The 576,716-nt window shown below is 44.9% G+C and overlaps 1 protein-coding gene across 1 annotated transcript; it reads left to right on the top strand.

Moving 5' to 3' along the window:
* The first annotated feature begins 103,368 nt into the window (after nt 1-103,368).
* On the top strand, nt 103,369-454,402 carry GRM4 (glutamate metabotropic receptor 4). The gene is made up of 9 exons (XM_044285678.1): nt 103,369-103,854; nt 244,575-244,791; nt 245,200-245,335; nt 256,082-256,236; nt 256,350-256,490; nt 293,222-293,422; nt 377,857-377,993; nt 379,662-380,615; nt 454,130-454,402. The coding sequence occupies exons 1-9, from the start codon at nt 103,369-103,371 to the stop codon at nt 454,400-454,402; spliced, it is 2,700 nt and encodes an 899-aa protein (XP_044141613.1).
* The last annotated feature ends 122,314 nt before the right edge of the window (nt 454,403-576,716 follow it).

Below are 576,716 nucleotides of genomic sequence, written 5' to 3'. Positions count from 1 at the left end.
CGAAAAGGAGCCAGATTCTTCACTACTTGCACAAAGAAAAAACTAATGTCATCCTTTTACAGGAAACACACTTTAAAAATAACAAGATTCCCAATATGACGAGATCATACTTTAATCTCTGGTACCACAGCTCCTCAGAGCACTCTAATAGGCTGGGAGTGAGTATAGGCTTCCACAAACACACTGACTTTATAATGACAGATTCTAAATCAGATGCGGGAGGAAGATATCTGTTTGTGAAAGGGAAAATAAACTCCCAAGTTTACACATTTGCTAATCTATACGCTCCTAATGTCGGCCAAACTAGCTGGTATAAAAATACCTGGCAGATGTTTGAGGATTTCAGAGAGGGAATTGCAGTAGTCACAGGAGACTTTAACGTCGCACTCAACCCTCACTTCGTCGGGTAAGTCCTCCGTCCCATTAAAAACACTCAGTACCATTAAAAAGCTAGTGCATGAAAGCAGTCTAATTGACGCATGGAGAGCAAATAATCCAAGTGTAATTACTCCTTCTATTCTAACCCGCATAATACATACCATAGAATAGGCTATATTTTAATCCCCATAACTCAGAGCCACTGCTGCACAGAGACCCACATTGGTAATATAGTACACTCGGACCATGCCCCTGTTTTTCTCACATTTAAAACACCAGACACGCTTCCTAGAACATACATTTGGAGACTCAATGAAACGTTGCTAGATAATATACAAGCAAAAAATAAGATCGAAGCTAAGCTTAAAGAATTTTTCTCACTGAACAATACAGGCACAGTGTCCCCTCACATCCTATGGGAAGCACACAAATCAGTGATCAGAGGAGAAATTACCTCAATTGCTTCATATGTATGCAAACTAAGAAGGGCTAAAGTGGCCGAGTTATATAAAAAAATCTCAATCTTGGAAGCCTTGCATAAAAGCTCACACAATAAACAACAGCTATTAGAACTAGCCTCTGCCAGAGAAGAGCTTAAAGAACTCTTGAACAAATATTCGGCTAAGTTATACTTAGCTACCAACCAAAAATATTATGCCCATGGCAATAAACCCACCAAGTTCATGTTGGCATTAATAAAACAGCGTAAAAGGAAATCAAGGATTTTAGCTATTAGGAGCGATAAGAACACCATAGTTAAAAATGATTTGGAAATAGCCAAGGCTTTCCATGAGTTTTACTCAGAGCTGTATAACATAGAAAAATCTGACACTATCACCCTCAAAGAGGAAAAAACTGCTAAAATGAAAGAGTTCCTTATCAAAATCCATTTACCGACTCTAATCACTAAACAAGCATCCAATTTATGCTCCCCAATCAAGCTCTCAGAATTATTGGACACTTTTAAAAAAAATGGCCAAGGGAAAATCCCCTGGACCTGATGGTCTCCCAATGCTGTACTACCTCTCTTTCAAAGAGACCTTGATGCCTCACTTACTCAAATCTTTTAACAAAGCACTTTTAGGCAAGGCTTTTCCACCGCAATCAGTAAACGCCCATATTACTCTGATCCCCAAGCCACAAAAGGACCCTAACTTATGCTCCAGTTATAGACCTATATCTTTGCTGAACTTAGACATTAAAATTTATGCGAAGTTATTAGCTAACAGAATAAAACCTCTATTAAAAGATCTCATACATCCTGACCAAACAGGTTTCGTTCCTGGTCGTGAGGGTAAAGATAACACGTATAAAGTCATAAATGCTATTGCTTATGCAAAAAAGACGGGAACTCCTTTTGTGGTATTGGGAATGCAGAAAAAGCCTTTGACCGAGTGGCTTGGGCCTTTGTTAGAAGCACTTTGATTAAGTTAGGCTTCCCGCACCCCCTTAATAGAGGCTATTTTCTCTATGTACTTATCACCTAGCGCCAATATTAAAGTTAATAACATTCTCTCTCAGCCTGTGATGATAAACAATGGGACTAGGCAAGGCTGCCCCCTATCACCCATACTCTTCATACTTACGATTGAACCTCTTTTACAATATATTAGACAGTCCAAAGAGATAAAAGGCTTGACCTGTGGTACATTGGAGATTAAACAAGCGGCATATGCTGATGATTTACTCTTAATGATCTCTAACCCAACACTTGCATGCCCTGCTATAATTAACACCTTCAACATCTTTGGCTTTATCTCAAACTTTAAAATAAATTTGGGTAAATTGGTAGCGATGAATATAAATCTTTTGCCCAAAGCCCTCCAAAAACTCAAAGAAAATTCCCCATTTGTATGGTCCAAATCTTACATAAAATTTCTGTGTATAAACATCACACCAGACTTAAATAGACTATACGAGGCCAATTTTCCACCTCTACTAAAATCCATACCTGCAATACTAAACTCATGGTCCCCCTCTTTTATCCCCTGGTTAGGAAGGAGAAATATTTTCAACTCCCTAATAGTACCCAATGAATACCCTTCCAATAAAGTTACCAAATAGCTTCTTTGAGTCTTTTAGGAAGTTATGCTCCTCTTATGTTTAGGGTAATAAAAAAAACAGAATCTCCAATAAAATCCTGCTCCTGCCTTTTATTAAAGGAGGTATTGGCTTCCCGTCCATTAAAAGATATCACAGAGCTGTGCATCTTAACAGAATCATAGATCTGCTAAGGAAACCAGATGGCAAACTGTGGATCCCTCTGGAAGAGAAGTTGTTGGGCCGTCCTATCAGGCCTTTACTCCTATCTGAATATGAGAAGCCCCCTCTTTTAGACACAGGAAGCCCATTAACATCAGTCACATTGACACTTTGGAAAAACCCAGAGGTAAGAGGAACATGCCTAACCTACCCATCAGCACTTATAAATATTGGAGACTGCATCAGCCTTAATCCAGACAGTTCTAATATATTACCTCCCCAAATACGAAATTCCACATTACCTATCCACGAATTACTGGGCAAGGAAGGCACTTTGCTGGATTCTGCCACTATAATAAGCAAATTTAATCTCATGCACTTTAGCCAGATACAACTCGCATGTCCCATTACCCATCGAAGATAATCTCCACTGTGTCTAAGAATCTCTTGCCTTTAGAAGTTCCCTCCTTCTTATACTTCTTAAAGGAGTGGGAAAGGGACTTAGATAGGAAGTTTTCAGGAAAAGAAACCCTGATCATTCTTAGCGCTCCCAAAAACATTTCTAGATGCGTAACCGTACAAGAGAATGCATACAAAGTGCTTACAAGGTGGTACTTAACCCCAGACAGGCTTTGCATGATGTACGAGAACACAACTAACATATGTTGGAGATGTCTGTCTGAGCAGGGTTCTTTCATTCATATATGGTGGTCGTGTCCCAAATTAAAAACCTTTTGGGGCCTGGTCTTTGAGTTGGTGAGGAATATTCTTGAAATGAAAGTAGCCGATATTCCTTGCTGTCCAGAACTAGCTCTCTTGAACCTTTTACCGAACCCAATACCAGCCTCAAAGTTATCTCTTTTGAGAATTCTGTTGGCTGCAGCAAAATTATTGATCGCCTATAATTGGAAATCAACAGTTCCTCCTTCAATCTCGCAATGGAGAGGCAAGGTGGAAGCTCTATCTAGGCTTGAGGAGTTATCTCATTGGGAACTCCATTCACATCATAAATATAGCAAAATATGGCATCCATGGGCGGCAAGGAAGGAGGTCATAACCCCTCACCAGCTCAGGGAACTTGGATCTCTTAACCCCTGATCACGTGTATGTTATATGTCACCTCACCACACTTAGGAGTGAATCCTCATACTTATTTCATGCATTTGTACTAAGACTGTTTGCACACTTTTACGATTTACGGAGGACGTTCTCTCCCAGAATAATTGCCTATTCTTCACTGGAATGATGGAGGCGTTTCGAACATACAAACTGTTCAATTCCCTTTTCCCACCTCCCCAACCCTCCCCCCCCCTCCTCTCCCCCAACCCATCCCTGTCCCTTTTTCCTGTTGTTATCTGTTCACTAGCCATTATTTAATTTTTAAAGCATGTGCGTTTTATATCCCAGAACATGTAGAGTATACAGCCTGAACTAAATAATTGTCATGTTTGAGGGGTTATAGTCCTCTATTAGTTCCACCATAGGTTCGGCTCATACACGAGGCTTTTAATATCTTTTGCCCTGTGTGGCTTTCATCTCATATGACATGTCATTCTCTCTCATCACAATGATTCAATGTAGCATTGTCCATGTATGGAACTGTATTTCATGTTTGACAATCCTTCTTTACTGTAAATCAATAAACAGATTTTAAAAAGAAAGAAATGACTGATCCCTCATGAAGTCATGGTGATATGGCGTTATTTGGTTATTTTCAAAGAAGTCCTCCAAGATTTCATCTCTTAGTAAACCTTTAAACAGTTTACCCACAACAGATGTTAAACTTACCAGCCTATATTTTCCAGGCTCTGGACCTTTTTTGAGTATTGGCACCACGTTTGCAATGCCCCAATCCTATGGAACACTCTGTGTCAATATAGAGCCTTTAAATATCATAGCTAACGGTATGGCTATGACATTACTCAATTCTCTTATCTTTTTAAGACTCCGCTGTACATCTTCTGGCATCAGACAGGGCTTTTTTAATGGGAATTTACATCACTGTCTGCAACTCCCCCCTCATTACTTTGTAAAGGGCCGACACCTTCAGATTTATATTTTTACCATTTATATAATTGAAGAACATTTTAGGGTTAGTTTTACTCTTTTTGGCCATGAATCTCTTTGTCTCTAATTTGGCTGCTTTTATTTGTCTATTACATATTTATTAATTTTTTCCTTATAGTTTTTAAATTCTTCCTCACTGTCCTCCTGTTTTAGTGATTTAAATGCTTTCTTTTTGTCATTTATTGCTTTCTTTACAATTGTATTTATCTACATTGTTTTTTCCTTGTTCCTTATCCTTTTATTCCCATAAGATATGTAGCTCTCACAAGTAGAGTTTAGGATGCTTATGAACATATGCCATTTTTTGGCTGTATTTTTATTTTTGATGACTTTGTTAGTTGGGCCAATGGCCTCTCTTGGTTGGCTAAATTTAACTTTTTTGAAGTTTGGTATTTTGTTACTTCCTGAAGAAACACTCTTTTGAATGACAATTGGAGGTTTTTTTTTTAATTGTCACTATTTTCCAGGTGTCCCCCAACCTGCAATTGTTGTTCTGTCAGGTCTATTGGTTAATTCTAAGTCCAGTATGGCCATCCCTACATTCGGGTTCTGAACCAGGTAATTGTGTTTGGTTATTGCCAAGAACCTGTTTCCTTTATATGATCCACAACTTTCAGTGTCCAAGTCTATATCTGGGTAGTTGAAGTCCCCCATAATAAGAACCTTATTATGATTTGCCACCTCATCTATCTCCTTTAGTAGTAGATTTTCTGTGGACTCTGGTATATTAGGTGGACTCCTATTAGTATTTTATTATTGTTTTTGCCTCCATGTATTTCTACCCACTTGGATTCCACATGTTAATTGTCCTCACTTATACCTTCCTGGAGTGTAGGCTCTAGACAGGGCTTAACATAAAGGCAAAACCCTCTCTGGTTTTGCCGATCCTTTCTAAATAGACTGTAACCCTGTACGTTAACTGCCATCATACAGCCATGTCGCAGTTATTCCCACTATGTTATAGTCCTCCACACATGTCACTAATTCCAGTTCCCCAGTTTTATTAGTCAGGTTTCTGGCGTTAGTGTACATATTATTGAGAGGTTCATGTATATTTTTTTTACCCTACACCTTTCCCTATGAACTGGTCTAGTCCCTCCTTCCATTCCACCCCCAGTTTTATTACATCACCCCATTTTTCTATCTACACTATCTTCCCCTTCTATAATGTAATTACCCTCACCCCAGTCCCTAGTTTAAACACTCCTCCAAACTTCTAACTATCTTCTCCCCCAAAATAGCAGCAGCTTCCCCATTGAGTTGCAGCCCATCCCTATGATAGAGCCTGTAGTCAACAGAGAAGTCAGCCCAATTTGCGGCAGGCGCAGCACTATGTACAACACACTGTTCGAGGATCCTGGTCTTTGTGACAGATTGCCCTATCTGTACCCTCTGTGATATGTCGAACTCGAGCGCCAGGAAGACAACACACCATTTGACGAGCCCGGTCTTTGTGACAGATCGCCCTATCTGTACACTCTGCGATATGTTGAACTCGAGTGCCAGGAAGACAACACACCATTCGAGGATCCTGGTCTTTGTGACTGATTGCCCTATCTGTACCCTCTGTGACATGTTGAACTCGAGCGCCAGGAAGACAACACACTATTCGATGATCCAGGCATTTGTGACAGATCACCCTATCTGTACCCCTAATAATAATTGAGTCTCCCACTACTAGCACCTGTCTGGCCTGCCCTGCTCTTCTGGTACCCTGCTTACTGGACTTGACATTCCTCTGACTGTATTGATAGAGTGAGCACTAAAAAGGATGTGGTGGTGGAAGGTGGAATATTCCACAGATATTTCCACTATTTAGTGCTGATTTGTGAGAATCAGCAAGTGTAAAGACGGAGCGCTACTCTGTCTTTCAAGACCGAACTTTAAAAAACCTACTAGCACCTTCCTGTCCAAAATTAATGAAAGATCATCCCAGCCGAGGGCCTTCTAAGAGTAAAAGCCTAATAAAACCAGGTTCCTCCAAATGCGGGATAAAGAGGTGCAAATATTGTAATATTATCTGTGGCGAAACCAACCTCGCCACTGGGTTTTGGAGAGGGCTGTTTAAAAGCCTCTTGCCTCAGGATTATGGCCCATAGTAACTTTAAAGGAGAAGACAGACCGGACGCACAGCTTAAATCTGTCTGTGGAATTGTATTTTATGTTATTATGCGTTCGGTTAAATTGTATGTTATGTGAGGGTACCCAGATAGCTAATATTATTGTATTCGTGTATTCTGAGTGCCATTCACCTAATGATATGCACTCAGACTTGATCTATCTGGGGATATGTTAAATGTCTGTGTTTGCTGTGGGGGTGTGACATTGTGTGTTTAAATGGTGATGTCTGTCCTGTTGTCTCCACATGTGTATTGGTGATCTCCCTTTGTCCTGAGAGATAATTGGATTGCCTTCGGTTGTCTCCGGGACAGAGAGGAGGAAACCATGATGCATTGTGGGGATATGTTGTATCTGTCCTGTGTCGCAGTCTCCCTTCTGGTCCTCTGGGGGCGTGAACGATTGGTTGCTGTATTTACATTGTATGTGTTGTAAATTACTGATTGGTTGTATTTCAAAACCCTGTGGGCGGACCTGTATTTGCAACAACTGTAATAAAAACCAGGCTGGGTGTGCCAGCACGAGAGACCACTGCTGACCCTCAACACGGAGCCTTGTCTCGTTATTGGGGGGATTCCCTGTATGCTGTTGGAGACTGATTGCCAGGACTGTAAGCCGATTGTATGCTTTTCCTGTTCGTCTGCCGGCAGCTATTCGCGAGGTTCCAGTTTGGAGTACTATTTTGTATCCAGTTTGGGAGGTTGGTGTTCTGCAGTAGCTGTGCCTGTCTCTCAGAAAGGGGCATATAGCCTAAACGGATTTTAACCCCTTGTCTGCTGAAACGGTCCATTACATTATCTATTGTGGGAAAATAGTGACACTACCATCCCTGCATGAACTGTGGCACCTCGAATGTCATATACTTAATTTATTGTCCCTGCAATTTACTTGATGTAGGCCACACAACCCAAACTTTACATGAACGGATGAATGAGCATAGATCTAATATTAAATGCAAAGTCGGCACCCACAGTGTATCCCGTCACTTTGCAGTCTATCATGATGGTGACCCCACATGGTTGAGAGTAAACCCCCTCGAATGGAACCCCCAATCTTACCAGACCCTATGCAGGAAAGAAATGTTTTGGATCTGGTAGTTGAATACTCTAGCACCATTTGACCTCAACAAATTACTCAAGCATGTAAATTATTGAAAAAATAATTACTCGAGCAAATACTGTAGTCAATACCTAGCTGAATATTCATATTTTTACCCTACCCCACATCTTCCCTTTCTCCCTTTTTTCCCCTTTTAAAGATTCCACTCACTAACCATTATCTATTATATACTGTTATTTATTACATGTGTGGTTAATTTTATAGCATATTTTATATGTTATTTATTGATTCAGTTTTTTTAATTTTATTACCTATCATGTGAATGTTTAGTTTTTATACAGAATTCCTAGAGCCATTCCTCTTATATTCCATTCATACACGTAATCTTCAATCCATTATTCATTTTTAATTATTAACCATTAGTGATGGACGAACATCTGCCGGGATGGTTTTGCGAACGCGATCGCACAAACACGTTCAAATGTTAAATGGCAGACGAACTTGAAAAATCTTCAGCTCATATTTGTAGCCAAAAAATAATTACTAGAAGTGCAGAAAGTGTCCCACAACATGGACGGTGACATACCAGATGTATTATTCGAATTTGCGATCTCCAGTCATACATTTTTTCGTCTTTTGTGGTCCATACGCTCTACGGAAAGTTCAGCTTTTTTTGTTTTCATACCTGATGGATGTGTCATGGGTCAAAGTACTTCACAATGTAAAAGAATATGGCGGGTGCGAATATCTCCATATGTTCGCATGTTCGGCGAATCGCAAAACACAAAGTTAGCCGCGAAACGACTGCCGGGCGAACCGCAAGGCCATCTCTATTAACCATGAACAATAAATTATTAGTTTTCTGAAATCATGTAGGGGATCATTCAGTTATTTTAATTATCAATCCCTATAATCATGTAGTCAATTGATTCAATTTACTTTATCCTACCTTTTTTATACATTCCTTTATTGGTATATGTGAAATTTGTCTGTCCCAGTAGTTAGATTCTTCTTTAGGGTATTGTTCAACCCTATATTAATTATGAATCACACCTTGGATATTTATTTATTTATATATGCATTTATTTACCTATATTTTAGATCAATCTGATGCAAGATATATTTTTTTTTATACAGCCAAGTTTACCCCTTTTTTAAATCTTTTTACCCATATATGTGGAATTTGTCTTTCCTTTTTTAGGGTAATGTTTAACTCTATATGAATTATTAATTACTCCTAGAATATTCATTTACTCGTTTTTATCTTATATTAATCTCATGAGGACTATTTATTTATATTTATTGACCCGAATCATTGTGTTTTGGTTTAATTATTTTATTCCTATATGGATAGTCTTCACCCAATATGTATATGTATTTTTAGATCATCCTATTATTATACACATGTATTTATCTGTCCTCTGACCTGTGCGCATTGTGCGCCTATCGGGGCAGCTTCTGACTTGGTTGGTCGGGGTGTCCACCCTCGTTATGCGCATGGCACGTGCGCAGCGCTTCTGGAAAGAGCTCCTTATACCTACCAGTGGTGCATTCCAGGTTGGAACGCTGCTGCTCTTCCACCCTGCAAATGTGATACCTCGCGTCTGGTGACATCACCGGAAGTCGCAGTGGTGGCGCTCCAGGGTTGAACGCACAGGAGTTTATTACTGTCTGCATTCCACAGCAGCCATAAATTACACCTCCGATGACCTCACTTCCTGTACCGCATCCCAGCGTGCCAAAATTCCAACTATGACCCGCCCGACCAGGTGTATGTGAGTTTATGTCTATAGTGATCTTCTCCTGACGAAGGGGGTATTGCTATAAGCCCCCGAAACGCATTGAGCCATATATTGTTCAAATAAAGAGATTGACCTGAAGCCATGTGAGGATTTTGCTGCCTTCAGTCTCCAACATTCCACATGCGATCTTGGCCGGGGAGGTTTAATGTCTCAGGTGTCTGTGAAGTGAGTAGACACCATTGTTTTTTAGATCATCTTAATTAATGATGAATATACAGATTACCTTTTTATAACATTTTAAATCTCTTAATCATATACTCACCTCTCTCTAGACCGTCTTGTGTAAGATGTGTTTCCACTCTTCACGCGGACACTTTCCACTTTATCTTGTGCATTTCTACCGAATGGTGGATAGTATAGCTGGGAAGGATAACATCTGCTTGACTAAATGAGCCAATAATTTGTCCAATTGATTACCCAATTCCAAGTCCTGTTTGCAAAATAATAGTTTATGTGCCTTATGGCGCAAAGGATTTCTAGCCAAGTTAGCATCAGAGGGATCAGAGGTGTAAACATGTTCCAATTCCACACACTTGGCCGCCAACTCCACCTCCTTTTTTGAGAAATGGAAGACTTCAAACAACCGCTGCGGTAAGCCTTGAGGGAATCCCATAACATTATGGTAATTCGTATGAACTTGGAGAAAGGTGTGGATCTGATCTGGAATTCTGTCCATTGGACCAAAAAGGGTTAGCCAAAAGGGGTGAATGTGGGTTTTGTACATTACTAAAGTGGAGGTGCAGATCAAAGTGCACAGAATTGGGGGATGCTCCAACACAGCCCTAGTCAAATATTTAATGGATTGGATCATCATGCACAATGACATAGAGCTAACCATATAATCTATGTGGGAATATGTACTGTGAGAATCATAATGAAAGGAGTATACATTTGCCTTGGGTTTCTTGCATTTCTAGTAATCCACCCAATTCAAATTGTTTAAAAATGCCACTAAGGTTCGTCTGTGAGTGTATAGCTGAGGTGTCCATTGACTGGTGAAATTTATCCCGTCCAGTATAGGGTTGGGCGATATTAAGAAATTCATTGCAATATATATAGTTATAATACCTGTTTAAAAGAAATAAAAACACAAGGAGACATTATTCTGTGTGGGGGTAGCCAGAAGGAGACATTATACTGTATGGGGCAGCTACAAGGAAACATTATACTGTATGGGGGCAGCCACAAGGAGACATTATACTGTGTGGGGCAGCCACAAGGAGATGTTATACTGTATGGGGGCAGCCACAAGGAGATATTATACTGTATGGGGCAGCCAAAAGGAGACGTTATACTGTATGGGGGCAGCCACAACGAGACATTATACTGTGTGGGGCAGCCACAAGGAGATGTTATACTGTATGGGAGCAGCCACAAGGAGGCATTATACTTAATAGGGCAGCCACAAGGAGAGGTTATACTGTATGGGGCAGCGAAAAGGAGATTTTATACTGTACAAAGATGTTATACTGTATGGGGCAGCCACAATGAGACACTATACTGTATGGGGCAGCCACAAGGAGATGTTATACTGTATGGGGGCTGCCACAAGGAGGCATTATACTGTGTGGGGGCCACAAGGAGACATTATACTGTGTGGGGGCAAGTTTTGCCCCCCCCCCCCTCAGAATAATAATGTCATGTTGCTCATGTATGGAAGACTCATTATTCCCAAATGCCTGCTATTATAGATCAGTGTGCAGACTGCAGGTTGCAGGCAGGAAGGAAGGAAGGACCAGGCCGCAGAAGACAGACAGACATAGGACCTTTATGTATGACACCCGGGCTGGTTATATTCTATGTTTAAGGTCTCATCTCTCTCACTCCTCGCAGGCCAAACTGTGGGAGTTGGAGAGACATTTTCCGCCAGGCTGTTGTGCTCGCCTCTGCTGTTATCCAATTCTGACATCGGTGGGCGGAGACATGCATGTGGGAAGCTAGGAGGAGCCGTAGCGGCTGCTGTGGGCAATATTGTGGTTGTGAGTACTCTTATGCAGGATTCAGCGTACCTAGATTTAGAAGCTGTCAGCGCACATGTGACTGCTTTTATGACGTCACAAACTACAGCGGTTATTAGGAAACAGCAATATCACCATAACGCTGTTTCTTAATACTGTGATATATTGCTGACACCGGTTTACCCTACCGCTAAACCCTAGTCCAGTATCATGAACATATTAAAGTCCCCTATACAAATAGTCCGAGCATGAATGTGGGAGGCAGAAAACATTACAGCCTGCTGTCGGGCATGTAGGCCAGCTGATGGGGATACATATACCCCTAAGATATTGACATATAATGCCATCTACTAATACATGTGCAAAAACATATCTACTATCTGTCCCCGTGACAAGTCCAGCACCTCCCATCCTACAGATTTTTGAACCAGTGTGTAAACCCCTCTAGAATTAGTAGAGTGGGATGACTGTTCAACCCATTGGACCCATGATATTTTTAGAAAATGCAAAATGTTGGGTATGCATCTCCTGGAGGCAAATAATGCAATATGGGGATAATGAAGTCAAATCTGGGAGGAAATCATTAACCACTTATCGGGTGCTCCAATTCCCCTAAAGTTCCAGGAAACTATGCGCAATTCAGCCATGACATTGGCGACAGAGGTGATCTGTTGCGGACCCAGAGGAATCTAGGGAAAAGGTGAAATGGGGAATTCTGCACACACCCCGAAAAGAAAAGTCACTAGAGTGGTTACCAGAAAAATAGAAGAATATGGCTGGGATATAACAATAAACAGAAAAACAATAGAAACATCCCGAAAATTACCGACCATGGCCCAAAACATAGAACCAAAGCGTGCAATCCAGGAAAATATGTAATTACATAATGTAGCATAAGCATAAACATAGTAACAGACCAGTAATCCGTGAATGCCCATGCAAACTGATGTACCATTGCGTTAGCCTTAAAACAGGGAAATCTCTGAAAAGAGACCCAGGGAGAATGAATACCTGATAAATAGATGCCTCTCTATATGCTCAGACCCCTCATACAGATAGTTCTTACCTGGCTCCCCGGCACCCAAGTCGCTTCTGATGCCTGCACGGCCACCACTGCATCTCCCCATTGTGTGGATGAAAAAAAGCAGGCTGCAACGGGGACTATCCTCCCTAGCTTCCCCCACGATGCTAGGGAGACTCGTCCTGTCGTGGCCTGTTTTTGGATGCCCCCACCTCTCCAGCCACCAGATGTTTTTATCCGCGTGATAGGGAGATGCAGCGGCGGCAGTGCGGGCGTCAGAAGAGACGTGGGTGCTGGGGAGCCAGGTAGGTAAACCTGTGTTTGGGGAGGCATTTTAGAGGTTGGATAATCACTTTAAACATGAGGTAAAAACCACAGTCGTGTTCCTGTGCTGATGATACCCTGTAGACAGAAATAGTGCACAATAAACAAGTGAAAATTTGTGTTGATCGAGCACCAAAGTGCTCGGGTGCTCGAATAAAACACCTCGGGATGCTTGGGTGATCGGTAGATGGAAGTCAATGAGAGAACCCGAGCATTAAACCAAGCACCCCCTGCTCTGAAGAGGGGAGGATGTCTGATTCACATGAAAAGGTCAGTAATTGATGAAACACCACTGAAATGGTTCGAGAACAGCATGCGGAGGATGTCTGGATGCATCTTTGACTCCCAGGTCACTGCAGGGAACGATATTATCCAAGTAGTACGTCACTTTTATAGACTGACAATAATACGCACCAAACTGATGTGAAAATCGATTTTAGAGGAAAATTGTTAGGAAACAAGGAAGAGGCACTCCGATACAACCTGTATATCACATAAAGGAGGGCCTCATTCACATTGTGGTACAATTGTTCAGGTAGTGGGACTCCTACACTCATAAAGCCTATGCACTAAGTGAAAGGGCTGCCAAAAATTACAAGGAATCGGCACTCCAATACACCCTTTATTACACATAAAGGAGAGCATCATTTACACCCTTGAAAAATTATGATTGATGGCCTGCTAGTGACCCTCAAAAACATTAGAAGCAAGGGCCTGCTGGTGACCTTTTAAAACATTAGGGGCGAGGGCCTGCTGCTGATCCTACCAACTAAAACATTAGGGGTGAGAGTTTGCTGTTGAGCTGACCATCTAAACATTAAGGCTGCTTTCACACCTGAGCGTTTCTCAAACGCGCGTCTTACGCGCGTTCTTGTCGCGCGTTTTTATGCGCGTTTTTTGTAATAGTAAACGCGCGTTTGACTCGCGTTTGTGTGATTGACTACAGTGTCCTATGGCCACAAACGCGCGTCAAAACGCCCCAAAGAAGCTCAAGTACTTGTTTGAGCGTCGGGCGTTTTACAGCGCGATCGTACGCGCTGTAAAACGCCCAGGTGAGAACCATTCCCATAGGGAAGCATTGGTTTTCATGTGTTGAGCGTTTTACAGCGCGTTTGAACGCGCTGTAAACCGCTCAGGTGTGAACCCAGCCTAAGGGTGAGGGTTTGCTGCTGAGCTGATATCTAAAACATTAGGGGCGAGGGCATGCTGCTGAGCTGACCATCAAAAAAATTATGGTTGAGGGCCTGCTGCTGATCTAGCCATCGAAAAAATTATGGTTGACGGTCTGCTGCTGACTCTCTAAAACATTAGGGGCGAGGGCAGCCTAATAAGCATGTTGATATGATGGAGGAGGAGGAGGACGAGAAAAGGAAGATTGAACCATATACACTTTTTTGTGGTGGAAGGAGTGCATGGGAATACAGTGTATTCAATACACCATAAAAGCCACATTTAAAGTGCCTTTATGTTCAGCATTTTCAGTTGACAGGCAGATGCGCTTATCAGTTATTATGCCCCCAGTAGCACTAAATACACGCTCTGACAAAACGCTGGCGGCAGGGCAGGCCAGCACCTCCAAGGCGCAGAGCGGCAGTATGTTCCACGTGTCCAACTTGGACACCCAATAGTTGTAAGGGACAGAGGGATCATTGAGGATGCTGACATGGTCTGATACGTACTCCTTCACCATCTTCCAAAACTTTTCTCTCCTTGAGACACTAGGCCACGCATAAGGGTGAGGTTGCTGGCGGGATGTCATGAAACTGTCCCAGGCCTTGGAGAGTGTTGCCTTGAATCTGTTGGAACTGCTGTGTGTTCCCCTCGTCTCCCCTCCTCGGTTGCCCAAGGAACTACGTAGTCTGCTGCCAGCGTTACCAGCTGCAAATTTCTGGAGCAATTTTTCCACAAGGACCCTCTGGTATTGCAGCATTTTGCTAGTCCTCTCCACTACAGAAATGAGAGATGAGTACTTCTCTTTGTAGTGGGGGTCGAGAAGGGTGAACAACCAGTAATCGGTGTTGGCCAAAATGCGTATAAAGCGAGGGTCACGGGAAAGACAGCATAACATAAAGTCAGCCATGTGTGCCAGAGTCCCAACAGACAAGACTTTGCTGTCCTCATAAGGAGGATGACTCTTAATCTCCTCATTCTCTTCCTCCTTTTTGGCCCATCCACGCTGAACAGATGGAATAAACCTGCTGTGGGCACTACCCTCTGTAGCAGAGGCAACCATCTCCTGCTCCTCCTCCTCCTCATCATCCAATTCGCGCTCAGAAGACGAACGGAGGGTGGTCTGGCTATCGCCCTGTATACTGTCTTCCCCCATTTCCACCTCTTCCACATGCAAAGTGTCCGCCTTTTTTGTGAGCAGCGAGCGTTTGAGTAGACACAGAAGTGGGATGGTTATGATGATAATAGTGGCATCGCCACTCACCATCTGTGTTGATTCCTCAAAGTCGCGTAAAACCTCACAGAGGTCAGACATACATGCCCACTCGTTGCTTGTGAAGACCGGAAGCTGACTATAAAGGCGACGACCATGTTGCACTACTGCCCTCTGCTGCTCACAAAGACTTGCCAACATGTAGAACGTGAAGTTGCAGTGCATGCTCACGTCGCACAACAGTCGGTGAGCTGGCAAATGCAAGTGCTGCTGCAGAGTTGCCTGACCAGTGGCAGCTGTAGATGAATTGCAGAAATGGGCACACACGCGGCGGACCTTCACCAGTAGCTCAGGCAAATTAGGGTAGGTTTTGAGAAACCGCTGAACCACTAAGTTGAATACGTGGGCTAGGAATGGTATGTGTGTGTGCTTGCCGAGCTCCAAAGCCGCCAAGTTACGGACATTATAAGACACAACCATTCCTGGTTGTAGGTTGAGTGGCGAGAGCCAAAGCTCAGTCTGTTCCCTTATACCCTGCCACTGCTCTCCTGCGGTGTGCTGTTTCTCACCTAAGCAAAAGTAGCATCCCTGACCAAAAACTGTTGTTCATGTGTCAGTCGTTAAGTGGACCTTTCCAATAACTGCGTTGGTCAGGGCATGGGTGATGTTACGGGACACATGCTAGTGTAAGGCAGTGACGGCACACCAGGAAAAATTGAGGCGGCTGGGGACTGCGTAACGAGGGACGGCCGCCAACATCAGGTTGCGGAAGGCCTCAGTGTCCACAAACCTAAATGGCAACATTTCAAGGGACAGTAATTTGGAAAGGTGCGCATTTAGTGCTATGGCCTGTGGGTGGGTGGCTTGGTATTTTCGCTTTCGTTCAAAGGATCACTTATTTGGCAAGACTCTCCATGGTGGGTGGAAGGAGCATCAGCTTGAGAATTCTGTTGACCAGACTCTTGGCTACTGAGACTAGACATTGTGGAAGACAGGGTGGTGCTTAACTGACTGGAAGCATTATCTGCTGCAATCCAACCGACCACCTGATCGCACTGGGGGGACAAATTACAGAAGCCCAAATGTGGGCCAAAAGTGTAAAGTGGAAATGTGGGAAAAGCTGTTAAAGCGCAAATGTGGGACAAATTACAGAAGCCCAAATGTGGGTCAAAAAAGTAAGGCGGAAATATGGGAAAAGTTATTGAGGCAAAAATGTTGGCCAAAAGAGTAAAGCGGAATTGTGGGATAAATTATTGAAGCGCAAATGTGGTACAACTTGTTAAAGTTAAAGCTTTGAATCAAAGGCGGTTAAAAAATTAAATAAAAAAAAAGCATTTCAGAAATGTTATTCCCTGTCACCTATGCAGACCAGGGGTTTATTTACGTCTAAAATTGTATAATGCCAACCCAAGAATGTAACAGAAAAATTACAGAAATGTATTAACCTAACAGACAATTTTTTTGTAATTGACAATATATATATTTTTTTACCAATCTACTAGGTATAGCAGTGGTACTTTACACCCAAAAATTGGTAAATTTCACCAGAAAATGTAACTGACAATTTATTTTTTTATTTTTTACCGGTCTACTAGGTATAGCACTGGTGAATTTCAACTAAACAGGTAACTGACACATTTTTTATTTTTTTTTAACTTGACTACTAGGTATAGCAGTGGTACTTCACACCCAAAAATTGGTGAATTTCACCAGAAAATGTAACTGACAAAGTAGTGAAAGGGCCTAAAATAAAATATGTACAAATAAAAAATATTGATTTATGAGGTGGAGTTTCATATGGAGTAGGAGTTTGAGGAGGCGGTGGACTTAGCGGTGTAGGTGGAAGCGGTGGTGGAGGAGGATGAGGTAGCCAACACAGGTTTTTGGTTTTAATTTTATTTTTTAAAATTAGGGTACACTCCAAAAGAGTACAAGAGTACAAAATACTAGAATGAGCAATTGCGCTGCAGTATAGCAGTGGCTGGTTAGTGCCTGTATACATATCTATTCTGCACAATCTACAGAAAAGTCCTTTAGGATCCATGCCTGGTACATTTTAATGAACGTGAGCTTGTCCACATTGGCTGTGGACAGGTGGCTGCGCTTGTCTGTGATGCCCCCTGCCATGCTAAACACACGTTCAGATAATACACTGGCCGCAGGGCAGGCCAGCACCTCCAAGGCATGAAGGGCAAGCTCAGGCCATGTGCCCAATTTGGAGACCCTAAAGTCTAAGGAGGCAGATCCATCATTCAGTATGTGTAGGTGTGTGCACACATACTGCTCCACCATGTTGCTGAAATGCTGCCTCCTGCTAAGATGTTCCATATCAGCTGGTGGTGCTGGTTGTTGTGGCGTGCTGACAAAGCTTTTCCACATTTCGGCCATGCTAACCCTGCCTTCTGAGGTGCTGGCGGTGCCCCAGCTGCCTTGGCGACCTCTTCCTCGCCCTCTGCCTTCGCCTTGTGCTTCCACTGTGCCCCCGCTGTCAGGTGGGAATGCCACCAGCAGCGCATCTACCAGGGTGCGCTTGTACTCACGCATCTTACGATCACACTCCAGTGATGGAATTAAGGACAGTACGTTGTCCTTGTAACGGCGATCCAGTAGCGTGGCCATCCAGTAATCAGCACAAGTTAGAATGTGGGCAACTCGGCGGTCATTGCGGAGACATTGCAGCATGTAATCGCTAATGTGTGCCAGGCTGCACAGAGGCAACGAAAAGCTGTCCTCTGTGGGAGGTGTATCGTCTGTGTTCTCTGTATCCCCCCAGCCACCACCAGTGATGGAAATTATCCCTCTTCCTCATCCTCCTCCTCCTGTGCCACATTCACTTCCATCATCGCCAGCAGCGTTTTTTCAAGGAGGCATAGAAGTGGGATAGTTACACTGAGAACGGCCTTATCGGCACTGGTCATGTTGGTGGAGTACTTGAAACAGCGCAACAAGGAGCACAGGTCTCGCATGGAGGCCCAGTCATTGGTGGTGAAGTGGTGCTGTTCCGCTGAGCTGTGTGCTGCAGCTGAAACTCCACTATCACCTGCTGCTGTTCGCACAGTCTGGCCAGCATGTGCATGGTGGAGTTCCACCTTGTGGGCACATCGCATATGCGAAGGCCGAAGTTACGCTGCAGCGCTTACAGGCGAGCAGCAGCAGGGTTAGAACGCCGAAAGCGCACACAGACTGCCCGCACTTTATGCAGCAGCTCTGACATATCGGGGTATTTTTAAGGAACCTCTGCACCACCAAATTCAGCACATGCGCCAGACAAGGGATGTGCGTCAAACCGGCAAGTCCCAGAGCTGCTACGAGATTTTGCCCATTATCGCACACCACCAGGCCGGGCGTGAGGCTCACTGGCACCAACCACTCATTGGTCTGTTGTTCAAGACCTGTCCACAGCTCCTGCACGGTGTGGGGTTTGTTCCCCAAACAGTTAAGTTTTAAAACTGCCTGCTGTCGTTTACCCCTTGCTGTGCTGAAGTTGGTGGTGAAGGTGTTACGCTGACCAGATGAGGAGCTAGTAGAGGATGAGGAGGCAGAGTAGGAGGAGGAAGCAACAGGAGGCAAACTGAAGCGCCCTGCAATCCTCGGTGGTGGAACGACATGCGCCAAACTACTATCCGCCTCAGGCCCAGCCGCCACTGCATTTACCCAATATGCTGTTATGGCGATATAACGTCCCTAACCTTGCTTACTGATCCACGTATCCGTAGTGAGGTGTACCTTACCACAGATGGCGTTGCACAGTGCACAACTGATTTTGTTTCCTACTTGGTTGTGCAGGGAAGGGATGGCTCACCTGGAAAAGTAGTGGCGGCTGGGCACGACGTACTGTGCGACAGCCGACGCCATTAAAACTATCCGTCTCCACCAGATGGAATGACAGCATTTCAAAGGCAAGTAATTTTGAAATGCTGGCATTCAGGGCTAGGGATCGCAGGTGGGTAGAGGGGTACTTCCTCTTCCTCTCCAGCGTTTGGGAGATGGAGAGCTGAACGCTTCCGTGGGACATTGTGGAGATGCTTGGTGACCCAGGTAGTGGTGTTGCTGGAAGATCCTCTATTTGCAGGGTGGCAGGTGGCACTGTCACTCCAGAGGTGGATGAAGAGGCTGATACTGCAGCGGAAGAGGAAGCAGGAGGAGCCAGAGACCTTTCTACTCCACTGCAGCTCATGCTTTGCACTTAAATGCCTGGTCATGAAGGTTGTGCTCAGGTTGAGAATGTTTATGCCTCGCTTCAGGCTCTGATTGCACAGCGTGCAAACCACTCGTGTCTTGTCCTCAGCACATTGTCTGAAGAGCTGCCACACCAGGGAACTCCTTGGAGCTGGCTTTGGTGTGCTCGGTCCCTTGCTGCGGTGGGCAGTAGCATGCGTACTGTTTAGAGGGCGGTCGCTCCGCTTTTGCACCCTGCTCCTGGCAAGCGCCCGGGAGGGTGCTAAAAGACTGGTGGGCTCCCTCACCCCTCGCCCAGTTTACTAAGTGTTAGGGAATCCTACCTTTGGGTTAAAATTAGGTGGGTAGGAGAAGAGAGGTTGGAAAGGGTTAATTATGTTCTTTCTTCCCATGATCCCCCTGCAGGATGGGGCGGTGCTGCTGAGAGGTTATATACTCCCAATAGCCCCCCGTCACTTTCTCTTGGCGGTGGAAGCTGTTGCCCCCCCGCCCTCCCGTTAAGATTGTTGAGTATTCGGACGGATAGGGTACGCATTTTCATTGGAGTTGTGGTGTTATGTTGACGTGGTTATGCTACTTTTAAGTAACAGCTGACGGTATCTAATTAATTATGTGATTGGTTATGGCACAAGGCGGACTTGCCCAATGGGAGTCCAGCGGCTGGCATACTGCGCCATTTACAGTTTATGGAATTTTTTACTGTTAAATAAAGAAATCTGTGGCTGATCACCACCCAGCATTAAATGAATAACAGTTGTCAGTGTCTTATTTAAAGGTAAAGGTTACCAACGGGGGCCCGACCGGGTATCCCCTTCCCTGTTTATTCCATCCCTGTTTACCAACAGTCCTCTTCTGCTGTGCTGGTGGCTCTGTGCGACCACCACCTCTTCTTCCAAACTACATAGGTCACTCGCATGACCTTGATTCCATGTGGGGTCGAGGACCTCATCGCCCTCCACATCATCTTCCACTCAGTCTTCATCCCTGCTCTCCTTGTCGGTCTGCACACTTTCGAAAGGCCCAGCAGTTGGCACCTGGGTTTCATCATCATCCGAGATGTGCTGCGATGGTCCTCCCATGTGTAACGGGGTGCCGAAGGCACACTCGGTCTCCCATCAGCTGTCGTTCCCAGGGCGGCTTTGCTAGCTGGGAGGCTCCCTGCTCCTAGGTCTGCCTTGAGTTCCCAGCTAATCACTCAGTGCTTCACTTGTCAGTCTGTCGGTCATGTGACGCTGGCCACGTCACATGACCCTCACTCCCCACTATAAATACAGGCAGCCTGCTGGCCACAAGTTGCCTGTTAATTTAGGTTCCTGGCATTTGTTGCATACCTGTATACTTACCTGATCCTGTTCCCTGACGATTCTTTGTCTGCTCCTCCTGTACTGCACATCCCTCCTGGTATTTTGACCTCGGCTTCCACCTGACTATTCTTTGTGGACTCCTTTGGTACTTCTCGACTCTACTGGTATTTATAACCCCGGCTCCTCCTGACCATTCTTTGCTTAGCCCTCTGTATTATGTTGTCCTCTTGGTTTTGACCCGGTCCGTTCACTATCCGTTATTTGTCTTGTCTGTCCTTCCCGCACGTATCCTAAGTTAGGGACTGCCGTCCAGTTGTCCCCTGTCATCAGGACTTGTGAGGGAAGTAGGCAGAGCCTGGGGTGAGGGTGGAGCGCAGTGGTCACTATCCTTCCCCCTGTGTGTGTGTGTACGTGATCGTTGCAGATTAACAGGCCCAATAACCACTGTATAGTGAATCCTCTGGTGATCCTGACTGACCATGTCTCTAATCTGATGCAGATGGTGCAGGAACTAGGAGAAAAACTCAGTTCTTTTGAGTTAGGGCAAGGTTCTTCCACTCCTCAGGCCTCCAGTCTGCATTTTGAGCCCCAGATTAAGCTCCCAGAACCCTTTTCTGGAGACCGGAAGAAGTTTCTCTCTTTTAAGGAGAGTTGCAGACTTTAGTCCCATTTGCGTCCCGTATCCTCTGGCCCCGAGAGTCAACGTGTGGAAATGATCATTTCCCGACTACAGGGTGATCCCCAGGACTGCGCATTCGCTTTACCTGCTGGCGCCAGTTGTTTAACTTCTGTGGAAGGGTTCTTTCAGGCCCTGGATACCCTCTATGATGAACCAGACAGGGCTCTGGTAGCCGAGTCGACTCTAAAGTCACTGGTTCAGGGCAATCTACCTGCGGAGGATTATTGCACCCAATTCAGAAGGTGGTGTGTCCCCTCAGGAGAGTCAGTTCAGGTCAGTTATCAACTTCCAGAGACCTTAGAGGAGATGATGACCCTTGTCCGACTTGACCGACGGGTTAGAGAAACCACAGGAACCATAGTTCTCTTCCCAGATGGTCGTCCAGCCAGAGGCCTATCCCAGAGACAACACTGAGGTCTCCAACAAGGAACCCATGCAGGTTGGCATGAACCGAGGGAATCTTCGCCGCAGACGTGGAGAATGCTTTTACTGTGGAGATCCTGACCATTGGATCAACCAGTGTCCTAAGAAGGTCCTCTCTGTCAAGTCTTCTAAGGCAAGGCAACCTAAAGACCAGGTACACCCAGATTTTTTCTAAATGTAAGCTTTTGGTACCCATTACGATTTCTCTGGGAGTAGATAAATGGCCGGGTAAGGCCTTTATTGATTCTGGCTCAACGGCCAGCTTTACTACATACATAGTACATAAGGCCGAAAAAAGAAATTTGTCCATCCAGTTCGGCCTGTCATCCTGCAAGTTGATCCAGAGGAAGGCAAAAATAAAAACTGTGAGGTAGAAGCCAATTTTTCCCACTTTAGGGGAATACAAAATTCCTTCACGACTCCAATCAGGCAATCAGAATAACTCCCTGGATCAACAACCCCTCTCTAGTAGCTATAACCTGTAATATTATTACACTCCAGAAATACATCCAGGCCCCTCTTGAATTCCTTTATTGTACTCACCCTCACCACCTCCTCAAGCAGAGAGTTCCATAGTCTTACTGCTCTTACCGTAAAGAATCCTCTTCTATGTTTGTGTACACACCTTCTTTCCTCCAGACACAGAGGATGTCCCCTCGTCACAGTTACAGTCCTAGGGATAAATAGATGATAGAATAGATCTCTGTATTGGCCCATGATATATTTATACATAGTAATTAGATCTCCCCTCAGTTGTCTTTTTTCTTAAGTGAATAACTCTAATTTTGATACTTTTGTTGCCCCATTCCAGTTATTGCTTTAGTTGCCCTCCTCTGGACCCTCTCCAGCTCTGCTATGTCTGCCTTGTTCACAGGAGCCCAGAACTGTACACAGTACTCCATGTGTGGTCTGACTAATGATTTGTAAAGTGGTAGGACTATGTTCTCATCACAGGCATCTATGCCCCTTTTGATGCAACCCATTATCTTATTGGCCTTGGCAGCAGCTGCCTGATACTGGTTTTCTCAGCTTAGTCTGCTGTTTATTAAAATTCCTAGATCCTTTTCCATGTCAGTGTTGCCGAGTGTTTTACCATTTAGTATGTATGGTGACTTGCATTATTCCTTCCCATGTGCATAACTCTGCAGTAGATGTCCTCTTCAGTGTTAATTGCTTTACACAGTTTAGTGTCATCTGCGAAAATTGATATTTTACTATGCAAGCCTTCTACAAGATCATTAATAAACATATTGAAGAGAATAGGGCCCAATACTGACCCCTGAGGTACTCCACTAGTGACAGTGACCCAATCTGAGTGTGTACCACTAATAACCACCCTCTGTTTTCTATCCCTCAGCCAGTTACTTACCCACATACAGACGTTTTCTCCCAGTCCAAGCATTCTCATTTGATATACTAACCTTTTATGTGGTACAGTGTCAAATGCTTTGGAGAAGTCCAGATATATGACATCCATTGATTTGCCGCTGTCAAGTCTAGAACTTACCTCCTCATAGAAACTGATTAAATTAGTTTGGCATGACCGATCCCTCATGAAGCCATGCTGATATGGCGTTATTTGCTTATTTCCGTTGAGATGCTCTAACATAGCATCTCTCAGAAAACTTTCAAACAGTTTACCCACAACAGATGTTTAACTTACCGGCCTATAGTTTCCAGGCTCTGTTTTTGGACCCTTTTTGAATATTGGTACCGCATTTGCTATGCGCCAATCCTGTGGGACATTCCCTGTCAGTATAGAGTCTGCAAATATCAGAAATAAGGGTCTGGCTATGACAGGACACTTTTAATGGGAAATTTATTTTTACATTCAGCATTTCGTCTGACAGTTTATTTTCATCAGTAAATAGATTGTTGAGAAAAAAAATTAACAGCTTTGCTTTCTCCTCGTCGCTCTCTGTGACTCCCCCCTCATTACTCTTTAAAGGGCCGACACCTTCAGATTTATACTTTCTAACATTTATATAATTGAAGAACATTTTAGGGTTAGTTTTACTCTCTTTGGCAATTAATCTCTCAGTCTCTAGTTTGGCCGCTTTTATTAGTTTTTTACATGTTCTATTTTTTTCCTTATTGTTTTTCAGTGCTTCCGTGCTACCCTCCTGTTTTAGTGTTTTATATGCTTTATTTTTGTAATGTATTGATTTCTTTACAGTTCTGTTTATCCACATAGTTTTTTTTGTTCCTTAACCTTTAATTCCCATAGGGTATGTACCTCTCACAATGAGATTTTAGGATGCTTTTAAAGATATCACATTTTGTGGCCTTTTGGATGTTTTCACTTGATACCTGCATGCCAAAGGGGTTAAATAGAAAACATGACCTCACTCTGCAATACAACTGGGGCTACTTTCGCACCGGAGTTTCGGTGTCCGCTTATGAAGTCCGTATCGGGGCTCTCACGGGCGGCCCTGGGCGGATCGGTTTGGCCCCAATGCATTCTGGATGGATGTGGATCCGTTTGGAGTGCATCAGTTTAGCTCTGTTCAACCTTCATTCCGCTCTGGAGTCGGACACCGGGGCTCTGATTGCAGCGTTTTGGTGTCCGCCTGGCCGTACGGAGCCGGGCGGATCCGTCCTGACTTGCAGTGTGGGTCGGTGGGGACGGATTTGTTTGACGTTGACACAATATGGTGCTATTGCGGGTGGATCCGTCCCCTGTTGAGTTTCGGTGTGGGGTCGGGACGGATCCGTCTGACTAACAATTGTACTTAAACTTTTTTACATAGAATGCGGACGGATCCGTTCTGAACGGATGCCATCGTTTGCATTTATAGGTACAATCCGTCTGTGCGGATGGCAGACGGATCCACACCTAACGCAGGTGTGAAAGTGGCCTAATATATGTTCATTATGTGTATGTATGCATCACCTGTGATACTGGATCTCCTCCCCTGGACAGTTGAATGGTTCCCATTCCAGGCTAGAGGTGCGGACACTTTGCTGATTAGAGGGGGTTGGACCTTGTGCTACATTTTATTTTTGAGGACTTTGTCCCAGTTATTTAGGCCTATGGCCTCTCTTAGTTGGCTAAATTTAGCTTTTTTGAAGTTCGGTATTTTTGTTCCTCCCTGTATAAATGCTCTTTTGAATGATAATTGGAAGGTTATTACTTTATGGTCACTATTTCCCAGGTGTCCCCCAACCTGCACGAATGTTGTTCTGACTCTGAGTACGCTGTAAGATTGGGTATTCCAATGTTTGCTTTACCAACTCCTATCCATGTCATGGCTATTGATGGTACTCCTCTTATTGGTGGTTCGGTGAGCTCATGTACCTCAGAGATTTCTCTAACCGTGGGTGTGTGCCACTCAGAGAGATGTTCCCTTTTAGTCCTGGAGAACCTACCGGTTGAGGTGGTACTAGGGTTGCCTTGGCTCCGACTACATAACCCCACTATAGATACGTCAAAGGGGGAGTTGGTGAGATGGGGGCCTAAGTGTGACTCGTGCTTGTCCGTGGTACAGGCTGGGGTCTCAGTAAAGTCTGATACTTTACCCACTGTTGTTAGGGAATATTCTGATGTATTCTCATCACCATCCCCGGAGGTTCTACCCCCCATAGACCTTATGATTGTACTATATGCTAGTAGAGGGGGCCAAGTTTCCTAAGGGGTGATTTTATAATCTTTCTAAGCCCAAACGCAAGGCCACGGAAGATTATATTAAGGATAGCCTTGGTAAAGGGCCTATTAGACCTTCTGTCTCTCCTATGGGTGCAGGGTTTTTCTTTGTTAAGAAAAAAGATGGTGGTCTTAGGCTATGTATCATAATATTTATTATAAATAAAATCACTGTCCAGAATAGATACTCCCTCCCTTTGACTCCAGATTTATTTAACCAGGTCCTGGGGGCAACCTGGTTTTCCAAGATTGACCTGAAATGGGCATACAATCAAATCCAATCAAGGAGGGAGACAAATGGAAGACGGCGTTCAATACTCCGGCAGGACACTTTGAATATCAGGTGATGCCTTTTGGACTCAGCAATGCCCCAGCTGTGTTCCAAAACTTTATGAATGACATTCTTAGGGAGTTCTTAGGTACAGTTAGGTAAATTTGTTATTGTCTATCTTGATGACATTTTAATATTCTCTCCTGACTTTGAATCCCATGTGTCTTATGTTAACCCTTTCATGACCAGGGGTCATTGATGCCCTAGTGTCCAGGTCAAAATTTACAAATCTGACATGTGTCACTTTATGTGGTAATAGCTTTGGAACACTTATATCATTAGTCAATATATTTCACCTTTATTTATGAAAAAATCCCAAAATGTACCCAAAATTTGGAAAAATTCACAATTTTCTAAATTCCAATTTCTCTATTTCTAAAACAGAAAGTGATACCAGATAAAATATTTATTACTTAACATTCCCCATATGTCTACTTTATGTTGGCATCATTTTGGAAATGTCATTTTATTTTTTTAGGACGTTAGAAGGCTTAGAAGTTTAGAAGCAATTCTTAAAATTTTTAAGAACATTTCCAAAACCCACTTTTTAAGGACCAGTTCAGGTCTGAAGTCACTTTGTGGGGCCTACATAGTATATACCCCCATAAATGACCCCATTGTAGAAACTACACCCCTCAAGTTACTCAAAACTGATTTTTACAAACTTTGTTAACCCATTAGGTGTTCCACAAGAATTAAAGGAAAATGGAGATGAAATTTCTAAATTTCACTTTTTGGGCAGATTTTCCATTTTATTACATTTTTTTCGTTAACACATTGAGGGTTAACAGCCAACCAAAACTCAATATTTATTACCCTGATTCCGTGGTTTACAGAAACACCCCACATGTGGTCGTAAACTGCTGTACTGCGCACACGGCAGGGCGCAGAAGGAAAGGAATGCCATACGGTTTTTGGAAGGCAGATTTTGCTGGATTGTTTTTTATTTTATTTATTTATTATTACAGCGTTCATCTGAGGAGTTAGGTGATGTGATAGTTTTATAGAGCAGATCGTTACGGACGTGGCAATACCTAATATGTATACTTTTTCTAATTTATTTAAGTTTTACACAATAATAGCATTTCTGAAACCAAAAAAATGATGTTTTAGTGTCTCCATAGTCTGAGAGCCATAGCTTTTTTATTTTTTGGGCGATTGTCTTAAATAGGGTATCATTTTTTTGCGGGATGAGATGACGGTTTTATCAGTACTATTTTGGGGGTCATAAGCCTTTTTGATCGCTCGTTGTTGCACTTTTTGTGATGTAAGGTGACACCTAATATGTGTATTTTATTTTTTCATTTTTTATAGGAAAAGTCAATTTATTTTTTAAATTTACATTTTAATTTTTATTTTTTATTTTCATTTTTATTATTTTCACTTTCTTTTTTTATCAAGTCCCTCTTGGATCATGAAGATCCAGTGGGGCTGATAGCTGTACTATACTTTGCAATGCTCTTGCATTGCAAAGTATAATACTATTAGATGCCCTGTAGGTGGCAACAGCGGATGCTTTTGCAAAGCATCTGGTTGCCATGGCAACCATCGGGTACTATAATCGTAGCGCAGCATCCCCGATGGTTGAAAGAGGAAGCTCCCTCCCTCTATTAGCCCCATGGATGCCGCGACCATGCCGCGGCATTTATGGGGTTACAGCAGAGTGTCAGCATAGAGCTGACACTCTGCTGTTGGCGGCGGCTCAGGAATGGAGCCGCCGCCATCACACACAGCAGGGGGACCGGGGGCAGCACTGGAAGGTGGGGGCGGGGTGGTGTACGGCAAGCAACATTGAGGGAGGCTGGGGCAGGAGGGGCGGGGAGAATGAATGGGGCGGGGAGGGGGCGGAGGACTGCATCAGGGCAGGGGATGAGCGCAGGAGAGCAGGAGACAAGCTGCAGGCGGCAGGTGGACACAAGCGGGGCTTGGCGCACAGATCAGGGGGCACAGAAGGGGGGCACGAGGACACTATCTGATTTCAGGCTCTGATCTGCAGAGCGCAGATCAGAGCCTGAAACCGGCATTTTAACACTGCCGCGCTCCGATTGGTTAGTCTGCACAGACTAACCAATATGATCGATTGCCGGCAAGGGGCCACTCTGATTGGTCCCTTGCTGGCATTACTGCACTGTATGCTGTCCGTGATAGCACCAGGGTAGGGGCAGAAGCTTTAATGCAAGCGCTTTGCAGCGCTTGGATTAAAGAGCTGCCAGAACGTTTATATACGTGATAGCTGCACGGGGCATGTGCAAATATCACATATATAAACGTATTGCAGTCGTGAAGGGGTTAAACAAGTATTAGAGATGTTTGATGGAGAATCAGCTATCCGCTAAGCAAGAGAAATGTGTCTTTGGTGTAAAGGAGATTCTGTTTCTAGGGCATGTTCTGACTCCTTACACCTTCAAGATGGATCCTGGTAAGGTACTAGCAATTAAGGAATGGGTAAGACCTTCATCCTTAAAGGCCTTACAACGGTTCTTAGGTTTCGATAATTACTATCGTAAATTTATTATGAATTTTTCTGTAATTGCTAAACCGCTGACCGACCTTACTAAGAAAGGGGCGGATTTGGAGAATTGGTCTACTGAGGCCATTTCTTCATTTGAAAAATAAAAAAATGCAGTCAGTAGTACTCCCATTCTGATCCAGCCTGATCAGGAGAGACCTTTTATTGTGGAGGTGGATGCGTCCGAGGACGGCGCAGGAGCAGTCCTTTCACAAGGTCCTGCTAGCCTCACTAACCTGAGACCGTGAGCCTTCTTCTCCAGGAAATTCTCTCCTACGGAGAGAAACGACATAGGGAATAGGGCATTTGAGGAGTGGAGGCATTTTCTGGAGGGGGCAAGGCATTGTGTAACTGTTGTCACTGACCATAAAAACCTTATGTTTCTCGAGTCTGTTAAGAGGTTGAATCCCTGTCAAGCCAGATGGGCTCTGTTTGTTACTCGTTTAGATTTTTCCATTACATTCAGGACGAGAAGTAAAAATGTGAAGGCGGACGCATTATCTCGGAGCTTCCATGCTTTTCAACCTACTGAGGTACCACCATCCTACCAGCAAAAATCTTCATTGCAGCTCTAACCCAGGATATCTCGGCTTGCATTAGGTCTGAACAACATCTGGCACCGGTATCCACCCCAACAGATAAGTTGTTTGTTCCCGTACAAATTCATCTCCAGCAGTTGGGTGAGTGTCACGATTCTGCCTTTTGTGGACATCCGGGTGTTGAGGGCACTAAGGATCTGGTTTCTAGATCTTATTAGTGGCCCACTCTAACTATGGAAGTCAAGTCCTACGTGTCAGCCTGTGAGGTTTGTGCCAGGTCCAAGACACCTAGGACTCGCCCTGCTGGTAACCTACGACCCCTACCCATTCCCAGTAGACCCTGGTCCCATATCTCAATTAACTTTATAACTGACCTACCGCCAGCGGAGGGTAAGACTGTGGTTAGGGTAGTGGATAGGTCTAGCAAGATGGTCCATTTCATTCCCCTGTCTATACTCCCGAATGCCAAAACCCTGGCATCTATTTTTGTGAAAGAAATTGTTCGATTGCATGATATCCCGTAAAATATTGTTTCTGACAGGGGTGTGCAGTTTGTGTCAAAATTCTGGAGGGCCTTCTGTCAAAAATGTCAAATTTAATTGTCTTTTTCCTCTGCCTACCACCCTGAGAGTAATGGGCCGACTGAACGCCTTAATCAGTCTATGGAACAATTCTTGAGGTTGTATGTTGCTGATGACCAGCAATTATGGGTGAAATTTCTTCCATTGGCTGAATTTGCTTTGAATAACCGTGTCAATTCTTCTGCTTGGGTTTCACCTTTCTTTTGTAACCATGGTTTTCATCCCCGTTTTCATTCTGGGTCATCAGTCTCCTCTCTAACCCTGAGGCGGATAGGCTCTCCTCTGAACTGTGCACAGTTTGGGCCCGGGTTCAATCGAACTTAGAAAAGGCTCAAAGTTCTCAGAAACTGAAGGCCGATAGGAGACGTTCAAGGAGGGTGAATTTTTAGGTTGGGGATAAGGTATGGTTGTCCTCCAAGAATCTTTCTCTTAAGGTAGATTCTAAAAAGTTTGCTCCTCGTTTTATTGGACCATATAAGATCACGGAGGTGATTAACCTGGTATCGTTTAGGTTGGAGCTGCCCGATTCCACATTCATAATGTGTTCCATACATCTCTACTTAAATTTTTTTTTGAACCGGTAGTACCATTGAAAGCCTCACCTCTGCCGATTCTTGTTAATGATGCTGTCGAGTATGTGGTGTCTAAAATAGTGGATGTCAGGAAGGTGCGTAATTCCTTGCAGTACCTGATTCACTGGAAGAGGTATGGACCTGAAGAGAGATCTTGGGTACCTGCCAGGGAGGTTCATGCTCCTAGACTTGTTCGAAATTTCATTTAGAACACCCTGAGAGGCCATTGCCTGAGTCTTGGGTCCGGTGGCCCCTCGTAAAAGGGGGGTTACTGTAACATGGTGCCTAAGGCGCACTCGGTCTCCCATCAGCTGCAGACCTGCTGCTTAGCTTCGGGAGTGAGGATCTGTGTTTGACCTTGTTCCCAGGGCGGCTTTGCTAGCTGGGAGGCTCCCTGCTCCTAGGTCTGCCTTGAGCGCTGAGCTGATCACTCGGTGCTCGACTTGTCAGTCTGTCGGTCATGTGATGCTAGCCACGTCACATGACCCTAACTTTCCACTATAAATACAGGCAGCCTGCTGGCCACAGGTTGTCTGTTAATTTAGGTTCCTGGTGTAATTTAGGTTCCTGGCGTTTGTTGGATACCTTTATACTTACTTGATCCTGTTCCCTGACGATCCTTTGCCTGCTCCTCCTGTACTGCACACCCCTTCTGGTATTTTAACCTCGGCTTCCACCTGACTATTCTTTGCGGACTCCTTTGGTACTTCTCGACTCTCCTGGTATTTATGACCCCGGCTTCTCCTGACGATTCATTGCTTATCCCTCTGTACTGTGTTGTCCTCTTGGTTTTGACCCGGTCTGTTCACTATCCGTTATTTGTCTTGTCTGTCCTTCCCTCACGTATCCTAAGTTAGGGACTGCCGTCCAGTTGTCCCCTGTCATCAGGACTTGTGAGGCAAGTAGGCAGGGCCAGGGGTGAGGGTGGAGTGCAGTGGTCACTATCCTCCCCCCTCTGTGTGTGTGTATGTGACCGTTACACCATGTACTCATCTTGGAAGATAAGTGGTTGGGCATGTGTGCACTCAATCTCTTTCACTTCTGGGGCAGGGCTAGGTGGATGGCCCTGGGAAACCCTGCTAACAGAGTCATCATAAAGCAGAAGAGACTGCTGCATGACTTGGGGCTCAGACTGCTTGGCTGATTTGCAAGGGGGTGAGGTGAAAGACTGATGAACATCGGCTGCAGGTGTCAACTGTGGTCTTTCAGCATGAGACTGGGTGGGAGACAATGTGAAGGAACTGGAGCCACTGTCAGCAACCCAATCTACTATCGCCTGTACTTGTTCGGGCCTCACCATTCATAGAGCCGCATTAGGCCCAACCAAATACCGCTGCAGGTTCTGTTGCCTACTCGCACCTGAGGAAGGGGTTTCACTTGTGCGTGTAACTGGCACAGATCGACCACGTCCTCTCCCTGCAACAGTAGCTCAACCAGCAGCAGAACAACCTGGGCCATGTCCCTTATTTGACGCTCTCCTCATATTTCTCAAATTTCGGATCTTGCCCTAAATGGATGTTTAATTAATAGTAGAATAGAACGACATTATGTACAGGGTGTATCTCACATGCCCTGAACCAGACTAGGCCTCAATTAAATTTGTTTGCCCAAAATGGCTGTATTTCAAATACCTGAATAGAAGCCCTGTATATAAAGAGTGTATCTCAGACACCCTGAACCAGACTAGGCCTCAATTAAATTTGTTTGCCAAAAATGGCTGTATTTTAAATACCTGAATAAAACCCCTGTATTTAAAGGGAATTTCAAACGTCTTGATGATGTAAGACCTGAAAATAGTGTTTTACTAATAGAAGAATATAACCCCTGTATTTAAAGGGTGTATCTCACAATGACATCTGCAGCAAAGGCTGCCAACTAATTATTTTTTGCCCAAATGGGTGTTAGTTTAATAACATTATAGTATAATATGACAGCAGTATATAACCCTGGAATTTCAAACATCTTGATGCTGCAAGGCCTGAAAGATTGTGTATTTAGCACAAAAAAGGTGTTTTATTAATAAAAGAATCAAACCCTTGTATTTAAAGGGTGCATCTCACACACCCTGAACCAGACTAGGCCTTCTTTGAATTTTGTTTCACCAAAATGGCTGTATTTCAAATACTTGAATAAAACCCCTGTATCTCACAGTGACATCTGCAGCAAAGGCTGACAAAATTTTTTTGCCCAAATGGGTGTTAGTTTAATAACTGAATATGACAGCAGTATATAACCCTGGAATTTCAAACGTCTTGATGCTGCAAGGGCGCGACAATTGTGTATTTTGCCCAAAAAAGGGTGTTTTATTAATAGAAGAATATAAGCCCTGTATAGAAAGGGTGTATCTCACACGCCCTGACCCACACTAGGCCGCATTTAAAGATTTGTGCACAAAATGGTGGTATTTCAAATACCTGATTATAACCGAAATATATAAAGGGTGTATCTCGCAATGAAATCTGCAGCAAAGGCTGCCAAATTATTTTTTATTGCCCAAATGGGTGTTTGTTTAACAACTGAATATGACAGCAGTATATAACCCTGGAATTTCAAACGTCTTGATTCTGCAAGGGCGCAACAATTGTGTATTTTGCCCCAAAAAGTGTGTTTTATTAATAGAAGAATATAAGCCCTGTATATGCAGGGTGTATCTCACATGCCCTGACCCACACTAGGCCGCAATTAAAGATTTGCGCACAAAGTGGTGGTATTTCAAATCTAAGTATAACCCAAATATATAAAGGGTGTATCTCACAATGACATATGCAGCAAAGGCTGCCAACAAAATTTTGTTTTGCCCAAACGGGTGTTAGTTTAATAACTGAATATGAGAGCAGTATATAACCCTTGAATTTCACACATGCTGATGCTGCAAGGGCTGTAAAATTGTGTATTTTGCCCAAAAAGTGTGTTTTTAAAAAAACATAAAATTATGGCTGTATTTCTAGCTTAAATTGCACACTGACTAAACCAGATATTGTATATTGCCAAAAAGTGTGTGTTTTTTTTCAACAGAATATGAAAGGTGTATATATGAAACTTGCATTTCACACTTGCTGCAAAATAGTGGATTTTAGGGAAAAAATTTGTGTTTTTAAAAACCCAGAAAATTATGGCAGTATTGCTAGCTTAAATTGCACACTGACTAAGGCCTCTTTCACACTACAGTATGTCCATTTCAGTGTTTTGCGGTCCGTTTTTCACGGATCCGTTGTTCAGTTTTTTTGCTTCCGTTGTGGTTCCATTTCCGTTCCGTTGTTCCGTTCCGTTTTTCCGTATGGCATATACAGTATACAGTAATTACATAGAAAAAATTGGGCTGGGCATAACATTTTCAATAGATGGTTCAGAAAAAACGGAACGGAAACGGGAAAGACATACGGATGCATTTCCGTATGTGTTCCGTTTTTTTTGCGGACCCATTGACTTGAATGGAGCCACGGACCGTGATTTGCGGCCAAATATAGGACATGTTCTATCTTTCAACGGAAAGGAAAAACGGAAATACGGAAACAGAATGCATACGGAACACATTCCGTTTTTTTTTTTGCGGAACCATTGAAATGAATGGTTCCGTATACGGACCGTATACGGAACGCAAAAAACGGACCGCAAAACGGAAAAAAAAAACGGTAGTGTGAAAGAGGCCTAATCCAGATGTTCTGTATTGCCAAAAAGTGATTTTTTTTTTTACTAACAAAATATGAAAGCTGTATATATTAAACTTGAATTTCATACTTGCTGTAAAATAGTGGATTTTGGCAAAAAAAGGTGTGTTTTTAAAGACCCTGAAAATTATGGCTGTATTTCTAGCTTAAATTGCACACTGACTAATCCAGATGTTGTATATTGCCAAAAAGTGTTTTTTTTTTACTAACAGAATATGAAAGCTGTATATATTAAACTTGCATTTCACACTTGCTGTAAAATAGTGGATTTTGGAAAAAAAAAGTGTGTTTTTAAAAACCCAGAAAATTATGGCAATATTGCTAGCTTAAATTGCACACTGACTAATCCAGATGTTGTGTATTGCCAAAAAGTGGTTTGTTTTTTTACTAACAAAATATGAAAGCTGTATATATTAAACTTAAATTTCACACTTGCTGTAAAATAGTGGATTTTGGCCAAAAAACACTATTTAAAAAATGATGGCTGTATTTCCAGCTTAAATTGCACACTGACAATCCAGGAGATTTAGCACAGATAATGTCGCTGTCTGTAGCGTCCAAACAATTGCAAGCTTTTTAGCGCCAGATACAACAATAGTCCTTAACCACCTCCCGTCCGCCCGTTGACTATAAACATCTGGGAGGTGGTTCTCCATCTCTGAATGGACGTTTCTGAGCATCCATTCAGGCATCGCAGCTGCATGCTAATTGTGCAGCTGCCGAGCGGGTTTCCTGCTGTCAGTGACAGCAGGGCAACCCTTACAGAAGGCAGGGACAGTTCTCAGGTGTCCCTGCCTTCTAGATCGCTGTATACACAGCATTCACTGAGCGCTGTGCATACAGAGCAGGAAGCGCTATGAGCTTCCTGTTTCAACCCGGTGGTCATGTGACTGCCGGAGACGGGTGAGTGCAGGAGCTGTCAGGTCTTTCACAGACCTCGATCAGCCCTGCACTGAGGCTGTATAGCGCAGTATATCGCTGTATAGCCTCTCTGGGGGCAATATTTCCCCTGTAACTGGGGATACTTAGTGAAGTTAAATGTCCTCCAGAGGTCTTGTATGAACTTATGGGGGACAAAAAATAAATAAAAAAAAGGATTCTCATGCAAAAAAAAAGAATAAAAAAAAGCTAAAAATAGAATAAATTTATAAAATAGACATATTTTCTATTGCCGCGTCCGTGACGGTCGGCTCTATAAATATATCACATGATACACCCAGTCCGATAAACACCATAAAAAAAATTGAATAAAAACTGTGTCAAAAAAGCCATTTTTGTCACCTTACATCACAAAAAGTGCAACACCAAGTGATCAAAAAGGCGTATCTCCCACAAAATTGTACCAATAAAACAGTTACCTCATTCCACAAAAAATGAGCCCCTACATAAGAAAATTTCTCAAAAAATAAAAAACTATAGCTCTCAGAACATGGACACATTAAAACATAATGTTTTTGTTTCAAAAATGCTATTATTGTGTTAAAGTGAAATAAATAAAAACAGTATACATATTAGGTATCGCCGCGTCCGTAACAACCAGCTCTATAAAAATATCACCTGACCTAAACCCTTGGGTGAACACCGTATTATTATTTTTTATGAAAACGTGTCAAAAAAGCTAAATTTCACATGACCTAACCCCTAAGGTGATCTCTGTAAAAATAAATAAATAAATAAATAAATAAAAACTGTGCTAAAACAACCAATTTTTTGGTCACCTTGCCCCATAAAATGTTATAATGAATGATCAAAAAATCATATGTACCCAAAAATAATACCAATAAAACTGGCACCTTATCCCTTAGTTTCCAATATGGGGTAACTTTTTGGGAGTTTCTACTGTAAGGGTGCATCAGGGGGGCTTCAAATGGGAGATGGCATCTAAAAACCAGTTTAGCAAAATCTGCCTTCCAAAAACCAAGTGGCGCACCTTTTTCTTCTGCTCCCTGCCGTGTGCCCATATAGCAGTTTATGACCACATGTGGGGTGTTTCTGTAAACTGCAATGAATATTGAGTTTTGTTTGGCTGTTAACAATCGATGTGTTAAAGAAAAAAAATTGATTGTGCAACACGCCAGACCTGCAGGGTATAGCGAAGTGAGGTCACGGTTATGGGCAATCGAGGGTTACTCACTATATTTTGGAGAACCCTGGGCAGGCAGTGAAGACAGTGAAGGAGAGGTAGACACGGTTCCTCTGGGGCACACTCTGTATATAGGGACCAGGCCTGATGGTGGATGAGGTGCCCTGGATGTTACAGGTATTTTGAGTGCCTGGGGCAAGGTCCCTGTTGGATTCGTGACGCCAGTGCCTTTGGACGGTGGCACGCCGGTTGATAGTTGAATGATGTAGGTACACAGGCAAAATGGTGAACCAAACGTTACTTTTACTGAACAGTTCAACTTTGTACAGCAGGTGGTAACACAGTCTTTCAATCACAGTTCCACAAGTAGGCTTATTCACAAAATGGCAGGCAATATTTATGCAAGATACGCAGAGGGTAACTTCACAAGCACTCAGCAGCAGGTTGCACCTTTCCTCAGAATCAATGTACACTGTCCTTTCTAGAACTCCTGCTCTGGCTTTATATCCCAAGGCCCGTATGCCTAAAGGGTGGCTTAAATCCTTGGTTACTCTATCTTCCTCAGGCATTAATTAAATCCTTGCTTTGCTTTCTATTTGCATCTGCCCATCAGGGTTACTTAGATTACCCTGGAGTTTCCTCACTTGGCTGTTGATTGACTGTGGGTTTCTCCCAGGAGGTTGGATCCTGCAACTGGGGTGTCTTCAGAGCTAACTAAGGCTCTCTTGGTTTCAGGCAGGCTGGAGCTTCTCACTAGCCTCCTGGACATCACTAGCAGCCAGGGCTATCAAGCTGCATGTCAGGAGCAGGCTTTCTAGCCTCTGTCTTCTCAGACTCCTGACTCTGCACTGCACTAACTCTCCCTGTCTGGGCCTGGACATTTATACTAGGGGCTCCCTATCTCCCTCTAGTGTCTGGGATGTCTAACTACACCCAACTAGGCCTGCTATTACATCATACAGGGGAACATTGCATGTAAAAACACATTAGAACATACATTAAATGCACAATTAAATATAACACTTCTGTTCCTTGTGAGTAGGAGTAACACGCACACCAATTGACCCTTGTGTAGTGCCCACCCCTACCTAGTGGGACACTACAATTGTAATGGAAAATCTGCCAAAAAAGTGAAATTTTAAAATTTGATCTACATTTTCCTTTAATTCTTGTGGAACTCCTAAAAGGTTAACAAAGTTTGTAAAATCAGCTTTAAGTAACTTAAGGGGTGTAGTTTCTTCAATGGTGTCATTTACGGGGGTTTCCACTATGTAAGCCCCACAAAGTATCTTCAGACCTGAACTGGTCCTTAAAAAGTGGGTATAGCAATTTTCTTAAACATTTTAAGAATTGCTTTTAAAATTCTAATCCTTCTAATGTCCTAAAAAAAATTAATGACATTTCCAAAGTGATGCCAACATAAAGTAGACATATGGGGAATGTTAAGTAATAAATATTTTATGAGCTATCACTTTCTGTTTTAAAAGCAGAGAAATAGAAATTTAGCAAATTGCGAATTTTTCTAAATTTTGGGTAAATTTGGGATTTTTTCATAAATAAAGGTGAAATATATTGACTCAAATTTATGATTATCATGAAGTACAATGTGTCATGAGAAAACAATCTCTGAATGGCTTGGATAAGTAAAAGCGTTCCAAAGCTATTTCCACATAAAGTGAGAGATGTCAGATTTGCTAAATTAGGCCTGGTCATGAAGGGGGTAAATGGCCCGGATGTGAAGTGGTTAAAAGGACTTTTGGGTCTCTGACAATTGCTTGAAATTTAGCGCAGGTTGCACTAATAATATATATTGCTGCTAGACACAACAATAGTCCTTAACAGGACTTTTGGGTCTCTACAATTGCACGCAATTTAGCGCAGGTTGCGCTAAAAATATATATTGCTGCCAGACACAATAGTCCTTAAATGGACTTTTGGGTCTCTGACCCTGCCTAACAAAAAAATAAAATTTAATTCCCTACACTATTTGTCCCTTCTACAGCACAGCTCTCCCTGAATAAGGCTATATGCACACGACCTGCACGTTTATTGGCTGCGTAGCACATGTGGCCGAACACGGTGATGTGCCGAGCATCATGATGCTCGAGCCGAACTGGTGTTCGGCCGAGCATGCTCGACCAACACTAGTGAAAATACTATAGCTCACACATTGCGGAATCCTGGCACAGTCTGTAAGTTATCTAGTCCTCAGGTGCCCTGTCAGTGACGTGAAAATTTAGGTTGCATCTGGAGAAATTCAAAAGCTTCTCCTGGGAAGGAGAAGAATATAGACTGATTCCTGTGAAAAATGCACAGTTTGCAGGGTAAGCCATGGAGTAAATGACATTCTGTTCTCTGAAGGGGTACTTAACCTCAAAGAAAGTAACCCTTTGTTTTTGTAAGTCCACAGAGAACTCTGGGAAAATGCAAAGTTTTGCATTGTTAAATGTGATCTCCTGCTGTTTTCTCGCCAACTGCAGGATTTTATCCTGATCCTTTCAATTCATCATCCGTGCCAGGAGTGGTTCTGGGAGGTGGTGGAGCATAGGCAGGGCACACAGTGAGCTCTCTTCACCACAAAGGCAGGGGAAAAAGCAGCATCTGGAAATAATTACTTGATCCAGTGCTCCACAAATTAATTTAGAGACATGCCCTCTGCCCTCGCTGCCATGCCAATAATGCGGATGTTATGACACCATAGCCGGCTGTCCAGATCATCATTTATTTTTATATAAATCTTTATTTCACATTATCACCGTTAACACCATATTTATAAAATACACTAGACATTAAGCCCATTACAAGAACAGTAGTGCATAAACATTAGTAGGAACAGTCTATATTAAATTGCAAGGGAACTGACTGCTGGCTGTGGCTTGTGGCTGAGACTGCTGGCACTGACTGGTGGCTGTGGCTGAGAATGCTGGCACTGACTGCTGGCTGAGACTGGTGGCTGTGGCTAAGACTGCTGGCACTGACTGGTGGGTGAGACTGGTGACTGAGACTGCTGGCTGTGGCTTAGACTGCTGACTGCATCAGGGACTGCTGGCACTCACTGGTGGCTGTGGCTGAGACTGTTGGCACTGATCGTTGACTGTGGCTGAGACTGCTGGCTGTGACTCATGGCTGATACGGCTGGCACTGACTGGTGGCACTGACAACTGGCACTGACTGGTGGCTGATACTGCTGGCACTGTGATTGGTGGATGTGGCTCGTGGCACTGACTGATGGCTGAGACTGCTGGTACTGACTGGCACTGGTGTGGGCAGCACAGTTGCCGTGCATGTGCAGTTGAATTATCAGCAGACACGCAGCCCTGAGCACGCACACAGGGCTTTTATTACAAAAGATACTGACATCTAGTGGTACATTATCGTGTTGTACTGACATCAGTTGGTATATTTACATGTTTTACTATCTTGTTTGCACTCTCCCTTTATGAATGCATGTCAGGTTGTTTTCGTCGGGCTGTAGCGCCAGTGGTGTGCCTAGGGTGTTTGGCACCCCCATACTTAAAAAAAAAATGGTACCCCCTCACAGTAATCTTGTACAGATGTGTGCCCCCCTCACAGTAGTTATGCCCTCTCTGTGCCCCTTTCACAGTTGTAATGTCCTCTTTGTGCTCCCTTCACAGTAATAATCCCCATTGTGCCCCCTTAATAGTAGTAATGCCCACTGTGCTAGTAATTCCCTCTGTGCCCCCTCCATATTAGCAATCTCCATAGTGCCCCTTCAAAGTAATAATGCCCACTTCATTGTAGTAATGCCCTCTGGCTCTGTGTCCCCTCCATAGTAGACAAGTACCATGTGCCCCCCCCCTCCCCAAAGTGATAAAGACCTCTGTGCCCCCTCCATACTGATAAAGTCCTCTGTGCCCCCTCCATACTGAAAAAGTCCTCTGTGCCCCATCCATAGTGATAAAGATCTCTGTGCCCCCTCCATAGTGATAAATAGAGATGGCCTTGCGGTTAGCCTGTCGGTCAGTTCGCGGTGAACTTTGTTGTTGAACATGTGAAATTCGCGCCTGCCATATTCTTTTTGTGAAGAACGTTGACCCATGAAACATCCATCAGGTGGTACAGTACAGCCAATTGAAAAGTTTCAGCACATGGACATACCCCCTACCAGTGGCGGATCCAGAGCCTGGTCTCGGGAGGGGCAATTCCAGATTATTTTCTGTCCGCCGCTACAAGACTACACAGTGTAGAGATATACTGTATATTGTGTGGCACAGTGTATGCTATATGTGTAGAACATAAACATATTTCACATGAAAAATTACAATTACTTGGCTTGGCCCTTGGGGATCTCGGACACCACTTCAACACTTGACTGGGGGCTGGTGTGTTTTATCCTAATGACAAAGATTTCATAATAAGGATTTGGAGAAAGGGCAGAGGGATAGCAGAGTAGGAAGAGGCTGATTCTGCTACTAGGGGGGTCATACCATGGGGGAGTAATAAAGCCCACCATAATGCCCCCCAGTAGTAATAGTTCTGCTTATAATAGACAGTACAAAAAAATACCCCCTTGTAATGCCCCCGGTTGAGCTAATGTCCCCATAGTGCCCCCATAATGTGCCAGTATAAAATACCCCTATATAGTGGCCCCAGTAAATGCCCCCATAGTGCTCCTCTCCCCCCTTTCTCCTAGTTCCCCCCCATAATGTACCAGTATAAAATGCCCCATTGTCACAACTATGTGTTTGGTCGTGACTCTTTGTGTCGCATGCAGTTGTCAGCGGTCTCCTTGTTGTCTACTGCAGATGAGGGCAGTTAGTATGTTGTCTCACGTGTGGTTGCTGCTGGCAACATGATGTTGTTGGCAGTGTAGCAGCCTGAGCTGGTTGCTAGGCGGCTCGCTGTCAAGGCATGCGGTTGTACCTGGCAACGTGTGTTTCTATGTGTTCTCTTACTATGTTTGGTGTGCACGGGATTTAGTTGTGTGTGTATTCCCCTTTTAGTGACACTTACCTTGTCTGGTGTTGGAAGGGTTAACTCCTTTCCTAGTATGTGTGTGTGGGTGTGGCTGCTTGGGCTATTTAGCTTTTGCTGGATGTCAGTAGCTGAGGGGTACTCCAGCCATGCTCTATGCTGGAGTCATCCTCCTGGTCTTATATGCCATCTATCCAGTGAGGGCCACCTTTGTGGTCATAAAAATTATATGTATGATGTTAAGAAGATGTTTTTATGCTCTCTATGTTGTTTTCAGCTATGGGTGTCCCGGATACCTGTGTGAGTTGTGTGTGTGCTGTGTCTTTAATGTTTGTGTAGACATCAGTACTTGAGCACGGGTTCCAGTCAGCGTGTCTGTGGCAGGTAGGTGTAGTACTGGTTTAACTCACCTGCCATATCCATATGCTGTATATGTTTCCCCTCTCCTTGCCCCTTGGCCAGTGAGACTCCTGTTCGTCCGTGTCTAGGAGGAACAAGTGGTCTTACCCTGCTCCTAGTCCAGGGATTTCCTGAGGGCTAGTTGGGACCCTAGGTTCTGGAGTAAGAGCCATCCTACCATCTGGCTTGGCTCATACGTTTAGGAGTCAGGGTCAGAATTAGAGATGCGCTAGGAGGTGACCTGCTCCCTGATCCTGTCGCCTAGCAGCTACCCTTATCCTATTGACATTGGACGGTTGAGGGTTTCCCCCACTCTCAGTCGTGACACCCATATATAGTGCCCTAGTAGATGCCTCCAGTGTCCCTCATAATTTGCAAGTATAAAATACCCCTTCTTAGTGCCCCTGTATATGACCCCATAATACTCCTCTCCCCCCTTCCCCATAGTACTCACCATAATGTGTCCCAGTATAAAATGCTACTGTACAGAGCCCCCCCATATAAAATACCTCTTCTTTGTGACCTCAGGAGATGCCCCTATAGTGCCCACCAATAATGTGCCAGTAAGAAGTACCCCCAATCACGTGCCAGTAACAAGAGGGCCCACCTAATGTGCCAGTAACAAGAGGGCCCCTCTAATGTGCCAGTAACAAGAGGGCCCCCCTAATGTGCCAGTAACAAGAAGACCCCCCCTAATGTGCCAGTAACAAGAAGGCCCCCCAATGTGCCAGTAACAAGAGGCCCCCCTAATGTGCCAGTAACAAGAGGGCCCCCGCTAATGTGCCAGTAACAAGAGGGCCCCCTAATGTGCCAGTAAAAAGAGCCTGCCCTAATGTGCCAATAAAAAGAGCCCTCCCCTAATGTGCCAGTAACAAGAGGCCCCCCTTTATGTGCCAGTAACAAGAGGGGCCCCCCAATGTGTCTTTAACAAGAGGCAGGGCCGGACTGGGGATAAAAACCAGCCCTGGAAAAAGTTGCACACCAGCCCCACAGCATTGTGTCATTATTTACTTGTTTATAATAGGAGAAAGCATTCATTGTAAAACACGTGTGTAAACACGAATGTGAACTTTGCCCCACAATAGCTCTTTTGTAGAACCCCCATTGTTCATATTATCACAGTGTTTTCCCAACCAGGATGCCTCCAACTGTTGCAAAACTACAACTCTCAGCATGCTCAGACTCATATTCTACGGCAGTCCTGTTACAATCCCTCCCCCCCCCCCATTGAGCCTTTCGACCAAATAATAAAAATATTTATAAAATCTCACCCATATGCTGCAAAAAATAAATAAAAAAATCTGCAATGTAAAATTGATAATAAAGATCAACTACAAACAAACATATTTCACATGAAAACTTACAGTTACTAGACTTGACCCTTGGGGATCTCGGACGCCACTTCCACACTTTGGCCGGGGGCTCGGCGGAGCTGATGTTGTGCTTTATCCTAATGAGAAAGATTTCATAAGGATTTGGAGAAGGGGCAGAGGGATAGCAGAGCAGGGAGACGCTGGTGCTGCTACTAGGGGGTCATACCATGGGGGAGTAATAAAGCCCACCATAATGCCCCCAAGTAGAAATAATTCTCCTTATAATGTGCAAAACATACCCCTTTGTAATGCCCACAGTTGAACTAATGTTCCAATAATGTGCCGTCCTCAGGACATCTGTATTGCTGTCCTGAGGACGGCGATACAGATGACTACGGAGATGAGCGCTTCCACAATGGAAGCGCTCATCTCCCTGTGCCCTGCGGCCTCCCCACCTCTGAGCAGCTCGGGGGGAATTGCCCCGTTGCTCACCCCTAGATCCGCCGTTGCTCCCCCCTGGATCCACCAGTGCCACCTACCTTATAAATAGACCTGATCTGCCTTCCATTTTACATTGTCTTTTGTCAGTGTAGGGAGAGGTTGCTGTGTGGAGCAGGGACAGACTGTTAGTCCACAAAAGTCCCTGTAAGGACATGTTAGTGAAATGTTGCCTCCTGCTAACATGTTGCGGATCAGGTGGTGGTGCAGTTAGCTGTGGCGTGTTGACAAAACTTTTCCACATCTCTGCCATGCTAACCCTGCCCTCAGAGGAGCTGGCCGTGACACAGCTGCCTTGGCGACCTCTTGCTCCTCCTCTGCCTTGGCCTTGGGCTTCCACTTGTTCCCCTGTGACATTTGGGAATGCTCTCAGTAGCGCGTCTACCAACGTGCGCTTGTACTCGCGCATCTTCCTATCACGCTCCAGTGCAGGAAGTAAGGTGGGCACATTGTCTTTGTAGCGTGGATCCAGCAGGGTGGCAACCCAGTAGTCCGCACACGTTAAAATGTGGGCAACTCTGCTGTGGTTGCGCAGGCACTGCAGCATGTAGTCGCTCATGTGTGCCAGGCTGCCAGAGGTAAGGACAAGCTGTCCTCTGTGGGAAGCGTATCGTCATCGTTCTGCGTTTCCCCCCAGCCACGCACCAGTGATGGGCCCGAGCTGCGTTGGGTGCCACCCCGCTGTGACCATGCTACATCCTCATCCTCCTCCACCTCCTCCTCATCCTCGTCCTCCAGTAGTGGGCCCTGGCTGGCCACATTTGTACCTGGCCTCTGCTGTTGCAAAAAACCTCCCTCTGAGTCACTTCGAAGAGACTGGCCTGAAAGTGCTAAAAATGACCCCTCTTCCTCCTCCTCCTCCTGGGCCACCTCCTCTTCCATCATCGCCCTAAGTGTTTTCTCAAGGAGACATAGAAGTGGTATTGTAACGCTGATAACGGCGTCATCGCCACTGGCCATGTTGGTGGAGTACTCGAAACAGCGCAACAGGGCACACAGGTCTCGCATGGAGGCCCAGTCATTGGTGGTGAAGTGGCGCTGTTCCGCAGTGCGACTGACCTGTGCGTACTGCAGCTGAAACTCCACTATGGCCTGCTGCTGCTCGCACAGTCTGTCCAGCATGTGCAAGGTGGAGTTCCACCTGGTGGGCACGTCGCATATGAGGTGGTGAGCGGGAAGGCCGAAGTTACGCTGTAGCGCAGACAGGCGAGCAGCGGCAGGATGTGAACGCCGGAAGCGCGCACAGACGGCCCGCACTTTATGCAGCAGCTCTGACATGTCGGGGTAGTTGTGAATGAACTTCTGCACCACCAAATTCAGCACATGTGCCAGGCAAGGGATGTGCGTCAAACCGGCTATTCCCAGAGCTGCAACGAGATTTCGCCCATTATCGCACATTGAGGCTCACCGGCACTAACCACTCGTCGGTCTGTTGTTCTATACCCCACCACAACTCCTGTGCGGTGTGGGTCCTGTCTCCCAAACATATGAGTTTCAGAATGGCCTGCTGACGTTTACCCCGGGCTGTGCTGAAGTTGGTGGTGAAGGTGTGTGGCTGACTGGATGAGCAGGTGGAAGAAGAGGAGGAGGAAGCTGAGTAGGAGGAGGTGGTAACAGGAGGCAAAGAATGTTGCCCTGCGATCCTTGGCGGCGGAAGGACGTGCGCCAAACAGCTCTCCGCCTGGGGCCCAGCCGCCACTACATTTGCCCAGTGTGCAGTTAGGGAGATATAGCGTCCCTGGCCGTGCTTACTGGTCCACGTATCTGTGGTTAGGTGGACCTTGCCACAGATGGCGTTGCGCAGTGCACACTTGATTTTATCGGATACTTGGTTGTGCAGGGAAGGCACGGCTCTCTTGGAGAAGTAGTGCCGGCTGGGAACAACATACTGTGGGACAGCAAGCGACATGAGCTGTTTGAAGCTGTCTGTGTCCACCAGCCTAAATGACAGCATTTCATAGGCCAGTAGTTTAGAAATGCTGGCATTCAGGGCTAGGGATCGAGGGTGGCTAGGTGGGAATTTTCGCTTTCTCTCAAATGTTTGTGAGATGGAGAGCTGAACGCTGCCGTGTGACATGGTTGAGATGCTTGGTGACGCAGGTGGTGGTGTTGGTGGTACATCCCATGTTTGCTGGGCGGCAGGTGCCAACATTCCTCCAGAGGCGGAGGAAGAGGCCGAGGCAGAGGCAGCAGGCAGAAGAGGCCGAGGCGGCAGCAGCAGAAGAGGTAGCAGGGGGTGCCTGAGTGACTTCCTTGTTTTTAAGGTGTTTACTCCACTGCAGTTCATGCTTTGCATGCAGGTGCCTGGTCATGCAGGTTTTGCTAAGGTTCAGAACGTTAATGCCTCGCTTCAGGCTCTGATGGCACAGCGTGCAAACCACTCGGGTCTTGTCGTCAGCACATTGTTTGAAGAAGTGCCATGCCAGGGAACTCCTTGAAGCTGCCTTTGGGGTGCTCGGTCCCAGATGGCGGTGGTCAGTAGCAGGCGGAGTCTCTTGGCGGCGGGTGTTCTGCTTTTGCCCACTGCTCTCTCTTTTGCTACGCTGTTGGCTCGGTCTCACCACTGCCTCTTCCTCCGAACTGTGAAAGTCAGTGGCACGACCTTCATTCCATGTGGGGTCTAGGACCTCATCGTCCCCAGCATCGTCTTCCACCCAGTCTTGATCCCTGACCTCCTGTTCAGTCTGCACACTGCAGAAAGACGCAGCAGTTGGCACCTGTGTTTCGTCATCATCAGAGACGTGCTGAGGTGGTATTCCCATGTCCTCATCATCAGGAAGCAAAAGTGGTTGTGCGTCAGTGCATTCTATGTCTTCCACCGCTGGGGAAGGGCTAGGTGGATGCCCTTGGGAAACCCTGCCAGCTGAGTCATCAAACAGCATAAGAGACTGCTGCATAACTTGCGGCTCAGACAGTTTCCCTGGTATGCATGGGGGTGATGTGACAGACTGATGGGCTTGGTTTTCAGGCGCCATCTGTGCACTTTCTGCGGAAGACTGGGTGGGAGATAATGTGAACGTGCTGGATCCACTGTCGGCCACCCAATTGACTAATGCCTGTACCTGCTCAGGCCTTACCATCCTTAGAACAGCATTGGGCCCCACCAAATATCGCTGTAAATTATGGCGGCTACTGGGACCTGAGGTAGTTGGTACACTAGAACGTGTGGCTGTGGCAGAACGGCCACGTCCTCTCCCAGCACCAGAGGGTCCACTAACACCACCACGACCATGTCCGCGTCCCTTACTATATGTTTTCCTAATTGTTACCGTTCACCACAATAACAAAAATATTATTTGGCCCAATGTATTGAATTCAAATTCAGGCCTTTTTTTACAGACACCTAACACTATCTGGCTATCTATTTAGGTACCGTATTACACTAATAAAGGCACAGCAGTAACGACAGATTTAGCTGAATATACATTTGAGGCCAAGTATTTAGGCGCTGGATGACAGGTATACGTTTACACACAGAATTAGACTTAGAATTGCACAGTAGCGTGTGTGAAGTTATTGAGAATGACCCTATCTGCACCTTGAATCTAATATACCCTTTTAGGGATAGATTTAAAGTAGGCCTGATACAGCAGAAACCACTAATTTAGAGAATTGCTAAACTGGGAATTGTATTTCAACCCAGAACAAAAACTGTGCTTTGACGGACACTAAATAACTTGACTAGCCACAGCAATAACAACAGATTTAGATGAATATACATTTGAGGCCTATTATTTAGGCGCTGGGTGACAGGAATACGTTTTTACACAGAATTAGACTTGGAATTGCACAGTAGCGTATGTGTGAAGTTATTGAGAATGACCCTATCTGCACCTTGAATCTAATATACCCTTTTAGGGATAGATTTAAAGTAGGCCTGATACAGCAGAAACCTCAAATTTAGAGAATTGCTAAATTAGGAATTGTATTTCAACCCAGAACAAAAACTGTGCTTTGACGGACACTAAATAACTTGACCAGCCACAGCAATAATGACAGATTTAGATGAATATAAATTTGAGGCCTATTATTTAGGCGCTGGGTGACAGGTATACGTTTACAGACAGAATTAGACTGGTATATGCACAGTAGCGTGTGTGTGAAGTTATTGAGAATGACCCTATCTGCACCTTGAATCTTATATACCCTTTTAATGAATAGATTTAAAGTAGCCCTGATACAGCAGAAACCACTAATTTAGGAAATTGCTAAGTTGGGAATTGTATTTCAACCCTGAACAAAAATATATCCTTTGCCAGACAGCAAACAGTATTACAATTGGCTGGCCACAGCTGAAACACCAGATTTAGGGTACTGCTATTTTGGCAATTATATTTCACGCCTCAATAAAATAGCAAGCACAGCCAAGCCCCCGATGTAGGATATAGCCAAAAAATAACCACACTATTGAGGGTTAAATGCACTTGGTGACAGCTTGCCCCTGATGTAGGATATTGCCAAAAAATAACCACACTATTGATGGTTAAATGCACTTGGTGACAGCTTGCACCTGATGTAGGATATTGCCAAAAAATAACCACACTATTGATGGTTAAATGTACTTGGTGGCAGCTTGTGCTGGCGCACCACAAGACACAAAATGGCCGCCGATCACCCCAGAAAAAAGTGACTAAAAAACGCTCTGGGCAGCCTAAAAACAGTGAGCAATTGAATAGTATCAGTTCAATAATCCACAGCTGTAGATCGATCACTGAATTAAGTCTTTTGGAGGAGTTAATCACTGCCTAATCTCGCCCTAACGTCGCAGCTGCAACCTCTCCCTACACTGATCAGAGCAGAGTGATGTGCGGCGCTACGTGACTCCAGCTTAAATAGAGGCTGGGTCACATGCTGCACTGGCCAATCACAGCCATGCTAATGGTAGGCATGGCTGTGACAGCCTCTTGGGGCAAGTAGTATGACGCTTGTTGATTGGCTGCTTTGCAGCCTTTCAAAAAGCGCCAAGAAAGCGATGAACACCGAACCCGAACCCAGACTTTTACGAAAATGTTCGGGTCCGTGTCACGGACACCCCAAAATTCGGTACGAACCCGAACTATACAGTTCGGGTTCGCTCATCCCTATGCGCCACAACTGTGCCAATCTGCTGAGCGCGCTGAAACATGCCAAAATGACACACGTGCCGTGCATGGCACACGTCCTGAACTTGGTCGTGCATCGATTTGTTGCGAAATACCCCGAGGTCCAGGATGTCTTGCGGCAGGCCAGGAAAATCTCTGGCCATTTTAGAAGATCTTACACTGCCATGGCTACCCTTGCTGTCATTCAGTGGCGACACAACCTGCCCATCAGACGTTTGATTTGTGACTGCCCGACGCAATGGAACTCAACCTTGTATATGCTTGATAGGCTGCTCCAGCAGAAACGTGCAATTAACGACTACCTGTACGAACTCTGTGGCAGGACAGGTTCTCGGGAGCTTGTTTTTTTTTCACCGTGCCAGTGGCTGCTCATGCATGATGCATGCAGACTTCTGGGGCCAAACCATTTGATGAGATCATCAAACTGGTCAGTCACAGCCAGGGTGCCATCAGTGACACATTACCTTACGCCTTCTTTCTGGAGCGTGCATTAATCAAGCCGTCGAGGAGCCGGAGCAAGTGAACGCATCTTGGCTAATTTTGGGACACTTCTTTATCCTGTGAATGCTTAATGTACCTCCAGCCACAGAATACAAAGTTCTTCGCTGTGAAGTGAACGCTTGTTGGCTAATTTTTGGGGCCTGTAGTGGCCGACACTTTACTTATTTATCCTGTGAATGCCTCATTTTTCCAACTGGAATTGAAAATCAATGGGTCTGTAACCGTTCCGCTAAATTGTGGAATGGAGGCGGACCCATTTTACAGACGTATAAATGGACCCTATATGTATTTGACATGTACCGGCTGCTGTCAGTTCTGGCTTATTTAGGACGAGCTATTACACTAAAACAGATCAATATTACAAAAACAAAAATACACATTATAACTGTATAAATGATTTATAGAACTTATTAGAAAAAATATATAATTTTTAAGGAAACTGTATTTGCAATCCTTATTAAACCTTTAAACCTTTATTTTGTGGTGCATATGACTTTTTGATTGCTTGCTATTACACCTTTTTGTGATAAAAGTTGTCCAAAAAAATCCCTTTTTGGAGAGTTTTAATTTTTTGTTTTGAAAGGTGTCTACCTGAGGGGTTACTTGGTATGATATTTTTATACAGCTGGTTGATACAGATGCGGCAAGACCTAATATGTTTCCTTATTTTTTTAGTTATTTCTGTTTTACACAATAAAAGCATTGTTGAACCAAAAATAATTCATGTTATAGTGTCTTTATAGTTTGAGAGCCATATTATTATTTTTATTCAGCAATTGACTAATGGTAGGGTCTCATTTTTGGCCAAATTAAATTACAGGTTGGTACTGTTTTGGGGGGCATATGCCTTTTTTGACAGCTTGGTGTTTTCTCTTTCTTTATTTTTACAGTTTTCATCTGAGGGGTTGGTTCATAGGATATTTTTATAGAGACGGTTGATATGTACACGACGGTACAAAATATGTCTGTTTCTCTATTTTTTTACCTCTTCTTTATACACATTTAAATCTCAATACGTTAGTGATGTTTATGATTATATAGTTTATTAGTTTGTGATTTCAGTACAGTATAATTTTATTTTGTTTGTTAGTTAGTGATAGTTCTATAGAGTTTAATATTATTTATTTGTTAAGTTAATGGTTTTAATGTAGATTAAAGAGTTATTGTCCAGTGTTCTTTTTTTGTATTACTATAGTGCAGTTATGGCAAACCTTTTAGAGGCCGAGTGCCCAAACTGCAAAGCAAAACCCACTTATTTATCGCAAAATGCTGTCACGGATGTTCACGCGACAGTTGGCAGATCGATGAGACTAGCAACACGTGGTTTGATTTGACATGTTTTCCGTTTGGATCAAATTATATCTGTGTTGTTTCTGGTGCTGGGTGTGGCTATTATGGTCATTTAACCTTCTCTGTTTATTGTTTCTCCCACTATGCTATGAGGTTTATAGCTTCTGTTGGAGTTGTGGATAGCCGGTGTGTGGATCTAGGCTGAGTTCCTGGTGCTGCCATAGCCACTTGAAGTTAAGTGTTTTCTTTCCCTTTTGTATTTTGTTTAGGTTATTTTGTGTGTTGCATTTCCCTTTCATTTGTATTAAGGCCTGAGGGAGACTCCTATTCGTCTTTCCTTTTGGAGGAACAGGTTGTCTCAGTCCTGACATTAGTACCAGGGTCCTATAGGGTGAGTTAGGACACTAGGTATTCCTGTGTATGAACTCACCTACCTCTGGGGTCTATTCATGCTGGTAGTTAGTCAGGACTTTGATTAGGGTTTTACTAGGAGGTGTCCATCTCCTTCCCCTATTTTCCAGGCCTTATTCCATCACCCCTTTCCCGCCTATGTTTGGTGTGGTGTTTCCCTCCCACACCTGAACGTGACAAGCGCCAACACGACAATTTAACCTGAATACCAATATAGTATATCTTCCATTTACTTTACCATTTAGCTATAATAACCAGAAAACATTCAATGCGCTGCCTGCGCTGTGCATAGTGCGCCCTGCGCTGACGAATGGCAGGAAAGGTCTAAGGCATATTAGTACACCAACATTTTTCCAGGGTGAGGGTGACCACAGAGAGGGCTCCGAGTGTCCCGCATCTGGTACCCGTGCCATAGGTTCGCCACCGCGGCTATAGTGTATGTTGTCCCCTCATTGTTGGCCCTTTTAATGTTTATGTACATGTTATGGATGCATAATCATATTGCTATGTGCACATATTTACCCTCCTGGTGGGGGCTGGTGATTGCCTCCTCTTCCTCTGAGTCCTGTGATGGGGCGGTGCTGGATGGTCCAGCACTTTCCACCTCCTTCACTTCTCCCACATCTGGTGTGGGTGGCTCAATAGGCTGGGAGAGTCCGGACTCCTCCTCCTCTTCCTTCTCAACCTCCAGCATCTCCACGGCCTCCGCCGATCGCCTTCTCCGAATGGAGGGAATAGGAACAACTCAGGAACCTTAACAACATTAGATATATATAAATTCCAATATGGAGGGATCTATATACAGGTCCTTCTCAAAAAATTAGCATATTGTGATAAAATTCATTATTTTCTGTAATGTACTGATAAACATTAGACTTTCATATATTTTAGATTCATTACACACCAACTGAAGTAGTTCAAGCCTTTTATTGTTTTAATATTGATAATTTTGGCATACAGCTCATGAAAACCCTAATTTCCTATCTAAAAATATTAGCATATTTCATCCGACCAATAAAATAAAAGTGTTTTTAATACAAAAAAAGTCAACCTTCAAATAATTATGTTCAGTTATGCACTCAATACTTAGTCGGGAATCCTTTTGCAGAAATGACTGGTTCAATGTGGCGTGGCATGGAGGCAATCAGCCTGTGGCACTGCTGAGGTGTTATGGAGGCCCAGGATGCTTCAATAGCGGCCTTAAGCTCATCCAGAGTGTTGGGTCTTGCATCTCTCAACTTTCTCTTCCCAATATCCCACATATTCTCTATGGGGTTCAGGTCAGGAGAGTTGGCAGGCCAATTGAGCACAGTAATACCATGGTCAGTAAACCATTTACCAGTGGTTTTGGCACTGTGAGCAGGTGCCAGGTTGTGCTGAAAAATGAAATCTTCATCTCCATAAAGCTTTTCAGCAGATGGAAGCATGAAGTGCTCCAAAATCTCCTGATAGCTAGCTGCATTGACCCTGCCCTTGATAAAACACAGTGGACCAACACCAGCAGCTGACATGGCACCCCAGACCATCACTGACTGTGGGTACTTGACACAGGATTTCAGGCATTTTGGCATTTCCCTCTCCCCAGTCTTCCTCCAGACTCTGGCACCTTGATTTCCGAATGACATGCAAAATTTGCTTTCATCCGAAAAAAGTACTTTGGACCACTGAGCAACAGTCCAGTGCTGCTTCTCTGTAGCCCAGGTCAGGCGCTTCTGCCGCTGTTTCTGGTTCAAAAGTGGCTTGACCTGGGGAATGCGGCACCTGTAGCCCATTTCCTGCACACGCCTGTACACGGTGGGTCTGGATGTTTCTACTCCAGACTCAGTCCATTGCTTCCGCAGGTCCCACAAGGTCTGGAATCGGTCCTTCTCCACAATCTTCCTCAGGGTCCGGTCACCTCTTCTTGTTGTGCAGCGTTTTCTGCCACACTTTTTCCTTCCCACAGACTTCCCACTGAGGTGCCTTGATACAGCACTCTGGGAACAGCCTATTCATTCAGAAATTTCTTTCTGTGTCTTACCCTCTTGCTTGAGGGTGTCAATCAGGGCCGGCTCCAGGTTCATGTGGGCCCTTGGGCGATAAAGCCTCAGTGGGCCCCCCTGTGCTAAGGCCCCTTGCAGACAAGCGTTCCTCCCGCAGCGAGTCCGCATCGCAGCACCTGGCCTGACCTCCCAGCACTGATGGGATTCACATAGCATTATATTGATTTATGATGCTATGTAACCCTTATAGTCCTGGAATGTATTAGATGACACTAACAGCATTATGCCAGTTATCCAATACATTCCAGAACTTTAAGGGTTAGATCAATCAATATAATGCTATGTGACCTCCGGCAGCGCTGGGAGGTTGGACCGGGTGCTGCGATGTGGACTTGCTGCGGGAGGAACGCTAGTCTGCAAGGGGCATAAGGGCTCTTTCATACGAGCGGATGCCGTGCGGGTAATCCGCTGCGTGAAAGAGTGCCAAGCCCCGTCCAGGACAGCAGAGACACGGAGCAGTAACATGATTGATAATGCTCTTTGCCTCTCTGTGATAATGTTACTACAAAATCACAGTGACAACTGTATCTCACTGTCATTTTGTAGTAAAAATGTCAGAGAGAGGCAAAGAGCATTATCAATCATGTTACTGCTCCGTGTCTCTGCTGTCCTGGACGGGGCTTGGCACTCTTTCACGCAGCGGATTACCCGCACGGCATCCGCTCGTATGAAAGAGCCCTTAGGCCTCATGCACACGGCCGTTGTGCATCCGTTGCGGTCCCCAATGCACGGGCAACGTCCATGCAGTGGCCGGGACGAATCCGGACCCATTCAACTTGAATGGGTCCGTTAACCGTCCGCCCCCCGCAAAAAAATTTAATAAGTTCTATTTTATTGGGGTGCGGAGGCATGGCCAGAAATACCACGGAAGCACTCCATAGTGCTTCCATGGGGTTCCAATCCATGCGTTCGTTCTGCATCTCTGTGATTGCGGACCCATTCAAGTGAATGGGTCCGCATCTGTGATGCGGAGTGCACATGGGCCGGTGCCCGTGTATTGCGTTGCGGACCTGCCGTATGCGGGCCGCAATACAGCCATGGGCACACAACGGCCGTGTGAATGAGGCTTAAAACAAACTCCTATAAGAAAATGATAATCAATAATACACTTTATTGTCAAAAATTCATAAGAGGAAAATTTCCTCTTATGAAGTTTTGCCAATAAACTGTATAATTGATTTCATGTGTTCTGGTATTTTCTTATAGGAGTTTATATTGTGTTTTAGGCCGAATGCACACGTCCGCGTTCCACGGCTGTGAGCGGTCCGTGGTATCCCGGCCTGGCATCCTGCTGAGAGCAGGAGCGCACGGCGTCGTTGGTTTCTGCTATGACGCCGTGCGCTTCATGCCGCCGCTGCACTACAGTAATACACTCGTATGATCTATACGAGTGTATTACTGTAGTGCAGCGGCGGCATGAAGCGCACTGCGTCATAGCAGAAACCAACGACGCCGTGCGCTCCTGCTCTCAGCAGGATGCCAGGCCGGGATACCACGGACCGCTCACAGCCGTGGAACGCGGACGTGTGCATTCGGCCTAAAACACAATATAAACTCCTATAAGAAAATACCAGAACACATGAAATCAATTATACAGTTTATTGGCAAAAATTCATGAACTGGTCTTGGTATGTGACTGTTACTAGTTCACCTTAATTCTAAATTTAAAACGAGTCCAGCAGCAGCAGCATTCAGCTCCTCCAGGTTTCCTCTGGGCTGGGCGCCAGGTTTCCTCTGGGCTCGGCTATCAGGCCTGCTGCTGGCTGGGGGCGGGCTTACAGTGAGTCAGACTCAAATGAGGATCATCGCTGGATTCGTTGATCTGTGCGGCGTGCGGTGCCTGGACTCGGAGTCAGAAGAGAAGAGGATCACGTGAGAGAGGGGGCTGGCGCTGCGCTGCGCAACATGAATAATTATGGCTCGGACGGCGAGCAGGCGCTGGGCTGCGCTGCGCTGCGCTGCGCTGCGCAAATATTTCTGGCAAACATTTTAAAGGGGCCGCCGCGGAGACGAGTGGGCCCCCTAACTTACAGTGGGCCCCGGCACTTGCCCGGGTTTGCCGGGTTCTGACGCCGGCCCTGGTGTCAATGATGGCCTTCTGGACAGCAGTCAGGTCGGCAGTCTTACCCATGATTGCAGTTTTGAGTAATGAACCAGGCTGGGAGTTTTTAAAAGCCTCAGGAATCTTTTGCAGGTGTTTAGAATTAATTAGTTGATTCAGATGATTAGGTTAATAGCTCGTTTAGAGAACCTTTTCATGATATGCTAATTTTTTTAGATAGGAATTTTGGGTTTTCATGAGCTGTATGCCAAAATCATCAATATTAAAACAATAAAAGGCTTGAACTACTTCAGTTGGTGTGTAATGAATCTAAAATATATGAAAGTCTAATGTTTATCAGTACATTACAGAAAATAATGAACTTTATCACAATATGCTAATTTTTTTAGAAGGACCTGTATAATTGCAGTGGCTGCCAGCTTTATGCCGCATAACTCAATCAAAAATGAAAAGCATGCAAACAAACATCCCCTCCTCAGTGTCTTGATGAAACAATAGGTAGAGATGAGACCCATGGGATGGGATTATCTCCTGAGTGTATCATAGGATGATCTACTTCTCTACACCAGAGTCGGCTACTTCTTAATCCCATCACTGACAGAATAGAACAAATGGAACAAAGGTACAAATAAACCAACACATTTATTGGGAGTCTCAGAGCAGAGTTAACTCTTATTGCATTTATGGATTCAAACCATGCAACTTTAATAGGGAATAGGAAAGATGTGGCCTATAAACTAAACCAATAAATCATGGTTTATAGTTCACTCTAACCCAAATAGGTCAGAGTGGGGGTCTCCATAGTCCTGGGTCCATAGCCCATAGGAAAAAGGCTAGCCCTCAGGCTTCTACTGCAGACACAGTGATGGTTCAGTTCGTCACTTGTCTAGCACAAAGCCAACACATCACATCACCCAAAGAGCACCGTCCCCACAATGAAACATGGTGGTGGCAGCATCATGTTGTGGGGATGTTTTTCAGCAGCTAGGACTGGGAAACTGGTCAGATTTAAGGGAAAGATGGACAGGGATATTCTTGAGCAAAACCTGTACCACTCTGTGCGTGATCTGAGGCTAGTACAGAGGTTCACCTTCCAGCCGGACAATGCCCCCAAATACACTGCTAAAGCAGCACTTGAGTGGTTTAAGGGTAAACATATAAATGTGTTGAAATGGCCTAGTCACAGCCCAGATCTCAATCCAATAGAAAATCTGTGGTCAGACTTAAAGATTGCTGTTCACAAGCACAAACCATCCAATCCACGAACCGTCCCAGCAGATGTTCGTCCATTACTACTGATAAAGTCCTCTGTGTCCCCTCCATAGTGATAAAGTCATCTGTAACCCCTCCATAGTGATAAAGTCCTCTGTGCCCCCTCCATAGTGATAAAGACCTCTGTGCCCCCTCCATATTGATAAAGTCCTCTGTGCCCCTTCTGTATAAAAAAAAAAAAAAAAAAAAAAAACTAACTCACCTTCTCCCGTTCCTGTAGCTTACAGTCTTTCTTCCCTGCAGACACAGATCACCCTGCAGCACTGTGTGGGGGCAGAGCTTATGCAGATTTCCCAGCTGCAGGCTCCACCCACACACTTGCTGGCAGCGCGATCAGTGCCTGTAGGCTGAATGGTGGAGTGGGAGAAGTCTTCCCACTGCAGCAGGCTCGAAGGAGGAGCGGTGCCGGTGGTGTGTGGTGTGCCGTGTGTTGATTGGCCAGTGCGCCGCGCATGCGCACTTCAATAATCGGTACACACGCATGGACACCAGCCCTGAGCATGCACACAGGGATTTTATTAGTATAGATTGCAAAGAGTTTAATACGGTACACCCCACCCTCACCTCCCACACCCTATGAAAAAAACAACAGTGTGTATATACAGGGTGGGCCATTTATATGGATACACCTTAATAAAATGAGAATGGTTGGTGATATTAACTTCCTGTTTGTGGCACATTAGTATATGTGAGGGGGGAAACTTTTCAAGATGGGTGGTGACCATGGTGGCCATTTTGAAGTCGGCCATTTTGAATCCAACTTTTGTTTTTTCAATAGGAAGAGGGTCATGTGACACATCAAACTTATTAGGTATTTCACAAGAAAAACAATGGTGTGGTTTTAACGTAACTTTATTCTTTCATGAGTTATTTACAAGTTTCTGACCACTTATAAAATGTGTTCAATGTGCTGCCCATTGTGTTGGATTGTCAATGCAATCCTCTTCTCCCACTCTTCACACACTGATAGCAACACCGCAGGAGAAATGCTAGCACAGGCTTCCAGTGTCCGTAGTTTCAGGTGCTGCACATATCGTATCTTCACAGCATATGCTGTGTCACATGACCCTCTTCCTATTGAAAAAAAAAAAGTTGGATTCAAAATGGCCAACTTCAAAATGGCCGCCATGGTCACCACCCATCTTGAAAACCATTCCCATTTTATTAAGGTGCATCCATATAAATGGCCCACCCTGTGTGTGTGTATATATATATATATATATCTTTCTTTACCTTTATGGCTCTTATCCACAACCTATCCACCAACACCAAATTGCATTCCATTTGATTTCTGGATTAATATTCTGAAAATAAATATTCTTATATCTTATAACCATATTCACCTAACTTTCCTATTCCTTTATCTCTGGGGATTTTTATGAGCACTATACTCTGATAATAATAACTCGTAAAATACATTTTCCGCCTCAATACGTTTATCCACTTCACCAATCACTGCTACTTCAGAAATATCCGGACATTTTACCCCCTATCTTTCTCTCCACTATCTGAAAGATGTGGTTCCAATATTCCCTTATTTTAGGGCAAGCCCATATTAGATGTAGGAAATCTGCCTCTTCTTGTTGACATTGCCGACATTTAGGGCCCTTGCAGACGAGTGTTGGTCATGCTGCGAGTCCGCAGCGCAGCTCCCAGCCTGTACTCCCAGCACTGACGGGGTCACGTAGCATTATATTGAATTATGATGCTATGTAACCCTTACAGTTCTGGAATGTATTGGATAACACTGGCATAATGCTGTCAGTTATATACAATACATTCCACAACTGTAAGGGTTACATAGCATCATAAATCAATATAATGCTATGTGATCTCTGGCAGCAGTGGAAGTTCAGGCCGGGAGCAACACTCGTCTGCAAGGGCCCTTAGTTCTGTTCCGTGGCCCTGCAAAAAATGTAGAGCATGTCCTATTCTTGACAGCAATTGTTTGCAAGAATAGGCATTTTCTATGAGAGTGGCTGGTTAACAAGGTTAACTGTCTGACCTTAGAAGCCATCACAGCCATGCCTACTAATGGCATGGCTGTGATTGGCCAGTTTAGCATGTGACCCAGCCTCTATATAAGCTGGAGTCACGTAGCGCTGCACATCACTCTGCTGCGCTCAGTGTAGGGAGAGGATGCTGATGGTGATTTCAGAGAGAGAATAGGAGAGAGTCTTTGCTCAAAATTTAACTCAGCGATCTACATACAATGTGCTTTGTGGGTACAGGGCACCATTTTTTTTATCCTGCCCTGAGCCCAGTGACCGAAAAAAAATAACTTTAATAAGTAATTTAGGTGGGCGGTGGCGGCCATTTTTTGCAAGCTCAGTGCACCAGCACTGCATCTGAGCTTTTGAGACATTGAAAATCCCAATTTTTTGTGCAATTAACAACATCTGTACTAGTCAGTGTGCAATTTAAGTTAGAAATACAGCCATAATTTTCAGGTGTTTTAAAAACACACTTTTTTTTGCCAAAAAACACTATTTTCCTGATCTGCAAGTGTTAAATTCAAGTTTAATGTATACAGCTTTCATATTCTGTTACCCCCCAAAACTTTTTGGGATATATAAACAACTGGATTAGTCAGTGTGCAAATACACAGAAATATACATTTTCTGGGGTTTTAAAACATACTTTTTTGCCAAAAAAACACTATTTTCAGGCCTTGCAGCATCAGCATGTGTAAAATTACAGGCTTATATACTGCTGTTAAATTCAGTTATTAAACAAACACTCAGATAAACTACAGAAACTAGTGCAAAACATACCAATAATGAATCATAAAATATAAAGTTTATTAATAGCAAATGTTAAAAATAATATTCCCAGTACATGATTGTGAATGGGTGGGGACAAACAGACAGTAACACACCGCCTCAAATATGGACTCTCCAACTATGAAAAAATGCAACAGTAATAGCGACCTCAAAAGATGTTAGTAACAAATCCCAATCCAGGGTATGGCGGTCGAATCTGTATGAAGTGCATATGAGTATAAGGATGTGCCAAAAAGTGTCCAATGCATATAAAGAGCAGCAAAGTGACAAACATTTATGCTCGCTGACTACTAATGCGGCATAGATGGCAACATACCGTGTGATCGCTACCTCAGGAGGAGTAAAAGATAAGGGAAAAATGGCATGTTTAAAAAGGAAGGCTTACATATGGGTGACCAGAACCTTGAACATGTGAAAATTCACATCATCGGAGCGTCGCATGACCTATCGGCATCTGCCATGTAATACTACTTCCCTGAGGCCAGTGGAGGAGAGGGCGGTCACAATGTGATGACGTGGATCGCCGTCGCCAGCATCGCATCCAAGCGGAGAAGGGGGCGGAAGCAGACTGGCGGGCAGAACAGTCATGCGCACTAGTGATGTCTATATTGAAGACCGCAATCAGGATCTGAAGTAAGGAGAGCAAAGTGAAATGTATTTAATAATAGGACTATATTTATAAAAAATTGGGCATATCGATAGCTCAGAACTGGCTTAAAAATCATATTAAAACCAGAAAATGTACGCCATACCCTGTACATAAAGAATCAATTAGAGACATTACATGATTCATAAAAGTGCTTAAGTGCTGAAATGTGCCAATTAATTATAAAGCATGTTACATTATTAGAAAATATTTCCTTGAAAAAAAAAAATAAAAAAAAAAAAAATATATATATATATATATATATATATAGGTAAGGCTGGTACCAGCCTGCATTTGTGGGAGGGGCGTCTGGCCATATATACCTCTCGCTTCCGTTCAGCCAGGCGCCCGAGCTTCACGCATCACTGCGGCTTCACGCTCCCTCCTTCAGTGTCGTCACTTCCGGGTTATCGCGGTCACGTGCCTCTGTCGCCAGCTTCGCCGCCAGCCTGCCAGGTAATCGGGGTATAGCGTCCCCGCTCCAGCCTAGTTTCACGTTCGGCCTGGTCCCTGGCTTTGGGGGTTGCCCGGTGGGGATGCCGCTCTCCCCCAGCATGTTCCGCCCACGCAGGCACAGGCGGCTGGGTCGGGGGAGCGGTGTCCTAGCTCAGCGCGCTTCCGTATTATGCCGCTCTGCATAAGGGTCATAAAGGAGTTAAAGGGCCAGTGGCAGAGTCAGGGCGAGGCTATGTTTGTGTGCTTTTGAAACAGCGCTGCCAGCACTGAAAGTATTCACAAATTCTGGTGTTATGGTGCAGGGGTACTCCTGTGTCCAGGGGGGCATAGCTTCATTCATGCCTCCTAAACCCCTCCAGCAGGTTACCAGCGGGTTTATTATACCATACGTGGGCCCATTTTCAGAGCAGCAATGCTGGCTGGTTTAAAAAAAAAAAAAAAAAAAAAGAAGGGGTGTTGTGTAAAAAACCAATAATGATAAATTCACGCTTATATTTTAGTGTTAAAATCCTTCAGCATCATAGTGCCAGAATTTGCGGTCTAGTCGAGGGGGATTTTTCACGTTACTGTTTTAAGTCAGCGTTTTCTGTTGCATTTTGCTTCTGGCTCCCGGTGGCCCCTTTTGCGGGGTCCTTGGATCACCCAGGTTGTCAATATCCCTGGATCGTCCAGGTTGTCAGTGTCCCTGGATCGCCCAGGTTGTCAATGTCCCTGGTTCGCCCAGGTTGTCAATGTCCCTGGATCGCCCAGGTTGTCAATGTCCCTGGATCGCCCAGGTTGTCAATGTCCCTGGATCGCCCAGGTTGTCAATGTCCCTGGATCGCCCAGGTTGTCAATGTCCCTGGATCGCCCAGGTTGTCAATGTCCCTGGATCGCCCAGGTTGTCAATGTCCCTGGATCGCCCAGGTTGTCAATGTCCCTGGATCGCCCAGGTTGTCAATGTCCCTGGATCGCCCAGGTTGTCAATGTCCCTGGATCGCCCAGGTTGTCAATGTCCCTGGATCGCCCAGGTTGTCAATGTCCCTGGATCGCCCAGGTTGTCAATGTCCCTGGATCGCCCAGGTTGTCAATGTCCCTGGATCGCCCAGGTTGTCAATGTCCCTGGATCGCCCAAGTTGTCAATGTCCCTGGATCGCCCAGGTTGTCAATGTCCCTGGATCGCCCAGGTTGTCAATGTCCCTGGATCGCCCAGGTTGTCAATGTCCCTGGATCGCCCAGGTTGTCTGTGTCTCCGGGTTATTCAGGGGGTTTGTATATGTTCTTTTAATTCTGTCGTTGTATTGTTCCTCCCTTTAGTTCGGACTTTAGTTATCAAGGCAGGGTTAAAACTTCGGTTCTACTCAGGGTCATTTTCCTTTCATTAGCTCCATCTTTAGCATTTGGGGTTTTGGAGCCGTGCTTCCAAATCCATTCGTGTCCTACCAGGTAGGTGGTTCATCCGATGGGCATTTTTTCACTTTTATTGTTTCTCACAATTCTTCCGTCCGGCCTCTTCGCATTCGTCTGTATCGTTGCTTTTTCTAGGTGTACTTTACTCATCTTTTTTCTCAGGTCAAATATGTCTCACGTCTCCTCCGATATGGACGATAACGTCTCCATGCCTGGAACTCCCGTCTCAGGGCGCGACAGTGGTACATCATTAAGAAGCTGGACGGTGCCAAGATTGGTCGCCGAACTCAACCGCAGGGGGATACGGCATCCGGCGTCTGCCCGCAAGGCTGAATTGTATCGCCTGCTGATGACGGCCCCGGCCCCGATGGCGGACCATTCCAACCTGGATTCTATACAGCTGGCCCTAGCTCAGATTCAGTCGTCCATCACTGGTCTGGCTGGCTCAGTTTCGGACATTCAGGCTAGGGTAGCGGTTTTGGAATCCAGGCCCACGGTTCCACTGCAATTTCCAGGGTCGGCAGTCACCCCTGCCATTCCGCTGGACGTTGCAGGTAGGCCTTCTGTCACACCTCAGATCGCCCCTTCCCACTTTGTTCCGGAGCATATTAAAAAGGATATCCTGGCGGGCAAGGACGTGAACCTCGCATCCATCCTTATTGCCTCCCAGGATATTTCAGAGAATCGGGTCGTCAACTGCGGAGAGGTTTCCGTGGTGTTGAGAGCTAAGGATGCTCGGCTTAATAGAAAACTATCTATTTCTGAGTTTGTCCTGGCTTTCAGCCTTTACAGGGACGTGGTGTGTTCTGCTCAGCCAGATCGCAGGGAAGAGCTGGACACTTACTTGTACCGGATTACGGACTTGGGGCACAAATACGGTGGCACAGCGTTTTACGATTATCATCGTTCTTTTTCGGCTAAAGCCGCGGCCGCTCTGAGTCAGTTCCAGTTCGTGTCTAGCTGGGCGGAGCTGGATATGGAATTGTTTTGCCGGCATTTTGCGGGTCTCAAGGCCCCCCTCTGTGCTACCTGCCAGTCCATTTTTCATTCTACCGACTGGTGTCCCAATCCGGTGCAAGCCCCACAGTCAGCTCCCTCGGCAGGTCCTTCTGGGTCATCTAGGTCTTCCCCATCGTTAGATAAGCTGGGCAGACTTCGTGTTCCTCGGGGGCAACCAGGTTTGCAATAACTTTAATGCCAAGGGATGTGCGTTCAATTCCTGCCGGGCGCTCCATATTTGTTCCCTTTGTTTTCGGGCCCATCCCCGTTCCTCCTATCCCAGGAGGGCAGCCAAGGATTCCTGACTAGCCGACATTAATTTGGGGTTACTGGCTGCTCTTCTGCGGGATCACCCTGATCGGCTTTTTGTCTCCTTCTTGTTGGATGGGTTCCGAGAGGGTTTTCATACGGGCCTCGTTACTCTCCCGCAGGGCTGTTGGACGGGCCCTAACCTGTTATCTGCGGCCAGCGATCCTGAGGCAGTCACCTCTCTAATCCAACTGGAGGTCGACAAAGGGTTTGTCATCGGTCCGTTCTCAGACATTCCTTTCCAGTCTTGGCGCATCAGTCCCATTGGTCTTGTTACAAAACTTTCATCTAATAAAAAGCGTCTCATTTACGACCTCTCTGCGCCTCATATGTCGGCCATCCCGAGTCTCAATTCACTCATCCCATCCGAGGAATATTCAATGCAATATTCCTCGGTCGACGAGGCCATTCAGTACATTTTGCTTGCAGGGGCCGGGGCTTGGTTGGCTAAAGTAGATATAGCTGATGCTTTCAAGCAGCTTCCTATCCATCCACAGCTTTGGAAGTATTATGGCTTCAAGTGGGCGGATAATTACTACTTCGCCAACCGTCTCACTTTCGGGACGGAGGGTCCGGCCACCAGGGTCACCTTCTTGGGCATAATTCTGGATACAGTTAAGATGGAGGCCAGCCTCCCCAGCGAGAAATTGCACCGGATTCGATCAGCCATCTCTCAAGCGGTCCGGTCCCACTCTTTGACCAAGGTCGAGTTGCAATCCTTGCTGGGGATGCTTAATTTCGCCACCAGAATTATGCCCCAAGGCAGGACCTTTCTCGCCAGATTATTATGCCTGTTGCCCTCCGCTCCAGAGCAGGATTCTGTTGTCCATCTCGACGGTCATGCCATCGCGGACCTGTGCATGTGGGACAGTTTCCTGTCCAATTGGAATGGCATTTCGCTGTTCGTGCCACAGTGGGGTTCAGCTTCTCCTCTCGTCTTTTCTGATGCCGCGGGGTCATTCGGGTTCGCTGCCATTTTCAGGTCCCATTGGTGGCCGCCGGATGGCCGCCAGAATTAGCCTCAGATCCAGCTGCTCTTAAATCCTCTCCCCTCCTGGAACTATATCCCATCGTGGCGGCAGCCCAGGTTTGGGGCCACCTTTGGTCTAATTCTTCCGTGTCCTTTGTTACGGATAGTCAGACCTTGGTGGACATCGTTAACAAAGGCAGGGCCCAGTCTTTCAAGATCATGGCATTTTTGCGCAAGCTAGTCTGGCTGTCCCTCCGCCACAATTTTCGTTTCCGGTATATACACATATCAGGCGAGCAGAATAGGGCCGCGGACGCTCTTTCCCGCTTTAATTTTCAGGTTTTTTTTTCAGGAAGTGCCAGACGCGGATCGGTCAGGAGCGCCCGTGCCCCATTTCAGCACCCTCACCCTGGGCTAGATGTCCTCATTGACGAAGCCAAGGGTCTGGTCAGAAAGTCTCTGTCGCGTAATACGGCGAGGAATTACCAGGCCGGTTTGAGGGCGTATGATAAATTCTCCAGAACTCATCCAAGGGGTCATCATACCGAAACTGCTCACATCATGGCCTTTTTAGCCCATTGTCACTACCAACTGGGGCTGTCACACAATACCATCAAACTCTATTTAGCCGGGCTTCAACACCACTTCATGCTGGTTGATCCACACCGCGGGTCCTTTTTCTCTGTTCAGGTCATTAAGGCCACCCTTCGGGGTATTCAGAAAGAGGGTAAGGGGTCCCGTAGCCGTAGGCAACCCGTGTCTAGCGAGTTGTTTAGGGCTCTCTCCTCGTCTTTGGACGGTTATCCTTTTGGGCCCTCCACTAGTTTGGTCTTGAAAGCAGCCATGTACCTCATTTTTTATGGGTTTCTTAGGCCTGGGGAAGTTTTAGCCGGGCCGAACCGTCAGGGTCACCCGTTGAAACAGCATCTGTCTTGGGGCCGAGGTTGCTACACTCTCCTCCTACCCTCTACCAAAACCAGTCAGACGGGTCCCCCTACCGCAATCAGATTTTATCCGACCTCCAACATATGGTGCCCAGTTCAGGTGCTGCACCAATTATTATTACACATCCGGGTAGGTTCTCCAGACAGTCCTCTCCTGCTGCACGCCGGCAAACCCCTTACCGCCACACGGTTCATTTCCTGCATCCGTGCTCTTGCCCAAGGCCTAGGATACGACCCCAAAGTTATATCAGGGCATTCCTTCCGCATAGGGGCAGCTTCAGCCGCATCACGACATCAGGTGCCAGCTCACGTCATTCGGAGCATGGGGCGGTGGCGGTCCTCTTGCTACACTAGGTATATTCCTGATCCTCAATTAGAGATCTCTCGTGCCTTTTGTTCTTTGGCTTTGTAAATCATGTAATAAAATGTTGTTACTAATGGTTGCTTTTGCCCCCTTTTCTTGGTGTACCCTCGTCGTGGCTCCCGGCATAATTCAGCCACCTTGCTCAGGCCAGGAGTCTCTGCGTACGCTGACGTTTCCTAGCCCTGACCATAAATAGGTAAGGCTGGTACCAGCCTGCATTTGTGGGAGGGGCGTCTGGCCATATATACCTCTCGCTTCCGTTCAGCCAGGCGCCCTAACTTCACGCCCCTCCCCCCCGCCCCTTTTTCAAGGTTTCACTGGGTATGCCCCCTTTTCTTGGTGTACCCTCGTCGTGGCTCCCGAAATAATTCAGCCACCTTGCTCAGGGCAGAAGTCTCTGCGTACGCTGACGTTTCCTAGCCCTGACCATAAATATATATATACACACTCACCTAAAGAATTATTAGGAACACCTGTTCTATTTCTCATTAATGCGATTATCTAGTCAACCAATCAAATGGCAGTTGCTTCAATGCATGTAGGGTTGTGGTCCTGGTCAAGACAATCTTCTGAACTCCAAACTGAATGTCAGAATGGGAAAGAAAGGTGATTTAAGCAATTTTGAGCGTGGCATGGTTGTTGGTGCCAGACGGGCCGGTCTGAGTATTTCACAATCTGCTCAGTTACTGGGATTTTCACGCACAACCATTTCTAGGGTTTACAAAGAATGGTGTGCAAAGGCAAAAACATCCAGTATGCGGCAGTCTTGTGGGCGAAAATGCCTTGTTGATGCTAGAGGTCAGAGGAGAATGGGACGACTGATTCAAGCTGATAGAAGAGCAACGTTGACTGAAATAACCACTCGTTACAACCGAGGTATGCAGCAAAGCATTTGTGAAGCCACAACATGCACAACCTTGAGGCGGATGGGCTACAACAGCAGAAGACCCCACCGTGTACCACTCATCTCCACTACAAATAGGAAAAAGAGGCTACAATTTGCACAAGCTCGACAAAATTGGACTGTTGAAGACTGGAAAAATGTTGCCTGGTCTGATGAGTCTTGATTTCTGTTGAGACATTCAAATGGTAGAGTCCGAATTTGGCATAAACAGAATGAGAACATGCATCCATCATGCCTTGTTACCACTGTGCAGGCTGGTGGTGGTGGAGTAATGGTGTGGGGGATGTTTTCTGGGCACACTTTAGGCCCCTTAGTGTCAATTGGCCATTGTTTAAATGCCATGGGCTACCTGAGCATTGTTTCTGACCATGTCCATCCCTTCATGACCACCACGTACCCATCCTCTGATGGCTACTTCCAGCAGGATAATGCACCATGTCACAAAGCTCGAATCATTTCAAATTGGTTTCTTGAACATGACAATGAGTTCACTGTACTAAAATGGCCCCCACAGTCACCAGATCTCAACCCAATATAGCATCTTTGGGATATGGTGGAACGAGAGCTTCGTGCCCTGGCTGTGCATCCCTCAAATCTCCATTTTTTTAAATACAGCCATTTTAGGCAAAGAAATCTTTAATTGAGGCCTACTGTGGGTCAAGCCGTGTGAGATACACCCTTTACATGCTGTTGTTCTATTCTAATATTAATTAAACACCCATTTAGGGCAAGATCCTAAATTTAAGAACTATGAGGAGAGCGTCAAATAAGGGACGTGGCCCAGGTCATGGTGCTGCTGGTGGAGCTCCTGTTGCAGGGAGAGGATGTGGTCGTTTTGTACCAGCTACACGCACAAGTGAAACGCCTTCCTCAGGTGCGAGTAGGCAACAGAACCTGCAGCGGTATTTGGTCAGGCCTAATGCAGCTCTACGAATGGTGAGGCCTGAACAAGTACTGGTGATAGTAGATTGGGTTGCAGACAGTGGATCCAGTTCCTTCACATTGTCTCCCACCCAGTCTCATGCTGAAATACCACAGTTGGGACCTGCAGTCTCTTCTGCTTTTTGATGACTCTGTTAGCAGGGTTTCCCAGGGCCATCCACCTAGCCCTGCCCCAAAAGTGGAAGAGATATCATTCAAAATGAGTACATGGGAGGACCATCGCAGCACATCTCGGATGATGACGGAACACAGGTGACAACTGCTGGGGCTTTCGAAAGTGTGCAGACCGACAAGCCAGGGATGAAGATTGGTTGGCAGATGATGTGGAGGACAATGAGGTCCTTGACCCCACATGGAATCAAGGTCATGCGAGTAGTGCAGAGGAAGAGGCGGTGGTTGCACAGAGCCAGGGGTAAACGACAGCAGGCAGTTTTAAAACGTATCTGTTTGGTGGAAAAATCCCACACCGCGCAGAAGCTGTGAACAGGACTTGAACAACAGACTGATGAGTGGTTTGTGCCAGTCAGCCTCAAGCCCGGCCTGGTGGTGTGCAATTATGGGCGAAATCTCGTAGCAGCTCTGGGACAAGCCGGTTTGATGCACATCCCTTGCCTGGCACATGTGCTGAATTTGTTGGTACAGAGATTCCTTAAAAATTACCCCAATATGCCAGAGCTGCTGCATAAAGTGGGGGCGTCTGTGCTTGCTTTAGGCGCCAGCGTAACTTCGGCCTTTCCGCTCACCGCCTCATATGCGACGTGCCCACAAGGTGGAACTCCACCTTGCACATGCTGGCCAGACTATGCGAGCAGCAGCAGACGATAGTGGAGTTTCAGCTGCAGCACCACGGGTGAGTCGCTCGGGGGAACAGCACCACTTCACCACCAATGACTGGGCCTCAATGCGAGACCTGTATTCCTTTTTGCGCTGTTTCAAGTACTCCACCAACATGGCCAGTACCGATAACGCCATTCTCAGTGTAACTATACCACTTCTATGCCTCCTTGAAAAAAACGCTCCTGGCGATGATGGAAGAGGATGTGGCACCTGCACCCACAAACCCAAGGTACATAATTGTCCAGCCAGGGCACAGTTCTGGAGGATGACGAGGTGGAGGATGAGGAGATGGAGGCGGAGGAACAATGTTTACAGCAGGGTGGCTCATGTCCATCACTGGTGCATGGATGGGGGATACAGAGGACACAGACGATACACCTCCCACAGAGGACAGCTTTTCAGTACCTCTGGGCAGCCTGGCACACATGAGCGATTACATACTGCAGTGTCTCCGCAACGACCGCCGAGTTGCCCACATTCTAACTTGTGCTGATTACTGGGCGGCCACGCTGCTGAATCCCCGTTGCATGGACAACGTACTGTCCTTAATTCCGTCACTGGAGCGGGATCGTAAGATGCGTGAGTACAAGCGCACGCTGGTAAACGCGCTGCTGGTGGCATTCCCACCTGACAGCGGGGGCACAGTGGATGCACAAGGCGAAGGCAGAAAACAAGGAAGAGGTCGCCAATGCAGCTGGGGCACCTCCAGCACCTCAGAAGGCAGAGTTGGCATGGCCCAAATGTGGAAAAGCTTTGTAAGTACGCCACAACAATCAGCACCACAAGCTGATATGGAACGTCTTAGTAGGAGGCAGCATTTCACCAACATGGTGGAGCAGTATGTGTGCACACGCCTACACGTACTGAATGACGGGTCTGCCCCCTTCAACTTCTGGGTCTCCAAATTGGGCACATGGCCTGAGCTTGCCCTTTACGCCTTGGAGGTGCTGGCCTGCCCTGCAGCCAGTGTATTATCTGAATGTGTGTATAGCACGGCAGGGGGCGTCATCACAGACAAGCGCAGCAGCCTGTCCACAGCCAAAGTGGACAAGCTCACGTTCATTAATATGAACCAGGCATGGATCTCACAGGACTTGTCCATACCTTGTGCAGAATATACACGTATACCGGCACTAACCAGCCATTGTTATACTGCAGCGCAATTGCTCATTCTTGTATTTTTGATATTTCACACTCTTTTAGAGTGTACATTAATTTAAAAAAATAATTTAAAACCAAAAACCTGCGTTGACTACCTCGTCCTCCTTCACCGCCGCTTCCACCTACACTGCTACTTCCACCACCTCCTCAAACTCTTTCTCCATATGGAACTCCACCTCATAAATCAAATATATATTTTTTTTTTTGTACGTATTTTATATCATTTCACTACTTTGTCAGTTACATTTTCTGGTGAAATTCACCAATTTTGGGGTGTATAGTACCAATGCTATACCTAGTAGACAGGTTTAAAAAAATAATAATTGTCATTTACATTTTCGGGTAAAAAAATTCACAAATTTTTGGATGTATAGTACCACTGCTATACCTAGTAGTCCAGTTTAAAAAAAAAATTGTCTGTTACATTTTATGATGAAATTCACAAATTTTTGAGTGTGATGCACCAATGCTATACCTAGTAGGCCATTTTAAAAAAAATAAAAAAATTGTCAGTTACATTTTCAGTTGAAATTCAAAATTTTTTGGGTGTGACATACCACTGCTATACCTACTAGACCGGTTAAAAAAAAAAAAAAAAAAATGATCAGTTTCCTTTTTTATGGTGAAATTCAGCAATTTTTTGGTGTGATGTACAACTGCTATACCTATTAGACCGGCAAAAAAAATAACATTTGTTACATTTTAGGGTCAAATTCACCAATTTTTGGGTGTAATATACCCCTCCTCTACCTAAGTATGCACACGCCTACACGAACTAACTGACAGGGGTCAGCCCCTGCAACTTCTGGGTCTCCAAATTGGTCACATGGCCTGAGCTTGCCCTTTACGCCTTGGAGTGTTTTGTCTGAACGTGTGTTTAGCATGACTGGAGGGTTATATTTCCCAATGTTTTGAGGTGTACCCTAATTTAAAAAAATATAAATACATTTTAAACCAAAAGGCAGTGTAGGCTACCTCCCCCTCCTCCACCGCCACTTCCACCTACTCTGCCACATGCAGAGCCTCCTCAACCTCCTACTCCATATGGACCTGGTCCTCCTAGATCAAGATTATTATTTTTTATTTTTACGTATTTTATGTTATTTAACCACTTCAGCCCCGCTAGGTGAAACCCCCTTCATGACCAGGCCACTTTTTACACTTCGGCACTACACTACTTTCACCGTTTATCGCTCGGTCATGCAACTTACCACCCAAATGAATTTTACCTCCTTTTCTTCTCACTAATGGAGCTTTCATTTGGTGGTATTTTATTGCTGCTGACATTTTTACTTTTTTTGTTATTAATCAAAATGTAACGATTTTTTTTGCAAAAAAATGACATTTTTCACTTTCAGCTGTGAAATTTTGCAAAAAAAACGACATCCATATATAAATTTTTCGCTAAATTTATAGTTCTACATGTCTTTGATAAAAAAAAAATGTTTGGGCAAAAAAAAAAATGGTTTGGGTAAAAGTTATAGCATTTACAAACTATGGTACAAAAATGTGAATTTCCGCTTTTTGAAACGGCTCTGATTTTCTGAGCACCTGTCATGTTTCCTGAGGTTCTATAATGCCCAAACAGTAGAAAAACCCCACAAATGACCCCATTTCGGAAAGTAGACACCCTAAGGTATTCGCTGATGGGCATAGTGAGTTCACAGAACTTTTTATTTTTTGTCACAAGTTAGCGGAAAATGATGATGATTTTTATTTTATTTTTTTTTCTTACAAAGTCTCATATTCCACTAACTTGCGACAAAAAATAAAAAATTCTAGGAACTCACCATGCCCCTCACAGAATACCTTGGGGTGTCTTCTTTCCAAAATGGGGTCACTTGTGGGGTAGTTATACTGCCCTGGCAATTTAGGGGCCCAAATGTGTGAGAAGAACTTTGCAATCAAAATGTGTAAGAAATGACCGGTGAAATCCGAAAGGTGCACTTTGGAATATGCGCCCCTTTGCCCACCTTGGCAGCAAAAAAGTGTCACACATGTGGTATCGCCGTACTCAGGAGAAGTTGGGGAATGTGTTTTGGGGTGTCATTTTACATATACCCATGCTGGGTGAGAGAAATATCTTGGCAAAAGACAACTTTTCCCATTTTTTTATACAAAGTTGGCATTTGACCAAGATATTTTTCTCACCCAGCATGGGTATATGTAAAATGACACCCCAAAACACATTGCCCAACTTCTCCTGAGTACGGCGATACCAGATGTGTCACACTTTTTTGCTGCCAAGGTGGGCAAAGGGGCACATATTCCAAAGTGCACCTTTCGGATTTTGCAGGGCATTTTTTACACATTTTGATTGCAAAGTTCTTCTCACACATTTGGGCCCCTAAATTGCCAGGGCAGTATAACTACGCCACAAGTGACCCCATTTTGGAAAGAAGACACCCTAAGGTATTCCGTGAGGGGCACTGCGAGTTCCTAGAATTTTTTATTTTTTGTCACAAGTTAGCGGAAAATGATGATTTTCTTTTTTTCTCTTTTTTCCTTACAAAGTCTCATATTCCACTAACTTGCGACAAAAAATAAAAAATTCTAGGAACTCGCCATGCCCCTCACGGAATACCTTGGGGTGTCTTCTTTCCAAAATGGGGTCACTTGTGGCGTAGTTATACTGCCCTGGCAATTTAGGGGCCCAAATGTGTGAGAAGTACTTTGCAATCAAAATCTGTAAAAAATGACCGGTGAAATCCAAAAGGTGCACTTTGGAATATGTGCCCCTTTGCCCACCTTGGCATCAAAAAAGTGTCACACATCTGGTATCGCCGTACTCAGGAGAAGTTGGGGAATGTGTTTTGGGCTGTCATTTTACATATACCCATGCTGGGTGAGAGAAATATCTTGGCAAAAGACAACTTTTCCAATTTTTTTATGCAAAGTTGGCATTTGACCAAGATATTTTTCTCACCCAGCATGGGTATATGTAAAATGACACCCCAAAACACATTGCCCAACTTCTCCTGAGTACGGCGATACCAGATGTGTCACACTTTTTTGCTGCCAAGGTGGGCAAAGGGGCACATATTCCAAAGTGCACCTTTCGGATTTTGCAGGGCATTTTTTTACACATTTTGATTGCAAAGTTCTTCTCACACATTTGGGCCCCTAAATTGCCAGGGCAGTATAACTACCCCACAAGTGACCCCATTTTGGAAAGAAGACACCCCAAGGTATTCCGTGAGGGGCATGGCGAGTTCCTAGAATTTTTTATTTTTTGTCGCAAGTTAGTGGAATATGAGACTTTGTAAGGAAAAAAGAAAAAAAAAGAAAAATCTGCATTTTCCGCTAAATTGTGACAAAAAATAAAAAATTCTAGGAACTCGCCGTGCCCCCCACGGAATACCTTGGGGTGTCTTCTTTCCAAAATGGGGTCACTTGTGGCATAGTTATACTGCCCTGGCAATTTAGGGGCCCAAATGTGTAAGAAGTACCTTGAAATCAAAATGTGTAAAAAATGGCCTGCGAAATCTGAAAGGTGCCCCTTTGCCCACCTTGGCTGCAAAAAAGTGTCACACATCTGGTATCGCCGTACTCAGGAGAAGTTGGGGAATGTGTTTTGGGGGGTCATTTTACATATAACCATGCTGGGTGAGGGAAATATCTTGGCAAAAGACAACTTTTCCCATTTTTTTATACAAAGTTGGCATTTGACCAAGATATTTTTCTCACCCAGCATGGGTATATGTAAAATGACACCCCAAAACACATTCCCCAACTTCTCCTGAGTACGGCGATACCACATGTGTGACACTTTTTTGCAGCCTAGATGCGCAAAGGGGCCCAAATTCCTTTTAGGAGGGCATTTTTAGACATTTGGATCCCAGACTTCTTCTCACACTTTCGGGCCCCTAAAAAGCCAGGGCAGTATAAATACCCCACATGTGACCCCACTTTGGAAAGAAGACACCCCGAGGTATTCAATGAGGGGCATGGCGAGTTCCTAGAATTTTTTTTTTTTTTGCATAAGTTAGCGGATATTGATTTTTTTTGTTTTTTTTCTCACAAAGTCTCACTTTCCGCTAACTTAGGACAAAAATTTCAATCTTTCATGGACTCAATATGCCCCTCACGGAATACCTTGGGGTGTCTTCTTTCCGAAATGGGGTCACATGTGGGGTATTTATACTGCCCTGGCTTTTTAGGGGCCCTAAAGCGTGAGAAGAAGTCTGGAATATAAATGTCTAAAAATGTTTACGCATTTGGATTCCGTGAGGGGTATGGTGCGTCCATGTGAGATTTTATTTTTTGACACAAGTTAGTGGAATATGAGACTTAGTAAGAAAAAACGAAAACAAAAACAGACAAAAAATTTCCGCTAACTTGTGCCAAAAAAAATGGCTGAATGGAGCCTTACCAGGGGGGGAGTGATCAATGACAGGGGGGTGATCAATGACAGGGGGGTGATCACCCATATAGACTCCCTGATCACCCCCCTGTCATTGATCACCCCCCCTGTAAGGCTCCATTCAGACATCCGCATGATTTTTTACGGAACCATGGATACATGAATCGGATCCACAGAACGCATGCGGATGTCTGAATGGAGCCTTACAGGGGGGTTATCAATGACAGGGGGTGATCAGGGTAATCAGGGTGATCACCCCCCTGTCACTGATCACCCCCCCTGTAAGGCTCCATTCAGACGTCCGCATGATTTTTACGGATCCATGGATACATGGATCGGATCCACAGAACGCATGCGGACGTCTGAATGGAGCCTTACAGGGGGGTTATCAATGACAGGGGGTGATCAGGGTAATCAGGGTGATCACCCCCCTGTCACTGATCACCCCCCCTGTAAGGCTCCATTCAGACATCCGCATGATTTTTTACGGATCCATGGATACATGGATCGGATCCACAGAACGCATGCGGACGTCTGAATGGAGCCTTACAGGGGGGTTATCAATGACAGGGGGTGATCAGGGTAATCAGGGTGATCACCCCCCTGTCACTGATCACCCCCCCTGTAAGGCTCCATTCAGACGTCCGCATGATTTTTACGGATCCATGGATACATGGATCGGATCCACAGAACGCATGCGGACGTCTGAATGGAGCCTTACAGGGGGGTTATCAATGACAGGGGGTGATCAGGGTAATCAGGGTGATCACCCCCCTGTCACTGATCACCCCCCCTGTAAGGCTCCATTCAGACATCCGCATGATTTTTTACGGATCCATGGATACATGGATCGGATCCACAGAACGCATGCGGACGTCTGAATGGAGCCTTACAGGGGGGTTATCAATGACAGGGGGTGATCAGGGTAATCAGGGTGATCACCCCCCTGTCACTGATCACCCCCCCTGTAAGGCTCCATTCAGACGTCCGCATGATTTTTACGGATCCATGGATACATGGATCGGATCCGTAAAAATCATGCGGACGTCTGAATGGAGCCTGACAGGGGGGTGATCAATGACAGGGGGTGATCAGGGAGTGTATATGGGTGATCACCCCCCTGTAAGGCTCCATTCAGACGTCCGCATGATTTTTACGGATCCATGGATACATGGATCGGATCCGTAAAAATCATGCGGACGTCTGAATGGAGCCTGACAGGGCGGTGATCAATGACAGGGGGTGATCAGGGAGTGTATATGGGTGATCACCCGCCTGTCATTGATCACCCCCCTGTAAGGCTCCATTCAGACGTCCGCATGATTTTTACGGATCCATGGATACATGTATCGGATCCACAGAACGCATGCGGACGTCTGAATGGAGCCTTACAGGGGGGTTATCAATGACAGGGGGTGATCAGGGTAATCAGGGTGATCACCCCCCTGTCACTGATCACCCCCCCTGTAAGGCTCCATTCAGACATCCGCATGATTTTTTACGGATCCATGGATACATGTATCGGATCCACAGAACGCATGCGGACATCTGAATGGAGCCTTACAGGGGGGTTATCAATGACAGGGGGTGATCAGGGTAATCAGGGTGATCACCCCCCTGTCACTGATCACCCCCCCTGTAAGGCTCCATTCAGACATCCGCATGATTTTTTACGGATCCATGGATACATGTATCGGATCCACAGAACGCATGCGGACGTCTGAATGGAGCCTTACAGGGGGGTTATCAATGACAGGGGGTGATCAGGGTAATCAGGGTGATCACCCCCCTGTCACTGATCACCCCCCCTGTAAGGCTCCATTCAGACATCCGCATGATTTTTTACGGATCCATGGATACATGTATCGGATCCACAGAACGCATGCGGAGGTCTGAATGGAGCCGTACAGGGGGGTTATCAATGACAGGGGGTGATCAGGGTAATCAGGGTGATCACCCCCCTGTCACTGATCACCCCCACTGTAAGGCTCCATTCAGACATCCGCATGATTTTTTACGGATCCATGGATACATGTATCGGATCCACAGAACGCATGCGGACGTCTGAATGGAGCCTTACAGGGGGGTTATCAATGACAGGGGGTGATCAGGGAGTGTATATGGGTGATCACCCGCCCGTCATTGATCACCCCCTGTAAGGCTCCATTCAGACGTCCGCATGTGTTTTGCGGATCCGATCCATGTATCCATGGATCTGTAAAAATCATGCGGACATCTGAATGGAGCCTTACAGGGGAGTGATCAATGACAGGGGGGTGATCAATGACAGGGGGTGATCAGGGAGTGTATATGGGTGATCACCCGCCTGTCATTGATCACCCCCCTGTAAGGCTCCATTCAGACGTCCGTATGCTTTTTGCGGATCCGATCCATGTATCCGTGGATCCGTAAAAATCATACGGACGTCTGAACGGAGCCTGACAGGGGGGTGATCAATGACAGGGCGGTGATCAATGACAGGGGGGTGATCAGGGAGTTTATATGGGGTGATCATGGGTGATCAGGGGTTTATAAGGGGTTAATAAGTGACGGGGGGGGGGGGGTGTAGTGTAGTGTGGTGTTTGGTGCGACTGTACTGACCTACCTGAGTCCTCTGGTGGTCGATCCTAACAAAGGGGACCACCAGAGGACCAGGTAGGAGGTATATTAGACGCTGTTATGAAAACAGCGTCTAATATACCTGTTAGGGGTTAAAAAATTCGGATCTCCAGCCTGCCAGCGAGCGATCGCCGCTGGCAGGCTGGAGATCCACTCGCTTACCTTCAGTTCCTGTGTGCGCGCGTTCACAGGAAATCTCGCGTATCGCGAGATGACGCGTATATGCGTGACTGTGCGCAGCCCTGCCACCTCCGGAACGCACATGTGCGTTAGGCGGTCCGGAGGTGGTTAAAGTCATTTCCCTATCCACATTTGTTTGCAGAGCACTTGCCATGCTCTTAACCACATTTTGATGACATTTGCAGCCCTCTAGCTCTTTCCATGACATTTTTACAGCCATTTTAGTGCTCAAAAGTTAGGGTCCCCATTGACTACAATGGGGTTTGGGTTCAGGGTCAAGTTCAGGTCCCGAACTCAAACTTTTTTGTGAAGTTCGGCCGAACCCGTCGAACCCGAACATCCAGGTGTACGCTCAACTCTAATGCGGACCAGAACAACGGTCGTGTGCATGAGGCCATACTGTATTACATTGGGTCGTCCTATGTTGTTTTGACAAAGAAGAATCTTTAATATTCCTATATACCTTTCCCCATTAAATTTCCCCTTACACCTATATCTCTTTCCCTTTTCCCTTCACTTTTAAATTGTCACGAGGGTGTCAAGAGCCACGTCTGACTCCGTTATACCCGGGGTCAGGAAGTCGCAGCGGGTGGCTGCGCGCTCTACAGTCATGTGAAAAAATTAGGACACCCTTTGAAAGCATGTGGTTTTTTGTAACATTTTTAATAAAAGGTTATTTCATCTCCGTTTCAACAATACAGAGAGATTAAAGTAATCCAACTAAACAAAGAAAACTGAAGAAAAGTCTTTTCAAGATCTTCTGTAAATGTCATTCTACAAAAATGCCTATTCTAACTGAGGAAAAAGATAGGACACCCTCACATGTATTCCCTCTTAAATTGGCTCAGATCTCACACAGGTATATCACACCAGGTGCACATAATTAGTAGATCGTTACTCTGCATGTTGAATGAGGCTTGCCCTATTTAAACCTCAGACATTTAGTTTGGTGTGCTCCTGACTGTTGAAGTGAGAGTGAGCACCATGGTGAGAGCAAAAGAGCTGTCAGAGGACTTCAGAAAAAAGATTGTAGCAGCCTATGAGTCTGGGAAGGGATTTAAAAAGATCTCAAAAGATTTTGAAATCAGCCATTCCACTGTCCGGAAGATAGTCTACAAGTGGAGGGCTTTCAAAACAACTGCCAACATGCCCAGGACTGGTCGCCCCAGCAAGTTCACCCCAAGAGCAGACCGCAAGATGCTAAAAGAGGTCTCCAAAAACCCTAAAGTGTCATCTCGAGAACTACAGCAGGCTCTGGCTACTGTTGATGTAGAAGTACATGCCTCTACAATCAGAAAGAGACTGTACAAGTTTAACTTGCATGGGAGGTGTGCAAGGAGGAAACCTTTGCTTTCCAAGAGAAACATCGAGGCCAGACTGACATTTGCCAGAGATAAAGTTGACAAAGACCAGGACTTCTGGAATAATGTTCTTTGGACAGATGAGTCCAAAATTGAATTATTTGGACACAACAGCAGAGGACATGTTTGGCGTAAACCAAACACAGCATTCCAAGAAAAGAACCTCATACCAACTGTGAAGCATGGAGGTGGAAGTGTCATGGTTTGGGGCTGCTTTGCTGCAGCAGGACCTGGTCAGCTCACCATCATAGAATCCACGATGAATTCTACTGTGTATCAGAAGGTGCTTGAAGAACATGTGAGACCATCAGTTAGAAAATTAAAGCTGAAGCGGAACTGGACCATGCAACATGACAATGACCCAAAACATACTAGTAAATCAACCAAAGATTGGCTGAAAAAGAAGAAATGGAGAGTCCTGGAATGGCCAAGTCAAAGTCCAGATTTGAATCCCATTGAGATGCTGTGGGGTGACTTGAAAAGGGCTGTACGTGCAAGAAACCCATCAAACATCTCACAGCTGAAAAAGTTCTGCATTGAGGAGTGGGGTAAAATTTCCTCAGACCGATGTCGAAGACTGGTAGATGGCTACAAGAACCGCCTCACTGCAGTTATTTCAGCCAAAGGAGGTAACACTCGCTATTAGGGGCAAGGGTGTCCTATCTTTTTCCTCAGTTAGAATAGGCATTTTTGTAGAATGACATTTACAGAAGATCTTGAAAAGACTTTTCTTCAGTTTTCTTTGTTTAGTCGGATTACTTTAATCTCTCTGTATTGTTGAAACGGAGATGAAATAACCTTTTATTAAAAATGTTACAAAAAACCACATGCTTTCAAAGGGTGTCCTAATTTTTTCACATGACTGTATGTCTAAAGATCACGTTGTTTCTTATTGATTGTTTTCTGTGTTTGCCTTGCTATCCTTTTTGTCTCACTCAGGGATCCGTAGCTTCTCCTCCTCAGCTGTTTCTTGTCTGCCACTCCCAACCTCCTTTTATTCTCCTCTCACACTTCTCTAGTTGCCAGTTATAGATCTTCCTGCCTGGACTTCTATACTGACCCACTGGAGCTGTGAATCCTGGTTGTTGTTCCAGAGTGCTACCCTCCGGATCCCTGTTGGGCTTTTTGTTGTCTCCTGTTGTCGCCCACCTGGGATTATATGTTGAGTCTGTATTGTCTGTCCTCCCCTTGGTGTTTTCCTTTAGAGCTAGTGGTGCGGACTAGTGTTCCCACCGCCCTGTTCACTATCTAGGGCTCATCTTAGGGAAAGCCAGGGTTTTAGGCACGTGATCGGCGTACGGGTGAGGAACCCGTCTAGGGACGTCAGGGCAGCCAGGTGCCAGCCGCAAGGTGAGTCAGGGGTCACCACCTTCCCTCTCACTTGGGCAGGGCCTTCCTCTTTCCCTCCCTCTGTGTCACGTATGTGATAGTCACACCGATCGTGATATTATAACTGGCCCTTATTTTTTGGGAGAAAAAAAATAAAAATAAAAATTTTCTCTCTACTTAGAATCCCATATGGATCCTATTGCTGCTTTGGCAAAACAGCTTCAAGGCCTGTCTTTGGAGGTGGCAGGATTGAAGGCGTCTGTCCTCCAACAACAGCAGCAAATGCAGCAGACCGCAAGCCCAGCGGTTGCTATGGGTAACCAGGTTGTTACAGAACCCAAGGTTGTTCTTCCTGACAGATTTTCTGGGGGAAGGGACAAATTTGTGACGTTCCGTGAGGCCTGCAAATTATATTTTAAGCTGCGCCCTTACTCCTCAGGTAATGAAGAACAGCGGGTGGGGATTGTTATTTCCTTGCTTCAGGGGGACCCGCAATCCTGGGTGTTCTCGTTACCCCCTGGTTCCCAGGCTCTCCGGTCAGTGGAGGGATTTTTTGGGGCTTTGGGTCTCATATATGATGACCCTGACCGAGTCGCCCTGGCTGAGTCGAAGTTGCGGAGACTCCTACAGGGAGATCGGCCAGCAGAGGAATTTTGCTCAGAGTTCCGTAGGTGGGCTACGGATACTCAGTGGAACGACCCGGCTCTCAGCAGTCAGTTCTTCTCTGGGTTATCTGAAAGGGTTAAGGATGCGCTGGCGCTGTATGAGACCCCCCTTTCCCTTGATGCTGTTATGTCCCTCTCTATCAGAATAGATAGACGTCTTAGGGAGAGATCGAAAATTCCTGAGCAATTGGTAACCTCTCCCAAGCAGCAGTTAGTCTGTACTGACTTAGATGAGCCTATGCAGCTAGGAGGAACTTCTCGTCAGGTCCGTCCTCCTGAGGTTCGCCGTAGGTGGGGGGCTTGTTTTTTCTGTGGGGGGAGGGGTCATTTCATTAATGTCTGTCCCTCCTTTCTCAAAAACAAAAGACCGTCGGAAAACTACTAACCCCAGGCTGTGCGGAGGATGTCAGCCGGGGGGTATACGTTTCCTCCATACGAACATCTCAATTTGTGTTGCCAGCGGTTATTGTTTTTGGTGTTAAGACGGAGTCTATTTCTTTTTTTCTAGACAGTGGAGCAGGGGTAAATTTGATAGATGCCCATTTTGCCCGCACTATGGGTTTGTCTCTCTGTACGCTGCAGAGACCTATTCCCATATTCGCTATTGATTCTGCTGCTCTGTCTCAGAGAAACCTCACTCACATTGTCCATAACTTACACCTTCGGGTAGGGGACCACCATAATGAGTGTCTTTCATGTTACGTTCTGGAGGGCCTTCCCTCTCCTGTGGTATTGGGTCTTCCCTGGTTGGTAGCGCACAATCCAATGGTGGATTGGCAGGCCAGGGAGATATTGGAGTGGAGTGAGCATTGCAGAGAGAATTGCTTAAATAACAATTGCTTAATCGCCTCCATAGCTTCCCTACCTACATTTATTTCGGACTTTGAGGACGTTTTTTCTGAAAAGGGTTGTCAGAAGCTACCACCTCATCGTCCTTATGATTGCCAGGTTAACCTGATTCCCGGTGCAAAATTACCCAAGTCCAGGTTGTATAATCTTTCGGGTCCCGAGAGACAAGCCATGATAGATTATATCTCCGAGAGTCTGGCTAAGGGACACATCAGACCCTCTTCTTCACCCGTGGCTGCAGGGTTTTTCTTTGTTAAAAAGAAAGATGGGGGCCTGCGTCCTTGCCTAGATTTCCGTGAGCTAAACCGGATAACCATCCGAGACCCATACCCTCTTCCTCTCATTCCTGACCTTTTTAATCAGATTGCGGGTGCTAGGTGGTTCTCCAAACTTGATCTTAGGGGGGCCTACAATCTGATTCGTATCAAGGAAGGGGATGAGTGGAAGACAGCTTTTAACACCCCTGAGGGGCATTATGAAAATTTAGTCATGCCTTTCGGTCTGACCAATGCCCCTGCTGTCTTCCAACATTTCGTTAATGATATTTTTAGTCATCTCATCGGCAGGTTTGTAGTCATATACCTAGATGATATCTTAATTTATTCGGCTGATCTGAAAACACATGAAGTACATGTCAGGCAAGTACTGCAGGTCCTACGGACGAATAAATTATATGCGAAAATTGAAAAATGTGTCTTCGCCGTTCAGGAAATACAGTTCCTGGGATATCTATTATCTGCTTCAGGTTTCTGTATGGATCCTAGGAAGGTCCAGGCAATTTTAGATTGGGATCTTCCTGAGAACCTTAAAGCTCTACAACGGTTTTTGGGTTTCACAAATTTCTATAGAAAGTTCATTAAAAATTATTCAGTGATCGTTAAACCCCTTACTGACATGACTAGGAAGGGGACTGATTTTTATAAATGGTCTGACGCCGCTAAAATTGCATTTTCCTCTCTAAAAGAGAGATTTACCTCGGCACCTGTTCTAATTCAACCTGATGTCTCCCAGCCTTTTATTGTTGAAGTAGATGCGTCAGAGGTGGGAGTGGGGGCTGTATTGTCTCAGGGTCTGTCTCCTGGCAAATGGCGTCCTTGCGCTTTCTTTTCCAAAAAGTTATCTACAGCAGAAAAGAACTATGATATTGGAAATAGGGAACTGTTGGCGATTAAACTGGCGTTTGAAGAGTGGCGTCACTTCTTAGAGGGAGCAATCCACCCCGTCACGGTGATTACGGATCACAAAAACCTTCTGTACCTAGAATCGGCTAAGCGTCTCACCCCTAGACAAGCTAGATGGTCGCTATTCTTTACCAGATTTAACTTTGTAATCACCTATCGTCCTGGGGCAAAAAATACCAAGGCAGACGCATTATCTCGTAGTTTCCCTGGAGGGGGTAATGTTAGTGATCCGGTACCTATTTTACAAAGAGGAGTGGTTGTCTCGGCTGTACACTCTGTTCTAGAGGGAAAGGTGTTAGAGGCCCAGGGGGACGCCCTGGCCTCTTACCCCTCAGAGAAATTGTTTGTACCGTTAAACCTGCGTCTTGAATTATTAAAGGAACATCATAATTCGGCACTTGCTGGGCACCCGGGTAGTAAAGCAACCTTGGAGCTATTGTCTCGTCATTTTTGGTGGCCAAGGTTGCGTCAGGATGTAATGGATTTCGTGTCTACTTGTTCTACTTGTGCACGCGCGAAAGTCTCTCATACACGTCCAGCAGGGTCTTTATTGCCACTTTTCATCCCCAATAGGCCATGGACACATCTGTCAATGGATTTCATCACTGACTTACCGTTGTCTGCGGGTAAAACAGTTATCTTGGTAGTAGTAGACAGGTTTAGCAAAATGGTACACTTTATTGCGCTACCCGCACTTCCTAATGCTAAGACTCTTGTTTAGGTGTTTATCAGTGAAATCGTGAAGCTTCACAGGGTCCCTTCCGATGTGGTTTCGGATCGGGGAACCCAGTTTATTTCTAAGTTTTGGAAAGCTTTTTGTTCCCGTTTGGGGGTACACTTGTCCTTTTCCTCAGCTTTCCATCCTCAGTCGAATGGACAGACTGAGCGTACCAACCAAAACCTAGAAACATATTTAAGGTGTTTTGTGTCTGAAAACCAAGAGGTGTGGTCATCATATTTACCGTTAGCCGAGTTTGCCATAAATAATCGCTGTCAGGAATCCACTGGCAAGTCACCATTTCTTGGTGCATACGGTTTTCATCCGCAATTTTGTACTTTCAAAGAGGGAGGGTCTTCTGGGGTTCCCGAAGAGGAACGGTTTTCTTCATCTCTTTCATCGGTATGGCAGAAGGTGCAAGCTAACTTGAAAAATATGAGTGGTAAATATAAATGCATGGCCGATAAGAAACGGTTGCCAGGTCCGGACCTAGGAGTGAATGACTATGTGTGGTTGTCTACTAGGAATATTAAGTTGAAGGTTCCCTCTTGGAAACTGGGCCCTAGGTTCATTGGTCCTTATAAAATAGTAGCCGTCATTAACCCTGTGGCTTTTCGCCTGGAGCTACCTCAGACTTTTAAGATCCATAACGTCTTCCATAAGTCGTTACTCAAGAAGTATGTTCCACCTCTAGAACCATCATCGCTGCCACCTCCTCCTGTTATTGTGGATGGTAATCTGGAGTTTCAAATATCCAGAATTGTTGATTCTCGTCGGGTCCGCCGCTCTCTTCAGTATCTGGTGCATTGGAGGGGTTACGGTCCCGAGGAAAGAATGTCTGACTCCATTATACCCGGGGTCAGGAAGTCGCAGCGGATGGCTGCGCGCTCTATGTCTAAAGATCACGTTGTTTCTTAGTGATTGTTTTCTGTGTTTGCCTTGCTATCCTTTTTGTCTCCCTCAGGGATCCGTAGCTTCTCCTCCTCAGCTGTTTCTTGTCTGCCACTCCCAACCTCCTTTTATTCTCCTCTCACACTTCTCTAGTTGCCAGTTATAGAGCTTCCTGCCTGGACTTCTATACTGACCCACTGGAGCTGTGAATCCTGGTTGTTGTTCCAGAGTGCTACCCTCCGGATCTCTGTTGGGCTTTTTGTTGTCTCCTGTTGTCGCCCACCTGGGATTATATGTTGAGTCTGTATTGTCTGTCCTCCCCTTGGTGTTTTCCTTTAGAGCTAGTGGTGCGGACTAGTGTTCCCACCGCCCTGTTCACTATCTAGGGCTCATCTTAGGGAAAGCCAGGGTTTTAGGCACGTGATCGGCGTACGGGTGAGGAACCCGTCTAGGGACGTCAGGGCAGCCAGGTGCCAGCTGCAAGGTGAGTCAGGGGTCACCACCTTCCCTCTCACTTGGGCAGGGCCTTCCTCTTTCCCTCCCTCTGTGTCACGTATGTGATAGTCACGCCGATCGTGATATAAATATTATTACTTCTGCGATAACTTTTATTCATCACTAGGGTTGAGAAAACCCGAATTTTAAAGTTTGGGTTCATACCGAACTTTAGGTTTTTTAGACCTTGGACCCGAACTTTTCAGTAAAAGTTAGGGTTCGGTGTTCGGCGAGTCAATGCCGCTTTTTGAAACGTTGCAGAGCAGCCAATCAACAAGCGTTTAACTTGTGTGCCTTACTAATGGCATGGTTGTGATTGACCAGTCTAGCATGTGAACCAGCCTCTATATAAGCTGGAGTCACGTAGCGCTGCATGTCGCTCTGCTCTTATTAGTGTAGGGAGAGGATGCTGCTGCTGTGAGGAAGAGAATAGGGAAGAATCTTTTTATCAGAAGTGCTTGTTAACTCAGTGTGGGTGCAGTGCACAATTTTTTTTACCCTGCCCTAAGCCCAGTGACACAGAAAAATAACTTTTTTCTGTCTGTTAGTTAGGTGGGCATCGGCGGCCATTTTATGCAAGTTCAGTGCACTAGCACAGCATATGTGCATTTGTGACAGTCAAATACAAACTTGAAATACTGCAATTATATTCTGGGTTTAAAAAATCACCAATTTTTTTGCAAGACCCTACATCTGGGGCCTTTGCTGCATTTGTCACTGTGAAATACAAGCGTTAGATACTGCTGTTATATTCTGTCATTAAATAAACACCCATTTTGGGCAAGATCCTCCGGCACTGCCTAACTCTCAGTGAACTTAATTGTTGACTATTGGCGGTTACATTTTTTGACTGACATAAACCATCTCTTAGTTTGGTGGTTGAACGCAAAGAATAAGGAGATATATAAGGGACATGGCCCCGGTCGTAGTGCTGCTGGTGGCGCTCCTGTTGCAGGAAGAGGACGTGGTTGATCTGTGTCAGCTACATGCACAAGTGAAAGACCTTTCTCAGGTGCGAGTAGGCGACAGAACCTTCAGCGTTATTTGGTCTGGCCTACGAATGGTGAGGCCAGAACAAGTACAGGCGATAGTAAATTGTAGGAGACTGGGTGGTAGACAGAGTTAGCACCTGCAGCCGATGTCCATCAGTCTTTCAACTTACCCCCTTGAGCCCCAAGTCATGCAGCAGTCTCTTCTGCTTTTTGATGACTCTGCTAGCAGGGTTTCCCAGGGCCATCCACATATCCCTGCCCCAGAAGTGGAAGAGATTGAATGCACCGATGCCCAACCACTTATCTTTCAAGATAAGTACATGAGAGGACCACCGCAGCATGGCTGGGATGATTACGAAACACAGGTGCCAACTGCTGTGGCTTTCTACAGTGTGCAGACCAACAAGGAGGGCAGGGGTGAAGACTTGGTGGAAGATGATGTGAAAGACGATGAGGTCTTTGACCCCACATGGAATCAAGGTCATGCTAGTGACCTATGTAGTTTGGAGGAAGAGGTGGTGGTCGCACAGAGCCACCAGCACAGCAAAAGAGGGAGCAGGGTGCAAAAGCGAAGCGGCCGTCCCCTAGACAGTACGCTTGCTACTGCCCATCCCACCAAGGGACTGAGCACACCAAAGCCAGCTCCAAGGAGTTCCCTGGCGTGGCAGTTCTTCAGATAATGTGCTGACAGCTTCGATTCACTCATCTCTAGTGAAAACTGATAATTTAGCTTTTTTGCTGGCTAAGTGAGAGTACTTGGAACTTGGGTATTGTTTGAACTTGTCTCCGAAATCTGTTGGGACTGGAGAATTGATTTTAAAGGGGTTATCCAATGTCATAAACAGCCCCCCCCCCCCCATGTGCCGGGACCCTGAGAGGCAATATACTGTATTTTTCATTTATTTTTAACAAACAGCGAACTAAGCAGTAAAAACCAGTGTCAGGCAGCTGCTGCCAAGGCTAATAAGATAATAGGTTGCATCAAAAGGGGCTTAGATGCCCTTGATGAGAACATAGTCCTAGCACTTTACAAATCACTTGTCAGACCACACATGGAGTACTGTGTACAGTTCTGGGCTCCTGTGAACAAGGCAAACATAGCAGACGTGAAGAAGATTCAGAGGAGGGCAACTAAAGTAATAACTGGAATGGGGCAAGTACAGTACCCTGAAAGATTATCAATATTAGAGAGATCTAATTACTATGTATAAATATATCAGGGGACAGTACAGAGATCTCTCCCATCATCTATTTATCCGCAGGACTGTGAAGAGGGGACACCCTCTGCGTCTGGAGGAAAGAAGGTTTGTACACAAACATAGAAAATGATTCTTTACAGTAAGAGCAGTGAGACTATGGAACTCTCTGCCTGAGGAGGTGGTGATGGTGAGTACAATAAGAGAATTTAAGAGGGGCTTGGATAATTTTCTGGAATGTAATATTATTACAGGCTATAGCTACTAGAGAGGGGTCGTTGATCCAGGGAGTTATTCTGATTGCCTGATTGGAGTCGGGAACAATGTTTTTTCCCCTTAAGTGGGGAAAATTGGCTTGTACCTCACTTTTTTTTTTTTTTTACTATGTTAGTATGTTACCCCCATCAGACCTCAGATAAGCCCTTTTCTTTCAGACCACCATCACACCTCAGGTCAGCCCTGTTCTTTCAGACCCAAAAAAACTTATCTTACCTCTCTTGCGCCGCGGCTCTGCTCCGGGTCCGGCGGTCTCTTTAGAAGTTGCGTTCCCCTGTCGGGTGTAGGTAGTGAAGTGCTGCAAGCTCTTTTAATACTCACCCTCGCAGTCTTCATTCCTTGGTCCCGCGCTGCACTGTCATCTCACTGCGTGCAGTGTCAGGTCATAGTGTGCTGTACAGAGTCAGAACAGTGCAGCACCGGCACCAGGAATGAAGACTGGGAGAGTGAATATTACAAGAGCTTCTTTCGCTTCACTCCCTTCTCCCGGCGCCTAAAGTATGCTAGTGAGCGCTTCCATGATGGAAGCGCTCACTAGTATTCGCTTTTTAAGACGCACGGCCATTTCTTCCAAACATTTTTTTGGGGGGAAAGTGCGTCTTATAAAGCTAAAAATATTGTACTTACCCCCGTTCCCTGCGCTGATCCTGGTCACTGCACCACCACTGCTGCTTCTACCTGTACACGGATGAAAACATCCGGTGTTGGGGGGGAGCAGCCAATGGCAGGCGGGGATGGGGCGAGCCTCCCTAGTGTCACCTGCGATGCTAGGGACCACAAGGTGGATAAAATGGCGGGCTGAATTTGTTCCCTCATTTTAGATGTTTTTTCTATTTTTGAGTACTGGTCTTTTGCTGTTTTTTGTAGATCAGCACTGTGTTTTAGGAGTCTTCTTGCGATTGCTTATTTTTAACAATTTTTCGTCTATGACCATAGAATAGCATTCTGGATGTGGGTAATACTTCCTGTGGTTAATACAGAGCAGCAGTGAATACAGACAACTTCTGTGTATCATATGTCTTTTTAAAACATAGGTTCAATTTAGAATTGTTTGTAATCTGTAATTTCTTGATCACAGGTAGAGCACTTAGTATAGACAGTGGAGCATAATAGTAATTAAAGAGCAGTAATCTGCAGGAATCATTGGATTATAGGATGTCTTCAATAAAGTAGAATTAGGAGTTTAAGGCAATTTGTGAGAGTGAGGGCTCATCTTGCGGTATACTAATTGTACCATGGATGAGCAGAGGACGCTGCAAGTAGATTTATGTTAAATGTAGGCAGCGATCAGAGTCCTTATCAACAGGCAACTTGATGATAGAAAGGCAGAATTAGGCCTCTTTCACACGGGCGTCATGGAATTAGGCCGGATAAGATGCGGGTGTGTCGCAGGAAAATACGTGATTTTTTCGCGCAAGTGCAAAACATTTTGTATGCGTTTTGCACGCGAGTGAGGAAAATCACCATGTTTGGTACCCAAACCCGAACTTCTTCATAGAAGTTCAGGTTTCGGTTAGGTGTTGTGTAGATTTTTTTATTTTCCCTTATAACATGGTTATAAGGGAAAATAATAGCATTCTTAATACAGAATGCTTAGTTAAATAGGGCTGGAGGGGTTACAAAATAAATAAAAATAATTTAACTCATCTTAATCCACTTCGAGCAGCCTGGCTTCTCTTCTTTCTTCGTGTTTGAGGAAAAGGACCTGTGGTGACATCACTGCGCTCATCACATGGTAATGGATCATGTGATGGACCATGTGATGAGCGCATTGACGTCACCACAGGTGCTTTTCCTCCTGGACAGCAAAGAAAAAGACAGAAGAAAAGCTAGGCTGCGCAAACAAGTGGATAAGGTGAGTTAAATTATTATTTTCTTTTTTTAACCCCTCCAGCCCTATTTTACTAAGCATTCTGTATTAACCATGTTATAAGGGAAAATAATAATGATCGGGTCCCCATCCCGATCATCTCCTAGCAACCATATGTGAAAATAGCACCGCATCTGCACTTGCTTGGGGCTTCTATGGGGCCGTGAAAAACACACAAAATAAAGCATGCTGCGATTTTCACGCAACGCACAAGTGATGCGTGAAAATCACTCCTCATGTGGACAGCCCCGTAGAAATGAATGGGTCCGGATTAAGTGCGGGTGCAATGTGTTCACTTCACGCATTGCACCTGCGCGGAAATCTCGCCCGTCTGAAAGAGGCCTTAGGGTGGGCTCACATCTGCATTCTGGATTCCGTTATTTTCCGTTATAACCATGTTATAACTAGAAGTCATAAGACGGAAGGATGGATCCGTTATACTGCCCATAGACTTGTATTATGACGGAATGAAAGCCTTTAAAAAGCATTCTGTCTTAATAAAAGTCTATGGGAATCATAACGGAGCCATCCCGTTTCCGTTATTCAGAATGGAGAAAAAAAGTCCTTTCGACAGCACTTTGTTTTCCATATTGCATAACGGGAACCAGATGGATCCGTAATGATTCCCACAGACTTCTATGAAGACGGAGCAAAACGGAATGCCTATTAAAGGCTTATGTATTCTGTTATTATGTTATTTCTGTTATAACCATGTTATAGCGGAAAGCCATAACGGAATCCAGAACGCAGATGTGAACCCACCCTTATATGTTTTATTGCGGTTTGCAGAGCAGGTGCTAGGGTTGTGATGAGTGTATGACTCAGCTTGTAGCATGTTGTAAACTGGCTTCTGAGTGATATAGCCAAGTTTCCTCCACTCACTTTTTTGCTCAGTCGCGGCAGTAAAATCTAGACCACAGCCTCTCTCAGCATCCCCTTGCTAGTTCACATACAAAATGAGATGTATCTCCAGTTAATTGGTATTGGAGGTGTCTCTGGATGTGTAGGGGTTCTTACCCGGTCTTATAGGGTGAAAGGTCTTATGTATATATACTCATTTATACACATTTTCTTGCAATGGCAAGGGTGGATCCAATTAGGCTTTCCTTTGAGCTTCACTGATGTGCTTGTGGTCAACAACACTGGAATGGACCATCAACCCGGGGCTCGACGACTTTTCTAATGTGTCTCTTTACCACCACCCAATCTCTAGGTACAAGTGTGTCGGTTCCTGGTATGTTATCAGGATCTGGAAGTGAAGCAAAAACTTGAGAATGTATTTTAATCAAATGCTTGTGCAAACTGATCACATAATCTGTCAGACAACCATGTTGCATCTGGAGCTGCTGTGGGAAATACAATCCTGTCCTAGGGGCTAACCCAAAGAGGACCTCATAGGGACTAAGACCTATCTTACATTTAGGGGTATACCTTACTGTAAAGAAAGCTACTGGTAGGCACTCTGTCCATGGCTTACCAGTATCTGCCATGGCTTTTAGAACCTTTAACTTCCCATTCAGTTTAGTGTCCCATTCAGTTTTTCCACCCTCCCGCCTCTTTGCGGATAGTACAAAGCCTGTAAAGCCTGTTCTACACCCAAAGCCTTCATTATCTCCTGCATCACTTCACCTGTGAAGTGAGCACCTTGTCAATTTCAATGGTCTCAGATACCCCATACCTACATACAACTTCGGCCATAATCTTCTTTGCTATGGTATAGACCAGTAATGACGAACCTTTTAAAGACCTAGTGCCCAAACTGCAACCCAAAACCCACTTATTTATCGCAAAGTGCCAACACAGCAATTTACCCTGAATACTACACTCGAACAGTATATCGTCCATGTACTTTATCATTTAGTTATATTAGCCAGCCTACATTCTGAGCGCTGTCTGTGCCGTTCATAGTGCGCCCTGCGCTTATGAATGGCAGGAAAAATCTAAGGCATATTGGTACACCTTAGACTTTTTCCAGGGCGTAGGTGCCCACAGAGAGGGCTCTGAGTGCCACCTCTGGCACCCGTGCAATAAGTTCGCCATCACTGGTCTAGACTGTGGCCTTAGCTACCGGGTATGCTTCTGGCAACCCTGAAAACAAATCAACACACACATATTCACACACAAACATTCATACACACCCACCTTGGGTAGTTGAATGAAACTGCAAGCACTGTAATGGATACAAGGGGCGAGGCGTGTGTTTCTGGGGTAACTTAACCACCTTGCCCACATTGTTCTAGGCACAAATCATACATTCTTGAGTATATTTGGCTGCTACAGTGCTGAACTGTGGAGCGTACCACGCGCTATGTACTAAATCACACATAGCGGTTTTTGACTGGTTCGTCATTGGGGTATAGGGACCTGGGAAGGCAGAGTTTCCCTTGGAACTGTATTAGTCCTTCCTCATTTGCAGTCCCTCCTTTTGACATCCACTGGTCACTTTCCTCCTTCCCCGCCTGGTTCTCTAAGGTCTTAAAAACTTCCATGGAGACCTTAAAAACTTCAGGGACCTTAACAATGGCCACTAAAGCAAGGGTCTGCCTAGGCAATTTGGCAGACATTTGTGCCGCCTTATCTGGCCTGGCTTTTCACTTTGCCTCCTCTGAGTCTGTTTCACAGTGATCTACTGTTTTGACCTTGTGATCTACCACATTGTCAAACCCCACTGTCTCTTGTGACATAATCTGCAAAGTCATGAGCCTCTTCCTCTGGATCTGGAAGCTCCAGTGCCCTAACTCTTCCCTTACTCCTTGCACCAGAGACAACAGTGTGGGTGGCTGGGTTCAAAGTATTGCACCTTTGGGCAGTAACATTGTCAGGCAACAAAATGAAACATTGCTTTCTAAAATGGCGGGCAACAGAAAGATGTTTGGGTTGTACCTGCATGAGGATAACTATAATGTCATAAGGAGCAAACATTGTCACTTTGTGGTTCAGGACTATCTCTGAGTTTTTATCAGGCATGGCTTGTGCAACTGCTACAGCTCTGATACAGGAAGGGGCACCTCTGGCCACAGGGTCAAGCCTGGCAGAATATTATGCCACAGGTCCTTGTTGCTGGCCATTAGTGATGGACGAACACCTGCTGGGACGGTTCGCGAACAGGTCCCATTCAAACCTCAAGTTCGCTGTGGGTCCCAATCATTTTAATGGCAGGTGAACCTGAAAAACCTTCAGCTCATATTTGCAGCCAAGAAATAATTACTAGAAGTGCACAAATAGTCCCACAACATGGACAGTGACATACCAGATGTTTTATTCGAATTTGCGATCGCCATTCATAATTTTTTTCAATGAAAATATCGTCAATATAATTTTCGCGTACACGCATGCGCAAATGTACTATACAGTACCAAAATGCACTATAAAGAAAGTATATTGATATATAACACCCCGCTTCAATCAGTTTTTTGTGGGGACGACTGGAATATCACACCAGTAGAAATAATTTGTTCCAATAACGCTTGTCCCTCTATATGCCTGCAGTATTGCAGCAGAACCGCACACAACTGCCGCACAACACAAATGCACTATAATATACTTTCTAACATAGAAAGTATATAACATTGTACAAGGAAGGCAATCCATTAGAATATACATAAAGATAAAACGTAACCTTTAATAATGTTACTATGAGGGACCATTTACACGTCCGTAAGTGTTTTGCGGATCCGCAAAACATGGACACCGGTAATGTGCATTCCGCAATTTGCGGACCGCATATCGCCGGCACTATAATAGAAAATGCCTAATCTCGGCTGCAATTGCGGACAAGAATAGGACATGTTCTATTTTTTGGCAGAAACGGAAGCAAGGATGCGGAAGTGCGGATCCGCAAATACGGATGTGACTCTGCAAATGTGGATGCGGACAACACATTCCAGCCCCATTGAAAATGAATGGGTCTGCACCCGTTCTGCAAAATTGCAGAACGGATGTGGACCCATTTTGCGGACGTGTGAATGGAAAATATATCCTTCAAAATGAAAATAAATTAAATTATTAAAGTTAAGCAAAAAGCATAGATGTGGTAGGCAATAACAAGTGCACTAAATCAGGTGCTCGGCGGCACCAAATCAGAAACCATATGTCCTACCACAATCTGGGGGGTTCCAGTGCACATCCATGAATCCCAGAGGGAAAGCAAAAAACATCTATCCCTGGGCTAGATGATGATGTGGTATTGAAGGACAGGGTGGGCAAAGAACTGTCCCTGATATTGCCCTACAAGGGGGTGCTATTCTGGCCCTGATAGTCCAACCACAGACCACCCGCCCTGATAAGAGCGACCCTGTCCGGTACCTTACCCTATATAAAAATGGCCCTAGTAAGCCCCTTGCACCTATGTCCCTGACTTCCAGGTGATCACTATATAGATCTATGTGTTTTTGACTGATTATAAAAGTATATTATAAGTATATTGCACGTGTATCACACCTATCGATGGCACACCTTTACCAGTCCTTACAAAGACTTCTGTGGCCCTATTTGCTAGCGTTTGGTTGTCCCTAACAGCCTGTCCCTCCACACAGCAACCTCTCCCTACACTGGCAAAACACTGAATTTAAAATGGCGGCCAGATCAGGTTTATTTATAAGGTAGGGGGTATGTCCATGTGCTAAAACGTCTCAATTGGCTGTCCTGTACCACCTGATGGATGTGTCATGGGTCAAAGTTCTTCACAATGTAAAAGAATATGGCGGGCGCGAATATCTCCATATGTTCGCATGTGCGGCGAATCGTGAACATGCAAAGTTCGCTGCGAAACGACCTCCAGGAGTACCGCAAGGCCATCGCTACTGGCCATGCTGTTGGGTGAGGTTGGGTGAGGACAGCTGAGGCATGGCCATTCACTTCTGTATAATACAATCTAAATGTAATAATCTGATAGGGCCAGTGTGAAGGAGGACAAAATTGCCAGCTTTAGGGCACACCACATCTTTAAGGTTGAAGGGACTGGAAGACAAACAATCATAAAGAGGCTGTATAAAACTTGAGGCAATGCATATCCAAGGTCTGCAATAAGAAACAAAGGCCCAAAAATAACCTCAGTGTGCAACATGCCAGTCCGCAGGGGAGAACACGTGAGGTTCACGGTGGGCCGAAGGGTACAACAGTTCATCGGATATTCACGATTAGCAGATTCCTCCCTGGGCCAGCAGTGAAGTGAAGGAGCGAACAGCACAGAAATTCTCCAGGGCACACTCTGATATGAGGGACACAGGCCAGTTGGTGGCTGAGGTGCCCTTGGTGGTAACTTGGCTTTATGTGCTTACAACATGGTACAACAATGGTGAGAGTAGTAGTTTTAATTAAGGAGTAAGGCAGCAATTGAATCCAACTCACAACTTTTACTGTTTTGCTGGTTCTCAGTAGCAATGAAATTCGCAGATAACACAGTCTCTCTCATATGCAGAAGTAATAAATTGTAATCCCAGGTAACAGGCTTTTTGTAGATGAAAACTTCCGATTAAAGTTTAGTTATGTTAGTGAAAATCCAACTGGCTGGTATCTAGCTTCTTGCCTTATTCTAATCCCAGTGCTTTCTGATCCTTCCTTCCACATAAGTGAATAGTGAAGGGCCTACAGGCCTACTTACAGGTAGGTATCTTGTTCATCAGGTTCACCTTCTTCCTGTGAATCCTCCACTTGTCTGGATTCCCAGCTTTGAGGATCAGCAGGCCATAAAACTGTACCATCAGGATGCAAGATGCAGACTAGTATCTCACTTGGTGTAGGCTTGAGGACATCCACCAGGATCTCTTGCAACACGCCAGACCTGCAGGGTATAGCGAAGTGAGGTCACGGTTATGGGCAATCGAGGATTGCTTACTGTATTGGAGAACCCTGGGCAGGCGCGTGGCAGTGAAGGAGAGGTAGACACGGTTCCTCTGGGGCACACTCTGTATGTAGGAACCAGGCCTGATGGTGGATGAGGTGCCCGGGATGTTACAGGTATTTTGAGTGCCTGGGGCAAGGTCCCTGTGGGATTTGTGACGCCAGTGCCTTTGACGGTGGCACACCGGTTGGTAGTTGGAATGATGGAGGTACACAGGTAGTATAGTGAACCAAACGTTACTTTACTGAACAGTCCAACTTTGTACAAGCAAGTGGTAACACAGTCCTTCAAATCACAGTTTCACAAGTAGGCTTTCTCCACAAAATGGCAGGTATTAATTATGCAAGATACGCAGAGGGTAAATTCACAAATCACTCAGAAGCAGGTTGTACCTTTCCTCAGAAATAATGTACACTGTTCTTTTTAGAACTCCTGTCTGGCTTTCTATCCCAAGGCCCGGATGCCTAAAGGGTGGCTTAAATCCTTGGTAATTATATCTTCCTCTGGTATTAATTAAATCCTTGCGTTAACTTCTATTTGCATCTGCCCATCAGGGTTACTTATCTTTCCCTGGAATTTCCTTACTTGGTTGGTGATTGACTGTGGGTTTCTCCCAGGAGGTTCTGTCCTGCAACTGGGGTGACTTCAGAGCTAACTAAGGCTCTCTTCGCTTCAGGCAGGATTCACTAGCCTCCTAATCATAGCTAGCAGCCAGGGCTATCAAGCTGCATGTCAGGAGCAGGCTTTCTAACCTCTGTCTTCTCAGACTCCTGACTGCACTGCACTAACTCTCCCTGTCTAGGCCTGGACATTTATACTAGGGGCTCCCTATCTCCCTCTAGTGTCTGGGATGTCTAACTACACCCAGCTAGGCCTGCTATTGCATCATACAGGGGTACATTGCATATAAAAACACATTAGAACATACATTAAATGCACAATTAAATATAACATTTCTGTCCCTTGTGAGTAGGAGTAACGCGCACACCAATTGACCCTTGTGTAGTGCCCACCCCTACCTAGTGGGACACTACACTCTTCCTGAGTGCGAACCCTGGACCGGGCATAAGTCAGTCTCTCGGGTAAGTAGACGCGTGGCGGTGTTGAGGCACGGGCAAGCGGGCTGTCATCTGGGACTCTGGTGCTCAGCTGCTTGACGCTGTCCCTCTAGGTAAATCCATATCCTCTCTTGCTCCTCCATATCAGCTATGTCTTGTTCACCAACTGAGGTTAGGTGATGGGTAATAACTGGCTCCTCCTTCCAGGACCTTCGGCTGCCAAAAGATATTGGGGCCTATGAAGGATGATCTTTGTTCATACTTAAACCGAGCCGGCCCTGGAGGGTATTCAGACGCATCTTCTTAGTCGCTGACATCATGCACGTTCTCCCCGTTCTCTGGTTTTGGTTGCAGTCTGAACACCGTTGTAGTGTATGGACCTCTCATGCCCTCAGAAGGGGTGAACTCCACTGTCTCACCTTCTTTCAAGTTATTCAGAAGTTATTCAGATAACCCGGCAGGTAGCTGCGCTTCACGGACCGGCGATTAACATAGAAGTCTCTGCCAGTTTCATGGTCTTTGTGAGCTCCTCAAAGTATATTTTCTTTTCTTCCAACAGGGGTAAGGTAGCGGTGCTTTGCTTGTAGAATAAGCTGGTAGAGTGCCCATCTAGCTCTGCTGTCTTGCTCTATCAGTAGGCCCATTGTCTCCTTGCATGTCTGGAGGCAGGAACACATCTAGCAGTCGTCCACTGATCGCCTAGACTCCCCCCTTCCTCCGGCACACCACCCAGATCCGGCAGCACAGGGGAGGAGGCACCCACTTTGCAATCCATGTTAAGTCAATAGTGATGCAGCAAGAACACTTTTCTCACACTTACAAAGGGGTGGCACATGTCAGCGCCCGAAATCGGCCTCACAGGACGCACTGCACATGCGCCAGCCGTCAATGAGGAGTGAATAAATTAGCAGTGGAGCGGTGCTGGGCTCCAGGAGAAGGGGCGCGGCTGGGCACCAACGGCCAGAGGGACAGCACCTTGGGCACCTTACTCAGGTAATATTAATATATTAATACCATATTAATAAAAGCGATAGACAAAGGAGAACAAAGGAGAACACTTAGGGTAGCAATACTAGCATATTTTAATACAAAACGAGCAGACTGATGTGATGATGTTAAAAGCTCTGTCCCTAAAATCCAGGTGACATAATCTCTTTAAGGGCATAGCCCATACTGGATTGCCTGCTTCCTAATCTTGGTTTGAGGAGGACTGCTCCTAGTCCTGTGACCAGGCTTTCCGCAGTTATAACAGCCAAAGTTACGTTGCTTGTAACCTCCCTGATTTTGGGTATTTTGATTGGGAGGAGGGGTCCTAGAAGGGGGGGGGGGGTACCTGTTTGCACAACTTATACTCCTAGAGGGCGAGTTCGTCTTCTGTTCTTGCTCTATCACTTTTGTAACTTTTACCAGGTCCCCTGGGTCCATAGAACGCCACTCAGGATGGGCAGTAATTAGCGCATCTTTTATGGACTTTTAGAGATTGTCTACAAAAGCGGTCCCTAAAATCCTCTGATGCATCTCATTCCTTCATATACCAGTCCATGCAAGCACAGAACTTTTCTACTGTCTCGCCCTTTTCTTGGGACATATCTAACAAAGTCATGGATTGAGCTGACAACCCATCCTACGCCCACTCCAACAGGGGTTTGGGGTCTCGCTGAACGGGTGAAGGATGGACCAGTTTGATGCAATGTCCACATACTTTCCATACTAAGATTTGGCACCTCTGGATTGAATACAACGGAAGTCGGAGGAATTACAGTTGCTTGGTCTATTCCTCTTCCTCCACACCTGTCTTCGTGTCATCCTCCCTGCCCCCCCCCCAGCCATCCCTAAAACATGGGTGACTGTGAGGACAATGATCCGGGCACAGTCAACACAGAATACAATCCTCTCGTGTGGTGTGGACGAGGAGCACTACACGCAGCACAACTCTCTCTCCAATCTGGATTATGGGTCCCACAAGCTCTGCAGGTCCACCCCCCAGGACCATTGTGGGGTGGCATACTTACTTTTTCCTTTCTCTGTTGGGGGGTGGTTTAACATTATCATGATAACATTCATAATAATACTTGACACTTTGTCTTACTTTCTACATCCTGCTCTATGCACTTCCTTTGCTACTCGCAGCTAGACTTCTGCCTGTTCTGTGAGCTTGTTATCTTACAGCCACCGTTTGTTTCCCTACATGCTTGTTCTTACTACTCGGGATTCAGTTCACATCAGCTTGCTGATGTTCCGGAAACATGTAGTTCTCCAGACTACTGTAACTACCATTTGTTTCAGCGTGGGCACAAATCAAATGCTTGGAAGTCGTAAACCTGTAGCCCTTTAACGATGTAGTTCTCTTGACTACCGCAAACACCATTGGTCTCAGCGGGGACTCAAAGCCCTGTCGCTTGGAAACTGGAAACCTGTAGTCCTCTAACTACTTATTAGAAGTTTTTGGAGTGCTCTCCGTGTCTACCCTCGAAAACATTTTCAACTATTCCCAAATACAACTTTACAATAAATATTAATATAATCAGCAGCAGCGTTTTTTTTTTTTAGCTAAATCTGATATTTTATGTGACTCATAGCTTAAAGTGTACCTGAGTTTTCAAAAACTTTTGCACCTGTGCTTCATTGTAGAAACATAAATGTGAAGGAGCTGGTCTCTTTGGCTTCCCCTGTTTCAGCTGCACAGCTAGATGCATTTATCTCAAAAGCAGTGGGCATTTCCCTTCTGAGGAATCTGCCAGTACTGTACTGCAGTGAGCTCACTTTCCTTACTTCTCAGTTTTATTTTTCCCCCAGGAAGCTCAGAAAGCTGATAAGGAGGGAGAGATCACAATTGCAGGCACAAAAGAGGCTATAATCTGCAAATGCTGTGTAGGAGTACTTTTATCAGGCTCAGCTAGCTTTGATACACCCCCACTTCCTATCCACTGTCTTCTATGTCTCTATGATTAGAGAAGGATCTTGCCTTACAACTAGAGTTGAGCGAATCCGAACTGTAAAGTTTGGTTTCGTACCAAATTTTAGGGTTTTCGGCACCTGGACCCGAACACGAACATTTACGTAAAAGTTCGGGTTCAGTGTTTGGGTTTTTATGGCACTTTTTGAAAGACTGCAAAGCAGCCAATCAACAAGCTTCATACTACTTGCCCCAAAAGGCTATCACAGCCATGCCTACTATTGGCATGGCTGTGATTGGCCAACTACAGCATGTGACCCAGCCTCTATTTAAGCTGGAGTCACGTAGCACCGCCCGTCACTCTGCTCGGATTAGTGTAGGGAGAGGCTGCAGCTGCTGTGAGGGAGAGCTCAGGAAGAAATCTGATCAAGAACTGGTTTATGTACTGAAAACAAACTATTTTTTCTTCAGTTAGTCAATATGAATACATGATCGGCAGCGATTTTATGCAATAGTGCACCAGCATAGGCTATCTGCAAGTTCAGAAATACAGCTTTGGCATACTGGGGTGAAAAACCCCTCTAATATACTGCACATCTGGGATTAGACAAGCATAAGTCACTGTCACATTTAGGACAGAAATACGGCTTTGGCATACTGGGGTGAAAAAAGACTCTCATATACTGCACATCTGGGATTACACATGCAGAAGTCACTGTCACATTTAGGACAGAAATACAGCTTTTTGGTTAGGGTGAAAAAACCCTGTAATATACTGCACATCTGGGATTAGACAAGCATAAGTGACTGTCACATTTAGGCCCTAAATACGGCTTTGGCATACTGGGGTGAAAAAAGACTCTCATATACTGCACATCTGGGATTACACGTGCATAAGTCACTGTCACATTTAGGACAGAAATACAGATTTTTGGTTAGGGTGAAAAAACACTCTAATATACTGCACATTACACGTGCATAGTTGAGTGTCACATTTAGGCCATAAATACGGCTTTGGCATACTGGGGTGAAAAAACCCTGTAATATACTGCACATCTGGCATTACACGTGCATAAGTCACTGTCACATTTAGGACAGAAATACAGCTTTTTGGTTAGGGTGAAAAAACCCTCTAATATGCTGCACATCTGTGATTACACGTGCATAAGTGAATATCACATTTAGACCATAAATACAGCTTGGGCATACTGTGGTGAAAAAACCCTCTAATATACTGCACATCTGGGATTACACTTGCATAAATCACTGTCACATTTAGGCCAGAAATACGGCTTTTTGGTTACTGGGGTGAAAAAACCCTCTGATATACTGCACATCTGAATAAGACGTGCATAAGTGAGTGTCACATTTAGGCCACAAATACCGCTGTCATATAGAGTAAAAAACTAAAATAGAGTGCAATACCCTACATCAGGGTTTATATTGGTGGTTAATTATTTTTAACATACTTAACCACTTTTTACTTTGCTTTGTGAACGCTAACTATGAGGCAAACATCTAAAAAGGTCATGGTCGTGGTGGTGGTGTTGGTGGAGCCTCTGGTGCAGGGAGAGGATGTGGCCGTTCTGCCACAGCTACACGTCCTAATGAACCTACTACCTCAGGTCCCAGTAGCCGCCAGAATCTACAGCGATATTTGGTCGGGCCTAATGCCGTTCTAAGGATGCCTGTTCTAAGTACAGGTGCTAGTCAATTGGGTGGCCTCCAGTGGATCAAGCACGTTCACATTATCTCCCACCCAGTCTTCTGCAGAAAGCGTACAGGTGGCGCCTGAAACCCATGCCCATCAGTCTGTCACATCACCCCTGTGCATATCGGGGAACCTGTCTGGGCCTCAAGTCATGCAGCAGTCTCTTATGCTGTTTGAAGACTCTGCTGGCAGGGTTTCCCAAGGGCATCCACCTAGCCCTTCCCCAGCGGTGGAAGACATAGAATGCACTGACGCACAACCACTTATGTTTCCTGATGAGAACATGGGAATACCACCTCAGCACGTCTCTGATGATGACGATACACAGGTGCCAACTGCTACGTCTTTCTGCAGTGTGCAGACCGAAAAGGAGGTCAGGGAGGAAGACTGGGTGGAAGACGATGCAGGGGATGATGAGGTCCTAGACCCCACATGGAATGAAGGTCGTGCCACTGACTTTCAGAGTTCGGAGGAAGAGGCAGTGGTGAGACCGAGCCAACAGCGTAGCAAAAGCGGGAGCAGGGTGCAAAAGCAGAGCAGCCATCGCCAAAACAGTTTGCCTGCTACTGGCCACCGTCAACAGGGACTGAGCACACCAAAGGCAACTTCAAGGATTTCCCTGGCATGGCACTTTTTCACACAATGTGCTGACAACAAGACCCGAGTGGTTTTCACGCTGTGCCATAAGAGCCTGAAGCGAGGCATTAACATTCTGATCCTTAGCACAACCTGCATGACCAGGCATCTACATGCGAGACACGGGCTGCAGTGGAGTAAGCACCTTCAAAACCAAGAAAGGGCTCAGGCCCCTCCTGCGCATGCTGGAGAGCATTCCCGACTGATGCCGGGGGACAAGTGGAAGCACAAGGTGAAGCACAAGGTGAAGCCAGGGGAGGAGGAAGAGGTTGCCAACGCAGCTGTGTCTGCGCCAGCACCTCAGAAGGCAGGGTTAGCATGGCCTACATGTGGAAAAGCTTTGTTACCTCGCCGCAACAACCGGCCCCAACTGCTGATATGGAGTTTGTTATCAGGAGGCCTCATTTGAACAACATGGTGGAACAGTACCTGTGCACACGCCTACACGTACTGACTGATGGTTCTGCCCCATTCAACTTTTGGGTCTCCAAATTGTCCATATGGCCAGAGCTTGCCCTGTATGCCTTGGAGGTTCTGGCCTGCCCTGCAGCTAGTGTACTCTCTGAATGTGTATTTAGCATGGCAGGAGGCATCATTTCAGACAGATGCAGCCGCCTGTCCACAGCCAACGTGGACAAGCTCACGTTCATTAAAATGAACCAGGCTTGGATCCCACAAGACTTGTCTGTACCTTGTGCAGAATAGACATTTATACCACCATCAAACATACATTCTTGTACTCAAGTCAATTGCAATGATTCTTTGTTTTCTTTTTTTTTTATTTGTCCCAATATTTTGTTGGCTACCTACCCCAATAAAAAAACAAAAAAAAAAACATTGTTGGCTACCTGTTCCCTCTCCGTTGCTGCCTCCACCTACAACACCACATCCACAACCTCCTCAACCTCTGACTCCATATCCACCTCCTTCTCTGATTTGTAGGTAAAAAATTAGTAATTTTTAGTTATTTAGTTAAAGTGCAAATTTTAGTGCCCTAAATTGAAAAAATTCTTATTTTCAATTGACGGGTGAAATTTTACCATTTTTGGCGTATACAAACCCCTGCTGTGCCTGGGTGACAGGGGCCTAAATCTCTCAAAATCTTCTGTTCTATTGCTGGGTGACATGAACCCCTTTTGCCGTGAATGAACCCCTGCTCTGCATTGCTGACAGGGGCCTAAATCTCTCAAAATCCTCTGTTGTATTGCTGGGTGACAAGAACCCCCTTTTTCTGTGAATGAACCCCTGCTCTGCATTTCTGACAGGGGCCTAAATCTCTCAAAATACTCTGTTCTATTGCTGGGTGACATGAACCCCTTTTGCCGTGAATGAACCCCTGCTGTGCCTGGGTGACAGGGGCCTAAATCTCTCAAAATCCTCTGTTGTATTGCTTGGTGACATGAACCACCTTTTGCGGTGAATGAACCCCTGCTCTGCATTGCTGACAGGGGCCTAAATCTCTCAAATTCCTCTGTTGTATTGCTGGGTGACATGAACCCCCTTTTGCCGTGAATGAACCCCTTCTCTGCATTGCTGACAGGTGCCTAAATCTCTCTAAATCCTCTGTTCTATTGCTGGGTGACATGAACCCCCTTTTGCCATGACTGAACCCCTGCTCTGCATTGCTGACAGGGGCCTAAATCTCTCAAATTCCTCTGTTGTATTGCTGGGTGACATGAACCCCTTTTTGCCGTGAATGAACCCCTGCTGTGCCTGGGTGACATGGGCCTAAATCTCTCAAAATCCTCTGTTCTATTGCTGGGTGACATGAACCCCCTTTTGCCGTGAATGAACCCCTGCTGTGACTGGGTGACAGGGGCCTAAATCTCTCAAAATCCTCTGTTCTATTGCTGCGTGACATGAACCCCCTTTTGCCGTGAATGAACCCCTGCTGTGCCTGGGTGACAGGGGCCTAAATCTCTCAAAATAATCTGTTCTATTGCTGGGTGACATGAACCCCCTTTTGCCGTGAATGAACCCCTGCTGTGCCTGGGTGACATGGGCCTCATTCTCTCAAAACCCTCTGTTCTATTGCTGTGTGACATGAACCCCCTTTTGCCATGAATGAATCCTTGCTCTGCATTGCTGACAGGAACTAAATTTAGTGAAAACATCTGTTACTAATTGTAAGATGCGCGACTACAAGCGCACGCTGCTGATGACATTCCCACCTGACAGCGGGAGCCCAGTGGAGGCACAAGGCAAAGGCAGAAGAGGTCGCCAACGCAGCTGGGGCACCACCAGGGTTACCATGGCCAAAATGTAGGAAAGTGTTGTCAGCCTTGGAGGTGCTGACCTGCCCTGCAGCCAGTGTATAGTGTGAACGTGTGTTTAGCACGGCAGAGAGCATTATCACAGACCACAGCCAATGTGGACAAGCTTACGTTTATTAAAATGAACCAGGCATGGATTCCACAGGACTTGTCCGTACCTTGTGCAGAATAGACATTTATACCAGCCTCAACCATCCATTCTTGTACTTAAGTGCACTTATTCTTAGTTTTATTTTGTTATATGTCCCAATATTTTGGGGGATACCCCAATTTAAAAATAAAAAAATAACACAAATCAGTGTTGGCTACCTATTCCTCCTTCACTGCCGCTTCTACTACACCGCCATGTCAACCTACACCGCCACATCCACCCATCCACCGCCTCCTCAACCTCCTACTCCTAGATCCAGATTGTTATTTTTAATTTTTCTGAATTTTATGTTAAGTCATTTGCCTATCCACATTTGTTTGCAGAACAGTTGTCATGCTCTTAAGCACATTTTGATGCCTTTTGCAGCTCTCTAGCCCTTTCCAGGGCTATTTTAGAACCATTTTAGTGCCCAAAAGTTTGGGTCCCCATTGACTTCAATGGGGTTTGGGGTCAAGTTCGGGTCCCGAACCCGAACTTTTTTTTCAAGTTCGGCCGACCCTGCCGAACCCGAACATCCAGGTGTCCGTTCAACTCTACTTACAACAAGTAGCGGACTGCAAATTACAGATGAAAGTCTAGTGGCCATGACTTTACAGCTTGAGTGGATGCAAGCATATTTTTGTACCTGAAGTGATTTAGAATTCTGCTATTTACATAATTCTGAATTAAATTAAGTGAAATTTTGTAACAGTACAGTCACTCTTTAAAGCTGTATTATTGTTCAGAGATGTTAGATAGAGTAGTACAGAAAACCTATGTATCTTTTTGAGTCGTATTAGGGTCAGTCTTTATGTGCAGGAGCCTGTAGAAGAATATGCAGACTGGTATTCGAGAAGAACATGGTGAAATATAATTCATATGCATGTTGTTAAAAAATAAAATATAATCATATTTATGCAATTATTATAAATTTATAATTGCAGTATTCATCTCTTTACATTGCAAGATGATTGATTATACAGGATGAGTCAAATGTATGCCACTTCATCGGCAGAACACTATGTGGTGACTTATCCTCCGTTACTAATGCTGGGTTGATTTTAGCTATGCTTTAACATAAAATTTCAATGTACTTTCATGTAATCATATAAAAAATTGAATTTAAGTCACTAAATTTCAGATATAAAAGGTAAAACTGGTAAAGAAGCAATTCATCATTAATATGAAACTTGCAAGTGAAAGCCCAACATGAAGGAACATAAAGATTTGCATAGAAATAACAATAAGGTATTTAAAATGTAGCTGATGTCAAGACTAGCTGATCTGTGGAATTATAGCTTTTTAAAATATCTATATTTTATATCCTTTCTTTCAGAATATCTGATGACTCATGATCAATAACTGGATGGCATTATGTCCTCGGCATCTTAAGTCATTAAACAAATCTCCGGACAATTTGACTGTGGAGTGGAATTTCAACAAGAAAGGACTTTTATTGGTCTGCCAAAAGCCTGTATTATGCATATGCCAAAGTTTACGGTAACAGTATGCACGTTGGTATTTCTTGGTTCATGGACTAGTTGGTCCAAACCAAAAGGTTCACCACATATAAATTCTGTGAGAATAGATGGTGACCTCATTTTGGGAGGTCTTTTCCCCGTCCATGGGAGGGGAAGTGATGGCAGAGCATGCGGAGAGCTCAAGAAAGAAAAAGGAATACATCGTTTAGAAGCAATGCTGTATGCTCTTGATCGTATCAATGCTGATCCTGACCTTTTGCCCAATATTACCTTAGGTGCAAGAATTCTGGATACCTGTTCTCGAGATACACATGCACTAGAGCAGTCTCTGAGCTTTGTCCAGCCACTTATAGACAAGGATAGGGCAGAAGTTCGTTGTCTAAGTGGTGGAAACCCTATCATTGCTCAACCTGAGAGGGTGGTTGGAGTCATTGGAGCATCTTCTAGCTCTGTCTCCATCATGGTGGCCAATATATTAAGACTTTTCAAGGTGAGTAAATTTTTTGATTTATGAATAATGAATAAGATCTTCTAGTTACAGATATAGAGGGAATTTATAATTTTCGGTGTGTTAGATATTTTTTTTAGACTGGTGTTGCATTGTGCACCTGCGCCAAATTTAGGAATATGGTGCTCGGTTTTAATAAATTTAGTGCAAATGTGATGTGGTTTTGCCACTGTCAGTGAAAATACACCAGAGAGTTGCCTGGCGTGGAGATGCAACTTTTTAAAAAGTCGCACATCATAGATGAGGCAAAAAAGTGTTTTAATCTGTTATCCCAAACAACTTTTGATTCCACTTTTAAAAGTGACAGAGCTCATCAAAAGTTGAAAAAATTCACCAAAAGTTAAAAAAACTGCACAAATGTCCATATGACATCACTTGCGACAATTTCATGCCACAGAACTGGTGTAGCAGATTTGATAAATGACCCCATATTGTTTTAGCTGATATACTGTACATCTAACATGAATAACATGCCATTTTATAATTGGAATTATGAGAAATCTTCATAAAGATTTACAAGTAACAACCTCATCAGTATGAGGCCTCATGCATATGACCAGGGGCGTAGCTATAGGGGGTGCAGAGGTAGCAGTCGCTACCGGGCCCAGGAGCCTGAGGGGGCCCAAAGACCCGTGTGCCACATAAGAAGACACACAACTCACTGAGGGAAGGGGGGCCCAAGCTGAACTCTTGCTCCAGGGCCCCTAAGCCGTTAGCTACGTCCCTGCATATGACCGTATGTATTTTTCGGTCTGCAAAAAACCGATCTGGAAAAAATACAAATGACATCCGTATGCATTCCTTATTTTGTGGAGCGGAACAGCTGGCCCATAATAGAACAGTCCTATCCTTGCCCGTAATGCGGGCAATAATAGGACATGTTCTATATTTTTGCAGAACGGAAATACAGAAACGGAGTGCACATGGAGTACCTTTTTTTTGCGGACCCATTGAAATGAATGGTTCCATATACTGTCCACAAAAAAAACTGAACGGACACGGAATGAAAATACGTTTATGTGTGTGAGGCCTTGTGTGTGAGGCCTTATACAAACTTACTGTGCAATAAGCAGTACGTCTACTTGAAATTATTTAAAGGAAAGCTCCAGGAGTAAAATGAGATAATGGTTTATGCATAGTTTCACACAAGTGCGTTTCCATCCAGATGCAATGCATATAGTGAACGCATAGCACCCAGACTAAATTATGACACATTTTAATAGGCCTGTGTACATGTGCATCGTTTTTCACAAATAATCTTTGCATTCAGGAAAAATTGCAGCTTGTTCTAGACTGTGCATTTTTTCAAACAACCCTGTCTCCATAGAAGTGAATAAGGCTTGCATGAAAAACAGAAGGCATCCAGATGTAATGTGTTTTTCACTGGTTGCTAGGAGATGTAGATTGTTATTCATTAGTGTTTGTTCACACGTGTGAAAATTGCATACAATCCGGACGGAAAATGCACACACTGGGGGACATTTACTAAGCATGTAGTGCCAGAATTATAGTGGAAAATGTGCCAAAAAGAATGACATTTTAATTTGTGCCAAATTTATCAACAGTTTTCTCCAGAATTTTCACCATAAAGAATGCATCACGTCAGAAATGAGTTCTAAATGTCAAAGTGGGTGGGGCTATCAAATTGTCATCCTATTATCTGCAGAAATGGCTCATATTGTTAGGGACAATCAGTGGCGTACATACAGGGGTCGCAGGGGTCGCACTTGCGACCGGGCCCGGCACTCCAGGGGCCCCGGCCACCTGTGGACCCGCCCTGCAGTAGTACTGTGCCTGTATAACCCGGGCGGCCGGCCGGGGCCCGCCCCCCAGTGTTGAGTTTCCCTGCTGCCAGCCCTACCCTCCCTTGAGTCTCCTCCCCCTAAGTCTCCTCCCCGGCCGCCTGTGGACCCGCCCTGCAGTAGTGCTGTGCCTGTATAACCCGGGTGGCCGGCCCGGGGCCCGCCCCCCCCCAGTGTTGTTTCCTTGCTACCAGCCCTACCCTCCCTTGAGTCTCCTCCCCCTGAGCAGTGGCTACCTACCATATAGGCAGACGGGGCCCGGAAGTGAAGGAGAGGCCCCGCCCCCTAATTGCTCCTATTTATCTTTCTAAAGCTAAAGGACCTTTGATGATGTCATCAGAGGTCCTGTAAGGGAACTGCACAGTGTAAAGTGTAGTTCCCAGGTTAGAACAGTGCATCTGCCAGGACCTGTGATGACATCATATTCAACATCACAGGTCCTGCAGAATCTAGCAAAGGAACTGCACCAAAGGTTTAAAAGGTATATCTGCCAGGACCTGTGATGACATCATCCCAGGTCCTTCAACCCCTAACAGCAAGTATTAGAAGTTCACAATCAGCTCTGCGTTAATTCATACAGACTGGACTGGAGTGGTAAGCGGAGGTCCTCCACTTTTCATCATTTACCCCCCCTCCATGCCCTGTTTTTACTCATTGCTCACTCATATATAATACTTCAGACAGTTAGGCTACTTTCACACCTGCATTCGATCGGATCCGTTCTGAACGGATCCGCTCCTATAATGCAGACGTTTGCATCCGTTCAGAACGGATCCGTCTGCATTATAACTTAGAAAATTTTTCTAAGTGTGAAAGCAGCCTGAGCGGATCCGATCAGACTTTACATTGAAAGTCAATGGGGGACGGATCCGCTTGAAGATTGAGCCATATGGTGTCATCTTCAAGCGGATCCGTCCCCATTGACTTACATTGTAAGTCGGAACGGATCCGCTCGCCTCCGCACAGCCAGGCAGACACCCGAACGCTGCAAGCAGCGTTCAGGTGTCCGCTCACTGAGCGGAGGCTGAGCGCTGGCAGACGGATGCATTCTCAGCGGATCCGCCTCCACTGAGAATGCATTAGGGCCAGACGGCTGCGTTCAGGGCCGCTCGTGAGTCCCTTCAAACGGAGCTCACGAGCGGACACCTGAACGCAGGTGTGAAAGTAGCCTTACAGTGACCACTACCTCATATACCTCACACACACAGTGACCATAATGTATAACTGACCACATATATCTGTAAACACTGCAGCTACAGTATTATACCTTCTATGTCTCACATCAATACACTGCTCTGTGTGTGTGTGTATATATATATATATATATATATATATATACACACACATACACACACACACTGCATATATTACACAGTATTATACATGCAATATGTACAGATATATAGTATATACCGCAGTGCACTGATATGTGAGGTACAAGGTATAATAGATGCTGTGTGTAGAGATATCAGTACACTGCTGTATATACTGTATATGTGAGGTACGAGGTATAATAGATGCAGTGTGTACAGATATATAGTATATACAGCAGTGTACTGATATGTGAGGTATGAGGTATAATAGATGCTGTGTGTACAGATATCAGTACACTGCTGTATATACTATATATGTGAGGTATGAGGTATAATAGATGCAGTGTGTACAGATATATAGTATATACAGCGCTGTACTGATATGTGAGGTACGAGGTGTCAATACACTGCTGTATTTACTATATACCTGTACACACTGCATCTATTATACCTCACATATTACACTACTGTATATACTGTATACACTGCATATTTTATACCCCGTACCTCACATATCAGTACACTGTGGTATATACTATATACCTGTACACACTGCATATATTATACCCTGTACCTCACATATCAGTACACTGCTGTATATACTATATATCTGTACACACTGCATCTATTATACCTCACATATTACACTACTGTATATACTGTATACACTGCATATTTTATACCCCGTACCTCACATATCAGTACACTGCTGTATATACTATATACCTGTACACACTGCATATATTATACCCTGTACCTCACATATCAGAACACTAGGGAATATACTATATACCTGTACACACTGCATATATTATACCGCGTTCCTCATATGACTGTACACCGCTGTATATAATATACATCTGTACACACTGCATCTATTATACCTCTTTTGTGTGCCAGGGCTGTTTTGTAATCCCAATCCGGCCCTGATGGCATAAATTATAAAACGCAGCAGCAAGAATAGTTCATGGAACAAAGGGAGGGGCTATTAAAGGGGAATGGGGGCCCAATTTAGATTCCTGCTATGGGGCCCAGTGATTTTTATGTACGCTCCTGGGGACAATTAAGCCACCTTATGTAGATGTGCTTTGTGTGAAAAGTTGCATATATGGTAGAAAGATGCAACTTTTTCTCTCATTTATGAAAAGAAAAACAACTCTTGGGAACAAGTGATAGGTAAGTATTAAAACAGGATGCACCTATTTTTTTTTTCTATTAGAAATGAGCTAAACTGCAGGGTTATGCCAGTAAATTGACATCGAACAAAAAACAAAAAAGTCCTGAGTCTGAGACAAAAGTCACAATTTAACACTGTAAATGTCGCAAATATGACTCAAAAGTCGGAAGTATGTTTAAAATGTCTCAAGTGTGGTCTGACTGGAGGTGGTAGCTGAAATTGAGCATTTTAGTTTTAAAAAGTCGCATTTTAGTACCATTGTTAATAGAAATAGAAATTGGCGGATAATCAGGTTTATATAGTCACATTTTAAAAGTGGTGTGCGCCTTTTGATATATAAGGTGAAATAATTCACCTCGTTTGATTTGCAATGTTAGTATTTCTTTTGAGCAAATGATGACATTATTTTTAAATGTCCCCCACTGAATGTAATCACAGAATAAAATGATTTACCTTGCATGCTAAACCATCAGTTTTTTCCTGAACAGATCCTGGCACAATCTGTATTGCCCGTGTGAAAGAGGCCATAGGCATTGGTGCATTTCGCAGCAAGAACTCAGAGTATAGAAATCATGCACTGCCCTTTCATTCTGGGTAGTCAATTAATTCTTCGTCGCATACCAGCAACTACCTCTTTCTTGCAAACTTTTGACAGACTGTTCTGTATTTTAAGGCAAGAACACTACTGCTACCCCAAAAATCCTAACTGGTTAAACATTTATTTCACGAACAAACTGAAGTGTATATCAATTGTAAATCACTGATTTGTTATGAAAATTGCCACTTTGGGTATTTGTATGGAACTGTGTGGTACTTGTTGCAGTGGTGAAACATAATAATATTTTATGGGTAATATTTATACATCAGTTAAATCATCTGAAGTGAGCAGATTTGGTAGTCTTAGGCCCCTTTCACAAGGGCGAGATTTCCGCGCGGGTGCACCCGCACTGAATCCGGGCTCATTCATTTCTATGGGGCTGTGCTCATGAGAAGTGATTTTCACTTGTGCGTTGCGTGAAAATCGCAGCATCCTCTATATTGTTCGTTTTCCACGCAACGTAGGCCCCATAGAAGTGAATTAGGCTGCGTGAAAATCGCAAGCATTCAAAAGAAAGTGCGGATGCGGTGCAATTTTCACGCATGGTTGCTAAGATGACAGTTTATTCACTGCATTATTTTCCCTTATAACATGGTTATAAGGGAAAATAATAGCATTCTTTAATACAGAATGCTTAGTAGAAGGTCAATTGAGTGTTAAAAAATAAAAAAAATTAACTCACCTCCTCCTCTCGATCGTGTAGTTGCTGATCTCTTCTTACTTCTTTAATCATGAGCTGCCGGCTAAAGGACTTGTGGTGACGTCACATCACATGGTCCAATCACATGGTCCATCACCGTGGTTATAGACCATGTGATTGGACCATGTGATGAGCTCAGTGACGTCACTCACCACAGGTCTTCGGCAGGTCCTGAAGAAAGAACAGGAGACCGGCAGCTACGCAATCAATTGGAGGAGGTGAGTTAATTTATTTTTATATAATTTTTTAACCCTCAATTGACCTTGTACTATGCATTCTGTATTAAAGAATGCTATTATTTGCCCTTATAACCATGTTATAAGGGAAAATACTTACATCTACACAACACCGAACCCAAACCTGAACTTCAGTGAAGAAGTTCGAGCTGGGTACGACAGTCAGTTTTTTATGACGCGTGTGCAAAACGCATTGCACCCGCGCAATAAAAACTGACCAGCGGAATGCAATCGCAGTCAAAACTGACTGAAATTGCATACCTACTCGCGCGGGTTTGCCGCAATGCACCCAGCACGCATCCGGACCAAATCTGGACATGCTCGTCTGCAAGGGGCCTTAGAAAACTGTTAAATAAAATGGATACATTTCCTGCAGACTCTAATGGACTTAATGGTGATCTTAATATTCTTAACACAGTAGGTAGGTGATCTTCCTACATCTGTTTTTCTATATCTTTCTTTTGGGGTGTTTCTAAGTTGCTCCTTGCTAGCTATCAGTTATTATTCCTAATCTGTCAATTTTTTTCCCACTATTTTTGGATTAGTTTTTCCGGGTTTGAAAAAAAAATCCTACAATCTAATGTTCTTTTATTCCCATACTACATATTACATAATTCTCCTAGCATTCCTGTCCCACCTCTGATATTTCTATTAATGTTAGCCCTCTGTTCTACTTTCTGATTTGTTGCTTTTGATGTAGTGCTTTATTTCTTATGCTTTTCCGACGTCGTCCTTATTTTTACATCTCTCCTCCTCTCTCATTCTGTCGTGTCCTTTCTGAAGTCCCCTAAAGTGCTGATAGAATTAGATTTTCTAGGTAAGCTCTTAACGAGCAGTAATGCAGCATGAGAAGCTTCTATTAAATAATTAATAGAGAGAAGAAAGACAGCAAAGAAAGGCAGCCTAAAATAGAATAGAGGCACAGAATGGCAGACGCATGTAGCACATAGTGGATTCTTTTTTTTTTATAGATATAATCATAACTGCCATTTTATTTTGTATTGAAATTAAAACTGGGTGTCTCTATGATCTGCATTGTATTATTTTGTATTGCAACAATCCACAACAGAAAGTATCTTTACTCTTACAATAAAGTGACCCTTCTAATTTGGTATGGATCACCTGCAGAGTTAATAAAGAAAAAGTGAGTCAGTGCTTCAGTGCCTTTACTGGCAAATTGTAGCCCACACCTGCCTTTCACTCATAGAGATCTGAGGCACAATTTCTGAGAAGATTGTGGAAGATTATTATTCCACCTTTCATTTTTGACAGCTCCTTTGGAAAATGAAAGGTGTAATCTGGTTGCTATGGGCAACTAAGCCAGTTCTTCTTTACATCAGTTTCATAAATCTCCCCCTATGTTCTTTGTGCAGACTAGGCTCTTACAAACCAAATCAAATTTGATTGAAAAGGAACACAATTATAATAAAATTCTGCATTCATCTACGCTACAACAAAGCATGTTAGTTTTTGAATAACCTCATTAAAAAGATCAGTTATAGAAACATAGAAGATTGATGGTAAAAAGACCACATGGTCCAAATCATCTGCCATTTTATTATTTCCGTTTAATTTTTATGTTGGGCTAGACAGCCTAAGAATATTTAAAGGGGTTGTCGCACTACAGTAAATAACATTTACTATGTAGACAAGTTTAATACAAGGCACTTACTAATGTATTGTGATGGTTCATATTGCTTGTTTTGCTAGCTTGATTCATTTTTCCATCACATTATACACTGCTCGTTTCCATGGTTATGACTAGGGATGAGTCGATTCACATAAAACTTTGTTCGGTTCCAAGTGGATTAATAAAATCACAAAAAATAATGCATTATTCAAAACACAACATATGGACTAAGCCCTCACTCTGATAAAATAAAATCTGAGACTCTTAGCCAATATATTTTGATCAAAACACATCTGTGCCTGCCTAACAAGGTCTGTGTCGGCAAGGTGGTCTGGGACACCTATTAGGGTGCTATGATGCCATGTGGCGATCATGCTAGTGGAGGTGATGTGGCTAGTATTCACTTCCCTACTCATTTTGGTACGGCACAGGTTGAAAGTGACAATTGTTTTATTGTCCACACTTTCCTCAAAAAAGCTCCAGACAGCGAAACAAGAGAGATTGCCGAAAGGGGGTGCTCCGTGGAACAGTTGCAGGCCTGTTTGGTGTGGCCCGCCTTCTCCCTTTTGCCACCCCACTGCCTATTCCAGCCTCTTGCGGTGCTGTGGATCCCTCCCCCTCTGTACTGCTGTTCTTGGGTCAGTGACTTCATCACCCAGCACCTCCTCTTCCACTTCCTCACTCTGGTCATCCTTCTGACTTGTTGATCTAACAACAACCTCACTTATTGACAACTGTGTTTCATCCTCATCATCCACCTTGTGAAACACTAATTGCCGTTTCCCACCGTCATCTTCTTCTGACTGTGGATGCTCCAGAGCTTGGGAATCAGGGCACAAGATCTCCTCATCTCCCTCTTCAAGCGGGCTTGGCGAGAGGTCCAAATTAAGGAATGGCGATGAAAACAGCTCCTCAAAATATCCGAATGTGGGATCATTTGTTTGCCAAGACTCTCGATGGTGGGTGGAAGGAGCATCAGGGTGAGGATTCTGTTGAGCAGACTCTTGGCTACTGAGACTGGACTTTGTGGATGACAGGGTGGTGCTTAACTGACTGGAAGCATTATCTGCAATCCAACCGACCACATGGTCGCAATGGTCTGACTTCGAGAGTGGTGTCCTGCGCCGCCCTGCAAACTGGGACATGAAGCTAGGTATCATGCATGAGTGTGTTTATTGTGCTCTGGCAGCAGGCATAGTTTCACTGCCTCTGCGTGCACCATCAGCAGCACGGCCACTTCCCCGTCCCTTACTGCTCCTCTTATGCATATTAAATAATATATATGCTTGCTACAGTAGCGCAGGTATTGTAAGTGTATGTGCAAATAAAGTACACAGAATGTGTATGCGCACACGTTAAACAGGAGGTAAAGCCCGAGTAATGTCGTTGTCATCACCGCCTTTATAAAAAATACACTGAATGAATGTCACTGATATTTAGGATGCGCACACGTTAAACAGGAGGTATAGTGCAAGTAATGTCACTGTCACCACCGCCTAATAAAAAATTACACTGAATGCATGTCACTGATATTTAGGATGCACACACGTTAAACAGGAGGTATAGCGCAAGTAATGTCGCTGTCACCAGCAGCTAATAAAAAATTACACTGAATGTCACTGATATTTCGGATGGGCAAACATTATACAGGAGATGTAGCACAGGTAATGTCACTGCCATCAGCAGCAAAAAAAAAATTACTGAATGTCACTGATATTTCGGATACGCAAACGTTATACAAGAGATGTAGCACAGGTAATGAAACTGTCCTCAGCGGAAACTGTCTACAGAAAAAGTACACTGGATGTCATGGATATTTTTAGGCTGCGCACACATTAGACAGGAGATGTAGCGCAGATTATGTCGCTGTCACCAGCGACGGAAAAAATGACATTGAATGTCACTGATATTTCGGATGCGCTAATGTTATACTGGAGATGTAGCGCAGGTAATGTCGCTTCCACCAGCAGCAAAAAAATTTGACTGAATGTCACTGATATTTTGGATACGCAAGCATTATAAGGGAGATGTAACACAGGTAATGTAACTGTCCGCAGGGGACACCGTCTATGGAAAAAGTACACTGAATGTCATGGATATTATTAGTCTGCGAACACTTTAGACAGGATATGTAGCGCAGATAATGTTGCTGTTTGCAGCGGACAAACAATTTCAAGCTATTTTGCGCAGGTTGCACTAAAAATATATATTGCTACCAGATACAACTATGGTCCTTAAAAGGGCTTTTGGGTCTATAACAAGTATAAAAATTGTAATATTTTTTTTTTCATTCCCTACACTATCTTTACCTTCTGCTCTCCAGCTCTCCCTGACTAATACTGAGCCGAACACGTGTCATCGGGTGCTATATAGCACCCGATGACGTGTTTTGGCCAGTCAATCACAGTAAAGCCAGCAGCCAACATGGCTACAGCATTACAGTGAATGGCAGTACATACCTGCATGTTTATTGGCGCTCGAGCACACGTGAGAGCCACAGCTCAGTCTGGTCCCTTATCCCCTGCCACAGCTCTGTGGCGGTGTGCTGTTTGTCACCTAAGCAGATCAGTTTAAGCGCAGCCTGTTGCCGCTTCCCCACTGCTGTGCTACACTGCTTCCATCTACTGACTGGAAGTGGAGGAGAATGCGGAGGAGGAGAAGGGGAGGTTGCAACCACTAACGTAGGTGGTGGCGGAAAGCCTGATGGAAGTAGAGCCCGCAATCCTTGGCGTTGGTAGCACCTGTGCCATCCCAGGGTATGACTAGTGATGTCCCGAACTATTCGCTGGCGAACATAGCTTGTTCGCGTTCGCCGTGGAGGGCGAACATATGCGATGTTCGGTCCGCCTCCTATACATCATCATTGAGTAAACTTTGACCCTGTACCTTACAGTCAGCAGACACATTCCAGCCAATCAGCAGCAGACCCTCCCTCCCAGACCCTCCCACCTCCTGGACAGCATCCATTTTAGATTCATTCGGAAGCTGCATTCTCAGTGAGAGGAGGGACAGTGCTGCTGCTGCTGATTCAATAGGGAAAGCATTAGCTAGGGCAGTGTTCTGTGTCCACAGACTCATCTGCTGTAAGGACAGCGTCTTGACAGCACCCCAAAAAGCCCTTTTTAGGGCTGGTACATCAGTCTGCTTTTTATTTTTATATATATATATATATATATATATATATATATTGAAGTTGCCTGGCTGCCCGTATGTGAGAGGCTGCAGGCTCAGTCACAGACAGGACTGTGTGCACACCATTCATACAGGGTGTGACAGAAAATACCTTGCAGATAAAAAAAAATTATATTTAATATTTTTCTGTGATATAATCACATTTGCACGCCCGTGTGTGTCAGGCCCACACAGACTGTATTGTGGCCACTGGATAGTGGCTAGGCCTCCACTCATACCGTTACAGTGTGTCACTTACTCAAATACCTTGCAGAAAAAAAATTATATTTAAAATTTTTCTGTGATATAATCACATTTGCAAGCCCATTTGTGTCAGGCCCACACAGACTGTATTGTGGCCACTGGCTAGTGGCTAGGCCTCCACTCATACTGTTACAGGGTATCACTCACTCAAATACCTTGCAAATAAAAAAAATTAGATTTAATATTTTTCAGTGATATAATCACAGTTGCAAGCCAGTGTGTTAGGCCCACACAGACTGTATTGTGGCCACTGGCTAGTGGCTAGGCCTCCACTAATACCGTTACAGGGTGTCACTCACTCAAATACCTTGCAGATAAAAAAATTAAATTAAAAAAATGTCTGTGATATAATCACATTTGCAAGCCCGTTTGTGTCAGGCGCACACAGACTGTATTGTGGCCACTGGCTAGTGGCTAGGCCTCCACTAATACCGTTACAGGGTGTCACTCACTCAAATACCTTACAAATAAAAAAAAATATATTTAATATTTTTATGTGATATAATCACAGTTGCAAGCCCTTGTGTGTCAGGCCCACACAGACTGTATTGTGGCCACTGGCTAGTGGCTAGGCCTCCACTCATACCGTTACAGGGTGTCACTCACTCAAATACCTTGCAAATAAAAAAATGATATTTAATATTTTTATGTGATATAATCACAGTTGCAAGCCCTTGTGTTTTAGGCCCACACAGACTGTATTGTGGCCACTGGATAGTGGCTAGGCCTCCACTCATACTGTTACAGGGTATCACTCACTCAAATACCTTGCAAATAAAAAAAATTATATTTAATATTTTTCTGTGATATAATCACAGTTGCAAGCCCTTGTGTTTTAGGCCCACACAGACTGTATTGTGGCCACTATATAGTGGCTAGGCCTCCACTCATACTGTTACAGGGTATCACTCACTCAAATACCTTGCAAATAAAAAAATTTATATTTCATATTTTTCTGTGATATAATCACAGTTGCAAGCCCGTGTGTGTCAGGCCCACACAGACTGTACTGTGCCCACTGCCCACCACTTATATAGGGTGGCACAGTACCTTGCACGCATAGTACCACTTATCTAAAAAAACATGACGGGCAGAGGCAGGCCACCCCACAGGGGCCGTCATGGTTGTGGTGCTGTGATTTCCACTGGCCCTGGAATAATGCCCAGTGTTCAGAGGCCACGTACCCTGAACCCCAAAAATTCGGAGAAAATAGTTGACTGGCTTACACAGGACACCCAATCTTCAACAGCTTCCGCTAAGAACCTTGATGCATCATCCTTCTCCAGCTCAGCTTTGGTCACCTGCTCTCAAGTTGCCACTCTCCCGCCTGCCGCCACCACCACCACTACCACCACAGCCACCAGAGCCGCTTGACTTGATCCCTCAGAGGAGTTATTTACACATCAGTTGGATGAAATGTGTGACCATTATTTCCAGAGGATGTAGATAACAGGGATATGTGTCAGTCAGGCAGCATTACACACATGGACGTACAGTGTGATGATGATGATGATGTTGTACCCGCTGCTGCTTCCTTTGCTGAGGTGTCAGATACAAGTGAAGAGGTTGATGATGACAATGTGTCCGTGGATGCCACGTGGGTGCCTGCTCGAAGAGAAGAAGAAGAGGGGGAAAGTTCAGAAGGGGAGACAGAGAGAAGGAGGAGATGAGTTAGAAGCAGGGGGAGGTCGTCGCAAGGAGCTAGTGGCACAGTCAGACAGCATGTATTGGCACCCGGGGTCAGCCAGACAGCACGCCAATCAACGCATGCTGTTGCCACCACCAGAATGCCGTCATTGCAAAGCTCAGCAGTGTGGCATTTTTTTTGTGTGTCTTCCTCTGATAACAGCGATGCCATTTGCAACCTGTGCCAAAAGAAACGGAGTCGTGGGGAGTCCAACACCCACCTCGGTACAACTGCTTTGAGAAGGCACATGATCTCACATCACAAACGCTAATGGGATCAGCACATGAGTACAAGCAGCACACAAACTCAAAGCCACCATCCTCCTCCTGGTCCAGCATCTTCAGCCACGTCAACCACTGCTGTCCTCCTTGCCCCCTCTCAACCACCCACCACTCCGCTTCTCACCTTCAGCAGTTCCATCTCATCTGCCCACAGTCAGGTGTCTGTAAAGGAAATGTTTGAGCGTAAGAAGCCAATATCACAAAGTCAACCCCTTGCCCGGCGTCTGACAGCTGGCTTGACGGAACTCTTAGCCCGCCAGCTTTTACCATACCAGCTGGTGGCCTTCAAAAAAATTAGTCGCTATTGGGACACCACAGTGGAAGGTACCCGGACAATTTTTTTTTTCAAAAAAGGCAATCCCAAACCTCTACTCAGTGATTGAAAAGGAAGTCATGGCATCTCTGGCATACAGTGTTGGGGCAAGGGTCCATCTGACCACTGATACCTGGTCTGCAAAGCATAGTCAGGGCAGGTATATCACCTACACTGCGCATTTGGTCAACCTGCTGACAGCTGCCAAGAATGGAATGCGTGGCTCTGCAGCAGAGTTGGTGACACCGCCACGACTTGCAGGCAGGCCTACTGCCACCTCCTCTACTCCTCCTACTCCATCCTCTTCCATAACCTCCTCGGCTGAGTCCTCTTCTGCTGCGGCGTCTGGCTGCACATCAACTGAATCCCCCCAGCTTCCCAGGGGCTATTCCACATCCCGGATACGACAGTGTCACGCTGTCTTGGGGTTGACTTGCCTGAAAGCAGAGAGCCACACTGGACTAGCACTCCTGTCCGCCCTGAACGCACAGGTGGATCAGTGGCTGACCCTGCACAAACTGGAGAGCGGCAAAGTGGTGTGTGACAATGGAAGCAATTTGTTGGCGGCATTGAATTTGGTCAAGTTGTCACATGTGCCGTGCATGGCACGTGTTGAATCTCATCGTATAACGCTTTGTGTCTAAGTACCCAGGCTTACAGGACGTCCTCAAGCAGGCCAGGAAGGTGTGTGGCCATTTCAGGTGTTCCTACACGGCCATGGCGCACTTTTCAGACATTGGAATTCAACACTCCTAATGTTCGACCACCTGCTCCAACAAAAAAAAGCCGTCAACAAGTATTTGTATGACCGTTGTGCTAGGACAGCCTCTGCGGAGCTGGGAATTTTTAGCCATGTTACTGGACGCTCATGCACAATGACTGTAGGCTCATGCGTCCTTTTGAGTAGGTGACAAACCAAGTCAGTCGCACCGAAGGCACCATCAGCGACCTCATCCCATTTGTTTTCTTCCTGGAGCGTGCCCTGCAAAGAGTGCTGGATCAGGCTGTAGATGAGCATGAAGAGGAAGAGTTGTGGTCACCATCACCACCAGAAACAGCCTTGTCATCATCGCTTGCCGGACCTGTGGCAACGCTGGAAGAGGAGTATGAGAAAGAGGAGTATGAGAAAGAGGAGTCAGAGGAGGAATGTGGCTTTAAGGAGGAGGAAGACCAACCACAGCAGGCATCCCAGGGTGCTCGTTGTTGTCACCTATCTGGTATCCGTGGTGTTGTACGTGGCTGGGGGGGAGTACAGACCGTCAATGACATCAGTGAGGATGAGGAACGGGAAATGAGTAGCTCAGCATCCAACCTTGTGCAAATGCGGTTTTTCATGCTGTCATGTCTGTTGAGGGACCCTCGTATAAAAAGGATGAAGGAGAACGACCTGTATTGGGTGGCCATGCTACTAGACCCCGGTATAAGCAGAAAGTGGTGGAAATGTTACCAAATTACCGAAAGTCAGAAAGGATGCAGCAGTTCAAAACCAAACTAAAAAATATGCTTTGCACAGCTTATAAGGGGGATGTCACAGCACAAGGAACCTAGCAGGGGAAGAGGTGAAAGTAATCCTCCTCCTACCACGACCACGGCGGCAAGGAAAGGACGCTTTACAGATGTGTTGTTGATGGAGGACATGCAGAGCTTTTTCAGTCCTACACATCGCCACAGCCCTTCGGGATCCAGCCTTAGAGAATGACTCGACCAACAGGTAGCAGACTACCTCGCCTTAACTGCAGATATCTACACTCTGAGGAGCGATGAACTCCTTGACTACTGGGTGTGCAGGCTTGACCTGTGGCCTGAACTATCCCAGTTTGTGATAGATCTTCTGGCCTGCCCCGCTTCGAGTGTCCTGTCAGAAAGGACCTTCAGTGCAGCAGGAGGCATTGTCACTGACAAAAGAAGTCGCCTCGGTCAAAAAAGTGTTGATTACCTCACCTTAATTAAGATGAATGAGGCATGGATCCCGAAGGGACTGACAGTGGGGGATACGTTTGACTAACAAAAGGCCTTATGACATGCCTTGGCCTCAAAATGGTCCCCACGCGGCTGTATTTAATGTCTGCATACCGGATGACTTTCGTGAATTCTCCGCCACCAACTAGGGTTCAAGCCGCAATGTTTTAGTCACCTTTCTGCCTTGAAAACATCATTTTTTCCAGCCACTGCTACAACAGCGGCTGCAACAATAACATTATTTTTCAGGCATGTGTACATACCTAATTTTTCTGGCCTCCGGTTCTGCACTGTGGCTGCAAAAAAAAAAAAAGGCACATACAAGTGTTAATTCCCCTTCGTGATTGTTACCTTGTTGTGGTGAAGGGGCTTACGTATCACAATGAAGCGATCATCACCTCTATGAGTGTGTTGGCAATGTTGCCACACCCCAGATGATAAGGCCGTTGCTTCATTATAATCAGACTAAAAGTGATAGGCTGGATAATTTTTCATAGAAAAAACATACATTTTCTTTTTTTTTTTTGTCTCTTAATAGTTTATTAGAAATAATGCAGACAATTAAAAAAATCCCCATCAATTCCAATACAAAGCAAGTTAATCAATTCGACACACGTCCCCGGATAGGGGACGTAACAGGGATTAAACTGATAGAAATAGTACTAGTTAAGACACCACTCATATAGGGTGTCACAGCACATTGCTTCGTGCACGTGCAGTGTCCCAACTTGGAAGTAAGAGGACCAACCAAGCTGCTTTTTCCATCTCCCGATTCCTAAAATCAATTCAGTTTGGTGTATCAGAGTTTGGTCTGTCACTGTGAAGGCAATCGAAGGTACCCGGCCTAAATTTTTTTTCACAAAAGGCAATCCCTGATATGGGACGTAACTGGGATTAAACTGATGAGAATAGTACTACAGAAAATACCACTCATATTGGGTGTGATAGTAAATTGCATGGCGCAGACGCAGTGACCGTGGCGTGGATTCAAACAAAGGGGAGGGAGCCAGCATATTTCTAACCATCTCCCTGTTTGAAAAATCAATTTAATAAATGGATCCCAGATTGGGGACCATACAGTGATTAAACTGATGAGAATAGTACTACAGAAAATACCACTCATATCGGGTGTGACAGTAAATTGCACGGCGCAGACGCACTGACCATGGCGTGGATTCAAACACAGGGGAGGGAGCCAGCGTTTTTTTTAACCATCTCCCCGTTCGAAAAATCAATTTAATATATGGATCCCAGATTGGGGACCATACAGGGATTAAACTGATGACAATAGTACTTCAGTAAATACCACTCATATCGGGTGTGACAGTAAATTACACGGCGCAGACGCAGTGACCGTGGCGTGGATTCAAACAAAGGGGAGGGAGCCAGCATTTTTTTAACCATCTCCCCGTTTGTGAATTTTTTGGTCATATCGTCTAATCTTGTTTGACACATGTCCTTGTCACTAACAATCTGTCTAACTCTCTGGTATTGTGAATATGGAATAGATTCCTTAATGGTTGCCGGGTGACTACTTGAAAAGGACAGCAAACTATTCCTATCAGTTGGTTTCACAAATAAATCTGTCTGTATTCTTACCCTTTTGTCCTTAATCACCCAGGTATCCAGAAAGGAAATTGTGTCAGGACTATGATGTACAGTAAATTTCAGTTCATCCCAGATGGAATTCAAATAAGTAGTAAATTTCGTGAGGGATCGAACGTCACATCGCCATACGCAAAAAATATAGTTGATGAATCGACGCCAGAATATGCAATGTTGATGATATAGAGGACTAGAGTAAACAAATTTACACTCAAAAAAAGCCATATATGTATTTGCGTATGGCGGTGCGACGTTCGATCCCATCGTGGTCCCACGGCACTGTTGATAAAAAGAATCTTGAAACAAAAAATAATTTTGCTCAAGAACTATTTTCAAAGGTTCCAGAAAAAAATCCTTTTCTGCATCTTTATATGTACTTGTGCCTAAGAGACCCGCGACTGCATTAATTCCCTTTTCATGAATGATAGATGTATAAAGACTGCATACGTCTAAAGTGACAAATATGCAGCCTTCATCCACCTGGAGAGAGCTGATTTCAGACAGAAAGTGGCCAGTGTCGCGAATATACAACGGTGCTTCATCCACCTGGAGAGAGCTGATTTCAGACAGAAAGGGGCCAGTGTCGCGAATATACGACGGTGCTTGTTTGGTTAAAGGGGTTAATACCCTCTCAAGAAGAATGGCAGGATTTAAGAGAATGGAGTCGGTGGACGCCACTATCGGGCGACCTGGTGGATGAACTAGTGACTTGTGCACTTTTGGTAAAGTATAAAACACCGGGGTAATTGGATGTTGATTTATAAGAAAGTCCCCCAATTTGGTGTCCACCACTCCATTCTCTTTAGCATTATCTACCACTCGCTGTAAATTTTCTTTAATATGGTAGACTGGATCACTATTTAGTATTTTGTAAGTACTACTGTTCTGTAATTTCATTGACATAATATTCTTTATCTAAAATAACGATGCCCCCCCTCCTTATCAGCAGGTTTTATTATTAGGGATTTCTCCTTTAATAAGGAATCAAGGGCATGTTTCTCATCCACAGGTATATTGTAATGTACATGTAACTTTCCTTGTTTACATTGTTGCAACAATTTATCCACATCACTTTTCACTAAATTAACAAATGTCTCAACTGGATGATATGTCCTCGGAGGTGTATAATTACTTTTTGCTCTCAGATTAAACTGTTTAACAGTTAACATAGTGGTGAGAGAACTATCATCCACCTGTTCCATATTGCCAGTAGTTTCATTGCCACCAAATTGAGCTTTTATACGCAAGTTATGAAAAAATCTATGTAAGTCCGAGTCCAAGGTGAACGTATCAAAGTTCCCGGTCGGGCTAAAGGATAAGCCCATTTTCAATAAGTTTATCTGGGCATGACTGAGGCTCTTAGATGATAAATGTAACACTAAGTTTTCTCCCGTACCTGTGACCGCGTTTTCCTTGGTGCATCTGCGTCGCCGATGATGACGGCCGGCTCGCCGGGTATTGGTCTTGGTCTTCTTGTACGGCGTTGGCCCAAAAAAGGCCCCTGAGAACCACCTGAAGTTTTGCTGCCTGACCCCGATGAGATAGAACCGGTTTGACGAAATCTCGGACATGACGTTGGAGTTGCAGTACCGAAACATCCTGCCATCTGTAGACCCGATGTGATGTATAATCCTCTGGGTCTCGCAGGTATTTCGATCTCTTGGTCTGTTCAATTTTGCTTTTTAACTTGGTACATTGTTTCTCCAGATTTTCTTGTAAGGTAGTATATTCATCGGACTTTAAATTATCTCTCAGCTGTTCTTTTATAGTCGCAATATTGGCATTGCATTCAGTGATGGAAATGGATAAATGTTCAAGCGTCAGGACTATGAGGTCCAGCGAACACTTATTAAGGATATTCGCAAAATGGGTGCAATAGTCCACTTTATCACAGAAAAGAGTTGTTCTTAGATTAACTCGCAGGCCCCGTGGTATCTTTTGGGTGTAGTGATATTCAACCAATGTTGCCGCATGTAATTCGAGTGAAACAAGGTGTCTCGCCTCCTTAATCAGGCTCCTGCTCTTTAACTCAGTAGGAGGGATTTTCAAAAAGTCGGAGGGAGCAATGATTTTCGACACAATGTCTCGTGCCTCATCCTCTGTATAGGCAAAAGAACTCATCTGATGTTCGGTTGATGCAGGTGTGCTCGTTCCTGAAGGCCGTATAGATTCTAATAGAAAGCAGAGCGGCACTACCTTGCAAAATTAGCGGTGCACGTGTCCGTGGAATGGCGTCCAAACAAACGTTTCAGAGAAGAAGACCGGCACTTCGCAAGGATGTAAATCAAGAGAATGATTTATTTGGTTGCATATTATAGTGGCATAGTGACGCGTTTCAGCACTGAAGGCATCAAAACTATGAATTAGCACATGTGGAATTATATACATAACAAAAAAGTGTGAAACAACTGAAAATATGTCATATTCTAGGTTCTTCAAAGTAGCCACCTTTAGCTTTGATTACTGCTTTGCACAATCTTGGCATTCTCTTGATGAGCTTCAAGAGGTAGTCACCTGAAATGGTTTTCACTTCACAGGTGTGCCCTGTCAGGTTTATTAAGTGGGATTTCTTGCCTTATAAATGGGGTTGGGACCATCAGTTGCATTGTGAAAAAGTCAGGTGGATACACAGCTGATAGTCCTACTGAATAGACTGTTAGAATTTGTATTATGGCAAGAAAAAAGCAGCTAAGTAAAGAAAAACGAGTGGCCATCATTACTCTAAGAAATAAAGGTCAGTCGGTCCAAAAAATTGGGAAAACTTTGAAAATGTCCCCAAGTGCAGTCACAAAAACCATCAAGCGCTACAAAGAAACTGGCTCATATGTGGACCGCCCCAGGAAAGGAACAGCATCCTCACCTCTGCTGCGGAGGATAAGTTCATCCGAGTCACCAGCCTCAGAAATCGCAGGTTAACCGCAGCTCAGATTAGAGACCAGGTCAATGCCACACAGAGTTCTAGCAGCAGACACATCTCTAGAACAACTGTTAAGAGGAGACTATGTGAATCAGGCCTTCATGGTAGAATATCTGCTAGGAAACCACTGCTAAGGACAGGCAACAAGCAGAAGAGACTTGTTTGGGCTAAAGAACACAAGGAATGGACATTAGACCAGTGGAAATCTGTGCTTTGGTCTGATGAGTCCAAATTTGAGATCCTTGGTTCCAACCACCGTGTCTTTGTGCGACGCAGAAGCATGGAGGAGGAGGTGTGATGGTGTGGGGGTGCTTTGCTGGTGACACTGTTGGGGATTTATTCAAAATTGAAGGCATACTAAACCAGCATGTCTACCACAGCATCTTGCAGCGGCATGCTATTCCATCCGGTTTGCGTTTAGTTGGACCATCATTTATTTTTCAACAGGACAATGACCCAAAACACACCTCCAGGCTGTGTAAGGGCAATTTCACCATGAAGGATAGTGATGGGGTGCTGCTCCGGATGACCTGGCCTCCACAGTCACCGGACCTGAACACAATCGAGATGGTTTGGGGTGAGCTGGAAAGCAGAGTGAGGGCAAAAGGGCCAACAAGTGCTAAGCATCTCTGGGAACTCCTTCAAGACTGTTGGAAGACCATTTCAGGTGACTACCTCTTGAAGCTCATCAAGAGAATGCCAAGAGTGTGCAAAGCAGTGATCAAAGCAAACAGTGGCTACTTTGAAAAACCTAGAATATTACATATTTTCAGTTGTTTCACACTTTTTTGTTATGTATATAATTCCACATGTGTTAATTCATTGTTTTGATGCCTTCAGTGTGAATCTACAATTTTCATAGTCATGAAAATAAAGAAAACTCTTTGAATGAGAAGGTGTGTCCAAACTTTTGGTCTGTACTGTATATCAATATATACAGTTGCAAGAAAAAGTATGTGAACCCTTTGGAATAATATGGATTTCTGCACAAATTGGTCATAAAATGTGATCTGATCTTCTTCTAAGTCACAACAATAGACATTCACAGTCTGCTTAAACTAATAACACACAAATAATTAAATGTTACCAAGTTTTTATTGAATACACCATGTAAACATTCACAGTGCAGTAGGAAAAAGTATGTGAACCCCTAGACTAATGACATCTCCAAGAGCTAATTGAAGTGAGATGTCAGCCAACTGGAGTCCAGTTAAAGAGATGAGATTGGAGGTGTTGGTTTCTGCTGCCCTGCCCTATAAAAAACACACACCAGTTCTGGGTTTGCTTTTCACAAGAAGCATTGCCTGATGTGAATGATGCCTCACACAAAAGAGCTCTCAGAAGACCTATGGTTAAGAATTGTTGACTTGCATAAAGCTGGACAGGGTTATAAAAGTATCTCCAAAAGCCTTGCTGTTCATCAGTCCACGGTAAGACAAATTGTCTATAAATGAAGAAAGTTCAGCACTGCTGCTACTCTCCCTAGGAGTGGCCGTCCTGTAAAGATGACTGCAAGAGCACAGCGCAGACTGCTCAATGAGGTGAAGAAGAATCCTAGGGTATCAGCTAAAGACTTACAAATGTCTCTGGCATATGCTAACATCCCTGTTTAGCGAATCTACGATACGTAAAACACTAAACAAGAATAGATTTCATGGGAGGATACCACAGAGGAAGCCACTGCTGTCTGCTGTCCAAAATAAAACATTGCTGCACGTTTACAGTTTGCACAAGAGCACCTGGATATTCCACAGCAGTATTGGCAAAATATTCTGTGGACAGATGAAACCAAAGTTGAGTTGTTTGGAAGAAACACACAATACTATGTGTGGAGAAAAAGAGGCACAGCACACCAACATCAAAACCTCATCCCAACTGTGAAGTATGGTGGTGGGGGCATCATGGTTTGGGGCTGCTTTGCTGCGTCAAGTCCTGGACGGATTGCTATCATCAAAGGAAAAATTAATTCCCAAGTTTATCTAGACATTTTGCAAGAGAACTTAAAGGGATTCTGTCACCTCCCCTAACCCAAAATCGGATTTTAAAGCAGTCATGCAGCACAGCTTACCTTGAATAGGCTGTGCTCCTCTATCTTGTAATCCGTCCAGTAGTTTATGTGAAAATCGACTTTTATGGTTATGCAAATTAGCCCTGAAGGTGCCCAGAGGGGCGTTTTGTTCCCCTTAGTGAGCCCTGTAACGCCCCTCTTACAGTGCCCAGCCCGCCTTCCTTGCGACTGTCTGTCTAACCGCCCCCAGCCTCTCATCCCTCTCCTCCCCCTCCCTCACGGCCGAACGAACTCTCACACAGGCGCAGTACCCACTGAGGGCTGCGCCAGTGCGATCTGCAGGAGACTGAGGGCAGGAGCTTCATCCTCGTCACTGGGCATGCGCCGAGCCCAGTGACGTCCGATGCTCGATCTTCCCTGAGTCAGCAGGGAAGAGCGAGCATCGGACGTCACTGGGCTCGGCGCAGATCGCACTGGCGCAGCCCTCAGTGGGTACTGCGCCTGTGCGAGAGTTCGTTCGGCCGTGAGAGAGGGGGAGGAGAGGGATGAGAGGCTGGGAGCGGTTAGACAGTCGCAAGGAAGGCGGGCTGGGCACTGTAAGAGGGGCGTTACAGGGCTCACTAAGGGGAACAAAACGCCCCTCTGGGCACCTTCAGGGCTAATTTTCATAACCATAAAAGTCGATTTTCACATAAACTACTGGACGGATTACAAGATAGAAGAGCACAGCCTATTCAAGGTAAGCTGTGCTGCATGACTGCTTTAAAATCCAATTTTGGGTTAGGGGAGGTGACAGAATCCCTTTAAGGCTATCTGTCCACCAGCTGAAGCTTAACAGAAGATGGATGTTGCAACAGGACAACGACCCAAGGCATCGAAGTAAATCAACAACAGAATGGCTTAAACAGAAGAAAATACGCCTTCTGGAGTGGCCCAGTCACAGTCCTGACCTCAACCTGATTGAGATGCTGTAGCGTGACCTCAAGAAAGCCATTCACACCAGAAATCCCGAGAATATTGCTGAACTGAAACAGTTCTGTAAAAAGAAATGGTCAAGAATTACTCCTGACCGTTGTGCACGTCTGATCAGCAACTACAGGAAATGTTTGGTTAAAGTTATTGCTGCCAAATGAGGTTCAACCAGTTAAATCCAAGGGTTCACATACTTTTTGCACCTGCACTGTGAATGTTTACATGGTGTGTTCAATAAAAACATGGTAACATTTAATTATTTGTGTGTAGGGATGAGCGAACTCGAACTGTATAGTTCGGGTTCGTACCGAATTTTGGGGTGTCCGTGACACGGACCCGAACCCGGACATTTTCGTAAAAGTCCGGGTTCGGGTTCGGTGTTCGTCGCTTTCTTCGCGCTTTTGTGACGCTTTCTTGGCGCTTTTTGAAAGGCTGCTAAGCAGCCAATCAACAAGCGTCATACTACTTGCCCCAAGAGGCCATCACAGCCATGCCTACTATTGGCATGGCTGTGATTGGCCAGAGCACCATGTGACCCAGCCTCTATTTAAGCTGGAGTCACATAGCGCCGCCCGTCACTCTGCTCTGATTAGCGTAGGGAGAGGTTGCGGCTGCGACAGTAGGGCGAGATTAGGCAGATTAACTCCTCCAAAGGACTTGATTAACTGATCGATCTGCAGCTGTGGATCATTGAGCTGCTAATCCTCAATTGCTCACTGTTTTTAGGCTGCCCAGACCGTTTGTCAGTCACATTTTTCTGGGGTGATCGGCGGCCATTTTGTGTCTTGTGGTGCGCCAGCACAAGCTGCGACCAAGTGCATTTAACCCTCAATGGTGTGGTTGTTTTTTGGCTAAAGCCTACATCAGGGTGAAGCTGTCACACCAAGTGCATTTAACCCTCAGTAGTGTGGTTGGTCAAGCTATCACACCAAGTGCATTTAACCAGCAATAGTCTGTTCATTTTTTGGCCATATACTAAATCAGGGGCAAGCTGCGCCCGTCACCAAGTGCATTTAACCCTCAGTAGTGTGGTTGGTCAAGCTGTGACACCAAGTGCATTTAACCAGCAATAGTCTGTTCATTTTTTGGCCATATACTACATCAGGGGCAAGCTGCGCCCATCACCAAGTGCATTTAACCAGCAATAGTGTGGTTATTTTTTGGCCATATCCCAGTCTAATTCTGTCACTAAATCCATACCGGTCACCCAGCGCCTAAATACTAGGCCTCAAATTTATATCCCGCTAAATCTCTCGTTACCGCTGTCCTGTTGTGGCTGGGAAAGTTATTTAGTGTCCGTCAAAGCACATTTTTTGTTCTGGGTTGAAATACAATTCCCAATTTAGCAATTTAAAAATTTAGTGGTTTCTGCTGTATCAGAGCTATTTGAAATCTATCCCTAAAAGGGTATATAATATTCAAGGTGCACATAGGGTCATTCAGAATAACTTCACACACCCGCTACTGTGCATTTCCAAGTCTAATTCTGTCACTAAACCCATACCTGTCACCCAGCGCCTAAATACTAGGCCTCAAATTTATATCCAGCTAAATCTGTCCTTAGTGCTGTAGCTGGGCGAGTTATTTAGTGTCCGTTCAAGCACATTTCTTGTTCTGGGTTGAAATACAATTCCCAATTTAGCAATTTCATAATTGAGTGGTTTCTGCTATATCAGAGCTATTTGAAATCTATCCCTAAAAGGGTAGATCATAGTGAAGGTGCACATAGGGACATTCAGAATAACTTCACACACCCGCTACTGTGCATTTCCAAGTCTAATTCTGTCACTAAACCCATACCTGTCACCCAGCGCCTAAATACTAGGCCTCAAATTTATATCCTGCTAAATCTCTCGTTAGTGCTGTAGCTGGGCGAGTTATTTAGTGTCCGTTCAAGCACATTTCTTGTTCTGGGTTGAAATACAATTCCCAATTTAGCAATTTCATAATTTAGTGGTTTCTGCTATATCAGAGCTATTTGAAATCTATCCCTAAAAGGGTATATAATATTCAAGGTGCACATTGGGTCATTCAGAATAACTTCACACACACCCGCTACTGTGTATTTCCAAGTCTAATTCTGTCACTAAACCCATACCTGTCACCCAGCGCCTAAATACTAGGCCTCAAATTTATATCCTGCTAAATCTCTCGTTAGTGCTGTAGCTGGGCGAGTTATTTAGTGTCCGTTCAAGCACATTTCTTGTTCTGGGTTGAAATACAATTCCCAATTTAGCAATTTCATAATTTAGTGGTTTCTGCTATATCAGAGCTATTTGAAATCTATCCCTAAAAGGGTATATAATATTCAAGGTGCACATTGGGTCATTCAGAATAACTTCACACACACCCGCTACTGTGTATTTCCAAGTCTAATTCTGTCACTAAACCCATACCTGTCACCCAGCGCCTAAATACTAGGCCTCAAATTTATATCCTGCTAAATCTCTCGTTAGTGCTGTAGCTGGGCGAGTTATTTAGTGTCCGTTCAAGCACATTTCTTGTTCTGGGTTGAAATACAATTCCCAATTTAGCAATTTCATAATTTAGTGGTTTCTGCTATATCAGAGCTATAAAAGGGTATATAATATTCAAGGTGCACATTGGGTCATTCAGAATAACTTCACACACACCCGCTACTGTGTATTTCCAAGTCTAATTCTGTCACTAAACCCATACCTGTCACCCAGCGCCTAAATACTAGGCCTCAAATTTATATCCAGCTAAATCTGTCCTTAGTGCTGTAGCTGGGCGAGTTATTTAGTGTCCGTTCAAGCACATTTCTTGTTCTGGGTTGAAATACAATTCCCAATTTAGCAATTTCATAATTTAGTGGTTTCTGCTATATCAGAGCTATTTGAAATCTATCCCTAAAAGGGTATATAATATTCAAGGTGCACATTGGGTCATTCAGAATAACTTCACACACACCCGCTACTGTGTATTTCCAAGTCTAATTCTGTCACTAAACCCATACCTGTCACCCAGCGCCTAAATACTAGGCCTCAAATTTATATCCTGCTAAATCTCTCGTTAGTGCTGTAGCTGGGCGAGTTATTTAGTGTCCGTTCAAGCACATTTCTTGTTCTGGGTTGAAATACAATTCCCAATTTAGCAATTTCATAATTTAGTGGTTTCTGCTATATCAGAGCTATTTGAAATCTATCCCTAAAAGGGTATATAATATTCAAGGTGCACATTGGGTCATTCAGAATAACTTCACACACACCCGCTACTGTGTATTTCCAAGTCTAATTCTGTCACTAAACCCATACCTGTCACCCAGCGCCTAAATACTAGGCCTCAAATTTATATCCTGCTAAATCTCTCGTTAGTGCTGTAGCTGGGCGAGTTATTTAGTGTCCGTTCAAGCACATTTCTTGTTCTGGGTTGAAATACAATTCCCAATTTAGCAATTTCATAATTTAGTGGTTTCTGCTATATCAGAGCTATTTGAAATCTATCCCTAAAAGGGTATATAATATTCAAGGTGCACATTGGGTCATTCAGAATAACTTCACACACACCCGCTACTGTGTATTTCCAAGTCTAATTCTGTCACTAAACCCATACCTGTCACCCAGCGCCTAAATACTAGGCCTCAAATTTATATCCTGCTAAATCTCTCGTTAGTGCTGTAGCTGGGCGAGTTATTTAGTGTCCGTTCAAGCACATTTCTTGTTCTGGGTTGAAATACAATTCCCAATTTAGCAATTTCATAATTTAGTGGTTTCTGCTATATCAGAGCTATTTGAAATCTATCCCTAAAAGGGTATATAATATTCAAGGTGCACATTGGGTCATTCAGAATAACTTCACACACACACGCTTCTGTGCATTTCCAAGTCTAATTCTGTCACTAAATCCATACCGGTCACCCAGCGCCTAAATACTAGGCCTCAAATTTATATCCCGCTGAATTTGAATACAATACATTGGGCCAAATAATATATTTGTTGTTGTGGTGAACCATAACAATGAGAAAAACATCTAGTAAGGGACGCGGACGTGGACATGGTCGTGGTGGTGTTAGTGGACCCTCTGGTGCTGGGAGAGGACGTGGCCGTTCTGCCACATCCACACGTCCTAGTGTACCAACTACCTCAGGTCCCAGTAGCCGCCAGAATTTACAGCGATATATGGTGGGGCCCAATGCCGTTCTAAGGATGGTAAGGCCTGAGCAGGTACAGGCATTAGTCAATTGGGTGGCCGACAGTGGATCCAGCACGTTCACATTATCTCCCACCCAGTCTTCTGCAGAAAGCGCACAGATGGCGCCTGAAAACCAACCCCATCAGTCTGTCACATCACCCCCATGCATACCAGGGAAACTGTCTCAGCCTCAAGTTATGCAGCAGTCTCTTATGCTGTTTGAAGACTCCGCTGGCAGGGTTTCCCAAGGGCATCCACCTAGCCCTTCCCCAGCGGTGAAAGACATAGAATGCACTGACGCACAACCACTTATGTTTCCTGATGATGAGGACATGGGAATACCACCTCAGCATGTCTCTGATGATGACGAAACACAGGTGCCAACTGCTGCGTCTTTCTGCAGTGTGCAGACTGAACAGGAGGTCAGGGATCAAGACTGGGTGGAAGACGATGCAGGGGACGATGAGGTCCTAGACCCCACATGGAATGAAGGTCGTGCCACTGACTTTCACAGTTCGGAGGAAGAGGCAGTGGTGAGACCGAGCCAACAGCGTAGCAAAAGAGGGAGCAGTGGGCAAAAGCAGAACACCCGCCGCCAAGAGACTCCGCCTGCTACTGACCGCCGCCATCTGGGACCGAGCACCCCAAAGGCAGCTTCAAGGAGTTCCCTGGCATGGCACTTCTTCAAACAATGTGCTGACGACAAGACCCGAGTGGTTTGCACGCTGTGCCATCAGAGCCTGAAGCGAGGCATTAACGTTCTGAACCTGAGCACAACCTGCATGACCAGGCACCTGCATGCAAAGCATGAACTGCAGTGGAGTAAACACCTTAAAACCAAGGAAGTCACTCAGGCTCCCCCTGCTACCTCTTCTGCTGCTGCCGCCTCGGCCTATTCTGCTGCTGCCGCCTCGGCCTCTTCCTCCGCCTCTGGAGGAACGTTGGCACCTGCCGCCCAGCAAACAGGGGATGTACCACCAACACCACCACCACCACCTCCGTCACCAAGCGTCTCAACCATGTCACACGCCAGCGTTCAGCTCTCCATCTCACAAACATTTGATAGAAAGCGTAAATTCCCACCTAGCCACCCTCGATCCCTGGCCCTGAATGCCAGCATTTCTAAACTACTGGCCTATGAAATGCTGTCATTTAGGCTGGTGGACACAGACAGCTTCAAACAGCTCATGTCGCTTGCTGTCCCACAGTATGTTGTTCCCAGCCGGCACTACTTCTCCAAGAGAGCCGTGCCTTCCCTGCACAACCAAGTATCCGATAAAATCAAGTGTGCACTGCGCAACGCCATCTGTAGCAAGGTCCACCTAACCACAGATACGTGGACCAGTAAGCACGGCCAGGGACGCTATATCTCCCTAACTGCACACTGGGTAAATGTAGTGGCAGCTGGGCCCCAGGCGGAGAGCTTTTTGGCGCACGTCCTTCCGCCGCCAAGGATCGCAGGGCAACATTCTTTGCCTCCTGTTGCCACCTCCTCCTTCTCGGCTTCCTCCTCCTCTTCTTCCACCTGCTCATCCAGTCAGCCACACACCTTCACCACCAACTTCAGCACAGCCCGGGGTAAACGTCAGCAGGCCATTCTGAAACTCATATGTTTGGGGGACAGGCCCCACACCGCACAGGAGTTGTGGCGGGGTATTGAACAACAGACCGACGAGTGGTTGCTGCCGGTGAGCCTCAAGCCCGGCCTGGTGGTGTGTGATAATGGGCGAAATCTCGTTGCAGCTCTGGGACTAGCCAATTTGACGCACATCCCTTGCTTGGCGCATGTGCTGAATTTGGTGGTGCAGAAGTTCATTCACAACTACCCCGACATGTCAGAGCTGCTGCATAAAGTGCGGGCCGTCTGTTCGCGCTTCCGGCGTTCACATCCTGCTGCTGCTCGCCTGTCTGCGCTACAGCGTAACTTCGGCCTTCCCGCTCACCGCCTCATATGCGACGTGCCCACCAGGTGGAACTCCACCTTGCACATGCTGGACAGACTGTGCGAGCAGCAGCAGGCCATAGTGGAGTTTCAGCTGCAGCACGCACGGGTCAGTCGCACTACAGAACAGCACCACTTCACCACCAATGACTGGGCCTCCATGCGAGACCTGTGTGCCCTGTTGCGCTGTTTCGAGTACTCCACCAACATGGCCAGTGGCGATGACACCGTTATCAGCGTTACAATACCACTTCTATGTCTCCTTGAGAAAACACTTAGGGCGATGATGGAAGAGGAGGTGGCCCAGGAGGAGGAGGAGGAGGAGGAGGAAGAGGGGTCATTTTTAGCACTTTCAGGCCAGTCTCTTCGAAGTGACTCAGAGGGAGGTTTTTGGCAACAGCAGAGGCCAGGTACAAATGTGGCCAGCCAGGGCCCACTACTGGAGGACGAGGAGGACGAGGATGAGGAGGAGGTGGAGGAGGATGAGGATGAAGCATGGTCACAGCGGGGTGGCACCCAACGCAGCTCGGGTCCATCACTGGTGCGTGGCTGGGGGGAAAGGCAGGACGATGACGATACGCCTCCCACAGAGGACAGCTTGTCCTTACCCCTGGGCAGCCTGGCACACATGAGCGACTACATGCTGCAGTGCCTGCGCAACGACAGCAGAGTTGCCCACATTTTAACCTGTGCGGACTACTGGGTTGCCACCCTGCTGGATCCACGCTACAAAGACAATGTGCCCACCTTACTTCCTGCACTGGAGCGTGATAGGAAGATGCGCGAGTACAAGCGCACGTTGGTAGACGCGCTACTGAGAGCATTCCCAAATGTCACAGGGGAACAAGTGGAAGCCCAAGGCCAAGGCAGAGGAGGAGCAAGAGGTCGCCAAGGCAGCTGTGTCACGGCCAGCTCCTCTGAGGGCAGGGTTAGCATGGCAGAGATGTGGAAAACTTTTGTCAACACGCCACAGCTAACTGCACCACCACCTGATACGCAACGTGTTAGCAGGAGGCAACATTTCACTAACATGGTGGAACAGTACGTGTGCACACCCCTCCACGTACTGACTGATGGTTCGGCCCCATTCAACTTCTGGGTCTCTAAATTGTCCACGTGGCCAGAGCTAGCCTTTTATGCCTTGGAGGTGCTGGCCTGCCCGGCAGCCAGCGTTTTGTCTGAACGTGTATTCAGCACGGCAGGGGGCGTCATTACAGACAAACGCAGCCGCCTGTCTACAGCCAATGTGGACAAGCTGACGTTCATAAAAATGAACCAGGCATGGATCCCACAGGACCTGTCCGTCCCTTGTCCAGATTAGACATTAACTACCTCCCCATAACCATATATTATTGGACTCCAGGGCACTTCCTCATTCAATCCTATTTTTATTTTCATTTTACCATTATATTGCGAGGCTACCCAAAGTTGAATGAACCTCTCCTCTGCCTGTGTGCTAGGCCTAAATATATGCCAATGGACTGTTGCAGTGGTGGCTGACATGAAGCCTGATTCTCTGCTATGACATGCAGACTAATTCTCTGCTGACATGAAGCCAGATTGTCTGTTACGGGACCTCTCTCCTCTGCCTGGGTGCTGGGCCTAAATTTATGACAATGGACTGTTGCAGTGGTGGCTGACGTGAAGCCTGATTCTCTGCTATGACATGCAGACTGATTCTCTGCTGTCATGAAGCCAGATTGTCTGTTACGGGACCTCTCTGCTCTTCCTGTGTGCTAGGCCTAAATATATGCCAATGGACTGTTGCAGTGGTGGCTGACGTGAAGCCTCATTCTCTGCTATGACATGCAGACTGATTCTCTGCTGACATGAAGCCAGATTCTCTGTTACGGGACCTCTCTCCTCTGCCTGTGTGTGTGCTGGGCCTAAATATATGCCAATGGACTGTTGCAGTGGTGGCTGACGTGAAGCCTCATTCTCTGCTATGACATGCAGACTGATTCTCTGCTGACATGAAGCCAGATTGTCTGTTACGGGACCTCTCTCCTCTGCCTGTGTGCTAGGCCTAAATATATGCCAATGGACTGTTGCAGTGGTGGCTGACGTGAAGCCTCATTCTCTGCTATGACATGCAGACTGATTCTCTGCTGACATGAAGCCAGATTCTCTGTTACGGGACCTCCCTCCTCTGCCTGGGTGCTGGGCCTAAATATATGCCAATGGACTGTTGCAGTGGTGGCTGACGTGAAGCCTCATTCTCTGCTATGACATGCAGACTAATTCTCTGCTGACATGAAGACAGATTCTCTGTTACGGGACCTCTCTCCTCTGCCTGTGTGTGTGCTGGGCCTAAATATATGCCAATGGACTGTTGCAGTTTTGGCTGACGTGAAGCCTCATTCTCTGCTATGACATGCAGACTAATTCTCTGCTGACATGAAGCCAGATTGTCTGTTACGGGACCTCTCTCCTCTGCCTGGGTGCTGGGCCTAAATTTATGACAATGGACTGTTGCAGTGGTGGCTGACGTGAAGCCTGATTCTCTGCTATGACATGCAGACTGATTCTCTGCTGACATGAAGCCAGATCCTCTGTTACGGGACCTCTCTCCTCTGCCTGTGTGTGTGCTGGGCCTAAATATATGCCAATGGACTGTTGCAGTGGTGGCTGACGTGAAGCCTCATTCTCTGCTATGACATGCAGACTGATTCTCTGCTGACATGAAGCCAGATTCTCTGTTACGGGACCTCTCTCCTCTGCCTGTGTGTGTGCTGGGCCTAAATATATGCCAATGGACTGTTGCAGTGGTGGCTGACGTGAAGCCTCATTCTCTGCTATGACATGCAGACTAATTCTCTGCTGACATGAAGACAGATTCTCTGTTACGGGACCTCCCTCCTCTGCCTGGGTGCTGGGCCTAAATATATGCCAATGGACTGTTGCAGTGGTGGCTGACGTGAAGCCTCATTCTCTGCTATGACATGCAGACTAATTCTCTGCTGACATGAAGACAGATTCTCTGTTACGGGACCTCTCTCCTCTGCCTGGGTGCCGGGGCCTAAATATCTGAGAATGGACTGTTCCAGTGGTGGTTTCAAAGGAAAGGACCGGCACTTCGCTGATGTAGATCACAATGTAGATTTATTCAGTCACATATTCAAAATGGCATAGTGACGCGTTTCAGCACAGATGTGCTTTCATCAGACTGCATAAAACATCTTACACTCCAGCTATTTATACATAAATGAAACACAAAGGAACTGACATCATCAAAGAAGCTCCGCCTCCCTCATTAAATAAAATTCGCATATCAAATAATCGCAATGAAAAATTCGCATTGAAAAATTCGCAATTGAAAATTCGCAACTGAAAATTCGCAATTGAAAATTGAAAATTCGCAATTGAAAATTCGCAACTGAAAATTCGCAACTGAAAATTCGCAATTGAAAATTCGCAAAAAACATATCCACTCTATACTGGCGAAGATTTTCAGTCACATAGTCCATTCTTGCAGTGATTAATCACGCTGAAGAAAAAAAGAAATATATTTATCAGATTGCATAAGGCCGAATGCCTTATAGGAAGCAGGACACATTGTACTCACGATTGAGGCCCCTGGGCTCCATTGTCTGAAGACGATGGATCCAGTAAGCCTCCCTTTTCAATAACAATTTATTTCTGTCACCCCCTCGACGGGGTAATGATACACCTTCAATAATCTGATACCTCAACTGCGAGATGTTGTGTTTTTTATCATAAAAATGAAGGGGTATTGGGAGTAATAAATTCTGTTTACGGATAGTAGATTTGTGTTTACTTAGTCTGTCCTTCATTCTCATTGAGGTTTCCCCCACATATAGTAATCCACATGGACATTTAAGAATGTAAACCACAAATCTACTATCACAAGTGAACGTGCCCCTTATTGGAATATTTTCACCTGAGTGAGGGTGGGAGAAACATGAACCCTTTATAACGCTGGAACAATTGACACAGTTTAAACAAGGAAAAGTGCCCCGTCTAGGTGTAGATAAAGTACTCTGTCCTCTTTCTATTTTATTACTTCCCACATCCGCCCGGACTATTTTATCCCTAATATTTTCTGCCCGTTTATAGCATATCATGGGTGGCCTCTGGAACTCTCCTATCCGTGGATAGGACTTAGATAATATGTGCCAATGTTGATTAACAATAGTCCTAAGGCGCTGGGACCAGGGATGGTATTTAATCACTAAGGGGATCCTTGTTTCTTTCTTAGTTCTATCTGGTGGTGTAATCTCAGCTTTATTACGCTGTATTTTCAATAGATCAGGGGGGTAGCCTCGCTCTCTAAATTTATTGGTCATATCGTCTAATCTTGTTTGACACATATCCCTATCACTAACGATCCGTCTAACCCTCTGGTATTGCCGCCCTGCTTCTTACTAGAATTGTTCCAGTGGTGGGTGACGGGAAGCCAGATTCTCTGCTATGGAACCTCTCTCCAATTGATTTTGGTTAATTTTTATTTATTTAATTTTTATTTTAATTCATTTCCCTATCCACATTTGTTTGCAGGGGATTTACCTACATGTTGCTGCCTTTTGCAGCCCTCTAGCTCTTTCCTGGGCTGTTTTACAGCCTTTTTAGTGCCGAAAAGTTCGGGTCCCCATTGACTTCAATGGGGTTCGGGTTCGGGACGAAGTTCGGATCGGGTTCGGATCCCGAACCCGAACATTTCCGGGATGTTCGGCCGAACTTCTCGAACCCGAACATCCAGGTGTTCGCTCAACTCTATTTGTGTGTTATTAGTTTAAGCAGACTGCGATTGTCTATTGTTGTGACTTAGATGAAGATCAGATCACATTTTATGACCAATTTGTGCAGAAATCCATATCCTTCCAAATGGTTCACATACTTTTTCTTGCAACTGTATATATACATATTATATATATTAATTTATTTATTTTGGGGGGGGGGGGGGGGTTTGCTCGCTTTGATCACCCTGCCATTCATTTTGCGTTTCTGCAGAGTTTATCCTTTTTTACAGATTTTATTAAGCCCTTTGTAAATTTTACAGGCTACAGCTGAACCCTCAGTTTTGTATTGTTTAAATTGCCCTTTTTACGGTAGCTATAAGCCATATGGGGTTTAATTTTTGCCATTTATACTTGTTACCTACAGGAATAAATGTTGCATTATAATTACCCAACATAGATTTAAAGCTCTCTGATTTATCCTCTGTCATATTATGTGACAATAGTGGCTCCCAGTCTATGCCCTAAAATACTGCACTTAACCCAGGGAAGATTGTCTTTTTAAAATTATTTTGGCCCTCCCAGCCAGAGTTTGCTTTTTATAGTTTAGAGGGAATAAAATTATATTGTCGTCATTACCAAGAATTTTGCAAACAGTAACATTTCAAACAAGCTCTGATTTGTTAGAAATTACCAGATCCAACAGAGCATTGTCCTTAGTCGGATCTTCTACAAACTGTCCCATAAAGTGGTCCTGCACCAAGTTGATGAATTTTCTCCCCTTTGCAATTGAGGCATGGGCATGATCATTATGACCATTCTACCAGCCTGTGCTAAGTAGTATTTTTGTCAGGGTTTATTTCCATATGTAATTCTATTGATAAGTTTCCAGCATCCTCACCCACAATTGCCTATTTTACACTCTCGTTCATATCACTCTAAACATATAGCACAAGCCACTGCTTTTTATATTGGCCCTGTCTTTCCTAAGGAGTTAAAATCCTGAATATTAACAGCCCAGTCGTGTAAAGAGTCCACCATGTCTCAGACACCCCAACTACATCTATGTGTTCCTCTACTACCATAGACTCCAGCTTCCCCATGGTTGCTATACTTCTGGCTTTTGGGAATTTTCTACATTCAGTTCCCAGATTGTTAATACTTGAGATTTTTGGGGGGTACTTTAGTTTTTATTGTTCATTTGTAACATGCTGGTTACCTTTTCATGAGTGTATATCTATTCCTAATCACATCCCTACTTTCCACACTAACACTAAATCCCTACTGTCTCCTGCTACAATCATACTCTTTATCCTTTCACTGTCACGGACGGTGTACAGGAAACAAGACAGTGCAACATGCATACAGACGTGGACAAAATTGTTGGTACCCTTTGGTCAATGAAAGAAAAAGTCACAATGGTCACAGAAATAACTTTAATCTGACAAAAGTAATAATAAATTAAAATTCTATAAATGTTAACCAATGAAAGTCAGACATTGTTTTTCAACCATGCTTCAACAGAATTATGTAAAAAAATAAACTCATGAAACAGGCATGGACAAAAATGATGGTACCCCTAACTTAATATTTTGTTGCGCAACCTTTTGAGGCAATCACTGCAATCAAACGCTTCCTGTAACTGTCAATGAGACATCTGCACCTCTCAGCAGGTATTTTGGCCCACTCCTCATGAGCAAACTGCTCCAGTTGTGTCCGGTTTGAAGGGTGCCTTTTCCAGACTGCATGTTTCAGCTCCTTCCAAAGATGCTCAATAGGATTGAGGTCAGGGCTCATAGAAGGCCACTTTAGAATAGTCCAATTTTTTCCTCTTAGCCATTCTTGGGTGTTTTTAGCGGTGTGTTTTGGGTCATTGTCCTGTTGCAAGACCCATGACCTGCGACTGAGACCAAGCTTTCTGACACTGGCTAGTACATTTCTCTCTAGAATTCCTTGATAGTCTTGAGATTTCATTGTACCCTGCACAGATTCAAGACACCCTGTGCCAGACGCAGCAAAGCAGCCCCAGAACATAACAGAGCCTCCTCCATGTTTCACAGTAGGGACAGTGTTCTTTTCTTGATATGCTTCATTTTTTCGTCTGTGAACATACAGCTGATGTGCCTTGGCAAAAACTTCGATTTTTGTCTCATCTGTCCACAGGACATTCTCCCAGAAGCTTTGTGGCTTGTCAACATGTAGTTTGGCATATTCCAGTCTTGCTTTTTTATGATTCGTTTTCAACAATGGTGTCCTCCTTGGTCGTCTCCCATGTAGTCCACTTTGGCTCAAACAACGACGGATGGTGCGATCTGACACTGATGTTCCTTGAGCATGAAGTTCACCTTGAATCTCTTTAGAAGTCTTTCTAGGCTCTTTTGTTACCATTCGGATTATCCGTCTCTTAGATTTGTCATCAATTTTCCTCCTGCGGCCACGTCCAGGGAGGTTGGCTACAGTCCCATGGATCTTAAACTTATGAATAATATGTGCAACTGTACTCACAGGAACATCTAGTTGCTTGGAGATGGTCTTATAGCCTTTACCTTTAACATGCTTGTCTATAATTTTCTTTCTGATCTCTTGAGACAGCTCTTTCCTTTGCTTCCTCTGGTCCATGTCGAGTGTGGTACACACCATATCACCAAACAACACAGTGATTACCTGGAGCCATATATATAGGCCCAATGGCTGATTACAAGGTTGTAGACACCTGTGATGCTAATTAGTGGACACACCTTGAATTAACATGTCCCTTTGGTCACATTATGTTCTGTGTTTTCTAGGGGTACCATCATTTTTGTCCATGCCTGTTTCATGAGTTTATTTTTTTACATAATTCTGTTGAAGCATGGTTGAAAAACAATGTCTGACTTTCATTGGTTAACATTTATAGAATTTTAATTTATTATTACTTTTGTCAGATTAAAGTTATTTCTGTGACCATTGTGACTTTTTCTTTCATTGACCAAAGGGTACCAACAATTTTGTCCACGTCTGTATATGACTCACTGGATCCAAAGCTAAGGAACCAAAGGGAGACCCCTGCACAAGAGCTGGCACTTTCCCTGGCTGCTCAGCCTATGCAAAAATCCCAAAGGTGGATGGTTGCATATCCACGTACCTCGACTATATAACACCTGAACACCCTACAATAGTGAGGGGACACGACCACCGGCTCCCTACACCTAGACACGGAGGGAGTCAGGGTCACCTGTGATCCAGCAAACAGAAAATAACAGATAAATGTACAGCACTTAACTTAGTAGCAGACGGGGAAATAGGATCAGCATGCACACACACTCCAGGAAGAAGTATAAGCTGCCCAGTAAAGCATTATGGGGAGGAATTTAAAGGGAAGCAATCAGTCCAACTACATAACAGCCGAGAGAGGCTAACGAGATGAGGAACTGAATACCACAACAAAGAAAACTCAAGGAGGAGGTTCTGAAAGGCCTCTGTCAGAGCTTCTCAGCTGTCTGGTTGTGACATTCACATATTGGTATGACCACCCTCCCCAAATCATAGTTTAAAAGCTCCTCCAGCTGTCTAACCATTCTTTCCCCCAGCACAGCTGCACCCTCCTCATTAAGGTGCAGCCCATCCCTACTATACATCCCATAGCGTACAGAGAAGTCAGCCCAGTTCTCCATGAACCTAAACTCTTTCTTCCTGTTACGGGTCCAAAACTGGGCAAATAGCTGAAGTGTAAGTTCCGCTTTACAGGTCAATGTTAGCATCAGGTATACGATGCATCCTCGTAAAGGACCATGCAGTGGCCCAAGATTGTACTATACAGTGAAAGAGTGCACTCCTTTTACACCATCTGCTGATTCCACATAGATTTCTACAGAACTGTTCTGTTACACGCTCATACAAGTAGAGTAACAGAATAGAGTGGGGAGGGTGTAAGCAGTAAGTTTGTGTTGATGTCACTGTTTATTTTTCCCTTCTTCTGATCCGTCACAAGAACAACCCCAAAAATCGGATCTTGTCATTTGAGCATCCACCTTAACACATGCATTTGTCAGCATTTGGTCAGTAATCAATCAGTATTGCTAAGGCCCAAAAAACTGAGTGGATCCAGAACAGAGATAAAATGTGACTTAAATATTCCCATGTCTTCTGTATTTTGTACCCACTCCTGCCTTTGGCTTCCAAATCATGAGCAAATTCTAAAGCAAAACAGTGACCATGTGATAGAGGACTTATGGATGCTCCAAAGACAGGATCCATTGAGGTTTTTATTTTTCTGTTCTTCTGACAGATCAGAAGAAGGGTAAAATAAACTGTGATATCAGGCCAAACAGGGACACTAGTGGCCTCATCACAGGGTAGCAACCGCATGAGGAAACAACATAGTGGCCCTGTCATAGCGTGGAGAGGGTGGCAACTGCAAGAGGAGTCAACATAGTGGCACCGTCACAGAGTGAGGCGGTGTCACGCTGAGTAAGATACAAGATACAATAGAAACAGAAAACCATGAAACAAGTGTCTAGGCCAGAAGCTGTGGATAAAGGTCACCTCCTAGCAAATCCCTACCAACTCTCCCTGGACTTCTGTGCGCACGTTCAGACCCTGAGGTGGGAATAAACATGCCCCTGTGCCTTAGACTGAAGAAATCCTAAGATCCCTCAGATAGTGGAAAAGTGGAAAAGAGACAGCCTGCTTCCTCAAGCAAGGAGGGAGTAGGTGTCTCCCTAACAGCATAGACAGAACACAAGAGAGAAACAAAACCAACTTATCTGTAGCTGAGAAGAAACAGCAATTCCTTCCTTCCTTCCTCGAGCAAGATAGAAGCTATAACCCGCACAGTACACTGGGAAAGGGAGTAATTTAAACTCATACAAACGACCCCACCCAGTGCACCTGGAAGGAGGCAGATACAGCTCAAATCCAAACTCAAAACAAAACAAACTACACATGTGCTGCTAGCCTGGCAGACCTCCGCACATAACCTGAGCAGGGCATGACAGTACCCCCCCTTCTACGGGTGACCTCTGGACACCCTGGCCCAACTTTATCCGGGTGGGCCCTGTGAAAGGCCCTCACCAGTCGGCTGGCACTAACATCCACAGCCGGAACCCACATCCTCTCCTCGGGGCCGTATCCCCTCCAATGCACCAGGTACTGAAGGGAACCCCGAAGAACACGTGAGTCGAGAACCCTAGAGATCTCGAACTCTAAATTTCCATCAACCAGAACAGGGGGAGGGGGCACTGGCGATGGTTTCACATATTTCTTCAGTAAAGACCTGTGGAGCACATCATTGATCCTCCAGATCTGCGGAAGATCCAGACGAAACGCCACTGGATTGACAACCGCAGATATTTTGTAAGGTCCAATAAATCTTGGACCTAGTTTCCAAGATGGCACTCCAAGTTTAATATTTTTAGTAGATAACCACACCAGATCACCCACACACAGGTCCGGACCAGTCATACGTCTCTTGTCAGCCATTCGCTTATACCTCTCACCAATCTTCTCCAAATTCACTTGGATGCTCCGCCAGATAGAAGACAAGGCAGAAGAAAATCTCTCCCCCTCTGGCATCCCAGAGGAATTAGTACCAAACTAGTGAAGAAAACTGTATGCGGCAAAAAATGGCGAATTACCCGTGGACTCCTGCCTACGGTTATTCAAAGCAAACTCTGCTAGGGATAAGAATGAGGACCAGTCCTCCTGAGTTTCAGCCACAAAGCACCTCAAGTAAGTCTCCAAGTTTTAATTAGTACGCTCTGTCTGCCTATTCGACTGTGGATGAAAAGCCGAAGAGAGCAAAAGTTGAATGCCAAGCCGAGAGAAGAACGCCCTCCAAAACCTGGAAACAAACTGCGTGCCCTTATCATAAACCACATCCGAGGTAATGCCATGTCATTTCACAATGTTATCAACAAAAACCTGAGCAAAAGTATTAGCATTGGGCAAACTAGATAACGATACAAAGTGAGCCATTTTACTAAAATGGTCAACAACCACCAGAATCACCGTTTTCATCAGAGCAGGATCCTCTGAATCACCTTCGCCAGGATAACTACGAGACAATGCATCTGCCTTGACGTTTTTAACCCGCGGGCGAAAAGTAACCCCAAAATCGAACCTGGTAAAGAACAGTGACCATCTAGCCTGTCTAGGATTCAGACGCTTGGCAGATTGAAGGTAAGCCAAATTATTATGATCAGTATATACCGTAATGGGATAAGACACCCCCTCCAACCAAATGCTAGCTAATAGGGCCACAAAAGTCGTTTTAAGGACTGGTATAGGTGTGCTATCGATAGGTGTGATACACAGAGGGGTGCAATGTACTTATAATATACTTTTATAATGAGTCAAAAACACATAGATCTATATAGTGATCATCTGGAAGTCAGGGGCCTAGGGGCTTACTAGGGCCATTTTAATATTGGGTAAGGTTCCGGACGGGGTCGCTCTTATCAGGGCGGGTGGTCTGTGGTTAGGCTATCAGGGCCAGAATAGCACCCCCCCTGTAGGGCAATATCAGGGACAGTTCTTTGCCCACCCTGTCCTTTAATACCACATCATCATCTAGCCCAGGGATAGATGTTTTTTGCTTTCCCTCCGGGATCCATGGTTGTGCACTGGAACCCCCCGGATTGTGGTAGGACATATGGTTTCACATTTGGTGCCGCTGAGCACTTGTTTTTGCCTACCACATCTATGCTTTTTGCTTAACTTTAATAATTACATTTATTTTCATTTTGAGGGATGTATTTTCCATTCACACGTCCGCAAAATGGGTCCACATCCGTTCCGCAATTTTGCAGAACGGGTGCAGACCCATTCATTTTCAATGGGGCCGGAATGTTCTGTCTGCATCCGCATTTGCGGATCCACACTTCCGCATCCGTGCTTCCATTTCCGCAAAAAAATAGAACATGTCCTATTCTTGTCCGCAATTGCAGACAAGATTAGGCATTTTCTATTATAGTGCCGACGATGTGCGGTCCGCAAATTGCGAAATGCACATTGCCGGATCCGCAAAACACTTATGGACGTGTGAATAGACCCTCATAGTAACATTATTAAAGGTTACGTTTTATCTTTATGTATATTCTAATGGATTGCCTTCCTTGTACAATGTTATAATATACTTTCTATGTTAGAAAGTATATTATAGTGCATTTGTATTGTGCAGCAGTTGTGTGCGGTTCTGCTACGATACTGCAGGTATATAGAGGGACAAGCGTTATTGGAACAAATAATTTCTACTGGTGGGATATAACAGTTGTCCCCCCAAAAATTGAAGCGGGGTGTTATATACCAATATTCTTTCTTTATAGTGCATTTGGGTACTGTATAGTGCATTTGCGCATGCGCGTACGCGACAATTATATTGCCGATATTTTGCATTTAAAAAAATTATGAATAGAGATTGCAAATTCGAATACATCTGGTATATCACTGTCCATGTTTTGGGACTATTTGTGCACTTCTAGTAATTATTTTTTGGCTGCAAATATGAGCTGAAGGTTTTTCAGGTTCGCCTGCTATTAAAATGAATGGGACCTGCTGCAAACTTGCGGTTCACGAACATTTGATCGTGTTCACGCGATCACATTCGCGAACCGTCCCGGCAGATATTCGTCCATCACTATTTGCAGATATGTATGTATAATAGAACTTGAGCACCCTAAAATCTGTAGTATTGGGCTGCAATTTCAACCCAATTACACAATTAGGGATTAACGGATATATTTATGTATAAAAGAACATAAACACCCTAAATTGTTTAGTATTTGTAGTAACACCAGACACAGTATACTGATTTCCTTGAGGGTCTACCACTACTTGTTCTGGATGTACAGCAACGTGAGATTAGTATGGCAGAGTTGAATAAGGCATTAACAGTTTTACCACATAATAAGTCACCAGGCTTGGATTAAATTAGTGTGGAAATTTATAAACTATATAGGGAGGTATTGTTGGCTGATCGATTGGATTTTTTAATTTCTGTTATGAGAGGAACCAGATTCTCAAATTCAATGAAGGATGCACTAATTGTACTTATATTGAATGAAGGAAAGTATACCACTGATCCAGAAGCATACTTTGCAATTGTTAACTGAAACATTAAGGGCTCTTTCACACGAGCGGGTGCCGTGCTCATAATCCTCTGCATGAAAGACAGCCAAGCCCTGTTCCAGACAGCAGAGACACGAAGCAGTAACATGATTGATAATGCTCTGTGCCTCTCTGTGACCTTTTTACTACAAAATCACAGTGAGATAAAGTTGTCACTGTGATTTTGTAGTAAAACGGTCACAGAGAGGCACGGAGCATTATCAGTCATGTTAATTCTCCGTGGCTTGGCCATCTTTCACGCAGCTGATTTCCCGCATGGCATCCGCTTGTGTGAAAGAACCCTAAAGAAAGTGATATAAAGTTTGGTAGGCTTGGATCAATGTCTTTTATTTTTTTACCCAGGAGGGCAGCTAGGGATAATATCAGGTTTTGTCTTTTGTTGCATCCAAGGCTTTCTATTGTGTCGAATGGGAGTTCATGTGGTGTGTTTTGGAATGGTGCCTAGGTTTGTGTGAAAGATAAAATGTTTATATAGTAACCCAATGGCAATGTTTATATATTAATGGACCCTTAATCTGAACCCTTAATTCTTTCTAGAGGCACTAAACAGGGTTGTCCGTTCACCCATTGCATTTTGCTCTTGTGGTGTTCAGCTGAAGCAGGGATTTGGAAGTAGGAGGGAAAAGGACTACATTTCTTTATTTACAGATGATATTTTGATTTATATTGAAAATACATCATAACGTTTACAGAATGTTATGAAGAATATTGAGAGATTTGGTTACTTTTAAGATGTATGGATTAGAGTGTACTCATATCGCCTTTTGTATTCCATTCTACTGTTATGTCAGAATAAAACAAAATAACGGATCCGTTATTTTGAGCACCAGTTATACTCAGTTTTCATTTGTTTTTATCAGTTCTGTTAGGGTACGACCATACGGCACAGTCGTGATCCATCTGGTCAATAACTACAGTATGTGCAGCTGCCTGATGACTACATTGTATAGACGATCTGAATTCTTAATTGCCACGCAGTATTGAAGGTGCCACGTCACCATTAAGAATTGAGACCACCTATACAGCGTAGTCTTCATTAGTTAAATATCAGGTAGCTGCAGCCTAATTGGCCGTGCAGTTCTTGACCGCAGTTGGTTGTGACCCGGACGGATCATGATCGCTCTGTGTGGTCATAACCTTAGGCTGTCAGTGTAAATACAATAGATTTCAGGACTCATTATAATGCTGTACAATCCTGTCAGAGAAGTGGAGGCCAGAACGGGACCTCTCACACATACTGCAAGTTTATCACATTTAACTCACTCGTGTGTGTTTGGCCTTAGGCCTTTTTAACATATGCGTTTTGCGGATCCAGAGAATTGGCCGGATGAAATATGCCAAGAATGGGCCGGACTAAAAGCGCTGCGCGCGATGCTTGGCATATTTGCCAGGTTGGGGCTGGCGGTATCAGCTACCATCTGGCAGTGCAGGATCCAGGCATCTCTGACAAGCTGCTCCCTGCCAGAACAGCCTGCCGGAGATGCCTAATGCTATTATGAAGCTAGATCCTCTCATGACTTTGACTCCTGTCTAAAATAATGGATCACTTACAGAAACTGATACAAACTGATGCTCAAAAAAGATTCAGATTGTTTGTATTTTTTTTTTACAAAATCCACTCTATAGCCTTTGGATGGTGAAATAATTAGACATAATGAGCCTCAAAGAGTACTAGCACCTGCAGAGAATTTTAAATACCTTGGTATGGTTAGATCTCCCAACCCTAAAGAATATGTTGGTCTAAATTTAAAAAAGACATCAGATCAAGAATTCTCTTGTGGGAATGGTGATGTGAACTCACCCTGAAAAGTGTCTGTGTCTTATAGTCTGCAGTCCAGATCTCCTTAAAGGGGTTGTGCAGCAATATATATATTAATGACCTATCGTCAGGATAGGTCATTAATATCCGATCGGTGAGAGCAGGGCCGGCTCCAGGTTCATGTGGGCCCTTGGGCGATAAAGCCTCAGTGGGCCCCCCTGTGCTAAGGCCCCTTGCAGACAAGCGTTCCTCCCGCAGCGAGTCCGCATCGCAGCACCTGGCCTGACCTCCCAGCACTGATGGGATTCACATAGCATTATATTGATTTATGATGCTATGTAACCCTTATAGTCCTGGAATGTATTAGATGACACTAACAGCATTATGCCAGTTATCCAATACATTCCAGAACTTTAAGGGTTAGATCAATCAATATAATGCTATGTGACCTCCGGCAGCGCTGGGAGGTTGGACCGGGTGCTGCGATGTGGACTTGCTGCGGGAGGAACGCTAGTCTGCAAGGGGCATAAGGGCTCTTTCATACGAGCGGATGCCGTGCGGGTAATCCGCTGCGTGAAAGAGTGCCAAGCCCCGTCCAGGACAGCAGAGACACGGAGCAGTAACATGATTGATAATGCTCTTTGCCTCTCTGTGATAATGTTACTACAAAATCACAGTGACAACTGTATCTCACTGTCATTTTGTAGTAAAAATGTCAGAGAGAGGCAAAGAGCATTATCAATCATGTTACTGCTCCGTGTCTCTGCTGTCCTGGACGGGGCTTGGCACTCTTTCACGCAGCGGATTACCCGCACGGCATCCGCTCGTATGAAAGAGCCCTTAGGCCTCATGCACACGGCCGTTGTGCATCCGTTGCGGTCCCCAATGCACGGGCAACGTCCATGCAGTGGCCGGGACGAATCCGGACCCATTCAACTTGAATGGGTCCGTTAACCGTCCGCCCCCCGCAAAAAAATTGAATAAGTTCTATTTTATTGGGGTGCGGAGGCATGGCCAGAAATACCACGGAAGCACTCCATAGTGCTTCCATGGGGTTCCAATCCATGCGTTCGTTCTGCATCTCTGTGATTGCGGACCCATTCAAGTGAATGGGTCCGCATCTGTGATGCGGAGTGCACATGGGCCGGTGCCCGTGTATTGCGTTGCGGACCTGCCGTATGCGGGCCGCAATACAGCCATGGGCACACAACGGCCGTGTGAATGAGGCTTAAAACAAACTCCTATAAGAAAATGATAATCAATAATACACTTTATTGTCAAAAATTCATAAGAGGAAAATTTCCTCTTATGAAGTTTTGCCAATAAACTGTATAATTGATTTCATGTGTTCTGGTATTTTCTTATAGGAGTTTATATTGTGTTTTAGGCCGAATGCACACGTCCGCGTTCCACGGCTGTGAGCGGTCCGTGGTATCCCGGCCTGGCATCCTGCTGAGAGCAGGAGCGCACGGCGTCATTGGTTTCTGCTATGACGCCGTGCGCTTCATGCCGCCGCTGCACTACAGTAATACACTCGTATGATCTATACGAGTGTATTACTGTAGTGCAGCGGCGGCATGAAGCGCACTGCGTCATAGCAGAAACCAACGACGCCGTGCGCTCCTGCTCTCAGCAGGATGCCAGGCCGGGATACCACGGACCGCTCACAGCCGTGGAACGCGGACGTGTGCATTCGGCCTAAAACACAATATAAACTCCTATAAGAAAATACCAGAACACATGAAATCAATTATACAGTTTATTGGCAAAAATTCATGAACTGGTCTTGGTATGTGACTGTTACTAGTTCACCTTAATTCTAAATTTAAAACGAGTCCAGCAGCAGCAGCATTCAGCTCCTCCAGGTTTCCTCTGGGCTGGGCGCCAGGTTTCCTCTGGGCTCGGCTATCAGGCCTGCTGCTGGCTGGGGGCGGGCTTACAGTGAGTCAGACTCAAATGAGGATCATCGCTGGATTCGTTGATCTGTGCGGCGTGCGGTGCCTGGACTCGGAGTCAGAAGAGAAGAGGATCACGTGAGAGAGGGGGCTGGCGCTGCGCTGCGCAACATGAATAATTATGGCTCGGACGGCGAGCAGGCGCTGCGCTGCGCTGCGCAAATATTTCTGGCAAACATTTTAAAGGGGCCGCCGCGGAGACGAGTGGGCCCCCTAACTTACAGTGGGCCCCGGCACTTGCCCGGGTTTGCCGGGTTCTGACGCCGGCCCTGGGTGAGAGTCTGACACCTGCACCCCAACCGATCAGCTGTTTGAAGCGGAGCGTCGTCTCCACTGGAGCAGTGATGTTGTGTAATTAATTACAAGTACTTGCTCCATTCAAGTGGATGCTTTCAGGATGATGTCAGTGCCAGGCCTGTAATATGCATTATACTTACCTGCTCCCCGGCACCTGCATTGCTCAGGATCCATGGCCGCCGCTGCATCTCCATGTCGCACAGCTCTAAACATCCAGAGATGGGGAAGCAGTCAATACCAGGCTGCGACGGGGACGAGCCTCCCTAGCATGACCCTCATGTTATAGAACAACACATAGTGCAACAGCACTATACAAACCAAATAAAGTACAAAGTTAAATTATATTGCAAATGCTATGCTAATAAATTAGAGATGCTTAGCAAATACATGTTGTACAAAATTATTTGAGCCCGTCTGCCACACGCCAGGGCGATCTCTATAAGACGGGTCCTAACACTAAACTCACCTGTTATGTGCCATGACAGAGACCATGAAATTCAGAAAGTCTAGGTCCCACATGCATGCTGGGCCCCTTTTGGTTTACATCTCAAGATTATCAACATTAGGGTTATTTACTTTAAATCTCTGCCGTCTTTTTTCAAATTATGTATAAATATATTGAGGGTCAGTACAGAGATCTCTCCCATCATCTATTTATCCCCAGGACAGTAACTGTGACAAGGGGACATCCTCTGCGTCTGGAGGAAAGAAGGTTTGTACACAAACATAGAAGAGGATTCTTTTCGGTTAGAGCAGTGAGACTATTGAACTTTCTGATTGAGGAAGTGGTGATGGTAAGTTTACTAAAAGAGTTCAAGCTGGGCCTGGATGTATTTCTGGAGTGTAATAATATTACAGGCTATAGCTAGTAGAGAGGGGTCGTTAATCCAGAGAGTTATCCGAATGTCTGAATTGAGTCGGGAAGGAATTGGCTTCTACCTCACAGTTTATTTTTTTTGCCTTCCTCTGGATCAACTTGCAGGATAACAGGCTGAACTGGATGGACAAATGTCTTTTTTCGACCTTATATACTATGTTACTATGTTACTATTATGCCCCCAGCAGCACTAAATACCGCTCTGACAAAACGCTGGCGGCAGCGCAGACCAGCACCTCCAAGACGAAGAGCGCCAGTTCGTGCCACATGTCCAGCTTGGACACTCAAAAGTTGGAAGGCACACAGGGATCATTGAGGACGCTGACATAGTCTGCTACGTACTCCTTCACCATCTTCCAAAACTTTTCTCTCCTTGTGACACTAGGCCACGCATCAGGGAGAGGTTGCTGGCGGGGTGTCATGAAACTGTCCCAGGCCTTGGAGAGTGTTGCCTTGCCTCTGTTGAAACTGCTGCGTGTTCCCCTACCCTCCCCTACTTGGTTGCCCAAGAAACTACATACTCTGCTGCCAGCGTGAAATTTTGGGAGCAATTTTTCCACAATGACCTTCTGGTATTTCACCATTTTGCTAGTCCTCTCCACCACAGGAATGAGAGATGAGAAGTCCTCTTTCTAGTGGGGGTCGAGAAGGGTGAACAACCAGTAATCGATGTTAGCCAAAATGCATATAACGCGAGGGTCATGGGAAAGGCAGCCTAACATAAAGTCAGCTATGTGTGCCAGAGTCCCAACAGAAAAGAAATTGCTGTCCTCATCAGAAGGATGACTCTCAATCTCCTCATCCTCTTACTCCTCTTCATTACATCCATGCTGAACAGATGGAATAAACCTGCTGTAAGCACTACCCTCTGTATCGGTGGCAACTGTCTTCTTCTCCTCTTCCTCATCATCGAATTCGTACTCAGAAGACGAACAGAGGGTGGTCTGGCTATCACCCTGTGTACCCCCATTTCCACCTCTTCCACATGCAAAGTGTCCTTCTTTATTGTGAGCAGCGAGCGTTTTAGTAGACACAGAAGTCGGATGGTTACCCTGATAATAGCGGCATTGCCGCTCACCATCTGTGTTGATTCCTCAAAGTTGCTTAAAGCCTCACAGAGGTCAGACATCCATGCCCACTCGTCACTTGTGAAGAGCGGAAGCTGACTGGAAAGGCAACAAAAATGTTGCAGCTGGTATTCCACTACTGCCCTCTGCTGATCACAAAACCTGGCCAACATCTGTAATGTGGAGTTCCAGCATGTGCTCACGTCAAACAACAGTCGGTGAACTGGCAATTGCAAGCGCTGCTGCAGCGTTGCCAGATCGGCGGCAGGGATAGATGACTTTCAGAAATGGGCACACACGCAGTGCACCTTCACCAGTAGCTCAGGCAAATTGTGGTAGGTTTTCAGAAACCGCTGAACCACTAAGTTGAACACGTGGGCTAGGCATGGTATGTGTGTGAGCTTGCCGAGCTCCAAAGCCGCCACCAAGTTACGGCCATTATCAGACACAACCATGCCTGGTTCTAGATTGAGTGGCGAAAAGGCAAAGCTCATTCTAGTCCCTTATACCCTGCCACAGCTCTGTGGCAGTGTGCTGTTTGTCACCTAAACATATTAGTTTAGGCACGGCCTGTTATCGCTTCCCCAATGCAGTACTACACTGCTTCCAGCTACTGACTGATGGCTTATTGGTGCTGCAAGATGATAATTCAGAGGTGGAAGTGGAGAAGGAGGTGGAGGGTGTAGCCACTAATGTAGGTGGAGGCGGAAATCCTGATGGAAGTAGGGCCCGCAATCCTTGATGTCGGTAGCACCTGTGCCATCCCAGGGTATGACTCGCTCCCGGCCTCCACAACGTTCACCCAGTGTGCCATCAGGGAAATGTAGCATCCCTAGCCACAAGCACTTGTCCATGTGTCAGTCGTTAAGTGGACCTTTCCAATAACTGCGTTGGTCAGGGAACAGGTGATGTTACGGGACACATGCTGGTTTAAGGTGGGGACGGCACACCGGAAAAAATAGTGGCAGCTGGGCACTGAGTAACAAAGGAATGCCACCATGAGGCTGCAGAAAGCATCAGTGTCCACAGGCCTACATGGCAATATTTCCAGGGCCAGCAATTTGGAAAGATGCACATTTAGTGCTATCGCCTGTGGTGGATAGCTGGGTATTTGTGCTTTTGTTCAAAGGCCTGGGGTATGGACATCTGTACACTGTTCTGGGACACAGAAGTAAATGTGCTAGCTGATGGTGCTTGCGAAGGTCCAGGTGCATGGCGAGAGGCATCCGGGTCTGCATCTTTGACAGGCCAGCACGTAACACAGAGGAAGAGGAGGCAGTGGTGTGACCCGCAGACACTGATTATGGACCCAGGCATTCTTCCCACCTATTAGGGTGCTTTGATGCCATGTGGCAGATCATGCCTGTGGTGGCGAGGTTGCTATTGTTCTCGCCCCTGCTCATTTTGGTACGGCACAGGTTGCAAATGACAATTCTTTTATCGTCCGCACTTTCCTCAAAAAAGCGCCAGACTGCGGAACACCTAGCCCTTGGCAAGGGAGATTGTGCAAGGGGATGCTCTGGGGAACAGTTGCGGGTCTGTTTGGTGTGGCCCGCCTTCTCCCTTTTGCCACCCTACTGCCTCTTCCAGACTGTTGCGGTGCTGCGGATCCCTCCCCCTCTGTACTTCTGTCCTAGCTCAGCTTGCCACCTTCACAGGTTGGGTCAGTGATTTCATCGTCCACCACCTCCTCTTCCACTTCCCCACACTGGTTATCCTCCTGACTTGTTGACCTAACAACCTCACTTATTGACAACTGTGTCTCATCCTCATCATCAACCTTTTGAGACACCAATTGCTGTTGACTTATTAGCAACTGTGTCTAATCATCATAATCCCCCTTGTGAAACACTAATTGCCGTCCCCCACCATCATCTTCTTGTGACTGTGGATGCTCAAGATCTCCTCATGTCCCTCTTTAAGCGGGCTTTGCGAGAGGCCCAAAACAAGGAATGGCGATGAGCTCCTCGGAATATCCGAGTGTGGGATCACTTGCTTACCAAGACTCTCCATGGTGGGTGGAAGGAGTATCAGGGTGAGGATTCTGTTGACCAGACTCTTGGCTACTGAGACTGAACTTTGTGGAAGACAAGGTGGTGCTTAACCGATTGGAAGCATTATCTGCTGCAACCCAACCGACCACCTGGTCGGTCGCACTAGTGTGATTTCGAGAGTGGTGTCCTGCGCCGCCCTGCAAACTGGAACGTGAAGCTAGGTATCGTCCCTTACTGCTCGCTTTCTGCATATGAAATGGTATATATGCTTGCAAGTATGTCACACGTACAGTAGCGCATGTTTTGTAACTGTATGCGCAAATAAATTAAACTAAATGTCACTGATATTTAGGATGTGCAAACGCTATACAGGAGATGCAGTGCAGGTAATGTCGCTGCCCGCAGCATCTACGGAAAAAGTTCACTGGATGTCACAGATAGTTTTAGGATGCGCACACGTTATACAGGAGATGTAGCGCAGGTAATTTCACTGTCCGCAGCGTCTACGGAAAAAGTGCACTGGATGTCATAGATATTTTTAGGTTGCGCAAACATTATACAGGAGATGTAGCGCAGGTAATGTAACTGTCCTATATTGCTGCCAGATACAATAGTCCTTTAAAGGACATTTGAGTCTCTAAAACCAACCCTGCCTAACCAAAAAATAAAATTCAATTCCCTACACTATCTGTCCCTTCTGCAGCACAGCTCTCCCTGGCTAAGACTGGCCGAACCACGTGTCATCCGAGGCTTTATAACACCCAATGACATGTTCCAGCCAGCCAATCACTGTAATGCCAGTAACCAACATGGCTACAGCATTACAGTGAGTAGCAGTACTTACTTTCACGTTTATTGGCTGCGTAGCAGCCAACAAACGTGTGGGGTGGAGACTCAATCATGGCGCTCAAGCACACACGGTATTTGGCTGAACACCGCCATGTGCCGAGCATCTCGATGCTCGATCATCACTAGTATCTATACAAAGAGTTTGGTAAAAATGTTAATTGCAGCTAGATTGGTAACAGTAAAAAAACTGGATGGAAACAGAAACCTGAATATGGGATAATAGCGTAACTCAAATAATGCTTTTTGAAAATATAAATAAATGTAACATGTTGGAGAGTTGGGAACCCCTGAAAGAATTTTTTAAAAAGGACAGTACAGGAATTTTGGAATTGTCTCCTTTTCGTGCCTCGTAGGTCAACTAGGGGTGGTCATTGGTGGGGTTTTGTTTGGGGATTCGGAGATTAAGATAAGTAGCATTTTTTCTTCATGTAATGTTGACAGGATTTGGCTAGATTAAACCACAGTAAGAAATCTAAGGGATTTTGTGGCCTTTTATCTTAGTATTCAATCAAGTCTTACATCAATGTAAAGGGCAGTTTCAGAAATCAATCTGGAAAAATCCAAAACAGAAATCAACTATGTTGCCTGGGAAATCTGTAGCAGCTGGTCATTAGTAGGGGCTTAAAAGATCAGGGGCACTAGCCCCAAAACATGTTACCCCCTCCCAAAGAAAACAAAATATATGGATATGCAGCAAGCCCCTTAAGAACTGGTGCAGAGGATGGGAGTGGTAGTGGCCCTAATGAGATGTTGTGTCATGGTGTACTTCCCCCCAGGTTGTTGCTCCCTGGAGATTGGTGCAGTGGAAAGGTGGTTTGAAGAATTATAAGTGAAAGTGTAACAGTCTCTCTTTAATTATGCAAAATATAATGTGGTACATCCAGCAGTAGTGTGTATAAAGTGAATTTATGGTTACCACATTATGAGGTGTGGTCGCTAGTGATGTGGCAATTAAATACCATTTGTAGGCACTTTTGGATATACGTGTCCACTAAGTAATACAGGCCTAGGGTTAGACTGGCCTGGCAGTGGTCTAGGTGATGGATGACATAGTCCCTCACCTGCAGCAGGGTCTGTAAAGCTGTGGTTTTGCTGATCACTCTGCAGTATAGGCACACTGAAGTTTTGATGATAGAAGCAGTGTTCTTGAATCTGGCAATTTCCCTGAAGTAATAGTCTCACAGGCAAAATGGTCAAGGTCCTTTTGATTTGGAGCTCTAGCATTCCCTCTCTATCTGGACTTGAACTTTCCCTTCTGGCAAGATGGAAGACCAGCCCACTCCTATCGAGACAGGAGGAACATTGTGGTTATCCCTATTCCTGCTAACCATTGTCAACCATATGTCATTTGCTGATGTACACAGTAGAAACAGCCATAGCTCATTGTAATACATAGCAAAAACCCATGTCTGAGTTACTGCAGATATGCGTGTACTAGCCCAGCTATCTATGAAGACTTCTATTCATGACTACAAAATTCCACATTCTGATTCTAACCCCAGTCTCTTTCTCAGTGCCCCCTAGACAGTAATAGTCACACAGAATTAGTGATTCCTTTTGTGCCAGATAAAGTAATATTTCCCCTTCACATTTATTCCCCTATTGTGCCCCCAGGGGTGCATCTAGCATTTCTGCTGCCTGAGGCAAAAACTGAAACAGCGCCACCTTATAATGTGTGCCAATACAAAAATACTCCCTTATAATGTGTGCCAGTACAAAAAATGCTTCCTATGTGAACTAAGTACAAAAAATGACCCCTTATGTGCCAGTACAAAAATGCTCAGTTTTACAGCTGCAATGTCCTGATAGTGCTTTCTTCAATTCCAAAATAATTACCCCCACCCCATTGTGGCCGAACACCATGCTGCCAAATAAAAATAATACATTCAAATACCTCCATTCTTCTGACAGAAATGCAGTGCAAGACATGGACTTCTAGTCTCTGTCCTGAGCTCTATGCAGCCTGGCTCAGGCAGATGATAATGATGACATCCTACCTGGTGCTGCCCGAGGCGATCACCTTATCTGGCCTCATTGGTGGTGCACCCCTGTGTGAAAATTGCCCCCTTCATGCACCTACAAACTAAAATTCTACTTTTGTGTCTCCCAAAAAGTAATAATACTCTCATTTGTGCCCCACAAAGATAGTAACCTGATTTATGCCCTTAATCCCTCCTAGAAATGCCTCTGCCATCGCAAAAATAATAAATAAAAAAATCATCTCAGAAAAGGATAACATAAAAACATATTAATTCTCAAAACTGCTGTAGCAAAAACTAAAAAAGAACTATATAAATTATGTACTTCTGCAATAATTGTTTTCTCAAATAGTGCATAGTGTACTCCAAAAGCAATGACAGAATTGCTGCCTTTACTTTATCCTGCATTCCAGAAAGCGAAATAAAAATCAATCAAAAAGTCATATGTACCCCAAAATAGAACCAATGGTAACTTATTCAGCAGAAAACAAGCCTGCATCCAGTTCTGTTGAGAGAAAAATAAAAAATGTATGCTTGGAAAATATCTGTACTGTTACCCCAGAGGCTGATCAAAAGCAACATGGCACCCGTAACCCAAGCCATAAAAATCTGAGCTGCAAAACGTGGTCTTTTCCTTCTAAATCCTGCAGTTTACGTCCATACTTATGGCATTTCAGTACCCTTTAGAACCCACCTAAATGCTCACTCAATCACTTAATAAATAACTTGAGGGGTGTAGTTTCCAAAATGGGGTCACATCCTGGGGGTTTCCACTGTACGGGTAACTCAGGGTCTCTGCAACTGTGATGTAGCACCAAAAACCATTCCAAAAGTCAAATATCGTTGCTTCCCTTCTGAGTCCCGCCGTGCATGCATACAGCAGCTTATGCCCACACTTACTGTAGCCAGTAGAACCTGCCTATCAATTCAAGAGGTGTGGTGTGTCTTAGGTGGCACCTGCTCAGCACAACATATTGTACATGGAATTGCCATATATGTGAAAACAATATATATTTTTTTACTTTGCATCATCTAATATGGATTCACTTTTGGAAAACACTTGTGGGGTCAATATACTCACACCACTCCTTGATAAATACTTTGAGGGGCATAGTTTCCAAAAGTGAGTCACTTATCAGGGTTCCATTTATTATTTCACCCCAGAGCCTCTACAGTTGACAGTGTAAACCACCACATTGGGTCTCAAATGCACATGATGCTCTTTTACTCCTGAGCCCTGTTGTATGACAAGGAAAAAGAATAGGCCCACATGTGGGGCCATGCTGCACAGAACATGTTGGGAACTAAAATGACATATCTGTGGGGTCAAAATGCACCCTAAGCATTAGGGTGCACTTTTTCTTCTGAACCCTGAATTGTGTCCAAACAGCTTTTTCTCCTATTACCACTTGTGAAAATGAAATATATGGGGCTAAAGCAACATTTTATTGGAAGATATTTAGTTTGGTGTCTAAATTCTTTGAAACTTTTGTGTGGTCAAATCACTCACTATACCCCTCAATAAATTTATTGAGGGGTGTAGTTTCCAAAATTGGGTAACCTTTTGGGAGTTTCGTCTGTAGGAGTACCTCAGGCCCTCTTCAAATGTGACATGGCACCCAAAAACCATAACCAATAAAATTTACCCTCCAAAGTGAAATGGAGCTCCCTCCTTTCTGAGACCTGCAGTGTACCCATACATCACTTAACATCCACGTATTGGGTGTTTCTGTAAACTGTATGATCATAGTAATAAATATTGAGGTTTGTTTTGCTGTTTATTCTTCCTTTGTTACAGAAAAAAAATGATTAAAATGTAAAAGCTGGCAAAAAAAAGAAATGTTTACGTTTCACCTCCATTTTGCTTTAATTGATGTGGAACACCTAAAGGGTTAACAATGTTTCTAAAATTATTTTTGAATAATTTGAGGGGTTTAGTTTCTAAAATGGGGTCATTTATCGTCGGATTCTATTATGTAAGCCCCTCAAACTCACTTCGAAACTGAATTGGTTTTGTACATTTTCTTGAAAATTAAAAAAAAATTGCTTGCAAAATTCTAAGCCTTCTAATGTCCTAAAAAATAAAATGACATTTACAAAATGATGCCAATATAAAGTAGACATACAGAAAAAGATAATTTAATAGCTGATTTTGTGGTATCACTATCTTTCTTAAAGAGGACCTTTCACCGGTCCTGACCTTACACTATAAGCACCTGGCACTGTATGGCATGTTGAGATGTCCTCATACTTCTTTTTCCGATGGGCTGCTCCATTCCCCTGCGATGCCCCCTGTTCTGGTTTTCCACCCTATATTTTAATTCATACCATCGGTACAGGGAGGAGGAGATGGCTGTGTTTCTCAGGGGGCATCTCTTTTTCCCTGGCTGTGAGCTTTCCAATGACAGCGGACTGCATCACAAAAAAAAAAAGCTCACCTTTACCTGTGACACAGTCCGCTAAGATTAGACAGCTCACAGCCAGGGAGAAGGAGACGCCTCCTGGGAAACACAGCCATCTCCTCCTCCCTGTACCAATGGTATGGATGGTATAGATTAGCATACAGGGTGGGAAACTAGAACGGGTGCACAGTGAGGAAACAGAACAACCCATCAGAAAAAAATAAGCGTAAGGACATCTCCTCAACATGCCCTACGGTGCCAGATACTGATATTGTAAGGTGAGAGGTCCTCTTTAAGGGTCCATTCCAATGTGGGTATGTATATTGTGGATCTGTAAAACATGGATATCTGCAATGTGTGTTCCGCATTTTGCGGTCCGCACATCGCCAGAACTCTCATAGAAAATGCCTTTTGCGGACAAGAAAAGGACATGTTCTATTTTTTGCGGAACGGAAGTGCGGATCCGCAAATGCGGATGCAGACAGCACATTTCAGTCCCATTGAAAATTAATGGTACACACTCAGATTGGGTCACTGTCACTAGCGGAGTACCTCAGTGGTCAGTATTGGGCCCTATTCTCTGCAATATATTTATTAATTATCTTGTAGAAGGTTTGCATAGTAAAATATCAATTTTTGCAGATGACACTAAACTATGTAAAGTAGTTAACACTGAAGAGGACAATATACAGCTAGAAATGGCCTTGCAGTTCGCCCTGCGGTCAGTTTGCGGCAAACTTTGCCCGTTCGAGATTCGCAGAACATGCAAACATATGGAGATATTCGCGTCCGCCATATTTTTTTACATTGTGACGTTTTTGACACATCCATCAGGTGGTACAGGACAGCCAATTGAGATGTTTCAGCACATGGACATACCCCCTACCTTATAAATAGACCTGATCTGGCTGCCATTTTACATTCAGTCTTTTGCCAGTGTAGGGAGAGGTTGCTGAGTGAAGCAGGGACAGACTGTTAGGGACACAAAATACTAGCTAATAGGGCCACAAAAGCCCTTTTAAGGACTGGTATAGGTGTACTATTGATAGGTGTGACATTCTGAGGAGTGTTATATACTTATAATATACTTTCTAACATAGAAAGTATATTATAGTACATTTGTATTATACAGCAGTGGTGAGCGGTTCTGCTGTGATACTGGAGCTACACAGAGTGCCAAACGCTATTGGAACAAATTATTATAACTGGTGTGATAAACCAGTTGCCCCCCAAAAAAATTGATAGAAAGGGGGTGTTATATACCAATAATATACATCCTATATAGTGCATTAGTGTACTGCAGAATTTGTTAGCTGTTTTGCTGCATTCCCTCTGCTACACACAGTGACAGAAAATAATTTAAACTGGTGTGATACACCAGTCACGCCCTAATTTTTTTTATTGAAGCAGGGTTTTATATACCTTCTTTCACAAATACTGCTCTTCTATAGAGACTTTTGTCACCGGGTCATTTAAAAAATGACAGGCAGAGGAAGAGGCAGGCCATTCCGCAGGGGTAGGGGTCGGGCAGGTGCACCAGGCTGGAGACTAAGTGGGAAGTTGGAGAAGGTGCGTGCGATTACGTCAAAGGACACACCAGACTTGGTTGAGTGGCTCACTCAGCCTTCCGCTTATGCACCCTCCTCATCCTCTCTATCTGCACCCTCTTCACTCTCTGCTGTGTGCACCCCCAAAGACACCACCACCATATCCCCTCCGCTCGAGTCAGAGGAATTATTTTCCCATCCATTCCAAGACCTTTCCGATGCACAGCCGTTCTTAGCATCGGATCAGGAAGAGGAGGTATCAACGGTCGCCACCCAGCGGTCAGCCCAAGGAAGGTGGTCCCCGCTGTTGCTGCCTACTCTGAGATCTCTAATGTTAGTGGTGGGGAAGGTGATGATGATGACGTGTCAAGGGACGTCACGTGGGTGCCCACAAGAGAGGAAGAGGAGGGGAGTTCAGAGGGAGAGAGGGAGCAGCAGATAGGGAGGAGAAGCAGGCAGAACTTACAGTGCACAGGAGACAAAAAGCAGACTGATAATGTATCTGGAACATGCCATCTACTATGCACGGACACATCACGCTCCCAGGACATGGTTCCGCAGTGTGGGCTTTTTTTTAACATGTCCGCTGCTGACAATAGTGTTGGATGGATCTGGATAGATTGGAGGCTTGGGCAGAGAAATGGCAGATGAGGTTTAACACTGTAAGGTTATGCACATGGGAAGGAATAATGCAAGTCACCCGTACATACTAAATGGTAAAACACTGGGTAACACTGACATGGAAAAGGACCTAGGAATTTTAATGAACAGCAAACTAAGCTGCAAAAAACTGTGTCAGGCAGCTGCTGCCAAGGCCAATAAGATAATGGGTTGCATGAAAAGGGGCATAGATGCCAGTAATGAGAACTTAGTCCTACCACTTTACAAATCAGTAGTCAGACCACACATGGAGTACTGTGTACAGTTCTGGGCTCCAGTGAACAAAGCAGACATAGCAGAGCTGGAGAGGGTCCAGAGGAGAGCAACTAAAGTAATAACTGGAATAGGGAAACTACAGTACCCTGAAAGATTATCAAAATTAGGGTTATTCACTTTAGAAAAAAGACGACTGAGGGGAGAACTAATTACTATGTATAAATATATCAGGGGACAGTACAGAGCTCTCTCCCATCATGTATTTATCCCCAGGATTGTGACTGTGACGAGGGGACACCCTCTGTATCTGGAGGAAAGAAGGTTTGTACACAAATATAGAAAATGATTCTTTACGGTAAGAGCAGTGAGACTATGGAACTCTCTGCCTGAGGAGGTGGTGATGGTGAGTACAATAAAGGAATTCAGGAGGGGCCTGGATGTATTTCTGGAGCGTAATGATATTGCAGGCTATAGCTACTAGTGAGGGGTCGTTGATACAGGGAGTTATTCTGATTGCCTGATGGAGTCGGGAAGGAATTTTTTCCCCCTTAAGTGGGGAAAACTGTCTTGTACCTCACAGTTAGTTTTTTTGCCTTCCTCTGGATGAACTTGCAGGATAACAGGCCAAACTGGATTGACAAATGTCTTTTTTCGGCCTTATATACTATGTTACTGTGTTACCTGTTCCGCAAAATTGCGGAACGGATGCGGACCCATTTTGTGGACGTGTGAATGGACCCTTAAGGGTATCTTTCAGCAGATTTGTAACTATGAAAATGGCTGACCTGTTGCATTTTTGCTTGGCAGCTGAAGGTATCTGTACTGGTCCACATGCCCACATTGCTGAGAAAGCCGAGCGGCAGTTGGACAAAAACTGTGGTATGTTGTAGTTTTTGTCCGGCCGCCTCTCGGCATGTTTGCCATGCTGCGGTCAGACCTCCGCCCCCCCCCCATTATAGTGAATGGGGCCAGAGCTGACTTCCGGCGGCAAGGTGGACTAGCAGTATCACGGATCCGGCAGGCTGTTCCCCCGCTCCTAAAAGCCTGCCGGAAAAGGCTACCGCAAGTGTAAAAGTAGCCTTGTTATCACATAAAGTGATGCCAGATTTGCAAAATTTGGCTTGGTTAGGAAGGTTAAAACTTGCTTGATCTAGAAGTGGTTAATGTATGTTATGAAATATCCTTTGAGCAGTGTGGTAATAGTATCTGTAGAATTAGATCTCTCAAAGAAATGTATATTTTTTACTTACAACCTGACCTTAAAGGGGTTGTCCAAGTTATATTTATTGATGACCTATGCTCAGGATAGGTCATCAATATCAGATCGGCGGGGTCCAACACCCGACACCCCCTCCGATCAGCTGTTTGAAGAGAAGCCGTGCGCGGTGTCAGCGCTGCCTCCTCTTCACTGTTTACCTTCTAGCCGTTGCCTCTGCAGTGGTGAGCAGGTGTAATTACACCCAAGCCATCCCATTCATTTCAATAGGAAGGCTTGGGTGTAATTACACCTGCTCACCACTGCAGAGGCAACGGCTAGAAGGTAAACAGTGAAGAGGAGGCAGTGCTGACACCGCACACGGCTTCTCTTCAAACAGCTGATCGGAGGGGGCGCCGGGTGTCGGACCCCGCCGATCTGATATTGATGACCTATCCTGAGGATAGGTCATCAATAAATATAACTTGGATAACCTCTTTAATGTATTTGTTTGTTGTGAGAATACTTTGTGTCAAGTTTTTTTTTCTTGGGAAATGTTGGCACAGTTATTGCAATTTAGAATTGTAAGGAGCCAAAATAATTATCCTGTAGAGTTCTATGGGGTCTTACTGTATCTTCATATGCCTCCAATTTTAAATGTAGGTGTACAAGGGATTTGTCTGTATAATTCCAGATGAATCTGAATTGTTTCATGTTCTATCAAATTCATATGTAATAAGACCTTAGAGATAGCATTAATCTGGCACTAACATTCATAACCTTTTTTTCTTCTATTGTTTTACATGTGTATTTCTATCAGATAAGGCCTTATTGACACAATCAGTGTTTGCTCATTAATTTCCTGTTAGAGAGTACTAAGGTCCAAACCACCAAAAATTCTACCAGTTTTCTAAAACCACTCTAAGGCTGCTATAGGTCCTTCACTAGAGCCTGCCACAAAGCTGAATGGACTTTCAAGCTAGGAACCAGGTTAAGTCTGTGGAGTTAGCAACATAAAAGTGGTGTTGGCACACTAGTAGTAGACCTTCCAGAATGACCAGGGAGGTACAAAGATAAGCCAGCAAGCAGATGTGTTGTTCAGAATAGCATGCACCTACAAATATTGATGATTTGGACTGTAAGACATAAGGTCAGCTCCTTTGTTCAGATTTTTATATTATCTCCTAGGATATGAATAAAATATTTGTTGGGTAGATCTCTTTACAGGGGCGTAGGTATAGAGGAAGCAGGGGAAGTGGCTAGTTTGGGTCCCAAACGCAAAAGGGGCCCACCCAGGATGAGGACTAAAAGATTTAATTGTCAGGGCACCCTCAACAGTATTATACAGTTGCAGCCAGCCAGTAGCGCATGGGCAACACGTGAGGTGGACCGATGAGGGGCCAAAATATAACACATAGTTCATAAGTTTACTCAAGGTTAGCAGAAAGCCTCCCTGGGCTGGCAGCACAGTCTTGAGATGGACACCACAAAATCCTCCGGGGCACGCTCTGTGGTAGGGAAACATCAACCAAGATGGTGGTTGAGGTGCCCTTGATGTTAGGGGTGCTTAGGGTGCTTGTTGCGGCTGAGTCCCCTAATGGTTTTTGTCGTGACGCCAGTACCGTTAATGGTGGCAGTGGCGTTGCGAGGGGGGTGCGGGGGGTGCGGGCCGCACCGGGTGACACCAGTCTGATGGGGTGTCACCCGCCGGCCGCTGGAGTTCTCCTTGACTGATCCGAGCCGTTTTGAAACTGCTCGGATCGGTCACACAGAAAATGCAGAGACGCTGGCAGCAGGGAGCCTGAGGGAGGGACGGGGAGGAGCGTAATATGAGCTTAGAGTGGAAGCTGGCTTCTGCCAGCCCCACCCCTCCCCGCCCACCAACCAATCACCGACCAGAGCTGAGGGGGCAAGGCAAGCACAGCACACCAGCAGCTCTCTGAATCCAGTCGTCTGAGTCACACAAGTAAGTGCAGGGAGTCTAAGAATAGAAAGCAATCGAATGAGTCACAAGTTAAAAGTTTGTGACTCATTCGATTCTTTGAGTTAAAAGAGCAGTGAGTCAGGCTGTAGAACAGGTTACATCACACTGAGGCTGAGGCTGTCTGGCTGCTTTTGTTGAAGCAGTGATAAGATTAACCCTAAGTTCACACCTGAGCGTTTTACAGCGCGTTCCTACGCGCTGTAAAACGCTCAACAAGGAGAAACCAATGATTCCCTATGGGAATGGTTCTCACCTGGGCGTTTTACAGCACGTACGATCGCGCTGTAAAACGCCCGACGATCAAACAAGTTCTTGAGCTTTTTTGGGGCATTTTGTCGCGCGTTCCCGTACATAGAGATATTCGGGAACGCGCGACAATGTGTGTTCGCTTGTCTCTGTATGCGCGATTGTAAACGCCCGTACAATCGTGCATACAGAGCGCTCGTTTCAGAACGCTCAGGTCTGAACCCAGGGTCAGGGATAGGAGCAGAGAGATAAGGCTAGTTTCACACTAGCGTTCGGCTGTCCGCTCGTGAGCTCCGTTTGAAGGGGCTCACAAGCGGACCCGAACGCTTCCATCCAGCCCTGATGTAGTCTGAATGGACGCGGATCCGCTCAGAATGCATCAATCTGGCGGCGTTCAGCCTCCGCTCCGCCTGGCTGTGCAGAGGCGTGCGGCTCCGTCCAGACTTACAATGGAAGTCAATGGGGACGGATCCGTTTGAAGATGCCACAATATGGCTCAATCTTCAAGCGGATCCGTCCCCCATTGACTTTCAATGTAAAAGTCTGGACGGATCCGCTCAGGCTAATTTGACACTTAGCTTTTTTTTGCCAATATAATGCAGACGGATCCGTTCTGAACGGAGCCTCCGTCTGCATTATTATGATCGGATCCGTTCAGAACGGATCAGATCAAACACTAGTGTGAAAGTAGCCTAAGAGAAGTGACAGATGACACAGAGTTTAGATTCCAGGTTGAATTAACCCTTTAGGATCAAATTGGCTGTCAAAAGAGATGTCACCGTTCATGTGGGAGACGGAGTGTGTTATATCTTGATCTTACTCTATATTGAGCCTGTGAGCCATGTGCATGAGGGATGGCTACTGCTCGTCCCCCTACAGAATCATTGTTTCTGGGCAGCAGATGACTGTGAAGACCACGCGATCTGTTGCTCAGAAGCCATGAGATTGTAAGGCTACTTTCACACTAGCGGCATGACGGATCCGACAGGCTGTTCACCCTGTCAGATCTGTCCTGCCGTTATTTCGCCGGACCACCGTTCCGTCCCCATTGACTATAATGGGGACGAGGGTGGAGCTCCGGCGCAGCAAGGCAGTGCATGGCGAAAGGCCGCCGGACTAAAAGTCCTGCATGTCCAACTTTTTAGTCCGGCGGCCTCTCACCCCAAACTGCCGTGCTGGAGCTCCACCCCGTCCCCATTATAGTCAATGGGATCCGGGGACGGAGCGGTGGCAGGACGGATCCGACAGGGTGACAATCTCTCTTCAGGTTTATTAGAAAATCGTGCACAAATTGCACGCTAGTTATTTTCCTGAGTGATGACTGTGGGGACTATTTTATTATCAGCCAGTGACTGTGCTACTGTAATACTGTTATCTATTCAGCACATAGCTTTCCCTGTACATTCACATTTCACTTCACTTGGTTCCTTGTACTCCTGTCAGTGTCAGACTGTTGTCACTGTGGGTAACCATGCACATTGCACACCACAGTGACAGCTTCTGACTCCTGAGTCCTCCTGTCCGGCGTCAGCCTCAGCTTCCCTTCACTATCACTATGATAAATCACTCTTCCTGATCCTGACTCACTACTAATTAGAGAGCTGAAGAGCCGACTGCACTGAGTCAGCAGCAAGTGAATCGAATGTATCAAGCATCTGCGCATGCGCACCGACACCTAGAGTCTACGGTTCACTTGCGAGTCAACTCAGCTCTGCAGTCAGTGACTCAGCAAGTGAACCGAAGATACAATTCATGAATCGGTTCATTTGAATGAGCTGATTAAAATGAACCGATTCACCTAAAAGATCCGAACTTCCCATCACTACTCCTTACTCAGTAGCAAGGATGTCGGTCCGGCCGTCACGTGAAGAAGGGGGTGTGACTACCTGGTGAGTAGCGCCGCCGCGGCTGCACTGCAGGAGCAGCCTGCAGGCCCAGGACTCGAGTCTGGAGCTAATGGATTGGGTGGTGACTCACTCACACAGCCAGCCAGACCTGCCACTGCCGCAACTGAGGGAGGAGGAGGTGTGGTAGGTAGCGCAGAGAGCGCATATTGACTTTATATTTAGATTTAATTTAATACCCCATTATAGTATTTATTATATTTAGGGGGGGCAGGGGGTTGGGGCCTCCAGCCAGGGTAAAGCTTGAACAGAAGGTGGAAATGCACTTTAATGCTCCATGACTCATGGAGCATTAAAGTGCATTTCCTGGAAATGCCGCAAACTACATAATGGAGGGCAGTGTGGGGGCAAATTACTTAGTGGGGGGCAAAGTACATAATTGAGGGCAGTGTGGGGGGGCATATTACTTAAAGGGGTTTTGCACTTTGTTTAGCATCTGAACAGCGGGGATCCAACACCCGGGACCCCCGCCGATCAGCAGTTTGAGAAGGCAGCAGCGCCGCTGGCTCAGTGACGTCACGACTAGTATCAAATGGCCTGGGCGCGTCTAAGCTCCGTTCAAGTAAACAGAGCTTAGCCCCTCCCACGCTAGTTGATACTAGTCGTGACGTCACTGGGCCAGCGGTAAACAGTGAGAAGGCCGCGGCGCTGCTGGAGCGCCGCTGCCTTCTCAAACAGCTGATTGGCGGGGATCCCGCGTGTCGGACCCCTGCTGATCAGATGCTGATGATCTATCCAGAGGATAGATCATCAGTTAAAACAAAGTTCAGAACCCCTTTAATGTGGGGCAGTGTGGGGGGGCATATTACTTAATGTGGGGCAGTGTGGGGGGCATATTTTTTATGTGGGGCAGTGTGGGTTACCGCTTGGGTTGGTCGGCAGGCTCAGTGAAGGGATGTCAGCGGCGCGGCGGCGGCAGGGCGGAGCTTGATGGACGTCCCCTACGTGACTCGTCCCAGGGGGGGTGACACCATTTTCTACCGCACCGGGTGACACCAGCCCTAGCAACGCCACTGAATGGTGGTACAACCATTAGTAGTAATAATGAGGTAGACAGTGGTAAGATGAAACTCACAACTTTTACTGTTGATGACTTTGGTTGGTAGCAGTACAAAATACAGACTCTTGATGTTTTTAGAGTTGATCTGCAAATCCACTGTTTCTAGGCTTTTTAGGTTTGACTTGGAGCTGTGGGTAAGGTGTAACTTGTTCCTGTTGATGTGCTCAGTCCTATTCCTTGTCCTTTCCCTACAAGCTGAACATTGGCGACAGGTAAACTCATCTGTTTCCCAGAGTTATGGTGTGACTGCCAGAAGCTATAAGTCCTCCACCATGCGAAAAAGTGTCTGTAGCCCTCAATAATGGCTGTTATCACCGTTGATTCCTTAGGAAGCTTGTTTCTATTCCAGGGAGGCAAACTCATGGAGTCTTCACTCTACATTTTCTCCCACTAAACTAATCTGATCTACTCAGATCTGCTCTAAACTCTGACCTATTTTCAACCCTGAACTCCACTCAGATCTGATCTCCTCCCTCCTCACTATTTCTGACCTAGGTATATATAAGACCTAAGCATTATCCCCATCTAGTGGTGGGATGTATAAATTACACCTAATCTGCCAGGTAACAGGGATTTTGCAGTTAAATTAGTACAAAGTCATGCAACACATCATAATACAGTTTTTAAGATAAAAAGTGCTTTTAAGCAGTGCCCACACACGAGTAGTGGGACGGTGCATAGTGAAACTGTAGGAAACAGAGTAGCTGTCTGAAAGCAATCTTGACTAGCCACAGGAGTGGGGGTTGCATGGGAGGAAGGGGTTATAAAGAAGTTTCTGGGAGGGTGGCCTTTTTAAAAATTCACTGTGGGGCCCAGTCATTTCTAGTTACGCCACTGCCCCTTTAATACAGTATTTGTAGTCAGGTCACTCTTTGTACTAAAGTCGCATTTAGGGCTAGAGTACAGTAGATAGGTCCATCATAAGTTTTGATGCAAAGTTCTCAGTATTCTACGCTGTAGTCATATCGTGTCTGAATTTGTATCAAGGCAAAAATAAATCCTGTGATTTCTTGTGACTCACTGTCAGCTCTCACAGTCTGCTGTCTCCACCTCCCTTTTCTCAACACTTTGTTTTCTTTTCTGCAATCTCGCTTATTCTTGTTATTTCCTGCTCATTTGTTGCCATTTAAATCACTGCATTTTTGGCATATAGCTTTGTTTTACTTTGATTCAGTAGCTTTCTTACACTCACTTACTGTCCGTCACTTGTCAGTTTTTGAAATCAAAGCATTTAATACAAACCAGTCTTGTTGCTGCAATCTCCTCATTTCTATAAAAAAAATATTTGGAACACTTTGGTTAATGTCTGGTTAATATGCTATTTACATTGTGTATGGATCTATATTTTCCACTGAATTACATGGGGAGCATATAGCCTTTGCGACAGTCTCATATGTCAGAGGTTCATAGATCATATCTGTCTACTCTTCTGGATGTCTGGACTCCTTGAAGAGCTGTCATGGCATGTCTCCCAAAATAACAGAAGTAGGACCATAGGATCGGCGCTGTCGGCAGGAATCAGTATACTGGATCAGCGCCCTCTTCCTCAGGACATTTACATAGTCAATAGGAACAGCTGCCACTGCCTGATCTCGAAAAAAAATAATATATATATGCTCCCTATTGAGGCAGTCTGGTACATGACAAAATCATTCATGGTTTTATGCATCGTCTATTACCATGAGATCTAAGATTCGGGAAAAATCGACTTAAAGGGGTTTTCTGACATTATACTACTGATGACTAGAGTTGAGCGAACACCTGGATGTTCGGGTTCGAGAAGTTAGGCCGAACTTCCCGGAAATGTTCGGGTTCGGGATCCGAACCCGATCCGAACTTCGTCCACAAAATCAATTGGAGAGAGGTCCCATAGCAGAGAATCTGGCTTCCCGTCACCCACCACTGGAACAGTCCATTCTCAGATATTTAGGCCCCGGCACCCAGGCAGAGGAGAGAGGTCCCGTAACAGAGAATCTGGCTTCATGTCAGCAGAGAATCAGTCTTCATATCATAGCAGAGAATCAGGCTTCACGTCACCCACCACTGCAACAGTCCATTTTCATAAATTTAGGCCCAGCACCCAGGCAGAGGAGAGAGGTCCCGTAACAGAGGATCTGGCTTCATGTCAGCAGAGAATCAGTCTGCATGTCATAGCAGAGAATCAGGCTTCACGTCACCCAACATTGGAACAATCCATTGTCATATATTTAGGCACAGCACCCAGGCAGAGGAGAGAGGTCCCGTAACAGACAATCTGGCTTCATGTCAGCAGAGAATCAGTCTTCATATCATAGCAGAGAATCAGGCTTCACGTCAGCCACCAGTGCAACAGTCCATTGGCATATATTTAGGCCCAGCACACAGGCAGAGGAGAGAGGTCCCGTAACAGAGGATCTGGCTTCATGTCAGCAGAGAATTAGTCTGCATGTCATAGCAGAGAATGAGGCTTCACGTCAGCCACCACTGCAACAGTCCATTGGCATATATTTAGGCCCAGCACCCAGGCAGAGGAGAGAGGTCCCGTAACAGACAATCTGGCTTCATGTCAGCAGAGAATCAGTCTGCATGTCATAGCAGAGAATCAGGCTTCACGTCACCCACCACTGCAACAGTCCATTGTCATAAATTTGGGCCCAGCACCCAGGCAGAGGAGAGAGGTCCCGTAACAGAGGATCTGGCTTCATGTCAGCAGAGAATCAGTCTGCATGTCATAGCAGAGAATCAGGCTTCACGTCACCCAACATTGGAACAGTCCATTGGCATATATTTAGGCCCCGGCACCCAGAATGAGGAGAGGTTTATTCAACTTTGGGTAGCCTCGCAATATAATGGTAAAATGAAAATAAAAATAGGATTGAATGAGGAAGTGCCCTGGAGTCCAATAATATATGGTTAAGGGGAGGTAGTTAATGTCTAATCTAGACAAGGGACGGACAGATCCTGTGGGATCCATGCCTGGTTCATTTTTATGAACGTCAGCTTGTCCACATTGGCTGTAGACAGGCGGCTGCGTTTGTCTGTAATGACGCCCCCTGCCGTGGTGAATACACGTTCAGACAAAACGCTGGCCGCCGGGCAGGCCAGCACCTCCAAGGCATAAAAGGCTAGCTCTGGCCACGTGGACAATTTAGAGACCCAGAAGTTGAATGGGGCCGAACCATCAGTTAGTACGTGGAGGGGTGTGCACATGTACTGTTCCACCATGTTAGTGAAATGTTGCCTCCTGCTAACACGTTGCGTATCAGGTGGTGGTGCAGTTAGCTGTGGCGTGTTGACAAAAGTTTTCCACATCTCTGCCATGCTAACCCTGCCCTCAGACGAGCTGGCCGTGACACAGCTGCCTTGGCGACCTCTTGCTCCTCCTCTGCCTTGGCCTTGGGCTTCCACTTGTTCCCCTGTGACATTTGGGAATGCTCTCAGTAGCGCGTCTACCAACGTGCGCTTGTACTCGCGCATCTTCCTATCACGCTCCAGTGCAGGAAGTAAGGTGGGCACATTGTCTTTGTAGCGTGGATCCAGCAGGGTGGCAACCCAGTAGTCCGCACAGGTTAAAATGTGGGCAACTCTGCTGTCGTTGCGCAGGCACTGCAGCATGTAGTCGCTCATGTGTGCCAGGCTGCCCAGGGGTAAGGACAAGCTGTCCTCTGTGGGAGGCGTATCATCATTGTCCTGCCTTTCCCCCCAGCCACGCACCAGTGATGGACCCGAGCTGCGTTGGGTGCCACCCCGCTGTGAGCATGCTTCATCCTCATCCTCCTCCACCTCCTCCTCATCCTCGTCCTCCTTGTCCTCCAGTAGTGGGCCCTGGCTGGCCACATTTGTACCTGGCCTCTGCTGTTGCCAAAAACCTCCCTCTGAGTCACTTCGAATAGACTGGCCTGAAAGTGCTAAAAATAACCCCTCTTCCTCCTCCTCCTCCTCCTCCTGGGCCACCTCCTCTTCCATCATCGCCCTAAGTGTTTTCTCAAGGAGACATAGAAGTGGTATTGTAACGCTGATAACGGCGTCATCGCCACTAGCCATGTTGGTGGAGTACTCGAAACAGCGCAACAGGGCACACAGGTCTCGCATGGAGGCCCAGTCATTGGTGGTGAAGTGGTGCTGTTCTGTACTGCGACTGACCCGTGCGTGATGCAGCTGAAACTCCACTATGGCCTGCTGCTGCTCGCACAGTCTGTCCAGCATGTGCAAGGTGGAGTTCCACCTGGTGGGCACGTCGCATATGAGGCGGTGAGCGGGAAGGCCGAAGTAACGCTGTAGCGCAGACAGGCGAGCAGCAGCAGGATGTGAACGCCGGAAGCGCGAACAGACGGCCCGCACTTTATGCAGCAGCTCTGACATGTCGGGGTAGTTGTGAATGAACTTCTGCACCACCAAATTCAGCACATGCGCCAAGCAAGGGATGTGCGTCAAATTGGCTAGTCCCAGAGCTGCAACGAGATTTCGCCCATTATCACACACCACCAAGCCGGGCTTGAGGCTCACCGGCAGCAACCACTCGTCGGTCTGTTGTTCTATACCCCGCCACAACTCCTGTGCGGTGTGGGGCCTGTCCCCCAAACATATGAGTTTCAGAATGGCCAGCTGACGTTTACCCCGGGCTGTGCTGAAGTTGGTGGTGAAGGTGTGTGGCTGACTGGATGAGCAGGTGGAAGAAGAGGAGGAGGAAGCCGAGAAGGAGGAGGTGGCAACAGGAGGCAAAGAATGTTGCCCTGCGATCCTTGGCGGCGGAAGGACGTGCGCCAAACAGCTCTCCGCCTGGGGCCCAGCTGCCACTACATTTACCCAGTGTGCAGTTAGGGAGATATAGCGTCCCTGGCCGTGCTTACTGGTCCACGTATCTGTGGTTAGGTGAACCTTGCTACAGATGGCGGTGCGCAGTGCACACTTGATTTTATCGGATACTTGGTTGTGCAGGGAAGGCACGGCTCTCTTGGAGAAGTAGTGGCGGCTGGGAACAAGATACTGTGGGACAGCAAGCGACATGAGCTGTTTGAAGCTGTCTGTGTCCACCAGCCTAAATGACAGCATTTCATAGGCCAGTAGTTTAGAAATGCTGGCATTCAGGGCCAGGGATCGAGGGTGGCTAGGTGGGAATTTATGCTTTCTCTCAAATGTTTGTGAGATGGAGAGCTGAACGCTGCCGTGTGACATGGTTGAGACGCTTGGTGACGGAGGTGGTGGTGGTGTTGGTGGTATATCCCCTGTTTGCTGGGCGGCAGGTGCCAACGTTCCTCCAGAGGCGGAGGAAGAGGCCGAGGCAGAGGCAGCAGAAGAGGTAGCAGGGGGAGCCTGAGTGACTTCCTTGGTTTTAAGGTGTTTACTCCACTGCAGTTCATGCTTTGCATGCAGGTGCCTGGTCATGCAGGTTGTGCTCAGGTTCAGAACGTTAATGCCTCGCTTCAGGCTCTGATGGCACAGCGTGCAAACCACTCGGGTCTTGTCGTCAGCACATTGTTTGAAGAAGTGCCATGCCAGGGAACTCCTTGAAGCTGCCTTTGGGGTGCTCGGTCCCAGATGGCGGCGGTCAATAGCAGGCGGAGTCTCTTGGCGGCGGGTGTTCTGCTTTTGCCCACTGCTCCCTCTTTTGCTCGGTCTCACCACTGCCTCTTCCTCCGAACTGTGAAAGTCAGTGGCACGACCTTCATTCCATGTGGGGTCTAGGACCTCATCGTCCCCTGCATCGTCTTCCACCCAGTCTTGATCCCCGACCTCCTGTTCAGTCTGCACACTGCAGAAAGACGCAGCAGTTGGCACCTGTGTTTCGTCATCATCAGAGACATGCTGAGGTGGTATTCCCATGTCCTCATCATCAGGAAACATAAGTGGTTGTGCGTCAGTGCATTCTATGTCTTTCACCGCTGGGGAAGGGCTAGGTGGATGCCCTTGGGAAACCCTGCCAGCGGAGTCTTCAAACAGCATAAGAGACTGCTGCATAACTTGAGGCTGAGACAGTTTCCCTGGTATGCATGGGGGTGATGTGACAGACTGATGGGGTTGGTTTTCAGGCGCAATCTGTGCGCTTTCTGCAGAAGACTGGGTGGGAGATAATGTGAACGTGCTGGATCCACTGTCGGCCACCCAATTGACTGATACCTGTACCTGCTCAGGCCTTACCATCCTTAGAACGGCATTGGGCCCCACCATATATCGCTGTAAATTCTGGCGGCTACTGGGACCTGAGGTAGTTGGTACACTAGGACGTGTGGATGTGGCAGAACGGCCACGTCCTCTCCCAGCACCAGAGGGTCCACTAACACCACCACGACCATGTCCACGTCCACGTCCCTTACTAGATGTTTTCCTCATTGTTATGGTTCACCACAACAACAAAAATATTATTTGGCCCAATGTATTGTATTCAAATTCAGCGGGATATAAATTTGAGGCCTAGTATTTAGGCGCTGGGTGACCGGTATGGATTTACTAACAGAATTAGACTTGGAAATGCACAGTAGCGTGTGTGTGAAGTTATTCTGAATGACCCTATGTGCACCTTGAATATTATATACCCTTTTAGGGATAGATTTCAAATAGCTCTGATATAGCAGAAACCACTAAATTATGAAATTGCTAAATTGGGAATTGTATTTCAACCCAGAACAAAAAATGTGCTTTGGCGGACACTAAATAACTTTCCCAGCCACAACAGGACAGCGGTAACGAGAGATTTAGCGGGATATAATTTTGAGGCCTAGTATTTAGGCGCTGGGTGACCGGTATGGATTTACTAACAGAATTAGACTTGGAAATGCACAGTAGCGTGTGTGTGAAGTTATTCTGAATGACCCTATGTGCACCTTGAATATTATATACCCTTTTAGGGATAGATTTCAAATAGCTCTGATATAGCAGAAACCACTAAATTATGAAATTGCTAAATTGGGAATTGTATTTCAACCCTGAACAAAAAATGTGCTTTGACGGACACTAAATAACTTGCCCAGCCACAACAGTACAGCGGTAACGAGAGATTTAGCGGGATATAAATTTGAGGCCTAGTATTTAGGCGCTGGGTGACCGGTATGGATTTAGTGACAGAAATAGGCCTCTTTCACACTTGCGTTGTCCGGATCCGGCGTGTACTCCACTTGCCGGAATTACACGCCGGATCCAGAAAAACGCAAGTGTACTGAAAGCATTTGAAGACGGATCCGTCTTCAAAATGCTTTCAGTGTTACTATGGCACCCAGGACGCTATTAAAGTCCTGGTTGCCATAGTAGTAGTGGGGAGCGGGGGAGCAGCATATTTACCATCCGTGCGGCTCCCGGGGCGCTCCAGAATGACGTCAGAGCGCCCCATGCGCATGGATCATGTGATCCATGCGATCACGTCATCCATGCACCTGGGGCGCCCTGACGTCACTCTGGAGCGCCCCGGGAGCCACACGGATGGTAAGTATGCTGCTCCACGCTCCCCACTACAGTTTACCATGGCTGCCAGGACGTTAGCGTCCCGGCAGCCATGGTAACCATTGAGAAAAAGCTAAACGTCGCATCCGGCAATGCGCCGAAACGACGTTTAGCTTAAGGCCGGATCCGGATCAATGCCTTTCAATGGGCATTCATTCCGGATCCGGCCTTGCGGCAAGTGTTCCGGATTTTTGGCCGGAGCAAAAAGCGCAGCATGCTGCGCTATTTTCTGCGGCCAAAAAACGTTCCGTTCCGGAACGGAAGACATCCTGATGGATCCTGAAGGACGGACTGTCCATTCAGAATGCATTAGGATAATCCTGATCAGTATTCTTCCGGTATAGAGCCCCGACGACGGAACTCTATGCCGGAAGACTATAACGCAGGTGTGAAAGAGCCCTTAGACTTGGAAATGCACAGTAGCGTGTGTGTGAAGTTATTCTGAATGACCCTATGTGCACCTTGAATATTATATACCCTTTTAGGGATAGATTTCAAATAGCTCTGATATAGCAGAAACCACTAAATTATGAAATTGATAAATTGGGAATTGTATTTCAACCCAGAACAAAAAATGTGCTTTGGCGGACACTAAATAACTTGCCCATCCACAACAGGACAGCGGTAACGACAGATTTAGCGGGATATAAATTTGAGGCCTAGTATTTAGGCGCTGGGTGACCGGTATGGATTTACTAACAGAATTAGACTTGGAAATGCACAGTAGCGTGTGTGTGAAGTTATTCTGAATGACCCTATGTGCACCTTGAATATTATATACCCTTTTAGGGATAGATTTCAAATAGCTCTGATATAGCAGAAACCACTAAATTATGAAATTGCTAAATTGGGAATTGTATTTCAACCCAGAACAAAAAATGTGCTTTGACGGACACTAAATAACTTGCCCAGCCACAACAGTACAGCGGTAACGACAGATTTAGCGGGATATAAATTTGAGGCCTAGTATTTAGGCGCTGGGTGACCGATATGGATTTAGTGACAGAATTAGACTGGGATATGGCCAAAAAATAACCACACTATTGCTGGTTAAATGCACTTGGTGACGGGCGCAGCTTGCCCCTGATGTAGTATATGGCCAAAAAATGAACAGACTATTGCTGGTTAAATGCACTTGGTGTCACAGCTTGACCAACCACACTACTGAGGGTTAAATGCACTTGGTGACGGGCGCAGCTTGCCCCTGATGTAGTATATGGCCAAAAAATGAACAGACTATTGCTGGTTAAATGCACTTGGTGACGGGCGCAGCTTGCCCCTGATTTAGTATATGGCCAAAAAATGAACAGACTATTGCTGGTTAAATGCACTTGGTGTGATAGCTTGACCAACCACACTACTGAGGGTTAAATGCACTTGGTGACGGGCGCAGCTTGCCCCTGATGTAGTATATGGCCAAAAAATAAACAGACTAATAGTTAAGGATGCATGCAGCCTGTAATTGTGGGAGGGGCCAGGTCCCCTTTTTAAACCCCCTGCTCCCTGACCTCGATGCCGCGTTCGCTCCTCCGTTGGTTTCGTCACTTCCGGTAGGTGTCACTTTCTGGTAAGTATGCCGGCCGCCTTGCACCGCGTCTCCCTGGTCATCCGCTCCCCCACTCCTCAGGCTCGCCGTCTCGGGTCGTCGGCGCCCAGCCACGCACACCGCCCCGTTCCCGCGGGCTCCCGTCCGACCGCATCCTCGCGAGAGGTCGGGCCTGCCGCGGTCGGGTCCCGAGCACAGCGGCCGGCGCCGTTCCCTGCGCCGGCTGCGGGGAGGTGGAGAGGGGGGGCGGGGAGAGCGGAGGAGGAGCCCCGACCGCTGCCATGACTACCATGACTCCCGTACACAGCGGGCGGCACGCCAGCCGCCCACGCCTCCCCAGAGACAGCATGCAGCCTTGCACCAGGCCTACATCCCCTGTGGCACCATCTGCTCACTCTAGTACCACTGTAGGAACACCTTCTACTCCCATGCTGTCATGTACATCGATATACTACACTCCCACCACTTACCACATTGTCCTGGTCCATGGCATCACCCGCCTTGCCATTCGGACGAGGGCGTCCTGCGAGCAGGCGCCATGCCACATGCCGTCGGGGTGGTATGTTGGGGGCCAGTTTCACTTCTCACCCGCAGGCCACCCCGTGCATGCCATCTCATTCCCCTCATCACATCCGCACACGTGCCAGTTGCATGGGCCCATTCGTTCCCCATGTCCAAACATCTCCAAACCTTGGTTCCCAGCACCGTCCATGCACAGCGCTGGCCGAGTCTCCATCGTGGCACTTGCCCACGCGCGCGGTGGCCAGCATAGCCAGCGGTCCTCGGCTGGTCCCTGCGAGCCTGCGACCAGCTATGCTGCCGTTCACGGACGCTCGGGGTACTCGATGGAGGCAGGACGGCACTCTCCACGTGCCTCGGCTCCACTGTCCACTCATCCATGCCCCCCGCACCGGCCAGGCAAGCGGCACACACCCACCGCCACGCCTCCTGGGTCCGGCCTTGGCCTCCCAGGCCTTCCACGCCCCAGCCGGCCTCGCTCCTTCCCTGCACCCCACGACCTTACGGCCGGGCCTCACGGGACCCCCGGTCATCGCCGCCCCCATCCTCACATCTTCTTTTCTTTTTAGGTACCAGTAGCGTGCGTGGTTCCCGCCGTGTCTTGTCGCAGCATTCTGACAGCAGGTTTAGGTATTAGGCGGGGGTATTGCGGTCACAAAAGGAAAAAGTGTTTATCTTTCAACAGGTTGCAGAAGGTTGCTACCAACCACTCGCGGGAGTTCGTTAGTTCAAAGGTTCCGGTAAGTTAATACGGCTGTACCGTCCACCATAGCCTGAAACGTTCAGGTGTCTTCTCTGTCCACCTTAGCCTGAAGCGTTCAGGTGTCTTCTCTGTCCACCTCAGCCTGAAGCGTTCAGGTGTCTTCTCTGTCCACCTTAGCCTGAAGCGTTCAGGTGTCTTCTCTGTCCACCTTAGCCTGAAGCGTTCAGGTGTCTTCTCTGTCCACCTTAGCCTGAAGCGTTCAGGTGTCCTCTCTGTCCACCTTAGCCTGAAGCGTTCAGGTGTCTTCTCTGTCCACCTTAGCCTGAAGCGTTCAGGTGTCTTCTCTGTCCACCTTAGCCTGAAGCGTTCAGGTGTCTTCTCTGTCAACCTTAGCCTGAAGCGTTCAGGTGTCTTCTCTGTCCGCCTTAGCCTGAAGCGTTCAGGCGACTTCTCTGTCCACCTTAGCCTGAGGCGTTCGGGTGTCTTCTCCGGCCACCTTAGCCTGAAGCGTGCAGGTGTCTTCTCTGTCCATTAGCCTGAGGCGTTCAGGTGTCTTCTCTGTCCACCTCAGCCTGAAGCGTTCAGGTGTCTTCTCTGTCCTTTAGCCTGAGGCGTTCAGGTGTCTTTTTTGTCCAGGTTCCGGCAGCTGCAGGTGTCTTCTCTGTCCTTCCACCCTGAAACGTTCAGGGATCTTCTTTGGCCAGGTGCCCCGGGGCCCAAGGGTCCCCTCCGTCCCCCGTTGCCAACACCGTCGGGGTCTCGTCTTGGTTGCTTCTGCCTACTGCTCACAACCCCCATGACGGTCGCAACCAAGACGTCAGGCATCCTCCGGGTCCACGTTCCTGGCAGCTCCCAGGCAACCCTGCTTGCGCTCCCGTCCCGGAACATCCAGGTCACTCCTCACCACCAACCCTGGTACCTTCAGGCCGCCTCCTTTCCGCTGTCATCAACTCCGTCTCCGGGCTCACCCGTCATTCCTCCGTTCCTTCAGTGTTCTTTCTCACCCCACTGTGTCCAGCCTTGAGCTGGCACAGTGGCGGGTCCGTCCGCATATGCTTTGCTTTCGTGTCCACTCCGCTACTTTCTCACGTCGCTCCTAACTTTTCCAGTCCTCAGGGCCAGCCGGGTCGTTCTCGTGGTTCCTTAGACGGTAAGGCAAGGGTCTCGAATCCCAAGCTTTCAGGTACGTCATCCATACGTTCACCCACGTCCGCAGCAGCCACGGTACTGGGTCCCCTTATCGTTCCAGCGGCCATATTGTTGTCTCTAATTCCAGGTCTCGCTTAAGTCTCGTCCGGCGGCGAAACCATGTCTCAAGTCTCAGATGTGGACGACGCGTTGTCCCTCCCGGGTACTTCGGTCTCTGGCCAAGGTGGGCCTGAGTCCCTCCGAAGATGGACCGTACCGAGGCTGGTGGCAGAATTAAGCAGAAGGGGCATCAGGCACCCAGCCTCAGCCAGAAAGGCGGAGCTGTACAGGTTGTTGATGACGGAATCCGGTCCTCCTGAGAGAGAAGATCCTTCCCCGTCCATCCAGCAAGCCTTGGTGCAATTGCAGGCCTCAATGGATTCTCTGGTCTCGTCCGTGGCCGACATCAGGTCCAGGGTGGTGGACTTGGAGGCCAGGGCGCCGGCTCCATCTCAGGCGGTGGTCCCTCTCAGCGATCCCCCGCTGTACCAGCTACCAGCTCCAGGTACGACCCCTGCCGCTCCCGTGGTGGCTCCGGCACACTTCGTGCCGGACAACATCAGGAAGGACATTTTGGCGGGCAAGGACGTGAACCTCGCGTCCATCCTGATCGCGTCCCACGATGCGGCGGACAACAAGACCTTCGACTGCGGGGAGATCTCGGTGGTCCTCCGGGCTAAAGATGGCCGCCTCAACCGCAAACTCACGGTGCCTGAGTTTGTCTTGGCCTTCAGCCTGTATAGGGATGTGATCTGCTCCGCGTACCCAGCTCGCCGGGAGGAGCTGGACACATACCTATACAGGGTCACCGATCTGGGGCACAAGTACGGCGGCACGGCTTTCTACGATTATCATCGCTCCTTCTCAGCCAAAGCCGCCGCCGCACTGACCCAGTTTCAGTTTACTGTCAGCTGGGCCACCTTGGACATGGAATTGTTCTGCCGGCACTTCGCCGGTCTCCGGGCCCCCGCGTGCTCAACATGCCAGTCAATATTCCATGCCACCGAGTGGTGTCCCCAAACGGTCACGACCCAGCCTGACAGGGCCATCCCAGGCCCCTCCAGGGCTTCCCGCAGCCCCTCCGCCACCGATAAACTGGGCAGACCCATCGTATATCTTGGCAACAGTCAAGTGTGCAATAACTTCAACTACGGGTCATGTCTGTTCAGCGGGTGCAGGGCCCTGCACATCTGCTCCATTTGCTTCAGGGCTCACCCCAGGTCCACTTGTCCCAAGAAGGCATCAAAGCGCCTATGACTGGCCGACTGCAACATCGACCTCCTGGCCCTCCTGTTACGGGAGCATCCGGTGCCGGGTTTTGCGGATTTCCTGATCGCGGGCCTCTGCTTTGGCTTCGACACAGGGTTGGTGGCGCTCCCCCATTCCAACTGGGAGTGCGACAATCTGCAGTCGGCCAGAGCAGATCCTGCCTCGGTTCAGGAACTCCTGAACTCGGAGGTAGAGAAGGGGTTCCTCCTGGGCCCTTTCAGCCAAATTCCCTTCTCTCACTGGCGGATCAGCCCCATAGACATTGTGTCCAAAAAGAACTCAAATAAAAAAAGTTTGATTTATGACCTCTCCGCCCCCCATGGTTCTGTCATCCCCAGCATCAACTCGCTGATTCCTTCTGAGGAGTTTTCAATGTCTTATGCCTCCATTGACGAGGCCATCGCCCTCATCCTCAGCGCTGGGAGGGGCGCCTGGCTGTCCAAAGCTGACATAGCGGACGCTTTTAAACTGCTGCCTATCGCCCCGCACCTATGGCAGTTTTATGGTATCCAGTGGGAGGGCAGGTTGTACTTCGCCAACCGGTTGACCTTTGGCTCCAAAAGCAGCCCGTGGCTGTTTGACCGGTTGGCGCAGGCCTTACATTGGATCCTGCTTCACCACGGCAGCACCCCGGTGGTCATCCACTACCTGGACGACTTCCTCCTCATAGAACCTCCGCTATGTCAGCCAGCCGGGCTGCGCTCCCTCCTGGACCTGTTTTCCGGCCTTTGCATTCCCATCTCGCAGGGGAAAACCGCGGGGCCTGTCACGTCCATCACCTTCCTGGGCATCGTCCTGGACTCCGACCGGATGGAGGCCAGGCTGCCAGAGGCAAAGCTGTCCCAGATCCGGGAAGTCGTGGCAGGGGCCATCACCTCGTCCCAGGTAACAAAGGTCGAGCTCCAGTCCATCCTGGACCGGCTGAACTTTGCCTTAAGGGTGATGCCCCAGGGCAGGGCCTTCATCTCCCGCCTGCTCTCTCTTCTTCCGGCGGCCTCCGAACCCAGCAGCATCATCCACCTGGACAGAGCTGCCATGGCTGACTTGCGCATGTGGGACAGCTTTCTCTCCACCTGGAACGGGGTCAGCCTGTTTGTGTCCCCGTGGTCCCAGTCGTCCACCAGGGTGTTCTCTGATGCCGCGGCGTCGCGGGGTTTCGCGGCCATCTGCGAATCCCGATGGTTGGCTGGGCCATGGCCGCCTCAGGTCAGTGCTGATCCTCAGTCCCTCAGGTCATCCCCGTTCCTGGAATGTTACCCCATCGTGGCAGCCGCATCGGTTTGGGGTCATCTCTGGGCCAATACCAGCGTAATGTTTATCACCGACAGTCAGGACTTGGTGGACATCGTTTCCAAAGGCCGAGCCAAATCCGCCAGGGTCATGTCCTTGCTGCGAAAACTAGTCTGGCTGGCCATGGTCAATAATTTCCATTTTACTTGTGCCAATATTCCAGTTGTCAGCAACACGGCGGCCGATGCTTTGTCCAGGTTCAACTTTCAAACCTTCTTTCAGGTATGTCCCGATGCAGACCAGACCAGGGCCCGGATTCCCGGTTTCTACGACCTGATGTTGGATTGAGGTCCCTGCTGGCTACCGCCAGGGAACTCATGCACCGATCCCTCGCGGTCAACACGGCCCGGAATTACAACACGGGTTGGAACCTGTACCAAAAGTTTTCAAAAGATCATCCGCAGCAAGATACCACCTTCGTGTCATATATCATGGCTTTCATGGCCCATTGCCATGTCAATCTCAAGCTGGCACCCAGCACCATCCGTTTGTATCTGGCCGGGGCTCAACATTTCTTGGTTCTACGGAATCCTGAAGTTCGCACAGCTTTCACTTCCCAAGCCGTCAAGGCCACTCTCAGGGGTATCGAAAAGAGCAGCAAGGAATCAGGTCCTTCCCGTCGACCGGTCTCAGGCGAACTTTTCAGGCAACTATCCGCATCCCTAGATGGTAACCCTTTTGGCCCTTCCGTTAGCTTTGTCATCAAGGCCGCGATGTACCTGAGCTTCTACGGATTCCTGCGCCCAGGTGAATTCTCCGTCTCTTCCCAGAAGTCGACCTTCCTGAAGAGAAAACAGCTGTCCTGGAACCAGGACCATCTGGTGTTAAGTCTTCCATCCACCAAGACGTCGCAAACTGGTCCTCCCACTCAGATCCGCTTCTTCAAATCCGGTAACGCCTGGTGCCCTGTGGTAGTACTCCAGGGTCTCATCGATTCCACGCCTTCTCCAAACCCCGAGGCTCCGTTGCTCCCGTGCCAAGGTAAACCCCTATCCACGCCACAGTTTGTGTCTTACATCCGGTCCCTGGTCGCTGGGTTAGGGGTGGACCCCAAAACCATATCAGGTCATTCCTTCCGCATTGGGGCGGCCGTCCGCAGCCTCCAAGCACGGGACACCTCCGCACGTCATTCGCCACATGGGTAGGTGGAGATCTGCCTGTTTTTCCCGGTACATTCCGGATCCGCTGACTGAAACCCGCCAGGTATTCCGTTCCTTGGTTTTGTAATCTGTGTTGCACGCATTAAACAGCACCTTCCCTACCCTGTGTCTTTTGGCCCTCTTTTAGGCAGGCCCACGTCCCGTGGCTCCAGGCACACACCAGCCACCGTTAGGACCCCCTCCTGTCACACCTCTGACCGTGGCCGCGGCCACAAATAGTTAAGGCTGCATGCAGCCTGTAATTGTGGGAGGGGCCAGGTCCCCTTCTTAAACCCCCTGCTCCCTGACCTCGATGCCGCGTTCGCTCCTCCGTTGTCCCCCCCCTTGTTCCCACCCTTTTCTTCTACTCTCCCTAGGGTTGGCCCTCTTTTAGGCAGGCCCACGTCCCGTGGCTCCAGGCACACACCAGCCACCGTTAGGACCCCCTCCTGTCACACCTCTGACCGTGGCCGCGGCCACAATTGCTGGTTAAATGCACTTGGTGTGACAGCTTCACCCTGATGTAGGCTTTAGCCAAAAAACAACCACACCATTGAGGGTTAAATGCACTTGATGACAGGCGCAGCTTGCCCCTGATGTAGTATATGGCCAAAAAATAAACAGACTATTGCTGGTTAAATGCACTTGGTGTGACAGCTTCACCCTGATGTAGGCTTTAGCCAAAAAACAACCACACCATTGAGGGTTAAATGCACTTGGTCGCAGCTTGGATGCACTTGGTCGCAGCACCGCACAAGACACAAAATGGCCGCCGATCACCCCAGAAAAATGTGACTGACAAATGGTCTGGGCAGCCTAAAAACAGTGAGCAATTGAGTATCAGCAGCTCAATGACCCACAGCTGCAGATCGATCAATAATCAAGTCCTTTGGAGGAGTTAATCTGCCTAATCTCGCCCTACTGTCGCAGCCGCAAACTCTCCCTACGCTAATCAGAGCAGAGTGACGGGCGGCGCTATGTGACTCCAGCTTAAATAGAGGCTGGGTCACATGGTGCTCTGGCCAATCACAGCCATGCCAATAGTAGGCATGGCTGTGATGGCCTCTTGGGGCAAGTAGTATGACGCTTGTTGATTGGCTGGTTTGCAGCCTTTCAAAAAGCGCCAAGAAAGCGTCACAAAAGCGCCAAGAGAGCGACGAACACCGAACCCGAACCCAGACTTTTACGAAAATGTCCGGGTTCGGGTCCGTGTCACGGACACCCCAAAATTCGGTACGAACCCGAACTATACAGTTCGAGTTCGCTCATCCCTACTGATGACCTATCCTGAAGTCAGGCCATCACCCAGGATCCAACCAACCCGCTGTTTGAGAAGGCACCACGAGTGCTCCTGTGAGAGCTGCGGCCTTCTCTGTGCTTACCAAGCACAGCGCCGTACATTGTATATTGGCTATGCTTGGTATCGCAGCTCAGACTCTTTCACTTCAATGGAACTGAGCTGTGCCCAGGTCACATAACCAATCAATGTGTCATCACTGGCCTAGGAGAGGCTGAGAGAAGGCCGCAGTGCTACTGCGAGCTCTCCTGCCTTCTCAAACAGCTGATCAGCAAGGGTCCCCACTGATCAGATACCTCAGTAATAAAATGCCAGAAAACTCCTTTTAGGTGACTTAGGTGTGTAAAAGCTTACTAGACAAATGATTTTTTTATATATATATATATATATATATATATATATATATATTTATATACTATGGAAGAGTGAACCATTTAACGACCAGGGTTCGTCCGGAAGGCGAACCCAAACCTTTTCAAGTTTGTTTTGGATGAATCCAGTAAAATGTTACGGGGCGATTTTAATGGACATGTCAGTGAGAAAACGCACTAAGGAGGAAGAAGAAGGATGCTCATATGACCCTGAGAGGAAATAGGGTGGGAGGTAGGGGGGAGAAGGCTTGTCCAGATTGGCCCACAGACTGACATACAACCTGGATGAGCCACTCAGTATTGCAGAAGGTAGGGCTGTAATGAGTGTGGATGGGTCTTGAAGTGTCTGACAATAAAATCTTAGGGACAGTCAAAAGTCACAGTCAAGCTTGTATTCTATTGCCAGGGACATTGAAAGGGAAAGGCTAGAATTACAAATAAGAAGTGTGTATAATAGGTACAGGCAGGGAAAGCTGGCAGACAGGGAGTGAGAAGTGTGTAAATGAAGCTGGGTGAGCCTCTTAGCACAACTGAAGCTCCTGAAAGCCTCAAAAGCGGCTACCTGCACGGATGTTTCTTTCATTTTTTTTTTCACTTTTTGGGGGATTGGGGATGGAATAAGCACAAAACTGTACGTGTTTTACTATCAGCATGATAGATATAGCATTTGAAATCTCAGTGAAAACACCAGAATTACTAGTCTGAACTCCATGTCAGGACATCTCCACATAGTTAATTTAAAAAAAAATTGTTTTAGTTTTGAAACACAGCCTATATGTGCCTAAATGTGCACCGTAGTTGACAAAAATATCTGTGAGTGATAACATGAAATATTAGGCATAAATCCATGTTGTTTCATCTCCAGTTCAAATTTATTTTTTTAGGGTTGAAGTTTTTAAAGGGAATCTGTCAGCGAATCTAACTAAATGTAACCCAGTCCAGGGCTAAATAGTGCTGCCTGGCACAATGCAAAACATACCTTTCTTAGTATTATGTGCATTTCTGAAGAGCAGAAAATTAACTTTGATTCATATGCAAATGTGGTCTGAAGGTGCCCCGAAGGGCGTGCGTAACTGTTATAGGAGCCCAGGCACACATTCTGCCGCAGCCCAAGCCCTCCTCTTCACTTGTTCCCTGTACCTCCCTTTGCTCCATCCAGCCTGACCCCTCCACTTTGATGTCCCAATCCTCCTTAAACTTTTGTCGGCCCAGTGCATGTGCACTAAGTATGATGAGGCCGATGCCCACCGCAGGGCATTTAATGGGGCTGGATGGAGCAAGCAGAGGTACAGGGAACATGTGAGGAGAAGGGTTTGGGCTCTGGCAGAAGGCGTGCCTGGGCTCAAATAACAGTTATGTATGCCCCACTGGGCACCCTAAGAATACATTTGCATATAAATTAAAGTTAATTTTATGCTCTTCGGAAATACACATACTACTAAGAAAAAGGTATGTTTTGCATTGTGTCAGGCAGTACTATGTAGCCCTGAACGGGGTAGTTAGATTCCCTTTAACCCAGCCACTTTTCACCTTACATTCCAGGCCGGTTTTTGCAAATCTGACGTGTGACTTTTTGTGGTAATAACTTTGGAAACCTTTTTTCTTATCCAAGCTATTCTGAGACTGTTTTCTTCAGACACATTGTACATCATGTAAGTGATGAATTTCAGTCAATATGTTTAACCTCCTCCAGTCCGCCCATAGGATATAAACGTCCTATGGGTGGATCTCTATTTCTGAACGGACGTTTCTGAACGTCCGTTCAGAAACTGCAGCTGCACGCTAATCGTGCAGCTGCTGATCGGGTTGCCCGCTGTCAGTGACAGCAGGGCAACCCAGAGAGAAGGCAGGGACAGTGCCCAGGTGTCCCTGCCTTCCGGATCGCTGCAGACACAGCGCTCCCCGAGCGCTGTGTATGCAGAGCAGGTGACCGCCGGGACCGGAGCGTGCAGATGCTGTGTGAGGTCTCTCACAGACCTCGATCAGCCCTGCACTGAGGCTGTACAGCGCAGTATTGCGCTGTACAGCCTCTCTGGGGGGTGCATTTCTCCTGTAACTGGGGCTACTAAGTCAGCCCCAGTTACAGGAGAAATCAACAGTGAAAAAAAATAGAAACAGTGAAGTAAATGTCCCCCAGAGGTCTTGTATGACCTTCTGGGGGACGAAAAGTGTAAAATAAAAAAATAAAGTGTTGAAAAAATAAAATAAAAAAAAGGTTTCACATGTTAAAAAAAAGTCTGGAAAAAAAAATGTTAAAAATAGAAAAAATAAAAATAAAATAGACATATTTGGTATTGCCGCATCCGTAAAAACCAGCTCTATAAAAATATCACATGACCTAACCCCTCGGGTGAACACCGTAAAGAAAAAAAAAAGAAAAAAAAGTGTGTCAAAACAAGCAATTTTTGTCACAAAAAGTGCAACACCAAGTGATCAAAAAAGCGTATGTCCCACTAAATGGTACCAATAAAACCGTCACCTCATCCCGCAAAAAATGAGCCCCTACATAAGAAAATCTGTAAAAAAATAAAAAAAACTATAGCTCTTAGAACATGGAGACACTAAAATATCATTTTTATGGTTTTAAAAATGCTATTATTGTGTTAAAGTGAAACAAATAAAATAAAATAGACATATTTGGTATTGCCGCGTCCGTAAAAACCAGCTCTATAAAAATATCACATAACCTAACCCCTCGGGTGAACACCGTAAAAAAAAAAAAAAAAAAACTGTGTCAAGACAAGCAATTTTTGTCACTTTACATCACAAAAAGTGCAACACCAAGTGATCAAAAAAGCGTATGTCCCACTAAATGGTACCAATAAAACCGTCACCTCATCCCGCAAAAAATGAGCCCCTACATAAGAAAATCTCTCAAAAAATAAAAAAAATATAGCTCTCGGAAGATGGACAGATTAAAACATAATTTTTTTGTTTCAAAAATGCTATTATTGTGTAAAACTTTAATAAATAAGAAAAAGTATACATATTAGGTATCGCCACGTCCGTAACAATCTGCTCTATAAAAATGTCACTTGACTGAACCCCTCAGGTGAATGCTGTAAAAATAAATAAATAGAAACTGTGCTAAAACAACCCATTTTTTGGTCAGCTTGCCCCATAAAGTGTTATAATGAATGATCAAAAAATCATATGTACCCCAAAATAATAGCAATTAAACTGGCACCTTATCCCCTAGTTTCCAAAATGGGATCACTTCTTGGGAGTTTCTACTGTAAGGGTGCATCAGGGGGCTTCAAATGGGACATGGCATCTAAAAACCATGTGGAGTTCCTTTTCTTCTGCGCCCTGCCGTGTGCCCATACAGCAGTTTATGACCACATGTGGGGTGTTTCTGTAAACTGCGGAATCTGGGTAATAAATTGAGTTTTGTTTGGCTGTTAACCACCGATGTGTTAAAGAAAAGATTGGATTAAAATGGAAAATCTGCCAAAAAAGTGAAATTAAAAAATGTGATCTCCATTTTCCTTTAATTCTTATGGAACGCCTAAAGGGTTAACAAAGTTTGTAAAATCGGTTTTAAGTAACATGAGGGGTGTAGTTTCTACAGTGGGGTCATTTATGGGGGTAACTACTATGTAAGCCCCACAAAGTGACTTCAGACCTTAAAAAGTGGGTTTTGGCAATTTTCTTAAAAATTTGAAGAATTGCTTCTAAACTTCTAAGCCTTCTAACGTCCTAAAAAAATAAAATGACATTTCCAAAATGATGCCAACATAAAGTAGACATATGGGGTATGTTAAGTAATAAATATTTTATGAGTTATCACTTTCTGTTTTAAAAGCAGAGAAATTGAAATTTAGAAAATTGCGAATTTTTCAAAATTTTTGGTAAATTTGGGATTTTTTCATAAATAAAGGTGAAATATATTGACTCAAATTTATGACTATCATGAAGTACAATGTGTCACGAGAAAACAATCTCTGAATGACTTGGATAAGTAAAGGGGTTCCAAAGTTATTACCACATAAAGTGAGATATGTCAGTTTTGCAAAATTAGGCCTGGTCAGGAAGGGGGCAAATGGCCCAGATGGCAAGTGGTTAAAAATTTACTGTGCTTTTATATCAGATAGTGATACCTCACAAAATAGTTATTACTTTACATTAACCATATGTCTACTTTATGTTGACATCATTTTGTAAATGTAATAATAATAATGAAGGCTAAGAATTTTAGAAGCAATTTTTCAAATTTTCAAGAAAATTTCCAAATCCATTTTTTTTAAGCACCAATTATAAAGTGATTTTGAGGGGTTTACATAATAGAAACCACCGCAAGGGTTAACAGCAAAATAAACCTCATTATACATTACCCTGATTCTGCAGATTACATAAATATCCCATACAGTCAGGTCTATAAATATTGGGACATCAACACAATTCTAAATATTTTGGCTCTACACACCACTAGGGATGAGCGAACCCGAACTGTATAGTTCGGGTTCGTACCGAATTTTGGGGTGTCCGTGACACGGACCCAAACCCGAACATTTTCGTAAAAGTCCGGGTTCGGGTTCGGTGTTCGTCGCTTTCTTGGTGCTTTTTGAAAGGCTGCCAAGCAGCCAATCAACAAGCGTCATACTACTTGCCCCAAGAGGCCGTCACAGCCGTGCCTACTATTGGCATGGCTGTGATTGGCCAGTGCAGCATGTGACCCAGCATCTATTTAAGCTGGAGTCACGTAGCGCCGCACGTCACTCTGCTCTGATCAGTGCAGGGAGAGGTTGCAGCTGCGATGTTAGGGCGAGATTAGGCAGTGATTAACTCCTCCAAAAGATTTAATTCAGTGATCGATCTACAGCTGTGGATGATTGAACTACTGCTATTCAACTGCTCACTGTTTTTAGGCTGCCCAGAGCGTTTTTCATTCAATTTTTTCTGGGGTTATCGGCGGCCATTTTGTTTCTTGTGGTGCGCCAGCACAAGCTGCCACCAAGTACATTTAACCATCAATAGTGTGGTTATTTTTTGGCTATATCCTACATCAGGGTCAAGTGGTCACCAAGTGCATTTAACCATCAATAGTGTGGTTATTTTTTGGCTATATCCTACATCAGGGTCAAGCTGTCACCAAGTGCATTTAACCATCAATAGTGTGGTTATTTTTTGGCTATATCCTACATATGGGGCAAGCTGTCACCAAGTGCATTTAACCCTCAATAGTGTAGTTATTTTTTGGCTATATCCTACATATGGGGCAAGCTGTCACCAAGTGCATTTAACCATCAATAGTCTAGTTATTTTTTGGCTATATCCTACATATGGGGCAAGCTGTCACCAAGTGCATTTAACCATCAATAGTGTGGTTATTTTTTGGCTATATCCTACATCAGGTTCAAGTTGTCACCAAGTGCATTTAACCATCAATAGTGTGGTTATTTTTTGGCTAAATCCTACATCAGGTTCAAGCTGTCACCAAGTGCATTTAACCATCAATAGTGTGGTTATTTTTTGGCTATATCCCACATCAAGGGCAAGCTGTCACCAAGTGCATTAAACCATGAATAGTGTGTTTTTTTGGCTATATCCTACATCAGGGGTTTGGCTGTGCTTGCTATTTTATTGAGGGGTGAAATACAATTGCCAGCATAGCAGTACCCTAAATCTGGTGTTTCAGCTGTGGCCAGCAAATTGTAATACTGTCTGCTGTCTGGCAAAGGATATATTTTTGTTCAGGGTTAAAATACAATTCCCAACTTAGCAATTTCCTAAATTAGTGGTTTCTGCTGTATCAGGGCTACTTTAAATCTATTCATTAAAAGGGTATATAAGATTCAAGGTGCAGATAGGGTCATTGTCAATAACTTCACACACACGCTACTGTGCATTTCCAAGTCTAATTCTGTCTGTAAACGTATACCTTTCACCTAGCGCCTAAATACTAGGCCTCAAATTTACATTCATCTAAATCTGTGTTTATTGCTGTGGCTGGTCAAGTTATTTAGTGTCCGTAAAAGCATAGTTTTTGTTCTGGGTTGAAATACAATTCCCAATTTAGCAATTTCCTAATTTAGTGGTTTCTGCTGTATCAGACCTACTTTAAATCTATCCCTAAAAGAGTATATAAGATTCAAGGTGCAGCTAGGGTCATTCTCAATAACTTCACACACACGCTACTGTGCAATTCCAAGTCTAATTCTGTGTGTAAACGTATACATGTCACCCAGCGCCTAAATACTAGGCCTCAAATTTATATTCAGCTAAATCTGTCGTTACTGCTGTGCCTTTATTAGTGTAATATGATACCTAAATAGATAGCCAGATAGTGTTAGGTGTCTGTAAAAAAAGGCCTGAATTTGAATTCAATACATTGGGCCAAATAATATTTTTGATATTGTGGTGAACGGTAACAATGAGGAAAACATCTAGTAAGGGATGCGGATGCGGACATGGTTGTGGTGGTGTTAGTGGACCCTCTGGTGCTGGGAGAGGACGTGGCCGTTCTGCCACACGTCCTAGTGTACCAACTACCTCAGGTCCCAGTAGCCGCCATAATTTACAGCGATATTTGGTGGGGCCCAATGCCGTTCTAAGGATGGTAAGGCCTGAGCAGCTACAGGCATTAGTCAATTGGGTGGCCGACAGTGGATCCAGCACGTTCACATTATCTCCCACCCAGTCTTCTGCAGAAAGCGCACAGATGGCGCCTGAAAACCAAGCCCATCAGTCTGTCACATCACCCCCATGCATACCAGGGAAACTGTCTGAGCGTCAAGTTATGCAGCAGTCTCTTATGCTGTTTGAAGACTCCGCTGGCAGGGTTTCCCAAGGGCATCCACCTAGCCCTTCCCCAGCGGTGGAAGACATAGAATGCACTGACGCACAACCACTTATGTTTCCTGATGATGAGGACATGGGAATACCACCTCAGCACGTCTCTGATGTTGACGAAACACAGGTGCCAACTGCTGCGTCTTTCTGCAGTGTGCAGACTGAACAGGAGGTCAGGGATCAAGACTGGGTGGAAGACAATGCAGGGGACGATGAGGTCCTAGACCCCACATGGAATGAAGGTCGTGCCACTGACTTTCACAGTTCCGAGGAAGAGGCAGTGGTGAGACCGAGCCAACAGCGTAGCAAAAGAGGGAGCAGTGGGCAAAAGCAGAACACCCGCTGCCAAGAGACTCCACCTGCTACTGACCGCCGCCATCTGGGACCGAGCACCCCAAAGGCAGCTTCAAGGAGTTCCCTGGCATGGCACCTCTTCAAACAATGTGCTGACGACAAGACCGAGTGGTTTGCACGCTGTGCCATCAGAGCCTGAAGCGAGGCATTAACGTTCTGAACCTTAGCACAACTTGCATGACCAGGCACCTGCATGCAAAGCATGAACTACAGTGGAGTAAACACCTTAAAAACAAAGAAGTCACTCAGGCTCCCCCTGCTACCTCTTCTGCTGCTACCGCCTCGGCCTCTTCTGCTGCTGCTGCCGCCGCCTCGGCCTCTTCTGCTGCGGCCGCCGCCTCGGCCTCTTCCTCCGCCTCTGGAGGAATGTTGGCACCTGCCGCCCAGCAAACATGGGATGTACCACCAACACCACCACCTCCGTCACCAAGCATCTCAACCATGTCACACGCCAGCGTTCAGCTCTCCATCTCACAAACATTTGAGAGAAAGCGTAAATTCCCACCTAGCCACCCTCGATCCCTGGCCCTGAATGCCAGCATTTCTAAACTACTGGCCTATGAAATGCTGTCATTTAGGCTGGTGGACACAGACAGCTTCAAACAGCTCATGCTATCCAATAAAATCAAGTGTGCACTGCGCAACGCCATCTGTGGCAAGGTCCACCTAACCACAGATACGTGGACCAGTAAGCACGGCCAGGGACGCTATATCTCCCTAACTGCACACTGGGTAAATGTAGTGGCGGCTTGGCCCCAGGCGGAGAGCTGTTTGGCGCACGTCCTTCCGCCACCAAGGATCGCAGGGCAACATTCTTTGCCTCCTGTTGCCACCTCCTCCTACTCAGCTTCCTCCTCCTCCTTATCCCACCTGCTCATCCAGTCAGCCACACACCTTCACCACCAACATCAGCACAGCCCGGGGTAAACGTCAGCAGGCCATTCCGAAACTCATATGTTTGGGGGACAGGCCCCACACCGCACAGGAGTTGTGGCGGGGTATAGAACAACAGACCGACAAGTGGTTTCTGCCGGTGAGCCTCAACCCGGCCTGATGGTGTGCGATAATGGGCGAAATCTCGTTGCAGCTCTGGAAATAGCCGGTTTGACGCACATCCCTTGCCTGGCGCATGTGCTGAATTTGGTGGTGCAGAAGTTCATTCACAACTACCCCGACATGTCAGAGCTGCTGCATAAAGTGCGGGCCATCTGTTCGCGCTTCCGGCGTTCACATCCTGCCGCTGCTCGCCTGTCTGCGCTACAGCGTAACTTCGGCCTTCCCGCTCACCGCCTCATATGCGACGTGCCCACCAGGTGGAACTCCACCTTTTACATGCTGGACAGACTGTGCGAGCAGCAGAAGGCCATAGTGGAGTTTCAGCTGCAGCACGCACGGGTCAGTCGCACTGCGGAACAGCACCTCTTCACCACCAATGACTGGGCCTCCATGCGACACCTGTGTGCCCTGTTGCGCTGTTTCGAGTACTCCACCAACATGGCCAGTGGCGATGACGCCGTTATCAGCGTTAGAATACTACTTCTATGTCTCCTTGAGAAAACACTTTGGGCGATGATGGAAGAGGAAGTGGCCCAGGAGGAGGAGGAGAAAGAGGGGTCATTTTTAGCACTTTCAGGCCAGTCTCTTAGAAGTGACTCAGAGGGAGGTGTTTTGCAACAGCAGAGGCCAGGTACAAATGTGGCCAGCCAGGGCCCACTACTGGAGGACGAGGATGAGGAGGAGGTGGAGGAGGATGAGGATGAAGCATAGTCACAGCGGGGTGGCACCCAACGCAGCTCGGGCCCATCACTGGTGCGTGGCTGGGGGGAAACACAGGACGATGACGATACTCCTCCCACAGAGGACAGCTTGTCCTTACCTCTGGGCAGCCTGGCACACATGAGCGACTACATCCTGCAGTGCCTGCGCAATGACAGCAGAGTTGCCCACATTTTAACGTGTGCGGACTACTGGGTTGCCACCCTGCTGGATCCACGGTACAAAGACAATGTGTCAACCTTACTTCCTGCACTGGTGCGTGATAGGAAGATGCCCGAGTACAAGCGCACGTTGGTAGACGCGCTACTGAGAGCATTCCCAAATGTCACAGGGGAACAAGTGAAAGCCCAAGGCCAAGGCAGAGGAGGAGCAAGAGGTCGCCAAGGCAGCTGTGTCACGGCCAGCTCCTCTGAGGGCAGGGTTAGCATGGCAGAGATGTGGAAAACGTTTGTCAACACGCCACAGCTAACTGCACCACCACCTGATACGCAACGTGTTAGCAGGAGGCAACATTTCACTAACATGGTGGAACAGTGCGTGTGCACACCCCTCCACGTACTGACTGATGGTTCGGCCCCATTCAACTTCTGGGTCTTTAAATTGTCCACGTGGCCAGAGGTAGCCTCTTATGCCTTGTAGGTACTGGCCTGCCCGGCGGCCAGCGTTTTGTCTGAACGTGTATTCAGCACGGCAGGGGGCGTCATTACAGACAAACGCAGCCGCCTGTCTACAGCAAGCTGACCGCCTGTGGACAAGCTGATGTTCATAAAAATGAACCAGGCATGGATCCCACAGGACCTGTCCATCCCTTGTGCAGATTAGACATTAACTACCTCCCCTTAAATATATATTATTGTATTCCAGGGCACTTCCTCATTCAATCCTATTTTTATTTTAATTTTACCATTATATTGCGGGGAAACCCAAAGTTGAATGAACCTCTCTTCTGTCTGGGTGCCGGGCCTAAATATATGACAATGGACTATTCCAATGTTGGGTGACGTGAAGCATGATTCTCTGCTATGACATGAAGACTGATTCTCTGCTGACATGAAGCCAGATTCTCTGTTACGGGACCTCTCTCCTCTGCCTGGGTGCCTGGGCCTAAATATCTGACAATGGACTGTTCCAGTGTTGGGTGACGTGAAGCATGATTCTCTCCTATGATATGAAGTCTGATTCTCTGCTGACATGAAGCCAGATTCTCTGTTATGGGACCTCTCTCTTCTGCCTGGGTGCCACTGCCTGGGCCTAAATATCTGACAATGGACTGTTCCAGTGTTGGGTGACGTGAAGCATGATTCTCTGCTATGACATGAAGACTGATTCTCTGCGGACATGAAGCCAGATTCTCTGTTACGGGACCTCTCTTCTCTGCCAGGGTGCCTGGGCCTAAATATCTGACAATGGACTGTTCCAGTGTTGGGTGACGTGAAGCATGATTCTCTCCTATGATATGAAGACTGATTCTCTGCTGACATGAAGCCAGATTCTCTGTTACGGGACCTCTCTCTTCTGCCTGGGTGCCACTGCCTGGGCCTAAATATCTGACAATGGAATGTTGCAGTGTTGGGTGACGTGAAGCATGATTCTCTGCTATGACATGAAGACTGATTCTCTGCTGACATGAAGCCAGATTCTCTGTTACGGGACCTCTCTCCTCTGCCTGGGTGCCTGGGCCTAAATCTCTGACAATAGACTGTTCCAGTGTTGGGTGACGTGAAGCATGATTCTCTCCTATGATATGAAGACTGATTCTCTGCTGACATGAAGCCAGATTCTCTGTTACGGGACCTCTCTCCTCTGCCTGGGTGCCTGGGCCTAAATATCTGACAATGGACTGTTCCAGTGTTGGGTGACGTGAAGCATGATTCTCTGCTATGACATGAAGACTGATTCTCTGCTGACATGAAGCCAGATTCTCTGTTACGGGACCTCTCTCCTCTGCCTGGGTGCCTGGGCCTAAATCTCTGACAATAGACTGTTCCAGTGTTGGGTGACGTGAAGCATGATTCTCTCCTATGATATGAAGACTGATTCTCTGCTGACATGAAGCCAGATTCTCTGTTACGGGACCTCTCTCCTCTGCCTGGGTGCCACTGCCTGGGCCTAAATATCTGACAATAGACTGTTCCAGCGTTTGGTGACGTGAAGCATGATTCTCTGCTATGATATGAAGACTGATTCTCTGCTGACATGAAGCCAGATACTCTGTTATGGGACCTCTCTCCAATTGATATTGGTTAATTTTTATTTATTTTATTTTTATTTATTTCCCTATCCACATTTGTTTGCAAGGGATTTACCTACACGTTGCTGCCTTTTGCAGCCCTCTAGCCCTTTCCTGGGCTGTTTTACAGCCTTTTTAGTGCCGAAAAGTTCGGGTCCCCATTGACATTAAGGTTCGGGTTCGGGTCGGGTTCGGATCCCGAACCCGAACATTTCTGGGAAGTTCGGCCGAACTTCTCGAACCCCAACATCCAGGTGTTCGCTCAACTCTACACACCACCATAATGGATTTGAAATTAAACAAACAAGATGTGCTTTAACTGCAGACTGTCAGCTTTAATTTGAGCGTATTTACATACAAATCAGGTGAACATTGTAGGAATTACAACAGTTTATATATGTGCCTCCCACTTGTTAAGGGACCAAAAGTAATGGGACAATTGGCTTCTCAGCTGTTTCATGGCCACTTGTGTGTTATTACCTCATTATCCCATTTCAAACCCATCAGAGAGAAATTAAAAACATTAGGTGTGGCCAAAACAACTGTTTGGAACATTCTTAAAAAGAAGGAACGCACTGGTGAGCTCAGCAACACCAAAAGACTCGGAAGACCACGGAAAAAAACTATGGTGGATAACCAAAGAATTTGTTCCCTGGTTAAAAAACACACAACAGTTTGCCAGATCAAGAACACTCTTCAGGAGATAGATGTATGTGTGTCAAAGTCAACAATCAAGAGAAGACTTCACCAGAGTGAATACAGGAAGGCCAGATTAGAGTTTGCCAAACAACATCTAAAAAAGCCTTCACAGTTCTGGAACAACATCATATGGACAGATGAGACATAGATCAACTTGTACCAGAGTGATGGGAAGAGAAGGAAAGGAACTGTTTATGATCCTAAACATACCACCTCATCAGCGAAGCATGGTGGTGGTAGTGTCATGGCGTGGGCATGTATGGCTGCCAATGAAACTGGTTCTCTTGTATTTATTGATGATGTGACTGCTGACAAAAGCAGCAGGATGAATTCTGAAGTTTAGGGCAATATTATCTGCTCATATTCAGCCAAATGCTTCAGAACTCATTGGACAGCGCTTCACAGTGCAGATGGACAATGACCCAAAGCATACTGCAAAAGCAACAAGAGTTTTTTAAAGGAAAGAGGTGGAATATTATGCAATGGCCACGTCAATCACCTGACCTGAATCCGATTGAGCATGCATTTCACTTGCTGAAGACAAAACTGAAGGGAAAATGCCCCAAGAACAAGCAGGAACTAAAGACAGTTGCAGTAGAGGCCTAGCAGAGCATCACCAGGGATGAAACCCAGCATGTGGTGATGTCTATGCATTCCAGACTTCAGGCTGTAATTGACTGCAAAGGATTTACAACCAAGTATTAAAAAGTGAAAGTTTGATTTATGATTATTATTATTATTATTATTATGTCCCATTACTATTGGTGCCTAAACAAGTGGGAGGCACATATGCAAACTGTTGTAATTCCTACACCGTTCACCTGATTTGGATGACCCTTAAATTAAAGCTGACAGTCTGCAGTTAAAGCACGTCTTGTTAGTTTTATTTCAAATCTATTGTGGTGATTGTATAGAGCCAAAAATGTTAGAATTGTGTCGATGTCCCAATATTTATGGAAATGACTGTATGTGGTGGTAAACATGACAGTGGTCAAAAGGAAAGGAGCGCCATATGGTTTTTGGAGGCAGATTTTGCTAGTATGGTTTTTGGGCACCATTTTGTATTTAAAGGAAACCTGTCACCAGTTTTATGGTGTCCTAAGGGCAACATAAATAAGTGACTGATTCTCTTAGCAAAATGCTGGGTCACTTTCTTTAATTGACCCAGTCAATCTGCCAACATCTTGTATTGAAAAGCTCCAGCTAATAATGATGAATATTTATGAGCTCCTGACTCTCCCTGCCCACCTGCTGCTGAATGACAGTTTGTTTCCACATAAAATCAGCAGCAGGTGGGCAGGGGAGTGGCTATAGCTCTGAATTAAATATACGCTGGACTCAATGACATCACGCTGGACTCAAATCAGCTCATTGGCATGTGGCATCTTTGTGTGTATATTATGAGGTAACCATCTGTCAAACCCATAAGTGAATACATCTAAGGTACTTTTTAGTAGTTAATGATTGTATATAATTAGTTAGATTATAATCAAATATCCACATGACAGGTTCCCTTTAAAGAGATCGTGATGTACCCCTACAGTGGAAACCCTCAAAAAATGACCCCCTTTTGGAAACTACACCCCTCAAAGAATATATTAAGGGGTGTACTTAGCACTTTGACCCCATAAGCGTTTTACGGAATTTCCAATGCTTTAGCCCCAAATTTTTCTTTTTCACAAGGGGTAACAGGATTTTCCCCATAATTTGTTAACCATTTTCTCCTGAATACGGCAACATGCCATATTTGGTGGTAAACTGCTGTGTGAGCACATGGCAGGACTCAGAAAGTAAGGAGCACCATATGTCTTTTACAGAGCTGATTTTGATGGATTGGTTTACGGTGACATTATTTTTAATTTTTTTAGTAATTGTATGGGTTCATTTTTTGCAGGATGAGGTGACGTTTTCATTGGTACAATTTTGGTACAATTATATAAGACATATTGGTCACTCGATCTAATGCATTTTGTTAGGCAAGGAGACAAAAAATGACTATACTGGCATATTTTATTTATTATAATCTTACAGCGTTCTCCTTACAGAGTAAATTATGGGATATTCTTTTTAGAGCAGGTTGTTGTGGACGCGTCAAAACCTAATATTTACATGGTAAAAGCGTTTTTAACCCCTTAAAGACCGGGCTCATTTTCACCTTAAGGACCAGGCCATTTTTTGCAAATCTGACCAGTGTCACTTTATGTGGTGATAATTTTAAAACACTTTGACTTATCCAGGCCATTCTGAGAAGGTTTTTCATCCCATATTGTACTTTATGACACTGGTAAAATAGAGTAAAAAAAAAAATTCATTTTTATTTATAAAAAAATACCAAATTTACAAAAAAATAAAAAAATTTGCACATTTTTAAGTTTCAATTTCTCTACTTCTATAATACATAGTAATTCCTCCAAAAATAGTTATTACTTTACATTCCCCATATGTCTACTTCATGTTTGGATCATTTTGGGAATGATATTTTTTGCGGATGTTACAAGGTTTAGAAGTTTAGAAGTAAATCTTGAAATTTCTCAGAAATTTTCAAAAACCAACTTTTTAAGGACCAGTTCAGGTCTGAAGTCAGTTTGTGAGGCTTACATGATAGAAACCACCCAAAAATGACCCCATTCTAGAAACTACACCCCTCAAGGTATTCAAAACTGATTTTACAAGGCAGATTGGAAGGCAGATTTTGCTAGACTGTTTCTTTTTTTTACACCATGTCCCATTTGAAGCCCCCCTGATGCAGCTCTAGAGTAGAAACACCAAAAAAGTGACCCCATCTAAGAAACTACACCCCTCAAGGTATTTAAAACTTATTTTTACAAATGTTGTTAACCCTTTAGGTGTTCCACAAGAGTTATTGGCAAATAGAGATGAAATTTCTGAATTTCACTTTTTAGGCAAATTTTCAATTTTAATCCATTTTTTCCAGTAACAAAGCAAGGGTTAACAGCCAAACAAAACTCATTATTTATGGCTCTGATTCTGTAGTTTACATAAACACCCCATATGTGGCCGTAAACTGCTGTACGGGCACATGGCAGGGCGGAGAAGGAAAGAAATGCCATACGTTTTTTGGAAGGCAGATTTTGCTAGACTGTTTTTTTTTTTACACCATGTCCCATTTGAAGCCCCCCGATGCACCCCTAGAGTAGAAGCTCCAAATAAGTGACCCCATTTTAGAAACTTCGGAATTGGGTGGAAGTTTTGTTGGTACTAGTTTAGGGTACATAGGATTTTTGGTTGCTCTATATTACACTTTTTGTGAGGAAAGGTAACAAGAAATAGCTTTTGTGGCACAGTTTTTTTTGTTTGTTATTTACAACATTCATCTAACAGGTTAGATCATGTGGTATTTTTATAGAGCAGGTTGTCACAGACGCAGCGATACCTAATATGTATACAATTTTATTTATTTATGTAAGTTTTACACAATGATTTAATTTTTGAAACAAAAAAAATCATGTTTTAGTGTCTCCATAGTCTGAGAGCCATAGTTTTTTTCAGTTTTTGGGCGATTATCTTAGGTAGGGGTAGATGATGGTTTAATTGGAACTATGGGGGAAATTTGGGGTGCATATGACTTTTTGATCGCTTGCTATTACACTTTTTGTGATGAAAGATGTCAAAAAATTGCTTTTTTACACAGTTTTTATTTTTATTTTTTTACGGTGTTCATCTGAGGGGTTAGGTCATGTGATATTTTTATAGAGCTAGCCGATACGGACGCGGCGATACCTAATATGTATACTTTTTTTATTTATGTCAGTTTTACACAATAATATTTTTGAAACAACAAAAAATCATGTTTTAGTGTTTCCATAGCCTAAGAGCCATAGTTTTTTTCAGTTTTTGGGCGATTATCTTGGGTAAGGTATTATTTTTTCGGGATGTGATGACGGTTTGATTGGCACTATTTTGGGGAGCATATGACTTTTTGATCGCTTCTATAATACATAGATCTACTTCTATAATACATAGTAATGCCTCCAAAAATAGTTATTAATTTACATTCCCCATATGTCTACTTCATGTTTGGATCATTTTGGGAATTATATTTTTTGCGGATGTTGCAAGGCCTTAGAAGTTTAGAGGTAAATTTAGAAATTTCTCAGAAATTTTCAAAAACCAACTTTTTAAGGACCAGTTCAGGTCTGAAGTCATTTTGTGAGGCTTACGTGATAGAAACTACCCAAAAATGACCCCATTCTATAAACTACACCCATCAAGGTATTCAAAACTGATCTTACAAACGTTGTTAACCCTTTAGGGTATGATTTTTGAGGGATGTGATGACGGTTTGATTGGCACTATTTTGGGGTGCATATGACTTTTTGAAACAAAAGAAAATCATGTTTTAGTGCCTCCATATTATGAGAGCCATATTTTTTTCAGTTTTTGGGCAATTATCTTAGGTAGGGTCTCATATTTTGTGGGATTAGATGACGGTTTTATTGGCACTATTTTGGGGTGCATATGACTTTTTGATCGCTTGCTATTACACTTTTTGTGATGTAAGGTGACAAAAAATGGCTTATTTAGCACAGTTTTTATTTTTTATTTTTTACTGTGTTCACCTGAGGGCTTAGGTCATGTGATATTTTTACAGAGCCGGTTGATACGGACGCGGCGATACCTAATATGTTATCTTTTTTTTCCTATCTATATTGTGCTGTATTGAACTTTTAGTGTCTTACACTGTAAGACGCTAACAGTTGCCTAGGAGACCCAGCCTGGGGGCTGGGCCTCTTAGGCTTCCATACACAACAGGACCCAAGCCTTGGAATGGCTTGGGGCTGCCATGGAAACGATTGAGTCCGATGCATCAGGTGAGGGAGCGCAAACCTCCCATATGCTGCGGTCAGCACTGACGGCGGCATATGAGGGGTTAATCCACCGGCATCTGCGTTATCGCCGATGCTGGTGGATGCAGCAGGGATCCGGCGGTCAGTAACCTCCGGGTCTCTGCTGCTGACCAGGGGGACCACACGCGGGGGGAGGAACGACTGCAGGACGAGAGCGATAGTCCTCGAGCGCCGGCGTTTGAGAACGAGCATTCTCGTCCTGGGTCGTTAAGGTGTTAAACAGAATAAAATCTTGTTTTTGTGTTACCATGTTCTGCGAGCTATATTTTTAAAAAGATTTTCTGGCAATTGTCCTAGGTAGAGGCTCATTTTTTGTAGGATGATATGACGGTTTGATTGGTACCATTTTGGGGTACATACGACTTTTTGATCACTTGGTTTAACACTTATTGTGAGTCAAGGTGACCAAAAAATGGCTGTTTCGGCACAGTTTTTTTTCATTTTTTTATTTTTATTTTTTTACAGCATTCACCTGTGGGGGGATATTATTTGATATTTTTATAGAGCAGGTTGTTGTGGACGCAGCGATACCTAATATGTCTATTTTTGTTTTTGTAAAGTTTTACACAGTAAAAGATTTTTTAAACAGTGGGACTGACTAAATAGTCACTGCGGCTGCTGGAGAAGCCTGAGGGCCAGGCTCCTTCCTACGGACTATGGATCCAGAACTAAGAAGACCCCCCTCAGACCTTTTGGGGTTACAAGGAACTATGAACCCTGATTTATGTGTGTAATTTTATATGCTACAAACATATATCGCCCGTATGGGTGATATGAGATACCGGCGCAGGGTGACAGACTTAATAGCGCTACCAATATAGAGCTTTAAGTTTTTTTTACTACAAACCGGATTCCAAAAAAGTTGGGACACTATACAAATCGTCAATAAAAACTGAATGCAATGATGTGGAGGTGCCAACTTCTAATATTTTATTCATAATAGAACATAAATCACGGAACAAAAGTTTAAACTGAGAAAATGTACCATTTTAAGGGGAAAATATGTTGAATCAGAATTTCATGGTATCAACAAATCCCCAAAAAGTTGGGACAAGGCCATTTTCACCACTGTGTGGCATCTCCCCTTCTTCTTACAACACTCAACAGACGTCTGGGGACCGAGTAGACCCGTTTCTCAAGTTTAGAAATAGGAATGCTCTCCCATTCTTGTCTAATACAGGCCTCTAACTGTTCAATCGTCTTGGGCCTTCTTTGTTGCACCTTCTTCTTTATGATGCGCCAAATGTTCTCTATAGGTGAAAGATCTGGACTGCAGACTGGCCATTTCAGTACCGGATCCTTCTCCTACACAGCCATGATGTTGTGATTGATGCAGAATGTGGTCTGGCATTATCTTGTTGAAAAATGCAGGGTCTTCCCTGAAAGAGATGACGTCTGGATGGGAGCATATGTTGTTCTAGAACCTGAATATATTTTTCTGCACTGATGGTGCCTTTCCAGACATGCAAGCTGACCATGCCACATGCACTCATGCAACCCCATACCATCAGAGATGCAGGCTTCTGAACTGAGCGTTGATAACAACTTGGGTTGTCCTTGTCCTCTTTGGTCCGGGTGACATGGCGTCCCAGATTTCCAAAAAGAACTTTGAATCGTGACTCGTCTGACCACAGAACAGTCTTTCATTTTGCCACACTCTATTTTAAATGATCCCATGCCCAGTGAAAACGCCTGAGCTTGTGGATCTTGCTTAGAAATGGCTTCTTCTTTGCACTGTAGAGTTTCAGCTGGCAACGGCGGATGGCACAGTGGATTGTGTTCACTGACAATGGTTTCTGGAAGTATTCCTGAGCCTATTCTGTGATTTCCTTTACAGTAGCATTCCTGTTTGTGGTGCAGTGTCGTTTAAGGGCCCGGAGATCACGGGCATCCAGTATGGTTTTACGGCCTTGACCCTATACGCACAGAGATTGTTCCAGATTCTCTGAATCTTCGGATGATGTTATGCACCGTTGATGATGATAGATGCAAAGTCTTTGCAATTTTTCACTGGGTGACACCTTTCTGATATTGCTCCACTATCTTTCTGCGCCACATTGTGGGAATTGGTGATCCTCTACCCATCTTGGCTTCTGAGAGACACTGTCACTCTGAGAAGCTCTTTTTATACCCAATCATGTTGCCAATTGACCTAATTAGTGTTAATTGGTCTTCCAGCTCTTCGTTATGCTCAAATTTACTTTTTCCAGCTTCTTATTGCTACTTGTCCCAACTTTTTTGGGATTTGTTGACACTGTGAAATTTTGAATCAACGTATTTTTCCTTTAAAATTATACATTTACTCGGATTAAACGTTTGATCTGTCATCTACGTTCTATTACAAATAAAATATTGACATTTGCCATCTCCACATCATTGCATTCAGTTTTTATTCACAATTTGTTTAGTGTCCCAATTTTTTTGGAATCCGGTTTGTATTTGTATTTTTCACTATATCAGAAAACAGTGTCTGTACCGCAGATTCCAATAATCTGGGCCTAAAATAGTGTCCATATTCTGTGGTGTTCTGTGACATAGCCGAAAACTGTTTCTTTAGGGCAAATTCCAAAAATCTAGGCCTAATCTAGTGTCCATATTCTGTGTTTCTGTGACATATACTGTCCTGCATCCGAAAACTCTTTCTTTAGGGCAAATTCCAATAACCTGGGCCTAATATAGTGTCCATATTCTGTGTGTTTCTGTGACATATACTGTCCTGCATCAGAAAACTGTGTTTTTTGTGATAAAGCCATTAATATGAAAAAGGCGAGCACTAAGGGACGGGAAAGTGGGTGTGATGCTGATGGTGCACACAGAGGCCATGGCCCAGGGTGCAATAAAACTACCTGCTGCCAGTGCACCAGAATCCACCGTACCCAGCTTCATGTCCAACTTAGGCTACTTTCACACTGGCGTTTCTGGGTCTGCTTATAAAATCTGCTTCAGGGCTCTCATAAGCGGCCCAAAACGGATCCGTTTTGCCACAATGCATTCTGAATGGATAAAGATCCGTTCAGAATGCATCAATTTGGCTGCTTTTGGTCTCCGTTGCGTTTTTTTAGACTGTCACTAAAGCGCAGCTTGCAGAGTTTTGGTGACCGTCTGACTATGCAGAGCCAAACAGATCCGTCCTGACTTACAATGTAAGTCAATGGGGACGGATCTGTTTTTCACTGACACTGTTTTTTTCAATCTGTACTGTTATTCAACTTTGGCATACTCCTTCCTGACAAGCGTTCCCGTGACCATGGGAACGCCTGTGGGTTAGAATATACCATCGGATCTGAGTTTTCACGATCTCAGGGAAAACTCAGATCCGATGGTATTTTTTAACCCACAGGCGTTCCCATGGTGACGGGGATACTTGTCGGGGAGGAGTATGAGAACAACTGTACAGATTGGGAAAAAAAATGTGAATATTCTAAATAGCCAACCAATAGTAAAGTTGCCTTATACAGTTAAAAGAAAATCGCAATACGCGAATAATTAAATCACATATTATTTGCGATAAATAGAATAATGACGAATATTCGATTTCGACGAATATAAGACGAATATTCACAAAATTGAATATGGCACCTCCTGCTCATCACTAGTCAGGAGAATCAGGAAGTGTGTCGGGATTCGAACCCGTGACCAGCCACATCCCAGGCAGTAGCCCTGCTTACTAGGCTACCATCCTCTCTGGACATTCCTCCCTGAAACCTATTAGTTAACCTCAGTCTTGCCAAGCCTTGCTCATCACCCTTGATTCCCCACACCTGGTACTTCCCTATATAAGTCCAGCCCCTTGCACTCTAGCTTGCTGATTATTGAGCTCCTGAGCCTTGATCAAGCTTCTCCTCATCTGTTGCTCTTGCTACTGCTGGAAGTCCACTGCTGACCAGGAATTGCCTACCGACTACTCTTCTGCCTTATCCCTACCTACTGAACTTCTACCACCGTTGCCATCCGGATTGTCTGACCACGCTTACTGCCGCCTGCCCTGACCCACCGCCTGCCTACCGACTACTCTTCTGCCTTATCCCTACCTACTGAACTGCTACCACCGTTTCCATCCGGATTGTCTGACCACGCTTACTATCTGCCTGCGGTCCTTGCCACTGGGCTCCACTCCTACCTCCAGCCAGCGGTCCTCTGACACAGGTGAGCCTGTAGGACTGTTACAGAATAATCAGCCACACTATGGAGTCCGCAATGGCCACTCTGCGTAAGCAGGTCTCTGAACTTCAAGAATTTGGTACTACATATCAGGAGAAATTTGCCCAGCTCCAAGTCGTAGTCCAAAGCCAACAGAGCGAGATTATTGAACTACAGAGGCAACTCCTGGACGTCCGCGGCACGGCTGCAGACGCCCGCATGCCACTCCCACCAAGATTCGGCGGTGATAGACGTCAGTATCGGGGGTTTCTAAACCAATGCCGCATCTATTTTCAGATGTACCCGGCCCCCTTCACCACCGAGAAGAAGAAGGTGCTATTCATGGTCAATCTCCTGACGGATGAAGCATTAGCATGGGCATCACCATACGTGGAGACTAACAGTCAGCTCCTGAACAACCTAAACAACTTCATCACCGCAATGAGCCAAGTCTTCGACGACCCCAACCGCTGTGCGACAGCCAAGGCGCGACTACATAGTCTGCGGCAAGGGAGACGCTCCGTCGCCGAATACACCGCTGAGTTTCGCCGTTGGGTCACGGACACCACCTGGAACCCAGCGGCACAGAGGAGCCAATTCCGACGAGGCCTGTCCGAATTAATAAAGGACGAACTCGCCAGAGTTGAGGCCCCGGACGATCTGGATGACTTCATTCAGTTATGCATCCGGATAGATCAAAGACTCTCCGAGAGGAAGAAAGAAAGACTCTGGTCCTTGGACCACAGACCCACTTATTCCTTCTCTTCCACCGCCCAGCGCGACCCCCAGTCAGCAACTGAACCTATGCAGGTCGACACTCTACGTAGGTCTCTATCCACAGCTGAGAAGGAGAGACGGCTGGCCGAAAACCTCTGCCTCTACTGTGGGGAGCCGGGTCATTTTGCTATCAAATGTCCTCATAAGATCCGAAAGACTATTGCCGTCACGGAACTAAAGGAGCAACCACAGACTCCAACCCCACCAGCAGCCCCTGAAAATAACAACACGGCGGCTCATGGATCCCACTTCATCGTCCCCATCCTCATCGAGATTGAGGGGCGACAACTCCCCTGTTCAGCGATGTTAGACTCCGGGGCGGGAGGCAACTTCATGGACCTAACCTTCGCCCGCGAAAAGAATATTCCACTGACAATCAAGGCAGCCCCCATTGACCTGGAAACCGTCGACGGATCCCCACTCTCCTCGGGGCCGGCCACTCACGAGACCACCGAACTACAACTCCTCATAGAACCAGATCACCATGAAAAGATCCACTTCTCTCTGATCGCCTCCCCGAAGTTCCCAGTGATCTTGGGCATCCCATGGTTGGCCACCCACAACCCCTCGGTGGACTGGGAAACCCGCTGCATACGATTCCCGTCCGAGTTCTGCACGCTAAATTGCTCCCACAAACCCGTCCTTCCACCCGAAGACACCACCATCTCAAAACTATCTGTCAAGGATCTGCTACCCCCTCAATACAGCGAGTTCCAGGATGTCTGCGACAAGAAAAACGCAGACAAGCTGCCACCACACCGACCCTACGACTGCCCTATAGAACTGTTGCCCGGGGCCGAAATACCCTTTGGCAGTATCTACTCCCTCTCAGAGCCTGAACTCAAGGCTCTGAAAGAGTACCTGGACGAGGACCTGAGGAAGGGGTTCATCCGGCCCTCCACCTCTCCCGCGGGAGCCCCCTTTTTCTTCGTAGAGAAAAAAGACTCCTCCCTGCGTCCCTGCATAGACTACAGAAAGCTTAATGACATAACCGTAAAAAACCGGTACCCGCTCCCACTGATTTCCGAACTCCTTGAGAGACTCCGGGAAGCGAAGATCTTCACCAAACTCGACCTTCGAGGGGCCTACAACCTCGTCCGAATCCGCCCTGGGGACGAATGGAAGACCGCCTTCTGGACACGTTATGGTCATTTCGAGTACCTGGTCATGCCTTTCGGACTCTGCAATGCTCCCGCCACCTTCCAGCACTTCATTAACGACGTCCTCAGGGACATGCTGGATCTGTTTGTAGTCGTTTACCTGGACGACATCTTGATCTTCTCTGAAGACCTCGAGCAGCACCGCGAACACGTCCGCAGGGTACTGCAGAGGCTCAGACAGAACTCTCTCTATATCAAGCTAGAGAAATGCGAGTTTGAGCGAACCACCACTCAGTTCCTCGGATACATCATCTCCCCAGAGGGCCTAAGTATGGACCCGGGGAAGGTCCAAGCTGTGATGAACTGGCCCGTTCCGAAAAACGAGAAGGAGATACAAAGATTCATTGGCTTCGCCAACTTCTATCGGAAGTTTATCCGGAACTTCTCCAAGGTCATAGCACCAATCACCCAACTCACCAAGAAGGCAGTCCCCTTCTCCTGGACACCCGAGGCCCAGGAGGCCTTCACCAAGTTGAAACTCCTCTTCACTTCTGCCCCAATCCTAATCCACCTGAACCCCGAGCTCCCATTTACAGTCGAAGTGGATGCATCAGACTCTGCGGTGGGGGCAGTTTTGTCACAACGGACAGGGGAGAGGATGCTATTACACCCGTGCGCATATTTCTCCCGCCAGATGTCCCCCTCTGAGAAGAACTATGACATCGGGAACAAAGAACTACTGGCAATCAAGGATGCCTTCTCCGAGTGGAGACACCTGCTGGAGGGAGCCACCAACCCCATAATCGTACTAACTGACCACAAGAACCTCGAGTTCATCCGCAGCGCTAAGAGACTCTCAGCCAGACAGGCCAGATGGAGCCTATTCTTTTCCCGCTTCAACTATCTCATCACCTATCGCCCTGGATCAAAAAACGGCAAGGCTGACGCCCTCTCCAGAATGTTTTCCGAGCCCTCACAGAGTAACAAGGGCCAAAATAACATCTTGCCCGAGAGAAGGGTCGTAGGGGCCACCTACTCTAAAGAACTCCTGGGCACAATCAAAGAAGGATATGAAAATGACCCCTTCCTCTCCCACCCCACAGGCAATGTCAGCCTTACGTTTAAGAACGGTCATTGGTTTCATCAGGATCTACAACTATATGTACCAGAAATCGCACGGCTCGAAGTGCTCAAACTCAACCATGACTCCAAGGTGGCCGGCCATTTTGGCACAAGAAAGACCCAGGAGCTTCTCTCCCGCTCCTTCTGGTGGCCAACATACAGGGAGGACATCAAGAGGTACATCTCCTCGTGCACGGTCTGTGCCCGCAATAAGACTCCTTGTTCCTCTCCCGTGGGTCTGTTACAACCTCTCCCGATTCCCTCCCGCCCCTGGGGCTCGATCTCCATGGACTTTGTGGTAGACCTTCCTCCTTCAAAAGGGATGAACACCATCCTGGTCGTGGTCGACCATCTCACCAAGATGGCCCATTTCATCCCCTACAAAGGCCTACCCACAGCCAAACAGACGGCCGATCTTATTCTCAGAGAGGTCTTCAGGCTGCATGGGATCCCGGACGACGTGGTCTCCGACCGAGGTGTACAATTTGCCTCAAAGTTCTGGAAGAACTTCTGCCTGGCGCTCGGGGTTAAAGTGAACCTGTCCTCTGCTTTCCACCCTCAGTCAAACGGGCAGACGGAGAGAACTAATCAGACCCTAGAGCAATACCTACGCTGTTTCAGCTCCCACCTGCAGGATGACTGGCTTGATCATCTCCCCACGGCCGAGTTCGCCTACAACAATGCTGAGCACAGCTCAACCAAGCACAGCCCCTTCTTTGCTAACACAGGCTCACACCCGGTGTTCATTCCCCACTTACCCGTTGCCTCCACCCTCCCAGCAGTGGCCGAACGCCTAACAACCCTACAGGAGGCACAAGAGAACATTATAGACAACCTCCAGCTTGCCCAGAGGCGCTTTAAACAGGGAGCAGACAGACGTCGCAAACCCACCCCGGGCTTCCATGTGGGAGACAAGGTATGGCTGTCCACCAGGAACCTCAGATTGAAGGTCCCCTCCAAAAAATTTGCCCAAAGATACATGGGTCCGTTCCGGATCACCGCACAAATCAACGAGGTCACGTTCCGGCTCGACCTTCCGGACTCCATTAGGGTGCACCCTGTCTTCCATTGCTCTCTCCTCAAGCCATACGTGGAGAACACCTTCACAGGCCGCCACTCGCCCCCACCACCACCCGTGAGGGTACAGGGTGAAGAAGAATACGTTGTCGCAAAGATCCTCGACTCCAGGATCCACCGGGGAAGACTACAATACCTAATTGGGTGGGAGGGTTACCCTCCCAAGGATAACTCCTGGGAGCCAGAAGAGAATGTCCACGCCCCCAGACTGGTAAAAGAGTTCCACCAACGGCACCCCGGTAAACCTGCCCCTGCAGTGCCCGGAGGTCACCTTGGAAGGGGGGGAGTACTGTCGGGATTCAAACCTGTGACCAGCCACATCCCAGGCAGTAGCCCTGCTTACTAGGCTACCATCCTCTCTGGACATTCCTCCCTGAAACCTATTAGTTAACCTCAGTCTTGCCAAGCCTTGCTCATCACCCTTGATTCCCCACACCTGGTACTTCCCTATATAAGTCCAGCCCCTTGCACTCTAGCTTGCTGATTATTGAGCTCCTGAGCCTTGATCAAGCTTCTCCTCATCTGTTGCTCTTGCTACTGCTGGAAGTCCACTGCTGACCAGGAATTGCCTACCGACTACTCTTCTGCCTTATCCCTACCTACTGAACTGCTACCACTGTTGCCATCCGGATTGTCTGACCACGCGGTACCTGCCTGCGGTCCTTGCCACTGGGCTCCACTCCTACCTCCAGCCAGCGGTCCTCTGACACAGGTGAGCCTGTGTCAGAGGCTCACCTGTGTCTGACCACGCTTACTGCCGCCTGCCCTGACCCACCGCCTGCCTACCGACTACTCTTCTGCCTTATCCCTACCTACTGAACTGCTACCACCGTTTCCATCTGGATTGTCTGACCACGCTTACTACCTGCCTGCGGTCCTTGCCACTGGGCTCCACTCCTACCTCCAGCCAGCGGTCCTCTGACACAGGTGAGCCTGTAGGACTGTTACAAAGTGGAAGAGGAAGTGGTTGATGATGAGGTCACTGACCCAACATGGGAAGATGAAAAGCCGAGCGGGGACAGCAGTACAGAGGGGGAAGGATCTGCAGCACCACAACAGGCTGGAAGAGGCAGTGGGGTTGCAAAAAGGAGAATTCGACCCACACCAAACAGGCCCGTAACTGTTACACCGAGCACCCCCATGCATAAATCTACCTTTCCAAGGGGTAGGTGTTCCGCAGTATAGTGCTTTATTGGTTCTGGTTCTGAGGGTTACACCACTGCTTCCCCTGTGTTACGCACTGCTTGCCAATCCCCTGTCAAAGGTGCATGAAGCTGGGTACAGTGGATTTTTTTTTTTCTGGTGCACCTTCGAATGAACCATCAGCAACAACATCCACTTCCCTGTCTCAGCACAGCATCCAAATATACATAACACTGTCATTTGAACGCAAGAGCAAATACCCACCCACCAACAGGCCATAGCACTTAATGCGTAACTTTTGAAATTACTGGCCCTTGAAATGTTGCCATTTAGGCTTGTGGACACTGAGGCCTTCCGCAGCCTGATGTCGGTGGCCGTCCCTCGGTACGCAGTCCCCAGCCGCCACAATTTTTAAAGGTGTGCCGCACCCACCTTACACCAGCATGTGTCCCAGAACATCACCGTGCCCTGACCAACGCAGTTACTGGGAAGGTCCACTTAACCACGGACACATGGACATGTTCTGGTGGCCAGGGACGCTATATTTCCCTGACTGCACACTGGGTGAATGTTGTGGAGGCCGGGAGTGAGTCGTACCCCCGGATGGCACAGGTGCTACCCATGCCTATCAGTTGCTAGCTGGAAGCAGTGTAGCACTGCTGTGGGTAAGCGTTAACAGGCCGTGCTAAAGTTTATCTGTTTAGGGGACAAACAGCACACCGCCACAGAGCTGTGGCAGGGTATAAAGGACCAAACCGAGGTGTGGCTCTCGTCACTCAACCTATAAACAGGCATGGTTGTGTCTGACAATGGGCGTAACTTGGTGGCGGCTTTGGAGCTCGGCAAACTGACACATTTACCATGTCTTAAACTTGATTTATCAAAACCTACCGCAATTTGCCAGAGCTACTAGTGAAGTGTGTGTGCCCATTTCTGCAACTCGTCCACAGCTTCAGCCGGTCTGTCAATGCTGTAGCACCACTTGCGGCTTCCGGCTCACCAACTGTTGCGCAATGTGAGAATACACTACATTACACATTTTGTAGAATACCAGCTGCAACATGGTTGTCGCCTTTCGAGTCAACTGCCACTATTCACAAGCGAGGAGTGGGCAATGATGTCTGACCTCTGTGAGTTTTTACGCAACTTTGAGGAATCAACACAGATGGTGAGCGGCGATAATGCTATTATTAGAGTAGCCATTCCACTTTTGTGTCTATTCAAACGCTTGCTGCTCACAATTAAGGACGACGCTATGAATGTGGCAGACAAGGAAATGGGGGAGGACATTACACAGGGTGATAGCCAGCCTACCCTCAGTATCATCTTCTGAGTGCGAATTGGACCATGAAGTGGAGGAGGAGGAGCTGGAGACAGTTGTCTCTGCTACAGAGGGTAGTACCCATGGAACTTTATTTCCATCTGTTCAGCGTGGATGGGCAGAAGAGGTGGAGGAGGATGAGGAGATGGAGAGTCTTGCCTGTTGGTGTTCTGGCACACATGGCTGACTTAATGTTAGGCTGCCTTTCCCGCGACCCTCGCGTTATACGCTTTTTAGATAACACGGATTACTGGGTGTTCACCCTTCTCGACCCCCGTTACAAAGAGAACTTCTTATCTCTCATTCCTGTGGGGGAGAGGACGAGTAAAACGGTGCAATACCAGAAGGTACTTGTTGAGAGATTGCTCCAAAATTTTCCATCTGACAACACTGGCGGCAGAGTCCGTACTTCCTTAGGCAACTGAGGAAGGGAGACAAGGGGAACACACAGCAGTTCCAACAAATGCAGGGCAACACTCTCCAAGGCATGGGACACTTCCATGACACCCCACCAGCAACCTCACCCTGAAGCATGGCCTAGTGATACAATAAGGGAAATGTTTTGGAAGATGGTGAAGAAATACATAACAGACCTTGTCAGCATCCTAAATGATTCCTCAGTGCCTTACAACTACTGGGTGTCCAAGCTGGACATGTGGCACGAACTTGCACTCTACGCCTTGGAGGTGCTGGCCTGCCCTGCCACCAGCATTTTGTCTGAGCATGTATTTAAGTGCTGCTGGTGGCATTATAACAGATAAGCGTATCCGCTTGTCAACTTTCAATGCTGACAGGTTGACTCAGATAAAAATGAACAAGGTCTGTATTGCCCCTGACTTCTGAACTCCACCAGAGGAGAGCTGAGCTTACGATGAACATAAAGGCAATTTCAATCTATCATTTATAATGTACTCAATCTACTGTAGTGTATTCCCATGCACCTTTTCCACCACAAAAAAGAGTATATGGTAGAATCTTGATTTCTCCTCCTCCTCCTCCTCCTCATCCAGATTGTATATATTCCCTCCACTCCAATTTTTTTTTAATAGGGTCAGCTCAACTGCAGGCCCTCAACAATTTTTTTTTTTTTAAAGGGTCATCTCAGCAGCAGGCCCTTGCATATAATATTTGACAGAGTCAGCTCACCATCTGGCCCTCGCCCCTAATGTTTTAGAGGGTCAGCTCAGCAGCAGGCCCTCGCATATAATGTTTTAGAGGGTCAGCTCAGCAGCAGGCCCTCGCCACTAATGTTTTAGAGGGTCAGCTCAGCAGCAGGCCCTCGCTCCTAATGTTTTAGAGGATCAGCTAAGCAGCAGGCCCTCGCATATAATATTTTACAGGGTCAGTTCACCAGCAGGCCCTCGCCCATAGAGTTTTAGAGAATCAGTTCAGCAGCAGGCCCTCGCCCCTGATGTTTTAGAGGGTCAGATCAGCAGCAGGCCATCGCCCCTAAGGTTTAACCTCTTAAGGATACGGCCATATTTCACCTTAAGGACCAGGCCATTTTTTTCAAATCTAACCAGTGTCACTTTATGTGTGAATAACTTTAAAACTGCTTTTACTTAGTCAGGCCATTCTGAGATTGTTTTTTTTTCCGTGACATATTGTACTTCATGACAATGGTAAAATGGACTAAAAAAAATTCATTTTTATTAAAAAAACAAAAACAAATTTACCCAAAATTTAGAAAAATTTGCAAATTTCCAAGTTTCAATTTCTCTACTTCTATAATACATAGTAATACCTACAAAAATTGTTATTACTTTACATTCCCCATATGTCTACTTTATGTTTGGATAATTTTGGGAATGCAATTTTATTTTTTGGGGACAAGGCTTAGAAGTTTAGAAGCAAATCTTACACCATGCCCCATTTGAAGCCCCCCTGATGCACCCCTAGAGTAGAAACTCCATAAAAGGGACCCCATTTTGTAAACTATCGGATAAGGTGGCAGTTTTATTGGGACTATTTTTAGGGTACATATGATTTTTGTTTGCTCTATATTACATTTTTGTGAGGCAAGGTTACCAAAAATAGAAATTCTGAAATTTCATCTCCATTTGCCATAAACTGTTGAGGAACACCTAAAGGGTTAATAAAGTTTGTAAAATCAGTTGTGATTACCTTGAGGGGTGTAGTTTCTTAGATGGGGTCACTTTTATAGAGTTTCTACTCATGGGGTGCATCGGGGGGCTTTAAATGGGATATTGTGCTAAAAAAGAATGCCATCAAAATCTGCCTTCCAAAAACCATACTGCGTCCTTTTCCTTCTGCGCCCTGCCGTTTGGTTATACAGCAGTTTACGACCACATATGGGATGTTTCTGTAAACTGCAGAATCAGGGCAATAAATAGTAAGTTTTGTTTGGCTGTTAACCCTTGCTTTGTTACTGGAAAAAACACGGATTAAAATAGAACATTTTTGCACCGTTTTTTTTTTTTTTTTTTTTTTTTTTGGACTGTATTCATCTGAGGGGTTAGGTCATGAGGCTTTTTTTTACAGCAATACATTTTTTTGCACAGTTTTAAATGTATTCTTTTGACCATGTACATCGGAAGGGTTAGGTCATGGGGTATTTTTAATAGAGCAGATTTTTATGGATGTGGTGATAATATGTCAACTTTTTTTATTTCTTTTAGTTTTACAAAATAATATTTTTTTTTAATTATATTTTTGGTTTTAGTGTCTCAAGTCTGAGAACCATATGTTTTTTTTTTTCCCATTGTCAGTGGCTAAATGGAATTAGAATTGGGGAAGGGGATTATAAATTTTGTACTCCATGGAAGTGTGGTACTCCCTGAAGCAACCGTCAATGCAGAGGCCCGGATGATCGGTCACACTGAGTGGTGGTGTCCTTCCGCATCCCCCTCCTGTGACACACTCTGCACTTTTTTGGGGACCGTCCCTTCTTTCCAGTATGGGGACTAAACCTGGAAAGTTTTGGCCAGGGACGATCCGGGGGCCTCCAGTTCCCGAGGTACTCCGGCCTGCTCTTTCCCGGTCAGAAAAAATCAGGGCCCTGAGGACTGCCTCATAGAACTGAATGAATTTCCCTGTATTGCCAGCGCTCCGGGACAGCACAAAAGAGTTGTACAAGAAAACTTGTACCAAGTAGACCGCAACTTTTTTGTACCATGCCCGGGTTTTGCGCATGGCATTATATGGCTTGAGGACTTGATCAGAGAGATCAACTCCTCCCATATACAGATTGTAGTTGACGATACAATCGGGCTTGATTACCGTTGCCGCGGTACCTCGCACAGGGACAGGGGTGATGCCGTTTCTGTGAATTGTGGACAGTACAAGGACATCTCTCTTCTCCTTATATCTGACCAGCAACAGGTTTCTACTGGTAATGGCACGGGTCTCACCCCTGGGGATAGGTACCTGGAGGGGGTGGGTAGGGAGGCCGCATTGATTTTTCCGCACGGTCCCACAAGCGGACATGGATCTGGTGGCGAGAGACTGGAACAAGGGGATACTAGTATAAAAGTTATCCACGTACAGGTGGTAACCTTTATCTAGCAGTGGGTGCATAAGGTCCCACACAAGTTTCCCGCTAACACCCAGAGTGGGGGGACATTCTGGGGGTTCAATACGGGAATCTCGTTCCTCGTACACACGAAACCCTGAGGTACTCTCACAAAGTTTGTACAGCTTCACGCCATACCTCGCCCGCTTTGAGGGAACATACTGGCGGAAAATGAGTCTCCCCTTGAAAGCAATGAGAGACTCATCAACCGCAACCTCCCTTCCAGGTACATAGGCCTCCAAAAGTTTGGCCCCAAAGTGATCGATGACCGGCCTGATTTTGTACAGGCGGTCATAGACAGGATCACCTTGGGGTGGACATGCTGCATTATCTGCATAATGCATGCATTTCCGGATGGCCTCAAACCAGGTATATGTCATGGCCATACTGTAAAGTGGGGTCTGGTGGAGGATGTCCCCACTCCAGTAATGCCTGACACTGTTTTTTTTTTTTTTACTAGGCCCATGTGCGGCACAAGGCCCCAAAACATCCTCATCTCGGCTGCGATTATTGAAGTCCAGCCACCGGCCCTAGCCAAAAAGGAGCCCGGGTGTTGAGCAATGAACTGTTGGGCGAACACGTTCGTTTGCTCCACCATCAGATTCACAAAGTGGTCACTGAAAAAAAGACTAAAATAGTCATATTCAGTAAAGCCCACTGTGTGAATCTGGATTCCTGCTTGGCCAACAAAATAAAAAAAATCAGGAATCGCAGGCTAAAAATGCTCTGGGGTACACCATGCAAGTTCACTGGTAGGGGGCTCAGGTGGACTTATCTGGTGGGCCGGAAAACTAGTACGAGCCCCAGAGCTGCTCGTACTAGTGTGGGCCACAGGATCCCTAGCATGGCGGTCCCCTTGTTCCGCCTGGTGGCATCTCCGCCACCTTGGGGGCTCATCATCATCGCTAGATGATGAGGAGGACGCGGATGACAAAAGGAAAGTGGGGTCATCCTCGTCCTCACTGGGACTCTCGGAGTCGGAGGCAAGCTGGGTGTATTCCTCCTCGGCCGAGAACATCTGGTGGGCCATAGAGGAGTGTGTGTGTGTGTGCCTGTGTGGAAATCTTTATTTAGTGTGCATGTGGGAGCACGGGTGTTGGCGTACTTATCCCTAACTAACAGGACAAAAAAAAAACGAATTAAAAAAAGGACAAAATATGTGAAAAAATAAAAAAAAAATCAAACTCGCTGATCAGCTGTGGGGTGTGTGCGATGCGCTAACAGGACCCCAGACACCCGATTAAAACTTTTTTTTTTTTTTTTAAACAAACATTTCCGTGGATATCCCTGCCTAACCTAACCTGTCCCTAACCTTTCCCTAAATACCTTTTAGTGCCAGGTGGCAGTGGTCAGAAGGTGGGTGCTGAGTAGATTTGGGGCTGCTGGCTCTGGAGATCCGATGCAGCCTCCTCTCTCCTCGCTCCCAGACACAGAAAGGAGCAGGAGAGGAGCGCTGCAATAATTTGAACCTCCCGTCCGCCCTGCAGCCAATCAGAAGCGATCCTGAGAGGTGATGTCACCATCACCTCTCAGGATTGCAGGATGGCGATTGGTGATGTATTATCACACCACGATCACCATACTGTTCCTGGTTATCGGGTCCCCAATTGAACTGCGTTTTTGCTGTGATTGCCGACACGGGGGTGGGGGGAACCTGCGCATTGTCCCAGGGTGCATTGTCCCAGGGTGCCCCAGGGCGCATTGTCCCCGCGCATTGTCCCAGGGTGCCTGCTCAATGAGGTCCCTTGTTCCGATCACTGCCCACAGCGTGGCGGTGATTGGAAATGCACAGGGCATACAGGTACGCCCTGTGTCCTTAAGTACCAGGACATCAGCGCATACCTGTACGCCCTGTGTCTATAAGAGGTTAAGAGGGTCAGCTCTGTCAGCACCAGGCCATCGCATGTAATGTTTTAGAGAGTCAGCTCAGCAGCAGGCACTTGCATATAATGTTTTAGAGTGTCATCTCACCAGCAGGCCCTCGCCCCTAATGTTGACCCCCTCATCTCAACTGCCCTTGCATATAATGTTTAACAGGGCCAGCTCAACTGCAGGTCCTCGCATATTATGTTTTACAGGATCAGCTCACCAGCAGGCTCACACCTAAAATCTTTTACTGGTCAGTTTAGCTGTAGGCCCTCAACTCAAATCTTTTACAGGGTCAGCTCACCTTCAGGTCTGCAACTAATACTGCCTTGCTTTGAAGTAGTAGACATAGCCGTTCATCAGGCTCCTTCTCTGAAGTCGAGCAATGATTCCCTGTTACCGGTGGTCACCATGTTAGGCGCATAAAAGAACATCGACGGTTGATAGGGAAGATATCCAAATGAATCTTGGACGTCACGGGGCCGTGTGATCAGGCAGAAGTTATCTAGAGTCAACAAAGCTGCAACAGGGCCTCTCCTATATAACGCTTCCTCATCCAAAATACTGAAATGACATTCCCTGTAATTTTTGTATTACTCATTCCAATACCAGGGCATTGTGATGAGACCAATGTCGCCACATTGGAGAAGTCTGGTTGCTCGCCTGCTCACTTTAGACTATGGCCCCATGTGGAAACGCTTGATTTTTCCCCTGCAAAGACATGAAAGCCGCGTCATTTGGTACTTGCCCTATTTGAACAGTGATACCCCAGATAGCCATGCCATGGAGCCCATTCGGATAACGAAAGAATATATGAAAGAATTTGGCTCCATGGTGATTCTACCATATTTGTGTAGTCTGAGTGCCATTCACCTAATAAAATGCACTCAGACCTGAGCTATCTGGGGATATGTTAAATGTCTGTGTTTACTGTAATGGTTGTGACATTGTATATTTGAATAGTGATTTTTGTCCTGTTGTCCCCACGTGTACAATGGTGATGTCCCTTTGTCCTGAGAGATAATTGAATTACTCCTCGGTTGTCTCCAGGGAAGAGAAGAGGAAACCAGGATGCATTGTGGGGATGTATTGTGTCTGTGTATCCTGAATTGCTGCTTATCTGTCCTGTGTCACAGTCCTCCATCTGGTTCCCCTAGGGGAGTGTCCACCAGATGGGGACCTGCATAAATACAGGCAGGTAGCCCTCAGTAAAGAGAGATTCTGATTTACCCTCGACGCAGAGCTCGGTCTCGTTCTTGGGGGGATTTATTGTATGCTGTTCCAGTTCGACTGCTAGGAGTGATAAACCTTTCATATGTTTTTTTTCTATTCGGCTGTATGCAGCATTCATATGGTTTCCAGTTCGGGAGATTGGTGTCTTTAGTAGCTGACTTTGCATCTGGAAAGGGAATATCTCTTAAACGGCTTTTACCCCCTTTTATTCCCGGCGTGCCGTTACAGGCATCGTAAGAGTCCTGTATTGTTATTTATCATCACTACCTCCCCGAATCGGGAGTGGGTAATTGCAGCGTGCCTGCTTCCTTTTCCTTCCTTCGATTTTTCTGCTTTAATAACTTGACCCACCCTCTCCACCCAATCAAATTTCAGCCACTGACCTCCTTTGGATGTGGTATCCCTTTCTCAAGCTCCCTTTCCGGCATCGAACCCTGATTCCCTGTTACCCGTCATCACCATGGTAGGTGCAGAAAAGAACATCGAAAGTTGAAATAGCAGACATTCAAATGGATTGTCACCATCACAGGGACGGGCAATTGCCCAGAGGTTATCTAGAGTCATCAATGCGGCAGCAGGCCCTCACCCCTAAGGTTTTAGATGGTCAGATCAGAAGGCCCTTGCTCCAAACATTTTTAAGGGTCACCAGTAGGCCATCAATCATAATTTTTCAAGCGTGTGTATGATGCCCTTGTTTATGTGTAACAAGAGGTGTTTCGGAGTGCCGGCTCCTTGTAATTTTTGGCTGCCCTTTCACTTATTGCATAGGCTACCTGAACAATTGTACCACAATGTGAATGAGGCCCTCCTTTATGTGATATACAGGCTGTTTCCGAGTGCCTCTTGCTTGTAATTTTTTGCAGCACTTGCACTTTATATACAATTGAATATACAGGCATGAATGTTTTCTAACAATTTTTCCTGTAAAATAGATTTTTTGGGGGGTGGGTTTTGTGCGTATTTTTGTCAGTCTGTAAAAGTTGTGTACAACTGGGACAACATGGTTCCCAGCAGCGACCTCGGAGTCCAAGATGCATCCAGACATCCTCCCCATGCTGTTCCTGATCCATTTCAGTGGTGTTTCTGTCACTTTCTGACCTTTTCCAATGGACCAGGCACCCTCCCCTTTTCAGAGCAGGGGGTGCTGGGCTCCCATTGACTTGATTATACTCGGGTGCTCGGCCAAACATCCGAATACTTTGGTGATCGATCATCACTAATAGGAAGGCATTATCCACACTATAAAAGAAGAACAGGGTCCAATAGGGGAGTGTACAGCCTGGGTAAAAAGGGTGATTCTATTACACCTTACTGCACTAATTGGGGATTCAAATTGCTGTTATGCTGCTGCTTTTAGGTTTGCACTATATGACAGCTCAATAATTCCAGCAAACCTTGCTTGTTATTGTTTTGCAAGCAGTGGCGTAGCGTGGGGGAGCCGTGGGGGCCGTTGCCTTGGGTACAAAATTGCAGGGGGCGTATATAGTTATGGGCACTACAGGGGAGGGGGGGGGTCTGTTATCTGAGGATGATTGTAAAGTGAGAAATCCCCCAAAAATTCTGCGAAACTCTACAGAGACGAGACGCGTCTGAAAGAAGTTATCATGACGGTCCTATCTCCAAATGAAGACTCTGAGGAAAGAGTCTGAATCACAGGAGATGTCATTGGACTTAACAGGTATGGTGCTGTATTCTCCTGTATATTTCATAGCAATGTATGTTATGTCCATTCAAATATCTTTTTTGGGGGGCTGGATAAATAATTTGGCCCACACTGCCAAAGCCTGGCCCCAGACTTCAGGTCACACTGTGTGTTTTCTGAATTCTGAGGCCTCACACCCATCTACTACATTATCTGTACTCAGAGAGTTATCACTGTGTGATCTGTCGGTGTTACATAGGACTGCAGGTGACATCTACTGCATTATTTGTAAAAAGAGGCGTGGTCACAGGGTGGGGGGGGGGGGCACAATACTTGGCTTGCCCCGGGTGCTGGCAACCCACGCTATGCCACTGGAAGCAAATGCTGTGTGATATAGCCATTTACGAGGTGTATTAATAGGAAATATACGTATGTCCTATTACCAGTTCTGCTGTGAATTTACATTGTTTTACAGTTGTTTGGGGGGTGTATTAATAGGGAAAAAAAATTGGCATTCTGTGGTGAAGTTAAATTGTACTACAGACATTCTTTTATTAAAGATGTACCGTATGTCAGACAAACAAGTGACAGGCCTTTCAAAGGGAACGGCCAGTGGCCAAAATGTTTCTATTGCAGGCAGAAGTAGCAGAAGAAGGGGAGGGGTGGCCGCAGGAGTTGCAGTGAGAGATCAGAACTCCCTGTATCATCTAGCGGTCGGTCGTGTCTTATACCAGCAGCGCTTGAACGGTTGACTCGGTATTTGACTTAGTCGAAAGAGTTGGTGGGTTCCTCTGACACTACGATTAGTTGGCATGGCCAGGTTGCAGGCCCTGTGCCCCCAAGTGTCCTCAACCTTCCTCAGTCATTTTCTGTTCCCTCAGCACGAGAAGTATTATATGCCATAAGCTCGAGTCCACTTTTCAGCGAGGACGAGCTACTAAGGACAGTCAGCAGCTACTGCCCAGCTGAGATCTAGAGGAGACATCCGCCGCTTCCTCCGGTAGACGGGCAAGTAGTCATGATAAGAGTCGTGTGGGAGCTGGTGTTGCAAGTGGTCAGGCTCCTTGCCCTGAGACCACTGAGGGGGACATAATTGATGTGCAGACCGTAGAGGATGATGATGATGTAGCTGATCGCACTTGGGAGCTGGGCGAAGAAGGGGCTTTATCATCATCAGGAGAAGAGGGTGACAGCTTGCACATGAAGCAGCGACTGAGCCAGCAAGGTGGCAACAGTGGGAAGTCGGGAGCCAAACGTGCCTGGGGTAGACCACCCGCTTCGCAGGAGCCTACCTGCCTCGAAAGTATTGGTGCAAGGGTTTACGGTGGCACAAGGCAGTCAGTGTGGAGTGTTGGGGGGGAAATGGCATACTCAGCGATGTGGCAGTTTTTTGTTAAACTGCCGGAGGAGGTGAACATGGCCATTTGCCGAATTTGTGGGCAGAAGGTGAAGCGTGGCCATGGTGAAGCGTGGCCACGGCCCTGCGTCAACACATGCAGTGTCACCATAAAGCCTACATGATCCAGCCTACAACAGAAACTGCTGCATCACCCAGTGTAATGCACCCAATTTCATGCAGTCAGGGCTCCACCACTTCAGTCGAAGGTAGCTGTCTGTCCTTCCCATTATCTACTGGTCCTGATGCTCCTGCTGCTCGTCAGTCATTTCATCAGCAATCGATCATCGTAGAGATTGCCAAGAGACAACAGTATGCGTGCATTCATCCGTCACAGAAGCTGAACGTGCTCGTGGCCAAGTTGCTGGTGCTGCAGTCCCTCCCTTTCCAAGTGGTGGACTCTGCACCTTTCAGAGAACTAATGACTTGTGCCGAGCCAAGGTAGAGAGTCCAAAGCCATCATTTCTTTGCTAAAAAAGCAGTTCAAGCTCTGCACATTTATGTAGAGTAAAAGGGCCAGTCCTTGAGCCTGTCAGTCTGCCAAAGTGTAGGGCAGTGCCGACGTGTGGAGCTGTAACTATGGTCAAGGACAATATATGTATTTTACGGCCCACAAGGTGAATGTGGTTCCTGCCCAACTACACCAGCAACTTGGCCAGGTAACGCTGCTTCCGCCTCCTCGTGCTCACACCTTTAGTCCTGTGACAATATCCACCTCTGCCTCCTCATCCTCCGCTGCAGGGACAATTCACAGTGCTCCTGCAGCATACCACATGTGCAGGGCACGAAGGTTTCATGCTGTTCTGCACCTAGTTTGTCCGGGCGAACAGAGTGACACAGGGGAGGAACTGCTACATGTCCTTCATCAAGAAATCGAATCCTGGATTTCTCCTTGACAACTCAAAATCGGAACCATGGTGACCAACAACGGGAACAACATGGTGTTGGTGCTGCATCAAGGAGGGCTGAGCCATGTGCCCTGCATGGCGCACAAGTTCAACCCCATCTGCAAGACATCCTGAAAAAGGACAGAAAACTTTGCATGCACTTCAGACGCCCGTATACCGCAAAGCATACCCTCCTTGAGCTGCAAAAGCAGAACGGCGTCCTCCAACATAGGCTGATATGCAACGTTTCCACCCGTTGGAATTCCACCCTCCATTTCTTGATGATACAGGCGGACCAAGGTACTACCCTGTGTAACTTCGGTGTTAAACAGTGGCAGCTCATGCATGACACCTGCCGTTTCCTCAGGCCCTTTGAGGAAGCCACTTTATTTGTCCGTCACCAGGACTATGGGATGAACAACATCATTCCACTGATTCATGTCCTGGAACAGATGCTGCTAAATCTGGCTGGCCAGTGGACAGGAGAGACGTGGCAACTACAAACCAGATTCCCAAAAAGTTGGGACACTAAACAAATTGTGAATAAAAACTGAATGCAATGATGTGGAGATGGCAAATGTCAATATTTTATGTGTAATAGAACGTAGATGACAGATCAAACGTTTAATCTGAGTAAATGTATCATTTTAAAGGAAAAATACGTTGATTCAAATTTTCACGGTGTCAACAAATCCCCAAAAAGTTGGGACAAGTAGCAATAAGAGGCTGGAAAAAGTAAATTTTAGCATAACGAAGAGCTGGAAGACCAATTAACACTAATTAGGTCAATTGGCAACATGATTGGGTATAAAAAGAGCTTCTCTGTCAGGACTGGAATAGTGGATCAGGTATGGAATCCTTTGGCAGGGACAAAATAATCCCAAAAATTAGCGTAGTACAAAAAAGGTCAATCCAATCGGGTAGTCGGTTCCAGTTCCGGGTCGTGGCGGGCAGCAGAAATCGTAATCGAGGAAACAGGCAAGGAGTCGGTAGCTGGGAAGTCAGATTAAACAACAGGTTCACAGGAGGGAGCTGGGTGTTCACCATAAGGTTGAATAACTCAGCAATGAGTCAAGGCTCTGACTGGCTTTAAGTACACAGGGAACCCAGGACCGCCCCCCTGGTTGCTGGGCAACCAGGAGGCTTCCTTAGTCAGAAGCCAATCATAAGGCTGAGGGCGGTGACGGAGGCTGAAGCCCTCCCCTAGCCTTAGTAGCACACTTGGTCTGGAATGGAGCATGTGCACTACGCTTGTATCCCCGCGCACGCGGCTTGTGTACCGCGCACCCGGCGTCCGACTCGCGCAGGCGCACTGGCCACATTGACGTCAGGTGTCCTGTCAGGAGGAAGAGGAGGAGCTATCTGCGCCCGCCGCCCGCGCCTGCAAACCCGATGCGAAACGGCCCCCCTGGTTCCCTGACATTCTCAGAGTGGCAGTGTCTCTCAGAAGCCAAGATTGGTAGAGGATCACCAATTCCCACAATGTTGCGCAAAAAGATAGTGGAGCAATATCAGTAAGTTGTTACCCAGCGAAAAATTGCAAAGACTTTGCATCTATCATCATCAACTGTGCATAATATCATCCGAAGATTCAGAGAATCTGTGCGTAAGGGTCAAGGCCGTAAAACCATACTAGATGCCCGTGATCTCCGGGCCCTTAAACGACACTGCACCACAAACAGGAATGCTACTGTAAAGGAAATCACAGAATGGGCTCAGGAATACTTCCAGAAACCATTGTCAGTGAACACAATCCACCGTGCCATCCGCCGTTGCCAGCTGAAACTCTACAGTGCAAAGGAGAAGCCATTTCTAAGCAAGATCCACAAGCTCAGGTGTTTTCACTGGGCCAGGGATAATTTAAAATGGAGTGTGGCAAAATGGAAGACTGTTCTGTGGTCAGACAAGTCACGATTCAAAGTTATTTTTGGAAATCTAGGACGCCATGTCATCCGGACCAAAGAGGACAAGGACAACCCAAGTTGTTATCAACGCTCAGTTCAGAAGCCTGCATCTCTGATGGTATGGGGTTGCATGAGTGCGTGTGGCATGGGCAGCTTGCATGTCTGGAAAGGCACCATCAATGCAGAAAAATATATTCAGGTTCTAGAACAACATATGCTCCCATCCTGACGTCATCTCTTTCAGGGAAGACCCTTCATTTTTCAACAAGATAATGCCAGACCACATTCTGCATCAATCACAACATCATGGCTGCGTAGGAGAAGGATCCAGGGTACTGAAATTGCCAGTCTGCAGTCCAGATCTTTCACCTATAGAGAACATGTGGTGCATCATAAAGAGGAAGGTGCAACAAAGAGGGCCCGTATTAGACAAGAATGGGAGAGCATTCCTATTTCTAAACTTGAGAAACTGGTGAAAATAAAAGAGTCCAATTGCCCCCCGAAACAATGCCAGAACAGGTCAGATGCACAGAGGTTAAGAAATGATAAGCTCAGAGTCCTCTCTACAAATGCTCGCAGTTTAGGTAAAAAAATCAATGAACTTGGGTCAATAATGGCATCTGAGAATGTAGATTTAGTGGCTGTTACGGAGACATGGTTTAATGAAAGAAATGACTGGGACATAACCATACCAGGGTACTCTTTATACAGAAGAGACAGAGAAGGCAAGAAAGGAGGAGGAGTGGCCCTGTATGTGAAAGATAGCATTAAATCTAACCTAATACAAGTTGGTGAGGCCAACATAGAGTCAGTTTGGGTTACGTTGCAGTTTGCTAATCATGCAGTAACTCGTGTAGGTGTGATATATAGACCACCTGATCAAGTTAAAGAACTAGATGATCTACTAGTTGAAGAAATAGCTAAAATGACAATGAAAGGAGAAGTTATCATTATGGGAGATTTCAATCTTCCAGATATCAACTGGAAAACCAAAATAGCAAGTTCTACCAGGAGTACAGATATTCTAAATTCCCTACTGGGGTTATCCCTACAACAAATGGTTGAGGAGCCAACCCGGAGGGAGGCCATTTTGGATTTGATATTCACAAATGGGGATTCGGTATATGATGTCATTGTAGGCGAAACCTTGGGATCTAGTGATCACCAGTCAGTGTGGTTTAATATAAGAACTGTGAAAGAGTCCCACCACACAAAAACAAAAGTTTTAGATTTTAGAAAAACAGACTTTTCAAAAATGAAATTAGTCATAAATGAGTCCTTATCAGACTGGAACGGATTACATGGAGTCCAGGAGAAATGGGACTACTTAAAAGGTGCATTATTGAAGGCAACAGAAAATTCAATTAGACTTGTCAGTAAAAGCAAAAAAAGGAAGAGACCACTGTGGTACTCGGCAGAAGTGGCCCAAATCATTAAAAATAAAAAGCTAGCATTTTGTAATTATAAAAAAACCCAGAGCAATGAAGATAAGGAAATCTACAAGATTAGGCAGAAAGAGGCCAAGCAAGTTATAAGAACTTCTAAAGCGCAGGCAGAAGAAAAACTAGCTCAGTCTATGAAAAAAGGGGATAAGACATTCTTCAGATATATAAATGAAAAAAGGAAATTAAAACAAGGAATAACTAAATTAAAAACAAAGGACGGAAGGTATGTAGAAGAGAATAAAGGGCTAGCCGACTGCCTTAATGAATACTTCTGTTCAGTTTTTACAAAAGAAAAAGGAGAAGGACCTCCACTAGAAAGGATGACTAATAAATCGTTTGATGCATGTGTCTTTACAGAGGAAGATGTTCTAAGTTTGCTGTCTAAAGTGAAGACAAATAAATCACAGGGGCCTGATGAGATACACCCAAAATTATTAAAAGAGCTTAGTGGTGAGCTGGCAAAACCGTTAACAGATTTATTTAACCAATCATTAGTAACAGGAGTCATCCCGGAAGATTGGAAATTGGCAAATGTCGTGCCCATTCACAAGAAAGGTAGTAGGGAGGAATCGAGCAACTATAGACCAGTGAGTCTGACATCAATAGTAGGCAAATTAATGGAAACCCTATTAAAGGATAGGATTGTGGAACATCTAAAATCCCATGGATTGCAAGATGAAAAACAGCATGGGTTTACTTCAGGGAGATCATGTCAAACAAATCTTATAGATTTTTTTGACTGGGTGACTAAAATAATAGACGGTGGAGGTGCAGTAGACATTGCATATCTAGATTTTAGTAAGGCTTTTGACACTGTCCCACATAGAAGACTTATCAATAAACTGCAGTCATTGAGCATGGACTCCCATATTGTTGAGTGGATTAGGCAGTGGCTGAGGGACAGACAACAGAGGGTTGTAGTCAATGGAGAACATTCAAAACAAGGTCATGTTACCAGTGGGATTCCACAGGGATCTGTACTGGGACCAATTTTGTTTAATATCTTCATAAGTGATATTGCAAAAGGCCTCGATGGTAAGGTTTGTCTTTTTGCTGATGACACAAAGATATGTAACAGGGTTGATGTTCCTGGAGGGAAACGCCAAATGGAAAAGGACTTAGGAAAACTAGAAGAATGGTCAGAACTCTGGCAACTGAAATTTAATGTGGATAAGTGCAAGATAATGCACCTGGGGCGTAAAAACCCAAGGGCAGAATATAGAATATTCGACACAGTCCTGACCTCAGTATCTGAGGAAAGGGATTTAGGAGTAATTATTTCAGAAGACTTAAAGGTGGGAAGACAATGTAATAAAGCAGCACGAAATGCAAGCAGAATGCTTGGATGTATAGGGAGAGGTATAAGCAGTAGAAAGAGTGAAGTGCTTATGCCGCTGTACAGAACACTGGTGAGACCTCACTTGGAGTATTGTGCGCAGTACTGGAGGCCATATCTCCAGAAGGATATAGATACTCTAGAGAGAGTTCAGAGAAGAGCTACTAAACTGGTACATGGATTGCAGGATAAAACTTACCAGGAAAGGTTAAAAGACCTTAATATGTATAGCTTGGAAGAAAGAAGAGACCGAGGGGATATGATAGAAACTTTTAAATACATAAAGGGAATCAACTCGGTAAAGGAGGAGAGCATATTTAAAAGAAGAAAAACTACCACAAGAGGACACAGTTTTAAATTAGAGGGGCAAAGGTTTAAAAGTAATATAAGGAAGTATTACTTTACTGAGAGGGTAGTGGATGCATGGAATAGCCTTCCTGCAGAAGTGGTAGCTGCAAATACAGTGAAGGAGTTTAAGCATGCATGGGATAGGCATAAGGCCATCCTTCATATAAGATAGGGCCGGGGCTATTCATAGGATTCAGATATATTGGGCAGACTAGATGGGCCAAATGGTTCTTATCTGCCGACACATTCTATGTTTCTATGTTTCTATGGTCTCCTTGGTCCCCAGACATCTGTTGAGTGTTGTAAGAAGAAGGGGAGATGCCACACAGTGGTGAAAATGGCCTTGTCCCAACTTTTTGGGGATTTGTTGACACCATGAAATTCTGATTCAACATATTTTTCCCTTAAAATGGTACATTTTCTCAGTTTAAACTTTTGTTCCATGATTTATGTTCTATTCTGAATAAAATATTAGAAGTTGGCACCTCCACATCATTGCATTCAGTTTTTATTCACGATTTGTATAGTGTCCCAACTTTTTTGGAATCCGGTTTGTACATCTCATGGCCACATGAGCCCTGTGGGGGCTGAGCTAGAGGAGGAGGACATTCCAGCACAATCAATGAGTAGAGAAATGGGTGGTTTTTCTACACAGGTGACAAGAAAGGAGGAGCAGGAGCAGCCAGAGTAGCTACAGGGCGATGAGGAAGATAAGGCAGATGACCCAGACACACTGTGGCAGTATGCAGTGGAGATAGAGGCAGGGAGTCCCTCCGAGTCACTTGCTGAAATGGCCCAATGCATGCTCAGTTGCTTGCATAGAGATAGCCGAATTGTCAACACTCGGCAGAGGGATGACTACTGGCTCTCCAGACGTTAGACCCTCGCTACCGGTCCAAAATGGGGGCCTTTTTTCCACCCTCTGAGAGGTAGGAGAAACTGAACTCCTGTTGAGACATAATACAGGTCTGACCAGGGGAGCCCTTTACATTCACATTCCACTACCATGGCTGCTGGGGGGGGGGGGGGGGGGGGATGAGCAGTACTAGCTCCATCAGCAGCAAATTAAAGGGGTTGTCTCACTTCAGTAAAAGGGATTTATCATGTAGAGAAAGTTAATACAAGCACTTAATAATGTACTGTTATTATTCATATTGCTTCCTTTGCTAGCTGGATACATTTTTCCATCACATAAAACACTGCTCATTTCCATGGTTACAGACCAGCCTGGAATCTATCATTGGTGGCAGTGCTTGCACATTATAGGCAAAAGTGCCACCCTCTCTGGTGGCAGGGACCATGGGAGCACACATAGGCTGGTGTCTTTTCCTATATTATGCAAGCACGACCACCACTAGTGATGGACGAACATCGGCCAGGACAGTTCACGAACACAATTGCGTGAACGCGATCAAATGTTCGCGAACCCCATCCACTTTAATGGCAGGTGAACCTGAAAAAACTTCAGCTCATATTTGCAGCCAGAAAACACCTACACAAATAGTCCCACAACATGGACAGTGATATACCAGAGGGAGATCATTGGTAAAAATTCCATCCAAAAATATGTATTTTAATCAGGGGCCATTTGTATGTGTCTTAAAGGGAAACTCTCAAAAATGTGCCCTGCTGGAGCCTAGAAAAAATGTATTTCCTATTGGTTTGATGTATACAAATGTGCAGCACTCCACATTTTTGTATCCTGCAGAGTCCATTAAAAAAATGCATACGTTAATCTTTTTTCTACCATGGAACTGTATGGTATATGGTCGCCAATGTACGGCATCAGTCTGAGGCATCTGGTAACGCATACATTTTTGGTATGCATTAAATGGATGGCAAAAATAGGATGTGAATGTAAAACCCAGCCCTGGTGTCAGAATAAGAACCAGTACACATCAGAGCAGCGTGGCAGATAGGGGAGGCTGCCATGTACTGACAGAGCGCTACCTGGTTCTGGTGGCCAGGGATGAGGACTGTGTTTCCCAAGGATCATTTACTACTGGGAAATACAGGGCACAGTATAATACACTAGAATCTATATAATACTAAAATATTAGCCCTACCCCCGAATGATAATACAATTAAGTGATAATTTATTATTATATAGAAATTTGTCTATGTTAGGCGTATTTCTGACACAGATTGTGGTGCAAAGGTCCTTAGCACAGCAATCTGTATATTTTTCCCGCTCATGCCAAGTCTAAAAAAGGATGGCGTGGGCAGGGAAAGGGATACAGTTATGGCCATCCAGATATTGGATACCACCGCCATACATTGACCGGATAACACTGCCATACCATGACCGGATAAAAGAGTAGGGGCACTGCACAGGGTTAGAGATGGTAAGAGGGCACAATTCAGGGTATACGGGGGCACATTACTGGGTGAGGAGCACAGTACAAGGTGGGGGGCACAGTCACATGACCCTGTGACATTGGATGGTCCTTATGGTGAATGTGGTTCATACTCCACCATAATGAGAGGCAGAGGAATGAAACAAGGGTGTGATTATGTGGCTAGAGATAAAAAATTTAACTGTCGGCCAGTACAGGCCCCAAAAATTAGGCAATAGGCATTCACCTGACAGCAAAGAACTTTGGATTCTGTGGCTGGAGGTACATTAGACAGTTACAGGATAAAAAGGGAACTGTCGGCCAGTACAGGCCCCAAAAATTAGCCAATGGGCATTTACCTGACAGCAAAGAACTTTGGATTCTGTGGCTGGAGGTACATTGGGCGGTCACAGGATAAAAAGGGAACTGTCGGCCAGTACAGGCCCCAAAAATGAGGCATTCAACGGACATAAAAGGCCTTTTATGCTGCTGTATTTACCTAAGACAGGGACCATGATTTGTTCTGGGTGGTGGTGGATATTTGTGGGCTGTCATGAGGAAATTCAATGTAACTGTTTCTTTGTGAGTAGAAATTCCTCTGCCAGCGCCCGCAAAAGCAGAATCCAGCATTGCTCGAAGCAAGGCCTGGAAGTGCTGCATTCTGACAGCTCTTTGTGATGGTGGTAACATTTTTACCATTTTGTGTTTGTACTGGGGGTCTTAGTATGTTGCCACCCAGTACTGGTCTTTGCCCTTTATGCATTTTATACTGGGGTCCCTATTCAAACACTGGAGCATGAAGGCCCCCATTTGCACTAAACTTGAAGCTGTGGAGTGGCCTGGCTTCTGCTCATTATTTAGGTTAATGTCTTCCTCGTTCTCTTCCCCCCCAGCCACGGACAAGACCAGGAATCCCAGAAAAGTTTAAAGCATGCTCTTCTTGCTCCTCCTCCTCCTTGGCACCATCCTCCTATGACTCCCCTTCAGACTCGTGTTGTTAACTTGTCTCAGGTGGAGTAGCCTTCCCTGGGAATTCATCCAGCATTGCAACTTCCTCCTCCTCCTCCTGCTCTTGCTCCTCGGCGGCTTGATCAATGACATGATGCAATGCAAGCTCCAGAAAGAAGGTGTAAGGTACGATGTCACTGATGGCGCCCTGGCTGCAACTGACCAATTTGGTGATCTCATCAAATGGCCGCAGAAGTCTGCATGCGTCGCGCATGAGAAGCCACTGGCGCAGTGAAAAAAAAAAAAAAAAAAGCTCCCCAGAACTTGTCCTGCCGAAGATTTTGTACAGGTAGTCGTTAACTGCACATTTCTGCTGGAGCAGCCTATCAAGCATATACAAGGTGGAGTTCCACCACGTCGGCAGTCACAAATCAGACATCTGACGGGCAGGTGGTGTCGCCGCTGAATGTCAGCAAGGCGAGCTATGGCTGTGTAAGATCTTCTAAAATGGCCAGAGATTTTCCTGGCCTGCCGCGAGACATCCTGGACCCTGGGGTATTTGGCAACGATGTATCATTTTGCCCTGTTTTAGTACGCTCAGCAGATTGCCACTGTTGTCGCACACCACTTTACCAACTGTCAAATTTAGCGGGGTTAGCCACTGATAGGCCTGTAACTGCAAAGCTGAAAAGAGTGCAGGACCGGTGTGGCTCTTGGCTTCCAGGCACAACAGCCGCAGCACAGCATGGCAACTTCTTACCCAGCGCGTCGAATAGCTTGTGGGGAGCTTGGGGGCTGCAGCGGAAGAGACGGTAGCAGCGGAAAAGGAGGATTTAGCCGAGGAGGAGAGGAAGGATGAAGTAGGGGGAGGAGAAGAAGAGGCCGGCCTGCATGTAATCCGTGGTGGTAACACCAAATCTACACAGGTGCCACGGGTTACATGCTTGACGGCCGTCAGTAGGTTCACCTAGTGGGTAGTAAAAGTTATGTACCTTCCCTGTCCGTGTTTTGTAGACCACGTATCTGTGGTCAGATGTATCTTGGCACCGACACTGTGTGCCAGAGATACATTCACTTGCCGCTGAACGTGGCCATATAGCTCTGGGATGCCCTTCTGTGAGAATTATTTCCTTCCGGGCACCTTCCATTGCGGTGTTCCAATGTCCACAAATTTTCTAAAGGCCTCCGAGTCCACCAGTTTATATGGCAGTATTTGGCGGGCTAGCAGTTCTGACAGCCCTTGGGCAAGAGGGTTATCTGGCGTCATCATCTTTTTTCGCTCAAACATTTGGCGCAAGGAAGCCTGCCTTTTGCCAGATGAATGCAACAATGGCACAGTGGAAGGTGGAGTGGAGGACAACTGGGAGGAGAGAGGAGAAGGAGAAAAGGCAGGACGGGGAGTGCCGGGAGTGTGGCTTTGTGGGTTCTGACGGTGTTGCTCCCACTGGGCTCGGTGATGGGAGGCAAGGTGCCTTAAGGCGATCGTCCCTAGGCTAGTGTTGGGCTTACTATGACTTTTGCATTGACAACACAGGCTGCAGATGGCAGCACTATTGTCAGCAGCGGGCACGTTAAAAAAATCCCACACTGGGGAGCCATGTGCTGGCATCCTGGTAGCGCCAGATGTGACCGTGCATGGTGGATAGTTCGTTCCAGATACATTAGCAGTCTCCTTTTTGCCTTCTGTGCACTGTAAGTTCTGCCTGCTTCTCCTCCTTCTCCTCCCTATCTGCTGCTTCGTCTCTCCCTCTGAACTTCCCTTGTGACGTCCATCGACACGTCATCATCGGATTCATCACCTTCACCACCACTGACATTAGAGATCTCGGAGTAGGTAGCAACAGCGGGGACCATGCTCCTCTGGCTGATCTGGGTGGCGACCGTTGATACCTCCTCTTCCTGATCCGATACAAATAATGGCTGCACATCGGTAAGGTCTTGTAATGGATAGGAAAATAATTCCTCTGACTCGAGCGAAGGGGATATGATGGTGGTGGTGGTGTCTTTGGGAATGCACACAGCAGTGAGAGTGAGGAGGGTGCAGAAGCGGAAGGCTGAGTGAGCCACTCAACCAAGTCGGGTGTATCCTTTGATGTAATCATACGCACCTTCTGCAACTTCCCACTTAGGCTCCGGCCTGGTGCACCTGCCCGCCCTCTACCAACCCTGCGGAATAGCCTGCCTCGTCCTCTGCCTGTCATTTTCAAAATGACCCTGTGACAAAAGTCCCTATAGAAGAGCAGTATTTGTGGAAAAAGCTATATCACACCCCTGCCTCAATCAGTTTTCTTTGCAGGGCAACTGGTAAAACACACCAGTAGAAATTATTTCTTCAAATAGTGTTTTTCACTCCTTGTAGATGCGGTAACACAGCAAAACCGCAGACAAATTCTGCACTACCTAAATGCACTATATAGAAAATATATTATTGGTATATAACACCCCTGCTTCAATCAGGTTTTTTTGGGGGGCAACTGGTAAATCACACCAGTAGAAATTATTTGTTCCAATAGCGTTTGGCACACTGTGTAGCTGCAGTATCGCAGCAGAACCGCACACAACTACTGCACAATACAATTGCACTATAATATTCTTTCTATGTTAGAAAGTATATTATAAGTATATTACACTCCTCAGAATGTCACACCAATAGAACACCTTTACCAGTCCTTAAAAGGACTTTTGAGGTCCTATTAGCTAGTATTTTGTGTCCCTAACAGTCTGTCCCTGCTCCACACAGCAACTTCTCCCTATACTGGCAAAAGACTGAATGTAAAATGGCGGCCAGATCAGGGTTATTTATAAGGTAGGGGGTATGTCCATGTGCTGAAACGTCTCAATTGGCTGTCCTGTACCACCTGATGGATGTGTCATGGGTCAAAGTTCTTCACAATGTAAAAGAATATGGCAGGCGCAAATATCGCCATATGTTTGCCCGTTTGGTGAACGAGCAAAGTTCGCCGCCAAATGACCGCCGGGCGAACCGCAAGGCCTTCTCTAACCACCACTGATAGATTGCAGGGTGGTCTGTAACCATGGAAACAAGCAATGTATAATGTGATGGAAAAATGAATCTAGCCAGCAAAGGAAGCAATACAGGGAGTGCAGAATTATTAGGCAAGTTGTATTTTTGAGGATTAATTTTATTATTGAACAACAACCATGTTCTCAATGAACCCAAAAAACTCATTAATATCAAAGCTGAATATTTTTGGAAGTAATTTTTAGTTTGTTTTTTAGTTTTAGCTATTTTAGGGGGATATCTGTGTGTGCAGGTGACTATTACTGTGCATAATTATTAGGCAACTTAACAAAAAACAAATATATACCCATTTCAATTATTTATTTTTACCAGTGAAACCAATATAACATCTCAACATTCACAAATATACATTTCTGACATTTAAAAACAAAACAAAAACAAATCAGTGACCAATATAGCCACCTTTCTTTGCAAGGACACTCAAAAGCCTGCCATCCATGGATTCTGTCAGTGTTTTGATCTGTTCACCATCAACATTGCGTGCAGCAGCAACCACAGCCTCCCAGACACTGTTCAGAGAGGTGTACTGTTTTCCCTCCTTGTAAATCTCACATTTGATGATGGACCACAGGTTCTCAATGGGGTTCAGATCAGGTGAACAAGGAGGCCATGTCATTAGATTTTCTTCTTTTATACCCTTTCTTGCCAGCCACGCTGTGGAGTACTTGGACGCGTGTGATGGAGCATTGTCCTGCATGAAAATCATGTTTTTCTTGAAGGATGCAGACTTCTTCCTGTACCACTGCTTGAAGAAGGTGTCTTCCAGAAACTGGCAGTAGGACTGGGAGTTAAGCTTGACTCCATCCTCAACCCGAAAAGGCCCCACAAGCTCATCTTTGATGATACCAGTCCAAACCAGTACTCCACCTCCACCTTGCTGGCGTCTGAGTCGGACTGGAGCTCTCTGCCCTTTACCAATTCAGCCACGGGCCCATCCATCTGGCCCATCAAGACTCACTCTCATTTCATCAGTCCATAAAACCTTAGAAAAATCAGTCTTGAGATATTTCTTGGCCCAGTCTTGACGTTTCAGCTTGTGTGTCTTGTTCAGTGGTGGTCGTCTTTCAGCCTTTCTTACCTTGGCCATGTCTCTGAGTATTGCACACCTTGTGCTTTTGGGCACTCCAGTGATGTTGCAGCTCTGAAATATGGCCAAACTGGTGGCAAGTGGCATCTTGGCAGCTGCACGCTTGACTTTTCTCAGTTCATGGGCAGTTATTTTGCGCCTTGGTTTTTCCACACGCTTCTTGCGAACCTGTTGACTATTTTGAATGAAACGCTTGATTGTTCGATGATCACGCTTCAGAAGCTTTGCAATTTTAAGAGTGCTGCATCCCTCTGCAAGATATCTCACTATTTTTGACTTTTCTGAGCCTGTCAAGTCCTTCTTTTGACCCATTTTGCCAAAGGAAAGGGAGTTGCCTAATAATTATGCACACCTGATATAGGGTGTTGATGTCATTAGACCACACCCCTTCTCATTACAGAGATGCACATCACCTAATATGCTTAATTGGTAGTAGGCTTTCGAGCCTATACAGCTTGGAGTAAGACAACATGCATAAAGAGGATGATGTGGTCAAAATACTCATTTGCCTAATAATTCTGCACTCCCTGTATTGATGATAACAATGCATTAGTAAGTGGTTTGTATTAACTTTCTCTACAAGATAAATGTCACTTACTGAAGTGAGACAACCCCTTTAAGTCTAGAGTCACTGATGAGCAGTTTTCTTCACCCGCCTACTGAAGAAACTACTCACCAGCAGCAGCAAGGAGACATAGAGCAGAACCTGAACCAGCAGGTTGAGGCATATTTGGAGTGTAACCTAACACCCCACATCGAAGATTCCCTGGACTACTGGGCAGCCTAACTCGATTTGTGGCCGCAACTGGCCAAGTGTTCCCTGGAAAAGCTTTCCTGCCTGGCTAGCAGTGTGGCATCGGAGTGAGTGTTTAGTGCGACAAGGGCCAGGTGTCAGGTGCTCCTATTGCCACCCAACATCTTCAGCTGGCACTGGAATTGCCCCCTACCTCACCACTCTGTCACTGGGAAACTCTGTGGTCTCCTCATACTACTGTCACCTCACCACTCTGTGGTCTCCTCATGCTGCTGCCAGCTCACCACTATATCACTGGGCCACTGTATGGTCTCCTCCTGCTACTGCCACCACATCACTATGTCACTGGTCCACTCTGTGGTCTCTTCATGCTGCTGCCACCTCACCACTCTGTGGTCTCCTCATGCTGCTGTCACCTCAACACTCTGTAACTGGGGAACTCGGTGGTATCCTCATGCTGATGCTACCTCAACACTCTTTGACTTGGCCACTCTGTGGTCTCCTCATTTTGCTGCCACCTGATAACTTTGTGGTTTCCTCATGCTGCTGCCACTTCACCAATCTGTCCTCATGCTGCTGCCAACTCACCATTCTGTGGTCTCCTCATGCTGCTTCCTTCTTAAAAGTCTGTCACTGGGCCACTCTGTGTTCTTCTCATGCTGCTGCCACATCAACCACTCTGTGGTCTTCTCATGCTGCTGCCTATGTAACAGTCTGTCCCTGGGCCACTCTGTGGTCTCCTCATACTTCTGCCACCTCAACTCTCTGATATGTGGCCACTCTCTGGTCTCCTCATGCTGCTGCCTCCTAAACACTATGTCCCTGGGCCACTTTTTGGTCTCCTCCTGCTGCTATGAACTCACCACTATGTCACTGGGCCACTCTGTGGTCTCCTTATGCTGAATTCAGCTCACCACTCTGTCACTGGGCCACTCTGTGGTCTCCTCATGCTTCTGCCAACTCAACACTATGTGGTCTCCTCATGCTGCTACGACATCAACACTATGTGATCTCCTTTTACTGCTACAACATCAACACTCTGTCATTGGGCCACTCTGTGGTCTCCTCATGCTGCTGTGGACTCAACACTCTGTCACTGGGCCACTTTGTGGTCTACTCATGCTGCTGCCAACTCCATACTCTGTCATTGGGCCACTATGTGGTATCCTCATGCTGATACTACCTCACCACTATGTCACTGTGGTCTCCTCATACTTCTGCCACCTCAACTCTCATTGGGCCACTCTCTGCTATCCTCATGTTGCTGCCACCTAAACACTATGTCCCTGGGCCACTCTGTGGTCTCCTCATGCTGCTGCCTCATCGCCACTATGTCACTTGGCCAATCTGTTGTCTCATCATGCTGCTGCCACCTCACCACTCTGTGATAGCCTCATGCTTTTGCCACCTCAACTCTCTGTCATTGGGCCACTCTCTGGTTTCCTCATGCTGCTGCCACCTCAAAACTATGTAATTGGGCCACTTTTTGGCCTCTTCATGCTGCTGTGAACTCACCACTATGTCACTGGGCCACTCTGTGGTCTCCTTATGCCAAATACACTTCACCACGGTCACTGGGCACTAGGAGGTCATTCTTTGGTCTCCTATTGCTGCTGCCACCTCACCACTCTGTGGTCTCCTCATGGTGCTGCCAACTCACCACTCTGTGGTCTCCTCATGCTGCTTCTATCTAAACAATCTGTCACTGGGCCACTCTATGGTCTCTTCATGCTGTTGCCACCTTATCACTCTTTGCTCCTCTTTTTGCTTCTACATCACCACTGTCACTGGGCTACTCTGTGGTCTCCTCATGTTGCTGCCACCTCACCACTGTGTTCCTGGGCCACTCTGTGGTCTCCTTATGCTGCTGCCACCTCTTCACTATGTCACTCGGCAACTCTTTGGTCTCCTCATGCTGCTGCCCCCTCACCACTATGTCATTGGGCCAATCTGTGGTCTCCTCATGCTGCTGTCAACCCAACACTTTGTCTCTGGGCCACTCTGTGGTCTCCTTATGGTGCTGCCACCTCACAACTCTGTCACTAGGCCAGTCTGTGGTGTACTCATGCTGGTACCAGCTTACCACTATGTCACTGGGCCACTCTGTGTTCTCTCCATGCTTCTCACCACTCTTTGGTCTTTTTATGCTGATGACACCTTCCTACTTTGTTGAGGTGGCAACAGCATGAGGAGACCACACTTCTGCTGCTGCTACTTTACCACTCTGTCACTGGGCCACTCTGTGGACTTCTCATGCTGTTCCCACTGGGCCACTATTTTGCCTTTTCTGGATGACGTCACCAGATTCTTGATTGGAGTGATTATTGTATAGACAACTGCCTTAGCACATCGCTTTCTTTTGTACCCACTAAAGTCGTACCTTTGTTTATTTCAGATTTTTATGATGTATTCTCTGAAAGTGGAGACCAGTATAGAAAAGAGCTTGATTCATTATAATAAAATACAGGAATTGGACGTCACATCCAGTGATACAGAAACCTCTGAGACTGAGAAAGAAGGGACAGAAAAATAGAGGTAGGCGTAGAGGACGCTATAGAGGTAGAGGAGCTAGGGGAAGATGAGAAACAAATCGTTTTTTCAAACAAAACCGCCCCTACCCATTGCGAAATCGCAGTCAACACAGGTCACCCACCACCCCCTACCAATACCGGACCCCAGTATCACAACAACGGGGGCAGATCATAAACCTTTCCAATAAACCTTTAGAAGAGACAGAAAGGATGAGGCCTATCCTTTGTTCCAACTTCCACCTTTAATTTATTCAATTGGATAAAAGATATTAATCTCTTTGCGTGAAAATTGAGATGGTATAAATACTTTACTCTAAAAACTAAATGTGAGAGCAAAGAGTTGGGAATTCCAATGGACATCCTTCAGGATGTCCAGTTGCTTTATAATCTTAGTGACAGTACACCACAGGAAGGCAAAGGTCCATTTACAGCCCTAAAAAATTAGATGCCTCCTTTAAGGGACCCTACTTACATAGACGCCTTTGTCATGCAAGTTTCACAAAAACTAGAGGCAATGACACTTAGTAAACCATGTTTCAATTGTTCTAGATTGGAATATCAGGCACTCTAAAATCTGGAACAAGATCAGCAAGTAACAATAAAACCATCCGTTAATGGAGGAAATATTGTTATTTTGGAAACATCTCAATACAAAAAGATGTGCCTGGATCTCTTAAATGATAGAAAAACGTATGAGATACTTTCTTCTGATCTCTGTGGGGCAGGAACAGAGAAAGGTTAAATTGACCCCTTCACCACCATACAGTGTGTGTTCCTGCCCCTACAGTGGCCAGGACGGAGAAAGTCCTCTATGCCAGTCAGGGAGGTGAAAACATATTGTGATTGTGAACCCCTTATTTTTTTATTTTCAGAGTACCTGGGAGCTACATCTGGAGCTTGACACTTCCCTTGCGGTCATCGCGTTCCGGGTACGTCCCCTGCTCTCTGGAGGCGCATGCCGAAGCTGACAGGGAGACAGTAGGGTCACGCTCCCTGTTAATCAGGAGCCTGCCCTGTGACTGCCATGGGCCTTCTATCTCCTAGTGAGATCAGTGTGCGGGTGTCTGACGTCACTTCCGGGTTAAGGCGTATACCCGGAAGTGATTTGACCTCAGGCGGAGGATTTAAAAAGAGCTCCGTTCCTTGCCGACACAGCAGCATAATGTTGGACCATGAGCTACAGCAGCCTAAAGAGCATCACGCTGCATTGCTTCAAACTGAGAGTGTACGCATCTGTGTAGTGGCAGCAGACCCACCAAGAAAAGGATCTATGATGGGGATTATAGGAGGTGGTTTGTTTAACTCGTGTGGAATGCCTCCCCTTGGGCTGGTACACCACATTTCAATGTATACAGCACTTTCTGTTGATGTACTATACATTGAATGCTGCATTATTACAGCCTCTCTATCATAGGTCTCTAAACAAACCTTGAAGAAACCCAGGAAGACTATGAGATGCATCCAATACTGTGCTAAACTTCCTGATTATACTAAAAAGCTCTGTAAGGAGTGCATTACAAAAATAGTGACATGAACAGCCATCTATCATGCAGGAATTCAAGTCTATGATCCAAGAGGAAGTTAGATCTTCATTGGCATCCTTTCGCGAAGAAGCCCTTGCAGCGCCTCTGCCAAAATGCCAAAAATTGATAGATATATCCTCCTCAGACTGACAGGTTGGAGGACGAGGCTTCCTCATCTAAAAAAAGACGAGCATCCCTTATCGGAAGGGAAAATAACAGACGAATCAAAAAACAAAAATTTCCATAGTGGAGATGAATGACCTTTTAAAAGCGGTCAGAGACACTATGGGTGAGATATAGCATCCAAAATGAAGTTATGTTCAATACCTTTTTCTGGGGAGTACTTTTTTGGCCCTGTCCTGGACACAATGCTAGAAAAAGCTACCGACAAGAAAAAAGGTTTTCCCGAAGAGAAGCCGACAAAAAGAAAATTGCCCTTTCATCCACAGTTTAATCAGGGAAAATCTTTTTGCGGAAAAGGAAAAACGGGCCGCTGGAGCTATGCAAAAGTGGGACGGGGGAGAGGATATCTTCTTGACCCCCAAAACAAATCCAACGACCAACAATGACGTCAGGATAGGGAGAAGACTAAAAACCTTCTACCCGCAGTGGAAATCCATAACTTCAAATCCTTGGGCTTTAAACATAATAAAGAATGAGCACAGGATAGAGTTTTCTCCCCCCCAAAAAAGATTCAAAATCTCTCATCATCCGGCACAGTTACTATTGATTTGGGAAAAAATTCTGGATCTCCAAAAATTGGGAGAAGTAATTCCAGTCCCTCTATCTCAACAGGGGCGGGGCTATTACTCAAACCTATTCCTATTAGTAAAATATAACAAAAAACGGGAGCACCTATCGATTGATAATAAAGTTAAAAGACCTAAGCAAGCATGTTGCTTACAAGAAATTCAAGATGGAATCCCTGAGCTCCACCATCCTTCTAATAAAAAGAAATGCCCTGATGTGTACAGTCGACCTGAAAGACGTGTACTACCACGTCCCGATCCGTACCGAGTCTCAAAAATACCTAAGGTTCGCCATAAAAGATCAGATAGGGAACATAGCCCATTTTCAATTTGTTGCCCTCCCCTTCGGAATATCCTCTGCCCCCAGAATATTCACCAAATTAATCGTACAAATTGTCGCCCTTTTGAGAACTCAGGGTCTTACAATCATCCGTTACTTAGACGACTTCCTAATCATATCAGACTCAGAACAACAAATAAAAATAGATCGAGACAGGGTTTGCGACCTCTTAAAAAACCTAGGATGGATAATAAAATTAAACAAGTCCTGCCTATCACCAATAACAAGAGTAAAATTTGGGGAAATTCTTTTGGATTCCACAAAACAGACTTCCTTCCATCCAGAAGAAAGGATAGTAAATATTCAAAAAAACAAAAGGAGGTTTTATTCCATCAGAGAGACAATGAGTCTCTTAGGGCAGATTGCCTGTTATGTTGCAGTTCCATGGTGTCAGGCCCACTACAGAACCCTCCAGGCTTGGCTACTAAAGAAGTGGGACAAGCACCAGTCATCACTAGACCAAAGGATTCGGATCCCAGGGCACGTAAAACGCTCCACACTCTGGTGGTTGGATTCAAAAAAGATAAGGAAGGGTGTAGAATGACAGAAAACACCAGCAATAATTTTCCAGACCGATGCGAGCGGCACGGGATGGGGAGCAAAACTCAACACAGACCTCTATCAGGGAATCTGGTCTACGGAGATAGAAATGCGATCCTTAAACTATCGGGAGCTCAGAACAGTGTGGGAGATCTTGAAGGCAGCCTCGGCAGAAATAATAAACAACCACATAAAGATTTTCTCAGACAATGTGATAACAATATCCTACCTGAAACATCAGGGGGATACAAGATCAGTAAAACTTCTGAATCTATCCACAAAAATATTCTCCTGGGCAGAGGGAAAAGTAAAATCTATCTCGGCCATTTAGCTAAAAGGAGAACAAAACTTAATAGCAGATTTTCTGAGCAGGACCACCATAGATCAGGGAGAATGGTCCTTAAACAGCGAAATATTCAACCTGGTGGTAAAAAAGTGGGGTCTCCCATCAATAGACCTATTCACTTCCAAACTAAATGCAAAAGTCCCATTGTTTTGCTCCCTGAACCCAAGGGACAATCCTTGGGCTATAGATGCGTTTTCCTAAAACTGGAACTGGGACCTCGCTTATGCCTTTCCCCCATTCCAGCTAATACCCAGAGTTCTACAGAAAGCCATGCAGGAGTTGGTTAAACTAATCCTAATAACCCCATTCTGGCCCAAGAGAAGTTGGTTCTACATACTAATGAAGCTATCTCCACAGGAGAACCTTTAACTCTTCCACTCAGGGAAGATACCTTGGTCCAGGGCCCGACCTCACATCCACATCTGGAACTCTTCAAACTAACAGCATGGATCCTGAATCCGACATCCTAAGACCCAAGGATCTTTCTGAAAAGGTAATATCTACTCTCAAGGCAAGTAGAAAAAAAGTTACTGGTGCCATTTACCTCAAAATATGGAAACAGTTCTGTATCTGGAGTGGAGAGGACACACCTAACCATTCAGAGCCCAATATCCAGAAGATCCTAGACTTTCTTCAAAGGGGTCTAAAACTTGGCCTCAGACCTTCTACCCTGAAGGTTTAGATTTCAGCCCTAAGTGCTTTCTTTGACAGTGAACTGGCCAATCATAGATGGATCAGGAGATTTATTAGATTCACATCTAGACTAAGACCTTCAATCAGACCCCGGATGCCTTCCTGGGACTTAAATACGGCTCTTAAAGGACTCACAGGGGCTCCATTTGAACCTTTAGAAGACATCTCCTTAAAGAACCTTTCACAGAAAACAGCCTTCCTGATAGGGAATACCACACTATACAGGAAGACAGGATAACCCTCAAACTAGATCCAGGGTTTTTACCCAAGGTAGTAACCGATTGTCACAGAAACCAAGAAATAATATTACCTTCCTTCCCACAAACCCCCAAAATCCTGGGAGAAGCAATTCCACTGCTTGGATGTCAGAAGAATGGTCCTCAAATACCTAGAAAAAACACCAAGGATTTATGCCAGGTGGACAATTTACTTATCCAATTCCAATTAAAGAATAAGGGCAAAGCAGTATCAAAGGCAACCATAGCTAGATGGATGAGACTGCCAATTTCTGATTGTTACAATATTCAGGGTATTAGTTGCCCCGTAGGAGTTAAAGCCTATTCTACAAGGGAAATTTGCTCATATTATGCAGAAAGAGCAGGGGCTTCTCTAGAACAAATATGCAGAGCAGCCACATGGTCTAGTAGGAATACTTTTGTAAAACATTATAGGTTGGACTTATCCAGATCCTCGGATCTTTCTTTCGGGAGGAAAGTTTTACAAGCCATAGCCCCCCTTAATGTTCGTAATCTGGTATGTCTCTCATGGGTGCCGTCATGGTGGTGAAATGGAAGACTGGAATTACACTTACCAGTAATTCAGTTTCCATGAATACACCATGACGGCACACCGAAAAAATAATATATATATATATATTATATATATATATATATATATATATATATATATATATATATATATAATCAAATACCCCCAAAAAATAAAAAAATAAATTATATTTATATATATATATATATATATATATATATATATATATATATATAAAAATGTATACTGGTATGAGGAAATACCAAATAAATAAATAATGCATGTTTCATTTATAGTGGGTCGGAGCACTGCAATCTGGAACTCACTGGTGTATGGTGGTGGGAGGGGTCAATTAAACCTTTCTCTGTTCCTGCGCCTACAGAGGTCAGGGGTCAATCTCTCATGGGTGCCGTCATGGTGGATTCATGGAAACTGAATTACCGGTAAGTCTAATTCCGTTTTTTTAGGTTAGCTTATCACATCTCCTGATCTAACTCTCCTCTATTCACTTCTCCCTGTGTTTACGTGGGTTTCCTCCCACACTCCAAAAACATACTGATAGGGAACTTAGATAGTGAGCCCCATTAGGGACAGCTTGATGCTATTGTCTGTAAAACACTGTGGAAGATAGCAGCGCTATATAAGTGCATAAAATAAATAAAATTGGGGAATATTTTCCTCCTGCTGAGAGGGAGGCCAAATTACTTTTTTTTTTTTTACCAGGAAACACTATGTACACAGCTTGCTGAAGCTTTCGGTGAGCAGACGCCTGTTGCAAGCATGTCTGAAAGCTCTCTCAGTTCTTTCTTGCCCAGCCTCCAGTGTCATCTCGGAGAGGATTTTCAGTGTGTCAGGGGTATGGTGACACCCAAATGGATCAAATTGTCCTCTGCCAGTGTCCAAAACATCACTTTTGTTAAAATGAACCAGGCATGGATCCGAGAGGATTTTAACACTCTTCCACCTGAGACCGATGAATAGATCTGGTTCACAGTATCGTATCTTGCCATTGTTGAATGGCAAGCATTTTGCTTAATGTTTGGAGGCTTGGTCCCAACAAGCCACTCTTTCTTCTGACAAATAAAAGTTATGCATGTCATATGTGAAGGCATTCTTCTCCTGCCATAATTTTTGGATGCTCGTTCTCCCAACAATCAACCATTTATTTCCCTCATAACATCATGTGTGTTTAAACATCATCTACCCAAAATTTTGGAAGCTTTGGAATATAAAAAATCATAACACATGCAATGTTTTTTTTAACAAGCTGTTTTTTACCGCCGTCAACCATATTACCAATAGCTATGTATATCATGGTCACGCTGACATTATTTACGATTGCTATCATTGTGCTCAAGAGCTTATGGAGAGAGGAGAAAAAAAGAAAAAAAATCATAAAAAAATTAACATAATTAAAATAGATAACATATTATCTCGAAAATTCTATGAGACTAGAGGGTGTTATATACCAATTTTCAGGTCAAGTGAGCAACTTTGGGTAGAATCGATTCAGATCCAAACCAAACTTTTTTGAAAAATTCTATTATTTTGAAACAAACCAAATCTCAACAGGTTCGCACTAGACATTGTTGTATAATTTTGTATGCACACTGTAAAACTTTTAATGTGAATGTTTTTTACAAAGCATGAATCCTAATTTCACTTGAATTACCTCTACACATTTTCTGGAATTAATTAACTATGGACATTAATAAAAGTGTGTCTGTTTATGATCCATTTATCCAATTTTCTTCTCTTATTACTTTTACATTAACTTCACTCATTTTTTATTCTCCTCAGATTCCACAAGTGAGCTATGCCTCCACTGCTCCAGACCTTAGTGACAACAGTCGATATGACTTCTTCTCACGAGTGGTTCCATCTGACACCTATCAAGCTCAGGCTATGGTAGATATTGTGAAAGCCTTAAGGTGGAGTTATGTGTCAACACTTGCATCTGAAGGCAGCTATGGTGAAAGTGGAGTTGAAGCATTTATCCAGAAATCCAGGGAAGATGGTAAGCAGCAAGCATGAGCCTCTTTTAACTAACATAGGTGTAATAGTAGAGTAAGCAAATTGTTTATTTTAAATAGGATAAAGATAACATTTTAGCATATCTACAACAGCTACATTTGACTGAATGGCATGATTTAGATGTTATTTTGTAACTTTCTATAGTTATTTTTTTTTAAATAAATATGTTACTAGGTTCTGTGAATATGTGAGCTTTCAGCTGACCATTAATTCATTTGTAAAGGATAAAAGCAAATGCTTTATTAATTATGTAAAGGGTATAAAGTGGTGAAAATGAATTTTCTATTAATGTACTAATTAACCTGGGGTTCATATAAACTATGTGTTGAAGTTCTGCTAGTAAAAATCTCATAAGCACAATAAAAACAGGATATTTGCTTTGTGTTTGCAGGGGGTTTGTGTGTAGCACAGTCAGTTAAAATTCCTCGGGAGCCAAAAGCAGGAGAGTATGATAAGATAATTCGCCGACTTCTGGAGACATCCAATGCCCGGGCAGTTATTATTTTTGCAAGTGAAGATGATATCAGGTAAAAAAGTGCACATTTTGAAAATATATTTTGTATGTATGATTTTCTCATTCAGTGAGGAACTAAACACATCAATATGTAGTGATTTGGTAGAGATAATTTAGGTTCAATGTGCAATGAAGCGGTTATTTGGCACTGAATGAATACTTAATAATATATTGGTGGGCTACATGGAATGGATACCTTCTATTCTATCTAGATTTCAAAGCCTCATAGTTCCCAAATTTTTGGATGAAAATCCAGCTGCCTACCATTACGTCATTTGACAATCTAGAATTCCCTGCAGTTCTATTGTAAATCTAACCAGGATTCTTTATTGTGGATTACTGGAAAATGATGTACAATTTATAAACAGCAGGAGATGATGAATCATCATAGTCGGAGATTATATATATATATATATATATATTCTACATTTTAACAATTGTAGGGCACATATCAAATTTTCCATGATGTTGTGGCTGCTATATATAGCACTGTGAAATTTTGAGTGTTATATATACAGGTTTAATAATTATCATGATTTGCTAACCTTGTCACACCTTCACTATTGAACAATGCGGACCAAAGTGTGCTCATTAGATTTATGCTGCTAGCATAAAAGCACATTTACATTGCGCTGATGAGCAGACAATTGTCGGGAAGAAAGTGTTCTTTCCCAACAATTGTCTGCTCGTTTTCTGGAGGTGAAGCACCTCATCAATATGAGCACAAGCCATGGCTACTGCTGTTGTTTGCCCTAATACGTTCTGCTGCCCGGAAATGAAGATTTAAGTGTCCGTAAAACCTTGGCTCCTTTAGACAGGCAGATTATTGCCTCAGCATAAGAAATGTTGACTTGTTTTCTGCAAACAAAAATATTTTTTGCATTCATTTATGCCATGTGCACAGACCCATAAGGAGGTTTATTTGCCATTCGATTTGCTGCAGAGTGCTGCCTGTGAGAAATCATATTTTCCCCTAATAGCAGTGTTTTTGTAACAGTCGCTGCTCCAAGAGTCAGGTAGACAAGTAGGAAAGGGTATAGCTTGAAAGCCAAACACTAAGATTGGTGCTCTGTTTAAATCCTGCTTTGGGACTGCCGTTTGCCAGTTCTTGCATGTGTGTGTCCATGTGTCTGTCTGTGTATGATATTTAATTCTCTCTGCTTATAATGAGTATTTTCTGACCCATCTTACTTCTCTATGCCTTTTCTTTAACTGTTTAGTGTCCATCCTACTGCCTTTGATCTCTGTACTTTAGTCTCTCCTGGTTTTGACTCAGCTAAATTCTGACTTTGCATTTGGTTTCTGTCATGGTTTGGATGTTTGACCACACTGTACCTTTCTGCTCCACCTGTCAGAAGCTTCCTAGTGGAAGCAAGAAATATTTTATTCCACCCACAGGGAATAATCCCGTTAGATTACTGATAGTGAGCTTGCTCTTTTCAAAGCAGCTATTCCTCTGTATTGATGGGGTGTTGCAGGGCAAGGTGGCCCTCTCGTGCTCAACCAAATAGCTAGCACCAAGTCCATCAGTGAGTGTGCAGTAAGTAGAGGTTACTTGTATCCCATCAGTTTTGCTACAGTTTTTAACTCCTTAATACATAATGCTGTACAGGTACGGTATTATGCGCAAAGACTTATATAGAGTGGCAAGCTGCGCTGAGACCGCTCAATACCAATAATTTTACTCCTCAGATGCTGCGTTCAATAGCAGTTGCAGCATGTGTAGAGTTAGATTGAAGAAGGCAGCTTCCTTTACCTTCCGATTTAATCCCCCACAGTGAAATTGTGGGGCTCCGATCAGTTCCCAGGTTTGGTGATGACTCCTAAATTAAATCCCTCAGATGCAGCTGTCAATTGTCAATAGTGTTTGTCGCATCTGTGAGGCTAAGCAAGTTGGCCCCTCTGCGTTCTGATCGGAGCACCTGCAGTGAAATCGTGGGACTCTGATCAGTTACCATGACAGCCTGGGTCCTGGCCCAGGACTTCAATGGTAAGTTGCCTGTAAAGCTGTGCACAAGTACATGTACATGTACGGCGCTGGTGAATGTGACTTAAGGACCAGAGCCATACATGTATGGTGGACTGATCCGGGTCCCTGCTGCATACTCCAGCATCGGTGAAAACATTCATGCCGGTGTATTAACCCCTTGTATGCCACGGTCAAAGCAGCATGCAGAGGGTTTGCAGAGAGTATGGTTACCCTCCGCATCTCCATCGGGTCCCGACGCTGCAGTGGCGGGGACCAAATGGCAGGGAAGGCCTAGGCATCGGTGTTTGCCTTCTACGGAAGCCTGTGAGATCCAGCCTCTTAGGCTGGGTCTCACAAATAGGCTGTCAGCCAGTGGCGTAACTATCAGGGAAGCAGGGGAAGCAGCTGCTTTCGGGCCCGAGCTCAGAAGGGGCCCGGGAGCAGTCACTGTACTTCGTCACCCTAGGCCCCTGTCAGAGCAGCTGACTTCTCCTGCAGCGGGTCCAGGGTCCTGCCCTTGCACCTCTGTCAATGACCTGACATCAGTGACATTGCTCCGCCTCTCCCCTCCTTAGTTCTTATGATGGACAGTGACCAGCAACAGGACGGCCTGATGTGGGCGGAGCAATAATAGCCCCACCCCTTTTATACCCGCGATTCCTGCAGCCTGAACCTTCCCTGCCCAGCAAGCTGAACATCAGTTGGATTGCCACAACTGCACCAGTGATGTGAGTGGCAGGGGAACTGGGGTTATATTCAGCTTTCCGAGACTGTGCACATGTGACATGCAGTACAGTAGGAAAGCTGGGTGAATTATATCATGAAATGTCATCCAGCTTCACTGCTATCCTGCATGGCACAAGTGCAAAGGCATTAGAGTATGGCCTCATGCACACAACAGTATTTTTTCACAGTCCTTCCTTGATTTTTGGAGGATCCACGGACATGAAAAAAAAGTTTTGGTGTCCGCCTTGCCGTGCAGAGCCAAACGGATCCGTCCTGAATTACAATGCGGATCACAAAAAGTCAATGGGGATGGATCCGTTTGACGTTGACACAATATGGTGCAATTGCAAACGGATCTGTCCCCATTGACTTTCAATGTAAAGTCAGGAGTCCCTTTTATACCATCGGATCAGAGTTTTCTCCAATCCGATGGTATATTTTGACTTGAAGCGTCCCCATCACCATGGGAACGTCTCTATGTTAGAATATACCATCGAATTTGAGTTACATTGTGAAAACTCATATCCAACAGTATATTTTAACACAGAGGCGTTCCCATGGTGATGGGGATGCTTCTAGTTAGAATATACTACAAACTGTGTACATGACTGCCCCCTGCTGCCTGGCACCACCCGATCTCTTACAGGGGGCTGTGATCAGCACAATTAACCGCTCTGGTGCCACACCTGAAGGGGTTAATTGTGCGTATCATATTCCCCTGTAAGAGATCAGGGGCTGCCAGGCAGAGGGGCAGACCCCCCTCCCTCCCCAGTTTGAATATCATTGGTGGCACAGTGTGCGGCCCCCCCCGGCCCCCCTCCCTCCCTCTATTGTATTTATAACATTGGTGGCCAGTGTGCGCCCCCCCCCGTGGCCCCCCTCCCTACCTCTATTGTATTTATAACATTGGTGGCCAGTGTGCGGCCCTCCCTCCCTCTATTGTATTTATAACATTGGTGGCCAGTGTGCGGCCCCCCTCGGCCCCCCTCTCTCTATTGTATTTATAACATTGGTGGCACAGTGTGCGGCCCCCCCTCTCCCCCCAGATCATTGGTGGCAGCGGAGTTCCGATCGGAGTCCAAGTTTAATCGCTGGGGCTCAGATCGGTAACCATGGCAACCAGGACGCTACTGCAGTCCTGGTTCCCATGGTTACTTAGCAATATTAAAAGGATCATACTTACCTGCTGGCTGCTGTGCTGTCTGTGACCGGCCGGGAGCTCCTCCTACTGGTAAGTGACAGATCATTAAGCAATGCGCCGCACAGACCTGTCACTTACCAGTAGGAGGAGTTATGTTATAATATAAATACAATAGAGGGAGGGAGGTGGGCCGGGGGGGGGGCGCACACTGGCCACCAATGTTATAAATACAATAGAGGGAGGGAGGGGGGGCCGAGGGGGGCCGCACACTGGCCACCAATGAAATTGAAACTGGGGAGAGAGGGGGGTCTGCCCCCTGCTGCCTGGCAGCCCCGGATCTCTTACAGGGGGCTATGATACGCACAATTAACCACTTCAGGTGTGGCACCTGAGGGGTTAATTGTACGGATCACAGCCCCCTGTAAGAGATCGGGTGCTGCCAGGCAGCAGGGGGCAGTCATGTACACAGTTTGTAGTATATTCTAACTAGAAGCGTCCCCATATTTATGGGAAATCACGGAAAACAGAACAACGGCCAGGGGTGCACACAACGGTCGTGTGCATGAGGCCTATGGGGGAGAGGCACAGCAGGAAAGCTGGGTGTCTATATATGTGTATTGTATATGTGTGCATCCATGTATGTGGTGACTGTGTGCACGAATGCATCCATGTATGTGGAGAGTGTGTGTATGAGTGTGTCCATGTATGTGGAGAGTGTGTGTATGAGTGCATCTATGTATATGGTGAGCACATGTATGAATGCATCTATGTATATGTTGAATGCGTGTATGAGTGTGTCCATGTATATGTTGAGTGTGTGCATGAGTGTGTCCATGTATGTGGACAATGTGTGTATGAGTGTGTCAATGTATTTGGAGAGTGTGTGTATGACTGCATTCATGTATGTGGAGAGTGCATCCATGTATGTGGAGAGTGTGTGTATGGCTGCGTCCATGTATGTGGAGACTGCGTTCATGTATGTGGAGAGTGTGTCTATCACTGCGTCCATGTATGTGGAGAGTGCGTGTATGACTGCATCCATGTATGTGGACAGTGCGTGTATGACTGCATCCATGTATGTGGACAGTGCGTGTATGACTGCATCCATGTATGTGGAAAGTGCGTGTATGACTGCGTCCATGGCTGCAGTATGAAAGGTTCAGACGCTAAAATACTCCTGGATATGTAAAGGTAAATCAGACATGTCTATTACAATTGCAGCGCAGTTTTTAAAGGGGTTGAGTTGAATATAAACTCCGTCGGCAAATGTAAATGTTAAAAAACAAAGTCGTGCTAAAAATGACAGTAAATACAGTAAATAAAAAGTCACAAAATAGCCATAAAAGAGGATTATGCACAGGAGGAGGCGGTTTGTGAAGAAGTGTGTGTGGGGGGCCCCGTACAAAAATTTGCTGTGGGGCCCAGTCAGTTTTGGTTACGCCAATGCCTTACAATACAGGTTATATTGTAATGCAAAGTCCCAGAGTGGGCCAAAAATAAAAAGTAATAAAAAAAATGAAAAAAAGTGTTTTTCATAATAAAAAATAAAGTTTCAAGTAAAAAATAAATAAATAACGACCGGCTCTATAAGAATATCACATGATCCGCCTGAATACCGTCGAAAAAAAATAAAATAAAAACTGTTCTAACACAATCATTTTTTTGTCACCTTACATCACAAAAAGTGCAACACTAAGTGATCAAAAAGGTGTATGTCCCCCAAAATAGTACCAATAAAACGGCCACCTCATCCTGCAAAACATGAGCTCCTACATAAAGCAATCGGGTAAAAAAAAAAAACTAAAAAAATATGGCTCCCAAAACATGATTTTTTTTTTTTCAAATAGCTTTTATTGTGTTAAAAGAGAAAAAAAATTAAAAAGTAGACATAGGTATCACCATGTCCGTAACAGTCAGGTCTATTAACATATCACATGATCTAACCTCTCAGGTGAACACCATGAATTTTTTTTTAAAAAGGGTCAAAAAAGCAATTTTTTGTCACCTTAGATCACAAAAAGTGAAATACCAAGCGATAAAAAAGTCACACGCACCCCAAAATAGTACCAATCAAACAGTCATCTCATCCTTCAAAAAATGAGACCCTACCTAAGACAATCGCCCAAAAAATAAAAGCCTATGGCTCTCAGAATTTGGAGACACTAAAACATTATATTTTTTTGGTTTAAAAAATGCTTTTGTCTAAAACTTAAATAATTAAAAAAAAGGATACATATTAGGTATTGGCTCGTCCATAACAACATGCTGTATAAAAATATTTCTCTAATCCCTCACATGTACAAAAAAAAGCTATTTTTTGTCACATTAAATCACAAAAAGTGTAATACCAAGCAAACAAAATGTTACACTCATGACAAAATAGTACCAATCAAACCATCATCTTATCCCGCAAAAAATGATATCCTACCTTAGACAATTGCCCCCCCCCCAAAAAAAAAAAAAAAAAAAAACTAAGGCTTTCAGAGTATGAAGAAACACATTTTTTTTTATGCTTAATTATGTAAAACTGAAACAAACAACCCCAAAAAGTTGTCATATTTGGTATAGTCGCATCCATAATAACCTGCTCTATAAAAATAGCACATGATCAGATGAACATTTTAAATAACAAAAAATAAAAACGGTGCCAAAACAGCTATTTTTTGTTACCTTGCCACACAAAAGAGTAATATAGAGCTACTGAAAATCATATGTAAACTAAAATAGTACCAACAAAACTGCCACCTTATCACGTAGTTTCCAAAATGGGGTCACTTTTTTGAAGTTTCTACTCTAGGGGTGCATCAGAGGGTCTTCATATGTGACATGGCAACTTAAAATTATCAGAGTGAAATCTGCCCTCCAAAGACCACATGGTGCTCCTTTCTGTCTGCGCCCTGCCATGTGCCTGTACAGAAGTTTTACGATCACAAATGGGGTGTTTCTGTAAACTACAGAATAAGGGTAATAAATATTGACTTTTGTTTGGCTGTTAACCCTTGCATTATTACTGGGGAAAAATTGATTAAAATGGAAAATCTGCCAAAAAAATTGAAATTAAAATTCATCTCCATTTTCCTTTAATTCTTGTGGAACACCTAAAGGGTTAACACAGTTAGTAAAATCAGTTTTGAATACCTTGAGGGGTTTATTTTCTAAAACTGGGTCATTTATGGGTGGTTTCTATTATGTAAGCCCCACAAAGTGACTTCAGACCTGAACTGGTCCTTAAAAAGTGGGTTTTAAAAATTTTCGGAACAATTTCAAGATTTGCTTCTAAACTTCTAAGTCTTCTAATGTCCCCAAAAAATAAAATTGCATTCACAAAATGATCCAAACATAAAGTAGATATATGGGAAATGTAAAGTAATAACTTTTATATTAAGTATCACTATCTGTTTTAAAAGCAAAAAAAATACATGTGGAAAGTTGCAAATTTTATTTTTTTTTGTAAATTTTGTATTTTTATTTACGTAAAAATGAAAAATATTGACTGAATTTTACCACTATCATGAAGTACAATGTGTGATGAGAAAAAAATCTCAGAATGGCTTGGATAAGTAAAAGTGTTCCAAAGTTATTACCACATAAAGTGACAGATGTCAAATTTCCCAAACATGTCCTGATCCTTAACCTGTTACACCCTGATGTCCTGGTACTTAAGGACACAGGGTGTACCTGTACGCCCAGTGTATCTCCGATCACCGCTGCGCGCCGGGCAGTGATCGGAACCCAGTGCCTGCTCAAATCATTGAGCAGGCACCTGGGCCCAATGCGCCGGGGGGTCCTGTGACCCCTCGTGTAGGCGATCGCAGCAAACCGCAGGTAAATTCAGACCTGTGGTTTGCTGCGTTTCTGGGTTATTTGGGTCTCTGAGGACCCGATAACCCTGAACAGGATGGTGATCGGTGGTGTGATAATACATCACCAATCACCATCCTGAAATCCTGAGAGGGGATGGTGACATCCCCTCTCAGGATCACCTCCGATTGGTTCGCTGCAGGGGCGGGAGATTCAAATTATCGCAGCGCTCCTCTCTCCTCGGGCTCCTGGACTGAAAAGGAGGAGGAGAGGAGCACTGCGATAATTTGATAAACTGAACGTCGTCGTATTTTAGCACCCCCATCTGTCCAGGCATCACCCCATCTGTGCCCAGCACCACACATGTGCCCCAGCATCCCCCATCTGTACAATCAGGTACTTAGGGAAAGGCTAGTGAAATGTTAGGTTAGGCAGCGGTATAAAGGAAAAGTTAATGGAAGTAAAAAAAAAAAAGTCAAGAGTTTGTGATTGCATCGCCCTAAATCGGGTGACTGGGGTCCACAGCACAGCTGTGTGACCCTAGACCCCCCAGCGGGTGATGCAGCTTGCCCCCCTGCCCCCCCCACAACTTTTTTGGGGCGCAGCCATTTTCTTTTGGTGTGCGTACGCTGACTGTGGCCGGCACTTTTAGCGTCCACACATCGCACACCCCACCGTTGATCAACTTCGGACGGTTGATCAGAGATTTAGAATATATATATTTTTTTACATTTTTTGCCCTTTTTTTAGTAAGTCATTCTTTTGTCTGTTAGGTTCAGGGTGAGTTTGCGAAAACCCTCCCCCCCACACACAACGAATAAAGATTTACACGCACACACACTGTCGGGTATATAAAGCAAACTCTCCCCTATGGCCTGCCCAGCTTGCCTCCGAGTCCGAGAGTCCTAGTGAGGACGAGGATGACCCCACTTTCCTGTTGTCATCCGCGCCCGGGTGCAGTTTCTAGAATGGGGTCATTTTTGGGTGGCTTCTATTATGTAAGCCTCACAAAGTGACTTCAGACCTGAACTGGTCGCTAAAAATTGTTTTTTTGAAAATTTCTGAAGATTTGCTTCTAAACTTCTAAGGCCCCTTTCACACGGGCGAGTTTTCCGTGCGGGTGCGATCCGTGCGGCGAACGTATGGCACCCGCACTAAATCCTGACCCATTCATTTCTATGGGGCTGTGCACATGAGCGATGTTTTTAACGCATCACTTGTGCGTTCAGTTGAAATCGCAGCATGCTCTATATTTTCCGATTTTGACGTGACGCAGGCCCCATAGAAATGAATGGGGTGTGTGAAAATCGGATGGCATCCGCAAGCAAGTACGGATGCCGTGCGATTTGCACGCATGGTTGCTAGGAGACCATCGGGATGGAGACCCGATCATTATTATTTTCCCTTATAACATGGTTATAAGGGAAAATAATAGCATTCTGAATACAGAATGCATAGTAAACCAGCGCTAGAGGGGTTAAAAAAAAATAAAAAATAATTTAACTCACCTTAGTCCACTTGCTCGCGAAGCCCGGCATCTCCTTGTGTCTCCGCTGCTGATGAACAGGACCTGGGGTGAGCTACTCCATTAAATAGAGCTTAAGGACCTTCGATGACGTCACTCCGGTCATCACATGATCTTTTACCATGGTGAATCACCATGGTAAAAGATCATGTGACGTACCATGTGATGACCGGAGTGACGTCATCGAAGGTCCTTAACCTGTATTTAATGGAGCAGCTCACCCCAGGTCCTGTTCATCAGCAGCGGAGACACAGGGAGATGCCAGCTTCTCGAGCAAGTGGACTAAGGTGAGTTAAATTATTTTTTATTTTTTTTAACCCCTCTAGCGCTGGTTTACTATGCATTCTGTATTCAGAATGCTATTATTTTCCCTTATAACCATGTTATAAGGGAAAATAATACAATCTTCAGAACATCAATCCCAAGCCCGAACTTCTATGAAGAAGTTCGGGTTTGGGTACCAAACATGCGCGATTTTTCTCAAGCGAGTGCAACGCATGACAATGTTTTGCACTTGCGCAGAAAAAATCACGCATTTTCCCGCAACGCACCCGGCTCTTATCCGGGCAAAAAAAATGACGCCCGTGTGAAAGAGGCCTAAGCCTTTTAACATCCCCAAAAATAAAATGTAATTCCCAAAATGATCCATACATGAAGTAGACATATGGGGAATTTAAAGTTATAACTATTTTTGCAGGTATTACTATGTATTATAGAAGTAGAGAAATTGAAACTTGGAAATTTGCAATTTTTTCAACATTTTTGGTAAATTTGGTATTTTTTTATAAATAAAAATTATTTTAATTTTTACTTAATTTTACCAATGTCATGAAGTACAATATGTGTCGAAAAAAAACAATCTCTTAATGGCCTGGATAAGTAAAAGCGTTTTAAAGTTATCACCACTTAAAGTGACACTGGTCAGATTTGCAAAAAATGGCCTGGTCCTTAAGGTGAAATAAGGCTGTGTACTTAAGGAGTTAAGGTGAAAAATAGCAGGGTCCTAAAGGGGTTAAAATATAAAAATATGCTTCTTGCATGGTGAGTGGCATAACAAAAAATAAATAAATAAATACCTGTGATTCACCATTTTTTTGCCACGCTATCTCCCAAAAATGGCCTTGAAGGGGTTAAGGGAATATAATGTTTTTTTTATCAGGCTACATTCATATTTTTAGAAAATGTCTTTATTCAGTCTATGATAATAAAAAAAAAAATAGACACACATAGGTGCAATATGGATCAATAGAATTCTATAGGCAGAATATATCTCAAATCTATCTGTTTGAAAGACCTATTAGACCTTTCTGTTACTGAGGAATATTTCAATTTTTTTTTAAACAAGTAAGTTATTTTCTGAATAGGTTTCATCTTGAAATGTGTATTGATCACTGCAAACTAGATTACCCCACTGACAAACTAGTGTAATCCTAGATTGCAGATGTGAACTGCTGACTGTGAGCATGTCAGCTTTGTTGCTTGTGTTATGCATGTCAACTATAATAAATATAATGAGAATAATAGATCATGATCTTGTAGCTTTGACACTAAGTATGGCATTCAACATTCTTTTCATGTAATATGCTATTTTCCATAGGCGAGTACTTGCAGCCGCAAAAAGGGCAAATCAAACCGGACACTTCATGTGGGTTGGCTCTGATAGTTGGGGTTCAAAGATTTCTCCAGTGCTTCAGCAAGAAGAAGTGGCAGAAGGGGCCGTCACTATACTACCTACACGGGCTTCAGTCAGAGGTTTAGTTACATGTCCATACATTGTGAATTTTGTTTTAAACATGTTTTTTGTAAGGTTCTTGAACTTACTCTTTTATCTTCTAATATATTGTTATATGTTGATTGTTATTTAGGGTTTGACCGGTATTTTACTAGTCGGACACTAGATAATAATAGGAGGAATGTCTGGTTTGCTGAATTCTGGGAGGACAATTTTCATTGTAGACTGAGCCGAAATGCACTACGCAGAGGAGGCCATGGAAAGAAGTGCACCAGTAAGTAATATATAATAAATGGTCACCTGTAATGATTTTCAAGCCTGTAGTTTACATTAGGATAGATCTACTATTGCAGTTGCGCCAGGATTCTGGGTGTTGTGGTAAAATATTAATAGTTGTATTCAGCTCGCATCAAAGTTTGTGTAAGGAAAAAGGTAACTCCATCCTTCCCTCAGCTACAGCCAGAGAACCACCCAAATGCTACCATCTTGATTGAATTCTCCTGAGCATCTCCTTCACCTCCTTGCCCAGTGTCCATCCTTTATTGACTAACAAAAGGTGTACAAGGGGCTGGCCCAAGACAAGGATACAGGAAGTGATGACATATCAAAGGACAGGGAGGGGCAGTCAATGTGGCTGGGCAGACAATGGACACACCCCATCCCTGTAAGGAAGGATGAGTCATGCCCACTAGCCGACCAGCCAGGTGGCCGCCCACCCCCCATCACTGTCAGCATGGACCTAATTTAATACTGATCCAGAGTGATCAGTATCTAATAAAGATCATTCTACTGGTTCTCATAGGTTTGAGATTATCTGCGAGGCATTGCTACGGCTATTGTCAGTATACGGTACAAGTATACCGACAAGGCAGTTATGCATGTCTTAAAAGCAGATATGTATCCAGAAAGGAATAGCGCTCCAAGCCCATTAGAAGGTTTTCATACTGACTGTTTTGCCACTGGTCCCAATTCAGCCAAAGTACCCTCTGCTAGAGTGTTCTTTGGCTAAATCCGACACAGGGAGACAGATGACAATCTATAAAAACACACACACATCCTAAGATAAAATGTCCGCATATTAAAATTCCCACAACAAGGGGTATTGTGCCACATTTATTATGTGTCACTGACAGGAGCATAGCTAAAGGCTCATTTGACTTTGTGCAAGAGTTCACCTTGGGCCCCCTTCCATCAGTGCTTTGTGGCAAGGGGCAGGGAAGCACATAGCCTTCATGTCACCTGGGGCAAAAATTTAAATGGTCAAATTCTTGACCTAACCCCTTCCGTCCAGACAGAGCTATAACACCAGCATGCATTTTCTATAATACCAGTGTCTTCTTATGCGGCCTAAGGGTCTTTGGGCCCCCTCAGGCACCTGGGCCTGGTAGCGACTGCTACATCTGCACTCCTTATAGCTACGCCCCTGGCCACTGATATTTTTTTTTTACATTGACCGGCAAAGAGTTAGGGTGTGATTGCTTATCAGATTATGTGTCATTGCTTATCGGGAAGGTGGCTTAATATGCACCAAAAATTGGCAACACGTTTTTATACCATTGAATTATTTCCATATATATTTAATTGCTAGGGTCTATACAGTATTTGTTTTTTACTGTGCTCCACACAGAAATAGAGCCTCCAAACAGTAACAGTCAATTCAACAAATTAAGGGTGTAAGGTCCTCTTAAATAGAAACTGCCAGCCCTTAGGCTGATAGTACCCAATTCATATTTGTCCCACAACCAATATTATTATATATTTCATTAAATAAAAAATCTGACCTCTAAAAATCCAGCTAGCTATCATAGTGTATTGTTCTGTTTGTTCACTCCTGCGTGAGGGATTGTGGTTATTTGCACTTTCATCACCAGTTCTTTTTCTACTGCTTCCTTTTCCATTTATTGTACAGTTTAGTGTCAGCACAAATGATAGCTGGCTACTAAAATCTCATCATTCACTGCCCCCCAACATGTTTCACCAAATTACTTGTGTCCTCAGGTGTATACGGGACATTACATGGTGTAACACTGTGCTCAAGTTTAAATACTCTTGGTTCAAAGTCGCTATCATGATCTACTAATCATCACCTCTCTTGTCATCGTGATTTCACTAGCCACACCCTCTTAGTCTCATCATTTCTATCATATCCTCCTACGTATATTCACTGAGTCTGCCTATCCTCACTTACTTCACCTATCACATTCTACTATGTGGCTTCTCTAGGACTGCCCTCATCGTGTCTCAACACTTATCATCCTCTACTGCTCCCTCTCCATAACTCCTTCCCCTCATTCCAGCTCCATTGATGTAACGTAAGGCCACAATCCCTCTATATCTCTTTAAATGCGCATGTCTTCTGACTTAGTGTGCAGAGCAAGTTCTTCTGCATGATGTTATTTTCCTGTTGAACTTGTGGCACTGTATTTAGTGAATACCTTGGCATAACCTGACCTCTATATCAAGGATCAGCAACCTCTGGCACGCCAGAAACGACAACTCCCAGAATGCTTCATTCACTTGTGTGGGAGTTTGAACAGCCAAGCATGTTCATATGCTGGGAGTTATAGTTTCACAGCAGCTGGAGTACAAAAGGCTGACCCCTGCTCTGTATCCTTATATACTATATCCTAATCAGTGTCATTAGTTGATTTATTATCTGAAAATGTTTATCACCTATACAGTACAGTACAGTATATCATAGCATATCAGAGAATCCTCACAATTCCTCATAACTCCTATACATGAAATCGGTAATTCATCATTAATTATACATATCAATATTATTTTACCTCACGTCCTCATTTAATTTCCCTATTTGAGGGTGTGAGGGCAGAAGGAGGATATTAGGGTATTGTTACTGTTCAGGATCATGACAAACTTAAAGAACAAAGTAATAGTGACATCACATAACATCAGGGCACATCATTGATGTACCTTCCCCAAAATAAAATGTAACTTGTAAATAAACTCATATATATTAACGCTCCACCTAGCTCAAAAACCTTGCTATATGGAATAAAGTGTCCTACACAAGGACTCTAATAAGCAACATTGGAGTTGACAACAATTGTTTAAAACAATCAACTTTCCCCCCAACATGTTTCACCGCATCACTGGCTTCTTCGGGGGTTTGGGCAGAATTGAAGACAACAGACATGGTGGTATATATGCTGCAATTCTGTGATTGATTTGTGTGGTAGCCAATTACTGTTAAGCAAGCTACACCAAGTGACAAATAAGAGCGCAAGAGATTTCGAATAGCTGCCCTCCCTTTTTTGTTGTTGACAAATGAATGCAGGGCAGAGGAGGTCTCCTTATGACATGCGCAAGCTGTCACTGCGCTCCAACTTAGAAAATCAGCGAGATGATGCTTTCCAGAGCGCATGTAATGCACAGGCGGCGGGTGCGTTAGCACTGAGTCTCTAGTAGCCGAGACACTGAGTGCCTTTACCCATGCGCACCAACTAAAAGTAAGGGAAATCAAGGCATGCCTGGTGCACATGTCCTGCGTCAGCAACCGATTTCCTTTTAAAAAAGTGCTCTGCTTCGGCACAACTTAGAATATAATGAGGGAGGGCAGCTATTCCAAATCTCTTGTGTTCTTATTTGTCACTTGGTGTAGCTTGCTTAATAGTAATTGGTTACTGAAGAGAAATGTGACTCTCTAAATATGTAAAGAATTGTTATAACATCTCACCCACGCACTGTTTCAAGTTTCCCCGCTGTGAGTTAGGTTTGCTTATTTGTCCCAGGATAGATTCTGGGAATCTCCCAGAACTAGTACAAACGTTCTTGCCTTATTCAGGGTCATTCGGCACAACTGCGTTCATTCTTATATGTGACTGATTAAAGCCTATTCTTTTTACTTACTGCATGTACACATACCATATAAGGATGTTCCGGTAGTATGTGTATGAGCACCAATGTTTATCTTTATGATTGGTTTAAAACGCTGTTGTTATGCAAACTTTTCTACTGCCTATATAAGGCCAAGCGATAGCATAATAAAGTTAGAGTATGTCTCAGTGATACCTGTGTGTGTGTTATGTTATTGCTAGCTGAGAAATATCTCTCCTGACGCCAGTGACATCAAACCAAGGTGGTCATAGAGGTCCAGAAAGGTCCAAATCCTTTCAGTTTGGGGGCCATCCTCGTGTCCGGTAAGAGAGACATCCCTTTTGTCCAGTTCCCGGTCCGAAGGCACTGGCTACATCTCTATCCGTGATTTTTTTTTTTTATTATGTATCCGGGATACAGTGTTAAGCCTTAAAAATAGACTTAGGACGTTTATAATAAGTACTTGGAGTACTTTCATGAATAAGGCCGGCACTTGGAGTGCCACGCACGGCATACAGTCTCAGGGAGATCTATCTGTAAGTTGTTTTGTGTCAGGGACACACCATAGGATCTCAGGGAGATCTATATACTTTAACTGTCGACAGAGATTTTCTAGTACCAGGGGTACATGTAAGAGAACAGTTTCAGGGAAACTGACCTACCTTGGTTTGATCCATATAGATAAGATTACTATTACTATAAAGTGATAAGATCAATTATTGATTATCTGTATTGTTTTGTGGAGGTCTTGTCTGGGTGGTAAGTGTACAGACATACCTCCTTGTTACTATTGCTGTGTATTGTCATATATTATTATGGGTGGACAAGGTTCAAAAGTGGAGTTTCCTCCTCTAAATGTAGGAGAAACATGTAAAGAATATGTTGCAAGGGTTAGTCCCACAAATTACTACCTCATCAATCTGTGGGTAGATAACTTGGCAGGATGGACAGAGTTTATGGACGCACGTAGTCCATTTCCACGTGACGGTGACAATAGTCCCTATCACATGAATATGGTCAAAGGACTGTGTTTGGGAGACAAAGTCGCCTGGCCACACTTTGACCCAGACCCACAGTGGGACACAACATATATGCAAAAAAGAGGAGAACAATGGATAGAAATAGCATGTCATTGGTATGATAGGCCCACAAAAAAGACTAAATCACCTAAAAATGTACCCAATGACTCAAATAAACATGATCAAACAGAATTGCAGCATATATACCACCATCATGTCTGTTGTATTCAATTCTGCCCAACCCCTGAAAAAGCCAGTGATCTGGTGAAACATGATTGTTTTAAACAATTGTTGTCCACTCCAATGTTGCTTATTAGCTTTCATTCAATATAGCAAGATTTTTTTAGCTAGGTGGAGAGCTTAAGAGCGTGTGTGCAGTGTGTGTATGCGTCTTGACAGCTACTGACGTAGTGTCAGACAAGTGTGCTGTGCTGTGAACGTTTGTGTGTAGGAGCATAGTCAGCTATTCCATTTAATCAGTTTAATCAGTTAAAGGCAACTACAGGTCTATCCACACATTGCCCCCCTATGTTCAAGCTCTGCAGATATAGTTGTGGTGAATAGGAGATAGTGCACATCTCCCTCACCTTGGCAGCAAGTAAGTCGTCAATTCTTTGGGGTGGAAACAAAGTGTTTTAATTGTTTGTTATGGCTCACCGCCGTTTTATTATTATGTCGAATTAAAAGTGAAGTTTTAATACACACTTTATACCTGGGTCAAGATAAGTCTAGGCCATTCTTGGCATTAATATATATGTGTATACAAATACCTTTACCCAGGTTAGGTCCCCTCCCCCCATTTTTGTAAACGATTGTAAATAAACTCAATTCTTTCATGAACAACCACCCTACCAAAAAAATAAAAAAATACATTGGTACACATGCCTTCTCCATGACCGCCCCTGTGATGTGGTAATTATATTTACTGTTAAACATGAAAACATTTGTAGATTTACCTCAACATGAAATGCCTGACATTTTGGGGAATTTGTAGAAAAAACTCCAGAAATATCACGAACAAACGTAGCTTATGTAATCATACGTGTTGTTTATTTAATCTGTGGCTCTTTTTGCTACATTCCAGCCAACTCAGCCTTTTTCAAACTATAACAGAATAAAGAAAACAATATGGATGTCATGATTTTAAACATACATAATGGCAGTGGTAAGCATACCGTATCGACAAACAGTCACAATCAAATAAATAAAAATAAAGTATAGATATGTGAAACACATGGTAATATAACATGAAAACAGATGTAGATTATTCAATTTGTATTAATCAGCCCACTAAATGTAAGGAGAATTGGAATGAGGAATATAAAGACATATGGATATGTGGATATATGTATAAAATATAGTCAAAACGAGATATGAAGTAGACAGAAATAAAGTTCAGATAGTTAGAACTATGATAATGGAGAAGGAATGATGTAATGGAGAATGAAGAGAAAAGAAAAAGAAGACAGGAAGGAGAGAAAAGAAAAAGGAAAAGAGGGAATATGAATAAGAATAGAATAAAAAGGAATTAAGGGGAATAAACAATGGCTAAGAATATGGGAAAAGATGGAGAGAGAAATAATGGGGAAAGGGAGAAAATTTACAAAAGAAAAGGGTATAAGGTGGTGTAAATAGAAGGTGTATAGAGAAGGATGTAAGAAGAAAAGAATAAAGTAAAAAAGGAAGAACAATGGGAGATAGTAGAGGATAAAGGGATACCCATATTAGGTGGCACCAGGATCTGATCCCCGTACTAGTGGATCTGTAATAAATAAGGGTACTAAGATCAGTCAACAGAATCTATACAACATAACGTTCACTTTAATAAAGTGTGTATATATATATAACACACAGTGGGATGCAAAGGTTTGGGCAACCTTGTCAATCGTCATGATTTTCCTGTATAAATCATTGGTTGTTACGATAAATATCATATAGGAGACACACAGTGATATTTGAGAAGTGAAATGAAGTTTATTGGATTTACAGAAAGTGTGCTATAATTGTTTAAACAAAATTAGGCAGGTGCATACATTTGGGCACTGTTGTCATTTTATTGACTCCAAAACCTTGAGAACTAATTATTTGAACTCAAATTGGCTTGGTAAGCTCAGTTACCCCATGACCTACAAACACAGGTGAATCCAATTGTGAGAAAGAGTATTTAACGGGGTCAATTGTAAGTTTCCCTCCTCTTTTAATTTTCTCTGAAGAGTAGCAACATGGGGGTCTCAAAACAACTCTCAAATGACCTGAAGACAAAGATTGCTCACCATCGTTTAGGGGAAGGATACAGAAAGCTGTCTCAGAGATTTCAGCTGTCTGTTTCCACAGTTAGGAACATATTGAGAAAATGGAAGACCACAGGCTCAGTTCAAGTTAAGGCTCGAAGTGGCAGACGAAGAAAAATCTCGGATAGACAGAAGCGACGAATGGTGAGAACAGTCAGAGTCAACCCATAGACCAGCACCAAAGACCTACAACATCATCATGCTGCAGATGGAGTCACTGTGCATCGTTCAGCCATTTGGCGTACTTTACACTAGGAGATGCTGTATGCGAGAGTGATGCAGAGGAAGCATTTTCTCCGTCCACAGCACAAAAAGTGCCGCTTGAGGTGGGCTAAAGCACATTTGGACAAGCCAGCTTCATTTTGGAATAAAGTGCTGTGTACTGATGAAACTAAAATTGAGTTATTTGGCCATAATAAGGGGCGTTATGCATGGAGGAAAAAGAACACAGCATTCCAAGAAAAACACCTGCTACCTACAGTAAAATATGGTGGTGGTTCCATCATGCTGTGGGGCTGTGTGGTCAGTGCAGGGACTGGGAATCTTGTCAAAGTCGAGGGATGCATGGATTCCCTTCAGTATCAGCAGATTCTGGAGACCAATGTCCAGGAATCAGTGACAAAGCTGAAGCTGCGCCAGGGCTGGATCTTTCAACAAGACAACGACCCTAAACACTGCTCAAAATCCAGTAAGGCATTTATGCAGAGGAACAAATACAACGTTCTGTAATGGCCATCTCAGTCCCCAGACCTGAATATAATTGAAAATCTGTGGTGTGACTTAGAGAGCTGTCCATGCTCGGAAGCCATCAAACCTGAATGAACTAAAGATGTTTTGTAAAGAGGAATGGTCCAAAATACCTTCAACCAGAATCCAGACTCTCATTGGATCCTACAGGAAGCGTTTAGAGGCTGTAATTTCTGCAAAAGGAGGATCTACTAAATATTGATTTCATTTATTTTTTGTGGTGCCCAAATTTATGCACCTGCCTAATTTTGTTTAAACAATTATAGCACACTTTCTGTAAATCCAATAAACTTCATTTCACTTCTCAAATATCACTGTGTGTGTCTCCTATATGATATATTTAACTGACATTTTTTATCGTAACAACCAACGATTTATACAGGAAAATCATGACGATTAACAAGGTTGCCCAAACTTTCGCATCCCACTGTATATATATATATGCACATACAGTATATACCTGTACACATGTATCTATGTACAACCATACAAATGTCATAAGGTGTCCGTGTTAGATCAAGCTCTGAATTTCATAATCTCTATTTATCCCTTTTGGTTTCAAACTGTCCAATTTATTTATTCAGAATTCTTCCCAAATTTTGAGGTGTTTTAACCGGTCCCCTCCTCTCCTTGGTGGTGTAACGTGCTCTATTACTTGAAATTTAAATTGTAATATGGAATGGCCGCCTGCGTGAAAGTGTGCGGGTACTGGTAGCAATAGGTTTTTACGTCTAATGTTAGACTTGTGCTGACAGATGCGATCGCAGATTTTTTTGTGGTTTCCCCCAGATAGAACTTTCCGCACGGGCACTTGAGAAGGTAGACTACAAAGTTTGAGTCCCAGGTATAGAAATTGTGAATAGGGAAACTCTTGCCTGATTGGGGATGATATATGTGAAAACCTTTTAGTACATTGGAACATTGGAAACAATGTATGCAAGGAAATGTGCCCTTTTTTTGGAGTATGTAGACAAGGTTCTCAGGGGACCAATATCTGCTTTAACCAGAAGATCACGTAGGTTTTTAGTGCAACGAGTACAGGGCAAAATTGGATTTTGAAATTCCTCTGTAGTCGGATAGGCCTTGTGTAGAAGTGGCCAATGAATTCTGACACTGTGGAGGACCTTATTGGTGGCCTATATTAGCTTTAACCTAGACCCAACGGAAGGTGTATACAAAGGCCAGGCGATTTTTAGAGTTTTTTTGCTTGGATTCTTTCGGTCAGAGATATGTAAAAGATGTGGGGGGTAGCCTCGGTCTAATAAACGCTGTCTCAATTCAGCTAATCTTGCCTGGCAGATAGAGTTTGCTTTGACTATGCGTTTAACCCTCTCAAATTGGGAGTTAGGGGGGATTTCTTGGTGTTTGGTGCGTGAAAGCTGGAAAAATTTAAACGGTTATTGCGATCTGTGGGTTTGCGATATAGGTCTGTAGTAAGAGTACCAGTCGCCGTCCTGAAGGCTGGACGGGCCGCAACGTGTTCTGTAATTTTGCTATGGAATAAAAGAATATCATGGATTGAAAATGAAGACGTCTGCTGGGATTATTTTTTGAATTTTTTATGGGGGTTGCCCCCTCCCGATGGGGGCAGTAGTTGTTTGTACTCACAGTTAGAAGATGCCTCCCTGGGCCGATGTGCAGTGATGAGGAAGACAGCACAAAATCTTCCAGGGCACCCTCTGTTGCAGGAAACACCAGCCATATGTTGGTTGAGGTGCTCTTGATGGTAAATGATGTTTAAGGTGCTTTGGTGGCTGGGCCCCTTTGTTTGTGATGCCAGAACCATAAGGTGCAAATGTTGAGAGTAGCAGTAGTAAGAATGAGGAGTCGTTTTTCTTAAACCAGTTGAACATTTACTGCAAATCGATAGTCTGTGGACAGTTGGTACAGTTTGTCAATTGAAAGCTTTCTGTATAGCACAAATAATAATAAGTTCAATTGTACTCCTATTATCAGGTAGTGGCAGTTGTCAATGAAGGAGTTGTCGCTTTTAAAGTAGATACTTTACAGACAAGGATCCTGGTGGTAATTGGTGATGAGCGGCAGGTGTCATATTCGAATTTGCGATATTTCACAAATATTTAGTCGATTATTCGTTAGGAGTAGTGTTGATTGCGAATTTTTGCAATATGAATTTTCATAATGAGAATTTTCGTGATGCAAATTTTCATAATGAGAATCAATGAAATGGTGAAAACTCAGATCCGATGGTATATTCTAACCCCCAGGCATTCCCATGGTGACAGGGACGCTTGTCAGGGAGGAGTATGCCAAAGTGGAACAACTGTACAGATTTTAAAAAAAAAGATATATATTTGTTTTTTAGAATATTCGTAATATTCAAAAACAAGAATATAGAGCAATATAGCGAATATTCAGAAAAAAAATGGAATATAGAGCAATTTAGCTAATATACTGCTATAATCTTCTTTATCTAATAGTTGTAATTTATTTCTCATCTGAAGTTCAGATTGGAAAAAAATGACAACTATAAAAAAAAAAACATTATAGCACTATATTAGCTAAATTTTTCTCATTAGTTTTTGGGGGAATATTTGCTATATATCCTTATTTTAGAATATTACGAATATTCCAAAAATGAATATATAGCACTATATCGAATATATTAGTTTTTTTTAATATTCCTCTTTTTTTTCCATCTGAAGTCATGATTCCTCCCTGCTTAAAGGGATCCTGTCATGTGGATATTTGATTAGAATCTAACTAATTATATACAATCATTAACGACTAAAAAGTACCCATATGTATTCACTTACTGGTGTGACAGATGGTTACCTCATAATAGACACACAAAGATGCTGCATGCTAATGAGCTGATTTGAGTCCAGTGTGATGTCATTAAGTCTAGCATATATTTAATTCAGAGCTATAGCCACTCCCCTTCCCACCTGCTGCTGATTCATATGGAAAAAAACTGTCACTCAGCAGCAGGTAGGCGGGGAGAGTCAGACGCTCATGAATATTCAGGACTCATCATTATCAGCTGGAGCTTTTCAATACAAGATGTTGGCAGATTGACTGGGTCAATTAAAGAAAGTGACCCAGCATTTTCCTAAGAGAATCAGTCGCTTATTTATGTTGCCCTTAGTTAGGACACCATAAAACTGGCGACAGGTTCCCTTTAAGTTACTTCTTAAGCAGGGAGGATTAAGAAGATTCACCAGGATGGCCTTGGTGGTGATCCTTGGATTCTTTTTCACCTCTCTAACTATCCTCCTGGCCAGCACAGGTGTCACTTTTGGCTTCCGACCACGTCCTCTGAGATTTTCCACAGTGCAGAACATCTTGTATTTTTTTTATAATACTTTGCATTGTAGCCACTGGAACTTGTAGCCCTTTCCTGACTTGTGAACAGCCACAATGTGCAGCCGCATGTCCTCACTGAGCTCCTTTGTCTTAGCCATGACTGTCCACAAACCAACTGCAGAAAGCTGCTGTTTTTCACCTGTTGAGTTGATTAAAACAGCTGTTTCCAATTAATCAGGGTAATTAGGATGTTTTAGAACAGCTTGGATTATTTGGAATGGTATAGAACTGTAGATTTTCCCACAGACTGTGACAGGGTATGAACAGGGCCAGCGACACCCATAAGCAGAGTAGGCCACCGCGTAGAGCGCACTCTGCCTGGGGGCGCCGGCGCTCTGGAGTCCGAATCCCGAGTACCATTAGCCGCCGCCGTGCCACGCCCCCCTACTTGTGAGATCATCCATCTAATTTCCTACTAGCCGCCGCCCGTGCCACGCCCCCCTACCTGTGATCCATGTCTGAAATCATCTGACTGACTGCTGCGCCTCCTCTGCATTAATGATCTGCGCCGGCTTCTTGACTCCTCCTCCTGTTTGGGTGTTCCTAGTTGCCGCCGCCGGCCAGATCTTCATAGTGGATGTGCTGCTGCCCGGCCCCTGTTAAGTCGATTCAGCGCGAGATCCCGCGAGACCGGAGGAGGTCACGGGTCTCGCACCAATACACACGATCCTATCGTCATATCCGGCGGGACGTCACAACCGGAAGGGACGACTGAAGGTATACAAATATTACGGGGGTAGGGAAAGATCACTAGACAAAGAAGACACCTCACAGGAACAGGATCAGGATCATCAACGTCAGCGAGTGACACAAGTATGTGGGGGGGGGGGGGTGTTTTGGCGGCAATTTCAAATTAGATAATGGAGTCTGACTGTGCACAATCTGTGGGGGCAATATTACTATGTGGGGGCAAATTACGTAATGAAGGGCACTGTATGTGGGGGCAAATCACATAATGGAGTCTGACTGCACTGTATGTGGGGGCAATATTACTGTATGTGGGGGCACTGGGGTGCAGTATTACTGTATGTGGGGGCACTGGGGCAAATTACATAATGGAGGGCACTGTATGTGGGAGCAGTATTACTGTATGTGGGGGCAAATTACATAATGGAGTCTGACTGCACTGTATGTGGGGGCACTGGGGTGCAGTATTACTGTATGTGGGGGCACTGGGGCAAATTACATAATGGAGGGCACTGTATGTGGGGGCAGTATTACTGTATGTGGGGGCACGGGGGGGGCAAATTACATAATGGAGGGCACTGTATGTGGGGCAGTATTACTGTATGTGGGGGCACTAAGGGGGCAAATTATATAATGGAGGGCACTGTATGTGGGGGCAGTATTACTGTATGTGGGGGCAAATTACATAATGGAGGGCACTGTATGTGGGGGCACTGGGGGCAAATTACATAATTGGGGGCAATATTACTGTATGTGGGGGCAATATTACTTAGTGGGGGCACTGGGGGGCAAACACAAATACATAATGGAGGGCAGTGTGGGGGGTCTGACTGGGCTGATCGGGGGCTCTGTGGGGCAGGCTAATATGAGGTTTGACGGGGGGGTGAGTTGGCTGATATGAGGTCTCTCTGCAGTGGCAGAGAGACTCACTGAGGCCAGGAGCATCCATTTCAGGGTCCAGTGGTCAGTGGCAGACTAACAGTGGCTCCAGTCCCACGCCCCTCTGTTCCCAACTTCCTGCCGGACCTGCAGCGCTAATAACTTTGTGACGTCACATAAGCGCGCAGTGTGATCCGGCGTGACTGTCCGGCCTAAAACCGGACGTCTGGCTACCCTAAGAGCAGAAGTGGCAGAGATAGTGAGGCCAGCAGCAGCCATTTCATTCAGATTAGAGACAAAGCTGTAGTGGCTGTAATCTGACTAAGGGTCCATTCACACGTCCGTTGTTTCTTTCCTGATCTGTTCCGTTTTTTGCGGAATAGATCTGGACCAGATCTGTACCCATTCATTTTCAATGGGTCCTGAAAAAAAATCTGACATTGTGCTGTTTTTTCAGGACCCATTGAAAATGAATGGGTCCAGATCTGTTCTGCAAAAAATGGAACGGATCAGGAAAGAAACAACGGACGTGTGAATGGACCCTTAGTCAGATTACAGCCACTACAGCTTTGTCTCTAATCTGAATGAAATGGCTGCTGCTGGCCTCACTATCTCTGCCACTTCTGCTCTTAGGGTGGCCAGACGTCCGGTTTTAGGCCGGACAGTCACGCCGGATCACACTGCACGCTTATGTGACGTCACAATGTTATCAGCGCTGCAGGTCCGGCAGGAAGTTGGGAACAGAGGGGCGTGGGACTGGAGCCACTGCTAGTCTGCCACTGCCCACTTGCCCAGTAGACTGACTCTATACTACAGTCACTCACCCCACCTCCTCTCTCTCTGCCAGACATTTCTGCCAGCCTGAGCCAGGCCAAGGAGCAGCACTTATTCAGGCAGCCAGAGCCCACACTGAGCCCAGCCAGTCTCCAGTATTCAGCAGGTCGGTTCAGCAGCTTTCAGCCAGAGCAAGCTCAGGTAAGAGTTACTATCCGGCAGAGTTAACAACCTCGTATATTCTGTATATTATTATATGTGAGCTGGCATAAGTTATACATCTTCTGGTATATTAAGATGTATGACTTATACCAGCTGTACATATAATAATATACCAGAGATACTCAGGTTATATCAGCGTGGTCCACTATATCACTATATACAGGAAGATGTTATACTGTATATCATCCTCTTGTATATTTTGATATGGACCATATCACAACATGTGCTTCAGGGTGCACACTCAGAGTGTCAATCAAGCAGGAGAGGCTAAGAGGAGAGCGGAGGAAGCGTGACTACATGCTCCGCATCTGGGGCGACTTACTCGGCGGCAATGTACCAACAATAGCTGAACCCAGCAAATATACACTGCACGGTGAACAACCGTAAACCTCCTATAAAAAGTAAAAACAAACCCGCGGATGATGACCATGTAAATCTTTATTGAACAAATATGCTACCATACATAATATAATAAAACCCATGCAGAGGAGTGTGGATAAAAAAGCCTCCAACCCAGTAAATATAACAATAGTGATGATTCCATAAAGTCTCCACTGCATGTGTGATACACCAAGGGATAACCAATTTTTGAAAAAAGGTTAAAAAACGAATGTGCTCGGTGGTCTTATTTGCAAATACATAGATTCGCCCAAAGGCATATACAAAATAGAGCCTATACAGAGTCAAGAGAACAGCCAGCATAGAAGTAAAGTATCGCTATAAATCCTGGTACAAACACATAAACAGCCGTGACAAGCATAAAAAATGACAGATGACAAACCTGGCTGGAGGAATGGCCCGATGTCTGTTTCGCTTACTAGCTTTTCAAAGTGCACTCTGCAGCAAGCGGCAACTATTAAAGATTCTTTTTATTTTTATATATAACCACTGGGATCCCCCTTAGGTGCTTAGAATGGAAGACAATTGTTCCTGAAAGAATGCAGCGGCAGTGCACATGCACAGCCAGCAATCGGTTCATTCTCTATGGGGGCTCCAAACATAGATGAGCTCATAATTGGGCACTCAATGGGAGACAATTTCCGTGATTAGTGAAGGATCTTGCAGTCTGAACCCCAACTATTAACTTATTATCCTTTATCCTGTGGATAGGTTAGGGCCGACACTACCTTTGCAGTAGACTGATTTATGCTGAGCAATGTCTGGACCACCACGTAAGAAGTTGTCGGGTGCAGGTTTCAAAAGGAAAAGAAAACTTCAAGAAGAAGCCCAAAAAATGGCTGGATCGTTAAGCAAATTCTTCAGTGTTGGTCAAAAGCAAGCCACACAAGCTGATGAGGAATCATATTGTGTAGCTGAAGACGATCCAGTGCATATGGACACGGATGAAGGACCTTCAACAAGCATGACAGTGGTTGCTTCAACATCAACAACTGTTATTGATCAATCTGTTATAGAGAAAAGTTGCACAGATACTGAAGAAGTGACCTCTCTAAAATCACCAGAACCAATAGAACAAGAAAAGGAGATCACTGCATTACCACTGGATATCTCTGATCCAGCGAACTGGCCAGATGTCATTACTACCGCGTTTCGGGATACCATCGTAATGAAAGGCCCAGCAAAGCCATGTAAAGACTTTGCATTTCCAAGAGATGCATCTAAGAGACGTTTTACAGCAGTGCATTACAAACGCCACCTTGGAAATGGAGAAGTGCAGAACCGACATTGGCTAATTTATTCTACCACGCTAAACAGAGTGTTTTGTTTTTGTTGCAAACTGTTTGCAAAGCAACAAATAAGTCTGACTGCTGGAGATGTCGATGACTGGAGAAATATATCTCATATATTGAATGCACATGAACAGTCTGCAGCTCATCTTGCTTTTGTGGGAAGGTGGAATGAGTTATTGATGAGGCTTGGATCAGAAAGAACTATTGACCAGTCTTACCAGAGATTGTTAACAGCAGAAACTCAGCACTGGCAAAATGTTCTCCAGCGCCTTGTAGCCATCGTCCAATATCTTGGTAAGCAATGCTTGGCTTTCAGAAGAAGCAATGATACACTTTACAGTGAAAACAATGGCAGTTACTTGCAACTTGTGGAGATGCTGGCTACCTTTGATACCGTGATGCAGAACCACCTTACAAAAATAACGAATGCAGAAATTCATTGCCATTACCTGGGAAAGGATATCCAAAATGAATTGATTGGCATCATTTCCAAAGAAATAACAAGACGGATTGTGTTACTTTTAACAGATGCCAAATACTATTCTATTATCCTTGACTGCACCCCAGATGTTGCTCTTGTGGAACAGATGACCATCATTGTTAGATTTGTGTCGATCACACAAGGGGACTCAATAACTGCAAGCCCTGAAGTGAAAATTGAAGAAAGGTTTCTAGGATTCATCCCAGTATATAGTTCAACTGGAGAAAGTTTGACTGAATCAATTCTGGCAGAGCTTGAGAAACTTAAAATACCATTAAAGGATATGAGAGGTCAAGGTTATGACAACAGTCTAACATGAAAGGCAAGCACTCTGGCGTCCAGAAAAGAATCAGAGATTTGAATTTGCGTGCATTCTATGTTCCTTGCAGTGCCCATTCTTTAAACCTTGTTGTCAATGACGCTGCTATTAGTTGTAGGCAAGCCAGTTCATATTTTGGTATTTTGCAGAAAATATATGTGTTTTTGTCTGGCTCAACAAATCGTTGGGACATTCTAAAGAAGAACATCAGTAGGCTGACTGTGAAGCCACTATCAGACACAAGATGGTCTAGCAGAATTGATGCCATTTGTCCTTTTAGATTTCAAATGTCAGAAATATATGACTGTAAGGTACCTGTAAAAGGTAGTGTCCGAAGTGGAAATAGCGTGCTTGAGATCCAGGCAAAGCATCGTCAGGCGAATAGTTCAGAATCAAAATCCGGAGAAGAGTCAGACAGGCTAAGGTCATTCACGATCTGGCGGCAAGGTACAAAATCAGCAGGCTGTAGAATAGTCGGGATATCAGGCAGGAGTTCAATACAAGGAAGATCACTGAAGTCAAAACACCCAGGGAAGAAATCCAAATAAACGGGCACTGAGTGATGACCTCACTTCCTATTTAAAGGCTGTCCAGATTGAGAATTGTCCACAGCTGGCAGCAGGTGGAGCTAGAGAGTATGATGTAGTGTTGAACACAGTAAGGACATTCCCAAAGTCTAGATCTCTTCTGTAGCACAACAGGTAAGGCTATGGTTTAAGAGACCAGGAAGATCCCGGTTCAAATACAACCCGGGTCATGACAATGACACACTTATAGAAATTGAGGAAGATGCAGCATTTTCTTCTCTTGCAAGAAATGAGGCTGCATCATTGGCACAAGAGATAAACAACTTTACATTTGTGTGTTTGACAGCAATGTGGTATAGCATATTAAATTGCATAAACAGAGTAAGCAAACTTCTTCAAAGTCAAACTGTTTACTTGCCAGATGTGGTGGAGCTTTTAGAAGCCAGCAAGAGCTACTTAGAAAATTATCGTTCTGACACTGGATTTGAGGAGTTGCTTATAGAAGCAAAAACAATGGCATCAGAAATGGAAATTGATCCTGTGTTGCCTTCTACATTGCATAGGCACAGAAAAAAAAGAGACTTTTTTCCTACGAGGGACAAGATGAACCAATCCAAGATCCCCAAAAACAGTTTAAGGTTGAGTGTTTCTATACCATCTTGGATGTTGTAATCAAATCTGTTCAAGAGAGATTTGAACAGCTTAAAGATCATAGCAACAACTTTCAATTTTTGTATGACATTAGGAAGCTTAAAGACATGGATAGGGAGCAACTCTTAAAGAGCTGTATGGAGCTACAAACAGTATTAACTGATAAAAATTCAAAGGATGAAGATATTGATGGAATGCAGCTGTATGAAGAGCTCAGTATTTTGGCTCCTGTTGTATCACCAAGCATGAAGCCAATTGACATTCTGGCCTATGCCGTCAGGAATGGTTTTGCTCCAAATGTAGCAATAGCACTTAGAATACTGCTGACACTCCCCATCACAGTGGCTTCAGGTGAAAGAAGCTTCTCAAAACTGAAAATCCTAAAAAATTATCTGCGGTCTTCAATGTCTCAAGAACGGCTGGTGGGACTTGCCATGCTGTCTATTGAGAATGCCATTGATCAAGATATTGATTTTGAAATATTGCTGAAGGACTTTGCTAACGCTAAAGCAAGAAAAGTCAATTTTTGTAGACCCAATGGCCTTTGTGACAATCTTTTACAGCATAAAGATCACAGATTGGCACTTGCATTATTGATTGTATTTAGGTTTGTACTGTTATGCACTGTTATGTTAGTTGGCACTTTGTTGTTTTGCACTTTAATTTAATCGCAATTTGCACTTTTGTACTTCAGTTTATTGACCTTTTTATACTGTATTTGAGATATTTGGAATATTAGTCTTTAATATCTCTCCTGTATCAAAGTGTTTTTCATTTTTGGGTTATTTATTTTACCATTCTATACTGTTTTAATATTTCTATTTCTATTGTAATTTTTATGTTATGTTGGAAAATCTTGTTGGCACTTGATATATGTGCAATGCTGCTATTTTATGTTTTACATATGAGGAAATGTTTACAATTAAAATGTTTTAAATGTTCTATTTTACTATTTTTATTATTTGCTCAAAAGGCAAATTGGGGGGAGGGGGGATTGTAATGGGACTTCTGTAGAATATCTAAAATTAGCTGGTCAAGTAAAATGTTGCATGCAATAGGTGGCCAAAAATAGGTGGCCCTGCTACTGGCCACCGTCACCAGGGACCGAGCACACCAAAGGTAGCTTCAAGGAGTTCCCTGGCATGGCACTTCTTCACACAATGTGCTGACGTCAAGACCCAAGTGGTTTTCACGCTGTGCCATAAGAGCCTGAAGCGAGGCATTAACGTTCTGAACCTTAGCACAACCTGCATGACTAGGCATCTACATGTGAGACACGGGCTGCAGTGGTGTAAGCACCTTCAAAACCAAGAAAGGGCTCAGGCCCCTCCTGCTCCCTCTTCTGCTGCTGCCTCGGCCTTTTCCTCCGCCTCTGGAGGAACGTTAGCACCTGCCACCCAGCAAACAGAGGATGTGCCACCAACAACACCACCTCCATCACCAAGCATGTCCACCATGTCAAACGGAAGCATTCAGCTCTCTATCTCACAAACCTTTGATAGAAAGCGTAAATTCCCACCTAGCCACCCTCGATCCCTGGCCCTGAATGGCAGCATTTCTAAACTGCTGGCTTTTGAAATTCTGACATTCAGGCTGGTGGAGATGGACATCTTCAAACAGCTCATGTCGTTTGCTGTCCCACAGTACGTCGTTCCCAGCCGCCACTACTTCTCCAAGAGAGCCGTGCCCTTTCTGCACAACCAAGTATCGGATAAAATAAAGTGTGCACTGCGCAACGCCATCTGTGGCAAGGTCCACCTAACCACAGAGACGTGGACCAGTAAGCACTGCCAGGGACGCTATATCTCCCTAACTGCACACTGGTTAAATGTAGTGGCGGCTAGGCCCCAGGCGGAGAGCTGTTTGGCGCACGTCCTTCCGCCGCCAAGGATCACAGGGCATCATTCTTTGCCTCCTGTTGCCTCCTCTTCCTACTCGGCTTCCTCCTCCTCTTCTACCACCTCCTCATCCGGTCAGCGACAGACGTTCACCACCAACTTCAGCACAGCCAGGGGTAAACGACAGCAGGCCGTTCTGAAACTAATGTGTTTGGGGGACAGGCCCCACACCGCGCAGGAGTTGTGGCTGTGTATAGAACAACAGACCGACGAGTGGTTGCTGCTGGTGAGCCTCAAGCCCGGCCTGGTGGTGTGCGATAATGGGCGAAATCTCGTTGCAGTTCTGGGACTAGCCGGTTTGACACACATCCCTTGCCTGGCGCATGTGCTGAATTTGGTGGTGCAGAAATTCATTCCCAACTACCCCGACATGTCTAAGCTGCTGCATAAAGGGCGGGCCTTCTGTGCGCGCTTCCGGCGTTCTCATCCTGCCGCTGCTCAGCTGTCTGCTCTACAGCGTAACTTCAGCCTTCTCGCTCACTGCCTCATATGCGACGTGCCCACCAGGTGGAACTCCACCTTGCACATGCTGGAGAGACTGTGCGAGCAGCAGCAGGCCATAGTGGAGTTTCAGCTGCAGTACGCATGGGTGAGTCGCACTGCGGAACAGCACCACTTTGCCAACAATGACTGGGCCTCCATGCGAGATCTGTGTGCCCTGTTGCGCTGTTTTGAGTACTCCACCAACATGGCCAGTGGCGATGGCGCCGTTATCAGCGTTACAATACCGCTTCTATGTGAGAAAACACTTAGGGCGATGATGGAAGAGGAAGTGGCCCAGGACGAGGAGGAGGAAGAGGGGTCATCTCTAACACTTTTAGGCCAGTCTTTTAGAAGTGGCTCAGAAACAGGATTTTTGCAACAGCAGAGGCCAGGTACAAATTTGGCCAGCCAGGGCCCATTACTGGAGGACGAGGAGGAGGAGGATGATGGGGATGAAGCATGTTCACAGCGGGGTGGCACCCATCACTGGTGCGTGGCTGGGGGGATACGGAGGACGCAGACGATACGCCTCCTACAGGGGACAGTTTGTCCTTACCTCTGGGCAGCCTGGCACACATGAGCGACTACATGCTGCAGTGCCTGTGCAATGACTGCAGAGTTGTCACATTTTAACTTGTGCTGACTACTGGGTGGCCACCCTGCTGGATCCCCATTACAAAAACAATGTGCCGTCCTTAATTCCCTTACTGGAGCGTGATCAGAAGATACGCGACTACAGGCGCACGCTGGTAGACGCGCTCCTGAGAGCATTCCCGTCTGATGCCGGGGGACAAGTGGAAGCACAAGGCGAAGTCAGGGGAGGAGGAAGAGGTCACCATCGCAGCTGTGTCAGCGCCAGCACCTCAGAAGGCAGGGTTAGCATGGCCGAAATGTAGAAAAGTTTTGTCACCTTGCCGCAACAACTGGCCCCCACTGCTCATATGGAGCATGTTAGTAGGAGGCAGCATTTGAACAACATGGTGGAACAGTACCTGTGCACACGACTACACGTACTGACTGATGGTTCTGCCCCATTAAACTTCTGGGTCTCCAAATTGTCCACATGGCTAGAGCATGCCCTATATGCCTTGGAGGTGCTTGCCTGCCCTGCAGCCAGTGTACTCTCTGAACGTGTACTTAGCACGGCAGGAGGCGTCATTACAGACAGACACAGCCGCCTGTCCATAGCCAACGTGGACAAGCTCACATTCATTAAAATGAACCAGGCTTGGATCCCTCAGGACTTGTCTGCACCTTGTGTAGAATAGACAGTTCTAACAGCCTCAACCATCCATCCTTGTACTCAAGTGCACTTTTTTTTTTTATATGTCCCAATATTTGTAAAAATGTCCCTATGTAAAAATGCTAAATAACACACATCTGTGTTGGCTACCTATTCCTCCTTCACCGCTGCTTCCACCTAGACCGCCACGTTAGCCTACACGGCCACATCCACCCATTCACCGCCTCCTCAACCTCTTCCTCCTACATCATTCCTAATTTTATTTTTTAATGTCTTTTATGTTTTTTTAATTAATTTCCCTATCCACATCTGTTTGCCGAGCATTTGCCATGCTCTTAAGCACATGTTGCTGCCTTTTGCAGCCCTCTAGCTCTTTCCATGACATTTTTACAGCCATTTTAGTGCTTAAAAGTTCGGGTCCCCATTGACTTCAATGGGGTTCGGGGTCAAGTTCGGGTCCCGAACCCGATTTTTTTTTTCAAATTCGGCCGAACCTGCCAAACCCGAACATCCAGGTGTCCGCTCAACTCTATTATTTATGTTTATTTTTTATTTTTTCACTCTAAGCACCAGTATATGTACCATTGTGACTGTCAATACTGTATGCTTACCACTGCCATTATGTATGTTTAAAATCATGGCATCCATATTTTTTTCTTTATTCTGTTATAGTTTGAAAAAGGCAGAATTGGCTGAAACATAATAAAAGGAGCCACAGATTAAATAACGTATGATCACACAAGCTATGTTTGTTTGTGATATTTCTGGAGTTTTTTCCACAAATTGCTGTATGGGGTGGGAACCAGACTCCTATAAATCCATACGGTCTACCAACAGCAGTGTGTGACTAAGCGATTTTTCTATCTTGACATTTTGGGGAGTTAAGCTAGTTTCACACTAGCGGTGGAGATCTGGCAGGCTGTGCCAGATCTCTGTGCATTCCACATGCAGCAGTTTTCTTCTGACCGATTATCTGGATATTTGCTGGAATGCAGCCAGATCTCCACCAGTCCCCATCATAGTGAATGAGGCTGGACGGAGACTTACACTCTTCCGGCAATGCCGGAATGCAGAGCGATCAAGCAGGCTATTCCCTGCCAGAACAACCTGCTGGATCACTGCGCTAGTGTGGAAAAGGGCTCAGCCAGAAAAAACGTGGACCGGTATTGAGTTCCATCCTCGGGGCTCAATACCAGAAAAAAACTGATCAGAATGCATTAGGATAAAACTGAATGGAGTGCATTCCATTCAGGATGCATCAATTCGGGTTCTTACGTTTTTTGGACTCAGAAAATGCCACAGCATGCTGTAGTTTTCTCTCCTGCCAAAAATACTGATCACTTGCCAGAATGCCATATCCGGCATTGATTTACATTGAAGTGTATTAGTGCTGGATCCGGCATTAAGTGTTCCGGCAAAACGGATCCTGCTTTCCGGTCTGCAAATCTTTAAAAATGCAAAAAAAAAATTATACCGGATCCGTTTTTTCCGGATGACACCAGAGAGACGGATCCAGTATTGCAATGCATTTGTAAAACTGATCCGCATCCGGATCCATCTTACAAATGCACCCGTTTGCGTCTGGATTGCCGGATCCAGCAGGCAATTTCAGTGACGGAACTGCCTGACGGAATCCTCTGCCGCAGTACCCTTACAGGAAGAAACACGTTGGATATATATTGCTTAGAAAGCATAGGCCCTAAAGTCCTCAATGAAGGCTGTTCATATGCCTATTTTTTATAGGTAATTGGAAGTAATGCCCAAGCACATGTGGATATGTTTCCTAGAATCAAATACAATACAGCTAAAAAGCAAAAGTAGTAACAAGAATAGTCATAAAGAGACTGCAAAGTTATTTTGATAACTTCCCCCTCTCTCTCCCTCTCTTTTCTCCCCCCCTTCTTCTCAACTTACTCACCCTTCATCTTCCCCTTTCCTTTTCTCTTCTTGAACCCTCAAAGAGAAGAATGACATGAGGTTAAATAATAATTATATGGATAATTAATGATGAATAGCAGTTATATAGAAACATTAATCGCACCTCTAAAAGACTGCTATGATATGTGTGTGTCTCCGACCAGTTTTATATATAGAAGTTATAAAGAATTGTGGGGATTCTTTGATATGATGATGATATACTGCACGGTATTGTACAGGTGAATGTCACAGAACAGAGGATGTGAACCCACTGTTCCACTGACTAGCAATATTCCAGAGGGGCGTGACTAAGCAACTACCCAGATTTCACTAGAGCCTCAGATGGTGAGGATAGGCTTGACCGTCGGTAGTTGCCAGGGACTACTCTGGAGCATAACCCAGTCAGTGACAGCATATCCAGGCAGACTAGGAGGTACCTGCGAAGGTACGGACAGTACAGACATAGTAAACCAGGCAGGGTTGTGACCAGGGGCACCGGCGGATGATGCAGAGACGTAGTCAGGACAGGCAAAGGGTCAAGCAAGGCAGGCGGCACAGGAGAATGGTCAGACAATCCTCGTCGGCTACAGGAGAGGAGATGCAAGCAGGCTGGAGATAAACAAAGTCCAGGAATAGAGTTGAGCGAACACGTGGATGTTTCGGGTTCGAGAAGTTCGGCCGAACTTCCCGAAAATGTTCGGGTTCAGGATCCAAACTCGACACAAACTTCGCCCCGAACCCCATTGAAGTCAAAGGGGACCCAAACTTTTTGGAACTAAAAAGGCTGTAAAATAGCCCAGGAAAGGGTTAGAGGGCTGCAAAAGGCAGCAAAATGTAGGTAAACCCCCTGCAAGCAAATGTGGATAGGGAAATGAATAAATAAATAAAAATTACCAATATCAATTGGAGAGAGGTCCCATAGCAGAGAATCAGGCTTCATGTCACCCACCACTGGAACAGGCCACTGTGAGATATTTAGGCCCCAGCACCCAGACAGAGGAGAGAGGTCCCATAACAGAGAATCAGGCTTCATGTCACCCACCACTGGAACACGCCACTGTCAGATATTTAGGCCCCGGCACTCAAACAAAGGAGACAGGTCCCATAGCACAGAATATGGCTTTATGTCACCCACCACTGGAACAGGCCACTGTGAGATATTTAGGCCCCAGCACACAGACAGAGGAGAGAGGTACCATAGCAGAGAATCAGGTTTCATGTCATAGCAGAGAATAAGGCTTCATGTCACCTACCACTGGAACAGGCCACTGTCAGATATTTAGGCCCCGGCACCCAGACAGAGGAGAGAGGTCCCATAGCAGAGAATCAGGCTTCATGTCATAGAAGAGAATCAGGCTTCATGTCACCTACCACTGGAACAGGCCACTGTCAGATATTTAGGCCCCAGCACCCAGACAAAGGAGAGAGGTCCCATAGCAGAGAATCAGGCTTCATGTCACACACCATTGGAACAGGCCAGTTTACGATATTTAGGCCCCTGGCACCCAGACAGAGGAGAGGTTCATTTAACTTTGGGTTGCCCCGCAATATAATGGTAAAATTAAAAAAAGAGGATTGAATGAAGAAGTGCCCTGGAGTACAAGAATATATTGTTAAGGGGAGGTAGTTATATATGTCTAATCTGCATAAGGGATGGACAGGTCCTGTGGGATTCATGCCTGGTTCATTTTTATGAACGTCAGCTTGTCCACATTGGCTGTGGACAGGCGGCTGCGTTTGTCTGTAATGACGCCCCCTGCCGTGCTGAATACACGTTCAGACAAAACGCTGGCTGCCGGGCAGGCCAGCACCTCCAAGGCTCTGGCCACATGGACAATTTGGAGACCCAGAAGTTGAATGGGGCCAAACCATCAGTCAGTACGTGGAGGGGTATGCACACGTACTGTTCCACCAGGTTAGTGAAATGCTGCCTCCTGCTAACATGTTCCGTATCAAGTGGTGGTGCAGTTAGCTGTGGCGTGGTGACAAAACTTTGCCACATCTCTGCCATGTTAACCCTGCCCTCAGAGAAGCTGGCCGTGACACAGCTGCATTGGCGACCTCTTGCTCCTCCTCTGCCTTCTTCGCCTTGGGCTTCCACTTGTTCCCCTGTGACATTTGGGAATGCTCTCAGTAGCGCGTCCACCAACATGCGCTTGTACTCGCGCATCTTCCTATCACGCTCCAGTGCAGGAAGTAAGGTGGGCACATTATCTTTGTACCGGGGATCCAGTAGGGTGGCAACCCAGTAGTCCACACACGTTAAAATGTGGGCAACTCTGCTGTTGTTGCGCAGGCACTTCAGCATGTAGTCGCTCATGTGTGCCAGGCTGCCCAGAGGTAAGGACAAGCTGTCCTCTGTGGGAGGCGTATCGTCATCGTCCTCTGTTTTTCCCACAGCCACATACCAGTGATGGGCCTGAGCTGCGTTGGGTGCCACCCCGCTGTGAACATGCTTCATCCTCATACTCCTCCACCTCCTCGTCCTCCTCGTCCTCCAGTAGTGGGCCCTGGCTGGCCACATTTGTACCTGGCCTCTGCTGTTCCAAAAAAACTCCCTCTGAGTCACTTCTAAGAGACTGGCCTGAAAGTGCTAAAAATGACCCCTCTTCCTCCTCCTCCTCCTCCTCCTCCTGGGCCACTTCCTCTTCCATCATCGCCCTAAGTGTTTTCTCAAGGAGACATAGAAGTGGTATTGCAACGCTGATAACGGCATCATCGCTACTGGCCATGTTGGTGGACTACTCGAAACAGCGCAACAGGGCACACAGGTCTCGCATGGAGGCCCAGTCATTGGTGGTGAAGTGGTGCTGTTCCGCAGTGAGACTCACCAGTGCGTGCTTCAGCTGAAACTCCACTATGGCCTGCTGCTGCTCGCACAGGCTGTCCAGCATGTGCAAGGTGGAGTTCCACCTGGTGGGCATGTCGCATATGAGGCGGTGAGCGGGAAGGCTGAAGTTACGCTGTAGGGCAGACAGGCGAGCAGCGCCAGGTTGTGAACGCCGGAAGCGCGCACAGATGGCCCGCACTTTATGCAGCAGCTCTAACATGTCGGGGGAGTTGTGAATGAACTTCTGCACCACCAAATTCAGCACATGCGCCAGGCAAGGGATGTGCGTCAAACCGGCTAGTCCCAGAGCTGCGACGAGATTTCGCCCATTATTGCACACCACCAGGCCGGGCTTGAGGCTCACCGGCAGCAACCACTCGTCGCTCTGTTGTACAATACCCCGCCACAACTCCTGCATGGTGTGGGGCCTGTCCCCCAAACATATGAGTTTCAGAATGGCCTGCTGACATTTACCCCGGGCTGTGCTGAAGTTGGTGGTGAAGGTGTGTGGCTGACTGGATGATCAGGTGGAAGAAGAGGAGGAGGAAGCCGAGTAGAAGGAGGAGGCTACAGGAGGCAAAGAATGCTGCCCTGCGATCCTTGGTGGCGGAAGGACGTGCGCCAAAGAACTCTCCACCTGGGGCCCAGCCGCCACTACATTTACCCAGTGTGCAGTTAGGGAGATATAGTGTCCCTGGCCGTGCTTACTGGTCCACGTATCTGTGGTTAGGTGGACCTTGCCACAGATGGCGTTGTGCAGTGCACACTTGATTTTATTGGATACTTGGTTGTGCAGGGAAGGCATGGCAATCTTGGAGAAGTAGTGGCGGCTGGGAACAACATACTGTGGGACAGCAAGCGACATGAGCTGTTTGAAGCTGTGTCCACCTGCCTGAATGACAGCAATTCATAGGCCAGTAGTTTAGAAATGCTGGCATTCAGGGCCAGGGATCGAGGGTGGCTAGGTGGGAATTTACGCTTTCCCTCAAATGTTTGTGAGATGGAGAGCTGAACTCTGCCGTCACGGAGGTGGTGTTGGTGGTACATCCTCCGTTTGCTGGGTGGCAGGTGCCAACGATCCTCTTGAAGAGGCCGAGGCAGCAGCAGAAGAGGTGGCAGGGGGAGCCTGAGTGAGTTCCTTGCTTTTAAGGTGTTTACTCCACCGCAGTTCATGCTTTGCATGCAGATGCCTGGTCATGCAGGTTGTGCTAAGGTTCAGAACGTTAATGCCTCGCTTCAGGCTCTGATTGCACAGCATGCAAACCACTTGGGTCTTGACGTCAGCACATTGTGTGAAGAAGTGCCATGCCAGGGAACTCCTTGAAGCTGCCTTTGGTGTGCTTGGTCCCTGGTGACGGTGGCCCGTAGCAAGCGAACTGTTTTGGCGACAGCTGCTCTGCTTTTGCACCCTGCTCCGGCTTTTGCTACGCTGTTGGTTCGGTCTCACCACTGCCTCTTCCTCTGAACTCTGAAAGTCAGTGGCACGACCTTCATTCCATGTGGGGTCTATGACCTCATCATCCCCTGCATCGTCTTCCACCCAGTCTTCCTCCCTGACCTCCTGTTCAGTCTGCACACTGCAGAAAGACGCAGCAGTTGGCACCTGTGTTTCGTCATCATCAGAGACGTGCTGAGGTGGTATTCCCATGTCCTCATCATCAGGAAACATAAGTGGTTGCGCGTCAGTGCATTCTATGTCTTCCACCACTGGGGAAGGGCTAGGTGGATGCCCTTGGGAAACCCTGCCAGCAGAGTCTTCAAACAGCATAAGAGACTGCTGCATAACTTGAGGCTCAGACAGTTTCCCTGATATGCATGGGGGTGATGTAACAGACTGATGGGCTTGGTTTTCAGGCGCCATCTGTGCGCTTTCGGAAGAAGACTGGGTGGGAGATAATGTGAACGTGCTGGATCCACTGTTGGCCACCTAATTGACTAATGCCTGTACCTGCTCAGGCTTTACCATCCTTAGAACGGCATTGGGCCCCACCAAATATTGCTGTAAATTCTGGCGGCTTCTGGGACCTGAGGTAGTTGGTTCACTAGGATGTGTGGCTGTGGCAGAACGCCCACGTCCTCTCCCAGCACCAGAGGGTCCACTAACACCACCACGACCACGTCCGCGTCCCTTACTAGATGTTTTCCTCACCGTTCACCACAATAAGAAAAAATTATTTGGCCCAATGTATTGAATTCAAATTCAGGCCTTTTTTACAGGCACCTAACACTATCTTTTTAAGTACAGTATTACACTAATACAGGCACAGCAGTAACCACAGATTTAGGGGAATATAAATTGTAGGCCTAGTATTTAGGCCCTGGATGAAAGGTATCCTTTTAGGGACAGAATTACACTTGGAGATGCACGGTAGCATTAGACGTTATTGAGGTTGATGACCCTATCAGCACTTGAATTTGCACCTTGAATGTAATATACCTTTTTACGGACAGAAATACACTATGAGAAGCACAATAGTGCGTGCAAATTTAAAGACTTATGCTTTCAGCAATTGTAATTTAACAGTTTGTGTAATATACCCTTTTACGGAAAAAAATACATTTGGAGATGCACGCTGAGTGTAATATACCCTTTTATGGACAGATTTAAACTTGGCCTGCAACAGCAAAAACCATTGATTTAGGGTATTGCTATTTTGAATTTCAACCCAGAACAAAAACTATGCTTTGACGGACACTAAAAAACTTGTCCAGCCACAGCTGGAACACCAGATTTAGGGTATTGCTATTCTGGAAATTGAATTTCACCCCAGAAAAAAATATATCCTTTGCCAGACAGCAGACAGTATTACACTTGGCTAGCCACAGCTGGAACACCAGATTTAGGGGATTGCTATTTTTGCAAGTGAATTTCACCCCTTAATAAAATATAGAAAATTCTATCCTGAGTTTCAAGGGGTGACAATAAGCACAGCCAAGCCCCTGATGTAGGATATAGCAAAAAAAAAAAACAACTACTATTGATGGTTAAATGGACTTGGTGGCAGCTTGTTATGGCGCACCACAAGACACAAAATATCGATCACCCCAGAAAAAAAGTGACAGAAAAACGCTCTGGGCAGCCTAAAAACAGTGAGCAATTAACTAGCAGAAGTTGAATGATTCACAGCTGTAGATCAATCACTTCATTAAGTGTTTTTGCTGAGTTAATCCCTGCCTAATCTCACCCTAACAGCAGCTGCATCCTCTCCCTACACTGATCAGAGCAGAGTGACGTGCGGCGCTACGTGACTCCAGCTTAAATAGAGGCTGGGTCACATGCTGCACTGGCCAATCACAGCCATGCCAATAGTAGGCATGGCTGTGATGGCCTCTTGGGGCAAGTAGTATGACGCTTGTTGATTGGCTGCTTTGCAGACTTTCAAAAAGCGCCAAGAAAGCTCCGAACACCGAACCCGAACCCGTACTTTTATGTAAATGTTCGGGTCCGTGTCAAGAACCCCCCCAAAATTCGGTACGAACCCGAACTATACAGTTCGGGTTCGCTCATCCCTATCCGGGAACGAAACATGAAGTCAGAAACACTAGTGGTAAGCAATCTCTTTATCACAAGATTAGGACCTTGACACTGAGGCGTCTGGCTAGAGGGTTGAGCTACTAAGGTACCTGCAGGAGAACCACGATATGTTAACACGATCACCTGACAACTCAGCTCCGCACAAGGAGTGATGCGTACTGCCACAACCGAAGCCGAGTTCAAGCAGTGTTCAGGTTTAATGGAAGTTGGGGAGCGGAATCTTCAAAGGTAATACTAACCACACAGGCAGAACCCAAAGCTGCAACGGAGGCAGGGAAGCAGAGACCACGATCACAGATGAGCACAGTGTCCGTAACCACGGTGGTAAGCATGGGGACAGCGTCGCTGTTACAGTACCCCACCTACGCCGCCTCTTCTCGAGTCCATAGCAAGATAGAAAGCGCTTGATAAGATACGGAGCATGAATATTCTCCTGTGGCTCCCAGGACCTCTCTTCTGGACCAAATCCTTTCCAGTCCACAAGATAATAGGTCTTCTTACCCCGCTTCTTAACATCCAGAAAGTCATTGACTTCAAAGACCTTGTCAGTAGGAGTAGAAGGAGCCTTTGAGAAACAGTTAAGGACCACTGGTTTAAGCAAAGATACGAGGCACACATAACATGTACGTCACCTCATTGATCCTCTTCAACACTTCAAAGGGTCCAAGGAATCTAGGAGCAAACTGGGGACTCTTAAACAGAATTTTTGGGAGGAAAGCCATACCTTCTACCCAGACGAGAACTGGGTGGTCTTCTTCATGCGGGTCACCGCTTTGTCGACCTTGGTGTCACTCCAAATCTTTAAAAAAATCTCTAAAGGAAGAGTCTGCAGCTGGTACCCTGGAAGATGTAGGAACAGGAAGAGGAGTACTAGGGTGATGACCATAGATGACAAAGAATGGCAAGGATCTAGTAGACTTACTTGTGTGGTTGTTGTAGGAGAATTCTGCCCAAGGTAGCAGTAATACCCAGTTTTCGTGTTGCGTAGAAACAAAATGTCGAAGATAGTTCTCCAAAATCTGATTGACCCGCTCTAATTGACCATTGGTTTGGGGGTGATAACCAGAAGAGAAGTTCAGGTAAACTTCTAGCAGACAACAGAGGGCTCTCCAGAGCTTGGATGTAAACCGGATTCCTCGATCGGAAACAATATGCCCTGGCAAACCATGTAGTCAAAATATATGTTTTATGAACAGCTTGGCAAGTTCCGCAGCCGAGGGCAATCCAGACAATGGAACAAAGTGCGCCATCTTGGAGAAGCGGTCCACCACTACCCAAACCATAGTACTTTCAGCTGAAGAAGGCAGGTCTGTAATAAAGTCCATGTCAATGTGTTGCCATGGAACATCAGGAACAGGTAGGGGTAGCAGCAGGCCTGGTGGTTTGCTCCTGGAAATTTTATTGTGAGCACAGATGGTGCAAGCAGAAACGTAGTCATGTATGTCTTTGGACAATGTGGGCCACCAGTAGTGGCGAGACACTAGTTCTGTGGTCTTGTGGATCCCAGTATGACTGGACAGTTTGGAGTGGTGCCCCCCCGATAGGATATGTTTCTTTTTGGCAGCGGGTACAAATGTTCTCCTGGGAGGAATGTCTCTTACCAGGACGGAGGACGGAGACACTATGATGAAGCAAGCAGGATCTATCATGTATTGAGGCTCCTCCTGTTGGTCAGAAAAAACAAAAGATTAAAAAACAAAAGATTAGGACAGAGCATCCGCCTTGATATTTTTCTCAGCCGGGCGGAAGTGTAACTCAAAGTTAAAATGGGAGAAGGAAAGTGCCCACCTGGCTTGGCGGGGGTTTAGACGCTGAGCTGTCTACAGGTATGTGAGATCCTTGTGGTCAGTAACCTTTTTTACCGGATGCTAGGCTTCCTCCAATAGATAATGCCACTCCTCCAAGGGGAGTTTTATGGCCAGTAATTCCTATACAATAATTCCTCTCGGCGGAGAGAAGAGCTTGGAGGAGAATCCACAGGTGAACCTCTTGCCCTTGGAAGTCTTTTGTAGTAGGACAGCACCGGCTGCTATGGAGGAGGAGTCCACTTCTAACAAGAATTGTCAGGAGACATCGGGATATGGCAGAACAGGTGCAGATGCAAAGGATCTTTTTAATTGGACGAAAGCGGCCTCGCGTATTTTTTAGTAAGAGCGGATATCGGAGACGTTAGGGAGGAGAAATTCGGAATAAACTGCCAATAGAAATTGGCGAATCCCAGGAAGTTCTGTATAGCACGCAGACCCTGTGGGCGAGGCTAGTTCTTTACCGCATTCAGTTTTTCAGGATCCATCTGTAATCCAGCATCTGAGATGATGTATCCGAGAAATGGTACTGTCGTTCTGCGCAGGTCGAGTTTAGTGAAGACTTTAGCTATACAACCCCCCCCCCCCCCCCCCGGATTTTCTGTCAAAGAGTTCGGAGATCAGCGGAAGAGGGTATCGGTTTTTAAGCGTGATTCAGACCTCGATAATCGATACAGGGCCGTAAGGATCAATCTTTCTTCTGCGCAAAGAAGAACCCAGCCCCGGCTGGTGAAGTGGTTTTCCGAATAAACCCCTTCTCAAGATTCTCTTTGATGTAGTCAGTCAGCGCCTGAGTCTCTGGAAGGGAGAGTGGGTAGACTTAACCACGAGGAGGAGTGGCACCAGGCAGATGGTCGATCGGACACAGTCATAGGGACGATGCGGAGGTAGAGTCTCTGCGTCTTTTTTACTAAAGATGTCTGCTTAATTGGTATATTGCTGCGGAAGTCCAGCCAGGTCTACAGGTACCGTAGGCGAGGAAGCTGGTCAGACCTCTCCTAGGCAAGTGGAGAGATAAGATTATCCCCATCTCAGGATCTGACAGGAGTGCCAGTCTACAATTGGCGAATGAAGATGTAGCCAGGGTAGCCCAAGAATAATCGGCTTCACAGAGACTGGCAGCACATAGAAAGAGATCAGATGTGAGGACAGAACCCCAATTTGTAACTTAAGGGGCACAGTAACCATGAGTACTGGTTCATTAAGCATTAATCTATTTACAGAGGCCACAGACAAAGGACTCTGCAGTAGGGTGGTGGGAATCAGATACTGATGGACCAGCGCTTGTTGAATGAAGTTACCGGCTGACCCAGAGTCCATGAATGCCGGCATAGATAACTTAACTTCCTTGTGAAAGAGTCACCGGAAGTGAAAGTTTCAGAGAGTACTTCTCCTGGTCTAGGACCACCTCTCCAACTGATTCTAGACAGTAGTGTTCCCAAGCCTCTGGGAGCAGCTATGCACAAAATGGCCCTTGCTTCCACAATATAGACATAGATTCTCCGCTTTCGACGTAGACATTCTTGGTCAGTCAGATGAAGGCGCTCAATTTACATGGGTCTTCATCATCCGAAGATTCAGAGAATCTGGAACAATCTCTGTGCGTAAGGGTCAAGGCCATAAAACCATACTGGATGCCCGTGATCTCCGGGCCCTTAAACGACACTGCACCACAAACAGGAATGCTACTGTAAAGGAAATAACAGAATGGGCTCAGGAATACTTCCAGAAACCATTGTCAGTGAACACAATCCACCGTGCCATTGCCAGCTGAAACTCTACAGTGCAAAGAAGAAGCCATTTCTAAGCAAGATCCACAAGCTCAGGCGTTTTCACTGGGCCAGGGATCATTTAAAATTGAGTGTGGCAAAATGGAAGACTGTTCTGTGGTCAGACGAGTCACGATTCAAAGTTCTTTTTGGAAATCTGGGACGCCATGTCATCCGGACCAAAGAGGACAAGGACAAACCTAGTTGTTATCAACGCTCAGTTCAGAAGCCTGCATCTCTAATGGTATGGGGTTGCATGAGTGCGTGTGGCATGGGCAGCTTGCATGTCTGAAAAGGCACCATCAATGCAGAAAAATATATTCAGGTTCTAGAACAACATATGCTCCCATCCAGACGTCATCTCTTTCAGGGAAGACCCTGCATTTTTCAACAAGATAATGCCAGACCACATTCTGCATCAATCACAACATCATGTCTGCGTAGGAGAAGGATCTGGGTACTAAAATGGCCAGTCTGCAGTCCAGATCTTTCACCTATAGAGAACATTTGGCACATCATAAAGAGGAAGGTGCAACAAAGAAGGCCTAAGACGATTGAACAGTTAGAAGCCTGTATTAGACAAGAATGGGAGAGCATTCCTATTTCTAAACTTGAGAAACTGGTCTCCTCGGTCCCCAGACGTCTGTTGAGTGTTGTAAGAAGAAGGGGAGATGCCACACAGTGGTAAAAAAATGGCCTTGTCCCAACTTTTTGGGGATTTGTTGAAACCATGAAATTCTGATTCAGCATATTTTTCCCTTAAAATGGTACATTTTCTCAGTTTAAACTTTTGTTCCGTGATTTATGTTCTATTCTGAATAAAATTTTAGAAGTTGGCACCTCCACATCATTGCATTCAGTTTTTATTCACGATTTGTATAGTGTCCCAACTTTTTTGGAATCCGGTTTGTACTCACCACACAGGCAGAACCAAAAGCTGCAGCAGAGACAGGGAAGCACAGACCACGATCACAGATGAGCACAGTGCCCGGAAACGCGGCGGTAAGCAGGGGGACAGCGTAGCACAGAGGACATTGTTACAGTGATATACAGTTAGAGATAATAAAGTCAACTAATGGCACTGATTATGATATAGTATATAAGGATATAGAGGTTAGGTTATCCTGAGGTTTTTAATAAATACAGCGTGTAAGGGTCAGATTTTTAATTTAATTGAATAAAGAGTGTTTTTTCTAATATAGTTTATGAGATGAATGTAACTTGGGTACTATCAGTCTTATGGCCTACAGTAGTAGTGCCTTACACAGTTATAGTGCCCCAATACAATAACAGTGCCCCATTTGTGCCCCCCCTCCAGTAATAATGTCCCCCTTTCTCCACCCTGTGCGGACAGGCTCCATGACCCCGATTAGTGTGTGGACTATGAACCTATAGCCCATGCCGCACCATTGTAGGTCTTAAAGGGGTTGTGCAGTCAGTACATATTGATGACCTATCCTGGGGATAAGTTCCATTCATTTGAAAGGCATGAGCACTTGTTATTGCGCTGCTGCTGTTCCTTAATGAGGAAACAAGTGTGGCCTGTTCTTCAAACAGCTGATTGGCAGGAGTGCCCGGGAGTCAGACCTCCACAATCCGATATTGATGACCTATCCTGTGGATAGGTTTTTAATTTGTACTGGCTGCACAACCCCTTTAACAAGGCAGGCTGATCCTTTCTGTGTGGTACTTGTAAAAATAAGTGCACGTCTTTGACACACATTCTATTTCAGACCCTGGTGCAACCCTCTTCTGTTCAGTCTCTGCATTTGCTGTTAGCTTATGCAGTTTAATAACATATATATTTTATATCTTACATATATTTTCTACTTATCACGTCTTGCAAACAACATATAGAAGGCCCATAAACATAAACTAACAATGATTTTGTGATTTAATATACTTATTCTGATGAATAAAGATGCCCCAGATAAAAACAAGTACAAATAAATGTAAAGTTTGCTGAATTTGTGAACATTGGACAATGTCATGCTCTCCTGTTGCTGCTAAAGCATTCATCTGCAGCCTTAGGGGTTGTTCACACGGACGTTTTTTGTCTTCCGTATACGGTCCGTATACGAAACCATTCATTTCAATAGTTAAGCGAATAAAACGGAATGTACTCCGTATGCGAAACGGAAAAACTGAACAGAAACGGAAACACAATGGAAACAAAAAACGGAACAACGGATCCGTGAAAACCGGCCCGCAAAACACTGAAAAAGACACACGGTCGTGTGAACGAGCCCTTATCCTGATGTATAAGATGGTTATGACTACATACTGGTGCACACATTATCTCTCTGATGCTCACCATAGCAAAATGGTCAAAATGTGGTTCTGTGTTTATTATGGCACTTACTGATCATCTCTTCGGTTTTATTATAAAAGGGTACTATCAGTTTTTTGCTTAAAGCAGTCCAGAGAACTATTTTTTCCAGATATACTTTCTTGTTATGACGACAACATAAAAACCTTTCGTTTCAAGGAGTAAAATTTCAGACTGTATATATAATATGATACCATATTTGTAGACATGGCACTTCCAAATATAGCACACAGTAGAGACCTCCAGATGGTATCGCCAGACCAGTGAGGAGCTTCAAATTACAATCCACTATCCAATAGAAATGGAATTCAGCTGAAACAATATATTCTGTCCTCCTTATGTGTCAGAGGAGTATGCTTTGGCAGGCAGCTAAACTCAATCATAACAAGGAGCAGGGTCCAACATCAATAGGTGAAAGGCATGAGCAAGAAAAATACTGTGCCTACTATCATACAGCAGCATATAACCACACTCTATAATGCAGGTATATCCAGACATGAACATGTGCATGAAATACAACACGGCAATAAGTGGGAAGATGAGTAGCTACTGTATATACATATGCTCAAGGAAGTTGCTGACCTGTCACTAGCATGGTCTCTAACATAACTATGGAGTAGACCATAACAGTAGGAAACATGCAAAATACAGCAATATACATTAACATATAAACATAAAATGCTAGATGGTAATCTGAACATACAAGCGATGCTACCGTAGACGGATGACGGTGATTACTTCAGATGCTGCTAGTTCGCAGATTTCGGGGGCGATAAAATGCCTCCTACATGAGCTCACTTGATCTCACCAAGTCATGTGACAGAAACAGTGTCTCCCTAGGGACATACAGGGAGTTGTATGCTAGCTAACTAAACTGATTGAACAGACAACCACTACACCTGGAACACAAAGCATAATACATATGCAATATAAGAAATACTAAAGGCATGACAATATATATTTTTTTGGTACTGCTGGATTATATTATGCTTTGATTTGCTCCTACTTACGAATCTTCATTTTGTGAAATTCAACACCTTTTGCTCTACGGTATCTAGAAAGACTTAGAATAGCACTATATCTTTAGAGACTTTAAAGAGGACCTTTCACTACTCTACAAACGAAAAACTAACTATACCTGTGGGCAGAGCGGCGCCCAGGGGTCCCCCTGCACTTACTAGTAAGTCTGGGCGCCGCTCCGTTCGCCCGGTATAGGCTCCGGTGCCTGCGCTCCCTCTGACTGTTTTCTTGTAGGAGGCGTGTCCCTTGCTGCACTGCTGGCCAATCGCAGCGCACAGCTCATAGCCAGGCTATGAGCTGTGCGCTGCGATTGGCCAGCAGTGCAGCAAGGGACACGCCTCCTACAAGAAAACAGTCAGAGGGAGCGCAGACACCGGAGCCTATACCGGGCGAACGGAGCGGCGCCCAGACTTACTAGTAAGTGCAGGGGGACCCCTGGGCGCCGCTCTGCCCACAGGTATAGTTAGTTTTTCGTTTGTAGAGTAGTGAAAGGTCCTCTTTAAGTACTCCAACAGCCCTCCCTCTTTGTGCTGTTATTGTTTTTTCTACTACCACTTGACCACAAATGACAAAATTCAAAGTATTAGCAAACACCATAAGTCCAGAAACCATTGTGGGTAACCATTTTTCTTTCCGCATTCTTTAATGCATGAACTTTGCATTGTATTTGAAGGGTTATTTAAAAAAAAAAATGGAGATTTATGTGCATTTCTCTCTTGCACAGATCAGGAGAGGATTGGTGTAGGGTCTGCTTATGAACAGGAAGGCAAGGTACAGTTTGTTATTGATGCTGTGTATGCAATGGCCCATGCACTTCATAACATGCACAAAGCTTTGTGTCCTGGGAGCGTTGGACTGTGCAGCCGCATGGACCCAGTTGATGGTGCTGAACTACTGAAATACATCCGTAATGTCAATTTTACAGGTAAGGACAATTCTAGTTACATTGCAATAAGAAACCATAAATACTGTGTTAATGGAAGGGTTTTGATAAGTGTGCAGATATATCTGTTGTTCATTAATAATTATAAACATGGGATAAAGCTTTCCAAAGACAGTCACCAGCTTTAATTTCTAAAAAGTCCATTAATTGTTCCTACCAACTTGTAGGAAACAAAAGGAATATTGATATTGACTCCACTCACAATGCCTGCTTGAAATATTGATGTTGCTAGTTTTACCCCTAAGGCAGATATAGATGTACTGGAAATACAGATGTATGCATAGTGAACTAGATAACGTGGACAGATAAATAAATTTAGCCAGGCAGGCCCTTATAATGAATACATGAATAGACATAAATGGGTCAGTGAGACAAATTCATAAACAGGTAAACAGGACAAACTTACGTAAATAGATTACAGAAATACATATGTGGATACTCCAAAAACTATGACGTAAAGGAGTATACAGACCAGTAGTAATTTCATAGAATAGATACTTCACATAGATGGGATCAATAGAAAAATACAAAAATGGCTGGATAACTAGAAAGAAATTCCTGCTTAAAGCCTATTACATGTGACATCTAAGATTTTTATTAAAAATGTAAAAACATTTTAAGTGTGTTTCATGAGCAGTACAAGTGCAGTATTCTCAAGTTTAATTCGAATAGCAATTCTTTCAAGCAGCCTTTTTAATTTTTTTTTTAACAGTGCCTGTATATGTAGCCAGTATCTGGCACACTTCAGTACTGAATTGTACTGGGAATTACTGTTATTATAACGTAACCTTTAAAAAAAAAAAAAAGGAATATTGCAAGATGTGGAAAAATATATGATCGTTATTGTATATAGGCAGATAAACGTTTTAGATGACAGTCTTAATAAGCCCTCTAGCTGGCGGTTGATCCACTGAAGTTATGTAGAGGTGCCGGGATCAATATGACTTCCTTGCTGTCTTACAGTTAGACCATTTTCTACACCTAAAACAGGCGTAGAAAATGATGAATCAGATGGGCTGCCGGCCTGTCCCCTACCTGGTCCACACCACGCTTCCATTTTTTAGATCTGTCATGAGTGGGGAAAAGTCACAGATTGTGGTGCAAGTAGCCGTTGCTCCACAATCTGCACCAGAAATATGCCTAATATAACTGTATTTCTGATAGTAAAGGCCCCCATATAAAACAGGCAATAGCAAATAAAGGTAATTTTTGATGACTAAGTTTGGAACTCTCTGGCATGTTCTATGCAAGACCATCTTCAGTCTTAGCAAAAGATTTCTAGTCAAACAGGGCAAACAGGCATGCAATGGGTCAAATTTCCAGATACATATATATCCATAATATATATCCATAATTATTCATACCCCTGGCAAATTTTAACTTAAAATTACTTTTATTCAACCAGCAAGCAATTTTTGGACGGGAAATGACATAGGTGTCTTCCGAAAGATAATAAGACGATGTACAAGAGGCATTATTGTGGAAAAAAAAATATTTCTCAGCTTTTATTTGCATTTGAGCAAAAAGTGTCCAGTCCAAAGGTATTCATACCCTTCTCAATAATCAATAGAAAAGCCTTTATTGGCTATTACAGCAATCAAACGCTTCCTATAATTGCAGACCAGCTTTTTCCATGTATCTACAGGCATTTTTACCCATTCATCTTTAGCGATAAGCTCCAAATCTTTCAGGTTGGAGGGTTTTCTTGCCATCACCCTGATCTTTAGGCTAGGTCTACACGACGACATTTGTCGCGCGACAAAAAGTCGCGCGACAGATAGGGCGCAACAGTTGTCGCGCGACATTTTGTTGCACCAATGTCGCGCGACAATTTTTATAATGGCAGTCTATGGTGTCGCACTGCAACATGCGACATGTTGCGACTGCGACGCGACAGTCGCAGAAAAATCCATCTTGAATGGATTTTCTGCGACTGTCGCGTCGCAGTCGCAGCATGTTGCAATGCGACACCATAGACTGCCATTATAAAAATTGTCGCGCGACATTGGTGCAACAAAATGTTGCGCGACAAATGTCATCGTGTAGACCTAGCCTTAGCTCCCTCCACAGATTCTCAATTGGACTCAAGTGTGGACTCTGGCTGGGCCACTCCAAAACGTTAATGTTGTTGTCTGCTAACCATTTCTTCACCACTTTGCTGTGTGTTTTGGGTCATTCTCATGCTGAAATGTCCACTGGTGCCCAAGGCCAAGTTTCCCTGCAGACTGCCTGATGTTGTCGTTGAGAATCCTCATGTAATGCTTTTTTTTCATGGTGCCGTTTACTGTAATTAGGTTCCCTGGTTCATTGGCTGAAAAAAAACCCAAAGCATTAGGTTCCTACCACCATGTTTGACAGTGGGGATGGTGTTCTTTGGGTTGAAGGCTTCTCCTTTTTTACGCCAAATGAAGAAAACATCATTGTGACTAAAAATTCAATTTTTGTTTCATCTGACCATAATACAGAAGACCAGAAGTCGTCTTCTTTGTCCAGATGAGCGTTTGTAAAGAGCAAGCAAGCTTTTGTGTGCATTATCTGGAGAAGTGGCTTCCTCCTTGGTCTGCATCCATGGAACACAGCAGTGTGCAGTGTCCGTTGGATTGTCTGCCTTGAGACATTGCCACCAGCAGAGCCCAGATTCACCAGGATGGCCTTGGTGGTGATCCTTGGATTCTTTTTCACCTCTCTAACTATTCTCCTGGCCAGCACAGGTGTCACTTTTGGCTTCCGACCACGTCCTCTGAGATTTTGTATTGAACATCTTGTATTTTTTGCTTAAATGTAAATAAAAGCTAAGAAATGTTTCCCCCCCCCCCCCCCCCCCCCACACACAATTATGCCTCTTGTACATTGTCTTATTATCTTTTGGGAGACACCTATGTCATTTCCTGTCAAAAAATTACTTGCTGGTTGAATAAAAGTAACTTTAAGTAAAAATTTGCCAGGGGTAGGAATAATTATGGGCAGCACTGTATATGTTTGATTTTTCCTGGCTGAAATGAATACTGAGGAAGATTTATTGAGAATGGCATTCCCATACATCAGTCTTGATCCCCATGCACTGGAGTAAGATGCTTCTGATTTCTTAATAAATTAGTTGCATCTTTGGCCAGTTTCTGGTGTAAGTTATAGTAAATCTTTTGGGCAGTGCCAAGCCCTACCCTATTTCTTGCCACTTCAGAAAAGTGGCTAGAAGTTCAAAAAGTTTCAAATTATTATGTGACCTTTTTTATGCCACAATTAAGGCGTAAATAGCCTACTAAATGTCTCCCACTGTGTTAATTGAATCAGTCAGGTGTGTTAATTAGTCAGGTGATTCATTACATTATGAATTTTATATGGCATGGTTGAATTAAATGGTGAACCGGTGACCTATCACTTTCCTGTCCAAAATTGAGTGTCCTTTAAAAGTAATTAGTATAGTAAGAGAACTCTGATGCATACATTAGGCGAACTGATTTAGATTTCAACAGCTGTTTGATTTATGACCGGAAGCTTTTTTGTTTGCTTATGATATTTCTAATCACATATCTTCATTCTCTTAACCCCTTAAGGACCCATGCCGTACATGTATATTACAGCTGGACGTGACTTAAGGACCAGCAAAGTACATGTACGGCAGGCTGATCGGGCGGATGCAGGAGCTGAGCCCGCCTGATCAGCAGCACAGACCCAGCAGTCACTGACAGCCGGGTCCATGTTGCATAAGCTGTCATTAGTGAAGACACCAATGCGAGCGTATTAACCCCTTGTATGCCACGGTCAAAGCTGACCACGGCATGCAGAGGGATTGTGGAGGGTACAGGTGCCCTCTGCATCTCCATCGGGTCTCCGGGCTGCAGTGGTGGGGACCCGATGGTAGAGAAGGCAAGCCAGATGCTTTCCATAGGCATTGGGGCTTTCATCCTACAGAAGACTGTGAGATCAAGCACTTAGGCTGGGTCTCACAGGCAGGATGTCAGCATAAAAGCTCACAGCCAATGCATTACAACACAGGTTGTCTTGTAATACATTGCAGAGAGGATCAGACCCCAGAAGTTGAAGTCCCATAGTGGGACAAAAGTGTAAAAACAAAGTGTTTTTCATAAAAATAAAACACATACAGTCAGGTCCATAAATATTGGGACATCGACACAATTCTAACATTTTTGGCTCTATACACCACCACAATGGATTTGAAATGAAACAAACTAGTGCTTTAACTGCAGACTGTCAGCTTTAATTTGAGGGTATTTACATCCAAATCAGGTAACCGGTGTAGGAATTACAACAATTTGCATATGTGCCTCCGACTTGTTAAGGGACCAAAAGTAATGGGACATAATACTAATCATAAATCAAACTTTCACTTTTCAATACTTGGTTGCAAATCTTTTGCAGTCAATTACAGCCTGAAGTCTGGAACGCATAGACATCACCTGACGCTGGGTTTCATCCCTGGTAATGCTCTGCCAGGCCTCTACTGCAACTGTCTTCAGTTCCTGCTTGTTCTTGGGACATTTTCCCTTCAGTTTTGTCTTCAGCAAGTGAAATGCATACTCAATCGGATTCAGGTCAGGCGATTGACTTGGCCATTGCATAACATTCCACGTTTTTCCCTTGAAAAACTCTTTGGTTGCCTTTGCAGTATGCTTTGGGTCATTGTCCATCTGCACTGTGAAGCGCTGTCCTATGAGTTCTGAAGCATTTGGCTGAATATGAGCAGATAATATTGCCCGAAACACTTTAGAATTCATCCTGCTGCTTTTGTCAGCAGTCACATAATCAATAAATACAAGATAACCAGTTCCATTGGCAGCAATACATGCCCACGTCACCATGCTTCACTGATGGGGTGGTATGCTTAGGATCATGAGCAGTTCCTTTCCTTCTCCATACACTTCTCTTCCCATCACTCTGGTACAAGTTGATCTTGGTCTCATCTGTCCATAGTATGTTGTTCCAGAACTGTGAAGGCTTTTTTAGATGTCGCTTGGAAAACTCTAATCTGGCCTTCCTGTTTTTGAGGCTCACCAGTGGTTTACATCTTGTGGTGAACCCTCTGTATTCACTCTGGTGAAGTCTTCTCTTGATTGTTGACTTTGACACACATACACCTACATCCTGGAGAGTATTCTTGATCTGGCCAACTGTTGTGATGGGTGTTTTCTTCACCAGGGAAATAATTATTTCAGTTATCCACCACAGTTGTTTTCCGTGGTCTTCCGGGTGTTTTGGTGTTGCTGAGCTCACCGGTGTATTCCTTCTTTTTAAGATTGTTCCAAACAGTTGTTTTGGCCACGCCTAATGTTTTTGCTATCTCTCTGATGGGTTTGTTGTGTATTTTTAGCCTAATGATGGCTTGCTTCACTGATAGTGGCAGCTCTTTGGATCTCATCTTGACAGTTGAAAGCAATAGATTCCAAATGCAAATAGCACACTTGAAATGAACTCTGGACCTTTTATCTGCTCATTGTAATTGGGATAATGAGGGAATTACACACACCTGGCCGTGGAACAGCTGAGAAGCCAATTGTCCCATTACTTTTGGTCCCTTAACAAGTGGAAGGCACATATGCAAACTGTTGTAATTCCTACACCGTTCACCTGATTTGGATGTAAATACCCTCAAATTAAAGCTAACAGTCTGCAGTTAAGGCACATCTTGGTCGTTTCATTGCAAATCCATTGTGGTGGTGTATAGAGCCAAAAATGTTAGAATTGTGTTGATGTCGCAATATTTATGGATCTGACTGGAAAATTGTGAATAAAATTAGAAAAAAAGAAAAACAGACATATTGGGTATTGCCACGTCTGTAATGACCGGCTCTATAAAATATCACATGAACCACCACCTCATCTGAACGGCGTAGAAAAAATAAAATAAAAACTGTGCTAAAACAACCATTTTTTTTTGTCACTGTACATAACAAAAAGTGCAACACCAAGCGATTAGAGAGGCATATGCCCCCCAAAGTAGTACCAAGCAAACCGTCATCTCATCCTGCAAAAAATGAGCCCATAGCTAAGACAATTGCCCCAAAAAAAAATATATATAGCTCTCAGAATATGAAGACACTAAAACATGATTTTTTTGTTTCAAAAATGCTTTTATTGTGATAAAAGTGAAAAAAAAAAGTAAACATATTAGTTATCACCGTGTCCATAACAACCAGGTAAATTAAAATATCACATGACCTAACCCCTCAGATGAACACCGTAAAAAAAATTATTAATAAAAACGGTGTCAAAAAAGCAATTTTTTTTGTCACCTTATATCACAAAAAGTGTAATACTAAGGAATCAAAAAGTCATATGCACCCTAAAATAGTACCAATAAAATGATCATCTCATACCGAAAAAAAGAGCCCCTACATAAGACAGTCGCCCAAAAAAATAAAACAACTATGGCTTTCCGAATATGGAGACACGAAAAAACATTTTTTTTTCAAAAATGCTTTATTATGTAAAACTGAAACAAACAACCAAAAAAAAGTTATCATACTTGGTATTGTCGTGTCTGTAACAACTTTCTCTATAAAAATAGCACATGATCTAACCTGTCAAATTAACATTGTAAAAAAATAAAAACGGTGCCAAAACAATTTTTTGTTACCTTAGGGTACTTTCACACTTGTGGCAGGACGGATCCGACAGGCTGTTCACCCTGTCGGATCCGTTCTTCTGCTGTTTCGCCGTGCCGCCGGATCACTGCTCCGTCCCCTTTGACTATAATGGGGACGGGAGGTGCTCCGACGCAGTACGGCTGCACTGCGAAAGGCCGCCGGACTAAAAGTCCTGCATGTCCGACTTTTTAGTCCGACAGCCTCTGACCACGAACTGCCGTACTGCGCCGATACGTCAATGGGGACGGAGCGGTGGTGAACAGCCTGTCGGATCTGTCCTGCCACAAGTGTGAAAGTAGCCTTACCTCGCAAAAAGTGTAATATAGAGCAACCAAAAATCATATGTACCCTGAAATTGTACCAACAAAACTGCCACCTTATCCCACAGTTTCCAAAATGGGGTCACTTTTTAGGAGTTTGCACTATAGGGGTTCATCAGGAGGTCTTCAATTGTGACATGCCAACTTAAAATTATCCCAGTGAAATCTGCCCTCCAAAAACCATATGGCGTTCCTTTCATTCTGCAGCCTGTCACGAGGGTGTCAAGAACCCCGCCTGACTCCGTTATACCCGAGGTCAGGAAGTCGCAGCAGTTGGCTGCGTGCTCTATGTAGAAAGATAGGGCTGTTTCTTTATGGTAGCTTTCTGGGTTTGCTTTGCAGCCCTTTTTGGCTCACTCAGGGACCCGTAGCTCCTTCTCCTCAGCTGTTCCTTGTCCAGCACTCCCAACCTCCTTATATTCCCCTCTCACACTTCTCTGGTTGCCAGATATAGAGCTTCCTGCCTGGACTTCTATACTGACCCACTGGAGCTGTGTTGCTGCGTTCCCTGGTTGTTGTTCCAGAACGTTACCCTCCGGATCCCTGTTGGGCCTTGGTGGTCTGCTGTTGTTGCCCACCTGGGATTATATGTTTGTCTGTATTGTCTGTCCTCTCCTTGGTGTTTTCCTCTTAGTGTCAGTGGTGCGGACTAGTGATCCCACCGCCCCGTTCACTACCTAGGGCTCATTTTAGGGAAAGCCAGGGTTTAGGCACGTGATTGGCGTACGGGTGAGGAACCCGTCTAGGGACGTCAGGGCAGTCAGGTGCCAGCCACAAGGTGAGTCAGGGGTCACCACCTTTCCCTCTCCCTTGGGCAGGGCTTTCCCTTTTCCCTCCCTTTGCGTGACGCCGGTCATTACACTACCGTTTGCCCTTACAGCCATTTGCGACCACATATGGGGTGTTTCTGTAAACTACAGAATAAGGGTAATAAATATTAAGTTTTGTTTGGCTGTTAACTCTTGCTTTGTTACTGGAAAAAATAGATTTCAATGGAAAATCTGCCAAAAAAGTGAAATTCTAAAATGTAATCTCCATTCTCCTTTAATTCTTGTGGAACACCTAAAGGGTTAACAAAGTTTGTAAATCAGTTTTGAATACCTTGAGGGGTCTAGTTTCTAAAATTGGGTCATTTGGGGGTAGTTTCTATTATGTAAGCCCCACAAAGTGACTTCAGACCTAAACTGAAGGATTTTGGAAATTTTCTTAAAAATGTTAAGAATTGCTTCCAAACTTCTAACGTCCCAAAAAAAGAAAATGTCATTTACTAAATTATCCAAACATGAAGTAGACATATGGGAAATGATCTAATAACCAAAGATATATAGGAAGTAATAACTACTTTAGGAGGTATCATCTGTTTTTAAAGCAGAGAAATAGAAATTTTAAAAATTCCACATTTTTGGTACATTTTGTATTTTACCACTGTCATGAAGTACAATATGTGAAGAAAAAAACTCAGAATGGCTTAGATAAGTAAAAGCATTTAAAAATTATCATTACATAAAGTGACACATGTCTATCTCAATGTGCTGTTGCAGTTTGACTCCTGGTACCCTCGTCAATCATCTGTTTGCGGAGGAGGCGGCGTTCATCCGAGCGCTTCTTCAAGATTACACTGCATGTCGTCTTGGAAGTGTAATTATAAGTGCTTGTTCCATTCACTTGAAAACACTACGCTGCTGCAGACAAGACAACATGCATTGAAATCTTGAAGAGAAAGCAGTGCTTGTGCAAGATGCAAGTGCCAACTCATCTTCAAAGAGCTGATCAGACGGACCATTCACCAATCAGATATAGATGACCTATCCTGTGGATAAAGGTTTTAAGTATGTAGTGACAACCCCTTGGCAGGCTGATCCTTTTTGTGTGTCACTTGTAGAAATGAGTGCATGTCTGAGTACACAGTGACACACCCGTTCACATTTTAGACCCTGGTGAAAACCTTCTGCATTTGCTGTTAGCATGCATAGTTGAATAACCTACACCTTAAATATATTTTCTACTAATTAAGTCTTACAAAAAACACATAGAAGGTCCCATAATTATATACTAACAATAAAAAAAAAATAGGGGTTAGTCAGCACATCCCAATCGCAGGTGCATATTGCCATGGCTGAAAATACTATGCTAACAATCATTTAGTGATTTGATATACTTATTATGATGAGTAAACAAATAAATGTAAATTTTGCTGAATTTGTGAACATTGGACAATGTCATGCCCTCCTGTTGCTGCTAATGCATCCTTCTACAACCTTAGGGCTCAATGACACGACTTTGGTTTGGTTCCGCATCAGAGTCATGTCCTATTCTTGTCTATAAAGGGCTGTCTGTTCCGTTTTGCAAATTGCGGAAGGCACACTGGCACATTCGTGTAAACAAGCCCTTATGCTGATGTCTAAAAACATTTATGACTACACCAAATTCCAATTTATTATGCAAATTGGATGTATGTATGATAAAGATGTCATATTTTGTTTTTCAATTAAACTTATGGATGGTATTGTGTGTCAGTTTTTTTTTGGATTACTGAAATCAATCTCAAACACATTTGATAATTAGTTTGCCAGGTGAGCCCAGTTGAAGGAAAACTACTAAAGAAGGACATTCCACATTATTAAGCAGGCCACAGTTTTCAAGCAATATATGAAAGAAAAAGGACCTCTCTGCTGCCGAAAAGCGTCAAATAGTGCAATGCCTTGGACAAGGTATAGAAACATTAGATATTTCACAAAAACTTAAAGGGACACTGACAGGCCTTCTGAGCATAATTAGATCTTTATATGCCCTCCTTGGTCTTGTAATAAGTTTCCAATTCATATAAGTATTATCCCAGTGCACATTGTAAACCGTGAAAAATAATCTTTAAAATCACCTGTCAACCATCCTTTGTGTCCAAGGGGCGTTCTTTGCGGCGCATTTGTGCCCAGCCGCGCCCCAACTGCCGGATCCTTAGCAACGCCCATCTCATTAGAATTCACTTCGCTGGGCGGTAGAGCAGTGCCCGGAACAGGCGCAGAATGGAGAGGCTGAAGCGGCCTCATAGAAACATAGGGGTCGCAGGCGCGATGTGATCCCAGTGAGTGAGGGTGCCGGGCGCATGTGCGCAGATGATGCTATTGAGGCCGATGACCGTAACTGCGCCTGCGTCCCCTATGTTTCAATGAGGCCACTTTAGCCTCTCCATTCTGCGCCTGCGCCGGGCACTGCTCTACCGCCCAGCGAAGTGAATTCTAATGAGATGGGTGTCTCTAAGGATACAGCAGTTGGGGCGTGGCTGGGCACAAATGCGCCGCAAAGAACGCCCCTTGGGCACAAAGGACGGTTGATTGACAGGTAATTTTAAAGATTATTTTTCACGGTTTACAATGCGCACTGGGATAATACTTATATGAATTGGAAACTTATTACAAGACCAAGGAGGGCATATAAAAATCTAAATAGGATAGGGAAATGACTTAAAATAACATAAAATACTTAATAATAAAAAAATCTTGATCTTGGAGTAGGAGGTCCATATGGAGTAGGAGGTTGAGGAGGCGGTGGATGTGGCGGTGTAGGTGGAAGCGGCGGTGGAGGAGGAGGAGGTAGCCAACACTGGTTTTTGGTTTTTATTTTAATTTTATTTTTTTTTGTTCAAATTTGGGTAGACCCCAAAACATCGTGAAATATAATAAATAAAACAAAGAGCAAGTTGGCTGTAGTACAACAATGGCTGGGTGAGGCCGGTATACATGTCTATTCCGCACAAGGTACGGACAAGTCAATTGGCTGTGGACAGGCGGCTGCGCCTCTCTTTTATAACCCCCTCCTGCCATGATAAACAAACATTCAGACAATACGCTGGCTGCAGGTCAGGACAGCACCTCCAAGGCGTAAAGTTGAAGCTCAGGCCATGTGCCCAATTTGGAGACCCAGAAGTTGAGGGGGGCAGTCACATCAGTCAGTACGTGTAGGCGTGTGCACATAAACTGCTCAACCATGTCACACGTCCCCGTGACAGCCTTGATCCAATTGGATATTTTCCCTATCAACTTTCGATGTTCATTTATGCACCTACAATGGTGATCACGGGTAAGGCTACTTTCACACTTGCGTTCAGAGCGCATCCGTCTGAGACGGATCCGCTCATATAATGCAGACGGTGGCTCCGTTCAGTACGGATCAGTCTGCATTATAATGTTAAAATATTTCTAAGTGTGAAAGTAGCCTCAGATGGATCCGTCCAGACTTTCAATGTAAAGTCAATGGGGGACGGATCCGTTTGAAGATTGAGCCATAGTGGGGGGCGGAGCTAGCGCCTGAACTGAATGGAAGCATCCGGTTAGAGCTCCTGCTTTCAACCTGCTGAGGGAACGGCTATCTTTGACACAGAGAGCTCAAAATGGTCAAATACGGTGGCCAGAAGCAGTGTGACCAAGCTGCACAAGCTAAATCTTCGCCTGCGGTCTCGGACATGACGAAGTACCTGAAAAAGCAGCAAGCAGCCGGCCCGGCCAAAGAATCCAAGATGGCCGCGGCTCCCGGCGGCGCTCCACGAGGCCGCACTTCAAGCCTCTCTGAAGGTGAGGAAGACGCGGAGGAAGAGGGTGAGTCCCGCAACCTCCCGGTTTCACGTCGCTTCATTAAGCAAGCTTTAGAGGAGGCAATGCACCCTGTAATCTCGAAACTACAGGAGGTGGCTCAGGACATTCAACAGATAGGCCACAGAGTGGATGCGCTAGAAACTGCGCACGCAGCGACGCTTGACCACAGCGCTGCAGTCACTAAATCGCTATCTGCCTGTCAGTTTCACTTTAATCAGTTATATTCCTCCCTGGAAGATCAGGAGAATAGAGGAAGGCGTAATAACCTCCGGTTTAGAGGGATCCCAGAGACGATCTCCACCTCAGACATTCCAAGCGCCATTACAAAAATAGTCACTTCCTTGCTGGGAGAATTTGATCCAGCCATGCTGATAATCGAACGGGCACACAGAGCTTTACGCCCTCGTCCAAAGGACACTGATCCCCCCAGGGACGTGATATGTCGTTTTCTGAACTACCAGGATAAGGAAGCAATATTAAAAGCTGCCAGAATTGCACCATCGATTCTCCTGGAGGAGTCACAGATACAGATATACCAAGACTTATCACCATCTACCCTGCAAAAAAGGCGATTTTTGAGGCCCCTTACGTCATTGCTTAAGGAAAAAAAGATCCTCTACAGATGGTCTTTTCCGTTTGGGCTGTCCTTCCTAGCTGATGGAAAAAGGATCATGATATCATCCTTCTCGGACTTATCGGAAGCCTATATAGCTTTGGACTCTCCCCCTTTGAACATTTCAGATTGGGACAAAGTTCAAGATATTTCAGCTCTACCAGCTTTACCTGTCCCCCAGCCTTGGGAAACTACTGCAACACCGAAGAAAATGAGGTCCAAGAAGTCCAGAGATGTCTCAACGCCAAAAAAGACCCACTTCTCACAGGATAGCTCCTGAATTCTTGGTGTCATCTGTCTTTGACTTTTTTTTTCTCCTCTATTCTCCTACTGTCTTGTCAGTCCCTCTCTCTTTGTAGTCCTCTATAATGTCCTCAATTACTGATATTTTAATTTAGCTCTAATGTCACCTTTCTTTTACAGACTAGATCTATGCTTTTGTCTCTTATGATTTTATGCTTTATATTTTTGGCCTGTTCCCTCCCTGATGCAGGTTACTTGTGAACTTGTTTCACTCTCCCCCTACCCCATTAGATAGTTGCTGTACGTGCAACTTCATATGTTGTTGTTATACCACTCAGTGTGGTCTCAAGTTTCTGTTCATATGTTAATATGGTATAATTTAGGGCCTATAGATTCTATTATGCTCATTAAGCATAGCTATGCTCCTTATGTTATTATGGTCAAGAAATGTCTGAACTAGTAATTGTCTCTTATAATGTGAAAGGATTAAGATCCCCCTCTAAACGCAGTCAAATCTTTTCTCTCCTCTGGAAGGAAAAAAGTACAGTGATTTTCCTACAAGAAACTCATTTTAAGCAGGATAACTTTCCAGACCTATCGTTCACTAAATACCCTACTTGGTACCATTGTGGCGCAGATGGGGCGGCATCTAGAGGGGTCAGCATTGGTTTCAGGCGTAACACCCCATTCACCTATCTGAGTCATATTCAAGATCCGGAGGGTCGTTACATTATATTAAAAGGGAAAATCGGTCAAACCTTGTACACTTTTGTTAATGCCTACGCCCCTAATGCTGACCAAACTAGATGGATTGCCAGCCTTCTATCTTTAGTTGAGAAACATAGGGAAGGTATATTAATATTAGCGGGAGATTTGAATATGCCTCTTAATCCCCTTTTGGATACGTCTTCGAAAAAATCAGCTCTTCCCTCTAAGGCAATCAAAGCTACTCTGGCTAGAATGTTCAAACTTGGTTTGGTTGATGTGTGGAGATGTCTTAATCCTAATAATATTGACTATTCTTTTTTTTCTGCAGCCAACAACTCATATAGCAGAATTGATTATGTATTAATCTCCAAAGAACATTTGCAACTTTGCTCTTCGGTGAAGATAGGGTCCATGACGCTATCAGACCATTCACCAGTCTTCTGCTCCATCCGCCCTTCACAAGGTATGGGTAAGAAATCTGGTTGGAGGTTCAACGAGTCCATCTTGGATAATGCCAAACATAAGAATAAAATATTGTCTCTCCTAAAGGAATACTTCCAAATTAACCATACTTCTGACACTTCCCCGAATACCTTATGGGATGCCCATAAAGCCTATATAAGGGGACAATTGATAAGCCTATGCTCTTATCTGAAGAAAGAGGCCGACAAAAAAATAGACTCCCTTCTTTCCAGGATTAATAATTTAGAGAAGACTCATAAAATTTCTTTATTGCAACTCCACTTATCTGAACTTATTTTACTTAAAACCGAGCTTAAAAACGTACTAAATGAGCGCTCTGCGAAGTATTTCTTAAGCTCTCAGCAAAAATTTTTTGCTCATGGCGATAAAGCAACAAAGTTTCAGATGCAACGGATTAAACGTAGAAAATTGAATGGCTTTATACATAAAATTACCTCTCCAACAGGTTCATTGTTGCTCAAAACAGAAGAAATAGCAGAACAGTTTAAGCTGTATTATGAGTCCCTGTATAATCTCCCCCCCCCCCCCATCTTCCTGATCCAGGACTGGATAAAGAACAAAATATCTCTTCCTTTCTTATCTCACTTCATCTCCCTATTCTTACAGATAACCAGCATGACCAGCTGGCTGCTCCGTTTACCATAGCGGACATCCAGGAAGCACTTAATTCTTCTCCAGCCGGGAAATGCCCCGGACCAGACGGTTTACCTCTGTCCTATTATAAAGCTTATTCCGATGTTCTGTTTCCCCACCTACTTCCAATATGCAATAATGCTCTACATAACTCCCCTGTGTCATCCGATATGTCCAGAGCTACGATAACAATTATTCCCAAACCAGGTAAAGATCATTCCATCTGCTCAAATTACCGTCCTATATCTTTGCTTAACACTGACCTTAAACTACTGGCTAAAATGTTGGCTACTAGATTACAAAAACTACTCCCCTCCCTAATCCATCCGGATCAGGTCGGGTTTGTTAAGGGAAGAGAGGGTAAGGACAATGTTATGAAAGTTCTAAATGCATTGTACTTCTCCTCTTTCAAAAAACCTATATACCTATAGTTCTCTTAGGTACCGATGCCGAGAAGGCGTTTGACAGAATAGACTGGCTATATATTAGTCTTACACTAGCCAAATTTAATATCCCTGTTCAATTCTCAAATGCAATCAGGGCTATGTATCACTCCTCCTCGGCATCGGTACTAGTTAATGATACCCTGTCTTCCTGCTTCAGTATAAGGAATGGCACAAGACAGGGCTGCCCCCTGTCCCCGCTCATTTTCGTATTGGTTATGGAGACGCTTTTACAATCCCTGAGGCAGCAAACAGATATTATAGGACTTAAAGTGGGATGTCAGGAAATCAAATTGGCTGCATTTGCTGATGACCTCTTGATCTGCACAACCAATAAAAAAAATCTCTTCCTGCTATCTTATCGTTGTTGGATTTATTTGGGTCACTCTCTAATTTCAAGGTAAACCCTGCTAAATCTCAACTCATTCATAGTGGGTTCTCTCCCTCAACAATTAGAATTCTCAAGCTCCAATCTCCCTTTAACTGGTCCACACAAATGTTGACGTACCTGGGAGTGAATATATCCCCTAATACTAAAGACTTATACAAACTAAACTTTATCCCACTTTTAAAGTCGGTTATTGGCCAGATGGACTCGTTGGACCTCCCTTTCCTGTCTTGGTTTGGCAGAAAGAACATGGTATCGGCATTGATTCTACCTAAATTGACATATGTCATGCAGGTTCTGCCTATCAAGATACCGAAATCCTTCTTTAATAGATTTAACAAAGCAGTACGTAATTTTATTTGGAAGGGGCGTCGACCGAGAATTGCATTGGACACTCTCACCAAACCAAAGGAGCTAGGTGGGATCAATCTCCCAGATCCTGAAATATACATGAAAGCCATACATCTAGCCAGAGTAGTAGATTGGATTAGAGCTCCCCCCCATAAATTTTGGGTTCAGATGGAAAGTAGCTTTCTCCCCTCCACTCCTAGAGCTGTTCTGCTTGCTGGGAAATCCTTTCCCCTATCTCCTCAAATCCAAAATCCCATGATAAGATGCTCATTAGCAGTTTGGGAATGGTTCTCCTCTAGAGGTAAAATGCTTACTACACCTTCCTCACTTCTGACTTTGGGGGATGTCATCGATTTAGCACCCTTAGATTTAAAGGAGACTTGTAGCCCGGTGATTAAGCAGTCTAACTTACTCATATCAGATATCCTAAAAGAGCACGGTACTTCCCCCCCCCCCCTTCCTCTCCTTTTTACCAGCTTGAAAGAATCTATGTCTCTTTCATTTGTACACAAATATATAGTATCTGAAATGGCTTCGGCGGAGAGCCTTCCTAAGGTGACACCTCTGTTCCCATGGTTTGAAGGGCTACTTGGATCTAAACAAGCGCCTAATAGATTAATTTAATTCCTATACAAAAGGATCAAGTCACCGGTGACTGACATTAAACCAGCTATAGTGAGAGTCTGGGAAAAAGATCTCAACCGATCCCTAACCCCCACTGAAATCAAGATTATGTTTTCTGTTCCGCATAAAATTTCAAGGTGCGTGCGTGTTCAGGAAAATGGGTATAAGATTATGATGCGGTGGTACAAAACACCAGAAAATATTGTGCAATACTTTTCCAACGTTTCCGACTCCTGTTGGAGATGCAAAGCCTCCAAGGGCACTTTTTACCACATATGTGTCACGACCGCTATCCCAGCAGCAGTCGTGTCGCACCAGATGGAGGGGAAGGGGGACCCTTATCTACGGATGGGAAATAGAACGGTCACCCCTGACTAAACCTAAGCTGGCACCTGTCTGCCCTGATACCCTAGACGGGGTGTGAACCCGTGCGGCGAGCAGGATGCCTAAACCCTCAGTCACCCTAACAAGACTAGACTGGGGAAAGGCAGATGGGAGCACTAGTCACCATCACTCACATCTAGGAGAACAACAGGGGAAGACAGCAACAAACAAACAAACAATCTATAACATAGACTTATCCAGTCACGAGCAGAGAAGGTGATCCCAACAACGACAGTCCACGCCAGACCAGAGCTCCACAGCAATACCGTCAAACGATCTCCTCCAAAGGTCAGAATAGCACTGGAAGTAAGGACTATATCTGGCAATGACTGCAAGTGAAACTGAAACTAATATAGTAGCTGGGAGTGGCAGACAGGACTCACCTGAGAAGGATGCCTACAAACTCCCAGTCAGGACAAAAAGGTTCACAAGGCAAAACCCGGATGACATACCCTGAACCACGGAGCAAACTCACAAGCTATCGCGAGTAGCAAGTCGCTGCGACCTTCTCCTCCCAGACCTGTCTGGATCAGTCACAGTCGTGACAATATGGTGGGAATGCCCAACTATTCAAACATGGTGGCATTCCATAATAATTAAATGTAATAAGATTTGTGGCACTTCTTTGATATGCTCTCCTGAACTGACTCTCCTTGGTCTGGGGTTGGATGGGATCCACAAGAAGGTCAGGTCATTATTACTCATGCTATTAGCTGCATCTAGAATTTTAGTTGCTGCCGCTTGGCTTTCTACAGAGGCCCCAGATGAGGCTAAATGGACACAAAAGGTGGACCAATTGTATAGACTAGAGGAACTCTCTCATTGGGAAACCCGCACTAGAAGTACCTTCTTGGACATGTGGGCTCCTTGGAAGGCGTTTAGGGGCCTTCCTTGATACTTACTTATTTTTCTAGCTTCCTTTTCTCACTACTACCTTCTCACCCTTTCTCTAATGTATAGGGCATATAATTGACTTAGTACCATATCCTGTTGCTGCATCATGTGAGCTATAATTTATATTTATATCTTGCCTGATTTATACCATTTGTTTTGTTGATGTTTACTCCATTTCCCTTTCCCCTTTTATGTTAATCTATGGCACTGCTATCTGATTTGATGTGTTATGCTGTGCTGGTATGACTTAATACCGTATATTAGTATTTTTGTACTTTCATATTGGCGCTGTCTTATTGCCATTGTAATCTGTCTTTTATTATTATTTGAAAAACAATAAAAATTGTTAATACAAAAAAAAAAAAGATTGAGCCATAGTGTGTCATCTTCAAACGGATCCGTCCCCATTGACTTACATTGTAAGTCTGGACGGATCAGCACGCCTCCGCACGGCCAGGCGGACACCTGAATGCTGCAAGCAGCGTTCAGGTGTCCGCCTGCTGAGCGGAGCGGAGGCTGGACGCTGCCAGACTGATGCATTCTGAGCGGATCCGCATCCACTCAGAATGCATTAGGGCAGTACGGATGCGTTCGGGTCCGCTTGTGAGCCCCTTCAAACGGAGCTCACAAGCGGACACCCGAACGCTAGTGTGAAAGTAGCCTAATGGGGAATCAGGTTTCCATGCTGGAGAGGGAGCCTGAGAAAGGGATACCACTTCCAAGGGAGGCCAATGGATGAAATGACATGTGATCGAGCAGAAATGTGGGACAAATTATTGAAGCAGAAGCATCAAAGTAAATGAGGGGGCCGCGCGGCAATTACCCACTGCCAACTCGGGGAGGTAGTGATGATAAATAACAATACCGGACTCTTAAGAAGTCCTTACTCCTCACTCCCTTCCCCCCCCCCTTATTCTCCTTTCCCTTCCTCCTCTACTTTCCCATCACTTTCCTTAGTTCTGCTAAATAAAGTTACACTTAAAAGTCAATTTAGTATTTTATGTAATGCTAATTTATATTCGCACAATTGACTTATTTTTCTTCTTTTTTTTATTTTTTATTATGCGATTTGCAACGTGTGTGTATATATATATATATATATATATATATGTGTGTGTGAAGGCTTTTGCCTGGATTTGTGGGAGGGGCTGAGGTCCGCCTCCAGCCTATTTAGGGCACCCCTCTACCTGGCTCCTGCACCGTCCGAGGTCTGAACTTGACCCTCCCACCACTCCACTCATTTATAACTCATTTCTTCCACATCTCTTTCCTTGGGTGGGCCCTCTTCTTTCTCAGGCCTACCTCATCCTCGGTTTCGGCACACCACAACCGACTACGCTTATTCCCTGATTTCCTAGGTTCTTCACTGTACTACCGTAAGCGCCTCACACAAATATATATATATATTTGTTTCCCTATATTTTATTGAGAGTGACGTCACTCTCATGTTTGTAATCTTAAACTTTTTCAAAATAAGATAATTTACAAGAAGCCCTGTTATTGTAATGATTAATAAAAAAATTACAGGGAATATCACTGGGGTATTTAGGATTTTGAAACGATAGGATATCTATCAATTGGATATCTTCTCTATCAACTTTCGATGTTCTTTAATGCGCCTACCATGGTGATCATAGGTAACAGGGAATCAGGGTTCCATGACGGAGAGGGAACGTAAGAAAGGGATACCACATCGAAGGGAGGTCAATGGCTGAAATGTGATTGAGTATAAATGTGGGACAAGTTGTTAAAGCGGAAGGATCAAATGAAAGAATGAGGGCGCTCATCAATTAAAGAGGAATTTTAGAAATTTAAGTCCATGTCACCTATGCAGAGCAGGGGATTTTCATCAGCAAAAATGGGTTAATGACACCCACCAATGGAACAGACGATTTTTAAAGATTTTGGTACCTGTCAATTATGCAGAGCAGGAGTTTATTCACGGCAAAACTGGGTTCATGTCACCCACCAATTGAACAGACGATTTTACAAAAATTTGTTCCCTGTCACCTTTGCAGAGCAGGGGTTTATATATGGCTAACATGGTAAAATGTCACCTAAGAATATAACAGACGATTTTTTTTTTAATTTACGTCCCTGTCAACTATGCAGAGCAGGCATTTATTCACAACAAAAATGGTAAAATGTCACCCAAGAATGTGGACACCCGAACGCTAGTGTGAAAGTAGCCTAATGGGGAATCAGGTTTCCATGCTGGAGAGGGAGCCTGAGAAAGGGATACCACTTCCAAGGGAGGCCAATGGATGAAATGACATGTGATCGAGCAGAAATGTGGGACAAATTATTGAAGCAGAAGCATCAAAGTAAATGAGGGGGCCGCGCGGCAATTACCCACTGCCAACTCGGGGAGGTAGTGATGATAAATAACAATACCGGACTCTTAAGAAGTCCTTACTCCTCACTCCCTTCCCCCCCCCCTTATTCTCCTTTCCCTTCCTCCTCTACTTTCCCATCACTTTCCTTAGTTCTGCTAAATAAAGTTACACTTAAAAGTCAATTTAGTATTTTATGTAATGCTAATTTATATTCGCACAATTGACTTATTTTTCTTCTTTTTTTTATTTTTTATTATGCGATTTGCAACGTGTGTGTATATATATATATATATATATATATATATATATGTGTGTGTGAAGGCTTTTGCCTGGATTTGTGGGAGGGGCTGAGGTCCGCCTCCAGCCTATTTAGGGCACCCCTCTACCTGGCTCCTGCACCGTCCGAGGTCTGAACTTGAGAGAGAGAGTCGCTTGTGGAGTTAACTGGAGAGTTACTTACGAGTTGCTGTGTTTTTCTGAAGTTCGTTGCTTTCGGGTCCAGGATTTGGAGCATTCCGGTTCCATCTGTCCGGCTTCACCTGGTTCTTTGCGGGTCACGTTTGCCCGTTAAAACTGTGAGTCATCCACACGGTACAGCACAGGGCCTCACGGCTGCCCCTGTACTAGCTCAATTCATTTCACCTTTTTCATTTCACTCATGTCACGATTTCGTCACTCCAAAGTCACGGTTTTCATGTCTGCCACAATTTCGGGTCATGCATGTACACAATCACACCGCATCCCTACTACAAGCACTGCCAGCACGGGTACTAGTTCCCATGGCGGCCACAAACTCAGTTTTCCGCCTCACCGACACCTCTCTCACACACATCCGCCCCCCTCCACTCAACCCCTTGGTCCAGCTCAGCGGCATGCCCGCACCCCCATTCGCCACATGCTCGCCTCATTTCCGGCCGCTCCACATGCTCCCCCTTCATAGCCAAACACCACTGCCGCAGTCCCCTTTTCCCCACCGCTGCACCTGCCGCCCCTCCGTTCTCCTGCCGCGCTGCCGATGGCGGCCGCAGCGTCTCAGCACCTGGTCTGCGCATGCGCGGCCAGGGTGCTGCGCATGCGTGGCCGCATCGGCGCATGAACGGGAGCCTGGTGGCCGGCCGCCGGTGCCGCGTGTGTGTGGGGGGGAGGGGGCATGCGCATGGGCAACATAACCAGCGCCAGCATGTTGCGATATCAGTACTCAGAACGATGGTTAGAATCACAAATTGTCAAGGGGCCATACACAGGGGGTTCCATTTCAATGGTGGCATGTTCAGGACATGTGAGCCCACTCTGCAAATCCAAGGTATCATAATAGTGTGGGTTTCATTCTGTTGTCAGAGAAACACAAACAGGGGTAAGCATATCTCAGTACTCATGCACAATCCATTTAGGCTTCCTTCCACATGTCTTCATGTTTGCCGGTTCAAAAAAAAAAAAAAACTTTCAAGAGGTCCAGTAATATCACAAGAAGAAACCCGCCATATAGTTAAAAAAAAAAAAAAAAGGGTCCGCGGTTCACACCTTCCGCCATGTCACGGGGCCTCATTTCACATACCATCTACCATACCGGGACACCGGGCGGCTCACGTCGCAATCCTCTCAGGTCATGCTAACATTCATACCACAGTCAATTCTCGTCATAACACTTTCTGTCTACCCCTCTTTTAGGCGGTGAAGCTTAAACTTATTTACGCTGCACGTATCCAGTGATTCTTTTCTTGCTACCAGGTACGTACACCTGCTCAATCGTTTCTTTTTCTTACATTTCAGTCCATCCCTTTAGGGTCAGCGTGCTGGCGTTAGGGGCTCCGGAATCCCACTAGATTACCCCCTCTTGGCTTCGCCATCAGTTAGTGGTCCGCGAGTCCAACACCCCGCCTCACACGCTCGGAGGCAGCCGCCCATCGCGCCACTCGGTAGTAAGCCGCCTCGCTGTTGCATAGAGAGGGCCTCACCTGTCACTCCCTTCCCCTAGTCCTGTCTTACAAGTCACCGAAAGGCCTCACACTCCTGCCACCATGTCAGTGGCCTCATCAACCCCTCGCGCCAACTCATAGATAGAGCCTCTCAAGCCGCTCGGCAATTAGCAGGGCCTCATCTGTCACCATTCTAGGCTTAATTATTTCGCCATCCGGCATAGCTAGCTTGCCAGCACGATCCTGGGTTTCCCCACACTAACAAACTATTCTGTTTTAGCATGTCTCTGGAAGGAATTGAGAACTTTTCCCTTCCTGGCACTCCGGCTAGATCCATCACCTTAGCCCAGGGAGACGATCTTGCCAGCCCAGCGTCCATCAGATCCTGGACAATTCCGCGTATCACGACGGAGTTGAGGAGACGGCAGATTCCCTTCCCCGCCACGGCAAGGAAAGCAGAGCTTTTCCAACTACTGCGCACGTCAACGAATAACGCGGAGGCAGGGGAAGGACCTAGCCAGTCCAGCACGGGGGATATACACGCCATGCTGGCCTCTTTGATGACGTCCATGTCCAAGGTCAACGACAGGTTGGAGAGGCTGGGGTCGGTCACCACGACCCTCTCCTTGGCAGGGCCACCACCGGCAGCGTCACCGGCACCATCCTGTTTGCCAGTGGGCGTGCCATCCATCAACCCAGATGACCAAGAAGTAAGCCCGGCGCACATGATACCGGAGCACTTGAAAAGGGACATTCTGGAAGGTAAGGATGTGAACCTGGCCTTCCTCCTGATTGCCTCTCAAGATATTGTCGAGAACAAAACGTATGCCTATGACGATGTCTCAGTTGTGGTCAAATCCAGGGATGCCCGCCTCAATAGAAAACTGTCTATTCCAGAATTTGTTTTGGCTTTCGGCATCTACAGGGATGTCATCTGTACGGTCTACCCTAACAGAAGGGAGGAGTTCGACCTCTACATACACAAACTGGTTGACCTGGGCAACAAATATGGGGGGTCGGCATTCTATGACTACCATAGATCTTTTTCGGCAAAGGTCGCAGGGGCTTTCTCCCAGTACGGAGTCCGCTCCAACTGGGCAAGAATCGACACTGTCATTTTTTGCCGGCACTTCGCAGGCCTGAGGACGCCAGCCTGTGCGCACTGCTCCTCCACGGCCCACACCACCAATTTCTGCCCGAACGCGGCGGACAGATAGGCCCCCTCTCAAGCGGCCGGCCTCTCCGGGGTCACGGAGAAATCAGGCCGGGACAAGCTGGGGCGGCCAATCAAGTTTCTGGGCAAGTCCCAGATTTGCAACAATTTTAATGTGGGGTCCTGCAATTATAGCGGGTGTAGGTTGTTGCACATTTGTACCAATTGTTTCCGGGCACATGCCAAATCCATGTGTCCAAATAAAATGTTTTCTAAACCGTATCTATCGACCATAAATATGCCGGTTTTTACAGCATTTATGTCTCAGCACCCATCCAGGCATCTCACGGATTTCCTCGTGGCAGGGCTGACAGAAGGCTTCCACACGGGCATCCTGCACATGCCGACGGGCACCCTGGAGTGTCCAAATCTCCTATCCGCCCAAGACAACCCCACCGCAATTGACGCCCTCATAGCCCAGGAAGTCGCAGAGGGCTTCGTGCTAGGACCATTCAAGACCCCCCCATTCGCCACATGGCGCACCAATCCCATTGGCATCGTCACCGGGAAATCTTCCCAGAAACAGAGGCTAATCATCGATTTGTCGGCACCACGCGGTTCAGCTGACCCCAGTCTCAACTCCCTCATTCCATCAGAGGAATTCTCACTCCAATACACCACCATAGATCACGCCATCACCGCCATCAGGCAAGCAGGGGTCGGAGCATGGCTCAGCAAAACCGACATCGCCAATGCGTTCAAATTGCTACCAATTCACCCGTCGCTGTGGCACCTTCATGGCATCAAGTGGTCCGGAAACTATTATTTTTTCTCCCGGTTGACCTTCGGATCCAAGAGTAGCCCAGCCATTTTTGACACATTCGCGGAGGCACTATGCTGGTTGCTCTTAAACGTAGCAAGATGCCCGATGGTATTGCATTACCTTGATGACTTTCTACTCATGGAGGAAAACATCTCCCCTCCCGCCAGCCTCAGGGCCACCATCAAGCTGTTCGGGGAACTTGGGGTACCCATCTCCACTAAGAAAACAGAGGGGCCGGACACAGTCATCACCTTCTTGGGCATTCAGTTGGATTCTGCCTCTATGCAAGCCAGTTTGCCACCCGGGAAGATCCAGGTTATTCTCGACCACATAGACAACTACCTTCAACTCGGCAACTGCAATCGCAAAGAATTACAGTCCCTATTGGGTTCCCTGAACTTTGCCATGCGCATCATCCCCCAGGGTCGCTCGTTCATTTCACGACTTCTGCACCTTTTTCCTTCACGACTCTCACAGGCTGCCCCTGGATGCCCATGCCACTGCAGATCTGGGTATGTGGAGAAGATTTCTGTCCACCTGGAACGGCAGGAGCATGTTCCTCCCTCAGCTATCGGACTCTTCCCCATCTATCTGGTCAGACGCGGCATCTACCACAGGCTTCGCGGCCATTTTTGGGAACGATTGGCTGTGGGGTAGCTGGCCTCTTGCGGTCCAGGGTTTGGAAGGATTTTCCACTACCTCGGCTCTGTTCGAGATCTACCCCATCGTGGCAGCCGCCGTGGCGTGGGGTCATTCATGGGCAAACATGTCGGTCCGATGCTACTCAGACAACCAGGCAACCTGCCAGATCATTAACAAGGGTCGGTCCAAATCCCTCACAATCATGAGGTTCCTGCGAAGGCTTACTTGGTTGGCAGCTTGCAACAATTTCTTCATACACTGCTTCCATGTCCCGGGGAGGTGCAATACGGCAGCTGACAATCTGTCTCATTTCCAATTTCAGGCGTTTCACCAGGCTCTCCCGTCAGCGTCACCCACGGCCTCCATCACCCCGTCATTTCATCAGCTCATTCTGGATTAGATGTCATCATGCGCCAAAGCCAGTGATTATCCCATTCTGCACTATCAGACAACACATGCAGGTCGTACAACAGAGCATTCACACTTTTCAACAGGTTCCTGTTGGAACACAACATCACACACCCATTTGTCATGACTTCCCTGCTGGGGTTTGCTTCTTTTTGCCACCTCAAGCTCAAAATGTCATACAACACCATCAAACTCTATCTCACCGGCATTCAACATCATATGCTAATCATACACCCTAACAACATCAGTTTCATGGCCTCGCACCAGATCAAAACCATACTCAAAAGGTATTCAGAAGACAGAACCCGCACGGCCAACACAGAGACTACCCATTAACAGTCACATTTTCAAGGCATTATCCGACTTACTAGACACCAGGCCTTTTGAAGCTGTTTCCAACTCCATCATCAAAACAGCAATGTACCTGGCCTTCTACGGATTCCTGAGGCCCGGGGAATTCACCACGACCTCTGCGACCCAAACCACACCTTGTCTTCTTGCCTCGCACTTGACGAAACATGTGGATCATTATATCCTAACCTTACCTCACTCCAAAAGCAGTCAGCTCTCACCAGTGAATATTACCCTACGCAGAACAGATGGTGCCCAGTCGGGGTTCTGGACGCTTACAAGCAGCATCACAAGTTCCTACCCTTTCAGCCACTACTTCAACTGCATGGGTCTGTACTCACCACCACCACCTTTATGACCTATGTCAGGTCATCCCTCACTCAACTAGGCCTCAACGCATCCAACTACTCAGGGCACTCCTTTTGGATCGGGGCCGCGTCCACGGCCTCCAGTGCCAACATCCCGGCTCATGTCATTAAGAAATTGGGGCGCTGGAAGTCATCCGCTTTCTCACGTTACATCCCCAATCCAACACGAGAGTTAAGAGATGCTTTCCAAAACATGTCAGGTTGAGCTTTCATGTATATCGAATACAATAAACTGTTTATTTCATTTTTGCCCTTTTCTTTCTCAGTCCTACCTCATCCTCGGTTTCGGCACACCACAACCGACTACGCTTATTCCCTGATTTCCTAGGTTCTTCACTGTACTACCGTAAGCGCCTCACACAAGTGTGAAGGCTTTTGCCTGGATTTGTGGGAGGGGCTGAGGTCCGCCTCCAGCCTATTTAGGGCACCCCTCTACCTGGCTCCTGCACCGTCCGAGGTCTGAACTTGACCCTCCCACCACTCCACTCATTTATAACTCATTTCTTCCACATCTCTTTCCTTGGGTGGGCCCTCTTCTTTCTCAGGCCTACCTCATCCTCGGTTTCGGCACACCACAACCGACTACGCTTATTCCCTGATTTCCTAGGTTCTTCACTGTACTACCGTAAGCGCCTCACACAAGTGTGAAGGCTTTTGCCTGGATTTGTGGGAGGGGCTGAGGTCCGCCTCCAGCCTATTTAGGGCACCCCTCTACCTTGCTCCTGCACGGTCCGAGGTCTGAACTTGACCCTCCCACCACTCCACTCATTTATAACTCATTTCTTCCACATCTCTTTCCTTGGGTGGGCCCTCTTCTTTCTCAGGCCTACCTCATCCTCGGTTTCGGCACACCACAACCGACTACGCTTATTCCCTGATTTCCTAGGTTCTTCACTGTACTACCGTAAGCGCCTCACACAAATATATATATATATATTTGTTTCCCTATATTTTATTGAGAGTGACGTCACTCTCATGTTTGTAATCTTAAACTTTTTCAAAATAAGATAATTTACAAGAAGCCCTGTTATTGTAATGATTAATAAAAAAATTACAGGGAATATCACTGGGGTATTTAGGATTTTGAAACGATAGGATATCTATCAATTGGATATCTTCTCTATCAACTTTCGATGTTCTTTAATGCGCCTACCATGGTGATCATAGGTAACAGGGAATCAGGGTTCCATGACGGAGAGGGAACGTAAGAAAGGGATACCACATCGAAGGGAGGTCAATGGCTGAAATGTGATTGAGTATAAATGTGGGACAAGTTGTTAAAGCGGAAGGATCAAATGAAAGAATGAGGGCGCTCATCAATTAAAGAGGAATTTTAGAAATTTAAGTCCATGTCACCTATGCAGAGCAGGGGATTTTCATCAGCAAAAATGGGTTAATGACACCCACCAATGGAACAGACGATTTTTAAAGATTTTGGTACCTGTCAATTATGCAGAGCAGGAGTTTATTCACGGCAAAACTGGGTTCATGTCACCCACCAATTGAACAGACGATTTTACAAAAATTTGTTCCCTGTCACCTTTGCAGAGCAGGGGTTTATATACGGCTAACATGGTAAAATGTCACCTAAGAATATAACAGACGATTTTTTTTTTAATTTACGTCCCTGTCAACTATGCAGAGCAGGCATTTATTCACAACAAAAATGGTAAAATGTCACCCAAGAATGTAACAGACGCTTTTGCACCCTTCTCCCTCTTCTGCTGTGCTGGTGCCTCTGTGCGACCACCGCCTCTTCCTGCAAACTGCAAAGGTCACTCGCATGACCTTGATTCCATGTGGGGTCTAGTGCCTCATCATCCTCCACATCATCTTCCACCCACTTTTTACCCCTGCCCTGGTTGTCGGTCTGCAGACTGCAGAAAGCCGCAGCAGTTGGTACCTGTGTTTTGTCATCATCAGAGACCTGCTGCGGTGGTCTTACCATGTCCTCATCCTGAAATATAAGTGGTTGGGCATCAGTGCACTCAATCTCTTCCACTTCTGATCAGGGCTATGTGGATGGCCCACACAAACCCTGCCAGCAGTCATCAAAAAGCATAAGAGACTGCTGCATGACTTGGGGCTCAGACGGCTTGCCTGATTTGCAAGGAGGTGAGTTGAAAGACAAATGGCCATGAGCTTTATGTGCCAACTCTGATCTTTCAGCAGGGGACAGGGTGGGAGACAATGCGAAGGAACTGGAGGCACTGTCAGCCACCCAATCTACTAATGCCTTTACTTGTTCTGGCCTCACCAGTCGTACTGTCCTAAATGAACTGTAGGCCACAAATGTACTTTCTAGCGCAAAAGATGAACTTTTGTCACCCAACAATGTAACAGACAAATTAGTGAAATGTACTATGTAAAGCAGGGGTATATCACAGCCAAAAGTTTTGTTGGGGCTTGTGGCGGAACCCGCCTCGCCACTGGGCATTGGAGAGGCCTGGCTACCCGCCTCCTACCTGCTGACTATGGCCCCTGGTGATTTGGTACGTTTGAATGCAATATTTGGGCATGTGCTATTTTATATTGCTGCTACTGGCCCTTTAATGGCCATCCGGGGACATGTCTGACTTTTAGGAACAATGCCCCTTTAAGACTGTGTAGCAGATTGCATTCAGGCTGTCTTACAGACTATGTATGTTATTATGTGTTCAGTTACATTGTATATGTGTATGCCAGGGTTCAAGTTAGTCCATTATGTTTGATAATTGTATTTTGTGGATTGCGTCTGAGACAATGCTATTGTGTTGGTTAATTACATCTCAGACAATGCTCATTGTGTTTTGTTTATTGCATTACAGACAGAGGGAAGGGGATTTTGTGTACAATTGCTGGGAAGGTTTAAATACTGGAGATACATATGATTGGCTGTGGGTGGTACCTTGCTGGAAGATGTGTATAAATCAATGCTTGTGTTAAAATAAAGTAGTTCCTGTTTTAAACCTCAAGGTGAAGTGTCGTCTCATTCTTGGGGGAGGATTTATCGCATGCTGTCCCAGTTTGACTGCTAGGAGTGAAAACCTATTCGTATGGTTCCTATTCAACTGCCTACAGCATTCATTGCTGGGAGAGGATTTATATGCTGGTTCGGTGATTGTGGTGTCTGCCAAAGTGCTTGGAAGCCTCAGGAAAACGCTAGGCGCATCCGTAAATGGAGGTACTCATTCGGGGTGCCAGGTGATCCGTTACATTGGTGGAAAGCAGTGGGATGGCGTCCTGGTGTGAGAGGAACAACACCCTGGAGACACAGGAATTATTATGGAGCGGCATAGAACCAGCGAGTCCCTGGACGACGCTCGAGGTAGAAAAGGAATGTAACCGGAGGTTACAGAACCTCTTGGCACCACTGGTCAAGCCAATAGGAGAGGCAACCAGGTTGGACTGCAGAGAGAGCGCCCGACAAGAGATGTGGGAAGAAACCCTAGAAGGTGTCCAGCGTTGGCGAGGTGAGCGTCTTCCCAGCAAGGAGCAGCGGTTACAAGCCAGAGTGGCCCTACGGATACCTTTGCTGGGAGAACAGGCCCAGGAGGAATTGGTGAGGCAACTTAACTCACTGGCATGGAGGGAACTGGGTCTCGATGACGCATACCAAGCGCTACGTTGGTACGCGGTTCAGCGGGTTCCCGGAATGGCCAAATTTGACAAACCCGAGGGCAAGGATTATAATGGCCCTGGCTTATTATGGGGGACCTTTGCAGAACCGGAATTTGGGAGTGCAGCAGAGTCACGGCTTTGGGACATATTTGACTACAGAGAGGCCGTGCTGGATCTCCCTATGGCCGAAGACCTAAGGCCAGACCTGATTGAACTAGCTGTCCAGGAATGGGAACTGGAGCAGGATTACCAGCACCTGTTCAGCTCCAGTCAGTCACCCTATACCCTGCAAGTACCACCAGAGCAGTGGGAGATCAAACAGAATTATGCGGACGTATATGATCAAGTGACACTGCCTGTCTCTAACCTGATGGGGCTTATGGACTGTACACCATTGGGAGCGTTGAGTTTCGTTCCCCCTCCCCAACAACTAAGTCCGTCATCAGGAGACCTGCATTCGGTACCTCCTACTCCCCAACCAGCCCCAGAAATGAGGGACCTTATCGACTGGTCCTGGGAAGACCCACAGATGGCAGGTGGAGATGGGACTGCGGTCTCTCTACCGGCCCTACAGGGATACTGGGCAGCCGGCCCAGATCTCCAACTCCAGCAGCAGTACCAGGAGGAGGAGGTAAGCAACCCCTCCCCTTCACAGCCAACTCCAAACCAGGTACTGGGGTCAGTAGAGGAGTCGTTAGCCCCCTCTGGCCCCCTCCCAGCAGAAGAGCTGGCATCTGGGCAGAGCGCCGCTGGCCTCTGCCCTACTTGTCCCCTTACTACCCAGCAGGACTGTCCTCCAGTCCCTCCAGCAGAAGAGCTGGCATCAGGGCAGAGAGCCGCTAGCCTCTGCTCCACCGACCCCCTTGTTACAGGGCTGGCTTGTACCCCCCTCGCCCCAGCAGAAGTGCTGGCATCAGTGCAGAACACCGCTGGCCGCTGTTCCCCAAGTAGCCCCAGCAGTTTTCCTAGCACACCAAGGGGAGACAGTAAGCCCCACAACAGTGCAGATGGGACCGTAGTCTCTGTACCTGCACCACTGGAGATATGGACAGTCTGTCCTGGTCCACAACAACAGGACAATGTATTGGAAGGAGAGGCAGTCTGTTTTCCCCTACAACAAGGGAGGGTGTCGCAGAGAGAGGAGCCTGTTACCCCTTCCCCCCAGCAACAGCTTTGTTCAACCAGGGGAGAGGGCACCCTGGTTACCTTCCCCCCAAGTCATGGATCTACAACTGGGCACAAGTGGCAGGGGGCCACAGGGACAACTACACCCTTGGAGAAAGGCCGGCTGACTATCAGAGCCCCAGACCGCCTGGAGGTCTGGAGTCTGGATAGTCTCAATGGGAAAGGGGAGAAATGTGGCGGAACCCGCCTCGCCACTGGGCATTGGAGAGGCCTGGCTACCCGCCTCCTACCTGCTGACTATGGCCCCTGGTGATTTGGTACGTTTGAATGCAATATTTGGGCATGTGCTATTTTATATTGCTGCTACTGGCCCTTTAATGGCCATCCGGGGACATGTCTGACTTTTAGGAACAATGCCCCTTTAAGACTGTGTAGCAGATTGCATTCAGGCTGTCTTACAGACTATGTATGTTATTATGTGTTCAGTTACATTGTATATGTGTATGCCAGGGTTCAAGTTAGTCCATTACGTTTGATAATTGTATTTTGTGGATTGCGTCTGAGACAATGCTATTGTGTTGGTTAATTACATCTCAGACAATGCTCATTGTGTTTTGTTTATTGCATTACAGACAGAGGGAAGGGGATTTTGTGTACGATTGCTGGGAAGGTTTAAATACTGGAGATACATATGATTGGCTGTGGGTGGTACCTTGCTGGAAGATGTGTATAAATCAATGCTTGTGTTAAAATAAAGTAGTTCCTGTTTTAAACCTCAAGGTGAAGTGTCGTCTCATTCTTGGGGGAGGATTTATTGCATGCTGTCCCAGTTTGACTGCTAGGAGTGAAAACCTATTCGTATGGTTCCTATTCAACTGCCTACAGCATTCATTGCTGGGAGAGGATTTATATGCTGGTTCGGTGATTGTGGTGTCTGCCAAAGTGCTTGGAAGCCTCAGGAAAACGCTAGGCGCATCCGTAAACGGAGGTACTCATTCGGGGTGCCAGGTGATCCGTTACAGGGCTAAATTAGTAAAATAGCAAAAAATAACAAAAAATACTTAAAGATAAAAAATAATAATCTTAATCTAGGAGGTGGAGGTCCATATGGAGTAAGAGGTTGAGGAGGTGGTGGACATAGCAGTGTAGATGGAAGCAGCGGTGGAGGAAGATGAGGTAGCCAACACTGTTTTTTGGTATTTTGTTGTTGTTGTTGTTTAAATTAGGCTACACCACAAAACATTGGGAAATATAAAAAATACAACAATGAGAAAGTGCACTGGAGTATAACAATGGCTGGGTAAGGCCGGTATACATGTCTATTCGGCACAAGGTACGGACAAGTCCTGTGGGATCCATGCTTGGTTCATTTTAATAAACATGAGCTTGTCCACATTGGCTGTGGACAGGCGGCTGCGCTTGTCTGTGATAATGCCCCCTGCCGTGCTAAACACACGTTCAGACAATACACTGGCTGCAGGGCAGGACAGCACCTCCAAGGCGCAAAGGGAAAACTCAGGCCATGTGCCCTATTTGGAGACCCAGAAGTTGAAGGGGGCAGACCCATCATTCAGTACGTGTAGGCATGTGCACACATACTGCGCCACCATGTTGCTGAAATGCTGCCTCCAGCTAAGAAGTTCCATATCAGCTGGTGGTGCTAGTTGTTGTGGTGTGCTGACAAAGCTTTTTCACATTTCGGCCATGCTAACCCTGCCTTTTGATGTGCTGGTGGTGCCCTCTTCTGCATTCGCCTTGTGCTTCCACTGTGCTCCTAATGTCAGGTGCGAATGCCATCAGCAGTGCGTCTACCAGCATGCGCTTGTACACGCGCATGTTACGATCACGCTCCAGTGACGGAATTAAGGACGGTACGTTGTCCTTGTAACGGGGATCCAGCATCGTGGCCACCCAGTAATCAGCACAAGTTAGAATGTGAACAACTCGGTGGTTGTTGCGTAGACACTGCAGCATGTAATCGATCATGTGTGCCAGGCTGCCCAGAGGCAACGACAAGCTGTCCTCTGTGGGAGGTGTATCGTCTGTGTCCTCTGTATCCCCCCTGCCATGCACTAGTGATGGCCATGAGCTGGTTTGGGTGCCACCCTGCTGTGAACACGGTTCCTCCTCCTCCATCTCCTCATCCTCCACCTCGTCATCCTCCAGAACTGTGCCCTGGCTGGACAATTGGGTGCCTGGCGTATGTTGGTGCAGGAACCCACCCTCCGAGCCACTTGTGAATGACTGGCCTAAAACCCTTGTAAATTATCCCTCTTCCTCCTCCTTCTCCTGTGCCACATCCTCTTCCATCATTGCCAGAAGCGTTTTTTAAAGGAGGCATAGAAGTGGGATAGTAACAATGAGAACGGCGTTGTCAGCATTAGCCAGCGCAGCAATGCACACAGGTCTCGCATGGAGGCCCACTCATTAGTGGTGAAGTGGTGCTGTTCTGCAGAGCGACTCACCCATGCGTGCTGTAGCTGAAAATCCACTATCACCTGCTGCTGCTCACACAGTCTGGCCAGCATTTGCAAGGTGGTGTTCCACCTTGTGAGCATGTTGCATATGAGGCGGTGAGGGGGAAGGTGTCACGGACGGTGTACAGGAAACAAGACAAAGCAACATGCATATATGACTCACTGGATCCAAAGCTAAGGAACCAAAGGGAGACCCCTGCACAAGACCTAGCACTTTCCCTGGCTGCTCAGCCTATGCAAAGATCCCAAAGGTGGATGGTTGCATATCCACGTACCTCAACTATACAGGGAGTTCAGAATTATTAGGCAAGTTGTATTTTTGAGGATTAATTTTATTATTGAACAACAACCATGTTCTCAATGAACCAAAAAAAAAACATTAATATCAAAGCTGAATAGTTTCGGAAGTAGTTTTTAGTTTGTTTTTAGTTTTAGCTATTTTAGGGGGATATCTGTGTGTGCAGGTGACTATTACTGTACATAATTATTAGGCAACTTAACAAAAAACAAATATATACCCATTTCAATTATTTATTTTTACCAGTGAAACCAATATAACATCTCAACATTCACAAATATACATTTCTGACATTCAAAAACAAAACAAAAACCAATCAGTGACCAATATAGCCACCTTTCTTTGCAAGGACACTCAAAAGCCTGCCATCCATGGATTCTGTCAGTGTTTTGATCTGCTCGCCATCAACATTGCGTGCAGCAGCAACCACAGCCTCCCAGACACTGTTCAGAGAGGTGTACTGTTTTCCCTCCTTCTAAATCTCACATTTGATGATGGACCACAGGTTCTCAATGGGGTTCAGATCAGGTGAACAAGGAGGCCATGTCATTAGATTTTCTTCTTTTATACCCTTTCTTGCCAGCCACGTTGTGGAGTACTTGGACGCGTGTGATGGAGCATTGTCCTGCATGAAAATCATGTTTTTCTTACCTTGCAGACTTCTTCCTGTACCACTGCTTGAAGAAGGTGTCTTCCAGAAACTGGCAGTAGGACTGGGAGTTAAGCTTGACTCCATCCTCAACCCAAAAAGGCCCCACAAGCTCATCTTTGATGATACCAGCCCAAACCAGTACTCCACCTCCACCTTGCTGGCGTCTGAGTCGGACTGGAGCTCTCTGCCCTTTACCAATCCAGCCATCTGGCCCATCAAGACTCACTCTCATTTCATCAGTCCATAAAACCTTAGAAAAATCAGTCTTGAGATATTTCTTGGCCCAGTCTTGACGTTTCAGCTTGTGTGTCTTGTTCAGTGGTGGTCGTCTTTCAGCCTTTCTTACCTTGGCCATGTCTCTGAGTATTGCACACCTTGTGCTTTTGGGCACTCCAGTGATGTTGCAGCTCTGAAATATGGCCAAACTGGTGGCAAGTGGCATCTTGGCAGCTGCATGCTTGACTTTTCTCAGTTTATGGGCAGTTATTTTGCGCCTAGGTTTTTCCACACGCTTCTTGCGACCCTGTTGACTATTTTGAATGAAACGCTTGATTGTTCGATGATCATGCTTCAGAAGCTTTGCAATTTTAAGAGTGCTGCATCCCTCTGCAAGATATCTCACTATTTTTGACTTTTCTGAGCCTGTCAAGTCCTTCTTTTGACCCATTTTGCCAAAGGAAAGGAAGTTGCCTAATAATTATGCACACCTGATATAGGCTGTTGATGTCATTAGACCACACCCCTTCTCATTACAGAGATGCACATCACCTAATATGCTTAATTGGTAGTAGGCTTTTGAGCCTATACAGCTTGGAGTAAGACAACATGCATAAAGAGGATGATGTGGTCAAAATACTCATTCGCCTAATAATTCTGCACGTAGTGTATAACCCCTGAACACCCTACAATAGTGAGGGGGCACGACCACCGGCTCCCTACACCAGACACGGAGGGAGTCAGGGTCACCTGGGATCCAGCAAACAGAAAATAACAGATAAATGTACAGCACTTAACTTTGTAGCAGACTGGGAAACAGGATCAGCATGCACACACACTCCAGGAAGAAGTATAAGCCGCCCAGTAAAGCATTATGGGGAGGAATTTAAAGGGAAGCAATCAGTCCAACTACATGACAACTAAGAGAGGCTAACAAGATGAGGAACTGAATACCACAATAAAGAAAACTCAAGGAGGAGGTTCTGAAAGGCCTCTGTCAGAGCTTTTCAGCTGTCTGGTTGTGACAGAAGGCTGAAGTTACGCTGCAGAGCTGACAGGCAAGCAGCAGCAGGGTGAGAGCGCTGAAAGTGCGCACAGACTCCCCGCACTTTCCCCAGCAGCTCTGACATATTGGGGAAATTTAAGGAATTTCTGCACCACCAAATTCAGCACATGCACAAGGCAAGGGATGTGCGTCAAACCGGCTAGGCCCGGAGCTGCTATGAGATTTCGCCCATTATTCCACACCACCAGGCCGGGCTTGAGGCTCACGGGCACCAACCACTTATCGGTCTGTTGTTCAAGGGCCATCCACAGCTCCTGCGCGGCATGGGGTTTGTTCCCCAAACAGATAAGTTTTAAAACTGCCTGCTGTCGTTTAACCCTGGCTGTGCTAAAGTTGGTGGTGAAGGTGTTACGCTGACCGGATGAGGAGGCGGTAGATGATGAGGAAGCAACAGGAGGCAAAGAGAAACGCCCTGCAATCCTTGGTAGTGGAAGGACATGCGCCAAACTGCTATCTGCCTCAGCCCAGCCGCTACTGCATTTACCTAGTGTGCTGTTAGGGAGATAAAACGTCCCTGACCATGCTTACTGGTCCACGTATTCGTATTTAGGTGTACCTTGCCACAGATGGCGTTGCATAGTTCACACCTGATTTTGTCCCCCACTTGGTTGTGCAGGGGAGGGATGGCTCGCCTGGAAAAGTAGTGGGGGCTGGGCACGACCTATTGTGGGACAGCCACCGCCATAAAGCTTTTAATACTCCATCTCCACCAGAAGGAATGAAATTATTACAAAGGCCAGTAATTTTTAAATGGCATTCAGGGCCAGGGATCTTGGGTGGGTAGGGGGGTACTTCCTCTTTCTCTCCAGTGTATGGAAGATAGACAGCTGAACGCTTCCATGGGATATTGTGGAGATGCTTGGTGATGTGGTGTTGTTGGCACTTCCTCTGTTTACAGTGTAGCAGGTGTCACTATCACTCCAGAGGTGGATGAGGAGGCCGAGACTGCAGCAGAAGAGGAAGCAGAAGGAGTCAGAGACCTTTCTTGGTTTTTGAGGTGTCTACTCCACTGCAGCTCGTGCTTTGCACTCAGATGCCTGGTCATGCAGGTTGTGCTCAGGTTTCGAACGTTTATTCCTCGCTTCAGGCTCTGATTGCACAGCGTGCAAACCACTCGAGTCTTGTCGTCAGCACATTGTCTGAAGAACTGCCACGCCAGGGACTTTCTTGGAGCTGGCTTTGGTGTGCTCGGTCCCTTGGTGCAGTGGGCAGTAGCAGGCATACTGTCTAGAGGACTGCCGCTCCGTTTTTACACCCTGCTCCCTCTTCTGCTGTGCTGGTGGCTCTGTGCGACCACCGCCTCTACCTCCGAATTAAACAGGTCACTCGCATGACCTTGATTACATGTGGGGTTGAGAACCTCATCGTCCTGCACATCATCTTCCACCCAGTTTTCAACCCTGTCCTCCTTGTCTGCACACTACAGAAAGCCACAGCAGTTGGCACCTGTGTTTCGTCATCATCAGAGACGTGCTGCGGTGGTCCTCCCATGTACTCATCCTGAAACATAAGTGGTTTGGCATTGGTGCACTCAATCTCTTCCACCTGGGAAACCCTGCTAACAGAGTAATCAAAAAGCAGAAGAGACTGCTGCATGACTTGGGGCTTAGACTGCTGTGCTAATTTGCAAGGGGGTGAGGTGACAGACTGATGGCCATGGGATGCAGGTGCCAACTCTGATCTTTCAGCAGGAGACTGGGTGGGAGACAATGTGAAGGAACTGGAGGCACTGTCAGCCACCCAATCTACTATCGCCCGTACATGTTCTGGCTTTACCATTTGCAGAGCCACATTCGGCCCTACCAAATAACTCTCAAGGTTCTGTCGCCTACTCGCACCTGAGGAAGGTGGTTCACTTGTGCGTGTAGCTGGCACAGATCGACCATGTCCTCTCCCTGCAAAATGAGCTCCACCAGCAGCACCATGACCGGGGCCACGTCCCTTATTTGACGCTCTCCTCATTCTTTGCATTCACCAACCAAACCAACAGATGGTTTATGTCAGGCGACAATATAATCGCCAATATTTAACAATTAGGTTCACTCACAGTAAGGCAGTGACGGCGTCATAAAGAGGGAAAAAAAATTGACGTCACACAACAGTTTTTTTATTACAATTACTTCACGGTCACAAAAATTTTGAATTTGTCAACCAACAATGTAACTGCAGTATTGACTGGTTGTATTGGACTGGCACAAATGCAGCAAAGGCCACAAATGTAGTGTCTTGCACAAAATGTGTGTTTTTTTTTTAAAACCAGAATATAACAGCTGTATTTAACACTTGTTTTAAACTGTCACAAATGCAGTGCAGGGTGCAAATGTACTTTTTAGCAAAAAAAAAAAATTTGTTTGTTCCCACAGAATCTAACAGATTGATTTACTTGGATTGCACTTTACAGAAAAAAAATGTGAATATGTCATTCCCTGGGTCCCTGAACTCACAGACCGATTCCCTATATTATTTTCCTTCCCCTGGCACATATGCAGTGCAGGTGCACTTAAAAAATGGGTATATTTTGCCCACTTTTAACCACTTCAGCCCCGCTAGGTGAAACCCCCTTCATGACCAGAGCACTTTTTACACTTCGGCACTACACTCCTTTCACCGTTTATCGCTCGGTCATGCAACTTACCACCCAAATGAATTTTACCTCCTTTTCTTCTCACTAATAGAGCTTTCATTTGGTGGTATTTTATTGCTGCTGACATTTTTACTTTTTTTGTTATTAATCAAAATGTAACGATTTTTTTGCAAAAAAATGACATTTTTTACTTTCAGCTGTAAAATTTTGCAAAAAAAACGACATCCATATATACATTTTTCGCCAAATTTATTGTTCTACATGTCTTTGATAAAAAAAAAATGTTTGGGCAAAAAAAAATGGTTTGGGTAAAAGTTATAGCATTTACAAACTATGGTACAAAAATGTGAATTTCCGCTTTTTGAAACAGCTCTGACTTTCTGAGCACCTGTCATGTTTCCTGAGGTTCTACAATGCCCAAACAGTAGAAAACCCCCACAAATGACCCCATTTCGGAAAGTAGACACCCTAAGGTATTCGCTGATGGGCATAGTGAGTTCATAGAACTTTTTATTTTTTGTCACAAGTTAGCGGAAAATTATGATGATTTTATTTTTTTAATTTTTTCTTACAAAGTCTCATATTCCACTAACTTGCGACAAAAAATAAAAAATTCTAAAAACTTGCCATGCCCCTCACGGAATACCTTGGGGTGTCTTCTTTCCAAAATGGGGTCACTTGTGGCGTAGTTATACTGCCCTGGCAATTTAGGGGCCCAAATGTGTGAGAAGAACTTTGCAATCAAAATGTGTAAAAAATGACCGGTGAAATCCAAAAGGTGCACTTTGGAATATGTGCCCCTTTGCCCACCTTGGCAGCAAAAAAGTGTGACACATCTGGTATCGCCGTACTCAGGAGAAGTTGGGGAATGTGTTTTGGGGTGTCATTTTACATATACCCATGCTGGGTGAGAAAAATATCTTGGTCAAATGCCAACTTTGTATAAAAAAATGGGAAAAGTTGTCTTTTGCCAAGATATTTCTCTCACCCAGCATGGGTATATGTAAAATGACACCCCAAAACACATTCCCCAACTTCTCCTGAGTACGGCGATACCAGATGTGTCACACTTTTTTGCTGCCAAGGTGGGCAAAGGGGCACATATTCCAAAGTGCACCTTTCAGATTTTGCAGGCCATTTTTTACACATTTTGATTGCAAGGTACTTCTCACACATTTGGGCCCCTAAATTGCCAGGGCAGTATAACTACGCCACAAGTGACCCCATTTTGGAAAGAAGACACCCCAAGGTAGTCCGTGAGGGGCATGGCGAGTTCCTAGAATTTTTTATTTTTTGTCACAAGTTAGCGGAAAATGATGATTTTTTTTTTTTCTCTTTTTTCCTTACAAAGTCTCATATTCCACTAACTTGCGACAAAAAATAAAAAATTCTAGGAACTCGCCGTGCCCCTCACGGAATACCTTGGGGTGTCTTCTTTCCAAAATGGGGTCACTTGTGGCGTAGTTATACTGCCCTGGCAATTTAGGGGCCCAAATGTGTGAGAAGTACTTTGCAATCAAAATCTGTAAAAAAATGACCGGTGAAATCCGAAAGGTGCACTTTGGAATATGTGCCCCTTTGCCCACCTTGGCATCAAAAAAGTGTGACACATCTGGTATCGCCGTACTCAGGAGAAGTTGGGGAATGTGTTTTGTGGTTTCATTTTACATATACCCATGCTGGGTGAGAGAAATATCTTGGCAAAAGACAACTTTTCCCATTTTTTTTATACAAAGTTGGCATTTGACCAAGATATTTTTCTCACCCAGCATGGGTATATGTAAAATGACACCCCAAAACACATTCCCCAACTTCTCCTGAGTACGGCGATACCAGATGTGTCACACTTTTTTGCTGCCAAGGTGGGCAAAGGGGCACATATTCCAAAGTGCACCTTTCGGATTTTGCAGGGCATTTTTTACACATTTTGATTGCAAAGTTCTTCTCACACATTTGGGCCCCTAAATTGCCAGGGCAGTATAACTACGCCACAAGTGACCCCATTTTGGAAAGAAGACACCCCAAGGTATTCCGTGAGGGGCATGGCGAGTTCCTAGAATTTTTTATTTTTTGTCGCAAGTTAGTGGAATATGAGACTTTGTAAGGAAAAAAGAAAAAAAAGAAAAATCATCATTTTCCGCTAACTTGTGACAAAAAATAAAAAATTCTAGGAACTCGCCGTGCCCCTCACGGAATACCTTGGGGTGTCTTCTTTCCAAAATGGGGTCACTTGTGGCGTAGTTATACTGCCCTGGCAATTTAGGGGCCCAAATGTGTAAGAAGTACCTTGCAATCAAAATGTGTAAAAAATGGCCTGCGAAATCCGAAAGGTGCACTTTGGAATATGTGCCCCTTTGCCCACCTTGGCTGCAAAAAAGTGTCACAGATCTGGTATCGCCGTACTCAGGAGAAGTTGGGCAATGTGTTTTGGGGTGTCATTTTACATATACCCATGCTGGGTGAGAGAAATATCTTGGCAAAAGACAACTTTTCCCATTTTTTTATACAAAGTTGGCATTTGACCAAGATATTTTTCTCACCCAGCATGGGTATATGTAAAATGACACCCCAAAACACATTCCCCAACTTCTCCTGAGTACGGCGATACCACATGTGTGACACTTTTTTGCAGCCTAGATGCGTAAAGGGGCCCAAATTCCTTTTAGGAGGGCATTTTTAGACATTTGGATCCCAGACTTCTTCTCACACTTTCGGGCCCCTAAAAAGCCAGGGCAGTATAAATACCCCACATGTGACCCCACTTTGGAAAGAAGACACCCCAAGGTATTCAATGAGGGGCATGGCGAGTTCCTAGAATTTTTTTTTTTTTTGCATAAGTTAGCGGATATTGATTTTTTTTTGTTTTTTTCTCACAAAGTCTCACTTTCCGCTAACTTAGGACAAAAATTTCAATCTTTCATGGACTCAATATGCCCCTCACGGAATACCTTGGGGTGTCTTCTTTCCGAAATGGGGTCACATGTGGGGTATTTATACTGCCCTGGCTTTTTAGGGGCCCTAAAGCGTGAGAAGAAGTCTGGAATATAAATGTCTAAAAATGTTTACGCATTTGGATTCCGTGAGGGGTATGGTGCGTCCATGTGAGATTTTATTTTTTGACACAAGTTAGTGGAATATGAGACTTAGTAAGAAAAAACAAAAACAAAAACAAACAAAAAATTTCCGCTAACTTGTGCCAAAAAAAATGTCTGAATGGAGCCTTACCAGGGGGGGTGATCAATGACAGTGGGGTGATCAATGACAGGGGGGTGATCACCCATATAGACTCCCTGATCACCCCCCTGTCATTGATCACCCCCCTTGTAAGGCTCCATTCAGACATCCGCATGATTTTTTACGGATCCATGGATACATGTATCGGATCCACAAAACGCATGCGGACGTCTGAATGGAGCCTTACAGGGGGGTTATCAATGACAGGGGGTGATCAGGGTAATCAGGGTGATCACCCCCCTGTCACTGATCACCCCCCCTGTAAGGCTCCATTCAGACATCCGCATGATTTTTTTACTGATCCATGGATACATGTATCGGATCCACAAAACGCATGCGGACGTCTGAATGGAGCCTTACAGGGGGGTTATCAATGACAGGGGGTGATCAGGGTAATCAGGGTGATCACCCCCCTGTCACTGATCACCCCCCCTGTAAGGCTCCATTCAGACATCCGCATGATTTTTTACGGATCCATGGATACATGGATCGGATCCACAAAACGCATGCGGACGTCTGAATGGAGCCTTACAGGGGGGTTATCAATGACAGGGGGTGATCAGGGTAATCAGGGTGATCACCCCCCTGTCACTGATCACCCCCCCTGTAAGGCTCCATTCAGACATCCGCATGATTTTTTACGGATCCATGGATACATGGATCGGATCCACAAAACGCAGGCGGACGTCTGAATGGAGCCTTACAGGGGGGTTATCAATGACAGGGGTGATCAGGGTAATCAGGGTGATCACCCCCCTGTCACTGATCACCCCCCCTGTAAGGCTCCATTCAGACATCCGCATGATTTTTTACGGATCCATGGATACATGGATCGGATCCACAAAACGCATGCGGACGTCTGAATGGAGCCTTACAGGGGGGTTATCAATGACAGGGGGTGATCAGGGTAATCAGGGTGATCACCCCCCTGTCACTGATCACCCCCCCTGTAAGGCTCCATTCAGACATCCGCATGATTTTTTACGGATCCATGGATACATGGATCGGATCCACAAAACGCATGCGGACGTCTGAATGGAGCCTTACAGGGGGGTTATCAATGACAGGGGGTGATCAGGGTAATCAGGGTGATCACCCCCCTGTCACTGATCACCCCCCCTGTAAGGCTCCATTCAGACATCCGCATGATTTTTTACGGATCCATGGATACATGGATCGGATCCACAAAACGCATGCGGACGTCTGAATGGAGCCTTACAGGGGGCTTATCAATGACAGAGGGGTGATCAGGGAGTGTATATGGGTGATCACCCGCCTGTCATTGATCACCCCCCTGTAAGGCTCCATTCAGGCGTCCGTATGCTTTTTGCGGATCCGATCCATGTATCCGTGGATCCGTAAAAATCATACGGACGTCTGAACGGAGCCTGACAGGGGGGTGATCAATGACAGGGCGGTGATCAATGACAGGGGGGTGATCAGAAAGTTTATATGGGGTGATCATGGGTGATCAAGGGTTTATAAGGGGTTAATAAGTGACAGGGGGGGGGGTGTAGTGTAGTGTAGTGTAGTGTGGTGTTTGGTGCAACTGTACTGACCTACCTGAGTCCTCTGGTGGTCGATCCTAACAAAAGGGACCACCAGAGGACCAGGTAGGAGGTATATTAGACGCTGTTATGAAAACAGCGTCTAATATACCTGTTAGGGGTTAAAAAATTCGGATCTCCAGCCTGCCAGCGAACGATCGCTGCTGGCATGCTGGAGATCCACTCGCTTACCTTCCGTTCCTGTGAGCGCGCGCGCCTGTGTGCGCGCGTTCACAGGAAATCTCGCGTCTCGCGAGATGACGCATATATGCGTGACTGTGCGCCAGCCTGCCACCTCCGGAACGCACATGTGCGTTAGGCGGTCCGGAGGTGGTTAAGAACAGGGTTACGTTATTGTCCCTAACACATATGCAGTGCTGGTGCACTGAACTTGCACAAAATGGCTGCAAACACCCACCTAACTAACAGACGGATAAAACTTATTTTGTCACTGGGCTCAGGGCAGGGTAAAAAAATGTTTCACTGCACCCACAAAACAAAATCGCTGTAGATCACAGAGTTAACAATAAGTTCTGATAACAGATAAATTCTTTCCTATTCTCTCTCTCACAGCAGCAGCATCCAATTCCTACACTAGTAAGAGCAGAGTGATGTGCAGGGCTACGTGACTCCAGCTTATATAGAGGCTGGGTCACATGCTGCACTGTCAAATCACAGCCATGCCATTAGTAGGTATGGCTGTGATGGCTTCTAAGGGCATGCGAGTTAGAACGCTTGTTGATTGGCTGCCTCGCAGTCGTTCAAAAAGCGCCATTAAATCACCGAACTCGAACCCGAACTTTTATTGAAAAGTTTGGGTTCGGGGTCCAAAAATCCTAAAGTTCGGTACAAACCCGCAACCCTAATCTTCATGCATTACAATGAACCATCTAATTCGGCAAAGAAAACAAAAACAAAAAAGTAATTGGCTGATATGCACATAAAAGTAGAGAAACTCATGATGTGGCCACCATTCTCCCCTTACTTCAACCCTTTTGAGAACCTTTGGAGTATCCTCAACAACAGATCTATGAGGGTGGGAGGCAGTTCACATCAAAACAGCATCTCTGGAATGCTATTCTGACATTCTGCAAAGAAATTCAAGCAGAAACTTACAAGTTCAATAGATTCAAGAATTATGAAGGGGATATCAAAGAAGGGTTCCTATGTTAACATGTAACTTGGCCTGTTAAGATGTTTTTGATTGAAATAGCTTTTGATTTCAGTAAATATGACCTCTTAAAGCAGAAAATTCAACAAATGACTATTTTCAGTTTTTACAATCTATTAGTGTTGGGCGAGCATGCTCTGTCGAACACTATTTTTACTCGAGCATGGCGATGCTCGGCACGTCGCGGTGTTCAGCCGAACACCATATGTTCTTGAAAGCGATGCTCAAGTCTACTCCCTGCACGTTTGTTGGCTGCTACGCAGCCATTAAATGTGCACAGAGGTATTGGTACTCACTGTAATGCCGTAGCCATGTTGGCTACTGGCATTACAGTGATAGGCTGGCCGTAACGCATCATCGGGTGCTATATAGCACCGATGACACGTGTTTGGCTCAGTCTTAGGGAGAGCTGTTCAGAAGGAGGGACAGATAGTGCAGGGAGTGCAATAGTAATATTTCAGTGAAAAGACTTGTTAGAGACCCAAAAGTCCTTTTAAGGACTATTGTATCTGGCAGCAGTATAATTATTAGTGCAACCTGCTCTAAATTGCGTGCAATTGTTAGTGCCGCTTCTAATAGTGACACAACCTCTGCTACATCTTTTATTTTACATTTGCGCAGCCTAAATATCTGTGACACTCAGCACAATTGTTTGGCCGCTGGTGACAGCGACATTACTAGCGCTTCATCTCCTGTTTAACTTGTGTGCATACTAAATATCAGTGACATTCATTCAGTGTAATTTTTTATTAGCTGCTGGTGACAGTGATATTACTTGTGCTATACCTCCTGTATAACGTCTGCGCATCCTAAAATTATTTGTGACATTCAGTGTACGTTTTTCATAGATGCTGCAGACAGCGACATTATCTGTGCTACATCTCCTGTTTAACGTGCGCATCCTAAAAATATCTGTGACATTCTGTGAACTTTATTTGCGCATACACTTACAAAACCTGCGCTATTGTATGTGTGACATACTTGCAAGTATATTTACCATTTAATATGTGCAAGGCGAGCAGTAAGGGACAGGGAAGTGGCCATGCTGCTGATGGTGCACACAGAGGCTGTGGCCCTGGCCGTGGTTAAACTGTGCCTACTACCAGAGCTCAAGAAACACACTCATCCACGATACCTAGCTTCATGTCCCAGATTGCAGAGCAGTGCAGGACACCACTCTTGAAGTCAGACCAGTTCGACCAGGTGGTCGGTTGGATTGCAGCAGATAATGCTTCCAGTCAGTTAAGCACCAGCCTGTCTTCCACAAAGTCCAGTCTCAGTTGCCAAGAGTCTGGTCAACAGAATCCTCACCCTGATACTCCTTCCCACCATGGAGAGTCAAGCCAAACAAGTGGTCCCACACTCGGATATTCCAAGGAGCTCTTTTCATCGTCATTCCTTGATTTGAGCCTCTTGACAAGTCCGCTTGAAGAGGTGCATGAGATATAGTGCCCTGATTCCCAAACTCTTGAGCATCCAAAGTCACAATAACATGACGGTGGGGAACAGCAATTAGTGACAACTGTGTCTCATCATCATCATCGACCTCGTGAAACACTAAGTCAACCCCAATTAGTGTCTCAATAACTATAGTGAAATGATAATAAATAATTTTATTTTACATATATTAGAAAGAATAAAGGAGTAAAAAACAATACCTGATGTGTATAGAGGTTTTTTTAAGGGTGTCAGAGATATTAAACAACGGGGGCCGTGGTTGGAAAGACCATAGGGTGGTGGGGTCTCTGTAATGAATAGCTCGGATAGTCCTCAAATGGCTATATAACGCCCTGATTTTTCAGGGAGAGATATATGTACCTGAAATGAATTTCATCAGTCCACGCTCATCAAATAAGTAAATATTCAAAGTTCATCAAATAGGTTATAGTGCAAACGTCAATCCAATTGGGATGCAGTTCATCCAACAAATAGTAAACAGTTGATCCACAGTAGGACTCTAATAATTCAAAATACAAGAGTGGGTCACCCTTGTTGAGAGATCTGTTAAAAAATTAGTTAAAAAACAATGCACAAAAAGAACCCTAAATTTAGGTATAAAGGTAATTTCACCTATAAAGAGGATAAGTCCACCTATGAAGAGGATAATTTCACCTGTAAAGAAGAGGATGATTCCACCTGTAAAAAATAATTCTCCAGCAAATAGTTCATCCACAATGTGACCGCAAAGGGTTAAAATGCAAAAATTAAAAAATAATAATTAATCCAGCAAGTAGTTCATCTACTATAAGAACCGTAATGTCTATTGGAGTAGATAGATGTGAGTGCTCCCGATTATACAACAATGTATCATTTCAATGCTCCAGATATGGTAACATATACATTGTAAGTGAGTCTATAAGAATCAATATGTTGCTCAATATAGTTTCCTTATATATTCCTGTAATTTTCATAGACTCCTTTTTTTTGTTTTGAGAATTGAATGGTAAGATCAATCTGATGGTATTGTCGTCAGTGTTAGTTTGTAATTTGTTATTTTTGTCTTCAAAGAAAGACTGACGCTCTAGCTGGCGAGTTTTTTCTACTGATTTATCTAATAGTAATGGCGGATATTTTTTCTTCTGAAATTGATCTTTTATTTTTTGTGCTTCTATATCAAAGGTCTCGATGTGAGTGCAATTTCTTCTAATACGCCTAAATTGACCTTGTGAAATATTCAATAACCATTGCGATAAGTGGCAACTATCAAAAAATATATAATTATTTTTGGAGACTTCTTTCTGGTAGGTTTTACAAAAAAGGTTATTACTGCCGACTAGAATTTCTATGTCTAAAAACACTACTGATGTTTGACTAGTAGTCGCTGAAAAGTGTAAATTGTATTGGTTGTTATTGATTTCTTTCTTTCACAGCCAATTTATCTGAATATATTGATAAGATCCTTCAACCCACAGTTAGAAAAATCCCATCATACATTAAGGACACCACCCAAGTGATTCAGACACTAGAAAATATCAGTTATGATACCCCAATTGCATTATCGGAACGTTAGACGTGCAATCATTATATACTGCGATAGAGCACCAATCCGGTATCCAATCTATGGGGAAACAACTACAAAAAGAAGGTCACTTACCTACTCAACAAATCGATTACTTAATGGAGTGTGCATCCTTCATACTCAATAACAATTATTTTTATTATGAGTCCAATTTCTTTCTGCAGGTACGCAGGACCGCCATGGGTACCAGGTTCAGCGCCAGTTATGCCAACCTATTCATGGCCCAATGGGAGGACGAATTCATCGAACCAAGGCTGGGGAAGTACCTGGTGCTCTCGCGTAGATACATCGACGATGTGATCTTTATATGAAAAAATGATGTAATCACCCTCAATACATTCTTGAAAGAAAACAATAACAACCAAAACAATTTACACTTTTCAGCGACTACTAGTCAAACATCAGTAGTGTTTTTAGACATAGAAATTCTAGTCAGCAGTAATAACCTTTTTTGTAAAACCTACCAGAAAGAAGTCTCCAAAAATAATTATATATTTTTTGATAGTTGCCACTTACTGCAATGGTTATTGAATATTCCACAAGGTCAATTTAGGCATATTAGAAAAAATTGCACTCACATCGAGACCTTTGAAATAGAAGCACAAAAAGTGAAAGACCAATTTCAGAAGAAAAAATATCTTCCATTACTATTAGATAAATCAGTTGAAAAAACTCGCCAGCTAGAGCGTTAGTCTTTCTTTGAAGACAAAAATAAAAAATTACAAACTAACACTGACGACAATACCATCAGATTGATCTTACCATTCAATCCTCAATACAAAAAATGAAATCTATCATCCAAAAGCATTGGCATTTTATTCAGGTCGATAAGGTGATAGGACCATTAATGCCTGATATACCAAATATCACATTCACTAAAGCTCCAAATCTAAATATATTGGTAGCCCCAACAGTTAAAATGAAAAGTAACATAAATACAAGGACACCTACTCTAACTGGATGGATGGGCCTTTCAGGTTTATACCGGTGCGGTAGATGTATGGGGTGTCATCTGACTAAGTTTCCAAAGACCACCCACTCTATCATATCCTCTACCAATAGTTATGTACATAAAATAAAAGACTTTATAACATACAACACTAGTAGTGTGATATATATGTTTCAATGCCCATGTAAAATGCAATATGTGGGAAACGAATCGCTGAACACATCACTAATATAAAAAAGGGGTACGACAACCATTCCCTATCCAAACATTATAAAATGTCTCACAATCAAGATCCCAAAGGGTCAGTATTTACTGCGCTGGAAAAGGTCCCTATACATTAGAGAGGGGGCAACCAAATTCTCAGAATGTCCAGATTGGAATCAAAGAGAATTTATGAACTGGGCACCCTCCTCACCAATGGACTCAACGCTGACCTTTACATTTTTGGCTTTCTATGAATTGACCACTGATGTGGTATGCTATTTGTTGATGTGAAATAGCAGTCAGGCTGTCTTTACCAGCACTGCTATCTCCCCTCGACATTTAGCGACCACATCCATACATCTATCAATTATATATTCTTCTACTGGTAATGTTGGTCCTCTATCAACTATATATAACCAACTGAAAACCATTTTTATCAAATTATTTGCAACTATATTATATATAATTATATACATTATCCATATTTTACATCTTTATATTTATATATATTTTATATATAATTCACTACAAAAGATCAATGTCCAGACTGCTATTATTGTAAACTGATATTTTATATCTTATCATATTTTTTAACACATTATAAAAACCGCATTAAAAAAACGCAATGGGTTCTGCTATACTGCATCTACTCCAGATACACCAGATCTTCCACCCGATCAAAGCGACTGATCCAACAAGACATCACCAGCCGAAAACGTTTCCTATCAATTAATATTTTGCAACTATATTATGTATACATAAAAATATATACATTTATTCTTATTCATCACATCATCGATTTAATATTTATCTTTTTTTATCTTTTTTATATTTATATTTTATATATAATTTACTATAAATGTCCAGACTGCTATTATATACATTGTTGTCTACTATTTTATTCTACAAAAACAGCATAAAAAACGCAAGGGGTTTTGCTGAATCGCATCTACTTCAGATACAATTATACTAATTTCAGTGGAAGAGTGATTCCACACCAGGTCTTCCACCCTGATCGAAGCGACTGATCTAATAAGACTATAAAAGACCTAGTACACCTGTGGGTCTCCAAACCACTGAGATCTCTGAAACGCGTATGGTGATAGAGGACCCCCCAGCCAGACGTCATTTACTAATATTGGAATTTGTATTAGCTCTCTAACCATTTTCCCTTCATGCAGTACCTGACATTAACTGCAACCAACATGAAACAAACTAGCATTTGGACCCTGCAATCTTTCCAGACCAGTGAGTACAATAAAGGAATTCAAGAGGGGCCTGGATGTATTTCTGGAGCGTAATAATATTACAGGCTATAGCTACTAAAGAGAGATCGTTGATCCAGGGAGTTATTCTGATTGCCTGATTGGAGTCGGGAAGGAATTTTTTATTCCCCTAAAGTGAGGAAAATTGGCTTCTACCTCACAGGGTTTTTTTGCCTTCCTCTGTATCAACTTGCAGGATGACAGGCCGAACTGGATGGACAAATGTCTTTTTTCGGCCCTATGTACTATGGTACTATGTTACCACAAGGAGACGCTGAAAGACTCAGACAAAAGTATCCCAAGCGTGTTGCTCCAGTATACAGTAACAGTATAATCTGCGGCATACACGTATTACATCGAGGGAAATCTCCCAATCTTACATCCGTTCCATACTGCCAAGCTGTTTCCCAGCTGGGTCAACTAACTGTGTGTAAGGGTTCTATTATCAAGCCCTATCACCTACGTGACATAAAATATTTATCAAGACGGTCTATGAAAATTGCAGGAGTCTATGAAAATTGCAGGAATATATAAGGAATCTATATTGAGCAACATATTGATTCTTATAGACTCACTTACAATATATATGTTACTGTATCTGGAACATTGAAATGATACATTGTTGTATAATCGGGAGCACTCACATCTATCTACTCCAATAGACATTATGGTTTTTATTGTAGATGAACTACTTGGTGGATTAATTATTTTTTTATTTTTGCATTTTAACCCTTTGCGGTCATATTGTGGATGAACTATTTGCTGGAGAAGTCTTTTTTACAGATGGAATCATCCTCTTCTTTACAGGTGAAATTATCCTCTTCATAGGTGGACTTATCCTCTTTATAGGTGGAATTACCTTTATACTTAAATTTAGGGTTCTTTTTGCGCATTATTTTGTTACAAATTTTTAAACAGATCTCTCAACAAGGCAACAAGGGTGACCCACTCTTGTATTTTGAATTATTATATTCCTACTGTGGATGAACTGTTTACTATTTGTTGGATGAACTGCATCCCAATTGGATTGACATTTGCACTATAACCTATTTGATGAACTTCGACCGCACCTTTACTTATTTGAGTGTTGACTTATGAAATACTTTTCTGGTACAGATATATCTCTCTGAATAATCAGGGCGTTATATAGCCATTTGAGGACTATCCGAGCTATTCATTACCGAGACCCCACCACCCTATGGTCTTTCCGACCACAGTCCCCGTTGTTGAATATCTCTGATACCCTTCGAAAAAACTCTATACACAGATATTGTTTTTTACTCCTTTATTCTTTCTAATATATATATAAAATAAATTTATTTATTATCATTCCACTATAGGAATCTGATTTTTACTAATACGTCAGATGAATCCCTCCAAATGAGGTGTGCACAACCATTCTATATTTTATATTTATCTTTTACTTTATAGTCTGGGTGTGTCTATACCGGTTGGGGCACCCACTCCATGTGCAACAGTTAAGTGAGCCATCACAAACAACCAATAGTTATCAATAACTGAGGTTGTTGTTAGGTCAACAAGTCAGGAGGATAACAAGAGTGAGGAAGTGGAAGAGGAGGTGGTGGACAATGAAGTCACTGACCCAACCTAGGAAGGTGGCAAGCCAAGCATGGAACGCAGTACAGAGGGAGGGATCCGCAGCACCGCAACAGGCTGGAAGAGGCAATGGGGTGGCAAAAGAGAGAAGGCTGGTCACACCAAAGAGGACCGCAACTTTTCCCCGGAGCACTGCCTTGCAACAATCTCCCTTGCCAAGGGGTAGGTGCAGGGCACGCGTCAGCACCCGGCAAACCTGGGCAAGTGCCGGGGCCCACTGCCCCTAGGGGGCCCACTCAGGTCTATGCTGAAGATCGCTGTACGGGGAATCCCCCAGTGTTACTGAACAGTCGGGACTCTAGTTCCCAGCTTAGGAGTCCCTGCTCTGACTCCACCTCTATAGAAAGAGTAATGAAAGGAGCACACACAGTCTCATTGGGTCACCAGAATGCCGCCAAGAAGACCGTGGATCCACAACGGTCATACCAGAAAGTTGAAGTAGAAGAGTCACAGCAGAATCTCAGTTTTTTTCTTTTTATTGCGAAAACTTCACAGCATGTATACAAATAAAGTACGATGTTTCAGCTGTAACCAGCCTTTATCAAGCTTAATCCAACAGTGACATATGCCAACATTAAACAGGGTAACCTCCACCCTCCTCAAAATACATCAGCCAATAGTATGCGTTCACCTGCAACACCCAGCCAATCATAATTGATTACAATGGCAATCCCTCTTTTACATATACGTATCAGCAATTTCACCTGTGTAGGTTACATCATGGACTCACTCACTCCCGCCCAACATTCACATCTCCGCTTCTACACTGCGGAGACTCGCGCTACTCACTGTTTGCATGTTTCCCAGGCAACCGCTCTGCAGATCTCGCGTGAACACGTCACAATACATATCTGCTCAAGCTGCACAGCCGGCGCCGAGACTAACAGCCGCACACGGATATGACATCACTGTGCATCCTGTTGCCAGGGTAATAGACAAAACTTTGCAGACACAGCGAAAGCTGAGCTCCCGGAGTAAAGATCCATCTGTCCAATAGTTCATGTCATATATATCTCCACCTCCGACAGATTGGGGTAGGACACACATATGACTATGATGACATACATCTAATTTAGGGACTGGGCATGTAATTGACAGAAGCTGGTTACACATATCATTCTAGAGGATATAACAGACATAATTAAAACCAATAAAAAAAATCGCTAAGATTATACAAAATACGGAGGATGACCTCAATAAAGTGCTTATATATCTCCTAACTGGGGGATCATCTTATTCAATACCCTGGCACACTGAAATCTAAATTAAGACCATGTGGTTGTATGGATCGCAGGGTGTATATCCACTTTAGTTTTTTTTTCCTTAAGATTTTTTCTCTGTCTCCACCCCTTCTAAGGAAACCCACTGTATCGATGACTCTAAACCGCAACTGATTAATAGAATGTCCACGCTCAATGAAATGTCTGGCGACTGGTTTATCCAACGCACATTTCCTTATTGTGCTCTTATGTTTGTTGATCCCTATTCTCGCCCCCATTGTAGTCTCACCCACATAGATGAGACTACAAGGACACTGTGTCATATAAATAACGTCTTTTGATCAACAGGTAAAGAAACCATTTTTTTTTAATACCTTTCCACTGTAGGGGTGTGTAAATGTATCACCCTTCATTAAATTACTGCAATTGCAGCATGCCAGGCACGGGAAATTACCATTCTTTTTAGGAGCCAAATATAATTGCCGATCCACCTTTGGACCACCAACATCACATTTCACCAGCTTATCACGTAAATTGGCATTCCTTTTGTAAGCCATGATTGGAGGGACCAAAAATTCCTTAATCTCCGTGTTCAAGCGGGATCTCCGCGAGATCTGCAGCGCGGTTGCCTGGGAGATATACAAACAGTGAATAGCGCGAGTCTGCGCATTGTAGAAACGGAGACGCGATTGTTGGGCAGGAGTGAGTGAGTCCATGATGTAACCTACACAGGTGAGATTGCTGATATATGTAAAAGAGGGATTGCGATTGTAATCAATTACGATTGGCTGGGTGTTGCAGGTGAACGCATACTATTGGTTGATGTCTTTTGAGGAGGGTGGAGGTTACCCTATTTAATGTTGGTCTATGTCACTGTTGGATTAAGCTTGATAAAGGCTGTTTACAGCCAAAATGCCGCACTTTATTTGTATACATGCTATGAAGTTTTCACAATAAAAAGAAAAAAACGGAGATGCTGCTGTGACTCTTCTACTTCAACTTCCATATATGGCTATGTCCTTATATGGAGTCAGTGCTATGAACATGAAGGGGGCATCCCCAAGCATTATCAGTATGCTTGGGGATACCCAGTGTATTTAAGTATAATTTAGCCTCTATTTCTGAAATGTTTATGCCAGGATTAGAGAACTTACAGCGTTCTACAAAACCTCATAGTAGTTTTTCATATATTAGGAATTCCTATACAGCAGAAGTATAATTTTATATTTTTTTTAGTAATTGTAAAAAAAATTATGTACAAAGTACAAAAAATGGTGTGGTGTCAAATGTGCTCAACTCCATATGCAGTTGTGCATCTATACACAGGGGAGCAGATCATGCACTTGTGGCCCGTTACTAATGGCGATCACCAGCAAAAATGCATACAGTGGAGGATGCCCGTAGCGGACCGCAAGTACCACAAAAAGACATCCTACACAAGACAGAAAAATGTGTGGATGTAAATAGGTATATGAAATAAACATTAATAAGGAAGGTTTACTACTGTGGATGCAAACAAACAAAGTCTGACTAAACCCTCAAACTGGTGTTTAAATTGAGCATTTAGTCAATATATCCTTATATGAAGGACATATCTGAGCCCAAGCACCGCACCAAGGTATCTCAAGTAGCTCATGACCTAACACTAACCTACCTGTATGGACAATACCAAGTGCCAGTGGGCGAATTAAAGGAGAGTAAGGTCTGACTCACAGCAAACTACCAGTTACCTCCAGCATGCAGCCATGCTTGCAATGGGAGGAGGGAGGAGGCTGCGAGTCCCACCCAAGACTAACTGATAAGGCCCAGGCCTCACAGGTGCACCTAAATGTTGTCTGTGGATGAAAATCAGGCACATTTAAATATGGAGTTTGTATATAGATATGTTTGGAGGTATATAAACTACAAAACATGGCGTGGTGTCAAAAGGAAGAAAGTGCTCAAACCCATATTAATGTTTATTAAAAAAATGTATGGCACAAAATAAATATGTAATTACTAAAATATATATATATATATATATATATATATATATATAGAATCCTACTTCTGATATATATGAATGCATAATATGTGGGAAACTACTACTGAGGTTTTTAGCCATAATATAAGTTTAGCAGGTTAACATGAAGCTATTTAGCCCAGTGGTTAAGGTTCTTGACTTTAATATAGAAAGCTGTGAGTTCAAATCCCAGCATAATTATTTCAAAAATAGAGGCAAAATAAAACTTAAATAGATACACCAAGCTTTTTAATTTGCGTAACTATAATTTTTTGTTAGGAAAGGTGGCAACCCTAACATAACCTCTGCTCCCCGGTGACCCCCATAACTTATTTTTATAGTTATGTCTACAGAGAAGTGTGGGGGCTTATTTGATGGAAATCTGTCTTTTTTTACAATACCATATTGGGGTGTGTATGACTTTTTATTCAATTTTCTTGAAAGATAAAGTGATGAAAAAATGACAAATCATCAGTTTTTTTTATTTTTTTTCTGTTACATCTTTCACCATATGGGCTAACTTTTTTTTATATTTTAATAGTATGGGTTTTTACGCATGTGACGATGCCCATAATTTTATTATTTTTTGGTTTATTTTTTGGGAAAGTGGGGTAATTTAACGTTTTAAGTTTTTTTCTATATACGTAAAACTTTTTTTTACTTTTTTAAAATTACTTTTCATCTGATTTCAACTTATACAGAATAATGGAAGTTGCTCCATTATTCTCTATACAAATCCTATATAGAATATAGTGATATCACAGTTTAGTGCTGCCACCTAGTGGCCTGAACTGGGATATATTAACAATGAGCCTGGAAGCCTGATACAGGCTTTGGCTCATTTTTAGAACAGGGTGCTTTCCCTGATCTCCTCTTGGGGAAGGCGCGTCTGAGCAGGAAGCCCACGCTGCCTTTTTTTTAACACTCTCAGATGCTGTGGTGACATTTGGCAAATGCCACAAGGGGGCCCACTGAGATTTATCGCCCAGGGGCCCACATGAACCTAAAGCAGGCCCTGAGTAGGTGTTCTGCAGTCTGGCGCTTTTTTGATAAACGTGCGGACGGTAAAAGAATTGTCATTTGCAACTGTGACATACCAATGAGCAGGGGCGTGAACACTAGCAACCTCACCACCACCAGCATGATCCGCCACATAGCATCAAAGCACTCTGATGCCTGGGTCCACAATCAGTGTCTACGGGTCACACCACTACCTCCCCTTCTTCTGTGTTAAGTGCTAGCCAATCCTCTGTCTCCCACCATGCACCTGGAGCTTCGCAAGCACCATCAGCTAGCATATCCACTTCTTTGTCCTAGCACAGCATCAGATGTCTATACAACAGGCCTTTGAATGAAAGCAAATACCCAGGCATCCACCCACAGGCCCTAGCGCTAAATGCGCAACTTTCCAAAATGCTGGCCCTGGAAATGTTGTCATTTAGGCTTGTGGACACTAAAGCTTTCCGTAGCCTGATGGCAGTGGCCATTCTGCATTACTCTGTCCCCAGCTGCCAATATTTTTGAAGGTGTGCAGTCCCAGCCTTACACCAGCATGTGTCTCATAACATCACCCGTGCCCTGACCAAGGCAGTTATTGGGAAGGTCCACTTAAAGACTGACACATGGACAAGTGCTTTTGGACCGGGACGCTACATTTCCCTGACAGCATACTGGGTGAACGTTGTGGAGGCCGGGAGCAAGTGGTACCCTAGGATGGCACAGGTGCTACTAACACCAAGGATTGCGGGCCCTGCTTCCATCAGGGTTTCCGCCACCACCTATGTTAGTGGCTGCAACCCACTCCTTCTCCTCCTCCGCCTCCACTTCCACCTCTGAATTATCATCTAGCAGCACCAGTCAGACATCAGTCAGTAGCTGAAAGCAGTGTAGCACTGCAGTGGGGAAGCGGCAACAGGCCGTGCTTAAACTGATCTGCTTAGGTGACAAACAGCACACCGCCGCAGAGCAGTGGCAGGGGATAAGGGACCAGACTGAGCTGTGGCTCTCGCCACTTAACCTAGAACAGAGGCATGGTTGTGTCTGATAATGGCCGTAACTTGGTGGCGGCCTTGGAGCTCGGCAAGCTCATACACATACCATGCCTAGCACACGTGTTCAACCTAGTGGTTCAGCGGTTTCTCAAAACCTACCCCAATTTGCCTGAGCTAATGGTGAAGGTGCGCCACGTGTGTGCCCATCTCAGCAAGTGATCAACAGCCTGCGCCGGTCTGGCGACGCTGCATCAGCGCTTGCAATTGCCAGCTCACCGACTGTTGTGTGACGTGAGCACACGCTGGAACTCAACATTCCACATGTTGGCCAGACTTTGTGAGCAGCAGAGGGCAGAAGTGAAATACCATCTGCAACATGGTCATCGCCTTTCCAGTCAGCTTCTGCTCTTTACAAGTGACGAGTGGGCATTGATGTCTGACCTCTGTGAGATTTTAAGAAACTTTGAGGTATCAACACAGTTGGTGAGCGTCTATAAAGCTATTATCAGCGTAACCATCCCACTTCTGTGTCTACTCAAACACAGGGTAAATTGGGGGAAGACAGTACACAGGGTGATAGCCAGGTGACCCTCAGTTCGTCTTCTCAGCGTGAATTATGAATAAGATTATGAGAAGGAGGAGCAGAACATGGTTGCCTCCCCTACAGACGGTAGTACCCATGGAGGTTTTATTCCATCTTCTGTTCAACGTGAATGGGTAGAAGAGGAGGAAGAGGATGTGGAGATTGCTGTCCTCATCAGGAGGATGACTCTCAAAGTTTTGTCTGTTCGGACTCACACATAGCTAACTTTATGTTAGGCTGCCTTTCACGTGACCCTTGAGTTGTACGCATTTTGGCCAACACCAATTACTGGTAGTTCACCCTTCTCAACCCCCCGCTACAAAGATAACTTTTTATCTCTCATTCCTATGGTGGAGAGGATGAGCAAAATCGTGCAATACCAGAAGGTCCTTGTGGAAAAATTGCTCCAAAAATTTCCAACTAACAACACTGTCTGCAGGGTACGTAGTTCCTTGGCCAACCGAGGAGGGGAAACGAGTGGAACACAAAGCAGTTCCAACAGAGCTAGGGCAACACTCTCCAAGGCCTGACACAGTTTTATGACACCCCACCAGCATTCTCAACCTGATGCGCTGCCTAGTGTCACAAGGAGGGAACATTTTTGGAGGATGGTGAAGGAGTATGTAGCAGACCGTGTCAGCATCCTCAGTGATCCCTCTGTGCCTTACAACTATTGGGTGTCCAAGCTGGACACGTGGCATGAACTGGTGCTCTACGCCTTGGATGTGCTGGCCTGCCCCGCCACCAGAATTTTGTCAAAGCGTGTATTTAGTGCTGCTGGGGGCATAATAACCGATAAGCGCATCCGCCTGTCAACTGAAAATGCTGACTCTTATCAAAATTAACAAGGCCTGGATTGCCCCTGACTTCTCTACTCAAGCAGAGGAAAGCAGCTGAACATAAAGGCACTCTAAATGTGGCTTTTATGGTGTATACACTGTATTCCCATGCACCCCTTCCACCACTAAAAAGGGTATATGGTTCAATCTCCCTCTTCTCGTCCTCCTCCATCATATCAACATGCTTTTAGGCTGCGCTCGCTCCTAATGTTTTAGAGGGTCAGCTCAGCAGCAGGCCCTCACGCATAATGTTTTAGATGGTCACCAGCAGGTCCTTGCCCATAATGTTTTAGAGGCTCACCAGCAAGCCCTCACCCATAATGTTTTAGAGGGTCACCAGCAGGCCCTTGTTCATAATGTTTTTGACGGTCACCTGCAGGCCCTCGCCCCTAATGTTTTAGATGGTCAGATCAGCAGCAGGCACTCGCCCCTAATGTTTTAGAGGGTCAGATCAGCAGGCCTTTGCTCTACAAGTTTTTGAGGGTCCCAGCAGGCCATCAATCATAATTTTTCAAGGGTGTGTAGGATGCCCTCCTTTATGTGAAAGGGTGTATTGGAGTGCCAGTTGCTTGTAATTTTTGGCAGCCCTTTCACTTAGTGCATAGGCTTTATTAGTGTAGGAGTCCCACTACCTGAACAATTGTACCACAATATGAATGAGACCCTCCTTTATGTGATATACAGGTTGTATTGGCGTGCCTCTTCCTTGTAATTTTTGGCAGCACTTGCACTTTATATACAAGTAAATATACAGGAAAGAATGTTTCCTAACAATTTCTCCTCTAAAATTGATTTTATCTTTGGCTTTGTGCGTATTATTGTCAGTCTGTAAAAGTGGCGTACTACTCGGACAACATCATTTCCAGCAGCGACCTGGGAGTCCAAGATGCATCCAGAAATCCTTCCCATGCCATCCATTCCCGAACTATTTCAGTGGTGTTTCTATCAATTTCTGACCTTTTCCTGTGAACCAGACACCCTCCCCTAAGAGCAGGGGGTGCCTGGTTTAATTCTCTGGTTCTCCCATTGACTTCCATTGTTCGGATGCTTTGTAGAACATGTGAGCATCCCGAGGTGTTCTAGTCGAGCACCCAAACACTTTTGTGCTCGACCAACACTACAATCTATAAAATGTTTTGAAACTCTGTTATGCATAATTATTTGGAACAGGTTTTTTGTGAAAAAAGTACTGTTATGATTGGGAGGTTTGTTCTATAAAATTAGATACTTTAACGGTTGATGACTTGAAATAATACTAATAATTTGCATAATAATTTGGGAATGCGGTGTACACGCTGGTGTTCACATTATCTACCTGATGCCCACAGTAGCAAAATGCTCAATATATGGATCTGTGTTTATTATGACACTTATCAATCACATGCGACTTATGTTTCCTGATCATCCCTTGTCATAGTCTTTGATTTTATTATAAATGGGTACTAATAGTTTTTTTGCTTAAAGCAGTCCAGAGAACTATTTTTTCCAGCTACACTTTCTTGTTATGATGACAATAACATAAAACCTTTCACTTCAAGCAGTAATAGTTTTATTATTTTGTATATATCATATGATATTTCTAGACATGGCACTTCCACATATAGCACACAGTAGAGACCTCCTTATGGTTTGCCAGACCAGTGAAGAGCTCTAAGTTACAATCCGTTATCCAACAGAAATGACATGCTTGTTTTATACTTATAAGAAAAAATGGATGTAGGCATCGGGTGAACTGGATCAGATTTCAACTGACAGCTGTCTGATTTATGACAGGAAGCTTCCATTGACATTAACAATGTATTTACCTCAATTTTCTCATTCATCTTGCCATTGTCTCAGTATGCTGCTGCAATTTCTATGGATGTGATTACAATAACAAATGATGATATAGGCTAAGTCATGTTGTTTGCATTATAATAGATTACAAACAAACCCACTAAATTGTCATCTACTTCTTACCAATATAAGAAAGTATATTACTAAGAAGTGGTGGACTGATTAAAGGGAATATAACTGTAGTATTAGAAATAAGGTTTGTTTGTAGCCTGGAGCTGTAGCAGAGATGAGCAAATTGATTCAAAACTAATCATATTCATTATGAAATTAACACAAATTTATACATAAAATGAAGCCAAATATTTTTGATTTGTGAGAATCGGTTGGGAAAAACCACAACAGAAAAATAAGGATTGTCACTAGAGTTGACCCGAACTTGACCCGAACTTGACCCCGAACCCGAACCCCATTGAAGTCAAATGGGACCCGAACTTTGGAGCACTAAAATGGCTGTAAAAATGTAATGGAAAGGGCTAGAGGGCTACAAATGGCATCAAAATGTGGTTAAGAGCAAGGCAAGTGCTCTGCAAACATATGTGGATAGGAAAATGACTTTAAATAACATAAAATACGTAAAAATGAAAAATAATAATCTTGATCTAGGAGGACAAGATCCATATGGAGTAGGAGTTTGAGGAGGCTGTAGATGTGGTGGTGAAGGTGAAAGTGGCGGTGGAGGAGGGGGACGTAGCCTACACTGCTTTTTGGTTTTAATATTTTTAAAAAAAATTAGGGTACACCCCAAAACATTGGGAAATATAACATGTGATAACCCCCTGCAGTCGTGCGGAACACACATTCAGACAATACACTGGCTGCAGGGCAGGCCAGCACCTCCAAGGAGTAAAAGGCAAGCTCAGGCCATGTACCCAATTTGGAGACCCAGAAGTTGCAGGGGCTGACCCCTGTCAGTCAGTTCGTGTAGGTATGTGCACACTTATTGCCCCACCATGTTGCACGTCCCTGTGATGTTCACGGTCCAATTTAATATCTGCTCTATCAACTTTCAAGGTTCTTTTCTGCGCCTACCATGGTGATCACGGGTGGCGGAGAATCAGGGTTCCACGCCAGAGAGGGTGCATGAGGAAGAGAGACCACATCCAAGGGAGGATTCATTTTCTCAAATTTAAAATTATAGAGTGGAATTATGGGACAAATTGTTATAGCGTAAAAGTGGGACAACTTTTTAAAGTTTAAGCAATGAATGAAAGGATGTGCCGCTCATTAATTAATGAAAAATGTATTAAATTTTATTCCCTGTCAACTATGCAGAGCAGGGATTTCTATCTGGCAAAATTTGAAAAATGTCACCTGACAATGTAATTGATGATTTTTTTTTAATTTATGTTCCTGTCACCTATGTACAGGTGCCCCAGTGACATCCACCATCCATTTCGATATCTTCTCTATCAACTTTCAATGTTCTTTTCTGAGCCTACCATGTTGATCACGGTTATCGGCGAATCAGGGTTCCATGCCGGAGAGGGAGTGTGAGAAAAAGAGACCAAATTTAAGGGAGATACATTTATAAAACATTTTTGAGAGCGAGCGTAAATGTGGGAAAAGCTGTTAAATCGCAAATGTGGGACAAATTACAGAAGCCCGAATGTGGGCCAGAAGAGTAAAGCGGAATTATGGGAAAAGTTATTGAGGTGAAAATTTGGGACAAATTACAGAAGCCCAAATGTGGGCCAAAAGAGTAAAACGGAAAGGTGGGAAAAGCTGTTAAAGCGCAAATGTGGTACAAATTACTGAAGCCCAAATGTGGGCCAAAAGAGTAAAGCGGAAATGTGCGAAAAGTTGTTAAAGCGCAAATGTGGTACAAATTACAGAAGCCCAAATGTGGGCCAAAAGAGTAAAGCGGAAATGTGGGACAAAGTATTGAAGCGCAAATGTGGTACAACTTGTTAAAGTTTAAGCATTGAATCAAAGGATGTGGCACGCATCAATTAAAGAGGAATTTCTGAAATGTTATTCCCTGTCACCTATGCAGAGCAGGGGTTTATTCACGTCTAAAATTATATAATGTCAATCCAAGAATGTAACAGAAAAATTTATGAAATGTATTATTCTGTCTACTTGGTAGAGCAGGGGTCTAAGACAGAAAAAAAAATGTTTATTGTCACCTGAAAATGTTAAAGAAAAATTATTGAAATTTATTAAGCTGTCAAATAGGTAGAGGAGGGGTATAATACACTCAAAAATTTGTGAATTTCACCCAAAAATATAAGATATTTTTTTTTTACCTGTCTACTCGGTATAGCATCACACCCACCATAAATTTCACCAGAAAATGTAACTGACCATTTTTTATTTTGTTAAACCTGTTGAATAGGTATAGCAGCAGTATATCATACCCAAAAATTGTTGAATTTCAACTGAAAATGTAACTGCCAATTTTTTTTATTTTTTTTTAACGGTTTACTAGGTATAGCAGTGGTACTTCACATCCAAAAATTGGTGAATTTCACCAGAAAATGTAACTGACAAAGTAGAGAAATGACATAAAATAAAATGCGTCCAAATAAATATATATATTTTTTATTTATAAGGTAAAGTTCCATATGGAGTAGGAGTTTGAGAAGGCGGTGGACGTAGCGGTGTAGGTGGAAGCGGTGGTGGAGGAGGACAAGGTAGCCAACACAGGTTTTTAGTTTTAATAAAAAAAAAAAAAAATTAGGGTACACTCCAAAAGAGTGTGAAATATCCAAAATACAAGAATGAGCAATTGCGCTGCAGCATAACAATGGCTGGTTAGTCTATTTTGCACAAGGTATGTACAAGTCCTGTGGGATTTATGCCTGGTTGATTTTAATGAACGTGAGTCTGTCCACATTGGCTGTGTATAGGCGACTGCGCTTGTCTTTGATGACGCCCCCTGCTGTGCTAAACACACGTTAAGATAATACACTTGCTGCAGGGCAGGCCAGCACCTACAAGGTATAAAGGGCAAGCTCAGGCCATGTGCCCAATTTGGAGACCCAGAATTTGAAGGGGGCAGACCCGTCATTCAGTACGTGTAGGCGTGTACACACATACTGTTCCACCATGTTGGTGAAATGCTGCCTCCGGCTAAGACGTTCCATATCAGCTGGTGGTGCTGGTTGTTGTGGCATGCTGTCAAAGCTTTTCCACATTTCGGCCATGCTAACCCTGCCTTCTGAGGTGCTGGCGGTGCCCCAGCTGCGTTGGCGACCTCTTCCTCTGCCTTCGCCTTGTGCTTCCACTGTGCCCCCACTGTCAGGTGGGAATGCAACGAGCAGCGCATCTAGCAGCGTGCGCTTGTACTCGCACATCTTATGATCATGCTCCAGTGACGGAATTAAGGATGGTACATTGTCCTTGTAACGGGGATCCAGTAGCGTGGCCACCCAGTAATCATCACAAGTTAGAATGTGGGCAACTCGGCGGTCGTTGCGGAGAGACTGCAGCATGTAATCACTCATGTGTGCCAGGCTGCCCAGAGGCAACGAAAAGCTGTCCTCTGTGGAAGGTGTATCGTCTGTGTCCTCTCTATTCCCCCCAGCCACGCACCAGTGATGGCCATGAGCTGGTCTGGGTGCCACCATGCTGTGAACATGGTTCCTCCTCCTCCATCTCCTCATCCTTCACCTCGTCATCCTCCAGAACTGTGCCCTGGCTGGAAAATTGTGTACCTTGGGTTTGTGGGTGCAGGAACCCACCCTCGGAGCCACTTGGAAATGACTGGCCGGAAACAATACAAAATGAACCCTCTTCCTCCTCCTCCTCCTCCTCCTCCTCCTCCTGTGCCACATCCTCTTCCATCATCGCTATCAGCATTTTTTCAAGGAGGCATAGAAGTGGGATAGTTACTCTGTTGCGATGTTGATGGAGTACTTGAAACAGCGCAACAAGGAACACAGGTCTCGAAAGGAGGCCCAGTCATTGGTGGTGAAGTGGTGCTGTTCCGCCGAGCGACTCAACCGTGTGTGCTGCAGCTAAAACTCCACTATCGCCTGCTGCTGCTCGCACAGTCTGGCCAGCATGTGCAAGGTGGAGTTCCACCTTGTGGGCACGTTGCATATGAGGCGGTGTGTGGGAAGGCCGAAGTTACGCTGCAGCGCTGACAGTCGAGCAGCAGCAAGGTGAGAACGGCCTGCACTTTCTGCAGCAGCTCTGAAATATCGGGGTAATTTTTAAGGAGCCTCTACACCACCAAATTTAGCACATGCGCCAAACAAGGCGTCAAACCGGCTAGTCCCTGAGCTGCTACAAGATTTCGCCCATTATCACACACCACCAGGCCAGGCTTGGGGCTCATTGGCACCAACCACTCATCGGTCTGTTGTTCAAGGCCCGTCAACAGCTCCTGCGCGGTGTGGGGTTTGTCCCCCAGATACGTTTTAAAACTGCCTGCTGTCGTTTACCCCTGGCTGTGCTGAAGTTGGTGGTAAAAGTGTTGAGCTGACTGGATGAGGAGCTGGTAAAGAATGAGGAAGCAGAGTAGGAGGAAGAAGCAACAGGAGGCAAACTGAAACGCCCTGCAATACTTGGTGGTGGAAGGACATGTGCCAAACTGCTATCCGCCTCAGGCCCAGCCACCACTGCATTTACCCAGTGTGCTGTTATGGAGTTATAACATCCCTGACCGTGCTTACTGGTCCATCCGTAGTGAGGTGCACCATGCCACAGATGGTGTTGCGCAGTGCACACCTGATTTTGTCCCCTACTTTGTTGTGCATGGAAGGGATGGCTTGCCTGGAAAAGTAGTGGTGGCTTGGCACGGCGTACTGTGGGACAGCCATTGCCATAAGGCCTTTAAAACTCTCTGTCTCCACCACACGGAATGACAGCATTTCAAAGCCCAGTAATTTAGAAATGCTGGCATTCAGGGCTAGTGATCGCGGATGGGTAGGGGGGTACTTCCTCTTCCTCTTCAGCGTTTGGGAGATGGAGAGCTGAACGCTTCCGTGGGACATTGTGGAGATGCTTGGTGACGCAGGTGGTGGTGTTGCTGGAAGATCCTCTGTTTGCGGGGTGGCAGGTGGCACTGTCACTCCAGAGGTGGATGAAGAGGCTGGGACTGCAGCAGAAGCCAAGACCTTTCTTGGTTTTTGAGGTGTATACTCAGCTCGTGCTTTGCACTTAAATGCCTGGTCATGCAGGTTGTGCTCAGGTTGAGAACATTTGTGCCTCGCTTTAGGCTCTGATTGCACAGCTTGCAAACCACGTGTCTTGTCATAAGCACATTGTCTGAAGAACTGCCACGCCAGGGAATTCCCTGGAGCTGACTTTGGTGTGCTCGGTCCCTTTCTGCAGTGGGCAGTAGCAGGCGTACTGTCTAAAGAACGGCCGCTCCATATTTGCACCCTGCTCCCTCTTCTGCTGTGCTAGTGGCTCTGTGCGACCACTGCCTTTTCCTCCGAACTACACAGGTCACTCGCATGACCTTGATTCCATGTCGGGATCAGGACCTCATCATCCTCCACATCATCTTCCACCCAGTCTTCACCCCTGCTCTCCTTGTCGGTCTGCACACTTTCGACAGCCCCAGCAGTTGGCACCTGTGTTTCATCATTATCCAAGATGTGCTGCAATGGTCCTCCCATGTACTCATCTTGAAAGATAAGTGGTTCTGCATCGGTGCACTCAATCTCTTCTACTTCTGGGGCAGGGCTAGATGGATGACCCTGGGAAACCCTACTAACAGAGTCATCAAAAAGCAGAAGAGACTGCTGCATGACTTGGGGCTCAGACTGTTTGGCTGATTTGCAAGGGGGTGAGGTGAAAGACTGATGGACATCGGCTGCAGGTGCCAACTGTGGTCTTTTAGCATGAGACTGGGTGGGATACAATGTGAAGGAACTGGAGCCACTGTCAGCAACTCAATCTACTATCGCCTTTACTTGTTCAGGCCTCACCATTCGCATTAGACCCGACCAAATTACGCTGCAGGTTCTGTCGCCTACTCGCACCTGAGGAAGGAGTTTCACTTCTGCGAGTAGCTGGCACAGATCGACCACGTCCTCACCCTGCAACAGGAGCTCCATCAGCAGCACCACGTTCTGGGCCACATCTCATATTTCTCAAATTTAGGATCTTGCCCTAAATGGGTGTTCAATTAATAGTAGAATAGAACGACAGTATGTACAGGGTGTATCTCACACGCCCTAAACCAGACTAGGTCTCAATTAAATTTGTATGTATTTCCAATACCTGAATAGAAGCCCTGTATTTAAAGGATGTCTCTCACACGCCCTGATTTAGACTAGGCCTCAATTAAATTTGTTTGGCGAAAAATGGCTGTATTTCAAATACCTGAATAAAACCCCTGTATTTAAAGGGAATTTCAATTTCAATTGTAAGGGCGCATCAATTGTGTATTTTGCCCAAATAGGGTGTTTTATTAATAGAAGAATATAAGCCCTGTATATACAGGGTGTATCTCACACGGCCTGACCCACACTAGGCCACAATTGCAGCCATTTTGTGCACAAATCTTTATTTCAAATACCTGGATAAAAGCCCTGTATTTAAAGGGTGTATCTCACACACCCTGACCGACACTAGGCCTCAATTAAAGGTTTGTGCACAAAATGGCGGTATTTCAAATATCTGAATATAACCCAGATATATAAAGGGTGTATCTCACAATGACATCTGCATCAAAATCAGCCTTTTTTTTTTTTTTTTTTTTTTTGCCCAAACGGGTGTTTGTTTGATAACTGAATATGACAGCAGTATATAACCCTGGAATTTCAAATGTCTTCATACTGCAAGGCCTGAAAAATTGTGTATTTTGCCAAAAAAGGGTATTTTATTAATAGAAGAATATAAGCCCTTTATATACAGGGTGTATCTCACACGCCCTGTCCCACACTAGGCCTCAATTAAAGGTTTGTGCACAAATGGCGGTATTTCAAATATCTGAATATAACCCAAATATATAAAGGGTGTATCTCACAATGACACCTGCATCAAAATCTGCCAAATATATGTTTTTTGCCCAAACAGGTGTTTGTTTAATAACTGAATATAACAGCAGTATATAACCCTAGAATATCAAATGTCTTGATACTGCAAGGACGCAACAATTGTGTATTTTTCCCAAAAAAGGGTGTTTTATTAAGTAGAACAATGAAACCCCTGTATATAAAGGGTGTATCTCACACACCCTGACCCATACTAAACAGCAATTAAAGGTCTGTGCACAAAATGGCTGTATTTCAAATACCTGAATAGAACTCCTGTATTTAAAGGGTGTATCTCACACGCCCTGACCCACACTAGGCCTCAATTAAAGATTTGTGCACCAAATGGTGGTATTTAAAATATCTGAATATAACCCAAATATATAAAGGGTGTTTCTCACAATGACATATGCAGCAAAGGCTGCTAAATAAACTTTTTTTGCCCTAATGGTTGTTTGTTTAATAACTGAATATGACAGCAGTATATAACCCTTGAATTTCACATGTGCTGATGCTGCAAAGGCTGTGAAATGGTGTATTTTGGCCAAAAAGTGTGTTTTTAAAAACCCAGAAAACTATGGCTGTATTTCTAGCTTAAATTGCACACTGACTAATCCAGATGTTGTATATTGCCAACAAAGTTGTTTTTTTTACTAACAGAATATGAAAGCTGTATATATTAAACTTGAATTTCACACTTGCTGTAAAATAGTGTTTTTTGGCAAAAAAAGTGTGGTTTTAAAAAAACTGAAAAATATAACTGTATTTCTAACTTAAACTGCACACTGACTAATCCAGATGTTGTATATTGCCAAAAAAGTAGTTTTTTTTTTACTAACAGAATATGAAAGCTGTATATATTAAGTTTGAATTTCACACTTGCTGTAGAATAGTGGTTTTGGGCAAAAAAAAGGGTGTTTTTAAAAACCCAGAAAATTATGGCTCTATTTCTAGCTTAAATTGCACACTGGCTAATCTAGATGTTGTATATTTCCAAAAAAAGAGTATTTTTTTTTACTAACAGAATATGAAATCTGTATATAACGTTTGAATTTCACACGTCCAGATGCAGCTAGGGATGTAAAATAGTGTATTTTGCACAAAAAGGTGTTTTAAAAAACCCAGAAAATTATGCCTGTATTTCTAGCTAAAATTGCACACTGATTAATCCTGAAAATGCACCAGATGTTGTATATTGCCAAAAAAGGGTGATTTTTTACAACCAGATTATTAGTGCAGTTTTTCAAGCTTGAATTAGAATGCCACAAAAGCTCAGATGCACTACTGGTGCACTGAGCTTGCATAAAATGGCCACCGCTGCCCACCTAACTAACAGACGGATAAAAGTTATATTTTTTGGGGGGTCAATGGGCTCAGTGCAGGGTAAAAAGATTATGCCCTGCACCCACACAACTAATTGTATGTAGATCGCTGAGTTAGATTCTCTCCTATTCTTTCCCTGAATTCACCACTCCAGCAGCATCCTCTCCCTACACTTGTAACAGCAAAGTGACGTGCAGCGCTACGTGACTCAAGCTTATATAGATCCTGGGTCACATGCTGCACTGCCCAATCACAGCCATGCCATTAGTAGGCATGGCTGTGATGGCTTCTAAGGCCAGACAGTTAAACTCTTGTTGATTGGTTTCTCTGCAGCCTTTCAAAAAGCGCCGAGAAATCGCTGAACACCGAACCCGAACTTTTACTGAAATGTTCGGGTTCGGGTCCGGGGTCCAAAAATCCTAAAATCCGGGTTCGCTCAACCTTAATGGTCACATGACATAGGAAGAGGAGGTGAAGGCTTGCCTTGATTGTCTCAGAGGCTGACATACAGCCTCATCAGCCAGTTGGGGTGGCAGCAGGCAGGTAGACACCTGGGCCGAATAAGCAAACCTTATACTGTGTTGAACTACTGATGAGGGTGGATGGGTAAAAAAATTATATTAGAGTTTACACAGGCAGGGGAGGTGAGGAGAGAGAAGGGGAAGAGAAAAAGAAAAGCAAAGAAAAAGAAAGGGGAAAAGAAAATGTAACGGGGCCCAGAAGGCGCACTCGGTCTACCATCAGCCACAGACCTGCTGCTTAGCTTCGGGAGCAAGGATATGTGTTCGGCCTCGTTCCCAGGGCGGCTTTACTAGCTGGGAGGCTCCCTGCTCCTAGGTCTGCCTTGAGCACTGAGCTGATCACTCGGTGCTCGACTTGCCTGTCTGTCGGTCATGTGACACTGGCCACGTCACATGAGCCTCACTCCCCTCTATAAACACAGGCAACCTGCTGGCTGAGTTTGGTCCCTTAGGCTGTGTATTATTATTGTTATTTAGCTTACCTTTGGATTTGACCTTTGATCTGCTTCCTGACACCTCTTCTGCCTGCTCCCTGAACCTTGACGCTGCCTCTCGGATTTTGACCTCGGCTTGCTTTTGGATTTTGTCTTTGCCTCTTCTCTCATACTGATGTGACCTCCTGGACTGACCCCGGCTAGTTGACCCGCCTCGCCCTTCCCTTTTTTGGTGGTACCTTGCTTGTTCCACCTCTCTGTCTGCTCGAGTGCTACCTCTAATTGCCTGTCCGCTTCCCTGCTGTCTCTATATCTCTGCTTGCACTTTCTCAGATCAGGGACTGTCGCCCAGTTGCGCCCCGTCACCTAGGGCGGGTGGTGAAAGGCAGGGACAGGGGACCGGGTGTAAGGCGCCGAACTGTTTTGCGAGGATCTCAACTGCGGAAACGTGTTGCATTAACTAGTGCACAAGACCAAGGAGGAAGGTGAGGTTAGATCAGGTTCAGTAACGGATTCCCAGGCGGCTCTCTCAAACTACTGAGCGGAGAGTTAGGGACCCTAACATCATACACCTGCTCCCTGCTCTGATTATATTATTAACGGCTATCTCTATACGCCCTGCAGGTGGATGCAGTTATACATATGGTGCAGGCAACAGTTATAGTCCATGAGTCATATTTTGGACTACACACGCCCCCCTTGCAAGCATTACACAGAGAACAGAGTGCCTTGAATATTATCGCCACTGATGTAAGGTATTGGTAGTCCAGATTAGAGTCAGCCACTAAATAGCTCTACTTGCAGTTTGGTAGAATCCTTAAGTAGCGTCCCGGATTGCCATGGGAGGTTAGCGGAGTCTTGGAGTAGGTTCCCAGGTGTTCTGAAGTCCGGATCCAATGTCAGTGGGGAGAGCTTCAGTAGCAGTATGCACAGGCGCACACTCCAAATTAGTGGAACACTGTGCATAGCTGCCACGGGGCTTATATGGGGTAGCTCCGCCCAGTGGGAGGAGTCGCTGTGCTGCAGATGGAACCACCCTGCCGATCGTTACAGTACCCCCCTCCCAAGGGAACCCCTCCGGGGTACCCTAGAAGGGGAGGGCCGGTCGGGGAACCTGCGGTGAAACTCCCTTTGCAATTTTGGAGCGTGGACATCATCGGCCTCCTCCCAGGAATCATCTTGGGGACCATAACCCTTCCATCGTATGAGGTACTGGAGTCTCCCCCTCCTCCTTCTGGAATCCAAGAGCTCCTCAACCTCGAACTCTTCATCACCTTGGACAATGACCGGAGGTGACGGGGCAGGGTTCCTGCCCGGGAAAGGGTTAGGACGAAAAGGCTTCAGCAAAGATACGTGAAAGGTGGGGTGCACCTGAAAACGAGGAGGTAGAATAAGTTTCATCGTGTTGGAGTTGACGACCTTCTCGATACGGAATGGTCCCAGGAACTGTTTCCCCAATTTTTTAGAGGGAGTACCCAAGCGGAGGTTTTTGGTGGAGAGCCAGACGGAGTCCCCTGCTTGATAAGGGGGACTCGGCCTTCTGCGTCGATCATAATACATTTTTTGTCGATCTCTAGCTCGGATAAGGTTTTCTTTAAGCTCCTTGAGGGTCTTCTGTAATGTGGAGATGTAATCTTCAGTAGCTGGTACGTTAGTAGGGATACTCATCGGAGTGATAGGAGAAGGGTGAAAACCGTAGTTCGAGAAGAATGGAGAGTGAAGAGTGGAGGCACTTTTGGAATTGTTATAGGAGAATTCCGCAAGAGGGAGCAGGCGCTCCCAGTCGTCCTGGAGATATGAGCAGTGACAGCGAAGGTACTGCTCGAGGCATTGGTTTACTCTCTCAGTTTGTCCGTTTGTCTGCGGGTGGTATGCACTGGACATCCGGTGGTCTATCTGGAGTCTCGCACAAAGAGCCTTCCAGAACTTGGAGATAAATTGTGAGCCTCTGTCCGATATGAGTTTAGTAGGCACTCCATGTAGACGGACAACGGGGAATTCTTTTTGATCAATGGAATTTTATTTCGCTTAATCAACAGCGTATCGATAAAATTTCCGCAGGATCCTGTATCCACCATTGCGTCAACGGTAAGTCGATTTTGGTCCCACTGTAGAGTAAGAGAGGTGTATAAGTAACCCGGGGTTCTAATCTGGGGATCAGCGATTTTACATAGGGAGTATCGCTTACCTTCGGACTTCTTCCGTATTGCCGGGCAATCTTCTACCCCATGGCCTTCGGAAGAGCAATATAGGCAGAGATTCAAGTTGCGTCTTCTCGTTTTCTCTCTTTCAGTGAGAGGGCCCCTGAGGGCAGCAATCTCCATCTTTTCTTCAGGGGGGTGCATATCGGTTTGTCTACTGGGAGGTACATATCCATAGGACCGCTCTGCTCTGCGTTCACGGAGACGCCGGTCGAGGGTGGTGACACGTTGCATAAGATCTTCAAGGGTGAGGGGCATGTCACCTCTTGCCAACTCATCCTTCAGTGCTTCGGAAAGACCCAGACGGAACTGGTTCCTAAGACTGAGATCGTTCCACTCAGTCTCCCGAGCCCACCGCGTATATTCTGCAATAAAATCCTCAACAGGCCGTCTGCCTTGTTTAATGCTCCTGATGGCGGATTCCGCCGTCAGCTGCTTGCTATGGTCTTCATACAAGAGGGCCATGATTGTAAGAAATTGGTGGTAGTTGTCTAGGACGGGGTCCTCCCTCTCCAAATAGGTATTTGCCCAGGCTCTGGGCTCCCCCCTAAGAAAGGAGATCATAGTGAGGACTTTTATCCGGTCAGTAGGGTAGGTCCTAGGACGAAGCTCAAACATTAATTTGGAAGCATTAATGAAATCTCGGAACTGTTTACGATCGCCTGAGAATAGTTCCGGAGGACTGACCAATGGCTCAGGTCCCTCCCGTGGGAGGTTTGTGTTCTGTGCGACAAGATCTCGCAATGTCCGATTCTCGAGTTGCAGGTTCTGAACATCCTCAGATAGATTCTCAACCTTCTGTGAGAGGATGACGATGTGTCCTGCTAATTCCGCTGGATCCATTTGGGTTCCACTAATATGTAAGGCGCCGAACTGTTTTGCGAGGATCTCAACTGCGGAAACGTGTTGCATTAACTAGTGCACAAGACCAAGGAGGAAGGTGAGGTTAGATCAGGTTCAGTAACGGATTCCCAGGCGGCTCTCTCAAACTACTGAGCGGAGAGTTAGGGACCCTAACATCATACACCTGCTCCCTGCTCTGATTATATTATTAACGGCTATCTCTATACGCCCTGCAGGTGGATGCAGTTATACATATGGTGCAGGCAACAGTTATAGTCCATGAGTCATATTTTGGACTACACACGCCCCCCTTGCAAGCATTACACAGAGAACAGAGTGCCTTGAATATTATCGCCACTGATGTAAGGTATTGGTAGTCCAGATTAGAGTCAGCCACTAAATAGCTCTACTTGCAGTTTGGTAGAATCCTTAAGTAGCGTCCCGGATTGCCATGGGAGGTTAGCGGAGTCTTGGAGTAGGTTCCCAGGTGTTCTGAAGTCCGGATCCAATGTCAGTGGGGAGAGCTTCAGTAGCAGTATGCACAGGCGCACACTCCAAATTAGTGGAACACTGTGCATAGCTGCCACGGGGCTTATATGGGGTAGCTCCGCCCAGTGGGAGGAGTCACTGTGCTGCAGATGGAACCACCCTGCCGATCGTTACACCGGGTGGAAGCTCAGGGGGTGCACCTCTGCGCTATCTTTATACCAGTGAAGCTACCCCGTGACAGAAAAAGGAAAGGAAGCAATAGGGAAGTAAGAGGGGGAAGGGGGAAGGGAAAAGGAAAAAAAAATCAAAAAAGGGAAAAACTAATAAAAAAATGTGGAAAATAGGGAAGCCTCTAGAGATGGCTAGACAGGGGGCAGGGAAAAAGGGTAAGGGGCAAATGGAGTTTAATACGTAAATTTCCCCAATGTTTAAAAAAACTGAAAGATATGAGCAACAACTGACTAATATACGTGGACAGACCAGCCCTCCTAAAAAAAAAAAAAAAAGGATATATCTCAAGTTCAGGAGGGTGAGTCTTTTTGTTCGGTGGAGAATACTAACCAGAAATTTCCTGAGGAGGGTTTCCAGTCTAGGGTGAGAGATAATAAACAGCTAAAGGACGTGGAGGAAAATATTTCTACAAAAGAGGAGCAGGTGCCTAGCCTGCAAGATATATTTCAAGAAATAAAAAGTGTAGTTTGGCAATACAAGACCTCTCTCTCCAGACTGAAAATATTAGGGAGTCAGTGGGGCTCCACAGAACAGATTTACAAAAATATAAAGACAGGTTGACAGAAGTAGAGAAAAGAACATCGGACTCTGAGGACCTCCTGTAGATAACGGTTAAAGAAAAAAACATCCTAAAGGAAGAAAACAGGGAATTAAAAAAAAAATTATTAGATTTAGAAAGTAGGTCAGGAAGGACTGATCTGAGAGGTCTAGGGATCCCAGAGGGTGTGGAGGGACTTGGTTGATAGAACAACTGGGCCCTTCCCCGGAACGAGACCGAGACCAATAATTTTTTAATTTATTATCGGTTAGGGACAAGGAGGAGATATTGCGCAGGTCAAGGAAGAGAGGGAAGCTAGAGTATTCAGGTGCAACAGTAATGTTATTCCCTGATTATGCAAGGGAAAACGGTAAAGGAAAGACGCCGGTTTATTGATGTAAAAAAGGTCGTCATCTCTTGGATTTTTCATCAGTGAGGGTTTCTTTGCTCTTTGGCATGGTGCTGACACAAATTTGAATGCTGAAGGCTGAACTGCCAACTGAGAATAATTTCATGGAATTAATAGGGGTCTGAGTAGGGGTGTAAAGAGAGTCGCGGGCTTTGATGCAATACATTGGTCTCTCCCCGCTATAATCTGTTTACAAGAAACACATCTGACAGGTGAGATGATAACTGGGGTGACCAAACCGTGGATGCAACACTCCTTCCATTCAGTTTACTCATCATATGCGAGAGGAGTGAGTATACTAATACATCGAGATATAGATATTAAAATAGTAAAAACTTTTATAGATAGGGAGGGTTGCTATGTCCTGATGGACTGTATACTGGAAGGAAGGGCATGGATAATAGCAAATGTCTATATACCACCACCCTTTAAAACAGATGTCCTACTAAAAATTCACGACTTTGCGCTTAACGCGGGGGATAAACCACTCTTAGTTACAGGAGATTTTAATAACGTAATGAATGGTAAAATAGATCGATGTAGATTAGGAAATACGCAAGATTTTTGCACTGGATCTAAAACAAAAAACATGGGTTGGATTGATATTTGGATGGCAATGCACCCAAAGTAAAAAAAAAATAATATTCATGCTTTTCAAAAACTCACAGAAGTTTATCACGGATTGATTTAGCCTTCACTAATAATAAAGGTTCATTCGACATTGAACGGCTCAAGTACAGACAACGTGGGATCTCGGATCATAATCCAATTATTATAAACATTAAAATAAGTAAAAATAAAAATAGAGGGATGAATTTAAATATAGGATGGATAAATATAATGGGTATACATGATAAGATTTGAAAAGAGGTAAGGGAGTTTTTTTTTTATATAAATGAGGGTTCAGCGGCAATTAATATGGTATGGGAAGCTGCAAAGGCCTTCATTAGAGGGATTATCACAAAATACACAGTAATATATAAGAAAGGAATAAGGAAATAAATATCGGATTTGGAACAAGAGGCGGAAAAAATATGAAAAAAATATATATTGAAAACCCCACAGAGCAAAACTATAAAGATTGTGGAAGATGACCTGTTTTTATTGGAGAAACAACAAAAATAAAATGATGTGAGGGACAACTACATCTACGCACATATACCTGGTAAAAAGTTAGCGGCTCTGGTAGTGGCCCAGACAAAAAAAAAAAAAAAAACTACATCTACTGTCTACTGGATAAATTAGGATATAAAACTGTTGAACAAACGGCTAAAACTGATAATATCATGAGATACTTTGTGAACACCCAACTTGAACCCACAAATTGTGGCAAACAAATGATTGTAACTATAAATGCCTCAAAGGCTTTTGATACTATAGAATGGCCTTTTTTAATTGCAACAATGAAGAAAATGGGATTTGGTGATAACTTTGTCTCATGGGTCAATTTATTATATACTAAAATTTCCGCAAGGTTGATATTGAATAGAGAATATTCCGATAACATACACATTGGCAGAGGGGTTAGACAGGGTTGTCCCCTCTCCCCTCTGCTATTTGCCATAGCCATGGAGCCATTAGCTGATATGATCAGGAAAGATAAAGAAATTGTGGGTTTTAGGTTTGGTGACCATGAAGAAAAAATTGCCTTATACGCAGATGACATCATGTTGTTTGTGGGATCTCATGGATCACTTACTAAGATTTTCCAGGTATTTGACTATTATAGTAGATATGCTGGACTCAATATAAACTGGTCTAAAATGTCCGATTGATCCTCTGAACGATTTTATACAGGGATCACTGGAAATTAAGAGGATTAACAAACCCGTCAAATATCTAGGAATTAAAATATCCCCAAACCCCAAGGATTATGTTCAGTTGAATGTGGTCCCCAAAATACAGGAAATTAGGAAGAAAATAAATGTATGGAAAAGACTATATGTCTTGATGGCAGGCCGTATTTCTTTGGTGAAAATATGTTTATTACCCTCCCTGAACTATATTTTGTGGAATGCATCGGCAATAATCCCCAAAATAATTTTTTGAATAATAGCTAGTCTTTTAACGGTTTTGATATGGCGATGCAAAAAACCGAGGATAAGAGCACAAATATTGTGCATCTATGAGAGAGAGGCTGGATTATCAGTTCCAGATTTGGAACTCTATTTTATTTCTAGCCACATTAAAAACATGATAAAATGGAGTAATTTGCAAAGATTTAAGACCATGATAACAGGGATTAATAAAAGGTTGGATAACTGTAGTATTTTCCAAATAGTCAAAGCTGGCATTTTGGTACAACAGCAATCCAGTAAAATACCATTATTTCAGCTGTTGGCTAAAGCTTGGAAGGAAGCAAGAGAACTGTGGCCAAGAATGGATTTCATGTTTACACCGTAGTGTGGGATTATAGAATTAAAGTCAATTGAACAGAAAATAACACTGGTAAAATGAAGTTACAAAAATTATTTTTTTTTGCATAAAAAAATGCCTAATATACCAAAAATGTGGAAAAATTAGCAAATTTTAGGTCTGAAGTCACTTTGTGAGGCTTACATAATAGAAACCACCCAAATTACCCCATTCTATAAACTACACCCATCAAGGTATTCAAAGCTGATTTTACAAACTTCGTTAACCCTTTAGGTGTTGCACAAGAGTTATTGGCAAATGGGGATGAAATTTGAAAATTTCATTTTTTTGCCTAATTTTCCATTTTAACCCATTTTTTCCACTAACAAAGCAAGGGTTAACAGCCAAACAAGACTGCATCTTTATTGCCCTGACTCTGCCGTTTACAGAAACACCCCATATGTGGCCGTAAACTACTGTAGTAGGTGCGCCGTTTGTTTTTTTGAAGGCAGATTTTGCTGAACTGGTTTATTTACACCATGTCCCATTTGAAGCCCCCCTGATGCACCCCTAGAGTAGAAACTCCATAAAAGTGACCCCATCTAAGAAACTACACCCCTCAAAGTATTCAAAACTGATTTTACAAACTTTGTTAACCCTTTAAGTGTTGCACAAGATTTAATGGAAAATAGAGATACAATTTCAAAATTTCACTTTTTGGGCAAATTTTCCATTTTAATATTTTTTTTCCAGTTACAAAGCAAGGGTTAACAGCCAAACAAAACTCATTATTTATGGCCCCGATTCTGTAGTTTACAGAAACAACCCATATGTGGTCGTAAACTGCTGTACGGGCACACGGCAGGGCGCAGAAGGAAAGAAATGCCATACGGTTTTTGGAAGGCAGATTTTGCTGGACTGGTTTCTGATAACACCATGTCCCATTTGAAGCCCCCCTGATGCACCCCTAGAGTAGAAACTCCATAAAAGTGACCCCATTTTAGAAACTATGGGATAGGGTGGCAGTTTTGTTGGTAGTTTAGGGTACATATGAGTTTTGGTTGCTCTATATTACACTTTTTGTGTGGCAAGGTAACAAGAAATAGCTTTTTTGGCACATTTTTTTTTGTTATTTACCACATTCATCTGACAGGTTAGATCATGTGGTAATTTTATAGAGCAGGTTGTCACGGATGCGACAATACCTAATATGTATACCGTTTTTTTATCTATTTATGTAAGTTTTACACAATGATTTCATTTTTAAAACAAAAAAAATGTTTTAGTGTCTCCATAGTCTAAGAGCCATAGTTTTTTCAGTTTTTGGGCGATTATCTTAAGTAGGGTCTCGTTTTTTGCGCGATGAGATTATGGTTTGATTGGTACTATTTTGGGGTGCATATGACTTTTTGATCACTTGCTATTACACTTTTTGTGACGTAAGATGACAAAAAATTGCTTTTTTTACACCGTTTTTATTTTAATTTTTTATGGTGGCCATCTGAGGGGTTAGGTCATGTGATATTTTTATAGAGCCGGTCGATACGGACGCGGTGATACCTAATATGTATACTTTTTATTTATTTATGTAAGTTTTTTACAATAATTTCATTTTTGAAACAAAAAAATCATGTTTTAGTGTTTCCATAGTCTAAGAGCCATAGTTTTTTCAGTTTTTTGGCGATTATCTTGGGTAGGGTATGATTTTTGCGGGATGAGATGACAGTTTTATTGTTACAATTTTTGTGTACATGCAACTTTTTAAATCACTTTTATTACCTTTTTTGGGAAGTAAGGTGGGCAAAATTTCAATTTCATCATAGTTTTTTATTTATTATTTTTATGGAGTTCACCGTTCTGGTAAAGTAATATTATAATTTTATAGGTCAGATCGTTATGGACGCGGCGATACTAAACATGTGTAGGGAATTTTTTTTTTTTCATTTTTTATCAGTGATAAATGTGTTTTTTGATTTTTACTTTTTTTCACTTTTGTTTTACATTTTTTTTTTACCCAGACCCACTTGGTTCTTGAAGATCCAGTAGGTCTGATGTCTGTATAATACAGTACAGTACACTATATAGTGTTTTGTACTGTATTTTACTTACACTTTGTCTGAACAGATCTATGCCTTTAGCACAGATCTGTTCAGCATCATGGACAGCAGGATGCCTGAGAAGGCGTCCTGTTGCCATGGGAACCTTCCCCGTCTGCTCAGTTGTGGCCACAACTGCGCAGACGGGAAAGGGTAAGGAGGGGGGCTCCCTCCCTCTGTCACCCCATCTTGTCTGGGGGCTGCAAAGGCACAGCAGCCCCCCGATGGGAGAGGGAGGGAGCTCCCGACTGTTAACCTCTTCTCTTCCATACCACGGTCCGTACGGACCACGGTATAGAAAGGGTTAAACGGCTGACATCGCATCACAGATGTCAGGCGTTTATACCAGGGTGTCAGCAGTGTGCTGACACCCTGGTATACCCACTGGCCACCAACGATTATTCAAGGGGAGGCGGGCGGGGGATCGCGATCCCGCCTGCCGCACCGCCCGCCTCCCACAAGGCCTGCACCTCCCGCAATCCGCCCCCCCTGCACCCCACCAACATTAAATCAATCAGGGGTGCGGGGGGGGGGGGGTGAAACATATATATTTTAGGCATATTGAAGTTTCTGATCCCCACGGTCAGGGACCGCAGGGATCAGAAACTGCAGAAAGCACAGCAAACCGCAGGTCTGAATTGACCTGCGGTTTGTTGCGATCGCTGACATGGGGGGGTCACGGGATCTCCCCGCGCATTTAGCCGAGGTGCCTGCTCAATGATTTGAGCAGGCACCTTGTTCCGATCACTGCCAGCCGGGCGGCAGTGATCAGAACGACACATGACGTACCGGTACATCATGTGTCCTTAAGTACCAGGACAACATGACGTATCGGTACATCATGTGTCCTCAAGAGGTTAAAGTTCCTAGGTATTTTGAAACATGTATTTTGGGGGTGATGGATAAAATAGATACCCCTAAACATCGAGGCATAGCATCTAAACTCTTATTTCAGGCTAGAAAGTGCATCATTGGACATTGGGGAGGTAGTGTTGTCCCACGGTTAAAGAATGGGAGAACCTCACTAGAGTCTCACTTGCCAGAGAGGAATTTCATTTGGTAAACATTAGAAAAAAACACAGATTTGCCAGAAGGTGGCAGAAATTGTTAAAATAGTTCCTGTTCCTGGGGACAGCGGTTATTAAGAGTGGAGGCATGGGGGCGGGGGAGAGAGGGAGAAAGAAAAGGGAATTTTTTTATTTTTTTATTTTTCCCCCTTACAGGAAGGGTGCAGGCAGTGGGTGAAGGGTGGGTGGGAAGAAATATGTAAACTGTATATATTGCTTAAAATGTAAAACAAAATCAAATGACAGTTGAAGATTTTGTAAAAAAAAATAAAGACTATAATAAAAAATTAAAAAAAGAGTATACAGAGGCACAAACAACATTTCTAGTGTTATGGAGACAGTGTAGGGAAATAATATAAATAAATGATTGTGTAGAATTTAGGGACTTAAAGGAAAAGGCTGGACACACTGCGTAACAAAGCAGATGCTGCAGCACATCATTCTGTGTTACAAAATGAACAAAATACAAGAAAAAAATGTTTCTCCATTTCAATTTTTATACTAGTAACATTTTATGCAAATTACACAGTACAATTAAAAATTGCACTGCCAACAATGCATTGTTATATGTATTGGCGGCAGGTGGAAACATTATTGCATTGCAGTGTGAGTTTTATAGTATAGTATTGTCCTTTTTGAACCAGTGTTATTAACTTCAAATTACACAATTAGAAATTTCACTGACAACACTGCATTGTTATGGCAGGTGGATGCAACATTGCATTGTACCTTTTTGAACCTGTGTAATTAATCACAAATTACACTGTAGATAGAAATTTCATTGCATCATTATAGAGCAGAAATTACCAGTGTTATTAAACGCAAATCACACAATAAAAACTTTCACTGCCAACACTTCATCGTTATATTAGTGGCAGGTGGACGAATATTGCATTGCAGCATCTGTTCTATAGTAGAGACATATTCTTTGTAAACCAGTCAGTGTTATTAAATACAAATACACAGTAGATAGAAATCTCACTGCCAATGCTACATTATTCCCAAAGTAAGTTGTCAATAGCAGTGTGCAGTGTGTTTGTAAAATTACAGAAAGCACACTTGCAGTTTGCGTTTTACTAATCGATAATCTCTGTGTACTAAAGCTGTGACATTTCATTTAAGAAACCCTTGAGTTTTCATTTATAGGCCTCATAATAAAATGTCTTGAAAATGGAAAAGTGCAAAACGAAAGACCCATGCCTCTTTGTCTCGAAGTCAGAATGTGGGTAGCAGCAACAGCCATCCAGCCAGTAGTAGTAGTCACAGTTTTGCATGGCTTCCAAAAGGAATAACATTATTATTAAGAACTAAGAGGATGAGACTGCCCTGGATGTCTCACTTCTCCTCTCAGACACAGCAGTAAGATGTGGAGGTCACCACTGAGTCTGACAAAGCATTGGATCTGAGGATCGCAACATTCCTCCTGCTCTGCCTTCTTGCAATCCCAGAGCCTTTCAGTTTTTTTCTAAGAGGCAACAAAACCCCACTGCACACTACAGAAGACCACATGCATAGCTATGTTGATGGTGGTGGTTGTAGCAGTGGCACCTGTGGCCATAGTGCTGGCAGTTGGGAAAGTGGCAAACAGTGGCACTCAAGGCAAATATAGAGCAGGGAATTTGGAGGGGGAGGGTCAAGAAGCCCACAATGACAAAAGTGATGGGGAAGGTGGGGATTATGATGATGATTGTGTGTTTGACAGGTAATGGGGTGCAAAGGAGGAGGTAATATTTAAAGAGGAGGGTGGTGGCAGTGGAAACAATAAAGAGCAGAGGCAATGTATGGCCAGTACCTCACAGAAAACTGCCAGAGCCAGATCTGTTACTGTTAAGGTTGGGAACTGGTGGTGCTGCTAATACTGTGGGCAAAGTCTCCAAACATGCCAGACCTAAGCCAAGCTCGGCTTCCACTAGCTCTGTGCAAATAATTCCCACCTGGCAGTTTTTCTACACAGTGCTGGAAGACAAAAGCATTGTCGTGTGCAAGATCTTCAGATTAAAATAAGCCTTAGGTATTCAAACACAAACATAGGCAACACAGCTGGGAGATACCTAGCCCCCATTCTTTCTCTGAAAATGTTTCCCTGCCTTGTACTCTCACATGGTGCAGGATGTGGGCCGCTTCTTGCAATTCTTGCTGTTGTAACGTGTACCATTGCCTGATTAGAGTCGGGATGGAATTTTTTATTCCCCTAAAGTGAGGAAAATTGGCTTCTACCTCACAGGTTTTTTTTTGCCTTCCTCTGGATCAACTTGCAGGATGACAGGCTGATGATGGACAAATGTCTTTTTTCGGCCTTATGTACTATGTTATGTACTATGTTACCATGGACACCTGGAGCAACTGTTACAGGCAGGGAGAGTACATGTCTCCTGTAGCCCACTGGGTGAATGCTTTTCATGGAAAGCATCACTGCAGCTAGAAGGTCAGGCTCCACATTTGAATCTGTCAGGTTCCATACCAGGCATTTTCCCACCTATTCCTCCTCCATGGACGTCCTCCCATCCCCAACAGCAGCAGGGAACACCATCTCTCCCACCCTCCCTCCTATCATAAGCGTAAAGTGATGTGTTGCCATGGTGTCTTATAGTTGATCGGCCTGGACAAGAGTAGTGTCAAGAACGCTCCCGTGACAGGTGCCAGGATATCAGAGAGACTGGCAACATGTGTGTTAATCTGACTGGTTCCTTGTGGATCATTTGTGTCTGGGTTATTTCGGTAATGACCACACCCCTTGCATCAGTTGTTGTTGTTATGGTCATTTAACCTCCTCTATTTATTACTGCTTACCTCTTCTGGTGGTGCGGTTTATAGCTTCAGTTTGTGGACTCTGGGCTAGCTGGTTGTTGGATCTCGGTTGAGCTCCTGGCGCTGTCTTTGCTCCATCGAGGTCAGTTCTTACTGATAGTTAGTCTGTTCGCCAACTCCAACTGGGCAAAGTGATCAGCGATTATAGCTGGTACATCATGGCCATATTGCATTTAAGGGAAATAACCCAAGTAATAAAGCTATTTGTGCAATGCTTTTTGAAAAAGTACACTGGCTTGCATGGAGGCATAATTTTTGGATGCTTTGTTCCAACAAGCCACTGTTTATCTTTTAATACCATATGTGTTTAAGCACCATATGCCCCAACAAGGGAACATTCTTGGAAGCTTTCTGATATCAAAAAGCATAACACAAGTAATGACATTTTTTTTTATATACAGGGAGTGCAGAATTATTAGGCAAGTTGTATTTTTGAGGATTAATTTTATTATTGAACAACAACCATGTTCTCAATGAACCCAAAAAACTCATTAATATCAAAGCTGAATATTTTTGGAAGTAGTTTTTAGTTTGTTTTTAGTTTTAGCTATTTTAGGGGGATATCTGTGTGTGCAGGTGACTATTACTGTGCATAATTATTAGGCAACTTAACAAAAAACAAATATATACCCATTTCAATTATTTATTTTTTCCAGTGAAACCAATATAACATCTCAACATTCATAAATATACATTTCTGACATACAAAAACAAATCAGTGACCAATATAGCCACCTTTCTTTGCAAGGACACTCAAAAGACTGCCATCCATGGATTCTGTCAGTGTTTTGATCTGTTCACCATCAACATTGCGTGCAGCAGCAACCACAGCCTCCCAGACACTGTTCAGAGAGGTGTACTGTTTTCCCTCCTTGTAAATCTCGCATTTGATGATGGACCACAGGTTCTCAATGGGGTTCAGATCAGATGAACAAGGAGGCCATGTCATTAGATTTTCTTCTTTTATACCCTTTCTTGCCAGCCACGCTGTGGAGTACTTGGACGCGTGTGATGGAGCATTGTCCTGCATGAAAATCATGTTTTTCTTGAAGGATGCAGACTTCTTCCTGTACCACTGCTTGAAGAAGGTGTCTTCCAGAAACTGGCAGTAGGACTGGGAGTTGAGCTTGACTCCATCCTCAACCCAAAAAGGCCCTACAAGCTCATCTTTGATGATACCAGCCCAAACCAGTACTCCACCTCCACCTTGCTGGCGTCTGAGTCGGACTGGAGCTCTCTGCCCTTTACCAATCCAGCCACGGGCCCATCCATCTGGCCCATCAAGACTCACTCTCATTTCATCAGTCCATAAAACCTTAGAAAAATCAGTCTTGAGATATTTCTTGGCCCAGTCTTGACGTTTCAGCTTGTGTGTCTTGTTCAGTGGTGGTCGTCTTTCAGCCTTTCTTACCTTGGCCATGTCTCTGAGTATTGCACAGCTTTTGGGCACTCCAGTGATGTTGCAGCTCTGAAATATGGCCAAACTGGTGGCAAGTGGCAATTTGGCAGCTGCACGCTTGACTTTTCTCAGTTCATGGGCAGTTATTTTGCGCCTTGGTTTTTCCACACGCTTCTTGCGACCCTGTTGACTATTTTGAATGAAACGCTTGATTGTTCGATGATCACGCTTCAGAAGCTTTGCAATTTTAAGAGTGCTGCATCCCTCTGCAAGATATCTCACTATTTTTCACTTTTCTGAGCCTGTCAAGTCCTTCTTTTGACCCATTTTGCCAAAGGAAAGGAAGTTGCCTAATAATTATGCACACCTGATATAGGGTGTTGATGTCATTAGACCACACCCCTTCTCATTACAGAGATGCACATCACCAAATATGCTTAATTGGTAGTAGGCTTTCGAGCCTATACAGCTTGGAGTAAGACAACATGCATAAAGAGGATGATGTGGTCAAAATACTCATTTGCCTAATAATTCTGCACTCCCTGTATATTCTCTTTGACTGTGTCAACAAACATGCATTTATCCATAGCTATATTTGTCATTGTCACTCTGGCATTATTTGCTATTGCTGTCATTGCATTCAAGAGCTTTGGTGATTATGAAGGGGATAATACATTTATTCAATTTAATTAATTTCAAAGTTGACAGATTTGTTTGATTTTTCAGATGTGTTGCAATAAAAAAAATGGTTGTAAGGGCTGAAATAACCTTGAAGTAGTAGTGGTCATCTGGTCTAGGCAGAGGTAGTGTATTGTCTACACCAACGAAACATACACTTTACATATAATATTTACTTATTTTTAGTCTAGTGCATGCATTGGTTTGTGTCCAGTCAGTTCTCCGCTTGTCTGTCCGAATGTGTACGGATCTCTGCTGGACACCATTATATTTTATGGGGCCAGCGGACATTCCGTTCGCATCCAGCAGTGCTGGATCCAGGGAATTCCAGCAGAGAACAGTCTGCCAGAATTCACACCGGAGGTGTGAAAGTAGCCTAATTAAACTTACTTGTATTTAAATAGGACCTATCACGACAAAACTGTATTGCAATCTGCAGGCAGCATGTTGTAGAACAGGAGAAGTTGAGAAGATTAATGTATTGTTTTGTGGGAAAAGATTCAGTAAACAGTGTAATTTATACATTTAAGTGTCTACTTTTTCTGACTTCAGTAGTAGACAGAAGCCATCTTATCAGTGACTGATAGTTGTGCATGGTGCATCTTAGAAGTAATTGATATCACGCCCTGTATTTGTACAATGCTAGCTGTCATTCACTGTTAGTTGTGCATCTTAAAGGCAATGTTTCATCAGAAAATTATTATATTTTTAAATAATAAAAAATATTTAAAAATAGGTTTATCTAACATGAAAATATGATTTAATTTCCCTTTTCAGTATCTATATTTAGACCACAAAACGCTGCACTTTTTGCCTTGGCCGCTAAAGCCTAAATATAGGTATAGGTACAACTGCTTGATCTGTACACATCACTTTACTACAGTTAATTGCTTTTAATGATATTACCTCTGTGTATTGGTAAGACAGGATCCACCAGCATTTTTTAAATGCTCTCTGTATGCTCAGGCAAGATGGCAGTCCCCATAGTCATGTAGGGAATAGAATCAAAAATAGAATAAAAAATCTGTAATCAGAAAATAAAAATAGATTGCAGAAAAGGATACGTTTAACTGGCTGATAACATTTATGGTCACACATTTCCTTTAAGTTCAGAAAGACCAGACATTTCAATTTACAAATTATAGGTCCCCCCCTCACAAAACTATATATAAATCTGCTCAGCACCTCCTGCTCCATAACATGCTGCCTGCAGATTGCAATGCATTTCATGGAGACAGGTTCTTCTTAACTTGCACAAGTTACATTTTGCACAGTGTGTTGTCATGTTGGTCCTTCTAACTGAAGCAAATATTACTTTGCAGGAATTGCCGGCACACCAGTGACATTTAATGAGAATGGTGATGCCCCAGGTCGCTATGAAATTTACCAGTACCAGATGCACAATGGAACTCCTGAATACAAAGTGATTGGACAGTGGGCAGATCATCTTCATCTTAAAGTAAGAGAATAAATCAATGAAATAGCAAAATTGAGGGGAAAGTCCAGCAAATGGATGAAATAGAGCAAAAAACCATTAGAAATACAAAGCCCTTTGTCTTTATTATAAACACAATCCAGGCAGTAATTCATTTTGGATTGCAGGTCAGACAAACCCCTTAAGCCTTAAGCAGTGTTTCCCAACCAGTGTGCCTCCAGCTGTTGCAAAACTACAACTCCCAGCATGCCCGGACAGCATTTGGCTGTGCGGGCATGCTGGGAGTTGTAGTTTTGTAACAGCTGGAGGCACACTGGTTGGGAAACACTGCCTTAAGGCACTTTCACATGGGAGTCCCAGATTTGCTCCAGATGCGTCGCATGTGCGTTGTGGGAAAACCGTGCAAGTAGGCACACAATTGTAGTCAGTTTTGACTACGATTGCGTTCCGATGTTCAGTTTTTACCACACAACTGCAATCTGTTTTGCACGCGCGTAAGAAAAAAATGAATCTGGTACCCAGACCCGAACCTGGACTTCTTCACTGAAGTTCGTATTTTGGTTAGGTGCTCTATTCATTTTATAATTTTCCCTTATAACATGGTTATAAGGGAAAATAATAGCATTCCTAATACAAAATCCTTACTAAAATGTGGATTGAGGGGTTAAAAAAAAATATATTAACTCACCTTATCCAATTGATCACGCAGCTTGCATCGTCTTCTTGCTTCTTCTTCCAGGACCTGCAAAAGGACCTTTGATGACGTAATCGCGCTCACCCCGTGATTAGCGCTGTGACGTCAGCGCAGGTCCTGCTGAATGAAGATAGAAATCTATCTTCATTCAGCAGGACCTGCGCTGACATCACCATGCTCACCATGTGGCAAACGCAATTACGTCAAAGGTCCTTTTGCAGGTCCTGAAAGAAGAAACAATAAGACAATGCCAGCTGCGTGATCAATTGGATAAGGTGAGTTAATAATTTATTTAACCCCTCAATCCACATTTTAGTAATCATTCTGTATTAAGAATGCTATTATTTTATCTTATAACCATGTTATAAGGGAAAATAATACAGTGAATACGCTTTAATGGGGTCCGGGGTTGCTTTCATCCCTATAATCTCCTAGCAACCATGCATGAAAATCGCACTGCATCCGCACTTGCTTTTGGATGCTTGTGATTTTCACGCAGACCCATTCTGCACAGCCCCATTGAAGTGAATGGGTCCGGATTCAGTGCGGGTTCAATGCGTTCACCTCGCGCATTGCACCCGCACAGAATTCTCGCCCGTGTGAAAGGGGCCTAACAGTATTAATAAATCAAAACATTCCACAATATATGAAAAGTATAGTAATGATGTGTAAACAGATAATATATAGAAAATTTTACTGCCTTCATAATAATGCAGTAAGATCAACTGCCTGCATCTTAGGCCTCATGCACACAGCCGTGCAAAATGCGGATCCGCAAAAAATGCAGACAAGAATAGGACATGTTATATTTTTTTAACGGGGCTGCGGAACGGAGCCACGGATGCGGACAGCATCTTTTGCACGGTCGTGTGCATGAGGCCTTATTGTTATATTTTTTATATACTTTTAATTTTATGTTGAAAATATAAATCATATTTTACTCACAAATAAACGTATCCTTTGTTTTCTCTCTCTTTACTATTGAATTTGTCTGCAAGATTGATCGAATGCACTGGCCAGGAACACATTATTCCTCCTCTCAGTTCCCTCAGATCCCTCTCTCTGTATGCAGCCAGCCTTGCCTTCCAGGTGAGCGGAAGAAGGTGGTTAAAGGAATGTCCTGCTGTTGGCATTGTGAAAAATGTGAAGGTTATCAGTACCAGCTTGATGCATACACCTGCAAGAGATGTCCTATCCACATGAGACCAAATGAGAACCACACATTTTGCACTCCCATTCCTGTGATCAAGCTTGAATGGAGTTCTCCATGGGCTGTAGTGCCCTTACTTCTTGCTGTGCTGGGCATTTTGGCAACTCTCATAGTAGTGGGCACATTCATGAGATACAATGACACTCCTATTGTTAAGGCCTCTGGTCGAGAACTAAGTTATGTCCTTCTTACTGGTATTTTCTTGTGTTATGTCAACACTTTTATTATGGTGGCCCAGCCTGGTTATGGAACCTGCTCTCTACGAAGAGTCTTTTTGGGACTAGGAATGAGTATTAGCTATGCTGCATTGCTAACGAAAACCAACCGGATCTACCGTATTTTTGAGCAAGGTAAAAGATCAGTTAGTGCTCCAAAGTATATAAGTCCATCTTCTCAGTTGGTAATCACTGCTAGTCTTTCTTCTGTCCAGTTGCTGGGTGTGCTTGTATGGTTTTTTGTGGACCCATCTCGACCTGTAGTGGATTATGAGAACCAGCGCACACCAGACCCACAGCTTGCAAGAGGAGTGCTCAAGTGTGACATTTCCGACCTTTCCCTCATTTGCCTTTTGGGCTACAGCATGCTTCTTATGGTAACCTGCACTGTTTATGCTATCAAAACTCGTGGAGTTCCTGAGACATTTAACGAGGCAAAGCCTATTGGTTTCACCATGTATACTACCTGCATTGTTTGGCTGGCCTTCATTCCAATTTTCTTTGGTACTGCTCAGTCTGCTGAGAAGGTAAAGAAGAAAAGATGGCACAATTGAATGCATGTCTTTCATTTTATAACTGTTGTGCATGAAAATATCACGCATGTAATAATGTGGTTTTCTGTTGGCATGAGGATTCATTTTTGACATTTATTTTGACTTATAATGGAATAAAAATAGGATAATGTTTTAGAGATGTATTATTTAGCTCATCAAGTTTTTTTTATCTCTGAAGCATTATGCATGAGGTATTGTTCCCTAATATAGCCTTGTTTGTTGAAATCAATTTTTTTTCATACTTAAAACAAAACCAAATTATTGAATTGTTTCTGCGTGAACTTAATTGGGTTGTCTTGGATGAGAAAAGTGGATCTACTTTTCTTTCCAAAAACAGTGCCACTGTCTGTTACTATATCCCAATTTAAGTAAATGAGGCTGACCTGCATTACTGGATACAGCTCAAGAATTAGTGGTACTGTTTTTTGGAAAAGAAAAAAGACAACCCCATGTGCTGTCCACATCCGTATTTCTGTTACGTAGTACCAAAGATTAAACATGTCCTATTCTTGTCCATTTTGTGGACCAGAATAGGTATTGTTACAATTGGCACACTAAAAAACGGATGCAACACAGATGTCATTTTTTAATGCAAATCCTCGGTTTGTGTACAAGCAGCTGCTATCTTTTTATTTTGCAAAAAAAAAAAAATGTAAGCAACAAATATTATTACCCAAGACTTACATTTACTGGATATGTATCATTGTATTGGCTGTACTGACTTTACTGGGAAGTGTTCTCGGTGATGCTGCAGTATATACCTTCCATTTGGCATAAGAAGAAAATAAGTGCAGACAGTTTAAAACCATTACTACAATATGTTCTGTATGACCAATGCTTCAGTACCTGTTGGATTGACTAGGGGCGTCATTGGGTCAAAACATTCGGGGCTTAAGCCCCGGATGTTTTGACCAGTGCTCCGAATGATTGATGGCACTGGCAGGGCCGGCGCTCTAACTCTCCTGCGCTGTTATGAATGATCTGTGGGGTTGCCCAGACGGCTAGGCCCTTCACTGTAGTTATTAACCCCATTCAGCAGTCCCCCATTCACTGAAGGGAGGACTGCTGAAAGGGGTTAATAACTACTGTGAAGGCCCCCCCCAGGTGGTGATGAGGGCGTGGCTTCAAGTGGGCTCGTGCTCTGGATGTCTTCAGACCCTAGCAATGGTCTGGGACCCTCTGTTCCACCTCTTGGACCCATTTCACCACCTGAACCTCTATTGCAGCCATATGTGAGAGAGTTGTCCATGCATATGTGTCTCTCTCTCTCCCACAAATTCTGTTGAAAAAATGAAGACAGTGAAGCCATTGACTATTTTAAACACCAAAAGACAGAGCCACATGTATGGATTGACACCTCTACCTCTTTGTGGAGTCAGCTATATGTGAAAATAGTTGGGTGGATTGTTCCACAGAATGGCTTGGATATTAGTATGAGTATGCTGGTGGTTATTGTTTCCTGAACATAAATGGAAAATGTCACGAACTATGGATCCGATCGCTCCGGATCCCACAGCTGTGACGTAGTGGTCTGTGACGGAGTCTGCGCACACACACTATACTTCGGTAACTGCCACCACATGGGTTCCCGGTCCACGAGCCGACTATCCGGGTCATTCACTATCACACAGATCAGTGGATGAACCGGATATCACTTACTGACCAACCGCAGTCAATCACCCCCAGCTACAATTCCTAAATGCAATTTAACTAACTACCTGGTAACGTCTCTTCAAAGGCAAGGTACGTTGTTCAGCAGCTTAGAATATGGAAGACTTGGCCATTTAGATTTTATAATCTTTAATAAGAGGTAAAAAGCAGTGCATACAAGTCTAATGAAAATGATTATAAATCTACAGAATAATAATAACAATATAAATAATCACGACAGTTCAAATGAAAGGGAAAAAGATGAAAGAATACTTAGTTTCTCTGGAGGGTTTCAGATGGTCGTTCTTATGTCCTTTTTGAATCCTTGCAAACCCCTTTTCAGTATGTATCAGGGGAGACCCTCAAAGTTCTTCTGATACAGGGATATGCCGTCAATGTCCAATTAAGTGTCTGGTGATGTTCCATGGGTCTCTCTCCTCTGTCCTTGTTCACGGATTTTTATGAACTCTCCCATGGGCAGGAGACTTACTCCTGTCAGCCAATGGCAGCAGAGTGACTGTGAAGCCTAGGGATTGGCCCCCCAAGTGTTTTATGACCCCATCAAAGTTCAGTTCCTACAATGAGGATTATACTTAAGCCCGTATCTCCTTGATACATCGGCATATTTTTATACAGAATACATATTTGCGATCCTTATTTATTCACCTACAGAATGAGACCACACACGGTAATGCTGGGACCTTTAGTTCTTCTACCACCCATAGGTCAGCTACGGAATCACATCCTCTAGTCATATTTGATACCCAATTAACCACAATACTCTGTAGAGCCTGGATCTGATGTCAGAAAGGGCATAAGTTGATTCATAAATGAAATATGAAAGTGGACTGGTTTTATGCCCAGAGCTAATTAAGGGCTATTAGCTCTCCTCAAACCAGACCTGGAAATTAATGACGCCACGCTCCAGCCAGGCTTGACAGCGAGCTGATCTTATTTTATAGGACAGGTTGAGCTGGGCCTGGTATAGCCTTTATGACCTTTTATAGCTGGCCTTACAGAGTAGTGGTAATAAAAGTGTCCATCTATATCATAGGTGACCCAGGCTTCAGGAAGATGAGAGTTCACAGTTTTTTTTTACATATGCCAGAAGCATATAAGATGGCTACCCAGAGGAATTATGTATGTATGCCGGCACAGTATCACTGTGAGCTGAGTATTGTGAGAGACGTGGCAAGCGCTTATGCGCTAGGGACAGTGTTGCTTAAAACGGTTATAAAAAGGAATATTGGAGAGGGAGGGTGCAGGGACATCATAAATAGAGTTTTTAGAGACTGTAGGGAAAATGTAGGGAGACAACAGGGAAACTGAGGGTGGAGTGTAATCGCTGTGTGAATCACATTCTAGTGCACTCACATTCAGAGTTAATTCCTTAATTTAAAGTGATACAGTTAGTGTGCCTGAGTATATAAGGCAGGTGTGATTGTCATGGGCATCACGTTCTAGTGCACCCACATTCAGAGTTAATCCCTTATTTTAGTTATGTTCCATCCTTATTCAAGGACAGTGTAATTTTTTGGCCCTGTACATGTGTGCAGTGGAGTGAAATTGATTAAGGCGAATTCCTTATGTTAGCTGTTTCATTACATAGCATAAGTATTAGGCCATGGTTAAATATTTCATCCTCAACATGTGTGCAGTGGAACTAAATTAATTGTAGCGAATGTCTTCTGTTAGCTGTTGCATTACATACAGTATCAGGCCGCGTTAAATATTTCATCCTGTACATGTGTGAAATGGAGAAAGAACTATCATAGTGAATGCCTTATGTTAGTGATACAGTTGTTATACACTTCGACCAGCAGAAAGTTTCCTAGGCCCTTCAAAGGAATGGGCAGCGGCAAAAATTATGCTGTAGCCAGCACCTGTAGCCAGCACCAGTAGCAGCAGGAGTGGTGATAGTAGCAGCCGCAGAAACATGCCACATGCCCTGCCATCTGGTGGTCGTGTTTTGACCAACAATCCAGCTGTACTGGAATGGTTGACTCACTTTTCACAATCATCTCAAGTTACAACAAATACAGCCAGTAATCGGTGGATTCCTATAACACTACACTTAGTTGGCATGGCCCAGGAACTGCCTCTACCTGTCTCTCAGCCTGTTCTGAACCTGTCTCTTGCCCCAAGTGGCCTCTTTATGTAATTCTCTTACAAAATCATACAAAAGAGGCATTTTCAGGAGATTGCAGGCCACAACAGAAATAATTTGCATATTGTGCCACACACCTAACCAGCCAAATCCCATACCAGCAACATATTATATGACAGCTACGAGTTTTCGGGCTCCTGTCCCTTATGGCAATAATCCTGCATCCATGTCTGATCCATCCACCATAGGGATGACTGCTGTAGGATAGATGGGAAAAGGAGTGCAGCAAAGGTCAGACAGATGCTGGTGGTAGGGGACTCTATTATTAGACAAACAGACAGGGTCATCTGTCGCAGAGGCCGTGAATGCCGAACAGTGTGTTTTCTTCCAGGTGCTCTGGTTTGGCATATTGTGGATCAGATAGACATATTGCTGGGTCTGGGGAAGACCGGGTGGTCATGGTACACATTAGCACCAATGACAAAGTCAGGGGGAGAAGAAAGGTCATTTAAATGATTTTAGGGAACTAGGAGAGAAGTCCAGAATCTCCAAGGTAGTGTTTTCAGAAATACTACCAGTGCCACAAGTGTCACTAGAGAGACAACAGGAGCTTAGGGAGTTAAATAACTGGGTCAGAATTTGGTGCAGGAAAAAAAGGTTTGGGTTCATGGAGAATTGGGCTGACTTCTCTGTTGGCTACAGGCTCTACAGTAGGGATGGACTGCACCTTAATGGGTGGGTACAGCTGCTCTGGGGGAAAGGATAGTTAGATGGCTTGAGGAGCTTTTAAACTAAGGTCTGGGGGGAGGGGGGGTCATACTAATAAGTGCGTAAATAGTGTAGATAGAGAGAGGGATATAGGAGTGGACAGTGGGCATGTATTGGGGGCTGGGGTTAGTGAGGAAAGTAGGGAGAAGACTGGGCAGAACTGTACTGATGAAAAATAGAGCTGCTGGTAACATGGACCTGTTACATGCAAACATCAACCAAGGTACCCCAAAAATACCAGATACTCACTTTATAGGTAATAGTTGAGGCTCACTGGCACCAACAACTCATCAGTCTATTGTTCCATGCATGTCCACAGCTCCTGTGCGGTGTGGGGTTTGTCCCACAAACAGATATGTTTTTAAACTGCCTGCTGTCGTTTACCCCTGGCTGTGCTGAAGTTGGTGGTGAAGGTGTTACGCTGACTGGATGAGGAGGTGGTAGAGGATGAGAAAGTGGAGTAGGAAGAGGAAGCAACAGGAGGTAAAGAGATGCGCCCTAAGATCCTCGGTGGTGGAAGGACATGCGCCAAACTGCTATCCACCTCAGGCCCAGCCGCCACTGCATTTACCCAGTGTGCTGTTAGGGAGATATAAAATCTCTGATCGTGCTTACTGGTCCACATATCCGTAGTTAGGTCAACTTTGCCGCAGATGGCGTTGCGCAGTGCACACCTGATTTTTTCCCCCACTTGGTTGTGCAGGTAAGCCATGGCTCACCTGGAAAAGTAGTGGCGGCTGGGCACGACGTACTGTGGGGCAGCCACCACCATAAGGCTGTTGAAACTCTGTCTCCACCAGACGGAATGACAGCATTCGAAAGCCCAGTAGTTTTGAAATGCTATCATTCAGGGCCAGGGATAGCTGGTGGGTAGGGGGGGTACTTCCTCTTCTGCTCCAGTGTTTGGGAGATGGAGAGCTGAACGCTTTCGTGGGACATTGTGGAGATTCTTGGTGACCCAGGTGGTGGTGTTGCTGGCAGATCCTATGTTTGCGCGGTGGCAGGTGCCACTGTGACTCCAGAGGTGGATGAAGAGGCTGAGACTGCAGTAGAAGAGAAAGCAGGAGGAGCCAGAAACCTCTCTTTGTTTTTTATGTGTCTACTCCACTGCAGCTCATGCTTTGCACTTAAATGCCTGGTCATGCAGGTTGTGATCAGGTTGAGAACGTTTATGCCTCGCTTCAGGCTCTGATTGCACAGCATGCAAGCCACTCGTGTCTTGTCGTCAGCACATTGTCTGAAGAATTGCCATGCCAGGGAACTCCTTGGAGCTGGCTTTGGTGTGCTCGGTCCCTTGGTTCGGTAGGTAGTAGCAAGCATACTGTCTAGGGGACGGCCGCTCCGCTTTTGCACCCTGTTCCCTCTTCTGCTGTGCTGGTGGCTCTGTGCGACCACTGCCTCTTCCTCCGAACTAGACAGGTCACTCGCATGACCTTGATTCCATGTGGGGTCAAGGACCTCATCGTCCTCCACATCATCTTCCACCCAGTCTTCACCCCTGCCTTACTTGTCGGTCTGCACACTTTCAAAAGCCCCAGCAGTTGTCATCTGTGTTTCGTCATCATCCGAGACGTGCTGCGATGGTCCTCCCATGTACTCATCTTGAAACATAAGTGGTTGGGCATCGGTGGGGCAGGGCTATGTGGATGGCCCTGGGAAACCCTGCTAGCAGAGTCATCAAAAACTGAAAAAACTGCTCAAAGAATTGTGGCTCATACTGCTTGGCTGATTTGCAAGGGGGTGAGGAGAAGAACTGATGGAAATGGGCTGCAAGTGCCAACTCTGATCTTTCAGCAGGAGACTGGGTGGGAGACAATGTGAAGGAACTGGAGGCACTGTCAGCCACCCAATCTACTATCGCCTGTGCTTGTTCTGGCCTTACCATTCGTAGAGCCACATTAGGCCCTACCAAATAACGCTGAAGATTCTGTCGCCTACTCGCACCTGAGGAAAGTGTTTCACTTGTGGCTGGCACAGATCGACCACGCAACAGGAGCTCCAACAGCAGCACTACAACCAGGGCCACGTCCTTTATTTGACGTTCTCTTCATTCTTTGCGTTCACCCACCAAACTAACAGATGCAAAAAATGTAACAGCCAATAGTCAACAATTAAGTTCACTGAGAGTAAGGCAGTGCTGGTGTCATAAAGAGGAAACATTTCTTGAGGTCACACAATAATGTGACAGGCGAATTTTATACAATTACTTCACGGTCCCAAATTTTTTTATTGGTCAACCAACAATGTAACTGCAGTATTGACTGATTGAATTTCACTGTGACAAATGCAGCAAAGGCCCCAGATTTAAGGTCTTGCAAAAATGAGTGATTTTTTTAAACCCAGAATATAATTGCAGTATTTCAAGCTTGTATTTGACTGTCACAAATGTACATTTGCTGTGCTGGTGCACTAAACTTGCATAAAATGGCCTCCGACGCCCACCTAACTATCAGACAGATAAAAGTTCTTCTTCTGTGTCACTGGGCTCAGGGCAGGGTAAAAAAAATGTGCACTGCACCCGCGAAACAAAATCACTGTAGATTGCTGAGTTAACAAGCACTTCTGATAAAAGATTATTTTTCTATTCTCTCCCTCACAGCAGCAGCATCCTATCCCTACACTAATAAGATCAGAGTGCCGTTCAGAGCTTCATTACTCCAGCTTATATAGAGGCTGGGTCACATGCTGCACTGGCCATTCACCGCAATGCCATTAGTAGGTCTTCAGTCTTTGCTGTGTCCTTGTTTATAATTCTTAAAATTCTCTAGGGACTGGTACAGTGCCAAGTGATTGGCGCAGGGTAAATGTGGCTCCCATATTCAAAAAAGGATTTAGGTCCTCTACATGTAATTATAAACCAGTTAGTTTAACTTCTGTTGTGGGGAAAAATGTTTGATGGACTCTTAAGAGACTATATACAAGAGTATGTGACTGTAAATAATTTTTATAAGTGGTAACTAACATGGGTTTACCAAGGACAGAAGTTGTCAGACTAACCTGATTTGTTTGGGTGAGGTGAGTAGAAACCTGGACAGAGGGGCAGCTGTGGATATAGTGGATTTTACAAAAGCTTTTGATATTTTACCTATTAAATGTCTATGAGGGACAGTAAGGTCTATAGGCTTGGAAAGTATAGTTTGTAATTGGATGGAAAACTGGCTGAAGGACTGTGTCCAGAGAGTTGAGCTCAATAGTTTTTTTTTCAATAGTTTTTTTGGGGGGAGTAAACTCTTTCCTAATCACTGTCCCTAGTTCCTGCAACGTCTCTCTCTGCACTAAGTTCACTGCAAAATGAAGGAGACCGGGCATGAATAGGCTTTTAGAGGACTGTGAAATCACAGGGGCTGGCTATAGGGTGATTGGCTGCATGGCATTGTGGGTGCTCCTTCGTTCCGAGGCTTCTTACTTTCACTTTATAACACGTGCTGCAGCTATTTAAGAAAAATGTAATTCCTTACCATGAAACAAGAGGAAATTCGACTTCGGTACAAATCAAATTTTTCCTGAAATTCTGATCAAATTGCAATTCGTCAACTTTGATTCACTCATCTTTAATTATATGGCATATTAAATTAACATCTAATCATACATCAGAATTAGAGATGAACACATTTCTCAAAGATTTGATACGAATTTATTTGTGGTGAATCGTGTTAAAAAAAAACTGCTATTTCCTGGCTGCAAAGAGCCTCTATAGTGGTGTAGAACACTGGAGAGTGGAGAGTCCCAAGCCATCATTTCTTTGCCAAAAAGGCAGTACCAGCCCTGCACACATATGTAGAACAGAAGGTGGGCCAGTCCAGTCCAATCATTGGTGACCGACAATGGGAAGAACATAGTGCCAGTGCTGCATCAAGGAGGACTGAGCCATGCGCCCTGCATGGCACACTTGTTCAATCTGGTTGTCAAGAGGTTCCTGAAGTCTTCCGCCCATCTGCAAGACATCCTAAAAATGCAAGCACTTCAGTCACTCGTACACCGCAAAGCATACCCTCCTTGAGCTGAAAAGGCAGAACGGCTCCCCCTAACATAGGATTATATGTGACGTTACCACCTGTTGGAATTTCACCCTCCATATGTTGGACTGTCGAAAGGCCATAAACGATTTATTGATGATCCAAGCGGACAGGAGTTCTTCAAAATCAGCCAGTGGCAGCTTATGCATGACACCTGCTGTTTGCTCAGGTCCTTGGAGGAGGTCACATTATTTGTCAGTCACCAGGACTACAGGATGAACGATGTCATTCCACTGCTTAAGGTCCTGGAACAGATGCAGGTAAATCTGGCTGGTCAGGGGACTGGAGACTTAGCACCTACATCTCATGGCCACATGAGCCCTGTGGAAGCTGAACTGGAGGAGGAGGAGGAGGACATTGGAGCACAAGCAATGTGTAGTGAAATGGGTGGTTTTTCTACACGGGTGACAGGAGAGGAGGAGCAGCCAGAGGAGTTACAGGGCGATGAGGAAGACTAGGCAGAGAACCCAGACACACCGTGTCAGTTTGCAGTGGGGATGGAGGCAGGGAGTCCCTCCGAGTCACTTGCACAAATGGCCTGGTGCATGCTCACTTTCTTGCATATTGACAGCTGAATTGTCACCATTTTTAGCTCTCCACCTTGTTGGACCCTTGCTACCAGTCCAAAATGGGGGCCTTTTTTACACCTGCTGAGAGGGAGGACAAACTAAACTATAGAGACATCCTATAGAGACATCCTATGTAGTCAGTTGGCCGCTGCCTATCTGCGCCATCGTCTATCCTCTCAAAGGTCTGAACAGGGGGAACCTCTGCACTCACGTTCCACTGCCATGGCTGCTGGGGAGGTGTGGGGTGGCAGGAGCAGTACCAGCTCAATCATCAACAGCCTGAGTCTAGAGTCGCTGATGAGTAGCTTCCTTCACCCGCATAGTGAAGAAACTACTCACCAGCAACTAGACATAGAGCAGAACCTTAACCAGCAGGTGGTGGCATACTTGGATTGCACCCTGCCAGCCATCATTGAAGATCTGCTGGACTACTGGGCAGCCAAACTGGATTTGTGACCACAACTGGCAGAGTTTGCCCTAGAAATGCTGTCCTGCCTGGCCAGGCATTGGAGTGGGTGTTTAGTGCGGCGGGGGCCATAGTTACCCCAAGAAGAACTGCATTTCCACCCACCAATGCCTGAAGCATCAGATTAGATCATCCATGCTGCCTCACTCAAACCTTGACAAAAGAGACCGGTTTCTTCTGGATACCTTCCTCAGCTACTATTCTGATGCTGACACCTGCCTGATGCCACACATCTGATGCCAAGTGAACCTTCTTTCACCCACCATCTTGAGCTAATGCTAGTATTGCCACCCACCTCCACACTATGTCACCTTGCTGCTCTATGGCCTCCTGATGCTGCTGTCACATCCACACTATGTCACCTTAACACTCTGTGGTCTCCTCATGCTGCTGCCACCTCCACACTATGTCACCTTGCCACTGTCATTGTGCCACTCTGTGGCCTCCTCCTGTTGCTGCTGCTGCTGCCACCTCCACACTCTGTCATTGTGCCACTCTCTGGCCTCCTAATGCTGCTGCTGCCACCTCCACACTGTCATTGTGCCACTCTGTGGCCTCATTATGCTGCTTCCACCCACTATGTCAAAGGGCCACTCTGTGGACTTCTCATGCTGTTCCCACCCTCCCACTTCATGGCTGGGCTACTATTTTGCCTTTCAGCCTGGCTGACATCATCATTTATTTGATCCTTCTTCTGATCTGTCAGAAGGAAGGAAAAATGAGACGCACAACGGATTCTGTCTGTGTAGCAAATGTAAGGCCTCTATGGTCCCATCAGAATTGGCTTGTGATTTGGTAGCCAAAAGCAGGAATGGGTACAAAACACAGAAGACATGCAAATATTCCATTCACGTGTTATCTCTGTTTTGATCCACTCATGTTTTTTTTTGGGCATCAGCAATTACATGGATTAGTGACCAAATTCGGACCGAGTGAAGGCAAATGCTTAACAGACAGGATCTGTTTTTTTGTGAGTTATTGTTCTGATGGATCAGAGGAAGGGCAACAAAAAAATCAGGCGATAAGGCCAAATTGAATTTTTGAAAAATTTGCTCATCTCTAGTCTTCAACAAAACTCAGTTGGCATTTTACCTCCAACATTCTGTCACAAATGTTATCAATATCCTGCCATATGCAAGTTAGATCTGATTGCAGGTGATATATTTTGGCAGTGAATGCTGCTTGGCAAGAAGTAATGACAGCCATAATTTGATTCATAGCCTCGACAGCCTGACCAGGAGAGTTGCACTCCCCATCCTTCTCTGTTTGCACCATCCACTAGCACCTTAGGGCCAAAGGATGAAGTGAAGTAGTCAGTCTTGCAACCCTATATATAATATGTAGATATCAATTAAGAAGTATTGGGTAACTCACCAAGCACCCCTGTAGGATACTTAGGCAGTCCAGCTTGTGCCTGTACTTCTCAGTTGGTTGTTTCAGCGCCCAGAGACAGACCGCCAGAGGAGGCAATAGAGCACAGCGCCACATGTGTGCAAGCAAAATAGTGGATACCAAATGGTTGCGGGTCCCTCCGGAGGACACAGGCTGTGGACAGGGCCACCAGTATGCAGCAGCCCTAGATCTTCATCCAAACATGCCAGGCGACTTTGGTCATCCCAAACAGCAGGAGATCCACCCCAGGCAATCAGGACTCTCATTTTCTGTGCTAGGGAGCTAGGTCAGGAAGCTAGGCACCAGCAGACAGGCCCCGCCAATCCAGTGTACCAAGCAATTTTGTCCCAGGAAATATGGTCATTCAAAAGCAGCCACAAGCAGTCTAGGGCCCTCAGGAATGCAAGACAGGCTTATTGTACTGTACAAGCCAGGCTGGTGGTCAGGATAATAGCAGGATATAGTACAGAACTTCAGAAGCATGCATCCTCTCTCCATGACAGTTAGGCCCCTTTCACACGGGCGTTGCGGGAAAATGTGCGGGTGCGTTGCAGGAACACCCGCGATTTTTCCGCGCGAATGCAAAACATTGTAATGCGTTTTGCACTCGCGTGAGAAAAATCGCGCGTGTTTGGTACCCAAACCCGAACTTCTTCACAGAAGTTCAGGCTTAGGATCGATGTTCTGTAGATTGTATTATTTTCCCTTATAACATGGTTATAAGGGAAAATAATAGCATTCTGAATACAGAATGCATAGTAAAATTGCGCTGGAAGGGTTAAAAAATAAATAAAAAATAATTTAACTCACCTTAATCAACTTGCTCGCGTAGCCCGGCATCTCCTTCTGGCTCCTTTGCTGAACAGGACCTGGGGTGAACATTAAATACATGAACAGGACCTGTGATGACGTCACTCCGGTCATCACATGATCCATCACATGATCTTTTACCATGGTGATGGATCATGTGATGACTGAGGTGTCACCAAAGGTCCTTGTTACTGCACAAAGCTCAGATGAAGACAGAAGGAGATGCCGGCTACGCGAGCAAGTGGACTAAGGTGAGTTAAAAAAATTTTTAACCCTTCCAGCGCAATTTTACCATGCACTCTGTATTCAGAATGCTATTATTTCCCCTTATAACCATGTTATAAGGGAAAATAATAATGATCGGGTCTCCATCCCGATCGTCTCCTAGCAACCGTGCGTGAAAATCGCACCGCATCCGCACTTGCTTGCGGATGCTTGCGATTTTCACGCAACCCCATTCACTTCTTTGATGCGTGAAAATCACCGCTCATGTGAACAGCCCCATAGAAATGAATGGGTCGGTATTCAGTGCGGGTGCAATGCGTTCAACTCACGCATCGCATCCGCTCGGAATACTCGCCCGTGTGAAAGGGGCCTTAGGCAATGGCCCATGGATTTACCATCCTCATGGATTTACCTTCTGCTTGATAGCAGCTAGATAGAGGGACAAACGCTATTGGAGTAACTAATTGAAATGGGTGTGATATACCTGTTTCGCCCAAAAAACTGGTTGATGGCTGCGATATATCTTCTTCCATAAAATCCTTATTGAGGGGTGCTATATACCCGTTTCTGCCAAATACTGATTGAGAGGTGCGATATACCTTCTTCTACAAATACTGCTCTTCTCTACGGACTATCTGTATATAAAGCGATTGTTCTGACATGCATGTGAAAAGTAATCAAATACACTGCTTTGATGTCAAATAAGTTACCGTGATCAGGAGTTCTTCCTCAACGTAGCCAAAATTGCTGCCAACCATCTTTTCTGATCGTATCCAACTTTGAGTCGGTGGAAACCAGTTGCTGTAGTAAGCCACACCTATTTTGCGCAAACGCAGAAATTTCATTGCCGATATTTTGCAATGAAAAAAATAATGAATGGAGATCGCAAATTTGCATAATGCATCTGGTATGTCACTGTCCATGTTGTGGGACTATTTGTGCACTTCTAGTAAGTATTTGGTGACTGCAAATATGACCTGAAGGTTTTTCAGGTTCGCCTGCAATAAAAGGCCTGAACTTGCGGTTTGCGAACATTTGATCGCGTTCGCGAATCATCCCTGCCGATGTTCGTCCTTCACTAATGGCAATACAGTTGTATCTAGCAGGCAGGCAGTACATTTGAGGCCTGGGACAAATAATCAGGGGCCCAGGCCCCAAATTTTTTAACCTAGCAACGCCCCTGAAAAAAACATAACCTTCTTGACGCGTTTCGGGCACCCAGGCCCTTCGTCAAAAGAATGGCATGATCATGAAAAACTGAAGTTAAAAATACAGAAAATAAATAGAAAATAGTCAACAATGTATAGAAATAGAAAGAGAGAGAGAAAAATAAATAAATAAAAATATTTAGTATGCAGCTAAGTTGCATTACCAGATCAATGTTCTCCTTCTGCGATGCAGTTTAAAAGGATTCAGTCACCTGGATTTTAGCTACCAAGATTTTCACATCACTACATCAGTCTCCATAATTTAGTTTAAAATATGCTACTCTTAACCCCAGCTGCTGTCCTGTCATTTAGAGTAATAATCACTTTTATTAATATGCAAATTACCTCTATAAGGAGCCCAAGGGGATGTCTATAAATTACTTCTGCGCACTGTCTTCCTTTCCGGGTCGAGCAATGTGCAGACAGCCGGCGCATGCACGCCTGCTTCCGTGAAGCTGCTGCCAGGACACTGCGCAGGCCTGGACCAGTGTAACCAGGGCGCATGCGCGAGATTACAGCGCTCTGGGGAAAAAAAATTGCGAGGTGAAGAGTGAATAATTACCAGAGTGGCGGTGCTGCGCCCCGAGATAATGGGCACGTCTGGGCTCCAACAGACAGAGGAACATCCCCTTGTGCTCCTTATAGAGGTAATTTGCATATTAATAAAAACGATTTTTACCCTAAATGCCCTGACATGGGATCGCGCAGTAAAACGAATCGGCGATCGCGGTGGATTAACCCCTTCTATGCTGCGGACAGCACGGACCGTGGCATAGAAGGTGTTTGTGATTGAGAGAGCACATAGAGTCACCCGATGGGTGAGAAGGCGGTGCAGAGGCTGTCCAATTTCTTTTACGGCATCGAGACCTGCCTTCTACGGGAGCCGAGGAGATCCAGCCTCAGTCTGGGTCTCCTAGGCAACCTGTTAGTGTATGACACTGAGTCATACACTAACAGGCAATGCATTACAATACAGATGTATTGTAATACATTGCAGAGGGGATCAGACCCCCAAAAGTTGGAAAAAAAAAAAAAAGTGTTTTCAATAAAAAAAAAAAAGTTTCAAGTAAAAAAAAAAGAAAAAAATGGCCCTTTACCCTAATTTTATAATAAAAAAAAATAGAAAAAAACACACATATTAGATATTTCCGCATCTGTAACGGCCAGCTCTATAAATATATCACATGATCCACCCCGTCCGATATTCACCATAAAAAATAAATAAAGACAGTGTAAAAAAATGCAATTTTTGTCACCTTACATCACTAAAAGTGCAACACTAAGGCCCCTTTCACACGGGCGAGTTTTCCGTGCGGGTGGGATGCGTGCGGTGAACGTATTGCACCCGCACTGAATCCTGACCTTTTCATTTCTATGGGGCTGTGCACATGAGCGGTGATTTTCACGCATCACTTGTGCGTTGAGTGAAAATCGCAGCATGCTCTATATTGTCCGATTTTCACGAGACGCAGGCCCCATAGAAGTGAATGGGAAGCGTGAAAATCGCATAGCATCCGCAAGCAAGTACGGATGCGGTGCGATTTTCACGCACAGTTGCTAGGAGACGATCGGGATGGAGACCCAATCATTATTATTTTCCCTTATAACATGGTTATAAGGGAAAATAATAACATTCTGAATACAGAATGCATAGTAAAACAGCGCTAGAGGGGTTAAAAAATAAAATAATTTTTTTTTAACTCACATTAGTCCACTTGATCGCGAAACCGGCATCTCCTTGTGTCTTCCTCTGCTGAACAGGACCTGGGGTGAGCTGCTGCATTAGAGGTTAAGGACCTTTGATGACGTCACTCCGGTCATCACATGGTCTTTTACCATGGTGAATCACCATGGTAAAAGATCACGTGATGTACCATGTGATGACCGGAGTGACGTCATCAAAGGTCCTTAACTTCTATTTAATGCAGCAGCTCACCCCAGGTCCTGTTCAGCAGAGGAGACACAAGGAGATGTCTTATAAGGGAAAATAATACAATCTTCAGAACATCAATCCCAAGCCCGAACTTCTGTGAAGAAGTTCGGGTTTGGGTACCAAACATGGGTGACTTTTCTCACGCGAGTGCAACGCACTCGCGCGGAAAAATCTTGCATTTTCCCACAACGCACCCGCCTCTTATCCGGGCAAAAAAAAATGACGCCCGTGTGAAAGAGGTCTAAGTGATCAAAAAGGCGTATGCCCCCCAAAAGTACCAATATAATGCAGCGATAGCAAATATGTTAACTTTCATTTGTTTATTTAAGTTTTACACAATAATGTCATTTTTTAAACAAAAAAAAATTATGTTTTAGTGTTTCCATATTCTGAGAGCCATAATTTTTTTTATGTTTTGGGAGATTGTCTTGGGTAGGGTATCATTTTTTGCGTGATGAGGTGATGGTTAGATTTGTTCTATTTTGGTGGGCATACGCCTCTTTGATTACCTGGTGTTGCACTTTTGGTGATGTAAGGTGACAAAAAAAAAAAATGATTTTTTAGCACAGGTTTTATTTTATTTTTTTAACGGTGTTCATTTGAAAGGTTAGGTCATGTGATATTTTTTAGAGCCAGTCGATACAGATGCGACAATACCAATTTGTTTTTGAAAAGGTTGCTTTTTTTTACTTGAAACTTGTAATTTTTTTGTAAAACAAATTTTTTTAACTTCTTTTACACATTATTTTTTGTCCCACTCTGGAACTTCAACTTTTGGGGGTCTTATACCCTTTGCAATGAATCACAACTCTTCTGTATTGTGATGCATTGGCTGTAAGTGTATTACAGACTGTTATACACTTACAGCCTGTTTGCCTGTGAGATCCAGGGGGCTGGCTGGATACCTGCAAGGACATTGCAAGTGCCGCGGTCAGCACTGACTGCAGCACATCAAGGGTTAATGCGCTGGCAATCCGATGGCGCATGCAGTAGGGGTCCAGCTATCAGTGACTGCCGACCCCTGCCGCAGATCGGGCGGGCGCAACTCCTGTAGCCGCCCAATCACAACGCCGTACATGTACGGCGCTGGTCCTCAAGTCACAGACATCTATGCCGTACATGTACAGCGTAGGTCCTCTACGGGTTAAACACACACACAAATGATGCCTGTTTATTCACACGTAAACGTCACAAGAAAAATTGGCTTGTTTGGCACAAGTGTCCAGAAATTGTACCTTAACAGGGGCAGAACGAGTGTTCATTGTCAAGGAAAAAGTGGCTTGTTTGGAGGGAGCCTGGAAAAATTCTCTATTTTAATTGGGTGCAGCAGTACAGAATGGATGTGGAAATGTAAGGTAAAAGTAGCATGTGCTATAGTGAGAAAGTAGTGTTATGACACAGGATAAAATACAGTGGCTGGAGTAGGGCTGCAGCAAACTATTATTTTAGTAATGGAGTATTCTACTGATCATTTTTTCATAAAAATAAATAAATAGACTATTTTCCTTTACAAAAATTCATTAGACCCAACATCCTTCGTTCCCCCCTGTGTGATCAGCCCAAGTGCATCAGTTCCCCTCAGTGTCATCAGCTCCGTTCCCCCCAGTGCCATCAGCTCCACTATCCACCGGTGCCATCAGCTAAGCCCCTGTGCCTTCAGCTCCGTTCCCCCAGTGCCTTCAGCTCTCCCCCACCCCAGTGCCTTCAGCTCAACTCCCCCCAGTGCCATCAGCCCCTCCATGCCATCCATTGCCATGTCCCCCACTCCCCCAGTGCCTCCATGCCATCCATTGCCATGTTATGTCCCCCACTGCCATCAGATCAGCCCCTCCATGCCATATCCCTCACTCCCCCAATGCCATCAGATCAGCCCCTCCATGCCATGTCCCCCACTCCCCCAGTGCCATCTGCCCCTCCATGCCATCCATTGCCATGTGAGTGAGTGGGCTTATGCCTTTTGATCAAAATGTACACTAATGCCTCTTATATAGCATGCAGTATAGCGGGCCGTACACTAACTATTGCGCTGAGAAGTGATGTTAATTTTGCTGAGAAGCAGTTATAGATCAAAGCAAAGATGTGTGATCTAATTCTCTTTTTTCTTTTTTTTTTATCATCCATTGCCATGTACTCCTCCCCCAGTGCCTCCATGCCATCCATTGCCATGTCCCCCTCCCCCAGTGCCTCCATGCCATACATTGCCATGTCCCCCTCCCCCAGTGCTCCTATGCCAGCCACCATGTCCCCCACTCCCCCAGTTCCATGAGATCAGCCCCTTCATGCCATGTCCTCCACTCCCCCAGTGCCATCTGCCCCTCCATGCCATCCATTGCCATGTCTTCCTCCCCAAGTGCCTCCATGCCATCTATTCCCATCTATCACTCTCCCCCAGTGCCTCCATGCCATCCACTATGTCCCCCACTCCCCCAGTGCCATGAGATCAGCCCCTTCATGCCATGTCCTCCACTCCCCCAGTGTCATCTGCCCCTCCATGCCATCCATTGCCATGTCTTCCTCCCCAAGTGCCTCCATGCCATCCATTCCCATCTATCCCTCTCCCCCAGTGCCTCCATGCCATCCACTATGTCCCCCACTCCCCAAGTGCCATCAGATCAGCCCCTCCATGCCATGTCCCCCAGCGCCATCAGCCTTCTATGCCATCCATGTCCCATCCCCCACTGCCCCAGCGCCATCAGCCTCTCCATGCCATTTTTCATCCATGTCCCTCAGCGCCATCAGCCCCTTCAAATTACAGGTGCCCCCCCCCCCCCCCCAGAAGATTCGGGCCCCTGCTAACTTATACTTACCTTTCCTGGCAGTGCGCTAACATGGAGTACGCAGGAGACGGGCCGCATCTTCTTACCAGGTCCCGGCCTGCACTAGGTGGGACCTGACATCACACACAGGGTCAGCCAGCACACTGATGATGTGTGCACGTAAGGCCCTGGCAGTGCGGTGTGGACAGGAGTGAGGGGCTTCTCTTTATTCATGCTCCGTGGTCACGTGATTTAAACGAATCCTCGAAGCAGGGAAACTCATCGATGAGTTGTTGCAGCCCTAGGCTGGAGTGCTCACTTGCTGGGGTTGTGCTGGGAGTAAAACACCCTGCTGTGCATGTAAAGATTATCCACTACGGGCTGCTGCTCTTTGGTTGGGGCATGGGTGGCCAGACAGAAGATCCAGGAGAAGAAGCAAAGAAGAAGCAGTGGTGTTCATATCGTGGAAGTTCTGTCAGGCACACAGGTAGCTTAAGATATTTATTGCCAGTAATAAAATTCATCTTAGGCTGCCTATGTACCTGATTGTACTTCCACGATACAAGCAGCATCACTTCTCTTTTTCTCTTCTCCTGAATAGTAGCATGTGGCCACAGTAGCAGACATCTACAGACAAGGAAGTAGATGTGTCTGACTGTTTAGAGTTAGTAGTAGTAGCGAATCTTAATAGTGCCCAGAAGTCCAAGGCATCATGGAACACAGTATGTGCCGGAGAAATGGCAGAGTCCTGGTAGGTGGTATGTCTCAGTTTGCTGATTTTTCTCAGCCTGTCATGGTACATTAAATAATTTCTCAGTCATGTTGATCAGGGCCGGCCTTAGGTGTTCAGGCGCCCTGTGCGAGCTAACCTTGTGGTGCCCGCCCCCCCCCAAAAAGAGAAAAAAAAAACATTGCTTGTTGCTGGCATCATGGCATAGGCTGGCTATCCAACCAAGTAGTTACCAGCCCGCACACCCCAAAGGCCGGTGTAACGTTATACCTACCTACTTCGTGAGATTTCTCTACCCTCGTCACTTCCGTTTGCACCGGACATGACGTAAGGAGGTGTGCAGCGCCGCACAGGCGCACAACGACAGGTTAGGGAAATTTTACAGCAGAGTGCGCATGCCCCAGGAGTTTTTCTGGCGGTTAGGGTAGGGAAAAATTATGGGCCAGTGCGCAGGCACAGAGATCGGATGGATGTTCTCCGCTGAACACCGGCCGACACTGCGCGTGCACCGGGAGCCTCACCAGCGGATAGGGAAGGAAAAAATTACGTACGGGCCATTGCTTTTTCCTTACCCTAACCGCTGGTGAGGCTCCCAGCGCATGCGCAGTGTCGGCTGGTGTCCAGCTGAGAACATCCATCCGATCACCGCGCCTGCGCACTGGCCCATAATTTTTCCCTACCCTAACCGCCGGCGAGGCTCCCAGCGCATGCACACTCTGCTGTGAAATTTCCCTAACCCATCGTTGTGCGCCTGCGCGGTGCTGATTACTTCCTCACGTCATGTCCGGTGCGACCGGAAGTGACGAGAGTAGGGAAATCTCACGAGGTGGGGAAGTATAATGTTACAACGGCCCTGGTGTGCCATCATTAATTTTCCCTCCATGGGCACAACAATGTTAGCACCTGTGCCTATAACATAGTTCAGAAGGTGCTAGAAAACACAATGGGAAGATTTATCATTCCCCCTGCACCAGAATTGTGGCACTAAGAAGCCACACATTTTTGCAAAAGCTTTGTTTTGCTAAAACAATTGTGACTTTTTGCTCAATTTTGCAGGGTAAATTGGGCAGGGTATGGATCAGATTTCTAGTGCATGCATGTAAATTACTATAAGGTAACTTACCTTATTGTCTGGTTCGACAGTCTCCAAGGCAGTCCTTCAGTCTCTCTGGGCTGGGGCGGGCTGTAGTCGGCAGACATTGACCCGGTGAGTGACACAGGAACAAGCGGGATGCGAGCGGAGCACCTGCTGCTCCAGTCCTACACACTGGCCAATCAGCAGCAGGATCTTTGCGCTGCGAAAAGCTGATTGGCCAGTGTGAACTGTCTGTGAAATGGTGCAGACGTGCCAGACGCATGGCACGGAGGATCATAAGGTGACAGGTCAGTCACAGGGGAGGAGGAGTCAGGTCAGACAGGGGAGGGGGCGGGGGCCCGCCATGAGGCAGAACACAAGTGCCTCCTCGCCTGCCGCATATTACACTGCAAGCTGTCGGACGCTCGGCGCCCCTGTTGCTATGGCGCCCTGTGCGGCCGCACAACCCACACACAATTTTTGGCTAAGTCACAGAACTGTTCCACTTTTACCACAACTATGTGGTGTGGCGGCAACTGCACTGCCAGAAACTTAGTTGGTTGGGAGCTCAGCTAATTGCTGTTGGCGGATATTTTTCTGAGGGCCAAATATTCTGTTATGGGTGTCTCAGGATGCAGCAGAAGTCAGGGAGGAGGAAAAGTCTTAGCAGGAAAAGAAGCAGCTGATGATGATGACAACAAGGACACTGTACTTCTTGGGGATGCAGGCTAGCTGCCACAAACCAGAAGAAGAAAGACAGACTTGTTCTGATTTTGAATGCTAAGCAGTTCTTATTTTCTCAAAGGATCCAGTGATGCTGCCTCATGTGTTGCAATAGAGCCTTTAATCCTGCAGATATTGCACATGGCTGTGCTTTTGTGTGTCTGCCTTTTGAAAAAAAAAAACTTTATAAAAGAGGTGCTTACACAGAGCCAGAGGCAGCTGAGCTTGGCCTAGGTCTTGGATGTTTTGAGCCTGTCTCTAGAGTATCGGCAGCATCACCAGTTCTCAAGCTGACCACAATAAAAACTGATTTGGCACTGACAGTTATTTGGGAAATTTTGGCCGTACGTTGCCTTAAAGAGGACCTTTGCGTACAGATATTATAAAATAAGTAGCTGGTTATGTAAGGCATAAAGAAGGGATCTAAAGGGGCTTACTATTTTTCCTGGGCGCCGCTCTGTTTGCTCACTGGGCCCCTGTTAAATTCTCCCGCCTGGTATGCTAATTAATAGTATCGGAACAGGGAGGAGGAGACGCCAGGGTTTCTAAATGGGCATCTCCTTCTCCCTGGCTGTAGCATGGTCCAATCACAACGGAGGGCGTCACAGCCAGGGAGAAGGTGATTTTGATTCTCCCTGGCTGTGACGCTCTCCTTTGTGATTGGACCACGCTACCTGTCACCTGAGGATAAAGGACTTGTGGGGAGGTTTTGGATGTACGCCCCTGACAAGGCAAAAGGAGCAAAACCCGGGTCAGGCTGTGAGAGGACGCGGGAGTTTTATACATTTTATGCCTGTTTTATAAGAAGTCTTGTGAGTATAATAAATCTATTTGCATCTGTTGTGACTTACGGTACTTCACGATGGGGAGGAATTTCTGCTATCTGTAGGCTCATGATAACAGCGAAGATAGAAAACAGAAAAAGGACAACAGATCATCATTTACCTGATGTGCTAACATCCCGCTTGTGTTTGTGAGTATTTTGGCAAAGATATAGCGGTGTTCGTCTAAAAGGTGCTTCACAATCAGTGCACCTTTTCTGATGTTTCACAGGATGTTTTAAGATAGAAGACGTCTGTGAGACTCGATTCCACTGTGAGGAAGTGAAAGTGTTATTGTGTGGAAGAAAAACGTGCAGTCTCATCCATATATTCTTATTAGGCTGCCCTTGCTCCTAATGTTTTAGAGGGTCAGCTCAGCAGCAGACTCTCACCTCTAATGTTTTAGATGGTCAGATCAGCAGCAGGCCCTTGCCGCCAATGTTTTTGGGGGTCACCAGCAGGCCATCAATCATAATCGTTCAAGGGTGTGTATGATGCCCTCATTTATGTGTAATAAAGGGTGCATTGGAGTGCTGGTTCCTTGTAATTTTTGGCAGCCCTTTCATGGCAGACTTTATGAGTGTAGGAGTCCCACTACCTGAACAACTGTACCACAATATGAATGAGACCCTCCTTTATCACATACTGGTTGTATCGGACTGCCTCTTCCTTGTAATTATTGGCAGCACTTGGACTTTATATACAAGTAAATATATAGGAAAGAATGTTTTTAATAAATTTTTCCTGTAAAATCTATTTTTATCTTCGGTTTGGTGCGTATTATTGTCAGTATGTGCCGTACTACTTGGATAACATTGTTCCCAGCAACGACCTGGGAGTCCAAGATGGATCCAGACTTCCTCCCCATGCTGTTTTTGAACCATTTCAGTGGTGTTTCCATCAATTTCTGACCTTTTGCTGTGAACAAGACACCCTCCCCTCTTCAAAGCAGGGGGTGCCTGGTTTAATGCTCTGGTTCTCCCATTGACTTCCATTGTGCTCTGGTGCACTGTAGAGCACGCAAGCATCCCAAAGTGTTCTACTCGAGCACCAGAGCACTTTGGTGCTCGATCAACACTAGTTATTATACACCTTTGAAAAAAAAAAATTATTGCATTGTACTTTTTTTGAGTTAAAAATAATTTTCTCAATAGGTCTTTATTAAAAATATGCAAAATCCTTTTTTGTGTGCATAGCTGAGATGCTCTACTAGCTACCTGGGAATTTCTGTCTTTTCCGTCATCTGGGGAGCAAACGCACTCCTTATCTCTGCTCTTTGACCTTATAAACACTAATAAGATCCGTACTCAACTCTGGAGCACTGCCGGGGTTGCATAGTATTATATTTAGAGAAGGGCGAATTGCTCAAAAATTCAATTCGGTCGGTTTGCCGAATTTTCAAAAAAGAATCTAGTTGATCCCAACGGAGTGGTGAGGTAGCAGTAGTATGTGGAGACCACAGAATGGCCCAGTGACAAAGTGGTGAGGTAGCAGCAGCATGAGGAGGCCACAGAGTGGTCAGGTGGCAGCAGCTTTAGGAGGTCACAGAGTAGCCCAGTGACATTGTGGTTTTCTCATGCTGTTGCCAACTAAACACTGAGTGGTGAGGTAGCAGCAGCATGAGTAGACCACAGTAGTCCTGGGGATCTTCGATGAGGGGTGTCAGGGTGCAGTCCAAGTATGCCACAACCTGCTGGTTCAGATTCAGTTTTATGACTTGCTGCTGCTGGTGAGTAGTTTCTTCAGTAGGCAGGTGAAGAAAACTTCTCATCAGCAACTTGCTGGTACTGCTCCTGACAACCTCCCCCCCAGCAGCCATAGCAGTGGAACGTGAGAGCAGAGGGCCCCCCTGGTTAGACCTGCATGAGGATAGGTAATGGCGGACATGTCTTTATAATAAATTGGTTTGTCTTCCCTCTCACTGGGTGGAAAAAAAGGCCCCCATTTTGGACCAGTAGTGAGTCTCTAACATGGTGGAGAGCCAGTATTTTTTATTTTTTTTATAATTTATTTCCTTCTCCCTATGTTTATATTTTATGCCACAAAAGAGAAATTTTTACAACCGTCAGCTACTAGTCATCTGGACAGATGTGGCTGATTAATGGCCAAGAAAATAGTTCATCTTGGCCCCAATTTATCTCAGACCAGTAGTCGGCTTTACAGGAGTGATATATATGGTAAAGTCCTGGAAGACGTGTATTTTCCACCAACTTCCTCAACTGGGTCAGGTAAATAAAATCCAGAAGGTTAAAATGGTCTCAGCAATGTGTAAGTTGCTGAGACAGTTTTGTTTATGGGCTGGATTTTATTGGACTGGGAGAAGGTAGGATTGGCAGAGGGACCTCCCCAGTCCACCCCATTCCGGGACAGGTTTTTGCCTAGCCTGAGGGATCCCCAGCTTCAGCAAGGATCGTCAAGGAGAAATAAAGCACAGTCCAGGCTGTCAGTCTAGGGAGAGTGATGCCTGGAGAAAGTCTGGGAAGCTGGCTGCCCTGCTGGCTAGAGAAGCCGAATTCTCTGTGTGAACTGTGTTCAATAGGTGAGTTAGGAACTTTACTTTATTAGCCAGAGCCCAGACGGGCAAGTGCTTATTTTGGTTTGGTTTATGTTTTGTGGTGCTGGACCTTCACCTTACCCAGTAAATTATAACTGGGGTTGCCTGTATTGCCGGAGTGTGATAAATAAAGCAACATTTGGACTTTAACCCTGTGGTCTGCAAGAGAATCTGTCATTGCCGCCTTACCTGAGAGTGTCACCCCTTACAATTGGTGTCAGATGCGGGCAAGCGTCCCTGCTGAAAAAAGGCAATAGCAGGTTGCTAAGGGCAACGGCGTGACAGTTGATGATTTAATGTCCTGAGTAAAAGCTGAAACTACAATGCAAAGTGCATCAAGTGCCATGGAGGACATTATGAAGCAGCTGGTGCAGGCTAACCTAAGGCAACAACAGGCCATGGAGCAACAGCAGAGGTTGCATGCAGAGGTTAAAAAGAGACACGAAGAAGCCTTGCGTGTCCAACAACAGGCCATGGCACAGCAGCAGGAAACTAATCGTTTGTTGATGGAGCATATTGCTGCAATAAGAGAGACTGCTATAACTCCAGCCCCACAAGCGTCGGTAAGCCCCCCAGGGACTTTGAATGTAAGGAGGGCTGTGCAGCGGGCCTTGCAAAACTGACACTTGATGATGATATCGAGGCCCACGTAACCGTATTTGAGAGGGTGGCGGAAAGAGAAAGGCAGAGTGGGCAAAGGTCCTTGCGCCCCTTTTTGTCCGGCGAACCACAAAAGGCCTACAATGACCTCAGGGAGAAGGATGTCCAGCACTATGTCAAATTAAAAATTAAGATCCTTGCTCGTTTGGGCGTTACATCTGCAGTTCGTGCCCGGAGGGTCCACATGTGGAGCTACACCATGGACAAGCCTGCCCGATCTCACTTGTTTGACCTACTCCATCTTGTACAGAAGTGGCTGGAACCTGAGTCTTCTACACCGGACCAGATTGTGGAGAAAGTAGTGGTGGATTACTACTTCAGAGCCCTCCCCACGGAGCTACAATGGTGGGTCGGACATGGAGACCCCAAAACTGCGGATCAGCTCGTGAACATGGTGGAAAGGTTCCTGGCGACTGAGGACTACCTCAGTTATGTCCCTACCGCACCAACACCTCCCCGAAGTGCCCGACCCGTGTCATCTGTGGGAAAGAGAGTTCCGGCTGTTGGGAATGTGGAAGGGTGCAAGAAGGAATAAGGCTCTAGAGGTTGGGCAGGGGCATAAGGCTGAGTCTCCCGGGCAATCCGGACCCGGAGAGGTCTTCTCACCTAGAGTTGGAGGTGCCATGAGTGGGGGCACATTGCTGCCTATTGACCTCTGACCTCAGAGCCAATGGAGTGTGCAGGGAGCCAGAGATAGTCACTGTATGCAGTGCCAATTTGTGCGGCCTCCCCAGGAATAGAGACTGAGCCACAGATGTGTACCCTGATGATAAATGACTGCTCTGTCAGGGCTCTGTTGGACTCCGGTAGTCTGGTCACCTTAGTGCATGCCAGCTTCGTGGCTGGGAATTATGTGCCGGACAAAAGAGTAAATGTGCTGTAGATCCATGGGGATGCAAAATCATACCCGGTGGCATGCCTTAAGCTGGAGACTCCGGCTGGGACTGTATCCTTTGAAGTCGCGGTCGTAAAAATACTTATGCATGATATGATATATGATATTGGGTCGGGACTTCCCCTTGTTTTGGAAGTTGTGGGAGAAGATAAACATTCATGCAGAATCTGTGCCTTCTCCTTTAAATAATCATTGCTATGAGGGGCCCATTGAATCCAATGGTTTAAAAGAAGAGACCATTGAAAACAATGGTGCTGATAAGGTGCAAAATGAAGATGTCATGGTAACTGAAATGTCTGATGAAAATGTGGGGTTATGTGACGTACCTGATAATGATACTTTTCCATTGCAGGTGTTAGCTGGTGAAGATGAAGCTTCCCCAACTGGGGAAAATGTTGGACTTAGGGGTGAGAGACCCCACTCTCATGAGTGCTCATGGAGATGTTACTGTGATAGATGGTGTACTACAGTACCAGAAGCAGACCAAAACTTTCCGCATTTTGCCATGAATGGAAACCTGCTGCATCGAGTTAATAAATGCAACAATGAGATTGTGGAGCATCTTCTAGTGCCAAAACCCTATAGACGTATGGTTCTAGATCTCGCACATAACCACGTACTTGGGGGTCATTTAGGTGTTAGAAAAAACACAGGAGAGGGTACTACAAAGATTTTTATAGCCTGGAATATACAAGGAAGTGGAAAAATACTGCGAGTCCTGTCCAACCTGCCAGATAAGTCCCCCGACCTCACATTTCCAGGGTCCCTTGGTGCCTCTTCCCATCATTGAGGTACCTTTTGAAAGAATTGCCATGGACTTGGTGGGTCCCATTATTAAGTCAGCTGTGGGGCACCAGTATATCTTGGTTGTGTTGGACTATGCCACGCAATACCCGGAAGCGGTACCCTTGCGAAACATGGCGTCCAAAAATATTGCCCGGGAATTATTTTTCATGTTCTCCTGCATTGGGATCCCTAAAGAGATTCTCATGGACCAGGGTACCCCCTTTATATCGAAGGACATGAAAGGGTTGTGCAAGTTGTTCAAAATCACCCAGATACGTACCTCGGTGTACCACCCACAGACAGATGGGTTGGTTGAGAGGTTTGATAAGATGCTGAAACAGATGCTAAAAAAAGTAGTAGAAAAGGATGGTCAGGACTGGGACTGCCTCCTACCATACCATGCTCTCTGTTAGGGAGGTGCCTCAGGCTTCAACAGGGTTCTCACCATTTGAGTTACTATATGGCCATCACCCAAGGGGTTTACTCAATATAGCTAAAGAAACCTGGGAGGCGGAGGCTGAGGCTACTCCCTAAAAGAGAGTAATTGAACATGTGGCTGATATGCAAGACAGGATAGCGACAGTGATGCCCATTGTTAAAGAACATCTGCAAAGAGCTCAGGAGGCTCAAAGCAGAATTTATAACGGGTCTGCCAAGGTGAGGGACTTTAATCCCAGGGACAGGGTCCTGATTCTAGTTCCCACCGTAGAAAGTAAGTTTCTGGCAAAGTGGCAGGGTCCCTACGAGGTTGTGGAAAAAGTGGGCGAGGTGAACTATAAGGTGCACCAACCAGGAAGGTGAAGACCCTACCAGATTTACCACGGAAATCTGATCAAGCCATGGAAAGATCGGGAGTCATTGGTTGCCGCACAGACCAGGAGTGAGGAGGTGTCACCACCAATTCTTCCTGTATAAATTAGTGAGGCATTGTCAGTACCACAGAAACAAGAAGTAAAGGAGTTTCTACAGATAAATAGAGTAAGGTTTTCTGACCTACCAGGCCGTACCCACATGATAAAACATTCTGTGAGAACTGAGCCCCATTGTAAGGTGAATCTAAAGCCCTACAGGATACCAGAAGCACACAGAAAAGCAATATGCTCTGAGGTCAGGTGCTGATTTGATGTAGTTGTTGTTTTGTTTCGCCGATATACAGTTCTGAACATTCCTCATTGCACTGGACTGTGTACACAATGTTGTCCATCTTGTGTTTAGGCGTTAGGTCTTTTGGGTGAACCAGTTGTTGCCTCAGTGTGTTGCTGGGTTTAAAGCAGACAGGGATGTGATGTTTATAAAAAATCCTTTTGAGTTTCTCAGACACCCAGCTACATATGGGATAACCATATTCTTGCGTCTGTCATGCTTCTCGCCCTCACTGGTAGTCTTGGTTCTCATTCTTCTCCTTCCTTCTGTTTTGACAAAGGCCTAATCTGGACACCCACAAGTTTTAAGTGCCTCTCTGAGGTGTTTGAATTCCTTCGCCTTGGCCTCTGTGCTGGTGGGAATTTTCTCTGCCCAGTGGTGTAGAGTCTGGATGACTCCCAGTTTGTGGTCTAGAGGATGGTGGGAATCAAATAGCAGGTACTAGTCTGTGTGTGTTGGTTTTCGATAGACCTCTGTTCCCAGCTTCCTTCCCTCTTCCACTGTTATAAGACAGTCCAGAAATGCCAGTTTATTTTAATGCGGGAAGATATGCAGAACAACAATGTTCCTGTACAGTCACTTTTAGAATTGAGAAAGCTTGTTGGAAGAACGAGTGAAACATTTTCAAGAAATCTACAGTATGTCCCATAGCCTTGATTTATTCTTTACAGATATACTATGACCTGGATAAATGAGAACCTTCACAGACAGAGGCAGAAAAGGCCTTTCAAAGCCTAAAGTCCGCTCTCTGTCAACAGCTGGTGCTCATTTCCCCGGATTTCAGAAAAGAGTTTCCGGTCCAGACTGATGCATCTGAGACAGGCTTGGGAGCGGTCTTGTCACAGGCGATAAATGGGGAGGAGCACCCAGTGATTTGCCTAAGTAGGAAGTTGACCCCGGCAGAAAAAAATTATGCTATAGTGGAACGAGAGTGTCTAGCCATTAAATGGGCTCTGGAGTCACTTAAATATTACCTGCTGGGTAGGAAATTTCTGTTGGTAACAGACCACGTTCCTTTAACTTGGATGAAACAAAACAGGGAGAAAAACGCAAGAGTGACCAGGTGGTTTCTCTCCCTGCAAAATTTTAATTTCAAAGTTGAACACAGGCCGGGAAAATTAAAGATGCAGATGCTTTGTCCAGGATACACTGCTTGTTGGCTAAAAATATCCAGACCTCCGGACTGGAGAAGGGAGTGGGTGAAATCTGGTAAGGTGAACAGAAAAGTGTATGGTAAAGTCCTGGAAGGGGTGTATATCCCACCCAGCTTCCTCAACTGGGTCAGGTAAATAAAATCCAGAAGGTTAAAACGGATCTCAGCAATGTGTAGGTTGCTGAGACAGTTTTGTTAAGTTTATGGGCTGGATTTTATTGGACTGGGAGAAGGTAGGATTGGCAGAGGACCCTCCCCAGTCCACCCCATTCTGGGACAGGTTTTCCCCTAGCCTGAGGGATCCCCAGCTGAAGCCAGCTGGGATCGTCAAGGAGAAATAAAGCACAGTCCAGGCTGTCAGTCTAGGGAGAGTGATGCCTGGAGAAAGTCTGGGAAGCTTGCTGCCCTGCTGGCTAGAGAAGCCAAATTCTCTGTGTGAACTGTGTTCAATAGGTAAGTTAGGAACTTTACTGTATTAGCCAGAGCCCAGACAGGCAAGTGTTTATTTTGGTTTGGTTTAGGTTTTGTGGTGCTGGACCTTCACCCTACCCAGCTTATTATAACTGGGGTTGCCTGTATTGCCGGAGTGTGATAAATAAAGCAACATTTGGACTTTAACCCTGTGGTCTGCAAGAGAATCTGTCATTGCTGCCCTACCTGAGAGTATAACCCCTTACAAAAGTAACAGACTGAAAAAAGACAAACATCCAGGTGGCACTACTGATGCGTGTTCACACTGGTGCGTGCCTGCACAAGCCTCTCGATACCTCCAAACAAAAACTAGCGAGGTGGTGCACAATCCAAAAGATAAAGTCATTAAATCTTGCAAACTGAGATGAAGAAAAAATAGGCTGCACTCACCAATGGTTCATTTGCTTCTTTATTTCAATCACACAAGTGCTTCATGCGGCAAGGTAGCAGTTAGCCAGATTCACATACCAGTGGCGACGGCCGTTTCGCACACGAGTGATCGCGCTTCCTCAGGCCACTACAGGTGCACGCCCATACGTGCTGACCTCTTATACCCCGGCGTCAGGTTGCCATGGAAACCCACACCAGGCGCTCTGCACACAAGAGATCATTAATAAACATGTAACAACAAAGAGATACAATATTACAAAAATGCATTTAAATCATTGCGGTCATTCAGACCAAGCTGACCTGTTGCTCCTGTACAAATGATCCACTTTGCTTCTTTTTGCAAAAGGGTGCGGTGTCCGGCTCCTCCCTGAACTGGGTATGGGACAGTCTCTATCCCAGCAAACTGCAGTGCTTTCACATTACCCCCATGTACCTTTCTCACATGGTCAATTAGTCCGGTGCAACCTTTTCCCGTCTTTATAGAGTTAAGGTGTTCCCTGATCCTCTCTTTCCCACATAGAAGTGGCCACAATCACACATCTAAACATTTACTACATAAGTACTTCTACAGTTTATGAAACTAGTGCTCCTTTTTGTGATGGGACCTATTTTGACTATCTCTTTTTGGCAATTATGTTTACATAGCGAACAACTGCCACATTTATAGTTACCAGCCGGCAACCTCTCCTGTAACCAATTAGTATTTTTTTTCTCCTCAAAATCTGCTTCTCATAATCCTATCTTTTATTGTGTGACTACATCGATACGTGACGGTTTATCATCCACCATGCCTCTCAGACTCCCATCTTTTTTCAGGATATTCCAGTGCTTAAATATTGCTGTGCGTATAGAATTGGGCTAAATTTAAATGAAAGTACACATCTCTTTTTGTTGTTGTTTTTATTTTCTTGTTGCCCATTCCTACCAATCCCTCTTTTTCCTCCTAATAACTCATCTTGGGACAATTTCTCAACCTCTTTTATGTTCTCATCCAATAAATGTTCAGTATAGCCTCTCTGCAATAACCGTTTTTTCAAATGCAGTGCTTGTTTTATATATCCTTTATCTTTGCTATTTATGCGCCTCAACCTGACAGATTGCCCATAAGGCACCGATTTTTGACAGGATATGTATGGAAACTGTCGTGGTGTAGCAGAGAGTTGGTCGCCGTGGGCTTGCGATAGCCCTCCGTGACCAACTCTCCACCACAAACTGCGACAGACACATCCAAAAATTCCAAACGTGGACCCCCCGAAATTTATCGCCATGCAATTCTCTTCATTGAGGTGCTGTACAAATTTCCTACACATGTTCTCTGTCTCGGACAAAACTATAAAATAGTAGGAACAATTTAATGTACTGTAGGTAAGGATTACTGGTATTGAAAATACACTTATCTTCCAATCTAGCGAGGTACATATTTGCAAAAGTACAGGAGACAGGAGTCTCCATTGCAGTACCGATTATTATTTTTATGATTTTTTTGGTCTATGCCAGTCCATTCCAAAAAGACATTGTTTTCTAGAATAAACAACAAGGCTTCCTGCACAAAGTCACAGTAAAAAAGGGCCCTTTCCTGCTCGTCGTAAAACCTAAATCACTGCTGTAACCCCTTCAGTGTGTGGTATGCGTGTGTATAAATTCTCCAGATCCAGGGACACTAGTTGATAACCCTCCTGCCAATGAAATTGCTTCAAAGAGAGGAGGAAATCATTAGTGTCCCTGATGTAGGCTGGGGCACTACTTAATATTGGTCTTAATAACCAGTCAACATACTGGGACAATGGTTCTGTCACGGTCACTGAGCCAATCCCGGCCACAATAGGGCAACCCGGGGGATGGCTCAGTGACTTATGCACCTTGGGTATGAAATGCCATTAGGGTTTCATAGGATGAGGAGGTATTTCATTTCTCCAAGAACTTACTTGGGAGAAAACCCATGGCAACGTACTTGGATACCAACTGTTTTAACGCACTCTGAATGCATGCAACTGGATCCTGTTTTAATATTTCATAGGTAAGCTGATCACTTAGCTGTCTGATGTTTTTGCAAAACATGCTGGTGAAAATTGTCAATAACACTGCCTAGGGGAACAAAATGTGGATCCAACACCTCCTTTAAAATGCCCTGGATCCGTCTCGACCGGGTTATCAAAATCAGTCCAAGTCAGAAACTCCAGGCATGATAGTTCATTCTCATCAGGCTGTGTGTTAATGCTAAAGGCTAGTGGATCAGATTGCAATGGTATTTCATCTTCTTTTTTCGGAAAGACCATCAGATGCTTATTTGAGAGGATCAGGGAACACTTTAACTCTATAAAGACGGGAAAAGGTTGCACCGGACTAATTGACCATGTAAGAAAGGTACATGGAGGTAATGTGAAAGCACTGCCGTTTGCTGGGATAGAGACTGTCCCATACCCAGTTCAGGGAGGAGCCGGACACCGCACCCTTTTGCAAAAAGAAGCAAAGTGGATCATTTGTACAGGAGCAACAGGTCAGCTTGGTCTGAATGACCGCAATGATTTAAATGCATTTTTGTAATATTGTATCTCTTTGTTACATGTTTATTAATGATCTCTTGTGTGCACAGCGCCTGGTGTGGGTTTCCATGGCAACCTGACGCCGGGGTATAAGAGGTCAGCACGTATGGGCGTGCACCTGTAGTGGCCTGAGGAAGCGCGATCACTCATGTGTGAAACGGCCGTCGCCACTGGTATGTGAATCTGGCTAACTGCTACCTTGCCGCATGAAGCACTTGTGTGCTTGAAATAAAGAAGCAAATGAACAATTGGTGAGTACAGCCTATTTTTTGTTCATCTCAATTTGCAAGACAAAAAGCAATAGATATACAGACGTGGACAAAATTGTTGGTACCCTTTGGTCAATGAAAGAAAAAGTCACAATGGTCACAGAAATAACTTTAATCTGACAAAAGTAATAATAAATTAAAATTCTATAAATGTTAACCAATGAAAGTCAGACATTGTTTTTCAACCATGCTTCAACAGAATTATGTAAAAAAATAAACTCATGAAACAGGCATGGACAAAAATGATGGTACCCCTAGAAAACACAGAACATAATGTGACCAAAGGGACATGTTAATTCAAGGTGTGTCCACTAATTAGCATCACAGGTGTCTACAACCTTGTAATCAGCCATTGGGCCTATATATATGGCTCCAGGTAATCACTGTGTTGTTTGGTGATATGGTGTGTACCACACTCGACATGGACCAGAGGAAGCAAAGGAAAGAGCTGTCTCAAGAGATCAGAAAGAAAATTATAGACAAGCATGTTAAAGGTAAAGGCTATAAGACCATCTCCAAGCAACTAGATGTTCCTGTGAGTACAGTTGCACATATTATTCATAAGTTTAAGATCCATGGGACTGTAGCCAACCTCCCTGGACGTGGCCGCAGGAGGAAAATTGATGACAAATCTAAGAGACGGATAATCCGAATGGTAACAAAAGAGCCTAGAAAGACTTCTAAAGAGATTCAAGGTGAACTTCATGCTCAAGGAACATCAGTGTCAGATCGCACCATCCGTCGTTGTTTGAGCCAAAGTGGACTACATGGGAGACGACCAAGGAGGACACCATTGTTGAAAACGAATCATAAAAAAGCAAGACTGGAATATGCCAAACTACATGTTGACAAGCCACAAAGCTTCTGGGAGAATGTCCTGTGGACAGATGAGACAAAAATCGAAGTTTTTGCCAAGGCACATCAGCTGTATGTTCACAGACGAAAAAATGAAGCATATCAAGAAAAGAACACTGTCCCTACTGTGAAACATGGAGGAGGCTCTGTTATGTTCTGGGGCTGCTTTGCTGCGTCTGGCACAGGGTGTCTTGAATCTGTGCAGGGTACAATGAAATCTCAAGACTATCAAGGAATTCTAGAGAGAAATGTACTAGCCAGTGTCAGAAAGCTTGGTCTCAGTCGCAGGTCATGGGTCTTGCAACAGGACAATGACCCAAAACACACCGCTAAAAACACCCAAGAATGGCTAAGAGGAAAAAATTGGACTATTCTAAAGTGGCCTTCTATGAGCCCTGACCTCAATCCTATTGAGCATCTTTGGAAGGAGCTGAAACATGCAGTCTGGAAAAGGCACCCTTCAAACCGGACACAACTGGAGCAGTTTGCTCATGAGGAGTGGGCCAAAATACCTGCTGAGAGGTGCAGATGTCTCATTGACAGTTACAGGAAGCGTTTGATTGCAGTGATTGCCTCAAAAGGTTGCGCAACAAAATATTAAGTTAGGGGTACCATCATTTTTGTCCATGCCTGTTTCATGAGTTTATTTTTTTACATAATTCTGTTGAAGCATGGTTGAAAAACAATGTCTGACTTTCATTGGTTAACATTTATAGAATTTTAATTTATTATTACTTTTGTCAGATTAAAGTTATTTCTGTGACCATTGTGACTTTTTCTTTCATTGACCAAAGGGTACCAACAATTTTGTCCACGTCTGTATTTTCAATGCAAGATGGTGTCTCTAGGAATAATGGTCCTGTTTAATTTATCATCTGTGTGGCTATCAATTATAAATAATAATAATGTGCTGGTTACTATCAAGTAATTATCAAGTGATAATTACTGATGAGAGGCAGGGGCAATATTTTGCAAATATTTTGTAGAATATTCGTCATATATTCGCAAATTCACGATTATTTTCTTGATCGCAAAAAAAAACAGCAACGTAATATTCGCGTACTGCGCGCAAAATACAGGCGTGGGTCAGTATAGCTACATTTTTCAAGCTGATAGAAGTTTCCTGAGACTGGAGAAAATGGTTGGCACAGCAGAACATTACAATAGCTTTATATGCATATAGAGTGCTCCAATATATTCACGATTTCAAAATCTGCACTAATGATGCAAATATTTTGGTGCAATACGTGAAACGTTTAAAAGGTCTGACTACTTATTAGTGATTGGTGCACTAAGTATTGTTGTGAACTTGTGACATCACAGCACTATGTACAGTACAGACCAAAAGTTTGGACACACCTTCTCATTCAAAGAGTTTTCTTTATTTTCATGACTATGAGTCACACTGAAGGCATCAAAACTATGAATTATATACAGACGTGGACAAAATTGTTGGTACCCTTTGGTCAATGAAAGAAAAAGTCACAATGGTCACAGAAATAACTTTAATCTGACAAAAGTAATAATAAATTAAAATTCTATAAATGTTAACCAATGAAAGTCAGACATTGTTTTTCAACCATGCTTCAACAGAATTATGTAAAAAAATAAACTCATGAAACAGGCATGGACAAAAATGATGGTACCCCTAACTTAATATTTTGTTGCGCAACCTTTTGAGGCAATCACTGCAATCAAACGCTTCCTGTAACTGTCAATGAGACATCTGCACCTCTCAGCAGGTATTTTGGCCCACTCCTCATGAGCAAACTGCTCCAGTTGTGTCCGGTTTGAAGGGTGCCTTTTCCAGACTGCATGTTTCAGCTCCTTCCAAAGATGCTCAATAGGATTGAGGTCAGGGCTCATAGAAGGCCACTTTAGAATAGTCCAATTTTTTCCTCTTAGCCATTCTTGGGTGTTTTTAGCGGTGTGTTTTGGGTCATTGTCCTGTTGCAAGACCCATGACCTGCGACTGAGACCAAGCTTTCTGACACTGGCTAGTACATTTCTCTCTAGAATTCCTTGATAGTCTTGAGATTTCATTGTACCCTGCACAGATTCAAGACACCCTGTGCCAGACGCAGCAAAGCAGCCCCAGAACATAACAGAGCCTCCTCCATGTTTCACAGTAGGGACAGTGTTCTTTTCTTGATATGCTTCATTTTTTCGTCTGTGAACATACAGCTGATGTGCCTTGGCAAAAACTTCGATTTTTGTCTCATCTGTCCACAGGACATTCTCCCAGAAGCTTTGTGGCTTGTCAACATGTAGTTTGGCATATTCCAGTCTTGCTTTTTTATGATTCGTTTTCAACAATGGTGTCCTCCTTGGTCGTCTCCCATGTAGTCCACTTTGGCTCAAACAACGACGGATGGTGCGATCTGACACTGATGTTCCTTGAGCATGAAGTTCACCTTGAATCTCTTTAGAAGTCTTTCTAGGCTCTTTTGTTACCATTCGGATTATCCGTCTCTTAGATTTGTCATCAATTTTCCTCCTGCGGCCACGTCCAGGGAGGTTGGCTACAGTCCCATGGATCTTAAACTTATGAATAATATGTGCAACTGTACTCACAGGAACATCTAGTTGCTTGGAGATGGTCTTATAGCCTTTACCTTTAACATGCTTGTCTATAATTTTCTTTCTGATCTCTTGAGACAGCTCTTTCCTTTGCTTCCTCTGGTCCATGTCGAGTGTGGTACACACCATATCACCAAACAACACAGTGATTACCTGGAGCCATATATATAGGCCCAATGGCTGATTACAAGGTTGTAGACACCTGTGATGCTAATTAGTGGACACACCTTGAATTAACATGTCCCTTTGGTCACATTATGTTCTGTGTTTTCTAGGGGTACCATCATTTTTGTCCATGCCTGTTTCATGAGTTTATTTTTTTACATAATTCTGTTGAAGCATGGTTGAAAAACAATGTCTGACTTTCATTGGTTAACATTTATAGAATTTTAATTTATTATTACTTTTGTCAGATTAAAGTTATTTCTGTGACCATTGTGACTTTTTCTTTCATTGACCAAAGGGTACCAACAATTTTGTCCACGTCTGTACATAACAAAAAAGTGTGAAACAACTGAAAATATGTCATATTCTAGGTGCTTCAAAGTAGCCACCTTTTGCTTTGATTACTGCTTTGCACACTCTTGGCATTCTCTTAATGAGCTTCAAGAGGTAGTCACCTGAAATGGTTTTCACTTCACAGGTGTGTCCTGTCAGGTTTAATAAGTGGGATTTCTTGCCTTATAAATGGGGTTGGGACCATCAATTGCATTGTGGAGAAGTCAGGTGGATATACAGCTGATAGTCCTACTGAATAGACTGTTAGAATTTGTATTATGGCAAGAAAAAAGCAGCTAAGTAAAGAAAAACGAGTGGCGATCATTACTTTAAGAAATGAAGGTCAGTCAGTCCGAAAAATTGGGAAAACTTTGAAAGTGTCCCCAAGTGCAGTCACAAAAACCATCAAGCGCTACAAAGAAACTGGCTCACATGCGGACCGCCCCAGGAAAGGAAGACCAAGAGTCACCTCTGCTGCGGAGGATAAGTTCATCCGAGTCACCAGCCTCAGAAATCGCAGGTTAACAGCAGCTCAGATTAGAGACCAGGTCAATGCCACACAGAGTTCTAGCAGCAGACACATCTCTAGAACAACTGTTAAGAGGAGGCTGTGTGAATCAGGCCTTCATGGTAGAATATCTGCTAGGAAACAAGAAAGCAAAAAAGAGGGTTGCATTGACAATCCAACACAATGGGCAGCACATTGAACACATTTTATAAGTGGTCAGAAACTTGTAAATAACTCATGCAAGAATAAAGTTACGTTAAAACCAAGCACACCATTGTTTTTTTTGTGAAATTCCTTATAAGTTTGATGTGTCACATGACCCTCTTCCTATTGAAAGACAAAAGTTGGAAGAGGGTCATGTGACAAACTTATAAGGAATTTCACAAGAAAAACAATGGTGTGCTTGGTTTTAACGTAACTTTATTCTTGCATGAGTTATTTACAAGTTTCTGACCACTTATAAAATGTGTTCAATGTGCTGCCCATTGTGTTGGATTGTCAATGCAACCCTCTTCTCCCACTCTTCACACACTGATAGCAACACCGCAGGAGAAATGCTAGCACAGGCTTCTAGTATCCGTAGTTTCAGGTGCTGCACATGTCGTATCTTCACAGCATATGCTGACTTCAAAATGGCCGCCATGGTCACCACCCATCTTGAAAAGTTTCCCCCCTCACATATACTAATGTGCCACAAACAGGAAGTTAATATCACCAACCATTCCCATTTTATTAAGGTGTATCCATATAAATGGCCCACCCTGTAGTAAGGGGTAGGCATCTTTCCTATTGGTTGCTAGGGATGTTGCTAAGCTCAGACAAATTACAAATATATATCACTATATTCTAAATATTTGCGAATTCTCGAAGTGCCGATATTTACGATTAAAATTCGCTATTCAAATATTCATGCCCAACACTAGTGATAATATAATATGAACCCGTTTTCACTCTATACACTAAGTGGGTAACATGTTATAATCAGTATAGATATATTCAACGTTGTAATCATATGTATTTATAATCCTTCATATAGCAGACTTTTTCCTATAAAAAATTAACAAAAAATGAATAGATATATATTTTTCCAATCTAGAAATGTCCTCTTTAATCCATGGACGAAGCGATAATAAGTAATATTCACAGACTATTGGAATATGTCCATTCATACATCCACATTATATTGCTCCTTGGTCATATACTAACATTTTGCGAATAAGATACTGTATATCGCAACTGACGCAGCAAATATTATTTGCTGTTACAAATGTCTTGCAGATGATTGTTATTCGTTGTTCCAACTCAGTTACAGTCCAACATAACCTGATTATTAGTGTTGAGCAAGCATGCTGGGCCGAATACCAGTTTGGCTCAAGCTTCGCTATGCTCGGCACACAACGGTACTCGGCATAGTACCACACGTTTCGCGGCTGCTAAGCAGCCAATAAAGGTGCAGGTAAGTACTGCCCTCACTGTAATGCTAGTAGCCATGTTGGCTACTGGCATTACAGTGATTGGCTGGCCGTAACGCGTCATCGGGTGCTATATAGCACCCCGATGACGCGTGTTCGGATGATTCTAAGTCAGGGAGAGCTGAGGATAGGAAGGGACCGAGAGTGTAGGGAGTGTAATCGAATATTTTAAGTGTACAAAAACGTTTCAGAGACCCAAAAGTCATTGTGTGTGACAGCTGCAATATATATTTTTAGCGCATCCTGCGCTAGAAACTGTGTAATAGGCTGCTGTGGACTGTTAAATTATCCATGCCACATCTCCTGTTTAAAGTGTGTGCATCGCTACAATATCAGTAAAATCCAGTGCAGTTTTTCTGTAGACACTGCGAACTGGGACATTACCTGTGGTACCTGTCCTGTATAACATTTCCTCATCACAAATACTGTTGTAATTTGCACATACACTTCCAAATACTACGCTACTGTATGTATGACATAATTTCAAGAATATATCACATTTAAAATGAACAAGGCGGGGACGGGGAAGTGGCCGTGGTGCTGATGGTGCACGCAGAGGCCGTGGCCCTGAGCGCGTAGTAACTGTGCCAGCTGTCAGAGCACAAGAAAAACATCCAAGATACCTAGCTTCATGTCCCAGTTTGCAGGGCAGCGCAGTACATATTTTCAGATGACCCACTAACCCAGGAAGTTAATTCAATTATTCCAATAGTCTACTGACTATAATTTCCCGTTTCTGGTCCTATAATTAAAATATAACCTTTATTTCCTTTTATTAAACTATATTCCACACAGAAAAAACACACTTTTTAAAAAAAAAGTATATGGAGGGCTTGAACCCGTAGGCTCAGTATACCTATTATTCAGGAGTAGGGATGAGCGAACTCGAACTGTATAGTTCGGGTTCGTACCGAATTTTGGGGTGTCCGTGACACGGACCCGAACCCGGACATTTTCGTAAAAGTCCGGGTTCGGGTTCGGTGTTCGTCGCTTTCTTCGCGCTTTTGTGACGCTTTCTTGGCGCTTTTTGAAAGGCTGCAAAGCAGCCAATCAACAAGCGTCATACTACTTGCCCCAAGAGGCCATCACAGCCATGCCTACTATTGGCATGGCTGTGATTGGCCAGAGCACCATGTGACCCAGCCTCTATTTAAGCTGGAGTCACATAGCGCCGCCCGTCACTCTGCTCTGATTAGCGTAGGGAGAGGTTGCGGCTGCGACAGTAGGGCGAGATTAGGCAGATTAACTCCTCCAAAGGACTTGATTAACTGATCGATCTGCAGCTGTGGATCATTGAGCTGCTGATCCTCAATTGCTCACTGTTTTTAGGCTGCCCAGACCGTTTGTCAGTCACATTTTTCTGGGGTGATCGGCGGCCATTTTGTGTCTTGTGGTGCGCCAGCACAAGCTGCGACCAAGTGCATTTAACCCTCAATGGTGTGGTTGTTTTTTGGCTAAAGCCTACATCAGGGTGAAGCTGTCACACCAAGTGCATTTAACCAGCAATAGTCTGTTTATTTTTTGGCCATATACTACATCAGGGGCAAGCTGCGCCTGTCACCAAGTGCATTTAACCCTCAATGGTGCGTTTGTTTTTTGGCTAAAGCCTACATCAGGGTGAAGCTGTCACACCAAGTGCATTTAACCAGCAATAGTCTGTTTATTTTTTGGCCATATACTACATCAGGGGCAAGCTGCGCCCGTCACCAAGTGCATTTAACCCTCAGTAGTGTGGTTGGTCAAGCTATCACACCAAGTGCATTTAACCAGCAATAGTCTGTTCATTTTTTGGCCATATACTAAATCAGGGGCAAGCTGCGCCCGTCACCAAGTGCATTTAACCAGCAATAGTCTGTTCATTTTTTGGCCATATACTACATCAGGGGCAAGCTGCGCCCGTCACCAAGTGCATTTAACCCTCAGTAGTGTGGTTGGTCAAGCTATCACACCAAGTGCATTTAACCAGCAATAGTCTGTTAATTTTTTGGCCATATACTAAATCAGGGGCAAGCTGCGCCCGTCACCAAGTGCATTTAACCAGCAATAGTCTGTTCATTTTTTGGCCATATACTACATCAGGGGCAAGCTGCGCCCGTCACCAAGTGCATTTAACCCTCAGTAGTGTGGTTGGTCAAGCTATCACACCAAGTGCATTTAACCAGCAATAGTCTGTTCATTTTTTGGCCATATACTAAATCAGGGGCAAGCTGCGCCCGTCACCAAGTGCATTTAACCAGCAATAGTCTGTTCATTTTTTGGCCATATACTACATCAGGGGCAAGCTGCGCCCGTCACCAAGTGCATTTAACCCTCAGTAGTGTGGTTGGTCAAGCTGTGACACCAAGTGCATTTAACCAGCAATAGTCTGTTCATTTTTTGGCCATATACTACATCAGGGGCAAGCTGCGCCCGTCACCAAGTGCATTTAACCAGCAATAGTGTGGTTATTTTTTGGCCATATCCCAGTCTAATTCTGTCACTAAATCCATACCGGTCACCCAGCGCCTAAATACTAGGCCTCAAATTTATATCCCGCTAAATCTCTCGTTACCGCTGTCCTGTTGTAGCTGGGAAAGTTATTTAGTGTCCGTCAAAGCACATTTTTTGTTCTGGGTTGAAGTACAATTCCCAATTTAGCAATTTCATAATTTAGTGGTTTCTGCTATATCAGAGCTATTTGAAATCTATCCCTAAAAGGGTATATAATATTCAAGGTGCACATTGGGTCATTCAGAATAACTTCACACACACCCGCTACTGTGTATTTTCAAGTCTAATTCTGTCACTAAACCCATACCTGTCACCCAGCGCCTAAATACTAGGCCTCAAATTTATATCCTGCTAAATCTCTCGTTACCGCTGTCCTGTTGTAGCTGGGAAAGTTATTTAGTGTCCGTCAAAGCACATTTTTTGTTCTGGGTTGAAGTACAATTCCCAATTTAGCAATTTCATAATTTAGTGGTTTCTGCTATATCAGAGCTATTTGAAATCTATCCCTAAAAGGGTATATAATATTCAAGGTGCACATTGGGTCATTCAGAATAACTTCACACACACCCGCTACTGTGTATTTTCAAGTCTAATTCTGTCACTAAACCCATACCTGTCACCCAGCGCCTAAATACTAGGCCTCAAATTTATATCCTGCTAAATCTCTCGTTACCGCTGTCCTGTTGTAGCTGGGAAGTTATTTAGTGTCCGTCAAAGCACATTTTTGTTCTGGGTTGAAATACAATTCCCAATTTAGCAATTTCATAATTTAGTGGTTTCTGCTATATCAGAGCTATTTGAAATCTATCCCTAAAAGGGTATATAATATTGAAGGTGCACATAGGGTCATTCAGAATAACTTCACACACACCCGCTACTGTGTATTTCCAAGTCTAATTCTGTCACTAAACCCATACCTGTCACCCAGCGCCTAAATACTAGGCCTCAAATTTATATCCCGCTAAATCTCTCGTTACCGCTGTCCTGTTGTAGCTGGGAAAGTTATTTAGTGTCCGTCAAGCACATTTTTGTTCTGGGTTGAAAGTACAATTCCCAATTTAGCAATTTCATAATTTAGTGGTTTCTGCTATATCAGAGCTATTTGAAATCTATCCCTAAAAGGGTATATAATATTCAAGGTGCACATAGGGTCATTCAGAATAACTTCACACACACCGCTTACTGTGTATTTCCAAGTCTAATTCTGTCACTAAACCCATACCTGTCACCCAGCGCCTAAATACTAGGCCTCAAATTTATATCCTGCTAAATCTCTCGTACCGCTGTACTGTTGTAGCTGGGAAGAGTTATTTAGTGTCCGTTCAAAGCACATTTTTGTTCTGGGTTGAAGTACAATTCCCAATTTAGCAATTTCATAATTTAGTGGTTTCTGCTATATCAGAGCTATTTGAAATCTATCCCTAAAAGGGTATATAATATTCAAGGTGCACATTGGGTCATTCAGAATAACTTCACACACACCCGCTACTGTGTATTTCCAAGTCTAATTCTGGCACTAAACCCATACCTGTCACCCAGCGCCTAAATACTAGGCCTCAAATTTATATCCCGCTAAATCTGTCCTTAGTGCTGTAGCTGGGCGAGTTATTTAGTGTCCGTTCAAGCACATTTCTTGTTCTGGGTTGAAATACAATTCCCAATTTAGCAATTTCATAATTTAGTGGTTTCTGCTATATCAGAGCTATTTGAAATCTATCCCTAAAAGGGTATATAATATTCAAGGTGCACATTGGGTCATTCAGAATAACTTCACACACACCCGCTACTGTGTATTTCCAAGTCTAATTCTGTCACTAAACCCATACCTGTCACCCAGCGCCTAAATACTAGGCCTCAAATTTATATCCCGCTAAATCTCTCGTTACCGCTGTAGCTGTGTGCTGGAAGATTATTTAGTGTCCGTTCAAGCACATTTCTTGTTCTGGGTTGAAAGTACAATTCCCAATTTAGCAATTTCATAATTTAGTGGTTTCTGCTATATCAGAGCTATTTGAAATCTATCCCTAAAAGGGTATATAATATTCAAGGTGCACATAGGGTCATTCAGAATAACTTCACACACACCGCTACTGTGCATTTCCAAGTCTAATTCTGTCACTAAATCCATACCTGTCACCCAGCGCCTAAATACTAGGCCTCAAATTTATATCCAGCTAAATCTCGTACCGCTAGTGCTGTAGCTGGGCAGAGTTATTTAGTGTCCGTTCAAGCACATTTCTTGTTCTGGGTTGAAATACAATTCCCAATTTAGCAATTTCATAATTTAGTGGTTTCTGCTATATCAGAGCTATTTGAAATCTATCCCTAAAAGGGTATATAATATTCAAGGTGCACATTGGGTCATTCAGAATAACTTCACACACACCCGCTACTGTGTATTTCCAAGTCTAATTCTGGCACTAAACCCATACCTGTCACCCAGCGCCTAAATACTAGGCCTCAAATTTATATCCCGCTAAATCTCTCGTTACCGCTGTGGCTGGGAAAGTTATTTAGTGTCCGTCAAAGCACATTTTTTGTTCTGGGTTGAAATACAATTCCCAATTTAGCAATTTCATAATTTAGTGGTTTCTGCTATATCAGAGCTATTTGAAATCTATCCCTAAAAGGGTATATAATATTCAAGGTGCACATAGGGTCATTCAGAATAACTTCACACACCCGCTACTGTGCATTTCCAAATCTAATTCTGTCACTAAACCCATACCTGTCACCCAGCGCCTAAATACTAGGCCTCAAATTTATATCCCGCTAAATCTCTCGTTACCGCTGTCCTGTTGTGGCTGGGAAAGTTATTTAGTGTCCGTCAAAGCACATTTTTTGTTCTGGGTTGAAATACAATTCCCAATTTAGCAATTTCATAATTTAGTCGTTTCTGCTATATCAGAGCTATTTGAAATCTATCCCTAAAAGGGTAGATCATATTGAAGGTGCACATAGGGTCATTCAGAATAACTTCACACACACGCTTCTGTGCATTTCCAAGTCTAATTCTGTCACTAAATCCATACCGGTCACCCAGCGCCTAAATACTAGGCCTCAAATTTATATCCCGCTGAATTTGAATACAATACATTGGGCCAAATAATATATTTGTTGTTGTGGTGAACCATAACAATGAGAAAAACATCTAGTAAGGGACGCGGACGTGGACATGGTCGTGGTGGTGTTAGTGGACCCTCTGGTGCTGGGAGAGGACGTGGCCGTTCTGCCACATCCACACGTCCTAGTGTACCAACTACCTCAGGTCCCAGTAGCCGCCAGAATTTACAGCGATATATGGTGGGGCCCAATGCCGTTCTAAGGATGGTAAGGCCTGAGCAGGTACAGGCATTAGTCAATTGGGTGGCCGACAGTGGATCCAGCACGTTCACATTATCTCCCACCCAGTCTTCTGCAGAAAGCGCACAGATGGCGCCTGAAAACCAACCCCATCAGTCTGTCACATCACCCCCATGCATACCAGGGAAACTGTCTCAGCCTCAAGTTATGCAGCAGTCTCTTATGCTGTTTGAAGACTCCGCTGGCAGGGTTTCCCAAGGGCATCCACCTAGCCCTTCCCCAGCGGTGAAAGACATAGAATGCACTGACGCACAACCACTTATGTTTCCTGATGATGAGGACATGGGAATACCACCTCAGCATGTCTCTGATGATGACGAAACACAGGTGCCAACTGCTGCGTCTTTCTGCAGTGTGCAGACTGAACAGGAGGTCAGGGATCAAGACTGGGTGGAAGACGATGCAGGGGACGATGAGGTCCTAGACCCCACATGGAATGAAGGTCGTGCCACTGACTTTCACAGTTCGGAGGAAGAGGCAGTGGTGAGACCGAGCCAACAGCGTAGCAAAAGAGGGAGCAGTGGGCAAAAGCAGAACACCCGCCGCCAAGAGACTCCGCCTGCTACTGACCGCTGCCATCTGGGACCGAGCACCCCAAAGGCAGCTTCAAGGAGTTCCCTGGCATGGCACTTCTTCAAACAATGTGCTGACGACAAGACCCGAGTGGTTTGCACGCTGTGCCATCAGAGCCTGAAGCGAGGCATTAACGTTCTGAAACTGAGCACAACCTGCATGACCAGGCACCTGCATGCAAAGCATGAACTGCAGTGGAGTAAACACCTTAAAACCAAGGAAGTCACTCAGGCTCCCCCTGCTACCTCTTCTGCTGCTGCCGCCTCGGCCTATTCTGCTGCTGCCGCCTCGGCCTCTTCCTCCGCCTCTGGAGGAACGTTGGCACCTGCCGCCCAGCAAACAGGGGATGTACCACCAACACCACCACCACCACCTCCGTCACCAAGCGTCTCAACCATGTCACACGCCAGCGTTCAGCTCTCCATCTCACAAACATTTGATAGAAAGCGTAAATTCCCACCTAGCCACCCTCGATCCCTGGCCCTGAATGCCAGCATTTCTAAACTACTGGCCTATGAAATGCTGTCATTTAGGCTGGTGGACACAGACAGCTTCAAACAGCTCATGTCGCTTGCTGTCCCACAGTATGTTGTTCCCAGCCGGCACTACTTCTCCAAGAGAGCCGTGCCTTCCCTGCACAACCAAGTATCCGATAAAATCAAGTGTGCACTGCGCAACGCCATCTGTGGCAAGGTCCACCTAACCACAGATACGTGGACCAGTAAGCACGGCCAGGGACGCTATATCTCCCTAACTGCACACTGGGTAAATGTAGTGGCAGCTGGGCCCCAGGCGGAGAGCTGTTTGGCGCACGTCCTTCCGCCGCCAAGGATCGCAGGGCAACATTCTTTGCCTCCTGTTGCCACCTCCTCCTTCTCGGCTTCCTCCTCCTCTTCTTCCACCTGCTCATCCAGTCAGCCACACACCTTCACCACCAACTTCAGCACAGCCCGGGGTAAACGTCAGCAGGCCATTCTGAAACTCATATGTTTGGGGGACAGGCCCCACACCGCACAGGAGTTGTGGCGGGGTATAGAACAACAGACCGACGAGTGGTTGCTGCCGGTGAGCCTCAAGCCCGGCCTGGTGGTGTGTGATAATGGGCGAAATCTCGTTGCAGCTCTGGGACTAGCCAATTTGACGCACATCCCTTGCTTGGCGCATGTGCTGAATTTGGTGGTGCAGAAGTTCATTCACAACTACCCCGACATGTCAGAGCTGCTGCATAAAGTGCGGGCCGTCTGTTCGCGCTTCCGGCGTTCACATCCTGCTGCTGCTCGCCTGTCTGCGCTACAGCGTAACTTCGGCCTTCCCGCTCACCGCCTCATATGCGACGTGCCCACCAGGTGGAACTCCACCTTGCACATGCTGGACAGACTGTGCGAGCAGCAGCAGGCCATAGTGGAGTTTCAGCTGCAGCACGCACGGGTCAGTCGCACTACAGAACAGCACCACTTCACCACCAATGACTGGGCCTCCATGCGAGACCTGTGTGCCCTGTTGCGCTGTTTCGAGTACTCCACCAACATGGCCAGTGGCGATGACACCGTTATCAGCGTTACAATACCACTTCTATGTCTCCTTGAGAAAACACTTAGGGCGATGATGGAAGAGGAGGTGGCCCAGGAGGAGGAGGAGGAGGAGGAGGAAGAGGGGTCATTTTTAGCACTTTCAGGCCAGTCTCTTCGAAGTGACTCAGAGGGAGGTTTTTGGCAACAGCAGAGGCCAGGTACAAATGTGGCCAGCCAGGGCCCACTACTGGAGGACGAGGAGGACGAGGATGAGGAGGAGGTGGAGGAGGATGAGGATGAAGCATGGTCACAGCGGGGTGGCACCCAACGCAGCTCGGGTCCATCACTGGTGCGTGGCTGGGGGGAAAGGCAGGACGATGACGATACGCCTCCCACAGAGGACAGCTTGTCCTTATCCCTGGGCAGCCTGGCACACATGAGCGACTACATGCTGCAGTGCCTGCGCAACGACAGCAGAGTTGCCCACATTTTAACCTGTGCGGACTACTGGGTTGCCACCCTGCTGGATCCACGCTACAAAGACAATGTGCCCACCTTACTTCCTGCACTGGAGCGTGATAGGAAGATGCGCGAGTACAAGCGCACGTTGGTAGACGCGCTACTGAGAGCATTCCCAAATGTCACAGGGGAACAAGTGGAAGCCCAAGGCCAAGGCAGAGGAGGAGCAAGAGGTCGCCAAGGCAGCTGTGTCACGGCCAGCTCCTCTGAGGGCAGGGTTAGCATGGCAGAGATGTGGAAAACTTTTGTCAACACGCCACAGCTAACTGCACCACCACCTGATACGCAACGTGTTAGCAGGAGGCAACATTTCACTAACATGGTGGAACAGTACGTGTGCACACCCCTCCACGTACTGACTGATGGTTCGGCCCCATTCAACTTCTGGGTCTCTAAATTGTCCACGTGGCCAGAGCTAGCCTTTTATGCCTTGGAGGTGCTGGCCTGCCCGGCAGCCAGCGTTTTGTCTGAACGTGTATTCAGCACGGCAGGGGGCGTCATTACAGACAAACGCAGCCGCCTGTCTACAGCCAATGTGGACAAGCTGACGTTCATAAAAATGAACCAGGCATGGATCCCACAGGACCTGTCCGTCCCTTGTCCAGATTAGACATTAACTACCTCCCCATAACCATATATTATTGGACTCCAGGGCACTTCCTCATTCAATCCTATTTTTATTTTCATTTTACCATTATATTGCGATGCTACCCAAAGTTGAATGAACCTCTCCTCTGCCTGTGTGCTAGGCCTAAATATATGCCAATGGACTGTTGCAGTGGTGGCTGACATGAAGCCTGATTCTCTGCTATGACATGCAGACTAATTCTCTGCTGACATGAAGCCAGATTGTCTGTTACGGGACCTCTCTCCTCTGCCTGGGTGCTGGGCCTAAATTTATGACAATGGACTGTTGCAGTGGTGGCTGACGTGAAGCCTCATTCTCTGCTATGACATGCAGACTGATTCTCTGCTGACATGAAGCCAGATTGTCTGTTACGGGACCTCTCTCCTCTGCCTGTGTGCTAGGCCTAAATATATGCCAATGGACTGTTGCAGTGGTGGCTGACGTGAAGCCTGATTCTCTGCTATGACATGCAGACTGATTCTCTGCTGTCATGAAGCCAGATTGTCTGTTACGGGACCTCTCTGCTCTGCCTGTGTGCTAGGCCTAAATATATGCCAATGGACTGTTGCAGTGGTGGGTGACGTGAAGCCTCATTCTCTGCTATGACATGCAGACTGATTCTCTGCTGACATGAAGCCAGATCCTCTTTTACGGGACCTCTCTCCTCTGCCTGGGTGCTGGGCCTAAATTTATGACAATGGACTGTTGCAGTGGTGGCTGACGTGAAGCCTCATTCTCTGCTATGACATGCAGACTGATTCTCTGCTGACATGAAGCCAGATTGTCTGTTACGGGACCTCTCTGCTCTGCCTGTGTGCTAGGCCTAAATATATGCCAATGGACTGTTGCAGTGGTGGGTGACGTGAAGCCTGATTCTCTGCTATGATATGAAGACTGATTCTCTGCTGACATGAAGCCAGATTGTCTGTTGCGGGACCTTTCTCCTCTGCCTGGGTTCTGGGCCTAAATTTATGAAAATTGACTCTTACAGTGGTGGGTGACGTGAAGCCTGATTCTCTGCTATGATATGAAGACTGATTCTCTGCTGACATGAAGCCAGATTGTCTGTTACGGGACCTTTCTCCTCTGCCTGGGTTCTGGGCCTAAATTTATGAAAATTGACTCTTACAGTGGTGGGTGACGTGAAGCCTGATTCTCTGCTATGATATGAAGACTGATTCTCTGCTGACATGAAGCCAGATTCTCTGTTACGGGACCTCTCTCCTCTGCCTGGGTGCTGGGCCTAAATTTATGACAATGGACTGTTGCAGTGGTGGCTGACGTGAAGCCTGATTCTCTGCTATGACATGCAGACTGATTCTCTGCTGACATGAAGCCAGATCCTCTGTTACGGGACCTCTCTCCTCTGCCTGTGTGTGTGCTGGGCCTAAATATATGCCAATGGACTGTTGCAGTGGTGGGTGACGTGAAGCCTGATTCTCTGCTATGATATGAAGACTGATTCTCTGCTGACATGAAGCCAGATTGTCTGTTACGGGACCTTTCTCCTCTGCCTGGGTTCTGGGCCTAAATTTATGAAAATTGACTCTAAAAGTGGTGGGTGACGTGAAGCCTGATTCTCTGCTATGATATGAAGACTGATTCTCTGCTGACATGAAGCCAGATTCTCTGTTACGGGACCTCTCTCCTCTGCCTGGGTGCTGGGCCTAAATTTATGACAATGGACTGTTGCAGTGGTGGCTGACGTGAAGCCTGATTCTCTGCTATGACATGCAGACTGATTCTCTGCTGACATGAAGCCAGATCCTCTGTTACGGGACCTCTCTCCTCTGCCTGTGTGTGTGCTGGGCCTAAATATATGCCAATGGACTGTTGCAGTGGTGGCTGACGTGAAGCCTCATTCTCTGCTATGACATGCAGACTAATTCTCTGCTGACATGAAGACAGATTCTCTGTTACGGGACCTCCCTCCTCTGCCTGGGTGCTGGGCCTAAATATATGCCAATGGACTGTTGCAGTGGTGGCTGACGTGAAGCCTCATTCTCTGCTATGACATGCAGACTAATTCTCTGCTGACATGAAGACAGATTCTCTGTTACGGGACCTCCCTCCTCTGCCTGGGTGCTGGGCCTAAATTTATGCCAATGGACTGTTGCAGTGGTGGCTGACGTGAAGCCTGATTCTCTGCTATGACATGCAGACTGATTCTCTGCTGACATGAAGCCAGATCGTCTGTTACGGGACCTCTCTGCTCTGCCTGTGTGCTAGGCCTAAATATATGCCAATGGACTGTTGCAGTGGTGGGTGACGTGAAGCCTCATTCTCTGCTATGACATGCAGACTGATTCTCTGCTGTCATGAAGCCAGATTGTCTGTTACGGGACCTCTCTGCTCTGCCTGTGTGCTAGGCCTAAATATATGCCAATGGACTGTTGCAGTGGTGGGTGACGTGAAGCCTCATTCTCTGCTATGACATGCAGACTGATTCTCTGCTGACATGAAGCCAGATTGTCTGTTACGGGACCTCTCTCCTCTGCCTGTGTGCTAGGCCTAAATATATGCCAATGGACTGTTGCAGTGGTGGCTGACGTGAAGCCTCATTCTCTGCTATGACATGCAGACTAATTCTCTGCTGACATGAAGCCAGATTGTCTGTTACGGGACCTCTCTCCTCTGCCTGGGTGCTGGGCCTAAATTTATGACAATGGACTGTTGCAGTGGTGGCTGACGTGAAGCCTGATTCTCTGCTATGACATGCAGACTGATTCTCTGCTGACATGAAGCCAGATCCTCTGTTACGGGACCTCTCTCCTCTGCCTGTGTGTGTGCTGGGCCTAAATATATGCCAATGGACTGTTGCAGTGGTGGCTGACGTGAAGCCTCATTCTCTGCTATGACATGCAGACTGATTCTCTGCTGACATGAAGCCAGATTCTCTGTTACGGGACCTCTCTCCTCTGCCTGTGTGTGTGCTGGGCCTAAATATATGCCAATGGACTGTTGCAGTGGTGGCTGACGTGAAGCCTCATTCTCTGCTATGACATGCAGACTAATTCTCTGCTGACATGAAGACAGATTCTCTGTTACGGGACCTCCCTCCTCTGCCTGGGTGCTGGGCCTAAATATATGCCAATGGACTGTTGCAGTGGTGGCTGACGTGAAGCCTCATTCTCTGCTATGACATGCAGACTAATTCTCTGCTGACATGAAGACAGATTCTCTGTTACGGGACCTCTCTCCTCTGCCTGGGTGCCGGGGCCTAAATATCTGAGAATGGACTGTTCCAGTGGTGGGTGACGGGAAGCCAGATTCTCTGCTATGGAACCTCTCTCCAATTGATTTTGGTTAATTTTTATTTATTTAATTTTTATTTTAATTCATTTCCCTATCCACATTTGTTTGCAGGGGATTTACCTACATGTTGCTGCCTTTTGCAGCCCTCTAGCTCTTTCCTGGGCTGTTTTACAGCCTTTTTAGTGCCGAAAAGTTCGGGTCCCCATTGACTTCAATGGGGTTCGGGTTCGGGACGAAGTTCGGATCGGGTTCGGATCCCGAACCCGAACATTTCCGGGATGTTCGGCCGAACTTCTCGAACCCGAACATCCAGGTGTTCGCTCAACTCTATTCAGGAGGACTTGTATTGCATTATTCAGGGGGACTTGCTCTTTCGTACACAGATCATATACAGGCCATATACAGGCTACTTGTATCTAGCCTGTGTAGTTACACTTTGATGTCTATGGGTGTCGCCTGACACCGAGTATATGACCGGTCACGCCACACTTTATTGCTAATTGTTGCGTCTTAGGCTCTGCTTTAATTGTGTGCCCTTCACTGCCTATCTGCGATTACTTATGCCGTACATGTATTCCTACTCTGGCCCACAGTGGGATTCGGCGTCTGCAGATCACCTTTCCCTATGTCCTTCTCAGCCCTACCATTTATTGTTAAAATATTAGCGACACAGCTCCCCCAACATGTTTCACCGCACCAGCGGCGTCTTCAGGGGAATGGAGCTACTATCAACAGGGCAGCACAGGACACTACTCTTGAAGTCAGACCAGTGCAACCAGGTGGTCGGTTGGATTGTAGCAGATAATGCTTCCAGTCGGTTAAGCACCACCATGTCTTCCACCAAGTCCAGTCTCAGTAGCCAAGAGTCTGGTCCACACAATCCTCACCCCGATCCTCCTTCCTCCCACCATTGCCAGTGTCCGTGTTTTGCGGATCCGCAAAACACTTACGGACATGTGAATGGACCCTTACAGTGATCCCACACTCGGATTACTTGATTTGGCCCTCTCACCAAGCACGCTAGAAGATGGACATTAAATCTTTTGCCCTGATTCCCAACCTCTTAAGCATCTACAGTCACAAGAACATGACGGCGGTGAATGGTAATTAGAGTTTAATGAGGTGGATGATGATGAGACACAGTTGCCAATGAGTCAACTGCAATTACTGTCTCAAGAGGTTTATGAAGAGGATGAGACACAGTTGGCAATCACTAAGGTTGTGGTTAGGTCAACAAATCAAGAGGATGATCAGAGTGAGGAAGTAGAAGAGGAGGTGGTGGACGATGAGGTCACTGACCCAACCTGGGAAGGTGGCAAACCATGCGGAGAGCAGTACAGAGGGGCAGGGGATCTGCAACACAGCAACAGGTTGGAAGAGGCAGTGGGGTGGCAAAAGGGAGAAAGCGGGCCACACCAAACAGGCCCGTAACTGTTCCACGGAGCACCCCCTTGCGGCAATCTCCCTTGCCAACGGGTATATATTCCGCAGTATGAAGTTTTTTGAAGAAAGTGTGAATGACACAAGAATAGCAGTGTCACTGTTGTATTGTTGTTTGACGGCGACGCCGTTGCCGTGCAGACTGGTTGCTGGGGGCAACGTGTAGTTTTCGGTTTGCATGTGCACTTACCCTTTAAGGTGTGTCTCCTGCTGTTTGGTGTGTGAGAGGTTAATCTTCTAGCTGGTGTGAATTTAGGCGTGTCCTGGGTGTGGCCACTTTGTGGATATTACCTGTGGCTTCCTGGCTGGAGTCAGTGGTACTCCAGCCTTGTTTTGTGTTGGATCTCTGCTCCTCTCCCGGCTGAATCTGCCCTGTCCTTGAGGGCCACCTTGTTGGACATACTGTCACGGTGGAGAGTGGGGACCCCCCCCCCCCACTGTATTATAAAGGGAATAATGGAATTAACCAGGCCAGTAAGTAAGGATAGGGAAGATAAAAACCTCCAATACAACCCTCATCCTAGCCCTGACTGTATGAGCGCCTAGCCCTGACTGCAGTACATACAGACACACAGGAACCAGCACTCCAGCAACTGCACATCCTAGACTTCTGGTTCACCCCTCCGGGAAACCAATGGGGCCCCATTTTGGAGGAAACAACAGACATGTCTGTCGATGTTGTCTCCAGCATGTCTGCTAGACCAGACATGTAACAAAGCACTAGACATACTCCGCACCCTGAACATAAACCCAAAGCAGACATACAACAAGAGAGGTGAGGGTACATAGAGAATAAAGGAGAGACAATCTATGTCCAACAAGGACTGTGCAGACAGAACATCCTGGACTGGAGAAGAGCTCCAGCACCAACGACGACTGGAGTACAACTGACTCCAGCCAGTGAACAACAGGTAATAAAACCCAAGAGACCACACCCAGCCAGGGAATTAACTCTGGCTGAGTGTGAAACATGTGCCATGCAAAAATGAGCCGGGGAGTGAACACTAGCAACCTCACCTCCACCAGCATAATCCACCATATGGCATCCAAGCACCATAATAAGTGGGAAGAACGCCTGGGTCCATAATCTGTGTCTGCGGGTCACACCCTATGTTATGTGCTGGCAAAACCCCTGTCGAAGGCACATTATGCAGTCCTCGTTATGCAGTCCCCAGCTGCCACAATTTTTCAAGGTGTGCCGTGCCAGCCTTACACCAGCATGTGTCCCAGAACATCACCCGTGCCCTGACCAACGCAGTTACTGAGAAGGTCCATGTCACCACAGACACATGGATAAGTGCATTCGGCCAGGAAAGCTACATTTCCCTGACGGCACACCGGGTGAATGTTGTGGAGGCTTAGAGCCTGTCGTACCCTGGGATGGAACAGATACTACCGACGCCAAGGATTGCAGGCCCTACTTCGATCAGGGTTTCCGCCAGCACCTACATTAGTGGCTCCAACCCCCACTTCTCCTCCTCCACTTCTATCTCCGAATTATCCACGTGCAGCATCAGTCAGTCATCAGTTGGTAGCTGGAAGCAGTGTAGCACTGCAGTGGGGTAGCGGTAACAGACCGCGCTCAAGCTGATATGCTTAGGGGACAAAACATCCCCTTCCACAGCTCTGCGGCGGTGTGCTAAGAGACCACACTGAGCTGTGACTCTCACCACTCAAACTAAAACCAGGCATGGTTGTGTCTGATAATGACCATAACTTAGTAGCGGCTCTTAGCACACCGCCGCTTTGGAGATCAGCAAGCTTAGACGCATTCCATGCCTTGCCCACGTCTTCATCTTTGTGGTTCAGCGGTTTCTCAAAACCTACCCCAATTTGCCTGTGCTACTAGTGAAGGTGCGTTGCATGTGTGCACATTTCATCAAGTCACCAACAGCTTCAGCCAGTCTGTCAGCGCAGCAGCGCTTGAAATTGCCAGCTCACCTGCTGTTGTGCAACGTGACCACACGCTGGAACTCCACGTTCCACATGTTGGACAGACTTTGTGAGCAGCAGAGGGCAGTAGTGGAATACCAGCTGCAACATGGTGGTCACCTTTCCAGTCAGCTTCCGCTTTTCACAAGCAAGGAGTGGGCATGGATGTCTGACCTCTGTGAGGTTTTAAGGAACTTTGAGGAATCAACAGAAGAGAAACCATCCCACTTCTGTGTCTACTCAAACGCTCGCTGCTCACAATTAAGGACGACACTTTGTATGTGGAAGAGATGGAAATGGGGGAAGACATTACCAAGGGTGAAAACCAGAACAGCCTCAATTTGTCTTCTCAGCGCAAATTAGACGATGAAGACGAAATGGAGCAGGAGACGGTTGCCTCTGCTACAGAGGGTATTAGCCATGGATGTTTAATTCCATCTGTTAAGCGTGGGTGGGCAGAAGAGGAGGAAGAGGATGAGGTGATTGAGAGTCATTCTCCTAAAGACGACAGCGAAGTCTTGCCTGTACTCTGGCACACATGGCTGACTTAGGCTGCCTTTCCCGCGACCTGCGTGCTATACGCATTTTAGACAATACGGATTACTGGTTGTTCACTCTTTTCGAAACCCGCTACAAAGTGAACTTCTCATCTCTCATTCCTCTGGTGGAGAGGACGAGCAAAATGGTGGAATACCCTAAGATCCTTGTTGAAAATTTGATCAAAAACTTTTTATATGACAAAGCTGGCGACATAGTCTGTAGTACCTTGGCCAACCAAGGAGGGGAGGCAAGGGGAACACAAAGCAGTTCCAACAGAGGCAGGGCACTCTCCAAAGCCTGTGACAGTTTCATGACACCCTGCCGGCACCCTCACCCTGATGTGCGACATACTGTCACAAGTAGGGTTGAGCAAACTCAAACTGTAAAGTTCGGATTCGTACCGAACTTTAGGATTTTTGGAACCCGGACCCGAACTCAAACATTTCAATAAAATTTTGGGTTTAGGTTCAGTGTTTCTGCAGAGCAGCCAATCAACAAGCGTTTAACTGTGTGACCTTAAAAGCATCACAGCTATGCCTACTAATGGCATGGCTGTGATTGGCCAGTGCAGCATGTGACCCAGCCTCTATATAAGCTGGAGTCACGTAGCGCTGCACGTCACTCTGCTGTTCTTAGTGTAGGGAGAGGATGATGCTGCTGCTGTGAGGGAGAGAATTGGACAGAATCTGATCAGAATTCCAATTGAACTCAGCGATCTACGTAGATTTAGTTGTGTGGGTGCAGTGCACAATCTTTTTACCCTGCCCTAAGCCCAGTGACAGAAAAAAATAACTTTTATCCGTCTGTTAGTTAGGTGGGCGGCGGCGGCCATTTTATGCAAACTTAGCACTGCATCTGTGCTTTTGTGACATTAAAATTCAAGCTTGAAATATTGCAATAATAATCTGGTTTTAAAAAAACACCCTTTATTGGCAATATCAAACATCTGGTTCCTTTGCAGGAGGTGTGTAATTTAAGCTAGAAATACAGCTATAATATTCTGGGTTTTTAACCCCTTAGGAACAAGGCTCATTTTCACCTTAAGGATCAGGCCATTTTTTGCAAATCTGACCAGTGTCACTTTATGTGGTGATATCTTTAAAACGCTTTGACTTATCCAGGCCATTCTGAGATTTTTTCGTCACATATTGTACTTCATGACACTGGTAAAATGGAGTAAAAATACAAATTTACTAAAATTTGATAAAAATTTTCAAACTTTTAAGTTTCAATTTCTCTACTTCTATAATACATAGTAATGCCTCCAAAAATAGTTATTACTTTACATTCCCCATATGTCTAGTTCATGTTTAGATCATTTTGGGAATTATGTTTTATTTTTTGGTCGTAACTGCTGTATGGGCACACGGCAGGGCGCAGAAGGAAAGGAATGCTATATGGTTTTTAGAAGGTAGATTTTGCTGGACTGGTTTTTTGACACCATGTCCCATTTGAAGCCCCCCTGATGCACCCCTAGAGTAGAAACTCCCAAAAAGTGACCCCATTTTAGAAACTACGGGATAGGGTGGCAGTTTTGTTGAAACTATTTTAGGGTACATATGATTTTTTTTTTTGCTCTATATTACACTTTTTGTGAGGCAAGGTAACAAGAAATAGCTGTTTTGGCACCGTTTTTTGTTATTTACAACATTCATCTGACAGGTTAGATCATGTGGTATTTTTATTAGTGTTGATCATGAATATTCAAATTTCAAATTTTTTCGAGAATATAGGTACTTTGAAAATTTGCGAATATTTCGAATATAGTTATATATATTCGTAATTTCGAAAATTCTTTTTTTTTTTCCCTTTCTTTTTTTTTTTTTTTTTAGATTTTTTTTTTTTAATCAGAACACATGATCCCTCCCTGCTTCTAGCCAATAAGAAGGCTGCAATATACTTGACTTTAGGAGAAGTAGTGTTTGCGAATTTTGCTCTATATTGTTTTTTTTTCGAATATTCGCTATATTGCTATATATTCTTGTTTAAGAATATTACGAATATTCAAAAAAACAAAGTTATAGCAATATAGCGAATATTCGAAAAAAATGAATATCTGAACTTCAGATGAGAAAAAAATTACAACTATTAGACAAAAAAGATTATAGCACTATGTTAGCTAAATTGTTTTATATTTTTTTTTGATAATTCGCTGTATTGCTATATATTCTTGTTTTAGAATATTACGAATATTCGAAAAAACGAAGTTATAGCAATATAGCGAATTTTCAAAAAAAATCAAATATAGAGCAATTTAGCTAATATAATGCTATAATTTTCTTTGTCTAATAGTTGTGAGTTGAAAAATTTGCAAAAAAAAATTCTAATCCAAAAATTCGAATTATGGAAATATGCATATTACACAATCATTACCTTGCCGATTTTTTGAGTAAAAAAAAAAGCAAATATTCGAATTTGCAAATATTCTAAAAGAAATTCTAAAAGACCCTTGCCGCTCATCACAAATTTTTATATACGCGGCAATACCTAATATGTATACTATTTTTTTATTTATGTAAGTTGTACACAATGATTTCTTTTTTTAAACAAAAAAAATCATGTTTTAGTGTTTCCATAGTCTGAAAGCCATAGTTTTTTTCAGTTTTTGGGGCGATTGTCTTAAGTAGGGTATGATTTTCGCGGGATGAGATGACGGTTTGATTGGCACTATTTTGGGGTGCGTATGACTTTTTGATCGCTTGCTATTACACTTTTTGTGATGTAAGGTGACAAAAAATAGCTTTTTTTACACCATTTTTATTTAGGTCATGTGATATTTTTATAGAGCAGGTTATTACGGGTGCGGCGATACCTAATATGTATACTTTTGTAAATGTACTTAAGTTGTGCACAATAACAAATTTAAAAATAAATAAAAAGAGGGGACAAACCCGACACCGCACAGGAGCTGTGGACCGGCCTTGAACAACAGACTGATGAGTGGTTGGTGCCAGTGAGCCTCAAGCCCGGCCTGATGTGTGATAATGGGTGAAATCTTGTAGCAGCTCTTGGACTAGCTGGTTTGACGCACATCCCTTGCCTGGCGCATGTGCTGAATTTGGTGGTGCAGAGATTCCTTAAAAATTACCACGATATGCAAGAGCTGCTGCATAGAGTGCGGGCCCTCTGAGCTCACTTTCGGCGTCCTCACTCTGCTGCTCGCCTGTCAGCGCTACAGCGTAACTTCGGCCTTCCCACTAACCGCCTCATATGCAACGTGCCCACAGGGTAGAACTCCACCTTGCAAATGCTGGCCAGACTGTACGAGCAGCAGGCGATAGTGGAGTTTCAGCTGCAGCACGCATGGGTGAATCGCTCTGCGGAACTGCATCACTTCAACACCAATGACTGGGCCTCCATGCGAGACCTGTGTTCCTTGTTGCGCTGTTCCGAGTACTCCACCAACATGGCCAGTGCTTATAACGCCGTTCTCAGCGTTACTATCCCACTTCTATGCTTCCTTGAAAAAATGCTGCTGGCGATGATGGAAGAGGACGTGGCACAGGAGGAGGAGGAGAAAGAGGGATCATTTTGTAGGGTTTCCGGCCAGTCATTCACAAGTGGCTCCGAGGGTGGGTTCCTGCACCCACAAATGCCAGGAACACAATTGTCCAGCCAGGGCACAGTTCTGGAGGATGAGGAGGAGATGGAGGAGGAGGAACCTTGTTCACAGCAGGGTGGCACCCAGACCAGCTCATGGCCATCACTGGTGCGTGGCTGGGGGGGATACAGAGGACACAGAAGATACACCTCCTACAGAGGACCGCTTGTCGTTGCCTCTGGGCAGCCTGGCACACGAGCGATTACATGCTGCAGTGTCTCCGCAACGACCGCCGAGTTGCCCACATTCTAACTTAACGGATTACTGGGTGGCCACGCTCCTGGATCCCCGCTACAAGGACAAAGTACCATCCTTTATTCCCTCACTGGAGCGTGATCGTAAGATGCGCGAGTACAAGCGCACGCTGGTAGACACGCTGCTGGTGGAATTCCCACCTGACAGCTGGGGCACAGTGGAAGCACAAGGTGAAGGCAGAGGAGAGGAAGAGGTCGCTAACGCAGCACCTCAGAAGGCAAGGTTAGCATGGCCAAAATATGGAAAAGCTTTGTCAGCACGCCACAAGAACCAGCACCACTAGCTGATATGGAACATCTTAGCAGGAGGCAGCATTTCACCAACATGGTGGAGCAGTATGTGTGCACACGTACTGAATGACGGGTCTGACCCCTTCAACTTCTGGGTCTTCAAATTGGGCACATGGCCTGAGCTTGCCCTTTACGCCTTGGACGGGCTGGCCTGCCCTGTAGCCAGTGTATTATCTGAATGTGTGTTTAGCACAGCAGGGGGCATTATCACAGACAAGCGCACTCACGTTCATTAAAATGAACCAGGCATGGATCCCACAGGACTTGTCTGTACATTGTGCAGAATAGACCTGTATATCGGCCTTAACCAGCCATTTTTATACTACAGCGCAATTGCTCATTCTTGTATTTTGGATATTTCACATACTTTTGTAGTCTACCCTATTAAAAAAATATATATTAAAACCAAAAACCAATGTTGGCTACCTCGTCCTCCTCCACTGCTGCTTCCACCTACACCGCTACGTCCACCGCCTCCTCAAACTCCTACTCCATATGGACCTCCAACTCATAAATCAAGTCTTTTTTATTTATATTTGTACGTATTTTATTTCATTTCACTACTTTGTCTGTTACATTTTAGGGTTAAATTCAGCAATTTTGGGGTGTGATATACCACTGCTATAATTAGTAGACAGGTAAAAAAATTCATTAATTTGTGTTACATTTTCGGGTGAAATTCACAAATTTTTGGGTGTGAGATACCACTGCTATGCATAGTAGACAGGTAAAAAAATAAATCACAACTTTGTCTGTTACATTTTTAGGGTAAAATTCACCAAATTTTTTGTGATATACCACTGCTATACCTAGTTGACAGGTTAAAAAAAAAAACACAAATTTGTTGGTTACATTTTTGGGTGAAATTAACCAGTTTTTGGCTGTAATAATGTAACTAGTAGACAGGTTAATAAATTTCACAATTTTTTCTGTTACATTCTTGGGTTGACATTTTGCAATTTTGGACGTGAACCCTGCTCTGCATAGGTGACAGGGACAGAATTTTTTTTTTAATAATCTGCTCATTGATGGGTGACATTAACCCATTTCTGGCTATGAAAACCCCCTACTCTGCATAGGTGACAGGGACTTAAATTTCTAAAATGTGTCTTTAATTGGCCCTTTTATTCTATCCTTCTGCTTTAATAATTTGTCCCACATTTCCACTTCATCCGATTGCAGAAATTGAACTTCCATGGATGAGGTCTCCCGTTCTCACGCTCCCTCTCCGGTGTTGAACCCTGATTCACCTATAACCGCGATCAACATGGTAGGCTCAGAAAAGAACATAGAAAGTTGATAGAGAAGATATCCAAATGGTTGGTGGACGTCACGGGGGCACCTCTGCATAGTTGACAGGAACATAAATTTCAAAAAATAGTCTGTCACATTGTCAGGTGACATTTTACAAATTTTGCCAGATAGAAACCCCTGCTCTGCATAGGTGACAGAATAAAATGTCAGAAATTCTGCTTTAATGGATGCGCGCCACCTTCTTTCATTGAATGCTTAAACTTTAACAAGTTGTCCCACATTTGCGCTTCAGTAATTTGTCCCACATATGCACTTCAATAATTTGTCCCACATTTCCACTCTATCATATTTAATTTGAAACAATTAACCTCCCTTGGATGTGGTCTCTCTTTCTCACGCTCCCTCTTTGGCGTGGAACCCTGATTCGCCCATAACCATGATCAACATGGTAGGCTCAGAAAAGAACATCAAAAGTTGATAGAGGAGATATGCAAATGGATGGTGGACGTCACAGGGACGTACAATCAGGCAGAAGTTATCTAGAGTCAACAAAGCAGCAGCATGGCCTCTCCTGGCTAATGTTCCCAATTTCAAAATACCCCAGTGACATTCCCTCAAATTTTTTATTAATCATTCCAATAAACAGGTGTAAGGGATTAGGTAGCGGGGCTGTCGTCTCGGGTAGACAGGCACAGTTTATCAGGCACACCAAAGAAGTTGCAGTCCACACAGCAGGAACTTCGTCTAACTGACCTCAGCCAGTTTTATTGTCAGGTTGAGGTACAGAACATAAAACATAAACAAACAAAAATCCTAAGCCTGTCCGGCTCTAACTATACAGCATGAACCCTCCCTGACCAAGTGCCAGCCTAATACCAAGCACCTTAACAAAATAGCAGAGTCCATACCTCTTGAAGTGCTCTCACAGGCTCCATGCAGGTAACCTGTTCCCAGGCTGAGAGAGCTGTGTCTGCATTCTCAGCCTTATATAGGGCTAGCACACCTGAGGAGTAATTACCTGACAGCCCAAAACCCGAAATCTTGGGCACACATAGACCCCGTCCACTACTTCTCCAGACACTCTGTCACACAGGGCATCTTAAGAGTCCTGTATTGTTGTTTATCGTCACTACCTCCCCGAGTCGGGAGTGGGTAATTGCCACGTGCCCCCTCCTTTCCTTCAATTCTTCAGTTTTAATAGTTTTTCCCACATTTCTGCTCGATCACAAATACATTTCATGCATTAATCTCCCTCTGAGGGTGGGTTCCTGCACCCACAAATGCCAGGAACACAATTGTCCAGCCAGGGCACAGTTCTGGAGGATGACGAGGTGGAGGATGAGGAGAAGGAGATGGAGGAGGAGGAACCTTGTTCACAGCAGGGTGGCACCCAGACCAGCTCATGGCCATCACTGGTGCGTGGCTGGGGGGGATACAGAGGACACAGAAGATACACCTCCTACAGAGGACAGCTTGTCGTTGCCTCTGGGCAGCCTGGCAAAAGAGCGATTACATTATGCAGTGTCTCCGCAACGACCGCCGAGTTGCCTACATTCTAACTTAACTGATTACTGGGTGGCCATGCTGCTGGATCCCCATTACAAGGACAAAGTACCATCCTTTATTCCCTCACTGGAGCGTGATCGTAAGATGTGCGAGTACAAGCACACGCTGCTAGTAGACGCGCTGCTGGTGGGCTACCTCCTCCACAGCCGCTTCCACCTACACCGCCACATCCACAGCCTCCTCAACCTTCTACTCCATATGCACCTCGTCTTCCTAGATCAAGATTTATTTTTAATTTTCTATTTTTTTATGTATTTTATGTTATTTAAAGTCATTTCCCTATCCACTTTTGTTTGCAGAGCACTTGCCATGCTCTTAACCACATTTTGATGGCATCTGCAGCCCTATAGCCATTTCCATTAAATTTTTACAGCCATTTTAGTGCTCAATAGTTCCGGTCCCCATTGACTTCAATGGGGTTCTGGTTCGGGGTCAAGTTCGGGTCCTGAACTTTTTTGTGAAGTTCGGCCGAACCCGACGAACCCGAACATCCAGGTGTCTGCTCATCTCTAGTCACAAGGACAGAAAAATTTTGGAAGATGATGGAGTCACTAACAGGCTGTGTCAGCGTCCTCATAACTGCCTTACAACTACTGGGTTTCCAAGCTGGACACTTGGCACGAACTGGCGCTCTACGCTTTTGAGGTGCTGGCCTGCCCTGCCGCCAGCGTTTTGTTTGAGCGGGTATTTAGTGCTGCTGGTGGCATTACAACAGATAAGCGTATTTGCCTGTCAACCGAAAATGCTGACAGGTTGACTCTTATAAAAATGAACAAGGCCTGGATTGACCATGACTTTGACTCCACCAGAGGAAAGTGGCTGAACATAAGGGCACTTTAAATGTGTTGTTTATAATGTACTGAATATACTGTATTCCCATGCACCCCTTCCACCACAAACAAGGGTATATGGTTGCATTTCTCATTTCCTTTTCTCATCCTCCTTCTCCTCTTCCATCATATCAACATGCTTATTCATCACATATAATACCCTCGCATATATGCCCTTCAAATATAAAGTTTTACAGCATCAGCTCAACTGCAGGCCCTTGCATATAATTTTTTATGGGGTCAGCTCACCTGCAGGCACTTGCATGTAATGTTTTACAGAGTCAGCCCACCAGCAGGCCCGCACCTAAAATCTTTTACAGGGTCAGTTCACCTGCAAGCCCACACCCAAAATCTTTTACTGGGTCAGCTCACCTGCAGGCCCTCACCTAAGAATATCTAATAGGTAATTTGCGCACATGCTGCCTTGCTTTGATGTGGTAGCTGTAGCCGTTTTTCAGGCTCCCTCTCCTGAATCAAACACTGATTCCCCGTTACCTGTAGTCACCATGGTTTGCGCTGACAATAACATTGAAAGTATAGGACGAATGGATCGTCGCCAGCATGGGAAAGTGCAATCAGCCCCAGGTTAACTCGAGTCACCAAAGCGGCAGCAAGCCCTCACCAATAATGTTTTAGATGGTCAGATCACAGGCCCTTGATCAAAATGTTTTTGAGGGTCACAACAGGCCATCAATCATAATTTTTCAAGGGTGTGTATGATGCCCTCCTTTTTGTGTAAGAGTGTATTGGAGTGTCGGTTTCTTGTAATTTTTGGCAGCCCTTTTACTTAGTGCATAGGATTTATGAGTGTAGGAGTCCCACTACATGAACAATTGTACCACAATGTGAATGAGGCCCTCCTTTATGTGATATACAGGTTGTATCGGAGTGCCTCTTCTTTGTAATTTTTGGCAGCACTTGCACTTTATATACAAGTAAATGCAGATGAAACTCTAAAAATTTGAATATCGTGCAAAAGTCCATTCAGTATTTCAGTAATGCAAATTAATAGGAATTGCATTAATGCAGTTTAAAATTAGAATTTTATGAAAATGTTCAATATTCTAGGCTCAAAGTGTCACACTCTAGTCAGCTAATTAATCCTTTACCCTAAGCAAAGGGTACCTCAAAATTGTGACTTTGGGGTTTCATAAGCTGTAAGTTGTAATCATCCAAATTATAACAAATAAAGGCTTGAAATATTTCGCTTTGCATCTAATAAGTCTCTCATATTAATTTCACCTTTTAAGTTGTATTACTGAAATAAATGAACTTTGTACGATATAAAAAATTTTCGAGTTTCACCTGTATACAGGAAAGAATGTTTCCTATCAAATTTTCCTCTAAAAGAATTTTTGGGTATTCAGTTTTGTGCTTATTATTGTCAGTCTGAAAAAGTGGCCTACTATTTGGACAACATCGTTCCCAGCAGTGACGTGCGAGTCCAAGATGCATCCAGACATCCTTCCCATGCTGTTACAGAACCATTTCAGTGGTGTTTCTATAAATTTCTGACATTTTCCTATGAACAAGGCACCCTCCACTCTTCAGAGCAGGGGGTACCTGGTTTAATGCTCTGGTTCTCCCATTGACTTCCATTATACTGGGATGCTCGGTCGAGCACCCGAACATCCCGATTTGTTCAGCCCGAGCCCCCGAGCACTACGGTGCCCGATCAACACTACCGATTATCACTCCCTGTATGCTAAATATGTGCTGCTTATTTGCATATATCTCTTCAAACATACAGTACATTCAGATGTCAGGTATTTCAATGTGTCCGTAATTTGTACTCACTGTTAGTTGAGGATAACAATGTTTTTCACTTGTGGCGTCCCGCGTGACGGTTAACAATATACGCTTACCACAGCTAGTACAGTGTCTGGCACACAGATCGGGAGTTGGCATGTACGGCTGTAATGAATGGAGTCTGGGTTATATGAGCTCGGCATCCCACATGTCTCAGGGAACTCGCTGGGCGCTCCACGAGTGCAGTGAGAATTGCTGAGTTATTTCACCTGCCCCGATCCTCTGGATGTAACCTCAGACAAGATTTCTTTGTGTGAAGCGCTTCATCAATTCTTGGATAGGCGATTGTTAATCATATCCATAGCATTGTTCGTATAAGTGGGTCCTTGCGAGTGGATACTGAACGCCAGACGCGTTACGGAGTACAGGCTTACTCCTTTATCAGTGGCTAACAAGGTGGTTCCAATTGTTTGAGTGCCTGTCTAAGATAAGAAATTAAATGTACAGTCAGGTCCATAAATATTGGGCCATCAACACAATTCTAACATTTTTGGCTCTATACACCACCACAATGGATTTGAAATTAAACAAACAAGATGAGCTTTAACTGCAGTCTGTCAGCTTTAATTTGAGGGTATTTACATCCAAATCAGGTGAATGGTGTAGGAATTACAACAGTTTGATATGTGCCTCCCACTTGTGAAGGGACCAAAAGTAATGGGACAATTGGCTTCTCAGCTGTTACATGGTTAGGTGTGTGTTATTCTATTATTATCCCAGTTACAATGAGCAGCTAAAAGGTCCAGAGTTCATTTCAAGTGTGCTATTTGAATTTGGAATCCGTTGCTCTCAACTCTCAAGATGAGATCCAAAGAGCTGTCACTATCAGTGAAGCAAGCCATCATTAGGATGAAAAAACAAAACAAACCCATAAGAGAGATAGCAAAAACATTAGGCGTGGCCAAAACAATTGTTTAGAACATACTTAAAAAGAAGGAACACATCAGTGAGCTTAGCAACACCAAAAGACCCGGAAGACCATGGAAAACAACTATGGTGGATGACCGAAAAATTCTTTCCCTGGTGAAGAAAACGCCCTTCACAACAGTTGGCCAGATCAAAAACACTCTCCAGGAGGTAGGTGTATGTGTGTCAAAGTCAACAATCAAGAGAAGACTTTACCAGAGTGAATACAGAGGGTTCACCACAAGATATGAACTATTGGTTAACCCTCAAAAACAGGAAGACAAGATTAGAGTTGGCCAAACAACATCTAAAAAAGCCTTCACAGTTCTGGAACAACATCCTATGGACAGATGAGACCAAGATCAACTTGTACCAGTGATGAGAAGAGAAAATTATGGAGAAGGAAAGGAACTGCTCATGATACTAAGCATACCACCTCATCAGTGAAGCATGGTGGTGGTAGTGTAATGGCGTGGGCATGTATGGCTGCCAATGGAACTGGTTCTCTTGTATTTATTGATGAGGTGACTGCTGACAAAAGCAGCAGGATGAATTCTGAAGTGTTTGGGGCAATATTATCTGCTCATATTCAGCCAAATGCTTCAGAACTCATGGGATGGCGCTTCACAGTACAGAGGGACAATGACCCAAAGCATACTGCAAAATCGACCAAAGAGTTTTTTATGGGAAAGAAGTGGAATGTTATGCAATGGCCAAGTCGATCACCTGACCTGAATCCGATTGAGCATGCATTTCATTTTCTGAAGACAAAACTGAAGGGAAAATGCCCCAAGAACAAGCAACGAAATATTAAAAAGTGAAAGTTTTATTTATGATTATTATGTCCCATTACTAGAGATGTCGCGAACATAACATTTTCCATTCGCGAACGTGAATTTCTGAAAATGTTCGCAAACGGGCGAACCGCCATTGACTTCAATAGGCAGGCGAATTTTAAAACCCACAGGGACTCTTTCTAGCCACAGTAGTGATGGAAAAGATGTTTCAAGGGGACTAACACCTGGACTGTAACATGCCGGAGGGGGATCCATGGCAAAACTCCCATGGAAAATTACATAGTTGACGTAGAGTTGGATTTTAATCCATAAAGGACATAAATCACCTAACAATCCTAAAAATTTTTGAACAACGTGGTTTAAAACATCCAGTGTGTGTATACGATCTGGTATAATGTTGTATCGATAAGGTAGTGTAAGGATTACGCCCGCTTCACAGACATTGACAGACCAAACTCCCCTTTTAATGCACCGCAAACAACCGCAAACAGTCCATTTGCCCAACCGCAAACTTCCCATTTGCACAAGGTTGGATACCAAGCTAGCCATGTCCCGTTGATGTCATTGAAGGTTTCTTCCTCCACCCAGCCACGTACAACACCAAGGGTCCCGAAAGGTGAATTGAATTGATTTTTCGAACGGGGGTTTAAAAAACGCTGGCTCCCTCCCCTTTGTTTGAATCCACGCCACAGTCATTGCGTCTGCGCCGTGCAATTTACTGTCACACCCGATATGAGTGGTATTTTCTGTAGTTCTCTTTTCATCAGTTTAATCCCTGTTACGTCCCATATCAGTGAGTGCCTTTTGTGAAAAAAAATTTAGGCCGGGTACCTTCGACTGCCTTCACAGTGACAGACCAAACTCTGATACACCAAACTGAATTGATTTTAGGAAACAGGAGATTTAAAAAGCAGCTTGGTCGGTCCTCTTACTCCCAAGTTGGGGCACTGCGCGTGCACAGAGCAATGTGCTTTGACACCCTATATGAGTGGTGTCTTAACTAGTACTATTCCTATTAGTTTCATCCCTGTTACGTTCCCTATCCGGGGACGTGTGTCAAATTGATTAATCATTGTCGAATAAACGACATCCTGAAATAATTTTGTTCTGAGCTCTGTACTTGCTTTGTATCGGAATTGATGGGGATTTTTAAAATTTTCTGCATTATTTCTAATAAACTATTAAGAGACTTTATTATGATTTTTTTTTAATTTTATATATTAAAAACCCATTAAAAAAAGAATAGTTTTTTCTATGAAAAATTAACCAGCCGATCGCTTTTAGTCTGATCATAATGAAGCAACGGCCTTATCATCTGGGGTGTGGCAACATTGCCAACACACTCATAGAGGTGATGATCGTTTCATTGTGATACGCAAGCCCCTTCACCACAACAAGGTACCGATCACGAAGGGGAATTGACACATGTATGTGCCTTTTTTTTGTTTTTACAGCCACAGTGCAGCACTAGACGCCAAAAAAATCAGGCATTTGCACATGCCTGAAAAATTAGGTATTAGCGGTGCTGTAGCAGCGGCCGGAAAAATTTAAGTTTTCCATGCAGAAAGGTGACTAAAACATTGCGGCTTGAATCCTAGTTTGTGGCAGAGAATTCATGAAAGTCATCCGGTATGCAGACATTCTGGACTAAATAATAGTGTTGGTTGAGCAGCAAAGTGCTCGGGTGCTCAAGTAGACCACCTCGGGATGCTCGGTTGCTCTATCGAGCACCCGAACACAATGGAAGTCAATGGGAGAACCTAAGCATTAAAACAGTAATTACCTGTTCTGAAGAAAGGAGGGTGTCTGGTTCATAGGAAAAGCTCAAACATTTATAGAAACACCACTGAAATGGTTAGGGAACAGCATGGGGAGGATGTCTGGATGCATCTTGGACTCCCAGGTTGTTGCTGGGAACGATGTTGTCCGAGTAGTACGCCACTTTTACAGACTGACAATAATACGCACAAAACCGAAGATAAAACAGATTTTAGAGGAAAAATTGTTAGGAAACATTCTTTTCTGTATATTTACTTTTATATAAAGTGCAAGTGCTGCCAAAAATTACAAGGAAGAGGGACTCCGATACAACCTGTATATCACATAAAAGAGGGCCTCATTCACATTGTGGTACAATTGCTCAGGTAGTGGGATTCCTACACTCATAAAGCCTATGCACTTAGGGAAAGGGCTGCCAAAAATTACAAGGAACCGAGACTCCAATACACCCTTTATTACACATAAAGGAGGGCATCATATACACCCTTGAAAAATTATAATTGCTGGCCTGCTGGTGACCCTCTAAAGCATTAGGTTTGAGGGCCTGCTGCTGAGCTGACCATCTAAAACATTTTGGGCGAGGGCCTGCTGCCGAGCTGACCATCTAAAAATTTTGGGGTGAGGGTCTGCTGCTGAGCTGACCCTCTAAAATATTATGGTTGAGGGCCTGCTGGTGACCCTCTAAAACATTATGGATGAGGGCCCGCTGTTGAGCTGACCCTCTAAAACATTAGGAGCGAGGGCAACCTAAAAAGCATGTTGATATGATGGAGGAGGAGGACGAGAAAAGGGAGATTGAACCACATACTCTTTTTAGTGGTGGAAGGGGTGCATGGGAATACAGTATATTCAATACACCATAAAACCCACATTTAGAGGGCCTTTATGTTAAGCTGCTTTCCTCTGGTGCAGTAGAGAAGTTGGGGGAAATTCAGACCTTGTTCATTTTTACAATAGTCAACCGGTCAGCATTTTCAGTTGACAGGCGGATGCACTTATCAGTTATTATGCCCCCAGCACTAAATACACGCTCTGACAAAACATTGGCGGCGGGGCAGACCAGCACCTCCAAGGTGTAGAGTGCCAGTTCATGCCACGTGTCCAGCTTGGACACCCAATAGTTGTAAGGCACAGAGGGATCACTGAGGACGCTGACACAGTGTTCTACGTACTCCTTTTTTCAAAATGTTTCACTCCTTGTGACACTAGGTCGAGCATCAGGTTGAGGGTGCTGGCGGTGTGTCATAAAACTGTCCCAGGCCTTGGAGAGTGTTGCCATGCTTTTTATGGAACTGCTGTGTGTTCTTCTCGTCTCCCCTCCTAAGTATTCTGCAGCCAGCGTTGTCAACTGGAAATTTTTGGAGCAATTTTTCCACAAGGACCTTCTGGTATTGCACCATTTTGCTTTTCCTCTCCACCATAGGAATGAGAGATGAGAAGTTCTCTTTGTAGCGGGGGTCGAGAAGGGTGAACAACCAGTAATCGGTGTTGGCCAAAATGTGTACAACGTGAGGGTCACAGGAAAGGCAGCTTAACAAAATGTCAGCCATGTGTGCCAGAGTCCCAACAGACAAGCTGTCCTCATTAGAAGGAGGACTCTCAATCTCCTCATCCTCTTCCTCCTCTTCTACCCCTCCACACTGAACAGATGGAATAAAACTTCCATGGGTACTACCCTCTGTAGCGGAGGCAACCATCTCCTGATCCTCCTCCTCCTCATTATCCAATTTGTGCCGAGAAGACGAACTGAGGCTTGTCTGGCTATCACCCTGTGTACTTTCTTTCCCCATTTTCACCTCTTCCACATGCAAAGTGTTTGCCTTAATTGTGAGCAGCGAGCGTTTAAGTAGACACAGAAGTGGGATGGTTACGCTAATAATAGTGTTCTCGCCGCTCACTATCTGTGTTAATTCCTAAAGTTGCATAAAAACTCAGACATCAGAGGTCAGACATCAATGCCCACTCATCGCTTGTGAAGAGCGGAAGCTGACTGGAAAGGCAACGACCATGTTGCAGCTGGTATTCCTCTACTGCCTTCTGCTGCTCACAAAGCCTGGCCAACATGTGGAATGTAGAGTTCCAGCGCGTGCTCACGTCGCACAACAGTCGGCGAGCTGGAAATTGCAAGTGCTGCTGCAGCATTCACAGACTGGCAGAAGATGTTTATGACTTGTGGAAATGGGCACACACTCAACACACCTTCACCAGTAGCTCAGGAAAATTGGGGTGGGTTTTGAGAAACTGCTAAACCACTAGGTTAAACACATGGGCTAGGCATGGTATGTGTGTGAGCTTGCCAAGCTCCAAAGCCGCCACCAAGTTACGGCCATTATCAGACACAACCATGCCTGGTTGTAGGTTGAGTGGCGAGAGACACAGCTCAGTCTGGTCCCTTATCCCCTACCAGAGCTCTGCGGAGGTGTGCTGTTTGTCACCTAAGCAGATCAGTTAAAGCATAGCCTGTTGCCGCTTCCCCACTGCAGTGCTACACTGCTTCTAGACTGATGTCTGACTGGTGCTGCAAGATTATAATTTAGAGGTGGAAGTGGAGGAAGAGGCGGAGAAGGGGGGTTGCAGCCACTAATGTAGGTGGTGGCTGAAACCCTGATGGAAGCAGGGCCCGCAATCTTTGGCGTTGGTAGCGTATATGCCATCCCAGGGTACGACTCGCCCCTAGCCTCTACAACGTTAACCCACCTTGCAGTCAGGGAAATGGCACGGGTGATGTTAATGGACGCATGCTGGTGTAAGGCTGGGACTGCACACCATGAAAAATATTGGCAGCTAGGGACAGAGTACCACAGAAAGCACATTTAGTGCTATGGTCTGTGTGTGTGTGGCTGGGTTTTTGCACTTTTGCTCAAAGGCCTCGGGTATCGACATCTGTACACTGCGCTGGGACACAGAAATAGATGTGCTAGCTGATGGTGCTTTTAAAGGTCCAGGTGCATGGCAGGAGGCATCCGGGCCTGCGTCTTGGACAGGGGATGGGCCAGCACGTAACCCATGGGAAGAGGAGACAGTGGTGTGGACTGGTTGCGGACACAGACGTTCGGCCCACCTATTAGGGTGCTTTGATGCCATGTGGCAGATCATGCTGGTGGTGGTGAGGTTGCTAGTGTTCATGCCCCTGTTCATTTTGGTACGGCACAGGTTGCAAATGACAATTCTTTTATCGTCCGCACTTTCCTCCAAAAAGCACGAGACTGCGGAACACCTACCCCTTGGCAAGGGAGATTGCCGCAAAGGGGTGCTCCAGGGAACAGTTGAGGGCCTGTTTGGTGTGGACCGCCTTCTCGCTTTTGCCACCCCACTGCCTCTTGCAGCCTGTTGCGGTGCTGTGGATCCCTTCCCCTCTGTACTGCTGTCCTTGCTCATCTTGCCACCTTCCCAGGTTGGGTCAGTGACTTCATCGTCCAGCACCACCTCTTCCACTTCCTCACTCTGCTCATCCTACTGGCTTGTTGACCTAACAACAACCTCAGTTATTGACAACTGTGTTTCATCCTCATCATAAACCTCTTGAGACATTAATTGCGGTTGACTTATTGGCAACTGTGTCATCATCATTCACCTCGTGAAACACTTATTGCCATTAGCGCAAGTAATGTCGCTGTCACCACCACCTAATAAAAAATTTACACTGAATAAATGTCACTGATATTTAGGATGTACAAACGTTATACAGGAGGAATAGCTAAAGTAATGTTGCTGTCACCAGTCGCTGTGTTAACGTTATACTTGAGGTGTAGCACAGGTAATGTCTACGGAAAAAGTACACTGGATGTCAGATATTTTTAGGCTGCTCACACGTTAGACGGAAGATGTAGTGCAGATAATGTCGCTGTCTGCAGCGTCCAAACAATTGCAAGCTATTTAGCGCAGGTTGCGCTAAAAATATATATTGCTGTCAGATACAACTATAGTCCTTAAAAGGACTTTTGGGTCTCTAACAAGTATAAAAACTAAAAATATTCCTATTTCACTTCCTACAATATCTCTCCCTTGGCTATGGCATTACAGTGAATGGCAGTACTTATCTGCACGTTTATTGGCTGTGTCGGAGCCAACAAACGTGCGGGAAGGAGACTCGAGCATCTCGCTCAAGCACACGTGGTATTCGGCCGATCACCGCGATGTGCCGTGCATTGCGATGCTCGAGTAAAATTTGTGAGTGGCTGAGCATGCTCGACAAACACTACTAAATAACCCTAATATTGATAATCTTTCTGGTAACTGTATTCCACCCATTCCAGTTATTACTTTAATTGCCTGTTGTGTGTGTCTCTTCCTCCCAAGCTATGATAGTATTTGCATGTTACTTTAAAAAAAATAAAAAAATAAAAATTTTATATATATACAGACGTGGACAAAATTGTTGGTACCCTTTGGTCAATGAAAGAAAAAGTCACAATGGTCACAGAAATAACTTTAATCTGACAAAAGTAATAATAAATTAAAATTCTATAAATGTTAACCAATGAAAGTCAGACATTGTTTTTCAACCATGCTTCAACAGAATTATGTAAAAAAATAAACTCATGAAACAGGCATGGACAAAAATGATGGTACCCCTAGAAAACACAGAACATAATGTGACCAAAGGGACATGTTAATTCAAGGTGTGTCCACTAATTAGCATCACAGGTGTCTACAACCTTGTAATCAGCCATTGGGCCTATATATATGGCTCCAGGTAATCACTGTGTTGTTTGGTGATATGGTGTGTACCACACTCGACATGGACCAGAGGAAGCAAAGGAAAGAGCTGTCTCAAGAGATCAGAAAGAAAATTATAGACAAGCATGTTAAAGGTAAAGGCTATAAGACCATCTCCAAGCAACTAGATGTTCCTGTGAGTACAGTTGCACATATTATTCATAAGTTTAAGATCCATGGGACTGTAGCCAACCTCCCTGGACGTGGCCGCAGGAGGAAAATTGATGACAAATCTAAGAGACGGATAATCCGAATGGTAACAAAAGAGCCTAGAAAGACTTCTAAAGAGATTCAAGGTGAACTTCATGCTCAAGGAACATCAGTGTCAGATCGCACCATCCGTCGTTGTTTGAGCCAAAGTGGACTACATGGGAGACGACCAAGGAGGACACCATTGTTGAAAACGAATCATAAAAAAGCAAGACTGGAATATGCCAAACTACATGTTGACAAGCCACAAAGCTTCTGGGAGAATGTCCTGTGGACAGATGAGACAAAAATCGAAGTTTTTGCCAAGGCACATCAGCTGTATGTTCACAGACGAAAAAATGAAGCATATCAAGAAAAGAACACTGTCCCTACTGTGAAACATGGAGGAGGCTCTGTTATGTTCTGGGGCTGCTTTGCTGCGTCTGGCACAGGGTGTCTTGAATCTGTGCAGGGTACAATGAAATCTCAAGACTATCAAGGAATTCTAGAGAGAAATGTACTAGCCAGTGTCAGAAAGCTTGGTCTCAGTCGCAGGTCATGGGTCTTGCAACAGGACAATGACCCAAAACACACCGCTAAAAACACCCAAGAATGGCTAAGAGGAAAAAATTGGACTATTCTAAAGTGGCCTTCTATGAGCCCTGACCTCAATCCTATTGAGCATCTTTGGAAGGAGCTGAAACATGCAGTCTGGAAAAGGCACCCTTCAAACCGGACACAACTGGAGCAGTTTGCTCATGAGGAGTGGGCCAAAATACCTGCTGAGAGGTGCAGATGTCTCATTGACAGTTACAGGAAGCGTTTGATTGCAGTGATTGCCTCAAAAGGTTGCGCAACAAAATATTAAGTTAGGGGTACCATCATTTTTGTCCATGCCTGTTTCATGAGTTTATTTTTTTACATAATTCTGTTGAAGCATGGTTGAAAAACAATGTCTGACTTTCATTGGTTAACATTTATAGAATTTTAATTTATTATTACTTTTGTCAGATTAAAGTTATTTCTGTGACCATTGTGACTTTTTCTTTCATTGACCAAAGGGTACCAACAATTTTGTCCACGTCTGTATATATATATATATATATATATATATATAACATGTTTCATTATTTGGAAATCTGTAGTGTTTATCCCACAGTCCTATGAGTTATTATCCACTGAATTACTTTGCTCATGTTTGAATTTTGTCCACAGATGCATATCCAGACAACAACACTGACCATTTCAGTGAGTTTGAGTGCCTCAGTGTCCTTAGGTATGCTCTATATGCCCAAGGTCTACGTTATCCTTTTCCACCCAGAACTGAATGTCCCCAAACGCAAAAGAAGCCTCAAAGCTGTTGTCACTGCAGCAACAATGAGCAACAAATTCACTCAAAAAGGAGGCTACAGACCAAATGGCGAGGCAAAGACTGAGCTATGTGATAGCATGGAGACACAAGGCAAGTATTATTATGAACAGACGTAACATGTTCACCTTTAAACTTTCCATCAAAATTATTTATTTTAGTTATCAAAAGGACTTCATTACAGAATGGCATGCAATTAAAGATTTGAGATATCTAATCCATTAAATTCAAAACTATCTGATGATAAGGCAATCAAAAATCTACTGCTTTGTTCAAGGAATGTGAAATGAGGCTTCAATTAAGTCAACAAAACCAATGCAAGACCTGTGCCTAAAATGGTAAAGAGGATTATTTGTCTTATGTATTTACTGAGAAATTAAAGTCACTGATTTGTTACTATAGCAAGGTCACATATATTTTAAATAAACAGCTGTATATCAGTAGCTTCCCCAAATCTTTCTGGTGCTTACGCTCTAAAAAACAGCATACAGCTAATGACCCTGTCAGAATTCATCTTCTCATTTACAGGTTCATTGTCAAGTGACATCTCGTACAGGCTGCAGCATTAGATATCCTGTAGTTACCTGGGGGTGTACTCTGCATGGATTCCACGTACTCTGCACATTTCAATATTTCAAATCGTCATCAAGGGAACTGTAAATCGTTTAAATCCTGCACACAATTACTATCAGAATGCAGTATGCTTATAATCATCATCATAAAGTAATGTATTATATGTATTCATAAACATGGTGTGCATGATGTATGTTACCAGGCAACATAATGCACGGAATGTTGTATATATTGTCAGCACACTTAAATGTATGCAGGTGCATGAGGGGGGGGGGGGGGGAGGGTAAGTACATGCATAAAACATATTCTGTCCTGATGCAATCAATTTGTTTGATTTGCATTCACATAATGTCAAGTGTGCACTTTTACCTTCTCTGTGTCCGTTACTATGTCTTAACAGACTCAATTATTAGGGGTACAGATAGGGCGATCTGTCACAAAGACCGAGAATGTTGAACGGTGTGTTGTCTTCCTGGCGCTCGAGTTTGACACATCGTGGATCGGGTTGACAGCTTACTGGGAGGGGCTGGAGAAGATCCAGCAGTCATGGTCCATATCGGAACCAATGACAAAGTTAGAGGTAGGTGGAGCATCCTTAAAAATGATTTTAGGGATTTAGGTCAAAAGCTTAGGGGAAGGAAATACTGCATGTACAACGAGCCACACAAGAAAGGCAGCGATAAGTGGCTCAAGGACTAGTGTAGGAAGGAGATGTTTGGGTTACTGGGGAACTGGGATGACATCTCTCGGCTACAGGCTCTATTGTAGGCATGGGCTGCACCTCAATGGGCAAGGGGCAGCTGTGTAGGGCGAGAAGATGGTTAAAAGGTGTTTAAACTAAGGACTGCAGGGGAGGGTAATTACATTATAGGAGGGGATGATAGTGACCGGGGTCACTGTGGGTAGAAATACATGGAGGCAAAAACAATAATAAATTACTAATAGGAGTTTATTATAAACCACCAAATATACCAGAGTCCACAGAAAATCTACTACTACTAAACGAGATAGACGAGGCAGCAAATCATAATGAGGTCATTATTATGGGGGACTTCAACTAGCCAGATATAGACTGGGACACTGAAAGCTGTACATCTCATAAAGGAAACAGGTTCTTGGCAATAACAAAAGACAATTACCTTTCCCAACTCGTTCAGGACCCGACTAGAGGGATGGCCATACCAGACTTAGCATTAACCAATAGACCTGACAAAACAACAGGTGTGCAGGTTGAAGGAAACCTGGGAAATAGTGACCATAAAGTAAAAACCTTCCAATTATCATTCAAAAGAGTGGTATTTTTGTTCCTCCCTGAAGAAACAAACTTCAAAAAGCTAAATTTAGCCAACTAAGAGAGGCCATAGGCCTAACTAACTGGGAAAAAGTCCTAAAAAAAATATACAGCCACAAATTGAGACATTTTTAAAAGTATCCTAAAATCTAATTGTGAGAGGTACATACCTTTATGGGAATGAAAGGTTAAGGAACAAGAAGAAACCAATGTGGAGAAATAGAACTGTAAAGAAAGCAATAAATGACAAAAAGAAAGCATTTTAATCACTAAAGCAGGAGGGCAGTGAGGAAACACTGAAAAACTATAAGGGAAAAAAATAGAATATGTAAAAACCAAATAAGAGAGGCCAAACTAGATACCAAGAGATTATTGCCAAAGAGAGCAAAACTAACCTTAAAATGTTCTTTAATTATATAAATGTTAAAAAGTATAAATCAGGAGATGTCGGCCCTTTGCAGAGTGATGAGGGGGGAGTTGCAGAGAGCGATGAGGAGAAAGCAAAGCTATTAAATATTTTTTTCTCCACTGTATTTACTGAAGAAAATGAAATGCAGAATGTAAAAGTAAATTCCCCATTAAAAGTGCCCTGTCTGACCCAGGAAGAAGTACAGCGGTGTCTTAAAAAGATTAAAATAGACAAATCGCCGGAACCAGATGGCATACACCCCCATATCCTAAAAGAATTAAGTAATGTTATAGCCAGACCCTTATTTCTGATATTTACAGACTCTATACTGACAGGGAGTGTTCCACAGGATTGGCGCATAGCAAATGTGGTGCCAATATTGAAAAAGGGTCCAAATACAAAGCCAGGAAACTATAGGACGGTAAGTTTAACATCTGTCATGATTAAACTGTTTAAAGGTTTTCTAAGAGATGCTATCTTGGAGCACCTCAATGGAAATAAGCAAATAATGCCATATCAGCATGGCTTCATGAGGGATCTGTCATGTCAAACTAATTTAATCAGTTTCTATGAGGAGGTAAATTTTAGACTTGACAGGGGCGAATCAATAGATGTCGTATATCTGGACTTCTCCAAAGCATTTGACAGTGTACCACATAAAAGGTTAGTATATAAAATGAGAATGCTCGGACTGGGAGAAAATGTCTGTATGTGGGTAAGAAACTGGCTCAGTGATAGAAAACAGAGGGTGGTTATTAATGGTTCATACTCAGATTGGGTCACTGTAACTAGTGGAGTACCTCAGGGGTAAGTACTGGGCCCTATCCTCTTCAATATATTTATTAACCTTTTCATGACCAAGGGTCATTGATGCCCCAGTGTCCAGGTCAAAATTTACAAATCTGACATGCGTCACTTTATGTGGTAATTGCTTTGGAACACTTATTTATCCAAGCCATTCTGACATTGTTTTCTCGTGAGATATTGCACATCATGATAGTCATAAATTTGAGTCAATTATATTTCACCTTTATTTATGAAAAAATCCCAAATTGATCAAAAATTTAAAGAAATTCACTATTTTCAAAATTTCTATTTCTCTGCTTCTAAAACAGAAACTCATACTGTACCTAATAAAATATTTATTACTTAACATTTCCCATATGTCTACTTTATGTTGGCATCATTTTAGAAATGGCATTTTATTTTTGTAGGACGTTAGAAGTAGGGATGAGCGAACTCGAACTGTATAGTTCGGGTTCGTACCGAATTTTGGGGTGTCCGTGACACGGACCCGAACCCGGACATTTTCGTAAAAGTCCGGGTTCGGGTTCGGTGTTCGTCGCTTTCTTCGCGCTTTTGTGACGCTTTCTTGGCGCTTTTTGAAAGGCTGCAAAGCAGCCAATCAACAAGCGTCATACTACTTGCCCCAAGAGGCCATCACAGCCATGCCTACTATTGGCATGGCTGTGATTGGCCAGAGCACCATGTGACCCAGCCTCTATTTAAGCTGGAGTCACATAGCGCCGCCCGTCACTCTGCTCTGATTAGCGTAGGGAGAGGTTGCGGCTGCGACAGTAGGGCGAGATTAGGCAGATTAACTCCTCCAAAGGACTTGATTAACTGATCGATCTGCAGCTGTGGATCATTGAGCTGCTGATCCTCAATTGCTCACTGTTTTTAGGCTGCCCAGACCGTTTGTCAGTCACATTTTTCTGGGGTGATCGGCGGCCATTTTGTGTCTTGTGGTGCGCCAGCACAAGCTGCGACCAAGTGCATTTAACCCTCAATGGTGTGGTTGTTTTTTGGCTAAAGCCTACATCAGGGTGAAGCTGTCACACCAAGTGCATTTAACCAGCAATAGTCTGTTTATTTTTTGGCCATATACTACATCAGGGGCAAGCTGCGCCTGTCACCAAGTGCATTTAACCCTCAATGGTGCGTTTGTTTTTTGGCTAAAGCCTACATCAGGGTGAAGCTGTCACACCAAGTGCATTTAACCAGCAATAGTCTGTTTATTTTTTGGCCATATACTACATCAGGGGCAAGCTGCGCCCGTCACCAAGTGCATTTAACCCTCAGTAGTGTGGTTGGTCAAGCTATCACACCAAGTGCATTTAACCAGCAATAGTCTGTTCATTTTTTGGCCATATACTAAATCAGGGGCAAGCTGCGCCCGTCACCAAGTGCATTTAACCAGCAATAGTCTGTTCATTTTTTGGCCATATACTACATCAGGGGCAAGCTGCGCCCGTCACCAAGTGCATTTAACCCTCAGTAGTGTGGTTGGTCAAGCTGTGACACCAAGTGCATTTAACCAGCAATAGTCTGTTCATTTTTTGGCCATATACTACATCAGGGGCAAGCTGCGCCCATCACCAAGTGCATTTAACCAGCAATAGTGTGGTTATTTTTTGGCCATATCCCAGTCTAATTCTGTCACTAAATCCATACCGGTCACCCAGCGCCTAAATACTAGGCCTCAAATTTATATCCCGCTAAATCTCTCGTTACCGCTGTCCTGTTGTGGCTGGGAAAGTTATTTAGTGTCCGTCAAAGCACATTTTTTGTTCTGGGTTGAAATACAATTCCCAATTTAGCAATTAAAAAATTTAGTGGTTTCTGCTGTATCAGAGCTATTTGAAATCTATCCCTAAAAGGGTATATAATATTCAAGGTGCACATAGGGTCATTCAGAATAACTTCACACACCCGCTACTGTGCATTTCCAAGTCTAATTCTGTCACTAAACCCATACCTGTCACCCAGCGCCTAAATACTAGGCCTCAAATTCATATCCAGCTAAATCTGTCGTTAGTGCTGTAGCTGGGCGAGTTATTTAGTGTCCGTTCAAGCACATTTCTTGTTCTGGGTTGAAATACAATTCCCAATTTAGCAATTTCATAATTTAGTGGTTTCTGCTATATCAGAGCTATTTGAAATCTATCCCTAAAAGGGTAGATCATATTGAAGGTGCACATAGGGACATTCAGAATAACTTCACACACCCGCTACTGTGCATTTCCAAGTCTAATTCTGTCACTAAACCCATACCTGTCACCCAGCGCCTAAATACTAGGCCTCAAATTTATATCCAGCTAAATCTGTCCTTAGTGCTGTAGCTGGGCGAGTTATTTAGTGTCCGTTCAAGCACATTTCTTGTTCTGGGTTGAAATACAATTCCCAATTTAGCAATTTCATAATTTAGTGGTTTCTGCTATATCAGAGCTATTTGAAATCTATCCCTAAAAGGGTAGATCATATTGAAGGTGCACATAGGGACATTCAGAATAACTTCACACACCCGCTACTGTGCATTTCCAAGTCTAATTCTGTCACTAAACCCATACCTGTCACCCAGCGCCTAAATACTAGGCCTCAAATTTATATCCAGCTAAATCTGTCCTTAGTGCTGTAGCTGGGCGAGTTATTTAGTGTCCGTTCAAGCACATTTCTTGTTCTGGGTTGAAATACAATTCCCAATTTAGCAATTTCATAATTTAGTGGTTTCTGCTATATCAGAGCTATTTGAAATCTATCCCTAAAAGGGTAGATCATATTGAAGGTGCACATAGGGACATTCAGAATAACTTCACACACCCGCTACTGTGCATTTCCAAGTCTAATTCTGTCACTAAACCCATACCTGTCACCCAGCGCCTAAATACTTGGCCTCAAATTCATATCCAGCTAAATCTGTCGTTAGTGCTGTAGCTGGGCGAGTTATTTAGTGTCCGTTCAAGCACATTTCTTGTTCTGGGTTGAAATACAATTCCCAATTTAGCAATTTCATAATTTAGTGGTTTCTGCTATATCAGAGCTATTTGAAATCTATCCCTAAAAGGGTAGATCATATTGAAGGTGCACATAGGGACATTCAGAATAACTTCACACACCCGCTACTGTGTATTTCCAAGTCTAATTCTGTCACTAAACCCATACCTGTCACCCAGCGCCTAAATACTAGGCCTCAAATTTATATCCAGCTAAATCTGTCCTTAGTGCTGTAGCTGGGCGAGTTATTTAGTGTCCGTTCAAGCACATTTCTTGTTCTGGGTTGAAATACAATTCCCAATTTAGCAATTTCATAATTTAGTGGTTTCTGCTATATCAGAGCTATTTGAAATCTATCCCTAAAAGGGTATATAATATTCAAGGTGCACATTGGGTCATTCAGAATAACTTCACACACACCCGCTACTGTGTATTTCCAAGTCTAATTCTGTCACTAAACCCATACCTGTCACCCAGCGCCTAAATACTAGGCCTCAAATTTATATCCTGCTAAATCTCTCGTTAACGCTGTCCTGTTGTGGCTGGGAAAGTTATTTATTGTCCGTCAAAGCACATTTTTTGTTCTGGGTTGAAATACAATTCCCAATTTAGCAATTTCATAATTTAGTGGTTTCTGCTATATCAGAGCTATTTGAAATCTATCCCTAAAAGGGTATATAATATTCAAGGTGCACATTGGGTCATTCAGAATAACTTCACACACACCCGCTACTGTGTATTTCTAAGTCTAATTCTGTCACTAAACCCATACCTGTCACCCAGCGCCTAAATACTAGGCCTCAAATTTATATCCTGCTAAATCTCTCGTTAACGCTGTCCTGTTGTGGCTGGGAAAGTTATTTAGTGTCCGTCAAAGCACATTTTTTGTTCTGGGTTGAAATACAATTCCCAATTTAGCAATTTCATAATTTAGTGGTTTCTGCTATATCAGAGCTATTTGAAATCTATCCCTAAAAGGGTATATAATATTCAAGGTGCACATTGGGTCATTCAGAATAACTTCACACACACACGCTTCTGTGCATTTCCAAGTCTAATTCTGTCACTAAATCCATACCGGTCACCCAGCGCCTAAATACTAGGCCTCAAATTTATATCCTGCTAAATCTCTCGTTAACGCTGTCCTGTTGTGGCTGGGAAAGTTATTTAGTGTCCGTCAAAGCACATTTTTTGTTCTGGGTTGAAATACAATTCCCAATTTAGCAATTTCATAATTTAGTGGTTTCTGCTATATCAGAGCTATTTGAAATCTATCCCTAAAAGGGTATATAATATTCAAGGTGCACATTGGGTCATTCAGAATAACTTCACACACACACGCTTCTGTGCATTTCCAAGTCTAATTCTGTCACTAAATCCATACCGGTCACCCAGCGCCTAAATACTAGGCCTCAAATTTATATCCCGCTGAATTTGAATACAATACATTGGGCCAAATAATATATTTGTTGTTGTGGTGAACCATAACAATGAGAAAAACATCTAGTAAGGGACGCGGACGTGGACATGGTCGTGGTGGTGGTAGTGGACCCTCTGGTGCTGGGAGAGGACGTGGCCGTTCTGCCACATCCACACGTCCTAGTGTACCAACTACCTCAGGTCCCAGTAGCCGCCAGAATTTACAGCGATATATGGTGGGGCCCAATGCCGTTCTAAGGATGGTAAGGCCTGAGCAGGTACAGGCATTAGTCAATTGGGTGGCCGACAGTGGATCCAGCACGTTCACATTATCTCCCACCCAGTCTTCTGCAGAAAGCGCACAGATGGCGCCTGAAAACCAACCCCATCAGTCTGTCACATCACCCCCATGCATACCAGGGAAACTGTCTCAGCCTCAAGTTATGCAGCAGTCTCTTATGCTGTTTGAAGACTCCGCTGGCAGGGTTTCCCAAGGGCATCCACCTAGCCCTTCCCCAGCGGTGAAAGACATAGAATGCACTGACGCACAACCACTTATGTTTCCTGATGATGAGGACATGGGAATACCACCTCAGCATGTCTCTGATGATGACGAAACACAGGTGCCAACTGCTGCGTCTTTCTGCAGTGTGCAGACTGAACAGGAGGTCAGGGATCAAGACTGGGTGGAAGACGATGCAGGGGACGATGAGGTCCTAGACCCCACATGGAATGAAGGTCGTGCCACTGACTTTCACAGTTCGGAGGAAGAGGCAGTGGTGAGACCGAGCCAACAGCGTAGCAAAAGAGGGAGCAGTGGGCAAAAGCAGAACACCCGCCGCCAAGAGACTCCGCCTGCTACTGACCGCCGCCATCTGGGACCGAGCACCCCAAAGGCAGCTTCAAGGAGTTCCCTGGCATGGCACTTCTTCAAACAATGTGCTGACGACAAGACCCGAGTGGTTTGCACGCTGTGCCATCAGAGCCTGAAGCGAGGCATTAACGTTCTGAACCTGAGCACAACCTGCATGACCAGGCACCTGCATGCAAAGCATGAACTGCAGTGGAGTAAACACCTTAAAACCAAGGAAGTCACTCAGGCTCCCCCTGCTACCTCTTCTGCTGCTGCCGCCTCGGCCTATTCTGCTGCTGCCGCCTCGGCCTCTTCCTCCGCCTCTGGAGGAACGTTGGCACCTGCCGCCCAGCAAACAGGGGATGTACCACCAACACCACCACCACCACCTCCGTCACCAAGCGTCTCAACCATGTCACACGCCAGCGTTCAGCTCTCCATCTCACAAACATTTGATAGAAAGCGTAAATTCCCACCTAGCCACCCTCGATCCCTGGCCCTGAATGCCAGCATTTCTAAACTACTGGCCTATGAAATGCTGTCATTTAGGCTGGTGGACACAGACAGCTTCAAACAGCTCATGTCGCTTGCTGTCCCACAGTATGTTGTTCCCAGCCGCCACTACTTCTCCAAGAGAGCCGTGCCTTCCCTGCACAACCAAGTATCCGATAAAATCAAGTGTGCACTGCGCAACGCCATCTGTAGCAAGGTCCACCTAACCACAGATACGTGGACCAGAAAGCACGGCCAGGGACGCTATATCTCCCTAACTGCACACTGGGTAAATGTAGTGGCAGCTGGGCCCCAGGCGGAGAGCTGTTTGGCGCACGTCCTTCCGCCGCCAAGGATCGCAGGGCAACATTCTTTGCCTCCTGTTGCCACCTCCTCCTTCTCGGCTTCCTCCTCCTCTTCTTCCACCTGCTCATCCAGTCAGCCACACACCTTCACCACCAACTTCAGCACAGCCCGGGGTAAACGTCAGCAGGCCATTCTGAAACTCATATGTTTGGGGGACAGGCCCCACACCGCACAGGAGTTGTGGCGGGGTATTGAACAACAGACCGACGAGTGGTTGCTGCCGGTGAGCCTCAAGCCCGGCCTGGTGGTGTGTGATAATGGGCGAAATCTCGTTGCAGCTCTGGGACTAGCCAATTTGACGCACATCCCTTGCTTGGCGCATGTGCTGAATTTGGTGGTGCAGAAGTTCATTCACAACTACCCCGACATGTCAGAGCTGCTGCATAAAGTGCGGGCCGTCTGTTCGCGCTTCCGGCGTTCACATCCTGCTGCTGCTCGCCTGTCTGCGCTACAGCGTAACTTCGGCCTTCCCGCTCACCGCCTCATATGCGACGTGCCCACCAGGTGGAACTCCACCTTGCACATGCTGGACAGACTGTGCGAGCAGCAGCAGGCCATAGTGGAGTTTCAGCTGCAGCACGCACGGGTCAGTCGCACTACAGAACAGCACCACTTCACCACCAATGACTGGGCCTCCATGCGAGACCTGTGTGCCCTGTTGCGCTGTTTCGAGTACTCCACCAACATGGCCAGTGGCGATGACACCGTTATCAGCGTTACAATACCACTTCTATGTCTCCTTGAGAAAACACTTAGGGCGATGATGGAAGAGGAGGTGGCCCAGGAGGAGGAGGAGGAAGAGGGGTCATTTTTAGCACTTTCAGGCCAGTCTCTTCGAAGTGACTCAGAGGGAGGTTTTTGGCAACAGCAGAGGCCAGGTACAAATGTGGCCAGCCAGGGCCCACTACTGGAGGACGAGGAGGACGAGGATGAGGAGGAGGTGGAGGAGGATGAGGATGAAGCATGGTCACAGCGGGGTGGCACCCAACGCAGCTCGGGTCCATCACTGGTGCGTGGCTGGGGGGAAAGGCAGGACGATGACGATACGCCTCCCACAGAGGACAGCTTGTCCTTACCCCTGGGCAGCCTGGCACACATGAGCGACTACATGCTGCAGTGCCTGCGCAACGACAGCAGAGTTGCCCACATTTTAACCTGTGCGGACTACTGGGTTGCCACCCTGCTGGATCCACGCTACAAAGACAATGTGCCCACCTTACTTCCTGCACTGGAGCGTGATAGGAAGATGCGCGAGTACAAGCGCACGTTGGTAGACGCGCTACTGAGAGCATTCCCAAATGTCACAGGGGAACAAGTGGAAGCCCAAGGCCAAGGCAGAGGAGGAGCAAGAGGTCGCCAAGGCAGCTGTGTCACGGCCAGCTCCTCTGAGGGCAGGGTTAGCATGGCAGAGATGTGGAAAACTTTTGTCAACACGCCACAGCTAACTGCACCACCACCTGATACGCAACGTGTTAGCAGGAGGCAACATTTCACTAACATGGTGGAACAGTACGTGTGCACACCCCTCCACGTACTGACTGATGGTTCGGCCCCATTCAACTTCTGGGTCTCTAAATTGTCCACGTGGCCAGAGCTAGCCTTTTATGCCTTGGAGGTGCTGGCCTGCCCGGCAGCCAGCGTTTTGTCTGAACGTGTATTCAGCACGGCAGGGGGCGTCATTACAGACAAACGCAGCCGCCTGTCTACAGCCAATGTGGACAAGCTGACGTTCATAAAAATGAACCAGGCATGGATCCCACAGGACCTGTCCGTCCCTTGTCCAGATTAGACATTAACTACCTCCCCATAACCATATATTATTGGACTCCAGGGCACTTCCTCATTCAATCCTATTTTTATTTTCATTTTACCATTATATTGCGAGGCTACCCAAAGTTGAATGAACCTCTCCTCTGCCTGTGTGCTAGGCCTAAATATATGCCAATGGACTGTTGCAGTGGTGGCTGACATGAAGCCTGATTCTCTGCTATGACATGCAGACTAATTCTCTGCTGACATGAAGCCAGATTGTCTGTTACGGGACCTCTCTCCTCTGCCTGGGTGCTGGGCCTAAATTTATGACAATGGACTGTTGCAGTGGTGGCTGACGTGAAGCCTGATTCTCTGCTATGACATGCAGACTGATTCTCTGCTGACATGAAGCCAGATCGTCTGTTACGGGACCTCTCTGCTCTGCCTGTGTGCTAGGCCTAAATATATGCCAATGGACTGTTGCAGTGGTGGGTGACGTGAAGCCTCATTCTCTGCTATGACATGCAGACTGATTCTCTGCTGTCATGAAGCCAGATTGTCTGTTACGGGACCTCTCTGCTCTGCCTGTGTGCTAGGCCTAAATATATGCCAATGGACTGTTGCAGTGGTGGGTGACGTGAAGCCTCATTCTCTGCTATGACATGCAGACTGATTCTCTGCTGACATGAAGCCAGATTGTCTGTTACGGGACCTCTCTCCTCTGCCTGTGTGCTAGGCCTAAATATATGCCAATGGACTGTTGCAGTGGTGGCTGACGTGAAGCCTCATTCTCTGCTATGACATGCAGACTAATTCTCTGCTGACATGAAGCCAGATTGTCTGTTACGGGACCTCTCTCCTCTGCCTGGGTGCTGGGCCTAAATTTATGACAATGGACTGTTGCAGTGGTGGCTGACGTGAAGCCTGATTCTCTGCTATGACATGCAGACTGATTCTCTGCTGACATGAAGCCAGATCCTCTGTTACGGGACCTCTCTCCTCTGCCTGGGTGCTGGGCCTAAATTTATGACAATGGACTGTTGCAGTGGTGGCTGACGTGAAGCCTGATTCTCTGCTATGACATGCAGACTGATTCTCTGCTGTCATGAAGCCAGATTGTCTGTTACGGGACCTCTCTGCTCTGCCTGTGTGCTAGGCCTAAATATATGCCAATGGACTGTTGCAGTGGTGGGTGACGTGAAGCCTCATTCTCTGCTATGACATGCAGACTGATTCTCTGCTGACATGAAGCCAGATTGTCTGTTACGGGACCTCTCTCCTCTGCCTGTGTGTGTGCTGGGCCTAAATATATGCCAATGGACTGTTGCAGTGGTGGCTGACGTGAAGCCTCATTCTCTGCTATGACATGCAGACTAATTCTCTGCTGACATGAAGACAGATTCTCTGTTACGGGACCTCCCTCCTCTGCCTGGGTGCTGGGCCTAAATATATGCCAATGGACTGTTGCAGTGGTGGCTGACGTGAAGCCTCATTCTCTGCTATGACATGCAGACTAATTCTCTGCTGACATGAAGACAGATTCTCTGTTACGGGACCTCCCTCCTCTGCCTGGGTGCTGGGCCTAAATATATGCCAATGGACTGTTGCAGTGGTGGCTGACGTGAAGCCTCATTCTCTGCTATGACATGCAGACTGATTCTCTGCTGACATGAAGACAGATTGCTCTGTTACGGGACCTCTCTCCTCTGCCTGTGTGTGTGCTGGGCCTAAATATATGCCAATGGACTGTTGCAGTGGTGGCTGACGTGAAGCCTCATTCTCTGCTATGACATGCAGACTGATTCTCTGCTGACATGAAGCCAGATTCTCTGTTACGGGACCTCTCTCCTCTGCCTGTGTGTGTGCTGGGCCTAAATATATGCCAATGGACTGTTGCAGTGGTGGCTGACGTGAAGCCTCATTCTCTGCTATGACATGCAGACTGATTCTCTGCTGACATGAAGCCAGATTCTCTGTTACGGGACCTCTCTCCTCTGCCTGTGTGTGTGCTGGGCCTAAATATATGCCAATGGACTGTTGCAGTGGTGGCTGACGTGAAGCCTCATTCTCTGCTATGACATGCAGACTAATTCTCTGCTGACATGAAGACAGATTCTCTGTTACGGGACCTCCCTCCTCTGCCTGGGTGCTGGGCCTAAATATATGCCAATGGACTGTTGCAGTGGTGGCTGACGTGAAGCCTCATTCTCTGCTATGACATGCAGACTAATTCTCTGCTGACATGAAGACAGATTCTCTGTTACGGGACCTCTCTCCTCTGCCTGGGTGCCGGGGCCTAAATATCTGAGAATGGACTGTTCCAGTGGTGGGTGACGGGAAGCCAGATTCTCTGCTATGGAACCTCTCTCCAATTGATTTTGGTTAATTTTTATTTATTTAATTTTTATTTTAATTCATTTCCCTATCCACATTTGTTTGCAGGGGATTTACCTACATGTTGCTGCCTTTTGCAGCCCTCTAGCTCTTTCCTGGGCTGTTTTACAGCCTTTTTAGTGCCGAAAAGTTCGGGTCCCCATTGACTTCAATGGGGTTCGGGTTCGGGACGAAGTTCGGATCGGGTTCGGATCCCGAACCCGAACATTTCCGGGATGTTCGGCCGAACTTCTCGAACCCGAACATCCAGGTGTTCGCTCAACTCTAGTTAGAAGGCTTAGAAGTTTAGAAGCAATTCTTAAAAATTTTAAGATAATTTCCAAAACCCACTTTTTAAGGACCAGTTCAGGTCTGAAGTCACTTTGTGGGGCTTACATAGTGGATACCCCCATAAATGACCCCACTGTAGAAACTACACCCCTCAAGTTACTCAAAACTGATTTTACAAACTTTGTTAACCCTTTAGGTGTTCCACGAGAATTAAAGGAAAATGCAGATGAAATTTCTAAATTTCACTTTTTTGGCAGATTTTCCATTTTATTACATTTTTTTTCTTTAACACATTGAGGGTTAACAGCCAAACAAAACTCAATATTTATTACAATGTTTCTGCGGTTTACAGAAACACCCCACATGTGGTCGTAAACTGATGTAAGGACGCACGGCAGGGCGCAGAAGGAAAGGAATGCTGTATGGTTTTTGGAAGGCAGATTTTGCTAAACTGGTTTTAGATGCCATGCCCCATTTAAAGCCTCCCTGATGCACCCATACAGTAGAAACTCCCAAAAAGTGACCCTATTTTGGAAACTAGGGGATAAGGAGCCAGTTTTATTGGTACTATTTTGGGGTACATATGATTTTTAATTGCTCTATATTACGTTTTTGGTGACGCAAGGTAACTGAAAAATGGCTGTTTTGGCACAGTTTTTTTTTCACAAGATTCATCTGACATGGTAGATCATGTGCTATGTTTATAGAGAAGGTTGTTACGGACGCAATTATATCAAATATGTCTACTTTTTTTACATTCTACTCAGTTTTACATTTTAAAGCAATTTTGAAAAATAAATTATGTTTTTGCGTGTCCATTTTCTGAATGCCATATTTTTTTTATTTTTCTGCTAATCGTCTTGTGCAGGGGCTAGTTTTTTGCAGAAAGAGTTGAGGTTTTTATTGGTACCATTTTTGGGTACATAGGTTTTTTTGATCATTCATTATTACACTTTATGGGGCAAGGTGACCAAAAATTTTGGAACAGTTTTTATTTATTTATTTTTATAGCGTTTATCTGAGGAGTTAGGTCATGGGACAGTTTTATAGAGCAGATCGTTACGGACGTGGCAATGCTTAATTTTGTATACTTTTTCTTATTTATTTAAGTTTTACACAATAATAGCATTTTTGAAACCCAAAAAATGATGTTTTAGTGTCTCCATAGTCTAAGAGCCATAGCTTTTCTATTTTTTGGGCGATTGTCTTAAAAAGGGTATAATTTTTTGCGGGATGTGGTGACGGTTTGATTGGATAAGCCTTTTTGATAGCTTGCTGTTGCACTTTTTGTGATGTAAGGTGACAAAAATTGCTTTTTTTACACAGTTTTTATTTTAATTTTTTTATGGTGTTTATCGGACGGGGTCTATCATGTGATATATTTATAGAGACGATCGTTACGGACGCGGTGATACCTAATATGTGTAGTTAATTTTTTTTTTCTTTCAGTGGGGCTGATGGCTGTACTATACTTTGCAATGCTCTTGCATTGCAAAGTATAATAAAATCAGATGCCCTGTAGGTGGCAACAGCTGAAACGCACACACACAGCAGGGGGACCACACTGCATCGGGGGCAGTACTGGAGGGGGGGGAGGGGACAGGAGGCCGGAGACATTGTGTCATGGCGGACAGGATATCAGATACACAGAAAAATAAACAAACAAGTATCTAGCCAAGAAGCTGGGGATCAGGGTCACCTCCTGACACTTCCCTACCAGCTCTCCCTATACTGCTATGCCCACATTCAGACCCCGGACCAACCTTATCCAGGTGGGATCTGTGAACAGCCCTCACAAGTCGGCTGGCACTGACATCCAGTGCCGGAACCCACATCCTTTCCTCAGGGCCGTATCCCCTCCATTGTACCAGGTACTGAACAGAACCCCGAAGAACTCTAGAGTCAAGAACCCTGGAGATCTCAAACTCTAAATTTCCATTAACCAGAACAGGAGGGGGAGGCAATAGTGATGGTTCCACCGGTTTCACATATTTTTTCAGTAAAGACCTGTGGAACACATCATGGATCCTCCAAGCCTGCGGAAGGTCCAGCCGAAACGCTACTGGATTCACGACCGCAGATATTTTGTACGGTCCAATAAATTCTGGACCCAGTTTCCAAGATGGCACTCTGAGTTTAATATTTTTTGTGGACGACCACACCAGATCACCCACACACAGGTCCGGACCAGTCACACGTCTCTTGTCAGCCATTCGCTAATACCTCTCACCCATCTTCTCCAAATTCACTTGCATCCTCCGCCAGATAGAAGACAATGCAGAAGAAAATCTCTCCTCCTCTGGCATCCCAGAGGAACTAGTACCAGAAAATGTACCAAACTGAGGATGAAAACCGTATGCACCAAAAAATGGCGACTTACCCGTGGACTCCTGCCTATGGTTATTCAAAGCAAACTCTGCTAGGAACAAGAATAAGGACCAGTCCTCCTGATTCTCAGCCACAAAGCACCTCAAGTAGGTCTCCAGGTTTTGATTAGTACGCTCTGTCTGCCCATTCGACTGCAAATGAAAAGCCAAAGAGAATGAAAGTTGAATACCAAGCAGAGAACAGAACGCCCTCCAAAACCGGGAGACAAACTGCGTGCCCCTATCAGAAACCACATCCGAAGGAATGCCATGCAATTTCACAATATTATCAACAAAAATCTGCGCAAGAGTCTTGGCATTGGGCAGACTAGCTAACGATATAAAGTGAGCCATTTTACTAAAACGGTCAACAACCACCAAAATTACTGTTTTCCCGGACAAACTCGGCAGATCCGTAATGAAGCCCATAGACAAGTGCGTCCAAGGACGAGACGGAATAGACAAAGGAAGAAGTGAACCAGCAGGTCGAGTATGAGCAACCTTTGACCGTGCACAGGTTTCACAAGCTGCCACGTAATCCTCAACGCTCTTACGTAACCCGGGCCACCAGAACCTCCGGGACACAAGGTCAAAGGTGGACTTACCACCAGGATGTCCAGCAAGGACAGTATTGTGATGTTCTTTGAATACCTTGTATCGCAGTCCTTCAGGAACAAACAACCTCCCTGGGGGACAAGAACCAGGAGCCCCCTCCTGGGCTCCCAACACCTCCATCTCCAATTCGGGATACAGAGCGAAGACCACCACACCATCAGCCAAAATTGGAGCAGGATCCTCTGAATCACATTCCCCAGAAAAACTGCGAGACAACGCATCTGCCTTGACGTTTTTTAACCCCCGGGCGAAAAGTAACCACAGAATTGAACCTGGTAAAAAACTGTGACCATCTGGCCTGTCTAGGGTTCAGACGCTTGGCAGATTGTAGGTAAGCCAAAATCTTATGATCCGTATATACTGTAACGGGGTGGGACGCCCCCTTCAACCAGTGATGCCATTTCTTAAAGGCCAATTTAATGGCCAGCAATTATCTATCTCCTACATCATAGTTCCTCTCGGCGACCGAGAGCTTCTTGGAAAAAAAAAGCACACGGAACCCATTTGCCAGGAGATTAACCCTGCGGCAGCACTGCTCCAACCCCCACTTCTGATGCAGCAACCTCCACCACGAATGGCTGAGACACGTCGGGCTGCACGAGAATGGGAGCAGACGCAAATTATTCCTTAAAAGTCAAAAAGGCCTGCAATGCCTCATCCGACCAGACATAGATGTCGGTGCCCTTCTTAGTCATATTGGTCAGAGGTCTTAGAATGGTAGAATAGTTCAAAATAAATTTTCTATAATTAGTAAACCCCAAAAACTGCATCAAAGCTTTCTAATTCTCCGGTCTGTCCCATTCCAGAACCGCCCGTACCTTTTCGCGGTCCAAGTATTAAGCAAGTTCTTTGCTTAATACTTATTATTAAAGTGGCATTCATTCCATCACTGTACATATGATAAGGGGTGCACATACATAATACAGACAATTGCACTAATCATAAACAAAACAAGTTACAGACTGGTACAGAAGGAGAGAGGGCCCTGCCCGTGAGGGCTTACAATCTACATAGTATGGGAGAAGGACACAGTAGGTGCAGGTGAAGTTGGTCATGGCGGTATAGAGGCAGCAGGGTCACTGGTTGTAGGCTTGTATGAAGAAGTGGGTTTTCAGGTTTCTTTTGAAGGATTCCACTGTAGGTGAGAGTCTGATATGTTGGGGTAGCGAGTTCCAGAGTATGGGGGATACGCGGGAGAAATCTTGGTGGTAATTGTGGGAAGAGGTGATAAGAGAAGAGAAGGAGGTCTTGTGAGGACGGAGAGTGCGTGTGGGGATGTATCGGGAAAGTAGCTCAGAGATGTAGGGAGGGGACAGGTTATGGACGGCCTTGAATGTATTTGTTAGTACGTTGAGGTGAAATCACTGGGCAATGGGGAGCCAGTGAAGGGATTGAAAGAGGGGAGAGGCAGAGGAGTAATAGGCTGAGAGGGGAATTAGTCGGGCAGCAGAGTTGAGGAAAGATTGGAGGGGTGCGAGAGTGCTAGATGGAAGGTCACAGAGGAGAGTGTTGCAGTAGTCTAGACGGGAGATGATGAGGGCATGTACAAGCATTTTCACAGATTCAAAGTTAAAGAAAGCGTTTTTGAGTTAGAGGCGGCAGGTGGTGGAAAGGGCTTGGATGTGCGGTCGGAAGGAAAGGGCAGAATCCAAGGTCATTCCAAGGCAGCGGACTTGGTTGACCGGGGATAGTGTGCAGCCATTGATCGTGATAGATAGGTCTGTTGGGGAGGTTGCCAAGATGGGGGAAAGATGATGAATTCCGTTTTATCCATGTTAAGTTTTAGAAAGCGAAAGGCGAAGAAGGATGATATAGAAGATAGACATTGTGTGATTCTTGATAGTAAGGTGGTGATGTCTTGACCAGAGAGGTAGATTTGTGTGTTGTCAACTCAACATAGGCGTGATACTGAAAGCCATGGGACTCTATGAGCTGTCCCAGGCCAAAAGTGTAGATAGAGAAGAGCAGGGGTCCTAGGACAGAGCCTTGCGGGAGACCAACAGAGAGGGAATCAGACGAGGAGGTGGTGCGGGAGTGGGAGACACAAAATGTCAGTCAGTCAGGTCAGGTCAGTGATGCCAAGAGATGAGTTTGCAACAGAAGGGAGTTGTCAACAGTGTTGAAGGCCAAGGACAGGTCAAGGAGAAGGAGGACAGAGTATTGTTTCTTTGGTTTGGCTGTTAGTAGGTCATTGGTGACTTTGATAAGGGCAGTCACAGCCGAGTGGTGGGGTCAGAAGCCAGAATGTAGGCGGTCAAAGAGGGAGCAGGAGGAGAGGTGAGAGGACATTTCTGAATGGACATGTTGTTAAAGTAGCTTTGAGGCATACGGAAGAAGTGATATGGGGCGATAACTGGACAAAGCAGATGGGTCAAGTGAAGGCTTTTTGAGGATGGGCGTAATGGTAGCATGTTTGAAAGCAGAGGGGAAGACACCAGAGGTTAGTGATAGGTTGAAGAGATGAGTTAGGGCTGGGATAAACACTGTGGTGAGGTTAGGGATGAGGTGGGATGGGATTGGAGATCTGGAGAGTAGAGTGAAGAGTTTTTATTCTGTCATGGTGGAGAAGCGGGTTTTGGGAGAAGAGGACCAAGCAGTTGTGTAGAGGGTCCAAGGGGACTGTGTACTGAAGCTTTCTCTGATGTCGACTATCTTTTGTTTGAAGTATTTGGCAAAGTCTTCAGCTGAGATGAGAGGAGAGGGTGGGGGCGCTAGGGGACGGAGAAGGGAGTTATAGCCTTTGTGTGGTTGTCTATTGTATGTTGTAGATAATAGGAGTCCAAGACGCATCCAGCCATCCTCCTAATGCTGTTTCCAAACCATTTTAATGGGGTTTCCATCAATTTCAAATTTTTATTTGTGAACCAGACATCAACCAGACACCATCTTTTCTTCAGAACAGGGGGTGCCTGGTTTGATGCTCGGGTCTCCCATTGACTTTCATTGTATTAAATTGTACTCGCGCACCCGCAGTTTTTGGCAGGGCACTCTGATATGCCGAGCATAGCGATGCTCGAGCCGAACAGCAGTTCGGCTGAGCATGCTGGCTCAACACTACAAGTCACCCGTACATACTAAATGGTAAAACACTGGGTAACACTGACATGGAAAAGGACTAGTGATGGACGATCATTGGCCGGGATGGTTTGCAAACACGTGTTTGCGCTCAAATGTTCACAAACCGTGTGTTCGCAGCGAGCATCATTCACTTTAATGGCAGGCGAACCTGAAAAATCTTCAGGTCATATTTGCAGCCAACAAATAATAACTAGAAGTGCACAAATTATCCCACAACATGGACAGTGACATACCAGATGTATTATTCGAATGTGCGATCTCCAGTCATTATTTTTTTTCAATGCAAAATATCGGCAATGTAATTTTCGCATATGCGCAAAATAGGCGCGGCCTACTACAGCAAAGTTACTACGAAGTTGGATGCGATCAGAAAAGATGATTGGCAACAATTTTTGCAACGTTGAGGAAGAACTGTAAGTAATTTGACATTAAAGCAGGGTATTTGATTACTATATATGCAGATTGAGTGTTTAAAAAAAAAAATCATCATTGCAAAAATCCCTAATGATGCAAAAAAAATTCAGCGGTACACACAACTTCAGATTTTATAAGGTCTCATGAGATATTAGTGATTGGTGCACTAAGTATTGTTGTGAGAACTTGCCAGCACAGTGCCTAAAAATTAGCCGAAGGGCATTCACCTGACAGCAAACATCTTTGTAGGATTTTGAGGCTGGAGGGACATTAGGCGGTCACAGGATAAAAATGAATCTGTCGGCCAATACAGACCACAAAAATTAGGCATTCAACAGACATAAAAGGGCTTTTATGCCGCTGTATTTGTTTTTGTTCGCTGTGTTGCGGATATTTGTGGGCTGTCATGAGGAAATTGAATCAAACGTGGTCAACTCGTCACATGTGTTGAATTCCTCCGAGATCCATGCCTCATTCATTTTTAGAAATGTGAGGTAGTCCATACTGTCGTAAGCTAGGCGAGTGCACATATCGGTCACGATCCCCCCTGCTGCGCTGAACGTCCTTTCGGACTGGACACTGGACGAGGGGCAAGCCAAGAGTTCCATGGCAAATTGTGCCAGCTCTGGCCAGAGGTCAAGCCTGCAGACCAGTAGTCCAGGGGTTCATCGCTTCTCAGAGTGTCCACATCGGCCATTAACCCTATGTAGTCGGACACCTGTCAGTCTAGGCATTCCCTGAGGCTGGATCCGGAGGACGGCTGTCGATGGGTTGGCTGCAAGAATGATCTCATATCCGAAGTAACCAACAGATCTTCAAACCACCCTCACCATGCATGTGCTGTTAGATTGGTACCCGCAACAGTTTCTCTGCGAGTGGAAATTCCTCTGTCAGTGCCCGCAAAAGCAGAATGCAGCATTTCTCAAAGCAAGGACTGGAAGTGCTGCATTCTTACAGCTCTCTGTGATGCTGGTAACATGTCCGTCATTTTGTGTTTGTACCGGGGGACTAAGTATGTTGCCACCCAGTACTGGTCCTTGCCTTTATGCTTTTTATACGGGGGTCCCTCTTCAAACACTAGAGCCTGAAGGCCCCCATTTGCACTAAACTGGAAGCGGTGAAGTGGCCTGGCTCATGCTCATCATCCAGGATAATGTTATCCTCGTTCTCCTTCCCCCAGCCACGGACAACACCAGGGATTCCAGAAAAGTTTAAAGCATGCTCTTCTAGCTCCTCCCCTGCCCCGGCACCATCCTCCTCTGACTCTGACTCCTCTTCAGACTCATGTTGTTGACTTGTATCTGATGGAGTAGCCCCCCTCCCCGGGAATTCACCCAGCATTGCGACTTCCTCATCTTCCTTCTCCTGCTCCTCGATTGCTTGATCATTAGCATGATGCAAAGCACATTCCAGAAAGAAGACATAAGGTATGATGTCACTGATGGTGCCCTGACTGCGACTGACCAGTTTGGTGATTTGATCAAATAGCCGTAGAAATCTGCATGCGTCGCGCATGAGCAGCCACTGGCGCGGTGAAAAAAAAAAAAAACTATCTCCCTAGAACCTGTCCTGCCGCAGAGTTCGTACATGTAGTCGTTAACTGCACGTTTCTGCTGGAGCAGCCTATCAAGCATATACAAGGTGGAGTTCCATCGCGTTGAACAGTCACAAATCAGACGTCTGATGGGCAGGTGGTGTCGCTGCTGAATGTCAGCAAGGTGAGCCATGGCCGTGTAAGATCTTCTAAAAAGGCCAGAGATTTTCCTGGCCTGCAGCAAGCCGTCCTGGACCCTGGGGTATTTGCAACGACACGCTGCACGACTAAGTTCAGGACGTGTGCCATTTTGCCCTGTTTTAGCGTGCTCAGCAAATTGGCACCATTGTCACACACCACTTTATCGACTGTCAAAATGAGCGGGGTTAGCCACTGATCGGCCTGTGAAAGCTGAAAGGAGTGCAGGACCGGTGTGGCTCTTGGCCTCCAGGCACAAAAGACGCAGCACATTATGGCAACGTCTCACCTGGCACATCGAATAGGTTCTGGGGAGCTTTGGGGCTGCAGCGGAAGAGACGGTAGCAGCAGAAAAGGAGGAGACAGACGAAGAGGAGAGGGAGGATGGAGTAGGAGAAGAAGAAAAAGAGGCAGGCTTGCATGCAATCCGTGGCGGTAACACCAAATCTACATGGGTTGCATGCATGACGGTCGTCAGATGGTTCAGCCAGTGCGCAGTAAAAGTTATGTACCTTCCCTGCCTTGTTTGCTAGACCACATGTCTGGGGTCAGATATATCTGGACACCGACACTGTGTGCCAGAGATACATTCACTTACAGCTGAACGTGGCCATATAGCCCTGGGGTGCCCTTTTGGGAGAAATATTTCCTTCCGGGGACCTTCTATTGTGGTGAGCCAATGGCCACAAATTTTATAAAGGCCTCAGAGTCCACCACTTTATATGGCAGTAGTTGGCAGGCTAGCAGTTCTGACAAGCCAGTGGTCAGCCGTTGGGCAAGAAGGTTATCCGGCATCATCATCTTTTTTTCGCTCAAATATTTGGGGCAAGGAAGCCTGCCTTTTCCCAGATGAACGTGACTACAGCACAGTGGAAGGTGGAGTGAACAACTGGGAGAAGAAAGGAGAAGGAGAAGAGGCAGGACGGGGAGCACCGGGAGTGTGGCTTTGTGGGTTCTGACAGTGTTGCTCTCACTGGGCTCAGTAATCGAAGGCCAGGTGCCTTCTTAATGCGGTCATCCCTAGGTGAGTGTTAGGCTTACCGTGACTTATGGGTTGACAGCACAGGCTGCAGATGGCAACACTATTGTCAGCAGCGGATATGTTAAAAAAAGCCCACACTGCGGAGCCATGTGCCAACGTCCTGGGAGCGCCAGATGTGACCGTGCATGGTGGATGGTCATTCCAGATACATTAGTAGTATGCTTTTTGCCTCCTGTGCACTGTAAGTTCTGCCTGCTTCTCCTCTTTCTCCTCGCTATCTGCTGCTCCGTCTCTCCCTCTGAACTCCTCTTCCTTTCTTGTGGGCACCCATGTGACGTCCATCAACACGTCATCATCGTCACCTTCACAACCACTGACATTAGAGATCTCGGAATAGGCAGCAACAGTGGGGACCACCCTCCTCGGGCTGATCTGGGTACTGTCGTCAGACTGCTGGGTGGCAACCGTTGAGACCTCCTCTTCCTGATTCGATGCCAAGAATGGCTGCGCATCGTTAAGGTCTTGTAATGGATGGGAAAATAATTCCTCTGACTCGAGCGGAGGGGATATGGTGGTGGTGTCTTTGGGGGTGCACACAGCAGAGAGTGAAGAGGGTGCAAAAGCAGAAGGCTGAGTGAGCCCACTCAACCTAGTCTGGTGGGTCCTTTGACTTAATCGCACGCACCTTCTGCAACTTCCCACTTAGGCATCGGCCTGGTGCATCTGCCCGACCCTTACTAGCCCTGTGGAATGGCCTGCCTCTTCCTTTGCCTGTCATTTTCAAAATGACCCTGTAACAAAAGTCCCCATAAAAGAGCAGTGTTTGTGGAAGAAGGTATATCACACCCCTGGCTCAATAAAAATTTTTGGGAGGGGCAACTGGTAAATCACACCAGTAGAAATTATTGGTTCCAATAGCGTTTGGCACTCTGTGTAGCTGCAGTATCACAGCAGAACCACACACAACTGCTGCACAATACAATTGCACTATAATTTGCTTTCTATGTTAGAAAGTATAATATAAGTGTATAACACCCCTCAGTATGTCACACCTATCAATAGTACACCTATACCAGTCCTTAAAAGGACTTTTTGGGCCCTATTAGCTAGTGTTTGGTGTCCCTAACAGTCTGTCCCTGCTCCACACAGCAACCTCTCCCTACACTTGCAAAAGACTGAATGTAAAATGGCGGCCATATTATATTTATTTATAAGGTAGGAGGTATGTCCATGTCCTCTCAATTGACTGTCCTGTACCACCTGATGGATGTGTCATGGGTCAAAGTTCTTCACAATGTAAAAGAATATGGCAGACGCGAAAATCGCCATATGTTCGGCGAATCGCGAATGCGCAAAGTTTGCCGTGAAACGACCGCCGGGCGAACCACAAGGCTATCTCTAGCAAGGACCTAAAAATTTTAGTGAACAGCAAACTAAGCTGTAAAAACTAGTGTCAGGCAGCTGCTGCCAAGGCCAATAAGATAATGGTTGCATCAAAAGAGGCATAGATTCTTGTGATGAGAACATAGTCCTACCACTTTACAAATCACTGGTCAGACCACACATGGAGTACTGTGTACAGTTCTGGTCTCCTGTAAACAAGGCAGACATAGCAGAGCTGGAGAGGGTTCAGAGGAGGGCAACTAAAGTAATAACTGGAATGGGGCAACTACAGTACCCTGAAAGATTATCAAAATTAGTGTTATTTACTTTAGAAAAAAGACGACTGAGGGGAGCTCTAATAACTATGTATAAATATATCAGGGGTCAGTACAGAGATCTATCCTATCATCGATTTATCCCCAAGACTGTGACTGTGACAAGGGGACATCCTCTGCGTCTGGAGGAAAGAAGGTTTGTACACAAACATAGAAGAGGATTCTTTACTGTAAGAGCAGTGAGACTATGGAACTCTCTGCCTGAGGAGGTGGTGATGGTGAGTACAATAAAGGAATTCAAGAGGGGCCTGGATGTATTTCTGGAGTGTAATAAAATTACAGGCTATAGCTACTAGAGAGGGGTCATTGATCCAGGTAGTTATATGATTGCCTGAATGGAGTCGGGAAGTCATTTTTTTCCCCAAAAGTGGGGGAAATTGGCTCCTACCTCATAGGGGGGGTTTTGCCTTCCTCTGGATCAACTTGCAGGATAACAGGCCGAACTGGATGCACATATATCTTTTTTCAGCCTTATATAATTTGTTGCTATGTTACGATTTAGAATTAACCTGTGTAAAAAAAACAAGCAGTAACTTTGATCAGCCATAACATAAAACATATTGTGTAGTTGTTCCTTGTCCTGTCAAAACAACTAATAGTTCGCTGAAGGTTTCCTGTGGTGTCTGACACTGAGGCTTTTGCAGCAGTTCCTTTAGAGCAGACTTTCTCAACTTCGGTCCTCGGGGACCCAACTACCGGTCAGGATTTGAGAATATCCCACAGAATGAATACCTCTGGAAAGTCCTGATGAATGGACACTAATTATATCACCTGCTCAATACTAAGGAAATCCTGAAAACACGACTGGTAGGTGGGTCCCAAGGACCGGAGTTGAGAAACCCTGCTTTAGAAGGAGTCTAACATGTTAAATTTGGTATGTAAAGGTGTAAGACCTTACCAAGGATGTTTTGGCCAGTGTTATTCGTGTACACTGGCTCCCCACTCAGGGTTCGTAAAACAGGTGGCCACAGTTGGAACTGAGGAAGGAGTTCTAGCTTTAAAAAGTCACATAGGGGGCGTGGCCGGATGCCGGGAGCAGAGGACGCATAGAGCCTGAGCTCCGTCTGTGGAACCCCTTACAGCGGCTAAAAGCGATTAATACAGAGCGATTTTTGCTATACTTACCTACCCCAGGACGGACCTTAATCCTGCAGATCTGCTGATGATGACGAGGGGGAAGAAGAAGGGAGCGCAGCCTCAGAAAATGACGGCGTTCTTCCATCCAGCTCCTGGGTCTTCTCAAAATGGCGCCGATTCCCGCCACACAGAGGGAGAGCTCCGTGCCTCTCTTGCAGCGACACCCGACCAGCGGTCCTCAGGGTCTTCTTCTTCAGCAGGATCCAGTCCTTCAGCTCCACAGGAGTCTAAAAAACAAAAAAGGGTGAGTGAACAGCATGCTTACAATGCTCCCCTTGATACTTACCCTGCTTCACCAGGCACTGAACCTGGACTTACTGTCACTACAATGCAGGACATGCTGACAGACCTAAAAAAATCTATTCATGGAGATTTTAAAGAGACAATTTCGATTATCCATGCAGATATAGTAGCTATAGGAGAAAGAACAGCACATTTAGAAGAAAAAATGGAGGAATTTGTTACGGCACATAATTCACTAGTGGATAATCATAATGTGGTTGAGGACGATATTGCAACCATTAAACTTAAAATTGCTGATCTGGAGGATCGCTCCAGAAGGAACAATATCAGATTCAGAAATATTCCTGAAAATGTGTTGGACTCTCAACTGCAAGAATTTATTTCGGATCTTATCGTGTCGTACCTCCCAGATACCCCGGGGTCAGAGTTAATCATTGACCGGGTACATAGGGTTCCTAAACCCAAAGCTCTCCCAGCCTCTGTTCCCAGGGACGTCCTTGCTAGGATCCATTTTTATCATTTAAAAGATTCCCTGATGAGAGAAGCTCAAAAACAGAAGAAAGATATTCCTGACAGATTCAGTAACGTTCTCCTTTTTACAGATCTTTCGCCAGCGACACTAAGCAGGAGACGTGAATTTCAAAGCTACACCAAAGCGCTAAGGGATAACAATATCCCCTACAAATGGGGTTTCCCTGTTAAACTAATTGTGAGATATCAAAACTCATCACATGTTCTAGTTTCTCCTCAGGAAGCCTCAGAAGCTTTTTCTAAATGGAACATTTCTCTACCACAAGAGGGCGCCAAAGACAAAGACAAAGATAAAGCTATGGACTCCTCTCCCAACAGACCCTCTGCTGATAAGAAACATCTCAACCTAACACCAGAATGGACAAGAGTTGGAAGAACTCCTCCATGATTCCAATCCGGGACAGTAAATATAGCTGCCTTTTCTTTTAGCTAATTGCTATGTTCCACAAATCTTCAGGGGTTCCACACCCTGTTGCTTTACCTCTCAGAACACCTTTTCCATCCAGGTGTTCACTCTCCCTAATCCATTGTTCCCTTTACGCCTCTTATTCTAAGTGATAGACATCACAGTTTCTTTTTGTGGTCACTGTTGGACCCTTACCATGTTATTGTTATTTATTATCTATGTTAATTTTTACGTTTTAATTTATTATTATTTTACAAGGTTACATATACGGGATCCACTCCTATCCTATCAAATATCTGAAAACAAAGGTATAATTCCATGGCCCCCTCAATCATCAAACGGTAACATTGGGGTACTGTGCTCTGTAATACTTGTTTTGTTTTTGCACAAACGCAGGGTACTAATTCTAGCAAGGATTTTCTATCTAGAACTTTAAGATGGCTAACAACGGTATAAAGATCCTTTCAACAAATGTTAAAGGTTTGAATAGCCCTTTTAAACGCTCTACTTATTGGAATGAGGTGAGAAGACAGAGAGCTGACATCATCTGTGTTCAGGAGTCTCACCTTAATGAGGAAGATTCCCGCAGATTCTGCCACCCCTCTTTTCCACACATCTTTATGTCTCCAGCTACAAAAAAAAAAGAGAGGTGTGATTATAGGTTTTAAAAACTCTGTCGCTTTTCAGTGTCACGATATAATTTCGGACAAGGAGGGTAGATATATTATAATCATCTGTGACATAAATAACTCCAGATATACAATAGTGAATCTTTATGCACCAAATTCTGATCAGATAAATTTTATCAAGCGTACCATTAAGCTGGCTCAAGAATCCAAACAAGGTTCTCTATTGATATGTGGGGACTTTAATATGTGCCCAGATTCTTCAATTGATAGGCTACCAGCCCATCCTACTTCCCATAAATCCTTGTATCTACAAGACTTTCTGTTTCAAGAAGGACTTCTTGATATTTGGAGAGTACATCATGCAAATGAAAAAGATTTTACTTTTTTTTCACATCCACATAATACATATTCCAGAATTGATCTTTTTATCTCAGATAAATGGCTTCTTCAAAAAGTGTTAGACGTATCCATTTCTAATATCACGTGGTCAGACCATGCATTTATAACTCTCACACTAGATGACATGTACAACAACAGAGTATATTCACCTTGGAGACTTAATAACTCACTGCTCCAAAATTCTGTTATTCGTATGGATGTGGAAAAATCGCTTAAAGAATATTTTATGACTAATGATAATAATTTGATATCAGACACCACATTATGGAGCGCACACAAAGCGTTCATCAGAGGGATACTGTTAAAACATGCGGCCATCCAAAAAAAAAACAGAAGGAAAGCTCTAGATAAACTACTAGCGGACATTAAACATCTAGAGGAATCTTCTAAATCTTCTCTAGATCCGAAAATTCTTAACAATTTAAAAACAGCCAGACACCACTTGTATCTTCACCTTCATGAAAAGCATGAATTCCATCTTCGTAAAATCAAATCAGACCATTACTCACAAGGTAACAAAGCCTCAAAAATTCTGGCAAACAGAATTAAAAAAAGAGAAGCTAAAATAAGAATCCCCTTTTTATATGACACGCAAGGCAAAAAATTGTTTAACCCCAAACATATAGCAGAGGAATTTGCAAACTATTACGCAAAACTTTATAACTTAGAAAGCTCAAAGGATATTCTCCAACCTACTCCTGAATATATAAACGAATTTCTCAGTGGCATTTCCCTCCCATCTCTGACAGCAAACCAAAAACAAACTCTAAATGCTGGAATCACACATTCAGAAATCTCCGAAGCTATCCACTCCCTCAAGAATAACAAATCTCCTGGTCCAGACGGTCTCACAAATGAGTATTATAAGACCCTTTCGCACATTCTAAACCCCTTCCTGAATAGAACCTTCAATTCAATAGTTGCACAAAAGTCAATCCCAAAAGACATGTTAAATGCACTAATCATAACCCTCCCAAAACCTGGTAAGCCGTCGGACACTCCAGCTAATTTCAGACCCATATCACTTTTAAATTCTGATATAAAGATTTTTGCAAAAATTCTAGCAAAAAGGCTATCCAATATTCTACCTTCTTTGATCTCTAATGATCAGATAGGTTTTGTTTCTAATAGGCAATCTTCAGATGGCACTAGAAGATTTATAGACCTTTTGGATGTGGCATATTCTACCCGAACACCTTCTCTGCTTCTATCATTGGATGCAGAGAAGGCATTTGATAGAATACATTGGGATTATATTTATGCAACCTTAAAAAAATTTGGGTTTGGGGATTTCTATCTAACTGCAGTAATGTCTTTGTATTCTAATCCCAGTGCTGCTATATATTCGTCCAGTTTTCTCTCTGCTCCATTTAATATTAAGAATGGAACCAGACAAGGTTGCCCTATGTCACCCTTAATATTTGCTCTCGCAATGGAACCCTTCGCAGAACACATTAGATCCTCCCCGCTTATTACAGGTATAGCAGTAGGAGGCGTGGACCACCGCATAGGTCTCTTCGCAGACGATGTCTTAATTATCACATCTAATCCAACTACGGCATTATCTGCTATTAATAATATTATTTCCAGGTTTGGTAGAGCTTCCTTCTATAAAGTAAATATAAATAAATCTCAAATACTAGACCTAGGCTTGTCCCCGGCTACCAAACGTCTAATTTCCAACTCATTTAAATTTCCCTGGGCTAACGGATCCTTGACATATCTGGGTATTCAACTTGCCTTCCCTACTAACAAGCTATTCAAGGTCAATTTTTGGCCTCTATATGATAAAATTAATGATTCCTTGAATAACATGCGGATAGACTCCCTTTCATGGTTAGGAAGAATTGCTGCGTTGAAAATGGTTATTCTTCCTAAGATTATCTACATGTTCCGTAACATCCCTATAGCCATCCCTTCTGGATACATGGCTAAGCTCCAATCTTTAATTAACCGTCACATTTGGGGTAAATTTAAACCTAGAGTGAAAACACTCATTCTTAACAAGCCACTTAAAACAGGAGGCCTAAATGTACCTTCTATTAAACATTACCATGCCGCATCTATACTAGATCAATTGAGATACTTGATCAAAGATGACTCCACAAAAAAGTGGGTATCATTGGAAAAAAATATTATGGGCTCCTACAACATAAATATGCGCCTTTTCGCTTCAGCAGCTTTCGGTATCAAAAATAACTCGCCACTATCAACTTTGACCGCAATACTAAACACCTGGTACTCTGTTACTAGAATAGATAAATTAATTACTACCTCCTTATCTTCAATGCCTCTGAAGGTCTGTGAACTAGCTATTCCAGACATTCATTTAAATAATTGGGTGGAGTTAGGCATTACTGAGGTCAAACAACTATGGAAAGAAGATGTATTTGTAGAGTTTGCCCAACTGCATAAAGATTTTGGTATTCCCAATTCAGATTTCTATAAATATTTAAGGTTGAGACACTTACTAAAATCTCCAAGAATTTTTACACACAATGCCAATAACCAAGCATTTCTACAATGGATTCACATGTCCCAAAATTTGGACAAAGGCATCACTAAGGGTTATCTCCTATTGAAAGAGTCAGGCGTTAACCCCTTACAACATACCTTGGACCTCTGGAACACAGACCTGGGTTCTGTCCTCTCAGACTCTGAATGGACTGAAGCCTTCACTTCTGTATCCAAACTGTCTAAATGTGCTGACCACTTAGAAGGAGCAAGGAAAATACTTTATAGATGGTATAGAACTCCTACATATTTAAATAAAATCTTTCCCGAAATTTCACCGGAATGCTGGAGATGTGGACAAGCTCCGGGTAATTTTCTTCATCTGTGGTGGGATTGCCCAAATGTTAAAGTTCTATGGGTTTCAATATTTAACTTCATCTCATCATTAGCTTGCTACACTATTAAACCTTCATCTAAGATGGCCTTGTTATCTATTGGCTTACTAGACTTTCCTTGTCACTTTAGATTTATAGCTAGCCACCTAATATTCATAGCTCGCTTAAAAATTGCTGCTTGTTGGAAGTCTGGAAACCTTCCTAATATCAATAGGATTTGTAGATCATTAGACAATAGCTGCTTATATGAAGGTTTATGGGCATCCTCAAAAAATATGAAGACTTCTTTTTTAAAGAGATGGGAGGTTTGGCTGAGTCACAAAAAATGTAATTTGCCTATGAATGCTTCCATTAGATTGTAATGCTTGCCTAGCTTATACAAGTTCTTGATATCTCTCCTTTATATATGTACCCGTCTAACTGTTCTACCTCTACAAAGCTTATTAAGTGCTTCCAATGCTGCGAGAAAAACATGTAATTGAATATGTAAATGTGATTGCTATTCATTCATTATGTAACCTATTTGTTATAAAATTTTTCAATAAAAATTATTGTTCAAAAAAAAAAAAAAAGTCACATAAGGGGCTTTTTTACTTTTTACACCACTCACTCCATTTCTGAAAAATGGATGTTAAAGTGGGCATGGCTAGCGATGTTAATTAGTTTCTCTCCACATTTATCACTTTGACCTTTTAAAAATGTCACAAAAAGTAGAAAATTCACTCCAGTAGGGGTTGCATAACAAATAAGAAAAGCATTTCTAGACAAAAGTGTTAGGTTTAAAGATTTAACACACCCTGTGCAACATCTGATACATTTAGTGCAAACTACACAATGCAGTGTTAACAAAAAATTACCAAATATTTTGCTCATGATAAATTGCATCCAACTTTTTATACTGGATTCATGTTACAACTTGGCAGTTATAACAATCTAGCAACTGGCTAAGTGAAATCTATTTAGAGGCAACAGGCTTGTTATTTCAAAGTCTCTATTGCTGGCCATATTGTGTCAACTTCAAACGAATCCATCCCCATTGACTTACATTGTAAGTCTGGACGGATCAGTTTGCCTCAGCACGGCCAGGCGGACACCCGAACACTGCAAGCAGCGTTCGGGTGTCCGCCTGCTGAGCGGAGGACAAACGGTGACAGACTGATGCATTCTGAGCGGATCCTCATCCACTCAGAATGCATTAGGGCTGGACGGATCCGTTCGGGGCCGCTTGTGAAAGCCTTCAAATGGAACTCACAAGCGGAGCCCCGAACGCTAGTGTGAAAGTAGCCTCACACATGAATTTGTCTCTTGCATTTTCTTACCAGTAAAAATTGCAGAATATGCACCACAAACGCTTGTGTGTCCTGCGTTTTACATTTCCAATAGACTTCAGCTAACATCTGGATCTGGCATGTTTACTACAAAAAAATGCAGGCACCAAAAATGCTTCAAAAAGCTCAAAAATGCTGAAAAATACACAGAAAAACTGCATGTGAAAGCACCCTAAGGTGCCTTTTTATGGCAGTTTTTAGGAGTAAAATAGCCATAGCCAGATGTTACCTGTTGACTAGAGATGAGTGAATCAAAGTTGACAAAGTGGAATTCGATCTGAATTTCAGAAAAAATTCAATTTGCACCGAATCCGAATTTCCTCACGCTTCGTGGTAATGAATCTAATTTTTTCCTAAAATAGCTGCTGCACATGTTAGGACATGGAGCAAAGAACTCTGGGAACAATGGATCACCCACAATGCCATGCATGCAGCCAATCAGCAGCCAGCCAGCTCCTGTGATGTCACAGCACTATAAATACCCTCAGCCATTTTGGATTCTGCCATTTTCAGTGTGCTTAGTGCAGTGAGAGACGTCAGCAGGTGCTGGGGACAGTGCTGAAAAAACGATTTACAAGTTCAGGGAAAGATTATTCAAGGTGTAGAGAAAGCATAGGGAGTCATCATCTACAATATAAAAGGAGAACAGGGTGCAATAGGAGAGTGTACAGCCTGAGTAATTGGAGCAATTTTATTACATCTTGCTGCATTTATTGGGGATCCAAATTGCTACTATACTGCTGCTTTTAGGTTTGCACTAGATAATACCTCTGTAATTCCAGCAAACCTTGATTGTTATTGGGTTGCAAGTGCTGTGTTGCAGGGTGTATTTCTAAGAAATATACGTACGACATATTAACCATTCTGCGGTGCAGTTACATTGTTCTACAACTTTTTTTGGGGTGCATAAGTGTAAAAAGTGTATTTGCCGTTCTGCGATGCAGTTACATTGTACTACATCCTTTTTGGGGGTTTAGCACATAGGTAAAGACATGACGAGCTCAGAGTCTTGTCTACAAATGCTCGCAGTTTATGGAATAAGATCAATAAACTAGAGTCTATAATGGCATCTGAGAATATAGATTTAGTGGCTGAAACTGAGACATGAATCAATGAGAGTAATGACTGGGATATAACAATACCAGGGTTTTCTCTATATAGGAAAGATAGAGAAGGCAAGAAAGGAGGAGGGGTAGTGCTGTATGTGAAAGATAGCATAAAATCTAATCTAATACAAGTTAGCGAAACCAATTTAGAGTAATTTTGGATTACGTTGCAGCTTAAAGGTAACTCGTGTAAGTGTCATATATAGACCACCTGGTCAAGTCAAAGAATTAGATGATCTACTAGTTGAGGATATAGCTAAAATGACATTAAAATGGGAAGTTATCATTATGAGAGCCTTTAATATTTCTAATGCAAACTGGATACCAAAATAGCTAGTTCTGCCAGGAGTACAGATATTCTATAATTCCCTACTGGCATTATCTCTACAGCAAGTAGTTGAGGAGCCAACCCGGAAGGAGGCCATTTAATATTTAGTATTCACAAATGGTAATTTGGGATCTGATATTACTGTAGGGGAAAGCTTGGGATCTAGTGATTACCAGTCAGTGTGGTTTACTAGAAGTACAGTGACTGAGTCATACCACACAAAAACAAAAGTTTTAGATTTTAGAAAAACTGAATTTTCTAAAATTAGATTAGTGGTATATGAGTCCCAGAGTATCAGACTGGAGCAGTTTTAATGGAGTCCAGGAGAAATGGGACTACTTAAAAGTGGCACTATTGAAGGCAACAGAAAATTGCATTAGGCTTGTCAGTAAAAGCAAAAAAAAAGGAATACACCACTGTGGTACTCAGCAGAAGTGGCCAAAATCATTAAAAACAAAAATATACCATTTAGTAATTATTTAAAAAAAACTAAACGAGAATGACAGGGAAATGTATAAGATTAGGCAGAGAGAGGCCAAGCAAGTTATAAGAGCTTCTAAAGCACAGACAGAAGAGAAATTAGCTCAGTGAAAAAAGGTGATAATAAGACATTCTTCAGATACATAAATGAAAAAAAAGGAAATTAAAACAAGTAATTACCAAATTAAAAACAAAAGAAGGAAGGTATATGGAAGAAGATAAAGAGCTAGCTGACTGCCTCAATGAATACTTCTGTTCAGTTTTTATAAAGGAAAATGAAGGAAAAGGACCTCAGTTAGGGAGGAATACTAATGAATCTTTTTTGATGCATGTGTCTTTACAGAGGAAGAGGTTCTAAGTCAACTGTCTAAAATGAATACAAATAAGTCACAGGGGCCTTAAGGGATACACCCAAAGCTATTTAAAGAGCTTAGCAGTGTACTAGCAAAACCATTATCAATTTATTTAACCAATCACTGGTAACAGGAGTCTTCCCAGAAAATTGGAAATTGGGCACAACATTTGCTATTCACAAGAAAAAGGTAGTAAGGAGGAATAGGGCAACTATAGGCCAGTAAGCCTGACATCAATAGTGGGGAAATTAATAGAAACCATACTTAAAGGGATCCTGTCACTGGGATTTTGTGTATAGAGCTGAGGACATGGGTTGCTAGATGGCCGCTAGGACATCCGCAATATCCAGTCCCCATAGCTCTGTGTGCTTTTAACGATTTGATACATATGCAAGTTAACCTGAGATGAGTCAGAGCTTTAAAATATGACTAGGGATGAGCGAACCCGAACTGTATAGTTCGGGTTCGAACCGAATTTTGGGATGTCCGTGACACGGACCCGAACCCGGACATTTTCGTAAAAGTCCGGGTTCGGTGTTCGTCGCTTTCTTGGCGCTTTTTGAAAGGCTGCAAAGCAGCCAATCAACAAGCATCATACTACTTGCCCCAAGAGGCCATCACAGCCATGCCTACTATTGGCATGGCTGTGATTGGCCAGAGCACCATGTGACCCAGCCTCTATTTAAGCTGGAGTCACATAGCGCCGCCCGTCACTCTGCTCTGATCAGCATAGGGAGAGGTTGCGGCTGCGACAGTAGGGCGAGATTAGGCAGATTAACTCCTCCAAAGGACTTGATTAATTGATCGATCTGCAGCTGTGGATCATTGAGCTGCTGATACTCAATTACTCACTGTTTTTAGGCTGCCCAGACCGTTTGTCAGTCACTTTTTTCTGGGGTGATCGGCGGCCATTTTGTGTTTTGTGGTGCACCAGCACAAGCTGCGACCAAGTGCATTTAACCCTCAATGGTGTGGTTGTTTTTTGGCTAAAGCCTACATCAGGGTGAAGCTGTCACACCAAGTGCATTTAACCAGCAATAGTCTGTTTATTTTTTGGCCATATACTACATCAGGGGCAAGCTGCACCTGTCACCAAGTGCATTTAACCCTCAATGGTGTGGTTGTTTTTTGGCTAAAGCCTACATCAGGGTGAAGCTGTCACACCAAGTGCATTTAACCAGCAATAGTCTGTTTATTTTTTGGCCATATACTACATCAGGGGCAAGCTGCGCCTGTCACCAAGTGCATTTAACCCTCAATGGTGTGGTTGTTTTTTGGCTAAAGCCTACATCAGGGTGAAGCTGTCACACCAAGTGCATTTAACCAGCAATAGTCTGTTTATTTTTTGGCCATATACTACATCAGGGGCAAGCTGCGCCTGTCACCAAGTGCATTTAACCCTCAATGGTGTGGTTGTTTTTTGGCTAAAGCCTACATCAGGGTGAAGCTGTCACACCAAGTGCATTTAACCAGCAATAGTCTGTTTATTTTTTGGCCATATACTACATCAGGGGCAAGCTGCGCCTGTCACCAAGTGCATTTAACCATCAGTAGTGTGGTTGGTCAAGCTGTCACACCAAGTGCATTTAACCAGCAATAGTGTGGTTATTTTTCACCCATATCCCAGTCTAATTCTGTCAGTAAACGTATATCTGTCACCCAGCGCCTAAATACTAGGCCTCAAGTTTATATCCAGCTAAATCTGTCGTTAATGGTGTGGCTGGTCAAGTTATTTAGTGTCCGTCAAAGCACATTTTTTGTTCTGGGTTGATATACAATTCCCAATTTAGCAATTTCATAATTTAGTGGTTTCTGCTGTATCAGAGCTATTTGAAATCTATCCCTAAAAGGGTATATAATATTCAAGGTGCACATAGGGTCATTCTGAATAACTTCACACACACGCTACATTGCATTTCCAAGTCTAATTCTGTCAGTAAACGTATACCTGTCACCCAGCGCCTAAATACTAGGCCTCAAATTTATATCCTGCTAAATCTGTTGTTACTGCTGTACTGTTGTGGCTGGGCAAGTTATTTAGTGTCCGTCCAAGCACAGTTTTTGTTCTGGGTTGAAATACAATTCCCAATTTAGCAATTTCATAATTTAGTGGTTTCTGCTGTATCAGGCCTACTTTAAATACATCCCTAAAAGAGTATATCAGAATCAAGGTGCTGATAGGGTCATTCTGAATAACTTCACACACACGCTACTGTGCATATCCCAGTCTAATTCTGTCAGTAAACCTATACCTGTCACCCTGCGCCTAAATACTAGGCCTCAAATTTATATCCCTCTAAATCTGTCGTTACTGCTGTACTGTTGTGGCTGGGCAAGTTATTTAGTGTCCGTCCAAGCACAGTTTTTGTTCTGGGTTGAAATACAATTCCCAATTTAGCAATTTCATAATTTAGTGGTTTCTGCTGTATCAGGCCTACTTTAAATACATCCCTAAAAGAGTATATCAGAATCAAGGTGCTGATAGGGTCATTCTGAATAACTTCACACACACGCTACTGTGCATATCCCAGTCTAATTCTGTCAGTAAACCTATACCTGTCACCCTGCGCCTAAATACTAGGCCTCAAATTTATATCCTGCTAAATCTGTCGTTACTGCTGTACTGTTGTGGCTGGGCAAGTTATTTAGTGTCCGTCCAAGCACAGTTTTTGTTCTGGGTTGAAATACAATTCCCAATTTAGCAATTTCATAATTTTGTGGTTTCTGCTGTATCAGAGCTATTTGAAATCTATCCCTAAAAGGGTATATCATATTCAAGGTGCACATAGGGTCATTCTGAATAACTTCACACACACGATACTGTGCATATCCCAGTCTAATTCTGTCAGTATACCTATACCTGTCACCCAGCGCCTAAATACTAGGCCTCAAATTTATATTCAGCTGAATTTGAATACAATACATTGGGCCAAATAATATTTTTGTTGTTGTGGTGAACGATAACAATGAGGAAAACATCTAGTAAGGGACGCGGACGTGGACATGGTCGTGGTGGTGTTAGTGGACCCTCTGGTGCTGGGAGAGGACGTGGCCGTTCTGCCACATCCACACGTCCTAGTGTACCAACTACCTCAGGTCCCAGTAGCCGCCAGAATTTACAGCGATATATGGTGGGGCCCAATGCCGTTCTAAGGATGGTAAGGCCTGAGCAGGTACAGGCATTAGTCAATTGGGTGGCCGACAGTGGATCCAGCACGTTCACATTATCTCCCACCCAGTCTTCTGCAGAAAGCGCACAGATGGCGCCTGAAAACCAACCCCATCAGTCTGTCACATCACCCCCATGCATATCAGGGAAACTGTCTGAGCCTCAAGTTATGCAGCAGTCTCTTATGCTGTTTGAAGACTCTGCTGGCAGGGTTTCCCAAGGGCATCCACCTAGCCCTTCCCCAGCGGTGGAAGACATAGAATGCACTGATGCACAACCACTTATGTTTCCTGATGATGAGGACATGGGAATACCACCTCAGCAAGTCACTGATGATGACGAAACACAGGTGCCAACTGCTGCGTCTTTCTGCAGTGTGCAGACTGAACAGGGATCAAGACTGGGTGGAAGACGATGCAGGGGACGATGAGGTCCTAGACCCCACATGGAATGAAGGTCGTGCCACTGACTTTCACAGTTCAGAGGAAGAGGCAGTGGTGAGACCGAGCCAACAGCGTAGCAAAAGATTACAGTGGGCAAAAGCAGAACACCCGCCGCCAAGAGAAACCGCCTGCTACTGACCGCCGCCATCTGGGACCGAGCACCCCAAAGGCAGCTTCAAGGAGTTCCCTGGCATGGCACTTCTTCAAACAATGTGCTGACGACAAGACCCGAGTGGTTTGCACGCTGTGCCATCAGAGCCTGAAGCGAGGCATTAACGTTCTGAACCTTAGCAAAAAATGCATGACCAGGCACCTGCATGCAAAGCATGAACTGCAGTGGAGTAAACACCTTAAAAACAAGGAAGTCACTCAGGCTCCCCCTGCTACCTCTTCTGCTGCTGCCGCCTCGGCCTCTTCTGCTGCTGCCTCCTCGGCCTCTTCCTCCGCCTCTGGAGGAACGTTGGCACCTGCCGCCCAGCAAACAGGGGATGTACCACCAACACCACCACCACCTGCGTCACCAAGCATCTCAACCATGTCACACGGCAGCGTTCAGCTCTCCATCTCACAAACATTTGAGAGAAAGCGTAAATTCCCACCTAGCCACCCTCGATCCCTGGCCCTGAATGCCAGCATTTCTAAACTACTGGCCTATGAAATGCTGTCATTTACGCTGGTGGACACAGACAGCTTCAAACAGCTCATGTCGCTTGCTGTCCCACAGTATGTTGTTCCCAGCCGCCACTACTTCTCCAATATCCGATAAAATCAAGTGTGCACTGCGCAACACCATCTGTAGCAAGGTCCTCCTAACCACAGATACGTGGACCAGTAAGCACGGCCAGGGACGCTATATCTCCCTAACTGCACACTGGGTAAATGTAGTGGCAGCTGGGCCCCAGGCGGAGAGCTGTTTCCTGTTGCCACCTCCTCCTTCTCGGCTTCCTCCTCCTCTTCTTCCACCTGCTCATCCAGTCAGCCACACACCTTCACCACCAACTTCAGCGCAGCCCAGGGTAAAGGTCAGCAGGCCATTCTGAAACTCATATGTTTGGGGGACAGGCCCCACACCGCACAGGAGTTGTGGCGTGGTATAGAACAACAGACCAACGAGTGGTTGCTGCCGGTGAGCCTCAAGCCCGGCCTGGTGGTGTGCGATAATGGGCGAAATCTCGTTGCAGCTCTGGGACTAGCCGGTTTAACGCACATCCCTTGCCTGCGCATGTGCTGAATTTGGTGGTGCAGAAGTTCATTCACAACTACCCCGACATGTCAGAGCTGCGGCATAAAGTGCGGGCCGTCTGTTCGCGCTTCCGGCGTTCACATCCTGCCGCTGCTCGCCTGTCTGTGCTACAGCGTAACTTTGGCCTTCCCGCTCACCACCTCATATGCGACGTGCCCACCAGGTGGAACTCCACCTTGCACATGCTGGACAGACTGTGCGAGCAGCAGCAGGCCATAGTGGAGTTTCAGCTGCAGCACGCACTGGTCAGTCGCACTACGGAACAGCACCACTTCACCACCAATGACTGGGCCTCCATGCGAGACCTGTGTGCCCTGTTGCGCTGTTTCGAGTACTCCACCAACATATCAGCATTACAATACCACTTCTATGTCTCCTTGAGAAAACACTTAGGGCGATGATGAAAGAGGAGGTGGCCCAGGAGGAGGAGGAAGAGGGGTCATTTTTAGCACTTTCAGGCCAGTCTCTTCAAAGTGACTCAGAGGGAGGTTTTTTGCAACAGCAGAGGCCAGGTACAAATGTGGCCAGCCAGGGCCCACTACTGGAGGACGAGGAGGACTAGGAGGAGGAGGAGGTGGAGGAGGATGAGGATGAAGCATGGTCACAGCGGGGTGGCACCCAACGCAGCTCGGGCCCATCACTGGTGCGTGGCTGGGGGAAAGGCAGGACGATGACGATACGCCTCCCACAGAGGACAGCTTGTCCTTACCCCTGGGCAGCCTGGCACACATGAGCGACTACATGCTGCAGTGCCTGCGCAACGACAGCAGTTGCCCACATTTTAACGTGTGCGGACTACTGGGTTGCCACCCTGCTGGATCCACGCTACAAAGACAATGTGCCCACCTTACTTCCTGCACTGGAGCGTGATAGGAAGATGCGCGAGTACAAGCGCACGTTGGTAGACGCGCTACTGAGAGCATTCCCAAATGTCACAGGGGAACAAGTGGAAGCCCAAGGCAGAGGAGGAGCAAGAGGTCGCCAAGGCAGCTGTGTCACGGCCAGCTCCTCTGAGGGCAGGGTTAGCATGGCAGAGATGTGGAAACGTTTTGAGAACACGCCACAGCTAACTGCACCACCACCTGATACGCAACGTGTTAGCAGGAGGCAACATTTCACTAACATGGTGGAACAATACGTGTGCACACCCCTCCATGTACTGACTGATGGTTCGGCCCCATTCAACTTCTGGGTCTCTAAATTGTCCACGTGGCCAGAGCTAGCCTTTTATGCCTTGGAGGTGCTGGCCTGCCCGGCGGCCAGCGTTTTGTCTGAACGTGTATTCAGCACGGCAGGGGGCGTCATTACAGACAAACGCAGCCGCCTGTCTACAGCCAATGTGGACAAGCTGACGTTCATAAAAATGAACCAGGTATGGATCCCACATGACCTGTCCATCCCTTGTGCAGATTAGACAATAACTACCTCCCCTTAACCATATATTATTGTACTCCAGGGCACTTCCTCATTCAATCCTATTTTTATTTTCATTTTACCATTATATTGCGAGGCTACCCAAAGTTGAATGAACCTCTCCTCTGTCTGGGTGCCGGGGCCTAAAAATATGCCAATGGACTGTTCCAATGTTGGGTGACGTGAAGCCTGATTCTCTGCTATGACATGCAGACTAATTCTCTGCTGACATGAAGACAGATTCTCTGTTACGGGACCTTTCTCCTCTGCCTGGGTGCTGGGCCTAAATATCTGACAATGGACTGTTGCAGTGGTGGCTGACGTGAAGCCTGATTCTCTGCTATGACATGCAGACTGATTCTCTGCTGACATGAAGACAGATTCTCTGTTACGGGACCTCTCTCCTCTGCCTGTGTGCTGGGCCTAAATATATGACAATGGACTGTTGCAGTGGTGGCTGACGTGAAGCCTGATTCTCTGCTATGACATGCAGACTGATTCTCTGATAAAATGAAGCCAGATCCTCTGTTACGGGACCTCTCTCCTCTGCCTGGGTGCTGGGCCTAAATATATGCCAATGGACTGTTGCAGTGGTGGCTGACGTGAAGCCTGATTCTCTGCTATGACATGCAGACTGATTCTCTGCTGACATAAAGCCAGATCCTCTGTTACGGGACCTCTCTCCTCTGCCTGGGTGCTGGGCCTAAATATATGCCAATGGACTGTTGCAGTGGTGGCTGACGTGAAGCCTGATTCTCTGCTATGACATGCAGACTGATTCTCTGCTGACATGAAGCCAGATCCTTTGTTACGGGACCTCTCTCCTCTGCCTGGGTGCCTGGGCCTAAATATATGCCAATGGACTGTTCCAATGTTGGGCGACGTGAAGCCTGATTCTCTGCTATGACATGCAGACTGATTCTCTGCTGACATGAAGCCAGATCCTCTGTTACGGGACCTCTCTCCTCTGCCTGGGTGCTGGGCCTAAATATATGACAATGGACTGTTGCAATGTAGGTGACGTGAAGCCAGACCTCTCTCCAATTGATATTGGTTAATTTTTATTTATTTTATTTTTATTTTTATTCATTTCCCTATCCACATTTGTTTGCATGGGATTTACCTTACATGTTGCTGCCTTTTGCAGCCCTCTAGCCCTTTCCTGGGCTGTTTTACAGCCTTTTTAGTGCCGAAAAGTTCTGGTCCCCATTGACTTCAATGGGGTTCGGGTTCGGGACAAAGTTCAGATCGGGTTCGGATCCCGAACCCGAACATTTCCGGGTAGTTCGGCCGAACTTCTCGAACCCGAACATCCAGGTGTCTGCTCAACTCTAATTATAATCAAATATCAACATGACAGGTTTTATTTAAGTTCAATGTTTCGTTAATCAGAATTTTATGTGATGGATCAGAACACCATAGTCTAAGTTGGTGAATAGAGTTGAGCGGACACCTGGAAGTTCGGGTTCGACGGGTTCGGCCGAACTTCACCAAAAAGTTAGAGTTCGGGACCCGAACTTGACCCCAACCCCGAACCCCATTGAAGTCAATGGGGACCCGAACTTTTGAGCACTAAAATGGCTGTAAAAAAGGCATGGAAAAGGCTAGAGGGCCGCAAATGCCAGCAAAATGTGGTAAAGAGCATGGCATGTGCTCTGCAAACAAATGTGGATAGGGAAATAAAAAATAATAATCTTGATCTAGGAGGACGAGGTCCATATGGAGTGGGAGGTTTAGGAGGCGGTGGATGTGTCGTTGTATGTGGAAGCGGTGGTGGAGGAGGAGAAGGTAGCCTACACTGCTTTTTGGTTTTAGTTAATAATATTTTTTTTTTTATTAGGGTACACCCCAAAACATTGAGAAATATAACCGGTGATAACCCCCCATGCTAAACAAACGTTCAGAAAATACACTGGCTGCAGGGCAGGCCAGCACCACCAAGGCATAAAGGGCAAGCTCAGGCCATGTGCTCAATTTAACCGCCTCCGGACCGCCTAACGCAGATGTGCGGTCCGGAGGCGGCAGCGCTGCGCACAACGACGCATATACGCGTCATCTCGCGAGACGCGAGATGACGCGCTATATGGCCCGCGCATGCGCAGTTCGCGCCGTTATTTCGAAGAGGACCATTTCGTCATCAGCTTGCCAGCCAATGATCGCTGGCAAGCTGATGATTTTCAAAAAAGCCAATCACAGAGCCATATATCAGATCATATTTGTAAATATGATCTGTTATATGGCTGCCTGCTCCTCTGCTGGTTCTTTTCGTCGGTTGGATCCAGCAGAGGAGCAGGCTTCACAGTGAGTACACCAAACACTACACTTTAGCCCCAGATCACCCCCCTCAACCCCAATTAACCCTTTGATCACCCCTTTGTCAATCACTAGTGAAAGGAAAAAAGTGATCAGTGTAAACTGTCACTTTTTTTTTTCACTGGTATTGACCGTTAGGTTTTAGGTATAGTTTAGGCCCCTTGGTTAGGTAGTTAGTGATCAGTTAGCGCCCAGCCCACCGCACCGCAGTCCGTTATTTGCTGATTAGCGTATCACTAATCAGCATTTGTACTTTTATAGTATCTGGAAGTGATCAAAACTGATCACGGTCAGATCTATAATAGTACTAGTGTCACTTTAGTTCGCCCTCCACCCAAAACGCAGTGTTTGCCCGATCAGGCCTGATCGGTCGCCCACACGTGCATTCGCCCACGCCCGCCCCACCGCAGTGACAACATATTTTTTTTTTTTTTTATCACTGCACAATCACTTTACACGCACTGCGGCGATAAAAAAATCAGTTTTGATATTTTTTTATCAACCGCAGCGGCCTCCGGTACTTCGCTAGCCTCCCCTTTGTAAGACAGGCTTGCTTTTTTTTTCTTGGGCAGTCTCAGGGAATACCCCTAAATTTAGTTGCCCAAAATGTCAAACAGGGGGTATTCTTCTGAAGAGGCCTACAGGCTTCTGACCCAGTCGGATGAGAAGTGGGAACCCTCATCTGATGAATCCAGCGGGTCAGAATACGAACCTGTAGAAAGCAGTGGCTCTCTGACCCAAAGTTCGGACGAGGAGGCTGAGGTCCCTGATGCCACCAGGCGTACCCGGCCCCGTGTCGCTAGACCACAGGTTGCGCAGGATCCGCTTCAAGAGCAGCAGAGTGGGGCTGGTGCTGTCGGATTACGTGGTGAGGCATACACCAGCAGCACAGCCCTCCCTGGACCTAGTACCAGCACTGCCGTACAACCTGGTGAAGTAGCGAGCACCAGAAGGGCAGTTGAAGCTGGTATGGTGGCACGTGCAGTAGTGACCCCGTCGCAGCCACCGCAAAGAAGTGCCCGTAGAGCCCCTAAAATCCCTGAGGTGCTGGCAAACCCTGATTGGCAGTCCCCAACTTCAGCCGCACCCGTAGTTTTCCCTTTCACTGCCCAGTCTGGAGTTCGGGTTGAGACAGCTCAGATCGGTTCGGCCCTGGGATTTTTTGAGCTGTTCTTGACTGCGGAGCTCTTAGACATAGTTGTGGCCGAAACAAACAGGCATGCCACACAATTTATCACCGCTAACCCGGGAAGCTTTTATGCCCAGCCTTTCCGGTGGAAACCAGTCCAAGTTTCCGAAATTAAAACTTTTCTGGGCCTCCTCCTCAACATGGGCCTGACAAAAAAGCATGAATTGCGGTCATATTGGTCCACGAACCCGATTCATCACATGCCCATGTTCTCTGCTGCTATGTCCAGGGCACGTTTTGAGGCCATCCTGTGTTTCCTGCACTTTAGTGACAACACCGCCTCCCGTCCCAGGGGCCACCCTGCTTTTGACCGGCTCCACAAAATTCGGCCCCTCATAGACCATTTCAACCAGAAATTTGCAGATTTGTATACCCCAGAGCAAAACATCTGCGTAGATGAGTCCCTGATACATTTTACCGGGCGCCTTGGCTTCAAACAATACATCCCAAGCAAGTGCGCCCGGTATGGGGTCAAATTGTATAAGCTCTGTGAAAGGGCCACAGGCTATACCCACAAATTTCGGATCTATGAGGGAAAAGATCAGACCCTGGAGCCGGTCGGTTGCCCAGACTACCTGGGGAGCAGTGGGAAGACAGTTTGGGACTTGGTGTCACCCTTATTCGGCAAGGGGTACCATCTTTATGTGGACAATTTTTACACAAGTGTGGCCCTCTTTAGGCATTTGTTGAAAAGCCCCTCTCAGTCCACGACTATAACCTTCACATGGGAGGGGTGGACTTCAATGACCAGATGTTGTCTCCGTATTTAGTTTCCCGCAGAACCAGACGCTGGTATAAGAAGGTGTCTGTATATTTAATTCAATTGGCTCTGTACAATAGTTTTGTTCTCTACAGTAAGGCTGGGAGAACTGGATCCTTCCTCAAATTTCAGGAAGAGATCATCGAGAACCTCCTGTACCCAGGAGGTTCCGTGGCCCCATCCACCAGTGTAGTTAGCCGTCTACACGAGCGACATTTCCCCAATGTCGTTCCTGGTACCTCAACCCAACCGTCACCCCGAAAAAGATGTCGTGTCTGTAGCAGGAGTGGAATAAGGCGTGACACCCGCTATTTCTGTCCTGACTGTCCTGACCACCCTGCCCTATGCTTTGGAGAGTGTTTCCGGAAGTACAACTCACAGGTACACTATTAGCATAGGGATCATCTCACCAGGACAGGCACACAGGGCTATTAGGGCCCATTCACTCACTGCTGCTGCAAACGTCTCCTTTCACATGGGACAAAGTGCATAACGCACTTCGCCACATCTTTGGGCGATTTGCGCTTTGCACATTGACCCATGGGGAAGGAGAGGTTTGTTCTATAAAGGTAAAAAAACAAAAAAAAACACCAGTAAGCAAAAAGGTTAATGTTCAGTTAAAAAAGTTAAAGTTTATATGTTCTGTTGCAAAGTTAATAAAATTATTGCGTTGCGGCCTGTTTTTTTTTTTTTTTCGTTTTCTTACCTTCCAGGTGGACCAACCGATCGACCAGCTGCAGCACCGATGTGCATTCTGACAGAAGCATTGCGCTGCTGTCAGATTACACGCAAGTCGGTGTATGCGGCGCTGCAAGACGGGATTTTCTCCTCTGCAGTAACAGATATGTTTGCCGAGGCATACGAGCTGAGGAGGAAGCGGCGTTCCTATGCTTTGGCAAACACTTTGTATATATATTTAAAAAATAAATATAAAAAATCCCGGCAATGATTTATTCATCCACATCGATTGATGTGAATGGAGAAATCTGGTTTGCCAGGGCATACGAGCTAAGTAGGTATGGATGTAGGGCGGAGCTCCTATGTCCTGGCAGACGCCTTTCCCCTCCATTATTATTTTTTTTGGCAGAGATTTTTTCATCCACATTGATCGATGCGAATGAATAAATCTGTGCCGTTCATTTTTTTCTTTCAGCCCAGAGGCTGAACGGAAAAAAAAATCTCATTACCTGTATGCTCAATATAAGGAGAATAGCAGAAACTCCTAATGCTGGCCATACATGTAATGATTGCGGAGACCCTCAAATGCCAGGGCAGTACAAACACCCCACAACTGACCCCATTTTGGAAAGAAGACACCCCAAGGTATTTGCTGAGGGGCATATTGAGTCCATGAAAGATTAAAATTTTTGTCCTAAGTTAGCGGAAAGTGAGACTTTGTGAGAAAAAACAAAAAAAAAATCAATTTCTGCTAACTTATGCGAAAAAAAAAAAAATTCTATGAACTTGCCAGGCCCCTCATTGGATACCTTGGGGTGTCTTCTTTCCAAAGTGGGGTCACATGTGGGGTATTTATACTGCCCTGGCTTTTTAGGGGCCCTAAAGCGTGAGAAGAAGCCTGGGATCCAAATGTCTAAAAATGCCCTCCTAAAAGGAATTTGGGCACCTTTGCGCATCTAGGCTGCAAAAAAGTGTCACACATCTGGTATCTCCGTACTCAGGAGAAGTTGGGGAATGTGTTTTGGGGTGTCATTTTACATATACCCATGCTGGGTGAGATAAACATCTTGATCAAATGCCAACTTTGTATAAAGAAATTGGAAAAGTTGTCTTTTGCCAGGATATTTCTCTCACCCAGCATGGGTATATGTAAAATGACACCGCAAAACACATTCCCCAACTTCTCCTGAGTACGGCGATACCAGATGTGTGACACTTTTTTTGCAGCCAAGGTGGGCAAAGGGGCACATATTCCAAAGTGCACCTTTCGGATTTTGCAGGCCATTTTTTACACATTTTGATTGCAAAGTACTTCTCACACATTTGGGCCCCTAAATTGCCTGGGCAGTATAACTACCCCACAAGTGACCCCATTTTGTAAAGAAGACACCCCAAGGTATTCCGTGAGGGGCATGGCGAGTTCCTAGAATTTTTTATTTTTTGTCGCAAGTTAGTGGAATATGAGACTTTGTAAGGAAAAAAGAGAAAAAAAAAAATCATCATTTTCCGCTAACTTGTGACAAAAAAAAAAAAATTCTAGGAACTCGCAGTGCCCTCACGGAATACCTTGGGGTGTCTTCTTTCCAAAATGGGGTCACTTGTGGCGTAGTTATACTGCCCTGGTATCGCCGTACTCAAGAGAAGTTGGGGAATGTGTTTTGGGTTGTCATTTTACATATACCCATGCTGGGTGAGAAAAATATCTTGGTCAAATGCCAACTTTGTATAAAAAAATGGGAAAAGTTGTCTTTTGCCAAGATATTTCTCTCACCCAGCATGGGTATATGTAAAATGACACCCCAAAACACATTCCCCAACTTCTCTTGAGTACGGCGATACCAGATGTGTGACACTTTTTTGATGCCAAGGTGGGCAAAGGGGCACATATTCCAAAGTGCACCTTTCGGATTTCACCGGTCATTTTTTACAGATTTTGATTGCAAAGTACTTCTCACACATATGGGCCCCTAAATTGCCAGGGCAGTATAACTACGCCACAAGTGACCCCATTTTGGAAAGAAGACACCCCAAGGTATTCCGTGAGGGGCATGGCGAGTTTCTAGAATTTTTAATTTTTTGTCGCAAGTTAGTGGAATATGAGACTTTGTAAGGAAAAAAGAGAAAAAAAAAATCATCATTTTCCGCTAACTTGTGACAAAAAATAAAAAATTCTAGGAACTCGCCATGCCCCTCACGGAATACCTTGGGGTGTCTTCTTTCCAAAATGGGGTCACTTGTGGCGTAGTTATACTGCCCTGGCAATTTAGGGGCCCAAATGTGTGAGAAGTACCTTGCAATCAAAATGTGTAAAAAATGGCCTGCAAAATCCGAAAGGTGCACTTTGGAATATGTGCCCCTTTGCCCACCTTGGCAGCAAAAAAGTGTGACACATCTGGTATTGCCGTACTCAGGAGAAGTTGTGGAATGTGTTTTGGGTTGTCATTTTACATATACCCATGCTGGGTGAGAAAAATATCTTGGTCAAATGCCAACTTTGTATAAAAAAATGGGAAAAGTTGTCTTTTGCCAAGATATTTCTCTCACCCAGCATGGTTATATGTAAAATGACACCCCAAAACACATTCCCCAACTTCTCTTGAGTACGGCGATACCAGATGTGTGACACTTTTTTGCTGCCAAGGTGGGCAAAGGGGCACATATTCCAAAGTGCACCTTTCGGATTTCACCGGTCATTTTTTACACATTTTGATTGCAAAGTTCTTCTCACACATTTGGGCCCCTAAATTGCCAGGGCAGTAGAACTACCCCACAAGTGACCCTATTTTGGAAAGAAGACACCCCAAGGTATTCTGTGAGGGGCATGGTGAGTTCCTAGAATTTTTTATTTTTTGTCGCAAGTTAGTGGAATATGAGACTTTGTAAGAAAAAAAATAAAATAAAAAATCATCATCATTTTCCGCTAACTTGTGACAAAAAATAAAAAGTTCTATGAACTCACTATGCCCATCAGCGAATACCTTAGGGTGTCTACTTTCCGAAATGGGGTCATTTGTGGGGTTTTTCTACTGTTTGGGCATTGTAGAACCTCAGGAATCATGACAGGTGCTCAGAAAATCAGCTGTTTCAAAAAGCGGAAATTCACATTTTTGTACCATAGTGTGTAAACGCTATAACTTTTACCCAAACCATTTTTTTTTTTTGCCCAAACATTTTTTTTTTTATCAAAGACATGTAGAACAATAAATTTGGCGAAAAATTTATATATGGATGTCGTTTTTTTTGCAAAATTTTACAGCTGAAAGTGAAAAATTTCATTTTTTTGCAAAAAAATCGTTACATTTTGATTAATAACAAAAAAAGTAAAAATGTCAGCAGCAATAAAATACCACCAAATGAAAGCTCTATTAATGACAAGAAAAGGAGGTAAAATTCATTTGGGTGGTAAGTTGTATGACCGAATGATAAACGGTGAAAGGAGTGTAGTGCCGAAGTGTAAAAGGTGCTCTGGTCATGAAGGGGGTTTCAGCTAGCGGGGCTGAAGTGGTTAAAGACGCAGAAGTTGAAGGGGGCAGACCCATCAGTCAGTACGTGTAGGCATGTGCACACATACTGCTCCACCGTGTCGCATGTCCCTGTGATGTAATGACGATCCAATTAGATATCTGCTCTATCAATTTTCGATGTTCTTTTCTGCGCCTACCATGTTGATCACGGTTAGCAGCGAATCATGGTTCCACTCCGGAGAGGGAGCATGAGAAAGGGATACCACATCCAAGGGAGGTTAATTGTTTGAAATTAAATATAATCGAGCAGAAAAGTGGGACAAATTATTGTTAAAGTTTAAGCATTGAATGAAAGGAGGGGGCACGCATTAATTAAAGAAGAATTTTTGAAATTTAATTCCATGTCACCTTTGCAGAACAGGGGTTTAATCACTGCAAAAATGGTCAAATGTCGTTCAAGAATGTAACAGACAAATTATTGAAATGTTTTTACCTGCCTACTAGGTATAGCAGGGGTATAATATCACACCCAAAAACTGGTGAATTTAACCCGAAAATGTAAAAGACAAATTAGTGAAATTAAATAAAATAAAATACGTACAAATTAAAAATAAACTTGATTTATGAGGTGGAGGTCCATATGGAATAGAAGTTTGACGAGGCGGTGGCCATGCTAAACACACATTCAGACAATAGACTAGCTGCAGGGCAGCCCATTGGCGCAAAGGGCAAGATCAGGCCATGTGCACAATTCGGAGAACCAGAAGTTTAAGGGGGCAGACCTGTCATTCAGTATGTGTAGGCGTGTGAATGGTCTAAGTACTGGCCATGTTGGTGGAGTACTCAAAACATCGCAACAAGGAACACAGGTCTCGCATGGAGACCCAGTCATTGGTGGTGAAGTGGTGCTGTTCCACAGAGCGACTCAACCATGCGTGCTGCAGCTGAAACTCCACTATCGCCTGCTGCTGATCGCACAGTCTGGCCAGCATGTGCAAGGTGGAGTTCCACCTTGTGGGCACGTCGCATATGAGGCGGTAAGCAGGAAGGCCGAAGTTACGCTTCAGCGCTGAGAGGCGAGCAGCAGCAGTGAGAACGCTGAATTCGAGCACAGACGACCCGCACTTTCTGCAGCAGCTCTGACATATCAGGGTGATTTTTAAGGAACCTCTGCACCAAGAAATTCAGTACACGTGCCAGGCAAGGGATGTGCGTCAAACTGCCTAGATCCCAGAGCTGCTACAAGATTTTTCCCATTATCGCACACCATTAGGCCGGGCTTGAGGCTAACTGGCACCAACCACTTATCGGTCTGTTGTTCAAGGCCCGTCCACAGCTCCTTCGCGTGTGGGGTTTGTCCCCCAAACAGATACGTTTTAAAACTGCCTGCTGTTGTTTAACCCTGGCTGTGCTGAAGGTGTTCTACTGACCGGATGAGGAGTCTGAGAAGGAGGAGGAAGCAACAGCAGGCAAACTGAAGTGCCCTGCAATCCTCGGTGGTGGAAGGACATGCGCCAAACTGTTATCCGCATGTCCACCACTGCATTTAACCAGTGTGCTGTTATGGAGATATAACGTCCCTGACCGCTTACTGGATTACGTATCCGTAGTTAGTTGGACCTTGCCACAGATGGTGTTGCGCAGTGCACACCTGTTTTTGTCCCCCACTTGGTTGTGCAGGAAAGGGATGGCACACCTGGAAAAGTAGTGGTGGCTGGGCATGACGTACTGTGGGGCAGCCACAGCCATAAGGCTTTTAAAACTCTATTTCTCCACCAGACGGAATGACAGCATTTGAAAGGCCAGTAATTTTGAAAAGCTGGCATTCAGGGTCAGGGATCGCGGGTGGATAGGGAGGTACTTGCTCTTCTCCAGTGTTTGGGAGATGGTGAGCTGAATGCTTCCGTGGGACATTGTGGAGATGCTTGGTGACTCAGGTGGTGGTTTTGCTGGCAGATCCTCTGTTTGCGGAGTGGCAGGTGCCAATGTCACTACAGAGGTGGATGAAGAGGCCGAGACTGCAGCAGAAGAGGAAGCAGGAGGAGCCAGAGACCTTTCTTGGTTTTTGAGGTGTCTACTCCACTGCAGCTCATGCTTTTCACTCAGATGCCTGGTCATGCAGGTTGTGCTCAGGTTAAAAACATTTATGCCTCTCTTTAGTCTCTAATTGCAGAGCGTGCAAACCACTTGTGTATTTCCGTCAGCACATTGTCTGAAGAACTGCCACGCCAGGGAACTCTTTCAAGCTGGCTTTGGTGTGCTCGGTCCCTTGCTGCGGTGGGCAGTAGCAGGCGTACTGTCTAGGGGCAGCCACTCCGCTTTTGCACCCTGCTCCCTCTTCTGCTGTGCTGGTGGCTCTGTGCGACCACTGCCTCTTCCTCCGAACTACACAAGTCACTCACATGACCTTGATTCCATGTTTGGTCAAGGACCTCATCGTCCTCCATATCATCTTCCACCCAGTCTTCACCCCTGCTCTCCTTGTCGGTCTGCACACTGCAGAAAGCCACAGCAGTTTGCATCTGTGATTCGTCATCATCCGAGACGTGCTGCGGTGGTCCTCCCATATACTCATCTTGAAGCATAAGTGGTTGTGCATCGATGCATTCAATCGCTTCCACTTCTGCAGGGCTAAGTGGATGGCCCTGGGAAACCCTGCTAGCAGAGTCACCAAAAAGCAAAACAGACTGCTGCATGACTTGGGGCTCAGACTGCTCGGCTAATTTGCAAGGGGGTGAGGTAAAAGACTGATTGACAGCTGCAGGTGCCAACTCTGATATTTCAGCAGGAGACTGGGTGGGAGATAATGTGAAGGAACTGGAGGCACTGTCAGCAACCCAATCTACTATCGCCTGTAATTGTTCTGGCCTCACCATTTGTAGAGCCGCTGTCACGGAAGGTGTGCAGGAAACTAGAAAACACAAAATAATATACGACTGACTGGATCCAAAACTAAGGAACAAAAAGGGAGAGCCCTGCATCAGACCTGGCTCTCTCCCTGACTTCTCAGCCTATGCAAAAATCCCAATGGTAGATGATCGCATATCCTTATACCTCGACTGTATAACACCTGAACACCCTATAATTGTGAGGGGACACGACCACCGGCTCCCTACTCTAGATACAGAGGGAGTCAGGGTCACCTGGGATCCAGCAAACAGAAAGACACAAATAAATGAACAAAACTTATCTTGTAGAAGACTCAGAAGTAGGGACAACATGCACACACTCCAGGAAGTAGTATAAACCGCAAAGTGATGCACTATGGGAAAACGATTTAAAGGGATGCAATCAGTGCATCTACATGACAGCTGAGTGAGGCTAACGAGATGAGAAAATGAAAGCAAAACAAAGGAACCTCAAGGAGGAGGTTCTAGACATCTGTCAGAGCTTCTCGGATGTCTGGTGGTGACAGCCGCATTAGGCCCGACCAAATAACGCTGAAGGTTCTGTCGCCTACTCGCACCAGAAGAAGGTGTTTCACTTGTGCGTGTAGCTGGCACAGCTCAACTACGTCATCTCCCTGCAACAGGAGCTCCACCAGCAGCACCACGAACGGTGATACGTCCCTTATTTGATGCTCTTCTCATATTTCTCAAATTTAGGATCTTGCCCAAAATGGGTGTTTTTTTTTATTTTTTATAACAGAATAGAACAGCAGTATGCAATGTGTGTATTTCACATTGACAGATGCAGCCAAGGCCAGAAATTGTGTATTTGTCCCAAAATGGGTGTTTTTTTTAGCCCAAAATATTATTGCAGTATTTCTATCTTGTATGTCACACTAACAAATGCAGAATAGGCCCCAGATGTAGGGTATTGCCAACAATGGGTGTTTTTTTAAACCCAGGTTATTGTTGCAGTATTTCAAGCTTGGATTTGAATGTCACAAAAGCACATATGCTGTGCTGGTGCACTGAGCTTGCATAAAATGTCCGCCAACACCCACCTAACTAACAGACGGATAAAAGTAATTTTTCTGTGTCAGTAGGCTCAGGGCAGGGTATAAAGATTGTGCACTGCACCAACAAAACTAAATCTATGTAGATCGCTGAGTGAACAAGCACTTCTGATTAAAGATTCTTTCCTATTCTCTCCCTCACAGCAGCAGCATCCTCTCCCTACACTAGTATCAGCAGAGTGATGTGCAGCGCTATGTGACTCCAGCTTATATAGAGGCTGGGTCACATGCTGCACTGTCCAATCACAGCCGTGCCATTAGTAGGCATGGCTGTGATAGCTTCTAAGGGCACAGAGTTAAACGCTTGTTGATTAGCTGCTCTGCAGCCTTTGAAAAAGCACCATTAACACGCCGAACACCGAACCTGAATCCAAACTTTTACTGAAAAGTTCAGGTTTGAGTCTGGGGTCCAAAAATCCTAAAGTTCGGGTTCGCTTAACCCTATTGGTGAAGTGAAATTAGAAAAATATACAAATAAAACTATTGTTTAGAAATAGAAACAGAAAATTGTCATGTGTGTATGTATTCCCTCCCCCTTTGTTAGGAAAAAGCTCTGGTGCAACCAATTACCTTCAGGAGTGACATAATTTGTAAAATGATGTCCACCTGTGTGCAATATAAGTGTCACATGATTTTTCATTACGTATACTGTACATACCTTTTTTGAAAGGCTCTAGAGGCTGCAAAACCTAAGCAAAAGGCATCACTAACCAAACACTACCATGAAGACCAAGTAACTCTCCAAACAAGTAAGGGACAATGTTGTTGAGAAGTAAAAGTCAGGGTTAGGTTATAAAAATAAATCCAAATCTTTGATAATGCCCAGGAGCACCATCAAATCTATCATAACCAACTGGAAAGAACTTGGCACAACACCAAAACTCACGGACCGGGCAAGGAGGGCATTAATCAGAGAGGCAGCACAGAGACAGACCTAAGGTAACCCTGGAGGATCTGCAGAGTTCCACAGCAGAGACTGGAGTATCTATACATAGGAAGTCAATAAGCCATACGCTCCATAGAGTTGGACTTTATGACAGAGTGGCCAGATGAAAGCCATTACTTTAAGCAAAAAACAAAAAGGAACGCTGTGAGTTTGCGAAAAGGCATGTGGGAGACTCCCAAATGTATGGAGGAAGGTGCTCTGGTCTGATGAAACTAAAATTTTACTTTTTGGCCATCAAAGAAAACGCTATTTCTGGCGCAAACCCAACACATCACATCACACAAAGAACACCACCACCACAGTGAAACATGGTGGTGGCAGCATCATGCTGTGGGGATGTTTTTTTGCAGCCGGGACTGGGAAACTGGTCACAGTTGAGGGAAAGATCGATGGTGCTTAATACAGGGATATTCTTGAGCAAAACCAGTACCACTCTGTGCGTGATTTGAGGCTAGGACGGAGATTCACCTTCCAGCAGGACAATGACCCCAAACACACTGCTTAAAGCAACACTTGAGTGGTTTAAGTGTAAACCTTTAAATGTGTTGGAATGGCCTAGTCAAAGCCCAGATCTCAATCCAATAGAAAATCTGTGGTCAGACTTAAAGATTGCTGTTCACAAGCGCAAACCATCCAACTTGAAGGAGCTGGAGCAGTTTTGCAAGGAGGAATGGGCAAAAATCCCAGTGGTAAAATGTGGCAAGCTCATAGAGACTTATTCAAAGCGAAAAAGGTGGCTCTACAAAGTATTGACTTTAGGGGGGTGAATAGTTATGCACATTGAGTTTTTCTGTTACAGTATTTTGTCCTATTTGTTGTTTGCTTCACAATAAAAAAATAAATAAAATAATAATCTTTAAAGTTGTGGGCATGTTCTATAAATTAAATGATGCAAATCCTCAGACAATCCATGCTAATTCCAGGTTTTGAGGCACAAAAACACGAAAAAAGTCAAGGGGGTGAATACTTTTGCAAGGCGCTGTATGTGGATTACAGTATATAGTTACAGTAATAGAGTAATGAGCGAGCACTCATACACTTGGCAACCAGATTGACATGTGCAGAAAATATTTATTAAATCCCCATAAAATACAAGTAATAAAATTTATAAGAACAATGTAGCAATAATATACAACATTACAGTCACATATATTATGGTAGATATGATCGATACTATATTCATATGACTCAATAGTGTTGATAAATTCAATAATATATATCACACCAAAAAACTTCAAGTATATGCTGTTATTTGGGAAGAGGGGGTATTATCTTCTAGCACTCTATCCCAATTTGGAAAACTGAATGTCACTGAAAATGTTGTAGGTGTATTCACTGGGAGCGCAACATGTTCATAAAGTGTCCACAGGAATCCTGATAATGTGAAAAGTCTCTTATAGCATATCCTTTTAAAGTCGATATGAGCTTTGAATTGAAGAAAACTTTAAATCGATATTTGGCTTACCGTCTAGCGTCTGCTGTCTCCCTATTGCTTCAATGGAGCTTTAAATATTTGCCGGCTTATTCAGTCGCTCCATACAGAAGGCTGGATTTTGCGGGAGTTCCAAAGATTGCAGGAGTTGCCACTCTGTTCCGCAATTTCCTTTGGTGCAGCTTTCGACGATAAGAATAGTTAATCCTTTACTGTAGAAATTTTCTTCTGTATGGCCATACAGTATTATCGGAGGCTTTTCAATGCAGGTACATCACTTGTTTCACCATACGCGTTACGGGTAGATTCACTCTCCCATCCTCAGTTTTCTTCAATTCAAAGCTCATATCGACTTTAAAAGGATATGCTATAAGAGACTTTTCACATTATCAGGATTCCTGTGGACACTTTATGAACATGTTGCGCTCCCAGTGAATACACCTACAACATTTTCAGTGACATTCAGTTTTCCAAATTGGGATAGAGTGCTAGAAGATAATACCCCCTCTTCCCAAATAACAGCATATACTTGAAGTTTTTTGGCGTGATATATATTATTGAATTTATCAACACTATTGAGTCATATGAATATAGTATCGATCATATCTACCATAATATATGTGACTGTAATGTTGTATATTATTGCTACATTGTTCTTATAAATTTTATTACTTGTATTTTATGGGGATTTAATAAATATTTTCTGCACATGTCAATCTGGTTGCCAAGTGTATGAGTGCTCCCTCATTACTCTATTACTACATTTGCCTTTTAAGAGAGGGTGGGGTGATTCCCTCTAAATGAGCTTGCAGCACCATACCTTAACTACTTGCTAGTGAGCCACTACAACCTACCACTAGTATATAGTTACAACTTACATTTTCTATGGTCTATTTTGTTTGTAATTTTAAAAGTACTTTTCTCTTACAGCTCTGGCCAGTAAACCCACGTATGTCAGCTACAGCAACCACGCTATATAGACAGCACTGATTGAGATTGCCCCTGAACAATGGGAGAGGCTAAGCCAGTGGTCAAATCAGATGCCGCTCACTACTGAAAAAAACGGGATCAGTCAGGATGACTAGTTAACCCGTCATGGGGCGGAGAAGCGCGTCTGGCGCCGACAGGAGAAAAACTGATGGCATATAAACCACAGACCTTGGTACATTATATTCCCTTCCATGGAATGGATCAGGAACAACTCATAACTGGTTATTTTGGTCCAGATAAAATACATTTACAAGGTTTTTTAAAATATTGTTTCATTTTGAGTTCTGGTTTATACATGAATTAATTGATATTGTGTTTATATTCCACAGAAGCACATCTATTTTGGGTGTGCCAGTTTTATTGCATTTCCATATTTTTTACTTACAACTTGATACAAATAAAAAGTTATTTTGTTCCATATTGTGTCAGAGTCTTCACATGTACACTCTTTTCAAGAAGACAACATTCTCACACTTCTACCCAGTTATTCTGTATCTTTTCATCTTCCCTGCACTGTAAGTGATTGTATTGATTTATTTCACTTATTTTTTGTCATCCCTTTTCACAAAACTAAACAAATGCCCCATTTCAAACTTAAAAAAATGTGTAGATTTTTGCTATTTCCATAGTTTGGTTTTAAGTACAATTGTAATTGCTGATTTTAAACCGAACCTGAGTTTTTAGGATATGTTTTTTTGCAGTAGAAATCAATTTATGAAGTTACTACGCAAAGTCTTGCAAGTCTTTGCAAAGTAATAACTTTGGCTCATCGGAGCCAATACATTCTAATACTGTACGGAGCGCTTGCGCCGTACAGTATTGAAATTAAGTTTTATGTGAATCGACTTTGGATGTTTCATCTGAAGTTGATTCACTCATTCCTATTTAAAATCTAAAAACTAAGAATCTCATCCAAAAGCCAGTATAAGGTCAGTGGCCATGCTGGGGTACTGCAGCTCAGCAGCCAAACAAACAAACAAACAAACAGAAACTGAGCTTCAATACATCGGTGCCAGAAACTACACAGTGTATGGAGCCTTCTGCTTCTGCTCTGTACACTGTTAGCTCCCGACACCATGGCAGCCTTAAACAGCTGATTGGTGAGGGTGCCAGGTGTTGGACCCCGGACAATCTGATACTGATGACCTATCCTGAGGATAGGTTATCAAAATCTGTAGCCTGGAGAAACCTTTTAAATAAGTCTTAATCAGTCTATATTTACTATATTTACTTTTGCATCCCATTTCTTAAAATGCAGATCTTATGATGAGATGTGTATGTTATACAGTATTTGAACTGATCAGAATGATTTTGCTTCAAAATGTTAAATGCATTCTTATTTTTTCCTAACCACATAAACATCCCCAGAAAATATTTTGGTATTTTTGAAAATCTACACATTTCTTGTTATTGAAAATTTTTAAATGAAAGTATTTTTAAACTGCACCAGGTGTGCTTGCTAATTTGGCATGAGATATATGAATAAAGGAGATATAAAAACTAGGCAAGATTGTAATGTGACTCCGTTACGACTATATTTTGTGATACCTTTTTCACTGACAATTAGGAATATCCTACTACAGAAAAGTCACTGACAGCTAAGGACCAATTAAGGCTTTGTTAAAATGCTAACATATGGAGCCGGAATGCTTGTGACATACTAACTTCTGCAGCATTTTCTTGGTCAGTAAGGTCAGTCTACCTCTAAGAAAATGATAGATGTATATTAAGAATTACACAGAAGTTCCATTATTAATATACCATTTCCCTTAAATGAACTGCAAATGACTTTGCAGCTTCCTTGTCCCATCTACAAGAAGCTTTGAAGAACCCAACGCGGTCTAAGGCCTCTTGCACATGACCGTGGTTTGGTTCCGCATCCGAGCCACATTTTTAGCGTCTCGGGTGCGGTCCTATTTACTTCAATGGGGCCGCAAAAGATGCAAACAGCAATCCGTGTGCTGTCCTCATCCGTTGCTCCATTCCATGGCCCCGCAAAAATTATAGATCATGTCCTATTGTTGTCCATTTTGCGGACAAGAATAGGCATTTCTATAATGGACCGTCTGTTTTGTTCCGCAAATTGCGGAAGGCACGTGGGCGGCATCCGCAATTTGTGGACCGCAAAACACATCACATTCGTGTGCAAGAGGCCAAAAGGTGTGTGAAAGACAAATTGAACATCTGGTAGCTCCAGTAAAGAAACACAGTAGATATATGTGAGGGAAAAGTTTGTGAGTCAGTCTAGCCTAAAACAATCTCTTAATTGTAGAAATGTTAATGTAGCACAAGCACTTGGACTCCTCATGTAGCACTGCATGGATATAATGTTTTAACTGAATAGCTTTGTGGCATGATGTACCTCTACATCTGTTCCTGAAAAATATTATGCTGCAAAGCTGACTGACAAAATCAAATGTATTATTGGTTTTACTTGGTGTCTGTTCCCAAAATGTGCCCCTCCCATGGTCAGTTTGCAATGTATTTATTATGAGAGTCTGAAAATGATCCGCCACCTTCACCCCATGAAACCTTGCGCGGTGCTTGCGTTTATGCAAAATTGTGTGTGCATGAAAATCACAGAGTCTTGAAAATGTCTTTTCGTTTTTTTCTACCTGAGTGTTTCTAATAAAAGCAAAAAAAAATAAAAATTATGCACAAACTGGTGGTGACTTATTATTTCTTCTTCAGCCAGAGTGTTTTACTACATTGTGAACTTAATGTTTATGTCAAGACATACAGTATTTATAGCTCATGCTGCCCTCATCAATATAACTCATGCTGCCCTCAAAATTTACACTTGCCAATAGGTGTCAAGCTTTCTTGGCAAAATCCCCAAAATAATAATAAATACAGTGACTAAATATTATCACCATAGACAACACCTCCTTGCAATGACTAGATAATACCACTTCACTGTTATTGGGCAACACCACCATACCATGACTGTATAACAGTAAACTGTGAATAATACCACTACGACGCAACTAAATAACAGTGAATAAATAATGCCTCCACACTTTTGTTGAATAAAAACACTACAGGTACACCAACAAGTGACTATTACAACCATTCTGTGACTAAATACAGTGATCATATCAAGTCAAATACCACACAGGCAATTCACAGAGTACCACCACACTGCAGCCTGGACTTAAAAAACTGATCAAATGCGGTCAAAAGCAGAAAATACAATAAAATTTAATGACTCAGAGATTATGGTCATCTCTTATTGCAGTCATTTGTTTTACTGCCTTCTTTATCCTACCGAGAATCCTGTGACAACTTCTTCCAGTTAATACTCGCCTCTGTAGTCTCATTGGCTCCATGCTTTCCTAGCACATTCTCACCTTTTTTTTACCAGTGTTTCTCAACTCCGGTCCTCGGGACCCACCTACCGGTCAGAATTTGAGAATATCCCACAGAATGAATACCTGTGGTAAGTCCTGATGCATGGACTCTAATTATATCACCTGCTCAATACTAAGGAAATCCTTAAAAAAATGACTGGTAGGTCGGTCCTGAGGAGCAGAGTTGAGAAACCCTGCTCTTCACAAACTCTTATCCTGATGCCCCCTTTAATCACTCCTGCTGCTACCACCAACAATGTGTGGGTTGTACTGCAGAGACAGTGCCTCTTTGGCACTGGAGGGGTATTGTTGCTATAAGAGGAATTGTTTGAAAATTGAGAGAATTGTTGCTAGCAATGTGGCTGACAGTGGTCTCTAAAAAGTAGAGCATTCTCACTGACTCTTGAGAACATTCTGACCATGATTTACTATTATGTCTAATAGAAAAAAATTGATTTAATCCAAGAATACAGAATCAGTAATATACAAATATAATTATATTTATAGACAAAAATCCACCCTATAGAAAATGATAAAGAAAATATAAAACATTGAAAAATTGATATTTTAAATAAACCTAAGACCAAACCATATATTAATCAAGCAAAATGACCAATATTTGATTCCATCTCAATTTTCATTTATTAAAACTTATAGCCTTAAGAGATTCAGCTTTCTCAATCTTTATATATCTATACAGGTTAGATTTCAAATTGTCAAAAGTTGGAGATCTCACATGACAAATATTTATTCACGAAAACAATGGACTTCCTTCCATAAGTGATTCAACACATTCCTACATAACATTCAGAAGACCCCGTATCCTTCCCATATCTACATGTCAGATTTAATTAAAACCCATTCTTTTTTAACTTAGAGGGATAGAAGTGAGCCCAATATAGAAAATACAATATTTATCTGTGAAATACTGTGCAATTAAGACAGAATGGATCATTTGTTAAACAGAAATACGCCTAAATCTGCGACTTCTCCCCACTCATGCCAAGTCTAAAATTGTGGGTGTGGCATAGGCAGGGAAGTAGACAGGCCAGTAGGCTGTCTCATTTACCATTTTCTATGTCTGCTTTAGGCATAGAAATAAAAAGTGGTGGTGGATCTGCCGAAGTTATGTAGAGGCACAGGCTTCTGAGCGGTCTTACATTTTAACCTTTTTTCTACACCTAAAACAGGCACAGAAAATTGGGAATGAGACAGGCCTACTGGTCTATCCCCTTCCCCATCCACGCCACACCCACAAATTTAGACCTTGGGAGAGGGGGGCGAAGTCGCAGATAGCGGCGAGCTAACCTTTGCATCACTATCTGTGCCTAAAATATTCCTAATTTAGTCTTATTTCAGCGTAATAAATGACCCCCTATATGTCCTGTTGGGGATCATGTTGGAGAAACAGGATAGAAACTTAAAGGGCTTCTGTCAGCCCACTAAACCCTTTTTCCCCCCCCCCCGTTAATATTAATCCCTACACTGCAAGCTCCCTGTACATATGCTAAATATTCATTTTCGTTCAGTAGATATTGTTAAAAATCAAGTTTTATAATATGTAAATTACCTTGCTACCAGCAAGTAGGGCGGCTACTTGCTGGTAGCAGCCGCATCCTCCTCTCATCATGACGCCCCCTCCGTCATTTGATTGACAGGGCCAGGGAACGGGTTCGTTCTCTGCTGGCCCTGTTCTAATTCAAAATATCGCGCCTGCGCCGTACCTTTCTTTAATCGGTGCAGGCGCACTGAGAGGCGGCCTCTCTCCCGGCCGCTCCATCCTCAATGCGCCTGCGCTGGGTATGGATGTGACGTCATCGGCGCAGGCGCACTGAGAGGCGGCCGCTCTGTCGGCCACTCCATCCTCAATGCGCCTGCACCAATGACGTCACATCTACACCCGGCGCAGGCGCATTGAGGATGGAGCGGCCGGGAGAGAGGCCGCCTCTCAGTGCGCCTGCACCGATTAAAGAAAGGTACGGCGCAGGCGCGATATTTTGAATTCGAACAGGGCCAGCAGAGAATGAACCCCTTCCCTGGCCCTGTCAATCAAACGGCAGAGGGGGCGTCATGATGAGAGGAGGATGCGGCTGCTGCCAGCAAGTAGCCGCCCTACTTGCTGGTAGCAAGGTAATTTACATATTATAAAACTTGATTTTTAACAATATCTACTGAACGAAAATGAATATTTAGCATATGTACAGGGAGCTTGCAGTGTAGGGATTAATATTAACGGGGGAAAAAAAAGGGTTTAGTGGGCTGACAGAAGCCCTTTAAAGCAAAGATGACATCCCATTGTCACACAATGAAAGGTAAAAAGGTACTTACATTTTCCTGTGGCTAAGCATTTTTGTAGCCCACGACACAATTAAGAACATATAAAAGTAGTCATATTAAAAGACAATTTCAAATCTCAAAGAGCTAAAAGAACTTAGGAAGATAAACTTATGACACTGTTTCACACACTAAAAACAGGAATTAATTTGTCCCAAGGATTTATCACACAAACTACAAGATCTAAACAATCTACATCAGAGATAATAGCGGCAGTGTCGAACTGGGGTGCCTAGGGCCCACCAGTGGAAATCATTCTAGGGGCCCACCCTACAACTGCTATAAACGGAAATATTACTTGTTAATTTTTTGGTCTTACATTCATGAATCTTTGCAGTTTAGTACACAATACAGTGTGCAAAACAGAATGGTATTGTGCACTTCACTATATCAAAGTTTTGAAGAGGACTCCCTGCATAATGGAAACATGACAGATCCGTTATGCAGCCTACAGACTTCTATTATGACGGTATGAATAACGGAATGCCTCTAGAGGCATTAGTTTATGCATTACGTTGTGGAATTGCGTTATGGTCCGTGGTAACGGAATCCATAACGTAATTCACTAAATACCACAAAACGAACCGCAAACAAATTTCAAAATATGAAATCTGCTCATCCCTAGTGGTATCCATATATGATACAGATTCAATATAGGGTCATGTGCATGAACATCCGCAAAACAAATATTGCAAAAAGCAAATGTGAGAAACAATTTTATTTCACAAACAAATCCACTGAATAAATAACATTAAATATTAAACTCAAATATTAAATACGATGAAATAATATTAAACTGCTCAAAGCAGTTACTGCACATAGTAATTGCACAGTATCATACAAATACAGTAACATTAAATATAATAGTATGAATGCAATAACTTAGAAACAGTTAAAGAATGCCATATAAACACATCCAGTTTATAGCAGCATTTTTTGGAGAACAGAAGCCGAGTTTGCAAACCTGTGAACAATAATCATCATAATCTAAAGTCATGGAAATATCCCTCTCGATGTTCATTATAATGAGGGATTCCAACAGTTCCTGTCCAATCAATGATCTCAGTCGATTCTTAACAATTTTTAGTTTCGAAAACACTCGCTCACAAGAAACCTGAGTGCATGGAAGTGTAAGGAGTGCTTTATAAACGGCAAAGATTTGTATATGCAGCTGAATGTAAGTTGTGATCGTATAAAAGTCTATAACAGCAAGCAAGGAAGTTTTCACAAGCTGCATGTGTTCCCTCACTGATGTCATCCTCACCATCATTATCATCATCCACATCAAATACATCCATGGTAGCAGGGAATGTTTTTTTCAAAGCGGCATAGTACTCTTGGAAACTTAAACTTGAGCTACTAAGTTGTACAATATCTAAATTGGCCAACCGAGGTACTGTTTTTAAAGACTCACATGGAATGTCTTTTTGTGTTAACTTGCCGAATCTTCCTGGGTCTAATTGTGATATATCATGGATAAGGGTATCATTTTTTGAAACTTTTGCATCAATGCTGGTTATTGCCTGGTCTATGACCACATTAAATACTTGATACTGAAAACCTTTAATGGGGTCAAGGAGGAGGCTCATTTTTGGCTAATTCACCAGGCATATTTTTTTTCTTTGGTGGTCTCTTTTGTGGTAAATTGTGTTCAATCACAGCCTTTATAGATTGCTCATCAAGAACTGTTTCAATCTGATTTACCAACATGGTTAGATCTGAAAATGAAACCCTAAGGGAAACAAACTGTCTTTTGGCATTCTCGATCATTCACCATGCCTGTAGAATGTCCAGGCCACCAGTCGGTAGACAGTCAGAAACTGGATTAGCAATTTCAAAAATCTGCATGAATAGAAACAATATCAGAAAGGTTTCATACCTTGTCCATCCATGAGGTAAACTGTTTGATTCATTTATAGCCTTACTGTCGAATCTAGTAGAATCTGCAATGTGTTACAAGCAGTACAGCAAAGTACTATATAGCTGTTTAGAACAATCATGAGATGAGCCCAAAATTGTGCTCAGTGCCCTTGGCTTACACCACCACGAGTGTCAATTTTTTTTTTAGCCTAGTTAGTTTTTCTGGGCACTCAGCATGAGACAATACCTGTTCTGTCCAAACAGATGATCTCTTGTAGGATTCAGAGAAAAAAAAAACATGATTTTTCTAACAGGCCAAATATTGATTTGACTGAGGTAGCACACCACACTATATGTGCGGGGTCTGCGCTCCTGAACATAAATGCATAACGTTAAGGCAGGTTTAGCAAAGGAGCCGCCTGAACTGAGGCCACCTTGTCGCTTGGTAGGTTGTTTTGATCTAAATGTATTGACCAATAGAGATGTCGCGAACATAAAATTTCCGCAAATTTTCACGAAACGAGCGAACTGGGCGAACCGCCATTGACTTCAATAGGCAGAAGAATTTTAAAACCCACAGGGACTCTTTCTGGCCACAATAGTGATGGAAAGGTTGTTTCGAGGGAACTAACACCTGGACTGTGACATGCCGGAGGGGGATCCATGGCAAAACTCCCATGGAAAATTACGTAGTTGAGGCAGAGTCAGGTTTTAATCCACAAAGGGCATAAATCACCTAACATTCCTAAATTGTTTGGAATAACGTGCTTTAAAACATCAGGTAAAATGCTGTATCGATCAGGTAGTGTAACGGTTACGCCCGCTTCACAATGACAGACCAAACTCTGACCGACTAAACTCCCTGTTTAACGCACCGCAAACAGTCCATTTGCACAACCGCAAACTCCCCATTTGCACAAGGTTGGATACCAAGTTAGCCATGTCCCGTTCCTTGTCCTCAATGGTGTCATTGAAGGTCTCTTCCTCCGCCCAGCCACGTACAACACCAAGGGTCACCGAAAAGTGACAACAAGCCCCCTGGGACGCCTGCTGTGTTTGGTCTTCCACCTCCTCAAAGCCACCTTCCTCCTCTGTGTAACGGTCATGTACACACACACACACCCAAGGGGGTGGATAGTGACCACTGCACTCCACCCTCACCCCTGACCCTGCCTACTTGCCTCACGAGTCCTGATGACAGGGTACAACTGGACGGCAGTCCCTAACTTAGAATACGTGCAGGAAGGACAGACAAGACAAATAACGAATAGTGAATGGACCAGGTCAAAACCAAGAGGACAACGCAGTACAGAGGGATAAGCAAAGAAAGGTCAGGAGAAGCCGGTGTCATAAATACCAGGAGAGTCAAGAAGTACCAAATGAGTCCGCAAAGAATAGTCAGGTGGAAGCCGAGGTCAATATACCAGGAAGGATGCGCAGTACAGGAGGAGCAGGCAAAGGATCGTCAGGGAACAGGTATCCAACAACTGCCAGGAACCTAAATTAACAGGCAACCTGTGGCCAGCAGGCTGCCTGTATTTATAGTGGGGAGTGAGGGTCATATGACGTGGCCAGCGTCACATGACGACAGACCGACCAGTTGAGCACCGAGTGATCAGCTCGGTGCTCAAGGCAGACCTATGAGCAGGGAGCCTCCCAGCTAGCAAAGCCACCCTGGGAACGAGTTCAAACACAGATCCTTGCTCCCGAAGCTAAGCAGCAGGTCTGCGGCTGATGGGAGACCGAGTGCGCCTTCGGAACCCTGTTACAGTACCCCCTCTTTTACGAGGGGCCACCGGACCCAAGACTTCAGGAGATGGCCTTTCAGGGTGTTCTAAATGAAATTTTCGAACAAGTCTAGGAGCATGAACCTCCCTGGCAGGTACCCAAGATCTTTCTTCAGGTCCATACCCCTTCCAGTGAATCAGGTACTGCAAGGAATTACGCACCTTCCTGACATCCACTATTTTAGACACCACATACTCGACAGCATCATTAACAAGAACTGGCAGAGGCGAGGCTTTCGATGATAATACCGGTTCAAAATATTTTTTAAGTAGAGACTTATGGAAAACATTATGAATGTGGAATGACTCGGGCAGCTCCAACCTAAATGATACCGGGTTAATCACCTCCATGATCTTATATGGTCCAATAAAACAAGGAGCAAACATTTTAGAATCTACCTTAAAAGAGAGATTCTTGGAGGACAACCATACCTTATCCCCAACCTGAAAATTCACCCCCCTTGAACGTCTCCTATCGGCCTTGAGTTTCTGAGAACTTTGAGCCTTTTCTAAGTTCGATTGAACCCGGGCCCAAACTGTGCACAGTTCAGATGAGAGCCTATCCGCCTCAGGGTTAGAGGAGGAGACGGATTACCCAGAATGAAAACGGGGATGGAAACCATGGTTACAAAAAAAAAGTGAAACCCCAGCAGAAGAATTGACATGGTTATTCAAAGCAAATTCAGCGAATGGAAGAAATTTCACCCATAATTGCTGGTCATCAGCAACATACAACCTCAAGAATTGTTCCACAGACTGATTAAGGCGTTAATCAGTCTGCCCATTTCTCTCAGGGTGGTAGGCAGAGGAAAAAGAAAATTTGACATTTTTGACAGAAGGCCCTCCAGAATTTTGACACAAACTGCACACCCCTGTCAGAAACAATATTTTCCGGGATACCATGCAATCGAACAATTTCTTTCACAAAAATAGACGCCAGGGTTTTGGCATTCGGGAGTTTAGACAGGGGAATGACATGGACCATCTTGCTAAACCTATCGACCACTACCTAAACTACAGTCTTACCCTCCGCCGGCGGTAGGTCAGTTATAAAGTCCATTGAGATATGGGACCAGGGTCTACTAGGAATGGGTGGGGGTCGTAGGTTACCAGCAGGGCGAGTCCTAGGTGTCTTGGACCTGGCACAAACCTCACAGGCTGACATGTAGGACTTGACATCCCTAGTTAGAGTGGGTCACCAATAAGACCTATAAACCAGATCCTTAGTGCCCTCAACACCCGGATGTCCACAAAAGGCAGAATCATGACACTCACCCAACAGCTGGAGACAAAATTGTACGGGAACAAACAACTTATCTGTTGGGGTGGATACCGGTGCCAGATGTTGTTCAGACCTAATGCGAGCCGAGATATCCTGGGTTAGAGCTGCTATGAAGATTTTTGCTGGTAGGATGGATTCAGGTGGTACCTCAATAGGTTGAAAAGCATGGAAGCTCCGAGATAATGCGTCCGCCTTCACATTTTTACTTCCCGGCCTGAACGTAATGGAAAAATCTAAATGAGTAAAAAACAGAGCCCATCTGGCTTGACGGGGATTCAACCTCTTAGCAGACTCGAGAAACATAAGGTTTTTATGGTCAGTGACAACAGTTGCACAATGCCTTGCCCCCTCCAGAAAATGCCTCCACTCCTCAAATGCTCATTTAATGGCCAGCAGCTCCCTATTCCTTATGTCGTAGTTTCTCTCAGTGGGAGAGAATTTCCTGGAGAAGAAGGCACATGGTCTCAGGTTAGTGAGGCTAGGAGGACTTTGTGAAAGGACTGCTCCTGCGCCGTCCTCGGACGCATCCACCTCCACAATAAAAGGTCTCTCCTGATCTGGCTGGATCAGAATGGGAGCGCTACTGAATGCCTTTTTGAATTTTTCAAATGAAGAAATGGCCTCAGTAGACCAATTCTCCAAATCGGCCCCTTTCTTAGTAAGGTCGGTCAACGGTTTAGCAATTACGGAAAAATTCATAATAAATTTACGATAGTAATTGGCGAAACCTAAGAACTGTTGTAAGGCCTTTAAGGATGAAGGTCTTACCCATTCCTTAATTGCTAGTACCTTACCAGGATCCATCTTGAAGGTGTGAGGAGTCAGAACATGCCTTAGAAACAGAATCTCCTGTACACCAAAGACACATTTCTCTTGCTTAGCGGATAGCTGATTCTCCTTCAACACCTTTAATACTTGTTTAACATGGGACACATGGGATTCGAAGTCAGGATGTCGTCAAGATAGACAATAACAAATTTACCTAAGAACTCCCTAAGAATGTCATTCATGAGGTTTTGGAACACAGCTGGGGCATTGCTGATTCCAAAAGGCATCACCTGATGTTCAAAAGTGTCCTGCCGGAGTATTGAACGCCGTCTTCCATTCGTCTCCCTCCTTAATTCGGATTAGATTGTATGCCCCTTTCAGGTCAATCTTGGAAAACCAGGTTGCCCCCAGAACCTGGTTAAATAAATCAGGAATCAATAGGAGGGAGTATCTATTCTGGAGAGTGATTTTATTTAATCTCTGGTAATTGATACATGGCCTAAGACCACTTTCTTTTTTCTTAACAAAGAAAAACCCCGCCCCCATAGGAGAGACAGAAGGTCTAATATGCCCTTTACCAAGGCTCTCCTTAACCGCCTCCGGACCGCCTAATGAAGGATCGCGGTCCGGAGGCGGCAGCTCTGCGCAGAGTCACGCATATACGCGTCATCTCGCGCGAGCCGAGATTTCCTGTGAACACGCGCACACAGGCGCGCGCGTTCACAGGATCGGAAGGTAAGCGAGTGGATCTCCAGCCTGCCAGCGGCGATCGTTCGCTGGCAGGCTGGAGATGTGATTTTTTTAACCCCTAACAGGTATATTAGACGCTGTTTTGATAACAGCGTCTAATATACCTGCTACCTGGTCCTCTGGTGGTCCCTTTTGTTTGGATCGACCACCAGAGGACACAGGTAGCTGTGTAAAGTAGCACCAAACACCACTACACTACACCCCCCCCCGTCACTTATTAACCCCTTATGAACCCCTGATCACCCCATATTGACTCCCTGATCACCCCCCTGTCATTGATCACCCCCCTGTAAGGCTCCATTCAGACGTCCGTATGATTTTTATGGATCCACGGATACATGGATCGGATCCACAAAACGCATACGGACGTCTGAATGGAGCCTTACAGGGGGGTGATCAATGACAAGGGGGTGATCACCCATATATACTCCCTGATCACCCCCCTGTCATTGATCACCCCCCTGTAAGGCTCCATTCAGACGTCCGTATGTGTTTTGCGGATCCAATCCATGTATCCGTGGATCCGTAAAAATCATACGGACGTCTGAATGGAGCCTTACAGGGGGGTGATCAATGACAGGGGGGTGATCAGGGAGTCTATATGGGTGATCACCCCCCTGTCATTGATCAGCCCCCTGTAAGGCTCCATTCAGACATTTTTTTGGCCCAAGTTAGCGGAAATTGTTTTTGTTTTTTTTCTTACAAAGTCTCATATTCCACTAACTTGTGTCAAAAAATAAAATCTCACATGAATTCACCATACCCCTCACGGAATCCAAACGCGTAAAATTTTTTAGACATTTATATACCAGACTTCTTCTCACGCTTTAGGGCCCCTAAAATGCCAGGGCAGTATAAATACCCCACATGTGACCCCATTTCGGAAAGTAGACACCCCAAGGTATTCCGTGAGTGGCATATTAAGTCCATGAAAGATTGACATTTTTGTCCCAAGTTAGCGGAAAGGGAGACTTTGTGAGAAAATACAAAAAAAAAAAATTTCCCCTAAGTTGTGCCAAAAAAAAATAAAAAATTCTATGAACTCGCCATGCCCCTCATTGAATACCTTGGGGTGTCTTCTTTTCAAAATGGGGTCACATGTGGGGTATTTATACTGCCCTGGCATTTTAGGGGCCCGAAAGTGTGAGAAGAAGTCTAGGATCTAAATGTCTAAAAATTCCCTCCTAAAAGGAATTTGGACCGCTTTGCGCATCTAGGCTGCAAAAAAAGTGTCACACATGTGGTATCGCCGTACTCAGGAGAAGTTGGGGAATGTGTTTTGGGGTGTCATTTTACATATACCCATGCTGGGTGAGATAAATATCTTGGTCAAATGCCAACTTTGTATCAAAAAATGGGAAAAGTTGTCTTTTGCCAACATATTTCTCTCACCCAGCATGGGTATATGTAAAATGACACCCTAAAACACATTCCCCAACTTTTTCTGAGTACGGCGATACCAGATGTGTGACATTTTTTTGCAGCCTAGGTGGGCAAAGGGGCACACATTCCAAAGAGCACCTTTCGGATTTCACAGGTCATTTTTTACACATTTTGATTTCAAACTACTTACCACACATTAGGGCCCCTAGAATGTCAGGGCAGTATAACTACCCCACAAGTGACCCCATTTTGGAAAGAAGACACCCCAAGGTATTCCGTGAGGGGCATGGCGAGTTCTTAGAATTTTTTATTTTTTTGTCACAAGTTAGCGGAAAATGATGATTTTTTTAAATTATTTTTTTCTTACAAAGTCTCATATTCCACTAACTTGTAACAAAAAATAAAAATTTCTAGGAACTCGCCATGCCCCTCACGGAATACCTTGGGGTGTCTTCTTTCCAAAATGGGGTCACTTGTGGTGTAGTTATACTGCCCTGGCAATTTAGGGGCCCTAATGTGTGTGAAATAGTTTGAAATCAAAATCTGTAAAAAAATGGCCGGTGAAATCCTAAAGGTGCTCTTTGGATGTGTGCCCCTTTGCCCACCTAGGCTGCAAAAATGTGTTACACATGTGGTATCGCCGTACTCAGGAGAAGTTGGGCAATGTGTTTTGGGGTGTCATTTTACATATACCCATGCTGGGTGAGATAAATATCTTGGTCAAATGCCAACTTTGTATCAAAAAATGGGAAAAGTTGTCTTTTGCCAACATATTTCTCTCACCCAGCATGGGTATATGTAAAATGACACCCTAAAACACATTCCCCAACTTTTTCTGAGTACGGCGATACCAGATGTGTGACATTTTTTTGCAGCCTAGGTGGGCAAAGGGGCACACATTCCAAAGAGCACCTTTCGGATTTCACCGGTCATTTTTTACAGATTTTGATTTCAAACTACTTCTCATGCATCTGGGCCCCTAAAATGCCAGGGCAGTATAACTACCCCACAAGTGACCCCATTTTGGAAAGAAGACACCCCAAGGTATTTTGTGATAGGCATAGTGAGTTCATGGAAGTTTTTTTTTTTGTCACAAGTTAGTGGAATATGAGACTTTTTAAGAAAAAAAATCATAATTTTCCGCTAACTTGTGACCAAAAATAAAAAGTTCTATGAACTCACTATGCCCATCAGTGAATACCTTGGGGTGTCTACTTTCCGAAATGGGGTCATTTGTGGGGTGCTTGCACTGTCTGGCCATTGTAGAATCTCAGGAAACATGACAGGTGCTCAGAAAGTCAGAGCTGCTTCAAAAAGCGGAAATTCACATTTTTGTACCATAGTTTGTAAACGCTATAAATTTTACCCAAACCATTTTTCTTTTACCCAAACAATTTTTTTTAATCAAAGACATGTAGAACAATAAATTTTGCGAAAAATTTAAGGATGTCGTTTTTTTTGCAAAATTTTACAACTGAAAGTGAAAATTTAGTTATTAATCACAAAAAAAGTAAAAATGTCAGCAGCAATGAAATACCACCAAATGAAAGCTCTATTAGTGAGAAGAAAAGGAGGTAAAATTCATTTGGGTGGTAAGTTGCATGACCGAGCAATTAACGGTGAAAGCAGTGTAGTGCAGAAGTGGAAAAAGTGGCCTGGTCATTAAGGGGGTTTCAGCTAGGGGGGTTGAAGTGGTTAATATAATCTTCCATGGCCTTACATTCGGGCTTAGAAAGATTATAAATTCGCCCCTTAGGAAACTTGGCCCCCTCTACTAGCTCTATAGTACAATCATAAGGTCTATGGGGGGGGGGGGGGTAGAACCTCCGGGGTTGGTGATGAGAATACATCAGAATATTCCCTAATAACAGTGGGTAAAGTATCAGACTTTACTGAGACCCCAGCCTGTACCACGGACAAGCACGAGTCACACTTAGGCCCCCATCTCACCAACTCCCCCTTGGACCAATCTATAGTGGGGTTATGTAGTTGGAGCCAAGGCAACCCTAGTACCACCTCAACCGGTAGGTTCTCCAGGACAAAAAGGGAACATCTCTCTGAGTGGCACACACCAATGGTTAGAGAAATCTCTGAGGTACATGAGCTCACCGTACCACCAATAAGAGGAGTAGCATCAATAGCCATGACATGGATAGGAGTTGGTAAAGCAAACATTGGAATACCCAATCTTACAGCGTACTCAGAATCAATTATCTACCAAATCATAATGGGTACCAAAAGCTTACATTTAGAAAAATCTGGGTGTACCTGGTCTTTAGGTTGCCTTGCCTTAGAAGACTTGACAGAAAGGACCTTCTTAGGACACTGGTTGATCCAATGGTCAGGATCTCCACAGTAAAAGCATTCTCCACGTCTTCAGCGAAGATTCCTTCGGGTCATGCCAACCTGCATGGGTTCTTCGGTGGAGACCTCAGCATTGTCTCTGGGATAGGCCTCTGGCTGGACCACCATTTGGGAAAAAAACTGTCGTTCCTGTCGTCTCTCTCTAACTCGTCGGTCAAGTCGGACAACAAGGGTCATCATCTCCTCTAAGGTCTCTGGAAGTTGATAACTGACCAAAAGATCCTTTAAATTATCAGACAGACCTGACCTGAACTGACTCTTCAGGGCTGGTGCGTTCCATCCTGAGGGGACACACCACCTTCTGAATTGGGTGCAATACTCCTCCGCAGGTAGATTGCCCTGAACCAGTGCTTTTAGAGCCGTCTCGGCTACTAGAGCCCTGTCTGGTTCATCATAGAGGGTACCCAGGGCCTGAAAGAACCCCTCCACAGAAGTCAAACAACTGACACCAGCAGGTAAAGAGAATGCCCAGTCCTGGGGATCACCCTGTATACAGGAAATGATAATGCCCACACGTTGACTCTTGGGGCCAGAGGACACAGGGCGCAAATGGAAGTAAAGTCTGCAACTCTCCTTAAAAGAGAGAAACTTCTTCCGGTCTCCAGAAAAGGATTCTGGAAGCTTAATCTGGGGCTCAGAATGCAGACTGGAGGAGTGGAAGAACCTTGCCCTAACTCAAAAGAACTGAGTTTTTCCCCTAGCTCCTGCACCATCTGCATCAAATTAGAGACATGGTCAGTCAGGGTCACCAGAGGATTCATTATACAGCGGTTATTGGGCCTGATAATCTGTAACGGTCACGTACACACACACACACACACAGGGGGAAGGATAGTGACCACTGTGCTCCACTCTCACCCCTGACCCTGCCTACTTGCCTCACAAGTCCTGATGACAGGGTACAACTGGACGGCAGTCCCTATCTTAGAATACGTGCGGGAAGGACAGACAAGACAAATAACTGATAGTGAACGGACCGGGTCAAAACCAAGAGGACAACGCAGTACAGAGGGATAAGCAAAGAAAGGTCAGGAGAAGCCGGGGTCATAAATACCAGGAGAGTCGAGAAGTACCAAAGGAGTCTGCAAAGAATAGTCAGGTGGAAGCTGAGGTCAATATACCAGGAAGGATGCGCAGTATAGGAGGAGCAGGCAAAGGATCATCAGGGAACAGGATCAGGTAAGTACACAGGTATCCAACAACTGCCAGGAACCTAAATTAACAGGCAATCTGTGGCCAGCAGGCTGCCTATATTTATAATGGGGATTGAGGGTCATATGACGTGGCCAGCGTCACATGACCGACAGACCGACCAGTCGAGCACCGAGTGATCAGCTTGGCGCTCAAGGCATACCTAGGAGCAGGGAGCCACCCAGCTAGCAAAGCCGCCCTGGGAACGAGGTCAAACACAGATCCTCGCTCCCAAAGCCAAGCAGCAGGTCTGCGGCTGATGGGAGACCGAGTGCGCCTTCTGAACCCTGTTACACTCAGACTCCTCTCTCTGCGTTGCCTCTTTCTGCGTTACTATAAGGTGTGTTAAGTAGTACTATTCCTATCAGTTTAATCCCTGTTACGCCCCCTTTCAGGGGACATGTATGGAATAGATTTTAGAAACCGGGAGATGGAAAAAGATGCTTGGTTGGTCCTTCTACTTCTAATTTGGGGCACTGCGTGTGCAATATACTGTGCCACCAGATAGGAGTGGTGTGTTAAGTAGTACTATTCCTATCAGTTTAAACCCTGTTACGTCCTCTATCAGGGGACGTGTATATGGAATTGATTTTAGGAACCGGGAGATGAAAACAGATGCTTGGTCGGTCCTCCTACTTCCAATTAGGGGCACTACGAGTGCAATCGAATGTGCCACCATATAGGAGTGGTGTGTTAAGTAGTACTATTCCTATCAGTTTAATCCCTGTTACGTCCCCTATCATGGGACGTGTATATGGAATCGATTTTAGGAACCGGGAGATGGAAAAAGATGCTTTTATCAGTTTAATCCCTGTTACGTTCACTAGTATTATTATTATTATTATAAGGTGTGTTAAGTAGTACTATTCCTATCAATTTAATCCCTGTTACGTCCCCTATCAGGGGACATGTATGGAATTGATTTTAGACAACCGCAAAGAGCTGTCAATAGTTGACAGACTTATGACATACATTTTATTCCTCTATGCGTCAATCTTGGTGTAGTGATGACTGTGCTCGTGCGCGCGTTTGGGAGTTTTCTGGCGATGGCAGTTTTTCAAAGCCTATAGTCATGCTGAGGTAGTTCAGTGACAGTTAAGTGACCCAGAAAACAATGATTCTGCAGTGTGGGCCCATTGTTGGCCTAGTAGGTTTTAATGATCACCTTGGATGATCACAAAGAAAATGGATGTTTTTTCTATGCAAAATTATCCAGCCGATCGCTTTTGGTCTGTTCACAATGACGCAACGACCTTATCATCTGGGGTGTGCCAACATTGCCATTGCCAACACACTCATAGAGGTGGTCGCTTCATTGTGATATGCAAACCCCTTCACCACAACAAGGTAACGATCACGAAGGGGAATTGACACATGTATGTGCCTTTTTTTTTTGTCTCTCTGAGGGTGGACCCCGAAGGGCTGTGGCGATGCGTAGGACTTAAAAAGCTCTGCATGTCCTCCATCAACAACACGTCTGTAAAGCGTCCTGTCCTTGCCAGCGTGGTCCTGTCTGGCTGACCCCGGGTGCCGATACATGCTGTCTGACTGTGCCACTAGCTCCTTGTGATGACCTTCCCCTGCTTCCAACTCGTCTCCTCCTCTCTGTCTCCCCATCTGAACTTTTGCCCTGTTCTTCTTCTCTTCGAGCGGGCACCCACGTGACATCCACAGACACATCGTCATCATGAACCGCTTCACTTGTATCTGACAACTCAGCAAAGGAAGCAGCAGCAGGTACAACATCATCATCATCACACCATACGTCCATCTGTGTGATGCTGCCTGACTGAGACATATCCCTGTTATCTACATCCTCTTGCAATAATGGTTGTGCATCACTCATTTCTTCCAACTGATGTGTATTTACTCCTCTGACAGATCAAGTAAAGCAGCTGTGGTGCTAGTGTTGGTGGTGGCGGCAGGCGGGCGAGTGGTAACTTGAGAGGTGCCCGAAGCTGAGCTGGAGGAGGATGGTGCGTCAAGGTTTCGAGCAGAAGCTGTAGAAGATTGGGTGTCCTGTGTTAGCCAGTCAACTATGTCCTCAGAACTTTTCGAGTTCAGGGTACGTGGCCTCTGAACACTGGGCATTATTCAAGGGCCAAAGGGAATCACCAAAGATTAGTTAAGTTGTACTATGCGTAGAAGCTACTGTGACACCAGATATGAGTTGCGCTGAAGTGACACTATGGACTTGCAGCTGGGTCAAACACGTGTGTAAAACTGACTGCTATTTATTCATTCAAAATTGTTGCTTTTCTTTAAATGGAATCGAATGTGACACCAGATATGAGTTGCGCTGAAGTGACACTATGCACTGCACTGGGCCTTAGACACACAAACACGTGTGTGCAAGTGACTGCTATTTATTCATTTATTGCACTCTTCGCAGGGCACGTTCCAGGAAGAAAACAAATGGGATGATGTCGCTGATGGTGCCTTCGGTGCGACTGAATAGGTTTGTCACCTCCTCAAAAGGACGCATGAGCTTACAGGCATTGCGCATGAGCGTCCAGTAACGTGGCAAAAAAAATTCCCAGTTCCGCAGAGGCTGTTCTAGCACTCCGGTCATACAAATACTTGTTGACGGCTTTTTCTTGTTGGAGCAGGCGGTCGAACATTAGGAGTGTTGAATTACAACGTGTCGGGCTGTTGCAAATCAAGCGCCTCACTGGCATGTTGTTTTGGCGCTGAATGTCTGAAAAGTGCGCCATGGCCGTGTAGGAATGCCTGAAATGGCCACACACCTTCCTGGCCTGCTTAAGGACGTCCTGTAAGCCTGGGTATTTATGCACAAAGCGTTGTACGATCAGATTACACACATGTGCCAAGCACGGCACATGTGTCAACTTGCCCAAATTCAATGCCGCCAACAAGTTGTATCCGTTGTCACACACCACTTTTCCGATCTCCAGTTGGTGCGGAGTCAGCCACTGATCCACCTGTGCGTTCAGGGTGGACAGAAGTGCTAGTCTGGTGTGACTCTCTGCTTTCAGGCAAGTCAACCCCAAGACGGAGTGACACTGTCGTCTCCCGGATGTGGAATAGCCCCTGGGGAGCTGGGGGGGTGCCGTTGATGTGGAGCAAGACGCAGCAGCAGAAGAGGACTCAGCCGAGGAGGTTATGGAAGAGGATGGAGTAGGAGGAGTAGAGGAGGTGGCAGCAGACCTGCCTGCAAGTCGTGGTGATGTCACAAACTCCTCTGCAGAGCCACGCATTCCATGCTTGTCAGCCGTGAGCAGGTTTACCCAATGCGCAGTGTAGGTGATATACCTGCCCTGACCGTGCTTTGCAGACCAGGTATCAGTGGTCAGATGGACCCTTGCCCCAACACTGTGTGCCAGACATGCCATGACTTCTTTTTGCACAATCGAGTACAGAAAGAAATTTCGGCCCGGTACCTACCACTGCAGTGTCCCAATAGCTACAAATTTTTTTGAAGGCCTCAGACTCCACCAGCTTGTAAGGTAAAAGCTGGCGGGCTAAGAGTTCAGACAAGCCAGCTGTCAGACGCTGGGCAAGGGGGTGACTTCGTGACATTGGCTTCTTACGCTCAAACATGTCCATGACAGACACCTGACTGTGGGCAGATGAGCAGGAACTTCTCAAGGCGAGAGGCGGAGTGGCGGGTGGTTGAGAGGGGGCAAGGATGACAGCAGTGGTTGACGTGGCTGAAGATGCTGGACCAGGAGGGGGATGGTGGCTTTGAGTTTGTGTGCTGCCTTTTACTCATGTGTTGATCCCATAGGCACGAGTGATGTGAGATCATGTGCCTTCGCAAATCAGTTGTACCTAGGTGGGTGTTGGACTTCCCACGATTCAGTTTCTTTTGGCGCAGGTTGCAAATGGCATCGCTGTTATCAGAGGCAGACACACAAAAAAATTGCCACACTGCTGAGCTGTCACGAGGGTGTCAAGAACCACGCCTGACTCCGTTATACCTGGGGTCAGGAAGTCGCAGCGGTTGGCTGCGCGCTCTATGTAAGATAGGGCTGTCTCCTTATGGTAGCTTTCTGGGTTTGCTTTGGAACCCTTTTTGGCTCACTCTGGGATCCGTAGCTCCTTCTCCTCAGCTTTTCCTTGTTCAGCACTCCCAACCTCCTTATATTCCCCTCTCACACTTCTCTGGTTGCCAGATATAGAGCTTCCTGCCTGGACTTCTATACTGACCCACTGGAGCTGTGTTGATGCATTCTCTGGTTGTTGGTCCAGAACGTTTCCCTCCGGATCCCTGTTGGACCTTTGTGGTCTGCTGTGGTCGCCCACCTGGGTTTATGTGTTTGTCTGTATTGTCTGTCCTCTCCCTGGTGTTTCCCTCTTAGTGTCAGTGGTGCGGACTAGCGATCCCACCGGCCCGTTCACTATCTAGGGCTCATTTTAGGGAAAGCCAGGGTTTAGGCACGTGATCGCCGCACGGGTGAGGAACCCGTCTAGGGACGTCAGGGCAGTCAGGTGCCAGCCGCAAGGTTAGTCAGGGGTCAGAACCTTTCCCTCTCCCTTGGGCAGGGCTTTCCCTTTTCCCTCCCTGTGTGACACCGGTCATTACATGAGCTTTGCAATGACGGCTTTCTGGTGGTGGCAACAGCATGCGTTGATTGGCGTGCTGTCTGGCTGACCCCGGGTGCCGATACATGCTGTCTGACTGTGCCACTAGCTCCTTGTGATGACCTCCCCCTGCTTCCAACTCGTCTCCTCCTCTCTGTCTCCCCATCTGAACTTTTCCCCTGTTCTTCTTCTCTTCGAGCGGGCACCCACGTGACATCCACAGACACATCGTCATCATGAACCGCTTCACTTGTATCTGACAACTCAGCAAAGGAAGCAGCAGCAGGTACAACATCATCATCATCATCACACCGTACGCCCATCTGTGTAATGCTGCCTGACTGAGACATATCCCTGTTATCTACATCCTCTTGCAATAATGGTTGTGCATCACTCATTTCTTCCAACTGATGTGTATTTACTCCTCTGACAGATCAAGTAAAGCAGCTGTGGTGCTAGTGTTGGTGGTGGCGGCAGGAGGGCGAGCGGTAACTTGAGAGGTGCCCGAAGCTGAGCTGGAGGAGGATGGTGCGTCAAGGTTTCGAGCAGAAGCTGTAGAAGATTGGGTGTCCTGTGTTAGCCAGTCAACTATGTCCTCAGAACTTTTCGAGTTCAGGGTACGTGGCCTCTAAACACTGGGCATTATTCAAGGGCCAAAGGGAATCACAGCACAACAACTACGACGGCCCCTGCGGGGTGGCCTGCCTCTGCCTGTCATTTTTTTTAGATTAGTTAAGTTGTACTATGCGTAGAAGCTACTGTGACACCAGATATGAGTTGCGCTGAAGTGACACTATGGACTTGCAGCTGGGTCAAACACGTGTGTAAAACTGACTGCTATTTATTCATTCAAAATTGTTGCTTTTCTTTAAATGGAATTGAATGTGACACCAGATATGAGTTGCGCTGAAGTGACACTATGCACTGCACTGGGCCTTAGACACACAAAAACGTGTGTGCAAGTGACTGCTATTTATTCAGTCAAAATTGTTGTTTTTCTTTAAATGGAATCGAATGTGACACCATATATCAGTTGCGCTGAAGTGACACTATGCGCTTGCAGCTGGGCCTTTAACAAACAAACACGTGTGTGCAGATGACTGCTATTTATTCAGTCAAAATTGTTGTTTCTCATTAAATGCAATCAAATGTGACACCAAATATGAGTTGTGCTGAAGTGACACTATGCGCTTGTAGCTGGGCCTTTTACACACAAACACATGTGTGCAACTGACTGCTATGTATTCACTGTCAAAATTGTGGATTTTCTTTAAATGGAATCGAATGTGACACCAAATATGATTTGCGCTGAAGTGACACTATGCGCTTGCAGCTGGGCCTTTAACACACAAACACGTGTGTGCAACTGACTGCTATTTATTCAGTCAAAATTGTTGTTTTTCTTTAAATGGAATCGAATGTGACACCAGATATGAGTTGCGCTGAAGTGACACTATGCGCTTGCAGCTGGGCCTTTAACACACAAACACATTTGTGCAACTGACTGCTATTTATTCAGTCAAAATTGTTGTTTTTCTTTAAATGGAATCGAATGTGACACCAGATATGAGTTGCGCTGTAGTGACACTATGCGCTTGCAGCTGGGCCTTAAACACACAAACACATGTGTAACTGACTGCTATTTATTCAGTCAAAATTGTTGTTTTTCTTTAAATGGAATCAAATGTGACACCAGATATGAGTTGCGCTGAAGTGACACTATGCGCTTGCAGCTGGGCCTTTAACACACGAACACGTGTGCAACTGACTGCTATTTATTCAGTCAAAATTGTTGTTTTTCCTTAAATGGAATCGAATGTGACACCAGATATGAATGGTGCTGAAGTGACACTATGCGCTGCACTGGGCCTTATACACACAAACACGTGTGTGCAACTGACTGCTAGTTATTCAGTCAAAATTGTTGTTTTTCTTTAAATGGAATCGAATGTGACACCAGATATGAGTTGGGCTGAAGTGACACTATGTGCTTGCAGCTGGGCCTTTAACACACAAACACGTGTGTGCAGATGACGGCTATTTATTCAGTCAAAATTGTTGTTTTTCATTAAATGGAATCAAATGTGACACCAAATATGAGTTGTGCTGAAGTGACACTATGCGCTTGTAGCTGGGCCTTTAACACACAAACATGTGTGTGCAACTCACTGCTATTTATTCACTGTCAAAATTGTTGATTTTCTTTAAATGGAATCGAATGTGACACCAAATATGAGTTGCGCTGAAGTGACACTATGCGCTTGCAGCTGGGCCTTTAACACACAAACATGTGTGTGCAACTTACTGCTATTTATTCACTGTCAAAATAGTTGTTTTTCTTTAAATGGAATCGAATGTGACACCAGATACGAGTTGCGCTGAAGTGACACTATGCGCTTGCAGCTGGGCCTTTAACACACAAACACGTGTGTGCAACTGACTGCTATTTATTCAGTCAAAATTGTTGTTTTTCTTCAACCAGCTCAGCTTCCCTAGCTTAAACCCCCTTAATGACCAGACCACTTTTTACAATTCTGCACTACACTACTTTCACAGTTTATTGCTCAGTCATACAACTTACCACCCAAATGAATTTTACCTCCTTTTCTTCTCACTAATAGAGCTTTCATTTGGAGGTATTTCATTGCTGCAGACATTTTAACTTTTTTTGTTATTAATCGAAATGTACCAAATTTTTTGCAAAAAAATGTCATTTTTCACTTTCAGTTGTAATTTCTTAAAAAAAAAAAACATTTCTATATAAATTTTTCTCAAAATTTATTGTTCTACATGTCTTTGATAAAAAAAAATGCAATAAGTGTATAGTTATTGGATTGGGTAAACGTTACAGCGTTTACAAACTATGGTACAAAAATGTGAATTTCCGCATTTTGAAGCAGCTCTGACTTTCTAAGCACCTGTCATGTTTCCTGAGGTTCTAATATGCCCAGACAGTAGAAACACCCCACAGGTGACCCCATTTCGGAAAGTAGACACCCTAATGTATTCGCTGATGGGCATAGTGAGTTCATAGAACTTTTTATTTTTTGTCACAAAATAGCAGAAAATGATGATTTTTTTTCCTTACAAAGTCTCATATTCCACTAACTTGTGACAAAGTTCAATCTTTCATGGACTCACTATGCCCCTCAGCGAATACCTTGGGGTGTCTACTTTCCGAAATGGAGTCACATGTGGGGTGTTTATACTGCCCTGGCATTTTAGGGGCCCTAAAGCATGAGAAGAAGTCTGGAATATAACTATCTGAAAATCTGGTGTCACACATGTGTGACTGACTGCTATTTATTCAGTCAAAATTGTTTTTTTTCTTTAAATGGAATCGAATGTGACACCAGATATGAGTTGCACTGAAGTGACACTATGCGCTTGCAGCTGGGCCTTAAACACACAAACACGTGTGTAACTGACTGATATTTATTCAGTCAAAATTGCTGTTTTTCTTTAAATGGAATTGAATGTGACACCAGATAAGAGTTGCGCTGAAGTGACACTATGCGTTTGCAGCTGGGCCTTAAACACACAAACACGTGTGTAACTGCTATTTATTCACTCAGAATTGCTGTTTTTCTTTAAATGGAATCGAATGTGACACCAGATATGAGTTGCGCTGAAGTGACACTATGCGCTTGCAGCTGGGCCTTAAACACACAAACACGTGTGTAACTGACTGATATTTATTCAGTCAAAATTGCTGTTTTTCTTTAAATGGAATTGAATGTGACACCAGATATGAGTTGCGCTGAAGTGACACTATGCGTTTGCAGCTGGGCCTTAAACACACAAACACGTGTGTAACTGACTGCTATTTATTCACTCAGAATTGCTGTTTTTCTTTAAATGGAATCGAATGTGACACCAGATATGAGTTGCGCTGAAGTGACACTATGCGTTTGCAGCTGGGCCTTAAACACACAAACACGTGTGTGCAACTAACTGCTAGTTATTCAGTCAAAATTGTTGTTTTTCTTTAACCAGCTCGGCTCCCCTAGCTTAAACCCCCTTAATGACCAGACCACTTTTTACAATTCTGCACTACATTTTCACTGTTTATTGCTCGGTCATACAACTTACCACCCAAATGAATTTTACCTCCTTTTCTTCTCACTAATAGAGCTTTTATTTGGTGGTATTTCATTGCTGCTGACATTTTTACTTTTTTCGTTATTAATCGAAATTTACCAAATTTTTTGCCAAAAAATGAAATTTTTCACTTTCAGTTGTAATTTTTAAAAAAAAAATATATATTTCTATATCAATTTTTCTCTAGATGTATTGTTCTACATGTCTTTGATAAAAAAAAAATGCAATAAGTGCATATTTATTGGTTTGGGTAGAAGTTACAACGTTTACAAACTATGGTACAAAAATGTGAATTTCCGCATTTTGAAGCAGCTCTGACTTTCTAAGCACCTGTCATGTTTCCTGAGGTTCTACAATGCCCAGACAGTAGAAACACCCCACAGATGACCCCATTTCATAAAGTAAACAGCCAAATGTATTCACTGATGGGCATAGTGAGTTCATAGAATTTTTTTATTTTTTGTCATAAGTTAGCGGAAAATGATGATTTTTTTTTTCTTAAAAAATTAAAACTTCCATGAACTCACTATGCCCATCACGAAATACCTTGGGGTGTCTTCTTTCCAAAATGGGGTCACTTGTGGGGTATTTATACTGCCCTGGCATTATAGGGGCCCTAATGCGTGAGTAGTAGTTTGGAATCCAAATGCTTAAAAAATGCCCTGTGAAATCCTAAAGGTGCTCTTTAGAATTTGGGCCCCTTTGGGCAGCTGGGTGAGAGAAATATCTCTCTAAAAGTCAACTTTTCCAATTTTTTTGTCATTATAAGTTGTCATTATAGAGAGATATTTCTCTCACCCAGCATGGGTATATGTAAAAAGTACACCCCAAAACACATTTCCCTACTTATTCTGAGTACGGCGATACCACATGTGTGACACTTTTTTGCAGCCTAGGTGCGCAAAGAGGCCCAAATTCCTTTTAGGAGGGCATTTTTAGACATTTGGATTCCAGACTTCTCCTCACGCTTTAGGGCCCCTAAAATGCCCAGTTCATAGAAGTTTTTTTGACACAAGTTTGCGGAAATTGATTTATTTATTTTTTTTCTCACAAAGTCTCCCTTTCCGCTAACTTGTGACAAAAAGTTCAATCTTTCATGGACTCACTATGCCCCTCAGCAAATACTTCGGGGTGTCTACTTTCCGAAATGGGGTCACATGTGGGGTATTTATACTGCCCTGGCATTTTAGGGCCCCTAAAGCGTGAGAAGAAGTCTGGAATATAAATGTCTAAAAATTTTTACGCATTTGGATTCCGTGAGGGGTATGGTGAGTTCATGTAAGATTTTATTTTTTGTCACAAGTTAGTGGAATATGAGACTTTGTAAGAAAAAATTAAAATAAATTTCCTCTAACTTGTGCCAAAAAAAAATAAAAAATCTTCTAGGAACTCGCCATGCCCCTCAAAAGTAATCTTTTTATAGTGCCGCAGCGATTTTACGGTGTTTTTGCAGTGATCAGAAAAAATATATATTTCTGTCACTGCAGTGGGGCGGACCAAACGCAAGTGTGCGCACAAGATCAGGCCTGATCGGGGGAACACTGCAGTTTTTTGTAGAGCCTATAGAACACATCCTATTCTTGTCCGCAATTGCGGACAAGAAAAGGCATTTTCTATATAGTTCTGGCAATGTGCGGATCTGCAAAATCCGGAAAGCACATTGCCGGTGTCCGTGTTTTGCGGATCCGCGGTGTCCGTGTTTCGCGGATCCACGGATCCGCAAAACACATACGGACGTCTGAATGGAGCCTTACAGGGGGGTGATCAATGACAGGGGGGTGATCAGGGAGTCTATATGGGGTGATCAGGGGTTAATGAGGGGTTAATAAGTGACAAGAGGGGTAGTGGTGTTTGGTGCTACTTTACAGAGCTGCCTGTGTCCTCTGGTGGACGATCTAAGCAAAAGGGACCACCAGAGGACCAGGTAGCAGGTATATTAGACGCTGTTATCAAAACAGCGTCTAATATACCTTTTAGGGGTTAAGAACATCGCATCTACAGCCTGCCAGCGAATGATCGCCACTGGCAGGCTGTAGATTAGCTTGTTTACCTGCCGATCCTGTGAATGCGCGCGCCTGTGTGCGTGCATTCACAGGATATCTCACGTCCAGGAGGAATAACAGGGCCACCGCCAGGACGCAAACCTGCGTGCGGCGGTCCTGTAGTGGTTAAATGGAATCGAATGTGACACCAGATATGAGTTGCGCTGAAGTGACACTATGCGCTTGCAGCTGGGCCCTAAACACACAAACACGTGTGTAACTGACCACTATTTATTCAGTCAAAATTGTTGTTTTCCTTTAAATGGAATCAAATGTGACACCAGATATGAGTTGCGCTGAAGGGACACTATGCACTGGCAGTGTCACGACCCTTGGTCATGGTCGTGACTCCTGTAACCGCATGCAGTTGCCTGCGGTCTTGGTGTTGTTGTCAATCACAGGTGAGGGCTATAGTATGTTGCCTCACCTGTGGTTGCCGCTGGCAACATTTGTGTATGTGGCAGCAGAGCAGCCTGAGCGGTGCTAGGCAGCTCGCTGCAATAGGCATGTGGTTGCATCTGGCAACCTCTCTATATAGGTGTGCCTTTTATCGATGTGCACGGGGTGTTACATGTGTTGTGTGCACTTCCCCTTTAAGTTGATGTCTTCCCTTCCCTGGTGTTGGAGGGGTTAACTTCCTTCCTAGTGTGTGTGTGTGTGCACTGGGTGTGTCTCACTGTGGGTGTGGCTACTTGGCCCTATAAAGCCTCAGTGAATAGCAGTAGTCAGTGGGGGTTCTTCAGCCATGCTTGCTGGAGACATCCTCCTAGTTATTTACCATCTGCCTGGTGGTCATATTCATACTGTCACGTCTGAGGATGGGGAAAACCCTCAGCCGTGCAGTATCAGCAGATGGATAGTCAGAGCATGGCCAGGACAGGAATAAGGGAGAAGGTCACCTCCTACACGTCCCTAATTCTGACCCTGTCTCCTATCCGTATGAGCCAACCCTGAAGGTAGGAGGGCTCATACTCCGGAACCTGATATTCCTGCTCGCCCTCAGGGTGGCCCTGGACTAGGAGCAGGGTAAGACAACCCGTTCCTCCTAGACACGGAGGAACAGGAGTCTCACTGGCCAAGCTACATAGAAAGGGAAACATAAACAGACATATGGCAATGACAGGTAAGTGAGACTAGTACCACACTTACCTGCCACAGACACACAACCCGGAACCCATGTACAAGTGCTGCTGTCCACAACAACACAAAGGACACAGCACACACCAGACATCACACGGGAACCCAGGAAACCATATGCTGCAATAACAACAAGACCAAACAACCTTCAAAACACCAAACATAAAGTTTATGACCACCAGGGTGGCCCTCACTGGCAGATGGTAAATAACCAGGAGGATGTCTCCAGCAAGCATGGCTGAAGAACCCCCACTGACTACTGCTATTCACTGAGGCTTTATAGGGCCAAGTAGCCACACCCACAGTGAGACACACCCAGTGCACACACACACACTAGGAAGGAAGTTAACCCCTCCAACACCAGGGAAGGGAAGACATCAACTTAAAGGGAAAGTGCACACAACACATGTAACACCCCGTGCACACTGATAAAAGGCACACCTATATAGAGAGGTTGCCAGATGCAACCGCATGCCTATTGCAGCAAGCTGCCTAATACCGCTCAGGCTGCTCTGCTGCGACATACACAATGTTGCCAGCGGCAACCACAGGTGAGGCAACATACTATAGCCCTCACCTGTGATTGACAAAAACACCAAGACCGCAGGCAACTGCCTGCGGTTACAGGAGTCACGACCATGACCAAGGGTCGTGACAGGCAGCTGGGCCTTAAACACACAAACACGTGTGTGCAACTGATTGCTATTTATTCCGTCAAAATTGTAGTTTTTCTTTAAATGTAATCAAATGTGACACCAGATATGAGTTGCGCTGGTGACACTATGCACTTGCAGGGCTGTGAGCCTGACACACACGCTGGAAGGCAGGCAACTGCAATTTGATTACACAGGAAAAAAAAAAGCAGACTGATGTTCTAGCCCTAAAAAGGGCTTTTTGGGGTGCTGTCCCTAGAGCAGAGATCAGATGAGTCTTTCAGGACTGTAGTGGACACTGAATACACTAGCCTAGCTATCGATTTCCCTATTAAATCAGCAGCAGCTACACTGTCCCTCCTCTCACTAAGAATGCAGCTTCCAAATGAATCTAAAATGGATGCTGTCCAGGAGGTGGGAGGGTCTGGGAGGGAGGGTCTGCTGCTGATTGGCTGGAATGTGTCTGCTGACTGTGAGGTACAGGGTCACAGTTTATTCAATGATTATGTATAGGGACGGACCGAACATTGCATATGTTCGTCCGCCGCGGCGAACGCAAATAAACTATGTTCGCCGGCGAATAGTTCGGGACATCTCTATTAACCAAGTGTCTCAGATTTTATCAATAGATTGAGGGCTTAGTCCATATGTTATGCTTGCATCTATTATTATAGTGCATTATGTTCTGTGATTGTATAAATGTAGCCATGTACATCCGCAACATTCATTATCTTATCGTGCAGGATGTTTTTTTTTTTCCCCGAGATACAGAGGCTTGGTGCAAGTTTGACTCCTGATGTTCTTTAACCTCTTCAGGACACATGACGTACCGGTACGTCATGTTGTCCTGGTACTTAAGGACACATGACGTACCGGTATGTCATGTATTGCTCCGATCACCGCCGCAGGCACCTAGGCTAAATGAGCAGGCACCTAGGCTAAATGCGCCAGGGGGTCCTGTGACCCCCCCATGTCAGCGATCGCAGAAAACCGCAGGTCAATTCAGACCTGCGGTTTACAGCGTTTCCGGGTTATTCGGGTCTCTGAAGAACCGATAACCTAGAACAGGATAGTGATGGTGGTGTGATTTTACCCCACCAATCACCATCCTGCGATCCTGAAAGGTGATGGTGACATCACCTGTCAGGATCGCCTCTGATTGGTTGGTGGGCGGGCCGGTGGCAGATTCAAATGTTGCCAGCGCTCCTCTCCTCCTCCTTTTGTGTCCCGGAGGAGAGAGGAGCGCTGCTGCACCTCGTGGATTAGTGCCAGCATCACCCGATCTGCAACTCCCAGGACCCGATCTGTGCCCCAGCACCCCCCATCTGAACCGCAGGTACTTAGGGAAAGTATAAGGAAAGGTTGGGCTAGGCAGGAAAAATAAAGGGAACGTTAGTTTGTGAAACTTTGATTGCACCACTTTTTTGGGGTGCAGGATTTTTATTTATTTTTCAACTTTTTTTTGTGTACCCTGACTGTGGCCGGCACTCTTAGCGTCCGGCCACTGTTAGCGCATCGCACACCCCACCGCTGATCAAGTTCGGACGGTTGATCAGCGGTTTTGAAAAAAAATATTCTCATTTTTTTTCCCTTTTGTTTAGTTAGTTTTTTTTTTTTCTGTTAGTTCTAGGGTGAGTTTGTGAACACCCGTACCCCCACACACACGCACCACAAATAAATATTTCCACATACACACGCAGACACATACTTCCCTATAGCCCGCCGGATGTTCTCGGATGAGGAGGCATACGCCCAGCTTGCCTCCGACTCCGAGAGTCCCAGTGAGGACGAGGATGACCCCAATTTCCTGTTGTCATCTGCATCCTTCTCATCATCTAGCGATGATGATGAGCCCCCAAGGCGGCGGAGACGCCGCCAGGCAGAGCAAGGGGACCGCCATGTTAGGGACCCTGTGGCCCACCCTAGTACGAGCCGCTCTGGGGCTCGTACTAGTTTTCCGGCCCACCAGTTAAATCCACCGGAGCCCCCTGCCGGTGAACTTGTCTGGTGTACCCCAGAGGGATACGAGCCCGTGACTCCTGATTTTGTAGGCCAATCAGGAATCCAGATTTCCACAGTGGGCTACACTGAATATGACTTTTTTTGTCATTTTTTTCAGTGACCCACTGGTAAATCTGATGGTGGAGCAGACGAACCTGTACGCCCAACAGTTCGTTGCTCAAAACCCAGGCTCCTTTTTGGCCAGGCCTGGTGGCTGGACACCAGTCAGTGCAGCCGAGATGAGGAAATTTTGGGGCCTCGTGCTGCATTTGGGCCTGGTCAAGAAACCCAGTGTTAGGCTGTACTGGAGTGGGGATGTCCTCTACCAGACCCCACATTACAGTACGGCCATGACACACTCCCGGTTTGAGGCCATCCTTAAATGTCTGCATTATTCAGATAATGCAGCATGTCCCCCCCCCCCCCGAGGTGATCCTGCCCATGACCGTCTGTATAAGATATGGCCGGTCATCGATCACATCGGGGCCAAATTCATGGAGGCCTATATACCTGGAAGGGTGGTCGCGGTTCATGAGTCTCTCATTGCGTTCAAGGGGAGACTCATTTTCCACCAATATGTGCCCTCCAAGCGGGCGAGGTATGGTGTGAAGCTATACAAAATTTGTGAGAGTACCTCAGGGTACACTTACAAGTTTCGTGTATACGAGGGGTGAGATTCCGTATTCAACCCCCAGAATGTCCCCCCACTCTGGGTGTTACCGGGAAACCTGTGTGGGACCCACTGCTAGATAAGGGTTACCACCTTTACGTGCATAACTTTTATACTAGTATCCCCTTGTTCCAGTCTCTTGCCGCCAGATCCACGTCCGCTTGTGGGACTGTGCGGAAAAATCAACGCGGCCTCCCTTCCCTCCCCCTCCAGGTACCTATCCCCAGGGGTGAGACCCGTGCCCTTACCACTGGAAACCTGTTGCGGGTCAGGTATAAGAACAAGAGGGATGTCCTTGTACTGTCCACAATTCATGGTAACGGCATCACCCCTGTCCCTGTCCAAGGTACCGCGGCAACGGTCCTCAAGCCCGATTGTATCGTCGACTATAATCGGCATATGGGAGGAGTTGATTTATCTGATCAAGTCCTCAAGCCATATAATGCCATGCGCAAAACCCAGGCATGGTACAAAAAAGTTGCGGTCTACTTGGTACAGGTTGCCATGTACAGCTCTTTTGTGCTGTCCCGGAGCGCGGGCAACACAGGGACATTCCTTCAGTTCTATGAGGCAGTCCCCAAGGCCCTGATCTTTTCAGACCGGGAAAGAGCAGGCCGAAGTACCTCGGGAACTGTAGGCGCCCGGATCGTCCCTGGCCAACACTTTCCAGGTGTGGTCCCCCATACTGGAAAGAAGGGACAAACTCAAAAAAGGTGCAGAGTGTGTCGCAGGAGGGGGATACGGAAGGACACCACTACTCAATGTGACACGTGCCCTGATCATCCGGGCCTCTGCATTATTGGTTGCTTCAGGGAGTACCACACTTCTATGGAGTACTAAATTTATATCCCAATTTAGCACTGACATCTCAACACCCAAAAAAATGGTAAAAACTTAAATAATGTATTAAAAGCAATAATAAAGTCAAATAGCCCCCAAAATAGTGCCATGAAAACCGTCCTCTCACCCCGCAAAAAATGAGCCCCCACATAAGATAATCGGCAAAAAAAAAAATTACTCTTAGACTTTAGAGATACAAAAAAAAAAATTTGTATCAAAAAGGATAATAGGGGGGCGGAGCCAGCGCCGGTCTGAGATGGCCGCTTGATTCTGAGCTCCATGTTACAGACAGCTTACAGCACCAGCAATCTTAAGATTTCTACCTGAAAATGGTCAAAATCGGGAACCCTAAAGTAGGGGAACACCCGAACATCACCAAAAGCCACGCTTCTGGAGGCGACATGGATAAATTTGTCAGAAAAGCGGCTGCCTCGTTCATCAGCCGAGACTCCAAGATGGCGCCGGCCAAACTCCAGAAAGCAGGCCAGCAAGATAAATCGGATGAAGACAGCGACACAGAAGAGCCGCAAGGTAGGGGGGCCCTTCCGATTACCAGGACCTACTTGAAAAGCACTTTGAATAAAGCCCTCGAGCCCCTGCTCTGTGAATTTGCTGCCTTGCGCCAAGATGTCAGACAAGTGGGTGATCGCGTAGAAGCGCTTGAAAACAACCAGGCCCAGATACTGGACCATCAGAGGGCTACCTCCAGCTCGTTCCGAAAATGCGGCACTTACCTGAATGATCTTTAAAACGCTCTAGAGGATCAGGAAAATAGAGGCCGCCGGAACAACTTGCGCATAAGTGGGATTCCTGAGTCCGTTGCGCCTGGAGACATTCCAGCTGCAATCATCTCCCTCTGTTCTTCGCTCCTAGGCCCAGAGTCTGCCCCTGAGATCGTGTTAGAGAGGGCCCACATGGCCTTGCGACCCAAGCCTAAGATAGAGGAACCACCAAGAGACATTATTTGCAAGTTTCTGAACTTCCAGGTCAAAACAGCAGTCCAGGAGGCTGCTAGAAATAGACCTGACATCTTGTTTGAGGGTGCCCATATCTCAATTTATCAAGATCTAGCCCCCTCCACTTTGAGGAAGCGCAAGTCTCTCAAGCCACTGACGAAATGGCTGCGGGCTAACAGAATCCTCTACAAATGGAACTTTCCTTTTGGACATTTCTTTTCACAAGGGGGCCGCCGCTTCAATATTACTTCTCAAGCTGATTTAGATGCCGTCTATGACCATCTGCAAACTTCTCCTCTGCCGATAAACAACTGGGAATCGTTCCAAGACCTTTTCGCTCTACCTGATGTCCCTATGATTCCAGCCTTCACCCTGCAGCACACTCCTAAGGCTCACAAAGTGGGAAGAAGAGCCGTCAACTGACACCCAAGAGGCTAGCTCAAGATTGATAAGCTTGAACTTTCGACTCCAATCAACGTGCAGGGAATTGTTCCTTTTCAGGACTCTATTTGATCTATCCAGATAATTTGCTTCGTCCGTTAATGAGGTCTTTTGTCTCTGTTTGTTTAGACTAGTTTATTTCTGCTAGTAGATCCAGGCTATGACCGGGTGAAGTCATGTTTATGATTTACCTTATTACTTACCGCTAGAGTTGAGCGAACACCTGGATGTTCGGGTTCGAGAAGTTCGGCCGAACATCCCGGAAATGTTCGGGTTCGGGATCCGAACCCGATCCGAACTTCGTCCCGAACCCGAACCCCATTGAAGTCAATGGGGACCCGAACTTTTCGGCACTAAAAAGGCTGTAAAACAGCCCAGGAAAGAGCTAGAGGGCTGCAAAAGGCAGCAACATGTAGGTAAATCCCCTGCAAACAAATGTGGATAGGGAAATGAATTAAAATAAAAATTAAATAAATAAAAATTAACCAAAATCAATTGGAGAGAGGTTCCATAGCAGAGAATCTGGCTTCCCGTCACCCACCACTGGAACAGTCCATTCTCAGATATTTAGGCCCCGGCACCCAGGCAGAGGAGAGAGGTCCCGTAACAGAGAATCTGTCTTCATGTCAGCAGAGAATTAGTCTGCATGTCATAGCAGAGAATGAGGCTTCACGTCAGCCACCACTGCAACAGTCCATTGGCATATATTTAGGCCCAGCACACACACAGGCAGAGGAGAGAGGTCCCGTAACAGACAATCTGGCTTCATGTCAGCAGAGAATCAGTCTGCATGTCATAGCAGAGAATCAGGCTTCACGTCAGCCACCACTGCAACAGTCCATTGGCATATATTTAGGCCCAGCACACACACAGGCAGAGGAGAGAGGTCCCGTAACAGAGAATCTGGCTTCATGTCAGCAGAGAATCAGTCTGCATGTCATAGCAGAGAATGAGGCTTCACGTCACCCACCACTGCAACAGTCCATTGGCATATATTTAGGCCTAGCACACAGGCAGAGCAGAGAGGTCCCGTAACAGACAATCTGGCTTCATGTCAGCAGAGAATCAGTCTGCATGTCATAGCAGAGAATGAGGCTTCACGTCAGCCACCACTGCAACAGTCCATTGGCATATATTTAGGCCTAGCACACAGGCAGAGCAGAGAGGTCCCGTAACAGACAATCTGGCTTCATGTCAGCAGAGAATCAGTCTGCATGTCATAGCAGAGAATCAGGCTTCACGTCAGCCACCACTGCAACAGTCCATTGTCATAAATTTAGGCCCAGCACCCAGGCAGAGGAGAGAGGTCCCGTATCAGACAATCTGGCTTCATGTCAGCAGAGAATTAGTCTGCATGTCATAGCAGAGAATCAGGCTTCATGTCAGCCACCACTGCAACAGTCCATTGGCATATATTTAGGCCCAGCACCCAGGCAGAGGAGGGAGGTCCCGTAACAGAGAATCTGTCTTCATGTCAGCAGAGAATCAGTCTGCATGTCATAGCAGAGAATGAGGCTTCACGTCACCCACCACTGCAACAGTCCATTGGCATATATTTAGGCCTAGCACACAGGCAGAGCAGAGAGGTCCCGTAACAGACAATCTGGCTTCATGTCAGCAGAGAATCAGTCTGCATGTCATAGCAGAGAATCAGGCTTCACGTCAGCCACCACTGCAACAGTCCATTGGCATATATTTAGGCCTAGCACACAGGCAGAGCAGAGAGGTCCCGTAACAGACAATCTGGCTTCATGTCAGCAGAGAATCAGTCTGCATGTCATAGCAGAGAATGAGGCTTCACGTCAGCCACCACTGCAACAGTCCATTGGCATATATTTAGGCCTAGCACACAGGCAGAGCAGAGAGGTCCCGTAACAGACAATCTGGCTTCATGTCAGCAGAGAATCAGTCTGCATGTCATAGCAGAGAATCAGGCTTCACGTCAGCCACCACTGCAACAGTCCATTGTCATAAATTTAGGCCCAGCACCCAGGCAGAGGAGAGAGGTCCCGTAACAGACAATCTGGCTTCATGTCAGCAGAGAATTAGTCTGCATGTCATAGCAGAGAATCAGGCTTCATGTCAGCCACCACTGCAACAGTCCATTGGCATATATTTAGGCCCAGCACCCAGGCAGAGGAGGGAGGTCCCGTAACAGAGAATCTGTCTTCATGTCAGCAGAGAATCAGTCTGCATGTCATAGCAGAGAATGAGGCTTCACGTCAGCCACCACTGCAACAGTCCATTGGCATATATTTAGGCCTAGCACACAGGCAGAGGAGAGGTTCATTCAACTTTGGGTAGCCTCGCAATATAATGGTAAAATGAAAATAAAAATAGGATTGAATGAGGAAGTGCCCTGGAGTCCAATAATATATGGTTATGGGGAGGTAGTTAATGTCTAATCTGGACAAGGGACGGACAGGTCCTGTGGGATCCATGCCTGGTTCATTTTTATGAACGTCAGCTTGTCCACATTGGCTGTAGACAGGCGGCTGCGTTTGTCTGTAATGACGCCCCCTGCCGTGCTGAATACACGTTCAGACAAAACGCTGGCTGCCGGGCAGGCCAGCACCTCCAAGGCATAAAAGGCTAGCTCTGGCCACGTGGACAATTTAGAGACCCAGAAGTTGAATGGGGCCGAACCATCAGTCAGTACGTGGAGGGGTGTGCACACGTACTGTTCCACCATGTTAGTGAAATGTTGCCTCCTGCTAACACGTTGCGTATCAGGTGGTGGTGCAGTTAGCTGTGGCGTGTTGACAAAAGTTTTCCACATCTCTGCCATGCTAACCCTGCCCTCAGAGGAGCTGGCCGTGACACAGCTGCCTTGGCGACCTCTTGCTCCTCCTCTGCCTTGGCCTTGGGCTTCCACTTGTTCCCCTGTGACATTTGGGAATGCTCTCAGTAGCGCGTCTACCAACGTGCGCTTGTACTCGCGCATCTTCCTATCACGCTCCAGTGCAGGAAGTAAGGTGGGCACATTGTCTTTGTAGCGTGGATCCAGCAGGGTGGCAACCCAGTAGTCCGCACAGGTTAAAATGTGGGCAACTCTGCTGTCGTTGCGCAGGCACTGCAGCATGTAGTCGCTCATGTGTGCCAGGCTGCCCAGGGGTAAGGACAAGCTGTCCTCTGTGGGAGGCGTATCGTCATCGTCCTGCCTTTCCCCCCAGCCACGCACCAGTGATGGACCCGAGCTGCGTTGGGTGCCACCCCGCTGTGACCATGCTTCATCCTCATCCTCCTCCACCTCCTCCTCATCCTCGTCCTCCTCGTCCTCCAGTAGTGGGCCCTGGCTGGCCACATTTGTACCTGGCCTCTGCTGTTGCCAAAAACCTCCCTCTGAGTCACTTCGAAGAGACTGGCCTGAAAGTGCTAAAAATGACCCCTCTTCCTCCTCCTCCTCCTCCTCCTCCTGGGCCACCTCCTCTTCCATCATCGCCCTAAGTGTTTTCTCAAGGAGACATAGAAGTGGTATTGTAACGCTGATAACGGTGTCATCGCCACTGGCCATGTTGGTGGAGTACTCGAAACAGCGCAACAGGGCACACAGGTCTCGCATGGAGGCCCAGTCATTGGTGGTGAAGTGGTGCTGTTCTGTAGTGCGACTGACCCGTGCGTGCTGCAGCTGAAACTCCACTATGGCCTGCTGCTGCTCGCACAGTCTGTCCAGCATGTGCAAGGTGGAGTTCCACCTGGTGGGCACGTCGCATATGAGGCGGTGAGCGGGAAGGCCGAAGTTACGCTGTAGCGCAGACAGGCGAGCAGCAGCAGGATGTGAACGCCGGAAGCGCGAACAGACGGCCCGCACTTTATGCAGCAGCTCTGACATGTCGGGGTAGTTGTGAATGAACTTCTGCACCACCAAATTCAGCACATGCGCCAAGCAAGGGATGTGCGTCAAATTGGCTAGTCCCAGAGCTGCAACGAGATTTCGCCCATTATCACACACCACCAGGCCGGGCTTGAGGCTCACCGGCAGCAACCACTCGTCGGTCTGTTGTTCTATACCCCGCCACAACTCCTGTGCGGTGTGGGGCCTGTCCCCCAAACATATGAGTTTCAGAATGGCCTGCTGACGTTTACCCCGGGCTGTGCTGAAGTTGGTGGTGAAGGTGTGTGGCTGACTGGATGAGCAGGTGGAAGAAGAGGAGGAGGAAGCTGAGAAGGAGGAGGTGGCAACAGGAGGCAAAGAATGTTGCCCTGCGATCCTTGGCGGCGGAAGGACGTGCGCCAAACAGCTCTCCGCCTGGGGCCCAGCTGCCACTACATTTACCCAGTGTGCAGTTAGGGAGATATAGCGTCCCTGGCCGTGCTTACTGGTCCACGTATCTGTGGTTAGGTGGACCTTGCCACAGATGGCGTTGCGCAGTGCACACTTGATTTTATCGGATACTTGGTTGTGCAGGGAAGGCACGGCTCTCTTGGAGAAGTAGTGCCGGCTGGGAACAACATACTGTGGGACAGCAAGCGACATGAGCTGTTTGAAGCTGTCTGTGTCCACCAGCCTAAATGACAGCATTTCATAGGCCAGTAGTTTAGAAATGCTGGCATTCAGGGCCAGGGATCGAGGGTGGCTAGGTGGGAATTTACGCTTTCTATCAAATGTTTGTGAGATGGAGAGCTGAACGCTGGCGTGTGACATGGTTGAGACGCTTGGTGACGGAGGTGGTGGTGGTGGTGTTGGTGGTACATCCCCTGTTTGCTGGGCGGCAGGTGCCAACGTTCCTCCAGAGGCGGAGGAAGAGGCCGAGGCGGCAGCAGCAGAATAGGCCGAGGCGGCAGCAGCAGAAGAGGTAGCAGGGGGAGCCTGAGTGACTTCCTTGGTTTTAAGGTGTTTACTCCACTGCAGTTCATGCTTTGCATGCAGGTGCCTGGTCATGCAGGTTGTGCTCAGGTTCAGAACGTTAATGCCTCGCTTCAGGCTCTGATGGCACAGCGTGCAAACCACTCGGGTCTTGTCGTCAGCACATTGTTTGAAGAAGTGCCATGCCAGGGAACTCCTTGAAGCTGCCTTTGGGGTGCTCGGTCCCAGATGGCGGCGGTCAGTAGCAGGCGGAGTCTCTTGGCGGCGGGTGTTCTGCTTTTGCCCACTGCTCCCTCTTTTGCTACGCTGTTGGCTCGGTCTCACCACTGCCTCTTCCTCCGAACTGTGAAAGTCAGTGGCACGACCTTCATTCCATGTGGGGTCTAGGACCTCATCGTCCCCTGCATCGTCTTCCACCCAGTCTTGATCCCTGACCTCCTGTTCAGTCTGCACACTGCAGAAAGACGCAGCAGTTGGCACCTGTGTTTCGTCATCATCAGAGACATGCTGAGGTGGTATTCCCATGTCCTCATCATCAGGAAACATAAGTGGTTGTGCGTCAGTGCATTCTATGTCTTTCACCGCTGGGGAAGGGCTAGGTGGATGCCCTTGGGAAACCCTGCCAGCGGAGTCTTCAAACAGCATAAGAGACTGCTGCATAACTTGAGGCTGAGACAGTTTCCCTGGTATGCATGGGGGTGATGTGACAGACTGATGGGGTTGGTTTTCAGGCGCCATCTGTGCGCTTTCTGCAGAAGACTGGGTGGGAGATAATGTGAACGTGCTGGATCCACTGTCGGCCACCCAATTGACTAATGCCTGTACCTGCTCAGGCCTTACCATCCTTAGAACGGCATTGGGCCCCACCATATATCGCTGTAAATTCTGGCGGCTACTGGGACCTGAGGTAGTTGGTACACTAGGACGTGTGGATGTGGCAGAACGGCCACGTCCTCTCCCAGCACCAGAGGGTCCACTAACACCACCACGACCATGTCCACGTCCGCGTCCCTTACTAGATGTTTTTCTCATTGTTATGGTTCACCACAACAACAAATATATTATTTGGCCCAATGTATTGTATTCAAATTCAGCGGGATATAAATTTGAGGCCTAGTATTTAGGCGCTGGGTGACAGGTATGGATTTAGTGACAGAATTAGACTTGGAAATGCACAGAAGCGTGTGTGTGAAGTTATTCTGAATGACCCTATGTGCACCTTCAATATGATCTACCCTTTTAGGGATAGATTTCAAATAGCTCTGATATAGCAGAAACGACTAAATTATGAAATTGCTAAATTGGGAATTGTATTTCAACCCAGAACAAAAAATGTGCTTTGACGGACACTAAATAACTTTCCCAGCCACAACAGGACAGCGGTAACGAGAGATTTAGCGGGATATAAATTTGAGGCCTAGTATTTAGGCGCTGGGTGACAGGTATGGGTTTAGTGACAGAATTAGATTTGGAAATGCACAGTAGCGGGTGTGTGAAGTTATTCTGAATGACCCTATGTGCACCTTGAATATTATATACCCTTTTAGGGATAGATTTCAAATAGCTCTGATATAGCAGAAACCACTAAATTATGAAATTGCTAAATTGGGAATTGTATTTCAACCCAGAACAAGAAATGTGCTTGAACGGACACTAAATAACTCGCCCAGCTACAGCACTAGGGACAGATTTAGCGGGATATAAATTTGAGGCCTAGTATTTAGGCGCTGGGTGACAGGTATGGGTTTAGTGCCAGAATTAGACTTGGAAATACGCAGTAGCGGGTGTGTGTGAAGTTATTCTGAATGACCCAATGTGCACCTTGAATATTATATACCCTTTTAGGGATAGATTTCAAATAGCTCTGATATAGCAGAAACCACTAAATTATGAAATTGCTAAATTGGGAATTGTATTTCAACCCAGAACAAGAAATGTGCTTGAACGGACACTAAATAACTCGCCCAGCTACAGCACTAGGGACAGATTTAGCTGGATATAAATTTGAGGCCTAGTATTTAGGCGCTGGGTGACAGGTATGGGTTTAGTGCCAGAATTAGACTTGGAAATACACAGTAGCGGGTGTGTGTGAAGTTATTCTGAATGACCCAATGTGCACCTTGAATATTATATACCCTTTTAGGGATAGATTTCAAATAGCTCTGATATAGCAGAAACCACTAAATTATGAAATTGCTAAATTGGGAATTGTATTTCAACCCAGAACAAGAAATGTGCTTGAACGGACACTAAATAACTCGCCCAGCTACAGCACTAAGGACAGATTTAGCGGGATATAAATTTGAGGCCTAGTATTTAGGCGCTGGGTGACAGGTATGGGTTTAGTGCCAGAATTAGACTTGGAAATACACAGTAGCGGGTGTGTGTGAAGTTATTCTGAATGACCCAATGTGCACCTTGAATATTATATACCCTTTTAGGGATAGATTTCAAATAGCTCTGATATAGCAGAAACCACTAAATTATGAAATTGCTAAATTGGGAATTGTATTTCAACCCAGAACAAGAAATGTGCTTGAACGGACACTAAATAACTCGCCCAGCTACAGCACTAAGGACAGATTTAGCGGGATACAAATTTGAGGCCTAGTATTTAGGCGCTGGGTGACAGGTATAGGTTTAGTGCCAGAATTAGACTTGGAAATACACAGTAGCGGGTGTGTGTGAAGTTATTCTGAATGACCCAATGTGCACCTTGAATATTATATACCCTTTTAGGGATAGATTTCAAATAGCTCTGATATAGCAGAAACCACTAAATTATGAAATTGCTAAATTGGGAATTGTATTTCAACCCAGAACAAGAAATGTGCTTGAACGGACACTAAATAACTCGCCCAGCTACAGCACTAGGGACAGATTTAGCTGGATATAAATTTGAGGCCTAGTATTTAGGCGCTGGGTGACAGGTATGGGTTTAGTGCCAGAATTAGACTTGGAAATACACAGTAGCGGGTGTGTGTGAAGTTATTCTGAATGACCCAATGTGCACCTTGAATATTATATACCCTTTTAGGGATAGATTTCAAATAGCTCTGATATAGCAGAAACCACTAAATTATGAAATTGCTAAATTGGGAATTGTATTTCAACCCAGAACAAGAAATGTGCTTGAACGGACACTAAATAACTCGCCCAGCTACAGCACTAAGGACAGATTTAGCGGGATATAAATTTGAGGCCTAGTATTTAGGCGCTGGGTGACAGGTATGGGTTTAGTGTCATGGAACCATGAACCAGACGTACAACAAGAGATAAGTGGAAAATAAGAAGGTTTTATTGAAGAGCAAGCCGTAGCAAAGTCCGAACGGATGGCTAAACCGAAGCAGGGTCTTGCGGAGACAGAGGTCAGGAACCAGAAGGGTAGTCAGACGAAGCCAGGAACAGGAACCAACGGGGTAGTCAGACGAAGCCGGAATCAGGAACCAACGGGGTAGTCAGACGAAGCCGGAATCAGGAACCAACGGGGTAGTCAGACGAGGCCAGGATCAGGAACCAGAAGCAGCAGCAGTCTTGGAAGCATGTGAACACAGGAGGACCAAGCAAGGAACTGAAGCCACAGACCTCCTATATATATGAGCTAGGCATCCAGCTCCTCCCAGTGGGAAGGAGGAGCCGCAGGGTGGGAGGCTACAAGAAAACCCAGAAACCAAGATGGCCGCCAGCACATGTCAAACGAAGGGAACAGCAAGGAGGTAAGACCATGACATTTAGTGCCAGAATTAGACTTGGAAATACACAGTAGCGGGTGTGTGTGAAGTTATTCTGAATGACCCAATGTGCACCTTGAATATTATATACCCTTTTAGGGATAGATTTCAAATAGCTCTGATATAGCAGAAACCACTAAATTATGAAATTGCTAAATTGGGAATTGTATTTCAACCCAGAACAAGAAATGTGCTTGAACGGACACTAAATAACTCGCCCAGCTACAGCACTAAGGACAGATTTAGCGGGATATAAATTTGAGGCCTAGTATTTAGGCGCTGGGTGACAGGTATGGGTTTAGTGCCAGAATTAGACTTGGAAATACACAGTAGCGGGTGTGTGTGAAGTTATTCTGAATGACCCAATGTGCACCTTGAATATTATATACCCTTTTAGGGATAGATTTCAAATAGCTCTGATATAGCAGAAACCACTAAATTATGAAATTGCTAAATTGGGAATTGTATTTCAACCCAGAACAAGAAATGTGCTTGAACGGACACTAAATAACTCGCCCAGCTACAGCACTAAGGACAGATTTAGCGGGATATAAATTTGAGGCCTAGTATTTAGGCGCTGGGTGACAGGTATGGGTTTAGTGCCAGAATTAGACTTGGAAATACACAGTAGCGGGTGTGTGTGAAGTTATTCTGAATGACCCAATGTGCACCTTGAATATTATATACCCTTTTAGGGATAGATTTCAAATAGCTCTGATATAGCAGAAACCACTAAATTATGAAATTGCTAAATTGGGAATTGTATTTCAACCCAGAACAAGAAATGTGCTTGAACGGACACTAAATAACTCGCCCAGCTACAGCACTAAGGACAGATTTAGCGGGATATAAATTTGAGGCCTAGTATTTAGGCGCTGGGTGACCGGTATGGATTTAGTGACAGAATTAGACTGGGATATGGCCAAAAAATAAACAGACTATTGCTGGTTAAATGCACTTGGTGTGACAGCTTCACCCTGATGTAGGCTTTAGCCAAAAAACAACCACACCATTGAGGGTTAAATGCACTTGGTGACAGGCGCAGCTTGCCCCTGATTTAGTATATGGCCAAAAAATGAACAGACTATTGCTGGTTAAATGCACTTGGTGTGACAGCTTCACCCTGATGTAGGCTTTAGCCAAAAAACAACCACACCATTGAGGGTTAAATGCACTTGGTGACAGGCGCAGCTTGCCCCTGATTTTGTATATGGCCAAAAAATGAACAGACTATTGCTGGTTAAATGCACTTGGTGTGACAGCTTCACCCTGATGTAGGCTTTAGCCAAAAAACAACCACACCATTGAGGGTTAAATGCACTTGGTCGCAGCTTGTGCTGGCGCACCACAAGACACAAAATGGCCACCGATCACCCCAGAAAAATGTGACTGACAAACGGTCTGGGCAGCCTAAAAACAGTGAGCAATTGAGGATCAGCAGCTCAATGATCCACAGCTGCAGATCGATCAGTTAATCAAGTCCTTTGGAGGAGTTAATCTGCCTAATCTCGCCCTACTGTCGCAGCCGCAACCTCTCCCTACGCTAATCAGAGCAGAGTGACGGGCGGCGCTATGTGACTCCAGCTTAAATAGAGGCTGGGTCACATGGTGCTCTGGCCAATCACAGCCATGCCAATAGTAGGCATGGCTGTGATGGCCTCTTGGGGCAAGTAGTATGACGCTTGTTGATTGGCTGCTTTGCAGCCTTTCAAAAAGCGCCAAGAAAGCGTCACAAAAGCGCGAAGAAAGCGACGAACACCGAACCCGAACCCGGACTTTTACGAAAATGTCCGGGTTCGGGTCCGTGTCACGGACACCCCAAAATTCGGTACGAACCCGAACTATACAGTTCGAGTTCGCTCATCCCTACTTACCGCTATTGTCTCACATGCTCCACTCGTCTCCCCTCACTTTTACATCTCCTTCTACCCTTACAGGTTATCTATGGCTCTCTAGGCCATGGGCTTGCTTTGCTTAGCTCAAATTTGACCTGTCCTTCTTCCCCACTAGGTTCCGATAGTTACCTTTCTGAGTATATCCCCCTTTCAGGTGGCAATACTATGTGCTGAATGTCTTGTACACTGGTCCTTGACCAATTTTCCCCCATGCTTTACATAACTGGGTTAACTCATACCCCAAGTTATTTTTTGGTTATATGTTTTGTTCTCATTGTTTTTACTATCCCTCTGTTCTGTTCTAGGTACCTGACACGATTATCCTTGACTTACTTATGGAACATGCAGGATACTGGGGATCCGACTTCTCCTTCGGACGGGGTGGAGCTATCTCAAATCGTAAGTGTTCTTTCCTGGTGGACCAGCATATTCTGCACTCCTTCACTCACTTCTACTACCGAACATGGTTGATATTTACATAGCCTCTTATAATGTGAAAGGCTTCAATTCACCCTCTAAGAGAAGCCAAATCTTCTCCATATTAGGAGGGTGCGGATGTGCTTCTCCTCCAGGAGACACATTTTAGGTTTAATCACTACCCTAACATGGAATTTTCTCACTACCCCCTTTGGTTCCATTGCGGGGGGGGGGGCTCTGCCGCGTCCGGAGGAGTAAGTATTGGATTTAAGAGAAAAGTCCCTTTCAAACCCACTACTCACCTTCTAGACCCTGAGGGTAGATTCCTTATGGTTAAAGGTCATATTGGTTCCCAGCTATACACATTTATAAATCTGTATGCTCCCAATACTAATCAGGCAAAATGGCTCTCGTCCGTTGCTCAAAAAATCACCTCCTTTAAGGAAGGCATAGTTATCTTGGGAGGGGATCTCAACTTAGCCCTCGACCCTCAGTTAGACTCTTCCTCGCATAAGACTCCCCACTCAAGGCGTTCTTTAAAATTCATCAAAAACATTTTTTGGGACCTCCCCCTAGTGGTCGTTTGGCTTACTTTGTATCCCAATACCCTAGTTTACACATTTTACTCGCATGTCCATTCATCGTACCTTCGTATAGATTACCTCTTCATCTCTAAGGAATACCTCCAATTATGCCCAAAGGCCTGTATTGGATCTATTCATCTTTCAGACCACGCTCCTGTATATCTCCTGGTCACCTCCCCAGCAAGGAAACCTAAAAGTTTTAATTGGAGACTAAACAAGTCCATTCTAGGTAATCCTGAATCCATTAAAAAAATAGCCACTCTCGGGGCGTGGCTTGGCCGCTGAGAAGAATGGCCGCTTGATTTTGCAGCTCCTGCGCCACAGCGACTATAATCGAGCTCCCTTGAGTTATTAATACTCCCATCGCCGTATCCCTGCCGGTATTTAAGATGGACACCCTTCTGGATAACATGGGGAAGTCTAAAAGGCAGCTTCCAAAACTACAGAGCGGGAATCTAGATGGATTCTTTGAAAGAGGCCCAGCCAAAGATGGCGCCGGCTCCTGCGCCAATACTCACCTGCTTTCCCCTCAGGACAGCTTACCACCGAGGTGTAGCTCCAGATCACCGTCACCTCCGCTGGAGCCCGACAACTTCTCCTTAACGGAAGCAGAATTTCCATTGCTCCCTCCGACTCCAAGCGACATCCGAGCTCCGGAGATTACGGCTCCAAGATACACCGTCACTACAGGTCCTGCTGACTCCTCACCTCAGAAGCAGAGGCCGCGGCTGGAGTCTTCTAACCCGTCTGAGGTCAGTACAGTGACATGGGCACATGAGCCGGAGACCCCCATAACGGTCCCCATAATCGCATACCAGACATCGGATAAGCCATTATGCGAAGACTCCATTAAAAATATGCTCCTGACGCTGCACCAGTCCTTGCGCACAGACATGATAGGGCTGATTAACCCTATAGCGGCCAAGGTTAAAGAGACTGAGAGTAAGCTCCTTCATGTGGAAAGCAAAATGGCAGAGTTTGCGGCCTCACAAAACAACATAATAGATGCCCACAATGATTTGGCTGACGAACTTGAATCTATTAAGAGTAAAATTGCTGACATGGAGGATCGTTCCAGGAGGAACAATGTGAAGTTCCGAGGCATCCCAGAAGATGTGGTACCCCGGGATCTGCAGACATACCTTAAAAACCTCATCAAAACACTGCTGCCAAGAATCGTATCCACTTTTTCCATACTAAGGAGGCTTTAATGCTAGCAGCGAGGAATTGTGATCAACTTCCAGCCCCTTTCCAAACAGTGAGATTATTCGCGGATCTCTCCATGGCGACTTTAAGGCAAAGAAGAGAACTTCAACCGATCACTCTTGCCCTTACGGAAAATGATATCCAATATAAATGGGGCTATCCACAAAAACTGCTGATCCGGAAGAATGGCAAGACCCACGTGGTAAAATCTGTTATGGATGGTCAAGATCTCCTGCAATCCTGGGACATTCATTTTTCATTGGATAAGCGTGGAAGTCGCAGACGGAACGACCCCTCACCCTCATCCGGAACGAGGGACTTCTAATACCCTCTTCAGGATTAGTATTAGCCCTGAACAAGGGTGTCCTCCACAGTATCTCACCGCTGAATAAGTATGGTTTCAGGTGATATGGTTAGGTCTCTGTAACAGCTGAATGGGGCCAATTGTTTGACCTTTTCCATCCTCAGGTGCAGATAGTGTGCTTGATTATTCTGAACGGTTGAGTTTCATCCCAGCCTCACCAGTGGACTTACCTCACCAGACCTACACAGATGGATTTTGGCCGTCTGGAGTTGTGTTATTACCTTTTCTCTTCTCCTATTGTTTTCCCAAACTTTTCCTTTGTCCCTTCCTCACTCACTCACCAATTATTCTAGTATGGCTGATTGACATATTTGCCTGCTGTCAGGCAGTAGGTTACTGTTTATAAGGTTGATTGTTTACCTGACGGTTGATTGTTTACCTGTCTGAAGCGATTGGAGTTTCCTTCCATCCATATGGGTCTTAAAATTTTATCCTTAAATGCTAAAGGGATAAATTGCCCTAAAAAAAGATCCTATGTTTGGCGGGAGGCGGCCAAAGCTGGTGCGGACCTCATCTGTATTCAAGAAACTCATTTGTTGCAGGAAGACGCTAAACGTATTCATCATCACTCCTTTCCTCATATATTGCATTCTCATTTCAGCAAGAAGTCTAGGGGGGTGTTTATAGCTGTTAAGAATACAATTGCCTTCAGCATCATTTCGTCCAGAACGGATCCCAATGGCCGATACATCATCCTGGTATGTTATATTAACATTATCTATACCCTAGTTAACGTCTATGCACCCAATGACCACCAAGTCATATTTGTATGCAAATTATTGAAACAAGTAAACTCCTTAAAACAAGGGAAAATCATTCTCTGTGGAGACTTTAACACGGTGATGGATCGGACATTGGATTCCACTTGCCCAACAAGATGCTTGGGAGGGGGAATGACATCTATGATACATTCAGAAGGCCTAGTAGATGTCTGGAGAGCCCAACATAGCATGGAGAGGGACTATACTTTCTTCTCATCCCCTCACCTGTCATACTCTCGTATTGATATGTTCCTAGTTGATCAAGCCACTCTCCTACATACGATATCTACAGACATTGGGCTTATACAATGGTCTGATCACGCCCCAATAACATTGACTTTAGAAAATCTATATCAAACCCCTAGAGCTCCCATTTGGCGTAATGATGTATCTTTATTTTCTAATCCAGACTTGGTTAGAGAGCTTTCTAATGAATTGCGGGAATTTTTCACTTTTAATGACGGATCTGTGTCAGATAAGTTTACTCTGTGGCAGACCCACAAAGCATTTATTAGAGGTTCTCTAATTAGAAGGAAACACAAATTAAAGAAAGTTAGAGAAAAGGAAATCTCTCAGCTACTTAAGACCATTGCTGACCTTGAGTGTCTTAAGGCTACGCCAACATCTCGTACTTCTACCTTAATAAGACTGGAGAGGGATAAATTGAGAGGCCTTTTATCCCACAATTACTCCAAATCCCTACTAAGATTAAAATCAAGATATTATGCTCAGAGAAATAGAGCTGGTAAGCTTTTGGCCAATCAAGTTAAAGCGCAGCAATCTAAAACAAGAATACCGTTTCTCACCCACCCATTGTCTAAGGCTAAACTACTAGATCCTAGGGACATTGCAGAACAGTTTCGCGCCTACTACCACACTCTTTATAATCTTAAAGATACTGTAACTCTACCAAATAATTATTCAGGGCTAGTGGAGGATTTTCTAACAAAAGCTGATCTCCCTACCCTCTCCCCCTCACAGTTGCAGTCCTTAAATGCCTCGCTCACACTCACAGAACTTCAAAAGATAATAGTGACGCTCCCTATGGGCAAGTCCCCGGCACCAGACGGTTTGTCTAATGAATATTATAAACATTTTCTTCCAATTCTGTCCCCTTATATTTTAGATGTTTTTGCTCATGCCCTTGCAGGGACCCCGTTTCCTTCTGAAATGCTCACTGCCCTGATTGTTACGCTGCCTAAGCCAGGCAAAACCCCCGACGTACCTCAAAATTTCAGACCAATTTCCCTACTTAATTCGGATATAAAACTTTTCGCCAAATTAATAGCCTGTAAATTGGCACCCATGCTTCCTTCCCTAATTAAAGATGATCAGACTGGGTTTGTGAGAGGCCGCGTATCCTCAGACAATACCAGAAGGCTGGTGGACTTGTTCGATTATGCTGAGCAAAAGGGCCTTCCTATGTTGGCAGTGACTTTGGATGCTGAGAAGGCGTTCGACCGCCTACACTGGTCGTTCGCATTCTCGGTTCTTAGAAAGATGGGGTTTACAGGCAACATAGTGAATGCCTTCTCCAGCTTATACACTTCCCACATGGGCCAGGATATGGGTGAATGGAGTGCTATCTGATCCTCTTGAGATCTCCAATGGTTCACGCAAAGGTTGTCCACTATCACCACTCTTGTTCATATTAGCTTTGGAACCTCTGGCACAACATATTAGAAATGCTCCTCATATTCAAGGCGCGATCACAGGATTTCGTTATATGCGGACGACATCATTCTTACACTGTCAAACCCTAGGATATCAGTACGCTCTGCCTTTGACATCATAGAACAATTTAGTTCACTATCTTACTATAAAATTAATAACTTAAAATCCCAAGCTTTGCCTCTCAACATTCCTCAAAAGGATATTATGGAGCTAAAATCCCTTTACCCCTTAGATTCGCAAGATTCTGAACTTCCATATTTGGGAATTAAGCTTACCTACCCCTGCTCCCTCTTATATAGACGCAACTATGAGCCCCTTCTATCGACCATGTCCTCTAATTTTTCCCAATTCTCTATGAAGGAGATTTCATGGGTGGGACGGGCATTCCAGATGATGACATTACCCAAACTGATCTATGTTTTCAGAGCTCTCCCGATATCAGTCCCTGATCTGTTCTTTAAAAAGGCACAGGCAATAGTATCTAAATATACAGGTCCTTCTAAAAAAATTAGCATATTGTGATAAAGTTCATTATTTTCTGTAATGTACTGATAAACATTAGACTTTCATATATTTTAGATTCATTACACACCAACTGAAGTAGTTCAAGCCTTTTATTGTTTTAATATTGATGATTTTGGCATACAGCTCATGAAAACCCAAATTTCCTATCTAAAAAAATTAGCATATTTCATCCGACCAATAAAAGAAAAGTGTTTTCAATACAAAAAAAGTCAACCTTCAAATAATTATGTTCAGTTATGCACTCAATACTTGGTCGGGAATCCTTTTGCAGAAATAACTGCTTCAATGCGGCGTGGCATGGAGGCAATCAGCCTGTGGCACTGCTGAGGTGTTATGGAGGCCCAGGATGCTTCGATAGCGGCCTTAAGCTCATCCAGAGTGTTGGGTCTTGCGTCTCTCAACTTTCTCTTCCCAATATCCCACAGATTCTCTATGGGGTTCAGGTTAGGAGAGTTGGCAGGCCAATTGAGCACAGTAATACCATGGTCAGAAAACCATTCACCAGTGGTTTTGCTACTGTGAGCAGGTGCCAGATCGTGCTGAAAAATGAAATCTTTATCTCCATAAAGCTTTTCAGCAGATGGAAGCATGAAGTGCTCCAAAATCTCCTGATAGCTAGCTGCATTGACCCTGCCCTTGATAAAACACAGTGGACCAACACCAGCAGCTGACATGGCACCCCAGACCATCACTGACTGTGGGTACTTGACACTGGACTTCAGGCATTTTGGCATTTCCCTCTCCCCAGTCTTCCTCCAGACTCTGGCACCTTGATTTCCGAATGACATGCAACAGTCCAGTGCTGCTTCTCTGTAGCCCAGGTCAGGCGCTTCTGCCGCTGTTTCTGGTTCAAAAGTGGCTTTACCTGGGGCCCATTTCCTGCACACGCCTGTACACGGTGGCTCTGGATGTTTCTACTCCAGACTCAGTCCACTGCTTCCGCAGGTCCCCCAAGGTCTGGAATCGGTCCTTCTCCACAATCTTCCTCAGGGTCCGGTCACCTCTTCTCGTTGTGCAGCGTTTTCTGCCACACTTTTTCCTTCCCACAGACTTCCCACTGAGGTGCCTTGATACAGCACTCTGGGAACAGCCTATTCGCTCAGAAATTTCTTTCTGTGTCTTACCCTCTTGCTTGAGGGTGTCAATGATGGCCTTCTGGACAGCAGTCAGGTCGGCAGTCTTACCCATGATTGCGGTTTTGAGTAATGAACCAGCCTGGGAGTTTTTAAAAGCCTCAGGAATCTTTTGCAGGTGTTTAGAGTTAATTAGTTGATTCAGATGATTAGGTTAATAGCTCGTTGAGAGAACCTTTTCATGATATGCTAATTTTTTGAGATAGGAATTTTGGGTTTTCATGAGCTGTATGCCAAAATCATCAATATTAAAACAATAAAAGGCTTGAACTACTTCAGTTGGTGTGTAATGAATCTAAAATATATGAAAGTCTAATGTTTATCAGTACATTACAGAAAATAATGAACTTTATCACAATATGCTAATTTTTTTAGAAGGACCTGTATATGGAAATCGTCCAAACCTAGAATAGCCCAGTCGCAACTTTTCCTAAGGAAAAAAGCAGGAGGAATAGGCCTTCCCTCTATTAGGGACTACCATAGAGCCATTGGATTGTCACTAGCCAGGGAATTGTGGAAAAATGATTGCACCAAGGCTTGGCATCAGATTGAATCCCATTCACTTTCTGGAGTATCCTTGAGAGATGTACTAATAAGGATTATCTGGAATAGGAAGGTCCCTAACCTTTCCCTTATGACTCTGAGACATGTAGGGAGTCTCTGGTTGCAAATTCACACTATATCTCCGGATTCCAATGACCTATTATTCTATCATTCTGACACATACACCTTGGAATCAGTAATCCGGGACATTTCTTTGTCCGGATGGCGGGAGAAAGGGATTGAAAGAATTTCTCAGCTTATTTCTGCTGATGGGATCCTCCCGTTTAATGTTATACAACAAAAGCTTCAAATTCCAACTGGAGAGATATTTAATTACCTCAGGATCAAGCATTTGTTGATGACCATTCTAAAGGCACCCCCTTCCACTCATAAGGGGATCCTACAACTGTACTTCTCCCCAGACTTAATGAGGAAAGGAGCGACTGGCTGCATTTATGACTTCATGGGAGATAAGAACAAGTTTGCTAAAACTAAATCTTTCACAAAATGGGAACGGGAACTGGGTAGTTCATTCCCTGACAATTCCTGGTCAAGTGCTATTAGTTTCTTATCCTCTACTTTCAAATGTGTTACCCATTATGAAGCGGGTGTTAAGACACTCTTGAATTGGTATTTCACCCCCCAAAGACTCCACATAATATACCCCTCTACTTCCCCACTTTGTTGGAGGGGATGTGGGACAGTAGGTTCATTGCTCCATGTCCTTTGGTCATGCCCGATTATTACTGATTTCTGGAGACAGGTGTTTGCGTTATTAAGAGATCTATCTGGGTCTGCAATACCCCCGTCCCCTGAACTTGCCCTTTTATTCTTGGGCATTCAACATATACATCCAACTTATAGACCCATAGTAGGGCATGTCCTGCTTAATGCTAAGCTGATTTTAACCCGACATTGGAAAAGTCCATTACCTCCTGACATCTCAGAAGTGGTTTAGAATTTGAACACCACTCACAGCTACGAAAGAATGATCACACCCTCAATGCTTTCCCTTGTAAAATATGAGGGCACATGGGGCCCCTGGATGGTTTACTCTAAATCTTCCACCTAGCCAGCTAGCAGGTCCGAGTGTTCCCGCTTATGGAAAAACTCCCACAATAAAGAAAAGTCTTGAAAAATCTATGAAATCCATAACCCCTAGTTCCTTCCTTGGTTGGGTCTTTTTGATAGACAGGTTGTTTTCTTGTTGTTATCAATGTAATTGTAGTTAATATGCTAAGCTACTTGAACACACGACTAATAATTGGTATAAGCAGAATAGTTGCGGAAGCCTATTAAAAAGCAAAGTGTAAATCCACTAATAATAGTAATGGAGCAGTGGGCAGACATACACTTAGTATGGCAATACTGGTATTTTAGAAATCTCTGATGTTTGACTTATATTTCTACCTGTGTCCTGTCCTTCACTCTTCAATTGTTCGTTTCAATAGTATACATTATAATTGACGACGATATAACATGATTATTATATGTCTCTAGTGGCTGCGTCCACCACTAAATTCTTGTAGTGCTGTAAGCTATTCTGCTTTATTTTTATGACAATAATAAAAATATTGAACTTTAAAAAAATAGCCACTCTCTTGGACGAATACTTTAGCCTTAACTCTCTACCCGAACTAAAGCCCCAAACAGTATGGGACGCACACAAACCCTTCATCAGGGGTGAGTTCATCAGCTTAGGCTCGCATTTGAAAAAACTTAAGGAGAGTAACATTAATAACCTCCTCTCTAGGATAAATAGACTAGAAGCGGTCCATAAAAAATCCCTCTCTGAACTCCAACTCCAAGAACTCTCTAGGGCTAGAGCCGAATTAAAATCCCTTCTTCAAAGTAACTCAGCAAAATACTACCTTAACTCCCAATACAAATTTTTTGCCCACGGAGACAAAGCTACCAAATTTATTATAAATAGAATAAAAACCAGAAAAGCAGCAAATTTTATACACCAACTCTCTTCTCCAAAAGGGGACCCAGTCTTTACCTCATCTAAAATTGCTGCTTTAGAGACTTCTATGAAGCCTTATATAACCTCCCTCCCTTTTTCCAACTGATCACTCCTCATTAATAGGCACATTCTTAGACTCCGCATCCTGCCCGACATTATCTGCAACTTAAAAACAGTCGCTGGAAGCTCCATTTACTATTGATGAGCTGTCCGCAGCCTTAGCCCAAATGCCCCAGGGGAAAAGTCCGGGCCCAGATGGGCTTCCTGCCTCCTACTATAAAGTTTTTAAGAAACAATTCCTACCACAATTACTTATTGTATGTAATCAAACTCTGCAAGGCGCCTCAAAGCTATATGGGCAGATATGACGACTGCCCATATAGCTTTGATCCCTAAAGAGGGGAAGGACTCCAAATTGTGTGCTAACTACAGACCTATCTCTCTTCTTAATATAGAACTTAAGCTTTTAGCGAAACTATTGGCTAACCGCTTGGCAGTCCTTCTTCCTCTTCTGGTGCATATGGATCAGGTAGGCTTTGTCCGCAACAGGGAAGGTAGAGACAACACAGCCAGAGTCATCAATGCGCTTTGCTATGCCAGACACACTTCTTCCCCCCGGTACTCCTTAGCACTGACGCTGAAAAAGCGTTTGACCACATAAATTGGAACTATTTAAGTCATGTGTTAGAGTTCTTCGGCCTGCCTGATCCATATATTAAAGCTATATTTGCAATGTACGGTCAGGCTACGGCCCGCGTAATGGTCAATTGCGATTTATCTTCTCCCCTTCAAATTCACAACGGTACCCGACAGGGATGCCCCCTGTCTCCCCTCTTATTCATTTTAGCAATGGAACCCCTTTTATCTAAGCTCAGGGCAGACACAGAGATTAAAGGTTTATCCCTAGGAGGTCGAAGCCATAAACTAGCCGCATTTGCGGATGATGTTATGATTATGACATCCAATCCTAAAATATCCCTTCCTCTAATCCAGGAGCACTTAAAGAACTATAGTGCCGTCTCGGATTTTAAGATCAACGAGAGTAAATCTATTATAATCAGCACTGGCCTATCCCCACAACTTAAACTCTCCTTAATGAAAAATTCACCATTTAATTGGTCCTCCCCAACCATAACTTATTTAGGAGTAATACTTAGCCGAACCATTTCAAATCTCTTCTCACTAAATTTTGTCCCATTAAAATCCTCCCTTTTTGCCGCTCTAGACAAAATTAACAAATCAGCCCTGACCCTTTCTTGGTTTGGTAGGAAGAACATCCTTTCTTCTCTTGTCATCCCCCGTCTTACTTACCTCCAACAAGTCCTCCCAATCCCTATCCCAAAATCTTATTATGCTTCTCTAAAACAAAGATTTAGGTCATTCATATGGAATGGTAAGAAGGCCAGATTCTCCTATTCCTTACTGTCCCGTTCACGTGCATCAGGCGGGATTGGCCTTCCGGATCCCGAACTCTATGGGAAAGCCATACTAATGTCCAGGGCCATTGATTGGATGAGAAGCCCAAGCGACAAATCTTGGGTAACCTTAGAACAAAGCATCATTGGTATGCCAGCTCGCGCTCTGTGCCTAGGTTATCATACCCCTCCTCCTATTAACCTCCAACCCTATCCAATAATCAAAGCAACTTTGGACGAGTGGAAGTGGTGGAATAGTTCCCATTGCTCAGTACCCTTCCCATCTCCTCTTATCACAGTCAGTGACATCCTTGGCGCTGCCTCCACTGGACCTTGTAATACTTCCTCTTCATCAGTCAGACTATCCTCTGTGCCAATTTCCCATTTTTTAGAGCCCCAAGGCCTAGCACCCTTGACTGATACCATCACGACACTCCTGAACCCGCAGCCCTGCGATCTCACCCTCGTTCCACTCATTAAGTCCTTCATTCGCAGAAACAACCTAAATGGTGACCTTCTTCGTCCCCTTACATGGTTTGAAGCTTTAATAGCAAGTCCGAAACCCCCCAAAAAGCCCATCTCCCTTATCTACAGCAAGCTGAGATCTCCACCCCTAATTACTAAACCGGCCTTCATCTGTTCTTGGGTAAGGGAAACAGGATTAGATCTTCCTCTTCAAATTCTCCCTTCTAGGTGTGTTCGGGCCCAGGAAAATGGCTATAAAATCTTGACACAATGGTACATCACACCGATTATTTCAGCACGCTTCACTAGACCTACTTCTAATGAATGCTGGAGGTGTCAGGAGGATATAGGCACTTTCTTCCACATTTGGTGGCTGTGCCCCCTATCAATAAATGGTGGAAAGAGATATATCAGATTTCTAATCAAATCTGTTCCTCAGTGGTGGCTATTTCACCGTATAGGGCTCTACTTTCCTTCTTCGATGACAATGCTTCACCATCCCCTTCCTTTCTCTTCAAACAGCTCTTTGTTGGCGGCTCGCCTCTTGATTCCCAAATTTTGGCTACAATCTAGCATACCCTCGACAGAGCATTGGAGACTTAAGGTTGACCAAATTTACCGTTTCGAGGAACTAGCTTCCTGGGAAACGCGAACACACCCAACTGTTTTTAAAAAGATGGGCCCCCTGGACTAAATATAGATTCCTTCAGAACTGAATTATCCAGCCCCATCTCCTTAGTTCTGTAGGTTTTGTTGTTAAAGTCTCAAAGTAGGACAGAACACGGCTTATTGGGTAGTTTACCTATCCCCCTCCTTCTGCCCCCTTAACCTGGGTCGGACGGGAGAACCAAACTGTCTTATGCTTACATGTACACTTTTTGCAGATTACAGTCAATGAATGAGTCCATAAATCCACTGACTCTACTCTAGTTCGCTCTTATAAATGGGGCATTAATGTCTTGTTAGGTAGTAACTTAACTGTGACTCACCGGTTTTAACATGTTTTGCTATTCACGCTGTGATTTCCATCCTGTGGCTTGTATAGATCTAGTGACTGCTGTCCCTAATCCTTCATGTACTAAATATATTTGCCTCTTTATGTGTCTGGTACTGCTTTACACCTTTGGTGGTGTTTCTGTTTACATTGTATTTTTCCAAATACGAAAATAAAATAAAAAAAATAAAAAAATAAATAAAAAATAAATAAAAAAAAGGATAATAGTCTAAAACCTAAATAATTGTAAAAAAAGACTTATTGTCCCCATGACCCAACCCCCCAGATTAACACGCTCAAAAGAAAAAGGTGCAAAAAAATATTTTTTTGTCACCTTGCATAACAAAAAGTTTTAGGCATGTATAAACATGCTCCTTGATACCCCTCCACCCAGCAATGAAAAAACTTTGCCTGTTGAGCAAAAAAGTTTCTGTGTTTCTATACAATAGGAAAACTATTTCCTCTGAATTGCGCTGCCACCAGGCACAGACCTTAGAATAACCTTGTGTGCTTGAAAAGTCAGTGTATAGGAGTGCCTCTTCCTTGTAATTTTTTGCTGCAATTGCACTTGATATACAAGTAAATCTACAGGAAATAATGTTTTTGTTTTGTTATGTTTTTTCATCTAAAATGTATTTTTTATTTCAAATGTGGGTGCAAAAAATTACTTACATTGTGGCCCCGGTGATCAGTCTGAGGCCTTTTAGGCAGCATCAGCAGCAGCATGGTGATGAAAATCAGTGGCAATGACTGAGTCTGGATGAAAGCCTAAGGCCACAGATTGATTATAAAGATGCAGATGGCAAAGGCATCTTTAGAGCTGTATGACAGGCACCTGCAGAATAATGCAGCCATCAAAAGGAAGTTGGGTTTGTCGGTTCCACCGCAGCTCAACCAGCAGGACCGAAAATCAAATTTTAAAAAGGGTCAGCTCACCTGCAGGCCCAAACCTAAAATCTTTTACAGGGTCAGCTCAACAGCAGGCCCGCAACTCATGCTGCCTTGCTTTGAAATGGTAGCCGTATTTGTTTCTCAGACGCCCTTTCCGAAATAGAACAATGATTCACCTTCACCCTTGGTCACCATGTTAGGCGCATAAAAGAACATCGAAAGTTGATAGGGAAAATATCAAAATGGACCGTGGACGTGCGATCAGGCAAAAGTTATCTAGAGTCAACAAACTTTTCCTGATCCCAAATACCGCAGTGACATTCCCTGTAATTTTTTGATGCTAATTCCAATAACAGGGCATCTTAAGAGTCAGGAGAAATTTGCGCGCCCCCACTTGCCTTCCTTGGATGTGGTAGCCGTTTGTCAGGCTACCTTTCCGTAATCAAACGCTGATTCTCAGTTACCCATAGTTTACAATTGTTTTGAGCTATTACATTGACAGTTGATAGGCCAGACATCCGAATGGATCGTCACCGTCACGGGGACGTGCTATCGACCCCAGGTTAACTAAGGTCAACGAATCGGCAGCAGGCCACCGCCCATAATGTCTTAGATGGTCAGATCAGCAGGCCATTGCACCTAATGTTTTTGAGGGTCACCAGCAGGCCATCAATGATATTGTGTATGATGCCTTCCTTTATGTGTAAGAAAGGGTGTATTGGAGTGCCGTTTCATTGTAATTTTTGGCAGCCCTTTCAATTAGTGCATATGCTTTATGAGTTTAGGAGTCCCACTACCTGAACAATTGTAACTAGAGTTGAGCGGACACCTGGATGTTCCGGTTCGACGGGTTCGGCCGAACTTGTTTTTAATTTTAAATTTTTTTTTTTTAAATAAGGGTACACCCCAAAACATTGGGAAATATAACCTGTGATAACCCTACTAATGGCATGGCTGTGATTGGCCAGAGCAGCATGTGACCCAGCCTCTATATAAGCTGGAGTCACGTAGCGCTGCACGTCACTCTGCTGTTACAACTGTAGGGAGAGGATGCTGCTGGACTTGTGATTTCAGGGAGAGAATAGGAGAGAATCTAACTCAGCGATCTACCTAGAAATTGTTGTGTGGGTGCAGGGCACAATCGTTTTACCCTGCCCTAAGCCCATTGACCAAAAAAAAAAAACTTTTATAATTCTGTTAGTTAGGTGGGCGGCGTCCGCGGCCATTTTATGCAAGCTCAGTGCACCAGCACTGCATCTGAGCTTTTGGGACATTGCAAATCAAAAAATTTTTTGGGCAATCTACAACATCTGGATTAGTTAGTGTGCAATTTAAGCTAGAAATACACCCATCATTTTGTGGGGTTTGAAAAACACACTATTTTAAAAAAAAAAGTCTTTTCCTGATCTGCAAGTGTTAAATTCAAGTTTAATATATACAGCTTTCATATTCTGTTACCAAAAAGCACTTTTTTGGCAATCTACAATATCTGGATTAGTCAGTGTGCAATTTAAGCTAGAAATACACCCATCATTTTTTGCTGTTTGAAAAACACACTTTTTGTCAAAAAACTGTATTTTCCTGATCTGCAAGTGTTCAATTCAAGTTTAATATATATACAGCTTTCATATTCTTTTACCCTCAAAAAAATTTGAGGGCAATCTACAACATCTGGATTAGTCAGTGTGGAATTTAAGCTAGAAATACACCCATCATTTTCTGGGGTTTGAAAAACAAACCTTATTGTCAAAAAACTGTAATTTACTGATCTGCAAGTGTTAAATTCAAGTTTAATATATATATATATATATATATATATATATAAACGAAGAAATCCAGCGGGAGCATCAACCTAGGTGTGGGTGCACTATCCAGCACAAGGTAGCGGCAATACCCCAAGTATCGTAGAAGCAAAAGAATCCGGAATGCACTCCAAAGTAGACGTGAAATAAGTGGTTTATTCACCCATAAAATGGCACAATTTGCGACGTTTCGGCTCACAAGAGCCTTCCTCAAGCATGGAAGCAGTGAAAGTGCGGGTATATAAAAGACATTTCATTAATGTGAAACCAATCAAATAGAAATTGCAATTAACATCCAATTACATACATCTGTTGTAGACATCCAAAGTGCATGTGCATCAAATGACATGTGTCGTATAATCTATGTTCTCGGAATAAGAATCATTTTATATAAAAATAATGCCGGTGAAGATCATAATAAAAACAGTGATATGAGGAGGGATGCGGATCACAGAAATAGCGTCAGATGAAGCAATAGCGCCCACATAGACCATAATGTTGGTTTGGCGTCTCTGTCTCTTCAATGCGCATGTCCAGCAGAGCATCATCTTGTGAGTCATGTTGCAGACGCATGCGCTCTATGGTATCGTCCAGAAGTCGCCATCTTGGTTGAGGGCAGGTTGCCCTGCACCTTACTAGTGTATGCTGTACCTGATATCATCCACATTAGGTAAGTAGCTGTAAAAGGGATTTCCTACATATGTCAGTGGACGGATGGGGATCCCACCCTGCCGAGTGGGATACCGAACCAAAGGGCCAGAGGTGTCGACAGGGGACACTTCCATGGACCATATCGACATCAATGGCCAAACCACTGACAAAAGACCAGCTACAGGGAGATCATCCCTGAATAAGGGACAGCATCACGATCGAACAATAGTAAAAGTTCTACGTCTATAGGTAGAAATTATAAATCTGGATTAGCGCATATAGAAGAGACCCAGGACGTGCACTCTGTTATCCATTGTCTCCAACAGGCACAATTCATGGATCCGCATCCATCACCAGGTGTATTAAAATGTTCTAAAAGGCAAAGAGAAAGAAGAATGCATATGTTATTGTTCATATAAACTATATTACAATTATATATTAATCTTTCACAGTTCTCTTGCACAGTTATACTTTTCAGAGAAGGGCAGATTGCACACGGGGAGAAGGGGAAGCGAACCCTGAGTCTCAGGACTCTCACCTGAACTCAACATTAAGGCCTCTCGGGTATAAGCTATCTAGATCATAGATCCAACGCAATTCTCTTTTCTTAAGTATTGCTGAGCGATCACCTCCTCTCCTAGGGAGCGTGATCTGGTCAACGATCCAGCATCTCAGATCACGCTCACTATGTTGGAGGGATCCAAAGTGTCTGGCCACAGGTAAATCGGTGCATTTTTTTCTGATAGAATTTCTATGATTGTTTAGTCTCAATTTTAATTCTGTTGTTGTTTCCCCAACGTAAATTAAATTGCATGGACAAGACAATACGTAAATTACATATGATGATGAACATGTTAAATGACATTTAATAGGGAATTCTTGATGTGTGACTGGATGTATAAAGGATCTGGATTTGCAAATGTAGCGGCAATTTACACAGTTGAGGCAAGGAAAGCATCCAAGACCCAAAGGTGCCAATGTCCGCTGTATACTGACCTTCTTGGGGCCAACATCTGCCCTCACTAGATGGTCTTTGATGTTTTTGTTTTTGCGGTAAGACATAAGTGGAGGGAGTCTAAACTCAGGTACATCCTGAATGGATCTACTTAAAATGCCCCAATTGTCCCTCAAAATACGTCCTATCGCCACACTGTGATCGCAAAATGTGGACATAAAGGGTATCCTACGTATTTTCTGAGTGGCAATGGGGGCAGTCTCAGTATTGGTGTGTAAAATTTTATTTTTATGTTTATTCAACAGTCGGCGGGGATAGCCTCGTTCCTTGAATTTATCCGCCATCATCTCCAAAGTGGCAACAACTTCAGTCGGGTCTGATACAATACGCTTTGTGCGTAAAAACTGTGAATAATGTAAATGCTTGACTAGACTGCGCGGATGGTTGCTTTCAAACCGCAAAAGTGTATTTCTGTCAGTTGTCTTGACATACAGACCCGTGTGGATAGAGCCATCGATCAATCGGACATTGGTGTCCAAAAAAGACAATTGTGTTTTAGAGAAAGATATAGTGTATTGCAAATCCACATCGATGCTATTTAGATAGGAGTGAAAATCAATCAATTGAGACTCTGTGCCAGTCCACAGGAGGAAGACATCATCTATGTATCTCCACCACCTCAGAACGTGCTGAAAGTGGTGGTATACATAGATAAAGTCCTCCTCCATATGGCGCATGTATATATTGGCGTACGTTGGGGCCACATTTGACCCCATCGTAACGCCACGCTTCTGATTATAAAAAGTATCTTGGAACAAAAAAAATTTTTTCTCCAAGATCAATCTCAACATGTTGTTAATGAAGTACTTGGCGTTTAGTGTGAGGGGCGAATTGTCCAAGAATTTATTGACTGCAGCAATACCTTTTTCATGTCCTATTGATGTGTATAATGATACAACATCAAAGGACACGAGAGTTAAATTTTGTATATTGTTAACATCAATACTTCTCAGCTGTTGTAAAAATTCACCTGTGTCTTTAATGTATGATCGACCAGCGGTCGAGAACTCCCTTAGCAATTTGTCCAAAAAAATGGCTATTCTGCTGAACACCGAATCAGATCCCGATACGATTGGGCGGCCGGGGGGATCCACAAGAGTTTTGTGGACTTTCGTCAATATATATATAACCGGAGTAATGGGAAAGGAGACCATCAGGTACTCCTTCAACCCTTCATCTATAATGCCCCCGGCCACCGCATCGGATAGCGTCTGACGGATAATATTCAAAATGTTGAATTTAGGGTCACCATGTAATATGCCATATACATTAGTGTCACTCAATTGGCGTACAATTTCATTGATATATTTAGATGTATCAAGTACTACCACCCCTCCGCCCTTATCGGCCGGTTTAATCGTTAAATGGGGATTATTTCGGAGTTGAGATAGTGCCTCGATCTCTGCAGTTGTCAGATTCGGGTGATTGAATCTGTCAATATCCCCAAGTCGGGATTTGAGTTCTCTAATGTCTCTTTTGACTGCAGAGATGTAGGCCTCTATCGCAGGCTCATCCACATTGGGGTAGAACGAACTTTTATTAGTTAGACTCACTTTTTTAAGTGAGAATTCGCTAGAGCAAATCTGTGCACTGGCAATATGACCCTTAAAAAACATTTTCAACTTAATAGAACGAAAAAAGTCATTCAAATCCATTTCAAGATTAAACCAATTTACCTTGGAATTTGGACAAAATGTGAGTCCCTTGGATAAAACGCTGTGTTGAGCTTCAGTCAATTCTGATGAAGATAAATTAAAGACTATGGTCTCTTTCTCTGAGATGATGTCTTCATCGATTGCAATCTTGTTCTGTTGTATCGCTGCTTGCCTTTGTCTTCTGAACCTTTTGCCTCCCCTTCTAGTTCTTGTTCTTTTCTTTTCTTGATATCCAGATCGTTTCCTAAAAAAGCTCCATCTTCATCTGTGGACAGCTGTGTATTTTTCCTTTTCATTTTGCCATTTTGATTAAAGGACATCCGTGGTGGGTCTGTCTGCCAAGCATAGATGTTACCTCTCTTATAATCATCCGCATCGCAAATCCATTTACTCCTTTTGCCCTCCTCCAATTCCATCTGCATTTTCAATAACTGATTTTGAGTGTCCTCTATAAAATGTGTGTATTCATCAGAGGATAATTGTGCCTGTAGGCGTTCAACCTCAGTTAGTTCGTTAGTGAGCGAGGTTACCTCCAGCTGTAGAAAGTCAATATTTAATAAAATATAATCCAAGGAATATCTATTGGAAAGCATTTCAAAACGTTTGCAAAATAACTCATTGTTGGGAAACAAATTTGGGCGTAGATTTGAACGCATACCTCTGGGAATCTTCTTTTCTTTGTAATATTGCCCTAGTGTAGCCATATGTAATTTCATTGCGATGAGACGTCTAGATAAGGTAATAAACTTATGTTTGAGTTCTTTGGTGGTGGGAGTCTGGAGAAACGAAGCATCGCCCACAATCCCCTGCATGATGCGATCAACCTCCTCTGTAGTATACGTGCCGCCACAGGGTGTTTCAGTATAAGACATGATGGAAAATTGTATATAGAGAGCCGGTGTGCTCACTCACGGTGCCGATATAGAAAAACGAAGAAATCCAGCGGGAGCATCAACCTAGGTGTGGGTGCACTATCCAGCACAGGGTAGCGGCAATACCCCAATAAAGATCATAATAAAAACAGTGATATGAGGAGGGATGCGGATCACAGAAATAGCGTCAGATGGAGCAATAGCGCCCACGTGTGCAATCTGCCCTTCTCTGAAAAGTATAACTGTGCAAGAGAACTGTGAAAGATTAATATATAATTGTAATATAGTTTATACGAACAATAACATATGCATTCTTCTTTCTCATTGCCTTTTAGAACATTTTAATACACCTGGTGATGGATGCGGATCCATGAATTGTGCCCGTTGGAGACAATGGATAACAGAGTGCACGTCCTGGGTCTCTTCTATATGCGCTAATCCAGATTTATAATTTCTACCTATAGACGTAGAACTTTTACTATTGTTCGATCGTGATGCTGTCCCTTATTCAGGGATGATCTCCCTGTAGCTGGTCTTTTGTCAGTGGTTTGGCCATTGATGTCGATATGGTCCATGGAAGTGTCCCCTGTCGACACCTCTGGCCCTTTGGTTCGGTAGGAGATCCCTACTACAGCTACTTACCTAATGTGGATGATATCAGGTACAGCATACACTAGTAAGGTGCAGGGCAACCTGCCCTCAACCAAGATGGCGACTTCTGGACGATACCATAGAACGCATGCGTCTGCAACATGACTCACAAGATGACGCTCTGCTGGACATGCGCATTGAAGAGACAGAGACGCCAAACCAACATTTTGGTCTATGTGGACGCTATTGCTTCATCTGACGCTATTTCTGTGATCCGCATCCCTCCTCATATCACTGTTTTTATTATGATCTTCACTGGCATTATTTTTATATAAAATGATTCTTATTCCGAGAACATAGATTATACGACACATGTCATTTGATGCACATGCACTTTGGATGTCTACAACAGATGTATGTAATTGGATGTTAATTGCAATTTCTATTTCATTGGTTTCACATTAATGAAATGTCTTTTATATACCCGCACTTTCACTGCTTCCATGCTTGAGGAAGGCTCTTGTGAGCCGAAACGTCGCAAGTTGTGCCATTTTATGGGTGAATAAACCACTTATTTCACGTCTACTTTGGAGTGCATTCCGGATTCTTTTGCTTATATATATATATATATATATATATGTAATAAGGCCATTAGGCCTGTATTTGTGGGAGGAGTTAGTCCCCTACTTAAACGCCCAGCCCCACTCACCTCTGCCGTCCAGTCCAAGTGTCCAAGCACTTCCGGTTTGCGCATTCGCGGGTCCGCGTCACTTCCGGTTCGGGCGTCCGACGTTTGGGGCGGCTCAGCGTGTTCGGCGGTCCGGTCTGGCTCCAGCCTAATCGTAAGTTGTGCTACTCCGGTCCCCACCTCACCGCACGGCAGTCTCATCAGGGACCGGAGCGCACATGCCGGCAATTTACAGGGGTCTCCACCCGCAGTCCACCCCCCCCCCCCCCACGTCACCATCTGGGCTGGTCAGTGCACGTCTGGGGTGGGGAGGGTCATAACACTTTCCTTAGGCCGCAGCACGTGGGAAGGCCAGTTCTGCTTCACAGTCCTACCTTCCTCTAAACTTTCTTTCACTCCGGGCTCATTTTCAAATTGCATCCTGTTTGGCCTGCCAGCGCCACCTAGTGGCTCTCAGGTGCTCTTCTCTTTTTTTTTTTTTTTTTTTCTCTCTCCCCCCTTTTCTTCTCTTCCCTGTCCTTCCACATCATGCATTTCCCCGGCACCAAAGCAGTAGCCAGTTGCACGCTTACCTGGAAGTCACCACGCATAATCATTCGCACAATAGTTTCCATGCCTCACGTGCACAAGTACACTCAGCCCTGCATAAATATGCTTTCTTTTCTCTACAGGTCATACTGTGCGGAAAAAATAAATAAATAAATAAATAAAGGGGTTCTCTTTCCAAAATAGCACCGTCCGGTTCGATTTCCTCACGTGTCAAACCCTGATTCTCGTTCATAATCCAGGTATAATTCCTTTTTTTTTCTCCCAACGCTTCACTTTCTCACATAGTACGCCCATACATCACGCTCGCTCAGATTCACATCTGTCTTAAACCCCCAGGTCTCTTCCTCATGAAAACCATCTAACAAACCGAACTTCTCCATAAGTTAAAACGCAAGAACCTGGTTCTCGTTCCTTTATCCAGGTATAGTTTTGTTCCGTTATATTCAAAGCCGCAGTCAGCCCCCATTGTCATTTTACCACGCTCGCATACCTCTCA

The sequence above is a fragment of the Bufo gargarizans genome, chromosome 3 (assembly GCF_014858855.1).
Source record: "Bufo gargarizans isolate SCDJY-AF-19 chromosome 3, ASM1485885v1, whole genome shotgun sequence".
In the NCBI taxonomy this organism is placed as follows: domain Eukaryota; kingdom Metazoa; phylum Chordata; class Amphibia; order Anura; family Bufonidae; genus Bufo; species Bufo gargarizans.
The sequence above is the reverse complement of the archived record's forward strand: the minus strand, read 5'-3'. Positions and strand labels throughout refer to the sequence as shown.

Excerpts from the sequence above, each read along its gene's own strand:
- GRM4 (XM_044285678.1), top strand. The coding sequence starts at position 103,369 with ATGCCAAAGTTTACGGTAACAGTATGCACGTTGGTATTTCTTGGTTCA. Across the intron at positions 256,237-256,349 it reads TACACGGGCTTCAGTCAGAG|GGTTTGACCGGTATTTTACT; the intron begins GTTTAGTTACAT and ends ATTGTTATTTAG. Across the intron at positions 377,994-379,661 it reads CAGATCATCTTCATCTTAAA|ATTGATCGAATGCACTGGCC; the intron begins GTAAGAGAATAA and ends TTTGTCTGCAAG.